The 576,716-nt window shown below is 44.7% G+C and overlaps 8 protein-coding genes and 1 non-coding gene across 24 annotated transcripts in view; 1 reads left to right on the forward strand and 8 right to left on the reverse strand.

Annotated features, from left to right (window-relative positions):
* Nucleotides 1–2,119: 2,119 nt before the first annotated feature.
* LOC137351409 (cathepsin L2-like) lies at nt 2,120–20,393 on the reverse strand. 2 transcript variants are annotated; one of them, XM_068015855.1, is made up of 8 exons: nt 20,224–20,393; nt 19,761–19,902; nt 14,289–14,411; nt 10,071–10,223; nt 9,058–9,279; nt 8,675–8,840; nt 5,501–5,606; nt 2,120–2,579 (listed from the first exon to the last, which is right to left on the reverse strand). In XM_068015855.1, the coding sequence occupies exons 2-8, from the start codon at nt 19,890–19,892 to the stop codon at nt 2,480–2,482; spliced, it is 1,002 nt and encodes a 333-aa protein (XP_067871956.1). In that variant the 5' UTR covers nt 19,893–19,902; nt 20,224–20,393; the 3' UTR covers nt 2,120–2,479. The 2 variants fall into 2 exon arrangements, with proteins under 2 accessions (XP_067871956.1, XP_067871958.1); XM_068015857.1 differs by lacking the exon at nt 5,501–5,606.
* A 70,842-nt stretch (nt 20,394–91,235) lies between these two features.
* LOC137351777 (cathepsin L2-like) lies at nt 91,236–107,081 on the reverse strand. The gene is made up of 7 exons (XM_068016594.1): nt 106,950–107,081; nt 100,362–100,484; nt 97,169–97,321; nt 96,016–96,237; nt 93,569–93,734; nt 93,006–93,111; nt 91,236–91,704 (listed from the first exon to the last, which is right to left on the reverse strand). Exons 1-7 carry the CDS (start codon nt 107,079–107,081, stop codon nt 91,605–91,607), a joined length of 1,002 nt encoding a protein of 333 aa, XP_067872695.1. The 3' UTR covers nt 91,236–91,604.
* A 30,696-nt stretch (nt 107,082–137,777) lies between these two features.
* On the reverse strand, nt 137,778–185,925 carry LOC137351776 (procathepsin L-like). Of its 4 annotated transcripts, none has more exons than XM_068016593.1 (9): nt 185,767–185,925; nt 171,205–171,363; nt 164,192–164,333; nt 160,534–160,656; nt 159,583–159,735; nt 156,727–156,951; nt 155,537–155,702; nt 143,597–143,702; nt 137,778–138,382 (listed from the first exon to the last, which is right to left on the reverse strand). In XM_068016593.1, the coding sequence occupies exons 3-9, from the start codon at nt 164,321–164,323 to the stop codon at nt 138,283–138,285; spliced, it is 1,005 nt and encodes a 334-aa protein (XP_067872694.1). In that variant the 5' UTR covers nt 164,324–164,333; nt 171,205–171,363; nt 185,767–185,925; the 3' UTR covers nt 137,778–138,282. The 4 variants fall into 4 exon arrangements, with proteins under 4 accessions (XP_067872694.1, XP_067872693.1, XP_067872691.1 ...); XM_068016592.1 differs by lacking the exon at nt 171,205–171,363 and adding an exon at nt 172,344–172,449; XM_068016590.1 differs by lacking the exon at nt 171,205–171,363 and having other exon boundaries at nt 185,767–185,924.
* A 10,452-nt stretch (nt 185,926–196,377) lies between these two features.
* LOC137351778 (procathepsin L-like) lies at nt 196,378–219,066 on the reverse strand. Its single transcript, XM_068016595.1, has 8 exons — nt 218,892–219,066; nt 210,075–210,213; nt 206,378–206,500; nt 204,554–204,712; nt 202,449–202,673; nt 200,619–200,784; nt 197,799–197,904; nt 196,378–196,761 (listed from the first exon to the last, which is right to left on the reverse strand). Exons 2-8 carry the CDS (start codon nt 210,201–210,203, stop codon nt 196,662–196,664), a joined length of 1,008 nt encoding a protein of 335 aa, XP_067872696.1. The 5' UTR covers nt 210,204–210,213; nt 218,892–219,066; the 3' UTR covers nt 196,378–196,661.
* A 15,187-nt stretch (nt 219,067–234,253) lies between these two features.
* Nucleotides 234,254–234,325, forward strand: trnag-ucc (transfer RNA glycine (anticodon UCC)). Its single transcript has one exon. It is a non-coding gene; the product is annotated as a tRNA-Gly (tRNA).
* A 13,017-nt stretch (nt 234,326–247,342) lies between these two features.
* On the reverse strand, nt 247,343–288,433 carry dapk3 (death-associated protein kinase 3). Of its 5 annotated transcripts, XM_068016596.1 has the most exons (10): nt 288,363–288,403; nt 280,354–280,453; nt 275,979–276,133; nt 270,806–271,166; nt 267,845–267,974; nt 263,915–263,963; nt 263,170–263,196; nt 253,390–253,542; nt 252,727–252,772; nt 247,343–251,551 (listed from the first exon to the last, which is right to left on the reverse strand). In XM_068016596.1, exons 3-10 carry the CDS (start codon nt 276,080–276,082, stop codon nt 251,009–251,011), a joined length of 1,413 nt encoding a protein of 470 aa, XP_067872697.1. In that variant the 5' UTR covers nt 276,083–276,133; nt 280,354–280,453; nt 288,363–288,403; the 3' UTR covers nt 247,343–251,008. The 5 variants fall into 5 exon arrangements, with proteins under 5 accessions (XP_067872697.1, XP_067872699.1, XP_067872702.1 ...); XM_068016598.1 differs by lacking the exon at nt 280,354–280,453 and having other exon boundaries at nt 288,363–288,433; XM_068016601.1 differs by lacking the exons at nt 280,354–280,453; nt 288,363–288,403 and adding an exon at nt 288,326–288,344.
* An 18,572-nt stretch (nt 288,434–307,005) lies between these two features.
* LOC137351781 (elongation factor 2) lies at nt 307,006–321,122 on the reverse strand. Its single transcript, XM_068016602.1, has 15 exons — nt 321,018–321,122; nt 319,567–319,781; nt 319,033–319,214; nt 318,393–318,604; nt 317,354–317,532; nt 316,405–316,510; nt 316,001–316,114; nt 315,496–315,634; nt 310,419–310,614; nt 309,628–309,886; nt 309,425–309,532; nt 308,979–309,332; nt 308,490–308,672; nt 307,891–308,023; nt 307,006–307,381 (listed from the first exon to the last, which is right to left on the reverse strand). Exons 1-15 carry the CDS (start codon nt 321,018–321,020, stop codon nt 307,188–307,190), a joined length of 2,577 nt encoding a protein of 858 aa, XP_067872703.1. The 5' UTR covers nt 321,021–321,122; the 3' UTR covers nt 307,006–307,187.
* A 9,829-nt stretch (nt 321,123–330,951) lies between these two features.
* On the reverse strand, nt 330,952–463,286 carry LOC137351782 (E3 SUMO-protein ligase PIAS4-like). 4 transcript variants are annotated; one of them, XR_010969570.1, is made up of 14 exons: nt 463,157–463,286; nt 452,171–452,239; nt 441,928–442,452; nt 415,035–415,407; nt 409,992–410,073; nt 407,248–407,289; nt 393,292–393,382; nt 378,496–378,627; nt 378,219–378,324; nt 377,146–377,219; nt 372,553–372,713; nt 361,586–361,725; nt 344,145–344,303; nt 340,913–341,000 (listed from the first exon to the last, which is right to left on the reverse strand). XR_010969570.1 is itself a non-coding variant. In XM_068016604.1 (13 exons), the coding sequence occupies exons 2-13, from the start codon at nt 452,231–452,233 to the stop codon at nt 340,921–340,923; spliced, it is 1,869 nt and encodes a 622-aa protein (XP_067872705.1). In that variant the 5' UTR covers nt 452,234–452,239; nt 463,157–463,285; the 3' UTR covers nt 330,952–340,920. The 4 variants fall into 4 exon arrangements, 3 of the variants coding, with proteins under 3 accessions (XP_067872705.1, XP_067872706.1, XP_067872707.1); XM_068016604.1 differs by lacking the exon at nt 344,145–344,303 and having other exon boundaries at nt 330,952–341,000; nt 463,157–463,285; XM_068016605.1 differs by lacking the exon at nt 344,145–344,303 and having other exon boundaries at nt 330,952–341,000; nt 452,188–452,239; nt 463,157–463,168.
* Nucleotides 463,287–509,147: 45,861 nt separating this feature from the next.
* Nucleotides 509,148–576,716, reverse strand: part of LOC137351783 (zinc finger and BTB domain-containing protein 7A-like) — a 166,704-nt gene continuing 99,135 nt past the window's right edge. For 4 of the 5 annotated variants that reach the window (XM_068016607.1, XM_068016609.1, XM_068016608.1 and 1 more), the window contains exons 2-3: nt 531,887–533,041; nt 509,148–513,242 (exon numbers count right to left, since the gene is read on the reverse strand). In XM_068016607.1, the coding sequence (XP_067872708.1) occupies nt 512,762–513,242; nt 531,887–533,031 (1,626 nt within the window). In that variant the 5' untranslated portion in view covers nt 533,032–533,041 and the 3' untranslated portion in view covers nt 509,148–512,761. The remainder of the gene's footprint in view (nt 513,243–531,886; nt 533,042–576,716) is intronic. The other variant, XM_068016611.1, reaches the window with a different exon arrangement.

Here is a 576,716-nt window from a genome sequence, read left to right on the forward strand (position 1 = left end):
GATCAGGAGGACCCCTCACCAGCCCGCAAGAAGGCCACCAGATTTTACCTGGCAGTGTTCTTGGGACCTTTGGGTAAAATACCATTGGCGGCAGGAGGAGGCCCTTAAGTGGCAGTTAAGGGCCATGACTGGCCCGGGGCAGGTGGGCCATTTCTTGCCACCACCACCCTGCATAAAACTGCAGTGGGGGCAGGAAGGCATCAGGAACGACCCCACCCCGCTCAATTTTACGTCACCCGCCCCACCCCCACCACCAACCCACTCATTGGGGGCAGTAAAATTCTGGCCATAGTAGTTATAGCAAAGAAGCAGGGCAACTGGTCTATGCGGGTGTTTATGCTCCACACAAGCCTCCTCCTGGCATCTCACCCTATCAATATATCCTTCTGTTCCTTTCTCCCACATTACTTAGTCAGCTTCCCCTTAAATTCATCTATGACATTTGGTTCAACTACTCTATATGGTAGCAAGTTCTACATTCGAACCACTGCCGGCTAAAGAAGTATTACACTAATCTTCATCTTTCTCCCGCCCCCACCCCCACTCCTCCTTAAGACACAGAAATACCCATGGATTCTTCCCTGGGTATCTAGCCCAAGTGGCCAACATCCATAAACCAAGGTGGCAAGTGCAGCAGGTTTTTTTGATCAATGGAGCAGGAGTTATTGCACCCAATTTAAATCCTGCCCTCATCCCTAAGTAAACATACTCTTTAATGCTTATGGCTAGTACCAAAATATACCTAGGACATTTCGCCCAGGGTTTTATCAGTGACTTAAGCTCTGTGTGTCTACAGAGATTGTACATTTCCATTAAAAGATAGCTGAATGTGCACTGGATCACTAAAGGTTTAGATGTGGTTTCTGCCAGCTGAATTGCTAATACTTAGTGAAGCTCCGATTTAGATTTTGTTTGCTGCTGATCCCATTACAGGCCTTGAAGCTCTACATAGGAAATCAAAGCACCCTCACCTACACTCACCTCAGGTCGCACCTTCAATTAAATAAGCACAACGTCCAGTTATATTGCACCTTTAACACTCCAGAGGAACATGATCAGAGAAAAAAATGACACCGAGCCAAAGAAGGAGATATTAGGGTGGCTAACAAAAAGCTTGGTCAAAGAAATAGGTTTCAAGGAGAAGAAAGAAGCAGAGAGGTTTACAGAGGGAATTCCATCCCTAAACGGCTGAGGGCATGGGCGCCATTGGCAGAGCAGTAAAAATCATGGATGCACATCAGTTCAGAGTTGGAGGAACACAGAGTTCTTCAACAGTTGTAGTGTTCTAGAAGGTTGCAGAGATAATCTGATCAAAGATAGTGAGAGAAGAGACCACTGAGGGATTTAAGCATAAAGATGAGAATTTTGAAATTAAGGCATTGGTGAATTAGCAGCCAAAGTAGGTCAGCAAGCACAGAAGTGATAGGTGAACAGGACTTGGTCTGGGTTAGGACATGGGAAGCAGAGTTTTGGATGAGCTCAAATTTATGGAGGGTACAAGATGGGACATCAACCAGGATGGAATTGGAATAGTCGATTCTGGAGGTAATAAAATCATGGATGAGTTTTTCAGCAACAAATGGGTTGAGGCAGGGGTGGAGAAGGTTGATATTATGGAGGTGCATGTCGGTGGTCTTTGTACTGGAGAGGGCTCAGAAGCTCCACTCGAGGTCCAGTAGGATGCCGAGATTACGAACAGTCTGGTTCAGCCTGAGTAAATGACCATGGAGGAAGATGGAACAGGCGGAGAGGTAACGGGATTTGTGGCAAAGGCTGAAGACAATGGCTTTACTCTTCCTAATATTTAATTGGAGGAAAGTGTGGCTCATCCAGAACTAAACATAGGACAAGCAGTCTGACAACGCAGTGGAGGGATTGAAAGAGTTGGTGGTGAGTTAGAGCTGGGTGTCAACATGGACCCTGAAGTCATGTTTTTGGAAGATACCAACAAGCATGTAGATAGATCCTTGGGGGACTTCTGAGGTAATGGTGTGTGGGCAAGAAGAGAAGCCATTGAAGGAGATTTTCTGCTACAACTGGATAGATATAAGTGGAACCACAGTCCCACTCAGATGGACAACAATAACAGACACAGACTCAATGCTGGCAAACTTTATTACTTAGTTGTGTCTTACTGATACATACAGATCATCGTAAATGTTAGACAAAGTAGTCACTCAACACTTCTCACAGTATTACTGTACACAACAAATTTGCAATAGTATTATCCTTTATGTAACTATTGCAGCACGTGTGGTTATTATTTCATTGATTCCAGGTAATAGGTTTTCAGCCCTCAAAATAATAGAGATCTTTTTCTTTAACATTTTGTAACTAACCCACCTTAAACAACAATGACAAAGGTGAATGAAGGCAAACAGCATTAACAATAATCCATAAAATCACCAGCTCCGGGGAGGTGTAATTTGATGCTTGTCGTTTGGAGTTGTATCCAGTTCCAGCCGATACACTTGGACCTTCACACCTCAGGATAAACTGCGGTTGTAGCAATTCCACAGTTATTATTCATGTCCTTAGCCATGTGGACATATCCTTCATTGCCCCAACTAGCTCCCCAACTGAAACAAGTAAAAGAGGTTTTCATTGCAGTGTTGGTGGGTTATATCATTAGAAATCAAACCATACAAATAAGAATTACAGGCAATATCTTACTTTACATTAAAGGCACAGAGAGTGGGAGTTAAATGAGACCTAGAAAGATAGAGATCTCTAAAATAAGAACAAAGGAATGGGAATAGGCCATTCGGCCCCTTGAGCCTGTTCCACCTATTAATTAGATCACGGCTGATCTGTACCACAACTTCATTTACCCGTTCCATATTCCTTGATACCCTTACCCAACAATAATCTGCCAATCACAAACCTGAATGCTTCAATTGTCCCAGCATCCACAACCTTTTGAGGGAAAGAGATCCACTATCCTTTGTGCAAAAAAGTGCTTCCTGATTTTGCTCCTGAATGGCCTAGTTTTAATTTTAAGATAGTGCCCACTATATCTGGATTCTCCCTATCAGTGGAAATACTTTCCCTGAATCCACCCTGTTGAATTGCTTTATCATTTTAAACACTGTGATTCGATCACTCCACAATCGCCTAAACTCAGGGGAATACAAATCAAGTTTATGCAACTTGTCCTTATAATTTCACTCTGTAAGATATCAATCTGTTGGCCTTCCTTGTTATGATAGTTGTACGGTTCCAATAGCCCATGAACCATCACGTTCCATATGGTAGTCAATCATTTTATCAGGACTTCTTTTTAAATCGCTCTCATCTGTCCCAAACCAGATTTCAAGACATCTCCAAATTTAAAGGGACAGCTACCAGCTTGCTGGTGCAGGAAGCCTTGCTCATCAATGCAAGTTCAGCTCATTTGGATATTTAATTCATGGTCTAGGTGGATTGTCCATGATCCATCAAGAGCACCAAGAGAGGGAGCTAGATTTCAGGTACCAGCAATCTGCCACGGAATGTTGGCTGCTTGCAAGGAACTGGCATAGAGTTTTCCAGAGTGGAGGACAGGAGCACAAGGTGAAGAAATAGAGGTGGCAGAGTGGGAGAGGACACCATGCAGGGCGGAGGGGCAGGGGTGGAGGGGAACGCCGTTAGGGGATGTTAGCATTTCAAATGGCCACTGCGTGGCTACAGCACTATTGGAGAGCTCCATAGGAACATAGAGACAAGAGTAGCCGATTCAAACCTTCAAGTCTAATCCACCATTCTGTTAGATCAAGGCTGATTTATATCTGAACTCTATTTATCTGATTTTTCTCCATATCTTTTAACATTCTCAACTAACAAAAATCTATTGACCTCAGTCTTTAAATTTCAGTTGACAGAACCATTTATGGGGAGACCCGACAAGTTAAATATTGTGGGGCTTTGATAAGCCTTGCACATGGTTTCTGCAGTAACCCCCAGCACCCTGTATGCCGTCTTGCTAGGTGCCGGAGGCACATGACAGACATTAGAACTGCAGCAGATTGGGTGTCCGATGTTGCATTATTGACCGGGATTCCGAGGAGGTAGTAGCAAAATTATACAGCAATTCCCCCAACTGTTTGGACATTTTCTTCCTGCAGCCAGTCAATGTAAAGTTTACAGGTTTTCACAGCAGATTCCAATCACACAGAGCACGAGGTCAGTATGTTCATATTATCGATCTCCATTCTTTACCTGGATTCCTTTCAAAGGCAGGAGCACAAGGTGTAGAATTGGGAGACAGAGTCATAGAGAGAGATACAGCACTGAAAGAGGCCCTTCAGCCCACCGAGTCTGTGCTGAACAACAACCACCCATTTATACTAATCCTCCATTAATCCCATATTCCCTACCACATCCCCACCTTCCCTCAATTCTCCTACCTACACTAGGGGCAATTTACCATGGCCAATTTGCCTATCAACTGCAAGTCTTTGGCTGTGGGAGGAAACTGGAGCACCCAGCGGAAACTCACACGGTCACAGGAAGAACTTGCAAACTCCGCACAGGCAGTACCCAAAACTGAACCTGGGTCGCTGGAACTGTGAGGCTGCGGTGCTAACCACTGCGCCACTGTGCTGCCCATTGAAATGTGAACACACCCCCCCACATTCCTGATAATAGCAGGATACAAGAAATTGCCTGTCTTCTGACCAATGGCCTTTCTCTCACTGATCTTCACGTACTCTGTCCTACATACTATCTTTGTCCTTTCATCCTTAATACACTAAAGTTGAGCATTTTAACAATCCATTGCACTCATTCTTTCCGATCCTCAATGGTGTAGAACTCCATACCTTCCTTCTCCTACCCTTCCTTCAACAGTCAAAGGTGTTTAAACCCAAGCTTACTGTGTTACTGCATTTTGATTTATCTCCTGTTCTTGGTGGTGTACTACAGTATAAGCCTAGGCCTAGGCTTTCCAATGAATGAAGGAAAGGATTTTCATTTATATAGCTCCTGCCACAACCTCAGCCCCAGAAACTATATTAAATAATGGCCAGATAATCTGTTTCAGTGATGTTGGTTGAGAGATAACTATCAGCCAGTACACTGGGGAGATCTCCCTTTCTCTTCCTTGAATAGAGCTACAGAATCCTTTTCATCGACCTGAGAGGGCCAATGGGGCCTCAGTTTAATGTCTCATCTGAAAGACAGCATTGCTAACAGTGTAGCTGTCCCTCAGTACTGTACTGGAATGTCAGCCTAGATGATGTGCTTAAATTCTTGACGTGGGTCTTGAACCCCCAACCTTCTGATTCAGAGGAGAGAGTGGTAACACTGAGCAACAGCTGACACATATTACAGAGAGTCTTGTGTGAAATGTTAGCATCTCGGTAACAAACTCCAGTCAGGGGGGAGAAAGAGTCAAACAGATTGCCAGTGGGACAGAAATATTTTTTGACATCTGTAGCTTTAATTACCAATAAAATTAAATCTCTGAGCCAGAATTAACATGCACTTAACAGAGTCCTCCCACCCCTACTCTGTGAGGTACCTGTTTTTAACAATCCAAAATGGCTTCTGGTTTTCAGTTCCATATCCAACCACCAAAATTCCATGATCAAGTTTGACAGTACTGCAGTGAGGCTCATAAAAAATTCCTACAGAAAAATATTTACATCTGTTACTGTAGAATTTCTAAATGTTATAGGATTCCACAATAAAATTGGAATTCTGTGTGGGAAGTATCTAAAATCCATGGTAAGGAAACAGTGGGTAAAAGTTCTCACCTGCGGGGGTGGTGCTGGGGATGGATCCCAGCATTTTCCCTGTGGAGACACAATTTGGGACAAATTCGCAACAGCCCGGGTTTCAGCCGTTCCCATCTTCCTTAAGAAATGGTGGTCTTTGGGAAGAAGGGGAATGGAAGCAGGTGCTTCTTAAGCCCATCCCCTATTATGGTAATATGTAGGCATGTCTGAGGGTATTTCTGGGAAAATCCAGAAGTGCCATACAGCTCAACCCCTGAAAGATGCAGGAGATCTAAAGGTACAACAGAGAGCAGGTGTGGGGTCCAGGGAAGGCCCAGATAACACAATTTCTATTGAAGAAATACTTCAATGTTGAAACATATTCTTCTTCCTTCATCTTCAGTCCAATTTGGGCCACAGGTGACCCCTCTCAGAGAAGCAGAGTATCACTCCAATATCTCCAATTCTTCTCAGCCTTCCTATATCTCTGTGGTGCCATACATACCCATGTTTCAAGAAGGGTAGCAGGGATAAACCAGGTAATTACAGGTTGGTGAGTCTAGCATCAGTGGTAGGGAAACTGTTGGAAAAAATTCTGAGGGACAGGATTAATCTCCACTTGGAGAGGTAGGGATTAATCAGGGATCATCAGCATGGCTTTGTCAGGGGGAGATCATGTCTAACCACTTTGACTGAAATTTTTGAGAAGGTGACTAGGTGTGTAAATGAGGGTAAAGCAGTTGATGTTGTCTATGTGGACTTCAGTAAGGCTTTTGATAAGGTCCCGCATGGGAGATTGGTCAAGAAGGTAAGAGCCCATGCGATCCAGGGTAATTTGGCAAATTGAATCCAAAATTGGCTTATTGGCAGGAGGCAGAGGGTGATGACCGAGGGTTGTTTTTGCGATTGGAAGCCTGTGACCAGTTGTATACCACAGTGAAACTTTGCTGAGACCCTTGCTGTTTGTAGTGTACATTAATGATTTAGACAAGAATGTAAGAGGTATGATCAGTAAGTTCGCAGATGACATGAAAATTGGTGGTGTTGTAAATAGTGAGGAGGAAAGCTTTAAATTACAGGACGATATAGCTGGGCTGGTAAGATGGGCAGAGCAGTGACAGATGGAATTTAATCCTGAGAAATGTGAGGTGATGCATTTTGGGAGGACTAACAAGTCAAGGGAATATACAATGGGTGGTAGGACCCTAGGAAGTACAGAGGGTCAGAGTGACCTTGGTGTACTAGTCAATAGATCACTGAAGGCAGCAGCACAGGTAGATAAGGTGGTTCAGAAGACATATGGGATACTTGCCTTTATTAGCCGAGGCATAGAATATAAGAGCAGGGAGGTTATGATGGAGCTGTATAAAACACTAGTTAGGCCACAGCTGGAGTACTGTGTACAGTTCCGGTCACCACACTATAGGAAGGATGTGATTGCACTAGAGAGAGTGCAGAGGAGATTCACCAGGATGTTGCCTGGGCTGGAGCATTTCAGCTATGAAGAGAGACTGGATAGTCTGGGGTTGTTTTCCTTAGAGCAGAGAAGGCTGAAGGGGGACCTGATTGTGGTATACAAAATTATGAGGGGCATTGATAGAGTAGATAGGAAGAAACTTTTTCCCTTAGCGGAGGTGTCAATGACCAGGGGGCATAGATTTAAGGTAAGGGGCAGGAGGTTTAGGGGGGATTTGAGGAAAAAGATTTTCACCCAGAGGGTGGTTGAAATCTGGAACACACTGCCTGAAGGAGTGGTAGAGGCAGGAACGCTCACAACATTTAAGAAGTATTTAGATGAGCACTTGAAACGCCATAGCATACAAGGCTACGGGTCAAGAGCTGGAAAATGGGATTAGAATAGATAGGCTTGAAGGCGGCATGGACACGGTGGGGTCGAAGGGCCTGTTTCTGAACCATATAACTCTATGACGCAATGACTGTATACCCAAAATATTTAAATGACCCTGTCCCATGGATTTTGTTTCAGTCGACGGCAGGATATTGCGACAAATGAATGTTTTGTTTCGGCCTACTATTCTTCTACCTCCTTGAATGGCTCCGTGAAATTTTTAGGCTTTGTTATCTATATATCAGATAGGATAAATTGTGGTGTTAAGATATCTGGAGCTCTCTTATGTCAGCTTTCTGCCATATAATTTTGTACAGAGTGCCTACCAATTTTCAATTAATTGTATTAAAATCAGCCCCCAATGGCATCATAGAAGCAGCCATGCAATTTGCCAACATTTATGTTAATATAGCTGTTCATCATCTACCAGCCCATCTAAATTGCGTCCCCAACATGTCTTGATAATGGATGTGCATTTAAAGGGACCTATACAGAAATTTGTAGCGGAATTTGGATAGTATTTCAGAGCCTATTTTTCTTGTTTTTCTGTTTCTTCCCTCTTTTCAGTTCGTTGCTCAGCAAGTTTTGTGCCAAGTGCACTGACTGCCTCTTTTTGGAATATCCAAAATATTAGGACAATGGGCTTCCCAATGGGAATGCCACTTTTAAACCTTTTTTTTGGAGGAGGAAGGGAGATGAACAACGGAGGAATGCGGCCACCACTGGGGAGCCGCATTTACTGGCATGAGTACCTGGTGAAGACCACGCAGAACTAGAAACTGGATACAGGGGTTCTGAGTCTGCAAACTTACAAATTCAGAGCTGCACCGTCAGCTGCTGGGAGCAACAGCTACAGCTGATATACACCACAGAGCTATTACTGACACTGGTTTATAATGGTCGGCTGTACTCTCAAATCTTCCTCTGTCATCTCCTTCTAGATATGCTGCTTTATGGAGAATGCTGGAGGTGGACAGGCACTGGCAGCTGCCCCAATTATTAAGATGAGACACAAGGAACAATATCTTGGGCCAGCCATTTTGGCAGGTGAAGTGTATGTGCCTCCTGGTTCACACTCGATGACTGGCATATGAACCAATTTATCTCCCCTGCAAATCCTGCCTCTTACCTGATTTATACAACATGAAAGATCTGTGCTCTGCGTCTATGCCAGCAGATATCGGTCCAACTGTGGCCACTGCTGCAGCTAAATCCGCTTCAGAACCTTTTGGAAGCTGTTTGACGCCTTTGCAAGTAGCAACAATATCGTTTTGGTTAAATGTACAATTCCCGTCCTGAAACAAAAGAAAATCAGAGGAAGCCCAGTACACAAATGTTGGCCCAGCAATTTCCTGGCAGCTGCTGCAGTAACTTCATTGGACGTGCAGCGTAGATCTGCTGAAGTTATGGCAGTGGTGCAGGATCTTCTTTCTATTCATAACAAGCTGAGTAAAAAAAAGCCAATCAACTATCTGACAAATACTAATCAATGAAGTTAAAGAGATGAGTTACCTTTGCAGTGTATGGATAGGACTGCTCAGAAGTGATACCCTTTTCTTTTATGAATAAGAAGCCACCCATGACGGATCCACCGTTACATCCTGCGTTTCCTACAGCTCTGCTACAATCCATCAGGTACTGCTCACTCAGGGAAATGAGCTTCCCAGTTTTCTTAAACACCTGTCCTTCAAGTACTCCAGTAGTACTGAAAGCCCAGCAGGAGCCACATTGCCCCTAAGAAATAAATAAAATTCACAGTGAGGGGAGAAAATTTTAGGGCATTTCCTATTTTTGGACGATTGAGGAACTCGTGAGGAAGCCCATAGTTCTGCACTGCACCAAGGGTGAAAAGGTGGGACAAGAGGAGAAAAATAAAGAGCTATGGTTTAAGTGACACTAAAATTGGGTTTTAAAAGCCTGCAGACTTTAGGAGGAATGCAAAGCAGTAATAGGTGGCATGGACTCGATGGGCTGAATGGCCTCCTTCTGTGCCGTAAGTGACCCTATGACGATGTATCACGGGAAGAATGAGACCGCACAGGAGGTGATTCATGCGACTTTCACTACATTGCGAATGCATGTTGGAGGAAGGGAGTGTAAGATGGAATTTGGAGCAAAGAAAATTTAAAGAAGCAATGATTGTAATAATAGTGATTGAAAAGGAGAAATAAGAGAAATGTAAGGGTTTTTTTGCTGAGCACTAGGAAGGCGCGTATCCATTGTCTCTCGAGATAAGGAGGCCCAAAAGAAAAGAAGAAGAAGGATTCTAAAGAAAAGGTTTCCAATTGTGTTATTATATAGCACATAAAAGAAATTGTCCCATAATTTCTGTCTTGATGTATTTTGTCATGTGCAACATAATCCTAAGACTTCAACACATCACAGCCAGCTGATCATTCATTGTTGTTTATATTGACTATTATACAAAGTCAAGATGAACTTCATTGCGTTTTTAATCTGTCAACAACAGTTCTTCAAAACCTCTCACTTTAATGATCACAAGTAGCATTTCTCCTCATCTTTACCTGGTCCTTCACTCGTGTGACGTAGCCTTTAGGACGCCAGTCAACGGCTGTGGGCAGTTCAACATTCTCCTGCACTGTAAACACTTTGCAAGTTGAATTCTCAGCCTCCTTTATGCTGGGTGCGTACAAAAGCTGCCTGAACTCCTCAGTGGTCTAGAAAGTCAAGAAATCTGACATCTTAACTTTTAATAAAACTGCAAGATTCTATAGTATTTTATAATTTCACAGTGAATTTGAATAAATTTGCACTATTGCTCATCTCAACTACAACTCATGCAACAACCTCTTGAGTGCTAGAAATTATAGTTTAGGATTTCTGAAAGTCAGTCAATAAGTATTATTAACAGAGTACATCAGAGAGTTGCATTTGCTGCATTTACAGGCATCCGTGGCCTAGATTCCTCATAGCGTAGGTGTGATCCAATTAATGGAATGTCTTAATGTCAGACAGAAAAATCACAGGAAAACCCCTTATGGTCCATATTTAAGCAAGTCTTCTGCAGAGCAATCGTAGATGAGTTGGTAAGCTCGACAAACAAATCTCCTTTACATCTCACAAAGGACAACAAAGAGGATATCAGCAGTTAATACACAGGGGGAGAAAGTGGGACAAGATGCCCACTGTTCAGAGAGAGATTGAGTTGGATATGTCACAAACATCGCTGTCACTACAAGGGAGAAAGAAGTCTGTCATGAAGCTTTTAAAGAGACTCTGAGTCTTGGGATGACAGTTGCTGGAAGTCATTATCAGGTATGAAAACACGTATACCTGAGGCTCAGCACCTATCATTATTGGGTTTCGGCCGCAAACTGCTACTGAAACTCTGGCCTGGGTTTTAGCCTGAAAGTGAGTTCTGTGCTGGAGTGAGGGCGGGTGTGGGGGATGGGGAGGTGATGGAGAGAGTGTCAATTGTGAGGAACAGAAACCCTGGATGTCCTATAGAATTTACCAGTACAGCTCTTTACATGGGGTTCCCACCCAAAGGCAGCCTGATTGATAGACCGGAAGCTTTTGAGCAGGAAGCCTGCTTTTCAGGCCCGAAATCTACAAAGAGGAGTGTATTGGGAGATGAGATCATGGGAGGTGCAGATCGCAAAGGGAGTCCAAATCAAGGGGGGTGGGACAGCTCCAAATCGCAGGGGGAGGCTGCAGATTGCATGGGGGTGGTGTCCAGTTCATGGTGAGTGTGGTCTGGATCGTGAGAGGACTGCAAATTCGGGAGTGGGTCAGGATCGCAGGGGGGAATTCTGATCATGGCAGAGGAGTTCCATGGTGGTCTGAAGGGTCCCAAACATGGGGAAGGGGACCAGTGGTGGTCCTTGGGCTCCTGATCACGGGGGAGGTTCCATGGTGGTCCTGGCCGGGGGGGGTCCCGATCAGAGGGATGGGTCCCGTGATGGACCAGGGGACCTTGATCTGGGGGGGCTCACAACCAAATGTCAAAACCATCTCCCGCAAGCGAGTGCCCAATACTCGTCCTGCCTCCGTTAAAACTGAAAGTGGGAGGCTTTGAGGCAATTTTGGTTCCTGGACCAGATTTTTTGCATCTTAACCTCTGACATGACCCCAACCCACCCACTTTTGGGAGTTAAGATTCAGCCTTTGTACCTACAATCTGTGGAGCTACCAGTCTACTTCCATGCTGTGGTCAGCAGGAATGAGGAAATGCACTCACACATTTCAGCATGAATTGCACTGTTCATCTTGCCAAGTGGAAGAAGTTCTTTGTACCACCTACCCGCCCAGCAAAAGTTCAAATCCACTAGTTGTCTGATGACTAAGTAATAACTATCCACCTTAAAGAGAGGTAGACAGGATGGTTGTTGGAGGCCAATCATATCTGCCCCAGGACATCGCTGCAGGAGTTCCTTAGGGTGGTGTCCTCGGCCCAACCATCTTCATTTGCTTCATCAATGGCCTTCCCTCCAATATAAGGTCAGAAGTGAGGATACTCACTGACGATTCCCCGGTGTTTAGTACCATTCGCGACTCCTCAGATACTGAAGCAATCCGTGCCCACATGCAGCAGGTTTGGACTAAGTAACATTCACGAAACATAAGTGCCAGGCAATGACCAGCCCAACAAAACAGAATCTAACTACCTCCTCTTGACATTCAACTGCATTACCATCATTGAATCCCCCACCATCAACATCCTGGAAGTTACCATTAACCAGAAACATAACTGGACCAGCCAGGAGGCTGAGAGGAGACCTAATTAAAATGTATAAAATTATGAGGGATCTAGATAGAGTTGATAAGAAGGCCTTATTCCCTTTGGTTGAGGGGTCCATAACCAGGGGGCATTGATTTAGGGTAAGAGGTAGGAGGTTTAGAGGGGATTCGAGGGGAATTTCTTTTCAGCCAGAGGGTGGTGAGAATCTGGAACTCACTGCCTGAAAGGGTGTTAGAGGCAGAAACCCTCATAACATTTAGAAAGTACTTGACTATGCATTTGAAATGCTGTAACCCACAACACTACTGACCAAAAGCTAGAAAGTGAGATTAGGCTGGGTGACCACTTGGTGGCCAGTGCATACATGATGGGCCAAATGGCCTCCTTCAGTACTGTAAATTCCTATGATTCTAGGATATAAATATGGTGGCTACAAGAGCAGGTCAGAGGCTGTGAATTCTATGGTGAATAACTTACCCCCTGACTCCCCAAAGCCTGTCCACCTTCTACAAGGCTCAAGCCAGGATTGTGATGGAATACTCTCCACTTACCTGGATGGGTGCAACTCCAACAACACTCAAGAAGCTCAACACCATCCAGGTCAAAGCAATCCGCTTGATCAGCACCCCATCCACCACCTTAAACATTGACTCTTTCCATCACCAGCGGACAGTAGTAGCAGCACATACCATATAGAAGCTGCACTGCAGCAACTCGCCAAGGCTGCTTCAACAGCACCTTCCAATCCCGTGACCTCTACCACCTAGAAGGGCAAGGGCAGCAGACACATGGGAACACCACGAACTACAAGTTCTCCTCCAAGCCATGCACTATCCTGACTTGGATCTATGTCGCCATTCCTTCACTTTCACTGGGTCAAAATCCTAGAACTCCCTTCCTGACAAGACTGCAGGCGTACCTGCAGCACATGGACTGCAGCAGTTCAAGAAAGCAGCTCACCACCACCTTCTCAAGAACAATTAGGGATGGGCAACAAATGCTGCACTTGTCAGCAATGCTCACATCCCAGGAATGAATAAAGAAAAGAAAAACATCTTTTGGGTTAAGGTACCTCCTTGTTAACATGCCTGCTGAAGGAAGATTGGCAGAGCCAATCCTCCATGGGAAACTCAGTAATCCAATGCCTGATTTCAAAGGGATACACCTGTGATTGGAGGTTAGGATTCGTCTCACTCAATCCCAGACAGCTATAAAGGGAAGACTTAACCAGACAAGCAGTGAGGAGCTCTGTGTTGATAAACTAACTCTCCATTCTAACTCTGGTCTCTTGTGCATCCATCCCTCCCTTTGGCTCACCACTGGGGTCTGTGTCCTCAGCTGCCTAGACCCCATTATTTGGCATTCCCTCCCAAGATCCTTCCATCTTTCCACCTCCTTCTCCTCCTTTAAGACTCTCCTTAAAACCCACATCTTTGACCAATCTATTGGTTACCCCTCTGAATATCTCCTTCTGTGTCTTGTTGTCTAACTTAGTCTGATTACTACTTTGTGAAGTACCTCAGGATGCTCTTCTACTTTGAAAACACTTTTGAAATGCAAGCTGTTGTTGCTTAAACTTCAGCTGGAAGCTCCTGTGCTGACGATCCATAAGACTTGCCATTAGCCAACCTGTCCTAAGCTCACTGAGGTGAGGTTAAGGTGGAGTGTATCCTTATCGGAAGTAAATGTAAACTCCATACAGGTAAATGAGAATGTTAGTTATGTGAACTAACTAGCTTGGTTTGGAGACTCTTAAGCAGGGTTTTGTGTTTCCAAGTGTGTCAGAAAGCTAGGTAACCAAAATAATTCTCGATGCTTCCTGACCTGCTAAGTATTTCTAGCATCTTCTGTTTTTATTTCAGATTTCCAACATCCGCAGTATTTTGGCTTCGAACCAAAATTAGCAATAGTTGCTGGTGTGCTTTTAGGTCTTTGTTTCTTTGCGTCATAGTCAATCTACAAAGTAATATCATTCTTGATTCATTGATAACTCATGAGCACATTCAGGAGTTGGTGTCTGTCACCTCCACTTTGTACATACCAGATCTCCAAACTGGTTCATTCCAACAGTAAATGTGTGCTTCCCCATTGAGTGCTCCAGGTTATGTTGTTCGATGTATCTCATATTCTCCTCCCAGACCATCCTCCTATAATTCCTCTCATCCTAAAAACAATATTACACCAAAGTTAAACTTTAGCTGCTTTTACCATTGCAAATTTGAGGGTTTTTTATGACTTCCGTTGCACAATCAAATATGAAAGAAACAGATTCGACATCTCATATTAACATTCCCATTCCTCCATTCCTGTCTTAGCTCTGAACTTCTGGGTTTCAGAGGACAACTGTTGTCAATAGCAATAGATCTGTTGGGAGGGAGGGTGATTCTCCTCAAGGCCAGCATCATTGCAGTAAGTGGGTCACAGTCTGGAACTTCACCCACCTTGACCCTGTCCAGCTTTTTAGTGGAATCTCCACTCTGCACTGGTAATCTACCATCAAAGTGGAGGGAAACGCTGTTGCTAAAGTACTGCCATCACTAAGCTGTGTAAAGAACTTCCCACCAGCATCTTTAATAGGAGTTGCACTCTTATAAATGTAGATACCTAGTGGAATCTCCAATTCCTTCTCTCTGTGGATCTTCTCTCCTGGTTGTTGGAATGGGCCAAGTTATCTGTGGGTATATTGCAGGTCATCTCGGGCATTATGTATAAAAGTGAGCTCCTTACATTGGCCTCTCCGATTACTACCATGTGGCTCCCACCACCATCCAGCCCTGAACATTTGCTCACCAGATTTATTAACAATTTAGATGATGTGATAACAAGCCACATATCCAGATTTACTAACGACAAAAGGATAGGCAGAATTGTGTAGATGAAAGCATAAAAGTAGAAAGAGATATTGGAGATTAAGTAAATGAGCAAAACTGTGGCAAATGGATTTCGATGGAGGGAAATGGGAGGTCATCCACTTTGGATGATCTGTCTAGGATAGTTTTTTCTAAATGATGAAAAGCTAGAAAGAATAGAGGTCCAAAGAGACTTGGGGGTCCAGGTACATAGATTGATAAAATGTCATGAACAGGAACAGAAAATAATCAAAAAGGCTAATGAAATGCTGGCCATTATATCTAAAAGTGTAGAACACAAGGGGTAGACATCATGCTTCAGTTATACAGAGTCCTGGTTAGACCACACCTGAGCACTGTGAGCAGTTCTGGGCACCACACCTTAGGAAGGATATATCAGCCTCAAGGGACCAAGTGGCCTACTCCTCTTACTATGCTTTATTCACGTGCTGTTACCATGAGGCAGAGCTGGAGCGGAGACTGAGGCAAAGTGGGAAGTGGACAAAGCCCCACTTTCCTGCTCATTATTTCCTTGGACAGGCTTGATTGAGATCTGCAATGCACCAAATAGAAAACTGCAGCAAGAGCATAGCAGACCCAGCAGGGATTATAGAACAGCAGTGGCAGAACAGGCCCGGGAGCAAGAGCACAGCAGACCCAGCAGGGAGGATAAAAGAGTGGTGGCCATGCAGGCCCAAGAGCAAGAACGGAGGTGTTCCACAAAGCGGTCACCCAATCTGAGATTTTTGAATTTGTACAAACAGTTTGGGCAGAAAGCAGAATGCTCCTGGACTGAGAAGATCTGTCCTGGCTGGCTCACCACAGCCTCTCTTGTCTGCCTGCTCCCATCTCTTTCTCACAAGCCTCTAAATCCACTGAAGACACATGAACCCCAAGACAGAAAAGTCTCCTACAGTGAACAAGGTTTAAGAAGAATACTGGGCCCCAGCGAAAAGGAAGAGCTACCTACAAGCAAGGACTCTACAGTGAACTCGAAGAACCATAACACAAACTCTTCAGATATTGCCTCAAACTTTTTCACTTTATTTCTTCTGCTCTTTCCTGTCTCTATTTGCATGCTTGTATCGCGTATGCATGCCAGCATGGGCAGGTCGTGTATCCATAGGCATCAACCGAATTAGAGTTTAAGTTTAATAAATTTCAACTTTTCTTTAAACCTAAGAATGTCCATTTGTGCTGGTTTCTTTGCCTTATAATTGGAAAGCAGTGAACAAGGATTCACCAAGGGGAAGCTGAAAACACGGTGTGTTTAAAATTAAACCCTGTTACAGTAAGGCCAGGTAAAGGCTGAGATGGAACCCTAGGCACCTTTCTCACCAGTCATAACAGAAATTAATCAACAAGCACTTGAAGAAGTTTGAATTAATTACCTTCTACAACAGTGCCTCTGATATGTCTTCCTTTTTCCTCAACTGAGGATTCCCCCCCATTGTGGTTGACAGGGCCCTCAACTGTGTCCGGCCCATTTCCTGCAACTCTTCCCCTCTCTCCCAGAACCACGACAGGGTTCCCTTTGTCCTCACTTTTCACCCCACCAGCCTCCACATTCAGAGGATTATCCTCTGCCATTTCCGCCACCTCCAGCGTGATGCCACCACCAAACACATCTTCCCTTCCCCTCCCGTCAGCATTCCGAAGGGATCGTTCCCTCCGCGACACCCTGGTCCACTCCTCCGTTACCCCCGACACCTTGTCCCTTTCCCACGGCACCTTCCCATGCAATCACAGGAGGTGTAATACCTGCCCATTTACCTCCTCTCTCCTCACTATCAAGGCCCCAAACACTCCTTTCAGGTGAAGCAGCGATTTACGTGTACTTCTTTCAATTTAGTATAGTGTATTCGCTGCTCACAATGTGGTCTCCTCTACATTGGGGAGACCAAACATAGATTGGGTGACTGCTTTGTGGAACACCTCCGCTCTGAAAGAAAGCATGACCCCGAGCCTCTGGTTGCTTGCTATTTCAACGCACGCCCTACTGTCATGCCAACATTTCTGTCTTTGACCTGCTCCAGTGTTCCAGTGAACATCAATGCAAGCTCGAGGAGCAGCACCTGATCCTTCGATTAGGCACTCTACAGCCTGCCGGACTGAACATTGAGTTCAATAACTTCAGAGCATGACTGGCCTTTTTTTTAATATTTTATTTTTTAACCATGTGCCTGCTTTTCATGTAGTCAGAGCTGCTCATTATTCTGCTATTAACACTCTCTATAGACTAATGCTCTGTCTTTTACCACTAGCATTAACACACGCTTTGCCTTTGTCCCAGGACAGCTTTGTTTTTTAAGCTCCCTCTGCTCTAACACCTTTGTTTTCTCCCCCACCCCCCTCCCCTTCACTTGCTTAAAACCTAATTCTTTTCTAGCCTTTGCCAGTTCTGGTGAAAGGTCACTGATCTGAAACAGTAGCTCTGCTTCTCTCTGCACAGATGCTGCCAGAACTGCTGAGTATTTCCAGCACTTTTTGTTTTATTTGAGTTAATTAAGGATAGCCAGCACAGATTTTTAAAAGGCAGATCGTGCTTGATGAATCTAATTGAAGGCTGATGAGCGGAATGCAGTGGATGTTGTCTATGTGGATTTTAAGGAAGCGTTTGATCAAATACCTCATAAAAGGCTGCTTAGCAAAATTGAGGCTCATGGCATAGAAGGGTCCATGTCCAATTTGATTTTAAAAAATTGGCTTAAGACCGAAAACAGTGAGTCATGGTAAATGGTTGTTTTTCAGACTGGCAGTTAGTAGACAGTGATGTTTCCCAAGGGTCAGTGCTCAGACCACTGCTTTTTTGATATATATAAATGACTTGGATCTTGGAACACAGGGTAAAATTGCTAAATTTGCCAGTGATACAAAACTTGGAGGAGTGGCAAACAGTGAGGATGATACAAATTGACTGCAACAGGACATAGATAAGCTAGCAGAATGGGCAGAAAAGTGGCAAATGGAAATTAATACTGAGAAATGGTGAGGTGATGCATTTTGGCAGAAGGGATTGGGAAAGGGCGTATAGACTTAATGGCAGAGTTCTATGGATTGTACAGGGACAGAGGGACCTGGGGGTGCATGTGCATAGATCTTTGCAGGACATATTGAGAGAGTGGTTAGCAAAGGTTATGGAATCTTGGGCTTCATAAATAGTGGTATTATTACAAAAGCAGGGATGTTATACTGAACCTTTGTGAAGTTCTGTTTAGTCCACAAACAGAGTATTGCGCTCAGTTCCGGTCACCTCAATTTAGGAAGGATGTGAGGATCTTTGAGAGGGTGCAGAGGAGTTTTACCAGAATGGTTCCAGGGATGAGGGATATTATGTATGAGGTTAGGTTGGAGAAGCTGGGGTTGTTCTCCTTGCAGCAAAGGAGATTGAGAGGAGATCTGATAAAGGTGTACAAGATTACGACAGGTGTAGATAAGGTAGACAGAGTAAAGCTGTTCCCATTAGCTGATGGTACAAGGACTAGGGGACACAGATTTAAGGTTTTGGGCAAGAGATGCAGGGGGAATGTGAGGGAAAACTTATTTATGCAAATTGGTCATGACCTGGAACTCGCTGCCTACAAGGGTGGTGGAAGTGGAAACAATCAATGATTTCAAAAGGAACTTGGATGGGTGCTTGAAGAAAATAAACTTGCAGAGCTACGGGGATCAACCAGGAGGATAGGACTGACTGGATTGCTCTACGGAGAGCCGACATAGACTCTATGGGCCAAATGGCCTCCTTCTGTGCTGCAGTGACTCTAAATGTGTACTTTGGCACATTCGCATTCTGGGACAATTATAGTAAAAGCTACATTAATTTCATACAGATTCGGAGCCTCGTTATTTCATAACTTGTTGGCAGTTGTTCATTTCTATAATTTATCATTATTTAAAGATTTTTAAATTGTTTTTCTGTATGATTCCTCAACAAAGCCAAAACTTACCTAAAGAAATAGAGCAAATAATCTATCAGACGCTGAAAGATTGTAAAAATTAAACATTCATTGAATCTTTAACTTAGAGAAGTAACAGAAAAAATCAGATTAAGAAATGACTAGCAGTTGAATTATTAACACTAGACTCAACTATTCCAAACTCTCCTGGTGAACCTTCAACCTCAGTAGCCTCAGTAAACTTGAACTCATGCAAAACTCTACTGTCTGTATCCTAACTCTCACCTAATTCTGTTCACCTATCACCCCTGTTCATGCTGACTTACATTACTCCCTGTTCGACAAGGCATCGATCCTAAAATTCTCATCCTTGCTTTGATATCCATCCATGGACTCACCGTTCCCTACATCTGGAACCTCTTCCAGCCCTACAACCCTCTGAGATCTCAGCGTTCCTCCAACTCTGACCTTTTACCCATCCCCAATTTACTCTGGAATTGCCTCCTTAAACCGCTGCATCTCTTTACCTCCTTTAAGACGCCCCTTACAACCTACCTATTTGGCCAAGCTTTTGGTTACCTGTCCTAATATCTCCTCATGTGGTTTTGCGTCAAATTTTGTTTGATAATGCTCCTGTGACGTTTTTTCTACATTCTAGGTGCCATATAAATGCAAGTTGTTTTTGAGTCAGGTTTGAATTATGAGAAATCACTGCAATCTTTACCAACACAATTCTTTGTAGAACGATCGACGTTTATTGCTTCTTACCTCTTTGTACTGCTTCTTATGATATGATTTCCAGCTGTTCCAGCCTTCAACCAATGTTGGGTCAAATGGGGAGCCAGAGGCTGATGTCAGAATGTGGACCAGCATATATCCCACAAACAGAGGGAACTTCATGACGGACAGTCTGATAGAACAAAACCAGTGGCATTAATCAGCTACGGTAAACAATGTTCTAGATTACTCTGGACATAAATGTTTTTAAAGTTAGTCTGAATAGAGATAGGGTATGGTAGTGTGATGGTGATATTATTGAAATTGCAATTGATCAGTAGTCCAGAGAATGTGAGCTGAAATGTTACCATTTGGGAATTATATTGCAGTTTTTCGTTTAAATCTGGAAATGAAAATCTGGTTTCAATAAAAGTGACCATGAAGCTGTTGGATTGTCATAAAAACCCAACTGATTCACTAATGTCCTTCAGAAATGGAAACTGAATGTCCTTACCTGGTTTGGCCTATATTTGAATCCACAACAACATGGTTGAACCTTAACTCCTCTGAAGTTGCCTAACAAGCCGTTCAGTTGTATCAAACTGCTACCAGTTGTTCAAAATGAAGGCACATCATCGTCTCAGGGCAACTAGAATTGGGCAATAAATGCAGCCTTGCCAGCAATGTCCAGATCCCGAGAATGAATAAAGGTCATATTTTCGTGCTTGTTAACTTTTACAAAAATGTAGATTTACATAAACAAGATTGGTAGAGAACAATAACTGACTTCCTTCCATTTTAACTGCTACTCTGATTTTTGCTCACATCATTAAATTAGCAGAGAAAAAAGTTACTCATTAAGGACTACCAAGGATGTAATGCAGGTCAATCAAAAGAAACACATTTAGAATTGTGAAGGGAGGGGTAAGAAGAAAATAGGAGCAAGTCCTGAACTCAAACTCAAAGTTATCTTTACCAACTCGATGAAGGACAAAGTACCTAGATAATATAAAAGAAATGAGTAAGTTTCTGCAACAACATAGGTGCAACAGCAATTGTCAGATACCTTATTGCAGCAGCAACAGGGCTGAATTTAGTTTGGATACACAGAAGCAATAGTGGCTGTATGACTTTCAGAACAAACTACCTCAGGCAGCAGACCAACTGGGCCAGAGTGAGCTACCTGGGTATGACGAGGAGCAACACAGGACGGGGCTCAGGAGGAAGGTTACATGGGAGGTGCTTGGTACTGCACTAACATTACAATGACAGTTACTGCAGGTCCTAACTTTAATGTCTCAGGGACCTCCCTAGTCCCCACAGGAGGCATCATAGCAGTCACCAGTGAGCAGCAAAAAGAGTTTATTAATCACGCCCATGCTCACTACATTGTCAGATACTTTGTCTATAACACCCTCCCTACCTTCAGCTCATGGAGACTGAGCACAAGAAGTCATACCTAGTGTGAGTCCAAATCATAACAATAAGGTTATTTACCCCAGTCTATCTATCTGCTCAATCTTTGGCAATAGATCTGATGTCTGTTGTACTTTGCTTACATTATTGAGCCTGCCGATATTAAACTGCATGGGCTCTAAGGAAAAAACATTCTTTTCTGAGATACTCTTCTTCTTTGGCCTCCTTATCTCGAGAGACAATGGGTAAGCGCCTGGAGGTGGTCAGTGGTGTGTGGAGCAGCGCCTGGAATGGCTATAAAGGCCAATTCTATTCTTTCTCTGAGATACTATAGCAGTTTGAAAAGTTATCAGTATACACATGGAAACATTAACATTTAGTATCCACAACATTAATTTAAACATAAAATACTTCCCCAAAAACACATGCAGGTGCTTACAAGATATAATAATTAAAAAGATAAATTACATTAGCAAGGCTACCTTCTCGTGTTCAGGCTGTCGATATGTAACACCACGATGGGTGTGAGAAGATGTGTTTTATAGCCTACATCCTTTCAGCGTCCTTCCCGTTCCATGGTGCTGCTACAGCAAACCTGATTGACAAGTGAAGCAGTCACTATCCTGGCAAGTAATATTAGATATCATGTGTTAGTTAAGAATATATTTTGCAGGTATTGTTCGATAAGCTATTTCTTGTCCTACCAAGCTTACAATAATCTTTACAAAACATCATTTACACCGCCCCCCCCCCACCGCCCTGTTTTAATATATCTGAGATTTCTAAACTCCGTAGTTAACTTTCATTGCTTTCCATGTCTCCAGACTCAGACAATACACATTTTAACAGTAGCTAAGACTTTGCCACCGCACTAAGATCACCATACTTTATCTGTGAACTTAGACAGTGATAGGGGCCTACCGAATTCACAGCCGTGAAAATGCATTACGGACCATGAAATCTGGGGTCCGCCATGAAATCAGCCATTTTGCGAGCTGCGTGCATTTTATTCATTGACCCGAGGCTCACCTCGCTGATTGCTAGGCATGTTGCGAACATCGCACGTTTTAGTGATTTGACACAAGACTCAATTGATTGATTGGTAGATGAGGAAGGGCCTCTGGTGCGGTTTTGAGAGAAGCAGTCTCAAGTATTAGCAGACAGGTGAGAATGCCAAAATGAGCAAATCGAAAGCGGCCACAACACATTACTGCTGCACATCGAGTGAAAGAATTTGGAAGCCAAATTCTGCACGCCGATGGTGGAATACTGATTTATACATGCTGCAATGTTTCATTGGATCACACATGGTGGGCAACGGTTCAGCACCATTTACAGTCCGAACGCTGTTACAGCAGAAAGAGAGCATCTGACACTGCACTGCTGGAAAACAAACGCGCAGAAAAGAAAGTAACTACATCATCTCTTTTTAAGAAGTCAACAAACAGCTCAGAAAATCATCAGTTGGTTACAATGGAACCTGTGGATGAATGCTTCATTCAACGTAATGTGCAAAATAGTGGTTGCTTGCCAAGTGCAAATAAACTAAGACAGGATTACCAACCGCAGGTTTTTGCTTAACATTGTGAGGAGATGAAGTCTCAGATTAACGCATGCGAGATTTTACAATTATTTGTGATGGGTCCACCAATGAGCAAGACAACTGTGTGCTGCATGTTTGATTTTGTGTCTGGTAAGGCCCAAGATGTACAGTCAGGAAAGCTCAATAGTGCTCACAGACTGTGTCCACTTAGAAGTTGTTAATTACACCACAGTTTCCCAAATGATAATCAAAACCATTTCAAAATACACTGCAGATTTCAACAAAGTGTCTGCTTTCATTAGTGACAATGTAACTTACATGACAACATTTTTCAGATCTGTGCCCAACGGTGTAATGCCTAATGCTGTCCATTTTACATGTAATGCACATACAATTTCTCTTGTCAGTGAGCTGTGGAAAAGCAAGTTTGGTAAAGTTCACAAACTAGTCAGCTACATTAAAAAGATTTTCAAACACTGCCCGAGCCACAAGCTTCGATATAGGCAATCCGTTACAAATGGAGCTGAAATTGGGGAACAAAACATCGCCCTTCCTCCAGAGCCAGTAATTACTGGTTGGAATTCTTTGTTTGGGGCAGTACAGTATCATGCAGTTCACCTGAAATACTACTCAGACTTCGTCTCAGAAGAGCTCACACAGGCACCAAAAACACATGTTTTAACAGACATTGTAATCCTTCTAAACGATGCTTAGTTTAATGAGGAGGTTCAGGTTGTTGCCAAGAATGGATTTAATCATTTGGTTTGAACCTCAACATGTCACAATCCACCAAGCTTACAATAAAGTAATGGATATACTATTCTGGGTTGTCAACAGTCAAATGAGCAACAGTCATGATGCTGAATTTAATGCCTATGCTCAACAGGTGTTTTCTTGCATGGTAAAGAAGCTCAAACAATATTACTGCTACGGAGAAGAGTCAAGCAGTGAAGAAAAAGTAGCATTTCTGAAAGCTGTGCATATCTTTGACCCTGCACAAATGCACCTGTTGATGGTGGGTTTAAACTCAGTTGATGTGATTCCTGGCTTTGACAGAACTGTAGGCTTGAGGTACCTGCTTATAAAAGCTTTGCAAAAGAAGCAGATTGTACTTTGCCTGTGCTGCAGTTTTAGAACTCTGTGGAATGCAGAATCCCCCACTTTGTAAGACTAGCGCAGCACTGTCTGACAATTCCAACAAACTCTGTATGCGGAGAGAGCTGTGACTAAACACAGAAAAGTGTTCATAGTGTAGAGACAGGGATTGAAGAGTGAGACAGTTGCAGGTTGCTCCATGCTCACATTCGACCATTGACTTCAGTGAGTAAAGAATGTGACCTGTATATAGTCAGCTTTTTACAAAAAATTTTGAGTATACAATAAATGCCATTTGAAACCAGAAACCTCCTTTGTCTTTTTTTGTTTTAAATAGATCATTTCCATGCTTTCTTGCAACGCTGTGAAATTTACAATTTAAATATGTGAAATTGTGAAATTCACGATTCTTGAAATGCTGTGACTGTGAAATTTGTAAAATTTGACAGTTAATTTGGTAAGGCCCTAGTGAAAGTCATTGCCTAGCACTTGCTCAGCATGGATGTTACTTGACATTTATCAGCCCATGCCTGGATGTTATCCAGGTCTTGCTACAGGCAGGTAAGTAACAAACAGTAAATATGCGTCCCTCCAAAATTACTTTAATTTTCAGAAAGCTGAGTACAAATAATGTCATTGAAAGATGTGCCCACTGATTCATATCCATCAAGAAACTTTGTAATATTGCAGTAAAATTATCCTATATGGTGTTGTTGGGGATAATATGAATTTCAAGTTGATTATGGAATGTTATCCAATATTAAAAGGAATGTGTTTATAACACACTTGTGCATTTATTATAGTTGATTTTTTTTTACCATAGTTTCCAGTGGCTATAACTCTGTTGAGGAGAACTGTACATTGACAGACACCTGAAATAACTCATTGATCTCTACTTTATTCTGGACAGGAATGATTTTTATACCCTCTTTCCAATCAAGTAGCCATGTCCTCAGCTTCTGTTTTTCGTTTCCATGCACTGAACCTCGAGACATTGAGGTCTATTTCCCAAATGTTCCCTAACTCTGGGTCACATCCTTTCTGTATGACATTACGTACAAACAGGCCCCATCATCCTTTTTGTCATTTAATCTCTCCTGTCTTCCACTCCCACCTTTTGTTCTATCCTCCCCTCCCCACTTACCCTGCCTTTCTTCTTGCTTTAAGCCTGTCTCATCTCTAACTTTTTCCTGTACTAATGCAAGGCCATTGACCTGAAACATTAATTCTGTTTCTCTCTCCACAGGGGTAAGTAACACCTGGGAACCTTACTGTGCGTAAACAGTGAAATAATGTTGCCGCTGATGGGCGAATGGGGAACAAGGGAATGAAACCAAGGATTCTCACTGTAAGAAACAAGGGGGAAAGGAGGAGGAAAATTCTTGAACTGAGGGCTATTAGCCCCTGGGATACTTCACCACATGTGGTGACTGAGGTGAGACTAAAACTGCGGTCCCAGAATGTACCGGGAGAGGTGCTGGGAGCAGGGGTGGGGGTGTGCGGGGGGTGGGGGGTTCAATATCACGTGGGAAACCAGGAAGTATGTTCAGTGCATCTGTCTGTGGCTTTTTTATGTAGTCACCTCATTATCATTCTACTTAGGTTTCCTGTCCAATCAGCAGCAATGGGCATGATGAGGACAAGACACGACCTCAACGTCAGTATTTTTTTTATTATTCACTTCATGGGATGTGAGCATCGCTGGCAAGTGCAGCATTTGTTGCCCATTCCTAATTTCCCTTGAGAAGGTGATGGTGATCTGCTTCTTGAACCGTTGCAGTCCATCTGGAGTGGGAGTTCCAGGAATTTAGGAAGGAATGGCAATATTTTTCGAAGTCAGGATGGTGTGTGGCTTGGAGGGGAATTTGCAGGTGGTGGTGTTCCCATCTGCCTGCGGCCCTTGTCTTGCTGGGTGGTAGAGGTCGCATGTTTGGAAGGTGCTGTTGAAGGAGGCTTGGTGAGTTGCTGCAGTGCATCTTGTAGATGGTACACACTGCTGCCACTATGGTGGTGGGAGTAAATACTTAAGGGGGTGGATGGGAAGCCAATCAAGCGGGCTGATTTGACCTAGACCATGTCGAGCTTCCTGAATGTTCTTGGAGCCGCACTCGTCCAGGCTCCAGGCAAGTGGAGAGTATTCTATCACACTTCTGACTTGTGTCTTGTAGATGGTGCACAGACTTTGGGGAGTCAGAAGGTGGGTGACTCAGCACAGAATTCCCAGCCTGTGACGTGCTCTTGTAGCCACAGAATTTATGTGGCTGCTCCAGTTCAGTTTCTGGTCAATGATAACCCCCAGGATGTTGATAGTGGGGGATTCAGTGATGGTAATGCCATTGAATGTTAGAACATGGTTAGATTCTCTCTTGGTGCAAATCGTCATTGCCTGGCACTTGTTTGGCACAAATGTTACTCGCCACTTATCAGCCCAAGCCTGAATGTTGTCCAGGTCTTGCTGTATATAAACACGGACTGCTCCAGTATCTGAGGAGTTGTGAGTCATACTGAACATCATACAATCATCAGTGAACATCCCCATTTCTGACCTTATGATGGAGGGAAGGTCATTGATGAAGCAACTGAAGATGGTTGGGCCGAGGACACTACCCTGAGGAATTCCTGCGGCAATGTCCTGGGGCTGAGATGATTGGCCTCTAACAGCAACAATCATCTTCCTTTGCACTAGGTATGACTCCAACCAGCGGAGAGATTTCCCCCGATTCCCGTTGACTCCAGTTTTGCTAGGGCTCCTTGGTGCCATACTTGGTCAAATGCTGCCTTGATATCAAAGGCAATCACTCCCACCTCACCTCTTGATTTCAGCTCTTTTGTCCATGTTTGGACCAAGACTGTAATAAGGTCAGGAGCTGAGTGGCCCTGGTGGAACCCAAACTGAACATCAGTGAATAGGTTATTGCTGTGTAAGTGCCGATAGCACTGTCAACAACACCTTCCATCACTTTGCTGATGATCGAGAGTAGACTGATGGGGTGTAATTGACCAGATTGGATTTGTCCTGCTTTTTGTGTACAGGACATACCTGGGTATGTCAGGTAGATGCCAGTGTTGTAGTCGTACTGGAACAGCTTGGCTAGGGGGCACGGCTAGTTCTGCAGCACAAGTCTTCAGTACTACAACAGAGATACTGTCAGGACCCATAGCCTTTGCAGTATCCAATGCCTTCAGTCATTTCTTGATATCACGTGGAGTGAATCGGATTGGCTGAATACTGGTATTTGAGAAGTTGGGGACCTCAGGAGGAGATAAAGATGGATCATCCACTCGGCACTTCTGGCTGAAGATGGTTGCAAATGCTTAAGCCTTGTCTTTTACACTGATGTGCTGGGCTCCCCCCATCATTGAGGATGGTGATAGTTGTGGAGCCTCCTTCTCCTGTTAGTTGTTTAATTGTCCACTACCATTCACGACTGGATATGGCAGGACTGCAGAGCTTTGATCTGATCCATTGGTTGTGGGATCACATAACTGTCTATCACATTTTGCTTCCCCTGCTTGGTATACATGTTGTCTTGTGTTATGTCTGCACCAGGTTGACACCTCACTTTCAGTTATGCCTAGTGCTGCTCCTGGCATGCTCTCCTGCACTCTCTGTTGAATCAGGGTTGATCCCTTGGCTTGATGGTGATGGTAGATTGGGGGATATGCCGGGTCATGAGGTTAGAGATTGTGGTTGAATACAATTCTGCTGCTGCTGATGGTCCACAGTCCCTCATGGATGTCCAGTTTTGAACTGCAAGATTTGTTCTGAATCTATCTCATTTAGCACAGTGGTGGTGCCACACAACACAATAGAGGGGATGGAGAGCGTGAAGACGGGACTTTATTTTCACAAGAATTGTGCGGTGGTCACTCATACCAATACTGTCATGGACAGATGCATCTGCAACAGATTTTTATTTTATTTAGAGATGCAGCACTGAAACAGGCCCTTCAGCCCACCAAGTCTGTGCCGACCATCAACCACCCATTTCTACTAATCCTACATTAATCCCATATTCCTACTACATCCCCTCAATTTCCCTACCACCTACCTACACTAGGGGCAATTTACAATGGCCAATTTCCCTATCAACCTGCAAGTCTTTGGCTGTGGGAGGAAACCAGAGCACCCGGCGGAAACTCATGCAGTCACAGGGAAAACTTGCAAACTCCGCACAGGCTGTACCCAGAATTGAACCCAGGTCACTGGAGCTGTGAGGCTGCGGTGCTAACCACTGTGCCACTGTGCCACCCCAAGCTTGAGTAGTTTTTTTCCCTCTTGTTGGTTCCCTCACCACCTGCAGCAGGCCCAATCTGTCAGAAATGTCCTTCAGGACTTGGTCAGCTCGGTTAGTAGGAGAGCTTCCGAGCCACTCTTCAGTATTTAAGGGAACAATCCAAAGATGCAATTTGCAGGAGCTTGATGTTGTAAGCAACAGAGGAAGATCTATCTGTAAATTGTATATCAATCGTGTTTAATTATATGGAGGTGAAGGGTTTAATTGGGGTTTCACTTGAGCACATATAAAGAGACACTGACACTGTGGGGTGGTTGAGTTAAGAGGTGTATGCTTGTACTGTTTCACTCTGTAAATAAATGCAAGACTAGTTAAGATTGGCTCCACTTTCATCCTTCATTCAACAGAATAGAACATTATCACAATCGAATCAGGACAATCAGGCTGCGACCCGTTTCAATGGTACATCTCTTGATGTGCTGCTGCGAGCTGAGCAGCTAAAGAGAGATACTCCTCCCCAGCAATGGGAGAAGAAAGCTGTTACTGTCATTAAGAAGGTGGGACTGGAGGAGGCACAGGCGGTCAGCAGCAGGAGGGAAATACCACACTCATGGATGTAGTGTATGAAATGGTTTAATGATCTAACCAGGTCAAGAAAGGTGAGTACAGTGGCAGGTTCATCTACTCCATGCCCTCACTCTGCCTCCTCAAGCCTACTCTATTACATCACTCCGCACTTACCTTGCACATCCACCTATCCTTATCTTTCTATGCAATTCCTCACATCCCCATCTTTCGATCCACAACTCCCACTCACCTTAATCCTTCTACAGCTTCATGCCTCTCCCTGAAAATCACCCTCACCAAATGCACTACATCCATCAGCTGAACACATGTCATCCTCATAGCTCTGTTCTTTCCCTCATTGCAGGAGAGGAGAGCACAGAACACCAAGGAAGAGGAAAAGAACTGGAGGTGGCCCTTCTAAGATTTTCTAACTTGCAAGCTCTGAGGAAGAGATGCTGGAAATCAGCAGAGTGTCAAAGTGCCTGGCCATCTAATATGGGGAGATGGGAAGCTCCCAGCTATCTGATGACACAATTAAATACCTATCATCCAAATGTCAAATGACACTCAGTTATGCTGACTTGATGTAAACAGTGAGTGAAATATGATCATCTTCATAATGATAACTTATAACATTCTTACTTTACCAGTACTCAGTCATTTTTTTTATTTCCAACAGGGCCTTCACAAGTGCAGCAGGGGTCAGTGGAGGTCACGGACCAGAATTCCTCTGCAGCTAAAAACTTGTGAGGGTGTACCATCACTTAACTCATGCATCCCATGCTCCAGCTCAGATACTCACACTTCAGTGGGACCGGTAAGAAAGACTGCTGCGTTTTCACCTGCTGACTGAGACTTCACAAGTGAGCAAGAGCAAACAGTGGTGGCAAGGAAAGTCATGGAGAGTCCGCGTCACCGGAAGCAGTGCTCTCAAAGCTCTGCTCAGCTAGACACAGATGCTGTACCTTGGAGCCATCAATGAAGAGGATAGTAATTGAGTAGCAGTAGTGACTGTGCATTATATTGACAGGCCTTCCAAGCTCACAGTCCACGATTGCAGAGAGAATAGAGTAGCCCGTCTCAAGCATGAGTGGGTGATATCACAAGGCACTGCAATGATTGCATTGCATTGATAGACTGGCCAACTGCATGGAACATCAAATGCGTCCATGTGGGCCTTCAGCAAGGACTTTCAGTATCTGGATGCCACCTTAAATATGATAACAGTTATGCTAACCTTGGCTTTGCAGTGCTCCACTCATCTGCAGCAAAGTGTCCTCCAGCACAGTGGCAACAGTGAAGTGTGGCTGGGCCATGAGAGAGATGATGGCAAAAGGGACATGGAAGTGGAGACTCCACTCAAACACTTCCATTTCTCACCTGTTTCCACCCCCCTCCAACCCCACCCCCCACCCAACCCCCCACCCCCATGCAGTACCCGAGGATACTCCTGTGCAGGTGGAGCTGTCTTTGGCAGGGTCCTCACAGGCTCCAAAACCCAGAGGACATTGGGAAGAGCATCTCAACAGTCACAGCTGGGATCTGAGCAGCCCACCTCTACCTCTGCCTAAGTCACAGGGGCTGCACCACATGAGAGCAGTAGGAAAAGGAAGATTAAAGATTTATCGTTGCACAAGAGTATGCACATGGGTATCCAGGACATTATTGTGTTGTTAAGTTTCTGATCTTTACTTGAAGCACATAGATATTATTCTCCTGGACCACTGTCTTGCCCATTCTTGGTTGCTAACTGACAAATGCCCTTTGAAATTGATGAATGGGAAGACATGAATTGATAATGACCAATTGGGATATGAAAGGGGTGTTTGGTTGTTTACAGGACTGCTTTGTGTTTACTGGTATTGTGGGGGTTGGGGGACACAAAAGTGACTGTTATATGTGATTGTGAGATAGGTTCACTGGTGGAATTGTGCACATGCAGCCCAACGTGTTAGACTCAAACCTGGAAATCAATGAGTTGGAGCAGACTTCGCAACACACTGTCAATTTCACTGGCATTAAGCCCCCGAACCCCCTACCTGCACCTAAACACACGCGCTCCTCTGTGTTAAAATTTCCCCTTCATTTAAAGGGAATGGGATACATTTGAAAGGAGTAATATAAAAAAAGATGTGGGTGAATGGGGTTATAGAAGAGAGCGCCAACACTGGGGGACGACGGGCCTCCTCCTGTGCAATAATTTTTATTAATCTATGAAAACTCCTTTATTGAACGCAAGCCCAAGGAATGGTTTGGAAATGTTAGTGTTGAGCTGATTTTAGGACAATGTGCTCTGTGAGAAGTGTCCAGATGTTGAATAACAATGTGTTATGGGATTACTATGGGCTGAATCTTACTAGTGCGTCGCAAATTGCAGCAGCACTTTGAAGTTAGCGTTCCGCCCACATAGTGGCTGCCGTTGAGCCCCCACGATATTTCACGCAGGGGCTCATTTAAATAGAGGGGGTGGGACAGCTGCCCCCGATGACGTCATTGGGGGCGGCCACTCCATCCCCAGCAATGGTGTCCAGCGCCACCGCGCAGGCGCCAGCGCCATTTTTGAAGGGTTTCAAGCCCTTTAGGTGCACTTGCATTTTTAAAGTCAAAGAAGGTGGAAAAGTGCAGTTACACATGGAATTACATTTTCTCTCCCCTCATCCACATCCCCAAAGAAGAATTGACTCATTAGTTGAACATCCTCATCCCAAAAAAATGTTATGCAGATTGCGACCTTTCCCCCGCCCTTTGAAAACTTTAAACCTTAATCCCTTCCCCCCCACCAATCAAAAGAGTTTTCCCCACACCCCCCGCCCCACCCTAAGAATTACACTCCTTGCCCCTCCCCACCAGTGTCTCGCCTCGGTTCCCCAAACGGGGATTTGAAGGCGTGGGACTTCTGGCCATTGGCCGGAATATCAGCATGGAACGGCCGCCAGGTAAGTTCATTAACATGCATTTGAATTAATTTTATTGCATAAGTGAAGACTCTGCCACCATGTAGGGGGGTGGGGGGGTGGGGGGGGGATTGCTGCAACAAGGCATAGCCGCCACTGATAATATGGGGTGGGACCTTCTCGGCGTCATGGACAGTGGCAGGCCTGTCCCGCAAGTATTTTATGGGCTCCCCCGCCACAACTCCCAATGTCAAGGGGGCTGGTAAAATTCAGCCCTATTAGTTACAAGTAGGATATTGCAGCATTACACCTATTCCTACCAGTTACATACAGACAGTTATTCTATTACTGTTGGTCATGAGGGGAATATCCTCCTCCCATCACCTCAATTACTGTTAGTTATCAATGCAATTTCAGTGAGTTACCATGAGTTACTGGTGGAATCAAAATTCCTTACACCTCTGATTTCTCCTCTGCAAATCTCTCCCCCAGCATTTTTTTAATTTGTTCATGGGATGTGGGTAATGTGGGCAAGGTTAGCATTTGTTGTCCATCCCTAATTTCCCTTGAGATGGTGGTGGTGAGCCGCCTTCTTGACATGCTGCAATCCATATGGTGTAAGTTCACCCGCAATGCTGTTAGAAAGGAAGTTGCAGATTTTTGACCCAGTGACAGTGAATGAATGGTGATATAGTTCCAAGTCAGGATGGTGTGTGTCTCAGAGGGGATCTTGCAGGTGGTGCTGTTCCCATACATCTGCTGCCCTTGTTCTTCTAGGTGGTAGAAGTCGTGGGTTTGGAAAGTGCTGTCGAAGGAGCCTTGGTGAGTTACAGGAGTGCATCTTGTAGAATGTGCACAATGCTGCCACTGTGCATCCGTGGTGGAAGGAGTGAATGATTAAGGTCGTTGACTGTTGTTCGAGCTGCATGCATCCAGGCAAGTGGACAGTATTCCATCACACTCCTGACTTGTGCCTTGTAGATGGTGGACAGGCTATGGGGAGTCAGGAGGTGAGTTACTCAGGGCAGAATTCCCAGCCTTTGTCCTGTTCCTGTAGTCACAGTATTGATAGGACTGGTCCAGTTAAGTTTCTCAAGTCCCAACCTCAGTTTCTCCTTTTACCCAACTTCAGTTTCCCCTTGTTCCTGTCCTCAGTTTCCCCTCTTCCCTGCTCTCAGTTTCCCCTTGTCCCTGTCCCCAGTTTTCCCTTGTTCCTGTCCTCAGTTTTCCCTTGTCCCTGTCCTCAGTTTCCCCTTTTCCCTGACCACAGTTTCCCCTTGTCCCTGCTCTCAGTTTCCCCTTGCTCCTGCCCTCAGTTTCCCCTTTTGGCTGTCCTCAGTTTCCCCTTGTCCCTGTCCTCAGTTTCCCCTTGTCCCTGCTCAGTTTCCCCTTTTCCCTGTCCTCAGTTTCCCCTTATCCCTGCTCTCAGTTTCCCTTTTCCCTGTCCTCAGTTTCCCCTTGTTCCTGTCCTCAGTTTCCCCTTTTCCCTGCTCTCAGTTTCCCCTTTTCCCTGTCCTCAGTTTCCCCTTTTCCCTGTCCTCAGTTTCCCCTTATCCCTGCTCTCAGTTTCCCCTTGTTCCTGTCCTCAGTTTCCCCTTTTCCCTGTCCTCAGTTTCCCCTTTTCCCTGTCCTCAGTTTCCCCTTGTTCCTGTCCTCAGTTTCCCCTTTTCCCTGCTCTCAGTTTCCCCTTTTCCCTGCTCTCAGTTTCCCCTTTTCCCTGCTCTCAGTTTCGCCTTGTCCCTGTCCTCAGTTTCCCCTTGTCCCTGTCCTCAGTTTCCCCTTGTCCCTGCTCTCAGTTTCCCCTTTTCCCTGCTCTCAGCTTCCCCTTGTCCCTGCTCTTAGTTTCCCCTTGTTCCTGTCCTCAGTTTCCCCTTTTCCCTGCTCTCAGTTTCCCCTTGTTCCTGTCCTCAGTTTCCCCTTGTCCCTGCTCTCAGTTTCCCCTTGTCCCTGTCCTCAGTTTCCCCTTGTCCCTGTCCTCAGTTTCCCCTTGTTCCTGTCCTCAGTTTCCCCTTGTTCCTGTCCTCAGTTTCCCCTTGTCCCTGCTCTCAGTTTCCCCTTGTCCCTGTCCTCATGTCCCCTTGTCCCTGTCCTCAGTTTCCCCTTGTTCTTGTCCTCAGTTTCCCCTTGTCCCAGCTCTCAGTTTCCCCTTGTCCCTGTCCTCATGTCCCCTTGTCCCTGTCCTCAGTTTCCCCTTGTCCCTGTCCTCAGTTTCCCCTTGTTCCTGTCTTCAGTTTCCCCTTGTCCCAGCTCTCAGTTTCCCCTTGTCCCTGTCCTCATGTCCCCTTGTCCCTGTCCTCAGTTTCCCCTTGTTCCTGTCCTCAGTTTCCCCTTTTCCCTGCTCTCAGTTTCCCCTTGTTCCTGTCCTCAGTTTCCCCTTGTCCCTGCTCCCAGTTTCCCCTTGTTCCTGTCCTCAGTTTCCCCTTGTCCCTGCTCTCAGTTTCCCCTTGTCCCTGTCCTCATGTCCCCTTGTCCCTGTCCTCAGTTTCCCCTTGTCCCTGTCCTCAGTTTCCCCTTGTCCCTGCTTTCAGTTTCCCCTTGTCCCTGCTCTCAGTTTCCCCTTTTCCCTGCTCTCAGTTTCCCCTTGTCCCTGTCCTCAGATTCCCCTTGTCCCTGCTCTCAGTTTCCCCTTGTCCCTGCTCTCAGTTTCCCCTTTTCCCTGCTCTCAGTTTCCCCTTGTTCCTGTCCTCAGTTTCCCCTTTTCCCTGCTCTCAGTTTCCCCTTGTTCCTGTCCTCAGTTTCCCTTGTTCATGTCCTCAGTTTCCCCTTGTCCCTGCTCTCAGTTTCCCCTTGTCCCTGCTCTCAGTTTCCCCTTGTTCCTGTCCTCAGTTTTCCCTTGTTCCTGTCCTCAGTTTCCCCGCTTCCCGGTCCTCAGTTTCCCCTCTTCCCTGTCCTCAGTTTCCCCTTGTCCCTGTCCTCAGTTTTCCCTTGCACCTGTCCTCAGTTTCCCCTTTTCCCTGACCACAGTTTCCCCTTGTCCCTGCTCTGTTTCCCCTTTTCCCTGTCCTCAGTTTCCCCTTATCCCTGCTCTCAGTTTCCCTTTTCCCTGTCCTCAGTTTCCCCTTGTTCCTGTCCTCAGTTTCCCCTTTTCCCTGTCCTCAGTTTCCCCTTTTCCCTGTCCTCAGTTTCCCCTTATCCCTGCTCTCAGTTTCCCCTTGTTCCTGCCCTCAGTTTCCCCTTTTCCCTGTCCTCAGTTTCCCCTTTTCCCTGTCCTCAGTTTCCCCTTGTTCCTGTCCTCAGTTTCCCCTTGCCCCTGCTCTCAGTTTCCCCTTTTCCCTGCTCTCAGTTTCCCCTTTTCCCTGCTCTCAGTTTCCCCTTGTCCCTGTCCTCAGTTTCCCCTTGTCCCTGCTCAGTTTCCCCTTTTCCCTGCTCTCAGCTTCCCCTTGTCCCTGCTCTCAGTTTCCCCTTGTTCCTGTCCTCAGTTTCCCCTTTTCCCTGCTCTCAGTTTCCCCTTGTTCCTGTCCTCAGTTTCCCCTTGTCCCTGTTCTCAGTTTCCCCTTGTTCCTGTCCTCAGTTTCCCCTTGTCCCTGTCCTCATGTCCCCCTGTCCCTGTCCTCATGTCCCCTTGTCCCTGTCCTCAGTTTCCCCTTGTCCCTGTCCTCATGTCCCCTTGTCCCTGCTCTCAGTTTCCCCTTGTCCCTGTCCTCATGTCCCCTTGTCCCTGTCCTCAGTTTCCCCTTGTCCCTGTCCTCAGTTTCCCCTTGTTCCTGTCCACAGTTTCCCCTTGTCCCAGCTCTCAGTTTCCCCTTTTCCCTGTCCTCATGTCCCCTTGTCCCTGTCCTCAGTTTCCCCTTGTCCCTGTCCTCAGTTTCCCCTTGTTCCTGTCCTCAGTTTCCCCTTGTCCCAGCTCTCAGTTTCCCCTTGTCCCTGTCCTCATGTCCCCTTGTCCCTGCTCTCAGTTTCCCCTTGTCCCTGTCCTCATGTCCCCTTGCCCCTGTCCTCATGTCCCCTTGTCCCTGTCCTCAGTTTCCCCTTGTTCCTGTCCTCAGTTTCCCCTTTTCCCTGCTCTCAGTTTCCCCTTGTTCCTGTCCTCAGTTTCCCCTTGTCCCTGCTCTCAGTTTCCCCTTGTTCCTGTCCTCAGTTTCCCCTTGTCCCTGCTCTCAGTTTCCCCTTGTTCCTGTCCTCAGTTTCCCCTTGTCCCTGCTCTCAGTTTCCCCTTGGCCCTGTCCTCAGTTTCCCCTTGTTCCTGTCCTCAGTTTCCCCTTGTCCCTGCTCTCAGTTTCCCCTTGGCCCTGTCCTCAGTTTCCCCTTGTCCCTGTCCTCAGTTTCCCCTTGTCCCTGTCCTCAGTTTCCCCTTGTCCCTGCTCTCAGTTTCCCCTAGTCCCTGCTCTCAGTTTCCCCTTTTCCCTGCTCTCAGTTTCCCCTTGTTCCTGTCCTCAGTTTCCCCTTTTCCCTGCTCTCAGTTTCCCCTTGTTCCTGTCCTCAGTTTCCCCTTTTCCCAGCTCTCAGTTTCCCTTGTTCATGTCCTCAGTTTCCCCTTGTCCCTGCTCTCAGTTTCCCCTTTTCCCTGTCCTCAGTTTTCCCTTGTTCCTGTCCTCAGTTTCCCCGCTTCCCGGTCCTCAGTTTCCCGTCTTCCCTGTCCTCAGTTTCCCCTTGTCCCTGTCCTCAGTTTCCCCTTTTCCCTGCTCTCAGTTTCCCCTTTTCCCTGCTCTCAGTTTCCCCTTGTCCCTGTCCTCAGTTTTCCCTTGTTCCTGTCCTCAGTTTTCCCTTGTCCCTGTCCTCAGTTTCCCCTTTTCCCTGACCACAGTTTCCCCTTGTCCCTGCTCTCAGTTTCCCCTTGTTCCTGCCCTCAGTTTCCCCTTTTGGCTGTCCTCAGTTTCCCCTTGTCCCTGTCCTCAGTTTCCCCTTGTCCCTGTCCTCAGTTTCCCCTTGTCCCTGCTCTCAGTTTCCCCTTTTCCCTGTCCTCAGTTTCCCCTTATCCCTGCTCTCAGTTTCCCTTTTCCCTGTCCTCAGTTTCCCCTTGTTCCTGTCCTCAGTTTCCCCTTTTCCCTGCTCTCAGTTTCCCCTTTTCCCTGTCCTCAGTTTCCCCTTTTCCCTGTCCTCAGTTTCCCCTTATCCCTGCTCTCAGTTTCCCCTTGTTCCTGTCCTCAGTTTCCCCTTTTCCCTGTCCTCAGTTTCCCCTTTTCCCTGTCCTCAGTTTCCCCTTGTTCCTGTCCTCAGTTTCCCCTTGTCCCTGCTCTCAGTTTCCCCTTTTCCCTGCTCTCAGTTTCCCCTTTTCCCTGCTCTCAGTTTCGCCTTGTCCCTGTCCTCAGTTTCCCCTTGTCCCTGTCCTCAGTTTCCCCTTGTCCCTGCTCTCAGTTTCCCCTTTTCCCTGCTCTCAGCTTCCCCTTGTCCCTGCTCTTAGTTTCCCCTTGTTCCTGTCCTCAGTTTCCCCTTTTCCCTGCTCTCAGTTTCCCCTTGTTCCTGTCCTCAGTTTCCCCTTGTCCCTGCTCTCAGTTTCCCCTTGTCCCTGTCCTCAGTTTCCCCTTGTCCCTGTCCTCAGTTTCCCCTTGTCCCTGTCCTCAGTTTCCCCTTGTCCCTGCTCTCAGTTTCCCCTTGTCCCTGTCCTCATGTCCCCTTGTCCCTGTCCTCAGTTTCCCCTTGTTCTTGTCCTCAGTTTCCCCTTGTCCCAGCTCTCAGTTTCCCCTTGTCCCTGTCCTCATGTCCCCTTGTCCCTGTCCTCAGTTTCCCCTTGTCCCTGTCCTCAGTTTCCCCTTGTTCCTGTCTTCAGTTTCCCCTTGTCCCAGCTCTCAGTTTCCCCTTGTCCCTGTCCTCATGTCCCCTTGTCCCTGCTCTCAGTTTCCCCTTGTCCCTGTCCTCATGTCCCCTTGTCCCTGTCCTCAGTTTCCCCTTGTTCCTGTCCTCAGTTTCCCCTTTTCCCTGCTCTCAGTTTCCCCTTGTTCCTGTCCTCAGTTTCCCCTTGTCCCTGCTCTCAGTTTCCCCTTGTTCCTGTCCTCAGTTTCCCCTTGTCCCTGCTCTCAGTTTCCCCTTGTCCCTGTCCTCATGTCCCCTTGTCCCTGTCCTCAGTTTCCCCTTGTCCCTGTCCTCAGTTTCCCCTTGTCCCTGCTTTCAGTTTCCCCTTGTCCCTGCTCTCAGTTTCCCCTTTTCCCTGCTCTCAGTTTCCCCTTGTCCCTGTCCTCAGATTGTCCTTGTCCCTGCTCTCAGTTTCCCCTTGTCCCTGCTCTCAGTTTCCCCTTTTCCCTGCTCTCAGTTTCCCCTTGTTCCTGTCCTCAGTTTCCCCTTGTCCCTGCTCTCAGTTTCACCTTGTCCCTGTCCTCAGTTTTCCCTTGTTCCTGTCCTCAGTTTTCCCTTGTTCCTGTCCTCAGTTTCCCCGCTTCCCGGTCCTCAGTTTCCCCTCTTCCCTGTCCTCAGTTTCCCCTTGTCCCTGTCCTCAGTTTTCCCTTGCACCTGTCCTCAGTTTCCCCTTTTCCCTGACCACAGTTTCCCCTTATCCCTGCTCTCAGTTTCCCTTTTCCCTGTCCTCAGTTTCCCCTTGTTCCTGTCCTCAGTTTCCCATTGTTCCTGTCCTCAGTTTCCCCTTTTCCCTGTCCTCAGTTTCCCCTTATCCCTGCTCTCAGTTTCCCCTTGTTCCTGCCCTCAGTTTCCCCTTTTCCCTGTCCTCAGTTTCCCCTTTTCCCTGTCCTCAGTTTCCCCTTGTTCCTGTCCTCAGTTTCCCCTTGCCCCTGCTCTCAGTTTCCCCTTGTCCCTGTCCTCAGTTTCCCCTTGTCCCTGCTCAGTTTCCCCTTTTCCCTGCTCTCAGCTTCCCCTTGTCCCTGCTCTCAGTTTCCCCTTGTTCCTGTCCTCAGTTTCCCAATTTCCCTGCTCTGAGTTTCCCCTTGTTCCTGTCCTCAGTTTCCCCTTGTCCCTGTTCTCAGTTTCCCCTTGTTCCTGTCCTCAGTTTCCCCTTGTCCCTGTCCTCATGTCCCCCTGTCCCTGTCCTCATGTCCCCTTGTCCCTGTCCTCAGTTTCCCCTTGTCCCTGTCCTCAGTTTCCCCTTGTCCCTGCTTTCAGTTTCCCCTTGTCCCTGCTCTCAGTTTCCCCTTTTCCCTGCTCTCAGTTTCCCCTTGTCCCTGTCCTCAGATTGTCCTTGTCCCTGCTCTCAGTTTCCCCTTGTCCCTGCTCTCAGTTTCCCCTATTCCCTGCTCTCAGTTTCCCCTTGTTCCTGTCCTCAGTTTCCCCTTGTCCCTGCTCTCAGTTTCACCTTGTCCCTGTCCTCAGTTTTCCCTTGTTCCTGTCCTCAGTTTTCCCTTGTTCCTGTCCTCAGTTTCCCCGCTTCCCGGTCCTCAGTTTCCCCTCTTCCCTGTCCTCAGTTTCCCCTTGTCCCTGTCCTCAGTTTTCCCTTGCACCTGTCCTCAGTTTCCCCTTTTCCCTGACCACAGTTTCCCCTTGTCCCTGCTCTGTTTCCCCTTTTCCCTGTCCTCAGTTTCCCCTTATCCCTGCTCTCAGTTTCCCTTTTCCCTGTCCTCAGTTTCCCCTTGTTCCTGTCCTCAGTTTCCCATTGTTCCTGTCCTCAGTTTCCCCTTTTCCCTGTCCTCAGTTTCCCCTTATCCCTGCTCTCAGTTTCCCCTTGTTCCTGCCCTCAGTTTCCCCTTTTCCCTGTCCTCAGTTTCCCCTTTTCCCTGTCCTCAGTTTCCCCTTGTTCCTGTCCTCAGTTTCCCCTTGCCCCTGCTCTCAGTTTCCCCTTGTCCCTGTCCTCAGTTTCCCCTTGTCCCTGCTCTCAGTTTCCCCTTGTTCCTGTCCTCAGTTTCCCATTTTCCCTGCTCTGAGTTTCCCCTTGTTCCTGTCCTCAGTTTCCCCTTGTCCCTGTTCTCAGTTTCCCCTTGTTCCTGTCCTCAGTTTCCCCTTGTCCCTGTCCTCATGTCCCCCTGTCCCTGTCCTCATGTCCCCTTGTCCCTGTCCTCAGTTTCCCCTTGTCCCTGTCCTCATGTCCCCTTGTCCCTGCTCTCAGTTTCCCCTTGTCCCTGTCCTCATGTCCCCTTGTCCCTGTATTCAGTTTCCCCTTGTCCCTGTCCTCAGTTTCCCCTTGTTCCTGTCCACAGTTTCCCCTTGTCCCAGCTCTCAGTTTCCCCTTGTCCCTGTCCTCATGTCCCCTTGTCCCTGTCCTCAGTTTCCCCTTGTCCCTGTCCTCAGTTTCCCCTTGTTCCTGTCCTCAGTTTCCGCTTGTCCCAGCTCTCAGTTTCCCCTTGTCCCTGTCCTCATGTCCCCTTTTCCCTGTCCTCAGTTTCCCCTTATCCCTGCTCTCAGTTTCCCTTTTCCCTGTCCTCAGTTTCCCCTTGTTCCTGTCCTCAGTTTCCCCTTTTCCCTGCTCTCAGTTTCCCCTTTTCCCTGTCCTCAGTTTCCCCTTTTCCCTGTCCTCAGTTTCCCCTTATCCCTGCTCTCAGTTTCCCCTTGTTCCTGTCCTCAGTTTCCCCTTTTCCCTGTCCTCAGTTTCCCCTTTTCCCTGTCCTCAGTTTCCCCTTGTTCCTGTCCTCAGTTTCCCCTTGTCCCTGCTCTCAGTTTCCCCTTTTCCCTGCTCTCAGTTTCCCCTTTTCCCTGCTCTCAGTTTCGCCTTGTCCCTGTCCTCAGTTTCCCCTTGTCCCTGTCCTCAGTTTCCCCTTGTCCCTGCTCTCAGTTTCCCCTTTTCCCTGCTCTCAGCTTCCCCTTGTCCCTGCTCTTAGTTTCCCCTTGTTCCTGTCCTCAGTTTCCCCTTTTCCCTGCTCTCAGTTTCCCCTTGTTCCTGTCCTCAGTTTCCCCTTGTCCCTGCTCTCAGTTTCCCCTTGTCCCTGTCCTCAGTTTCCCCTTGTCCCTGTCCTCAGTTTCCCCTTGTCCCTGTCCTCAGTTTCCCCTTGTTCCTGTCCTCAGTTTCCCCTTGTTCCTGTCCTCAGTTTCCCCTTGTCCCTGCTCTCAGTTTCCCCTTGTCCCTGTCCTCATGTCCCCTTGTCCCTGTCCTCAGTTTCCCCTTGTTCTTGTCCTCAGTTTCCCCTTGTCCCAGCTCTCAGTTTCCCCTTGTCCCTGTCCTCATGTCCCCTTGTCCCTGTCCTCAGTTTCCCCTTGTCCCTGTCCTCAGTTTCCCCTTGTTCCTGTCTTCAGTTTCCCCTTGTCCCAGCTCTCAGTTTCCCCTTGTCCCTGTCCTCATGTCCCCTTGTCCCTGCTCTCAGTTTCCCCTTGTCCCTGTCCTCATGTCCCCTTGTCCCTGTCCTCAGTTTCCCCTTGTTCCTGTCCTCAGTTTCCCCTCTTCCCTGCTCTCAGTTTCCCCTTGTTCCTGTCCTCAGTTTCCCCTTGTCCCTGCTCTCCGTTTCCCCTTGTTCCTGTCCTCAGTTTCCCCTTGTCCCTGCTCTCAGTTTCCCCTTGTCCCTGTCCTCATGTCCCCTTGTCCCTGTCCTCAGTTTCCCCTTGTCCCTGTCCTCAGTTTCCCCTTGTCCCTGCTTTCAGTTTCCCCTTGTCCCTGCTCTCAGTTTCCCCTTTTCCCTGCTCTCAGTTTCCCCTTGTCCCTGTCCTCAGATTCCCCTTGTCCCTGCTCTCAGTTTCCCCTTGTCCCTGCTCTCAGTTTCCCCTTTTCCCTGCTCTCAGTTTCCCCTTGTTCCTGTCCTCAGTTTCCCCTTTTCCCTGCTCTCAGTTTCCCCTTGTTCCTGTCCTCAGTTTCCCTTGTTCATGTCCTCAGTTTCCCCTTGTCCCTGCTCTCAGTTTCCCCTTGTCCCTGTCCTCAGTTTTCCCTTGTTCCTGTCCTCAGTTTTCCCTTGTTCCTGTCCTCAGTTTCCCCGCTTCCCGGTCCTCAGTTTCCCCTCTTCCCTGTCCTCAGTTTCCCCTTGTCCCTGTCCTCAGTTTTCCCTTGCACCTGTCCTCAGTTTCCCCTTTTCCCTGACCACAGTTTCCCCTTGTCCCTGCTCTGTTTCCCCTTTTCCCTGTCCTCAGTTTCCCCTTATCCCTGCTCTCAGTTTCCCTTTTCCCTGTCCTCAGTTTCCCCTTGTTCCTGTCCTCAGTTTCCCCTTTTCCCTGTCCTCAGTTTCCCCTTTTCCCTGTCCTCAGTTTCCCCTTATCCCTGCTCTCAGTTTCCCCTTGTTCCTGCCCTCAGTTTCCCCTTTTCCCTGTCCTCAGTTTCCCCTTTTCCCTGTCCTCAGTTTCCCCTTTTCCCTGTCCTCAGTTTCCCCTTGTTCCTGTCCTCAGTTTCCCCTTTTCCCTGCTCTCAGTTTCCCCTTGTCCCTGTCCCCAGTTTCCCCTTGTCCCTGCTCAGATTCCCCTTTTCCCTGCTCTCAGCTTCCCCTTGTCCCTGCTCTCAGTTTCCCCTTGTTCCTGTCCTCAGTTTCCCCTTTTCCCTGCTCTCAGTTTCCCCTTGTTCCTGTCCTCAGTTTCCCCTTGTCCCTGTTCTCAGTTTCCCCTTGTCCCTGTCCTCATGTCCCCTTGTCCCTGTCCTCATGTCCCCTTGTCCCTGTCCTCAGTTTCCCCTTGTTCCTGTCCTCAGTTTCCCCTTTTCCCTGCTCTCAGTTTCCCCTTGTTCCTGTCCTCAGTTTCCCCTTGTCCCTGCTCTCAGTTTCCCCTTGTTCCTGTCCTCAGTTTCCCCTTGTCCCTGCTCTCAGTTTCCCCTTGGCCCTGTCCTCAGTTTCCCCTTGTCCCTGTCTTCAGTTTCCCCTTGTCCCTGTCCTCAGTTTCCCCTTGTCCCTGCTCTCAGTTTCCCCTAGTCCCTGCTCTCAGTTTCCCCTTTTCCCTGCTCTCAGTTTCCCCTTTTCCCTGCTCTCAGTTTCCCCTTGTCCCTGTCCTCAGTTTCCCCTTGTCCCTGCTCTCAGTTTCCCCTTGTCCCTGCTCTCAGTTTCCCCTTTTCCCTGCTCTCAGTTTCCCCTTGTTCCTGTCCTCAGTTTCCCCTTTTCCCTGCTCTCAGTTTCCCCTTGTTCCTGTCCTCAGTTTCCCCTTTTCCCAGCTCTCAGTTTCCCTTGTTCATGTCCTCAGTTTCCCCTTGTCCCTGCTCTCAGTTTCCCCTTTTCCCTGTCCTCAGTTTTCCCTTGTTCCTGTCCTCAGCTTCCCCGCTTCCCGGTCCTCAGTTTCCCCTCTTCCCTGTCCTCAGTTTCCCCTTGTCCCTGTCCTCAGTTTTCCCTTGCACCTGTTCTCAGTTTCCCCATTTCCCTGACCACAGTTTCCCCTTGTCCCTGCTCTGTTTCCCCTTTTCCCTGTCCTCAGTTTCCCCTTTTCCCTGTCCTCAGTTTCCCATTGTCCCTGTCAGTTTCCCCTTGTCCCTGTCCTCAGTTTCCCCTTGTCCCTGTCCTCAGTTTCCCTTTTCCCTGTCCTCAGTTTCCCCTTGTTCCTGTCCTCAGTTTCCCCTTTTCCCTGTCCTCAGTTTCCCCTTTTCCCTGTCCTCAGTTTCCCCTTTTCCCTACTCTCAGTTTCCCCTTGTTCCTGTCCTCAGTTTCCCCTTTTCCCTGCCCTCAGTTTCCCCTTGTTCCTGTCCTCAGTTTCCCCTTGTCCCTGCTCTCAGTTTCCCCTTGTCCCTGTCCTCATGTCCCCTTGTCCCTGTCCTCAGTTTCCCCATGTCCCTGTCCTCAGTTTCCCCTTGTTCCTTTCCTCAGTTTCCGCTTGTCCCAGCTCTCAGTTTCCCCTTGTCCCTGTCCTCATGTCCCCTTGTCCCTGCTCTCAGTTTCCCCTTGTCCCTGTCCTCAGTTTCCCCTTGTCCCTGCCCTCAGTTTCCCCTTGTTCCTGTCCTCAGTTTCCCCTTGTCCCTGCTCTCAGTTTCCCCTTGTCCCTGTCCTCATGTCCCCTTGTCCCTGTCCTCAGTTTCCCCTTGTCCCTGTCCTCAGTTTCCCCTTGTTCCTGTCCTCAGTTTCCGCTTGTCCCAGCTCTCAGTTTCCCCTTGTCCCTGTCCTCAGTTTCCCCTTGTTCCTGTCCTCAGTTTCCCCTTTTCCCTGCTCTCAGTTTCCCCTTGTTCCTGTCCTCAGTTTCCCCTTGTCCCTGCTCTCAGTTTCCCCTTGTTCCTGTCCTCAGTTTCCCCTTGTCCCTGCTCTCAGTTTCCCCTTGGCCCTGTCCTCAGTTTCCCCTTGTCCCTGTCTTCAGTTTCCCCTTGTCCCTGTCCTCAGTTTCCCCTTGTCCCTGCTCTCAGTTTCCCCTAGTCCCTGCTCTCAGTTTCCCCTTTTCCCTGCTCTCAGTTTCCCCTTTTCCCTGCTCTCAGTTTCCCCTTGTCCCTGTCCTCAGTTTCCCCTTGTCCCTGCTCTCAGTTTCCCCTTGTCCCTGCTCTCAGTTTCCCCTTTTCCCTGCTCTCAGTTTCCCCTTGTTCCTGTCCTCAGTTTCCCCTTTTCCCTGCTCTCAGTTTCCCCTTGTTCCTGTCCTCAGTTTCCCCTTTTCCCAGCTCTCAGTTTCCCCTTGTTCCTGTCCTCAGTTTCCCCTTTTCCCTGCTCTCAGTTTCCCTTGTTCATGTCCTCAGTTTCCCCTTGTCCCTGCTCTCAGTTTCCCCTTTTCCCTGTCCTCAGTTTTCCCTTGTTCCTGTCCTCAGTTTCCCCGCTTCCCGGTCCTCAGTTTCCCCTCTTCCCTGTCCTCAGTTTCCCCTTGTCCCTGTCCTCAGTTTTCCCTTGCACCTGTCCTCAGTTTCCCCTTTTTCCTGACCACAGTTTCCCCTTGTTCCTGTCCTCAGTTTCCCCTTTTCCCTGTCCTCAGTTTCCCCTTTTCCCTGTCCTCAGTTTCCCATTGTCCCTGTCAGTTTCCCCTTGTCCCTGTCCTCAGTTTCCCCTTGTCCCTGTCCTCAGTTTCCCTTTTCCCTGTCCTCAGTTTCCCCTTGTTCCTGTCCTCAGTTTCCCCTTTTCCCTGTCCTCAGTTTCCCCTTTTCCCTGTCCTCAGTTTCCCCTTTTCCCTACTCTCAGTTTCCCCTTGTTCCTGTCCTCAGTTTCCCCTTTTCCCTGCCCTCAGTTTCCCCTTGTTCCTGTCCTCAGTTTCCCCTTGTCCCTGATCTCAGTTTCCCCTTGTCCCTGTCCTCATGTCCCCTTGTCCCTGCTCTCAGTTTCCCCTTGTTCCTGTCCTCAGTTTCCCCTTGTCCCTGCTCTCAGTTTCCCCTTGTCCCTGTCCTCATGTCCCCTTGTCCCTGCTCTCAGTTTCCCCTTGTCCCTGTCCTCATGTCCCCTTGTCCCTGCCCTCAGTTTCCCCTTGTTCCTGTCCTCAGTTTCCCTTTTCCCTGTCCTCAGTTTCCCCTTATCCCTGCTCTCAGTTTCCCTTTTCCCTGTCCTCAGTTTCCCCTTGTTCCTGTCCTCAGTTTCCCCTTTTCCCTGCTCTCAGTTTCCCCTTTTCCCTGTCCTCAGTTTCCCCTTTTCCCTGTCCTCAGTTTCCCCTTATCCCTGCTCTCAGTTTCCCCTTGTTCATGTCCTCAGTTTCCCCTTTTCCCTGTCCTCCGTTTCCCCTTTTCCCTGTCCTCAGTTTCCCCTTGTCCCTGCTCTCAGTTTCCCCTTTTCCCTGCTCTCAGTTTCCCCTTTTCCCTGCTCTCAGTTTCGCCTTGTCCCTGTCCTCAGTTTCCCCTTGTCCCTGTCCTCAGTTTCCCCTTGTCCCTGCTCTCAGTTTCCCCTTTTCCCTGCTCTCAGCTTCCCCTTGTCCCTGCTCTTAGTTTCCCCTTGTTCCTGTCCTCAGTTTCCCCTTTTCCCTGCTCTCAGTTTCCCCTTGTTCCTGTCCTCAGTTTCCCCTTGTCCCTGCTCTCAGTTTCCCCTTGTCCCTGTCCTCAGTTTCCCCTTGTCCCTGTCCTCAGTTTCCCCTTGTCCCTGTCCTCAGTTTCCCCTTGTTCCTGTCCTCAGTTTCCCCTTGTTCCTGTCCTCAGTTTCCCCTTGTCCCTGCTCTCAGTTTCCCCTTGTCCCTGTCCTCATGTCCCCTTGTCCCTGTCCTCAGTTTCCCCTTGTTCTTGTCCTCAGTTTCCCCTTGTCCCAGCTCTCAGTTTCCCCTTGTCCCTGTCCTCAGTTTCCCCTTGTTCCTGTCCTCAGTTTCCCCTTTTCCCTGCTCTCAGTTTCCCCTTGTTCCTGTCCTCAGTTTCCCCTTGTCCCTGCTCTCAGTTTCCCCTTGTTCCTGTCCTCAGTTTCCCCTTGTCCCTGCTCTCAGTTTCCCCTTGTCCCTGTCCTCATGTCCCCTTGTCCCTGTCCTCAGTTTCCCCTTGTCCCTGTCCTCAGTTTCCCCTTGTCCCTGCTTTCAGTTTCCCCTTGTCCCTGCTCTCAGTTTCCCCTTTTCCCTGCTCTCAGTTTCCCCTTGTCCCTGTCCTCAGATTCCCCTTGTCCCTGCTCTCAGTTTCCCCTTGTCCCTGCTCTCAGTTTCCCCTTTTCCCTGCTCTCAGTTTCCCCTTGTTCCTGTCCTCAGTTTCCCCTTTTCCCTGCTCTCAGTTTCCCCTTGTTCCTGTCCTCAGTTTCCCTTGTTCATGTCCTCAGTTTCCCCTTGTCCCTGCTCTCAGTTTCCCCTTGTCCCTGTCCTCAGTTTTCCCTTGTTCCTGTCCTCAGTTTTCCCTTGTTCCTGTCCTCAGTTTCCCCGCTTCCCGGTCCTCAGTTTCCCCTCTTCCCTGTCCTCAGTTTCCCCTTGTCCCTGTCCTCAGTTTTCCCTTGCACCTGTCCTCAGTTTCCCCTTTTCCCTGACCACAGTTTCCCCTTGTCCCTGCTCTGTTTCCCCTTTTCCCTGTCCTCAGTTTCCCCTTATCCCTGCTCTCAGTTTCCCTTTTCTCTGTCCTCAGTTTCCCCTTGTTCCTGTCCTCAGTTTCCCCTTTTCCCTGTCCTCAGTTTCCCCTTTTCCCTGTCCTCAGTTTCCCCTTATCCCTGCTCTCAGTTTCCCCTTGTTCCTGCCCTCAGTTTCCCCTTTTCCCTGTCCTCAGTTTCCCCTTTTCCCTGTCCTCAGTTTCCCCTTGTTCCTGTCCTCAGTTTCCCCTTGCCCCTGCTCTCAGTTTCCCCTTTTCCCTGCTCTCAGTTTCCCCTTTTCCCTGCTCTCAGTTTCCCCTTGTCCCTGTCCTCAGTTTCCCCTTGTCCCTGCTCAGTTTCCCCTTTTCCCTGCTCTCAGCTTCCCCTTGTCCCTGCTCTCAGTTTCCCCTTGTTCCTGTCCTCTATTTCCCCTTTTCCCTGCTCTCAGTTTCCCCTTGTTCCTGTCCTCAGTTTCCCCTTGTCCCTGTTCTCAGTTTCCCCTTGTTCCTGTCCTCAGTTTCCCCTTGTCCCTGTCCTCATGTCCCCCTGTCCCTGTCCTCATGTCCCCTTGTCCCTGTCCTCAGTTTCCCCTTGTCCCTGTCCTCATGTCCCCTTGTCCCTGATCTCAGTTTCCCCTTGTCCCTGTCCTCATGTCCCCTTGTCCCTGTCCTCAGTTTCCCCTTGTCCCTGTCCTCAGTTTCCCCTTGTTCCTGTCCACAGTTTCCCCTTGTCCCAGCTCTCAGTTTCCCCTTTTCCCTGTCCTCATGTCCCCTTGTCCCTGTCCTCAGTTTCCCCTTGTCCCTGTCCTCAGTTTCCCCTTGTTCCTGTCCTCAGTTTCCCCTTGTCCCAGCTCTCAGTTTCCCCTTGTCCCTGTCCTCATGTCCCCTTGTCCCTGCTCTCAGTTTCCCCTTGTCCCTGTCCTCATGTCCCCTTGTCCCTGTCCTCAGTTTCCCCTTGTTCCTGTCCTCAGTTTCCCCTTTTCCCTGCTCTCAGTTTCCCCTTGTTCCTGTCCTCAGTTTCCCCTTGTCCCGGCTCTCAGTTTCCCCTTGTTCCTGTCCTCAGTTTCCCCTTGTCCCTGCTCTCAGTTTCCCCTTGGCCCTGTCCTCAGTTTCCCCTTGTCCCTGTCCTCAGTTTCCCCTTGTCCCTGCTCTCAGTTTCCCCTAGTCCCTGCTCTCAGTTTCCCCTTTTCCCTGCTCTCAGTTTCCCCTTTTCCCTGCTCTCAGTTTCCCCTTGTCCCTGTCCTCAGTTTCCCCTTGTCCCTGCTCTCAGTTTCCCCTTGTCCCTGCTCTCAGTTTCCCCTTTTCCCTGCTCTCAGTTTCCCCTTGTTACTGTCCTCAGTTTCCCCTTTTCCCTGCTCTCAGTTTCCCCTTGTTCCTGTCCTCAGTTTCCCCTTTTCCCAGCTCTCAGTTTCCCTTGTTCATGTCCTCAGTTTCCCCTTGTCCCTGCTCTCAGTTTCCCCTTTTCCCTGTCCTCAGTTTTCCCTTGTTCCTGTCCTCAGTTTCCCCGCTTCCCGGTCCTCAGTTTCCCCTCTTCCCTGTCCTCAGTTTCCCCTTGTCCCTGTCCTCAGTTTCCCCTTTTCCCTGCTCTCAGTTTCCCCTTTTCCCTGCTCTCAGTTTCCCCTTGTCCCTGTCCTCAGTTTTCCCTTGTTCCTGTCCTCAGTTTCCCCTTGTCCCTGCTCTCAGTTTCCCCTTGTCCCTGTCCTCAGTTTCCCCTTGTCCCTGTCCTCAGTTTCCCCTTGTCCCTGTCCTCAGTTTCCCCTTGTTCCTGTCCTCAGTTTCCCCTTGTTCCTGTCCTCAGTTTCCCCTTGTCCCTGCTCTCAGTTTCCCCTTGTCCCTGTCCTCATGTCCCCTTGTCCCTGTCCTCAGTTTCCCCTTGTTCTTGTCCTCAGTTTCCCCTTGTCCCAGCTCTCAGTTTCCCCTTGTCCCTGTCCTCAGTTTCCCCTTGTTCCTGTCCTCAGTTTCCCCTTTTCCCTGCTCTCAGTTTCCCCTTGTTCCTGTCCTCAGTTTCCCCTTGTCCCTGCTCTCAGTTTCCCCTTGTTCCTGTCCTCAGTTTCCCCTTGTCCCTGCTCTCAGTTTCCCCTTGTCCCTGTCCTCATGTCCCCTTGTCCCTGTCCTCAGTTTCCCCTTGTCCCTGTCCTCAGTTTCCCCTTGTCCCTGCTTTCAGTTTCCCCTTGTCCCTGCTCTCAGTTTCCCCTTTTCCCTGCTCTCAGTTTCCCCTTGTCCCTGTCCTCAGATTCCCCTTGTCCCTGCTCTCAGTTTCCCCTTGTCCCTGCTCTCAGTTTCCCCTTTTCCCTGCTCTCAGTTTCCCCTTGTTCCTGTCCTCAGTTTCCCCTTTTCCCTGCTCTCAGTTTCCCCTTGTTCCTGTCCTCAGTTTCCCTTGTTCATGTCCTCAGTTTCCCCTTGTCCCTGCTCTCAGTTTCCCCTTGTCCCTGTCCTCAGTTTTCCCTTGTTCCTGTCCTCAGTTTTCCCTTGTTCCTGTCCTCAGTTTCCCCGCTTCCCGGTCCTCAGTTTCCCCTCTTCCCTGTCCTCAGTTTCCCCTTGTCCCTGTCCTCAGTTTTCCCTTGCACCTGTCCTCAGTTTCCCCTTTTCCCTGACCACAGTTTCCCCTTGTCCCTGCTCTGTTTCCCCTTTTCCCTGTCCTCAGTTTCCCCTTATCCCTGCTCTCAGTTTCCCTTTTCTCTGTCCTCAGTTTCCCCTTGTTCCTGTCCTCAGTTTCCCCTTTTCCCTGTCCTCAGTTTCCCCTTTTCCCTGTCCTCAGTTTCCCCTTATCCCTGCTCTCAGTTTCCCCTTGTTCCTGCCCTCAGTTTCCCCTTTTCCCTGTCCTCAGTTTCCCCTTTTCCCTGTCCTCAGTTTCCCCTTGTTCCTGTCCTCAGTTTCCCCTTGCCCCTGCTCTCAGTTTCCCCTTTTCCCTGCTCTCAGTTTCCCCTTTTCCCTGCTCTCAGTTTCCCCTTGTCCCTGTCCTCAGTTTCCCCTTGTCCCTGCTCAGTTTCCCCTTTTCCCTGCTCTCAGCTTCCCCTTGTCCCTGCTCTCAGTTTCCCCTTGTTCCTGTCCTCTATTTCCCCTTTTCCCTGCTCTCAGTTTCCCCTTGTTCCTGTCTTCAGTTTCCCCTTGTCCCTGTTCTCAGTTTCCCCTTGTTCCTGTCCTCAGTTTCCCCTTGTCCCTGTCCTCATGTCCCCCTGTCCCTGTCCTCATGTCCCCTTGTCCCTGTCCTCAGTTTCCCCTTGTCCCTGTCCTCATGTCCCCTTGTCCCTGATCTCAGTTTCCCCTTGTCCCTGTCCTCATGTCCCCTTGTCCCTGTCCTCAGTTTCCCCTTGTCCCTGTCCTCAGTTTCCCCTTGTTCCTGTCCACAGTTTCCCCTTGTCCCAGCTCTCAGTTTCCCCTTTTCCCTGTCCTCATGTCCCCTTGTCCCTGTCCTCAGTTTCCCCTTGTCCCTGTCCTCAGTTTCCCCTTGTTCCTGTCCTCAGTTTCCCCTTGTCCCAGCTCTCAGTTTCCCCTTGTCCCTGTCCTCATGTCCCCTTGTCCCTGCTCTCAGTTTCCCCTTGTCCCTGTCCTCATGTCCCCTTGTCCCTGTCCTCAGTTTCCCCTTGTTCCTGTCCTCAGTTTCCCCTTTTCCCTGCTCTCAGTTTCCCCTTGTTCCTGTCCTCAGTTTCCCCTTGTCCCGGCTCTCAGTTTCCCCTTGTTCCTGTCCTCAGTTTCCCCTTGTCCCTGCTCTCAGTTTCCCCTTGGCCCTGTCCTCAGTTTCCCCTTGTCCCTGTCCTCAGTTTCCCCTTGTCCCTGCTCTCAGTTTCCCCTAGTCCCTGCTCTCAGTTTCCCCTTTTCCCTGCTCTCAGTTTCCCCTTTTCCCTGCTCTCAGTTTCCCCTTGTCCCTGTCCTCAGTTTCCCCTTGTCCCTGCTCTCAGTTTCCCCTTGTCCCTGCTCTCAGTTTCCCCTTTTCCCTGCTCTCAGTTTCCCCTTGTTACTGTCCTCAGTTTCCCCTTTTCCCTGCTCTCAGTTTCCCCTTGTTCCTGTCCTCAGTTTCCCCTTTTCCCAGCTCTCAGTTTCCCTTGTTCATGTCCTCAGTTTCCCCTTGTCCCTGCTCTCAGTTTCCCCTTTTCCCTGTCCTCAGTTTTCCCTTGTTCCTGTCCTCAGTTTCCCCGCTTCCCGGTCCTCAGTTTCCCCTCTTCCCTGTCCTCAGTTTCCCCTTGTCCCTGTCCTCAGTTTCCCCTTTTCCCTGCTCTCAGTTTCCCCTTTTCCCTGCTCTCAGTTTCCCCTTGTCCCTGTCCTCAGTTTTCCCTTGTTCCTGTCCTCAGTTTTCCCTTGTCCCTGTCCTCAGTTTCCCCTTTTCCCTGACCACAGTTTCCCCTTGTCCCTGCTCTCAGTTTCCCCTTGTTCCTGCCCTCAGTTTCCCCATTTGGCTGTCCTCAGTTTCCCCTTGTCCCTGTCCTCAGTTTCCCCTTGTCCCTGTCCTCAGTTTCCCCTTGTCCCTGCTCTCAGTTTCCCCTTTTCCCTGTCCTCAGTTTCCCCTTATCCCTGCTCTCAGTTTCCCTTTTCCCTGTCCTCAGTTTCCCCTTGTTCCTGTCCTCAGTTTCCCCTTTTCCCTGCTCTCAGTTTCCCCTTTTCCCTGTCCTCTGTTTCCCCTTTTCCCTGTCCTCTGTTTCCCCTTATCCCTGCTCTCAGTTTCCCCTTGTTCCTGTCCTCAGTTTCCCCTTTTCCCTGTCCTCAGTTTCCCCTTTTCCCTGTCCTCAGTTTCCCCATGTTCCTGTCCTCAGTTTCCCCTTGTCCCTGCTCTCAGTTTCCCCTTTTCCCTGCTCTCAGTTTCCCCTTTTCCCTGCTCTCAGTTTCGCCTTGTCCCTGTCCTCAGTTTCCCCTTGTCCCTGTCCTCAGTTTCCCCTTGTCCCTGCTCTCAGTTTCGCCTTTTCCCTGCTCTCAGCTTCCCCTTGTGCCTGCTCTTAGTTTCCCCTTGTTCCTGTCCTCAGTTTCCCCTTTTCCCTGCTCTCAGTTTCCCCTTGTTCCTGTCCTCAGTTTCCCCTTGTCCCTGCTCTCAGTTTCCCCTTGTCCCTGTCCTCAGTTTCCCCTTGTCCCTGTCCTCAGTTTCCCCTTGTCCCTGTCCTCAGTTTCCCCTTGTTCCTGTCCTCAGTTTCCCCTTGTCCCTGCTCTCAGTTTCCCCTTTTCACTGCTCTCAGCTTCCCCTTGTCCCTGCTCTCAGCTTCCCCTTGTCCCTGCTCTTAGTTTCCCCTTGTTCCTGTCCTCAGTTTCCCCTTTTCCCTGCTCTCAGTTTCCCCTTGTTCCTGTCCTCAGTTTCCCCTTGTCCCTGCTCTCAGTTTCCCCTTGTCCCTGTCCTCAGTTTCCCCTTGTCCCTGTCCTCAGTTTCCCCTTGTCCCTGTCCTCAGTTTCCCCTTGTCCCTGTCCTCAGTTTCCCCTTGTTCCTGTCCTCAGTTTCCCCTTGTCCCTGCTCTCAGTTTCCCCTTGTCCCTGTCCTCATGTCCCCTTGTGCCTGTCCTCAGTTTCCCCTTGTTCTTGTCCTCAGTTTCCCCTTGCCCCAGCTCTCAGTTTCCCCTTGTCCCTGTCCTCATGTCCCCTTGTCCCTGTCCTCAGTTTCCCCTTGTCCCTGTCCTCAGTTTCCCCTTGTTCCTTTCTTCAGTTTCCCCTTGTCCCTGCTCTCAGTTTCCCCTTGTCCCTGTCCTCATGTCCCCTTGTCCCTGCTCTCAGTTTCCCCTTGTCCCTGTCCTCATGTCCCCTTGTCCCTGTCCTCAGTTTCCCCTTGTTCCTGTCCTCAGTTTCCCCTTTTCCCTGCTCTCAGTTTCCCCTTGTTCCTGTCCTCAGTTTCCCCTTGTCCCTGCTCTCAGTTTCCCCTTGTCCCTGTCCTCATGTCCCCTTGTCCCTGTCCTCAGTTTCCCCTTGTCCCTGTCCTCAGTTTCCCCTTGTCCCTGCTCTCAGTTTCCCCTTGTTCCTGTCCTCAGTTTCCCTTGTTCATGTCCTCAGTTTCCCCTTGTCCCTGCTCTCAGTTTCCCCTTGTCCCTGTCCTCAGTTTTCCCTTGTTCCTGTCCTCAGTTTTCCCTTGTTCCTGTCCTCAGTTTCCCCGCTTCCCGGTCCTCAGTTTCCCCTCTTCCCTGTCCTCAGTTTCCCCTTGTCCCTGTCCTCAGTTTTCCCTTGCACCTGTCCTCAGTTTCCCCTTTTCCCTGACCACAGTTTCCCCTTGTCCCTGCTCTGTTTCCCCTTTTCCCTGTCCTCAGTTTCCCCTTATCCCTGCTCTCAGTTTCCCTTTTCCCTGTCCTCATGTCCCCTTGTCCCTGTCCTCAGTTTCCCCTTGTCCCTGCTCTGTTTCCCCTTTTCCCTGTCCTCAGTTTCCCCTTATCCCTGCTCTCAGTTTCCCTTTTCCCTGTCCTCAGTTTCCCCTTGTTCCTGTCCTCAGTTTCCCCTTTTCCCTGTCCTCAGTTTCCCCTTTTCCCTGTCCTCAGTTTCCCCTTATCCCTGCTCTCAGTTTCCCCTTGTTCCTGCCCTCAGTTTCCCCTTTTCCCTGTCCTCAGTTTCCCCTTTTCCCTGTCCTCAGTTTCCCCTTGTTCCTGTCCTCAGTTTCCCCTTGCCCCTGCTCTCAGTTTCCCCTTTTCCCTGCTCTCAGTTTCCCCTTTTCCCTGCTCTCAGTTTCCCCTTGTCCCTGTCCTCAGTTTCCCCTTGTCCCTGCTCAGTTTCCCCTTTTCCCTGCTCTCAGCTTCACCTTGTCCCTGCTCTCAGTTTCCCCTTGTTCCTGTCCTCAGTTTCCCCTTTTCCCTGCTCTCAGTTTCCCCTTGTTCCTGTCCTCAGTTTCCCCTTGTCCCTGTTCTCAGTTTCCCCTTGTTCCTGTCCTCAGTTTCCCCTTGTCCCTGTCCTCATGTCCCCCTGTCCCTGTCCTCATGTCCCCTTGTCCCTGTCCTCAGTTTCCCCTTGTCCCTGTCCTCATGTCCCCTTGTCCCTGCTCTCAGTTTCCCCTTGTCCCTGTCCTCATGTCCCCTTGTCCCTGTCCTCAGTGTCCCCTTGTTCCTGTCCTCAGTTTCCCCTTGTTCCTGTCCACAGTTTCCCCTTGTCCCAGCTCTCAGTTTCCCCTTTTCCCTGTCCTCATGTCCCCTTGTCCCTGTCCTCAGTTTCCCCTTGTCCCTGTCCTCAGTTTCCCCTTGTTCCTGTCCTCAGTTTCCCCTTGTCCCAGCTCTCAGTTTCCCCTTGTCCCTGTCCTCATGTCCCCTTGTCCCTGCTCTCAGTTTCCCCTTGTCCCTGTCCTCATGTCCCCTTGTCCCTGTCCTCATGTCCCCTTGTCCCTGTCCTCAGTTTCCCCTTGTTCCTGTCCTCAGTTTCCCCTTTTCCCTGCTCTCAGTTTCCCCTTGTTCCTGTCCTCAGTTTCCCCTTGTCCCTGCTCTCAGTTTCCCCTTGTTCCTGTCCTCAGTTTCCCCTTGTCCCTGCTCTCAGTTTCCCCTTGGCCCTGTCCTCAGTTTCCCCTTGTCCCTGTCCTCAGTTTCCCCTTGTCCCTGTCCTCAGTTTCCCCTTGTCCCTGCTCTCAGTTTCCCCTAGTCCCTGCTCTCAGTTTCCCCTTTTCCCTGCTCTCAGTTTCCCCTTTTCCCTGCTCTCAGTTTCCCCTTGTCCCTGTCCTCAGTTTCCCCTTGTCCCTGCTCTCAGTTTCCCCTTGTCCCTGCTCTCAGTTTCCCCTTTTCCCTGCTCTCAGTTTCCCCTTGTTCCTGTCCTCAGTTTCCCCTTTTCCCTGCTCTCAGTTTCCCCTTGTTCCTGTCCTCAGTTTCTCCTTTTCCCAGCTCTCAGTTTCCCTTGTTCATGTCCTCAGTTTCCCCTTGTCCCTGCTCTCAGTTTCCCCTTGCCCCAGCTCTCAGTTTCCCCTTGTCCCTGTCCTCATGTCCCCTTGTCCCTGTCCTCAGTTTCCCCTTGTCCCTGTCCTCAGTTTCCCCTTGTTCCTTTCTTCAGTTTCCCCTTGTCCCAGCTCTCAGTTTCCCCTTGTCCCTGTCCTCATGTCCCCTTGTCCCTGCTCTCAGTTTCCCCTTGTCCCTGTCCTCATGTCCCCTTGTCCCTGTCCTCAGTTTCCCCTTGTTCCTGTCCTCAGTTTCCCCTTTTCCCTGCTCTCAGTTTCCCCTTGTTCCTGTCCTCAGTTTCCCCTTGTCCCTGCTCTCAGTTTCCCCTTGTCCCTGTCCTCATGTCCCCTTGTCCCTGTCCTCAGTTTCCCCTTGTCCCTGTCCTCAGTTTCCCCTTGTCCCTGCTTTCAGTTTCCCCTTGTCCCTGCTCTCAGTTTCCCCTTTTCCTTACTCTCAGTTTCCCCTTGTCCCTGTCCTCAGATTCCCCTTGTCCCTGCTCTCAGTTTCCCCTTGTCCCTGCTCTCAGTTTCCCCTTTTCCCTGCTCTCAGTTTCCCCTTGTTCCTGTCCTCAGTTTCCCCTTTTCCCTGCTCTCAGTTTCCCCTTGTTCCTGTCCTCAGTTTCCCCTTGTCCCTGCTCTCAGTTTCCCCTTGTTCCTGTCCTCAGTTTCCCCTTGTCCCTGCTCTCAGTTTCCCCTTGTCCCTGTCCTCATGTCCCCTTGTCCCTGTCCTCAGTTTCCCCTTGTCCCTGTCCTCAGTTTCCCCTTGTCCCTGCTTTCAGTTTCCCCTTGTCCCTGCTCTCAGTTTCCCCTTTTCCCTGCTCTCAGTTTCCCCTTGTCCCTGTCCTCAGATTCCCCTTGTCCCTGCTCTCAGTTTCCCCTTGTCCCTGCTCTCAGTTTCCCCTTTTCCCTGCTCTCAGTTTCCCCTTGTTCCTGTCCTCAGTTTCCCCTTTTCCCTGCTCTCAGTTTCCCCTTGTTCCTGCCCTCAGTTTCCCCTTTTCCCTGTCCTCAGTTTCCCCTTTTCCCTGTCCTCAGTTTCCCCTTGTTCCTGTCCTCAGTTTCCCCTTGCCCCTGCTCTCAGTTTCCCCTTTTCCCTGCTCTCAGTTTCCCCTTTTCCCTGCTCTCAGTTTCCCCTTGTCCCTGTCCTCAGTTTCCCCTTGTCCCTGCTCAGTTTCCCCTTTTCCCTGCTCTCAGCTTCCCCTTGTCCCTGCTCTCAGTTTCCCCTTGTTCCTGTCCTCAGTTTCCCCTTTTCCCTGCTCTCAGTTTCCCCTTGTTCCTGTCCTCAGTTTCCCCTTGTCCCTGTTCTCAGTTTCCCCTTGTTGCTGTCCTCAGTTTCCCCTTGTCCCTGTCCTCATGTCCCCCTGTCCCTGTCCTCATGTCCCCTTGTCCCTGTCCTCAGTTTCCCCTTGTCCCTGTCCTCATGTCCCCTTGTCCCTGTCCTCAGTTTCCCCTTGTCCCTGTCCTCAGTTTCCCCTTGTCCCTGCTTTCAGTTTCCCCTTGTCCCTGTCCTCAGTTTCCCCTTGTCCCTGCTCAGTTTCCCCTTGTCCCTGTCCTCAGATTCCCCTTGTCCCTGCTCTCAGTTTCCCCTTGTTCCTGTCCTCAGTTTCCCCTTGTCCCTGTTCTCAGTTTCCCCTTGTTCCTGTCCTCAGTTTCCCCTTGTCCCTGTCCTCATGTCCCCCTGTCCCTGTCCTCATGTCCCCTTGTCCCTGTCCTCAGTTTCCCCTTGTCCCTGTCCTCATGTCCCCTTGTCCCTGTCCTCAGTTTCCCCTTGTCCCTGTCCTCAGTTTCCCCTTGTTCCTGCTCTCAGTTTCCCCTTGTCCCTGTCCTCAGTTTCCCCTTGTCCCTGCTCAGTTTCCCCTTGTCCCTGTCCTCAGATTCCCCTTGTCCCTGCTCTCAGTTTCCCCTTGTCCCTGCTCTCAGTTTCCCCTTTTCCCTGCTCTCAGTTTCCCCTTGTTCCTGTCCTCAGTTTCCCCTTTTCCCTGCTCTCAGTTTCCCCTTGTTCCTGTCCTCAGTTTCCCCTTGTCCCTGCTCTCAGTTTCCCCTTGTTCCTGTCCTCAGTTTCCCCTTGTCCCTGCTCTCAGTTTCCCCTTGTCCCTGTCCTCATGTCCCCTTGTCCCTGTCCTCAGTTTCCCCTTGTCCCTGTCCTCAGTTTCCCCTTGTCCCTGCTTTCAGTTTCCCCTTGTCCCTGCTCTCAGTTTCCCCTTTTCCCTGCTCTCAGTTTCCCCTTGTCCCTGTCCTCAGATTCCCCTTGTCCCTGCTCTCAGTTTCCCCTTGTCCCTGCTCTCAGTTTCCCCTTTTCCCTGCTCTCAGTTTCCCCTTGTTCCTGTCCTCAGTTTCCCCTTTTCCCTGCTCTCAGTTTCCCCTTGTTCCTGTCCTCAGTTTCCCCTTGTCCCTGCTCTCAGTTTCCCCTTGTTCCTGTCCTCAGTTTCCCCTTGTCCCTGCTCTCAGTTTCCCCTTGTCCCTGTCCTCATGTCCCCTTGTCCCTGTCCTCAGTTTCCCCTTGTCCCTGTCCTCAGTTTCCCCTTGTCCCTGCTTTCAGTTTCCCCTTGTCCCTGCTCTCAGTTTCCCCTTTTCCCTGCTCTCAGTTTCCCCTTGTCCCTGTCCTCAGATTCCCCTTGTCCCTGCTCTCAGTTTCCCCTTGTCCCTGCTCTCAGTTTCCCCTTTTCCCTGCTCTCAGTTTCCCCTTGTTCCTGTCCTCAGTTTCCCCTTTTCCCTGCTCTCAGTTTCCCCTTGTTCCTGCCCTCAGTTTCCCCTTTTCCCTGTCCTCAGTTTCCCCTTTTCCCTGTCCTCAGTTTCCCCTTGTTCCTGTCCTCAGTTTCCCCTTGCCCCTGCTCTCAGTTTCCCCTTTTCCCTGCTCTCAGTTTCCCCTTTTCCCTGCTCTCAGTTTCCCCTTGTCCCTGTCCTCAGTTTCCCCTTGTCCCTGCTCAGTTTCCCCTTTTCCCTGCTCTCAGCTTCCCCTTGTCCCTGCTCTCAGTTTCCCCTTGTTCCTGTCCTCAGTTTCCCCTTTTCCCTGCTCTCAGTTTCCCCTTGTTCCTGTCCTCAGTTTCCCCTTGTCCCTGCTCTCAGTTTCCCCTTGTTCCTGTCCTCAGTTTCCCCTTTTCCCTGCTCTCAGTTTCCCCTTGTTCCTGTCCTCAGTTTCCCCTTTTCCCTGCTCTCAGTTTCCCCTTGTTCCTGTCCTCAGTTTCCCTTGTACATGTCCTCAGTTTCCCCTTGTCCCTGCTCTCAGTTTCCCCTTGTCCCTGTCCTCAGTTTTCCCTTGTTCCTGTCCTCAGTTTTCCCTTGTTCCTGTCCTCAGTTTCCCCGCTTCCCGGTCCTCAGTTTCCCCTCTTCCCTGTCCTCAGTTTCCCCGTGTCCCTGTCCTCAGTTTTCCCTTGCACCTGTCCTCAGTTTCCCCTTTTCCCTGACCACAGTTTCCCCTTGTCCCTGCTCTGTTTCCCCTTTTCCCTGTCCTCAGTTTCCCCTTATCCCTGCTCTCAGTTTCCCTTTTCCCTGTCCTCATGTCCCCTTGTCCCTGTCCTCAGTTTCCCCTTGTCCCTGCTCTGTTTCCCCTTTTCCCTGTCCTCAGTTTCCCCTTATCCCTGCTCTCAGTTTCCCTTTTCCCTGTCCTCAGTTTCCCCTTGTTCCTGTCCTCAGTTTCCCCTTTTCCCTGTCCTCAGTTTCCCCTTTTCCCTGTCCTCAGTTTCCCCTTATCCCTGCTCTCAGTTTCCCCTTGTTCCTGCCCTCAGTTTCCCCTTTTCCCTGTCCTCAGTTTCCCCTTTTCCCTGTCCTCAGTTTCCCCTTGTTCCTGTCCTCAGTTTCCCCTTGCCCCTGCTCTCAGTTTCCCCTTTTCCCTGCTCTCAGTTTCCCCTTTTCCCTGCTCTCAGTTTCCCCTTGTCCCTGTCCTCAGTTTCCCCTTGTCCCTGCTCAGTTTCCCCTTTTCCCTGCTCTCAGCTTCCCCTTGTCCCTGCTCTCAGTTTCCCCTTGTTCCTGTCCTCAGTTTCCCCTTTTCCCTGCTCTCAGTTTCCCCTTGTTCCTGTCCTCAGTTTCCCCTTGTCCCTGTTCTCAGTTTCCCCTTGTTCCTGTCCTCAGTTTCCCCTTGTCCCTGTCCTCATGTCCCCCTGTCCCTGTCCTCATGTCCCCTTGTCCCTGTCCTCAGTTTCCCCTTGTCCCTGTCCTCATGTCCCCTTGTCCCTGCTCTCAGTTTCCCCTTGTCCCTGTCCTCATGTCCCCTTGTCCCTGTCCTCAGTGTCCCCTTGTCCCTGTCCTCAGTTTCCCCTTGTTCCTGTCCACAGTTTCCCCTTGTCCCAGCTCTCAGTTTCCCCTTGTTCCTGTCCTCAGTTTCCCTTGTTCATGTCCACAGTTTCCCCTTGTCCCAGCTCTCAGTTTCCCCTTGTTCCTGTCCTCAGTTTCCCTTGTTCATGTCCTCAGTTTCCCCTTGTCCCTGCTCTCAGTTTCCCCTTGTCCCTGTCCTCAGTTTTCCCTTGTTCCTGTCCTCAGTTTTCCCTTGTTCCTGTCCTCAGTTTCCCCGCTTCCCGGTCCTCAGTTTCCCCTCTTCCCTGTCCTCAGTTTCCCCTTGTCCCTGTCCTCAGTTTTCCCTTGCACCTGTCCTCAGTTTCCCCTTTTCCCTGACCACAGTTTCCCCTTGTCCCTGCTCTGTTTCCCCTTTTCCCTGTCCTCAGTTTCCCCTTATCCCTGCTCTCAGTTTCCCTTTTCCCTGTCCTCAGTTTCCCCTTGTTCCTGTCCTCAGTTTCCCCTTTTCCCTGTCCTCAGTTTCCCCTTTTCCCTGTCCTCAGGTTCCCCTTATCCCTGCTCTCAGTTTCCCCTTGTTCCTGCCCTCAGTTTCCCCTTTTCCCTGTCCTCAGTTTCCCCTTTTCCCTGTCCTCAGTTTCCCCTTTTCCCTGTCCTCAGTTTCCCCTTGTTCCTGTCCTCAGTTTCCCCTTGCCCCTGCTCTCAGTTTCCCCTTTTCCCTGCTCTCAGTTTCCCCTTTTCCCTGCTCTCAGTTTCCCCTTGTCCCTGTCCTCAGTTTCCCCTTGTCCCTGTTCAGTTTCCCCTTTTCCCTGCTCTCAGCTTCCCCTTGTCCCTGCTCTCAGTTTCCCCTTTTCCCTGTCCTCAGTTTCCCCTTATCCCTGCTCTCAGTTTCCCTTTTCCCTGTCCTCAGTTTCCCCTTGTCCCTGTCCTCAGTTTCCCCTTTTCCCTGTCCTCAGTTTCCCCTTTTCCCTGTCCTCAGTTTCCCCTTATCCCTGCTCTCAGTTTCCCCTTGTTCCTGCCCTCAGTTTCCCCTTTTCCCTGTCCTCAGTTTCCCCTTTTCCCTGTCCTCAGTTTCCCCTTGTTCCTGTCCTCAGTTTCCCCTTGCCCCTGCTCTCAGTTTCCCCTTTTCCCTGCTCTCAGTTTCCCCTTTTCCCTGCTCTCAGTTTCCCCTTGTCCCTGTCCTCAGTTTCCCCTTGTCCCTGCTCAGTTTCCCCTTTTCCCTGCTCTCAGCTTCCCCTTGTCCCTGCTCTCAGTTTCCCCTTGTTCCTGTCCTCAGTTTCCCCTTTTCCCTGCTCTCAGTTTCCCCTTGTTCCTGTCCTCAGTTTCCCCTTGTCCCTGTTCTCAGTTTCCCCTTGTTCCTGTCCTCAGTTTCCCCTTGTCCCTGTCCTCATGTCCCCCTGTCCCTGTCCTCATGTCCCCTTGTCCCTGTCCTCAGTTTCCCCTTGTCCCTGTCCTCATGTCCCATTGTCCCTGCTCTCAGTTTCCCCTTGTCCCTGTCCTCATGTCCCCTTGTCCCTGTCCTCAGTGTCCCCTTGTCCCTGTCCTCAGTTTCCCCTTGTTCCTGTCCACAGTTTCCCCTTGTCCCAGCTCTCAGTTTCCCCTTGTTCCTGTCCTCAGTTTCCCTTGTTCATGTCCTCAGTTTCCCCTTGTCCCTGTCCTCAGTTTTCCCTTGTTCCTGTCCTCAGTTTTCCCTTGTTCCTGTCCTCAGTTTCCCCGCTTCCCGGTCCTCAGTTTCCCCTCTTCCCTGTCCTCAGTTTCCCCTTGTCCCTGTCCTCAGTTTTCCCTTGCACCTGTCCTCAGTTTCCCCTTTTCCCTGACCACAGTTTCCCCTTGTCCCTGCTCTGTTTCCCCTTTTCCCTGTCCTCAGTTTCCCCTTATCCCTGCTCTCAGTTTCCCTTTTCTCTGTCCTCAGTTTCCCCTTGTTCCTGTCCTCAGTTTCCCCTTTTCCCTGTCCTCAGTTTCCCCTTTTCCCTGTCCTCAGTTTCCCCTTATCCCTGCTCTCAGTTTCCCCTTGTTCCTGCCCTCAGTTTCCCCTTTTCCCTGTCCTCAGTTTCCCCTTTTCCCTGTCCTCAGTTTCCCCTTGTTCCTGTCCTCAGTTTCCCCTTGCCCCTGCTCTCAGTTTCCCCTTTTCCCTGCTCTCAGTTTCCCCTTTTCCCTGCTCTCAGTTTCCCCTTGGCCCTGTCCTCAGTTTCCCCTTGTCCCTGCTCAGTTTCCCCTTTTCCCTGCTCTCAGCTTCCCCTTGTCCCTGCTCTCAGTTTCCCCTTGTTCCTGTCCTCAGTTTCCCCTTTTCCCTGCTCTCAGTTTCCCCTTGTTCCTGTCCTCAGTTTCCCCTTGTCCCTGTTCTCAGTTTCCCCTTGTTCCTGTCCTCAGTTTCCCCTTGTCCCTGTCCTCATGTCCCCCTGTCCCTGTCCTCATGTCCCCTTGTCCCTGTCCTCAGTTTCCCCTTGTCCCTGTCCTCATGTCCCCTTGTCCCTGCTCTCAGTTTCCCCTTGTCCCTGTCCTCATGTCCCCTTGTCCCTGTCCTCAGTTTCCCCTTGTTCCTGTCCTCAGTTTCCCCTTGTTCCTGTCCACAGTTTCCCCTTGTCCCAGCTCTCAGTTTCCCCTTTTCCCTGTCCTCATGTCCCCTTGTCCCTGTCCTCAGTTTCCCCTTGTCCCTGTCCTCAGTTTCCCCTTGTTCCTGTCCTCAGTTTCCCCTTGTCCCAGCTCTCAGTTTCCCCTTGTCCCTGTCCTCATGTCCCCTTGTCCCTGCTCAGTTTCCCCTTTTCCCTGCTCTCAGCTTCCCCTTGTCCCTGCTCTCAGTTTCCCCTTGTTCCTGTCCTCAGTTTCCCCTTTTCCCTGCTCTCAGTTTCCCCTTGTTCCTGTCCTCAGTTTCCCCTTGTCCCTGTTCTCAGTTTCCCCTTGTTCCTGTCCTCAGTTTCCCCTTGTCCCTGTCCTCATGTCCCCCTGTCCCTGTCCTCATGTCCCCTTGTCCCTGTCCTCAGTTTCCCCTTGTCCCTGTCCTCATGTCCCATTGTCCCTGCTCTCAGTTTCCCCTTGTCCCTGTCCTCATGTCCCCTTGTCCCTGTCCTCAGTGTCCCCTTGTCCCTGTCCTCAGTTTCCCCTTGTTCCTGTCCACAGTTTCCCCTTGTCCCAGCTCTCAGTTTCCCCTTGTTCCTGTCCTCAGTTTCCCTTGTTCATGTCCTCAGTTTCCCCTTGTCCCTGTCCTCAGTTTTCCCTTGTTCCTGTCCTCAGTTTTCCCTTGTTCCTGTCCTCAGTTTCCCCTTGTCCCTGCTCTCAGTTTCCCCTCTTCCCTGTCCTCAGTTTCCCCTTGTCCCTGTCCTCAGTTTTCCCTTGCACCTGTCCTCAGTTTCCCCTTTTCCCTGACCACAGTTTCCCCTTGTCCCTGCTCTGTTTCCCCTTTTCCCTGTCCTCAGTTTCCCCTTATCCCTGCTCTCAGTTTCCCTTTTCCCTGTCCTCAGTTTCCCCTTGTTCCTGTCCTCAGTTTCCCCTTTTCCCTGTCCTCAGTTTCCCCTTTTCCCTGTCCTCAGTTTCCCCTTATCCCTGCTCTCAGTTTCCCCTTGTTCCTGCCCTCAGTTTCCCCTTTTCCCTGTCCTCAGTTTCCCCTTTTCCCTGTCCTCAGTTTCCCCTTGTTCCTGTCCTCAGTTTCCCCTTGCCCCTGCTCTCAGTTTCCCCTTTTCCCTGCTCTCAGTTTCCCCTTTTCCCTGCTCTCAGTTTCCCCTTGTCCCTGTCCTCAGTTTCCCCTTGTCCCTGCTCAGTTTCCCCTTTTCCCTGCTCTCAGCTTCCCCTTGTCCCTGCTCTCAGTTTCCCCTTGTTCCTGTCCTCAGTTTCCCCTTTTCCCTGCTCTCAGTTTCCCCTTGTTCCTGTCCTCAGTTTCCCCTTGTCCCTGTTCTCAGTTTCCCCTTGTTCCTGTCCTCAGTTTCCCCTTGTCCCTGTCCTCATGTCCCCCTGTCCCTGTCCTCATGTCCCCTTGTCCCTGTCCTCAGTTTCCCCTTGTCCCTGTCCTCATGTCCCCTTGTCCCTGCTCTCAGTTTCCCCTTGTCCCTGTCCTCATGTCCCCTTGTCCCTGTCCTCAGTTTCCCCTTGTTCCTGTCCTCAGTTTCCCCTTGTTCCTGTCCACAGTTTCCCCTTGTCCCAGCTCTCAGTTTCCCCTTTTCCCTGTCCTCATGTCCCCTTGTCCCTGTCCTCAGTTTCCCCTTGTCCCTGTCCTCAGTTTCCCCTTGTTCCTGTCCTCAGTTTCCCCTTGTCCCAGCTCTCAGTTTCCCCTTGTCCCTGTCCTCATGTCCCCTTGTCCCTGCTCTCAGTTTCCCCTTGTCCCTGTCCTCATGTCCCCTTGTCCCTGTCCTCATGTCCCCTTGTCCCTGTCCTCAGTTTCCCCTTGTTCCTGTCCTCAGTTTCCCCTTGTCCCTGCTCTCAGTTTCCCCTTGTTCCTGTCCTCAGTTTCCCCTTGTCCCTGCTCTCAGTTTCCCCTTGGCCCTGTCCTCAGTTTCCCCTTGGCCCTGTCCTCAGTTTCCCCTTGTCCCTGTCCTCAGTTTCCCCTTGTCCCTGTCCTCAGTTTCCCCTTGTCCCTGCTCTCAGTTTCCCCTAGTCCCTGCTCTCAGTTTCCCCTTTTCCCTGCTCTCAGTTTCCCCTTTTCCCTGCTCTCAGTTTCCCCTTGTCCCTGTCCTCAGTTTCCCCTTGTCCCTGCTCTCAGTTTCCCCTTGTCCCTGCTCTCAGTTTCCCCTTTTCCCTGCTCTCAGTTTCCCCTTGTTCCTGTCCTCAGTTTCCCCTTTTCCCTGCTCTCAGTTTCCCCTTGTTCCTGTCCTCAGTTTCTCCTTTTCCCAGCTCTCAGTTTCCCTTGTTCATGTCCTCAGTTTCCCCTTGTCCCTGCTCTCAGTTTCCCCTTTTCCCTGTCCTCAGTTTTCCCTTGTTCCTGTCCTCAGTTTCCCCGCTTCCCGGTCCTCAGTTTCCCCTCTTCCCTGTCCTCAGTTTCCCCTTGTCCCTGTCCTCAGTTTCCCCTTTTCCCTGCTCTCAGTTTCCCCTTTTCCCTGCTCTCAGTTTCCCCTTGTCCCTGTCCTCAGTTTTCCCTTGTTCCTGTCCTCAGTTTTCCCTTGTCCCTGTCCTCAGTTTCCCCTTTTCCCTGACCACAGTTTCCCCTTGTCCCTGCTCTCAGTTTCCCCTTGTTCCTGCCCTCAGTTTCCCCTTTTGGCTGTCCTCAGTTTCCCCTTGTCCCTGTCCTCAGTTTCCCCTTGTCCCTGTCCTCAGTTTCCCCTTGTCCCTGCTCTCAGTTTCCCCTTTTCCCTGTCCTCAGTTTCCCCTTATCCCTGCTCTCAGTTTCCCTTTTCCCTGTCCTCAGTTTCCCCTTGTTCCTGCCCTCAGTTTCCCCTTTTCCCTGCTCTCAGTTTCCCCTTTTCCCTGTCCTCAGTTTCCCCTTTTCCCTGTCCTCAGTTTCCCCTTATCCCTGCTCTCAGTTTCCCCTTGTTCCTGTCCTCAGTTTCCCCTTTTCCCTGTCCTCAGTTTCCCCTTTTCCCTGTCCTCAGTTTCCCCTTGTTCCTGTCCTCAGTTTCCCCTTGTCCCTGCTCTCAGTTTCCCCTTTTCCCTGCTCTCAGTTTCCCCTTTTCCCTGCTCTCAGTTTCCCCTTTTCCCTGCTCTCAGTTTCCCCTTTTCCCTGCTCTCAGTTTCGCCTTGTCCCTGTCCTCAGTTTCCCCTTGTCCCTGTCCTCAGTTTCCCCTTGTCCCTGCTCTCAGTTTCCCCTTTTCCCTGCTCTCAGCTTCCCCTTGTCCCTGCTCTCAGTTTCCCCTTGTTCCTGTCCTCAGTTTCCCCTTTTCCCTGCTCTCAGTTTCCCCTTGTTCCTGTCCTCAGTTTCCCCTTGTCCCTGCTCTCAGTTTCCCCTTGTCCCTGTCCTCAGTTTCCCCTTGTCCCTGTCCTCAGTTTCCCCTTGTTCCTGTCCTCAGTTTCCCCTTGTTCCTGTCCTCAGTTTCCCCTTGTCCCTGCTCTCAGTTTCCCCTTGTCCCTGTCCTCATGTCCCCTTGTCCCTGTCCTCAGTTTCCCCTTGTTCTTGTCCTCAGTTTCCCCTTGCCCCAGCTCTCAGTTTCCCCTTGTCCCTGTCCTCATGTCCCCTTGTCCCTGTCCTCAGTTTCCCCTTGTCCCTGTCCTCAGTTTCCCCTTGTTCCTGTCTTCAGTTTCCCCTTGTCCCAGCTCTCAGTTTCCCCTTGTCCCTGTCCTCATGTCCCCTTGTCCCTGCTCTCTGTTTCCCCTTGTCCCTGTCCTCACGTCCCCTTGTCCCTGTCCTCAGTTTCCCCTTGTTCCTGTCCTCAGTTTCCCCTTTTCCCTGCTCTCAGTTTCCCCTTGTTCCTGTCCTCAGTTTCCCCTTGTCCCTGCTCTCAGTTTCCCCTTGTCCCTGTCCTCATGTCCCCTTGTCCCTGTCCTCAGTTTCCCCTTGTCCCTGTCCTCAGTTTCCCCTTGTCCCTGCTTTCAGTTTCCCCTTGTCCCTGCTCTCAGTTTCCCCTTTTCCCTGCTCTCAGTTTCCCCTTGTCCCTGTCCTCAGATTCCCCTTGTCCCTGCTCTCAGTTTCCCCTTGTCCCTGCTCTCAGTTTCCCCTTTTCCCTGCTCTCAGTTTCCCCTTGTTCCTGTCCTCAGTTTCCCCTTTTCCCTGCTCTCAGTTTCCCCTTGTTCCTGTCCTCAGTTTCCCTTGTTCATGTCCTCAGTTTCCCCTTGTCCCTGCTCTCAGTTTCCCCTTGTCCCTGTCCTCAGTTTTCCCTTGTTCCTGTCCTCAGTTTTCCCTTGTTCCTGTCCTCAGTTTCCCCGCTTCCCGGTCCTCAGTTTCCCCTCTTCCCTGTCCTCAGTTTCCCCTTGTCCCTGTCCTCAGTTTTCCCTTGCACCTGTCCTCAGTTTCCCCTTTTCCCTGACCACAGTTTCCCCTTGTCCCTGCTCTGTTTCCCCTTTTCCCTGTCCTCAGTTTCCCCTTATCCCTGCTCTCAGTTTCCCTTTTCCCTGTCCTCAGTTTCCCCTAGTTCCTGTCCTCAGTTTCCCCTTTTCCCTGTCCTCAGTTTCCCCTTTTCCCTGTCCTCAGTTTCCCCTTATCCCTGCTCTCAGTTTCCCCTTGTTCCTGCCCTCAGTTTCCCCTTTTCCCTGTCCTCAGTTTCCCCTTTTCCCTGTCCTCAGTTTCCCCTTGTTCCTGTCCTCAGTTTCCCCTTGCCCCTGCTCTCAGTTTCCCCTTTTCCCTGCTCTCAGTTTCCCCTTTTCCCTGCTCTCAGTTTCCCCTTGTCCCTGTCCTCAGTTTCCCCTTGTCCCTGCTCAGTTTCCCCTTTTCCCTGCTCTCAGCTTCCCCTTGTCCCTGCTCTCAGTTTCCCCTTGTTCCTGTCCTCAGTTTCCCCTTTTCCCTGCTCTCAATTTCCCCTTGTTCCTGTCCTCAGTTTCCCCTTGTCCCTGTTCTCAGTTTCCCCTTGTTCCTGTCCTCAGTTTCCCCTTGTCCCTGTCCTCATGTCCCCCTGTCCCTGTCCTCATGTCCCCTTGTCCCTGTCCTCAGTTTCCCCTTGTCCCTGTCCTCATGTCCCCTTGTCCCTGCTCTCAGTTTCCCCTTGTCCCTGTCCTCATGTCCCCTTGTCCCTGTCCTCAGTTTCCCCTTGTCCCTGTCCTCAGTTTCCCCTTGTTCCTGTCCACAGTTTCCCCTTGTCCCAGCTCTCAGTTTCCCCTTGTCCCTGTCCTCATGTCCCCTTGTCCCTGTCCTCAGTTTCCCCTTGTCCCTGTCCTCAGTTTCCCCTTGATCCTGTCCTCAGTTTCCCCTTGTCCCAGCTCTCAGTTTCCCCTTGTCCCTGTCCTCATGTCCCCTTGTCCCTGCTCTCAGTTTCCCCTTGTCCCTGTCCTCATGTCCCCTTGTCCCTGTCCTCATGTCCCCTTGTCCCTGTCCTCAGTTTCCCCTTGTTCCTGTCCTCAGTTTCACCTTTTCCCTGCTCTCAGTTTCCCCTTGTTCCTGTCCTCAGTTTCCCCTTGTCCCTGCTCTCAGTTTCCCCTTGTTCCTGTCCTCAGTTTCCCCTTGTCCCTGCTCTCAGTTTCCCCTTGGCCCTGTCCTCAGTTTCCCCTTGTCCCTGTCTTCAGTTTCCCCTTGTCCCTGTCCTCAGTTTCCCCTTGTCCCTGCTCTCAGTTTCCCCTAGTCCCTGCTCTCAGTTTCCCCTTTTCCCTGCTCTCAGTTTCCCCTTTTCCCTGCTCTCAGTTTCCCCTTGTCCCTGTCCTCAGTTTCCCCTTGTCCCTGCTCTCAGTTTCCCCTTGTCCCTGCTCTCAGTTTCCCCTTTTCCCTGCTCTCAGTTTCCCCTTGTTCCTGTCCTCAGTTTCCCCTTTTCCCTGCTCTCAGTTTCCCCTTGTTCCTGTCCTCAGTTTCCCCTTTTCCCAGCTCTCAGTTTCCCTTGTTCATGTCCTCAGTTTCCCCTTGTCCCTGCTCTCAGTTTCCCCTTTTCCCTGTCCTCAGTTTTCCCTTGTTCCTGTCCTCAGTTTCCCCGCTTCCCGGTCCTCAGTTTCCCCTCTTCCCTGTCCTCAGTTTCCCCTTGTCCCTGTCCTCAGTTTTCCCTTGCACCTGTCCTCAGTTTCCCCTTTTCCCTGACCACAGTTTCCCCTTGTCCCTGCTCTGTTTCCCCTTTTCCCTGTCCTCAGTTTCCCCTTTTCCCTGTCCTCAGTTTCCCATTGTCCCTGTCAGTTTCCCCTTGTCCCTGTCCTCAGTTTCCCCTTGTCCCTGTCCTCAGTTTCCCTTTTCCCTGTCCTCAGTTTCCCCTTGTTCCTGTCCTCAGTTTCCCCTTTTCCCTGTCCTCAGTTTCCCCTTTTCCCTGTCCTCAGTTTCCCCTTTTCCCTACTCTCAGTTTCCCCTTGTTCCTGTCCTCAGTTTCCCCTTTTCCCTGCCCTCAGTTTCCCCTTGTTCCTGTCCTCAGTTTCCCCTTGTCCCTGCTCTCAGTTTCCCCTTGTCCCTGTCCTCATGTCCCCTTGTCCCTGCTCTCAGTTTCCCCTTGTTCCTGTCCTCTGTTTCCCCTTGTTCCTGCTCTCAGTTTCCCCTTGTCCCTGTCCTCATGTCCCCTTGTCCCTGCTCTCAGTTTCCCCTTGTCCCTGTCCTCATGTCCCCTTGTCCCTGCCCTCAGTTTCCCCTTGTTCCTGTCCTCATGTCCCCTTGTCGCTGCTCTCAGTTTCCCCTTGTCCCTGTCCTCAGTTTCCCCTTGTCCCTGTCCTCAGTTTCCCCTTTTCCCTACTCTCAGTTTCCCCTTGTTCCTGTCCTCAGTTTCCCCTTTTCCCTGCTCTCAGTTTCCCCTTTTCCCTGCTCAGTTTCCCCTTTTCCCTGCTCAGTTTCCCCTTGTTCCTGTCCTCAGTTTCCCCTTTTCCCTACTCTCAGTTTCCCCTTGTCCCTGTCCTCATGTCCCCTTGTCCCTGTCCTCGGTTTCCCCTTGTCCCTGTCCTCAGTTTCCCCTTGTTCCTGTCCTCAGTTTCCCCTTTTCCCTGCTCTCAGTTTCCCCTTGTCACTGTCCTCATGTCCCTGTCCTAAGTTTCCCCTTGTCCCTGCTCTCAGTTTCCCCTTGTCCCTGTCCTCAGTTTCCCCTTGTCCCTGTCCTCAGTTTCCCCTTGTCCCTGCTTTCAGTTTCCCCTTGTCCCTGCTCTCAGTTTCCCCTTTTCCCTGCTCTCAGTTTCCCCTTGTCCCTGTCCTCAGTTTCCCCTTGTCCCTGCTCTCAGTTTCCCCTTTTCCCTGCTCTCAGTTTCCCCTTGTTCCTGTCCTCAGTTTCCCCTTTTCCCTGCTCTCAGTTTCCCCTTGTTCCTGACCTCAGTTTCCCCTTTTCCCAGCTCTCAGTTTCCCTTGTTCATGTCCTCAGTTTCCCCTTGTCCCTGCTCTCAGTTTCCCCTTGTCCCTGTCCTCAGTTTTCCCTTGTTTCTGTCCTCAGTTTCCCCGCTTCCCGGTCCTCAGTTTCCCCTCTTCCCTGTCCTCAGTTTCCCCTTGTCCCTGTCCTCAGTTTTCCCTTGCACCTGTCCTCAGTTTCCCCTTTTCCCTGACCACAGTTTCCCCTTGTCCCTGCTCTGTTTCCCCTTTTCCCTTTCCTCAGTTTCCCCTTTTCCCTGTCCTCAGTTTCCCATTGTCCCTGTCCTCAGTTTCCCCTTGTCCCTGTCCTCAGTTTCCCCTTGTCCCTGTCCTCAGTTTACCTTTTCCCTGTCCTCAGTTTCCCCTTGTTCCTGTCCTCAGTTTCCCCTTTTCCCTACTCTCAGTTTCCCCTTTTCCCTACTCTCAGTTTCCCCTTTGTTCCTGTCCTCAGTTTCCCCTTTTCCCTTCCCTCAGTTTCCCCTTGTCCCTGTCCTCAGTTTCCCCTTGTCCCTGCTCTCAGTTTCCCCTTGTCCCTGCTCTCAGTTTCCCCTTGTCCCTGTCCTCATGTCCCCTTGTCCCTGTCCTCAGTTTCCCCTTGTCCCTGCTCTCAGTTTCCCCTTGTCCCTGCTCTCAGTTTCCCCTTTTCCCTGCTCTCAGTTTCCCCTTGTCCCTGCTCTCAGTTTCCCCTTGTTCCTGTCCTCAGTTTCCCCTTTTCCCTGCTCTCAATTTCCCCTTGTTCCTGTCCTCAGTTTCCCCTTGTCCCTGTTCTCAGTTTCCCCTTGTTCCTGTCCTCAGTTTCCCCTTGTCCCTGTCCTCATGTCCCCCTGTCCCTGTCCTCATGTCCCCTTGTCCCTGTCCTCAGTTTCCCCTTGTCCCTGTCCTCATGTCCCCTTGTCCCTGCTCTCAGTTTCCCCTTGTCCCTGTCCTCATGTCCCCTTGTCCCTGTCCTCAGTTTCCCCTTGTCCCTGTCCTCAGTTTCCCCTTGTTCCTGTCCACAGTTTCCCCTTGTCCCAGCTCTCAGTTTCCCCTTGTCCCTGTCCTCATGTCCCCTTGTCCCTGTCCTCAGTTTCCCCTTGTCCCTGTCCTCAGTTTCCCCTTGTTCCTGTCCTCAGTTTCCCCTTGTCCCAGCTCTCAGTTTCCCCTTGTCCCTGTCCTCATGTCCCCTTGTCCCTGCTCTCAGTTTCCCCTTGTCCCTGTCCTCATGTCCCCTTGTCCCTGTCCTCATGTCCCCTTGTCCCTGTCCTCAGTTTCCCCTTGTTCCTGTCCTCAGTTTCACCTTTTCCCTGCTCTCAGTTTCCCCTTGTTCCTGTCCTCAGTTTCCCCTTGTCCCTGCTCTCAGTTTCCCCTTGTTCCTGTCCTCAGTTTCCCCTTGTCCCTGCTCTCAGTTTCCCCTTGGCCCTGTCCTCAGTTTCCCCTTGTCCCTGTCTTCAGTTTCCCCTTGTCCCTGTCCTCAGTTTCCCCTTGTCCCTGCTCTCAGTTTCCCCTAGTCCCTGCTCTCAGTTTCCCCTTTTCCCTGCTCTCAGTTTCCCCTTTTCCCTGCTCTCAGTTTCCCCTTGTCCCTGTCCTCAGTTTCCCCTTGTCCCTGCTCTCAGTTTCCCCTTGTCCCTGCTCTCAGTTTCCCCTTTTCCCTGCTCTCAGTTTCCCCTTGTTCCTGTCCTCAGTTTCCCCTTTTCCCTGCTCTCAGTTTCCCCTTGTTCCTGTCCTCAGTTTCCCCTTTTCCCAGCTCTCAGTTTCCCTTGTTCATGTCCTCAGTTTCCCCTTGTCCCTGCTCTCAGTTTCCCCTTTTCCCTGTCCTCAGTTTTCCCTTGTTCCTGTCCTCAGTTTCCCCGCTTCCCGGTCCTCAGTTTCCCCTCTTCCCTGTCCTCAGTTTCCCCTTGTCCCTGTCCTCAGTTTTCCCTTGCACCTGTCCTCAGTTTCCCCTTTTCCCTGACCACAGTTTCCCCTTGTCCCTGCTCTGTTTCCCCTTTTCCCTGTCCTCAGTTTCCCCTTTTCCCTGTCCTCAGTTTCCCATTGTCCCTGTCAGTTTCCCCTTGTCCCTGTCCTCAGTTTCCCCTTGTCCCTGTCCTCAGTTTCCCTTTTCCCTGTCCTCAGTTTCCCCTTGTTCCTGTCCTCAGTTTCCCCTTTTCCCTGTCCTCAGTTTCCCCTTTTCCCTGTCCTCAGTTTCCCCTTTTCCCTACTCTCAGTTTCCCCTTGTTCCTGTCCTCAGTTTCCCCTTTTCCCTGCCCTCAGTTTCCCCTTGTTCCTGTCCTCAGTTTCCCCTTGTCCCTGCTCTCAGTTTCCCCTTGTCCCTGTCCTCATGTCCCCTTGTCCCTGCTCTCAGTTTCCCCTTGTTCCTGTCCTCTGTTTCCCCTTGTTCCTGCTCTCAGTTTCCCCTTGTCCCTGTCCTCATGTCCCCTTGTCCCTGCTCTCAGTTTCCCCTTGTCCCTGTCCTCATGTCCCCTTGTCCCTGCCCTCAGTTTCCCCTTGTTCCTGTCCTCATGTCCCCTTGTCGCTGCTCTCAGTTTCCCCTTGTCCCTGTCCTCAGTTTCCCCTTGTCCCTGTCCTCAGTTTCCCCTTTTCCCTACTCTCAGTTTCCCCTTGTTCCTGTCCTCAGTTTCCCCTTTTCCCTGCTCTCAGTTTCCCCTTTTCCCTGCTCAGTTTCCCCTTTTCCCTGCTCAGTTTCCCCTTGTTCCTGTCCTCAGTTTCCCCTTTTCCCTACTCTCAGTTTCCCCTTGTCCCTGTCCTCATGTCCCCTTGTCCCTGTCCTCGGTTTCCCCTTTTCCCTGTCCTCAGTTTCCCCTTGTTCCTGTCCTCAGTTTCCCCTTTTCCCTGCTCTCAGTTTCCCCTTGTCACTGTCCTCATGTCCCTGTCCTAAGTTTCCCCTTGTCCCTGCTCTCAGTTTCCCCTTGTCCCTGTCCTCAGTTTCCCCTTGTCCCTGTCCTCAGTTTCCCCTTGTCCCTGCTTTCAGTTTCCCCTTGTCCCTGCTCTCAGTTTCCCCTTTTCCCTGCTCTCAGTTTCCCCTTGTCCCTGTCCTCAGTTTCCCCTTGTCCCTGCTCTCAGTTTCCCCTTTTCCCTGCTCTCAGTTTCCCCTTGTTCCTGTCCTCAGTTTCCCCTTTTCCCTGCTCTCAGTTTCCCCTTGTTCCTGACCTCAGTTTCCCCTTTTCCCAGCTCTCAGTTTCCCTTGTTCATGTCCTCAGTTTCCCCTTGTCCCTGCTCTCAGTTTCCCCTTGTCCCTGTCCTCAGTTTTCCCTTGTTTCTGTCCTCAGTTTCCCCGCTTCCCGGTCCTCAGTTTCCCCTCTTCCCTGTCCTCAGTTTCCCCTTGTCCCTGTCCTCAGTTTTCCCTTGCACCTGTCCTCAGTTTCCCCTTTTCCCTGACCACAGTTTCCCCTTGTCCCTGCTCTGTTTCCCCTTTTCCCTTTCCTCAGTTTCCCCTTTTCCCTGTCCTCAGTTTCCCATTGTCCCTGTCCTCAGTTTCCCCTTGTCCCTGTCCTCAGTTTCCCCTTGTCCCTGTCCTCAGTTTACCTTTTCCCTGTCCTCAGTTTCCCCTTGTTCCTGTCCTCAGTTTCCCCTTTTCCCTACTCTCAGTTTCCCCTTTTCCCTACTCTCAGTTTCCCCTTTGTTCCTGTCCTCAGTTTCCCCTTTTCCCTTCCCTCAGTTTCCCCTTGTCCCTGTCCTCAGTTTCCCCTTGTCCCTGCTCTCAGTTTCCCCTTGTCCCTGCTCTCAGTTTCCCCTTGTCCCTGTCCTCATGTCCCCTTGTCCCTGTCCTCAGTTTCCCCTTGTCCCTGCTCTCAGTTTCCCCTTGTCCCTGCTCTCAGTTTCCCCTTTTCCCTGCTCTCAGTTTCCCCTTGTCCCTGCTCTCAGTTTCCCCTTGTTCCTGTCCTCAGTTTCCCCTTGTCCCTGCTCTCAGTTTCCCCTTGTCCCTGTCCTCATGTCCCCTTGTCCCTGCCCTCAGTTTCCCCTTGTTCCTGTCCTCATGTCCCCTTGTCCCTGCTCTCAGTTTCCCCTTGTCCCTGTCCTCAGTTTCCCCTTGTCCCTGTCCTCAGTTTCCCCTTTTCCCTACTCTCAATTTCCCCTTGTTCCTGTCCTCAGTTTCCCCTTTTCCCTGCTCTCAGTTTCCCCTTGTCCCTGCTCTCAGTTTCCCCTTGTCCCTGTCCTCATGTCCCCTTGTCCCTGTCCTCAGTTTCCCTTTGTCCCTGCTCTCAGTTTCCCCTTTTCCCTGTCCTCAGTTTCCCCTTTTCCCTGCTCTCAGTTTCCCCTTGTCCCTGTCCTCATGTCCCCTTGTCCCTGCTCTCAGTTTCCCCTTGTCCCTGTCCTCAGTTTCCCCTTGTCCCTGTCCTCATGTCCCCTTGTCCCTGCTCTCAGTTTCCCCTTGTCCCTCTCCTCAGTTTCCCCTTGTCCCTGTCCTCAGTTTCCCCTTGTCCCTGCTCTAAGTTTCCCCTTGCCCCTGCTCTCAGTTTCCCCTTTTCCCTGCTCTCAGTTTCCCCTTTTCCCTGCTCACAGTTTCCCCTTGTCCCTGTCCTCAGTTTCCCCTTGTCCCTGCTCAGTTTCCCCTTTTCCCTGCTCTCAGCTTCCCCTTGTCCCTGCTCTCAGTTTCCCCTTGTTCCTGTCCTCAGTTTCCCCTTTTCCCTGCTCTCAGTTTCCCCTTGTTCCTGTCCTCAGTTTCCCCTTGTCCCTGTTCTCAGTTTCCCCTTGTTCCTGTCCTCAGTTTCCCCTTGTCCCTGTCCTCATGTCCCCCTGTCCCTGTCCTCACTTCCCCTTGTCCCTGTCCTCATGTCCCCTTGTCCCTGCTCTCAGTTTCCCCTTGTCCCTGTCCTCATGTCCCCTTGTCCCTGTCCTCAGTTTCCCCTTGTCCCTGTCCTCAGTTTCCCCTTGTTCCTGTCCACAGTTTCCCCTTGTCCCAGCTCTCAGTTTCCCCTTGTCCCTGTCCTCATGTCCCCTTGTCCCTGTCCTCAGTTTCCCCTTGTCCCTGTCCTCAGTTTCCCCTTGTTCCTGTCCTCAGTTTCCCCTTGTCCCAGCTCTCAGTTTCCCCTTGTCCCTGTCCTCATGTCCCCTTGTCCCTGCTCTCAGTTTCCCCTTGTCCCTGTCCTCAGGTCCCCTTGTCCCTGTCCTCAGTTTCCCCTTGTTCCTGTCCTCAGTTTCCCCTTTCCCCTGCTCTCAGTTTCCCCTTGTTCCTGTCCTCAGTTTCCCCTTGTCCCTGCTCTCAGTTTCCCCTTGTTCCTGTCCTCAGTTTCCCCTTGTCCCTGCTCTCAGTTTCCCCTTGGCCCTGTCCTCAGTTTCCCCTTGTCCCTGTCCTCAGTTTCCCCTTGTCCCTGTCCTCAGTTTCCCCTTGTCCCTGCTCTCAGTTTCCCCTTGTCCCTGCTCTCAGTTTCCCCTTTTCCCTGCTCTCAGTTTCCCCTTTTCCCTGCTCTCAGTTTCCCCTTGTCCCTGTCCTCAGTTTCCCCTTGTCCCTGCTCTCAGTTTCCCCTTGTCCCTGCTCTCAGTTTCCCCTTTTCCCTGCTCTCAGTTTCCCCTTGTTCCTGTCCTCAGTTTCCCCTTTTCCCTGCTCTCAGTTTCCCCTTGTTCCTGTCCTCAGTTTCCCCTTTTCCCAGCTCTCAGTTTCCCTTGTTCATGTCCTCAGTTTCCCCTTGTCCCTGCTCTCAGTTTCCCCTTTTCCCTGTCCTCAGTTTTCCCTTGTTCCTGTCCTCAGTTTCCCCGCTTCCCGGTCCTCAGTTTCCCCTCTTCCCTGTCCTCAGTTTCCCCTTGTCCCTGTCCTCCGTTTTCCCTTGCACCTGTCCTCAGTTTCCCCTTTTCCCTGACCACAGTTTCCCCTTGTCCCTGCTCTGTTTCCCCTTTTCCCTGTCCTCAGTTTCCCCTTTTCCCTGTCCTCAGTTTCCCATTGTCCCTGTCAGTTTCCCCTTGTCCCTGTCCTCAGTTTCCCCTTGTCCCTGTCCTCAGTTTCCCTTTTCCCTGTCCTCAGTTTCCCCTTGTTCCTGTCCTCAGTTTCCCCTTTTCCCTGTCCTCAGTTTCCCCTTTTCCCTGTCCTCAGTTTCCCCTTTTCCCTACTCTCAGTTTCCCCTTGTTCCTGTCCTCAGTTTCCCCTTTTCCCTGCCCTCAGTTTCCCCTTGTTCCTGTCCTCAGTTTCCCCTTGTCCCTGCTCTCAGTTTCCCCTTGTCCCTGTCCTCATGTCCCCTTGTCCCTGCTCTCAGTTTCCCCTTGTCCCTGTCCTCATGTCCCCTTGTCCCTGCTCTCAGTTTCCCCTTGTCCCTGTCCTCATGTCCCCTTGTCCCTGCCCTCAGTTTCCCCTTGTTCCTGTCCTCATGTCCCCTTGTCCCTGCTCTCAGTTTCCCCTTGTCCCTGTCCTCATGTCCCCTTGTCCCTGCCCTCAGTTTCCCCTTGTTCCTGTCCTCATGTCCCCTTGTCCCTGCTCTCAGTTTCCCCTTGTCCCTGTCCTCAGTTTCCCCTTGTCCCTGTCCTCAGTTTCCCCTTTTCCCTACTCTCAGTTTCCCCTTGTTCCTGTCCTCAGTTTCCCCTTTTCCCTGCTCTCAGTTTCCCCTTGTCCCTGCTCTCAGTTTCCCCTTGTCCCTGTCCTCATGTCCCCTTGTCCCTTTCCTCAGTTTCCCTTTGTCCCTGCTCTCAGTTTCCCCTTTACCCTGCTCTCAGTTTCCCCTTTTCCCTGCTCAGTTTCCCCTTTTCCCTGCTCAGTTTCCCCTTGTTCCTGTCCTCAGTTTCCCCTTTTCCCTACTCTCAGTTTCCCCTTGTCCCTGTCCGCATGTCCCCTTATCCCTGTCCTCGGTTTCCCCTTGTCCCTGTCCTCAGTTTCCCCTTGTTCCTGTCCTCAGTTTCCCCTTTTCCCTGCTCTCAGTTTCCCCTTGTTCCTGTCCTCAGTTTCCCATGTCCCTGCTCTCAGTTTCCCCTTGTTCCTGTCCTCAGTTTCCCCTTGTCCCTGCTCATAGTTTCCCCTTGTCCCTGTCCTCATGTCCCCTTGTTCCTGTCCTCATGTCCCCTTGTCCCTGTCCTCAGTTTCCCCTTGTCCCTGCACTCAGTTTCCCCTTGTCCCTGCTCTCAGTTTCCCCTTTTCCCTGCTCTCAGTTTCCCCTTTTCCCTGCTCTCAGTTTCCCCTTTTCCCTGCTCTCAGTTTCCCCTTGTTCCTGTCCTCAGTTTCCCCTTGTCCCTGCTCTCAGTTTCCCCTTGTCCCTGTCCTCATGTCCCCTTGTCCCTGCCCTCAGTTTCCCCTTGTCCCTGTCCTCAGTTTCCCCTTGTTCCTGTCCTCATGTCCCCTTGTCCCTGCTCTCAGTTTTCCCTTGCACCTGTCCTCAGTTTCCCCTTTTCCCTGACCACAGTTTCCCCTTGTCCCTGCTCTGTTTCCCCTCTTCCCTGTCCTCAGTTTCCCCTTGTCCCTGTCCTCAGTTTTCCCTTGCACCTGTCCTCAGTTTCCCCTTTTCCCTGACCACAGTTTCCCCTTGTCCCTGCTCTGTTTCCCCTTTTCCCTGTCCTCAGTTTCCCCTTATCCCTGCTCTCAGTTTCCCTTTTCCCTGTCCTCAGTTTCCCCTAGTTCCTGTCCTCAGTTTCCCCTTTTCCCTGTCCTCAGTTTCCCCTTTTCCCTGTCCTCAGTTTCCCCTTATCCCTGCTCTCAGTTTCCCCTTGTTCCTGCCCTCAGTTTCCCCTTTTCCCTGTCCTCAGTTTCCCCTTTTCCCTGTCCTCAGTTTCCCCTTGTTCCTGTCCTCAGTTTCCCTTTGCCCCTGCTCTCAGTTTCCCCTTTTCCCTGCTCTCAGTTTCCCCTTTTCCCTGCTCTCAGTTTCCCCTTGTCCCTGTCCTCAGTTTCCCCTTGTCCCAGCTCAGTTTCCCCTTTTCCCTGCTCTCAGCTTCCCCTTGTCCCTGCTCTCAGTTTCCCCTTGTTCCTGTCCTCAGTTTCCCCTTTTCCCTGCTCTCAATTTCCCCTTGTTCCTGTCCTCAGTTTCCCCTTGTCCCTGTTCTCAGTTTCCCCTTGTTCCTGTCCTCAGTTTCCCCTTGTCCCTGTCCTCATGTCCCCCTGTCCCTGTCCTCATGTCCCCTTGTTCCTGTCCTCAGTTTCCCCTTGTCCCTGTCCTCATGTCCCCTTGTCCCTGCTCTCAGTTTCCCCTTGTCCCTGTCCTCATGTCCCCTTGTCCCTGTCCTCAGTTTCCCCTTGTCCCTGTCCTCAGTTTCCCCTTGTTCCTGTCCACAGTTTCCCCTTGTCCCAGCTCTCAGTTTCCCCTTGTCCCTGTCCTCATGTCCCCTTGTCCCTGTCCTCAGTTTCCCCTTGTCCCTGTCCTCAGTTTCCCCTTGTTCCTGTCCTCAGTTTCCCCTTGTCCCAGCTCTCAGTTTCCCCTTGTCCCTGTCCTCATGTCCCCTTGTCCCTGCTCTCAGTTTCCCCTTGTCCCTGTCCTCATGTCCCCTTGTCCCTGTCCTCAGTTTCCCCTTTTCCCTGCTCTCAGTTTCCCCTTGTCCCTGCTCTCAGTTTCCCCTTGTCCCTGTCCTCATGTCCCCTTGTCCCTTTCCTCAGTTTCCCTTTGTCCCTGCTCTCAGTTTCCCCTTTACCCTGCTCTCAGTTTCCCCTTTTCCCTGCTCAGTTTCCCCTTTTCCCTGCTCAGTTTCCCCTTGTTCCTGTCCTCAGTTTCCCCTTTTCCCTACTCTCAGTTTCCCCTTGTCCCTGTCCGCATGTCCCCTTATCCCTGTCCTCGGTTTCCCCTTGTCCCTGTCCTCAGTTTCCCCTTGTTCCTGTCCTCAGTTTCCCCTTTTCCCTGCTCTCAGTTTCCCCTTGTTCCTGTCCTCAGTTTCCCATGTCCCTGCTCTCAGTTTCCCCTTGTTCCTGTCCTCAGTTTCCCCTTGTCCCTGCTCATAGTTTCCCCTTGTCCCTGTCCTCATGTCCCCTTGTTCCTGTCCTCATGTCCCCTTGTCCCTGTCCTCAGTTTCCCCTTGTCCCTGCACTCAGTTTCCCCTTGTCCCTGCTCTCAGTTTCCCCTTTTCCCTGCTCTCAGTTTCCCCTTTTCCCTGCTCTCAGTTTCCCCTTTTCCCTGCTCTCAGTTTCCCCTTGTTCCTGTCCTCAGTTTCCCCTTGTCCCTGCTCTCAGTTTCCCCTTGTCCCTGTCCTCATGTCCCCTTGTCCCTGCCCTCAGTTTCCCCTTGTCCCTGTCCTCAGTTTCCCCTTGTTCCTGTCCTCATGTCCCCTTGTCCCTGCTCTCAGTTTTCCCTTGCACCTGTCCTCAGTTTCCCCTTTTCCCTGACCACAGTTTCCCCTTGTCCCTGCTCTGTTTCCCCTCTTCCCTGTCCTCAGTTTCCCCTTGTCCCTGTCCTCAGTTTTCCCTTGCACCTGTCCTCAGTTTCCCCTTTTCCCTGACCACAGTTTCCCCTTGTCCCTGCTCTGTTTCCCCTTTTCCCTGTCCTCAGTTTCCCCTTATCCCTGCTCTCAGTTTCCCTTTTCCCTGTCCTCAGTTTCCCCTAGTTCCTGTCCTCAGTTTCCCCTTTTCCCTGTCCTCAGTTTCCCCTTTTCCCTGTCCTCAGTTTCCCCTTATCCCTGCTCTCAGTTTCCCCTTGTTCCTGCCCTCAGTTTCCCCTTTTCCCTGTCCTCAGTTTCCCCTTTTCCCTGTCCTCAGTTTCCCCTTGTTCCTGTCCTCAGTTTCCCTTTGCCCCTGCTCTCAGTTTCCCCTTTTCCCTGCTCTCAGTTTCCCCTTTTCCCTGCTCTCAGTTTCCCCTTGTCCCTGTCCTCAGTTTCCCCTTGTCCCAGCTCAGTTTCCCCTTTTCCCTGCTCTCAGCTTCCCCTTGTCCCTGCTCTCAGTTTCCCCTTGTTCCTGTCCTCAGTTTCCCCTTTTCCCTGCTCTCAATTTCCCCTTGTTCCTGTCCTCAGTTTCCCCTTGTCCCTGTTCTCAGTTTCCCCTTGTTCCTGTCCTCAGTTTCCCCTTGTCCCTGTCCTCATGTCCCCCTGTCCCTGTCCTCATGTCCCCTTGTCCCTGTCCTCAGTTTCCCCTTGTCCCTGTCCTCATGTCCCCTTGTCCCTGCTCTCAGTTTCCCCTTGTCCCTGTCCTCATGTCCCCTTGTCCCTGTCCTCAGTTTCCCCTTGTCCCTGTCCTCAGTTTCCCCTTGTTCCTGTCCACAGTTTCCCCTTGTCCCAGCTCTCAGTTTCCCCTTGTCCCTGTCCTCATGTCCCCTTGTCCCTGTCCTCAGTTTCCCCTTGTCCCTGTCCTCAGTTTCCCCTTGTTCCTGTCCTCAGTTTCCCCTTGTCCCAGCTCTCAGTTTCCCCTTGTCCCTGTCCTCATGTCCCCTTGTCCCTGCTCTCAGTTTCCCCTTGTCCCTGTCCTCATGTCCCCTTGTCCCTGTCCTCATGTCTCCTTGTCCCTGTCCTCAGTTTCCCCTTGTTCCTGTCCTCAGTTTCACCTTTTCCCTGCTCTCAGTTTCCCCTTGTTCCTGTCCTCAGTTTCCCCTTGTCCCTGCTCTCAGTTTCCCCTTGTTCCTGTCCTCAGTTTCCCCTTGTCCCTGCTCTCAGTTTCCCCTTGGCCCTGTCCTCAGTTTCCACTTGTCCCTGTCTTCAGTTTCCCCTTGTCCCTGTCCTCAGTTTCCCCTTGTCCCTGCTCTCAGTTTCCCCTAGTCCCTGCTCTCAGTTTCCCCTTTTCCCTGCTCTCAGTTTCCCCTTTTCCCTGCTCTCAGTTTCCCCTTGTCCCTGTCCTCAGTTTCCCCTTGTCCCTGCTCTCAGTTTCCCCTTGTCCCTGCTCTCAGTTTCCCCTTTTCCCTGCTCTCAGTTTCCCCTTGTTCCTGTCCTCAGTTTCCCCTTTTCCCTGCTCTCAGTTTCCCCTTGTTCCTGTCCTCAGTTTCCCCTTTTCCCAGCTCTCAGTTTCCCTTGTTCATGTCCTCAGTTTCCCCTTGTCCCTGCTCTCAGTTTCCCCTTTTCCCTGTCCTCAGTTTTCCCTTGTTCCTGTCCTCAGTTTCCCCGCTTCCCGGTCCTCAGTTTCCCCTCTTCCCTGTCCTCAGTTTCCCCTTGTCCCTGTCCTCAGTTTTCCCTTGCACCTGTCCTCAGTTTCCCCTTTTCCCTGACCACAGTTTCCCCTTGTCCCTGCTCTGTTTCCCCTTTTCCCTGTCCTCAGTTTCCCCTTTTCCCTGTCCTCAGTTTCCCATTGTCCCTGTCAGTTTCCCCTTGTCCCTGTCCTCAGTTTCCCCTTGTCCCTGTCCTCAGTTTCCCTTTTCCCTGTCCTCAGTTTCCCCTTGTTCCTGTCCTCAGTTTCCCCTTTTCCCTGTCCTCAGTTTCCCCTTTTCCCTGTCCTCAGTTTCCCCTTTTCCCTACTCTCAGTTTCCCCTTGTTCCTGTCCTCAGTTTCCCCTTTTCCCTGCCCTCAGTTTCCCCTTGTTCCTGTCCTCAGTTTCCCCTTGTCCCTGCTCTCAGTTTCCCCTTGTCCCTGTCCTCATGTCCCCTTGTCCCTGCTCTCAGTTTCCCCTTGTTCCTGTCCTCAGTTTCCCCTTGTCCCTGCTCTCAGTTTCCCCTTGTCCCTGTCCTCATGTCCCCTTGTCCCTGCTCTCAGTTTCCCCTTGTCCCTGTCCTCATGTCCCCTTGTCCCTGCCCTCAGTTTCCCCTTGTTCCTGTCCTCATGTCCCCTTGTCGCTGCTCTCAGTTTCCCCTTGTCCCTGTCCTCAGTTTCCCCTTGTCCCTGTCCTCAGTTTCCCCTTTTCCCTACTCTCAGTTTCCCCTTGTTCCTGTCCTCAGTTTCCCCTTTTCCCTGCTCTCAGTTTCCCCTTTTCCCTGCTCAGTTTCCCCTTTTCCCTGCTCAGTTTCCCCTTGTTCCTGTCCTCAGTTTCCCCTTTTCCCTACTCTCAGTTTCCCCTTGTCCCTGTCCTCATGTCCCCTTGTCCCTGTCCTCATGTCCCCTTGTCCCTGTCCTCGGTTTCCCCTTGTCCCTGTCCTCAGTTTCCCCTTGTTCCTGTCCTCAGTTTCCCCTTTTCCCTGCTCTCAGTTTCCCCTTGTCACTGTCCTCATGTCCCTGTCCTCAGTTTCCCCTTGTCCCTGCTCTCAGTTTCCCCTTGTCCCTGTCCTCAGTTTCCCCTTGTCCCTGTCCTCAGTTTCCCCTTGTCCCTGCTTTCAGTTTCCCCTTGTCCCTGCTCTCAGTTTCCCCTTTTCCCTGCTCTCAGTTTCCCCTTGTCCCTGTACTCAGTTTCCCCTTGTCCCTGCTCTCAGTTTCCCCTTTTCCCTGCTCTCAGTTTCCCCTTGTTCCTGTCCTCAGTTTCCCCTTTTCCCTGCTCTCAGTTTCCCCTTGTTCCTGACCTCAGTTTCCCCTTTTCCCAGCTCTCAGTTTCCCTTGTTCATGTCCTCAGTTTCCCCTTGTCCCTGCTCTCAGTTTCCCCTTGTCCCTGTCCTCAGTTTTCCCTTGTTTCTGTCCTCAGTTTCCCCGCTTCCCGGTCCTCAGTTTCCCCTCTTCCCTGTCCTCAGTTTCCCCTTGTCCCTGTCCTCAGTTTTCCCTTGCACCTGTCCTCAGTTTCCCCTTTTCCCTGACCACAGTTTCCCCTTGTCCCTGCTCTGTTTCCCCTTTTCCCTTTCCTCAGTTTCCCCTTTTCCCTGTCCTCAGTTTCCCATTGTCCCTGTCCTCAGTTTCCCCTTGTCCCTGTCCTCAGTTTCCCCTTGTCCCTGTCCTCAGTTTACCTTTTCCCTGTCCTCAGTTTCCCCTTGTTCCTGTCCTCAGTTTCCCCTTTTCCCTACTCTCAGTTTCCCCTTTGTTCCTGTCCTCAGTTTCCCCTTTTCCCTTCCCTCAGTTTCCCCTTGTCCCTGTCCTCAGTTTCCCCTTGTCCCTGCTCTCAGTTTCCCCTTGTCCCTGCTCTCAGTTTCCCCTTGTCCCTGTCCTCATGTCCCCTTGTCCCTGTCCTCAGTTTCCCCTTGTCCCTGCTCTCAGTTTCCCCTTGTCCCTGCTCTCAGTTTCCCCTTTTCCCTGCTCTCAGTTTCCCCTTGTCCCTGCTCTCAGTTTCCCCTTGTTCCTGTCCTCAGTTTCCCCTTGTCCCTGCTCTCAGTTTCCCCTTGTCCCTGTCCTCATGTCCCCTTGTCCCTGCCCTCAGTTTCCCCTTGTTCCTGTCCTCATGTCCCCTTGTCCCTGCTCTCAGTTTCCCCTTGTCCCTGTCCTCAGTTTCCCCTTGTCCCTGTCCTCAGTTTCCCCTTTTCCCTACTCTCAATTTCCCCTTGTTCCTGTCCTCAGTTTCCCCTTTTCCCTGCTCTCAGTTTCCCCTTGTCCCTGCTCTCAGTTTCCCCTTGTCCCTGTCCTCATGTCCCCTTGTCCCTGTCCTCAGTTTCCCTTTGTCCCTGCTCTCAGTTTCCCCTTTTCCCTGTCCTCAGTTTCCCCTTTTCCCTGCTCTCAGTTTCCCCTTGTCCCTGTCCTCGTGTCCCCTTGTCCCTGCTCTCAGTTTCCCCTTGTCCCTGTCCTCAGTTTCCCCTTGTCCCTGTCCTCATGTCCCCTTGTCCCTGCTCTCAGTTTCCCCTTGTCCCTCTCCTCAGTTTCCCCTTGTCCCTGTCCTCAGTTTCCCCTTGTCCCTGCTCTAAGTTTCCCCTTGCCCCTGCTCTCAGTTTCCCCTTTTCCCTGCTCTCAGTTTCCCCTTTTCCCTGCTCTCAGTTTCCCCTTGTCCCTGTCCTCAGTTTCCCCTTGTCCCTGCTCTCAGTTTCCCCTTTTCCCTGCTCTCAGCTTCCTCTTGTCCCTGCTCTCAGTTTCCCCTTGTTCCTGTCCTCAGTTTCCCCTTTTCCCTGCTCTCAGTTTCCCCTTGTTCCTGTCCTCAGTTTCCCCTTGTCCCTGTTCTCAGTTTCCCCTTGTTCCTGTCCTCAGTTTCCCCTTGTCCCTGTCCTCATGTCCCCCTGTCCCTGTCCTCATGTCCCCTTGTCCCTGTCCTCATGTCCCCTTGTCCCTGCTCTCAGTTTCCCCTTGTCCCTGTCTTCATGTCCCCTTGTCCCTGTCCTCAGTTTCCCCTTGTCCCTGTCCTCAGTTTCCCCTTGTTCCTGTCCACAGTTTCCCCTTGTCCCAGCTCTCAGTTTCCCCTTGTCCCTGTCCTCATGTCCCCTTGTCCCTGTCCTCAGTTTCCCCTTGTCCCTGTCCTCAGTTTCCCCTTGTTCCTGTCCTCAGTTTCCCCTTGTCCCAGCTCTCAGTTTCCCCTTGTCCCTGTCCTCATGTCCCCTTGTCCCTGCTCTCAGTTTCCCCTTGTCCCTGTCCTCATGTCCCCTTGTCCCTGTCCTCATGTCCCCTTGTCCCTGTCCTCAGTTTCCCCTTGTTCCTGTCCTCAGTTTCCCCTTTTCCCTGCTCTCAGTTTCCCCTTGTTCCTGTCCTCAGTTTCCCCTTGTCCCTGCTCTCAGTTTCCCCTTGTTCCTGTCCTCAGTTTCCCCTTGTCCCTGCTCTCAGTTTCCCCTTGGCCCTGTCCTCAGTTTCCCCTTGTCCCTGTCCTCAGTTTCCCCTTGTCCCTGTCCTCAGTTTCCCCTTGTCCCTGCTCTCAGTTTCCCCTTGTCCCTGCTCTCAGTTTCCCCTTTTCCCTGCTCTCAGTTTCCCCTTTTCCCTGCTCTCAGTTTCCCCTTGTCCCTGTCCTCAGTTTCCCCTTGTCCCTGCTCTCAGTTTCCCCTTGTCCCTGCTCTCAGTTTCCCCTTTTCCCTGCTCTCAGTTTCCCCTTGTTCCTGTCCTCAGTTTCCCCTTTTCCCTGCTCTCAGTTTCCCCTTGTTCCTGTCCTCAGTTTCCCCTTTTCCCAGCTCTCAGTTTCCCTTGTTCATGTCCTCAGTTTCCCCTTGTCCCTGCTCTCAGTTTCCCCTTTTCCCTGTCCTCAGTTTTCCCTTGTTCCTGTCCTCAGTTTCCCCGCTTCCCGGTCCTCAGTTTCCCCTCTTCCCTGTCCTCAGTTTCCCCTTGTCCCTGTCCTCCGTTTTCCCTTGCACCTGTCCTCAGTTTCCCCTTTTCCCTGACCACAGTTTCCCCTTGTCCCTGCTCTGTTTCCCCTTTTCCCTGTCCTCAGTTTCCCCTTTTCCCTGTCCTCAGTTTCCCATTGTCCCTGTCAGTTTCCCCTTGTCCCTGTCCTCAGTTTCCCCTTGTCCATGTCCTCAGTTTCCCTTTTCCCTGTCCTCAGTTTCCCCTTGTTCCTGTCCTCAGTTTCCCCTTTTCCCTGTCCTCAGTTTCCCCTTTTCCCTGTCCTCAGTTTCCCCTTTTCCCTACTCTCAGTTTCCCCTTGTTCCTGTCCTCAGTTTCCCCTTTTCCCTGCCCTCAGTTTCCCCTTGTTCCTGTCCTCAGTTTCCCCTTGTCCCTGCTCTCAGTTTCCCCTTGTTCCTGTCCTCATGACCCCTTGTCCCTGCTCTCAGTTTCCCCTTGTCCCTGTCCTCATGTCCCCTTGTCCCTGCTCTCAGTTTCCCCTTGTCCCTGTCCTCATGTCCCCTTGTCCCTGCCCTCAGTTTCCCCTTGTTCCTGTCCTCATGTCCCCTTGTCCCTGCTCTCAGTTTCCCCTTGTCCCTGTCCTCAGTTTCCCCTTGTCCCTGTCCTCAGTTTCCCCTTTTCCCTACTCTCAGTTTCCCCTTGTTCCTGTCCTCAGTTTCCCCTTTTCCCTGCTCTCAGTTTCCCCTTGTCCCTGCTCTCAGTTTCCCCTTGTCCCTGTCCTCATGTCCCCTTGTCCCTTTCCTCAGTTTCCCTTTGTCCCTGCTCTCAGTTTCCCCTTTACCCTGCTCTCAGTTTCCCCTTTTCCCTGCTCAGTTTCCCCTTTTCCCTGCTCAGTTTCCCCTTGTTCCTGTCCTCAGTTTCCCCTTTTCCCTACTCTCAGTTTCCCCTTGTCCCTGTCCTCATGTCCCCTTGTCCCTGTCCTCGGTTTCCCCTTGTCCCTGTCCTCAGTTTCCCCTTGTTCCTGTCCTCAGTTTCCCCTTTTCCCTGCTCTCAGTTTCCCCTTGTTCCTGTCCTCAGTTTCCCATGTCCCTGCTCTCAGTTTCCCCTTGTTCCTGTCCTCAGTTTCCCCTTGTCCCTGCTCACAGTTTCCCCTTGTCCCTGTCCTCATGTCCCCTTGTTCCTGTCCTCATGTCCCCTTGTCCCTGTCCTCAGTTTCCCCTTGTCCCTGCACTCAGTTTCCCCTTGTCCCTGCTCTCAGTTTCCCCTTTTCCCTGCTCTCAGTTTCCCCTTTTCCCTGCTCTCAGTTTCCCCTTTTCCCTGCTCTCAGTTTCCCCTTGTTCCTGTCCTCAGTTTCCCCTTGTCCCTGCTCTCAGTTTCCCCTTGTCCCTGTCCTCATGTCCCCTTGTCCCTGCCCTCAGTTTCCCCTTGTCCCTGTCCTCAGTTTCCCCTTGTTCCTGTCCTCATGTCCCCTTGTCCCTGCTCTCAGTTTCCCCTTGTCCCTGTCCTCAGTTTCCCCTTGTCCCTGTCCTCAGTTTCCCCTTGTCCCTGCTCTCAGTTTCCCCTTGTCCCTGCTCTCAGTTTCCCCTTGTCCCTGTCCTCAGTTTCCCCTTGTCCCAGCTCTCAGTTTCCCCTTGTCCCTGTCCTCAGTTTCCCCTTTTCCCTGCTCTCAGTTTCCCCTTGTCCCTGCTCTCAGTTTCCCCTTGTCCCTGTCCTCATGTCCCCTTGTCCCTGTCCTCAGTTTCCCCTTGTCCCTGTCCTCAGTTTCCCCTTGTTCCTGCTCTCAGTTTCCCCTTGTCCCTGTCCTCATGTCCCTGTCCTCAGTTTCCCCTTGTCCCCGCTCTCAGTTTCCCCTTGTCCCTGTCCTCAGTTTCCCCTTGTCCCTGTCCTCAGTTTCCCCTTGTCCCTGCTTTCAGTTTCCCCTTTTCCCTGCTCTCAGTTTCCCCTTTTCCCTGCTCTCAGTTTCCCCTTGTCCCTGTCCTCAGTTTCCCCTTGTCCCTGCTCTCAGTTTCCCCTTGTCCCTGCTCTCAGTTTCCCCTTTTCCCTGCTCTCAGTTTCCCCTTGTTCCTGTCCTCAGTTTCCCCTTTTCCCTGCTCTCAGTTTCCCCTTGTTCCTGACCTCAGTTTCCCCTTTTCCCAGCTCTCAGTTTCCCTTGTTCATGTCCTCAGTTTCCCCTTGTCCCTGCTCTCAGTTTCCCCTTGTCCCTGCTCTCAGTTTCCCCTTGTCCCTGTCCTCAGTTTCCCCTTGTCCCTGTCCTCAGTTTCCCCTTGTCCCTGCTATCAGTTTCCCCTTGTCCCTGCTCTCAGTTTCCCCTTTTCCCTGCTCTCAGTTTCCCCTTTTCCCTGCTCTCAGTTTCCCCTTGTCCCTGTCCTCAGTTTCCCCTTGTCCCTGCTCTCAGTTTCCCCTTGTCCCTGCTCTCAGTTTCCCCTTTTCCCTGCTCTCAGTTTCCCCTTGTTCCTGTCCTCAGTTTCCCCTTTTCCCTGCTCTCAGTTTCCCCTTGTTCCTGACCTCAGTTTCCCCTTTTCCCAGCTCTCAGTTTCCCTTGTTCATGTCCTCAGTTTCCCCTTTTCCCAGCTCTCAGTTTCCCTTGTTCATGTCCTCAGTTTCCCCTTTTCCCTGCTCTCAGTTTCCCCTTGTTCCTGTCCTCAGTTTCCCCTTTTCCCAGCTCTCAGTTTCCCTTGTTCATGTCCTCAGTTTCCCCTTGTCCCTGCTCTCAGTTTCCCCTTGTCCCTGTCCTCAGTTTTCCCTTGTTCCTGTCCTCAGTTTTCCCTTGTTCCTGTCCTCAGTTTCCCCGCTTCCCGGTCCTCAGTTTCCCCTCTTCCCTGCTCTGTTTCCCCTTTTCCCTGTCCTCAGTTTCCCCTTTTCCCTGTCCTCAGTTTCCCATTGTCCCTGTCAGTTTCCCCTTGTCCCTGTCCTCAGTTTCCCCTTGTCCCTGCTCTCAGTTTCCCCTTGTCCCTGCTCTCAGTTTCCCCTTTTCCCTGCTCTAAGTTTCCCCTTTTCCCTGCTCTCAGTTTCCCCTTGTCCCTGTCCTCAGTTTCCCCTTGTCCCTGTCCTCAGTTTCCCCTTGTCCCTGCTCTCAGTTTCCCCTTGGCCCTGTCCTCAGTTTCCCCTTGTCCCTGTCCTTAGTTTCCCCTTGTCCCTGTCCTCAGTTTCCCCTTGTCCCTGCTCTCAGTTTCCCCTTGTCCCTGCTCTCAGTTTCCCCTTTTCCCTGCTCTCAGTTTCCCCTTTTCCCTCCTCTCAGTTTCCCCTTGTCCCTGTCCTCAGTTTCCCCTTGTCCCTGCTCTCAGTTTCCCCTTGTCCCTGCTCTCAGTTTCCCCTTTTCCCTGCTCTCAGTTTCCCCTTGTTCCTGTCCTCAGTTTCCCCTTTTCCCTGCTCTCATTTTCCCCTTGTTCCTGTCCTCAGTTTCCCCTTTTCCCAGCTCTCAGTTTCCCTTGTTCATGTCCTCAGTTTCCCCTTGTCCCTGCTCTCAGTTTCCCCTTTTCCCTGTCCTCAGTTTTCCCTTGTTCCTGTCCTCAGTTTCCCCGCTTCCCGGTCCTCAGTTTCCCCTCTTCCCTGTCCTCAGTTTTCCCTTGTCCCTGTCCTCAGTTTTCCCTTGCACCTGTCCTCAGTTTCCCCTTTTCCCTGACCACAGTTTCCCCTTGTCCCTGCTCTGTTTCCCCTTTTCCCTGTCCTCAGTTTCCCCTTTTCCCTGTCCTCAGTTTCCCATTGTCCCTGTCAGTTTCCCCTTGTCCCTGTCCTCAGTTTCCCCTTGTCCCTGTCCTCAGTTTCCCTTTTCCCTGTCCTCAGTTTCCCCTTGTTCCTGTCCTCAGTTTCCCCTTTTCCCTGTCCTCAGTTTCCCCTTTTCCCTGTCCTCAGTTTCCCCTTTTCCCTACTCTCAGTTTCCCCTTGTTCCTGTCCTCAGTTTCCCCTTTTCCCTGCCCTCAGTTTCCCCTTGTTCCTGTCCTCAGTTTCCCCTTGTCCCTGCTCTCAGTTTCCCCTTGTTCCTGTCCTCATGTCCCCTTGTCCCTGCTCTCAGTTTCCCCTTGTCCCTGTCCTCATGTCCCCTTGTCCCTGCTCTCAGTTTCCCCTTGTCCCTGTCCTCATGTCCCCTTGTCCCTGCCCTCAGTTTCCCCTTGTTCCTGTCCTCATGTCCCCTTGTCCCTGCTCTCAGTTTCCCCTTGTCCCTGTCCTCAGTTTCCCCTTGTCCCTGTCCTCAGTTTCCCCTTTTCCCTACTCTCAGTTTCCCCTTGTTCCTGTCCTCAGTTTCCCCTTTTCCCTGCTCTCAGTTTCCCCTTGTCCCTGCTCTCAGTTTCCCCTTGTCCCTGTCCTCATGTCCCCTTGTCCCTTTCCTCAGTTTCCCTTTGTCCCTGCTCTCAGGTTCCCCTTTACCCTGCTCTCAGTTTCCCCTTTTCCCTGCTCAGTTTCCCCTTTTCCCTGCTCAGTTTCCCCTTGTTCCTGTCCTCAGTTTCCCCTTTTCCCTACTCTCAGTTTCCCCTTGTCCCTGTCCTCATGTCCCCTTGTCCCTGTCCTCGGTTTCCCCTTGTCCCTGTCCTCAGTTTCCCCTTGTTCCTGTCCTCAGTTTCCCCTTTTCCCTGCCCTCAGTTTCCCATGTCCCTGCTCTCAGTTTCCCCTTGTTCCTGTCCTCAGTTTCCCCTTGTCCCTGCTCACAGTTTCCCCTCGTCCCTGTCCTCATGTCCCCTTGTTCCTGTCCTCATGTCCCCTTGTCCCTGTCCTCAGTTTCCCCTTGTCCCTGCACTCAGTTTCCCCTTGTCCCTGCTCTCAGTTTCCCCTTTTCCCTGCTCTCAGTTTCCCCTTTTCCCTGCTCTCAGTTTCCCCTTTTCCCTGCTCTCAGTTTCCCCTTGTTCCTGTCCTCAGTTTCCCCTTGTCCCTGCTCTCAGTTTCCCCTTGTCCCTGTCCTCATGTCCCCTTGTCCCTGCCCTCAGTTTCCCCTTGTCCCTGTCCTCAGTTTCCCCTTGTTCCTGTCCTCATGTCCCCTTGTCCCTGCTCTCAGTTTCCCCTTGTCCCTGTCCTCAGTTTCCCCTTGTCCCTGTCCTCAGTTTCCCCTTGTCCCTGCTCTCAGTTTCCCCTTGTCCCTGTCCTCAGTTTCCCCTTGTCCCAGCTCTCAGTTTCCCCTTGTCCCTGTCCTCAGTTTCCCCTTTTCCCTGCTCTCAGTTTCTCCTTGTCCCTGCTCTCAGTTTCCCCTTGTCCCTGTCCTCATGTCCCCTTGTCCCTGTCCTCAGTTTCCCCTTGTCCCTGTCCTCAGTTTCCCCTTGTTCCTGTCCTCATGTCCCTGTCCTCAGTTTCCCCTTGTCCCCGCTCTCAGTTTCCCCTTGTCCCTGTCCTCAGTTTCCCCTTGTCCCAGCTCTCAGTTTCCCCTTGTCCCTGTCCTCAGTTTCCCCTTTTCCCTGCTCTCAGTTTCTCCTTGTCCCTGCTCTCAGTTTCCCCTTGTCCCTGTCCTCATGTCCCCTTGTCCCTGTCCTCAGTTTCCCCTTGTCCCTGTCCTCAGTTTCCCCTTGTCCCTGTCCTCATGTCCCTGTCCTCAGTTTCCCCTTGTCCCCGCTCTCAGTTTCCCCTTGTCCCTGTCCTCAGTTTCCCCTTGTCCCTGTCCTCAGTTTCCCCTTGTCCCTGCTTTCAGTTTCCCCTTGTCCCTGCTCTCAGTTTCCCCTTTTCCCTGCTCTCAGTTTCCCCTTGTCCCTGTCCTCAGTTTCCCCTTGTCCCTGCTCTCAGTTTCCCCTTGTCCCTGCTCTCAGTTTCCCCTTTTCCCTGCTCTCAGTTTCCCCTTGTTCCTGTCCTCAGTTTCCCCTTTTCCCTGCTCTCAGTTTCCCCTTGTTCCTGACCTCAGTTTCCCCTTTTCCCAGCTCTCAGTTTCCCTTGTTCATGTCCTCAGTTTCCCCTTGTCCCTGCTCTCAGTTTCCCCTTGTCCCTGCTCTCAGTTTCCCCTTGTCCCTGTCCTCAGTTTCCCCTTGTCCCTGTCCTCAGTTTCCCCTTGTCCCTGATATCAGTTTCCCCTTGTCCCTGCTCTCAGTTTCCCCTTTTCCCTGCTCTCAGTTTCCCCTTGTCCCTGTCCTCAGTTTCCCCTTGTCCCTGCTCTCAGTTTCCCCTTGTCCCTGCTCTCAGTTTCCCCTTTTCCCTGCTCTCAGTTTCCCCTTGTTCCTGTCCTCAGTTTCCCCTTTTCCCTGCTCTCAGTTTCCCCTTGTTCCTGACCTCAGTTTCCCCTTTTCCCAGCTCTCAGTTTCCCTTGTTCATGTCCTCAGTTTCCCCTTTTCCCAGCTCTCAGTTTCCCTTGTTCATGTCCTCAGTTTCCCCTTTTCCCTGCTCTCAGTTTCCCCTTGTTCCTGACCTCAGTTTCCCCTTTTCCCAGCTCTCAGTTTCCCTTGTTCATGTCCTCAGTTTCCCCTTGTCCCTGCTCTCAGTTTCCCCTTGTCCCTGTCCTCAGTTTTCCCTTGTTCCTGTCCTCAGTTTCCCCGCTTCCCGGTCCTCAGTTTCCCCTCTTCCCTGTCCTCAGTTTCCCCTTGTCCCTGTCCTCAGTTTTCCCTTGCACCTGTCCTCAGTTTCCCCTTTTCCCTGACCACAGTTTCCCCTTGTCCCTGCTCTGTTTCCCCTTTTCCCTGTCCTCAGTTTCCCCTTTTCCCTGTCCTCAGTTTCCCCTTTTCCCTGTCCTCAGTTTCCCCTTGTCCCTGTCCTCAGTTTCCCCTTTTCCCTACTCTCAGTTTCCCCTTGTTCCTGTCCTCAGTTTCCCCTTTTCCCTTCCCTCAGTTTCCCCTTGTTCCTGTCCTCAGTTTCCCCTTGTCCCTGCTCTCAGTTTCCCCTTGTCCCTGCTCTCAGTTTCCCCTTGTCCCTGCTCTCAGTTTCCCCTTGTCCCTGCTCTCAGTTTCCCCTTGTCCCTGTCCTCCTGTCCCCTTGTCCCTGTCCTCAGTTTCCCCTTGTCCCTGCTCTCAGTTTCCCCTTTTCCCTACTCTCAGTTTCCCCTTGTTCCTGTCCTCAGTTTCCCCTTTTCCCTTCCCTCAGTTTCCCCTTGTTCCTGTCCTCAGTTTCCCCTTGTCCCTGCTCTCAGTTTCCCCTTGTCCCTGCTCTCAGTTTCCCCTTGTCCCTGTCCTCATGTCCCCTTGTCCCTGTCCTCAGTTTCCCCTTGTCCCTGCTCTCAGTTTCCCCTTGTCCCTGCTCTCAGTTTCCCCTTTTCCCTGCTCTCAGTTTCCCCTTGTCCCTGCTCTCAGTTTCCCCTTGTCCCTGCTCTCAGTTTCCCCTTGTCCCTGTCCTCATGTCCCCTTGTCCCTGTCCTCAGTTTCCCCTTGTTCCTGTCCTCAGTTTCCCCTTGTCCCTGCTCTCAGTTTCCCCTTGTCCCTGTCCTCATGTCCCCTTGTCCCTGCTCTCAGTTTCCCCTTGTCCCTGTCCTCATGTCCCCTTGTCCCTGCCCTCAGTTTCCCCTTGTTCCTGTCCTCATGTCCCCTTGTCCCTGCTCTCAGTTTCCCCTTGTCCCTGTCCTCAGTTTCCCCTTGTCCCTGTCCTCAGTTTCCCCTTTTCCCTACTCTCAGTTTGCCCTTGTTCCTGTCCTCAGTTTCCCCTTTTCCCTGCTCTCAGTTTCCCCTTGTCCCTGCTCTCAGTTTCCCCTTGTCCCTGTCCTCATTTCCCCTTGTCCCTGTCCTCAGTTTCCCTTTGTCCCTGCTCTCAGTTTCCCCTTTTCCCTGTCCTCAGTTTCCCCTTTTCCCTGCTCTCAGTTTCCCCTTGTCCCTGTCCTCATGTCCCCTTGTCCCTGCTCTCAGTTTCCCCTTGTCCCTGTCCTCAGTTTCCCCTTGTCCCTGTCCTCATGTCCCCTTGTCCCTGCTCTCAGTTTCCCCTTGTCCCTCTCCTCAGTTTCCCCTTGTCCCTGTCCTCAGTTTCCCCTTGTCCCTGCTCTCAGTTTCCCCTTGTCCCTGTCCTCAGTTTCCCCTTTTCCCTGCTCTCAGTTTCCCCTCGTCCCTGTCCTCAGTTTCCCCTTTTCCCTGCTCTCAATTTCCCCTTGTTCCTGTCCTCAGTTTCCCCTTGTCCCTGCTCTCAGTTTTCCCTTGTCCCTGTCCTCATGTTCCCTTGTCCCTGCTCTCAGTTTCCCCTTGTCCCTGCTCTCAGTTTCCCCTTGTCCCTGTCCTCAGTTTCCCCTCTTCACTTGCTCATAGTGGCCTCCTATATCTTGGAACTTGTTGTACAACAGCAGCTGGAGAAAAATGACAAGCAAAGATACTCAACTACAAAGGCCCCAACTTTTACAAGGTCATTTCAATAAGGTTTGCAAAGTCATCTGATTGGGTGGGTCATGTGATCAGGCATCACATGATCAGATATCATGTTGTCAGAATATCACATGAACAAAATTCCAAGAATGCATCCAATCAGCGTTGACAACCCTACCCTGCCTCGACCCCCGGCTGGGCCACACTTCCATTGGTTCTGGTGAGATGAGGCAAACCTGCTCTAACTCAGACAGAACCCAACTGAGGGCCGGGAACCAGGAACCAGGAACTCCCAATTTTGGGAATCCCCCCTTCCACCCCCATGTTCCCACCCCTTACACTGATGTCCTTATCTGGGGTGGGCCACTTCATCCACTCCATAGATTATCTTTAGTTAAATGAACAAGATTTACAAATTGACAAATAATGATGTTTATTGTATTATCAGACAACAACTTGCATTTATATTGTAGCCTTTAACATAGTAAAAGCCCTTTAATGTAGGACATTGTTACACTGTTATTATATGTGTAAAATGCTAAAATATAACTATTGAAGCACGTGCAGTTTATACGTTTCATTGATTCTAAGAAACAAATTTTCAGTCCTATCCATAATAGAGTAATTTACATATATTTTATTTTAATATTTTGTAGCTAACCCTCCATAAACCACACTGACAAAGGTAAATGAAGACGAACAGCATTTTAACTATGACCCATAAAATCAGCAGCTTCGGGCAGATGTAATTTTGATTCTTGTCGTGGGAGTTTTATCCAGTTCCAGCCAATACACTTGGACCTTCACACCTCAGGATAAACTGCATCTGTAGCAATTCCACAGTTGTTATCCATGTCCTTAGCCATGTGGACATATCCTTCATTGCCCCAACTAGCTCCCCAACTGAAATTTAAAAAAATGTTTCCATTACAGTCGTGGCAAAGCACATCTTTAAATATATTCTTTAAAATAAGAGGTTATTTTTGCTTTAGATTAAAGTCACAAAGAATGGAGTCAAAGGAGTCATGGAGCGATTGTCCGCTGCAGAAATGGAACTAACTTGTGAAGACAAAACTTAGCCAGACTGCTGGGGCCCAAACTTCCTGTCAGGTTCCACTGGGAATCCAGCAACCATTTCACAGCCAACCCTTCCTCCAATGGCATTTCCTATATTTTCCATCTGAAGCAACACTGAGTGCCTAATACTTCCATTTCAATCTGGCTGCAGAATTATCGTCAGAGGAAAATGTGAAAAGACTGCATACAACATATTTCCCATCAGTCGCACCCTAACAACGCTAACAGCAAGAGTTGCCTGTCCAACCTTTTTTCCACTATTAATCAAAGGCCTGAGGATAGGGACTTAAGGTCTAAATGTCCCATTTCACAGACCAATCGATTGCATGTGGAGTCAGGTCTGCGGGCCTATTTACACTGTGGCAAAACCCCACAGATTTACTTACTCCCCACCCAAGACTGGCAGCCTATTGATGCTGGAAACGTGCTGGTGCCCCAAAATATTTCAATGGCCCTGACTCCAGGGAACAGGGCTTGCTCAGGAATGTGGGAAAGGGGGTAAGCGGAACGTCTGATCCCGTGCAAGATCCACCGTAGGTCACCTGCAGCAGAATGACAGCCCCTGGCATTTCTGCATCTCTTCCATCACTCGGGAGAATTCAAAAAGAGTAAAGACTCCAAATAATTTAGGCCAAATACACAAGAAAGTTTGAAATGAGGGAAGGCCCATTGGTTCACTAGATGCATTCCTTTAGCTTTTGCTATATATAAGTGACACAATTACAGTTGTGTAGATCTTGAACTGAGTGGCTTGCTAGGCCATTTCATAGGACATTTAAGAGTCAACCACATTGCTGTAGGTCTAGAGTCACATGTAGGCCAGATCAAGTGAGGATGGCAGATTTCCTTCCCTGAAGGACATTAGTGAACCTGATGCATTTTTACAATAATTGACAATGGCTTCATGGTTGCCATTTGGCTAGGTTTTTAATTTGAGATTTATTAATTGAGTTCCAATTTCACCATCTGCTGTGGTGGGATTTGAAGCCATGTCCCCAGAGCATTAGCCGGGGTGTGGGGGGGGGGGTCTGGATTACTAGTCCAGTGACACTACCACCACGCCACAGCCTCCCCCGTTAAGTTAGCAGTTATTGAATCTGCTCACCCTCTTCCGCTGGGTGACGTACCTGTTTTTAACAATCCAATATGGCTTCTGATTTTCAGTCCCATACCCAACTGCTAACACTTCATGATCCAGTTTGACTGAACTGCAGAGGGGCTCATAAAAAATACCTAGAGCAAAAGGAACATTTGCACCTGTTATCGTGGAATGGCAATCTGAGATTTCACAGCAAAAGAAGGCGGCGTTCTGTGGGAGAAATATCTAAATTCCATGGCAATTAAAAATAAATTTTAACAACCACGAAGCCCGAGAAAATGGTTTGCATGACTTTGTTTAATAAGTCATGCATTCTCGAAACTCAGATGACAAATATTATTTTTAACCCTCCCATAGTAATCTATTATTTGCCATATAATAAATAGCCAAAGTGCAATGCTCAATGTTTTTCATGATGTAAATGGAATACAAGTCAATGGTTATTGAATATGAAAAATAATAAACATGTGACAAGTTCACCATAATTAATTGTCAACTTCAGCACCTCCAAATTTTATAAAGTTCATTCCAAAAATGTTTCAACCATTGATAGATTCATTGTGCGCATAAGCTAGAAATCCTGCCTCTTACCTGATTTGTACAACATGAAAGATCTGTGCTCTGCATCAATAGAAACAGATATTGGTCCAACCGTGGCCACTGCTGCAGCTAAATCCCCTTCAGAATTTCTCGGAATCATCCTGACACCCTTGCAAGTGGCGACAATATCATTTTTGTTGGACTTACAATCCCCATCCTAAAACCAAGAGATTGTAAAAACCTGAGACAAAGATTTACCCAATATCAGAATGATAGAATGATTAGAAACCAAGAGAGGTCAGAAAACCCAAGACCTTTGTCCCATATTAATGAACCGCACTCCTTCAATCCCATTACTCTCCTTGGCTGCTTATTTCACAAGCCTTTTATTCTTTGGGTGTAAATAATTCAATATAATTTCCTTCCTATACCTATTCTGATTTTTAGTTTGTATTCCTCACATTTAAAATTTCACCACAGTGAATAACTTGCTGGGTCATTTTCCTTCAAACATGAAAGCTTCAATGATGTAACATCAGCATCTCCTTTCCTCTAAGGAGAGGCCCTTCATTCTTAACTTTCTTCACAATGTAAATTCCTTTTCGTTGACACATTCAAATAAGCCCTGCTCACCTAAACAGTAGAGCTTATCTATGCTTTGTTCAACCTGTTGCTTTACTGGAATAAATTCACCACCCATCCCCCTACTGGGTCTCCCTACGAGCCTTAGTAAGATCCGCAAGGGAGTCAAGTGGTGTACTGAGATGGAAGAAGTGAACACAATGGCCTGAATGTTGCTGCAGTTGGTGGAGGGGGTGGAGGGGAGGGCAGGGGGAGGTATTGGCATGAACTGCCAGCGTTCACCATCATTACCCCTCTGAAACTGACCATAACTTCAGAATGTCAGACATGCGTAGATTACAGCAGAAATCCTGAAGTGGTGGTCTGTCACTCGGGGCTCCAACACAGGCTGTGCTGTGGACCCTCCCCAGAGTCAGCAATCATTGAACCTTTCCTTTTCCTGCTCTCACATCACTGTTAGAAATCCATACAAAGTTACACCTTGTTCAATCAGTTGTAACTGGGTTTTTAACGGCGATGTGATTAATACAATTTGATGAACAACAGAACTGGCACTGAAAAAATAAATTTATATTTGTGGAGTGCTGTTAAATGACTAATTAGTAAATTTTTTTAACCTATTTAAAAAACTTTTTTTTAAGTTTTTCAGAATATTTTAACTTCTATCGTCATCCCATGTGTATGTCCCAATCTTTAATTTGCTCTATGTAAAAATGTTTATAAGTGCTTTTATTTTTACTGCTTCTTGTTTCCTGCTTGCGTGTCTGTGAAAATTCTTTAATGCTTAGACAGCCTCATATCATCAGTCCAGCTCCACACCAGGAAATCACCAGTAAAGAACACTGCAATCAGTTGTATCACTGCACAGCGATAGAGGTGAAATTCTCACCAGAGGGATCACTAACGAGACTTTGTTTGTAATCATCAGCCTTGCTTCACCGCTGACCGCAAACTGCAGTCCAGTGTAAGCTAGGACTTCTGTTACAGAATACGATTTGGGAACCAGAGCTTGCTGAATCACTGGGCTGAGTTTTATGAGATGGGAAAGAAGGTGGGCGGGCCCCATAAAATTATGTGGGAAAGCAGAGGGTCGAGTGTCCATCGCCTTCCCGACACCTTCAAATTTAGTCCAAGGCAGGGAAAACCGAGGAAGGCCAGAGGCCAATTGATGGCCAATGAAGGGCCTCTTACCGCCGTCACTGGCATTTTACCAGCGGTGGGAGTGGGGGGGGGGGTGGTGGGGGGTGCCTCCACCATGTATGAAGGCCGTCCAGTAACTCAAGGTGGCCTCCGTTTGGGCTGGGGGAGGGGGGAGCCCTCCTCCACGTGGCCCATGGAGAGCTCCTGGCAACAAAGGCCGCCCCTGTGGCATAACCCACTCCCCCTGCCCTCACTTGGCAGTTCTTGGAGTCGGGACACCAGTCCTTAAAGGGACGAGACTCTGGCACCGGGCAGTTAATTGCCCGAGCACCATTAAATACAGCAGGGGATTCCTCCAAAGGGCCGAGGCAGGCTTCCCCTGACATTTTGGCCCGGCATCGGGAACCCCCATCAACTTTATAATATCCAGCCCTTAGCTACTGTATCACAGGGATAATAAATACTGTCCACTTAAGATCAGCACTGAAGACAATTGTGTAGATTGTTCAAGGCACTACACTGAATACTAACAGAAGTAGTAGGACTATATGATTATATATACTTTACTCTGCACTTACGTGATCTGGGAGTCCGAGATCGGGACCTAAAACTCTGCAGGGATTCTCCCAGTATCCTTTGTATCTGTACCAGGAGACTGGCTGAACCCTCAGAGAACAATGAAAACAACAAAAACTGGACCTGGAATGGACAGAATTGCATTCTTCATTTTAATGAGCAGAAAAATTCTAAGAAGATTAAAGAGAAAGAAAAGTTACCTTTGCAGTGTAAGGGTAAGATTGCTCTGAATTAATGCCATTTTCTTTGATAAATAGAAAGGCTCGCACTTTATATCCACCATTACAGCCTCTGTTTCCTACAGCTCTGGTGCAATCCATCAGGTACTGCTCACTCAGGGAGATAAGCTTTCCTGTTTTCTTAAATACCTGTCCTTCAAGTACTCCAGTAGTACTGAAAGCCCAGCACGAGCCACATTGCCCCTAATATATAAAGAATCACAATGAGAGTGAAACATTTGTGATATTTTCTTACACTGAGAAACCTTTGTGTAAAAGTCAACAGCCATAGTGCAGGACATCACCAAATTTAAAAACACTGGCAGTAATTTTGACTTTGGATGATAGTTTAAAACGGCTAATATTGGATCAGCCACCTATTATACATCTCTCCTTTCATTTCCATTGACTTTCTTTCCCATATACATTTTGACAATATGACCCTGAGGTTGCTAATCAATCAATCGTGAAAACGTCAATGTTGGATCCAAAAAGGTTCACTCATCACCTCTATACTCTCTGACCTACATTGGCTCCCAGCCTGGCAATGCCTCGATTTTAAAATTCTCATCCTTTTTCTTAAATTGCTCCTTGGCCCCTCTCCCTCCCTATCTCTCTCCCTATCTCTCTAATCTCTTCCAGCTTCATAACCCTCCAAGATATCAGTGCTCCTCCAATTCTGTCCTCCTGCGTATCCCCTGATTTTAACTGCTCCACCATTGATGGCTGTGCATTCAACTGCCAGACCCCTAAGTTCTGGAGTTTCCTCCCTACACCTCTCCACCTCTCCACTTTGCTTTCCTCCTTTAAGACGAAACTTAAAGCCTGCCTCTTTGACCATGTTTTTGGTCATCTGTCCTAATATTTTCTTATGTGTCTCAGTGCCAAATTTTGTTTGATAAACTCCTGTTGAAGCTCCTTGGGATCTTTCACTAATTTAAAGGCACGATATAAATGCATGTTGTTGTTGTTGTATACTGAAAATGAACATCCTATTGCCTGATATGTCTCTAAGAATTAAAGTAGCAAATGCTGAGAAATCAGTAATGGTTGTATTTTCAATATAGGCCTTCACCAACAGTTCTTCCAAATTTCGCACTTTAATAACCACTAGAAGCATTCCTCCCAAGTTTACCTGGTCCTTCACTGCAGTAACATAGCCTTTGGGACGCCAGTCAACAGCCGGAGGCAGTTCAACGTTCTCCTGTGTTGTAAACACTTTGGAAGTCAAGTTCCCAGATTCCTTTTTGCTGAATTTATTCAAAAACTGCCCGAACTCCTTAACGGTCTAGAAAATCAAGAAACGCTGAGATTTATTAACCATGATATTGATGGGGTTCAAAGATTTATGGTATTGTATTACATAGCAAATTTAGGTGCCATTCAACAAATCCTTATCATGAAAATTATGGTTTAGGATTTGCTGGAAGCCACGTGAGCGAGTGAGTTTTACCGATGGAGTGAATCAGGACACTGCTTTCACTGTAGGTGGAGATGACCATGGCCTGGATTCCCTCACAGTCTAAATGTGGTCGAGCTACTGGGCTACATGAGCAACGGAGGGAACCCTGTAGGAAGGTCTCTTTTGGTGCACATTCAATCTTGACTCTTGGCCATTCACCAACTGCAACTCACACTAAACCCAACAAGTAGCATCGAAAATGAAGTGGCGGCAACATGCAGAAGCTGGGTTTCTCCATTGGTTCTGGAGAGGAGCTAAAGTCTGTAGTGAGATTTTAATTTTCCCACTTTTGAGTTGATTAAAATCAGTTAGAGCTAGTTTGTTGCATTATGCTTCCACCAGTGTTGCTGGCTGCATGTTGCCACTTAGGTATTACAGTTTTTGCCTGCTGTTGCTTTCAGTTGAACTCTGATGGAAGGTCACTGACCTGAAACGTTAACTCTGCTTCTCTCTCCACAGATGCTGCCAGACCTGCTGAGTATTTCCAGCACTTTCTGTTTTTATTTCAGAATTACAGCATCCGCAGTATTTTGCTTTTATTAAAATAACGGGAGTTACTTTTACACAATGAACAGCAATATCAATTTCTGTTTCTGTTTCGTGCATGGGAGCAGAGACTGGAGGTGAAAAGGAGGTCAGACTCATAGGGCTGAATTTTGTTGGGGCAGCAGTGGCCCCAGCGGCGGGCATGAAAACCAGGGGCAACCCTGCCTCAAACGTTTCCAGGAGCCCCGACACGATTCTGTGGCCATCAGGCAATTAACTGCCTGGCGTCGGGGCTCCTGTCCCTTTAAGGAGCAGATCCCGCCTCCAACAGCTGCTGGCCAATCCTCTGGGGGTGGTGGCCACTGCTGGGACTGCACCCGGCCCAGAGCAGCATCATGGACGCTGCCCTGGAACCAGGTAAGTGGGGTCGGGGTTGGGGTCGCCAGTGTCAGTCAGGCAGGCCCTGGAGAGGGGTTTTGGGGGCGAGGGGGACGTTGGTGTGGGCAGTGGGGGTGGCACCGTGGGGGAGGCTCTTGGCGCTGGAGGGCCCTTCCAGGGTTTACCTAGCAGTCTCCCCACATGGCCAAGAGCCCCCTGCTGCTTGTACAATACATCGGGAAGGCGACAGGCACTCCACCCCACCGCCCACCCCCCCCCACCCCTTTCCTCAACATTTTATGGCCCTCCCCACATCTCAAGCCATCCCTCGAGGACTAGTAAAATTCAGCACATAGAATCCTGAAACCCCAACACCAGATGTGTACAGGGGCATGACTATCACCTCAGCTAAGGCTACTTGGATATGACTGCAGGGCAGTGCATGCAATAAGTACCCAGAGAAGCAATTTCTGACAGCTGTGGCATCACCTGGAACTGTGACTGGAGGGACAATTAGCAGTGAACATAGCCCTCCCTGGGGTAAATGAAGCAACTATATGCCTGAATTTTGATGATTCAAGGTCTCGTGTTGAATTTAACAGGAAAAAGCTTCAGCACATCCATGCATTTCATATTTTCCAGCTGAGCTTCACACTTCACAATTGAAATGTCTGTGGGAAACACTGACTGTGCTTTCTGCTGGTCCAACAACAGGAAATGCCTGATCTTCATGGAGCTGATGTATCCCAACAATCGAAGACAATTCCTCTTTGGATGGCACTGATCGAGTTATCTCCTGGCGCTTGCATGAAGCTAACCATCCTCGCTGTCTGTGAGAGTTAATATGCATCTATCACTCTTGCCAAGGAAACCAGCATGTATTATATTATACCTGGTGCTTACAGAGGAAATGTAGATTGGTTTAATAGGAGGAGACACAGCTGTCAGCATCAAGAATGGCAATACTGGAGGCTTGATGTAACAACAAGGTTTGTGGGCACCCTCTCAACCTCTTTTCTTCCAACTTAACTTTCAGTCATGTACTCGCTCACTTCCTGAACTTAGCAGCCTGGCATAGCACAGCGTGGCATGCTGTAGTGGTGCCAGCGATCTGGCAGGTGCTTGCCATCAATATGACACCCTGACCCTTGTCCCTCTCATCATTTTCTAGGCCCATCAGAGGTCTCGGACCATAATGAAGCCAAAAGCTGAATGCATTGGACTGTGTGCCTGTAATGAGCTTCCAAAGCATGTTGGATAGTGTGGTGGGATCCACTCCCCACTTGAGTGATGTTCTTGTGAATGGCTTTGGGAGCATGTTGCAGTGGCAATGTCACAAGCAGCAGCCGGCTGATCGGACCAAACATATTTTCCACATACCTGATGCAAGAGGATTATTTGAAGCAAACGTGTGAGTTTAAAATGGGCGGAAATGATTGACGTCCACAGAGAGGCACTGATTTAATCACAAGGTAACTGGTCTTGTTGGAGTGCTCCACCCTAGTTTCATACTTCAATACACCCAAAACATTGAGAGAACTTTCAAGAGTTCTCACTGTCACACCTTTTATACTAGAACTGAGAAGTTTACACCTCGAAATGAGAAGGCTAAGAAGTGACCTAAAAGAGTCCTTTAAAATTATGACATAGAGAAGACATTTCAATTTGTGTGGAATCCAAAATGAGGGATCAGAAATAAAAGACAGTCACTAATAAATGCAATAAAGAATCAGGAGAATCTTCTTTATCCAGAGACTGTTTAGAATGTGGAACTTGCTACCACATGGAGTATTGAGACAAATAGCATAGATACCTATAAGAGAAAGCTAGACAAACATAGGAGGGAGAAAGGAGTAGAAGGATATGCTGATAGGTTTAGATGAAGAGGCATGGGTGGAGGCTCATGTGGAGCATAAACACTGGCACAGACCAATTGGTCTGAATGCCCTGTTTCTACACTGTAAATACTATGCAATTCTATGAAATTTAATTCTATACATACCAGATCTCCAAACTGGTTCATTCCTACAGTAAATGAGTGCTTTCCCATTGAGTGCTCCAGGTTGTGCTTTTCAATGTATTTCATATTTTCCTCCCATACCATTCTTCTGTAATTTCCATCATTCTGCAAAATAATATAACAAATTCAAATTCATTTTATCATTGTAAACATTGGGAATACTTTCAAGATAGGTCCCAGAGGTAAATGCCCTGTGTGGTTCTCTTCATCCCCTCACTGAAGAAAAAAAATCCCTTTTACCAGCTCACCACATCACAATCCAAGACATACAAGTCAAAAAAATATTCTTGTCATGAACTGAGAGGTTACAACTATCAAAAAAGATGCGTTAGGGTCTGAGGATTTTTTTCAACAAAAAAGAGAAGGCTGAGAGGTGACATGATAGAGACCTTTAAAATTAACAGGGAGTTTGATGGGTTAGACATAGAGAAACTGTTCCCACTTGTGGAGAAGTCAAAAGCTAAGGGTCATACATATAGGGTGGTCACTAGCAAATCCAATAGGAAATTCAAGAGAAATTTCCTCACCCAGAGTGGTACGAATGTGGAACGCCCAATCACAATAAATGCTGAGACAAATAGAATAGATACAGGTAAGAGCAATCTAGATAAGCATGTGAGGGAGAAAGGAATAGAAGGGTGATCTGAGGGGTTAGATGAAGAGGAGTGGAAGGGAGATTCATCTGGAGCATAAACACCAGCACAGACCACCTCGGCCAAATGGCCTATTTCTGTTCTGCAGTCTCAATGTAATGTAAAATTCCTGAAATCCAAAATCATAGTTTGATTTCTAGAGTTGTATGAGTGTGGGAAAAAATAATCTTCCCCAAAATGTTGTCCAAGAACACACAAGTAGGAATCAAATGGAGATATCAGGAGAACACTAGTTCACTCCTGACCAATATATCACAGTTTAGACAATTGTGACATCTCCATAATAGCTGTATTAATGCAAGCTTTTGGTTTCTCTCAGCCAGTGATAGGACTATTCTCTCTGAGGCTGTGGGTTCAAGATGCACACCAAAGACTTTTTTTCCAAAAAAATACTTTATTCATAAAAATTTGCAAACGATACATAGCAAAACAGTTCAAATTTGACATTTCTAAAAGTGCAATAGAGAGCAGATTCATTCGATACAGAACATGAGGTGACTCACGACTCTTGCCATCCATTTTATATGCGATGTACATTTGCATGACACAGCAAAAATATTGTTGGTGTATACAGCCCGAGGGGTTTTACACAGGATCCAGCCCTTCAGTTCACTATGGCGGGTGGACCTTACACAATGGCCTCTCCCCATTGAGCCTTTGCGGCAGCTGCCCCAAGCTTTAGTGTGTCCCTCAGCATGTAGTCCTGGACCTTGGAATGTGCCAGTCTGCAACACTAGGTTGTGGACAACCCTTTGCACTGGAAGGCTGGCAGGTTTTGGGCAGACCAAAGAGCGTCTTTCACCGAGTTGATGGTCCTCCAGCTGCAGTGTGTGTCCCTGGGAACAGCCCGTAGAGCACAAAGCAAAGGGTGGCGCAGTGGTTAGCAGGAGTGGCGCAGTGGTTAGCACCGCAGCCTCACAGCTCCAGCGACCCGGGTTCAATTCAGGGTACTGCCTGTGTGGAGTTTGCAAGTTCTCCCTGTGTCTGCGTGGGTTTCCTCCGGGTGCTCCGGTTTCCTCCCACATGCCAAAGACTTGCAGGTTGATAGGTAAATTGGCCATTAGCAATTGCCCCTAGTATAGGTAGGTGGTAGGGAAATATAGGGACAGGTGGGGATGTGGTAGGAATATGGAATTAGTGTAGGATTAGTATAAATGGGTGGTTGATGGTCGGCACAGACTCGGTGGGCCAAAGGGCCTGTTTCAGTGCTGTATCTCTAAAACTAAAACTAGATATAATCCAGGCTGACACTTCCGCAAAAAAACCTGACCCGAGCCCGACAGAACCACATCCAACCCGTCCTGAGTCCTTCCATTTTTTCCCGCGCCCGACCCGACCATCAGTTAACTTACCTTCCATTTTTCACTTTGTTGCTGATCTGCACAAGCTTAAAATAACTGTAACAAAACCACCTTTCTAGTCCAAAAATTAAAATAACATTGGAGTCACTTACCTGTGAGAGAGCGTGTCCGACCCAGCCCGACCCAGCCCGAATGCCGGACCCGGAAGTGTAACCCGACCCGACCTGAACCTGACACATGTGTGGGGTCCCGTCAAGTTCAGGTCGGGTATCCGGCATTTACTTCAGTGTGGAAATGAGGGAGTGCTGCACGGTCAGAGGTGCCATCTTTTGAATAAAACATTAAACTGAATACATCTGCCCTCTCAATTGGACACAAAAAGATTCCATGGCACACTTCGAAGAAGAGCAGGGGAATTCTCCTAATGCCTTGGTCAACATTGATCCCTCAAACAACAGCTCTAAATAAACAAATTTTCTGTCATTTATCTCATTGCTGATTGTGGGACCAGGTTGTGCTGAAATTAACTCCCACAGCCAGAACCTTCTGCACTTTATAAAATTTTTGAACGTTGGGACATTTCTGGGTCCCAACGTGTTCGGGTCAGTGGTGTGCCAGCAGGGGAGATCGTCCACCTCTGCATTCACCATCCATTAAGGATGGCAGGTGGAACGGGGCGTGGGAGGACCAGTGGGAGGACCCACAGGAATGTCCAGCGGCAGCCCCACCGGGAGAGGTGAGTGCTGCTGGAGAAGGAGGAGACTTACGGGGCGCCTCAAAATGGAGGCAGTCAAGAAAGGTTCCAAAGTCAGTTTGAAAAAACAAGGCCCAGAACTATGAGGGAAACCCCGCCACAAAAATGCTTAGGTCTGCAATTAGCTCTCTTTAAGTCAATGGGGGCTCCCTGATACTGGTATTTCACTCAGTCTCCAAAGGCCCCTCCAACCTCTGTCGAGCAGGTTGCCAATTCCAGTGACGGCTCTTCCCTGAGAGACTTTCTGGAATTGGGACCACATTGATTTTCTGCCACTTTACCAGCACCCTTCCCTCCCCCACCAACCCCTGCCTCAAAACCCACCTTCACAGGGCCAGGAAAATTCCCCCTCATGTTTCTTACCTTACAACAGTGACCATACTTCAAAAGTACCTCATAGACTGTGAAGCACTTTAGGATGTCCTGGAAGATGCTGTACAAATGCAACTTAGTTCTTTCTGCTCCATAAGATTTCATAAAGCAATTTCAATAATGGTACCAGAATGATGACAAGGACAATTCAGATGTACATATGGTTAATAATGAGTACTCTATTAGCCTGGCTGGTATAAAAATGGGAACTTTTTTTTGTTTCAGCCTATTATTTAAAATGTATGGGAAATCATGGGCTGATGACCACCGAAGTGGAAAATCTCAACACAGCTGTCCCCACGAGAGCATGATGATTGAAACATTCCCCTCAGTGACAACCAGCCACCCATTAAGTACATGTTATTATTTTCAGAACCATGAAAATTGATATTATTACATAGCACAGTTTCACTGAACCCATTGACTACAGGCAAACATGTGGCAAGTTAGGTTAAGCAGCAAGGTCTACTTGGAGAGTATAGTTTAGTTTCTTGTGGATGTCAATGTCAAACATGACATTTAAGTGAGTTTCACAAAAGAAATTGTAAAGTAGTGTTAGGTAGGCAATTTCAGGATGTTACATCAAATCCATGCTCTCTGGAAAAGGTGAGAAAGGAGCACCATCCCATGATGTGGAGTTGCTTGAGTAACACCCAACCAACTCAGGAATGTTCCCTGTAGGGATAGAGTTACAGTTGGAGTTCGGGTTGAGGTTAGGGTTGAAGTTGAGGTTAGAGTTAAACTTGGAGGTGATTTTGGGTTAGGGATGGAGTTGGGGTTGGGGTTGGAGTTGGTGTTGAAGATGGGGTTGGGGTTGGGGTTAGAGTTCGGGTTGGGTTAGGATTGCAGTTGGGGTTGGAGTTGGGGTTGGGGTTAGAGTTGGGGTTGGGGTAGGAGTTGCAGTTGGGGTTGGAGTTAGCGTTGGGGTTGGGGTTAGAGTTGAGGTTGGGGTAGGAGTTGCAGTTGGGTTTGGAGTTGGAGTTAGGGTTGGCGTTGGAGTTGGGGTTAGGGTTGGTGTTGGAGTTGGAGTTGTGATTGGGGTTGGGGTTTGAGTTGGGGTTAGGGTTGGAGTTGGGGTTGTGGTTGGAGTTGGGGTTGGGGCTGGAGTTGGGGTTGTGGTTGGAGTTGGGGTTGTGGTTGGGGTTGTGGTTGGAGTTGGGGTGGAGGTTGGGATTGGAGTTGGGGTTGGGGTTGGAGTTGGGGTTGGGGTTGGGGTTAGAGTTAGGGTTGGGGTTGTGGTTGGGGTTGTGGTTGGGCTTGGGGTTGGAGTTGGGGTTGGGGTTGTGGTTGGAGTTGGGGTTGGAGTTGTGGTTGGGGTTGGGGTTGGAGTTGGGGTTGGAATTGGAGTTGGGGTTGGAGTTAGGGTTGGGCTTGGAGTTGGGGTTGGAGTTGGGATTGGATTTGGGGTTGGAGTTGGGTTTGGAGTTGGGGTTGGATTTGGGGTTGGAGTTGGGGTTGGAGTTGGGGTTGGAGTTAGGGTTGGGCTTGGAGTTGGGGTTGGAGTTGGGGTTGGAGTTGGGTTTGGAGTTGGGGTTGGATTTGGGGTTGGAGTTGGGTTTGGAGTTGGGGTTGGAGTTGGGGTTGGGGTTGGGGTTGGAGTTGGGGTTAAGGTTGGAGTTGTGGTTGGAGTTGGGGTTGGGCTTAGAGTTGGGGTTAGGGTTGGAGTTGTGGTTGGAGTTGGGGTTCTGGTTGGAGTTGGAGTCGGGGTTGGAGTCGGGGTTGGAGTTGGAGTCGGGGTTGGAGTTGGGGTTGGGGTTGGAGTTGGGGTTGGGGTTGGAGTTGGTGTTAGGGTTGGGGTTGGAGTTGGGGTTATGGTTGTGGTTGGAGTTGGGGTTGGGCTTGGAGTTGTGGTTGTGGTTGGAGTTGGGGTTGGAGTTGGGCTTGGGCTTGGACTTGGAGTTGTGGTTAGGTTTGGGGTTGGAGTTGGGGTTGGGGTTGTGGTTGAGGTTGGAGTTTTGGTTGGAGTTGGGGTTGGAGTAGTGGTTGGGGTTGGGGTTGCGGTTGGAATTGTGGTTGGAGTTGGGTTTGGCGTTGGGGTTGGAGTTGGGGTTGGGGTTGAAGTTGGGGTTGGGGTTGGGGTTGTGGTTGGAGTTGGGGTTGGGATTGGGGTTGGTGTTGGAGTTGGATTTGCAGTTGGGATTGGATTTGGGGTTGGAGTTGGGTCTGGAGTTGGGGTTGGGGTTGGGTTTGGGGTTGGCGTTGGAGTTGGGGTTGGAGTTGGAGTTGGAGTTAGGGTGATGGTTTGTTTCTTTCTTGCTATCAATAAGTCTAACCCTGTGACTTTCTCTATCACAGCTTCAGCACTTGAATGTCTCTCTTGTGTCTTGGTAACCAGAACTGAATGCAGTATTTATGGTTTGTTCAACTCAGAGCATGTACATTTTGATCTCTTCTTCCCCAAACATGTTTTACTGTTCTGTCAATATCACAGGATTGAGCTATAGGGTGATTATTATGCTTTTGGGTTTTTATGCTGCATGTGCAAAAGAGATTTATTAGAATGGTACCAGGGATAAAGGACTTCTGTTATGTGGAGAGACTGATGAAGCTGTGGTTATTGTCCTCAGAGCAGAGAAGTTTAAGAGGAGTTTTGAAAGAGGTGTTCAAATTGTGAGGGGTTTAGATAGAGTAAATAAGGAGAGACTATTTCCAGCAGCAAAAGTGCCGATAACCAGAGGGCAGAGATTAAAGGTAATTGGCAAAATAACGAGAGGCAATATGAGGAAACATTTTTTTACACAGCGAGTAGTTAAGATCTGGAATTCGCTGCCTGAAAGGGCAGTAGAAGCAGATTCAATTTTAACATTGAAAAGGGAATTGGGTAAATGCTTGAAGGGGATAAATTAAAGGGCTATGGGGCAGGAGCAGGGTGGTAGATTATTTGCCATTAACAATTACCATGGAGCCAACACAGGCACAATGGGCTAAATGGCCTCCCTCTGTGCTGTATCATTTTATGATTCCATGTTCTCCTTGATTGCAATGGAACGGAATATCAGATGGTGCGTGTAGCGGGCAGGCAATCAATACCACACCCCTGTCGCTCCATGACCTGTGGCAAATTTCTACCACATAACTTCTTTCAACGAAATATCAAGAATACTGAAAACATTATTATTGGCTGCCTCAGTCTTTGTCTTCAGATCGCTTCACAGCCTTGCTCTGTTCCTTGTATAGTCTGATGTTCTAAAGTACTTTTTTCCTGCACATTAGTATCCCTTCTCATATCTGACAATGGAAGTGAAAAATCAGTCGGTGTGTAAAATGAGCAGCCAATCCACTACTGCTCGATTTCTCTGCTGTGGAAAAAGTGAAAGTTCACCCCCTTCACTTCTGACCTCTGACCTTTCACCCCAGGTGTCTCAGTGCAAAACAATCAAATCAAATTGCCAACCAAGCAGCAAGTTAACAACAAACTAAAATTCAGGAAATCACGACATCTTTTTCCAACTGCTTAGTAAGTAAAGGTTAAGCATTTACTGTTTCTTACCTCTTTGTACTGCTTCCTATGAAATGATTTCCAGCTCAACCAGGTTTCATCCAATATTGGGTCAAACATGGAGCTTGAGGCTATTGCCAGAACGGAGGCCACCACACAGCCCGCAAACAAAGGGAACTTCATGATGGACAGTCTATTGGAACAAAGCCAATGGCGTGACATCTACAGGAAATTGTGTTCACAGATTATGCTGGAAAAAGTATTTTAAAACATGGAACGTAAATGTTATCTTAATTCACCAAAATATTTTACTCACCGGTGGGGGATAATTTCCTCTGGTTACTAATGTGTTTTACAGCTTTGCTGGAGTAGGCAGCAAAGGACATCTTCCTGCTATGTTTCCAGTGTTTTTGACATATAGAAATCATAGGAGTTCTCTTCTAACTGTTGTGCACATTCTCTAATCATTATTTACTGTCTATGTTTTTGTTCTATCATTCTTCGTTTCAGTTTTTTCACTTTAATTTCTTTTGCGTTGGATGTATCAGTACCAGGGCGGCACAGTGGTTAGCACTGCAGCCTCACAGCTCCAGTGACCTGGGTTCAGTTCTGGGTACTGCCTGTACGGAGTTTGCAAGTTCTCCCTGTGACCGCACGGGTTTCCACCGGGTGCTCCGGTTTCCTCCCACAGCCAAAGACTTGCAGGTTGATAGGTAAATTGGCCATTGTAAATTGCCCCTAGTGTTGGTAGGTGGTAGGAGAATGGTGGGGATCTAGTAGGAAATATGGGATTAATGTAGGATTAGTATAAATGGGTGGTCATTGGTCAGCACAGACTTGGTGGGCTGAAGGGCCTGTTTCACTGCTGTATCTCAAAATTAAAAAAAAAAATAACTGTTATCCTTTCAGTTATTTTTAACGAACACGGGAAGTTATAAACAACAGGAAAAGGCCATTTGCCCAAGAGCCCAACCATATTTTTAGTTGAGCTCAGCTTTCTACTTCTAACCTCATCTCTTAGTCACTTCTTCACCAAAAATGTTATTCAGTTGTCTTTTGAATCTGTTTATAGTGTTTGCTTGAACGGCTTTCTCCATGACTTATTCCATACAATTGTTACCCTTTGTGTGAAACTCTTCTTCCTGTATTCTCTGTATCTAATATTGTATGTTTTAAATGATATCCCTTTGTTTTAAAAACCAACAATTTGTCAGGGTCACCTTCATCTAGCTTTGCTAACTTAAATGAAGTCACTTTCACATTCACAAACCCAAATTCCTTAAATCTTCCCCAGAAACGAGATTACAAAGAATTGGAACCATCTCTTTTGGCCTTTACTGCACCTTGACAGATATGATAATATCCGTCCTATATTACGAAGACCTATACTCTACATGATATTCCATATGGGCTCTAAACATGTAGAGGTATGTAGAATATCATCACTTTCATTGATCGCCTATAGTTAACACAACAAAAGAATTGGCTGTTGGGCTTTTATTATTTTTATATACCGGTAACTATCTGGTTATATAGAATGCATTGCAAACTAAGAGACAACTGTGCTCAAGAATGATCACTTCTATTGACCCTCTTTATGTCCTTGTAAAATAAAGACCAGTGGGTCATAGGAAAGTGATTCTGCTTTAGGAAAGTGATTCTGCTCGTAGGAAAGTGATTCTGCTTCCAGAAACTGTCATCAACAAGAAGAAGAAGTATGAACTGTAAAACGGTTCTACAGTTCGGAGGTTCTTGAAAAGAATGAGTTGGAATAGGAGACAGTGCAACAAGAACTGAATAAGCCAGGAGGATGAAAGGTATGGAGGATAGCATACTACAGCTCAGGAGGAACAGGAGAATAAATTTTAGCAGATACATAATCACAGGAGAAGCAGTTTAAAAAAGGAAAAAAGGAAGACTTGCATTTTTCACAACCAAAGGACATCTCAGAGCGCTTTACAGCCAATGAAGCACTTTTGGAGTGTAGTCACTGTTGTAATATAGGAAATGCAACAGCTAATTTGCACACAACAACATCCCATAAACAGTAATGTGGTAATGACCAGATCATCTGTTTTTGTGATGTTGATTGAGGGATTAAAAGTGGCCAGAAAACTGGAGATAACTCGCCTGCTCTTCTTCGAGCAGTGCCAGAGGATTTCTTTATGTCCCCCTGAGAGGGCAGACAGGTTTAAAGTCAAAAGACGGCACCTCCAACAGTGCAGGGCTCCCTCGGCCTTGATTTTTGTGATCAAGTCCTGGAGCAGGAATAGAACTCACAACCTTCTGACTCAGAGTGTTACTAATTGAGCCACGACTGAAAGACAAAGAGGTAAAAAGAAATTGTGATGCAGTGATGATGGAGACTAAATATCAGAGAAAGGTTGTCTATCAGATGACAGTTTTTTTTTCCTGACCTGTCCAAGAGTGTGAAGAGGGTTGCTAGGAAAGTGTCGACAAGATGTGGGACCAGTGTTCAACACCATGGCAGATACAGACTTCATAGCTCAGACTTAGTGACAGGAAAAGAAGTGACTGGTGTGAAGTAGAAAGCCAAGCTTCTTGGAAGCAGCTTTCACATCATTAGCTACTCAGAGAAGCTTTCTTCCTCTTGGGCATAGACTCAGTCATTTCTCTAAAACCCTCACCCATCTCACACTCAGTGTATTTTTCTGATTAGGCACAGATCTGGCTCTTGCTGTACCTTGTATGTGCTGCTCAGTCTGCCCATGTTCAAGTGAACCTCCTACATCAAAAAAAATCTTTTCTCTGAAATCATGAAAAGTACATCTGGAAATTTTGCTATTTTGTGCTCTTTACAAACATTCCTGCAGGAAAAATACACACTACATCATCAAAAAGAAAATTTAGATCAGGGAGCTTACCTTCCAGTTCTCACGGGCTCAATCTAGGGTCTCCCCGTGCAATGAGTTTGCCTGTTACTATGCTGTGCTTATATATATACCTTTCCTTGCCCTTCCCATGACACAACTGCTTGGCATGTTCAGGAGTCACTAAACTGACAAATAATATCAGATGCCACATGTTGTGAAAGAGTATATTATGAAGGTGTTGCTGAATATGCTATTTCTTTTCTTTCCAGTACAATGGACAATCACATGCACTTCAAACAGTAATTCATGTGAAGCACTCTGAGACCTTTCTGAGAGATGTTTATGATGCCATATCAATGTAAATCTCTCTTTCTTTAGATCAATCTTCATTGATAAAGGGCCATTAAAACCTGTTTTTGACTAATTTAAAGTCCAAAGCTAGCAGTTCCTTTCCAATTTGCTACCCTCCTTTCCTGAAGGTGCTGATTCCCGCTGGAGTACTTTCCGTGACACGAGAAGTCTTTGGGAACCTTGCTCGTGACCACTCTTCGGGCTGAATTTTATCAGCCCTCTTCGAATGGGCAGGGAGGCATGGGGGCCCATAAAATAGTGAGGGACGGCAGGGGAGGGAACTTGTCGCCTTCCCAACATCATTCAATTATTTCAGGGGTGAGAAAGGCCAAGGAGGGCCTTGGCGCCCAGACGCCAATTGAGGACCTTAAGTGGCTAATTAATGTCATCTTAAGGGGCTCTTCCACCGCTGCTGGTATTTTACCAGTAAAATCGGGAGGTCTCCCTGTGGGCTGAGTTGGGGTTGGGGGGGTAGTCCTGCTTGGGAAATCTGGTGTACAGAGGGCCCCCAGCAGCAAAGACTACCCTTGTGCCAACAGCCCTCCCCCTGCCCTCAACAACCCACCCACCCCCACCACTCACCAGGGCCTCCCTGACTCGCCCCAGCAAGTCCGCCCCCACTTAGTTGCAGTCTGAGGCTTCATGGCACTCCTGGTCCTGCTCCACTTCCAGCAGTGGCCACCACACCTGGTGGCGCTGCTGGGTCTGCTGAGCTGCCGACCCTCTGATTAGCCAGCAATTCTTGATGATGGGATCCCTGTCCTTAAAGGGATGGAAACCCCAGCGCCAGGCAATTAACTGCCTGAGCACTGTTAATTGCAGCCAGGGGTCCCTCAGAATTGCTAAGACAGGGTTCCCCTCGTCTTTCTGGTCTGGTGTTGGGACCCCTCTGCCTGCATAAAATCCAGCCCTTATGTGTGATCCTGCCCATTGAGTGCTGGCAACTCAGTGGAGCCTGATTCTATTCCTATCCAACCTCCACACATCAGGGTGGATTTTGACTTGTGTATAATGGTGTTGGTGAATCAGCAGCCGGTTTTATATCACTTATTCACATTAATTTAAAACAAGCCACCATCAGCTCACTGATGATTCACTGTCATCCATTTTACACAATTCAACAAAGTCACAATCTTTCAGCAAGCATCACTGAATAATGACGAGGGGCTGGAACTTGGTTGATTTCTTCCTCTCCTCTTCAAGCCTACAGGACACCAAGACCAATTTTAGTGCACACCAGCTGAGATTACCTAAGTCAGCACAGATCAGCAATCGTAGCTGAGATCTTCCTGTCTACATGAATGTAAACATTTCTGGGAAGTTGCATCTACCCACGGATCCATTGGAAGAGATTCTCTAAACCTATATTAAGACTTTTCACGCTAGGATAAATGAACTAGAAGCCTGAAGGTTGGGGGCTGAAATCCCACTGTAGCAAGTTGAATTCAATAAGTTTGTAATTTATGAGTTGGTACCAAAAGAAATGGGCAAGAAAATTTCCAAATTGTTGTAAAAACGCAACTGGTTCACTAATGTCCTTCAGGAAAGGAAACCTGCCATCCTTACCCATCTGGCCGATGTGACTTCCATCCCATAATATGTGGTTAACTATTAATGCCATCTGAATTACATTAGAACATAGGTAATAGGAGCTGGAGTTGGTCATTTGATCTTCGAGCCGACTCTGCCATTCAGCAAGATCCATGGCTGATCTTCTACTTCAATTCCATTTTCCCACATGATCCCCTTAATTTCCTTAGTACCCAAAAATTTATCAACCTCTGTCTTGAATATGCTCAACAACTGAGCATCGACAACTCTCTGGAGTAGAGATTTCCAAAGATTCACAACCCTTTGAGTGCAGATATTTCTCCTCATCTCAATCCTAAATGGTGACCCCTTGTTCTGAGACTGTGACCCCCATGTTCTAGATTCCCCAGTCAGGGGAAGCATTTTCTCAGCATCTACTCTGTCAAGCCCCTCAAGAATTTTGTATGTTTTAATTAGATCACCTCCCAGTCTTATAAACTCCAGGGAATATAAGTAGTTTATGAAACTGCTCAGTTTTGGGATAGGCAATAAATGAAGGCTTGCTAGCATCACCTACATTGTGAGAACCTAATTAAAAACCCCAAGTATTCATTTATAATGATGTAATGATGTTCTGAACATTGTTTGTTGTACAAGAACAAAGCCAAGTCTCAGTTACATCTGTACTTCTGCTTTCATAAGGCCACGCTCTTGTTTAGCTGTAAAGAATGAGTTCACTTTTGCAGCATTGCGGAACAAGTGCGATGTTTGTCAGCTATCAGGTTCTGTTGGAGTTGTTCATTCACTGTGACCACCAAAGCCATGACTCTGAGTTGTGATGGGCAAACCAATTCTAGAAGCTGCAGAAAACATGATTGCAAGTTTGGCCATAGCTTGTTCTGATGCCTTGGTCACAACATTCAAGGATTGTCCCACAATATAGAATGACATGGATTGTTCTATCCTGCTATAGCATTGCTGAAAGACAAAGCACCAATATATCTTTAGATATGCTAGAGTGATTCACCAAAGTTTAATTAAAGTGAGTATAGTTAAAATAAGATGGGAAGTTGTCCCTCTGCAATAGACATGATTCTAATATTACAAAAAATGGTTTATTCTGGAATTGCAGTTGAAATTATTATAATTTCAAAAGAAATGAGCCTTGGATTAGAGGTAACATTCCCACTTCTGAGCATAAAGGTTCTGGGTTCAAACACTACTCCGGAAAGCAGAGGCAAGGCCTCTGATCTCTGAATACTGGGTTGACACCAGCACAATAGCAATAGAGAGATAACACCTCTCCCCACCATCACATCTCACTAGTTCCTTTTAATCAGGCTAACAGCCTATCCATGTTAATCAAAAAAAAAACAGTCTTTGCTATGAAACAACCCAGAGCACAATCTGCTGGATGTAAAAGAAGTGAGTTATCTCATGCGTCGCTCAACATGGAAGAGAAGCTAGTTTCAAAAATATTGTATTATTGTACTTCATCAAATTGAGCTATTTTTTATTCATTCATGAGATGTGGGCGGCGCTGGCCCATCCCTAATTGCCCTTGAGAAGGTGGTGGTGAGCTACCTTCTTGAACCACTGCAATCCATGTGTAGTACGTACACCCACAGTGCTGTTAGGAAGGGAGTTCCAGGATTGTGACCCAGCGATAGTGAAGGAATGGCGATATAGTTCCAAGTCAGGATGGTGTGTGACTTGGAGGGGAACTTGCAGGTGGTGGTGTTCCCATGCATTTGCTGCCCTTGTCCTTCTAGTTGGTAGAGGTCACGGGTTTGGAAGGTGTTGTCGAAGGATCCTTGGTGCGTTGCTGTAGTGCATCTTGTAGATGGTCCACACTGCTGCCACTGTGCGTCGGTGGTGGAGGGAGTGAATGTTTGTGGATGGGGTGCCAATCAAGCGGGCTGCTTTGTCCTGGATGGTGTCGAGCTTCTTGAGTGTTGTTGAAGCTGCACTCATCCAGACAAGTGGAGAGTATTCCATCACACTCTTGACTTGTGCCTTGTAGATGGTGGACAGGCTTTGGGGAGTCAGGAGGTGAGTTACTCGCCACAGGATTCCTAGCCTCTGACCTGCTGTTGTAGCCACAATATTTATGTGGCTAATCCAGTTCAGTTTCTGGTCAATGGTAGCCCCTAGGATGTTGATAGTGGGGGATTCAGTGATGGTAATGCCATTGAATGTCAATGAGAGACTCGAGAAGGTGCGAAACTTGAGACGGTGGGATTGTTTTCCTTAGAGCTGAAAAGGATAAGGGTCGATTTAATAGAGGTGTTCAAAATTATGAAGGGTTTTTGACAGAGTAGATAGGGAAAAACTGTTTCCACTGACAGGAGGGTTGATAACCAGAGGACAAAGCCTTAAGATAATTGTCAAAAGAAGCATAGGAGAGATGAGGGGGGAGAATCAATATTCCCCATGTGGGTATCAGAACTCCTCACATCAACCTCATGGCCATTCAATTAATATCCAGGTAGCGCCTGACCACATAAACATCACAATAAAGTCAATATCAGTGTTATCCAGGAAGCAAGTCCTGGCTATGTGTCAGTTCATGGCTTGTGTTATTTAAGGCTCATGCAGATTGGGCGTCGGTTGCTGGGGGAGACAAGGGATATCCTGTACAATTGTGGATAATGACCCTACAGAACAAGCACCCCAGAGCTCCTTCCCTACTCCTTCGACAGACAGAGTGAAAAATGGCAAGCTTCATCTGTTTGAATCTTGAAGCTACTTCAGATTGACTGTTCCCCTGCTGATGTATAAAGACTGGGAGCACCCTTCTCCTGGAGACCAATGGACCCAGAGCCCAAACTGTCATCCCTTTGGCCAGCCCACATTACCCCTCAGGTGAAGACATGTTCAAGTTGTTTATGTGCCTCACAAAAAGTATAACCTGCACCAATTCTGCAATGATGTGTCTAGAAAGGGAGAAATGGATGTCTCCTCGTTCTGCAGGGTACCGCCATGGGAGTGGTGAGGCCTGAATTTTGGCTGGTGTCAAGTACAGCACCAGAAAATTGCTTCCGACTAATGTCCAAACATACTGAACATCAGGCTTCATATGGGGCTGCTGCTATTCAGTTCCCAAGATGGTCAATCTGCTAATGCAGGACCTCCAATGTGCCCACACTAATTGCAGGGGTTTCCCCATATTCCTGCTACCAGACATTCTTCATCACTAAGTCAAAGTTTTGGCCACAAAATAAGAATTTAGAAGAGTTTGGGGACATTAAATAATTACCTTTTATATTAAAGGTTAGCATTGGCGCTTTAAGAGCTGTTGCCTTGCTGGAATTTCCACCTCTTCCCCGCCCACCCCCCAACAACCCAAATTGGACAGTTGCCTGAGGTCTTTGCTACATTTTCAAAGAAACTGATCACCAATTTTTTTTAATTTATTAATTTGCTGGATGCCAGCTTTACTGGGAAGGCCATCCCTAATTGCCCTTCAGAAGGTGGTGGTTAGCCGTCTTCTCAAACCTCTAAAGTGTGTTGTAGGTACACCCACAGTGCTGTTAGGGAGAGAGTTCCAGGATTTTGACCCAGCAACCGTGAAGGAGCCGCGATATAGTTCCAAGTCAGGATGTTGTGTGACTTTTGGAGGGGAACTTGCAGGTGGTGGTGTTCCCATGCATCTGGTGCCCTTGTCCTCCTAGGTGTTACAGTGTTACATTTAGAGAACACTACTGCCCTCTTTTGACATTTTGCTGAGACTTGCAGTGGGTGCATTTAAAATGCAAACAAATACTTCTTTTTGGTCAACCAATAGGTAAACATAAAAACATGTTAAAAATTCACAGCACATCACAATCTGGCAGCATTCACTAAGTATCTCCTTTTCACCTGCTCCTTAACACAATGCAGCTATTGCTCTGTAATTGATCCATCTACAGAAACGTCCATCGCAGGGCACCATTACTCGTAAATAATTTGTCTTTAGAAAACTTGCATTTACAGGGCACACAATGGAGTACATTATTTAGGAAAATGCAGCAGCCAATTTACAAACAGCTTGGTCTCACAAACTGCAATTGAATGAATCACCAGTTCAGCTGTTTTTGACGGTATTGGTTAAGGGAAGAATGTTGACCACGACACCAGGAGAACGCTGCTGCTCCTTTGCTTACAACCACCTAAGGGGAAGACCGAGCTCTTAGAGCCATAGAATGGTTACAGCACAGAAGGAGGCCATCCAGCCCATCATGTCTGTGCCAGCTCTCTGCAAGAGCAACTCACCTAGTTCCGCTCCCCTATCTTTTCCCCGTGGCCCTGCAAATTTTTTCTATTCAGATAATTATCCTATTCTCTTTGGAAAGCCACGATTGACTCTTCTTCCACCACACTCTCAGGCAGTGTATTCCAGATCCTAACCATTCACAGCATAAAAAATGTTTTTCCTCTTGTCACTATTGCTTCTTTTGCCATTCGTTTTAAATCAGTGTCCTCTGGTTCTCAACACTTCAGCCAATGGGAACTGTTTATCACTATCGACTCTGTCCAGACCCCTCATGATTTTGAACAACATCAAATCTCCTCTTAATCTTCTCTTGTCCTAGGAGAACAGCCCTAGCTTCTCCAATCTATCCATGTAACTGAAGTTCCTCATCCCTGGAACAATTCTTGTAAATCTTTTCTGCAATCCATCTAATGCCTAAAGTGTGGTGCCCAGAATTGCACACAATAGCTGGATTTTATGGGCTCCCCCCGAGGCCGGGCCAGATGTGGGGAGGCACGGAGAATCGTGACAGTGCCAGGGGCGGAGGGCCTGTCGCCAAGCGATCTTACCGGGCCACCAGAGGCCCTTAAGTGGCCAATTAACAGCCAATTAAGTGCCAATTAAGGGCCTCTTCCCACTACCGCCAAGATCTTAGCAGCAGAAAGTGCCTCCGCCATGCGGGGCGGCCGACCTGTAAAATGAGGCTTGCGGGGGGTGGGGGTGGGGGGGGGGGTCCATCCTCCGTGGGCAATCTGTGGCCCAGAACCATTTCACCCCCCAGGACATCCGCCACCCTGGAATGCACGATCACCCCCTAACTCCACGTTGCCGGGGCCTTCCAAGCTGACCCGGCGACCCTGCCCCACCTACCTCTGATCCAGGGTTTTCAATCTGTCCTGCCACCTCGAATGCCACCCAGGTCCCATTGCTCCTTATTTTATTCTCATTTCATGGGATATTGGCATCGCTGGCAATGCCAGCATTTGTTGGCCATCCTTCATTGCCCTGGAGAAGGTGGTGGTGAGCTGCCTTCTTGAACTGTTGCAGTCTATCTGGTGCAGGTACTCCCACAGCGCTGTTAGAGAGAGCGTTCCGGGATTTTGATCCAGCATCAGTGAAGGAATGACAATATATTTCCAAGTCAGGATGGTGTGATTTCCTCAGGACTGGAGTGAGGTTTAGCCAAGTTTAATATAAGATTGATGAGACAGAGATTGCAGACTGTTCAACATAATGGAGTCTTCTTTATTCTGTTTTACTTTAACTTTCCCTTTGCTAGCATACTTGTTCCATAGCTGCCCCAAGTGTACAGAATGCACAATATAATTGCAATTTCAAAACACTACATCCCTCCCCTTCTTAGTAAATGAGAGACATAGCATGTTTCATTGCTTTGTTTCCAAAACTGTAAACAATAAACGTAAACATAAATAGTTCACTTCGTAATGTAGTCAGTTAAGTATGGTGGGCATTTTCTCTCATGAGTAGGATATCGTCTGATATCAGATGTAGTCTCATTTCACTCATGTTCTTCGTCTGAGGTACTGATGTCAGAATCAGATTCATTGCTTGCAATTGGTGTTTTCAGTGCTTTGAAGAATGACGGGTTTCTTGTGATGATTTATAAACCGCGCTTAGCAGTGATCAATGATCCTTTTATGTTGGTCACAACAAATGGTTCAATGTCGCAAGGGATTGTTTGTTTTCCAAAATGACATTCATGTTTCACAAGTACTTTATCTCCTGGCTTTAGCAGTTTAACTCTAAATTGCATTTTTCACTCTGCTTTTACTTTCATTCAATACTTGTGCTCTCTCCTAAAAGGTGGACATCTATCCAGAATACTCTGCATCGCTACATCAAGTGTGCGGGCAGAGATTGATTACTTATTAAAGCAAAAACAATGCCAGGTATGTCACTAAATCAGTTTTCAATATAGTGACCAGAAAGTAAATCAATTTATCAGTCTTCTCATTTAAAGCTTCTTCACAAAAATGCCCATTTGTTGTTGTATTTATTAGTGAGATAACTTTTTAATGCCTTTATCTTTCAAAATTTGCTCACCAGCCCCCTGAGCCAAGCAAAAATTGCAATGCGGCCCTCCGCCCGAAAAGGTTGGACAACCCTGATCTAGAGTTTAGAAGAATGAGAGGTGATCTCATTGAAGCATACAAAATTCCTACAGGGCTTGACAGGGTAGATGCAGGAAGGATGTTTCCCCTGGCTGGGGGCTCTAAAGCCAAGGTACACAGTTTCAGAATAAGAGGTAGGCCATTTAGGACTGAGATAAGGAGGAATTTCTTCACTCAGAGAGTGATGAATCTGTGGAATTCTCTACTCCAGAGGGCTATGGAGGTTCAGTCATTGAGTATGTTCAAGACATAGATTGATAGATTTCTAGATATTAAAGATATCATGGGATATGGGGATAGTGCGGGAAAATGGCATTGAGGTAGAAGATCAGCCATGATCAAGGGGCCGAAAGGCCTACTCCTGCTCCTATTTCCTATGTTCCTTTGCTATGTGGATTATTGAACAAGCTCACTAGTGGTAAGTGATCAGTTATTACTTTAAATTCACTTCCATATAGAGATAAACATGTAAGATACCCCATGTGATTGCGAGTGTTTCTCTCTCTGTTTGCAAATGACATTTCTCTACAGACATTAATGATCTGTTTGCCATCGCAATGATTGTTGCATTACCTGTCTTGTCTTTCTGTACGAGAACTGCACCTAAGCCAACCGGGTTTGCATCCATGACGAGCTGGGTGGTTTTCTCAGGGTTGAAATAGGCAATTGTGCAACTTGCTGACAAACGCCATTTGATCTGGTGTACCACCTGTTTCTGTGATTTAGCCCATTCCCATATTTCGATTCTTCTGCAAGCTCGATTTGATGGTAGCCTGCACTGAGGTCAAGTTTAGCGAAGTGTTTAGCACCATTCACTTTCTCTATGATGTCATCGATTGTCTGTGTCAAGTGTCTTTCTCATTGAATGGCTTGGTTTGGTGATCGCATATCACCACAGATTCTCATCTGGTTCACCCTCTTGGGTTTCTTGACGATTTGTATGGTTGAGACCCAAGGGGTCGGCTCATCCCCAACTTTCTCAATAATGTCAAGGTCAAGTAGGCATTGAAGTTCCTTTTCTGTCTGTTTCCTGACATGAAATGGCATTCGTCGCCATAGATGCCCAACTGGGGGCACATGAGGGTCAACATGCAGCTTGCATGTAACACCTTTCAGCTTGCTGATACCAGTGAAGCGATCAGCATACAGTTCGAGAATATTTGTGTTATGCAAAGCAATCGAGTATGTGACTGCAATCATGTGCACATTTGTTGCTGTGTGGAAACTGCTAAGCATGTCACATTCTCCAGATATGATATAGAATAGAATCATAGTGTCGTACAGCATAGAAACAGGCCCTTCAGCCACCGCGTCCATGCCGACCATAATTCCTATCTATACTAATCCCACCTGCCTGCATTAATTCCATATCCCTCTATGCCTTGCTCATTCAAGTACCTGTCCAGATGCCTCTTAAATGTTGCTACTGTTCCTGTCTCCACCACCTCCTCAGGCAGCTCATTCCAGATACCCACTATTCTTTGTGTGAAAAATTTACCCCTTTGATCCCCTTTAAACCTCCTCCCTCTCACCTCAAATCTATGCCCTCTAGTTTTAGTCACCCCTACCATGGGAAACAGACTCTGGCTATCTACCCTATCTATGCCTCTCATAAATTTATATACCTCTATCATGTCCCCTCTCAGCCTCCTTCGCTCCAGGGAAAACAGACCCAACCTATCCATTCTCTATAACTCAAGCCCTCCAAACCAAGCAACATCCTTGTGAATCTTTTCTGCACCCTCTCTAGCTTAATCACATCTTTCCTGTGGTGTGGCGATCAGAACTGCACACAGTACTCCAAATGCAGCCTAACCAACGTTATGTACAACTGTAACATGACGTCCCAACTCTTGTACTCAATGCCTCGGCCGTTGAAGGCAAGCATGCCATACGCCTTCTTCACCATCCTGTCTACCTGTGTTGCCACTTTCAGGGAATTATGTATTTGCACCCCAAGGTCTCTCTGCTCAACAACACTCCCCAGGGCCCTGCCATTCACTGTATATGTCCTGCCCTGGTTTAACTTCCCAAAATGCATCACTTCACACTTGCCAATCCCTTGCCAACTTTTCCAGTTGATCTATCACCAAGCCAATTTTGTATCCAATTTGCTCGCTCACCCTGGATCCCATGTGTTCGAACCTTCTGGACCAGCCTACCATGCGGGACCTTATCAAAGGCCTTGCTAAAGTCCATGTAGACAACGTCCATTGCCCTGTTCTCGTCAATCCTCTTGGTCACCTCCTCGAAAAACTCAATCAAATAGAGCATTCATTCTAGTGTCTTTGAATGAGACTGACGTTTCAAAATTTCTGAGAATTTTCAGCAGTTTGTCACTGTTGTAAGGGAAAATTTTCATATCCCCTGGTTTACAGAGAATAGGTTAACCTGAAGTTAGTTGAATGTTTTGTCTCCCATGACATTGACAGACGCTCCTGTATCTATGAGAGCATCTACATCTGAGCAACCAATGGTCACTGTCACACATGGCTGTTTACTGTGTCTGAGAAAGAGGACAAAAGTATGTTCAGGGTCATCCGCCGCTACATTGACTACACTCTCATTGTTTTGCTGTGGTACACATACGTGGTATCCTTCTGGTGGTATTGATCTTACTAGTTGATTTTGCTGACAAGCAAAGTGATTGGGTTTTCCACTAGCTTTACACTGTTTACCAGTAGCAGGACACTCTGTCCAGCATGAGTAAGATTCGCCACAGTGGAAACATTCTTTGAATAAGTCACAACTCTGTTTGTAAGACAGCTGTTGTTGCTTTGCAGGTGGTTTCCAGGCACGTGAGTGATGAATGGTCTTTACAGGGGTGTGTAGTTACTGTTAGCAGCCTCAGCTTCAGTAGCTCTGGACTCTGAAAGTGATAGTGATCTTGTTAACTCCAGCAACTCTGACTGCTTTCTGTCTTTTTCGAGTGCTTTTCGCTGTAGATAACTGGACTGATAACCTTCGATTATTTGTGTTCTAATTTTCCGTTCAACATGTTCAACATCAGCATAGTCACATTTGCTTTCTAGTTGCCTCAATAACCTGCAATATTGGTCAATTGTCTCATTTGCTTCTTGTTTAGTGCACAGAAAACAATGATTTCGTAGATTATGTTTTTCTTGAGTGTGAAGTAAGTCATCAGTGCATTTTTTGCTGAGTTGTAGACATTTTGCTCAAGCGTAAGTGTCTCAAAGATATCTTCTAATTCTTCACCTCCATAGTTTAGAAGCAAGGTCTTTGTCCTTGTGTCATCTGTGATTGCAAAATCTGCCCCCGTGCCTTTGAAACGTTGCAGCCACTTTTGCCAACCTAGGAATACAGATGATGATGACTCTGAATGCACAGCAAAAGGAGGTAGGTTGGGCATAAACTTTTTTTTATTCATTCATGGGATGTGGGTGTCGCTGGCCAGGCCAGCATTTATTTCCCATCCCTATTTGCCTTTGAGAAGGTGGTGGTGAACTGCATTCTTGAACCACTGTAGTCCTTGGGGTGTAGGTACACCAACTGTGCTGTTAGGAAGCATCCTGTCTGTCACTTTAACACAGTCTCCAACTTAAAATGCAGTCTGTAAAAGTAGACAAAAACCTTCCAAAATTTCAAACCTGAAAGCAATGTTTCCCATTTCTCACTATCCTCTTCTTCTTTACCTCATTGTCATTGTGATGTCCTCAGGACAGGAGTGAGGTTTAGTCGAGTTTAATATACCATAGTGAGGCAGAGACTGCAGAATGTTGAACATAATGGAGTCTTCTTTATTCTGTGTTACTTTCACTTTTCCTTTGCGAGCATGTGTGTTCTACAGATGCCCCAAGTATACAGAATGAACAATGCAATTGCAATTTCAGAACACTGCAGATGGAGGGGAACTTGCAAGTGGTGGTGTTCCCACACATCTGCTGCCCTTGTCCTTCTACGTGGTACAGGTCGTGGTTTTGGAAGGTGCTGCTGAAGGAGTTTGGTGAGTTGCTGCAGTGCATCTTGTGTATAGTACACACTGCTGCCACTGCACGATGGTGGTAGAGGGAGTGAATGTTTAAGATGGTGGATGAGGTGCCAATCAAGCAGGCTACTTTGTCCTGGATTGTGTCATGCTTCCTGAGTATTGTTGGAGCTGCACCCATCCAGGCACGTGGAGAGTAATCCATCACACTCCTGACTTGTGCCTTGTAGATGGTGGACAGGCATTGGGGAGTCAGGAGGTGAGTTACTCGCCACAGAATTCCCAGCCTCTGACTTGCTCTTGTAGCCACAATATTTATGTGGCTGGTCCAGTTAAGTTTCTGGTCAATGATTACCCCTAGGCTGTTGATCGTGGGGAATTCAGCAATGGTAGTACCATTGAATGTCAAAGGGAGATGATTAGGTTCTCTTTTGTTGGAGATGGTCATTGCTTAGCACTTGTGTGTCTCAAATGTTACTTGCCACTTATCAGTCCAAGCCTGACAGTTGTCCAGGTCTTTGTGCATATGGACACAAACTGCTTCAGTATCTGAGGAGTTGCGAATGGTTCTGAACATTGTACAATCATCAGCGAACATTGTACAGCCCTTTAGAATTGTACCCTATATATTATATTGCCTCTCCTCATTCTTCCTACCAAAATGAATCACTTCACACTTCTCTGCACAAAATGTCATCGACCACTCGTCTGCCCATTCCACCAGTCTATGTCCTCTTGAAGTTTATCACTATCCTCACAATTCACAAGACTACCAAGCTTTTTACAGTCCATATGAAAAGGAGAGCAGGGTTTTGGGTTTATAACTCATCCAACGGACAATGCAGCACTACTTCAGTACAGCATTGGAGTGTCCAAGTCCTGGAGTGGGACTTGAGCCAAAAATCTTCTGATCCAGATTGGCAGTTGCTCTGGAAACATACCAGCTGAATGACAGAGCAGTCACCACTAGATGGCAACACTTCTCTCTAAATGACTTTATTTGCAGGATGCAGAGTTCACCAGGAGGGGCAGTGCTGCTCTATAAATGATAAAGTAATATAGACCAGCCTCCTCACAGCCCTCTTCATCAACCCCTATCCAACATTACCTTCTGTTCTTTTCTCCCTCACGTACTTATCTAACTTCCCTTTAAATGCATCCATGTTATTCACCTTAACTACTCCTTATGGTAGTTATATGGCTTTTCAAGATCATTCACCTTTGATCAGAACTAGAAGGTGTCAGAGAAAAACAGTTTTTAAGGAAGTACAGAGCCAGGGAAATAGAGGGCAGGAAGGGAATGATAGGGAAGGTGGGTGACATGCGGGAGGGCAGGAGTGAATTAATGACAAATGAAATGATGGTGCCAGGCAAAAGGGAATGAGACAAAAAACAAAATACTGCACATGCTGGAAGTCTGAAATAAAAACAGAAAGTGCTGGAAATACTCAGCAGGTCAGGGAGCATCTGTGGAGGGAGAAACAGAGTTAACGTTTCAGGTCTGTGACCTTTCATCAGAACTGGGATAAGTTAGAAATGGTTTTAAGCGGGCACTGAGGCAGGGAAAGGGAGAGGGTGGAAAGAGCAGAAGGGAAGGTCTGTGATAGGGTGGAAGGCACCTGAGATTAAATGACAAATGGGATGATGGTGCAAGGTAAAAAGAAATGATATTGCGACAAGTAAAGAAACAAAAGATGGAGCTAGACGAGGTGTAAATGGTTGCAGCAGAATAGCAGAGGAGGAGAGAAGCAAGGAAAACCTGGCAAAGAGCAGCCGGCTCCATTGGCCTGGGAATGTGGCAGAGGAAAGGCAGGTAGATCCCTGGGGTCAGACCACACCCCCAGCCATGTACTGAGGGGGAGCTTGCACCTGGCAGGAAGCTGGAGGTAAAGTTGATAACAGGACCTGCTTTGAATGCTACAGTACCTCATGGCTACAATGAAATAATGCATGTCAGGAATATTAATGGATTCCTCAGCTGCACAAGCCACATCTGTCATTATATCACCAACTGTATGTGCAGGCTTTGGCACAACTACCTACCAGTAGCTGAGGATAACTGCATGCCCAGGCTTCAGGTCTGGACAGAGCCAGTTGCACTTCTGACCTTCTGCTGCAAACACCCCTGTAGCCAACGAGACACAGCACTTCCAGTGGCAGTCAAGATTATTCCAGGCCTCAACATTCCCACCTCCAGACCATTCCAGACTAGCACTTGTTAACCTGTCAATGCGCTGGGTGCTTATGAATGAAACAGGTGACTGAAACACTGTTATGCTTGGCAAGCATTTTCATTTCATGCTGCCCAATTTCACCCCACTGTCGCATTTGAGAAAGGGCAGAGGTCATTTGTGGAGGCTTTGTGGCCATCCAAACAACAGGTTCCGTCTGCTCCTCTGGACCATCACCTGGTCCATCTCACCTTTACACGTTGATTTGCCCAGTGCCATCTCACCGAGGTGTGTAGCTGTGCTGATACGGACAGGCAGTGATCAGAGGGACACAGGTTTCTGCGAGGAGCTGTCTTGTTCTGGGTCGCAGACAAGCTACTCCTGCAAAGCACAGCAGTGAAGGAAAGAGCCATCAAACTGAGACAGCCTTGCAATTTACTATGTGTGATGTATGTCTGAGTGGCAGTGAGTGTGGGGGCCAGACCAGAGAGCAAGCTGGTGTTAGCTCTCAGCTTGCAGGTTCAAATTCCCCGATATCCTCCATGGTTTAATAGGCGAGATTGTCCGCAATGATCTCCTCCAAGGGGGTCAAGGGCTTGTGGTTTTTAAGCCCTTTTCCATTTCAGATTCCCTTATATTATTAACTGCCACCTTGTCATTGAAGCATTAAGCACAGACTCGGTTCTGTACCTTCACCTTGGCTTGCATCGTCTTACTTTTAACCTTTCACTACTTATCCCCGACACAGCATTCAAAAGGACTATTAAATAATGTAAAATTATTTTGAGCCTTTATTACTTAGAAACAGGAAACAGGCTGTAGCCCCACAACCACACCCCACACTCCGTGTTGGTGTCCATCCTCCACATGATGCAGTAATCCTATCGCCATGTGCCTGTCCTATTCCCAGATCCCTTCATTCCCTTTTCTTCCATCTATTCCTGCAAACTGCTGATGGTACATTCCACAGCCCTCTTTATCAGGCCCTGATGTCTGATAAGGAAGAATGTGCAGGGCAATGGGCCGAAGGCGGGGGAGTGGCACTAGTTAAATTTCTCCTTCGGAAAGCCAGCACAGACACGATGGGCCGAATGGCATCCTTCTGTGCTGCAATAATTCTCATGAGGACCTTCCTCTTTTACTCATTGCTAATTTAGTGGGTGGAATATGGCCCAATCTGAAACTGACCTTCCAAAGATAAATTTAAAGGGGCTGTGTCCTCACACTAAAGTATTTTGCAAAAAATTATTTCATTTAATTGCCAATCACAAGCTGTGATAACGTAATACACACACCGTTTACACCATGAAAACATCAGCTATGGGGTACAGTACAGTGGTTACAATGGAACTGGGCGAATAATCTACAGATTGTCAGTCAAAATCCACTACAGCAAACTGAATCAAACTGAATCCAATTAACTTGGCCATTTGACAATTGAGACCAGAAAAAAAACAATGAAAACTGTTGTCACATGAATCACAACAGTTCAATAGTCAGATTTTTACTGGAGGGAATGAACCCTGTGTGTAACTCCTGTCCTTCGCGTACTGTCCTGCATATAACTCCTGTCCCGCATGTAACTCCTGTCTGGTGCATAAATCCTGTCCCGCATGTAACTCCTGTCTGGTGCGTAACTCCTGTCCCGTATGTAACGCCTGTCTGGTGCGTAACTCCTGTCTCGCATGTAACTCCTGTCTGGTGCGTAACTCCTGTCCCGCATGTAACGCCTGTCTGGTGCATAACTCCTGTCTCGCATGTAACTCCTGTCTGGCGCGTAACTCCTGTCCCGCATGTAACGCCTGTCTGGTGCGTAACTCCTGTCTCGCATGTAACTCCTGTCTGGTGCGTAACTCCTGTCCTGCATGTAACGCCTGTCTGGTGCATAACTCCTGTCTCGCATGTAACTCCTGTCTGGCGCGTAACTCCTGTCCCGCATGTAACGCCTGTCTGGCGCGTAACTCCTGTCCCGCATGTAACGCCTGTCTGGTGCGTAACTCCTGTCCCGCATGTAACGCCTGTCTGGTGCGTAACTCCTGTCCCGCATGTAACGCCTGTCTGGTGCGTAACTCCTGTCTCGCATGTAACTCCTGTCTGCCGCGTAACTCCTGTCCCGCATGTAACGCCTGTCTGGTGCGTAACTCCTGACCCGCATGTAACGCCTGTCTGGTGCGTAACTCCTGTCTCGCATGTAACTCCTGTCTGGCGCGTGACTCCTGTCCCGCATGTAACTCCTGTCTGGCGTGTAACTCCTATCTCACATGTAACGCCTGTCTGGTGCATAACTCCTGTCTCGCATGTAACTCCTGTCTGGCGCGTAACTCCTGTCTCGCATGTAACGCCTGTCTGGCGCGTAACTCCTGTCTCGCATGTAACGCCTGTCTGGCGCGTAACTCCTGTCTCGCATGTAACGCCTGTCTGGCGCGTAACTCCTGTCTCGCATGTAACTCCTGTCTGGCGCGTGACTCCTGTCCCGCATGTAACGCCTGTCTGGTGCGTAACTCCTGTCTCGCATGTAACTCCTGTCTGGCGCGTAACTCCTGTCCCGCATGTAACGCCTGTCTGGCGCGTAACTCCTGTCCCGCATGTAACGCCTGTCTGGAGCGTAACTCCTGTCCCGCATGTAACGCCTGTCTGGTGCGTAACTCCTGTCCCGCATGTAACGCCTGTCTGGTGCGTAACTCCTGTCTCGCATGTAACTCCTGTCTGCCGCGTAACTCCTGTCCCGCATGTAACGCCTGTCTGGTGCGTAACTCCTGACCCGCATGTAATGCCTGTCTGGTGCGTAACTCCTGTCTCGCATGTAACTCCTGTCTGGCGCGTAACTCCTGTCTCGCATGTAACGCCTGTCTGGCGCGTAACTCCTGTCTCGCATGTAACGCCTGTCTGGCGCGTAACTCCTGTCTCGCATGTAACTCCTGTCTGGCGCGTAACTCCTGTCTCGCATGTAACGCCTGTCTGGCGCGTAACTCCTGTCTCGCATGTAACGCCTGTCTGGCGCGTAACTCCTGTCTCGCATGTAACGCCTGTCTGGCGCGTAACTCCTGTCTCGCATGTAACGCCTGTCTGGTGCGTAACTCCTGTATGGAAGGAACTCCTATCTGGCGCGTAACTCCTGTCCCGCATGTAACGCCTATCTGGCGCGTAACTCCTGTCCCGCATGTAACGCCTATCTGGCGCGTAACTCCTGTCCCGCATGTAACGCCTGTCTGGCGCGTAACTCCTGTCTCGCATGTAACTCCTGTCTGGTGCGTAACTCCTGCCCCGCACGTAACTCCAAGCTGGTGCGTAACTCCTGTCCTGCATGTAACTCCTATCTGGTGTGTGACTCCAGTCCGGTGTGTAACCTCATTCAACATGAAGGAAGGAGCACTATGAAACAGCTTGTGGTGCACCAGACACTGTGATGTTGTAGATGCCCAAGTCCAGTGCTGCATGCAGATGTAATTTTCACCAACTGTCTGCTATGTGGTACTGCTCTAATATGTTTAGGTAAGGGGCTTGGGTAAAGAGTTGTGAACCCGATGATGCTGACTGCCCCCTTCCCGCAAGCCAATCCTCAAGTTCACCTCACAGCTTGAACATGGCAGGATGTGATCAAACTAGAAAGGTACAGAGGAGATTTACCAGGATGTTACCAAGAATGGAGATTTTTTGCTATGAGCAAGATTGAATAGCCTGGGTTTATTTTCTTTGGAACCATAGAGGCTGAGGGGAGACTGAATTGAACTGTATAAAATTATGAGGGGTCGAGGTAGAGTGGATAGGTAGTAGGAAGGACCTATTTCAATAGCTGCAATTGGTGGAAGAATTAGAAGAGGAATTATTTCACTAGAGGGTGTTGGGGGTCTGGAACTCACTGTCTGAGAGGGTGATAGAGGCAGAAAATTAATCACATTTAAAAACACTTGGATATGCATTTGAGGTACTGTAACCTACAGGCTACAGACCAAGAGCAGGAAGGTGGGATTAGATGATAGCTTTTTTTGGCTGGCACAGACATGATGGGCTGAATGGCCTCCTTCTACACCTTAAATATTTCTATGTTTCTATGGATCTCATGCACGAGCCACAGGTAATATTTCCATTGCAGGTCTAGGAGCTGTGAATAGCGGAGGATAATTGTTTGAACACACGTCTTACACACAAGTTTACCGTTCATTGGGAATTTCCTGTCATTAAAGAAAGTCTAAAATGCCCTTCACTCCACATTAAGCTAAAGTTGACATGTGCTAAGACATCAAGATAAGATTGGAATGGACAGTCCCTGTACTTTTCAATCAATATCTTCTAACTCCACTTTTGAGACATGCAACACTGATTACCACATCCCATTGGTTAGCCTGTTGTTTCCTGGGTGAGACCAGAGGCAGAAGATCTGTAATTCAATCAGAATTGTTTTGATTTGAAATTTATTGATTGATTGGGGAAACCATCATTGTTTCTCGAACCCAAAACAGCTCAGCAAAAGTGGCCCCCCCCCCCCCCCCCCACTCCGAGACTGAGAGGAGACCGTCAGCGAGGGGTCCCCACTCCTGATCACTTTCCAGTGGCCTCACTCGACTGTCATAACTCCACCTTCAGCTGATTGACGCGACATTTACTGTTGAGCTCACACATGAAGAATGGTCACTGAGCTCCAGTAAAGTAAGTAAGTAGCCGGCTGTGGAACAGTATCCCAAAGCAAGTTAACATGACCAGGAGAGAAGAGAAAATGGAAGGAGAAAAATCACAAAGCATAAATAAATTCAGAAGTGAGGTTCCAAACATTTCTGTAATCATGGTAACACTATCATTTGGACACATGTGTTTGAAATAGTTAATTGAAACAGTTAATATCTCCCCTTGGCATTCAATGCAACTACCATCGTTGAATCCTCCACCATTGACTAGAAACTTAACTGGACCAGCCACATAAATACTGTGGCTACAAGAGCAGGTCAGAGGCTGGGAATTCCACAGCAAGTGACTCACCTCCCAAAGCCTATCCTTCATCTACAAGGCACAAGTCAGGAGTGTGATGGAATACTCTTCACTTGCCTGAATGGGTGCAGGTCCAACAACACTCAAGAAGCTCAACACCATCAAGGACAAAACAGCCCGCCTGATGAGCACCCATCCACCACCTTCAACATTCACTCCCTCCACCAGTGGCACACAGTGGCAGCAGTGTGTACCATATACAGGATGCACTGCACCAAGGCTCCTTCAACAACACCTTCCAATCCCGCGACCTCTACCAACCAGAAGGCCAAAGGCAGCAGATGCATGGGAACATCACCACCTTCTCAAAGGCAATTAGTGATTGGCAACAAATGCTGGCCTTGTTAGTGGCACTCACATCCCACGAATGAGTCATCGAGTCATTTACGGCACAGAAGGGGGCTATTCGACCCATCAGGTCCATGCCGGCTCTCCACGGAGCTATACTGTCAGTCCCACTCCCTGGCTCGATACCTGTAGCCCTGCAAGTCTATTTCTCTCAGGTGGCAATCGGGTTCTCTTGAAGTCATTCATCGTCTCCGCTTCCATCACCCTTGTGGGCAGCGGGTTCCAGGTCATTACCACCCACTGAGTAAAAAAGTGCTTCCTCATATTCCCCCTGCATCCCTTTGCCCAAAACTTTCAATCTGTGTCTCCTGGTCCTTGTCCCATTTGTCAATGGGAACAATTTTACCTTGTCTAACTTATGTAAACCTGTCATAGGGCTGAATTTTATGCCCCCCCTGAAGAGTGGGATGGTGGCGGTGGGGTGGGGGGGGGTGGGGCAGAAGATGGAACGGGAGGCTCCGGGGGCCCTTCCCGACCCACTCCCACCTCTGATGCCGCTTTACGCAGGTCGGTGACAGTGAGAAAAGGCCCACCTGCCCCAGGCCAATCAATGCCGTTAAATGGACAGTTAACGGCCACTTAAGGGCCATCGCCCACTTCCATGCGGATTTTATGTGCGGCAAGCAGGCGTCCTAGATCCGATAGAAGATGCCTGACAAAAGCAGGCGGCTTTCTGACAGCCCGGGGGGCGGTGGGGGCGGGGCCTCTCGATCAGGCACCCAGTGCCTGATGGAGGACCACCCCTGCTGCCCCAACCACCCCCAATGCTCAACACGACCCCCGTGCCCCCAGTAGACCACTCTTGCCTCGCTGGGGCCCGACTGATTACCCCCGGTGAGGCAACCAAAACTTACCTTTATTTCGGGCTCCCCGACATCTTTGTCGTGCTGGGCTGTAGTCCGAGCAGTGGCCACCGCTCCCAGCGGCACTGCTGGGACAGTTAGCCGGCAGCTCTATTCAGCAGGGCTTCCTACCTCCAGCAGGTGGAAGTCCCACCTCACACCAAATGATGCCCGGCAACCCGCAAAGTCAAATCCCCAGGTGAGGTGGAAGTGGGTTCGCCACTGACTTTTCAGTCCACCCAAGGTTAAATCCCAGCCATAATTTTGTACACTTCTATTAAATCTCACCTCAATCTCCTTTGTTCTGAAGAGAACGAATAAAAAATATACAAATACCACCCACTGGTTAAAACACATGCAATTCAGTAAAACTCACAATTCAGAAAAAAAACCCTCCCCAAATCCTGGGGAAGAGTACAACAGTTACAGAAATGAATTAAGTGCAATTGCTCTTAAACATTTTAATTGTGTATTATCATTTCTATAATATTATCTTAGTCTGCATGCATTTCCTGTCTGAAATAAGCCTTCTTGCTGTATCATACTTTTGTGGCAACTTTTTCCATTCTATATACCAATGTACATGTTTATAATGGAAATGGCCTATGTAAGCAAATAATGGGGACTTTCACAGAGCAAAGATAAACTGCCTTACCCAGCCAGGTACAGCATACAGCACATTCTGTGATGCAGTCAACCACAGCTACAACTATACCTTGTCCATCTCACCAATGTGACTTACTGGGACATTGGTATTTTTAGCCAGCATCCATCACATCAAGCCATGATTACATTTCACAGGAGGAATCACGTTTTCTCAAAGGCACCAACACCAGGTTCCATCTTCAACAAGAGAGAATCCAACCATCTCCTCTTGACATTCAATGGCATTACCATGGCTGAATCCCCCACTATCAACATCTTGGGAGTTACCATTGACCAGAAATTGAACTGGACCAGCCACATAAATGCTTTGGCTATAAGAGCAGGTCTGAGGCTGGAAATTCTGCGGCACGTAACTCACCTCCTGACTCCCCAAAGCTTGTCCACCATCTACAAGGTACAAGTCATCAGTGTGTTGGAATACTCTCCACTTGCCCAGATGAGTGCAGCTTCAACAGCACTCAAGAAACTCGACACTATCCAGGACAAAGCAGCCCACTTGATTGGCACCCCATCCACCACCTTCAACATTCACTCCCTCCACCACTGCCGTACAGTGGCAGCTGTGTGTACCATCTACAAGATGCATTGCAGCAACTCACCAAGGCTCCTTCAACAGCACCTTCTAAACCTACAACCTCTACCACCTAGGAAAAGGGCAGCAAACACCTTGGAACACCACCACCTGCGTTCCCCTCCAAGCCACACATCATCCTGACCTGGAACTGTTCCTTCACTGTTGCTGTGTCAAAATCCTGGAACTCCCTTCCTAACAGCACTGTTGTTTACCTAGACCCCAAGGACTACAGCAGTTCAAAAAGGAGGCTCACCACCACCTTCTCGAGGGCAATTAGGGATGGACAATAAATGTTGGCCTAGCCAGCAATGCCCATGTCCCACAAAAGAATAAATGAAAAAAAAGGCAGGACCAGTAGGGTACAAAAAGCAATCAAAAAGATTAATGAAATGTTGGACTTTATCTCAAAGGGGCTGGAATACAAAAAGTGGAAGTGATGCTTCAGTTATTTAAAGCTCTGGTTAGACCCCATTTGGAGTAATTTGGAGGGGGTGCAACGCAGATTCACCAGAATGATACCAGGGATAAAAGGGTTAAATTATGAGGACAGATTGCAGAAACTTGTACTCCCTCGAGTTTAGATGGTTTGGAGGGAAATGTGGTGGGGGGGGCTCTAATCGAGGTATTTAAAGCGATGAAGCATTTTTGAGAGGGTAGGTACAGAGAGATAATTTTCTCTGGCACAGGAATCTGGAACAAGAGGGCATAACCTTAAAGGAGTCATTCAGGAGTGAAATCAGGAAACACTTTTTCAAAGGGTAGTGGAAACCTGGAATTGTCTCTCCTAAAAAGCTGTGCATTCTGAAGCAATTGAAATTTTCTAGACTGAGATTGATAAATTTTGGTGGCAGGTCATTATTGACTTGGGAAAATGGGATCAGAATAGTTAGGTGCTTGATGGCTGGCACAGACACGATGGGCCGAAGGGCCTGTTTCTGTGCTGTATAACTCTTTGACACCACAATGTAGCACTAAGGCTCCTCAAGGCAATGACATGACTTCCACAACTTGGCAAAACCTTTCTACTAAACTGGGCCAAACACCCTGACGCTACCAGTTCACATCCTTTTTTTTTAAGAGATACAGCACTGAAACAGGCCCTTCGGCCCACTGAGTCTGTGCCGACCGACAACCACCCACTTATACTAACCCGACAGTAATCCCATATTCCCTACCACCCACCTACACTAGGGGCAATTTACGATGGCCAATTTACCAATCACCTGCAAGTCTTTGGCGGTGGGAGGAAACCGGAGCACCCGGCGAAAACCCACGCGGTCACAGGGAGAACTTGCAAACTCCGCACAAGCAGTACCCAGAATTGAACCTGGGTCCCTGGAGCTGTGAGGCTGCAGTGCTAACCACTGCACCACTGTGCTGCCCCTTTCCTGTTGGAAAGGAAACTGTTCCTTCCCGAGTGAGGAAATTTAACAAGGGCTAAACAACAGAAACGTAATAATCTCAGGCAGTTCTTTCTGGCCCAGTCCAGAGTCATTTAACAAGCAGTGTAAAGTTGTTGATATGTGTGAACCTGTGGGGGTGGCTTTCTCCTGTTACTGATCTCTCGGGCTTTGTCAGGATTGCAGACCTGGAATTCCCCACACCAGTTAACTTCCTGGCACTCCTTTCACAGAGAAACCTGTTTTCTGGGTTTTATTAGTGACAGGAAGTTATGGATCAAATTCTCCCTCAGAAATATGTCACATGTTGCAGTACATTATAACAACTTGTGTAAAACCCCTCGAGCTATATGCACCAAAATGTTTTTTTACTCTGTAATGCCAATGTACATTGCATTTAAAATGGAATGGCAAGAATTGAGGCAATTCATATTTATCTGTATCGAAGAAATCTGATCTCTATTGTACTTTCTGAAATGTGAAATCTGAACTGTTTTGTTATGTATTTGTGAAAATGTTTATGAATAAAGTATATGTTTGGAAAAGAAATTACAACTCTTTGTCCTTTTCCTTTCTCCTCTCCTAAAGATGGTGACTCTAAGGTTCCAGAGGCACCAGCCTCCCCCAATGTGTTTTAGCCCTCTGGCCGAACTCAGTGCATAAACTGAGGCAGCCAGGCTGATTTACCTGCCCTCCCTCTGCCCCAGTGCTAGACGGGAGCAGAGTGCCCAAAATGCTGCCTCGGCCCAGGCTCCTGCGTGGGCCATTAGCCTGGCTCAGGCCTACCCCTTGGCTGGGCCCAGCACTGAGCAGATAAAGGGCCGGTAGAGCTGCAGTCTGGCTGCTGCTGCCAAAGACCCCAAGGCCCAAGAAAAACTGTACATTATCAGGCCCACTTACTCCAGCTCTGTCTTCAGCTCACTGCCAGGTCCTGTGATCTGAGGAGTGTTCCCAATCTTGGCTTCCCTGGAGAACCCCATGGCCTCTCATTGAGATTGAGGTGAGAGGGCTGAGAATGCCCCCTCCCACCTCGTTTATGTGACAAACACAGATCCAAATTCACCTTCCTGCCCCTACAGGGCATGTTCACAGAATCACAGGATTGTTACAGCACAGAAGGAGGCCATTCAGCCTGCCGTGTCTGCGCTAGCTCTCTGAAAGAGCAATTTATTTAGTGCCACTCCCCCACCTTCTCCCCGCACATTCTTCCTTTTCAGATAACAATTCGATTCCCTCTATTGAACCTGCCTCCAACACACTCTCAGGTAGTGCATTCCAAATCCTAACCACTAGCTGCGTGAAAAAGTCTTTCCTCATGTCACCATTGATTCTTTTAGCAATTACCTTAAATCTGTGCCCTCTTGTTCTCGATCCTTCCACCAATAGGAACAGTTTCTCTCTACCTACCCTATCCAGACTCCTGATTTCTGAACACCTTCTGTCAAATCTCCTCTCAACTTTCTCTTCTCCAAGGAAAACAGTCCCAAATTCTCCAATCTATCCACTTAACTGAAGTTCCTTGTCCATGGAACCATTCTAATGAATCATTTCTGCACTGTCTCTAATGCTTTTACATCATTCCTAATGTGTGGTGCCCAGAACTGAACACAATACTCCAGTTGAGGCCAAACTCATACAAGTTTAAAATAACTTCCTTCCTTTTGTACTTTATTCCCCTCTTAATGAAGCCTAGAATGCTGCTTGATCTATTAACCACACTCTCAACCTGTTCTGCCACCTTCAATGATTTATGTACATATACATCCTGTTAATTGTATATTGTGTTTAATTGCATGCAGATGGTGGGCATTAACTGGGGATTCACTTGTGTTCCTATAAATAGGAGCAGACTGAAACTGTGGTTGTTAGGTCAGAGGTGCAGGTTTGCAAAGTATATCTCTGTAAATAAAAGCTTATAAAAGTGTGGAAAGATTGGCTCTAGTTCTATCCTTCACGACCTGGCTTTCTTGAATATAACAGGATAGCCCTGGAAATCCCATAATGTTATAAATTAAGCAGAGGCTCAGTGTAACCAGTCGCCACTTCCTTATTTTGACCTTTGACCCCAGGGAATGGATGGTCCCTGAGGGTAAAGGTCAGGAAGGTCAATCCTAGTGACAGCAGGTTATTTGACCACAAGAGTCGTCACAGCTCAGGCCGATGCAGATCTCAGCTGACGTCAAATACATCCACTTTCTATCAAGCGGTTACTAGATACAGATTAGGAACAGGACCCCTTCCCCAACTTTGACCCAGGTATGCTGAGGTCCCCACTGAAGAGGATTCCAATATAAATCAGGTAGCACGTCACGGATTGGTTGCTGGTCCAAGTGGCTCCTAGTCAGACCAAGCTCTGAATTTAATCCAAAAGCAAATTATTGCAGATGATGGAAATATGAAATAAAAACAGAAAATGCTGGTCAGGCAGCATCTAGAGAGAGAGAGAAACAGAGTTAATGTTTCAGATCTGTCAGCTTTTATCAGAACTGAGAAAAGCTAGAAATGTAACAGGTTTTGAACATGTGAAAGGTGGAAGGGTGGGAAACAGAACAAAAGGGAAGGTCTGTGATAGGATAGATGGCAGGAGAGATTCAATGACAAAAGGTTTCATGGTGCAAGGCCAAAGGGAGTGGTAATGGGACCAATAATGAAACAAATGATGTGTCTAGAGGAGGTGTGAATGGCAGGTTGACAGCCGTCCTAATGCAAAGTAAAGGAATTAAGAAAGACACAACGGAAAAATTAAACCAACAAAAAAAAAAATGAAACAAAATGGGGGCAGCTCTACATTTACCCAGTGAGCCTTTGAAGGAGCTCAATCCATTGCAACTCAGAGTGAGCACAAGGAAACCTTCAATAGCAATGAAATTACAGGGAGGTTAACAATATTATCAGGAGATAGTATCAAATATTCATGTGTCATTAAAGTGGGTATTTACTGCATGTGGAGGTAAAGTAAAAACTGCATTGATATAGAATCCTAACACATTTCAAAGCACTTCAAATACAGTAAGTTTTTTTTGAAGAGCACTGACGGTTGCTATGTAGGCAAATGCAGCAGTCATCTTGCACAGAGCAAGATCCCAAAATCTAGGGGCCACAGGTCAACCCACAGCATTAAACACCCTTTAAAAAAAACTTGAAAGATGTGTATTTATATAGCGCCTTTCACAATCTCCAGATGTCCCAAAGCACTTTATAGCTAATGAAATATTTTTTCAAGTGTGATCACTGTTGGAATATAGGTAACGCAGCAGCCAATTTGAGCACAGCAAGCTCCCACAAACAGCAATGTGATAACAACCAGATCATTTTGTTTTAGGGTGATGTTGACTAACACCTCTGGCACACCCCATTAATGCCCCGGGCCATCCCATGAACACCCCCAGATCACCCAATAAACACTCGCTGGCCAACCCATAAACACCCGCCAGCCACCCCATTAATGCCCCATCCCAACCCATAAACACCCGCCAGCCACATACATATGAACATATGAATTAGGAGCAGGAGTAGGCCGCTCAGCCCCTCGAGCCTGCTCCACCATTCAACAGGATCATGGCTGATCTGATTGCAACCTCAACTCCACATTCCTGCCTACCCCCGATAACATTTCACCCCCTTGTTTATCAAGAATCTATCTACCGCTGTCTTAAAAATATTCAAAGACTCTGCTTCCACTGCCTTTTGAGAGAGAGAGAGTTCCAAAGACTCACAACCTTCGATGAGAAAAATGTTTTCCTCGTCTCTGTCTTAAATGGGTGACCCCTTAATTTTAAACAGTTCTGGATTCTGCCACAAGGGGAAACATCTTTTCCACATCCACCCTGTTACGATCTCTCAGGCTCTTGTATGTTTCAGTCAAGTCACCTCTTACTCTTCTAAACTCAAGCATATACATGCCTAGCCTGTCCAACCTTTCCTCATGAGAAAACCTGCCCATTCCTGGTATTAGTCTAGTAAACCTTCTCTGAACTGCTTCCAACGCATTTACATCCTTCCATATACAAGGAGACCAGTACTGTACACAGTAGTCCAGATGTGATCTCACCAATGCCCTGTGTAACTGAAGCATAACCTCCCTACTTAACCCATTAATGTCCCCGTCACAACCCATAAAAACCCCTGGCCTATCCCATTAACACTGCATGGTGTATTTCACGACATGATCCTGATATAATAATTCTGGAACAAGACTTAATCAGGCCAAACATAGAGTTTTATAGGACTGTTTATTACCTGTGTTCAGTGTTTATTGCGAATTCCACTTTATATTTGCTCTGAAGCTTTAACTCTGTGTAACTGCTCACCACCTTTTGGGACCAGCAGTTCTACCAGGTTTAAAAGGTAAGTGTTTTGGTGGGTTGGGGAGGGAGGGGGAGGGAAGTGGGCAAATAGTTAAAGTAGTTATTATTGGGGGGTGGGAAACGGGTGTTAGAAATTTATTTGGTAAATTTTGGGGGTGTATCTTTAAAAATGTAAATATGGCAGCATATGCACAGGCAACTGACGCCATTGCCAGTGACGGACAGCCCGCCCCCTCCACGTGACTGGGGGGAGTGCGGGCTTCCCCGGCTATTTAAATGAGCCGCCGCGTGGGAGATTGCGGCAGCTCTTTGGCATGCGGCCCGCCATTTTTTGAGCTCGCCACCAGGATCGGCGGCGGGCTCTTAAAACCCAGCTCAGCATCTCCGACAGTGCAGCACACCCTCAGCACTGCACAAAAGGGTCAGCCTAGATCATGTGCTCAAGTCTCTGGAGTGGGACTTTGAACCCACAACCTTCTGACTCAGAGACAAAAGTGCTACACCTGAGCCACAGATGACTATAAAATCAATAAAAGAAATATCATTCAAAACACTCCTCACTTGTTTGTCAATTATACATTTATGATCATTTGTAAAAATAAAGTATAAGCCACTGTGCAGGTGCCCAGAGAGTTCGACAAAGCCATTCACCTTTATCGACACTATGTTAAGAAATTGGCATTTACTGGTTGACTTAAGTTGAAAACATCTGGTTAAGGTTCTGGGCACCTGAACCAAATGGTAACATTAGTGATTTAACCCAGCCTCATCCAGCCCTTGGGGGCAGTGTGCTGGGTTTTGAGCTGGTCAGACAGAGCATGTGATTAACAAGCCCTGTTCAGAAATCAATGCCAATCAGCTAATGTATGTTAAATCCCTCATTCAGATTATTTAGCGATATAAGTACAGCCCCAGGAGAAGACAATTTATGTTAATACCAGCATAGAAAATAATGGATAGAGATTCCATTTAAAGGCTATAAGAATGAAGCAACAGTAATTAAAATAACATAAAACACAACACACGCCACAGAAGCCTTCATATTCTCTGTTCAGAAAAAAAAACTTTAAATCTCTGGATAGACTGCATGCGTTGCGATTCCACAGTTGTTTTCCCTGTCTCTGGACATTAAAATGTAGCCCTCGTTTCCCCATTCAACACCGTAGCTAGAAAACATTTAAAAAGAAACAATTATTGTTAAATCACGTTATTTGTGTTTGGAAATATTGCTGCAAATACTGCTATGGTCAGTGCTGCACTGCACTTTACTCCTAAGCTCTATGGACACTGTCACTGCCCACTCTGTCCACAGACCTGTAAGTACTGACCTATACGTCCACTGTCCTATATATATTTCCTTCTTTCTGCATCTTTCCCTGTGTTGCAACAAGACCAGGGTCTTTGCTTTGCCATAACTGAAGAAGTTCAAATCCATTTTTTTTCCTATGGAATTCCTGAGGCCTCAAACCCATCCACTTCTCCATGAAAACCATAATCCAATGGCCTCCGTACTCATCATACAGTCTCCTATTTTAACTCATCCTTCCCCAGAAATGCTAACGTCTGATCTCCTTACCTTCCTCAATCCTTCCTGCCTCATTTAACCTTCAGGCATTTTAAAGATCAAATTTAGATTAGTACTGTCTGATTTCTCCCAACTCTTCTGCTGCTGGAGTCCTGCTATTAGGGTTAGCAACCTTGGCTGGAAGTATTACTGGAGGTTTCATCACATGACTGCTTGCCCCCAATCGGACGGCCCTTTTTCCACCTCCATAAGGTTTGTGAACAAAAGTTCAAAAAAAGTGAAAACACACATTTAATTTAATGCCTCTATTATGTTTTTCCTGGGTTCCTGCAGTATTGTCCTGAAAATTAATCTTTAATTTCTGTTGGCAATCCTAGCTAGCTGCAATACGAGCTTGTCCCTATAGCCAGAACTCAAGGCCCATTTTGTTGGACTCTGATAGGGTTGAAAAGAGTGAAAAAAACAATTTGGAATTACTGTAAGCAGTTTCTATAACAGTAGAATGCAAAGTAAGTACATTGCAAAAATGGAATTAAACAAAATTATCCAATAATAATTACATAATTCCTTTGCTTTTTTCGGAAGCAATCGGAATAAATTATTTATGAATTTCTTTTCAGAATTGCAATATGCTTCTGAGATTCAAAGGATAGCGTTTTAATGCATTTCCTGTTTCTGGAATAAGAAAACATTTTTGTTTACCCGTAGTTTTATCCATTAACAATCCAGGTCAGCTTACTGCCAGTATTTAATTTTTCACACCATCAAGGTTTGCCTTACATAAATTAAAAAAAAATGTTTTGTGACTTGCTCTCTTCGTCTCAAACCTAACAATAAATTCAATCATGTTATGATCACTATTTTCAAAATGTCATCTTACTGTTCGATGGTGAACTAAGGCAGATTTGTTACTAGTCAGTAAATTTAGTATGGCCTTGGCAATTCTAAAACTGTCCCAAGCACTCTCTAGAAATTCATTGCCTTTACCTCTGGAGTTTTGCTTCCCCCAGTCCTTATGAAAAGTAACATCTCCCATTATAATCATGTGAATTCTTCACCGCAAGCATCCTTATGGCTTGAGTCATTTGAGCCAAGTAAGGGCAGTTTTGTGCTTTGAATCCACAGCCACTTAGAAATGGACCAAGAGTAAGACCATAACCTGGTCACGGTCACCAATAACATCCTCTGGGTTTGCAGTCATGGTGCTCTATCTCTCCTTGTCCTCCTCAACTTCTGTTTTGAGATGGCTGGCCCCTCCACATCTCTCCTCTGAGGTCCATCTCCATGGTTACACACTTCCTTGGTTGCACTCCTACCTGTCCCAATGTTGCCAACGCAGCTCCTGCAATACTTTTTCTGCCACCAACACCCAACCCCCACACTGTCACTTCAGAAATGCCCCTTACACGGTTACTCCTTTTTCTCATCTACATGCTAGCCCATAGTGATCGGCTTAGCATCCATCCGATTGCTGATGACACTGAGCTCTATTTTGTCACCACCATTTTGCTGTCAGATTGATTATCTGACCTGAAGTATTGGACGAATGCTAACGAGACAGAATTAAAACGTTCAAATCTCAGCTGCCTGAATCCTATTACTATGACCTGTTCTGTATCACTCCTAAATTCATCAACCTCCATTGGTTTGTCACCCTTAAAGCACTGAATTCCACATTCCTGGCTTTGTCTATAATCCTTCTATGGTCTCCTATGTCCTCCTCATCTCTCCCTATTCCTGTCCTCTCCAGCACCCGCTACCCACGTGTCCTCTCCAGCTCCCCATACCCCTGTGTCCTCTCCAGCTCCCCCTATCCCCGTGTCCTCTCCAGCTCCCCCTACCCCCGTGTCCTCTCCAGCTCCCCCACCCCCGTGTCCTCTCCAGCTCCCCCTACCCCCGCGTCCTCTACAGCTCCCCCTACCCGTGTCCTTTCCAGCACCCCCTACACCCGTGTCCTCTCCAGCAGCCCCTACCCCCGTGTCCTCTCCAGCACCCCCTACCCGCGTCTTCGCCAGCACCCCCTTCTCCCGTGTCCTCTCCAGCACCCCCTACCCCCGTGTCCTCTCCAGCACCCGCTACCCCCGTGTCCTCTCCAGCACCCGCTACCCCCGTGTCCTCTCCAGCACCCTCTACCCCCGTGTCCTCTCCAGCTCCCCCGACCCCCGTGTCCTCTCCAGCTCCCCATACCCCCGTGTCCTCTCCAGCTCCCCCTGTCCCCGTGTCCTCTCCAGCTCCCCCTGTCCCCGTGTCCTCTCCAGCTCCCCCTGTCCCCGTGTCCTCTCCAGCTCCCCCTGTCCCCGTGTCCTCTCCAGCTCCCCCTACCCCCGTGTCCTCTCCAGCTCCCCCTACCCCCGTGTCCTCTCCAGCTCCCCCACCCCCGTGTCCTCTCCAGCTCCCCCTACCCCCGTGTCCTCTCCAGCTCCCCCTACCCCCGTGTCCTCTCCAGCTCCCCCTACCCCCGTGTCCTCTCCAGCTCCCCCACCCCCGTGTCCTCTCCAGCTCCCCCACCCCCGTGTCCTCTCCAGCACCCCCTACCCCCGTGTCCTCTCCAGCTCCCCCACCCCCGTGTCCTCTCCAGCTCCCCCTACCCGTGTCCTTTCCAGCACCCCCTACACCCGTGTCCTCTCCAGCACCCCCTACCCCCGTGTCCTCTCCAGCACCCCCTACCCGCGTCTTCGCCAGCACCCCCTACTCCCGTATCCTCTCCAGCACCTCCTACCCGTGTCCTCTCCAGCACCCCCTACTCCCGTGTCCTCTCCAGCACCCCCTACCCCCGTGTCCTCTCCAGCACCCCCTACCCCCGTGTCCTCTCCAGCACCCGCTACCCCCGTGTCCTCTCCAGCACCCTCTACCCCCGTGTCCTCTCCAGCTCCCCCGACCCCCGTGTCCTCTCCAGCTCCCCATACCCCCGTGTCCTCTCCAGCTCCCCCTGTCCCCGTGTCCTCTCCAGCTCCCCCTGTCCCCGTGTCCTCTCCAGCTCCCCCTGTCCCCGTGTCCTCTCCAGCTCCCCCTACCCCCGTGTCCTCTCCAGCTCCCCCACCCCCGTGTCCTCTCCAGCTCCCCCTACCCCCGTGTCCTCTCCAGCACCCGCTACCCCCGTGTCCTCTCCAGCACCCTCTACCCCCGTGTCCTCTCCAGCTCCCCCGACCCCCGTCTCCTCTCCAGCTCCCCCCTACCCCAGTATCCTCTCCAGCTCCCCCGACCCCCGTGTCCTCTCCAGCACCCCCGACTCTCGTTTCCTCTCCAGTACCCCCTACCCCTGTCCTCTCCAGCACCCCCTACCCCCGTGTCCTCTCCAGCACCCCCTACCCCCATGTCCTCTCCAGCACCCCCTACCCCCCCATGTCCTCTCCAGCACCCCCTACCCCCGTGTCCTCTCCAGCACCCTCTACCCCCGTGTCCTCTCCAGCACCCTCTACCCCCGTGTCCTCTCCAGCACCCCCTACCCCCGTGTCCTCTCCAGCACCCCTACCCCCGTGTCCTCTCCAGCACCCCCTACCCCCGTGTCCTCTCCAGCACCCCCTACCCGTGTCCTCTCCAGCACCCCCTACCCCCGTCCTCTCCAGCACCCCCTACCCGTGTCCTCTCCAGCACCCCCTACCCCCGTGTCCTCTCCAGCACCCCCTACGCGTGTCCTCTCCAGCACCCCCTACCCCCGTGTCCTCTCCAGCACCCCCTACCCCCATGTCCTCTCCAGCACCCCCTACCCCCGTGTCCTCTCCAGCACCCCCTACCCGTGTCCTCTCCAGCACCCCCTACCCCCATGTCCTCTCCAGCACCCCCTACCCGTGTCCTCTCCGGCACCCCCTACCCCCGTGTCCTCTCCAGCACCCCCTACGCGTGTCCTCTCCAGCACCCCCTACCCGCGTCTTCGCCAGCACCCCCTACTCCCGTATCCTCTCCAGCACCTCCTACCCGTGTCCTCTCCAGCACCCCCTACTCCCGTGTCCTCTCCAGCACCCCCTACCCCCGTGTCCTCTCCAGCACCCCCTACCCCTGTATCCTCTCCATCACCCTCTACGTTTTATGCTGCCACACACTCAGAGTGTTCTAACTTGCCCCCTTTACAACCCTCTCCTCTCTGCTCCACCTTCAGCTTAAACGTCTTAGCCTCACACTGTAACTGAAAACTGTATCAAAACCCTCTTCCATTATCCTAACGGTCTGTCCTTCAAAGCCCTCAAAAACTAACTGCTGTCATCATGTCTTCAATTCCCTCTTTTATCTTTCCTCCCATTTCACTTCTATGAAACACTAACTATATTAAAGATGTGACACAATTGCAAGTTATTGATGTCGATTTCCCCAACTCAGTTCTTGCAGCCTCTGACACCATCAGACAGAGAAGACATTCAGCACAATTCAGGGCTGGATTCAAAGTCCTAGAGGTGAAAGGGCGTTGTGCTAACCCAATGCACCAATCAGAATCAACAATTTTAATTATATTCTTTTTTACTGCTGCATTTGCAATGAAGTATTGAAAAATAGTGCATTATTTCATTTATATTTAGGTATGAATTTATATTCTCATCAAGTCTGCCTGCAGAATTGCACCTTTCCACCTTGAACCCAATATCAAGCAGCCCTAATTAAATATAGCACAGACCAGATGCAAAGTCAAGCTCCCCCCACGTACCCCAACTTGACACTTCAACTATATGCCTTAATGTCAGTCCTCGAACATCCCTAAAGGCACCTGGATGAATTTCTTGATTTCCCTTTTCAGCCACCTTCTCTTTGAGTGAGATGGTCAATCTTTCTTTAAATGCTTTTAAACAGAATAAAGATCCTACGTTTTGCTCTGACAAGAGGTTTTAAAACATTCCTATTTAAATATGTAGTGTGAATAATGTACCTGTTTTTAACGAGCCAGTAGCTCTTCCTAGATTCTCTTCCATATCCAACGACCAGTACCGCATGACTCATCACATCAGTTTGGCAATTGGGCTCATAGTAAATACCTGGGGAGCAAAGCAATGCAATCCACAGTCAGATAAATAAAAGCAAAATACTGCGTAAGCTGGAAATCTGAAATAAAAACAAGAAGTGCTGGAAATACTCAGCAGGTCTGGCAGCATCTGTGGAAAGAGAAGCAGAGTTAATGTTTCGGGTCAGTGACCCTTCTTCGGAACTGACAAATATTTAGAAATGTCAAAGGTTATAAGCAAGTGAGGCGGGGGTGGGGCAAGAGATAACAATGGAGAAGATGTAGATTGGACAAGGCCACATAGCTGACCAAAAGGTCATGGAGCAAAGGCAAACAATATGTTAATGGTGTGTTGAAAGACAAAGCATTAGTACAGATAGGGTGTTAACGGACTGAAGATTGAACAGCAGCAAGTACAAACATGAAAAAAAAAACAGTGGGTAAGCAAACTGAACAAACTAAGATGAAATGAAATAAACATACAAGAAAAAAATTGTAAAAAATGTAAAAAAGAAAAAAAATAACTAAAAATAAAAGTAAAATGGGGGGCCCGTCATGCTCTGAAATGATTGAACTCAATGTTCAGTCCGGCAAGCTGTAGTATGCCTAATCGGTAAATGAGATGCTGTTCCGCGAACTTGCGTTGATGTTCACTGGAACACTGCAGCAAGCCCAGGATAGAGATGTGAGCATGAGAGCAGGGGAGTGTTGAAATGACAAGCAACTTGAAGCTCAGGGTCATGCTTACAGACTGAATGTAGATGTTCCGCAAAGCGGTCACCCAAGTCTGCACTTGATCTCCCCAATGTAGAGGAGACCACATTGTGAGCAGCGAATACAGTATACTAAATTGAAAGAAGTACAAGTAAATCGCTGCTTCACCTGAAAGGAGTGTTCGGGGCCTGGGATAGTGAGGAGAGAGGAGGTAAATGGGCAGGTATTACACCTTCTGCGATTGCAGGGGAAGGTGCCATAGGAAGGGGACGAGGTGGTGGGGGTAATGGAGGAGTGGACCAGGGTGTTGCGGAGGGAACGATCCCTTCAGAATGCTGACAGGGGAAGGGAGGGGAAGATGTGTTTAATAGTGGCATCACCCTGGAGGTGGTGGAAATGGCGGAGGATGATCCTTTGGATATGGAGGCTGATGGGGTGGAAAGTGAGGACAAGGGGAACCCGGTCACGGTTCTGGGAGGGAGGGGAAGGGGTGAGGGTAGAGGTGTGGGAAATGGGCCAGACACGGTTGAGGGCCCTGTCAACAACAGTGGGAGGGGAATCCTCAGTTGAGGAAAAAGGAGGTCATATCAGAAGCACCGTCATGGAAGGTAGCATCATCAGAGCAGATGCGTCAGAGACGGAGAAACTGGGAGAATGGAATGGAGTCCTTACAGGAGGTAGGGTGTGAAGAAGTGTAGTTGAGGTAGCTGTGGGAGTCGGTGGGCTTATAATGGATATTAGTAGACAACCTATCCCCAGAGATGGAGACAGAGAAGTCGAGGAAGGGATGGGAAGTGTCAGAGATGGACCATGTAAAGGTGAGAGAAGAGTGGAAATTGGAAGCAACTCCAGCCAGGCGGGTGAGGGTGGTGGTGGATGGGGACTGGTTGGGCCTCTGTTCAAGGAAGATGCGGAGTGCGGCTGAACTTGTTCTCACATTGAGCAACTTCTCGTTCAACTCCACTCACTTCCTTCAAGTAAAAGGTGTTGCTATGGGTACCCGCATGGGTCCTAGTTATGCCTGTCTTTTTGTGGGATATGTCGAGCATTCTTTGTTCCAGTCCTACTCTCAGGACCCCTCCCCCAACTCTTTTTCCGGTACATTGATGACTGTTTCGGTGCCGTTTCCTGCTCCCACCCCGAACTGGAAAACTTGATCAACTTTGCTTCCAATTTCCACCCTGCTCTCACCTTTACATGGTCCATCTCTGACACGTCCCTTCCCTTCCTCGACTTCTCTGTCTCCATCGCTGGGGATAGGTTGTCTACTAATATCCATTATTATCCCACCGACTCCCACAGCTACCTCGACAACACTTCTTCACACCCTACCTCCTGTAAGGATTCCATTCCATTCCCCCAGTTTCTCTGTCTCCGACGCATCTGCTCTGATGATGCTACCTTCCATGACGGTGCTTCTGATATGACCTCCTTTTTCCTCAACTGAGGATTCCCCCCCACTGTTGTTGACAGGGCCTTCAACCGTGTCCGGTCCATTTCCCACACCTCTACCCTCATCCCTTCCCCTCCCTCCCAGAACCGCGACAAGGTTCCCCTTGTCCTCACTTTCCACCCCATCAGCCTCCATATCCAAAGGATCATCCTCCGCCATTTCCGCCACCTCCAGCGTGACGCCACCACCAAACGTATCTTCCCCTCCCTTCCCCTGTCAGCATTCCGAAGGGATCGTTCCCTCCGCGACACCCTGGTCCACTCCTCCATTACCCCCACCACCTCGTCCCCTTTCCATGGCACCTTCCTCTGCAATCGCAGGAGGTGTAATACCTGCCCATTTACCTCCTCTCTCCTCACTATCCCAGGCCTCAAACACTCCTTTCAGGTGAAGCAGCGATTTACTTGTACTTCTTTCAATCTAGTATACTGTATTCGCTGCTCACAATGTGGTCTCCTCTACATTGGGGAGACCAAACGCAGACTGGGAGACCGCTTTACGGAACACCTTGCTCAGTCCGCAAGCAGGACCCTGAGCTTCCGGTTGCTTGCCATTTCAACACTCCCCCCTGCTCTCATGCTCACATCTCTGTCTTGGGATTGCTGCAGTGTTCCAGTGAACATCAACGCAAGCTCGAGGAACAGCATCTCATTTACCGATTAGGCACACTACAGCCTGCCGGACTGAACATTGAGTTCAATAATTTCAGAGCTTGACAGGCCTCCCATTTTACTTTTATTTTTAGTTATTTTTTCTTTTTTACAATTTTGTTTTGTATGTTTATTTCATTTCATCTTAGTTTGTTCAGTTTGCTTGCCCATTTTTTTTTCATGTTTGTACTTGCTGCTGTTCAATCTTCAGTCTGTTAACACCCTATCTGTACTAATGCTTTGTCTTTCAACACACCATTAACATATTGAAATATACCAGAAAGTAAAAAATAGGTTTTCTACTGAAGACATTTTAAAAATCTCTCTTCATCACGTGTGTCAACCATGGCTCAGTTAGTAGCACTCTCGTCTCTGCATCAGAAGGTTGCTGGTTCAGGTCCTACACCAGAGACTTGACCACCTAATCTAGAATGGCTCAACAGTACTAAAGGAGTGCTACAGTGTCGGAGGTGCTGTCTTTCAAATGAGATGTAAAACCCAGGTCCTGTCTGCTCTATCAGGTGGAAGTAAAAGATCCCACGGCACTATTTTGAAGAAGATCAGAGGAGTTATCCCCAGTGTCCTGGCCAATATTAATTTCTCAATCAACATCACCAAAATAGATTATTTGGACATTATCACATTACTGTTTGTGGGAGCTTGCTGTGCGCAAATTGGCTGCTACATTTCCTACTTTACAACAGTGAATACACTTCAAAAGTACTTCATTGGCAGTAAAGTGCTTTGAGAGATTCTAGCTCATGAAAGGTGGCATTTAGTACAAGTTTTTCTTTCTTTTTTGAGAATGTGGGAATGAAGAAAAAGCCATTTGGTTCATGGGACTCACTTCATCATCGAGGATCTCTTGTCAATCCCTCAAACTCATATCTCTTCACTAAATCAGGAACTCCGCCAATTCTTCAGCTGAGCCATTGTTTCCTGGTTTAGATTTTTTTTATTTGTTCGTGGGATGTGGGCATCGCTGGCCAGGATACCATCCCTAATTGCAGCAATGAAGTGGCACAATGTATTAATTCAGAGATTAGAGAGGCTCGTAGCAAAAGCAAAGTTACTTTAATGGGGGACTTTAATTGTCATACAAATTGGGAAGAGTGGAGTTAGAACAGTAGTGAATTTCTGAGGACATTCACAACAGTGTTCTGGAGCAATATGTTCTAGATTTAACAAGAGGGCGGGTGATAGTAGAATTAGCAATGTATAATGAGCCAGATTTAATTAATCATCGACCAGTAAGAGTTCATTTATCTAACAGTGATCATAATATGATCAAATTCAATGGTAGATTTGGAAAGGATGAACTACTGATGAACAGTGAGAGGTGTTCAGCAAAAAAAATAGTTTAATGCAGGACCAATTAATGCCTCTAAGGGAAAGAGCACTACTTACCAAATAAAACAACCTTGGTCAATAAAAGAGGTGAGAGATAGCATAAAACTAAAGGAAAGAGCATATAAGACTGTAAAGAATAGTGTAGACCCAGGGGAGTGAGAGAGATATAAAAGGGCAGCAAAGGAAGACGTAAAAGATAATAAGGGCTGCAAAAAGGGAGCTTGCAAAGAAGCTTGCAAGGCATATCAGGATTAATGCAAAAAGCTTTTACAATTATATTAGATATGAAGGGAGACTTAAGGGTTATGTGGACCCTTTAAAAAAACAGATGCAGGTTATATTATAATTGAAAGTAAGGACATGGCAGACTATGTGAATAATTACAATGTATCATCTTCCACCTACTGGTGAAATCACTGGAATCTATAATTAAGGACAGAATGCCTGAGCGCATAGAGAAATTTGAGCAGGATAGAGAGAGCCAAAATGGATTTGTAACAGGTAGGTCATGTCAGTTGGGGAAGAGGATAAGCAAGGACATGGAAGATTATCGGGGGTAGGTGGAAATGTGAAGTAATCAGTTTAGCCATGAGCTTATTGAATGGCGGAGCAGGCTCGAAGGGTCGAGTGGCCTAATCCTGCTCCTAATTCGTATGTATATATGTTTACATAAGGATAATATGCCTGACATTCCAGGGAGACTAAAAAGAAATCAAGAACTGGAACTCAATAAAGTTAACATAAGCAAGAAAACAGTCTTAGAAAACACTAAAGCACTTGGAAAGCAGTAAAGACTGAAAAGTTCCCCAGGACCTGATATTTCCCACTCCAGGGCATTACAGGAAGTAGGTGAGGAATTTCCAGATGTTTTAGCCATATTATTCCAAATCTCACTCATATCAAGAATTGTCCCTTTAGATTGGAAAGTTGCAACTCCATTATTTAAGAAAGCTGAGAGAGAGAAACCAGGAAAATGTTAATCTAATATCTGTTGTGGGGAGGTTATGGAATTTTTAATTAAGAAGCAAATGGCTGAGCACTTAGAGAAATTTGAGCTGGTTAGAGAGTGCCAACGTAGATTTGTAATGCGTAGGTCATGTCCAATAAAACTAGTTGGAACTCTGAGGAAGTAATTATAGTAGCCAGGGGAATATCTATGATGTAATTTAAATGAACTTCCAGAAGGCATTCGAGAAGATTCCACATTTTTTTCTTTCATTTTATTTATTCATTCATGGGACGTGGGCATTGCAGGCAAGGCCAGCATTTCTTACTCTTTCCTAATTGACCTTGAGAAAGTGATGGTGAGCTGCCTTCTTCAGCTGCTGCAATCCGTGTGGTGAAGGCACTTCAACAGAGCTTTTAGGGAGGGAATTCCAGGATTTTGACACAGTGACCTAAGAAACTGCTAGCTAAAATTAAAGCTCATGGAATTGAAGGTAAATGATTGACCTGATTGGGGGATTGGTTAGGCAGCAGAAGACAGTGAGTAGCAATAATGGATGTGTACAGGAATTGGAAGGAAGTGACTAATGGTGTCCCACGAGGCTCTCTGCTGGGGCCTCAGCTATTCACTATATTTATTAATGATTCAGATAACGCAATAGAGAATCATATATTCAAGTTTGCCAATGACACTAAGATTGGCAGCATAGTAAGCAATGTACTCCACTCAATTCCTCCAAATAAAAGGTGTTGCTTTGGGAACCCACATGGGTGCTAGGTATGCCGACCTTTTCGTGGAATATGTGGAACATTCTTTGTTCCAGTCCTACTCAGGACTCCTCCCTCATATCTTTTTCCGGTACATTGACAACTGTAATCGGTGCCCTTTCCTGTTCTCACTCCAAACTTAAAAATTTCATATACTTTGCTTCCAATTTCCACTCTTCCCTCACCTTCACATGGACCATCTCGGACTCTTCCCTTCCCTTCCTCAACTTCTCTGTCTCCATTTCTGGGGATAGGCTATCAACCAATATCTAATATAAGCCCACATACTCCCATACATTGACTACATTGGGGATGCTCAAGAAGCCAGAACTGGAAGAGCACAGATATCTTAGAGCGTTATGGGGTTGGAGGAGATTACACAGATAGGGAAAGGTGAGGCCATGGAGGGTCTTGAAAACAAGGATGAGAATTTTAAAATCAAGGCGTTTCTTAACCGGGAGCCAATGTCGGTCAGTGAGCACAGGAGTGATTGGTGAAAGGGACTTGTTGCGAGCTAGGACAAAGGCAGCAGAGTTTTGGATGACCTTAAGTTTAAGGAGGGTGGAACGTGGGAAGCCGGTCAGGAGAGTGTTGGACTGGTCAAGGTAAGAAAGGCAAGGATGAGGGTTTCAGAAGCAAATGAAAGATGGGTAAGAGTCCAGAGACGTTTCGGAGGTGGAAATAGGTGATCTCAGTAATTGGACAGATATGTGGTCGGAAGCTCATCACAGGGTCAAACATGACACCAAAGTTGCAAACCGTCCGGTTCAACCTCGAACAGTTTCCAGGGAGAAGGATGGAGTTGGTGGCTGGGGAATGGAGTTTGCGGCAGGGACATTAGTCTTCCTAATATTTAGTTGATGAAATGTCTGCTCATCCGGTACAGGATCTCAACTGATAACTTAGAGACAGTGGTGGAGTCGACAGAGGTGGTGGTGAAGCAAAGCTGCATGTTGTCAATGTACATATGGAAACTGACACTGTGCTTTCAGAGGATGTCACCGAGAGGATGTATGTAGATGAGAAAAAGAAGGGACCAAGGATAGATCCTTGGGGAACACCAGAGGTAACTGTGTGGGAAAGTGGGAAGAGAAGCCATTGATGGTAATTCTCTGGTTATGATTAGATAGATTAGATGGAACCAAGCGAGTGCAGCTCCACCCAACTAGACAACGGTGAAGAAGGAAGATGGTGTGGTCAACATGTCAAAGACTGCAGACAGGTCGAGAAGGATGAGGAGGGAAAGTTTGCCTTCGTAACAGTCACATAGGATGTCATTTGTGACTTTAAGAGTCGTTTCAGTACTGTGTCAGGGGCAGAAACCTGTTTGGACGAAACATGGAATTTCAGAAAAGATGGACACAGATTAGGGAGGCGACAGCACATCAAGGGCTTTGGAGAGGAGAGAGGTTGGGAGATGGGGCAGTAGTTTGCCAGAACAGTGGGGTCAAGGGTGATTTTTTTTAAAGGAGAGGAGAGGAGCAGGACCCGATAATGCTTTATGTAGTCCAGCAAGACCTAATGGTGGATGGATAAACTAGTCATCCACCATATCCATTCAAAGTTTCTACAGCTACAGAAAGCCCTGGTTATACCGAATCTGGAGCACAATTCTGGACACTGCACCTTAGAAAGGATAGATTAGCCTTGGAAGGAGTGCAATGTTAGCAGGGCTCCAAGGGTTAGATAATGAGGAGAGATCACAGAAACTAGGCTTGTATTCTCTGGATTACAGAGGGTTAAGGGGTGATTTGCTGAGGTTTTCAGGATCCTGAAAGGAATTGATAATGTTGAGAGAAACTCTGGGGGACTCTAGGACAAGGGGACATAACCTTAACATCAGGACCAGACTATTCAGAAGAGAGGTTAGAAAACATTCCTTCATGCAAAGCTTGATAGAATTGTGGAACTCTCTCCCACAAAAGCAGTAGATGCTAGCTCAATTAATTTTAATTCTGAGATCGCTTGATATTTGCTAACCACACATATCAAGGGATATGAAGCGAAGGAGGTGGGTAGAGATAGGACACAGATTGGCCACAGGCTAAACAGCTGACTCCTGTTTATACGTTTCAGCCTGGAATTTTACGTTGGGCGGGAGGCCCCACCCACTCTGCCAGGCCTGGGGAGCCATGCGGGATTTTCCGCTCCCCAGGCCCTTAACTGGCCTCCGGTGGGACTTCCACCTCCTTGAGGCAGGAAATACCACCGAATGGAGCTGCCACCCAATAAGGGGCTGGCAGCTCTTAGTCCCAGCCGCGACACCAGGAGTGGTGGCCACTGCTGGGACTGCACCCAGCCAACAGCAGCAAGAGGGAAGACAGCCCCGGAAAGAAGGTAGGTTTTTGGGGCCTCGGCGAGGACGATTGGAAGGGCTGCGGTGAGGCAATTGGGGGGGGGGGGGGGGCGGGTAGGGTTGTCCAGTGGGGCTGGTTGGGCCGTGGGGGGACCTCCGTGGGGCACAGGCTGCCTGATCGTGAGGGCCCCCCACCAACCCACAAGAAGGCCAGCTTTTACCTGGCAGCCTTCTGAGGGCCTTTGCCGGCCAGTCGCTGCTGGTAAAATACCAGTGGCAGCGGCAGGAGGCCCTTAAGTGGCAGTTAATTGGCCACTTAAGGGCCTCAATTGGCCTGGGGTGGGCGGGCCGTTTCTCGCTGCCACCACTCCACGTAAAGTTGCAGCAGGGGCAGGAAGTCATCAGGAACGGCACCCCTGCCTCCCATTCAATTTTTTTGGCCACCCTCACCACCAGCCCGCTCGTGTGTGTGGGGCATAACATTCCGGCCTCTATTGCGGCAGAGGGGGGAAATTTGGGCAATGTGACTTGTGGGAGATATCGGAAACCTTGGCTGGGGTGGGAGATTGGAAACCATGATAGAGCGATTGGAAACTACGGTGGGGGTGGGAGATAGGAAATCGTGGTGGGCGGATTGTAAATTGTGGTGGGGGTGCTGAGAGAGGACACTGGGGCTGGAGGGGAGGAAGTCAGGAACTGGGAAGGGGGAGGCCAAAGGCACTCTTGCCCCTCCTGGCCCAACAACGTTTCGTAGAGCCAGAAGCTCCGAACTCCCATTCGCTGGTAAACCCACACATAAGCAGTGAACTTTAAATCAGGCTCCAAATTTCACAATATAAATATGTTAATGAAGTCATCAAGTTGTAGGGTCATTATGGCACAAAAGGAGGCCAGTCAGCCCATCAGTCATTCCGGCTCTCTGTACAGTAACCAGACACTCCCCCGATCTATCCCCACTGCCCTGCCAGTTTATTTCCCTCAAGTTGGGTTTCCCTCGGTTAGGTTTACCTTAGCGATGGGCAGGGACAGGTATATACCGCAGGGCAAGAATTATAGCTGGGGGAAAGGAAATTATGATGCGATTAGGCAAGATTTAGGATGCGTAGGATGGGGAAGGAAACTGCAGGGGATGGGCACAATCGAAATGTGGAGCTTATTCAAGGAGCAGCTACTGCATGTCCTTGATAAGTATGTACCTGTCAGGCAGGGAGGAAGTTGTCGAGCGAGGGAGCCGTGGTTTACTAAAGAAGTTGAAGCGCTTGTCAAGAGGAAGAAGAAGGCTTATGTTCGGATGAGACGTGAAGGCTCAGTTAGGGCGCTTGAGAGTTACAAGCTAGCCAGGAAGGATCTAAAGGGAGAGCTAACAAGAGCAAGGAGAGGACACGAGAAGTCATTGGCGGATAGGATCAAGGAAAACCCTAAGGCTTTCTATCGGTATATCAGGAATAAAAGAATGACTAGAGTTAGATTAGGGCCAATCAAGGATAGTAGTGGAAAGTTGTGTGTGGAATCAGAGGAGATAGGGGAAGCGTTAAATGAATATTTTTTGTCAGTATTTACAGTAGAGAAAGAAAATGTTGTCGAGGAGAATACTGAGATTCAGGCTACTAGGCTAGATGGGATTGAGGTTCACAAGGAGGAGGTGTTAGCAATTTTGGAAAGTGTGAAAATAGATAAGTCCCCTGGGCCAGATGGGATTTATCCTAGGATTCTCTGGGAAGCCAGGGAGGAGATTGCAGAGCCTTTGTCCTTGATCTTTATGTCATCATTGTCGACAGGAATAGTGCCGGAAGACTGGAGGATAGCAAATGTTGTCCCCTTGTTCAAGAAGGGGAGTAGAGACAGCCCTTGTAATTATAGACCTGTGAGCCTTACTTCGGTTGTGGGTAAAATGTTGGAAAAGGTTATAAGAGATAGGATTTATAATCATCTTGAAAAGAATAAGTTCATTAGCGATAGTCAGCACGGTTTTGTGAAGGGTAGGTCGTGCCTCACAAACCTTATTGAGTTTTTCGAGAAGGTGACCAAACAGGTGGATGAGGGTAAAGCAGTGGATGTGGTGTATATGGATTTCAGTAAGGCGTTTGATAAGGTTCCCCACGGTAGGTTATTGCAGAAAATACGGAAGTATGGGGTTGAAGGTGATTTAGAGCTTTGGATCAGAAATTGGCTAGCAGAAAGAAGACAGAGGGTGGTGGTTGATGGCAAATGTTCATCCTGGAGTTTAGTTACTAGTGGTGTACCGCAAGGATCTGTTTTGGGGCCACTGCTGTTTGTCATTTTTATAAATGACCTGGATGAGGGTGTAGAAGGGTGGGTTAGTAAATTTGCGGATGACACGAAGGTCGGTGGAGTTGTGGATAGTGCCGAAGGATGTTGTAGGGTACAGAGGGACATAGATAGGCTGCAGAGCTGGGCTGAGAGATGGCAAATGGAGTTTAATGCGGAAAAGTGTGAGGTGATTCACTTTGGAAGGAATAACAGGAATGCAGAGTACTGGGCTAATGGGAAGATTCTTGGTAGTGTAGATGAGCAGAGAGATCTTGGTGTCCAGGTACATAAATCCCTGAAAGTTGCTACCCAGGTTAATAGGGCTGTTAAGAAGGCATATGGTGTGTTAGCTTTTATTAGTAGGGGGATCGAGTTTCGGAGCCACGAGGTCATGCTGCAGCTGTACAAAACTCTGGTGAGGCCGCACTTGGAGTATTGCGTGCAGTTCTGGTCACCGCATTATAAGAAGAATGTGGAAGCTTTGGAAAGGGTGCAGAGGAGATTTACTAGGATGTTGCCTGGTATGGAGGGAAGGTCTTACGAGGAAAGGCTGAGGGACTTGAGGTTGTTTTCGTTGGAGAGAAGGAGGAGGAGAGGTGACTTAATAGAGACATATAAGATAATCAGAGGGTTAGATAGGGTGGATAGTGAGAGTCTTTTTCCTCGGATGGTGATGGCAAACACGAGGGGACATAACTTTAAGTTGAGGGGTGATAGATATAGGACAGATGTTAGAGGTAGTTTCTTTACTCAGAGAGTAGTAGGGGCGTGGAACGCCGTGCCTGCAACAGTAGTAGACTTGCCAACTTTAAGGGCATTTAAGTGGTCATTGGATAGACATATGGATGAAAATGGAATAGTGTAGGTCAGATGGTTTCACAGGTCGGCGCAACATCGAGGGCCGAAGGGCCTGTACTGCGCTGTAATGTTCTAAAAAAAAAAGTGCCTATCCAATTTTCTTTTGAAATCATTGTCTCTGCTTCCAGCACCCTCAAAGGCAGCAAGTTCCAGATCATTAGCACTCACTGCGTAAAAAATGTCTTCCTCACATCTCCCCTGTATCTCATCTCTCCTCAGTGAGACACTTGGACGCGCTGATATTATTGCAGCGGGCACCTCAGTAGCATAATAAGTTTCCCATATTTAAAACATTAATACTCCAGTCAACCCTCTTCTGCCTGCCGGGGGGCAGGGGGTGGGATGGGGACGTTAATATTGAGGTCCATGAATCTATGAATAATTCTGACCCACTGACCCCATATCCCACAGTCAGGTCTGAATCGACATCGTGCTTGGCAATGGTTACAGCTTGGCACATAATCACATCAGGCACAATAAGTTAAATCACCTCCTTCTTTACCGTACCATTCGTTAATTCTGTAACAACAACCTCCTTTAACCCACATTTTCACTTTGGTTACCTGACTGGTAGAACTGAAAGGACTGATGAGTGGCGTCGATAGCAATCGATATGGGTCCAATTTTGGCAACAGCTCTAGCTAAAGCTTTTTCATTGCCTTTGGCAACAAAAAAGTAATTGGTGCAATTGGTCGCTTTGTACTCTATTTTATAATTACAGGGGTCGTCCTGTTTTAGAAACAAAACATGCAGTCAATACAACGTCATCATCATCATCCCATCAAAGAAATGCCAATTAATTTATTCTGTGAACGTAGTAATTTGCGACAGAAATTAAGTGCAGCTAAATTCAAAAGGCTATCTGAATGGTTCCAGTTCAAATAACTCCCCGCACCAAACTCCTCTTCAGTGCAGTCTCACACCCGCCGGTACCAGAACACTGACAGCGCCACATTAAGAGTGAACTGGATCCAGACTGTTCTGTAATTTGAAACACCAATTGTAGCAAACAGGTAGGGGTCAATAACACTGGCTGCTAACAGGCATACAGATACTATAAAATCCAGGCCATACGTTGCATCTCTATTTTTGCAGCCTTTTCTGGGGAAACATCCCAGATGCCTCATCTAGTTTATAAGTCACATCTATTCAGGATATCAAAATACATAGGAAGGTACGTCTTACCTGTCCAATTTGATTGTAATTTCAGGACAAAAAGTCCATTTCAACCACAGTTCTGCTAGCTGTTTTAAAGTGTTTGAGAACGCAGAGCCAGATTGCCAATTTGTGCCTCTGGACTTTTCCCCCCAAAATTACCCAAGCACTTTGGAAGTGATGTTCCTATCCAGGTCCATTTGCCCCTGAGTTTCCTCTCACAGGCCCTTAGCATGGCAGGGCCTTACATCTCGCAGATTAGGGAGATTTTCACTCTATCAGGGCTGGATTCAAAAACAAGTGTCAGAGCTGAATGTACAGTGACTGATTAAACCAACTATACTCCCACATCCCCTGTCAGAGACTGGGCACCATCGATACATTAGCCTGGACTTGAACCTACGTTACAGAGGTTAAAGGGCAGCATCTGATCCATCACGCCACCCAGATCTGTTTCGCTCTTATGAATTTTGTTGTAACTGCTAAGAACTTATTCAAATGTTGAAGAAACAAGTCGGGTCAACAATGCATAATGGGAAAATCACTGAAAGAATGTCATGATTAATGTAGCAAAGTCATCTAGAAATAAGGTACTGACAGTGCCTGTGTAAGGATATCCAGCCTCGGAGTCAATTCCATGGTTCTCATGTACATACTTGAAGGCATTTTCCATCCATCCACCACCACACCCTTCATTCCCCTGTGGACCCGAACAATCGACCAGGTTCTGCTCACTCAGTGAGATGAGGTTTCCTGTCTTTTTAAAGGTCTGTCCCTCCAACGCTCCAGTTGAACTGAAGGCCCAACACGAGCCACAGCTACCCTGAAAACACACAATCACAGTCCCAAAAGAAGCTGAGCTTTTTGGAAATTCCAGTTTTATTACAAAACCTGCACGGTTTAAATGTCGTTTGATTGGTACTGCTGCGACCCCGTTACAAATTCTTCATATTAGGAGTTGTAGCTAATCAGGTTTCAAAGAAGAAATGAGCCTCTCTTGCTGGGGGCCATTTTATAGGTAAATAACATCTAGGTTTGAGCAGACGCTCCTTGTTCCTCATACTCCAAGCTCTCCCGTTAAACAAAAGACATCGGCACTGTGGATGGCACAGCTTAGTCAACCCTTGCAAAAAGTATAGGTGAGATATTGGCAGCAAAATGCAGCATATTTATGTCCTGAATCTATTCATTAAATGCTGCCAATCAAATCTCTGTTGGTTTACACACAGGACCTTCCTCTTAACTATTGTATTATTTTCCTAATTATATTGGATTTGATGCTGCAGTGGAACACCAGCATGTAAAGTTAAAGATGCATTTCATACTGTTCTCAGTAGGACGCTATCTTGATGAAAAGGTGTCTAAAAGAACATGTCCACATTAAGCACACTGTGCACGTGCACTGAGGTACAATCCATGTAATCTCTCACTAATTAAATGATCCACAATCTGTCACTCATAGAAAAAAGCTCTGGGCCGAAAATTCCTTGGAGAGGAGAGAGTAACTCAGGTGGGTGGATTGTGCTGGGGACGGGAATTCAGGCCGGAACCTGGATCCTTCAGATGTACGGCCCATTTGCTGTCCATTAGATGTTCTGTTGGGAGTGGGGGAGTCGTCTGCCAGTCCCACCACATCCCAGCAGCAGTTTGGGGGCTGTCTCAGGGGAGGGGGCATTTTCAGCCCGGAGAGTTTTTCTCCGAGCGACTGAGTTAAAGGGTGGAAGTTTCTGCCCTCCCCCACAGCGGGTTGGAGGTGGGATGGTGGAAGGGGGGACCCCACCACCATCCCGCCTCTGCCGAAATTTAGTCCGGGTTGGGAAGGCCTGTGAACAACCTTCCTGCCCCACTGCCAATTGAGGCCCTTAATTGGCGAATTAGCCCCTAATTAAGGGTCTCTTCCCACCACAGTCGCAATTACCCATGTGGTGGGTGGCCCTGTCACCACACGGGAAGCACACCACGAAAAACTGCGCAGGCTGCTTTCCGGCTGCGGGGGAGGGGCGGGGTCCCTCATTCAAAGGCACAGTGCCTGAACAAGGGACCCAGCATCAGGGGGGGGGGGATGGGCGTGCTGAAGGCCGCTCCCTTGCCCATTCTGCCAACCCCTTTCCCCCATGACTACCACCCTGACCTACCTCGAGCCCAGTTCCAGCACCACTCCTCAGTGTCTAGTGGCTGCAGCTACAGCAGCAACCATCGCCTTCATGGTGCCGCTATAGCTGACGGCCTCTGATTGGCCGGCAGCTCTGCAAGGCTGGTACTTCTGGCGGCGGGGTCCTAAATGGTATGGAAGGCCCACCACTGTCCAGTTAAGTGCCTGATTGGCACTAATTTTGGCGGGCCGTCCATAGCAGAGCTGACATGGGGATTTCAACATCGAGACCCCCGCTGCCAGCACAAAATTCCACCCAAAAGAGTCTGCTTTATTGGAGAGACAGCTCATGCATCATTTAATTAGTGTGATAGACTACATGGGTTGTTTCCTCAGGATACCATGGAGATCCTACCCAGCTCAGCACTGAGACCAAGCAGTTGCCATAACTGCTGATAGAAGGCATGGTTCTGCACCGGGCCTTTTAAAGTCCTCAAAAAAGTTGTGGAGCTGAGGTAATCAAGACTGAGGGATAAGAAGGGGAATCAAATACCTCCTAGCACAGGCCCTCATTTTCCTACAGGGTTAAAGTATTCCTGGTATTTTGAGTCCTTTTCAGCGTGCTAAAGACCTCATCAAAACAACAGGCTGCCCAGTCCCAAGTATTAACATACTTTTATCCTGAAAAATGGTCACATCTCACACACCCAGAAGGCAGAATTCACATTTCTCTATCCTTCCATGATTTTCGGTCCCTCTACCTCCTAATCATGCACTCAAGCAAGGTATGAGGCTCGGTCCCTGCTCTGTGCTGAGTTAGCTACTCGCTTACAGGGGCTATGGCTGACCAGGCTGGGTAAAGGAAATCTGCCACAGCTCCCACTGTTGATGGTGATGCCTGATGGAAGCACATATGCAGGTATGAGCAGGAATAAGAGCAATATCCCTGCATGGTCAGTTAGCCTACTGGTACTCACTGTCAAGGTGTACATGTAAACAATGACTCGAGCGAGGCATTAAATGGACACTGATACCATAACCCATTGATTAACTGGCACTTTGATGAGGAGTAGGGACAAAAACACAGTGGGAGTGAAAATAGTTTTGGATGGTATCACAAAGTGCACAATAGTAAACCTTCTTGCATTCCACCACAATGAAGTCACTAGAAATAAAGATCAGGCAGGTGTAAAAAGGATTGCTGATTCACTATGGCTCATTTTGTGTGATTGTCCAAGAGTAATTTCACCCTCAATGACTCTATCCAAATTAACTCTATCCAGCTGTTCTTGTGCTTAACACTGACACTGCTGTTGTAAGGAATCTGTTCTCCAACTTATCCTTCAGAAGAAATTCCTCTACCTGGTTCTTCACCGGGGTGACGTACCCCTTATCGCGCCAATCGACACTCTTGGGAATCTCAGCTGATTCTGGCATCCTTAAAAGCTGCTGGGATGAGTTCCTGGATTTGAACAGGCGGAATCCATTCATCCGCTCATCGAACTCCTCCAATGTCTGAAAGGTGACAAGCGTTCCAGTGAGGATGAGCATCAGATCAGCTGAAAGGACTAATCAAAGTAAGAGTTCTCAAAACGTTCTAAGAACGACCCATCCCCCTACTTGCTGGCAAAGACCACAACATTTCCCCAGCACTCGGCAAAGCTAAAGAAGAAAATGTGAAATTACTGTGAAATTGTAGGATCATAAAGTAATACAAAAAACTGTAGGAAACCATCCAGCCCATCATGTCTGTGCTAGCATTTTGAAAGAGTTATCCAATTAGTCCCATTCCCCTGCACTGCAAACTTTTCCCCTTCAAGTATTTAACCAATTCCCTTTCGAAAGTTACTATTGAATCTGTTTCCACTGCCCTTTCAGGAATTGCATTCCGGATCACAACTCACTGAGTAAAACAAATTCTCCTCATCTTGTTACCTTAAATGTGTGTCCTCTGGTTACTGAGGCTTCTGCCACAAAACCCTTCATCATTTGAACACCTCTACTAAATCGCCACTTAACCTTCTTTGTTCTAAGGTGGACAACCCCTGCTTCTCCTGTCTCCCCATATAACTCACATCCCCCAACTCACATATGACCATTTTGTCACTGGGCTTAGTTGATATCAATTTTCTCAGGAAATGTTTCATGTAAGCTAAGATGCTTTAATATTGAGCAATGAACTCCTTGCATGATATTCATTAGTTGCTCCTATTGCCTGCTGCAGACTTGTTACCGCTAGCACTTTACTCTAATATTGTACAGCTCAAAGTGTCTGTTCAAAGCCCCTCCCCATCTTAATACATTCTCACTTACCATGTCTCCAAACTGGTTCATTTTAAGATTATAGGTGTGTTTACCCATCGAGTACTCCAGGTTGTGATATTCAATAAACCTGACATTTTTCTCCCACACGATTCTCCGAGCACTTTCTTCATGCTGAAGAAAAGTTAGAAAATCAGAGACCTGAAACAGTTTGAAAATGAAGCCAGTTCTTCCCTCAAGACAGTTTTATAATCTTAGAGATAAAGGTGAGTCAGTCACTTGTGCAGATATTCTCAGTGAAAACGATTACACCTCATATTTGATGTCTTGGTTTGTTTTTTTTTTGAAAACATTCCTGTTCCTGGATCAAGGCAAAGTTTAATATTAAGCAATATTCTCCTTGTATGATGCTCAGTAATGGCTCAGTAATGTAACAACCACTCCCTTACCCTACAGTTACATGGCTTTATCAAAGAGGGGACTGAGATTTCCATGAACTTGTGCGACACTTCAATTATTGAAGGCACTGTGGAACTGGAGATACAAAGCTAGAAGCTGCCAAGTTCAATGCCTGATGGGTGCTGAGTTAGCTGATGTAGGCTGGGACTGCAGTAGGGTACAATTAACGTCAGCTCCTCAAGTCTTCCAGGTCACTGTCAATTTCCTACTGGAAAACCTGTATCCGCGGACACTGGATGAAAAAGGGTGGGACGTGGCTGTGGAACCTTCCAAACAGCCTGATAACAGGCTCGCAGATGGAGGATGGTCACTTGCCAAGCTACCAGAGGGCAACTGCTGTCGACAGAACATGCTCCCAAACCTTCAACAGGGAGAGGAAGGTTTCTCCATATATTTTGCCCATTATTGTGTTTCTTTATATTTGTTTTTGGGGTGTGAGCAACACTGACCAGACACTATTTATTGTCCATTCCTTGTTGTCCTGAGGCACTAAGAATCAGCCGCCTAATGTGAGATCGGAGTCACATGTCAGCCAGATTAGGCAGGGGTAGCTGGTCCCTGCTCTGAAGGGCATTAGTGAGTGAAACAGTGGATTTTTTTTTTTACAATAAAATGGTCAGTTTCTGGTGCCAACCCACAAATTCCCACATTCAGTGAATTCAATTTCCCAACTTGTTATGGTGGGATTTGATCTCATGACCCTTTGGTTTTTCATCTAGTACCATAACCTCCAGGCTTGGAGGAAAATTAATCTGAGGGTAAATGATGATGAGGGACTATTGGACTGTTCATTATTTACCATGATGTCAGTCATGGTACACAGAATGAAACATATTGCAGCATTTTACAGAACTGAATCAGATACAAGAACTCTTTCTTCCCTACAGATGTATCCTGGTCAGCAGTTTCCTGCCTGAACTAATCAAAGCAACTCTGTTATCTTTCTTTGTGCTGCTAACAGTCAGAGGGCAAGTGGAGTCTGCACAGCAGTTCTAGATGTGCAGGGTTTGTCCTGTCAACGTAACAACAGCCTGTGCTACAACACGGCAATGCAGTGGTTTCCAATAATCCATGGGGTATGTCCCTCAACCTCTCTTAAACCAACAAAACACAAACCTCTCTCAACATTTCAACACTGTCTGTTCTCTGTGCACTAACCAGGGGAGCCTCACAATCTAGGGGCCACAGTGAGGTGGGCAGGGAGGACAGTGTAATTGCAAAAACGGACATCTTGCTAAACTTTAAGTATCATTCTAATGGATGGACTGGGAAGGTTTCTCAGACACAAATCAATCAACTTCTTTAGGGCTGCTGCAGGTTTATGCCGTACATCAAAACCCTGCAATTCAGGAGGGCTGTGGGCTACTGCAGATTTAATGTATTTTCATGGTTTGTTCAGTGCCAGACTTAATATTACAAATAACTTTAAATCTAGCCAACCCATGTTTAGTATACTTTATCCTTCAATTATTACGCCACTGCATGGAAATTGGGTGTCAGTCTTGGCTCAGTGGATCACTATTACCTCTAAGTTAGAAGCTCATGGTACAAACCCCATTCCAAGATATGCTCACATAATCCAGCTGACATCCTGTGAAGTACTGATGAGGTGCTGCACTGTCAGCGATGTTGTCTTTCAGATGAGACATTAAACCAGGACCCTGCCTGTCCTCTCAGGAAGACATAAAAGACCCTTGGCACTATTCAAAGAAGAGCAGGGGAGTTAATCCCAGTGTCCTGGCCAATATTTATCCCTCAACCAACAGCTGAAACAGAAAATCTGGTCAGTGTTGTTTGTGGGGCTGAAGTGATTTATGACTTTAACCCCTCATAGGGACTAAACCAAATCAGGTGTACATCCCCATGAATCTACTTTAATTAAGTTCAAACCAGACAAAATATTTTGGACATTTATTTGGGTCCAAACAACTTAACTAGTTTTCCCTCAAAGAAAGAAAATCAACAGAGAATATTAGCATCTTTCAGATAACCTATTTTTTAATAATTATGATTAAGTCATAAATATCCCAGATATTATAAGGGACTGGGAAACTCTCTTCAATACATATCTCTCCACTTAAAGAGACACAGAGTGGGGGTTCTTGTAGTTGTATACAGAATACTACATGTGACGATTTATTAACTTTTAAGAATTGAATTGAATAAGAATTTAAGAATTGAACAAGCAATACACTTTAAGTGGATAAGTATATCACAACATCAAATATTACTAAAAGATGTAACACATAATCTTATTTCTAAAATAGAATCCAAAAGTTCAACCTTGATATTGTTACAGCAAAATATCTTGGAATATCCATCAAAATTTAAAGTAAACTTTTACCTTAAATTCCCAGAGTAAGCCATAGGTTAAGAAGCATTGATGAGGAATTCAATACTTCTAGTCTTTTGCTTCAAAAACCCTCATGTTTGTACTGTTTCTAAGGTATCATCTGACCTTTTAGCATAAAGGTGTTACCTTTCTGTGTGTGTTTTTCCTGCTTTTAAGATCCATATATGGTAATATCATTAACTACCATCCCCACAACTTATTTTTGGAAATCCCCTGCTCTTGAAGTTGTGAGTATTTATATGGTCAAAATGTTTATAATTGGCTTTACTTGGCATCTGTTTTTGTAAGTACTATTCCAATTTATTATTTTATTATCTATAATTGTCTTTTATGGTAGCGTGAAATCCCTTTTGAGTCAATCTGACTACTTTTTACCAACACTATCAACTAATTAAATTTAACTTTTTACTAGCATCACACAGGATGTTTCAATGTGTGTTTATCCTCCAATTCCCTGGCAACAGAAACACTGAAATGGATTTTCCAACTTAAAAGGTGTTTCTGGTTCACATTCTAATGTAACAGGGACCTTGAAAGACCTTGGAATTTTTAACTCTACCTTCTTAAAGGGGAATTTCAGTGAGTCTTGAAAACTGACCATTTATTCAATCTTTAATTCTAAAAAGGTATAATATATTAACTATACCTATATTATACCTATGTTTCATCACAGGGCCTTGCTTTATGCAAATTGACTGCCATGTTTCCATACATTACGGCAGTTACTACAGGACAAAGGTACTGCATTAGCCGTGAAGCGCTTTGGGACATCCTGAGATTGTGAAAAGTGCTATATAAATTCAAGCTCTTTTTATCACTCTTTTAAATTGATTGATACTCTATAGAGCTGATGCGTCCTGAACCATCCTCAGTCAGTTTGCTGTTTTGTTCTCTCACCTCTGGGTACTGTTTCTGGTGAGACGCCTTCCACTTCTCCCAGCCTTCAGTCAGTAGTGGATCAAACAGAGATGAGGCAGTGACAGTCAGAGCCACAATCTGGAAACTGCCCAGAAACAGGAAGGCCTTCATGATGGCTTATCTGGAAAACAAAAACACAACAGAGATGTCTTCTTTTGTTTGTTTCAAGGTTCCTCATGCCATGAACTGCACTCCAGCTGAGAAACAGCAGACCTTACACAGGCTATCACTGTTTTAGCACGCAATTAGGAAGGCAACTGGCATATTGGCCTTTATTGCAAGGTGACTCAAATACTACAATAAGGAAGTCTTGCTACAGTTGTACAGAGCTTTGGTGAGACCAGACCTGGAGTACTGCGTGCAGTTTTGGTCTCCATATCTATGGAAGGATATACTCGCATTGGAGGCAGTACAACAAAGGTTCACTAGTTAGTACCATCCCAGGAAGCAATGATGAGAGGCTGAGTAAATTGGGCCTATACTCTCTGTAATTTAGAAGAATGAGAGGTGGGGCTGGATTTTACTAGCCCCCCGACATCAGGGATTGTGGCAGAGGGACACGGAAAATACCCCCAGGAGTAGCCAGCCAGGGGCCTCGATGCCTGGAAGCCCCACCCCATGTTACCAGCGGCGGCAAGGCCACATGGCGGCATTCAGAGATCCGCGGTGGAACAATGGAGGGGGGAGGAGTGAAGTTTTCAGGGCGGGGGGACTGAGCAGGGAAAACTCTTGCTATTATAATAAAAGCAAAATACTGCGGATGCTGGAAATCTGAAATAAAAACAAGAAATGCTGGAACCACTCAGCAGGTCTGGCAGCATCTGTGGAAAGAGAAGCAGAGTTAACGTTTCGGGTCAGTGACCCTTCATCGGAACTGACAAATATTAGAAAAGTCACAGGTTATAAGCAAGTGAGGTGGGGGTGGGGCAAGAGATAACAAAGGAGGTCTAGATTGGACCAGGCCACATAGCTGACCAAAAGGTCACGGAGCAAAGGCAAACAATATATTAATGGTGTGTTCAAAGACAAAGCATTAGTACAGATTAGGTGTTAATACACTGAATAATAAACTCTTGCTATTGTTTGAGGGATGGTTGGCAGGAGTTTAAGGTCAAAGTTAATAAAGTTTGTGGGGGTGGTGGAGTTCGGGATGGGATGAAAAGTTTATTTGGTGGGGAGAGGGCAACAAATAAAATGTTTGGTCATGGTGGGGGTTGGGACAGGGGCTTTGATCTTTTATTACATTTTTAAATTAAACTGTCAACATGCATTTCACCTTAAAAACTAAAATTACTTGTAAGGGCTTGAAGCCCTTTAAAAATGGCGGTGGATGCCGATGATGGGGGTGGATGTAATAGCCATCGCACTACATATGACGGCAGCTCAGCAGCACACATCTCACGTACGTGCAGCACTGGTTTTGAAGCTCGCTTTAGAAATTCAGCCCATGATCTCCTTGAAACTTACAAGACTGTGACGGGGCTTGACAGGGTTGACACAGAGGTTGTTTCCCTTGGCTAGGGAATCTAGAACACGGGGGCACAGTCTCAGAATAAGGGGTCGATTATTTAGGACTGAGATGTGGAGAAATTTCTTCACTGAGAAAGTTGTGTATCTTTGGAATTGTCTACCGCAGAGAGTTGTGGATGCTCCATCATTGAGTATATTTAGGGCTGAGATAGATAATTTGTGATCTCTTGATTTCTCAGGGAATATAGGGAGCATGTGAGGAAGTGGAGCTGAAGCAGAAGATCAGTCATGATTGTACTGAAAGACCGAGCAGGCTCGACGGGCCGTGTGGTTTACTGTTGCTCCGATTTCTTATGCAGTCATTATGACATGCACTAGGGTTCATGGTTTACTACCGTTCTGCCTTTCCAAGTATCCACTGATTTTATCCCATATTACAGGCTATATTGGCCTAGAAATCTATTGACTTGCTGGTTTAATGTCTCATCTGAAGGATGGCACTTCCAACCATAAAGCATCAGGTTTTTTGCTCAAGGCTTAGTCTGGGGCTCCAACCCATAATCTTCTATTCTAGAGACAAAAGCCAGATACTAAGCCAAGCTGGCACAATAAGAAAAAGTACTCTGAAAAGCCATGTGCCCTTTTCGTCATAACCAAGTCGCCATACTTGCCCGCTCTACTTGGGGAGAAAATGCCAGCATTTGGCGCTCATCCGCTCTTGCACTTTGCTAATCGGTTGTGGAATATTGCTTTCCCATTTGGGCTCAGTCACTGCACACTAATCTAGTGGATATTCCACTGCATGTTGCACTGTGAATGGTTTCAGGCACATTTTTCCCTCCTGTCCTCCCATGGTTATCAGTTCTCTGTATCATAATCTCCTCCACATCTTGCTATTCAGATGCAGTAACAAAATTGGTGAATAGACTCTATGATAAACTGACATTCCAAATTCACTCTGATTTGTTCTACTCACAGCACAGCTCTGAGTCACTCAATAAGATCATTCTTTCCTAACTCTTTTGACCTTTTTCTTAACAATTTGCTGGTGGGAAGAGTGGACGTCAGACAGTCCTTAACTCCCACATCATCTCTGACCCTACAAACCGATAGCCACATTTCAAATGGCCACATCGTAGTCGGGCTCTTCTCAACCTCTTTCATAATGGACATGAGCAGAGTCCCTCAAATCTTCACCTATGGGCGCATTCATGACAAGGACAAATATCCTTGCAGACAAATACAAACCACATCCCACATCGTTGAATCATGCTCACTAACTAAACTATCTAATGGTCTACTCACTTTGCATTTCACAGATGACAGTGCCCTAAAATAGCTGGAATTACATGCTGAGACTACATGCACTAAATAAATCACAAGATCACATTCAAGTTATTTGTTAATAGGCCCAGTCGGCAAAAATAATGGCATATTAGCAAATCCCACTGTTATTAATGTGCAAATCAACCATCAAATTCAGGGGATTAAGAGAAAATCCTCAAGTTGCAAATCTTCAGAACATGCTGGTCGATTTATGCTGCTCCACTATTTGCTTCAAACAAACAGTATCTCACCCTTAGCCTCCCTGATATTTTTAAGAACTTGCTGGATTTGCATATTAATTGCTCATTAAAATGCTGCAGAAAATAGGACTGGAGCACAACATCGTATGTACCTTTTTAAAGATGTGATCATTGCTAATGACTGCCAATCAACGCCTCTAACCCAGAAAGGGAACAACTGAAACTGTTCAATCTCATTCCCGATTATAGCAAATTGTTGTTAGAGATTTTGAAAAAGTCAGATGTTAATTTTTAATTGTTTCTTTATTTACCTTATCATCCATTTTCTCTCTCTCTTAATCCAATCTTTCTTTCCTTCTCTTTATTTACCTTTCTGTACCTGATGTTACGACTGATCGCTCAAGAACAAAGCCCCCAATCAAAATATATGAATCTGATTGCAGTGGGAGAAATGCACTGTCAATTCAGTCCCGTCCCTCCACAGATCGCCTAACATATCACTTTAAACTTTCCAAGTTAAAGAAAGTCACAGCTGAATGAACCATTTATTAACCCCCGAATGTGGCGAACCAAACCAGGTGTCTACAGATCAACAAATTAACTGTTTATTAGAAAAACGAAACTCTTAAACACTAAGATAAAAACAACATTTAAAAATAGAAAAATTAGAATTCTTGCAGATTTACACACTTCCCAATAAACAGTCCTCTGATTAAAGTCCACTTGCAGTCTTCCAGGGTCCGAAGAGGGAAGAAAAAAGTCCAACATCCGAGCTTTAACTCCTCTTTCATCCAGTGACGACCACCGCGGATCAACAACTCGCAAACACTCTTCAGTGAATCAATTTGGCTTTAGAATTTTGCGGGATAATAAAAGTCACAGTCTAACTTCCCTTCCTTCAGTTTAAATTAACAGAGATCTCTGTTCAGTTCACGCTGGCCCTGCTGTCTGTGCTTGTGTGACTGTCTGTCAAAAGCCAGTTTTTCAGCTAGTTTCAAAAATTAATCGCAACATTGTATATTTAACCTTAGTCTGAGTGGCTGTATCCAAGGCAACCAGGATGCACTAGCTGAAATTGGTTGGTTCCCTCTCTGTAGGGTTGTATCCAACGGCAACCAGAATGCTTCTTCTCGATATCTCCTGAGGCTGGCTTGTTCTTAAAGCAATACTGATCCTTTGCTGACTTAAAGCACGCCACATATTAAAGGCCTGCTACCCGACCCGAACCCGACGGTACCCAACGACGTGTCGGGTTCAGGTCGAGTCGGGTTACACTTCCAGGTCCGACATTTGGGCTTGGGTCCGGCCGGGTCGGACACGCTCTATCACAGGTAAATGGCTCCAATGTTCATTTAATTGTTGGACTAGAAAGGTGGTTTTGTTACAGTTATTTTAAGCTTGTGCAGATCAGCAACAAAGTGAAAAATGGAAGGTAAGTTAACTGATGGTCAGGTCGGGTCGGGCGCAGGAAAAAATGGAAGGACTCGTGCTGGGTCAGGCTCGGGTCGGATGTGGTTCTGTCGGGCTCGAGTCAGGTTTTTTTTTGCTGACCCGAGCAGGCCTTTACCACATATTTACAAACAAAACTGTAGGATCATAACACTGACGTGTCCCTAAGAAAAGGAGGAATTATGGAAACACATTATAAGTCCCACTGATCACTAAGGTTCCAGATGCACTTTGCCCTCACCACATGTTTTTAAGTTCACACTTCCAGCAAATTAAGGCTCAGAAGCTTTGAGCTAAAGGATGAAGAAAAAGATCAAATGTTGTATATCATGAGATATCCCTGTCCAGCAAAATCTGGCCCAATATTAATGTTCAATACCACTCACGTTCAGCAAATGCAAAGGGCTTGACAAACAGTTAGTCCTTTTAAACTCACCTTACAGGTTCAAATTTAATTTCCCTTAGAGTATAGAACATTAAGGGGAAATTTGATCGAGTTTTTCAAAATCTTGAATAATTTTGAGACAGTAAATAAGGTAGTAACTGGCCAGAATTTTACGGTGGGCGGACAGGAGCCGCCCTCCGACATAAAGTTCGGCAGCGAACCCGCTTCCGCCTCGCTTGGGGATCCATTCCATATTTTATGGGTCCCCGGGCTATAATTGTTCTGAGTTGGGACTTCCACCCACTTGAGGGAGGAAGTCCTGCCTCATTGAGCTGCTGGCCAATCAGCGGGCTGGCAGCTCTTAGTCCCAGCAGCGCAACCGGGAGCGATGGGCACTCCTGGGACTGCAGCCCAGCCGAAGATGGAGGAAGCTGTGGAACCGGGAGGGAAGGTAAGTTTTGATCGCCTCGCTGGGGGTAATCGGTCGGGCCCCGGCAAGGCAGGGGTGGCCAGTTGGGGGGGAAGCAGGGACGTGTTGGGTGCTGGGGGTGGTTGGGGTAGCAGGGACGGCCCTCCATCGGGCACACTGTGCCCGATGAGCAGGGCCACCCCCCTCCCCCCCCCCCCCCCCCCATCCGTGACAATCGGCAGCTGCCTGGTTTTCCCATGGAGGACTTCCTCTCTCAAGTGGGTGGAAGTCCCGCCTCGGAACAATTAAAGCCTGAGGAATCTGTAAAATACGAAATGGATCCTCAGGTGAGGCGGAAGCGGGTTCGCATTTATGTCGGAGGCCAGCTCCCATCCACCCACCTCGATTGGCCTGGGGTGCGGAGGCGGGAATGGTTTGGGAAAGCCTCCCGGAGGCTTTACGCTACCATCCTGCATGTAAAATTCCGGCCACTGTTTCCAACGGTAGCCAGAGGGCACAGGATTAAGGTGATTGGCAAAAGAACCAGAAGTGACATGCAAAAACATTTTTTTAGGCAACAAGTTGTTATGATCTGGAATGCACTGCCTGGAAAGGTGGTGGAAGTAGATTCAATAGTAACTTTCAAAAGGGAATTGGATAAATACTTGAAAAGGAATTGTGATATCACTTTAACAGTTTGAGTACTCCACACATCATCACAGGAAGTTATAACCAACAAGCGATCGGGCAGTTGGAGTTGTGTTAGTCACACATGTATGATAGAGCTCTCTTGTAAACTTGTTACTTCACAATAAAGAACTACCATTCAACTCAAGATTGTTTATTACTGAAGAACGCAACAGTCCAACATATCTGTGATTGTGAGATATCCTCCTCCACTCCAGTGAAATGCCCTGCAAGCTATAGTGTATCTGACAATAACATTGTTGCTAAACTATCTCAAGATTCTGCAGCCTTCAGCCCAGTACCCCTCCATAGAGGAGTAAATTCTTCGCAAAAATTATTGCAATTAACAATTCTTCCTCAAAATTATAACCCTTTAAATAAACAACCATATTTAGCACAAATACCTGACTCAGCCAAGTTGAAGTAATTTTTATCGGAAACACACGTCCTTAAAGAGAATAAAAAGGAAGTAGTTCAAGTTTCTTCTTTATCAGCACCTCGAAATGGTTTTTCGCCTCTGGGTCTCGTGTTTCGTCAATGAAAAAAAAATCAGTTCTGCTTTATTCTAGTTTCTTGTTCCCAAATATTTTAGTTTCAGATTTGGAAACATTTGGTGCCAAAATTTAGTCTAATTTTCTAAATCTAGACTTTTCAGGAATCATTCTTGTCAAAATTTATGTTTGAAAATATGGCACCATTCCTGTTTACTTCTCAAACAACTCATCAGGTCACAGGAAATACTCAAAGAGCAAAATACTGCAGATGCTGGAACTCTGAAATAAAAACAGGAAGTGCTGGAAATACTCAGCAGGTCTGGCAGCATCTGCGGAGAGAGAAACAGAGTTAATGTTTCAGGTCTATGACCCTGCATCAGAACACATGATGAAGGGTCACAGGCCTGAAATGTTAATTTACACGGAAGCTGTCAGACCTGCTGAGTATTTCCTGCACATTCTGTTCTCATTTCACAAGAAATACAAAGCTTGGGCTAAATGCCATCCAAAGACACAGCCACTGGTAAATTTGATATCGTCTCTCAGTCACCAGCACGGAGTCTCAGACTCACCTCATCCAGGCCCGGCAGAAGCCCTTTTTCTCATGACTTTTAAGAGCTACCACTGGATTTGCCAGCTCTGTGCCTTGTGGGGAACAGGGCCGGGTGGAAGTGTAAATGGAACAGCAGTGGACAGAAAGCTGGTGCGAGACTACTCTCCCGAAGCTGACACTGAAATGTAAAACATGTTTAAGACATTAATTTCTGGCTTTTGGTCCAAACGTTTGAATCAGTTTATTTCAGGTCTGAAGATAATTTTATGCTTATTTTTTATGCTTATAAGAATGTGAGTCTTATTTTATTTAGTTTTCATAAGAAATATGGTTCTAATTTTAATTTATTTGAGGAAATAATTTAATCAACTGCTTTTGTAACTCACTTTTATTCACAAATAGTACAGCTACAATTCAGATCCCCTTTTCAAACAAGAAGTTTCCCGTTAATATTCCTTGCTTTATTTTTCAATACTTAAAAGGTTTAAAGTTAACTATTTTTGCAATAAATGCTCTTGGTGCCTTTTGGGATTTGACTTTTTGAGTCAAAAGTTTCCTTTTGCCTGCACTATACTTTTAACTCATTTTTTAAAATTCATTTTTGACATGACAGCATCAATGGCAAAGCTGACATTTATTGTTCAACCCTAAATGCTTTTAACTGAGGGGTTTGCTGGGTGAGGTTGCCAACTCGGGTTTTGTTTTGTTTTTGTTTTGTTTTGTTTTAGAGATACAGCACTGAAACAGGCCCTTCAGCCCACCGAGTCTGTGCCGACCATCAACCACCCATTTATACTAATCCTACACTAATTCCATATTCCTACCACATCCCCACCTGTCCCTATATTTCCCTACCACCTACCTATACTAGGGGCAATTTATAATGGCCAATTTACCTATCAACCTGCATGTCGGAGCACCCGGAGAAAACCCACGCAGACACAGGGAGAACTTGCAAACTCCACACAGGCAGTACCCAGAATTGAACCCGGGTCGCTGGAGCTGTGAGGCTGCGGTGCTAACCACTGCACCACTGGAGAGTTGATCATGTGACATTTGATCACATGGCATTTAATCATGTGATACCACTCATGTGCTGCTTAATTGCATATGATCACATCATAGTGGCCCAATGTTTACAAATATTATTCAATTTACCTTAATTTGGTATCTTAGTACAGTGGTTCTGAAACTGGGGTCCATGAAGACATTTCGGGAGTTCATGAACTAAACTGCCTCCATCACAAGTTCCATAGGAAACAAACTGAAATAAAAAAGTTTCTAACTGGAGACAGTTTCAATAACAATAAGTTAAATGTTACTAACACGAATAATAACCTTCCCCCCAGCCCTCGAAAAGCACTGCCTCTCTGCACACTGATTGATTGGAAAGTTCTTGACAGGAACAGAACTTCACTATTTATTGTTTTTTTTTCGTGTCAATCATACAACACGCTAACATTGGAGAGGAACAAGTGGAATCTTACTTTTCAAAACTAGACTCAAGTTTTAGCCAATGGAAACAATTCTGCAATATACAAACTCGCGCGCGCGCACACACAAACACGCATATACATATAAAATCATTAATATGTGTTTCTTAAAAGGACATAAAATGATGCAGGCCCTTTTTTCTGATTAGTGAGAGACCAATCGTTGGAGTGTGTTGACTGCATAAAGTAGCCAGCAATTATTCATGAGGATTCATTGTCAAATGTCACACCAAGGCGAGACGGGCTCTGCAGTGAGAAGCTGGCAGCCCTACTCGCTGATAGCTGTAAACAGCTGTTTTCTTAAAAGCATTATTAAATGACTCTTTACATACAGCAGTTAGATATTATGAATATATTATAGTGATTTAATTTAGATGGGGGGGTGTCTATAATTATTAATCCATTTGAACAGGGGTTCTCCAACCAAAAAAAGTTTGAGAACCACTGCCTTAATACCAACAATTGAATAAAATATTTTAATTTCTGTTTTACAGTGAGATGAACATAATTTATCAAAGAAAGAATACAAAAGAATGGAAATATTTAAGAACAATGTTAAATAAAAGTTATATCTGTGATCCTTCGACTGCATCAACAATAATGAGAAACACCAAGTGAATACTGTAGTTATTTATCAAACATTGATGCACGTAACTTCTAGCTAAAGTTTTATTTTAATATAATGACCTTTCACAATACACAGAGGAAGTTATTACTATAATGAATAAAGGCAAATCTAATTCAATTCACTGACTTTCTACCCGCCCCCACCCCACCCCACCCAACCCACTGAAGCCCAGCTTCAGGGAGGGGAAGCTTAATTCCCAGAAAGAAGCCTCAAACCCGCCCAACTCCCGGAATAAAACACATTATACAACAGCACACATGACAGGCCGAGCTAAACACAGACTCTGTTTCTGTTTATCTCTCTCTCCCCCAGTTTGCGTTTTTCTCTCTCTCCCTCCATCCCCAAGCTTATGTTTCTCTCTCACACAGTTTGTGTTTCTCTTGTTTCTCTCTCTCCCCCAATGTGTTTCTCTCTCTCGTTCTCTCTCTCCCAGTTTGTTTCTCTGTCTCTCTCTCTTCCCACCCCCCCCCCCCCCACCCCGTTTGTGTTTCTCTCCCTCTCTTCTCTCCCCTCCAGTTTGTGTATCTCTCTCCACGCATCCCCCCCCCAAAGTTTGTGTTTTTCTCTTTCTCTCTCCCGCAGATTGTTTCGTGCTCCCTTCCTCTCTCTTTCTCACTTTCCTCCCAGTTTGTGTTTCGCTATTTCTTTCTCTCTCTCGCAGTTTGTGTTTTTCTCTCTCCCTTTCTCTCTTCCCATTTTGTGTTTCTCTGTCTCTCTCCCTCCCCCCAGTTTGTGTTTCTCTCTCTCTTTCTCTCTCCCCATTTTGTGTTTCTCTCTCTACCCCCTCCCCCCAGTTTGTGTTTCCCCCTCTTTCTCTCTCCCACCCCCCGGTATGTGTTTCTCTCTCTCTCAGTTTGTGTTTCGCTATTTCTTTCTCTCTCTCACAGTTTGTGTTTCTCCCTCTCTCTTTCTCTCTCCCCATTTTGTCCATCTCTCTCTACCCCCTCCCCCCAGTTTGTTTCCCCCTCTTTCTCTCTCCCACCCCCCGGTATGTGTTTCTCTCACAGTTTGTGTTTCTCCCGCCCCCCCAGTATGTGTTTCTCCCTTTCCCTCTCTCCCTCCACCAGTTTGTTTCTGTCTCTCTCTCTCTCCCCCCCTCCCCCTGTTTGTGTTTTTTTTCTCTCTCTCTCTCTACCTTAGTGTGAGGTTTTCTCTCTCTCTCACGAGTTTGTTTCTCTCTCTCTCCCCCCCATTTGTGTTTCCCTCTCTCTCTCACAGTTTCTCACTTTTCTGCAATGAGAAGAATTTTTATGTTGTCTGATGCAACATAAATGAGATGCATGGAGTTCAGTTGGTTGATGGTCTCAAACAGATTTATTTAACAGCTATATACCGTACAAAGCTAACTATTTACAGAACTTGCCTCTTAGTGTTACAGTTACAGAGTCAGAGTGGCCTGCAGTCACATGACTACATCCTGGCAATTCTCTCATTAGCATACTAAGAACTTAAAGGTACGTCACTCTTAAAGGCAATCACACAACATCCATCTTCTTTCCAAAGATAAGTCTCGTATGCTAAAAGTAAAAATACATAATCTCAAATAACGTCAAAATTATTTACACATGTATAGAGATTATGAACTTTACAAATATAGAGGCTCAAAAGTCCATAGGTCGTCTCAGTTGTTTGACAACTCTTGCTCCAGGGGGGTTTGTGTCTCATCTGTTGCTGTTCTTTCTGAAATTTCTTCCTCTCTGTATTCAGTTTCTGTTGTTCTGCCTTCAGCCTGCTAAAATACTCTGTTGCTTTTCTCAAGATGACCAGTCTTGGGGCCTTGTCATTCTTGGAAAGTTCTGGTACCTCATCTCAAACAGCCAATAAACAACGCTTCAACTCATTCCTCCTCTGCCTCTTCAGGGCATTGTGTGTCCTTCGCCTCTCCTCATCCTCCGCATCTAAAGGTTTGGGGCTCAAGGTCGAGGACTTGGTGGGGGAAGAGTACTGTGGTGCTCGCTGTGGTGCTGGCAGTTCTCTGGATAGCAGCAGTGAGGGCACGGCATAGTTGTGCTGTTGCTGGGTTTCCAGACTGTACCAATTGATGCTGGTCAGAGTCTGCGAGCAGGTTCTGGTCCTTGGAGATTTCCCCTTGGCAATGCTCTCGTGGATGGTTATGATGTTGAGGTCCTTATACGCTGGTAGTCCTGCCACTGCTGGTCCACTCGTGTCCACTAGGTAGAACATTTGTGGTTTCCATGCCAACTTGCTGTATTTGCATTGCATTTTTAATGTGCCACTGCAAGGGATGGGTGACCCATTATATGCAGATAACTTGGCAGTTGTCGGTTGTATCATTGATTTCTAGCAACTCCAGTACACATCTTTGAGGATTCGGACTAGTACGATATTTGCACTAGTGCTGGTGTCAATCTTGACCTTGAGTGTGTGTTTGCCGGCTTTCTTTGGGCATGTGATGTTGATAGTGGTGTAAGCTTCCAGTTTTTGCACGTAGTCAACATGATGCGTCAGGTTCACAATGTGAAATGCTTGTTCATCGTCTGACTGGGCATTACTTCTCTCTGGGTCTTGTCCCAGATCTGCTTTCTTGTGGACTTCATGTATCAGCTTGCGTTTCCGCAGGTCTCTGGTGCTTGCCTTGCTGCTGTTTCCCTGTTTTCTGTTTGCTGGTGTTCTATCGTGACTTCTGGCTGCATCTTTCAAGCCAGAATTCCTGCATAGGTGGGCCCAGTGCCCTTGTACACCGCATGCCTTTCACAGGTCTCAAAGGCAGGGCAATTTCACCGTGAGTGGGACAGACTGAAGGCCTGCTACCTGACCCAAACCCGACGGGACCTGACGACGTGTCAGGTGCGGGTCGGGTCGGGTTGCACTTCCGGGTCTGGCATTCGAGCTCGGCTTGGGTCAGACATGCTCTATCACAGATAAGTGGCCCCACTATTAATTTAATTTTTGGACTAGAAAGGTGGTTTTGTTACAGTAATTTTAAAGTTGTGCAGATCAGCAAGAAAGTGAAAAACGGAAGGTAAGTTAACTGATGGTCGGGTGCAGGAAAAAAAATGAAGGACTCGGGCCGGGTCAGGCTCAGGTCGGATGTGGTTCTGTCGGGCTCGGGTCGGGTTTTTTTGGAAGACTACAGCAGACTGCACATACCACACAGCTTGCTTTTTGACCTGGTTACGGTGCCGATACTGTTGGCTGCACCTAGTGCTTGCAGGTGTTGTTGTCCAGCTACAATGGCTTTGTACATCCTGCCATCTTCCAGCAGTGGATCAATGCTGTGACCATTCTTTTTCCCCCAAGAGGTCTTTCTGGAATGCTTCAATGGATGTTGATACAATCACCAGCTCCATTATTCAGTCTGATTGCTCGGCCTCTGAGAAATCACATTTGTTGCCCTTACTTCGGCATCTACTGACAAACTGATCTATTGATTCTTGTGGCTGTTGCCTGTAGGACATCAATTCTAGATGGTGAATTCTAAAATTCACTCTTTATCTGAGTTGATCTTCCAGCACTTTCCATATCTTTGGGGGGTCTTTCTGGTTCTTGTCAGATAACCCAGAGGTATTGATTCTGTGCAATCCCTCAATTCCAATCGCTATCATTATTTTTAGAGCTTGCTTCTCTGGTTCCACCATCATTTTGTCTGTGAAGCATAACTGCATTCTCTGTCTGAACAGTTGGAACTCAGATAGGATATCTATGGCTTTCCAGTTCATGCTGGGAAAATTGGTATCCATTTTTCTGCTGTTCTTTTGCTTAGAGCTTGATTTAAGAACTTGCTGTATGACTCTGCACTGTTTTCTCTTTAAGAAACTCTCTTGGCTGATTTGATTTATAGCAGCAGCTTGTCTGTTTATCTAGCTTCCAGCCGCTAGTCTGTCGGTTTACACAGTTGTGCAATAGGCATCTCAAGTGCTTTTTTTGCTAGTTTGTTTATACAACCGTTCAGCAGGCAATTCTTCATGGCTGAGTGGTTTAGACAGCTTTTTTTAAAACTCTGGCTGAGTGAAAGAATGTTCTGCCGCATTCGAGTGACTTAATGGTTTCTATTTACAGCTCTAGCAGCCAGCTGCACGGATGGAGGATTCCCGCGCTTTTTGTTGTCGGGCGCCTCCTGTAATGACGCGGGCCTGAACAGCCTGGGGAAGCCTTTGAAAACAATCGATCAGTCTGAGATAGGGATTGGGTTTTCCCTGCTTTTTTTCTTACTGAGCCTTCAAAAAAAAAAATCAACTTTGCAAGCATCTCAAAGTTTTTTTTTTAAACTGGGGTTCCTGTACTGATGTCTCACTGACTCACCCACTCACAGTGATAGGCAGTAAATCAGTCATTCAGCTCTGTCCTCTCTACCTGGAGGTGAATTTTTCTTCTTTCTCTGTTTGAGCCAGTATTTTTTGAACTTTTTCTCTCCAATGGCTGTAGGAAAGTCGTTTTAAGAGCCGTTTCTCCTATGGTCTTCAAACCTAGATTCTGTCTTCTCACCACAGCTGGGACCATGCAATGAGAAGCTTTTTTATGTTGTCTGATGCAACATAAATGAGATGGGTGGAGTTCGGTTGGTTGAAGATCTAAAACAGGTTTATTTAACAGTTAACGCCTACATACAGTAGAGCTAACTATTTACAGAACTTGCCTCTTGGTGTTACAGTTACAGAGTGAGCCCGGCATGCAGTCACATGACTACATCTTGGCACTTAGCTCACTAAGATCTTAAAGGTACATTACTCGTAAAGAAATCACACATCTGCACCCCCCAAGTTTGTGTTTCTTTCTATCTCTCTCTTGCAGTTTGTGTTTCTCTCTCTCTCCCTCCCCAGTTTGTCTGCGCAGTGAGAAAAGGCCCGAAAACAGGCGCAGTGATCTCGATGCCCAATTAACCCGTGCCCATTCCTTCTGATGTAGGCAGCATATAAATTCTGTGCTTCCTGCTCATTGCCAGGATTGTTATGTCCAGCCACTGATAAACGTGCTGCCTAGTGGCTACAAACCTAAGCAGGGTGTGCAAAATCATGAAAGGCTATCACCACTGAAAGGTAGCCTCCACTACTTAAGGACAATCTGCTCCTCTTAAAGGGGAGGTGTATCCTGGCTCTAGCAGATGTTGGAACTGGCTGGGAAGAGTGTCTTACCTGCAAGCGAGTGACTACGGCACAACAGAGCAGACAGCGTGCTCCGACCTTCTCCGATACAGCACTGGAGGCCTTTGTGCAAGAAGTGTACAGTAGAAAGATCCTCTATCCACAGGGGCCCAGGACACCAAGGTTGCTAAAAGACTGGTTCAGCCTCAGATTGTTGCCAGGAAGAGCGATGGAGTCAGTGGCGAAGGAATAGAGTTTGGAGTGGACACTAAAGTCAATGGCTTCATTCTTCCTGCTATTTATTTGGAGGAAATCTTTGCTCCTTGAGCACTGGATGTCAGATAAGCAGTCTGATAATTTAGCGACAGCGGAGGGGTCAAGTTAGGTGGTGGTGATGTAGAGCTGGGTGTTGGCACTGTACATGTGGAAATTGAGACTGTGGCTGGGATTTTATCCAGGCAGCAGCGGTCTTGACCTCTGGCAAAAGCATCGCTGAGAACCCTGTGTTGCCCCTTCTGTGGGAGGCTAGCCCAATCAACTGCCAAATAGGCACTTAACTGGACAGTGGTGGGCCTTCCAGGGGATCGAGGACCCCAGCGACAGAAGTCCCGCCTTCTGAGCACTGCTGGCCAATCAGAAACCAGTAGCTCTTTAACTGAGCAGCACCAGCACAGAGGTTGTGGCTGCTGCCGGTGGAGCACCCACCCGAGGCCGAGGACCGGCGCTGGACCCAGGCCACAGGTAGCTCAGGGCAGGAGGCGTCTGGCGGGGTGGAATCACCGGGGAGGGGCGTGTAGGTGGGTCAGCAGCAAGAGCAGGGGGGTTGGATCTCAGCGGCACCCCCCGCTTCCCATTGCTGGTTCCCTCATTCAGGCATTAAAGGCCTTTTAACAAGGGTCTCCCCCATCCCCGGCCAGCAGCTCACATGGTTTTCTTGCCATACTTCCCGTACAGCGACATGCCCAGCCGCTGCTTGGCTAATTGCGGCGGCGTGAATGCAGGTAAGAAATAGGTGTAGGTCAAGGATCGATCTTCAGGGGATGCCAGAGGTAATGGTGCAGGAACAGGAAGAGAAGCTATTGCAAGTGATTCTCTATCTACAATTAGATAGATAAGAATGGAACCAGGTGAGAGCAGTCCCACCCAGCAGGACGACAGTGGAGAGGTGTTGGAGGAGGATGGTGTGGTCAACCGTGTCAAAGACTGCAGACAGGTCGAGAAGGATGAGGAGGGAAGGTTTACCTTTGTCACAGTCACATAGGATGTCCTTTGTGATTTTGATAGAGCTGTTTCAATACAGTGGCAGGGCAGAAACTTGATTGGAGGGATTCAAACATGGAAAGATGGGAAAGGATTTGGGAAGTGACAACACCATTCATGGAATTTGGAGAAGAAAAGAAGGTTGGCGATGGGTCGGTAGTTTGCAAGGATGGTGCGGTCAAGGGTTGTCTTTTTGAGGAAAGGGGTGATGACAGCAGATTTGAACGAAAGAGGGACAACACCTAAAGAGAGAGAATTGTTAACAATATCAGCGAACATGGGAACCAGGAGGGGAAGTTGAGTGGTCAACAGTTCAGTGGAAATAGGGTCAAGGGAGCAGGAAGTGGGTCTCATGGACAAGATGAGCTCAGAGAGGGCATGAGGGGAACAATGCAAGTTCAGGGCTTAGGCAGGGGCATCTTAACTGGAGTTTTGGTCCGTTTTGGGCTCATGAAGGGAAGGGAAATGACAGAGGCAGCTGATCGGGCACTGCTCATGACAGGCACATCACTCAAACACAGTGCACCACACTCACTGAGACACATCCCTCTCTCTTTCAGAACAAGATGGTGCCCACCCCCATTGGCCTGGCCATGACTGAGGCCGTGGCCAACAGCGAAGCTGAAACCATTGAAGATGCCAGTATCCTCATACCGAATCCTCCTTCTCACATCCGCATTTCCCCCTCATCTCACAATCTCTTCTGATTTACAAGTTGCAGATGGATTAAGGATCAACCTCCTGCCTTTTGCCCCCTGCCCTCACCACAGCTCTACCTTTGTGCCTGTCTTCTTTCAGATACTCAACCTGGCCAGACAGTGGTGGAAGAGCAGAACGATAGTGATGAAGAAACACAGTCACTTAATCTCACCCTCACAGCTACAAGCTCAGTTACCGGCACTGCGCATACTTTCGAGGAGATAGCTTAGAGGCGGGATCTGCACAGGGTGAGGCACCGAGCATGACTGGCCTGCAGTCAGGGCAGGGGGAAAGGGTTGTGCAGGTGCCAGCTTGCCAGAGGGCATGTCACACACAAGTTCCGCTGCAGGGCAGCAGATGAGGCCTTCGGTGGGGCAGCGTACAGTAAAAGGCTGATGGGAATGCAGACAGAAATACCTGGTGCATTGGCAGGCCTGCTGTCTCTGTCAAGGAGCACAGGGGAGTCTGACACCAACCTAGCACTGGGCTTTGTGCAGAGCTTATAACTATCCTTTCCGGCGTGGAAGCAGTGGTCAGCTCCATTACCCACTTGCAGACCCAACCATGATGCAACATTTCATGGCCGATGTCTCAGCTTTCATTGCAACACCAGAATCAGCCAGCCAAAGTCAGAGTGCTGCAGTTGAAGCTCAGACTGAGGTCATACAAGCTCAGACAGCTGCCATCATGGCTGCAGGTACCAGTGTGCAGAGGAGCTTGCAGGCTCTCTCAGCATTCCAGCAATCTGTGCTCTAACATATTGCTAGGATTGCTGAGGCGCCACCCTGGGTCAGTGGCAGTGGCTTCATACCGAACGAGCCTGCTTCCTCTCTCAGGATGACCACATTCATTCTCTCACCACTGCCACTCCACCAGCGGCTTTCTATTGCCCGTCAGCCAGCCATCCCAAACTGCTGCCACCCAGGCATAGGTGCTGTCGTCCAAAGCTGAGCCTTCTAACCCAGAGCTGCTCAAAGTTGCCCTGCAAGGCCATCTGCAGTCTCCCCCATTGGAAGTCAGCAGCCTTCCACCAGCCATGCTGCAGCACTGTGTATGAGCACTAGGAATTGCAAAGGCACACAGAAGACAGGGACTAAGGGAATGCACAAGGGTGATTAGGTGGCTTTTGTGTGGGCTATTGGATGATCTGATTTATAAAGTTGGTTTGGAATTCTGGTTTCATGGTGGTTTTTATTTCAGCACTGAGGCCAAGAGGCTACGATGGTCAGTGAGAGAGGGAAGGTTTGGGACTGTTGATAAATGAGGATTTGACGTTGTGTCCACTCGTGTCACAGCGGGGATGAGCCGATTATGGACAGCCCAGCTGGAAATGTGCTGTTGGCAGCTTCCTGCTCTTCCTCCTCTGCGGCTTGCTGTATACCTGGTGGTACAAGCTGTGCCCTCATGATGGCAAGGTCTACTGCATCCTGCACAACCACAATGAATCGTGCCACCCACTCTGGTGAGTACTGCAGGACTCCTCCACAGCAGTCCAGGCAGCACCAGCACGACATTCTGTATGACAACATGACTCGCATTATATGCATGCTAGCCACGTGTGCTTGGGTTGCGCACTGGAGTCATGACCCAGGTGGTCAGAAGATAGCCCTTTATTACCCAATAACTACCCTCTCATCTGTCATGGTGGTTCAAATGCTGATGGTACAGTGGACTGATGCAGGATAAAGGCATCATGGCTATTGCCAGGATACTAGGCATTGATCTGCATGATGTGCCGAGTATGGTCACACACCAGCTAAACACTGAGGGAGTGGAACCCCTTCCGGTTGTCGTACATCTCTGAACTTACATGTGGTGACTGCAAAGTGACATATGTGCAGTCAACAGCGCATTGGATCACGGGGAAGCCTCCTGTCCTGGAGAAGCCACAAGCTCACTCCACCTTCTTCTCTCGGAAGAGAAAATGAAATCTATTCATCTCCCTTTGTAAACAGAGCCTCAGTGACCTCACTTACAAAACAGTGGAGAGTGAACTGGGAGATGCTGGAAATATAGCCTGTTCCAGCCTAAAAGGAGCCCAACGTGAAAAAAATTCATGACCAGTCACCTTCACAGTCACTGACAGTGCTGGCCTTGCTCTGCTCTGAGGCTGCACATCTGCAAGAAATGAGTGGTAGCTTTCAGTGAGCACTTCCATAGTGAAATGAAGATATTGCGCACCATTCCTCACTGAGACTGAGGTAAAAGAAATGCTCCCTAAAAACCCTGCTGTGGATAAGTCCTCCTGCTGAGAGCCCTTCTCCCCCTCCTCTTCCTCCTCCCTCTTCCAGCAATTTGTCCTCCTCGGTGCTGCCTCTGCTCATTCTCCCTGTTGTGCTGCAGGCCAAAGGAAACTACAGCATCTATAACCGGGAGCAAGTGGTCTGAGCAGAATCCCTGAAGTCAGAACGAAGGCCTTCACCACGTGCCACACCACTCCCTATAGACTTCTGCAACTTCAAGTAACAGTACAAACCACCAAATATGTATACTCAGCAGGAGCCAGTAGAAATCAATCAGCAACCAACCCGAATTAGTTGATCATCCCTTTTAAATAGCGCATGTTCAGCTGTGTGAGGTTGAGAGAAGGCATCAGTTGGAGTGTTCATGACAACAATGGCACTGCTTCAGTGTTACACACTGACAGACATCACTGTCTGCTACTTTGCATACTTCTAGCACATACTCCCAACGTCTGTAGTAACAGCCTACACAAAAATGGCATCTGTATGATGTGTACGTGCATGATGCAGACGCCATTTTGGACCTGAAACAGCGCCTATAGCTCCAGAAATTCAGGCATTAGGCAACTGAACCTTACGGCCTGCATTTCTCTCTTTTCCTCCCAGTTTGTGATTTCCTCTCTTCCCCTCAGTTTGTGTTTCTATTTCCCTAAGATTGTTTCTCGCTCTCCCTCAGGTGGGGGGGGAAGAGAGGAGTGGGGTGGAAATCGGGGTCACTGGGGGGGTCTTGAAACCAAAGGAGGGGTAGAAACCAGGTTGAGGAGGCAGGGCAGGGGAAACCAGAGTAGGGGAGGAAACAGGGTTGGGGGGGGTGGGAAGAGACAGGGGGTAGGGAAACGGGAAATCAGGGGAGGGGAAGAGGGGGAACTGGGATGGGGAATTCAAAAGGTGGGGGGAACAATTTGCAGAGGAGAAACCAGAGTTGGAAAGAAATTTGGTTCCACCAGTAACTAGCGGTAACTCACTGAAACTGCACTGATAACCAATAGTAATTGAGGAGCAGGGGGAGGAGGATAGTCCCCTCGTGACCAACAGTAATACAATAACTCACTGATAGTCCGTATGTAACTAGTAGGAATAGGTGGAATGCCCCGATATCCTACCTGTAACAAGCAGTAAACCTATATTCCACTGATAGTCACCCTGAAACCATAGCCCGAATGCCCCTGCATTGGACAAGGTGTGATCAGGCACCCCTGTTGATGCCACTTTTAACAGAATCAATCTCTCTCCCTATCACCTTGGAATCTGCTTTGGGCTCAGCTTCTGTGTGACGGCGAGAACTCTGAACTGAGAGCCTCAGTCAGACCTTCTCCCAACTTGGATTCACACATTAAAACCAGCCAGTACAGACTGACATAGAAACTTAGAAACATAGAAATATCCTGAACCAAACTGAGAGATCACACAAAGGGCACCAGGCTCAGTATTTGGGACACTCGTCACAAACTCAGCTCAACTCCAACATTTCCAAACCATTCCCCGGGCTCTGGCTCAATAAAGGAGAGTTTTCGTAAATGTATAGAAAGTATGGTACAGACCCCCTGGTATTATTGCACTCTCCTGTTACCGCATTTCCTCCGGATCCTTTTATATCCCTTCCTTTCAACTATTTGTTGCCTCTCTTAGAAATGAAGTTTTAGTCTGTACCTCAATTTCCACATATGGTGAAGGAAGGATCCCACAGTCTAATAGCCCTCAGTTCAAGAAGATTCCTCCTCTCGTCCACCTGAATTCTTCCAGTCAGAATTCTCAGTCTCTGTACTCCTGCCCCCACTCACCCAGCACTGAAAACAGTATTTCACTATTTGGTCCTCTTTCACAGTCAGCTCCCTGAGTTTCGCTCACCCCTTTCCTGGCTGCTCCTTTCCCAGCGCTGCTCCCACTCACCAACTTACTGCTGCTGCTCCCAGCTCTGTGGAAAATGTTAGTGCCCAGGCCCACACCCCCACCCCATTGTTCTCCCTCCCCACCCCACTTAAAGCCCAATATCATGACTCCTATTCCCCTCCACTCGCCCAACTTTCCATCCCCCATCCATACAGCATCCACTTCCCACTCTACATTCATTCCTGAAGCCCCCATTCCCCAGTCACCCTCGTTTAGCAGACAGTTGAGAATGTCAGAATGAGCAAATAAAAAACGGCCACAACCATTACTACAGCAGATCATGTGAAAGAATATGGAAGCCAAATTCTGTATGTTGATGACGGAATACTGACTTCAGGGCCGGAATTTTACGTCCCCCAAAGAGCAGGAAGATGGTCGGATCCCTTCCCGACCCACTCCCGCCTCCGCCACCACTTTACGCAGGACGGCGGCAGCGAAAAACTGCCCGCCTGCCCCAGGCCAATTTAAGTGGTCAGTGGCCGGCAGCTCCATTAAGCAGGACCTCCTGCCTCGATGAGGTGGAAGTCCCACCTCAGACCAATTAAGGGCCTGGGGACTGTAAAATGCAGTCTGGATCCTCAGGCCAGGCGGATGCGGGATCGCCACTGACTTTTCGGTAAGTGAACGGCTTCCGTCCGACGAGGGTAAAATTCCAGTAAAGATGTGACCTGTTTATAGTCAGCCTTTTACAATAGTTTTTGAGTGTACAATAAATGCCATTTGAAACCAAAAACCTGCCTTGTCTTTTTGTTTTAAATAGATCATTTTCATGCTTTGTCGCCACACCGTGAAATTTATAATTTAAATATGTGAAATGGTGAGATTCATAAAATGTCATGACTGTGAAATTGGTAACATTTGACCATGAATTTGGTATAGGGCACTACCTTATAGGCATTAGCTAGATTTTTGCCACAATCCGACAGCTTCATGCTCACCTTCACTGGTACCAAGTTACTAGTTCCGGTTTTTTTTTATAAATACTGAATTCAAATTCTCAAACTTCCATGGTGAGATTTTTTTCATTGGCTTGATTCCCCAACAACGTAATCGTTTTCCCCTTTAGATTCCAAAACCGCAGAAGCTGATCCAGGGAAAGCTGAACAGGAAAAGTCCTTTTAATTTCTATCTATTCTTTGAAACGAAACGACATTGGGACCACCTTTGCACACAAAGAGCAAACTCCTGCTACGTTGTGCCTTTAACCCAGAAAGTTAGAATGTGCTCAGAGTCGCTGTCAATCACTCTGCCACTCAGTCAGTTGTCTCCCTGTCTCTGCTCAGGGTTTAGGGTTTCACATTAAAGCCACTCTGCGGCTTGTCTTACCTTGTAGCTACCTCCTGTGGTGCTCGGCTCTCCTTGACTTTGAGTATGAAGCTGGTCGAATTACACGTCTGGACAAAGACGGGACAGCAAAACAAAAATTGAAACAACTTCCTCCAGTCGATCTCACGTGACTGGAAAACTCCAAACACTGGCGCCAGTCTGCGATGGTATTCCTTCGGAAATATACCAGCTGGTAAATGTGTCGTGTGTATGTTGCATGGGCGCTGCACACAGCAGAAAGGAATGCAATGCCCGGTGCGGTTGACTGCACAACCTATCGGGAATAAACCTTAGGGCGTTTGATAGTGTGAGAAACGTAGCCCACTTGATAATTTACACCAAGTCAAACTCTGAAGAAGTAAGTTTATTTAACGTTCTTGCAAGATCGGGTGTCCTACAAGCAGGCACACCGATCAACATATTCAGTTCATGTTTATACAATACAAATCAATTTTTCCACGCCTTTAGTTTACATTATTGGTTATAACATATTATGACACTAACCTATCCTATAGTTGCTACAGTCTCCTCCTCTGTTTACTTCTCCCCCTACTCTAACTTTCTAGCCCCTAACTCTTGTTTTTGTTTTACCTTATTTGGCTCTCCATTGTGTGTTTTAACTTGCAGCTGTCAGCCTTTATCTTAGTGGGGCAGTTTCTTATTCACTACATCCTTTGTTCTAACTCTTGCTGTTTCTCTTTTCTCTGCCTAAGCACAATTTTTAACTGCTGTACTGTCTCAAGGTCTTTACTTACATACCCTTATCAGTTCTCTTTTTCAGTGATTTCATTATGTTGTGTAAAAATGACTTCTTGGTAATTTTCCACAAGCTGTAGAAACAACATTTCAGTATTTCTTATTCTCACAATAGTGTTCTCAGTTATTCCGGAGCTGGTGGGTTGTGGAGGATGGGCTCCTGCTGCTCACTAGCACGATGCACTGCCCAGTGCATTACAGAGGTTCAAAATCTGTGTTGAGTTGACTGCTTCATTAAGGGTTATTACGTAGGATACTTATTTATAGGATTTACAGCAAAGGAACAGGCCATTCGGCCCAACCAGTCCGTGCTGGTGTTCATGCTCAACTTTGAGCCTCCTCCCATTCAGCTCTCTATTCCCTTTGCCCTGATACGCTTATTTAGCTTCCCCGTATATGCATCTGTACTATTTGCTTCAACACTCCCTGTGGTAATGAGTTTCGCATTCTCATCACTGTTTAAAGTTTCTTCTGAATTCTCTATTTGATTTCTTGGTGCCTTTCTTATATTGATGGCCTCTAGTTTTGCTCTTGCCCACAAGTGGAAACACTCAGTGTCTACAATATCAAAACCTTTCATGATTTAAGGACCTCTATTAAACGACCTCTCAGCGTTCTCTTTTCAAGAGAAAAGAGACCCAGCCTGTTCATCCTTTCCTGATAGGTGTAACCTCACAGTTCTGGTACATTCCTTGTAAATATTTTTGCACCCTTCCCAGTGCCTCTATATCCTTTTTATAATGTGGCACCAGAACTGCTCCAGGTGTGGTCTAACCAAGGTTTGATACAAGTTTAGGGTAACTACTTTTCAATTCTGTCAATAAACCCTGGTGCTTGGTTTGCTTTTTTTATGGCCTTGTTAACCTGTGGCACTACTTTTTAGTGATTGGTGTATTTGTACTCCCAGATTCCCTTGATCTTCTACCTCTTAAAGTTTTATTTTCCAAGTAAAGTCTGAGGATTGGAAGTGTTTTAGAAACCAGCAGAAGGTCACCAAAAAGTTGATTTAAAAAAAGGAAAAAAATAGGATGAGCGTAAACTAGCCAGTAACATAAAAATGGATTGTAAGAGCTTTTATAGGATATCGAAAGGAAGAGAGTAGCTAAAGTAAACGTTGGTCCCTTGGAAGCAGAGACACAAGAAATTATCATGGGGAATGAGGAAATGGCAGAGGCATTGAACAAATATTTTATGCCTGTCTTCACAGTAGAAGACACAAGTTCCATATCAGAAATAGGCAGTAACCTAGGGACTACAAAGAATGAGGAAATTAAGGAAATTCATATCAGCAGAGAAAAAGTATTGGAGAAACTGAAGGGACTAAAATCCAACAAATCCCCACGACCAGATGGCCTACATCCTAGGGTTCTAAAAGAGATAGCTGCAGAGATAGTGGATGTGCTAGCTATGATTTTCCAAAATTCCTTAGATTCGGGAATGGTTCCATCAGATTGGAAGTTGGCAAATGTTACACTGTTTTTCACGAAAGGAGGGAGAGAGAAAACAGGGAATTACAGGCCAGTTAGCCTAACGTCAGTCATTGGGAAAATGCTGGAATCTATTATTAAGGTAGTCTTAACAACGCACTTAGAAAAGCACAGTACGATTAGAACAAGTCAACAAGGTTTTAGTAAAGGGAAATCCTGTTTGACAAATTTATTAGAGTTTTTTGATATTGTAACTAGTAGGGTAGATAAAGGGGAACCAGTAGGTGTAGTATACCTGGATTTCCAAAAGGCATTCAATAAGGTGCCACACAAAAGGTCAATTGGCAAGATAAGGGCTCATGGAGTTGGGTGTAATATATTAACATGGATAGTTGATTGGTTAACAGACAGGAAGCAACGAGTGGGCATAAACAGGGCATTTTCAAGTTGGCAGGCAGTAAATAGTGGAGTGCCACAAGGATCAGTGCTGGGGCCTTAGATATTTACAATCTGTATTAATGACTTAGATGAGGAGACAGAGAGTAATTTATCTAAGTATGATACTGATGATACAAAGGTAGGGGAAGGTAAGCTGTGGGGAAGACACAGAGAGGCTACAAAGAGATATAGACAGGTTAAGTCAGTGGGCAACAAGATGGCAGATGGAGTATAATGTGGGGAAGTGTGAACTTTAGTCATAGAATAGAAAAGCAGTATATTTTTTTAAAGGTATAAAACTTGTAAGTGTCGATGTTCAAAGAGATTTGGGTGTGCTTGCACAAGAAACGCAGAAAGTTAACACGCAGGTACAAGCAATTAGGAAGGCAAATGGCATACTGGTCTCTATTGCAAGGGGATTGGCGTACAGGAAAGAGGAAGTATTGCTACAATTGTACAGGGTTTTGGTGAGACCACATCTGGAATATTGTGTGCACATTTAAAAAAGGATATAAAAAGAAGAAATGCTGGAACCACTCAGCAGGTCTGGCAGCATCTGTGGAAAGAGAAGCAGAGTTAACGTTTCAGGTCAGTGACCCTTCGGAACTGGATATACTTACATTGGAGGCAGTGCAACGAAGGTTCACTAGATTAATCCCTGGGATGAGGGGGGTTGTCCTATGATGACAGACTAAGTAAATTGGGCCTGTATTCTCTGGAGTTTAGAAGAATGAGATGATCTCATTGAAACATATAATTTTCTAAAGGGGCTGAATAGGGTAGACACTGAGAGATTATTTCCACTGGTCGGGGAATCTAAATTATGGGGGCACAATTTCAGGATAAGGGGCCGATCATTTAAAGGACAAAGAACAGTACAGCACAGGAACAGGCCATTCGGCCCTCCAAGCCTGCGCCGATCTTGATGCCTGCCTAAACTAACACTTTCTGCACTTCCGGGGCCCATATCCCTCTATTCCCATCCTATTCATATATTTGTCAAGATGTCTCGTAAACGTCGCTATCGTATCTGCTTCCACCACTTCTCCTGGCAGCAAGTTCCAGGCACTCACCACCCTCTGTGTAAAAAACCTGCCTCGCACATCCCCTCTAAACTTTGCCCCTTGCACCTTAAACCTATGTCCCCTAGTAACTGATTCTTCCACCCTGGGAAAAAGCTTCTGACTATCCACTCTGTCCATGCCACTCATAACTTTGTAAACCTCTATCATGTCGCCCCTCCACCTCCGTCGTTCCAGTGAAAACAATCCGAGTTTTTCCAACCTCTCCTCATAGCTAATGCCCTCCAGACCAGGCAACATCCTGGTAAACCTCCTCTGTACCCTCTCCAAAGCCTCCACGTCCTTCTGGTAGTGTGGCGACCAGAATTGCACGCAATATTCTAAGTGTGGCCTAACTAAGGTTCTGTACAGCTGCAACATGACTTGCCAATTTTTATACTCTGTGCCCCGACCGTTGAAGGCAAGCATGCCGTATGCCTTCTTGACTACCTTATCCACCTGCGTTGCCACTTTCAGTGACCTGTGGACCTGTACGCCCAGATCTCTCTGCCTGTCAATACTCCTAAGGGTTCTGCCATTTACTGTATACCTCCCACCTGCATTAGACCTTCCAAAATGCATTACCTCACATTTGTCCGGATTAAACTCCATCTGCCATTTATCCTCCCAAGTCTCCAACCGATCTATATCCTGCTGTATCCTCTGACAATCCGCATCATTATCCGCAACTCCACCAACCTTTGTGTCGTCCGCAAACTTACTAATCAGAGCAGCTACATTTTCCTCCAAATCATTTATATATACTACAAACAGCAAAGGTCCCAGCACTGATCCCTGCGGAACACCACTAGTCACAGCCCTCCATTCAGAAAAACACCCATCCACGGTTACGCTCTGTCTTCTGTGACTGAGCCAGTTCTGTATCCATCTTGCCAGCTCACCTCTGATCCCGTGTGACTTCACCTTTTGCACCTGTCTGCCATGCGGGACCTTGTCAAAGGCTTTACTAAAGTCTATATAGACAACATCCACCGCCCTTCCCTCATCAATCATCTTCGTCACTTCCTCAAAAAACTCAATCAAATTAGTAAGACACGACCTCCCCTTCACAAAACCATGCTGTCTCTCGTTATTAAGTTCGTTTGTTTCCAAATGGGAGTAAATCCTGTCCCGAAGAGTCCTCTCTAATAATTTCCCTACTGCTGATGTAAGGCTCACCGGCCTATAATTTCCTGGATTATCCTTGCCACCCTTCTTAAACAAAGGAACAACATTGGCTATTCTCCAGTCCTCTGGGACCTCACCTGTAGCCAATGAGGATGCAAAGATTTCTGTCAAGGCCCCAGCAATTTCTTCCCTTGCCTCCCTCAGTATTCTAGGGTAGATCCCATCAGGCCCTGGGGACTTATCTACCTTAATGCTTTGCAAGACACCAACACCTCCTCCTTTTTGATAATGAGATGACTCAGACTATCTGCACTCCCTTCCCTAGGCTCATCATCCACCAAGTCCTTCTCCTTGGTGAATACTGATGCAAAGTACTCATTTAGCACCTCACCCATTTCTTCTGGCTCCACGCATAGATTCCCATCTCTGTCCTTGAGTGGGCCAACCCTTTCCCTGGTTACCCTCTTGCTCTTTATATATGTATAAAAAGCCTTGGGATTTTCCTTAATCCTGTTTGCCAATGACTTTTCATAACCCCTTTTAGCCCTCCTAACTCCTTGCTTAAGTTCCTTCCTACTGTCTTTATATTCCTCAAGTGCTTCATCTGTTCCTAGCCTTCCAGCCCTTACAAATGCTTCCTTTTTCTTTTTGACTAGGCTCACAATATCCCGTGTTATCCAAGCTTCCCGAAACTTGCCAAACTTGTCTTTCTTCCTCACAGGAACATGCTGGTCCTGGATTCTAATCAGCTGACGTTTGAAAGACTCCCACATGTCAGATGTTGATTTACCCTCAAACAGCCGCCCCCAATCTAAATTCTTCAGTTCCTGCCTAATATTGTTATAATTAGCCTTCCCCCAATTTAGCACCTTCACCCGAGGACTACTCTTATCCTTATCCACAAGTACCTTAAAACTTATGGAATTATGGTCACTGCTCCCGAAATGCTCCCCCACTGAAACTTCGACCACCTGGCCGGGCATCATTCCCCAATACCAGGTCCAGAATGGCCCCATCCCTAGTTGGACTATCTACATACTGTTTCAAGAAGCCCTCCTGGATGCTCCTCATAAATTCTGCCCCATCCAAGCCCCTAGCACTAAGTGAGTCCCAGTCAATATTAGGGAAGTTAAAATCACCCACCACTACAACCCTGTTACCTTTACATCTTTCCAAAATCTGTCTACATATCTGCTCCTCGACCTCCCGCTGGCTGTTGGGAGGCCTGTAGTAAACCCCCAATATCGTGACTGCACCCTTCCTATTCCTGAGCTCCACCCATATTGCCTCGCTGCATGACCTCTCTGAGGTGTCCTCCCGCAGTACAGCTGTGATATTCTCCTTAACCAGTAATGCAACTCCCCCACCCCTTTTACATCCCCCTCTATCCCGCCTGAAGCTTCTAAAGCCTGGAACATTTAGCTGCCAATCCTGCCCTTCCCTCAACCAAGTCTCTGTAATAGCAACAACATCATATTTCCAAGTACTAATCCAAGCTCTAAGTTCATCTGCCTTACCTGTTATACTTCTCGCATTGAAACAAATGCACTTCAGACCACCAGTCCCGCTGTGCTCATAGGACTGAGATGAAGAGAAATTCCTTCACTGAATGGGTTGTGAATCTTTGGAATTCTCTACCCCAGAGGGTTGTGGATGCTCCATCGTTGAATACTTTTAAGGCTGGGATTGACATTTTTTTGATCTCTCAGGGAATCAAGGGATATGGCGAGCTGGTGGGAAAGTGGAATTTAATCCTAAAATCAGCCCTGATCATTTTGAATGGCAGAGCAGGCTTGATGGGCCATATGGTCTACTCCTGCTCCTATTTTTTGTGTTCTTGTAATTTGTGACTTCCTTATATGTAATACCTCACACTTATCTGTTGAAATTAGTTTGCCAATTATATGCCCATTCTGCGATCCTCAGTGTTGACTTTTCCCCTCAATTTGTCATCCACAAATTTAAAAATTGTATTTTTGATTCCAAAGTCTAAATTGTTAATATAAATTGTGAACAATATAGGTCAGCACTGATCCTTGTGGGACCCCACTTCCCACCTTCTGCCACTCTGAATAGCTATGCTTTACCACTACTCTCTACTTTCTGTCTTTCATGCAGATAGATATCCATTCTGTTACTTGTCCCCTGAATCTGCATTCTCTGACTTTATTAGTCTATATTGTGGTACCTCACTGAAGGCCTTTCAAAAATCTGGATATATTACATCTACTACGTTACCCTCGTCTACTTTTTCTGTTACCTTTTTAAATAATTCAATGAACTTGATCAAGCAAGACTTTCCCCTTTGCAATCCATACTGAATATTCATTATTATATTTTTAAATTCTAGATGTTTTTCTATTTGCTTGCTTAGTAGGGATTGCATTATTTTCTGTACTACCAATGTTATGCTGACTGGTCTGTAATTCCCTGGGCACTCAAATGAGCTACCTGGAGGGAAGAGTCACAACCTTCAGGATAGAAGATAGAAGATATCAGAGAAAAAAATTAGAGGGAAAGCTTTCTCCACAAAAGATTCTATCTCCCCTCTTAAATATAGGTATAATGTTAGCTACCCACCAGTCCTCTGGAACTACACCTTTTTCTAATGAATTATTAAATATGTGTGATAATACCTCTCCCAATTTCTTCATTAGATTCTTTTAAATTGCATGGACTAGGAGTGGGGAAAACAGCCAGAGTTCCTGCTGTTAAGGAGTGGTGTTAACCTAGCAGAATTCCATACAAAGTTTCAGTTTGAGGTTCCTATATTTTATGAGACAAATGATACTAAATACTACCAACTTAATGTAGTGTTTAATCCACACATGTACGATCGTGAAAAGGTATGTTTGTAATAGGTAAAAGATAAAAACAGATAGCAGAATGATCAGGGATCAGCTATTCCCATTGCATAGGTGTCCTTTCACTGGGTCCTCTCGGGGCCCTATGCAATTGTACGGAGTCCACGGTCCTAACTCCACCCCTGCTCTTGGTCAGCATTCACTCACTGCTGCTGGAATAGCATGTGCAGGCGGCATTAGGTGAGAGCAGAATTGGGCTACCTGCCTTCACAACAAGTATTCTGCCAACACTCACTGTCTGGGCGTGAAGAATCGCCACTCGAATGAGGCATGGAGCTGCCTGCAGGGAAGTGTCTCTACCTTCAGGATGGAAGATGGAAGACATCAGAGAAAAAAATTGGAGAAGAAAGCTTACTCCACAAAAAATTAAAAAGAAATGACTGTTGCAAACTCAAATGGTTCCCACTGTCCACAAGGGAAGTTCAGCACAGAGTTTATACCATAATGCAAAACAGCACAGAGTCAAGACACATTTCACAGTGCCATTGTTGGAAGTGCATCCGACTAGATGTATCAGTCTAGCTCGCAATCTTAAGATTAATGTATTTGGACCTAATTTATTACTTCAATTAGCCAATAGAGCCAAATCATATCAAATGTGTATCTCTAAAGGTGTTGACCATCCTGTAGGCAGACAATTGGACATATTTTCCCATGGGCAGCTACTGACACAAACATGCGAACATATGAATTAGCAGCAGGAGTAGGCCACTCAGCCCCTCGAGCCTGCTCCATCATTCAATAAGATCATAGCTGAACTAATTGTAACCTCAACTGCACATTCCAGCCAGCCCCCGATAACCTTTCACCCCCTTGCTTATCAAGAATCGAATGCTACGTGCATTCAGATACAGAGCCTTTAGTTTTATCCTTTTATTATTTTTGTAACGTCTAGCCTTGGCTGCTGATTTACTCAGACTTGTACTCTCTGTCCCTTCCCTCTGTTTATTATTTTCCCATATTAATACCTTTCTCTCTTGCCTCGTCTCTACTCTTTGATTTACCACATCTTCCCAAATTTGATCCCTATACAATACACAATTTGCTGTATCTTACAGAATCGTACAGCATGGGAAGAGGCCATTTGGCCCATTGTGCCTGTCTTTGAAAGAGCAGTTCAGTGACACCTCTCAGAAACACTGGAGTGCAGAGCAAGGACAGAATAAAGAGCTTGACACCATTCACTGACACCTGCATTAAAATGGCCACATGGGTGAGGCACCAGAAAGCACTTGGTGCCTATTGAACTGTAATCCAGCAAAAGTGGCCCCGCCTTCAGGAAAAAGATAGTGGGGACATTTTTCCCCAAAGCACTTTAACTGAGAACATTTTAACCATTTAAAATGAGGACAACAATTTTTTTTTCTGAATATTTTTATTCCTTCAACATTCAGCCATAGAAAATATTAAGAAATGTACGCCATTTCTAAAGAGTAAAACATCGAAGAAGATCATCAAGATAGTTTGGAACTACTCTTGTGAAAATTATAAAACCTCTAGCTGCTTAAGGAACTCAACATTATTCCTGAATCCTAAATTATTACAATTCTTTCCTATGTTTTCCCCAATTGCTATGAATGTCACCATGCTATTTTATAGCATTATTAGAAATATACAGCCAAAATAGCAGGGAAAATTGTCATAGCCCCTAAATCAGGCACAGAGATCATAATGCACGATTAACCATGCCCATTGCTTCTGCTGCAGACAACACACAAACTGCTTGTGCAGTTAAATGATTTGTTCTTTCATGTCCCACTCTTATATTCTTGTAGAAATGTAGAAATGAGTAGAGGGCATTCAGCTTGCTTCGCTATCGCTTTCACTTCCAGATCTAATCATCTTGAATCTTTTTCCTACTCCACACTAATGTCCTTCAATTCTTTGCTGAACCCAAGAAGTGATTACTTTCTTTTTGATTGCTTTAATGGGCTCAGCAAACTGGCCTCTGACACATGCTCTGATATGAAAGCCAAGATCAAGCAGGTTCTAAACGAAACTGAACCTAGAGGTTAGTTACTGCTCACAAACCCCAACACACCCTCTGGGCTCCGTCCAGTCCCTCACCCAAATGTATGCTTAAATAGTGAGTGTGGGGCTTCAAAAATGATGCTGATGCTGTCCTGATTTTCACAATTTGAACATTTCTGTAGATTCCACTGACACAGTTTGGGGGCATGCGTTATGACAGATTTTTCCACTCCCTGCCCAGGAGGCGTTGAGGCTAATGGAAGCCCCTCCCCCTGCCCTCACACAAACTGGCTCACCGAGCCAGGGTACCTAACTCAGCACAGAGCAGAGATCAACTTTGTTACTTTCGCCTGGTCTCTGTGTTTCATTGTAATACTAGACTGTCAATTAAGCCATTAGAGGATAAAAACAAAATACTGCAGATGCTGGAAATCTGAAATAAAACCAAAAAGTGCTGGAAATACTCAGCAGGTCTGGCAGCATTTGTGGAGAGAGAAGATATAAGTCATTAGAGGAGCCACGTTGCAGTTTTTAAGCATTTTTTTGGAGACAGTTCTGTTAAATTATTACCAATGTCCTCCAACATTTTCTTTTGAACAATGTGGAGCCCAGTGATCTGACTGGAAATTAAAAAATAGGTTACATTAGTATGGGATTTCAGGGAATCCCACATACACTGCATATTATAGATTTAAATGCAGTATCTCCTACCCAGACTAGGTCTTCAGATATAATGCATTTGACAAAGAGTAAACCATCTGTTTTAATCTGGACGCACACACATCCCTGAATCTCTATCAAAGCCGCTAAATTGTGAGGAATGTTAGCTTCCAAATAGTAAAAACTCCACAAAGTTTGAGGGCTGAATACTGGCAAAAATAATGGTCAGGAATATTCAAACTAGCAGCAGGCGAGTTCGGTATCCTGCAGTACTTAGATTTAATATTGTCCATTCACAAGAGAGCATTCTTCAGAGAAATGTATGTTTAATGATAACTTCACTCTTGGAACTGTCTATATTACATGTCAAAACCAATGACACACTCAATATGAGTAAATTCATAATTGAAACGATTAACTCAGCCATAAGGACATTGCATAAACTGGAGATTTTTTCATGGAAGCCAGGATTTCCTCATAACTCAGGGCCTGTAATAAGAGAACAATTATAAACCTGCATGTAGATATATTCAACATTGCAAAAAGTGTAGGAAGTTTTGTTTTATGAAGGCAATATTCTCTTCGGACTCCTAAACAAGAGGGTAGATTGCGTAGTTAGCAATTCCACAGTTGTTGTTTCTGTCTTTGGCCATCTTGATGTAGCCTTTGTCACCCCACCATATTCCAAAGCTGAGGACAAAAATATTAAAATTTGATTAAAATCTGGTCAGGTTGCATTTGTTTTCCACAAAACATTAAATTAATGCAAGCCAAAATATCCTGAGTTGGGATATAATTGATGTGGAAAGAAATCTGTTCAGGTCACTTTGGATCAGCTCCCGCCCAGTCCGAGAGGCTGGTCTCCATTGCAATGTAAGGGACACATGCAGCGCTTTCCCCTAATGTTATTATGGACTGGCTGAGGAGGGAAGGACACAGAGAGCAGCTGGAACTCTACAAGGCTGCTGAGCTGAGTGTTGCTTGGGCAATTATACTGTCACAGACTTTGTCTCCACTTTATGTAGGTATCCAGCTTGTGGTAGGTTATACTCTGTGTTCATGTTCCAAGATGTTGTATCATAAAATTGACATTACACTTCATAATCCCATTTGGGATTGAGTTCCCAATCTTGACCATGAGACAAGGGGGAAAGTATTAGTGTTGGAGGAGATGGGATATACACCCATATGGAAGGGTGAATATCAGATCAGCAAAACCCATCGGTTCTCAAAGCATGCAGTACAAGAATGGCTTTAGCAGAAGCTTCAGTGCAACTCACCTGGAGTGGTCCACAAGACAGAAAATTCATAAGGGGTCATTTTCAACTTCAGCAGGAACAGAAAGCTGATGGTAGCACATCAGTCACCCGTTATAAACCCCATCAGAGGCTCCTTTTCACTGAAGTGATGTGGAAGTCGGCCAGTGTGTATAATAGGCAGCTGATCTGCTATTGCCAGCTTTTCCACCAGCCAAAGCTGAAGATTACCCCTATCATTTTCTAAAAAGGCCCTCATTTTATCACTGAGGTTCTACAATTTTATTTTGTACTCTGATGTATTAGGTAGGAGCTATAAATCTCATCTATTAAAATATTTCTTACTAGCATTAAACATTCGTATACTTGAGTAAATTTCATGTTCATTGCTGTCTATATGTTGCATGCTGTAATATTTTGGTTGATTATGTGGATTTCAGTCTTCGGGTTAGATGTTTGGTTCTGGTGTACCTGTTTTTAACGATCCAATAGTTCTCTCCGTTTTCACTTCCATATCCCACTACCAGTACTCCATGGTTGGGCACAATGTTATTGCAGTTTGGTTCATAGTAAACACCTACAATGATAAACGGTTTAAATTACAATATAACCATTAGGGGCAAATATTAGGACATACAGTCAGTACTTAATCTGTACCCTGTTTTAAGGGGAGAAAACATGTGGGTCAGGGACCAAATGCATCTCCTCAAGGAATGAAATATCTACAATAGTAGGCTGTGCTTAAATAAACATTCTTATATCCAACACTTTCATTCATAATCTCAGGAGGACATAGACAGACGAGTGAAATGGGCAGACACATGTTTACTCCATTTCCAAGGTTTGTGTCTGCTGCAAACTTTGAAATTATACCCTGTAAAGCTAAGTCTAGGTCATGAATATATATGAAAAGAGCAGTAGTTCCAACACTGACTCCTGGGGTATATCACTGCATATCTCCCTCCAGACTGTAAAACAACCACTCTCCATTTCGTGGTTAATTTTGTATCCCTGCCTCATTGATTCTAGTGGTTTCAATTTTGCTAATTTGGGGTATGTCCAGGATATGATTCCAGGACCTCTCAAATTTAAAATCTGCAAATCCCCCAAAACAAGAATCATACCCCTAGACCAATGGTCCATTGCAGATGCCTTTGACTAGGCCTCTGCTACAGGATTGATCTGAATGAAGCATGGAAGGAGAAGACCAGAAAAAAAAAGTGGGGAAGGATGGAGGATAGAAATAAATAAAACAATAAGCTACTTTTTTAGTTGTTAACCATGGCTCAGTTGGCAGTACTCTTGCCTCTGAATCCCATGGTTCTGGCTTTAAGTCCCACTCCAGGAGTTGAGCACAAAAATGAAAGCTAACACTCCAGTGGAGTGCTGCACTGTCAGAGGTGCTGTCTTTTGGATGAGATGTTAAACCGAGGCCCCATTTGGTGGAGGTAAAAGATCCCACAGCACAATTTCAAAGAAGAGCAGGGGAGTTCGCCACAGTGTCCTAGCCAATATTTATCATCCAATCAACATCGCAAAAACAGATTATCTGGTCATTATCACCATTTGTGGGAGTTTGCTGTGTGCAAATTGACTGCCGCATTTCCTACATTACAACAGTGACTACACTTCAAAAGTAATTCATTGAATGTAAAGCACTTTGAGATCTCCCGGTGCTCATGAAAACGCGATATAAATGCACGTTTTCTTTGTTAAAATGTTGAGGTGGGAAGTGTACAGATCTTAATGAAAGAATTTGAAGATCATAGGTCAGTACAAAAGGTTATTTTTGATTGGTTCCAGTAAGAATAAGTATTTTCCTTATTCACATAAGGTAAGGAAATAAGTTTGCTCCTGCACATTGTCAGCGGACCCCCACCTGCCAAGAATGAGGCATATTAATTTTGTCATTTGAACATTGATTTTAAACTGTTACTGGAGTGAAGAAAGGACTTGTTAAAAAAAAATCACCAAACACTTGGCTGGAAAAATATTTGCATACTAACAGACAGTGCTTGGAGGGACAAAGGGGCTATTCCCTGCTCCAATTTAATCCACAATGGACTTTGAGCACCAGGTATTGTGTGCAAGAAGAGACATTCCAGGGTCGGCTAAGACAAGAGAATCCACAAACAGACGTGGTCAGACCAGCTAATCACATGACTAACCTGGGTTTTTCTGAATTGTACATAGTTTGGACCACTGAGGACACATGAACCTCAAGAGAGAAATGTGTCCTACGTCGAACAAGCTTTAAGAAGAATACTGGGCCCCAACAAAAAGCAATACCTATCTACAATCAAGGACTCTACAGTGAGCTCGAAGAAAAGTAACCAAAAACATCTTCAGATATCGCCTCAAACCTTTCCACTTTATTTCATCTGCTCTTTTCTGTCTCTATCTGCATGCGTGTATCGCATTTGCCTGCTAACGTGGGCATGTCATGTATCCATAGGCATCAACAGCAGACTTCCTTCCCTAAAGGACATTAGTGAACCAGATGGGTTTTTATGACAATCGATGAATGTTTCATGGTACCATTACTAAGACTAGCTATCAATTCTAGATGTTTTATTGATTAATTGAATTTAAATTCCACCAGTTGCCATAGTGGGATTTGAACCTGGGACCCCAGGCATTTACCTGGGCATCTGCATTACTAGTCCAATGAAGTGGCTTGCATTCCCTTGAGTGTAGAAGGTTGAGGGGTGATCTCATCAAGGTGTATAAGTGACAAAGGGATTTGATAAGGTATGTACAGAGAAACTATTTCTTCTGCGGGGGGAAATCCATACCAAGGGGCCATAATCTTAAAATTAGAACTAAGTCATATAGGAGTGAAATCAGGAGGCACTTTTTCACACAAAGGGTGGTGGAAATCTGAAATGCCCTCCAGCAAAAAGCTGTGGATGCTGGGTCAACTGGAATTTTCACAACTGAGATTTTGTTTGGTAAGAGTATCAAGGGATGTGATACAATGGTAGGTAAATGGAGTTAAGGTACAGATCAGCCATGATCGAATACATTGGCAGTAGAGGCTTGAGGGACTGAGTGGCCTATTACACTTCCAATTAAACGAGTAAGGTGCTGCACAGATTAAACGATGGGTGGGATATCTTAATGGTCTAACACAGCATCAGAGTTCAAAAGATAGTAAAATCTACTCAAACTTCTGGCTGCAATCTATGCCTTTGAGCTAATTGACTTGTGTATGTTACCAGGCAGCTATCCATTGTTTTGATGTATGAATTAGACAAAAGTAAGGCATCAGACACTAGTCATCGTTTTTACCTGATCTGTAAAACTGGAAGGATGGTTGTTTTGCATCAATGGCGACGGATATTGGTCCAACAGTGGCCACTGCTTCAGCTAACGCAGTTTCATTACGCCTGGCTACAAACCTGGAACCATGGCAAGTGGTTGGACTGTAATTGCGATTATACCTACAGTTGCCTTCCTGTAAGAGAAGAAATCATAAGAAAAACATTTAACTGTGTACAAAAAACAAATCCTCAATGTAAAACAATTCCAGCTACCAGTCATAATTATTTAACATTTGAGGCTTAGTTTTGAAGCCCAGTTGAGAATTGAATTGATAAAGCCTTCAGCCACATTGAGTGCAGGGCACTACTCTCAACTCAGATCTAAGGCATGTGCAAAAATTATCTAGAATTTAGCTCTTAAAAAAAATCAATACAATCAGAAATGGCAGCCAATCAAGTTTCATGTTTAATTCTGAACGCAGAGGTTATTCAATCAGTCCCAATAGCAGCTGGTGTTTTTAAATTAATTAGCATGCTGAACGGCCAAAAGTGGGAGTGAAGGACACCACTAGTGTGGAAAGGAGCGATAGAGACTAAAGATGGCATTTGGGCCTAAAGGACCGCCTGGGCTCAGTGCACTGCAGAATGCAGTTGGTTATAATCGCACATTGTAGCAGATCTCCCGATCTTCCTTCCAATCAAATAAATGCACAGAAAATGCTGTGCATGGGATCCTCCCAACCTGATTGTCCTCCATGTGCTGTGCTGAGGAAAACCTTTGCTCCCAAATGCAATAGGGAAAATCAATTCTGATGACTCATGAAATGTTGCAGATCATGGAGAAAAAATTGTGGGGCAGCACATTTGAAGCTAAAGATGCAGCACTTCAAAAAAATACTTAATTGGCTTTGAAGCATTTTCGATGTCCTGATGTTGTGAAAGGTGCTATATAAATGCCAGTCCTATCTTCTTTCTTTATTATTTGCCCTTTAATACAATGAACTGGTTTTATTTGGTGTTGGGTCCATTTCTATGCTGTTTAGTAGTGATCCCCAGTGCCAGTCTACTCCATGTCACTGATGTGACCTCACCTCCACAGAAGGATTCATGATTTGAGGCCATCAACATTACAAGTTATCAAGAAATCATTTGCAGTTGATTTCAAGGAAATATTTCTGACAAGAATATTTTATTATGCTCTTATTTTTCCTGACAAAATTAATGCATTTGAGATGGAATCACACTAAGCCCCAAAATCATGCCATGGGGTCCTTGTGTATAAACTCTCAACGTGGAGTTAGTTTGGAATTCCTTTCTCTGCTATTTTAGCAGAGATGGGTTAATGTCATTTCAAACTCATTAAGTAGCTGTATTTCAGGACTTTAAACTTGTAAATTACATACATCAAATACAAAGAAAGTTCTGAAAGAAAGAAATGACACTTCTTGAAGATTGAGTTAGTAAATGCATCATATGGTGTGTTACTGATCCATATAGACTAGGAAGGACCTAGGCTATGCAGAGTTGACTAATCTCTGCTGGCAAAGTGATGGGCGATGCTACAGCTGCTCTTCGTGTCCAGGCTAAGGAAGGTAAATCAGCCGGATGTCATCCTCCAATTCCCTATCCTATTCATATTGAAAAGTTAACATATGGAGGTTGAGTAAGGACAGGATCAGAATTGACTCTGATGCTGCCATGGTTGAATGGACCCAATAGCAAGGCTTAGAGATGAAGAGCTATTTGTGTGGCTTACCAGTGATGAGCTTACAATTGTGGAACTGTACTCCAGAATGAAACAGTACATTCAGAAAAGGAGGAAAGCAATGGGAGAAAATTTGGAGGAAAAAATACTTACACTTTCAGTGTATGGATAATAACTCTCTGTGTCAATTCCACCATTAGATTGTACGTAATTGAAGGCATATTCCATCAGCCCACCATTGCATCCATGGTTGCCCTCTGAATTGGAGCAATCAACCAGGTTCTGTTCACTCAATGAGATGAGTTTTCCTGTCTTTTTGTACGCCTGTCCCTCAAGGGCACCAACTGCACTGAAAGCCCAGCATGAGCCACAGTGACCCTGGAAGCAATGATAACAATAACTGATATTAATACAGTAATAACTGTAACATTTCAAGTGAATCTTTTAGCTGTATTAATGCTTGAGAATGACACACAGCAACCATAATTTAAGCAATAGAAAGAGCACCAAGGTGGGGGAAGGTTAGCGAGCCATCAAGTGTCGGTAAAAATTGATGTGCTGGGTGTCCTGTCCAACATGTCAATCTGAGATTGGCGTGAGGCATGAGGCAAATCTCCCTGTACAAGACATTAAGACAGATAAAGTAATCAGCCAGCAGAAAGGTGGGAATCACTGCACAATTGTAGATTTCTGAGTACGAAAGCACTGATTTTAAATCTGCCTGTTCACTCCTCTGGACCCCGAAAGGAAATCTTGGGCCTCCTTGTGCTCCTCCCCTCACCTGTAACACCCTCCCAATCTCCCTTCATAACCACTTTTCTGACGGCCATGGACAATTCCTTCAGGTCCCTAGCAACTGCCGCCTGAAATCTTGTAACCCCCTGGCCAATCAGCTTGTGCTTCCCATCGGGTTTGGGCAGGAAACTGTTCAGCTGAAGCCCAGTGTTAAAATCCCCAAAGCCTGACACGGGGGAGAGCCCCACGTTTCCTGTCTGCCTTGGCCCCCATCCAGACTTAAAATCCAGGCTTTCGCCCCTAGGTCAATTCCAAGTGCCAAATTGGAGGACACTTTGTGGCGTGCTGGAGTGTAGTTGTAAGTTGACATAATGGTGCATTGGACAACCATGGATATATTGCTTTGAACGATGCAGTGAAAATGGGGCAGGTTCGACAAGAGACAGGCCATTTGCTCCACCAGATTACAACACAGGAGATGAAGACAAAAATCTACCCAATGGCGTCCAAGGTCCACAAAGTTAAAAAAAAAACAAAAAAACACAGGTAGGAAGGATTCACCTTGGGGAAGCAGCAGAGCAGCCAGGGTTCAGGGACTGGATGGCAAACGCATGCCATAACTTTACCTTCTCTGGGAGTTTCTGGAGGCCCCATGTGTGGTGGAACCTTTGTCTGTCCCATACATGTTCTCCTAGGTCAGAGGGGCTTCCCTTCTTCAGCCTGTGGAACCCAGCACGAGTGTGCAGACCCATGAGCCCAGTTAGATGAGGTGTACCAGCCTCCTGAAGAGTACAAGTAGGGCTGCTGGAGGGGTGAGAAGGGAGTCTAGTTCAGGGGAGCAGTCTGGACTATGAAGATAATATCTTCCTTTTTGTAAGGGAGCCGAAGAGATTGGGAATTTGTTTTTGCCAGAGGGGGAGGAACTGGGTAAACCTACCCCTCCTCTCTCCCCAGGACAGCAGCAGGATGCCAGAGTTGCCAGTTTGGGTGGGTTGGTGGGCACTCAGGATATGTCTATAGTGCTGGGGGTCACACAATGGGTCTCTGCAAATTACACATCCTCTCCCTGGCCCCACATTCTCTTAACAAGTTCAGCACTGGAGGGCATCAGCAGGCACCATTCCAGCACAGTGGCTGGGATCACTTCACTATGCAAATGCAGAGCCTGTAGTAGCTTTGAATTTAATGCCGTGTAGCATTGTAAGCAGAGAAATGCAAGGCTACAGGAGTCAATATATAAGTGTAGTGCAATAATGCGAATACAGATCAGGTGGATATTAAGGGACAAAAGGTTTCTTTTTCAAATGTCACTTCCAATTTTTCCCCTCCTCTCCCCTCTAGAGACACAGAGTCCGGGCTGAGGGATGGATTAACAATCCACGTATTTTCCAGCCTAACATCGCTCACATGGACATGGAAAAACAAATCACCAAAGATCTCAAAAATACTTTCCGATCCCTCCTTTTCTAGGCAGTTACAGGTTTTTTCAGATGGCTTAGCCACCATTCCATTCGCCATTTTACCTGGTTTTTCACTGGAGTAACGTAACCTTTGCTCCTCCAGTCAACGCTCTGAGGAAGTCTGAAAGGTTTGGGCCTAGTTGAAGCAGCCTCTTTACTGGTTGAGTTCTTCATTTCAAGTAGATGGAGTCCATTCATAATTTGTTGGAACTCCTCAGTCGTCTGTAATACAGACAGATTGTTACACTTAGGACCGGCATCAAAATATCCTTAAACCCACAAATCAAATAAGCAGATCAGTAGCGGCAGCTCTCACTGTGACTGTGATTGGGCCATCTACAATTGGCAACCATAGCTATTCCAGAATGGGACAGGTATTTCAAGCTGAATAAAGCCATTGCCAGTTAACCTGCATTTCCTTATTAACTATGTTGATTCTTGCCTGTATACCAAAGCTGATTGGAATGAGTAACAAGATTGGAATGCTTCCCAGCCCTGGGTTTTTCCCACTCTTCTCTTCCAAAGCTCATGACTCATATTGGAGTCTATTTGCATTGGCATTTTTAGTCCTTCAGTACCTCTTCTAAGAAACCATTCATTAAGTGTAAGCCTAGACAGTGACTATTTGCAGGTTTTACCATGTTGACACTATATGCTGCGGCCAATCCTGTTCTTGTCTGATGTCCATACAAGCACACTCAGAATTGCTCAATGGAGATCATAGGCAAGAACCCTGCCTGGAAATACCCCTGTCCAGCCTCAGTAAACTTGACATCACCTCACATCTCCACACTTTGATGGGCATGAAGTTGGAAAGCGATGATATGGTCATGGAGCTTCAAGAGGAAAACAAGGTTGAGTAGGGTTGGTGGTGGAAGGGTAGGTCTTTTGAAAAACAGTAAATAATTGGCAGACAATTCAAGTGCTATAGCCAAGCTCGATCCTTTCCTCACTTGACATCCACACAGTTGGCAGTGATTTTTGTTCCTCTACTCTCTGTTTTTAAGCATGAAGGGGCAGTATTGGAAGGGAAGACTGGAAAGAAGATCAGCAACCTTACTGCGGCAGGTCTAGCTGTTCTGATCTTTGGACAGAACTTGATCTAGGAGAGGCCATGCTCCCACTGGAAAGAAGCAAACAGGGATCAACTGGAGTTGTCAGTACTCCCAATGGCACAGCTACCTACTTAACCCATGCATGGGTGGTAGAGATCAGACAGCAGAAATTTCTCTGACGTATTTAAAAGGATTCTTAGCTGTAGTCAGGGAATGCTAGAAGCAGGTGTGATGCTTAGCCTTTCTTCAGTCCCTTGAGATTTTTGAGCCTTAAAGGCTTCCATAAGTTAATCTCCTTGCTGCTCTGGGTGTTAACATTTCCCTGCTGCTCTGTTTCTCTCCCGACGCTTCCACTTTCAAAGGGCTGCTGCAGCCTGCTGATGGATTCCTGCCCTGCTACATTTGCCGCCCTCCCAAACACCAAGTTCTGCATCAGCAATTTGTGCTGGTCACTGGCCTCTTATATTTAAATGAGGCACCATCGCTAAAGTTGATTAGATCGTTTGCCAAATACCATCAGGTAGTGGCCAGAGTAATCTCCCCATTAACTATCCACCTGATATTTGACAGAAACAAACCCAATGGACCTCCTCATTCGGATCACTGGGTAGTGATCGGGCTTCTTGGTTATTTTCTCCCTTCCTTAGCCCAGGAGCACTGAGGCTAATTGTACTGCCCCTATTACCTCCTCGAACGGAGACGGCCAACGCAGTATGGATCAGGGATTGAGCCTTGTGCCTTTTTGATCCACATGGCTCAATCCCACATACTCTGGTCAGTATCGTGGAAGCCAAATTACTTAATGCAACATAACCGCTGTAATCCTACTCACAAGGTCTCCAAAGTGGTTCATTCCCAGCTGGAATGTGTGCTTCCCCATCGAGTGCTCAAGATTATGAAGCTGGATTAAGTTTAAGTTTTTCTCCCACACCATCCTCCTGTAATTACCTTCATTCTTAAAGAAAAAGAGGAAAACAAATTGGTCATGTGGCAGGTTACATGGTAACTTTATACTTAAAAACACCTTCACAATTCCTAAAATGTAGTTGCTGTTGTACCCTCGCGCTCTTCTCTCAGAGATTAGAGTGAAATGATGCACAGGCTGATTAACAGTCTGACAGGCCCTGATATAAATGCTCTTTCTGTGGCTGTAACTGTCTTTATATCAGCCGATAGGGTGGTTATTCCTGGAAGGTGGGAGAGTTATTATAGTGTCCCACAACCCATATCAAACTAGACCAAGAAACCAACTGATGGTTAACCCAGGATTCCCATCTGTCTGTAGTAGGGTTTGAACTCTGCACCTTCTAATTCAGAGGCAGGAATGCTACCACAAACAAAAAGCTCCCTCTTACAATAGGAGCTGTTGAAAGTAATCAATACTGTTTGATTGCAATGGTTTTTGGTGTGTTAGGAAGTGACTGAGTAGTATAACTTTTAGCACTCTGTTTACTTCTGAAATTTGACAGCCTAAAACTCTAGAGGTGATTGAGGCCTCTGCTGAACAGCACAAACAGCTCTGGCTCAGACTGACTTTTTTTAATGTTTAATTTATATACTATTTCTTTTCTCCCCAATTGCCTTCCCATTTCCCCTGGGAATCCACACCTGCCAAAAATGAGACATATTAATTTCATCATATAGAACATTATTTTTGAACTGTTACTGGATTTGAAATAATTGTTTAAACAGACCACAACAGTGGCTGAAAACATGGCTGCACATTTGCTTTCTAAAAGACAGTTGCCTGAAAAAGACAATAGGAGTGCCTCCCTGATTCCAAAAATCCATCTGGATTTTGATCAAGCGACATTGAATGTGTAAAAGCCAGCATTCCACCCGCCACACCCACCCCTCCGCACCCCCCGCTCCCCGCTCTGCCACCGAGAGTGTCTGCTAAGCTTGGGGGAAATTCACAAACTGCAGGAGAGGTTGTTCCAAATAAGGAGCTAGTTACATGACTAACCTGCAGGCCATCTTGGAGTTAATTGAATTGTGCTCACAGAACAGTTTTGAGAAGAGTCAGCAATTTGAAGACAACAGAGAAGCAAGGTCTCTCCCTGTCTCTCTCTCTCTCTCTCACGCAAAGTTCCAGGACCCATGGAAATAACTTAAGCCTCAAGACAGAACACCAGCGAAACAAGTTTGAAAGTGTGCACTGGGCCCCAACGAGACCTGCAAGACTTAACTTCAATCAAAGACTTTACATCAAACCTAAAGCCAGTAACTGAACTCCAGCTATTACTTCAAACCTTTCCACTTCTTTCTCCTCCTGTCTCTATTTGCCTGTGTGCTAGCGTGGTTGTGTCGCGTATTTTTAGTAGTTTTAACTGGATTAGAGTTTAAGGTTAATAAACTTACACCTTTCTTGTTTAAATCAAAGAAAACCTGTCTGGTTGATTTCTTTGCCATTACAATTAGAGGGCAGTGAGCAAGGATTCACTGAGAGGGAAGCTAAAACATGGTGTTTTAAAAATTAAACCCTGTTAGAGCCAAACCAGGAAGAGGCTGAGGAGGGAGCCGTAGACCCCTTTCTCACCTTGTCGTAACATCCCCCCCTTGACAGATATCTGTCCCCTGCTCAGGCAGTGCTGCTGGCCCCCCTACACATCCCTCCCCTGCAACTCACAAGTCAGCTGGGAAATGCGGCTTACAACTGGGCAACTAGAATCCCAACTGGCTTCCAGTTATACTTGCCAGTTATCCCAACTGGCTCCAGTTGAAATCAGTTGCGGTCACAATCATCCTAGTTGACTCCAGTTCACATCAGTTGAGACCAGTTACAACCATTTGAAATTTTCAACTGGATCCAACTGGTTTACCTTCTGGGCAAGTAAGCTGGTCACAGGCATGGGCCAGTTCTGGGCTAGGGGCCTGTCCCTGGTCTCTTCTGTACAGCAACCTCTGTTGGAAAGATGTATGTGTGTGAGCCATGGTTGAAAACAGAGTTAGGCTTGACTGAGGTGCTCCCAGAGTGGATTAACTCATTGACACACATTTTGAAAAAATGCTTCAGGTATTTGAGTGCTGTCGGCACTCGTAGCTCAGCATGAGAAGTCAGGGCCTTCAACTGCAAAGGAGGTTAAAAAAAAATTCAAAAATATATTTTCTTTAAACTTCCCTGTATTTGGAACACAAAGACATGTTTACTTATTGGCAAGGAGCTGTGCCCTAATTAGGCACAGACTGAAAGTCCCACATACCAAGTTTGATGAGTACAAAAGCAATCTGAAACAGGGAAGTGAAACTGCCCTGAAGCCATTTTGTATCTCCTTTTCAAAAGTCTTCAGCCGCATTCAAATGGAAACAAGTGGTTTGTCACAGAAAAAAGTATCTGCATAATATTTTTAGTTCCGACATTTGGACTATGCAGGATGAGCAAAGGCAGCTAATGGTCAGTCATTGTTCATCAAAGTAGTGTCACTATTGCATGGAATTTTGGAGATTGGCTTGTATTTTGTTAGATGAAGGAAAAAGAAAACGCTTAAAGTATGGAGGAACATTTTGATAAAAGACAGATCAGCTTTGCTGTTGTCTGGTTACTGAGACTGATTGTTCTCCTTTGGCCTCCGGTGCAACCTACATGAGCTGTGCTACACCAGTGAGGGGCAAGGTGCCTACAAATCTTCCTGGTCTGGCTCACAGCGACTGGCATTGTGGCTTCTGGCTGCTTTTGTCCAGTGCAGCAAGAAGGTCGCGAGGTACCATTGAGCATTCTGGCGTGGAGAAGGGGGAGCAGATAAATACCTGGTGCGATCTGCCACCTTCAGATGGTCCTGACACAGGTCCCTGCACCAGATTTCTTTGGGTTCCCCACCACAAAGAGGAAATGGAGGTGGGAAGCTGGGAAAGCTCCTCCCACCTCACCTACACAGGCACAGGTCCAGTAACGCCACTGGGAGCCTTAATTGCACTAATTGGCTGTGCGCCTCGGTGACGCGGGCAGCTGACCCGGTTCCCAGTCCGCCCCTAGGAAAGTCCCCCAGAGGCGGGAGTGCGTCATCCCTATGTGGTTCCCTCTATTTTCCTGGTGCCCCTCTCCCCCACCACCCCACCCCCTTCCAACCCCATCCCCATGGGGCCAGGAAAAGCAAATCTGCAGGTCTATATTGGTTCCACACCAATGCAGTTGACTTTCAACCGCTGTCTGAAGTGGCCTAGTAAGCCACTCTGTTATATCAAACTCAGGGCAATCAGGGATAGGTGATAAATGTCAGTCTTGCCAGTGAACCCACCTCCTGCAAATTAATAGATAATAAAGAGCATACATTAATGCTGCAGATAACAGGACAGTCGTATGTCATATACACGAATATGACATGGAGCTCACTTGCTCCACCTCCCCCGTGGCTCTGACTAGACCTGTTGCTTCATGTGTTTCTAGGCCAACCACAAATGTGACCCTTCATTTTATCATCACAGTCTATACAAGATTAAACATGGGAGTTGGATACCGTTTACGGTTGGGCATTGCCATGGATATTCTGATATTGGGGTTTGATTGAAGTTTGTTTGTTTTAGTCTCTTACCTCTTCATACTGTTTATTGTGAAATGATTTCCAGTTCAGCCAAGTTTTGTCCAATTCAGGATCAAGACTGTGTGCAAAGGCAACAGCCAGAAAGGACACCACCAAGCAAATGGAGAAGGACACCTTCATCCTGGATTACCTAAAAGAATGAACACACTACAGTCAATGACAGCCAATTAACAACCATTCATGTACAATCCACTGGAATTACATATGTGTGATAGTTTGCAGCTTACGTCCAATGTCTACCTGTTTCAATCTGTGCCTTTCTAAACTCTAAGGTGAAGAAACTTGAGCCCTTTATGGTTCAACTGTGTTAAAAGCTGGTTCCAGTATAATATCAATGAGGTGGCACTGTAGGTGACCTCTTGTGCCACCTGAGACACAGCACTACTGCTGGCATCGGTGCTAGATGGTGCGTTCCACCATGGAGTTCTGACCATGGGTGGCTGAGCTCTGCTGTTTTCACAGTGCTGGCTGGGTGCACCTTAAACTGATCTTGGGTAAATTTGTGCTGACGAGTTTAGAGTTGTGATACTGCGAAGCAACTCATCAGATCAAACATGGCCCCTTTGTTTTAAGGTGGTGTTTGAGGCTTTTGAACAACAGTGTCAGTCAAATCTCATTCATTATCTGTTCTTCAGTGTTGCTGCCCAGTGACCTGCTTTCCACTTTGTAATTTAAATTCAAAGTATCAGCAGCCTTAATGCAAGGGTATACATGGTGGAACTGCTTCCACTTGTGGGCAAGTCCATAACAAGCGGAAATAAATATAGGATATCCAGTAACAGATCAAAGAAAGAATTTAGGAGGAATTTCTTTACACACAGAGTGGTGACAATGTCACATAGAGTGACTGGAGCAGATGGCATTGACACATTTAAAGAGAGACTTAAGGAGACATATTTAAGGGAGGAAATATCGGGATATGGAGGCAGGGTGAGAAGAGGTAATTAGTGTGGGTGCTGGCTCATATGGAGCATAAACACCAGCATCGATCGGATTGGGAGAATGACCTGTTTCCGTCCACACAGGGAAGAAGGGCTAGAGGAAATCACGGAGGGAGGAAAGTGCGAACACCTCCGCTGTCTCTAAATTGTCAGATTAGTTGTCTGACACCCAGTACTGGATGAGCAGAAATTTCCTTCAACTAAATATTGGGAAGAGCGAAGCCTTGTCTTCGGCCTCTGCCACAAACTGTGTTCCCTAGTCACCAACTCCATCCCTCTCCCTGACAACTGCCTGAGTCAAAACAGACTGTTCACAACATTGGTGTCATATCAGAGGTGATCTTCTGACCACATATCTGTGCCATCACTAACACCGCCTATTTACACTTCCGCAACATCACCCTCAGCTCATCTGCTACTGAAAGCCTCATTCATGCCTTTGTTAACTCTAGACTTGACTATTCCAACGTACTCCTGGCCGGCCTCCCATGTTCTACCCTCTGTAGGTGATGCAAAACTCTGCTTCCCATGTCCTAACTCACACCAAGTCCTGTTCATCCATCACTCCTGTGTTGTTGTTAGTGAAGAGGTTTGATATTAGATCAAGAATCATGAAGTTTATTCTTTGGGACATGGAAAGCCAACAGAGCTTGGTGAGGAAAGGAATGATGGGGATAGGATCTTCAGTGTGGGTGAGGACATTAGCATCGGCATTCTGGATGATTTGCTGCTTCTGGATGGTGAAAACAGGAAGGGTGGAAAGGACAATGTTGGGAAAGTCGATAATAGTATGGATTGGGAGTAGAAAGTGAGAGACAGGGATTGCGGCAATCAATGAGGTGAAAGAAAGCAATCTTGGCGGATTGTAAGTGTGGAAGATTTGGAGCAGCCCGCCAAGGTTCCACACCACTGGGCTTGGCCTGATATGGCAACCAGAAGGAGATGGAATCAAGGCTGGAGTCACATAGGTATTTGAGGAATCCAAACTGTTCTTTGATTTTAAATTAAGCTGGAGAAAAGTTTGACTTATCCAGGTCTAAGTTTCAGATAACCCCTTAATTCTTTTGAGGATCAAAGTGAGAGCACTATTTTGGCATGTGGAAGATGGCACAGATACTTGAAATGATTCTCTGAGGTCAGGCAATACTATTATGAAGAGCTGAAGAATGCTAATGAGGATGTAAATGCACATTGGGAGTGGATTTCCACAAGGATTCTCCCAATCACCTGCTGTAACTAGCAAAAGAGAAGCAGAAACTCGGGGGAAAATGGCACTTTATGTCATTTCTGTGGGGTTTCCACAGATGCTCATTGACTTTTCACTGGATGATGGCAAGAAGCCACACTTAAGTTCACTCTTGCAGTGTAGACTTGTAGCTGGCTTAATGCCTCGGTATCTGCAACTCACAATACAGAATCCAATTCACACACAGATAAACAGGTTAAACATTTGCTGTTTGTTCAACCTTGCTGTTTATACATTGGTTGCCAATTTTCCCACACAACAACACTGTCAATGCTTCAAAAAGTAATTAATTGGCTGTGAAGCTTATTTATGTGAAAGGCAGGAAGGATTTCATTTAAAGTTGCACTTTCCTTGGCTATGGGAAGAGGGAATGGTCATGGGACTAATTGGACAGCTCTTTCAAAGAGCCAGCATTGGCACAACGGACCAAAAGGCCTCCTTCTGTGCTGTATGATTCTATGAAGCTCTTTCCTAAACAGCTGTAAAATAAACAAAGCATGTCAGACAAGCCATTTTAGCTTTCAGACAATGAATGTAATCCATCTTAGATCTAGTTACCAAGCCAAATTCCAATATTTGCCATATTCCTGATTTGCTTTGAGCCACAGCAAGCCTCTTTTCAATAATATCCTAGATGCATATATATTTGTTGGCAATTACAGAGTACAGTATTTGAGACTATCAAAGACAATTTGGCACCTTCACAAATGGTGGTGAGTAGAACAAAGTAGTTGAACCATCTTTAAAATGGAGTCATTAGCTTCAATTTAACCACTGTGATCATTGAAAAGCGAATTTTTTTTAAATTAAGTCCTAGTTACCCACTGGTGATTTTTTTAAGATACAGTATGACCATCAGCAACAGTGTATGAGAGCGGATAAACTGATGGTGTTTTTACCACCAGATAGCGATCAAGGAAACGTCTCAAAAAAAAAGCATTAATTTTCTCAATGAAGGTTTGGACAGAACTAAACCATTGTCAGAAGCAGATCACACATCATTATCTGTGCCGAAAATCTTAGCTCTCACTGATTATAAGTTATACTATGTGGTGTAACAGTGCATCGAAGCTAGTCTGTATGTAGTTACATCAGGAAACCAGCTATGGCTGACCATGACAAAGTGTTACAGCTGAGAGATCAGATTCTGATGCATAAGCCCAGGTGTTGTTGAGTAAAACAAAAGCAAAATACTGCAGATGCTGGAAATCTGAAATAAAAACAGAAAGTTCATTGACCTGAAACGTTAACTCTGTTTCTTTCTCCACAGATGCTTCCTGACCTGCTGAGTATTTCCAGCACTTTCTGTTTTTATTTCAGGTGTTGTAGAGTGTCTGCTTGATCTAACAAGTAAAAATTGAGAAATTGTGTGTGCAAGTCAGATATTGTTTATTTCTCTGGACATTAAAATGTAGATTTAAATATTACTCTCCTGAGTTTAAAGTCTCTCTAACTTCCAAATAAAATGTATTTCTTGCAACAACAACAATGTATATATTTATAACAATATTTATATAGCCCCTTTAACATAGAAAATCAACCTAAGGCACTTCACAGGAGTGTAATTAGACAAAAATTGATGTCAGGACAAAGAAGGAGACATTAAGATTGTTGATCAAACACTTAGTCAAAGAGGTAGGTTCTAAGCAGTGTCTTAAAGGAGGCGAGAGATGGATGGACGAAGAGGCTTGGGGAGGGAATTCCAGAGTTTAGGACCTAGATGGCTGAAGGCACAGCTGCTAATGCTGGAATGAGTGAAATGGGGATGCATAAGTTGGGTTGGAAAAATGCAGAGTTTTTGGACCGTTTCAGGCCTGAAGGAAGTTACAGAGACAGGGATAGACGAGGCCATGGAGGGATATGAACACGAGGATGAGAATTTTTAAATTGTGGCATTGGTGGAGCAGGAGCCAATGTAGGTGAGAAAGCACAGGGGTAATGGGTGAATGGGACTTTGTGCTGGTTAGGAAATGGGCATCAGAGTTTTGGATGATCTCAGGTTTATGGAGCTCATGTCCTGCACTAGTTTGCAGTCACCTGATCCTCATGACTGGTAGCATTTCTACTGATGTTTAATTTTCAATACATGTTCACTAACAGCGGTTAAAATACAAACTGGGACAAAAGCAATGCCAACTTCCTGAATAACAAGGTAGGTCAGGTTGGTGCAACAATATAATCAAAAAGGCTAATAGAATGCTGGCCTTTATATCTACAGGACTAGAACACAAGGGGTTAGAAGTCATGCTACAACTATACAAAACCCGGTTAGACAGCACCTGAAGTACTGTCAGCAGTTCTGGGCATCACACTTAGGAAGGATATATCAGCCTTGCAGGAAGTGCAGCATAGATTTACTAGAATGATACCTGGACTCCAAGGGTTAAATTACGAGGGGAGTTTTTTAAAAATTCATTCATGGGATGTGGGCATCGCTGGCCAGGCCAGCATTTATTGCCCATCCCTAATTGACCTTGAGAAGGTGGTGGTGAGCTGCCTTCTTGAACCGCTGCAGTCCATTTGGGGTAGGTACACCCACAGTGCTGTTCGGAAGGGAGTTCCAGGATTTTGACGCAGCGACAGTGAAGGAACGGCGATATAGTTCCAAGTCAGGATGGTGTGTGACTTGGAGGGGAACTTGCAGGTGGTGGTGTTCTCATGCATTTGCTGCCCTTGTCCTTCTAGTTGGTAGAGGTCGCGGGTTTGGAAGGTGCTGTCTAAGGAGCCTTGGTGCATTGCTGCAGTGCATCTTGTAGGTGGTACACACTGCTGTCACTGTGCGTCGGTGGTGGAGGGAGTGAATGTTTGTAGATGGAGTGCCAATCAAGCGGGCAGCTTTGTCCTGGATGGTGTCGAGCTTCTTGAGTGTTGTTGGAGATGCACCCATCCAGGCAAGTGGAGAGTATTCCATCACACTCCTGACTTGTGTCTTGTAGATGGTGGACAGGCTTTGGGGAGTCAGGAGGTGAGTTACTTGCCGCAGAATTCCCAGCCTCTGACCTGCTCTTGTAGCCACAGCATTTATGGGGCTGGTCCAGTTAAGTTTTTGGTCAATGGTAACCCCCAGAATGTTAATAGTGGGGAATTCAGCGATGGTAAAGTCATTGAATGTCTGGACTTCCCTGGGGGTGTGGCTTCACTGCTCTTGCCTTAGGTAAATCTATGAGGCACCAGAAACAACAGTAGCATCTAGTATTTTCCAAGGGTCAGCTCCCCGGAAACAGGGTCTATTTCGAAGAGCGAGTCTTTTTTAAACATTAAGTCCCAGCTTTGTAGCTGGCTTCAACACGAGGAGTCACGAATGGTACTGAACATTGTGCAATCATCAGCGAGCATCCCCACTTCTGACCTTATGATTGAAGGAAGGTGATTGATGAAGCAGCTGAAGATGGTTGGACCTAGGACACTACCCTGAGGAACTCCTGCAGTGATGTCCTGGAGCTGAGATGATTGACCTCCAACAACCACAACCATCTTCCTTTGCACTAGGTATGACTCCCGCCAGCGGAGGGTTTTCTCCCTGATTCCCATTGACCTCAGTTTTGCTTGGGCTCCTTGATGCCATACTTGGTCAATTGCTGCCTTAATGTCAAGGGCAGTCAAACCAAGGTTGTATTCCCAGGAATTTAGAAGATTAAGGGGTACTTTTCAAGATAATTGGGTAGATGGAGGAAAATTATTTCTGCTGGTTGGTGAATCTAGGACCCGGGGATATAGTTAAAAATTAGAGACAGTCCTTTCAGGAGTGAAGTTAGGGATCAATTCCATGTGCAAAGGGTTGTAGAAGTTTGGAATTCTCTTCTGTAAATGGCTGTTGATGCTGGGTCAACTGTAAATTTCAAACCTGAAATTGATAAATTTCTGTTAACCGAAAGTATTAAGGGATATGTGGCAAAGGCGAATGTATGGAGTTAGGCCACAGATCAGCCATGATCTCATTAAATGGTGGGTGGAACATGTACAAGGGACAAAATGGCCTACTCCTGTTCCTATTTTCCTACAAAATTTGTATCCGTTACAAAAATGGTCGACCTGGCAAGCTGGTGCAGTCACTATCGAGCTTCTATCAGAGACTGTGGGAGCAACTCATAGAGCAAAGGACTATACAGTCTAAAGTTCTGAGAAAGAAATGTGTTCAGAGTATGAGCTGGTGTGATGAATCTCGACTTCTACAGGACAAGAAAGTGGCGTAAAACGGCTTATTTGAAACTTAGGTGGAACAAGAGAGGAAATTTGAGAAGAGAAATGTTGTTAACAACAGGGAAAGACTGATGAGAAAAGGAAGTTGGAATGAAGTAATGAGGCAAGGAATGTCTATCAAGTAACATAATTACATAGATAACAAGCTGTTTCCTATATGTTGCCTAGGAAACCTAGAATGATGCTAGAGGAATCTGCTCAGATGTGTCCCTTGAGGCAAATGGCCTCATCACGAAGAGCAGTCCCAATTCCTAAACTTAAGCAGTTGCATTACAATCAATGGTCTACATACAAATAATGATGCAATCAATGGCATCACTGGCCGATCATTTCTACTCACCTTACATTGTCAATTTTTTTTAAATGTTGATTACATTGCAATATATAACCAGAGGATCACTTGTAGTGGCTTCTCTACCTGTCCCAGCACAGTTACCCCGGCACCCCGAATATCTGTGCTGGGCCCCTTCCTATTTCTGCTACCCCTTGGTGACATCATCCAAAAGTACAGCATCAGGTTCCACATATACACTGACGACGACACCCAGCTCTACCTTACCCCCACCTCCCTCTACCCTCTACTGTCTCTAAATTGTCAGATTGCTTACCCGACATCCCGTATTGGATAAGCAGAAATTTCGTCCAAATAAATATTGGGAAGACCGAAGCCATTGTCTTCCGCCCCCACCACAAACACTGTTCCCTAGCCACTGATTCCATGCCATTCCCCGGCAAATGTATGAGGCTGAACCAAACTGTTCATAACCTAGGTGTCATATTTGAGCCCGGGATGAGCTTCCGATCACATACATGCACCATCACTAAGACCGCCTATTTCCACTTCAGTAGTGCTGCTGCAACCCTCATTCATGCCTTTGTTACCTCTAGACTTGACTATTCCAACACAATTCTGGCTGGTCTACCATATTTGACCCTCCATAAACTTAGGGTTATCCAAAACTCTACTGCCCATGTCCTTACTCGCACCAAGTTCCATTCACCTATCACCCTTGTGCTCACTGACCAATACTGGCTCCCAGTTAAGCAACAATTCGATTTTCAAATCCTCAACCTCATTTTCAAATCCCTCCATGGCCTTGCCCCCTCCCTATCTTTGTAATCTCCTCCAGCCCCACAACACTCCGAGATCTCTGCACTCCTCCAATTCCGACCTCTTGAACATCCTCAATTTTAATTCCTCCACCGTAGGTGGATGTGCCTTCAGCTGTTGACGGCCTAAGATCGGGAATTCCCTCCCTAAACCTCTCCATCTCTCTCTCTTCCTCTTTTTCTTCTTTAAGATGCTCCTTAAAACCTACCTCTTTGACCAAGCTTTTGGTCATTGACCTTAATCTCTTCTTACGTGGCTTGGGGTCAAATTTTATTTGATAACACAACCATGAAGCATCATGGGACATTTTACTACATTAAAGGTGCTATATAAATACATGGTTTTGTGATACATTGCGATACTGTTCCCTGATGGTTCAGTGATAAACTATACCATAACTGAACCTAAGGGAAGTTCTGGATTCAATCCCTGCTTGGAACATAGGAAAAGGGTTAAATCATTCAACCCCTCAAACTTGTTCTGCCATTCAATTATATCCTGACTTCCCCTAGTGTACCAGCCCTGGCTCCAGATGCCCCCAGTGTACCACCCCAAGTCCCAGATTCCCCAATGTGCCAGCCCTGGCTCCAGATGCCCCCAGTGTACCAGCTCTGGCTCCAGATGCCCCCAGTGTACCAACCCAGGTCCCAGATGCCCCCAGTGTACCACCCCAGGTCCCAGATTTCCCAATGTACCAGTCCCGGTAGCAGATGCCCCAAACGAAGTCTTACTGCGCCCTCCCTGGAAGTGATCGTGGGAGCGGGGAGAGAAAGTGGGCATCTCTGCGACTTTTCCGGTTCCCTGTTTATTCCCTGTTCACTTAAATAACTATTTTAAAACGCCGATTTAAAAAAAACATGAACTCCGGGGACACGATGAGGGTTCGGGGACGGGGTGGGGGGGGAGAGGAGGGGATGAGAAACAATTGAAAAGAATTAAGAAATTACACTCGAACCCACAGCAAATCGAAACTAAAAGCTTCTTAAACCCCACAAACCACGAGCGGAGGCTCCAACACTTAGTTCGATGATGTTCTGTTTGAAGAGGAACAGGGAAATGTATTTGTTTTAATTCTCCATTTCTACAGGTTCAGGAACTTAGCGAGAGGAGTGATGGTTGAGATAACAATGCCACCCAGCGCTTCTCGACTTTGCATGAAGTCTCAATTTACAGTAAAATCCAGCAGTTTCCTGAAGTCCTGCTGATCCCAGAAAACCCAGACCTTTCACTCAGGTCTCAATCTAACCCAAATCTTCCAATTTCCCACCCAACATATATTCCAACGACCATTCCCCCCTTCAAACTCTTACCTTTCAACAGCTCCCCTCCTCTCAACACCAACTTGCTGGAAAGACTGATAACAATGAACAACTCTCGGTCCTTATCAATGATCGGAGACTCCTCCCCGGGTGACACAACTGCATGTGACCTTTGTTCCCACAAGTGAAGGGTTTAGTTACCAATCTTCCTCTTTTCTATGGTGATGTTCCCCTATTGCGCTGTGGTGAAGTCTCATTGCCCAACCTACTTGGTGCCTTCAGGGCCAAGAGCTGTTTAATCTTTCAAAGCAGCCTTAGAGGAAATGTAAATATTTTTCCCTGAGATAACTTCAGCTTCCGTTGAGAATGTCAAAGGGATTGTTACTGTTATACTGTAAAAATCATGACCCCATTAAACCTGTAGAAATTAGAGCATTTGACTTTAACTTTAATGTTAAAATAGCCTCGCCATTAATTTACTCTTGCTCAGCTGGATGTCTGACATGCTTGGAAACTCATCCATGTCTTGAAGAATCTCTAAGTCAAGTGACTGAGCAATCCACACCGGTATAGCTCCTGTTTGACATCCAACAGATGGCAGGTGAAGGCATCGAATACAGAGTGACAGTGACCAACCTGACCTCTTCCCTCTTTTCGGTTCAGTGAGTCTCTCATGCATATGGATCATAGAGATCAAGCACACTTACCAAATCAAATGCAAGATTTGACCATCCACTGTCACGATTCCAGCTTCTTAATGAGACCATGAGGTGCCAGGTCACAAAGGTTGATGAAACCAAAGTGACTGGGTTTCCATTGAGTCTGTAAAGCTGCAACTTGGCCTACACATTCCCTAGAAAAGCAAAATTCATCCTATTCCTCACTGAGTAATTTGCAGAGCTCCAGAATGTCTGACAAACCAAAGAGCTATTTTAAGGGCCACTGACATCAGTTAAATTCTTTAATGGTTTTTGACTTCATGAGATGACAGCTGTGCTCCGGAATTCTGAAGGTCCATGTGCTTCAAAGCCCGATGCACCTTCAAAGCAAGTCAGTGGCTCCCGGCACTGTTCTCCAAGATGATCACCAATACACCTCTTCCCCACCTATAGAACAACTTTTAGGAAATCTGTTCAAAAGTTGTCTATGCCAGCTGCCCTACCATTAGTTATGTGATCCAGGACAGATTCCACTTCCATCAAACTAGTTCTTTAAGGCCTTCAAACTGTGCACCATATTCCAACCTTCATGCAGATTGACTTTATTATGACCTCTTGGCTTAGACAACCAGCTCGAGGTAAAGGTTTTTGGAGATGCCAGGGATGCCTTCATGAGTTTGTGACAAAGCAGTAAACCTGTTAATCATTGGTCATAGCCTAGATCAAATCTTCTGACCTGAGGCAATGGGAAAAACTATTTTGGATCACTTAGTGTAATTGTGCAGCTTTGCAAATGAACACAACCCACAGATTCCATTTAAAAAAATAGGTCCGATGTAATCCAGTAACTCCACTCAAACAGACCAACCTAACAATATGGCAATTCTTTGAAATTGCTTCTCTATCATTTGAGTCTTACACAACTTCTTCTACAGAAGTTTCCAACCAATAAGGGTATTCTGTCAGATCAGAAGAACTTCTTGCTTAAGAAGAGAGGAACTCCGGGATTAGTGCAAGCCATGAACTTCACACCCTCAATTCAATCACTGCCTTAGCTGGATATACCAATCAGCTCAGAACTCAGCATTTTGCTACACATAGGCTTGTGGTCGCATGAACTGCTGATTCAAAATATTACATCTTGTGCTCCTAAGCTGATTGTGCAACAGAAGTGAAATCACTAGGTTTTGATCATATGATCTGTCATCAGATACATTTATGCTTTTACTGCAAAATAATGCTATCAAACATTCAAATTCAAGGGTCTAATTCATTTTAAATAGGAAGTATAACTAGTAGGATAGTTAGCTTTCTCTCATTGTGGATCTGGCATCTGCACAAATGTAATGCTGAGAGTCTGCTCTCTTTCACATTCCTGACTTCCTTCTCTTCACCATTGATGGCTGTGCCTTCTGCTGCCTAGGCCGAAAGCTCTGGAAATCCCTCCCAAAACTTCTCTACCTCTCTGTCTTCCCTTAAAACCTACCTCTTTGACCAAGCTTTTGGTCACCTGTGGTCGTGTCTCCTTGTTTGGCTCGGTGTCAGTTTAGATCTGAGTACATTCCTATGGGGTGCCTTACTATGTTAAAGGTGTCATATAAATGCAAGTTGTTGTTATTGAGTTATAAAGACTAGAAAGGTCCAATATTCAATTATCTGAACTGAGTTGAGGTGGCAGTGCAGATGCTGCAATACATTCAGCAGTCCTGACTTAGGGAGGTGAAAAATCTCTTAAGGTTCTCACACTTAATCATTATCCAGTGATCTTTGTTGTGAAGTGAATGTATTTGGAACTGAAGTGAGGACAGCATTAGATTCTACCATAATACCCTCTACAATCCAATAGCCTGTTAAAACTCAATGGGCTGGATTTGGGCCAAAGAGGCAGGGTGAGCCCCACCTCTGCATTTTTTCAGTCCCCCAGAATAATCCTCCAGTCCTTTGGGGTGTAAGTTTAAGGAGGCGGGACCCTTATACCTTTAAAGACTTTAAAGGGACGGAGATCCTGCCCCCAAAAGCTGCTGGCCAATCACAGGGCCGGCAGGGCAGCCGTATCAGCAGCACCATCGGGAGCAGCCCAGCAGACCCAGGCCCAGCGATGGAACCCTGGAGAAGAGGTAGGTGAGGTGGGGTCGCCAGATAGTCTCAGCGAGGGGATTGGGCATTTGATCCAGGGGGAGGGTGGGCTCAGGGGGGTTAATTGTTCCTGGTGGGGGTCATCCATGGGCCACAAATTGCCCATCAGAAGGGCTTCCCCCCAAGCCCAGGTACAATGCCAGCGGCAGTGGGAAGAGCCCCTTAAGTGGTTGTTAATAGGCCACTTAAGTGTCTCAATTGGCCTCTGGGCGGGAAAGCCGCCGTCGGCCTATCCCAGTCCCGGGAGAATCGGGACCGGCAATCCCAGTGTAGGGTTTAGTGGTGGCCACTGCCGCTCCGATTCTCCAGCCATCCCCCACAGTGAAACCTGCCGTTGGAAGGAGAATAAGACCCGGCCCAATATCTGGACTCACATATGAAGAATGGCCACTTGCTTGAAGCATGGAAGGATGGCTGACAACACCACCCCCCCACCCCCGTCAAATCATATCCTAGAACCTCCGAAGATGACAGTTGTGCTAATGGATTGATTTTTTGACCAATCTCAACTGGGACAGTATTTGGATACTGCAACTGGTTACAGCACACTGGAGCTTTGAAAAGGTAAAATTAACAAGGGTTCCCACACCCATTCACTACTAGAAGTGAGCGCGTGCGATATCAGGTGAGGGCAGGATCAGGCTTAGCAATGATAAGGCCATACTTTGAAAAGCTTGCCAACACCCACTGTAATCTCACACATACAGAAATACTGGCTGCCAATCCATACCACAGCACAGTTCAGACCCTTCAGGAGCGATGGGGAGAATATGGAGTAAATTATACCTACATTTTTATTACTGCAGATTCAAAAGCATTATTGGCTTTATTTATTTAGCACATGCAGACTCACTGTACAAGTCCAGCCATCTTAGTGCATTGTCATCAGCAACATGCAAAGCAAGTAGAGCATTGGATGGTTTAGTTAGTAAACATGATTCAGTGGCATGGGACATGGTTTGTATTTGGCTGCAAGGCCATTTGTTGTTGCCACTAAGGGCCCAGAGGAGAATATTGGAGGGGCACCGTCCCTGCCGATGGTTGAGAAGCATCCAACTACATTGAGGCCAGTTGAATTCTGGTTGCTGATGTGTAAGGTCCTTTTGACACTGCTGGTGTTGAGCATTTTCACCTCCTGTGACATGTTAATGGGCTGAGTGTAACTGCAGTGCCTGCTTATGTTCTGTGACCTTGAGAGTTGTTTTCAGTTTTCTGATGTCATGGAAGTGTTTTTTCTCTCTCACTCTGTTTAAAAACTAAGGGGGGGGGGGGGGGGGGTCTTTGTGTCTTTAAGACTGAGAGAAGTGTTTACATTCTCTGAGAATAGTATGTGCGAGCTACAAGCCTGTTCCTAAACAACAGCAAGAGAGAGAGGTCACATGGCATATTGCATCAGTTTGACTGTGTGCTCTCCTTGAAGGAATGAATTGTCTCTCTTGCAGCAGAAAATCTACATTGGCCTACAGGCTGTGTTTCACCTAAAGAGGAAAAGACCCCTGGACAGGAATCTTTGCATTATTGGAGGTAGCAAATTCCTTTTTACTCCCGTCTCTAAGAAGTCTCTGCCTCAGGAGTGACTTACTGTTGCCTTTTGTGTTTCTGGGAGTTCTGGAAACTCAGTAAAGTTTCTACTGATAGACGGCTAATTCAAAATCAAAATGGACCTGTTGTTATACTTCTTGTTGAAAGATCTGTGTGATGCCTGCTGCAGCTGAAGTGCCTTGAATGCCTATCCATTACAGACTGTCCATCAACTCACCTGGAGACTTCAAATGGCATATGACTATCCGGGAAAGTAACCAATCAGGACTTACAACCCAGTTGTTTTATTATTCCTAAGAAACAGCTCTAATTTTAAAACGTTTTAAAACCAGCTAATCATTGTTTTTTTGAATCTATGTGTGTGTGCATGAGGGTTAGGAGAAATAAGAAGTTATAAAGTCTTTTCAGACATAGATGTATCTCAGTATTGTTTAAGATTTAGTGTATTAATAAATAGTTAATTTGTTGTTGCTTAAAGATACCTGGTTTGGTGCATTTTTATTCTGGGGGTTAATAAAGTGTTTAATTTGGCTAATTTCCAGTAGGTGGGAAACTTTAATAATATGCTGTGACCTGTGGAGTAATGGGACTGAATTGACAGTGTATTACTCCCGCCTCAGTCATAACGTATTAATTGAGGGCTCGATTGTCCAGGATCCAAATCCAACGCTAATTACGTTAATTGTGAGGGGAGTAATAATTTGAAAGGAAAAAAATAAAAGGAACCAGGTTTCTTGTATAATGGGGTAAAGGCATTATAAAGGCAGAATGGCATTAGCAGTTGCTCCAGAGTGTCTGTGTCCCTCAGTGACTTGACAACTTTAACTAAGAATAAACTAAAAGATTTGGCAGCACAATTGGGGTTAGAATTGAAATCAGGTGCTAAAAAAAACAGAGATATTTGATGTAATAGTCCAACATTTAAAATTGGAAGAAGAAGAGGAAGAAGATAGTAAGTCAGAGAGTGATGCAGTAGAATTGGCTAAGATTCAGCTAGAAATGAAAAAACTGGAGCTTCAACAGGAAAAAGAAAAAGCAATAGCAATAAGAAAACTTGAATTGGAAAAAGAGGAAAGGGAATAAAAGAGAGCATTTCAGAGAGAAAGTGAAAGAGAAGAAAGGGAATTTAAATTAAGAGAGATGGAACTTAGACAAAGGGGTAGTCTTGACTCCAGGGGAAATTCTGGTCAGGAAGAATCTGAATCCAGCCCAAGGCCCAGCAAAAAGCAGTTTAAGTTCATACAAGCTCTCCCTAAGTTTGAGGAAAGAGATGTAGAGGCATTTTTCATATATTTTGGAAAAAGCCAATCAAATGAAATGGCCAAAGAAAGCTGGACACTGCTTATGCAAAGCAGGTTGATGGTCAGAGCTCATGAAGTTTATGCCATACTTCCTGAAGAGGCTTCTGCAGATTATGAGATAGCAAAAAAAGGCTATTTTCACTGCATATGAGTTAGTCCCTGAAGCTTACCATCAGAAGTTTCGGAACTTATGACGATTAGCTGGGCAGACGTTTGTAGAATTTGAGATGGTAAAGCGAATTAATTTTGACCATTGGATATGGGCATTAAAGATAGAAACCACGTATGTGAACCTTAGAGAATTGATTCTCTTGGAAGAGTTTAAAAGTTCAATTCCTTCAGTAGTGAGACCTCATGTAGATAACCTGAAAGTTTTAAAAGCTAGGCAAGAAGTGGAAATTGCTGATGATTTTGAGTTTGTGAATAAGCCAAAACCTTTTGTCCATCACCCCCATAAACCCGAAAGGCATAGAAAGTGGGAGAGTGAAAGGAAGGCAAGTAGCCGGGGACAAGAAGGAACAGCTGGGAATGCCCCAGGATCCCCTCCTCAGGCCAGATAGGAAGGTGCTGAGGTTAAAAGTGAGGGCCACAAGCCGAAATGTTATCATTGCCACAAAACAGGTCATCTTTGTTCAAAATGCTGGAAGCTGCAAGGCAAAACCACAGGACTTGTTAGGGTACACAAAGCTAATGCATAGATAAGAGCTCTGACTGAGAGTACAGCAGACCAGGTTATAGCTTTAACGGCAGCTGTAAAACCAGACACAAAAACTAAAGTGAGTGTAGAGGTTAAGAATAAGATACCTGAAAGTTATAATGAATTCTTATTAAAGGGAAAAGTAACTTCATATCTTTTAAGTGAGGCAGAAAAACCTATCATTATACTCAGGGATACAGAAGCAACCTAAACACTTTTGCTGGGGAAAGGTACAACATTTCCACCAGAGAGTGCCCTGAGTGTTAAGGTTTTAGTTGATGGAATTGGCGGGGAGTGTATACCCATACTTTATATTTATATAAAGTGTGCCTAGAGAGTGAACTAATATCTGGGATGCTAACTGTAAGAGTTGTCCATAGTTTGCCAGTAGAGGGAATTGATCTACTCCTAGGAAATTATTTAGCTGGATCAAAAGTATCAGTTTCTCCTATAATTACAGAGAAACCAAGTGAAGTTAAAGAAACAGAACAATTACAGGAACAAGTTCCAGGAATATTCCCTGCGTGTGTAGTCACCCAAGCAATGGCTAAACAGGATCCATTGTCAGGGGTAAAATTGGCACCACAAAAAGGCAGCCAAGTGTCTGGAACCTTATTTGGGGATTTAGATAATCCAAATAAGATGTTTAACAGATTGTCTATAATTGCAGCACAGCAAGCTGATCCAGAATTATACGGAATAGCACAGTCGACTCTGACAGAAGCTGAGGCAAAAGGAATTCCGAAAGGCTATTATATTGAAGATGGGGTTTTGAGGAGGAAATGGAGACACCCTCATAGACCTGCGGACGAAGACTGGACAGTTGTTAAACAGATAGTGGTACCACTTAAATATCGCCAGGAATTATTAAGGTTAGCACATGACATTCCTTTTGCAGGACATAGGGGGATTCGGAAGACTAAATAAGTCGACATTATTACTGGCAGGCCTTACAAAGGACGTGAGACAATTTTGTAGGAGATGCCATACATGCCAAATGGTGGGAAAACTGCAACCTACCATAAAACCGGCACAACTAATTCCCATACCAGTGATTGAGGAACCATTTAGCAGGATATTGGTAGACTGTGTAGGAGCCTTACCAAAAACAAATCAATACATACTTGTTATCATGCATATGGATACTCGATTTCCAGACGCCATTTCCTTGAGGACAATTACTGCTAAAATAGTAGTAGAAAAGTTAACCCAATTCTTTATGAGTTATGGATTACCACTTGACGTTCAATTGGATCAAGGTTCTAATTTCATGTCTAAGATATTTCAAGAAGTCACGGGCAATTTGGTATCAGACAGTTGAAGTCTTCAGCATATCACTCACAGACACAGGGAGCTTTAGAGAGGTCCCATCAAACTCTCAAAACAATGATTCGAGCATACTGTCATGAATATCTGTATGACTGGGATAAAGGGGTAGACTTTCTTTTATTTGCCACCAGAGATTCACCGAATGAGTCTACAGGCTTCAGTCCTTTCCAATTGGTTTACGAACATGAAGTAAGAGGTCCGCTAAAACTCATCAAAGACAGATTCTTAGAACAAAGGAATAAACCTTCAATACTAGACTAGTATTTCCTGTTCCAGGAAAGGCTCCCAAAAGCTTGCGGTGTGGCTCAGGAACACCTTAAAACATCCCAAGATTGACTTGTTGAAGGGAGACTGGCAAGTTCCTTTGACTCCTCGAGCTAAAGAAATATCAGCTTTTGTCACACCAGATAGTCTTTATCAGTGCCACGTGATGCCATTCGGGCTAAACAATGCTCCAACCACTTTTCAAAGATTAATGAATCTGGTGGTTGCCAGTGTTCCCAACTGTGTGGTGTACCTCAATGATATACTAATAGACAGTAACACTTGGCAAGAACACTTAAACCAGCTAAAAACTCTGTTTTAAAAACTGCAAGCAGTGGACTTAGTGGTAAATTTGGCAAAAAGCAAATTCAGGAAAACAAGTGTAACTTACCTCAGACACATAGTAGGGCAAGGACAAGTATTGCCAAGAACGGCAAAAGTACAAGCCTTGGTGGAGTTCCCTATTCTTAAAACTAAACGTGAAATTATAAGGTTCTTAAGAATGTATGGTTTCTACAGGAAGTTTGTACAAAATTTTAGTGCTGTAGCTGCTCCATTAACCGATTTGCTACAAAAAAAGAAAACCAAAGCAGTATGGTCAGATGAATGCCATTTAGCTTTTGAAAAGCTAAAGACAATCTTAATTAATGAACCAGTGTTGGCTGCTCCTACTTTTGCAAAACCTTTCAAGATAGCAATTGATGCTAGCAACCTGGGGGTTGGTGAAGTCCTATTGCAGGATGACAAATTGGGCATAGAAAAACCAGTAGGGTACTTCTCAAGAAAACAAAATCGCCACCAAAAAAAGTATTCCACTGTAGAAAAAGAAACATTAGGACTAATGCTGGCCCTTAAACATTTCGAAGTATATGTCTGCCAAGACTATAAAGAAACACTAATATACACTGACTAAAATCCATTAACGTTTGTGGAAAAATTGAAAAGCCAAAATACTAGAATATTCAGATGGTGTTTGTTGTTGCAGCCTTATCATTTGAAGATTGTACATATTTTGGGGAAAAACAATGCTATCATCAACACTTTGTCACAAATTTAACCTTGTTAAGTTACATAAATAATGATGGTACAAAGAAAAATTCTAGTAATTGCCAGTAGAGTGAATGGGGACATGAATGTGAAAATATGTTCAGAGTGTTTTTTTCAGTTTCTGTTTTGCATTGTAATGAAACTCATTTTAAGAATGGTGTTTCATTTCACCAAGGGCAGAGGTGGCATGGAAGTGTTTTTTTCTCTGTTTAAAAGCTAAGGGGGAGTCTGTGTGCCTTTAAGACTGAGAGAAGTTTTTATATTCTGTGGGAATAGTGTGTGTGAGCTACAAGCCTGTTCCTAAGCAATCCCAAGAGAGAAAGGTCACATGCCATATTCTATCAGTTCGACTGTGTGTGAAGACTGCCTAGAGCCGGTTTTATCTGGAAGACCAGCGAAGCATGCTCTTCTTGAAGGAAGGATTTGTCTCTCTCTCAGCAGAAAATCGACATTGGCCTACAGGCTGTGTTTTGCTTAAAGAGGGAAAGACCCTGGGACAGGAATCTTTGCATTATTGGAGTTAGCAAATTCCTTTTTACTCCCGTCTCTAAGAAATCTCTGCCTCAGGAGTGACTTTCTGTTGCCTTTTGCATTTCTGGGAGTTCTGGAAACTCAGTAAAGTTTCTACTGATAGACATCTAATTCAAAATCTAAATAGACCTGTTGTTATACTCCTTGTTGAAAGATCTGTGTGATGCCTACTGCAGCCGAAGTGCCTTGAACGCCTATCCATTACAGACTGCCCATCAACTCACCTGGAGACTTTGAGTGGCATCTGACTATTCAACTCTGGTACACCTTAGTGATCTGGGGAAGTAACCAACCAGGACTTACATCCCAGTTGTTTTATTATTCCAAAGAAACAGCTGTCATTTAAAAACATAATTTTAGAACCAGTTAACCATTGGTTTTTGAATGTATGCGTGTGTGCGTGAGGGCAAGAAGGAATAAGAAGTTATAAAGTCTTTTCAGACATAGATTTATCTGCTTAAGATTTAGTTTATTAATAAATAGTTAATTTGTTGTTGTATAAAGATACCTGGTTTGCTGCATTTTTATTATGGGAGTTAATACAGTGTTTAATTTGGCTAGATTCCGGTAAGTGGGAAACTTTAATAATATGCTGTGACCTGCGGAGTAATGGGACTGAATTGACAGTGCATTACTTCCGCCCCGGTCGTAATGTGAGCAGTAGCCTTAATAATTAATAAATGTTTAATAAATTGCAAGCCCTACATTGTTGGATGTCAATCAGGTGGATCAGAAAGTGCACAATCCCCTATACCTATCACTTTTCATGCACTTTAAGTTAAAAGTGTTTAGTGATTTTTTTTGACAGATTCAGTCAAACAATGTGAATTAGATATTAACAAACGAACACCTTCCACATTTGTTTGATGGTCTCCATCCTCCATTTTAATGATGAAAATTTGTCATCCGATGTATTTTCTGTTATTTGACCCATAGCAATGCTGGGCACAAAGAATGGCTGTTCAATTACGGGGAGGTGGTGGCCTAATGGCATGTCTAGATTAGTAATCCAGAGACCAGGCTAATACTCTGGTTTGAATCCCACCACGGCAGATGGTGAAACTTGAATTCAATTAATAAATCTGGAATTTTAAAAAAAGCTAGTCTAATGATGGCCATGAAACCATTGTTGATTGTGTAAAAGCCTATTTGGTTCACTAATGTCCTTTAGGGAAGGAAATCTGCTGTCCTTACCTGGTCTGGCCGACATGTGACTCCAGACCCACAGCAATGTGGTTGCCTCTGAAAATGCCTTCTGAAATGGCCTGGCAAGCCACTCAGTTCAAGGGCAATTAGAGATGGACAATAAATGCTGGCCCCAGCCAGTGATGCCCACACCCCACTAAGACGATGTTGCTATGGCAGCAGAGGGAAGATTTCAATTTTAAAAGATTGACTGCACAGGCAGTTGGGTCAGGGGCTAGAATTTTGGGCCAAAGCCAGATAAACCCGAGTTCCACGCGTTCCCAAATGCAGGCTAAATTCTGCTGGAATTGGCTGCTGGGTGAAGATGGCCTACTCCTATTCCTAATTTGTACGTTCATATGGGCCTGATACCAATGTGGTGCTGGTTTTCAAATGAGAGAATAATGAGGGCCAATAAATTCTACTACTTAAACCAGAATGACTAAACCTGCAGAAAACAAGTGCTGCTTATTTGCGTGACTTGTCAAACCAGGATGTGGTTTGACAGACTTTCAACAACCACAACTTTATATGTAGTGTCAGCTCTGAGTCAAGTGATTAGAAAAATCTGTTCTCAGCCCTGTAACTAAGGAAGAATTCTGCAGGCTGTCTTTCCACAGTGTCAGGCAAAGCTTTTTCTTCCCACCTTTCTGTCACAAGGTCCTTACCATGGGGTCATGGTAATAGGCATTCCCATCTAGCTCTGTCCTCGTAATGGAAGCAGAACAGCAGCAGGAGGAAGGGGAAATGAGAGAGGCACACAGGAGAAGGCAGCACTAAAGGAGAAAAAGACCAACCAGGTCCCTTTCTACCAGAGCCTACTGACCAAGCTTTTCCCTCTGCTTAAGGGGGAAATGGTTCATTAAGGAGGCAGAGAAGAAACTGTGTGCCCCATTGTAAAGCGACCTCCAAACATCTTCCCAAACAACAACAACTTGCATTTATATAGGCACATTTAAGGTAGTAAAATATCTCAAGCCGCTAAAATACAAAATCCTAATAAAGAAAAGATATACCTTGAATACTGCACTTCATTAAACAAAGTGGTTTTACTGAGTTCTTTTGGGCCTCCTTATCTCGAGAGACAATGGATACGCGCCTGGAGGTGGTCAGTGGTTTGTGAAGCAGCGCCTGGAGTGGCTATAAAGGCCAATTCTAGAGTGACAGGCTCTTCCACAGGTGCTGCAGAGAAATTTGTTTGTCGGGGCTGTTGCACAGTTGGCTCTCCCCTTGCGCCTCTGTCTTTTTTCCTGCCAACTACTAAGTCTCTTCGACTCGCCACATTTTAGCCCTGTCTTTATGGCTGCCCGCCAGCTCTGGCGAACGCTGGCAACTGACTCCCATGACTTGTGATCAATGTCACAGGATTTCATGTCGCGTTTGCAGACGTCTTTGTAGCGGAGACATGGACGGCCGGTGGGTCTGATACCAGTGGCGTGCCCGCTGTACAATGTGTCTTTGGGGATCCTGCCATCTTCCATGTGGCTCACATGGCGAAGCCATCTCAAGCGCCGCTGACTCAGTAGTGTGTACAAGCTGGGGATGTTGGCCGCCTCGAGGACTTCTGTGTTGGAGATACGGTCCTGCCACCTGATGCCAAGTATTCTCTGGAGGCAGCGAAGATGGAATGAATTGAGACGTCGCTCTTGGCTGACATACATTGTCCAGGCCTCGCTGCCATAGAGCAAGGTACTGAGGACACAGGCCTGATACACTCAGACTTTTGTGTTCCATGTCAGTGCTCCATTTTCCCACACTCTCTTGGCCAGTCTGGACATAGCAGTGGAAGCCTTTCCCATGCGCTTGTTGATTTCTGCATCTAGAGACAGGTTACTGGTGATAGTTGAGCCTAGGTAGGTGAACTCTTGAACCACTTCCAGAGTGTGGTCGCCAATATTGATGGATGGAGCATTTCTGACGTCCTGCCCCATGATGTTCGTTTTCTTGAGGCTGATGGTTAGGCCAAATTCATTGCAGGCAGCCGCAAACCTGTCGATGAGACTCTGAAGGCACTCTTCAGTGTGAGATGTTAAAGCAGCATCGTCAGCAAAGAGGAGTTCCCTGATGAGGACTTTCCGTACTTTGGACTTCGCTCTTAGACGGGCAAGGTTGAACAACCTGCCCCCTGATCTTGTGTGGAGGAAAATTCCTTCTTCAGAGGACTTGAACGCATGTGAAAGCAGCAGGGAGAAGAAAATCCCAAAAAAAGTGTGGGTGCGAGAACACAGCCCTGAGTAGAAATCTATTTACAACAGATGTTTCTTTTTTCCACAGTACCTACCCGTGGTGCCTCCCTGTGCTGTCCTGAAAACTATTTTAATGCTACACCAAGCTGCCACCTGAGAGCTAGGTTCTTGACTGTTGTACCAAGAGGCTCTTGGCACCAAAGTGACTGTCGCCTCGGCGCTTCTGAGTCCTGGAAAGATTTTACATCATCAGTGCGAGGTGTGTGGGCAGCCTGACTCTGTATCCTGACACCAGCATGAGCAGGCATCGACAGATTAGTTAGAAAGGTCACATGAGCTGTCACGAGGAGAGAGGACAGCATCAGTGAGGCAGGCTCTGGCCACATCACTTGCACAGTGTTCTGGATCTGAGTGTCCACTGACCAGCGGGAGGGCAGACCTGATGGTATCAGTGAGAGGCTGCCGACGCTGAGAGATGGCATCCTGTATCTCCCAAAAAACGGTTGCCATTGTTCTCCCCACACAGGCTCTGAGCCCAGTATGTGATGGAGTCATAGAGTCGTACAGCATAGAAACAGGCCCTTCGGCCCACCATGTCCATGCCGACCATAATGCATATCTATACTAATCCCACCTGCCTGCATTAATTCCATATCTCTCTATGCCTTGCTCATTCAAATACCTGTCCAGATGCCTCTTAAATGTTGCTACTGTTCCTATCTCCACCACCTCCTCTGGCAGCTCATTCCAGATAACCACTATTCTTTGTGTGAAAAATTTACCCCTTTGAACCCCTTTAAACCTCCGCCCTCTCACCTTAAATCTATGCCCTCTAGTTTTAGTCCTCATGTGCTGACTGCATTCTATGAAGCTGACCTGTTGCATGCTATAACTTTGGATTCAAAGTGTGCTTTTTAGAGACAAACCCTGATTTGAAAATGAAACTGGAAGCCTCAGTGTTCTGGGAGGTCAGAATCAGATTACACAAACAGTTTTCTTTTTTTTAACCAGAGATACATGATTGGAGCTTAGGTTTCAATTTTACAAGAAGGCTGTGAAGGGTGTTGCAGCCAGCTACAAAGCTGGGACTTAATGTTTAAAAAAGACTCGCTCTTCGAAATAGACCCTGTTTCCGGGGAGCTGACCCTTGGAAAATACTAGATGCTACTGTTGTTTCCGGTGCCTCATAGATTTACCTAAGGCAAGAGCAGTGAAGCCACACCCCCAGGGAAGTCCAGACATTCAATGACTTTACCATCGCTGAATTCCCCACTATCAACATTCTGGGGGTTACCATTGACCAAAAACTTAACTGGACCAGCCCCATAAATGCTGTGGCTACAAGAGCAGGTCAGAGGCTGGGAATTCTGCGGCAAGTAACTCACCTCCTGACTCCCCAAAGCCTGTCCACCATCTACAAGACACAAGTCAGGAGTGTGATGGAATACTCTCCACTTGCCTGGATGGGTGCATCTCCAACAATACTCAAGAAGCTCGACACCATCAGGGACAAAGCAGCCCGCCTGATTGGCACCCCATCCACAGACATTCACTCCCTCCACCACCGCCGCACAGTGGCAGCAGTGTGTACCATCTACAAGATGCACTGCAGTAACACGCTGAGGCTCCTTAGACTGCACCTTCCAAACCCGTGAACTCTAACACCTCGAAGGTCAAGGGCAGCAAATGCATGGGAACAACACCATCTGCAAGTTCCCCTCTAAGTCACACACCATCCTGACTTGGAACTATATCACCGTTCCTTCACTGTCGCTGGGCCAAAATCCTGGAACTCCCTTCCTAACAGCACTGTGGGTGTACCTACCTCACATGGACTGCAGCGGTTCAACAAGGCGGCTCACCACCACCTTCTCAAGGGCAATTAAGGATGGGCAATAAATGCTGGCCTGGACAATTACAGTCACATTCCCAAGAATGAATGTTAAAAAATTTAAGAGAAAAATCAGATAGCTATTTGAAAAAAAGTCTTTTTTTCTCATTTTCTATTTTCATATTATACCGTTATAAAAATATTGGCATTGGTTAAAAATGTTTGTTGGATTGGGCAGGGAGAAGGCGCGGTAAGGAGGGTGAAGTGGGAGAGGATAGTTGTGAGAAATGGAGTGAGACAGGGAGATTGGGAGGGAGAGAAAGAGATTGAGTGAGAGAGGGAGATTGAGAGGCAGAGGGAAAGATGGAGGAAGTGTTCAGTGCAAGAGGGAGAGATTGGGACTGGAGGGGAGAGCTGGAATAGAAGATGGAGATGGCTGATGGAGAGATAGAAGCAATAGATGTAAAGGGAAAGATGAGGGAGTGAGGTAGAGAAATGGGGGAAGGGGAGGGATATAAGTGGGAAAGAATTGATGGAGTTTGGAGGCATTTCACATTTTGGATCCACTTGTCTGGTTTTTTTGTGTCTCCTTTAAATAATTGAAAGAATCAACAAATCCTCTTCGCAGCCTCTGATTGCTCACGAATAAGCGAAGGGGTTTCGACCGTTGATATGATGCCTGCACTTCACAGCTTTATCAGCGCTGCGATGGTGGTATAGTGGTGAGCATAGCTGCCTTCCAAGCAGTTGACCCGGGTTCGATTCCCGGCCATCGCAAGTATTTTACCGAGAACAGAAGGCAGGTTCGCTTGGTGAAGTTTTGCTTCGACACTCGGTGCTTGAACCCGGCAGCGGTTGTTTCAATTAAAGTGTAACATTGTAACAGTCCCACACGCTGTTACATTCCATGGGTTCCGTTGCCGCCCGGTGGCCGCTGTTCGTATTTAGCTGTCAGTGAATTCACTGCAAGGACCCCGGTATTGACTGGTCTCTGTCGTGCAGTCGGACTGCAAGAACCAGGGACTTCAGGATTGCAGCATGGCCAAGAACCCTCCACCAACATCTATTAATTTTCCTTCCTTCTCAAATATATTCTAACTGTGCCAACGTGTATTCATCTGTGAGCTTGCACAACACGTGGAGCTATTTGACTACGGTGGGCATCACAGGAACGATCTTCCTGATTTATTAACTACATTAATTACCCACTGCAAGGGTGGAGAAGGCATGATCAAATAGCCACTTAAGAGGAACTCATAGACATCGATTCTTCAATAGATACTTTTGTAGCTTATTATTTCCAGTTTTGTGAAAATGGCAAAAACGGGGTTGATCTGTGGTAGCTCAGGAGCTTGAGCCATAATTTGAATAGGCAACTGGCCATGAGGCGCTTAGCCTGTAGGACACTAGACTAAGAAGCATAAAGTCCAGAAAGGAATATGTATTCTGGAGATGTGAGTATTGGTGGAAAGGCTGGTATTTGTTGACCATCCTTAGTTAGCCTGAAAAGGTGCTGCTGGGCTTCCTCTTGAACCAATTGAGGTTTGACTGATTGGCCTCCTGGGCCACTTCAGAGGGAAGTTAGTAAAACTAACCACCTTGGTGTGGGACTGGAGCCACATGTCATAGAGTCATAGATTCATAACGCACAGAAGGAGGCCATTCGGCCCATCAAGTCCATGTCGGCTCTCTGTAGAGCAATCCAGTCAGTCCCGGCCGTGTGGAGGGAGATCTGTAACCAAGTCAATGCAGCCGACCTGGTCCCCGTTCCCTGGGTGCCAGTGAGGGAGAAGTCTGCTGGTATCAGGAGCAAGGTGACGGGTAATATGCCGCTCACATTTCCGCACATATCTTGTGGACCCACCAATTATGGCACACACCTCAGATGAGGATTCCTGGATCCGGTGGGAGGTGCCATCTAAAGAATTGCCCACGAACATTGTCCTTTTCCACACACTCTTTCTGCCAAAGACAGAAGGAACTCTTCACTTGCCAGAAATGTGGATGCTGTGAAGCAGCCCAGGACTCTGCTCTGCCATTAGGGGGGTTTTAAATGGGATCAGCAACCACAATGTGGAGGATTGCCCTGCTCTCCTATGAGTAACGCCCTCAGTGTTCTCCTTCCGAAAATGGGTTGGACGGAAAGAAGGCATCAAGGCTGCATCCTGGATACTGGCCATTTCCTGCATAATTGTGCTTCTATGTCCATCTGCTGCTTGTACATTAATGGAATGGAAACTCTTCCTTTATGTGTAGGCCATGGGATTAATATGAAAAGCTCTAATATTCTGATATGTTGGTATCAGTGGTAGCACTGTCACCCCTGAGTTAGGAACTGTGAGTTCATAGCCCCACTTTAGAGGATTTGAGGACATCAGTGCAGTACTGAGGGAGTGCTGCACTGTCGGTGGTGCTGTTAGACTAAGGTCCTGTCTGCCCACTCAGATGGATAAATCCCACGACACTATTCAAAGAGCAGGGGCATTGTCCTGGCCAATATTTAGCCATCGTCCAAACGTAACTTCAGTGTTATAAAAACAAGAAATGCTGGAACCACTCAGCAGGTCTGGCAGCATCTGTGAAAAGAGAAGCAGAGTTAACGTTTCGGGTCAGTGACCCTTCTTCGTAACTTCAGTGTTACTATGTGTAGCTGTGGTGTGTACCGCATTTTTCAGTTAAACCTGACTAGAAATGAACTTACCTTTTATAACCAGGGCACTCTGTTCGTGCTGAGCATTCAGTTCAAGTGGTGTGCTCTGGAGGGACAGAGCTTCAGGAAAAACTCATCTCAGTGAGCAAGCAGGAGATGATTGACGATGCCAGGCCAGAGGAGGAACAATGGATATAATGGTGGGTGGATGTCACATGCTTTTGAATTTTCCTTTTCTTAGGCAGTCCCTCAGGATCGAAGATAATTTGTTTCCACTCCAATTTGATGGGTTCTGCGATGGCTGATAAGTCCAATGTGTGATCTGCAGATTCTGCCACATGAGGGGCAGGTGGTTTGAAGGGTCAGCTGGATGAGTAGTTTGGAGGTTTGTGAGCTCCCACCGCCACCTCGACTTCACCTCTGCACATTCATGACAAAGACCCTCAAGGTGAATGATGGCTTCCCGAATGAGCTTTCTCCATCTGGGATGGTCACAAGACAGGGAATGCCATGAGTTGACAGGAATGTTTCATCTCTTTAGGGATGCTTTGAGAACTTCTCTAAAGCAGGGATGTCCAACATATTTGCGTGAGGGGGCCACAGTACAATTTGCCCTACATAGGGAGCCAGTGAGAAAATTTCGGAAAGATAAAGGTGTTAAAAATTTATCCTACTATCAAAACAGCAACAAATGTGCATTTTTGTGAAGAGGTTTTAAATGAGAAGTCTAAGTTATTGACTTACTTTCTCGTCATTATATTGAAAACTGATTTAGTGACATACCTGGCATTGTTTTTGCTTGCATAAGTAGTCAATCTCTGCCCGCACGCTTGATGTCGCAATGCAGAGTATTCTGGATATTTGTCCATATGACAGGAGAAACCTTTTTATTTATTTATTTAGAGATACAGCACTGAAACAGGCCCTTCGGCCCAACAAGTCTGTGCCGACCATCAATCACCCATTTATACTAATCCTACATTAATCCCATATTCCTACCCCATCCCCACCTTCCCTCAATTCCCCTACCACCTACCTATACTAGGGGCAATTTATAATGAACAATTTACCTGTCAACCTGCAAGTCTTTGGCTGTGGGCGGAAACCGGAGCACCCAGCGAAAACCCATACAGTCACAGGGAGAACTTACAAACTCCGCACAGGCAGTACCCAGAATTGAACCTGGATTGCTTGAGCTGTGAGGCTGCGGTGCTAACCACTGTGCCACTGTGCTGCCATCTCTTTCCCACCCCCACCCCCACCCCCCCCCCCCACCACTGCGCTCTCTTTGTGTGTATCTCGATCTCTCCTTGCCCCCCTCCCCCCTCTAGGAGAAGGAGACACAGATTGAAAGTTTTGTGCAAAAGATGCAGAAGCAATATGAGGAAGCACTTCTTTACACAGTGGGTGGTAATGACCTGGAACTCGCTGCCCACAATGGTGGTGGAAGCGGAGACAATCAATGACATCAAGAGGACGTTGGATGGTCACCTGAGAGAAATAGACTTGCAGGGCTACGGGGATCGAGCCGGGGAGTAGAACTGACTCCGTAGCTGCATGGAGACCCTGCATGGACTCGATGGGCCAAATGGCCTCCTTCTGTGCCATAAATAAATGACTCAATGACTCTCTCTCTCTCTCTACCCCCTCTCTCTCTTCTCCCGTGTTTCCCTGACCCTCTGTTAAAGCCTGGCTACCCGACCAAACCTGACTACATGTGTTGGGTTCAGGTTCGGGTCGGGTCTATATACTGTGTCCAGCATTTGGGCTCCGGTCGGGCCGGGTTCAGGTTGGCTCTGGTCAGGTTTGGTTTGTATTGTTTTCTTTTTAATCTACGTTTTGACGCAATTTTTTTTCTGTACGAATAACGTGTTTGATATTTTCGGATCGAGTCAGGTCGGGCATGAACAATAACTGAAGGACGCGGGCTCGGGTTGGGTTCAGGTTCAGGTTGGCTGTGGCCAGGTTGGACCCGGGTCAGGTTTTCATTTTATACCCGAGCCAGGTTTTACCCTCCGTGTCTCCCGTGTTCCCTGCTCTGTGTTCCCCGCTCCCCGCTCCATGTTCCCTACTCCGTCTTCCTCGCTCCCTAATCCCTGCTCCATGTTCCTCGCTCCCTACTCCGTGTTCCCTGCTTCCCGCTCCGCGTTCCCCACTCCATGTTCTCCGTATTCCCTGCAGCAGCCATTCCCACTGCTGGATACTTACCATGCCAGTTTTATTTAAGTTGGGGTGAGTGGAGGTGGGAACCTGTTGAGTGCACAGGATACAGGACATTTACTGAACCGCGCAAAAGCAGCAGGGATGGCCAATCTCAGAGCGCCTGCGTGGATTCCACCAATCAGCGCTAACGCCCCCCAGGCAGCCCCTGTCAGTCACAGGGAGTGACCAATCACAGAGAGGGGTCTCCCGCCCATCAGACACAGGTCCCGCCTACCCCTTCCGCCTGACGTACAGGGGGGCCACCAATCAGAACCAAGCCACAGGCAGATTGACGGGCCAGATGGAAAGCAAGGGTTCTAACTTCAAGAGATCTCATCCAGTGATCGAAAGCCATGTGTTTAACTTGCTCAAATTCAATGATGGTTTGGGCAGGCCTTTTCCGAGTATTTCTGAACTTTTGCCAGTATGCCTCAGGGACTAACTCATAGGTATTTAAAATAGCAGTTTTGTTTTTCTAATAATCGAAGAGCTTTCCTCTGACAACATAGAGTAAGCTTCACAGGCTCTTCCCATTAATTCGCCTTGTAAAAGAAGGGTTCATATCTCTTTTGGCAACTTTAGTTTGAGAACAATTTTCCCAAAAGGGATAAAATATGATTCAACCTCATCCTCGTTAAATGTTGGCACTAATCATGAGTGTCTCAGGAGGTCAAAGCTTTGCTCCGAAGCGAGCTCTGTATTTGAATTTCTGGTGGTACCGTCACTTAGTGATTTCAGTCTTTACCTCTTTAATTCAAACTTCCTTCCCTCCCTCTCCCTCTACATTTCTCTCTCCTCTTTTTCCTTATGCATTTCAAACTCTAATTCCATTCTCTGCATTTCCGTTTGCATTCTAGCTACAGCTACTTTGACAGTCTCAGGTTCCATGTGATTCTTCTGGTGCTGGGACAATATCAAAATTACTAGCTATAGAGTTTTTAAGATCTTGGGCTTTCTTGCTTTCGGCCTTAAGGTTACTCCCACCTGTTAGCTACAGCTTTTAGTTCCTCAACATTTGATTAATTTAATGCACCCCAAGATAACTCATCCTGTTCTACAACCGCTTTAGCATCAAACGTGGCCATGTCTTAAATGTTCTGGCACAGTGAAAATGATGTGAGAAAGCCTGCTGATTTTTTTTTTCAATTTACAATCAATTTACCTCATGTATCCAATTCACTCATTTAATCAAATGTTTCAAATCCTGCACGAGCCCCCAATCTGTTACAGACCGGTGGGTGTTGATAGGAATGGTTGCCCCTCTTTCAGATTTCAACTGACCAAAGACAGCATTTTGTTAAAAAAATGTTTTATTCCCTGAGTGTTTTAAAGGTCAACAAACAGACAAATGACAGGTTTTCTCGTAAAAGAAAGATAAATGTTTATCATACAACACCTGAAAATGTACGCAACTTCACCCACTCTCACACGCATATGGATACACATACACAAGAAAAGATAAAGATTAAAAGATAACATGTATTTAGGCCTGATGGTTTTAAAGTGTCCTCTGTTTAATTTGTGTTTCCCCCAGGGTGAAATCTTGAAATGATGCAGGTCTGTATTCTTTACCCTTGTTCACTGAAGAAGGACTTGGGAGGTTTAGGAATGCACTGCTGCAGACTGCTTTTGTTACATTCCAGCCAAAGGTGAAGTCCTGGTATGATTTTTCAGGTAGGGAGCTCAAGGCCAAACTCCAATCGCTGCCTACATGGGGTTCAAAGATGGTTTCTTAGGCAGGATCCTGTCTCTTCAATGGCATAGATGGATTTCTCTCTTCTCTTTCCTTCTGGCTTTGTCTCCCCAGCATATTCCTTTATTAGGCTCCTTATCAGAAACCTGGTTTCTGTCATGTGACCAGAGTTTCTCTCTCTCACGCTCTCATAAATGGTGTCTGATGGGGAGGTTATTGTTAGGCAATGGGGTCTGGGTGTCACTCAACTTCATTCCATCTTGATAAACTGGAGTTTTTCACACCCATTCTCATGAGCTTGAATTTGGAGTCACCAAATTTGCAATGCCATTGTTAATGAAATTCGTTGGAGAGAAGTAGCCATTAACACAGAATGGGTTATTTACATTTTAATGCCTTCTCCAAGGCTTGTCAAGACATGAAGATTGGCTCAGGCTTCTTTCAGTTTCCATGTGTATTAGTAGTGCAGGATAAGGTCACCTGACCTCTCAACTCCATTTTGTTTTGTAGGAAAAGTGCCTGTTGGTTTGTTTCATAAGGTCGTTATATAGTTCATACTTCTCCTTGCATGAGTGTGACAATACCTGGACAATTTTCCATATTGTTGGGTTAATGCCAGTGTTGTAGCTATACTGGAACAGCCTGGCTAAGGGCGCAGCTAGTTCTGGAGCACAGGTCTTCAGTACTAATTCCGGGATGTTGTTAGGGCCCATAGCCTTTGATGTATCCAGTGCCTTCAACCATTTCTTGATATCACGTGCTGTGAATGAAATTGGCTAAAGACTGGCATCAGCAATGCAGGGATGAGAAGTAGGCCGAGATGGATCATCTACTCAGCACTTCTTGCTGAAGATTGTCACAAATGTTTTGGCCTTGTGTTTTGCACTGACGTGCTGGGCTCCCCCATCATTGAGAATGGGGATGTTTATGGAGCCTCCGGTTAGTTGTTCAATTGTCCACCACCATTCACAGCTGGATATGGCAGGACTGCAAAGCTGTGATCTGATCCCTTGGTTGTGGAAACGCTCAGCTCTGTCCAGCGCATGCTGTTTTGCATTCATGTAGTCCTGTGTTGTAGCTTCACCAGGTTGCATCTCATTTTTAGGTATGCCTGGTGCTGCTCCTGGCATGCTCTCCTACATTCCTCATTGAACCAGGGTTAAGCCCTTGGCTTGATGGTAATGGTCGAGTGAGGGAGAGTTATGACAGGTTCAGAACAAACCGAGCAGTTCAAAACTATTTCATTTAGCATGGTGGCAGTGCCACACAACACAATGGACAATATCCTCAGTGTGAAGATGGGACTTAGTCTCCACAAGGACTGTGTGGTGGTCACCCCTACCAATATTGTCATGATCATGGCATCTGTGACAGGTAGGTTTGTGGGAGCAAGGTTTTTCCCTCTTGTTGGTTCCCTCGCCACCTGCCACAGATATATCCTTCAGGACTCAACCAGCTCAGTCGGTAGTGTTTCAGGTAGGCCAGTCTCCTCTTCCCATTCCTGGGGAAGAGGACCTCCCCGCCTTGCCCTTGCAGCCTGGAGGAGAACCTGCAGGGAAGCATCACTGAACCACAGGGCCACCCAGGGTCTTCTGCCATTCCTGCTGCAGGCTTCCATTCAGTTCCTTGGTGGAAGGCACTTCAGAGTAGTCAGCAGTGAATGCAGGTCTGTCAGCCCTTTAAATATAGTGCCAGCACCTGTCACAGTGTCATCGCTGCCTCACTTCCCACCTCTGCTTCACAGTTGGACAGCCCCCGAGCCTCCACTCAGTTAATTGGCTGGCCACTGTGAGATCACATGCAGCCTGCCGCTGAACGCACCAGTGGAAGCGGCACTTGCATCTGCTGCCGCCACTGGGACCTGTGGCCTTGCCGCAAAATCCAGCCCTATATTTCACACTCATTTTATTTACAGTAAGTGGTAATCTTTCCAAAAGAACCATCCAATTATAACTACATTGTTACAATATACCCTAAAACACAACTGAATATATAAGTTATTTGCCAAATAGTGCACTGCAATCTATAGGGCCAATAATATAATGATCAGTGCCCACTGAACTGTATGTCAGGTGTTGGATCCTTATGTATCAGGTTTGGAGACATTAGTTTATACAGACTTTTGAGGCAACATATTCCATTTAACATTAGAAAGGTATCTTCTCAAATTTGTTAATTGTACAATAATTATATTTAATTGTATGCAGGTGTTGGGCATTAACTGGGGATTTACTTGTGCCCCTAAAAGACATAGACTAAAACGTAGTGGTTGGGTTAGGAGGTGCGTGCTTGTAATAGTTAACTTTGTAAATAAATGCTTAGAAAGGTATGTAAAGATTGGCTCCAGTTCTATCCTTTACCAACTGGCTTTCTGAAATATCACAAAGATCAGCACTGAGAGGCAAAATCACTAATCATTTTTCAAATCCATGCAGTAGAATGGATCTGCAGTACACCTTTCACATTTTGTTTTTCCAGTAAATGGGGCTGTCACCACTGCTGCTGCATCCCTATGGCTCATTTTTTAAATGTGTAAAAATGGGGCCTTTGTCTTATTGAAGCCGACTGATAAAAGGAAGTGTCCACCAAAATAAACATGGTGTAGGGAGTAACAGATTGGCTAGCTAACAGGAAACAGAGAGTAGGCATAAATGGGTCATTTTCTGATTTGGCAAGATGTAACGAGTGGTGTGCCACAGGGATCAGTGCTGGGCCTCAACTTTTTACAATTTATATAAATGACTTGGATGAAGAGACCAAAGGTATGGTTGCTAAATTTGCTGATGACACAAAGATAAGTAGGAAAGTAAGTTGTGAAGAGGACATAAGAAGGCTACAAAGGGATATAGATAGGTCAAGTGAGTGGGTAAAGATCTGGCAAATGGAGTATAATGTGGGAAAATGTGAAATTGTACATTTTGGCAGGAAGAATAAAAAAGCTAAATGGTGAGAGATTGCAGAGCTCTGAGATGCAGAGGGATCTGAGTGCCCTAATGCATGAATCACAAAAGGTTAGTATGCAGGTACAGCACGTAATTAGGAAAGCTAATAGAATGTTATTGTTTATTGTGAGGGAAATTGGATACAAAAATGGGAAGGTTATGCTTCAGTTATACAGGGCATTGGTGAGAGCAAAATCTGGAGTACTGTGTACAGTACTGCGTACAGGTTCTTATTGAGTACTTTGTCTCTGTCTTCACAAAGGAGAGAGATGATGCAGACTTTGTAGTTAAAGAGGAGTGTGAGATATTAGATTCAATAAGCATAATGAGAGAAGAAGTATTAGAGGGTCTGACATCCTTGAAAGTGGATAAATAACCAGGACCAGATGGATTGTATCCCAGGCTGTTAAAGGAAGCCAGGGAGGAAATAACAGATGCTCTGAGGATCATCTTCAAATCCTCACTAGATGCAGACAAGGTACCAGAGGATTGGAGGTCTGCAAACATTATACCATTGTTTAAAAAGGGCGTGCGGGATAGACCAAATAATTATAGGCTGGTCAGTCTGACCTTGGTGGTGGGCAAATTATTAGAATCAATTTTGCGAGATAGGATAAACTGTCACCTAGAAAGGCACGGATTAATCAGGGATAGTCAGCATGGATTTGTTAAGGGAAGGTCGTGTCTTACTAACTTAATTGAATTTTTTGAGGAAGTAACAAGGAGGATTGATGAGGGTAGTAGAGTGGATATTGTCTACATGGATTTTAGTAAGGTATTTGACAAGGTCCCACATGGCAGACTGGTCAGAAAAGTAAAAGCCCATGGGATACAGGGGAATGTGGTGAATTAGATGCAAAATTGGCTCAGTGACAGGAAACAAAGGGTAATGATCGAAAGATGTGTTTGTAAATGGAGGGCAGCTTCCAGTGGTGTTCTACAGGGCTCAGTATTGGGTCCCTTGCTGTTTGTGGTATCAATTAATGATTTGGACTTAAATGTGGGAGGCACGATTGGGAAATTTGCAGATGACACAAAAATTGGCCGTGTAGTTGATGGTGAAGAAGATAGCTGTAGACTCCAGAATGGTTTGGTTGAGTGGGCGGAAAAGTGGCAAATGGAATTGAATCCAAAGTGTGAAGTAACATTTGGGGAGGGCAAACAAAGCGAGGGAATACACAATAAACAGGAGGATATTGAGAGGTAGAGGAAGTGCATGTTCACAGGTGCCTGAAGGTAGATAGAGTGGTGAAGAAGGCAAATGGAATATTTTCCTTTATTGGCTGAGGTATAGAGTACAAAAGCAGGGATGTAATTCTGGATCTGTATAAAATGCTGGTTAGGCCACAGCTGGAGTATTGCGAAAAGTTCTGGTCACATTACAGGAAGGATATAACTGCTCAGGAGAGAGTACAGAAGTGATTTATAAGAATGTTGCCAGGGCTTGAAAAGTGCAGATATAAGGAAAGACTGGAGAGGCTAGGGTTGTTTTCCTTAGAACAGAGGAGGCTGAGGGATGACTTAATTGAGGTGTACAAAATTATAAGGGACCTAGATACAGTAGACAGGAAGGACCTGTTTCCCTAAGTGGAGAGGTCAGTTACCAGGGGGCACAGATTTAAGGTGATTGGTAGAAGGATTAAAGGGGACATGAGGAAACACTTTTTCGTCCAGAGGGTGGTGGGTGTCTGGAATCCACTGCCCGGATTGGTGGTGGAGGTAGGAAGGTAGGAACTCTCAACTCATTTAAAAGGTACCTGGGCCTGCACCTGAAGTGCTGTAACCTGCGAGGCTACGGGCCAGGTGCTGGAAGGTGGCATTAGATTGGACAGCTAGTTTTTACAGTTGGCATAGACACGATGGGCTGAATGGCTACTTTCTATGCTGTAACTTTTCTATGGTTCTATAGTATTGGTCTCCTTATTTAAGGAAGGATGTGAATGCATTGGAAGCTGTTCAGATAAGGCTTACTGGACTAATACCTGGACTCGGCAGGTTGTCTTATGAGGAAAGGTTGGACAGACTAGGCTTGTATCCGCTGGAGTTTTGAAGAGTAAGAGGCAACTTGGTTGAAACATACAAGATCCTGAGGGGTCTTGACAGGGTGGATGTGGAAAGGATGTTTCCTCTTGTGGGAGAATCTAGAACTAGGGGTCACTGTTTAAAAATAAGGGGTCGCCCATTTAAGACAGAGATGAGGAGAAATTTTTTCTCTGAGGGTCGTGAGTCTTTGGAATTCTCTTCCTCAAGAGGCAGTGGAAGCAAATTCTCTGAATATTTTTAAGGTTGATAGATTCTTGATAAGCAAGGGGGTGAAAGGTCATCAGGGGTAGGCAGGAATGTGGGGTTGAGGTTACAATCAGATCAGCCATGATCTTGTTGAATGACAGAACAGGCTCGAGGAACCGAGTGGCCTACTCCTGCTCCTAATTCATATGTTCATAATTTTGAACACCTCTATCAAATCAACTCAGCTTTTTCTTCTCCAAGGAGAACACCCACAGCTTCTCCAATTGATCGATGTTACTGAAGTTCATCCCTAGGAACCATTCATAAATCTTTTCTGCAGTCCTGCCTTCGCATCATTCCTAAAGTGAAGTGCCTAGAATTGGACACACTACTTCAGTTGAGGCCGAACTAGTGTTTTATAAAGGTTCATTGTAACTTCCTTGCTTTTGTACTGTATGCCTCTACTTGTAAAGCTTAGGATCCCTTATGCCTTTTTAAATACTCTCAAAACTGCCTCCTGCCACCTTCAATAATTTGTGCACCTATACCATCAACTCTCTGTACTACTGCAACCCCTTTGTTTTATATTGCCTCTCCTCCGCCTTCCTACCAAAACTTATCACTTTGCAATTCTCTGCATTAAATTTCATGTGTCATATGTCCACCCATTCCACCAGTCTATGTCCTCTTGAAGTCCATCACTATTCTCCTCAGTTCACAATACTTCCAAGTTATGTCTCAACTGCAAATTTTGACATTGTCCCCTGTACACCCAGGTCTAAGTCAGTAACTTAATATCAAGAAAAGCAGTGGCCCTAGTACAAAGCCCTAGGGAACACAGTCGTATACTTTGTTCTAGTCCGAAAAACTATTCACCCCTACTGTTAGCTGTCAGTCAGCCAAATTCATATCCATGCTGCCACTGTCCCTTTTTATTCCATGGGCTTCAACTTTGCTGACAAGTCTGATATGTGGTACTTTATCAAATGCCTTTTGTAAGTCCATGTACACATCCATGTTGACTTTCCTTAATTAATCCACTCTTATCTAAGTGACTTAATGCAGGACAAAATTATCATTTCTAAAAAGCTTTCCTATCGCCGAGGTTAAACAGACTGGCCTGTAGATGCTGGGTTTATCCTTGCACCAGATTTTGAACAAGGGTGCAACATTTGCAATTTTCCAGTCCTCTGGAACCACCCCTGTATCTAAGGAGGCTTGGAAGGTTATGGCCAGTGCTTCCATAATTTCCACCCTTAATTCCCTCAGCATCCTCAAATGCATCCCATCTGGTCCTGGTGACTTATCAACTTTAAGTACAGCCAGCCTTTCTTGCACTTTCTCTTAGCAATTTTTAGCCCATCTAGTTTGCATCCTTAATGCACCTAAATTCACTACAGCAGGAAGAGGTTTTATGGAACAACATTTGTTAGTATGAGCTCTCATACCAGAAGAGAAACTTCTCGTTAAGGTCATAATTCTGATTTGCAGCTTAGTGAGCCAATCCTCAACAAGGAGCTGAGGTGGGAGGTCAGAGATCAACCTTTATCTCACTGGAAAAGTCAGTCTGAGGCAGAGAAATTTTATTCTCCAGTCAGCCATATGGAGCCCAAGACACACCAGGCTAAGATATGGTCATATACCCTCTAAGAGAAAAGGCCAGTGCTGTTTACCTCAGGAAATACTAATGAGTTTAGCCCAAAACAAAGGAAAGGGCGAATATTTTATGGTAAAGAAGCAATAGGAAATAGGTGTATCCCACTGTCAAAATTATATTCCGTTAATTCATATATTTCATGTAAAACAAATCAGTTCGTTGGTTCACAGTTGGCTTCTTCTCTCTAGAGTGTTCATCAGTCCACCTCCCAGAAAGGCAGGGGAACACATGCAAGATCATAGTGTCCAGTACATGCGGCAGGAAATCAATGTTATAAGATCCAGTCAATGGGCAGATTGTAGGGGATGCAAAGTCCGCTTATGGGAGGGATTGTTGATGCTAAAAGAAAGGATTTCTGTAGATCAGTGACAGTTAAAGCATTGGTAGACACACACACACAGAACCAATAAATAAAAATAGCACCATTTCATTTAAGTTTATTATAAATGTTAAAGTATCAAACAGACCTTATTGATCACTTTAAACATCAGTTATAAAATGTCAATACTTTCTCTAATACCATATTACATAAGTATATGAAGATAGATAATACAATAATTGTTTTGCTATGAAGTTTACAAAAAACAAGGAAAATGTATATTGGGAAAATGGTTTTAATACATGCACCTTATGTAGAAAGGTGTGGCAGTACAGTAAACATTCATCAAATGTATGGGCAAACAGGAGCTGAACCACAATGATGTTTAGGTCGAACCTAAATACTTGATAAATATAAGACAGACCCAAATCATCATCTCCCCAACACAGGCCCCCCAATCCCCCACACACTTATAATTGGTGTCTTTCAGTTATCTCACAGTATTTCCAACTTTCTGTTAAACGAGTGCTGGATGTGTTTAAAGCTTAAAGTACGTTTTTAATATAATAAAAATGATTTCTCCAATAGAACTGGAGTGTTCCTTTAAATAATATGCTGGTGAGTTTAGCTGCACCATCCCAAGTAATTCATAGAAAGCAATAACCAAGTGAAGAACCCAACTAGAACAAGCAGCCAAACACAGGTCTGGACTGCATTGCAGGTGCTTACTTCCCCTCCCATAGTGGGGACCACATACACATTTGTAGGGCTTTCAATTCTGGAATCAAAATGGGAAGAGCAGACCAAAGTTTTAACCTGGCCTGACTGCAGCTCCTACATACATGTATTATATAAATGGCAGACTTTTCATTTTTCCCTCAAATGATGCTTTTTCTATAGAAATAAAACCCAACATGAATCCCTTTCAGTTAGAAGCTCAGTTTCCAAGTTCAGCAAGTAGAACTCACTACCCTGTTGAGTGATTGAGGAAAATAGCATAAAGGAGAGTTAGATAAGTACATGAGGGAGAAAGGAATAGAGGATATGTTGATAGGTTTAGATGAGGGTGGGAGGAGGCCAGTGTGGAGCATAAACACCAGCAGAGACTTGCTGGGCTAATGGCATATTTCTATGTTGTATATACCATGTATTGAATTAAGTAAATCTTTGTTGCCATAACTAATAAAACTGTCTGAACAAAACACAAGTTCAAACAAACAAAAATGAACCAAAATGAGTTTGTGCCATTTTAAGCAGGCAATAAAATTCAAATATTAAGACTATGATTGTTGTATGAAACTAAGGATGTTAATGTGCACAAAATACCTTTTCCCCAAATGCTACAAGAGATTGGGGGGAGGGGGTGGTGGGGAGAGGGGAAAGAGAGGCAGGGAGCAGGCCTCGTTACCCTTGGTAGTTAGAGAAGATTTATGCAGTAGCCATCACTGCCTGCAGTGGACCCTCCAGTACATGACACGTACAGTCATCGTAAACATCAGCTTCTATTTACAGGGAGGTAATTCTAATTCAGTGCCTTATAACAGAACCTTGGCTAAGTTACCAGATGATATGTAAATCTATTACAAACTTGTTTAGCTGGATCGCTCATCGAATAAAGAGGAAAACTGCACTCCATGAGCTTCCGATATGCACCTTCAGCCATGAGCTGGTGCAAGAAAATCTTCTAACTGAAGCCCATCCCCATTACACAGCGGGACATAATCGTCTGGTACTCTGTGACATTATAGTTATTTCCTGACGAGCCAGGGCCATTTTACATATCTGTAACTACCTCTGTTGGGGGTGGGGCAGGTTTGCAAGGGACAGATGCAGCTACAGTTGAACCCAAGATGTCAATCAGGTTCAGGAGAGCTCCAGGAGGTGAAATCCCCACAATTACTGGGACCTGTGGCTCAAGGTTCGCCAATAGATCTGCCAATAAGCAATGGATGACTGATTTTGCTGAGTAAAATTTTAACAGGCTTAAATTAAGAAGGAATTACAGAAATTGTTTAGGGACGTTAACAGCCATTTTGCAGGAGGTACGGAAACTGGTTCAATAATTTGTGGAATGTTCATTAACAGGACAAATGGAAGGATTGTTTCAGCCTGAAATCAGATATCCACTTGCCACTCTGTTCTGGTGCCAGTTCAAAGCCTTAGTTTGTGGCATTAAAATAATGCCCAGTTTCAGAGAGCAAGGGATCACACTAATACCAATTCTGTAATACAATATACGTATAAAGGCAGCTGGACTTGCAATTCAATCCCCAATACTTTTATTCCTCCTCTACCTAAAATACAGGAACAATGTACATTAATATGCACATATCGAACATGTATGATTCCACGATGCCAACATACGGCCTTTAAAACAAATACGAGCATTTCCCAAGCTAGATTCAAATGAAGGTCCATTTAATCTCATTCTTCCTGAACACCAACTCCATGTCCTCATTACAGCAGCGTAACCAAATCAGAGATTCAGTGGGGCTTCTTGCAGGTAAGAAATGGGTCACACCATCTAAATATACCCAAATCCTAAACTCATATTATGGCATTGTGTTTCAAAGAAAATGAAGGAGAGCTGCCCTTTGAACTAGATTTGTCCTTGGACCCATCATTGAGAATTAGACCTGAATTTACAATTTAAAGTACAGAGAAACATTTCAGATTTACCACCCCACCCCCATCACCCAGATGTACAATTCATGCATTTGTGCTCTCTCCTCCAACATCCATGACACCAATCTGCAATCATGGAGGTAGCAATAAGTCAAATGAGAATTTCTACAGCTTTACTCTCCCGACTGGAATAGTGACCCATTTAGCCATGTGTAAGACAAGGACGATTGAGCAGACTGACATTACTAGATAACGGAATTCTCCAACAAGGAAGGTTAAAGGATAGCACATCTAGTCATATTCCAGTTCCATTAACTACACTGCTTCAGCTGTAATTGCAGGTAAGGTTTTAAAAAAAATGGTGAAATTTCACAATTTCTCTACTGAATGTCACAACTCATGTTAAATAGAATATTGTCTTATCTGTTTCACATTAAGTGAATTACACTCCAATTACTGGGAAACAGCTACACTTCACAAGCCTCGGATCTGACAGGGAAATCCAGTCACCCATTTAGATTAGCTGATCATAGATGCAGTTACATTTCCTTCATCAAAAGACCCAAATACTTGCAGCAAAAGTAAAAGTGGTGAAATCAGAACAACATTTGCCTTTAAGTGCTAAGAATGCGTTTAAAATAAAATAATCTTGTTCGGTTCAATAATCCCAACAGATAAATAAGGTGAGGATGGGGTGTGGGGGTAAGAGTTATCCAGAACAAATGAAAGGACCTCCTTCAGAGCAACTCAACCCCCCTCAACCCCCAAATACTGAGGTGCCCATACTAAGCATGACAATGCCCCCTGGAATCACAATGGTCTCTGGTTATTGGAAGTAAGCTAGGCTCACCAGAGAAACACAACAGAGACAATGTCAACAGCAGCATGCAGAGTTTGTGGGATAGATAATCCACTGGAAGGTCATCATCCTTTCATGGTGTTTTCAAACTGGAATTTCATTTACATTTGGCAGTCAGCCAAACTTAGATACACGACAAAGAAAAATGGAATTGGTTCTGAAAACGCTGGAGTTCGTAGGTAATGGCTGAAGAAACTCCAAAGCTATCTAATCCAATTTGGCTGCCTTCCAACTAATGAACTGGCTTGCACACAGTTTCTCAAAATTCTTCAGCAAAATAGGACCTAGCGCATTCCTCCAAGTCGGCTATCATCGCCAACCCCGCCTTGCATTCGCTCCTGCTCTACAGACCTCAGGAGCTCCTCGACCCATTTCAGTTCTGCAGCCAGTGCATCATAACGGTTTTCTAGCCTGTTGTACTTCCGTTTCAGGATGCTGGTGGACAGCATAGTTGATTTAACTTCATCTTGTGCCTGTTTTCTCAGGGTTTCTGTTTTGCGCATCTCATTCTTAATGTGCCCGAGGTCCTGGCTGATGCTATCGTTCTCTTCTTTGTACCAAGATTCCTTCTCATCATAAATGGAAACGAGCGCATCAATGTCCTCCTTGAAGGACTTCTTGTTTTTCACCAACTCCTGAATGCTTTCATCCACTGCATTGATTTCTTCGAGGACTTTGGAGAATCTCTCAAAGTTAACATAGGTATTGTTTGGAGGCATGCTCGAGTGCGACTTGATTGTGTATTCCTTGAGGCGTGTTGTCTTCAGTCTACGACGCTCTGGCTTCTTGCCATTATCCTCGCGTCTCACATTTCTTCTCTTAATCACCTTTACAGGGTGGAGATAAAAGGAATAGATGTTATTCTGTTTGCTTGAATATAGAACATAGCACAGCACAGTACAGGCCCTTCGGCCCACAATGTTGTGCCGAACCTTTAACCTACTCTAAGATCAAACTAACTACCTACCCTTCATTCTACTATCATCCATGTACCTATCCAAGAGTCGCTTAAATGCCCCTAATGTATCGACTTCTACTACCACCGCTGGCAGCGCATTCCACGCACCCACCACTCTCTGTGTAAAGAACCTACCTCTGACATCTCCCCGAAACCTTCCTCCAATCACCTTAAAATTATGCCCCCTGGTGATAGCCCTTTCCACCCTGGGAAAAAGTCTCTGGCTATCCACTCTATCTATGCCTCTCATCATCTTGTACCCCTCTATCAAGTCACCTCTCATCCTTCTTCGCTCCAATGAGAAAAGCCCTAGCTCCCTCAATCTTTCTTCGTAGGACATGCCCTCCAGTCCAGGCAGCATCCTGGTAAATCTCCTCTGTACCCTCTCTGAAGCTTCCACATCCTTCCTATAATGAGGCGACCAGAACTGAACACAATATTCCAAGTGTGGTCGAACCAGGGCGTTATAGAGCTGCAGCATAACCTCGCGGCTCTTAAACTCAATCCCCCTGTTAATGAAAGCCAAATTAAGTTAGAGAAGACCTGCAATGCTGCAGTTAATGTACTCAACAGCACTGAACCTACTGTGGATACCCCACATACCTTTAGACCGGACTACTCCAATACTGTCCAGGCTGTCCTCCAATCTTGCACCATATTTAAACTTGAGCTGCCTCTCTCTTAACTCACACCAAGTCCTGTTCAACCATCACCCCATGCGCAAGTCCTGCACGGTTACCTCCTAGGGCCTTGCCCCTCCCTATCTCTGTAACCTCCTCCAGCCCTACAAGCCTTCAAGATGTCTGCTCATCTCAAACACACACTATACAGTGTTACAGGATGAATCATTACTTGAGCAAAGATTGAGCACAAAGGGAAAGTGGGAAACATTAGCCCATTGTCACCCATAGGCACCTAATGATAGCTGGTTAGAAACAGCACAAGTAGGGGGCGTAGGTTACCTGCCCTATAGATGATGTTGGAACATCTATGTTAAAAGGAGATTTTTGGACTGATGTAGGATGACAGCATAAATAAGGTTACCTTAATCCATGGGTGCTCTAGACTGTCACCAATGGTCATTCTCTTCCTAAAAGGGAAAAAAAAGCAAAAGATATGAAATTACCACTGCTGGATGGTCAAGTCTCCTCCATTTATTTTTTTCTCCCCTATTTTCCTTCTCTCAGCCAGATTTCTATTCAGGGTTTCTCTGCCTGTCAGGTGCAGGGGGTTAGGCTGTACGATCAGTATTTTCATGGGTCCAGCCAACGTCAAACCCCCCCCTTCACTTGTCAGCACAACGCTTGATTCAGTCCAGGTGAACGGGGGGTGTGAAGCTTTGCCTGAACTTCAACTACTAGCACAGCTCACAACTAATAAAAGTTGTGTAACTGAGATGAATTTAAGCAACCAGTATCTCTGGATTCAAACTAAGCCAATGCTCAACTATGTGAATACCTGGTCTATTCTGAGTTGCAAGGAGGTAAGTTTGGAGAGTGGGGAGGTGGTGACAATATTCACTTCACTTTTGGACTGCACAGACAGATCTCACGGACTAGAAGTGGGAGACAGACAAGCTTGACAAACAATTTTGGAAGAAGTAAATCTTAAACCTAATGGTAAACAAGTGTCCCTTCGACCTCAGTACAGGTAGATTTAATTCTTACATCTTGCTACGACTGTTAATTTGACAAAGATAATTCTTACTTTGGGTCTTTCACTAGAAGCCTGCGGATGAAATCTTTCGCCAGCTCACTGGTGTTAATGAAATACTCCTCATCAAAGTCGTAGTTCACGGCAGAAATGTTTGTTAAGGTTTCTTGTTTGGTTTCACCAAGGAATGGGGAAGCACCGCTCAAACTGGTGATGGGAGAAAGACATTTGTCAGTAAGTATTTACCAGCATCATCTTTCAACTGGCTGCTTCTTCAGCCAAAAATATATATATTTTTAATCGAGGTGCAACTTTAGACCATATTTATCTCAATTAATCTGAAAAAAGGGGAGATTTTTCATTAGGTGCTATTTTTCTTAGAAAAATAGAAAAAGAATTACATTTCTACCAGAATCATATAAGCCATAGTTCAGCAATCAGCAGGAATGGAGTACACTTGCTAATTAATCATCACAGGCAGTACAACTACTCAACATTAGCACACCATTATCTACATTCACCTTAATATGACATAACTCAGTTCAGAACCACACCCTTAGTTGCGTTCAGCATACTACAGCCCATAAATAGTGCTCAGCTTTGAGGATTACAAGACATGTTTGGCAAAGACAGCATTTCCTGTTTGCATGGCAAAGTAACAAGTAAACATGCCTTTCTTTAAGCTCATCTTGAACTAGCACAAGCCTGCCAAGCTCAATGAGTTCAACAACTTCAGATCATAGCTGCTGTCCAAAAAATAGGAGTGGTTATCAGTAAGGATTCTGCTGTTGCCATTTATAGCTCAGAGACCCATCTTTTGTTTCTTTACATGTCTCATTACCATCTCTTTTGCCTTGCACCATGATCCCTTTTGTCATTTAATCTCTCCTGCCTTCCATTCTATTACAGACCTTTGCTTTTGCCCTTTCCTCTCCTCCCACCTTTTCCTACCTCACTACTTGTTTAAAACTTATTACATCTCTTAACTTTTTCCAATTCTGATGAAAGTTCATAGTCTTCAAACATTAACTTTGTTTTTCTTCACAGATGTTGAGTACTTCCAGCATTTTCTGTTTTTATTTCAGATTTCCAACATTTGCAGTCTTTTACATTTGTCACCTGTAATCTTCCGTGGTATGTCAGCACATTCTTAACCCTCCAATTTCTAACAGGCTTTATTATTAAACAACATCTCAATATTTCTAGATACGTTATTACTGAGTTAACAAAGTTAGCGTCCATGGAATTCAAGGATCAGTAGCAGCATTGGCTGAGTGACAGGAAACAGAGAGAAGTTGTAAACGGTTGTTTTTCAGACTGGAGGAAGATATAGCTATAGTGGGATTCCCCGGGGTCGGTGTTGGGGACCCCTGCACTTCTTGATATATATTAACCGCGCAGTCTTGTATGTACAGGGCACAATTTCAAAATTTGCAGATGACACAAATCTTGGAAGTATTGTGAACTATGAGGAGGTTAGTGATAACCTTCAAGAGGACATAGACAGGCTGGTGGAAATGGGCAGATGAAATTTGATGCAGAAAAGTTTGAAATGATTTATTTTGATGGGAGGAATGAGGAGAGGCATAATAAAATAAAGGGTACAAATCTAAAGGGGGGGGTACAGGAGCAGAGGAAACTGAGGGTATAGGTGCACAAATCATTGAGGGTTGCAGGGCGGGTTGAGAAAGCGGCTAACAAAGCATACGAGACCCTGGGCTTTATAAATCGGAGTGTCTCCTGACAACGCAGCCAAGCGCTGACATCACTGAGTTTTGAACTGCGCACATGCGCAGGACGCTTTCTTCTTGCCAGTATGATGCTACGCATGCGCAGCCAACGTCAGAACCCAGCTTGCCAGGACTAATTCACGCATGCGTGCAAATGTGTCATCATGTGCTGGTACATAATCATGTGAAAGGACGAGCATGTGTCAGCCTCCGGCGCAAGTTTCTGAAAGCAGTTCGCACATGCAAGTTTTGGAAAACAGATTTCCAGAGATTTTCCTTGCAGCCATAGTTCAGCTTTTCATGCATTTCCACAGGAGATTTTCCCTTCAAGATTGCGTGAAGGAGAGTTGATCCGATATAGTTTGCTCCAGTACACTGCGCTGAAATCCATTTCCATTGTCTGGGGCTGTGTGGAGCAGGCCAGTGTACTCCAGTACACTACATTGAAATCCATTGCCATCCGCCGCAGCCATTGCTGAAGTTGTTCTGCCTTCAATAGCTAGCATCACCTAGCCATGCCTAGTACATAAATGTTAGCTTTATTGAGAATTAACTTGTTGAGGCTACACTGCCCATACCCCGTGTGTCGATTTCCATCCACTGCATTCCCATCCCCCCTTCCACAAAATCCATGTTTGTTTCATGACTAGGAACCTAGCGCTATGGTCAATTTCATTTCTCTTAAGTTTCTAGAGAGTGCCTTCTGTATCTCTCATCCCGTTTCCCATATAAACCATTAATAGCCTTCCTGAACTGCAAACGTCAATGATGGCTACTTCAATAGATTCAACAGAGCAGTTCCTTGCCACTTTCACAACCCTGGGATTCGAGAGTTATGACAATTTCAGCAGTAAACTGGATCAGGCACCTCCCGTAATGTGCCTTATGTTCTACTGTGTTAACAATGCTGTTTAATTGCACTTTGATGTTGTGTTTACAGGCAACGTGGAGTCTATTTAAGAAAGTAAGCACCCATATGCTTGAGGGGGAGAACAAGAGAGACAGCCAATCGAAATTCCCAGCCACTTTAAGTATGCCTTGGTGAGGCTGTGTTGTGTCCGCTATGGGCAGCCACACATCTGTTCCACTGGGGTGAGACCAAATCAGAGGGAGGTGCTGCTATTGGTACATTTCCAGTTGTGTAGCGTCAGCCCTGTAATGCTGTGCCGTGATGCCAGAATGACAGGCATATACCAGCATGATTAGCAGGGCGTGCTCATTTACCAGATGCGCACTGAGGTAAGGTAAGCTTTGCAGCAGTGACATGCTGTGCCCACTAAGCCACATGTATGCCGCCCCCTCCTGTGATCAATTTCATTTCTCAAGTTTCTACGGAGTGCCTTCTTTGTCACCTCCTGGATGGAGCAATGGATGGTGAACCATGACCACTGGAGATGGGTGGCCATAGCACGACCACCTCTGCACAGCATAGTGTGCATGTAAACTGTTGGCATCCACACACCTAGGGATGGTTGAGGTTTTGCTGATGGCTTGAGGAACTTGGACATGTTCATTGAATTTCCATGCAACTTTTCAGCTATCGTGCCCTGGGTTGAGGCCTTCATCACTGGGAAATTCGATGCAATCAAGAACAGACTGTGTGTCAACTCCGACTATCATAGAGTCATAGAGAGATACAGCACTGAAACAGGCCCTTCGGTCCACCGAGTCTGTGCCGACCAACAACCACCCATTTATACTATTCCTACATTAATCCCATATTCCCTACCACATCCCCACCATTCTCCTACCACCTACCTATACTAGGGGCAATTTACAATGGCCAATTTACCTATCAACCTGAAAGTCTTTGGCTGTGGGAGGAAACCAGAGCACCCAGCGGAAACCCACGCAGGCACAGGGAGAACTTGCAAACTCCACACAGGCAGTACTCAGAACTGTATCCGGGTCACTGGAGCTGTGAGGCTGCGGTGCTAACCACTGCGCCGCCCCATATTGGTCATATTCTGGATCCAGAATGTTTCCACTTCTATGCAAGGAGACAGCAAATGAACCAGGATGAAAGGCAGAAGGTAGAAGAGTTGGTCAAGCTACAGGACGGAAACAAGCAGCTGAAGGATTACACCCAGTGTTCATTCATAGGACCATGACCCTGAGTGACATCAGAAATGTAAAGACTCTGCTCAAAACAGGAAATGGCAACATGGATACACTCTGCAATACACTGAAGATACAGCAGGACGGGGCCATGGTGCGGGTTGGCCTGCAAGGCAACCACATCCTCGACATTGCCTTCATTACACTGGCCATGAAGGCCCACCTGCAGGCCTTTCCTGAACTGCTGTTCATGGACGGAACGTACAAAGTTAACAAGTGCGGCTACCGTCTGTACCAGGTGATGGTGCAGGATAATGTTAGCAGCACCAGGCATACCTAAAGATGAGGTATCAGCCTGGTGAAGCTACAGCACAGAACTACTAGCATACCAAATAGCAGGAGCAGCATGCAAAAGACTAAGCTAAGCGATCCCATAACCAATGAATCAGATCTAAGCTCTGCAGTCCTGCCACATCCAGTCATGAATGGTGGTAGACAATTAAACAACTGACAAGAGGAGGAGGCTCCACAAGTATCCCCATCCTCAATGATGGGGGAGCCCAGCACATCAGTGCAAAAGACAAGGCTGAAGCATCTGCATCCATCTTCAGCCAGAAGTGCTGAGTGGATGATCCATCTCGGCCTCCTCCTGAGGTCCCCTGCATCACAGATGCCAGTCTTCAGCCAATCCGATTCATTCCATGTGTTATCAAGAAACGGCTGACGGCACTGGATACTGCAAAAGCTACAGGCCCTGACAACATTCCAGCAATAGTACTGAAGACCTGTGCTCCAGAACTAGCCCCATCCCTAGCCAAGCTGTTCCAGTACAGCTACAACACTGGGATATACCCAGCAACGTGGACAATTGCCCAGGTATGTCCTGTGCACAAAAAGCAGGACACATCCAACCCGGCCAATTGCCGTCCTATCAGTTTACTCCCGATCATTAGCAAAGTGATGGAAGGGGTGGTCCACAGTGCTATCAAACGGCATTTGCTCAGCAATAACCTGCTCAGTGACGCTCAGTTTGTGTTCCACCAGGGCCACGCTGCTCCTGACCTCATTACAGCCTTGGTTCAAACATGGACAAAACAGCTGAACTCCAGAGGTGAGGCGAGTATGATTGTCCTTCACATCAAGGCAGCATTTGACAGAGTAAGGCATCAAGGAGCCTAGCAAGACTGGAGTCGATGGGAATCAGGGGGAAAACTCTGCTGGTTGGCGTCATACCTAGCACAAAGGAAGATGGTTGAGGTTGTTGGCGGTCAATCATCTCAGTCCCAGGAGATCAATGCAGAAGTCCCTCAGGGTCGTGTCCTAGGCCCAACCATTTTCAACTGCTTCATCGATGACCTTCCCTCCAACATAAAGTCAGAAATGAGGATGTTCAGCACCATTCGTGACTCCTCAGATACTGAAGCAGACAGTGTCCAGATGCAGCAAGACCTGGACAACATCCAGGCTTGGGCTGATAAGTGGCAAGTAACATTTGCGCCACCCACGTGCCAGGCAATGACCATCACAAAGAAGAGAATCCAACCATCTCCTCTTGATGTTCAATTGCATTATCACTGAATCCCCCACTATCAACATCCTGGGGGTTACCATTGACCAGAAACTGAACTGGACCAGCCATATAAATATTGTGGCTATAAGAGCAGGTCAGAGGCTAGGAATCCTGCAGCGAGTAACTCACCTCCCGACTCCCCAATGCCTGTCCACCATCTACAAGGCACAAGTCAGGAGTATGATGGAATACTCTCCACTTGCCTGGATGGGTGCAGCTCCAACAACACTCAAGAAGCTCGACATCATCCAGGACAAAGCAGCCAGCTTGATTGGCACCCCATCCACTACCTTCAAACCGATGCACAGTGGTAGCAGTGTGTACTACATACAAGATGCACTGTAGCAACTCACCAAGGCTCCTTCGACAGCACCTTCCAAACCCACGACCTCTACCACCTAGAAGGACAAGGGCAGCAGATGCATGGGAACACCACCACCTGCAGGTTCCCCTCCAAGACACACACAGTCCTGACTTGGAACTATAATCGCTGTTCCTTCACTGCTGCTGGGTCAAAATCCTGGAACTCCCTAACAGCACTGTTGGTGTACTTACACCCCAAGGACTGCAGCGGTTCAAGAAGGCAGCTCACTACCACCTTCTCAAGGGCAATTAGGGATGGGCAATAAATGCTGGCTTAGCCAACGACGCCCACATTCCACGAATGAATAAAAAACTCGCACTCAGCAGCCCCACTTTGCAACCTCACAGTCTATGTTCCCCACCACACACACACTCCCTCGCTGATCCCTAGAGTTTGATACCTCTGCTGGCCTGGTGCTCAGCTTAGCTCCATATTAGCTCATGCACCGGCAGTGGACATTCTGCCCGGGTGTTTTTGGTCATTTGCAGCAGGGTTTCTGTGGCCAGCCAACCTGATCTTTGCTTTCACGGACAGCCTGGAGGAAGGCTCGCAGTAACCCCTTGTTAAGAGAAGGGGTTACCTGCTGGGCAGACTGTGTGAGACCTCTTCGGTGTTCCCTCCCATACCCACAGTCTCTTTCGATCTGTTCCCTCTATCTACCTCCCACTCACAGTCCTCCTCTGCTTATCGTGTTACTCTCTCTCTCTCTCCCCACCCACCCCCCCCCCCCCCCCCCCCCACTCCCCACCTTCCCCTGGCAGGGAAGGAGAAGCGGCAACTGTGGAGGGAGCAGGGAACTGTCTGGGGGGGTATGGAAGCGGCGATCCGATCACAGCCACTGAGGACGTTTAAGTTCTATTCGCTTCCTCTGACATTTTGAGCTGCGCCATCTTTATTACTGGCAGGTGCCAGAGAGTTGCATACAGTGACGTTTCACTGGATGGGGCTGTATTTGCTTATGTGTCAGTATTGTGCCACCTACTGGTGCACTGCCAGCAAATGCAGCCTTTATAAATAGGGGCACAGAATATAACAAGGAAGTTATGCGAAACAGAAAATGCTGGAAATACTCAGGTCAGGCAGCATTTGTGGAGAGAAAAGCAGAGTTAACATTTCACATTGATGACCTACCATCAAAACTGATAAACCTGTATAAAACAGTAGTTCAGCCTCAAATGGAGTAGTGTGTTCAGTTCTGGGCACCGCACTTTAGGAAGGATGTGAAGGCATTAGAGAGGGTGCAGAAAAGACTCATGAGAATGGTTCCAGCTCTTTACTGTGCCCAAAGGGACAGGAGTATAGTTTTTAAAAAAAGATTTAAAAGTTAAAAGGACAGGTCCAGGTCTTAGAAATGGACGCAGCCCAGTCATCTGCTGTCTTACAACAACACAGTATAACTCTGCAGGCGGGAAGTGCAATGCACGAGCTACAAGAGAACAAACAGTCTCTAAAACAATGTCAGAGGGAAAATGTAACCTTTAAACAGGACCTGGAGGATGCGAGGGAAGCAGTCCAGGAAACCACTAAACAATCCCATAGAGAAGCTGGCCAATCCATGTGTAAAGCTGAGATTGAAAATGAGAAAATTGGGAAGCCAGCAGGTAACCGTGTCAGCTGTAACCAATTGGTCTCAGGAACCAATTGAGGGTGTAAAGGACCCTGGAAATGCAAATGACTGGGGGGACTCATGAGACAGTTTCCCTCCTTCAGAAACATATATTCCACCTCCTTTAGAATCAGCTCCTGGCAGCAGTTCAGACATGATGGGATATAAATTCCCAGGGTGGGGTGACTGGTTATAGATGTACCTCTAGCATACTAACCCCTAATGAGTTGCAAGCTTGTGTTCACGAGTTAGGTCACATTAAATCAGACACATGCCCTATCATGTTTTTCACCCAGTGTCAATATTTTAAATTTGGACATCCAGAGTTAAAGGGGGAGCATCTGAAAAGGATCATCCTCGCAGCCTGTGATTCCAGTTTTAAAATGAGTCTCCGCCCTAATAACAAACAGCAGCAGGTAGATGATGTTGTGCATATCATCTTTAGAGAATTAGGTATTGACAAGATGGAAGTTAGATTAGATTAGAGATACAGCACTGAAACAGGCCCTTCGGCCCACCGAGTCTGTGCCGACCATCAACCACCCATTTATACTAATCCTACACTAATCCCATATTCCTACCAAACATCCCCACCTGTCCCTATATTTCCCTACCACCTATCTATACTAGTGACAATTTATAATGGCCAATTTACCTATCAACCTGCAAGTCTTTTGGCTTGTGGGAGGAAACCGGAGCACCCGGAGAAAACCCACGCAGACACAGGGACAACTTGCAAACTCCACACAGGCAGTACCCAGAATCAAACCCGGGTCCCTGGAGCGGTGAGGCTGCAGTGCTAACCACTGCGCCGCCCTATGGAACCATTCTCATGAGTCTTTTCTGCACCCTCTCTAATGCCTTCACATCCTTCCTAAAGTGCGGTGCCCAGAACTGAACACACTACTCCATTTGAGTTAGTGGTAAAATTAAAACTTGTAAACAGGGACCTGAGGAGCATCTTGAAGCCTTTACTCGATGGCTGTATTGTTTTTATATTTTGTCACAAGGACTGCCTCCACCGGCCCCAGCTGCAGGGTTTGACCAAACCCCCTTTAAGCATGTCTTTCTTAAGCAGATTCGCCCGGAGCTAAGACCAATTTGAGGAACGCCATTAGCGGTACAACTCCCTGGGCTCTAATGGAAGACCACGTCTTAAGAGCTTGAGACATGGTCAGGGTAGCATTCAGGCCAGGGATCAGCCAGAAAAAAGCTTGTCCGTCCAGTGAAGGGACCATGAGCATTGCCCTCAGCACCCTTTAGTAAACTGCAGGGGCCCTGTTACAACAGTGGACAACCTGGACATTTGCCTAGGGACTGCAGGAGTACTAAGCGTTCAGGAAGGGACTCGGCTAGGGTCAGGGCCCTTTCAGGGACTGGAAATGAGGCAGTAGTTTGCAAGGACCAAGGAGGCAAGGGTGTGTTTTCGGATGGTTGAAAGGAAGAGAGACAATACCCGAAGAGAAGGAACCATTTTACATTATTGTTTTGACATTACTACTGTATCAAACATTTCATTTAAATGTTCCTACCTGTTTGAAAGAGCTGCTTTCCGCCCATGCTCAGGAAATATGCTTGCAAGCGTATACGGGGCTACACTACACCCAAGTAGGTACTTATGGGCACTTCACACAGGAAAATTGGACCTAATACCTGATCTATGACTGGAAGATCCTGGTGGTCTAGTAGACCAAGGCATCCCATAGTTAGCACTTAAAACATACAGAATAAAAGGTCCCAATTTGATGTCAGCTTTGTGCTGAGTTAGCTGATGCAGACAAGGTTAATAATTGGCCACTGTCATTGGATTCAGCAGCCCTGGGCTAGGAAGGGAAGGAAAAACAAAACCAACCAGGTTAGTGCTCCTGGCCACCATTCAGTGACGCCTGCTGGCAAGTGCTTGCTTGTGAGGTTGGGTGTGGACAAGACGAAGCCTGGCTGTGATACTTCAGGATTAAAGAGATTACAGGGGTGGCGAAGAAACAGACAGAAAAAGAGAAGGGAGGCACGGGAGTAGGGAGAGAGGCGCGTGCGCCGGATGGTGATGCACGAGAGAGAGGGGGAAGGGGGAGCGGGGGCACCAGGGGAAGAGAAGGCGGGGTGGAGGTGAGAGGGGAAGGGAGAGTGTGCACGGCAGAGTTAGGGGAGGTAATTGCAGCAGAGCGTGGGGAGGAAACAAACCTCTGCTTATATGTAAGAATGGTGACTTGAGTAAAGTACAAGAGGGTGCTGGCGCTTATGGAACAAATGCCTTTCAGGGGAGGATGTGGGGGTGAAAAAAAAAAATCAGCACAAAACCAAAAATTTACCTTGGGTACATGTCATGATCAGGGGCTCCTAAAATACTGCATCAACAGAAATGAATCTGTAATTTTTTCAATTGCCTGCAAACAATGTGCTTTGACAAGACACAACTAGATCACTTATAATCAACAGGAAATATAGACTGAACCACACTAGACTCTTCAGGAGTTCAGACATGAAAAAGTAGCACAGGCATACTTACAGAATATAGGTGATCACACCAATGCTCCTGCAATTGAAAAAAAAAAGATATTGCTGAGCTCTAGGAAGCTTTGCAAATCGTAACTCAATAAAATTGTATAGTCAGTACTAAGCTAGTGTAAAGCACAGAAGTAAAATCAATAATAAAATCAACTTAAATACAAGCCAAGTCCCTGCAAATGGCACCAAAACAACAAAGTTACAATACACTCCTCTTTTCAAGGTGAGCAGAAAAATGAGAACACATTGGATAGATCAATTTACTGGGTTCTACTACGAAGAGAAGCAATGTCTAGATTATGAGAAAGACTTAAAGAAGCTATGCACTACAGATATGACTTGGGTACAGCTCAACCTATTTCTGAAATCCTTACACCCATTAAATTGAAAATATAGGATTACTGCAGTGCAATAAAGAATGCACTCAGGAGTTGCTCTGGTCCTCACCTAAGGTACTTTCTAACAATGAGTCTGCAAACAGGTTACAAGGTCAAGAATCAGACCAACTTAAGCTGTTATACTTGTCACAACTGGATAGCCTGCTGAGACACTCTGCCCAGGCACACATGAAGAATGATTAGTTGAGGTGTACGGGAAGGCAATCAGTATGCATGGAACTGTACTGTAGCCTAGGTTGATGTCTTTAGGAGAGGGGGGAAACTGAAGGGGTGGGGCAGAAAGTGAAAAGGATATATCTACTTTAAAAAACCTAGAGCACATTTTATCAGGAGAGTGGATGAACTTACCACATGTCTGCTTCCAAAGCCAAAGGCTCATAATTTACTATTTCAGGAGCTAAGGGAAGAAAAAGAAAAATGGTGTTCAGTGTGCAAGAACATTCCACAACAACTCCATCCTAGTGCTGTAAGGGCAGGGAGAGGAGAAAGAGGGAATAACAAATAATAATAGTTGATAACTACTGCGTGAATGTTCATAATATATGTTCTAAGAAAAGAAACAGTCTTTGAGTTCTATGTGTGGCACTGTTGTGTTTCTCACTCCTCCCTACAAGCAGCAAACAAGAATGTTTCACTCACTGAAATTGGGATATCTTAGCAGTTTAATGGGAGCTTCCATGCCAGAGGGCCCTAATAACTGACCTGTAAAGGCAGGAAGACTAAATTGATTGGGAGAATAGATAAAAGGAAAGAAACAAAGTGCTGTATAAATTCAACAAGTTAAGATATAAAATCAAACCTGCTCACAGACATTCTGTCTATTGAAAAGTCTGATGCAGGTTGATCAAAATAAAGGAGTGTAATGATCTTATTAAAGGAGTGGCTGTGAATCTCAGTAGGGGACAATATATAAAGGGAGAAATTAAAGGGAGGATAGGAAGGCAGTGAACTCAGGAAAGACAGCACGTCGAGTTGAAATGGAGCTCCTCGGCAACATCCGTCGAAAATACATCTTCAGGTTCCACTGACGACACCCAGCACCACCTCACAGCCTTTCGCAGCCCTCCACGGTCTCTAAATTATCACATTGCTTGTCTGACATCCACTACGAGATGAGCAGAAATTTCCTCCAACTAAATGTTGGGAAGAACGAAGCCATGGTCTGCGGTGCCCACAAAAGCTCAATTTCCTAGCCACCACAGTCTTGAGTTTGAACTAGACTGTTCACATATTTGACCCCGAGATGAGCTTCCAAATATAGATCTATGTCATCACGAAGACCACCTATTTCCAATAGCACATCAACTGACTTGGCTACTACCTTAGTGCATCTGCTGCTGAAACACCCATCCATGTCTTTGTTACCTCCACACTTGATTATTCCAACCTCTTCCTGGCTGGCAACTCATCTACCACCCTCAGACTTAGGCCATTTAAAACTCTGCTACCTATACCCTAGCTCACATCAAGTCTCATTCACCCATCACCCTGTGCTCGCTCATCTACACTGGCTCCCAATTAAGCAATGCCTCGATTTTAAAACTCTCCAGCATTTTCAAATCCCTCCATAGCCTCGACCAACCCCATCTCTGTAATCTCTTCCAGCCCTACCATCTGAGATACCTGTGCTCCTCCAATTCTGGCCTCTTGCACATCTCCAATTTGAATTGCTTCACAATTGATGACCGTGTCTTCAGCTGCTGAGGCCCTAAGCTCTGGAATTCCCTCCATAAACCCCTGCATCTCTCTTCCTCTTTCCATCTTTAAGATACTCCTTAAAAACAAAAGCTTTTGCTCATCTGATCTAGTGGCATAGTGGTAATGTTACTGGACAAGTAATCCAGAGGCCCTGACAAATGTTCTGGGGACAGGAGCTCAAATTCCACCATGGCAGCTGCTGGAATTAAAATTCAACAAATAAATCTGGAATTTAAAAATGTAATGGTGACTATGAAGTTACCACATTGTCATAAAACCTATCAAGTTCACGAATGAGCTTTAGGGAAGGAAATCTGTCATCCTTACCCAGTCTGGCCTACATGTGATTCCAGTCCCTCTTAACTGCCCTCTGAAATGGCCTAGCAAGCCACTCAATTGTATCAAACCGCTACAGAAAAGCCAAAGGAGAGTAAAAGTGGACGGACCACCTGGCATCGACTAAACACTGGAAACAATGGCACACCCTGCCCAGTCAACCCTGCAAAGTCCTCCTTACTAACATCTGAAGACTTATGCCAAAATTGGGAGAGCTGTCCCACAGACAGTCAGACTCACCAAAACCTACCTTACAGCCAAAGTCCAACACTCCTCCATCAGCATCCCTGCCATCACTACAGCTGGTGGCACAGTGGTATACAGTCGGGAGGGAGTTGCCTGGGAATCCTCAACATTGACTCCAGACCCCATGAAGTCTTATGGCATCAGGCCAAACATGGGGAAGGAAATCTCCTGCTGATTACCATCTACCACCCTCCCTCAGCTGATAAATCTGTACTACATGTTGAACGCTTGCAAGAAGCACTGAGGGTAGCAAGGGCACAGAATGCACTCTGGGTGGGGGACTTCAGTGCCCATCACCAAGAGTGGCTCGGTAGCACCACTACTGACCAAGCTGGCCAGGTCCTGAAGGATATATCTGCCAGACTGGGTCTGCGGCAGGTGGTGAGAGAACCGAGAGGAAAAAAACTTGCTTGACCTTGGCCTCACCAATCTACCTGTCGCTGATGCATCTATCCATGCCAGAATTGATAGAGTGATGATCGCACAGTCCTTGTAAAGACCAAGGCCCAACTTCACACTGAGGATACCATCTATCGTGTTGTGTGGCACAACCACCATGCTAAATGGGACAGATTCAGAGCAGATCTAGCAGATCAAATCTAAGCACCCATGAGGCACTGTGGACCATCAACAGCAACAGACTTGTATTCAACCACACTGTTAGCTCATGGCCTGACATATCCCTCACTCTACCATTACCATCAAACCAGTACAGCTATAACACCGGCATCTACCTGACAATGTGGAAAATTGCCCACGTACATCCTATCCACAAAAGGCAGGACAAATCCAATCCAGTCAATTACTGCCCCATCCAACCATCAGCTAAGTGAGAGAAGGTATCATTGACAGTGCTATCCAGCGGCAATTACACAGCAACAACCCGCTCACTGATGCTCAGTTTGGGTTCTGCCAGGGCCATTCGGCTCCAGGCCTCATTACAGCCTTGGCCCAAACATGGACAAAAGAGCTGAATTCAAAAATGTGAGACGAGAGTGACTGCCCTTGACATCAAGGCAACATTTGGCTGAGTATGGCATCAAAGAGCCCTAGCAAAATTGAAGTCAATTAGAATCAGGAGAAAACTTTTCACTGGATGGAGCTATACCTAGCACAAAGGAAGATGGTTGTGATGGTTGGAGGTCAATCATCTCAGTCCCAGGACATCACTGCAGGTGTTCCTCAGGGTAGTGTCCCAGGCCCAACCACCTTCAGCTCATTCATCAATGACCATCCCTCCATCATAAGGTCAGAAGAAAGTGTTCCAGATTTCCAATATTCTTTGTGAAGAAATGCTTCCAGACATAACCCTTGAACAGCATGGCTCTAATTTCAAAGGTCACAGAATTCCCAGCCTCTAACAAACTAACAAATCACGCTGTTCAACTGTTCTTTAAAATGATCCCTCCTAAAACAGAACCCTGGAAGAAGCTAAACTGTTCTTTCCCCTCAAAAAAACAGAGAAAGACAGGATAGACTTAGGATAGAACTCTCTCCAAGAATGTTTCAGTGTTATGCCTACCAAAGAGTACCCCAAAAGACCCAGTGAGAGCTGGAGATAGACTGAAACAATCACAAGGTAGAAATTAGATGCAAGAAGCTCTCCTGTAGGATCGCTCAAATTAATGTCAAGTCCCACTTAGCTACCAATCTGCTTGCATTTAATGATAGTCCAGAGGATACTCCCTGATATTTAAAGCCAAAATGAGACTCTAGATGCAAGTTGTTTGCGTGTGTATTTTCCATTCACAGCCTTTGAGTAGTAGTGTAACATTAGGATTTAAGAGTTGCATGCAACAAATTTGGTATTGATACTAAACACCGTCTCACTTTTGTTCCTGCTACTACTTCCTGTACTGTCATTAAAATCTCACTCTCAAGACAACTAACTCCGCACTTCAGAGCTAGAATTTCATGACATTAGAACAGCTTTTGTATTAGAACAGACGGTCTTGAATAGCTAAAAGCCACTCAGAATGCTGAGTAATATGTACTGACCGACAAACTCAGGGGTTCCAAAGATGTTTTTGAATTCATTCCCATCCTCAATCTTGTGTGCAATACCAAAATCTATCAGCTTGATGCGGGGATTGGGGACATTTTTATCCAAAAGCATAATATTTTCAGGCTAAAAAAGATAAACAAAAAGGAGCATTAAGGCATTGAGAAAATTTACTTTGGACATGGTGTGTAAAAACTTGAAAGCAGATTCCTGACCTTTCAACTCAGGCTCATCCTTGTTTAAAACCAGATATAATGACGACATGAATGACATTATTTTCCTTCATCCATCTGAAACTTTTCATGGAAATTGATTCTTTAGATGACTTCCACACCTTGATTATCATTACTCAGGGTCTGGACATATGGTATCACAGACACTGGGTAATGCACAGATAAATTTAAGGCATGCATTAAGGAGGCAGCTAACTTTTAACCACAGAAAATCTATACGGAAAACAAAGTTAACATGCAGGTGCAACAGAGTATTAGGAAGGCAAATGGCACGTTGGCCTTAATTGCAAGGGGATTGGAGTACAGGAATAAAGAAGCCTCACCAAAATTGTACAGGGCTTTGATGAGATCGCACCTGGAATACTGTGTACAGTTTGGTCTCCACATTTAAGAAAGGATATACTTGCACTGGAGGCAGTGCAGCAAAGATTTACTAAATTGGTCCTGTCCTATGATGACAGGCTGAGTAGATTGGGCCTATATTCTCTGGAGTTTAGAAGAATGAGAGGCGATCTAATTGAGACATACAAGATCCTGAAAGGGCTTGATAGGTTAGAAGCTGAGAGATTGTTCCCACTGGTCAGGGAATCTAGAACACAGGGACAGAGATTCAGGATAAGAGGCCAATCATTCAGGACTGAGATGAGGAGAAATAACTACACTCAAAGGGTTGTGAATCTTTGGAATTCTCTACCCCAGGGGTAAAGGCATGCTTAGGCCGGGAAAAAGAACCTGATCTGAACCCGACCGATCCACAGTGGACCCAAGCCCGACCCGGCCAGAGTCCCATCAATTTCGCTTTGAGCCCAACCTGGCCCGAGCCTGACCCCCACTTGACCTGGCCTGACCTGACCATCCCTTTACTTACCTTCCGACTGGGAAACTCCACAAAGCTGCAGCGCATGTGTGATGGCATCATAGTGACGTCACTCACTCACTGCGCAGACTCAGTTTCATCCCGGACTCCCAGCTCCGGTAAGTTTTTTATTGTTAATACTTACCAGCAGAACACTTACCGTGTGTGTCCGGCCCGAGCATGACCCGGACTCAGCCCGACCCGAGCCCGAAAGCCGGACCCGGAAGAGGGTCGTCGGGTCCAGTCAGGTTCGGGTCAGGTAGCAGGCCTTTACCCAGGGGGTTGTAGATGCTCTATCATTGAATCCATTTAAGGCTGGGATAGATAGATTTCTGGTCTTGTAGGGAATCAAGGGATATGGGGAGCAGGCAGGAAAGTGGAATTGAAGCCCATGATCAGCCCTGATCGTATTGAATGGCGGAGCAGGCTCGATGGGCCACATGGTCTACTTTTGCTATTTCCTGCGTTGTGTTTTTAAAATTATGACATTTTGATAGTGAGTAAGGAAATACTACTCCCTCTGGTTGGGAAGTCAGTGATGAGACATCACTAACTTAAAATGGTTGAGAGTGAATAGAGTGGTTGAGAGAAATGCATCTATGCAGGGAGAGCCATTCAAGTATGAATGCTTTTCCACAGAGTAGCTGAGGCAGACACCGCTGCATCTTTTAAGGGCTGAATATATATTTGAAGGAGAGGTCGATACAGGGCTGTGAGGTAATCAGTTTGGGGCTACTTTCCCAAAGAGCTAATAGGCACACAATGGGCCAAGTGGCATCCTTCTATGCTGTAAACTTCAGTGATTCAGTGCTACACATCCTGGAAGATTCTATCACCTACACTTGTTATTCCTCAGATCTGCTCAGAAACCAACATTTTTACTGCCTCGGGAAAGTTTGCACTATTTATGATACTTGGGCAGTAAATCACTTGCCTCAGCAATAGTGAATATTGCGCAATTAGATGGAACCACAGAGATCTTTATATGTTGTATAATGCAGAGCAAGGTACAAAGAAAGGGTGGAGGCATCTTGATGCTATACAAAATAAAACTCAATCCATCAATGGAAATGCATACCGCAACTTCAGAAATCACATTGTACTGAGTTTATGAAACCACCCTAAGTACAGTCACATGATCTGCAATATTCACCTCAAGTTACTGGCAATGATGTTGTTCACAGTCCAGAATTGAATCACAAGGGAATGACTGCAACCACTAAAAAAATACTACACTCATCCTTCCTTAAGATAGCAAAGCTATGTGACACCTTTAATGCTTTAAGTGCAAGTTACACCACTGGATGCCCAGCCTCCAAACTACTTGGCAAAGTTAACACATCCTGTGACAATGTGCCAAACAGGAAGTGTACTGTCAGATGGAGTGCTGGCATCCAGATTCCGCCTGGGGATCTGCTTCCCCATATGAGGAAAATCTGATAGGGTGCTCATGGCTCAGAGTTTATCCAGCAGGTAGCCAAGTTACACAGGCCATAAAGGTTGCAAGTTCAAAAGTGATCTGGGAAGTTAGCTGATCCCAACCAAGGTGGGGGTAGGAGCACAACTACCCTGCTTACAGTACAGAAAATCAGCCAGTTTTCTTGCTTTAGTCACATACAGTGATCCATGTAGACCAATGGCCAGATAATCTACTTTTGCTGGTATTGACTGAGGGATAAATATTGGCACGACACTGGGAGAACTCTCAGGCTCGTCTTTTACATTCACCTGAGTAGACATGGTAAATCGAGGGGCAGGGAATAGGTGACAGCAACCTTCGGTTTTAAAAGTCTATTGACTACATGGTTAAATTATTCATATAGTACACCTCAAGTTCTTTGAAAAGCACTGAGCCTCACAAACCTTACCTTGAGGTCAAAGTGAGCAATCCTTTTTGAATGTAGGTAGTGTACGCCATCCAAAATCTGTTTGAGAAATTCAGTTGCCTCCTCCTCAGTCAAAGACTCTTTCTCAGCTAAGAAATCAAAGAGCTCCCCACCCGACACCAGCTCGAGGATGAGAATAACATCTGTCTTGTTCTCAAAGATATCGTGCAGAGTGATGATGTTTGGGTGCTGGATCTCCCTCAGAATGTTCACCTCCCGTTCAATCTCCTCGAGGCTCACCCCTCGGCGGCTGGAGGACAGGCGCCGCTTCTTGATGAACTTGGCTGCGTACTCGACATTGGTGCTTTTCTCACGGCATTTCTTCACAATAGCAAACTGGCCACTGAGGGAATCAATAGAAGAGGGTGGTGATTAACTCTGATGGACAGAGAGGCAAGACATCATTAGATCATCAGTATTCTAGGAACCAGCAGAAAACACTAGGAACACAAGTTGTGTCCATCAGCACCTGATAACAGCTCAGTTTTCCAGATTGCTGTCAGCCAGCAGTTCATTGTGCAAAGGGTAGTGGAAACCTGGAACTCTTTCTCCCTGTCCCCCTGCCGCACAGCCCCCCACACACCCCAAAATGCTTTTAAAGGCTAGGCCAATTGAAAATTTCAAAACTGAGATTGACAGACTTTTGTCAGATAAACATTAAGGGATATAGAACAAAGACACATAAGTGGAGTTAAGATGCAGATCATGCATAATCTAACTGAATGGCAGAAAAGGCTCAAGGGACTGAACAGCAGACACAGGCTCCTAAATTTGACCCTCAGCCTGAAACATTAACCTATCTTTTCTCTTTTTCAGATGCCAGTGGACCTACTGTGTATTGCCAGCATTTTCTGTTTTTCATAACAGGGTAATCTAACTCCAACCAACAGAAATAGTTTCTCTCTACCTACCCCATCAATTTCCCTTGGTGCCTTGAAAACTGATCAAATGTCCCTTTAAATTTCAGGGAATAGAATGTTGGTTTGTGTAATCTCATAATTTAACCCTTGGAGTCCAGGTATCATGCTAGTAAATCTACACTGCATTCCCTCCAAGGCCAATATACCCTACTTAAGGTGTGGTACCCAGACTGGACACTAATCCAGAGCGTGGTCTAACCAGAGTTTTGTATCGGTGCAGCATTACTTTGAACCCCTTGTAGTCTAATCCTCTAGATATAGAGGCCAACATTCTTTAGCCTTTGATTATTCTTCATGACATTTTAATGATCCAAGAACCTAGACCCACAAGTCTCTTTGGACTTCTACTGCTTCTAGCTTTTCGCTATTTGGAAAGTACTCTGTTCTATCCTTTTTAGGTCCAAAATAGATGACCTCACACTTGTCTGCATTGAAATCCATTTGCCACAGGTTTTGCCCCCACTTAATCTATTAATACCCCTTTGTAATATTATGCTTACATCTACACATTTTCTACATATCTATTCAGAATCTAAGCACATTGAAATGATTCACTGCCCTTCACACAATTACTCAAAATGCAGTGACAGAAAATCTTAACTTTCCACAGCAGCAAGTCATGAGTTAATCTGTTTTGAATGGTAACAATGGTAACAAGGGCAGCACAGCACCGCAGCCTCACAGCTCCAGCGACCTGGGTTCGGTTCTGGGTACTGCTTGTGCGGAGTTTGCAAGTTTTCCCTGTGACCGCATGGGTTGCTGCCGGGTACTCCGGTTTCCTCCCACAGCCAAAGACTTGCAGGTTGATAGGTAAATTGGCCATTGTAAATTGCCCCTAGTGTAGTTTGGTGGTAGGAGAAAGGTGGGGATGTGGTAGGGAATATGGGATTAATGTAAGATTAGTATAAATGGGTGGTTGTTGGTCAGCACAGACTTGGTGGGCCGAAGGGCCTGTTTCAGTGCTGTATCTCTCTACGACTCTAATATTGGTCGCCCACCTGAACCATCAAAACTAGAAGATGTGGTCGCAGGTTAATGTCCAATCCACCTGACGGATGATGCCAGCCTGCACTGTCTAACCCTCCCAACTGACACCAAGGCAGGGTGCACTGTCCCAACCCTCCCGACTGACACCAAAGCAGGGTGCACTGTCCCAACCCTCCCGACTGACACCAAAGCAGGGTGCACTGTCCCAACCCTCCCGACTGACACCAAAGCAGGGTGCACTGTCCCAACCCTCCCGACTGACACCAAAGCAGGGTGCTCAGAAACTAGGAGAAATGGAGAAAAGATATTTCATGAGCTACTCATTCTTTGGAGGAGGAAATCAGAGATCCTTTATCTACAGCAGTTCACCTACGAGGGCACGGCAATCTGCAAGTGCCAAGAACACAAAAAAAATGTCAAGCAGATATCAAAATTGCAAAGTGTAATATTTACACTCTCAGTACCTTTCAAAACACAAATCGAACAAAGCAGAACAATGTGCCTAAAAAGTAAATCAGAGGGATACAAAACATAAAATCAAAATTTTTGTTCCTCAAATTTCAAAAAAGTGAAAAGGGACAAAGCAACTGTCACTCGGCACTGCCACCTTATGTTGGCATATTAATATGCCATTCCACATAGTGGTAGATTATATGGCCAAGCTCCAATTAAAGGAAGAGGGGAGCATGGAAAAAAGATGAGTTATTGGTTAGTGGTTTGAAAATGTTGTGGTCTTCCAGAAAACATCCATCTCATGCAAAGGTTCCTAGATATGGGTCTGTAGTGCAAATACTCAAGTAATGAGCTAATCATAAACAGTGCTACAGGAAATACTTATCCTTATAAAGGCACTGCTCTTCATTCAACAGGACAACAATGACTCACTGACTAAGAATGATTCAAACCCTTCAATAATCCCAGTCAGTTTGCACAAGATGAGTAAATCAGATATTGGTGATTGGGCTCTGCCTATGCTTGAAGACTCGACACCAGAATTAGAATGACGTCAATTCCTTTAAAAAAAACCTTCAAAGTTTTTGCTTAAACTTGAAGTGGCAGTCTTCTTAAAGAGCTTTGAACCTTTGGAATCTTCCATGTAGTTAAGATATTGCTCATTAATAGCTGGTTTATTAGAATGTAATCTGATTGCTATCTGCACTCAATATTGGATCTGTGGAATGCTGTCAAGGAGTGACAAGATGATACTCCTTCAGACAAGCTCCTGATCCCTGGTATGCAGTTAGAAAAAAAAAAATACAGCAGCACCAAGCAAATGAATCAGCAGCAACATTGCCAGAGGCCAAGGAAGCAGCTCACCCACCTCTTTCTCAGCTCAGTATTAGTGCCCTGCTGGACACCTGTAAAAGTGAGAAGTCGTCTTTTGGGAGTGACTAGGGCAGGTATTGAGGGGAGAACATTATTGAAAAACAAACTGAAATTTCAGAAGTGCACATCCCTAAAGGAAATTCACCCTGACCCAACAACTGCAGAGGAACAAACAAGTGTTTATTCATCTACCAATCGAAGATCAGCATTAACACATTTTCATACCGTCATCACACTGGAACATTTAAAATTCCAAGTGGACACAAGCATGCAATGACTACTGCAGCAGTGAAACCACACAACTCTGCTGATCCAAATGAAGCACGTTTCACGTGAAGATCACCACTTGGCTGCCAGTGCTACTTACTTTGCTTTCATTTTAGGCAATAATCTGAGCCAAGATGGGCAACCTGCTCCTTAACCAACAGTGCATGTGGCCAAACTTTATAAAGATACCGGACAGGAAGGAGCCTGTGTTGAATCTCATATTTTCCTTCACTTTCTGTGGGCAGCTGCTCTTCCAGCAACTCTACAATGGCATGGTCAAGTTAATACAAAATAATAACCACCAAATCTGCTCTGGTAATGTCGGTTGAGGGATAAATATTGGCCCAGACACTGGGGAAAACGCTCCTGCTCTTCGAATAGCGTCATGGGATCTCATGTCCACCTGATAGAAGCAGCCTAGGTTTAATGTCTCATCTGAAAGACAGCAATCTCTCAGTACTGCATTTATTTATTTATTTAGAGATACAGCACTGAAACAGGCCCTTCAGCCCACCGAGTCTGTGCCGACCAACAACCACCCATCTATACTAACCCTACAGTAATCTCATATTCCCTACCACCTACCTACACTAGGGACAATGCCTTTAATATATAAAAACTGGGTGGTTTTATTTTAATAAAAAAAAGTCAACAGATGAAACTCTGCGCCGAACAAGGCGGTGGAGGGGTGCCACCACCCGGTAAACGGGACCTGGAACAAGCAGAGATCATCAGCCGCCAGCCTCTCAATCCGGTGCCGGGGAGGAGGGAGGGAGGTGGGTGGGGGGGGGTAAGAGACTATACTAACCCTACAGTAATCTCATATTCCCTACCACCTACCTACACTAGGGACAATTTACAACAGCCAATTTACCTGTCAACCTGCAAGTCTTTGGCTGTGGGAGGAAACCAGAGCACCCGGCGAAAACCCACGCAGTCACAGGGAGAACTTGCAAACTCCGCACAGGCAGTACCCAGAATCGAACCCGGGTCCCTGGAGCTGAGAGGCTGCGGTGCTAACCACATTGGATTGGCATTCTAGATTATGCGCTCGTGTCTCTGGAGTGGGACTTGAACCTAAAACCTTCTGACTCAGAAGCAGAAGTGCTACCACTGAGTCACAGCTGACACCTCTTGACAGGCAAGAAATCAGCATGTAAATAACAAGCCATAATGCAACTGCAGTGTCCTATATTTTTGCAGTCGTATATTTAACACAAGAAATTAAGTTAAAGTACGAAACGAATCCCAAAAACAAGCAAACACAGGAGGAGAAAACCAGTCAAGCGCGCACCAATGATCATTCCACTGATACATACTTATCTTGCTTAAATATCCCACTTAGGAACAGTTTCAATGTTCCGATTTTTAGCTTCAGCTGGCTACATTTGAAATATTTTTGGGATCATGTACCCACATTCACTACCGACTGGCTGAAACATAATTCTGAAGGTAAGGAGAGTGGGAATATAGGTTGAAATAGATCATACCGGATGATTCCGATCTCATCATTTCCACACAATTTCTCTCAACTTTTTTCAGCACCTGGTTTGTCTGAAATTCAGTGTGAAAAAGGATGCAATCATTTCAGGAAGGTAAGTCATAGTAAAGATACTGACAAAGTCAACACAAATCAGCAGGCCATGTTATCTCACCTCCCCAGTTCTTCACCCATCTCATAGTACTTCTCCACATTATCTTGCTTAAAAACTGCCATTGTACAGGTCAGATCCAATGTCATTATCTGCTGGCGAAGCATCAACTGGAGGTGCTGTTACCCAGGAAAATCCTTCCCATTTCAACAGCGGGCCTAGAACATAAACATACACCGCACATGGTCACTTAAACTGAACTGAAAGAAACATTCAAAAGCATCCCAACTGATATTTACTGGACATTAAAAACTTGCATTCCACTTACATAATGCATCTAACTTTTAGGGATTCATCATTTTTAGAAAACATCGTGGATCCAATGATGGATTGAAGTATTTGTTTCTGTTGAAATTCAAATCTGTGAGCAGGATATGACAAACAGGAGCCTTTTAACTGCCCAACTCGTGTTTCTGAACAGAGAGAAACTGGGACAAGCACAAGCCATGTACTGCTACTTGTCCTCCAATCACTTCTACACCATATAGTCATGTCAGGAACAAGTGGCTCCACTTAAACAGGGTGCTTTCTTTAGCTTAACACACTTGCGCAATGATCTAAAATGAACTTACACAGCCTTTATCTCGAGCACCCTCTGAGCATCTTTCAGCAGTTGTATGAAGTCTGCTTTAATTTCATAGAACCATAGAAAACTTACAGCACAGAAGGAGGCCATTCAGCCATCGTGTCTGCGCGGCTGAAACATCTAGCCACCCAATCTAATACCACCTTCCAGCAACTGGTTCATAGCCTCGCAGGTTACAGCATTTCAGGTGCATGTCGAGGTACCTTTTAAATAAATTGAGAGTTTCTGCCTCCACCACTATTCACAAAGCTACTGTATTTTTCATAGTATTTAAAAGCAAGTAATATCAATTAATTAAAAAATAAGTGGAAGTTGAACTTCTATTAAATTCTTGTTGGAAATTCCTGCTTTTAGAAGGAACTGGTAGTGCGCAAATAGGCAAGAGGATCTCGTATAGTATCATGTGCTTAGCATGAAAACATACAAAAACAATGTATTCACATTCCCTGCACCTGGAATTAAAGTCACAGCCATTTGTTCCCCTTTGAATACAAGACACTATAGATATTGTTCTGACTGGAATAGCCTTATTAGAGTCAGAGTCGTACAGCATAGAAACAGGCCCTTCGGCCCACCGCGTCCATGCCGACCATAATGCCTATCTATACTAATCCCACCTGTCTGCATTAATTCCATATCCCTCTATGCCTTGCTCATTGAAGTACCTGTCCAGATGCCTCTTAAATGTTGCTACTGTTCCTGTCTCCACCACCTCCTCAGGCAGCTCATTCCAGATACCCACTATTCTTTGTGTGAAAAATTTACCCCTTTGATCCCCTTTAAACCTCCTCCCTCTCACCTTAAATCTATGCCCTCTAGTTTTAGTCACCCCTACCATGGGAGAGAGACTCTGGCTATCTACCCTATCTATGCCTCTCATAAATTTATATACCTCTATCATGTCCCCTCTCAGCCTCCTTTGCTCCAGGCAAAACAGACCCAGCCTATCCAATCTCTCTTTATAACTCAAGCCCTCCAAACCAGGCAACATCCTTGTGAATCTTTTCTGCACCCTCTCTAACTTAATCACATCTTTCCTGTAGTGCAGCGACCAGAACTGCACACTGTACTCCAAATGCGGCCTAACCAACATTATGTACAACTGTAACATGACGTCCCAACTCTTGTACTCAATGCCTCGGCCGATGAAGGCAGGCATGCCATACGCCTTCTGCACCACCCTGTTCACCTGTGTTGCCACTTTCAGGGAACGATGTACTTGCACCCCAAGGTGTCTCTGCTGAAGAACACTCCATACACTCTATTCTTCATGCTTAGTGTGCGGTCAGTGCATGTGTTACAAATACTAAACAAGCCAATGCACCACACAACACAGAGGCAGCAGGAACACACACACACTCACTCACTCAGAGGGACTTGCAGAATTTGAAGAGTTCGCCATTCAGTCCCTCAATCCTTGTTTTGCCATTCAATTAAATCATGGCTGATCTGTACCTTGACGCCATTCACCTGCCTTGGTTCCATATTCCTTCTTACCCTTATCCAACAAAAATCTGTGCATCTCAAATTTAAAATTAATTGAGCTAGCATCTACTGCTTTTTGTGGGAGAAAGTTCCACACCTCTACCATCTTCGACATCCCCACCAGTGGAAAAAGTTTCGAACTAACCTATCAATTCCTTTCAAAACCTCAAATCACCCCTTAAACCTTCTATATTCCAAAGAGTACAAGTCTAGTTTATGTAATCTTTCCTCATAATTTAACTGTTGGAGCCCTGGTAACATTCTAGTAAAACTGTGCTGCACTTCTTCCAAGGCAAATACATCCTAAGGTATGGTGCCCAGTAGTGAACATGGTACATAAGGTGGGGCCTAACCAGTGATTTATAAAGGTTTAGCACAAGTTCCTTTCTAAAGTGCGGTGCACAGAATAACATCCGTCAGGCCTCTAACAGTCCTGCTACTCACTTACAGCTAGAAATGACAGTTTCCTGTGCTCGCTGACCTACACTGGCTCCCAACTCAGCAATTCCTCAAAGTTAAAATTCTCATCTTTGTGTTTGATAGCTTCTCCCCATTTCTGGAACCTCCTCCAGCCTTACAACATCCCTGAAAATCCCTGATTTTCTTTGACCCATCTTTGGCAGCCATGCCTTCAGCCATCTAAGTCCTAAAATCTGGAATTTCCTCCCTAAACCTCGCCACACCTCTCCTTCAAGACACTCCTCTCTACATCTTTAACCAAGATTTTGGTCGCCTCTTCTAATATCGCCCGATATGGCTCAATGTCAAAATCTGCCTGATTATGCTTCTGTGAAGCCTCTTGGGACATTTTATTATGTTAAAAGTGCTAAAATAGAATCATAGAACTGTTACAGCACAGAAGGATGCCATGCAGCTCATCCCGTCCATGCCAGCTCTCTGTAAGGGCTACTTGGCTAGTCACGCTCCCCTGCCTTTTCCCTGTAGCCCTGGAAAATCTCTCTCTTCGGGTGCTTATCCAGTTCCCTTTTAAAAGCCACAATTGAATCTGCCTCCACCACACTCTCAGGCAGTGCATTCCAGATCCTAAGCACAAGCTGCATAAAAAAAGTTTTTCATCATGTCGTCTCTGGTTCTTTTGCCAATCACCTTAATTGGTGTCATCTGGTTTTGACCTTTCCACCAATGGTTTCTCCCTACCTGCTCTGTCCAGACCCCTCATGATTTTGAACACCCCTTTCAAACCTCCTCTCCAACTTCTCTTCTGAGAGAACAGTCATAGCTTCACCAGAAGTCTCTCATTCCCAGTACCATTCTCGTAACTCTTTTCTGCACCCTCTCCGATGCCTGCACATCTTTCCTGAAGTGTGGTGCCCTGAATTGGGCACAATACTCCAGTTGAGGCCGAACCAGCATTTTATAAAGGTTCGTCGTAACTTCCTTGCTTTTGTACTCTATGCCTCTGTTTATAAAGCCCAGGATCCCATATGCCTCATTAACTGCTTTCTCAACCTGCCCTGCCACCTTCAACGATTTTTGCACTTACACCCCCAGGTCCCTCTGCTCCTGCACTCCCTTTAGAATTGCATCCTTTATTTTATAAATAATACAAGGTGCTGTTCAGTGATTACTTTAAGCCTTGGAGATGGTCTCTCTTGATGAGCCTTAAAAGTTAGCTTTAGCTTCTCAACTCATTTTTAATTTTTTTAAAAAATAAAGATTGCAAATGGGAACAACTCTTCAGGTTGTATCTGTGCAACATTATATCTGGTACAGTGCAGAACCACGACAGGAATCCAGTAGAGTGAGTTATCAGAAATAAATACTCTTGGCATTTGTGCTGTTTTGGAAACAAGAACCTCACTGCATAGACACAAACAATTTAAAACTTCAGTTAGCTTCTGGATTCAATTACAGCAACACAGAAAACTAGGATTGGGAACACAAACTGAAATGAGTGAGAAATAAAACAACAGATATTGGGAAGAAACTCTTTACTCAAAGGGTAATAAATGCTTGGAGTATCTTGCCAGATGCAGTAATGGAAGCAAAAACATTAGGAATACTCCAAATGCAACTGGATGCTATAATGAGAGGAATCAACTTCTATAGGTTGAATTGCCATTTTCTCATTTTCTAAAGCAAAATTTATACTTCATAGCTGGCATCTCATTGCCACACACTGGATGATACAGGCATTGATTGTCCACACTACATTGGGCAGCTCACAACACAAGGTAATCAGATAGTATGTTTCGCTATGGCTCATAAATAGGAAGGAGCTGCAGTTTACTTCAAACTGAAACACAGCAAATTTAATTTGCAATAGCAAGACATTTCAGTCATTACCTGCATCAATTTCACTGGCACCCAATGTCCCCACACTCAGACAAGAGTTATGGACAATTACAAGCTTCACTGATGCCTCCTTTACACGACAGAGTTATATCTGATGGTAAAATCAATATGTTATTTAAATTACTTGAACCTTTAACTACAGCCTTGGAACAGGGTTTAAATTCAGTGTCAGTTGCACAAGAGGTATGAAAGAACCCAGTTAAATTATCAGACATTTCATTAACCGCACCAAGTGATTTACAATATTAACAGCGCCACTTGCTATTACCATCCCTAATTTAGGGTGAAACTTTAGTGTTTCTCATCCAGTCTATTGTTCTTCATTTATGTTCATCAGCAGCCTAACCTGCAATGCAACATGCACTGAACAACAGTAGGAGACATGTCTGTGCCATCTACACCATATATATTTATTACAAACTTCCCATACCTCACAGTACTGAAATCATATTATGGTATCACATTCCAACTTCAGCACTGGAATTATTTTTCCTTCGATAACTCATTTGCAGAGAATGTTCAAAGTAAACACATTCCAAAACAGGATCACACAATGCCATATCCCAGTCACATGCCAAAACCATAAAGGAACACAACGTACCCTTAAAAACCTTTCATCCTTTTTCATTTCAACCCAAAGATTTACTTAATTAACTGCATTTAATGACAGCTTCAGGCTCTGGCAGTCACAAAAATGTGAAGATCACTTTTGACTATGTTAAGTAAAACTAACAACTTTGGTGTCATATTTAACCCCGAGATGAGTTTCCTACCACATATCGGCACCATCACAAAGACAGCCCCCAGCTCCATAACATTGCCGGACTCTGCCCCTGCATCAGCTCATCTGCTGCTGGAATGCTCATTCGTGCCTTCGTTATCTCTAGACTTAACTATTCCAACACTCTCCTGGCTGGCCGCCCACATTCGATCCTCTGTAAACTTGAGGTCACCCATGCTGCCTGAGCCCTCACACCAAGTCCTGCTCACCAATCAGCCCTGTGTTCACTGATGTACACTGGCTCCCTGTTGAGCAACACCTTATGAATATACGAATTAGGAGGAGGCCACTCGGCCCTTCGAGCCTGCTCCACCATTCAATAAGTTCATGGCTGAACTGATTACTCCACATTTCCACCTACCCCTGATAACCTTCCACCCCCTTGCTTAAGAATCTATCTACCTCTGCCTTAAAAATATACAAAGACTCTGCTTCCACTGTCTTTTGAGGAAGAGAATTCCAAAGACACTCAACCCTCATGAGAAATTTCTCATCTCTGTCTTCAATGGGCGACCCCTTATTTTTAAATAGTGACCCCTAGTTCTAGATTCTCCCACAGGGGGAAACATCCTTTCCACATCCATCCTGTCAAAACTCCTCAAGATCTTATATGTTTCAATCAAGTCACCTCTTACTCTTCTAAATTACAGCGAATACAAGCCTAGCCTGTCCAATCTTTCCTCGTAAGACAGCCCAACCAGTCTAGGTATTAGTCTAGTAAACCTTCTCTGCACTGCCTCCAACACATTTACATCCTTCCTTAAATAAGGAGACCAGTACTGTACACAGTACTCCAGACCTTGATTTTAAAATTCTAATTCTTATTTTCAAATCCCTCCATGGCTTCACCCTTCCCTCTCTCTGAAATCTCCTCCAGCCCTACAACCTGCCAAAATATCTGCACTCCTGTAATTCTGGGTTGTGCATCCCTGATTTTAACCGCTCCACAATTGGTGAATGTACCTTCAGCTGTCTAGGGCCCAAGTTCTGGAATTCTCTCCCTAAAAGGTATGACAGTACATAGGCAATGGATAGTCTTTAAAGAAATATTACATAGTTTACAACAACTATACATTCTTTCAAGGCACAAAAACTCCAAAAGTAAAGACAGTCAACCGTGGATAATAAAGGAAGTTAAGGATTGTATAAGATTAAGAGAAAGGGCCTATAAAGTTGCCAGAAATAGTAGTAAACCTGAAGATTGGGAGGATTTTAGAATAAAGGAGGATCAAGAAACTCAATAAAGAGAATAGAATATGAATGCAAGCTAGCAAAAAATATAAAAACAGACTGTGAAAGCTTCTACAGGTACATAAAAAGAAAACGTTTGGCGAAGCCTAATGTGGGTCCATTACAGGCAGTCAGGAGAATTTATAATGCGGAATAGAGAAATGGCAGAGAAGCTAAATGCTTACTTTGTGTCTGTCTTCACTGAGGAAGATATAAGAAATCTCCCAGAATTAGAGATCCAAGTGATTATGGGGAATGAGGAACTGAAGGAAATTAGTATTAGTAGGAAGGTTGTATCGGAGAAATTAATGGGACTAAAGGTTGATAAGTCCCCAGGACCTGTTATTATACACCCCAGAGTGTTGAAAGAGGTAGCTATGGAGCTAGTGGATGCATTGATCATCTTCCAAAATTTTATAGATTCTGGAGTGGTTCCTGTAGATTGGAAAGTCGCAAATGTCACCCCACTGTTTAAGAAGGGAGGGAGACAGAAAACAGGGAATTACAGACCTGTTAGCCTTACATCAGTAGTAGGGAAAATGCTTGAATCGATTCTAAAGCATGTGATAAATGGACACTTGGTTAATAATGATCTGATTGGGCATAGTCAACATGGATTTATGAATGGGAAATCATGTTTGACGAATCTGTTGGGAGTTTTTTGAGGATGTTATTAACAAAATTGATGAAGGGGAGTTGGTGGACATAGTATACTTTGATTTTCAGAAGGCTTTTGATAAAGTCTCCCACAGGAGGTTGGTTAGCAAAATTAAAGCACATGGGATAGGAGGTAATATACTGGCATGGATTAAGGATTGGTTAACAGCAGAAAGTAGGAATAAACGGGTAATTTTCACGTTGGCAGGCTGTGACTAGTGGTGTACTGCAGGGATCAGTGCTTGGGCCCCAGCTGTTCACAATATATATCAATGATTTGGATATGGGGACCAAATGTAGTATCTCCAAGTTTGCAGATGACAAAACTAGGTGGGAATGTGTGTTGTGAGGAAGATGCGAAGCGGCTTCAAGGGGATTTGGGCAGACTTAGTAAGTGGGCGATAACGTGGCAGATGGAATATAATGTGGAAAAACATGAGGTTATCCACTTTGGTAGGAGGAACAGATGTGCAGAGTATTTCTTAAATGGTAACAGATTAGAAAGTGTAGATGTACAAAGTGACCTGGGTGTCTTGTCAATAAGTCACTGAAAGCTAACATGCAGGTGCAGCAAGCAATTAGGAAGGCTAACGGTATGTTAGCCTTTATCACAAGAAGATTTGAGTGCAGGAGTGGTGAAGTCTTGTTTCAATTGTACATAACCTTGGTTAGACCACACTTGGAGTACTGTGTGTAGTTTTGGTCCCTTACCTCAGGAAGGATATTATTACCATAGAGGGAGTGCAACGAAGGTTCACCAGACTTGTTTCCCGGGATGGCGGGACAGCCTTATGAAGAGAGATTGGGGAAACTGGGCCTGTATTCTCTAGAGTTTCGAAGAATGAGGGGTGATCTCTTGAAATCTACAAAATACTTAAAGGGATAGACAGGGTAGATGCAGCTAAGATGTTTCCCTTGGTTGCGGAGTCTAGAACCAGGGAACACAATTTCAAAATAAGGGGGAAGCCACTTAGGTCAGAGATGAGGAGAAATTTCTTTACTCAGAGGGTTGTGAATCTTTGGAATTCTCTACCCCAGAGGGCTGTGGAAGCTCAGTCATTGAGTATGTTTAAAGCAGAGATTGACAGATTTCTAAATACAAATGGACATAAAGGGATATGGGGATAGTGTGGGAAAAAGGCATTGAAGTGGATGATCAGCCATGATCATACTGAATGGCAGGGCAGGCTCGATGGGCTGAATAGCCTACTCCTGCTCCTACGTTCCTATGTAAACCTCTCTGCCTCTCCATCTCCCTTTTCTCCTTTAAGACACTCCTTAAAACCTACCTCTGACCAAGCTTTTGGCTATTTGCCTTCTGTGGTTCAGTATCAAAATTTTGCTTTATAACACTCTTGTGAAGTGCCTTCATGTTGCTTTTGCAACATATTGGTACACAGTCCAGATAATTCATTGTTTAATAAAGTTGGGGAACTGAATTCTAAAGCAGACAGCAACGTATCGTGCTGTATCCACATGCACGCACAGATCCCCACTTCCAGGGGTATTTTTTTTTTTAGAGATACAGCACTGAAACAGGCCCTTCGGCCCACCGAGTCTGTGCCGACCATCAACCACCCACTTATACTAATCCTACACTAATCCCAGGTTCCTACTACATCCCCACCTGTCCCTCTATTTCCCTACCATCTACCTATACTAGGGGCAATTTTATAATGGCCAATTAACCTATCAACCTGCAAGTCTTTGGCATGTGGGAGGAAACCCATGCACACACAGGGAGAACTTGCAAACTCCACACAGGCAGTACCCAGAATCGAACCCGGGTCCCTGGAGCTGTGAGGCTGCGGTGCTAACCACTGCGCCGCCCATTCATTGCAAATTCATGAATATGTATAAATTTCTGTGTAAAACAGCACATTCCAACCCATACAAAAGCAAAACACTGCAGATGCTGGTAATCTGAAATAAAAACAGAAACGCTGAAAATACTCAGCAGGTCTGGCAGCATCTGTGAAGAAAGAAAGAGAGCCAACGCCTCAGGTCAATTGCAATATGCATGTACAAATAAAAAAAGCACAGATGTTCGCTCACTAGCTAGCTGATATTGTGCTAAGCCACCAGGACCAGAAAGTTTCACTCCTCAATCAGTTCCAGGATAACTGATCTCAGCTGGGGCAGCACTAGCAGGAGCTGCACCCCTCGGTAAGGGGAAATAGCTAAATTAGCCAGAGGGGGGAAAACCCTGTAAATGTTCATAGATCCGCATTCTGGAAGCTGAACCCGGAGCCAGTGCTACCTGCGCCTTGAGAGGTTCAACAATGCCTCAAACTCTGATCATCTAACAGCTCCAAGTAATAGTCTAGTAACATATTTCTCCTAATAGGGAGATCTGGGCATAGGAAAGAAGAGTATTATGCATCAACTAGAGATGAATTTTAACTCAGATACTGTACAGCTCACTTGGTGAAACTCCACACTGGCTCACTGTTTTTACGCATCCAGGCTGAAGCTCGTCAATTTTATGCGAATGCTAAAGCCAATGAAAAGATTTTGTGCCACCTCCAAAATAAACTGGAAGGAAAGGCTTGCCTCATCGCACCTTTTAAAAGCAATGACTACTGTTACATGGGCAAGCACCACAGTCATTTTGCATACAGCAAGGTCCGACAAACAGCAATGAGATGAATGACTATTTGATGGAAGAATATTGACCAGGAAACTGGGGGAAATGCCCCTGCCCTCCTTCAAACTGTAGTATGGGATCTGAACATCAACCTGAAGCAGAACGAACCATGATTTAATGAGGTCACTGAGAGAGTCTAACCAGCAAACAGTCTAAAGATTAAAAGTTCTTCCTCTGGCTCATGAACTATCTTGTAACTCTTTTGTCTAAGTTTTTCCTCAACATGCATAGACTCAGCTTGCAACAGTGTAGCACAGCAAAGTCACAGCTTTATTAGCACTGTTTTGTTATTTTTAATGTACCGTTCCTGGAAGAATTGAAAGGGGAGTTTTACCTACTTGACTGCTCAACATTACCTCAGTTTTAGAAGGGAAGGTAACTGCACACTTACCTGTAGTATGTTGAACTGAGTTACAGCCATTTTATTTTGGTCTCCTTTGCTGAAAATGGAGACTTGCAGTAGACTACCACACTACCAATTCTCTCAACCTCTCCACTGCCTCTGAATTGTCACATTGCTTGCCTGGCATCTAGTACTGGATCAGCAGAAACTTCCTGCATTATTCTAGACATAAACTCTGTTTGACTGCCATCAACTCCATCCCTCTCCCCAGCAACTGTGAGGCTGAATGAGGCCATTTGCAACTTAAGCATCCTATTTGACCTGGAGATGAGATTCCAGCCACATATCCACTCCATCGCCAAGACGGCCCACTTCCACCTGGGTAACCTCACCTGTCTGTCACTGCATCAGCTCATCTGCTGCTGAAACCCTCACTTACACCTTTGCTGCCTCGAGACTTGACTATTCCAATGCACTCCTGACCAGCCTCACATCTTCCCATAAATTTGAACTCATGCAAAACTCTGCTGCCCATCTCCTAACCTAATTGGTTTCCAGTTGCGCAACATTCCAATTTTAAAATTCTTCATTTGTGTTTTCAAATCCCTCCATGGCCTTTCCCCTCCCTAACCATGTAACCTCCGCTAGATCGGCAACCCAGAGATCTCCAAGTTTCTCCAACTCTGGCGCATCCCTAATTTTCATCATTCTATCATTGGCAGCCATTTCTTCAGCTGCCTGGGCCCGAAGCTCTGGAATTCCCTCCATAAACCTCTGTACACTTCTCTCTTCCTTTACGATGCTCCTTAAAAGCTACCTCTTTAACCAAGCTTTTGTTCATCTACCAAACATTGCCTTACGCAGCTTGGTATCAAATTTTGTTTGACAGTAAAATATTCTAAGGGATTTCACAGGAATACTATGTTAAAGGTGCTATATAAATACAAGTTGTTCTGCAGGCGATATCAGCCCTCAGTGCCTCACCCAATCTTCACTAAGTTTGGGGATTTTGTTCATGTGGATACCACAGCTGAGTCCAACCCAATCACCACCCCATATCCACTTCATGGAGAGCATTTATTAACTCTTGTGATTGGCACACCCCACTGTTCTTCCCCTCATTGTAGAAGCACTAAGGCCAACAATATTTCTCCACTGCTCTCCCAGATGAGATTAGCTAATTGCTGCTGCAGACTTTGAGGTATTGTTCAAGTTCCAGGGATATCAGCAACTCTGATACCATGGCCATTCTTTATACGAGCAAAGTGTTACTGGCTAGTCAACAATGGCAGTTATCACAGCCAATTCCCATTCGATCCTTGCACAATGTCCACACTTTCGAGGAAGTGTCACTAAATGGCAAACAGCATGAACCCAGACTAATTTTCCCCTCCTTAGCCTAGAGACAGTGGATCAATAGTACCAAGCCCACCACAATAAGAGCTTTAATGCTTTAAGTGCAGAGCTAAATAGCTCTGGTACACTAAACATAATGAATTTCTGTAGCTACAACAGCATGTTACACAGGATAATACAAAACACAAAGAATTAATGGAGAACATCCTGGTATCCATTGCCTTCACACCAGACATAATATTACACACCTTGAACTTAAAATGAATCGCTAAATAAAACCTAACCAGTTTCAACAAAATCTCTGATTTGATAAATATAGCTACATATTTTTAAATAAATTAAAATTAATCTGAACAAAGCCCAAGTTATTTTGATGCATTTAAGACATGATAACTATAATCTTTGAGGACAATGAAACATCCATTAGTATTTCTACCAGTTCATGAATAATACCCAGCCCATGTGTGCATCACATCTTAGGCTCTGGAGGCATTTTAGATCCCCACATTCCACACAGATTCCTGTGGCTATTTTAAATTTACTTGACAAAAACACAACCCTGTTCTCTCCCGAGTAACCCAAGCCCAGGTCAGAATTCTCCTCATTCTAATTCTCCAAAGACTGGTATTATTCAATATAAATGAACGATAAATATATATTTAACAAACAGCCCACTCTCCCCGCTAGTTCTGATACACCTCCAGCTTCTGACAGTACACAGCCAGGTACTGAAAGCTGCCCGGGGTACTGAGAAACTGGGAGTCCTGGGCTCCTCCTCACCTCCCCATCCTCTCTGGCTCCACACTCATTGTTCAGCTGAAGGAGGAGAGAATCACTGCTTTACCAGGAGTGACCTGGGTCACTCAGAGCTTCCCGGGGTGTCTGTGCTCTCCTGTCCCTGGTCCATGCGCGGCACAGTAAGGCTAGAAAAGGTTATCAACGTCCTTACCCCCGACACAGCCCGAAACACCCCAACTCCTACTCACCATGGTCAGAATCCCAACCCTGCCACCGCAACCGGGAGGAACTGACGTCACACGCTCAACCCGCCTCCTCACCATCCGATTGGCTGCGCCGCACGTCAATCACCTGATCAGCATTCCGGAGGGTGACGTCAGACGTTAACTCGGCTCCACCTCCTCCGCTTCTGATTGGACGAATTTCAAGTCAATCATCGATCACAATTACGTCAGACGTTAATTGCGAGCCCATCTCTTCTATAAATAAAAGCAAAATACTGCGGATGCTGGAGACCTGCTGAGTGATTCCAGCATTTCTTGTTTTTATTTCTTCTCTCTTCTAATTGGGCGCAACTGGGAAAATAGAACTACGTGATTGGTCGGTTATGATGTCACAATGTGGCTTTAGAGCAGGAATTATGTCAAAGTAGTACAGGGCTGTGTTCTCGCACCTACACTGTCTGGGATCTTCTTCTCCCTGTTGCTCTCACATGCATTCAAGTCCTCAGAAGAAGGAATTTTCCTCCACTCAAGATCAGGTGGCAGGTTGTTCAACCTTGCCCGTCTAAAAGCGAAGAGCAAAGTATGGAAAGTCCTCATCAGGGAGCTCCTCTTTGCTGACGATGCTGCATTAACATCTCACACTGAAGAGTGTCTGCAGAGACTCATCGACATGTTTGCGGCTGCCTGCAATGAATTTGGCCTAAGCATCAGCCTCAGGAAAAGGAACATCATGGGGCAGGATTTCAGAAATACCTCATCTATCAATATCGGCGACCACGCTCTGGAAGTGGTTCAAGAGTTCACCTACCTAGGCTCAACTATCACCAGTAACCTGTCTCTCGATGCAGAATTAAACAAGCGCATGGGAAAGGCTTCCACTGCTATGTCCAGACTGGCCAAGAGAGTGTGGGAAAATGGCGCACTGACACAGAACACAAAAGTCCAAGTGTATCAAGCCTGTGTCCTCAGTACCTTGCTCTACGGCAGCGAGGCCTGGACAACGTACGTCAGCCAAGAGCGACATCTCAATTCATTCCATCTTCGCTGCCTCCGGAGAATCCTTGGCATCAGGTGGCAGGACCGTATCTCCAACACAGAAGTCCTCGAGGAGGCCAACATCCCCAGCATCTACACCCTACTAAGCCAGCGGCGCCTGAGATGGCTTGGCCATGTGAGCCGCATGGAAGATGGCAGGATCTCCAAGGACACATTGTACAGCGAGCTTGTCACTGGTACCAGACCCACCGGCCGTCCATGGCTCCGCTTTAAAGACGTCTGCAAAAGCGACATAAAGTCCTGTGACATTGATCACAAGTCGTGGACGTCAGTTGCCAGCGATCGCCAGAGCTGGTGGGCAACCATAAAGGCGGGGCTAAAGCGTGGCGAGTTGAAGAGACTTAGCAGTTGGCAGGAAAAAAGACAGAAGCGCAAGGAAAGAGCCAACTGTGTAACAGCCCTGACAACCAATTTTATCTACAGCGCCTGTGGAAGAGTCTGTCACTCTAGAATTGGCCTTTATAGCCACTCCAGGCGCTGCTTCACAAACCACTGACCACCTCCAGGCGCTTACCCATTGTCTCTCGAGACAAGGAGGCCAAAGAAGAAGTAGTTTAGGGCCTTGGCCCTGAACCTCACTGCTGCTTTAGAACTGCAGCTGGATGTGAGCTTGAGGAGAGACAGAGTGGGCAAGGGCATAAACCAGGGCAACTGTTGTGGTAGAAAATCTAGAAAAGCTGCAGCCACGTAGGCTGGTCAAGGCCTGTGGAGAAGAGAGAGGTTAAAGTCTGGGGTGTGAACTGAACTGGAAACATATACAAGCTTTTTCATAGGGTCAGAATACAGGGGAGGGGAGGAGAAAGTATCTCCAACATTATTTTTGTTCTAGAATCCCAGCATTTTCAGTTTTTTAAAATTTAGATCTGGTGTAGCATTGGAGGTAAAATTACATACCTCACTGACACTGAAAAATAGAGCTATCTTTACGACCATTTATTCATTATTTTACAAAACTTGCACACTATGCCCATAACTACTGATTCCGTCCCAAAACTTCATATCCCAGTTCTAAAACTTGACCCGCTACAATGGATTTGTAGTATTTACCTACGATTTAAGTACTTTATTTATTTATTTATTCTTTTCTCTTCCTACAATTTACATAATGATAAACCATATCTCTTGTTCTGGTTACCTACTTTGGAGGATCCTAGGGAGCTTTTTTCTACTGTTGAGTCTCCAATGACCAACGCCATGCTGCTTTGGTTCCAAACAGGTGACCATTTGCCATGCTTGACTGAATACAATATCTAGGCACTGCATAAATACCTGATCCTTGCCCTGACCCAAACATTTGTCCCCTTCAGTGACCAAAGAAAATCCAAATGCAGCTTGCTCACAATTTTCACTTAATAGCTTAAATTATGTGACAACAGTTTGCATTTACACAGCACCTTTAATGTAGAAAAAAGTTACAGGTAACTTCACAGAGGAAAGAAGTAGAAAACAGCTCCCTAGGATGCTCCAAGCTAAGTAAGTGGAACAAAAGATATCTTTTATAATTAAGTAAATTCTAGAAAAATGTAGGTTTTAGGAGGTGAGAAGAATAAATAAATAACAACTTAAGTAAATAAGGAGTAAGAATGAATGCTGCGCCAAAGAAGAAAGGGTGACCAAAAGGTTGATCAATAATGTGGGTTTTAAGGAGGGCCTTGAGAGGGAGGGGGTTGGGGATAGAGTTTAGGCAGGAATTGTGGAGCATGTGATTTTGGCATCTGAAGAGCTCAGATGGCAATAGCAGGGCAAAGGAAGCAGGGAAATGCATGTAGTCAGCCAGAGGAACAGAGAGCTGAGGGGAGGATTGTAAAAAGATTTGCATTTATATAGCGCCTTTCACAACCTCAGGATGCCCCAAAACACTTTACAGCCAATGAAATACTTTTGAAGTGCAGTCACTGTTGTAATAAATGGCTCGAGTAGGTTACAGAGTTACAGTTTCTTTTGCCCTACAACCATGTGATACTGGAAGTGTGACACCTTAACATGTGACTGTTATAACTTGGGCTTCTTTCCAGCTCTCTTTATATATGTTCATTTATTAGCAATTCCCTTTTATCAACATATGTTGTATCAAAGGTTACAAAGACTGCCTATCATCTCAAAGGCAGAATGCTGTAAAAAGCTGCAGTACCACCAAGTCCCTACTGGTGGAAAGAATGTGATGGTACCGCAGCTCTGTAAAATACACAATAGGAAAAAAGAACTTTACATCCCAGTAAAGGTTGTAGAATTACATAAAATATACACCACAGAAACAGGCCACTTGGCCCATCCGGTTCCTGACAGTGTTTATGCTTCACCCGAGCCTCCTTCCACCCATCCTCACCCAACCGTATCAGCATAATCTTCTATTCCTTTCTCCCTCATGTGCTTATCTAACTTCCCTTAAAGGCATCTATGCTATTCGCCTCAACAACTCCTTGTGGTAGCAAGTTCTACAGTCTAACCAGTCTCTGGGTAAAGCTCTTTCTCCAGAAGTTTTATTAGATTCATTACTGACCTTGTGACCCCAAGTTTTGATCTCCCCAACATTTGGAAACAGGTTAACTACATCAACCCTATCTAAACTCTTCATAATCATCCCTCAGCCTATTTTTCAGAAAAACAGAAAAGCCTCAGCCTGTACAATTTTCCCTGATAGACATAATCCCCCAGTTCTGCTAACACCCTTGTAAATCTTTTTTGCACTTTCTCCAGTGCCTCTATATCCATTTTATATAATGGAGGCCAGTACTGTGCACAGTACTCTAAGTGTGGTCTAACCAAGCTTTGGAAACCAATGAGTTAGTTTTGAAGTGCTGATATTCCACAGGCAAGCACATCAGTCAGTTTGTTGCACAGTAAGGTTCCACAATCAGCAAATGAGTGAATGACCTGACCAGATCAACTGATTTTGGTGATGTTGGTTGGGGGAAGAATGTTTACCAAGAGACCAGGATAACTTATCGTTGCTCTCTGAATAGTGCCACGGCAGATTTTCCCATCCACTGCAGAAGGCAAACAGGGTTTCAGATTAACATCTCACTCAAAAGACAACATTCTCTGAGATACCACAACCTGCTCACTCAGAAGTGACAACACCACCAGCTGAACCAGCCAGCAAGCTGCAGTGATTTATTTCAAAAAAAGTAACATCTCATAATATGCTGCATATTTAATCCGATTAAATGGGAACAGGCCAAGCATGATTTGACTTTTGCTGTCAATTTATCTTCACTATTGTCAACCTTGGCTCAGTACACTCTTCCTGTGAGTTACAAGGTTGTGGGTTTAAGCTTCTCTTCAGGGACTTGAGTACATAATCTTTGCTGACACTCCAGGGCCATATTAAGAGAGTACTGCACTGTTGGGGATGCCATTTTTTGGATGAGACATTAAACTAAGTCAATATGAAAGATCCCATGCAACTATTTGAAGAGCAGAGGCGTTCCCTCAGGTGTTCTGGCCAATATTTATCACTAAACAAACACTTAAAACCAATTAATAAAAGCAAAATACAGCAGATGCTGGAAATCTGAAATAAAACCAAAAAAGTGCTGGAAATTCTTAGCAGGTCTGTCAGCATCTGTGCTTCTCTCTCGCCACAGATCCTGTGAGTATTTCCAGCACTTTTTTGGTTTTATACCTGAAACAAATTATCTGGTTCTTTATTCCATTCTGTTTGTAGGATCTTGCTGTGCACAAATTGCCTGCTTAGCTTCCCTACATTACAACAGTGACTACACTTCAAAAGTGCTTAATTGGCTGTGAAACACTTTGAGATGTCCGCAGGTCATGAAAAGTGCTGGAGAAATGCAAGTTCTTTATTGTATGGGTTGCAAAAACCTTATTTGTCTTATTCCAGCCGTATTTTACCACCATGAGATATTTTGAGTGTACGGCTTTTCTCTCAGCTTAGCTTTGGCATTGAAAAGACTGCATTGGGTTTGATTGCTTTATTGAGTGTGTAGCTGAGCCATACAGACTATGAGAGTTCTGGTCTCTGGCCTGAGTTGAGGTAGCTGACCTTACTTGCGTCTCTTGAATTAGCTTAAGTGTCTTGGAGGGGAACAGTCAGCTCGGGCAGGAGTATAAAGTATAGGCTATGGGCCAAATGAGGCACATGAGCCCTAACAAACCAGCACACACACAAGCGTAAGCAGCTCAGCTCTCTTTCTGCTTTAATTTCTTATTTGGTGCTTTGTCCTGTTTGGTAAAGTCTGTTCTTAATGCTTATTGGCGAATAAAACCAAAATCAGAGCAACAAGATCTAACAATTTCTGCAGCTTCACTGCAATGCAACTTAATTGGAACATTAAACCAAATGGAGTTAATATGATGGTGGGCCCCCAATGCATGAAGCCCACCCCCAGGGTGCAAAGGCCTAGGACTTACAACATACCAGCAGTGAGTGGAAATGGGACTCAGAAATAAAAGCTCAAGTTATGTACCAAGCTCATAGTTTGAGTACTATTTAAATGAGGTACCTGCCCCATACTATATTTGGAGTGCTTGAACAGCACTCCAAATGAGCACTGGGGAGACTGCCATACTTAAAAACTACCTGGGGCCCCTGCCCTTTGCTTCCTGGTACAAATGACCTCTCATTAGGTGTAGCTCCAACACCCCCAACTGGGAAAGTGCCTGCACAATGGGCAGACAGCAGCCCTTCACCAACAAATGCAGTCCTGTTGTTTCCAGCACATCACGAGACAGGCCTACATCATCATAGAATCTTATAGCATAAAAGGAGGCCATCTGGCTTGTTGTACCTTTGCCAGTTCTTTTAGAGCTGTCCAATTTAGTCTCAGTTTTTTTACTCAAAACCCTACAAATTGGTTATCTTCAAGTACATGTCCAATTGCCTTTTGAAAGTTACTATGAAATCTGATTTTACCACTCTTTCAGGTAGTGCATTCCAGATCTTAAGAACCCTCTGTGAGCAGAAATTTCTCCATCTTGTTTGCAAGTTCTCCCTGTGTCTGCGTGGGTTTCCTCCGGGTGCTCCGGTTTCCTCCCACATGCCAAAGACTTGCAGGTTGATAGGTTAATTGGCCATTATAAATTGCCCCTAGTATAGGTAGGTGGTAGGGAAATATAGGGACAGGTGGGGATGTGGTAGTAATGTGGGATTAGTGTAGGATTAGTATAAATGGGTGGTTGATGGTCGGCACAGACTCGGTGGGCCGAAGGGCCTGTTTCAGTGCTGTATCTCTAAACTAAACTAAACTTTCCCCTCTAGTGCTTTTGCCAATTATTTAAATTTACAACCTCTGGGTTACCCTAGGTAGCAGAGATCATAATATTTTACATTCAGTTTGAGGGAGTATTTTAAACTTAAATAAGGGCAATTATGAGGGCATGAAAGCTGAGCTAGCTAAAGTGAACTGGCAAATCAGGTTAAGAGATAGGTCAATAGAGATGCAGTGGCAGACATTTCAGGGGACATTTCAGAATACACAGAATAGATACATTTCAACAAGAAAGAAAAATTCCAAGGGTGGGACCCACCATCCGTGGTTAACTAAAACAGTTTTAAAGATAGTATCAAACTTAACGAAAAAGCCTAAATTGCGCAAAGATGGGAGGCAGTTCAGAAGATTGGACAGTGTTAGGACCAGGTGAGAAAGGTGTCTAAAGATCTGTTAATGTCTTCACCTGGTCTTATTGTAACAGGGTTTATTTTTAAACACACTGTGTTTTGAGTTCCCCCTTTGTGAATCCTTGTTCACAGCTTTCCAATTATAAGGTAAAGAAATGAACATAAACAGGCTTTCTCAGGTTTAAAGAAGGAAAGTGAAATTTATTAAACCTTAAGCTTTAGCTCTAATATGAGGTTAACGCACACGGATATACGATGCACCCATGCTAGCATGCTCATGCTATACACACATGCAAATAGGGACAGAAAAGAGGAGAGGAAAATATAGTAGAGAGGGGTTTGAGGCAATATCAGAAGAGTTTCTTGTTTACTGTGCATCAAGCTCACTTGATTGTAGGTAGTCTTGCTGTTCATCGGGGTCCAGTGTTCTTCTTAAACATTGTTCACGTAGGAGACTTTTCTCTCTTGGTGTTCATATGTCTTCAATGGTTTCCGATGCTGGTGTGAGCAAGATGAGAGCTGACAGGAGAGAGATGTTCTCAAACCAGGAGCCAGGAGCTTTCTGAGTTCAAATCCTCTGTTGGAAGTTCAAATTCAAAAACACCAACAGTCAGTCAGTCATGTCACCAAAACTGGTCTGACCACTTCTTCTGTTATTCGGCTATCTTAGTAGTTAACCTAGAATGCTTTAATGTCTGGTAATCAAAAGTCCATTGTTGGTTGAATGTGTCAGGGCATGGTCCTTTGTCCCTTGTTCCAACACTGCCCGTTACCATGCAAATGTCTTTCCAGTCAGGGACTTGCAATTTTAAGTTTTAATGTTCATGTGGCGAAATAACGTGTGCCTCAGTCTTGGCAGGTGGGGGGCTTGCCTGACAACAGAATATAAAAACAGCAAAGAATGACTAAAAGATTGATAAGGAAGGTAAAATTAGAGTACGAGAGAAAACTAGCTAGAAATATAAAGACAAATAGTAAGAGTTTCTATAGATATTTTAAAAAGAAAAGAGTTAACAAAGTGAGCATTGGTCCTATAGAAAGTGAGTCTGGGGAATTAATAATGGATAATAAGGAGATGGCAGATGAATTGAACAGATATTTTGCATCGGTCTTCACTATTGAGGATACAAGTACCATCCCAGTATTAGCTGTAAATCAAGAAATGGAAGGGAGGGAGGAACCCAAGAAAATTACAATCACCAGGGAAGTGGTACTGAACAAATTGTTGGAGCTGTGGGCTGACAAGTCCCCAGGTCCTGATGGACTTCATCCTAGGGTGTTAAAAGAAGTGGCTAGCGAGATAGTTGATGTGTTAGTTTTAATTTTCCAAAATTCCCTAGATTTGGGGAAGGTTCTGTTAGATTGGAAAATAGTGAATGTAACTTTATTCAATAAGGGAGGGAGACAGAAAGCAGGAAACTACAGGTCAGTTAGCTTAACATCTGTCTTAGGAAAAATGTTAGAGGCTATTATTAAAGACGGTAGAGCAGGGCATTTAGAAAAATTCAAGTTAATCAGGCAGAGTCAACATGGTTTTGTGAAAAGGAAATCGTGTTTAACCAATTTATTGGAGTTCTTTGAGGGAGTTACTTGCACTGTGGATAAAGGCAAATCGGTGGATGTATTGTACTTAGATTTCCAGAAGGCATTTGATAAGGGTGCCACATCAAAGGTTATTACAGAAAATAAAATCTCATGGTGTAGGGGTAACATATTGGCGTGGATAGAAGATTGGCTAGCTAACAGGAAACAGAGAGTAGGCATAAATGGGTCATTTTCTGATTGGCAAGATGTAACAAGTGGTGTGCCATAGGCATCTGTGCTGGGGCCTCAACTTTTTACAATTTATATAAATGACTTAGATGAAGGGACCGGTTGCTAAATTTGCTGATGACATAAGAGGACATAAGGGGGCTACAAAGGATTATAGATAGGTTAAGTGAGTGGGCAAAGACCTGGCAAATGGAGTATAATGTGGAAAAGTATGAAATTGTCCACATTGGCAGGAAGAATAAAAAAGAAGCATATTATCTAAATGGTGAGAGATTGCAGAGCTCTGAGATGCAGAGGGATCTGGGTGTCCTAGTGCATGAATTGCAAAAGGTTAGTATGCTAGTACAGCACGTAATTAGGAAAGCTAATAGAATAGAATCGTGAGGGGAATTGAATACAAAAGTAGGGAGGTTATGCTTCAGCTATACAGGGCATTAGTGAGACCACTTCTGTAGTACTGTGTACAGTACTGGTCTCCTTATTTAAGGAAGGATGTAAATGCATTGGAGGTAGTACAGAGAAGGTTTACTAGACTAATACTTGGAATGGGCAGGTTGTCTTACGAGGAAAGATTGGACAGGCTAGGCTTGTATCCGCTGGAATTGAGAAGAGTAAGAGGCAACTTGATTGAAACATATAAGATCCTGAGGGGTCTTGACAGGGTGGATGTGGAAAGGATGTTTCCCCTTGTGGGAGAATCTAGAACTAGGGGTCACTGTTTAAAAATAAGGGGTCACCCATTTGAGACAGAGATGAGGAGAAATTCTTTCTCTCAGAGAGTTGTGAGTCTTTGGAATTCTCTTCCTCAAAAGGTGGGGGGAGCAGAGTCTTTGAATATTTTTAAGGCAGAGGTAGATAGATTCTTGATAAGTAAGGGGGTGGAAGGTTATCAGGGGTAGGTGGAAATGTGAGTAATCAGTTCAGCCATGAATTTATTGAATGGCAGAGCAGGCTCGAAGGGCCGAATGGCCTACTCATTCGTATGTTTGTATGTTGGTACCAACCTGTCTGAGGAAATCTCTATTTGCTCTAGCAAACCCCTTAAAATTCTGAATACCTTTATTAGGTCTCACCTTAGCATTATCAGCTGTAAGGAGAACAATGCCAGTTTCTCCAATCTCTCCACATTACTGAAGTCCCTCATCCTGGTAAACTTCCTCTACCCTCTCCAAGGACTTAACATCCTTCCTAAAGTGTGGTGCCCAGAATTGTATGCAATAATCCAGTCTAGGTCAAACATAGAAAATTTACAGCACAGAGATTTGTATAGCTTCAGCATGACTTCATTGTTTCTGTATTCAATGCCCCTATTTACAAAGCCAAGTATCTCGTATGCTTTCTTAACCAGCTTGTAAACTTGCCCTGTCGCCTTCAAAGATTTGTGAATATGCCAGGGTCCCTCTGTTCTTGCACCCCACTCAAAATAGGACCATTTAGATTCTACTGCATCTCTATTGTTTCTCACCAAGTCCATCACTTCAGACTTAACTGCATTAAATGTCATCTGCTGTGTGTCTGCCCATTTCACCAGTCTATGTCCTTCTGAAGTCTGTTACTGCCATGTTCACGATTTACTATTTTACCAAGCTTTGTTATGTCCGCAAACTTCAAAGTTGTACTCACAATAGCCAAGTCTGGGTCATTTATATATAACAAAGAAATGGTTCTAATAATGGCACCCAGGGGACTCCACCATACTTTTCTTCAGTCTGAGAAACATCCAGTATATGCTATTCTCTGCCTCGTCTCTCCTTGCCAATTTCACCGTGTTATCACCGTACATTTAATACCACATGCTTCTATTTTCCAAGTAAGTCAGTTATGCGATACATTATCAAATGCCTTTTCAAAGTCCATATATACTGCATCACCTTCATCAACCCTCTCTATTCATCAAAAAACTCAATCAAGTTTGCTAGACACTTTCTGCCTTTGACAAATCTGTGCTGGCTGTCCCTTATCAGCCCATGCTTCTCCAAGTGAGAATTCATTTTGTCCCTGACAATGGTCTCTAATAGTTTTGCCAGCAATGACATTACACTTATTGGCCTTTAGTTACCAGGTTTATCCCTCCTCTTTTTTTGAACAGTGGTGTAACATTTGCAATCCTCCAGTCCTCTGGCACCACTTGCATATCCAAGGAAAGATTGTTTTTAATTGTTGGATGCATTCACCTTCAAATGATGAGTTAACTTTATATTACGGGTGGCAGAATTTCAGGAATTGAAAGCAAACATCAAGCATCGACATTATTGGTGGTCTTGCATCTGGAGTTTAGCGCACATCCATCATTACATAGAAATTACAAGATAGCCCAGTCAGTCTATGTTGTTTATACCCCCTACTAACACTGTTGCCTATCCTGTTCCCATATGTGACCTATTCTTAAATGTTGACATGACCTCTGCTCCAATTACCGATGCTGGTAATACACTCGTGACTCTCTGTGGAAAAATAGTTTCTCCAGCTCTGTGCTAAATCTCTTGCTTTTAACACCAAAATCCCTTTGCCACATCATTCCGTTTACCAAAGTATAATTATTCCTTTTGACAATTTCCAGTTTCCTGGTCCTAACTGCCTCCTCTTCACTATGACGTCCCATCTCTCTACACTTCCATCCCCCACCAGAACAGTTTGAGGGCTCTCCGCTTCTTCCGTGAACAGAGGCCCAACTAGTCCCCATCCACCACCACGCTCCTCCGCCTGGTCGAACTTGTTCCCACATTGAACTGTTCTCCTTCAACTCCAGTCACTTCCTTCAAGTAAAAGGTACCCACATGGGTCCTAGTTATGCCTGTCGTTTTGTGGGATATGTTGAACATTCCTTGTTCCAGTCCTACTCAGGCCCCCTCCCCCAACTCTTTTTCTGGTACATTGATGACTGTATCGGTGCCGTTTCCTGCTCCAGCCCAGAACTAGAAAACTTTATCAACTTTGCTTCCCATTTCCACACAACTCTCACCTTTACATGATCCATCTCTGACATTTTCCTTCCCTTCCTCGACTTCTCTGTCTCCATCTCTGGGATAGGCTATCTACTAATATTCATTATAAGCCCACCGACTCCCACAGCTACCTCTTCACACCCTGCCTCCTTTAGGGACTCCATTCCATTCTCCCAGTTTCTCTGTCTCCGACGCATCTGCTCTGATGATGCAACCTTCCACGACAGCGCTTCTCATATGTCTTCCTTTTTCCTCAACCGAGGATTCCCCCCCACTGTGGTTGACAGGGCGCTGAACCGTGTCCGGTCCATTTCCCGCACCTCTACCCTCACCCCTTCCTCCCAGAACCGCTACAGAGCTGCCCTTGTTCTCACTTTCCATCCCATCAGCCTCCATATCCAAAGGATCCGCCATTTCTGCCACATTCAGCATGATGCCACTACCAAACGTATCTTCCCCTCCCGTCAGCATTCCGAAGGGATTGTTCCCTTCGTGACACCCTCATCCACTCCTCCATTACCCCCACCACCTAGTCCCCTTCCCAGGACACCTTCCCCTGTAACCGCAGGAGGTGTAATACCTGCCCATTTACCTCCTCTCTCCTCACTATCCAAGGCCCCAAACACTCCTTTCAGGTGAAGCAGCAATTTACTTTTACTTCTTTCAATTTAGTATATTGTATTCGCTGCTCACAATGTGGTCTCCTCCACACTGGGGAGACCAAACGCAGATTGGGTGACCGCTTTGCGGAAGACCTCTGCTCAGTCTGTAAGCATGACCCCGAGCTTCTGATTGCTGGCCATTTCAACAACCCCCCAACCCCTGCTCTCATGCTCACATCTCTGTCCTGGGATTGCTGCAGTGTTCCAACGAACATCCACGCAAGCTCGAGGAACAGCACCTCATTTACCGACTAGGCACGCTACAGTCTGACGGACTGAACATTGAGTTCAATAATTTCAGAGCATGACGGGCCCCCCCTTTTTATTTTTAGTTATTTTTTTCTTTTTTAATTGTTTATTTTATTCTGGTTTGTTTCTACTGTGCCTACCCACTGTTTTTTTTCATGTTTGTGCTTGGGGCCAGGGCGGTTCATTTTACTGTCAATTAACACTCTGCCTGTACTAACGCTTTGTCTTTCACCATGTTCCATGACCTTCTGGTCATTTATCCTCTGTGACCTTGTCCTATCAACACCTCTTTTGTTATCTCATGCCCCACTTGCTTAAAACTTATTACATTTCTAATATTTGTCAGTTCTGATGAAGGGTCACTGACCTGAAACGTTAACTCTGCTTCTCTCTCCATAGATGCTGCCCAAACCTGCTGAGTATTTCCAGCATTTCTGGTTTTTATTTCAGAGAGCAGGTTATATTAGACTTGGGTTTGTGTAACGTGACAGGATTAATTAATGACCTCTGAGTAAAGGCACCTCTAGGTAGCAGCAACCCCAATATGATTGAATTTTACATCCAGTTTGAAAGAGAGAGGAGTGGGTCTAAGACTAGTATTTTAAACGTAAATAAGGGCAACGATGTGGGCATGAAAGCTGAGCTAGCTAAAGTGTACTGTGTTACTAGGCTAGGAGATAGATCAATAGAGAAGCAGTGGCAAACATTTAAGGGGATATTTCAGCATACTCAGATTAAGTATATTCCTACTATAACGAAAAATTCTAAGGGGCGGACCCACCATTCTTGATTAACTAAAGAAGTTAAGGCAAACATCAAACTTAAGGAAAAAACATATAATTGTGCAAAGGTGAGTGGCAGGTCAGATGATTGGTCAGAATGTCAAGAATGGCAGAGAATGATTAAAAGGCTAATCAGGAGAAAGAAATTACAGTATGAGAGGAAGCTGGCTAGAAATGTAAAAACAGATAACAAGAGTTTCTACAGGTATTTAAAAAGGAAAAGAGTAAATAAAGTGAGTGTTGGTCCTCTAGAGAGTGAGAATGGGGAGCTAATAGTAAATAATAAGGAAATGGCAGATGAAATAAACAAATATTTTGCTTCTGTCTTCACTACAGAGGATACAAAAAAATTCAAGTATTAGCTGTAAATCAGGAGGTGGAAGGAAGAGAGGAACTTGATGAAATTGCAATCACCAGGGAAGCAGTACTGAGCAAACTGATGGAGCTGCGGGCTGATAAGTCCCCGGGTCCTGATGGGCTTCATCCTAGGGTCTTAAAATAGGTAGCTAATGCGGTAGTAGATGCGTTGGTGCTAACTTTTCAAAACTCACTAGATTCTGGAAAGATTCCATCAGACTGGAAAGTAGCAAATATAACCCCTCTATGCAAGAAGTGGGGGAAGCAGAAAACAGGTAACTATAGGCCAGTTAGCTTGATGTCTGTCGTGGGGAAGATGTTAGAATCAATCATTAAGGAGGCTATAGCTGGGCACTTAGAAAAACTCAAGGCAATCGGGCATAGTCAGCATGGGTTTGTGAAAGGGAAATCATGTTTAACCAACTTATTGGAGTTCTTTGAAGGAGTAATATGTGCTGTGGATAAAGGGGAGCCCGTTGACACACAGTACTTGGATTTCCAAAAGGCATTTGACAAGGTGCCACATAAAAGGTTATTGTGCAAAGAGCTCATAGTGTAGGGGGTAACATACTGGCATGGATAGAAGATTGGCTGGCTGGCAGAAAAGAGAGCGCATGCATAAATGGGTCCTTTTCTAATTGGCAGGATGTGACGAGTGGAGTTCCACAGGGGTCTGTGCTGGGGCCTCAAATTTTTACAATTTATATCAATGACTTTGATGAGGGGAGAGATGGCATGGTAGCTAAATTTGCAGATGACACAAATATAGGTAGGAAAGTATGTTGTGAAGAGGACATTAAGGAGCTTGCAGACCGAAATAGCTAGGTTGATTGAGTAACAAAAATCTGGCAGATGGGAGTATAATGTGGGAAAATGTAAAGTCGTTCACTTTTGCAGGAAGAATAAAAAAGCAGAGTATTTCTTAAATGGTGAACGACTGCAGAATTCAGAGGTGTAGAGAAATCTAGGTGTTCCAGTGCATGAGTCACAAAAGGTGAGTATGCAGGTACAGCAAGTAATAAAGAAGGCTGAAATAAAAACAAGAAATTCTGGTGGAGAGAGAAGCAGAGTTAACGTTTCAGGTCAGTGACCCTTCATCAGAACTGGCAGAGGCTAGAAATGTAATGGGTTTTAAACAAGTAAAGCGGGGGTGGGGCAAGAGATAACAAAAGAGGTGTTGATAGGACAAGGTCACAGAGAATAACTGACCAGAAGGTTGTGGAGTAGAGGCAAATGGTATGTTAATGGTGTGGTGAAAGACAAAGCATTAGTACAGAGAGGGTGTTAATTGACAGAAAACTGAACAGCCTGGCCCCCAAGCACAAACATGAAAAAAACAGTGGGTAGGCACAGTAGAAATAAACTAAACAAAATAAAATAAAATAAACACATAGATAGGAAAAAAGAACTTCCTGCTCCTGCCCGGAACTGGAAAACATTACTAACTTTGCTTCTAATTTCCACCCTTCTCTCACCTTTACATGGTCCATCTCCGACACTTCCCTTCCCTTCCTCGACTTCTCTGTCTTCATCTTTGTGGATAGGCTGTCTACTAATATTCATTATAAGCCCACCGGCTCCCACAGCTACCTCGATTACACTTCTTCACACCCTGCCTCCTGTAAGGACTCCATTCCATTCTCCCAGTTCCTCCGTCTCCGACACATCTAATCTGCTCTGATGATGCTACCTTCCACGACAGTTCTTCTGATATGTCTTCCTTTTTCCTCAACCGAAGATTCCCCCCCACTGTGGTTGACAGGGCCCTCCACCATGTCCGGCCCATTTCCCGCACCCCTACCCGCACCTCTTCCCTTTCCTCCAAGAACCGCGACAGGGTTCCCCTTGTCCTCGCTTTCCATCCCACCAGCCTCCACATCCAAAGGATCATCGTCCGCCATTTCCGCCACCTCCAGTGTGATGCCACTACCAAACGCATCTTCCCCTCCCTTCCCTTGTCATCATTTCAAAGGTATCGTTCCCTCTGCGACACCCTCGTCCACTCCTCCATTACCTCCACCACCTCGTCCCCTTCCCATGGCACCTTCCCCTGTAATCGCAGGAGGTGGAATACCTGCCCATTTACCTCCTCTCTCCTCGCTATCCAAGGCCCCAAACACTCCTTTTAGATGAAGCAGCAATTTATTTTTACTTCTTTCAATTTAGTATACTGTATTCGCTGCTCACAATGTGGTCTCCTCTACAGTGGGGCGACCAAACGCGGACTGGATGACCTTTGTAGCACATAGCCACTCAGTCCGAAAGCATGACCCCAAGCTTCTGGTTGCTGGCCATTTCAACACTCCCCCCTGCTCTCATGCCCACATCTCTGTCCTGGGATTGCTGCAGTGTTCCAGTGAACATCAACGCAAGCTTGAGGAACAGCATCTCATTTAGCGATTAGGCACGTTACAGCCTGCTGGACTGAACATTGAGTTCAATATTTTCAGAGCATGACGGGCACCCCCACCCCTTTTTATTTTGGTATTTTTTCTTTTTTGTGTTTTATTTTATTTCAGTTTGTTTATGCTGTGTCTACCTGCTGTTTTTTCAGGTTTGTGCTTGGGGCACAACTGTTCTGTCAATTCACACCCTCTGTCCCAAAAGGGCGACCCCTTATTTTCAAAGTGCCCCCTCTCTGTCCTAACGCTTTGTCTTTCACCACACCATTAACATACCATTCGCCTTTGCTCCATGACTTTCTGGTCAGTTATTCTCTGTGGCCTTGTCCTGTCAACACCTTTTTTGTTATCTATTGCCCCACCCCCACTTTACTTGCTTAAAACCTATTGCGTTTCTAGCCCCTGCCAGTTCTGATGAAGGGTCACTGACCTGAAATGTTAACTCTGCTTCTCTCTCCACAGCTGCTGCCAGACCCCAGTATTTCCAACATTTGTTTTTATTTCAATTTTCAGCATCTGCAGTATTTTGCTTTTAATGAAGTCAGCTAATGGAATGCAATCCTCTATTACAAGAGGAATTGAAAATAGAAGGGTGTTATGCTTCAGTTATGCAGGGCATTGGTGAGACCACATCTCAAATTGTGCACGCAGTTTTGGTCTTATTTAAGGAATATAAATGCATTGGAGGCGGTTGAGGAGGTTTACTAGATTGATACCTGGAATGAGTGGGTTGTCTTATGAGAAAAGGTTGGACAGACTGGGCTTGTTTTCACTGGAGTTTCAAGGGGTGAGGGGAGACTTGATCGAAATATACAAGATCCTGAACTGTTTTGACAAGGTCGATTTGGAAAGGGTGTTTCCAGAAATAGGGGGCACTGTTTGAAAATTAGGGGTCACCCTTTTAGGACAGAGACGAAAAGAAATTTTTCCTCTGGATTCTCTGCCTCAGAAGGTGGTGGAGGTAGGGTCATTGAATATTTTTAAGGCAGAGATAGATTCTTGTTAGGCAAGGGAATCAATCTAAGATGATCAGGGATAGATGGGAGTGTGGAATTTGAGATGGCAGCACAGTGGTTAGCACCACAGCTCCAGCGGCCCAGGTTTGGTTCTGGGTACTGCCTGTATGGAGTTTGCAAGTTCTCTCTGTGATCGCATGGGTTTCCTCTTACATGCCAAAGACTTGAGTTGCTGGGTAAATTGGCCATTGTAAAAAAAAAAAAAATTGCCCCTAGTGTAGGTAGGTGGTAGGAGAATTGAGGGAAGGTGGGGGAAATTGGGATTAATGTAAGATTAGTATAAATGGGTGGCTGATGGTCAGTGTGGACTCATTGGGCCAAAGGGCCTGTTTTGGTGCTGTATCTCTCCCTGACTCTATGAAACAGATCATCTGTGATTTTATTGAATAGCGAGCAGGCGTGACAGGGCAAATAGCCTATTTCTGCTTCTAATTCGTATGGTCATACGGGGTGAAACTTAAACATTCACTAGGGCATTCCTAATCAGTTACTCCTTCACCATAGCAATTCCTGAGTTTTCCCTCCCTCTACATACCTGCCATTTGTAATTAGCCACCTCTTTGTATTCAGGCAGGGATCCTGTAAAGAGCCTGCCCTGCACCAACAAAACACCCACCTCGGAAAGGGTAACCAGAGAAAAATTCAACTTAAGCTGTTCCACACTAGTGAAGTTTACTAGTCTCAAAAAGACTTCACCTGATTATAAATTTACAAGAAATAACTACAATTTTGTTTAGTAGCTGAACAGTCTGACTCGCTCTGGAAGTTATCTTGCCCCATCCCCTTTAATATTAGAAGGGGACTTGAACCCAATGCTTTATATATTCCAATTGCCTTTAAAAAAAATTGAAAGTTCCTCCTGCGACTTAGAACTTTTCCTAACTGGACAGAATCCAAAGCTTAGAACAGCAGGGAATGCATTTGCAGGACGTTGAACTGAGAATTTTGTTGACTTACTGCAGTTGCAGATGGTAAAACTAGACAGGGCAGTTAACCCAAAATACTCAAAAAGGGAAAAAAAAGCAAGGCAAGCAGAAAATCAACACAGCCGATGGAAGCATCAACTTCAAAAGACCCAACTTTTCCTAAATTAATCCCCGTCTCAAATCTGGAGTCAGGGGAGGGGTGGGAAGGAAGAGGGCGTGAGGGGGCTGGACTCACAAATAATCTCCAACCACTGGAGTACTGCATAAGCACTGCACAGCTCAGAAAATGTCATCCAAATAATCCATAAAATGCAAGAGGTTGTATGGCGATGGTAGCTATCCATCCATTTCAGAGATTAACTAAAATTTGTTTGTTAGAACAGTTTATGAAATGATTTGAGGGCAATTTCAAAAAACTATCCCATCATCATAAACATCTGATCAGACAGCCAAAGCAGACAGGAAAGTGTAGGCAAAACTGACTAGAAGTACACAACTGCAATTATATCAAAGTTTATTGTTTACATACCACCAATACAATCTATTGCATTTTCATCTTTCACAATGTTAATGACAGTCAAACTCACTTCCAAGGTGCTACAAACTCCCATTAGCCTCCAATCTTGCAGACTGGAGATCATCCTCACCAACTTTCTGCAAAGTCCACTGCTGTACAAACTTGCTGTGCATATCATACTGGCATTGTGTTGCATTTCCAGAATGAAAACCCTGAATTGGAATACCCCCAACTTCAAGAGCACAGTATGCCTAATTTATTTTTTTAAAGTACTGGCAATGGCAATAAATATCAGACCAGGCGACAAGTTACCTAATGAAAAGTAAATGAATGCAAGTGTATATAGCTAGCATGGCACAAGATGGTTCTTGACGCAGCAATGCAATAAAGAACCACCCAAATAAGAGGTAAACATTCTTTTAATTTATGCCACTAGGATGTCCATTCTTTTTGCAGTGAATCTCATTGCAAGGGTACAATACAATACACCACCATGTCTAATCTGGCAATGTTAAATTCACTAATTAGTTCAAAAAGCTGGCCAATGGTGTCGGTCAGATTTCCAATGATGTGCAGTCAAACATTACAACTTGTCCAGGAAGTTGTCCAGAGCTGGGATGCCCTCTTTCAGGCCTTTGCGCTTACGGGTATCGCCCACAACCTGGAATGGCCGGGTAGTTGAATCAAAGGGATCACCAGGTAGGATCTGCCAGTGGTCAAAGACACATTGTGGGAAAGCCTGGCCACCTGTATTGGATCTCAGGTCAGCTGTGAAGCCTGTTCAGAAAACAAAAAGTACAACACTTGATGGTTCTTTCATTGATATAGTGAATTAAACCAATCAAAATTACAACTTATTACAGCACAGTAGGAACAGATCTCCAGAAGGCCAGAGCTTAGGATTAATACACCGAAGGACTGAAGACTGACAGTAAACAGATTTATTAACTTCTCTCACTTAAAAGCTCAGATCTAGCTCAATACATTATTCAAGAAGCCACTCACTGATCTTACTATAAGTAGGCTGTTAGGACTGGGCAGTTCATCACAGCAAAGCTAAATTGCCTTCAGCTAGTATTGCAGTAAGGGGGCCATATAGGACTCAAAAACCTAGGGCGATGTAAAACTCACCGAGGGAGGGAAAAAGAATGAGTACTACTACACAGAAGTCCTGCTGTAGGGTCCGCCCCGCTACCATGCTTGAGATTCATGAGTAGAACACTATTCTTTACACTACAAAAAAAAAAAAAATCAGTCTACAGGAAGCTAGATAAAATATTACTTACCAAATGATTCATTTACAGGTAGGTAGGCCTTGACAACAAACATGGGTGTGCCAGCAACATGAGATTCCTCAAAAACATGACCACGTTTCCTATTCAGTACACCATAGATACCACCAACTACCTGTTCAGGGCACTGTAATTCAAAAGAATCATTACACTCATTAGTCCAATTCGAAGTTAATATTGGATTAACACTGGAGTCAAATGCTGTTGTCTTGAGAATCACCTGTGATCTAGGCTATTTTTCACAAATAAGGAAAACTGTTGATGTTTTGCCAAGGAACGTAATAGGTTATCCGATGAAGGGAATCACCAGAAAATGCACCTCACTAGGTTTATCAGTTAATAGTTATATCAAACCTTCATCCACTATTTCAAAGCCCAAGCTTGTGCAGTAAAATACCAGCGTCTGAAAATTGGGCCTGGTCACACCAAGTTCAGACACTTTCCAAATTGAACAAAATGAGACCTTACTAATGGTGAATATGTAATCAATAGCCATTAAATTCACACAAATTTTATAATTTTTTATAATAATGGTTCCATCACATTTTGGGAGATTTGATTCTTCCAAAATCAGGTAGTATCAGTCACAATACCTGGATCTCAACCAGATAGACAGGTTCCATGAGTCTAGGCCGGGCAGTCAGCACACAGGCATACAGACATCTTCTGGCAGTGGGGATGATCTGACCACCACCGCGGTGGATGGCATCAGCGTGTAGGGTTACATCGTGAATATCAAATCGCACTCCGCGCATGTTCTCATCACATAAAGCACCCTGGAGGAAAAAGTGGAAGGATTACACTCGAGCTTGCTTGCACCAACCAGAAATCAAAAGTCTACAACAGGATAGCTCTCTGAGCATGGAACATGACCTTTTCGGACATTAAAACTCACAGTCAAAAAAGATGTGCATTTAATAAGCCCGCTTCACAGCAATTAAATCAGCTCATTTCTAACTTGCTATTAACCATCACAGACACCCCCGTAACGGTTAGCCAGCCCCAAGGCTCTGCTGGAGATAAACAAGACATCCAGGTGCAAAATGTTAAATTTTGAACAAAACTGGAGAAAATAAAATCACCTCTTTGGCTGCCCACTGAAATCCAGCAACAACACTGTCCTTGATTTCATTGAGATACTGGACTCCCTTGGTCACATCAATCAGCATATTTGGGCCTGTACCATCGGGTCCAAAGCACCAGATCTTACGAGCTTCTGAGACATCCCACTCATACTTTTCAACAAGATATCTGGCACGTTGTTTGAGCTCTTGACGGGCAGCAACATCACCCTTATCTATGTCTTCTGGCAGGCCCTCGGGCATTGGTCGAGCCTTCATGTACAACCTGTTGTGCTTGTTGGGAGACTTGGACAAACACATTACGTTGGATTCTTCAGAAACAGTCTCACGGTAGGAGACAACCGGGTCAGATTTCTGGACAAAAAAAAAAAAAAGGGTGCCAATTATACACAGTTTTATATCAGATGAAGCCTACCACTGATAGAAGGTAAGGCAAGTAGGTTTACCTTAATGGGAATACAAGCGTGGTCCTCTTCAAGATCTTTCAGACAGATTTCCAAATGCAGTTCACCAGCACCAGCAATGATGTGTTCACCAGATTCCTCAATAATACACTAAAATAAGACAAAGAAAGGCTTAGCCATAAAAAGATTTTCATTTTTATCCCACAAGTCAATTTAAAAACAAAGCAACTATGTGAATGACCTACTTGCACCATGGGGTCAGACTTAGCAAGACGCTTCAGACCTTCAACCAATTTCGGCAGATCAGCTGGGTTTTTGGCTTCAACAGCAACACGCACAACAGGGCTGACACTAAATTTCATCACTCTCAAGTTGTGAGCTTGGTCATAAGTGGTAATGGTACCAGTCTTCACCAGGTATTGATCGACACCAACAAGCCCCACGATGTTTCCGCAAGGCACATCTTCAATCGGCTCCACGTAACGACCCATCATCAGAATTGTTCTGCAGGTCAAAATAAATGTGTTAGTGTTACATAGAAAGGGCTCAAACAAGTAGTATCAATTTAATGAAACAATCCCAAAATCATTGCTGTTTTCATAAAATGATCTCCGTAATACTTCACTATTTTTGAAGTAGGTTCAGTGTGTTGTTTTTCTTCGAGAGAATGAAACTCAACCCCCATCAATACATGCTACTGCAGATATTTAATACCACTGACTGAGTAGCAAAATGATCCAATTCAATAAAGTATTCTAGGCAGACAAATTCTAAAACTGCCACAATTACTAGATCTCCAAGAATGAAATACAAAGTTTTACAAAAATGATTAAGGCAAACATCTTTGATCCAAAACAAAAATGAGCCAAATTGTTTTTTCATCGTTACAGTAGCATAGGACATTGTACAGCCTGCACAAAGGCTGGCTACCTGACCCGACATGTCCGACCCGAACCCGGCACACTATCACAATCTCGAGCGGTGTTTCATTTGCAGACCCGAGCCGGCCTTTAACCTGCACACCAAGAATACCAACCTTTGGATAGGCTTCAGGTAAAGGTCTTCCTTCTTGCCTGGAGTGTAGTTTGGTCCCATGATTCGGACCTTAAGACCAGTAGAAACAATACCGGAGAAGACACGGCCAAAGGCATAGAATCTACCCTTGTCAGTTGTGGGCACCATCTTGGAGATGTACATCATCAGTGGGCCTTTTGCATCACAGTTCTTGATGCCTTATAATTTAAGAAAAGCAAAATGGTTTAACTTCACTCTTCACGCCAACAGTCTAGCAGCAGCCTTAGGAAACAGGTATGTACTAACAGTGAAAGTTCCTCTCAACTGGACAGTTTCCATTTGCTACAGGCCAAACATTTATGTTGTTGCTGCTGCCTTAAAAGTTGTTCACAACTTGTATTTATATAACACCTTTAACATAGTAAATCACGTCACAAGCATTTACAAAATTTGACACCAAGCCACATAAAATACTAGGGCAGATGACCAAAAGCTTGGTCAGAGGTAGGTTTAAGGAGCATCTTATGACGGGCGAGAGGCAGGGAATTCAAGCTAACGGCCTCAGCAGTTCAAGGCACAGCCATTTATATAGCACCTTCCACAACCTTAAGATATCTCAAAACTCTTTACAGCCAATGAGGTAGTATTGGAAGTGTAGTCACTGTTGGAGGAAATGTGGCCACTAATTTGCACACAGCACGCTCCCATAAACAACAATGTGATGGCAAGATAACTGAGGAATAGATGTTGGTCAGAACACCAGGGATAACTCCCCTGCTCTTCGAAATAGTGCAGGGGGATCTTTTATGTCCACCTGAGGGCAAATGGGGCTTTATCCAGAAGACATTTCGATTGGTGTAGCACTTTTATTACTGCACTGGAGTATCGGCCTAGATTTTTGTGCTGAAGCTCTGGAATGGGACTTGAACCTACAATCTTCTGACTGAGGCAAGAGTGCTACCAACTCAGCCCTAGCTAATAGTAACAATGCATCAAACAAAAGTGAGGCTGTGCACGAGGTCAACCCAGTGGAGGTTAGAGAACAAGGGAGGGAGCATGGCCACGAAGGGATTTGAAAACAAGGATGAGCATTTTTAAAAAAAGTAATGCACAACCAGGAATCAAATGTAGATCAGCAAGTATAGGGGTGATGGATTAACAGACTGGTGAAAGTTTGTACCAGTGGCAGCTCAACATCCCTGGATATAGAGTTTTCAGGCAGAATAGAGAGGGGGATGAAAAAAATAAAAGAGGGGGTTTAGCATTATTGGTTAAGGAATCAATAACAGCTGTGAGGAGGGATGATATGCTAAATGAATCAAATGAGGCCATATGGGTAGAGCTCAGAAGTAAAAAAAAAAAAGGGGCATCCACACTACTACGAGTGTACAATAGACCCCCAAATAGTGAGGGGGAGATAGAGGAACAAATATGTAGGCAAATTTCTGAGTGTAGAAATTACAGGGCAATAATAGTTGGAGATTTCAACTACCCTATCAACTGGGATACAAACCGTGTGCAGTGCACACAATTCTTGAACTGCATTCAAGAGAACTTTAGCTAGCATGCAACAACGGGGGTTCAATTCTCAATTTTGTTTTCAGTAATGAAGCTGGGCAAGTGGATGATCGCTGGAGATAGCGATCATAATACCATTTAGTTTTAGCATAACCATGGAAAAGGACAAAGACAGGCCAGGAGTTATTCTAAATTGAGAGGGTGGGAGGCAAATTGGGGGAGGAGATCTGGCAAAATTAGACTGGATACAGTTACTGGAAGGAAAAATAAGTGGCAAACTAGTGAGAGGCATTCAAAAGCAAGATTCTACAGGTAGTGTAGACATGTCCCCACAAAGATTAAAGGGTGGTACTGCCAAATCTAGAGCCCCCTGGTAATCTTAGAGGCTAACAAAGGTATGTTGAAGCAGAAGAAAGCTTACGACTATCACAAAAAAAAACACGTAATACTTTAGAAAGCTTAGAGTATAGAAAGTACAGGGGTGAAGCAAAAAAAGAAATTAGGAAAGCAAAGACAGGGCATGAAAAAATATTGGCAGGTAAAAATCAAGGAAAACCCAAAAGATGTTTATCACTACATTAAGAGCAAGAGGATAACTAAGGAAAGGATAGGGCCTATCAGATGTACGAAGGGAACTTACACATGGATGCAGATGGTGTGGGCAGGGTTCTTAAATGAGTTTTTTGCCTCTGTATTCAGAGGGATAATGCAGACCTTGTAGTAAAAGAGTGTGAAATATTAGATACAATAAGCATAATGAGAGAGGACGTACTAGATGGTCTGACATCCTTGAAAGCGTATAAATCACCAGGGCCAGATGGATTGCATCCCAGGTTACTAAAAGGAAGCCAGAGAAGAAATAGCAGATGCGCTGAGGACCATCTTCAAACCCTCACTGGATATGGGCGAGGTGCCAGAGGATTGGAGGTCTGCGAACATTATACTATTGTTTAAAAAGGGTGTGATGGATAGGCCAAATAATTATAGGCCGGTCAGTCTGACCTCAGTGGTGGGCAAGTTATTAGTTTATCCTGTCCCTCAGAATTGATTCTGTCACTTAGAAAGGCAGAGATTAATCAGGGATAGTCAGCATGGATTTGTTAAGGGATGGTCATGTCTTACTTCCTCAAAAGAATTCAATTAAGACAGCAACAAAGAGGACTGTCCCCTCTAATCCTTCTACCAATCCCCTTTAAATCTGTGCCCCCTGGTAACTAATCTCTTTGCTACGGGAAACAGGTCCTTCCTGTCTACTCTTATCTAGGCCCCTCATAATTTCATACACCTCAATTAAGTCACCTCTGTTCTAAGGAAAACAACCCGAGCCTATCCATTCTTTCCTCATAGCTGCAACTTTCAAGCCTTGGCAACATTTTTGTAAATCTCCTCTGCGCTCTGTCCATGGATTTTAGTAAAGCATTTGACAAGGCAGACTGGTCAGTAAAATTAAAGCCCATTGGATACAGGCAAATGTGGCAGGCTGGATCCAAAATTGTCTCAGTGACAGGAAGCAAAGGGTAGTAGACGGATGTTTTTGGGAATGGAAAGCTGTTTCCAGTGGCGTTCTGCAGGGTTCAGTGCTGGGTCCCTTGCTGTTTGTTATATAGATTAGTGATTTGGACTTAAATGTGGGGAGGCATGATTGGGAAATTTGCTGTTGACACAAAAATTGGTCATGTAGTTGATAGTGTAGAAGATAGCTGTGTAGACTCCAGAATGATATCAATGGCTTGGTTGAGTGGGTGGAAAAGTGGCAAATGGAATTCATTCTGCAGAAGTGCGTGAGGTAATGCCCTTGGGGAAGGCAAATAAAGCAAGGGAATACACAATAAACGGGAGGATATTCAGAGGGGTAGAAGAAGTGAGAGACCTTGGAGTGCACGTCCACAGGTCCCTAAAGATGGCAGGACAGGTAAAGTGGTGAAGGCAGCATATGGAATGCTTTCCTTAATTGGCCGAGGTACAGAACACAAAAGCAAAGATGTAATGTTGGAATTGTATAAAAACTCTGGTTAGGGTAGAATATTGCATACAATTCTGGTCGCCACATTACAGGCAGGACATAGTAGAGGAGATTTACAAGAATGTTGCCAAGGCTTGAAAGTTGCAGCTATGAGGAAAGAATGGATAGACTAGGGTTGTTTTCCTTAGAACAGAGGAGGCTGAGGGGTGACTTAATTGGAGGTGTACAAAATTATGACAGTCCTGTTAAGAGCAGACAGGAAGAACCTGTTCCCCCTAGCAGAGGTCAATTACCAGGCAGCACAGATGTAAGGTGATTGGTAGAAGGTTTAGAGGGGACAGGAGGAAAAACTTTTTCACCCAGAGAGTGGTGGGTGTCTGGAATTCACTGCCAGGAATGGTGGTGAAGGCAGAAACCCTCAATTCTTTTAAAAAGGCTCCTGGACATGCATCTTAAGTGCTGTAACCTGCAAGGCTATGGACCAGGTGCTGGAAGGTGGAATTAGATTGGGCGGCTAGTTTTCTCAGCCGGCACGGACACAACGGGCTGAATGGCTCTTTCTGTGCTGTAAGATTTCTATGCACACCGGCCAATGTGGTCAAAAGCCCATCACGGGTCCAATACAAGACCAAGGTTGCAATTAATCTGGTTCAGCCTCAGACAGTTGCCACAGTAAGGAATGGAATCAGTGGCTAGGAACCAGAGTTTGTGGCAGGAGACAAAAACAATTCAGAGATAGTGGAGGAGTCAAGAGAAGTAGTGGTGAGGTAGAGCTGAATGTCAGCATACACATGGAAACTTGCACTGGTCTTAAATGTTGCTGCCGGCACTATGTAGATGAGAAATAGGAAAGGACAATCATGGGTAATGGTGAAGAAGCAGGAAGCCATTACAGGTGGTGCCCTGGCTCCAATTACACAGAAAAAAGAACCAGACAAGTGCCGTCCCACCCAGACGATGGCGGAGGCACTAAAGGAGGATGGTGTGGTCAACTATGGCAGACGCGTTGACAAAGAATGGTTTAACCACTCTCAGTGGATGCAACTTATGACTGGAAGAGTGGTACTGTGGCGGCACGGAAACCTGATCATTGGAAGCATTCAAATGTGTAATTTTGGGAACAATGGGCACAAGTTTGGGACAGGAAAGGAGGTTGGAGATGGAGAAGTAGTTTGCAAGGACATCTAGGGTTTTTTTTTCAGGATTGCCAGATGTTCCGAAATTTGTCCTGCTCATACTGGAATGGATTTGCGACAAAATGGAAAACAATATAATTTGCCACATGGTTTTCATATTAAAAAGGAAGTTATAGTGAAAATACCAAATATGGCTGGTGGAAGCACAGTTGCCTCAGAGCAGACATCCACATTAGCAACACCACCAGGAAACCAAAGCCTGGTAGAGCAAGGGACGCGAGAGAAACAGAACCCCCAATTTGGAGGGAAGGGTGGTGGAATGAAGTAAATGAGCTTACTGAGCCACATTAGGTACTACACTACGAAGTAGTGCAATGATGTCTGAAGGTGCACATGACATTTATTTTGCAGAAACAAGCTTACTGAAACTCTTGGTTCACAACTCCAGGATAGTTTCTCACAGCAAATGCATTTTAACCTACCCATGGCCGCCTCATCATCAAGGGGTCCCTCGTACAGAAGGTCACAACGATATTTCTGAGCAGTAACAGGAGATGGGAGGTGTATAGTGATCATCTGTAGCAGAGCATCTCCTGCAGGCAACCAGCGACGCATCACTGCCTGCACACAAATACCATTTTCAAAAATAAAGAAAACACCCAAGAAACAGGTGCAGTAAAGTTACAGCCAGTGGTGTTTGTAACAAGGTAAATAGGTGTTAATTTCAAGAAATAAAGACATTTGGATTACTATGCCTAAAACAAGCCTAGTTTAAAAACAATACTCTCAATATGTTTGCAAGCAGCACAATGTACACTGGTCCTACTACCTCAAGACAGATAACAAGTTACAATGAATCTGGAGAGACGCTTGTGTGAACAGAGAGTATCTTAATGGATAACAGTGCAAAAAAAAAACTTCAGGTAATCTTGCGTTAGTCAAGGTCTCTCTCTCTTCCTCGGTCACTGGAAAAATTGAACTATTCACCTTCAGCAGAGGTTTGCCTTCTTTGGTCTTATCTTCGTTGTCTAGCTTAATGTCAAGCTTCTGAATCAATTTTTCAGTCTCTTCCTTCTTGAAATTCATAATTGCATCAAAGACCTGTGAAGAAAACACCCATTAACATTACTCCACAGAAAGATTCAAGATTGGTGTGCTTTCAGATCAGTCCACAAATTAGCTTACATGGTAACATTTACTTTGGAGTCAATAGTTTCCTCTGCACCAAAATGAGATTAATCAAACTCCAGTTTAAAGATAAATTCTTGAGCTTCAGACATTTGTTCTTCATCACTGAACAGTCAGGTCAAAGTGAAGAAATTACAGACAAGTCATCACATTGAGCTCAATATAAATCTCAATTGTTCCCATGTGCTAGTTTGCAATCTTACCTTGAAGATTGGATCCAAGATAAGTTGACAGAAAGTTCTAGGCAACTTCTTGCCATCAGCATTATTAGCAGACTTGCTGAATTTACCAGCAGCAGTATCAAAATACCTGAAATGGAAAAAAGGATAATGAAGACTCCACTGCTAGTTTTCTAAACTCCACCTAGGATAGTTGCCAGAAACCACTAGCCCTATCTGACTTCATTTCTGCCAGTGTATCCATTCTAATGCGTTGACTACCATAATCAGCCAAACTCAGCAGTTTTGAGGATCATTATAGACTGGCAAGACAACAAAAGCTGCTGCCTAAAGATATAAAACATTTAGCCACACTATGATGGAGGTGGGGGGGTGGAAGACAAAAGAAACCATGTAATCCCAAAAGGCTTTACAGCCACTGAATTACTTTTGAAGCATTCTGACTATAATGTGGGCAAACATGACAGCCTGCTTGCACGTAGAAAAATTTCACATGGCTAGATGGTAACCAACACGAAATAAAAACTGGTCGAGGACAAATGCTGGCCATGACTTTCCACTTATGTTCAAAACGCTCACCTAAAATACAACCACCTCCAAAATTGCAGCACTTCAACCTAGATGTTGCACTCTAGATCCAGTGGACCTTGAACCCACAACCTTCAAGAGTGATATCTAACTAAAGTAGAGTATAAAACAAACAAACATATCCATGTTGGAAAAGCCAGCAATAAAAGAAAAACAGAACATACTGGGGTGGGTGAGTCAGTCAGTGTACATAAAGAAACAGGTCCAGGTCTGATGCAAGGCCATTTGCCTGAAATAACTTTCTCTACAGATGTAATGTGAACTGTTGAGAAAGTTTTTATTTACTTGAAGATCAACAGCCTTGCATCAGACCTGGAACTGCTTCTTTCTCTATAGACGCTGTCTGTTTCCAGAACAAAAATTAATCTAGGTTTCAGCAGCTCACCTGTCACCCCACAGTTTTTTCATGATATCCTCTACTTTCCTGGCACGCTCTTCTGCAGTAAGGGCAGCCTCACCCTTGGCAAAAAATTTGGCAACATACATTTCTGCAAACTGCTTTAGGGTGAAGGCCCAACCATGGAGCCCAGAACCAAAACCAACTGTTCCAAATATTGGGTCCACCTAAAAAAAAAGCAGCCATCATTAGAAATGGCAGAGAGAGTCTGGTGACAAGATAGCATAATGAATCACAGGTCACAGCAAGGTCCAACACAGACCAGGATATCATCACTAGATATACATCGTGCTGAGCTAGCCATTCCCAGCTGGGTTATACAGCACTCCTTACAATTCTTTAGGAAGGAGGGAACTAGACAGAGAACCCTGTAGAGATTGCCCAATTCAGCGATAGATCTAGTAATGAAATACTTTCTGCAGTTCCGATTTCACTAGGGTGTTCAAAACTGTCAAACATTGGTGATCATGGGTAGGGGGAATAAAGTTACCAACGGCAAAGGAATGTAAGATCTAGCACAGCTCTGAGCAAGATGCACCAGAACAGTCCCACCACTACACAGCCAGATTAATGGTGCAATTTGTCTTGCCCTTAGGCTAGCTGGATAAGGGTATACTTGGACATCGGAGGGAGACAGATTAAGCTAATGCCCTTTAGGCAACAGCCTTCCAAAACAGAAAACGCTGGAAATACTCAGCAGATCTGGGATCAGCAGACTAATGTTCTGAAAGGTCACAGACCTGAAACGTCAATTCTGCTTTGCTCTTCAGATGCCGCCAGACCCACTGTGTATTGCCAGCTTTTGTTTATATTTCAGTTGGTCAACATTCACAGGATTGGTTGCTTTGATTAGCCCTCCAAAACAGAAGGGAAAAACAGACTACTAGAGCTGGCTGTAGTGCTAGATGACATTTTTAAAAAAGGATTAGTTCAATGCACATTGATGTTGGGCATACTCAAGTCATTACAGACGACAGCAAAAAGTATTAAAATCTCAAGATGAAATCTTTTTAATTCCACTCTTTACCATGATGCTGCCCATGGGACCATTCTCATCTTCACCATAGGTGGAGATGATGACATTGACATTTTCGACAATGCGCTGGAAGGTCTGGTAGAGCTCCTCAGGGTCAAGTTGCAGCTCAAGCAAGGCACGGTCCATTTTGTTCATCATCAGTACAGGCTTGATACGTTCAGCAATGGCCTGACGCAGCACAGTTTCAGTTTGCACACATACCCCTGGGATAAAAAGAACAAATTTCACTTTAGTCAGAGATTGACTTTAGAACCAAAACAATTTAGGCCTAGAAATGCCACATATATGGCCATTAATAATCAGTTAACCCAGATGCTAAGTGATGTTATTAAGTGTTGAAGTACCAACAGAAAAACTGGGCAACCACTCCATGGGATTACAGTTGCAATCCTCAAACTCAGTTGTCGATTGCAGCCACTCAAGAGTTTCTAAGCGGGAGCCAGCATCTCACTTCATAAGAGCCTTCAACAGAAGCCAGAGAGATCTAAATTCTTGACTACAGGTAAACATGCTCTTCAATACAAGAGAAAACTGGCCATAAGTTAAACTACTGAACAAAAATGTCAAATAATTGAATCTGTAACCAAGCCACTGTGTAAAATGGTGCCACTGTCTTGCTAGTGATACTTACCAGAAACACAGTCCACCACGACCAGAGCACCATCGGTTACACGCAGAGCGGCTGTTACTTCTGAGGAAAAGTCAACATGCCCGGGTGAGTCGATCAGGTTGATGAGAAAGCCACTGCCATCCTTGCACTGCTTGATGAAAGCCAAATCTTGCTCCTTGAGTTCGTAAAACAAGGAGATGGCACTACACATGAACAAGTCAAATATTACTATGTTATCTCTTAATGCAGAAGCCCTGCACTAGGTTTTAACAGGAGCGCAGCAACTATGCACTATTATGGAGTCATACTAGAATTGGCAGCAAAATAACTAACAGGGAAAAAAAGAATAATGTACACAGGGAGGGACTGAGGTGATGACCAGGAGAGAATGATGCTCCCAGTGTCGACTCTCTGGTAAGCCGCTGCAGAACCGCACTCAGGAAAGAGGATATGACTGGAAAGATTTAACTGTTGACCTGAACCTGGAAATCTGTTAATGTAAGTGCAGCCTACTAAATCAAACAAATGGAAGAAAACAAAGTCTAAATCACTCACGTAGACTTAATGGTGATGCATCTTTCTTGTTCATCCTTGCGAGTGTCAGTGAACCTGGTTTCACCAGCACGGGAAGAGGCAATGATTCCAGCCTTCGACACTAGAGAATCCGTGAGCGTGGACTTGCCATGGTCTACGTGCGCAATCACAGACATGTTACGGATGTTGGACTTTTTGTCCATGATGGCACGGATCTGGTCTACTGTAAAGTTCACCTGACAAATGAGAAAGTGAGACCATTTTCAGTAGAAGTACCAATTACATGACCAGGAACCACAACTAGTCAGACAGACCAGCAAAGTTGCACACAAATTTGGAGTGATTATTGCATCATGCTCACCTTCAAGTCAATAATGACATTTGCAGTGTGGCTCTCCCCTTCCTGTCCCATTTAGTCAACAAAAAGGGGACTCAGTTGCTAATTCAGTATCCTCAATGTTTTATTTTCATTACTCTGCACTCATTACACCCCCCCCCCCCAAAAAAACCTGAACATTTGCGACATGGCAGAATGCGTTATAACATATACAGCGCAGTATTCGGGAGTATTTAGAATTGCTAAACAATGCCACATCGGGAAAAAAAAACAAAATGATCAGCACACTCTGGAGCAATCTCGCTTCAATTAAGGAAAAATTACAAATTCAAGTCAAAACATACCATCATTGACCTTAAATAAGGGACTGCGGATCAATATACTGCATTGGAGGTCGGAGACTTTAAAAAAAAACAAGCAGCTCTTGGAATCCTGATCACGTTAACTGCACCGTGTGCCGCAATCAATCCTGCTTATTCAAGAGGGCGAGGTGACTCAGGCTGTACCGCTGCCAAACAATGCGGAGGAACGTATCCTGGAACAAGCCCCGCAGCCGGGGCCACGTCCCCGCGATAACCAGCCTGGCCCGGAGTGGGGGTGGGGTGACACCCGCCGGGCGTCATAAGGGGAACAAAACGCTGCGAGACTTGACCCCGACTGCGGCAACCGGACGCTGCTCCACGTGGCAAGCGGCCGGTCATCGCCGCCCGTCAGCCCAGCGCCCGGAGGGAAGCCAAGCCCACCCCGGGCTGGATCCAGTCGCTCGGCCGTTAGGAGCTTTCCTTCGCCCAGCCCCTGAGTGACGCACAGCCGCACCCACCAGCCCCGCCGGGGAAAATACAGCCTGCCGGAAGCTTAGAGACCAGCCCCGGCTTCGGTTCGGCCATCATACCGGCGAGCCCCGCCAGTATCAGTGACGTAAATATCCCCTCTGGCCACTCCCGGCCCGCTTCAAGCCGACTACGCATTGTCGCGGGCCACCGACATCCCTCCATTGTTACCGCGCCGGCGGCCTTCCTCCGTGAGCGGACAATATCCGCTCCGAACCAACACATCCACGGTCAATATCGCGCTGAAAAGTTTCGACAAGGTGCCCGTAGCCCACTCCGAATCCGTGGACCGACCGCCAACTCACCATTTTGCCGGATTGCGGTGGATTCTTTCGCGCTCACACTCCGGCTTCTATCCGCCTTATACGACGGACGGATGAGAAAAGGACCGGTTCCAGCAACTTCCGGCCTTTTACCAGCCGCATTTGCGTCACGTGATCCGCCGTAGGCCGAGTCCTCCCGGCCATACCGCCGATTAGAGGCAGGGAGGGGAAACTGCAGCCTCCAAGACCAATTTGCAGAAGTTATATATGAAAAGTCCTGAGTGCAGGAAATTCTAAATAAAATATTCAGCCACAGCTTGTAACAGACCGGGTGCGGATTCACTTTGTGTGACAAAGTCTCTCAATTAAAAAAATAAAATCACAGCTCCTTTTATCCCAATCCATTTTGTTAACAGACCTGAAACGTTAACTCTCTCCACAGCTGCTGCCAGACCTGCTGACTATTTCCAGCACTTGCTGTTTTTATTTCAGATTTCCAGCATCTGCAGTATTTTACTTTTGTTTTAAAATTGGCAGGCTGGATCCTCATTACAATGCTGTCAATGTGCCATGTTATACGAGCCATTGCCTGCCTTTTCTGATACTTTGATGGCTGGAAAAATTATTGCCCTGTTCATACAGCAGAAAGTAACCATCAGTTGCTATTGCCAATTCAATAATATACCATATTTCATGTAAAACAATCCAAGGTGCTTTACAGAGCGAGCGTTTACCTAATGGTGGTACTGAGCAGAAAGGGGAGAGCTGGGGGAATAACCAAATATAGTGACATGGATTAAGGAGGCTTTAAAGTTTGCAATGCAAAAAGCTTGGGGACAGAACTCCAGAGTGCAGGGATGGGATGGCAGAAGGCTATGTCACCATAAGTGGAGCAGAGGAAAGGGGGCTGCAGAGTGCACCACAGTCTGAAGAGAGCAGGGTACACACTGGATTGCAGAGGTACAGCGCAGTGAGGATATGGAGGGAATTGACAGGAAGAATTTTTAAACTGATGTCCTGAAGGACTGGAAGTCAGTGGAGGTCAGTAAGGCCAGGGCTGTTGAGTGGGTAGGATAGGATACAGGGCCTAACGTTATAGCTGAGTTTGAATTTGTGTAAAGTGAGCTGGATAGCATTGGACAAATCACATATTAAGGTGATGAAGATGACAGTTTCATGAACTGTGAGCGTGAGTTAGGGTCAAAAGCGGGAAATGATAATAGAACTGAAAGTACAGTATCCTGCCAATGGAGCAGATGCGAGAGTGAAACCTAGCTCAATCAAACAGGACATCAAGCTTGCGCACCTGTAGGTTCAGTCTGAGCAAACAGTTGGGGAAAGAAATAGATTAAATGCCTGGCGCAGCAAAGTTTCTCGCGGATGCTGATCTATAATTTCTAGTTAATCCAGAACTTGATATTAGACAGTCCATGTCTGCATGCAGCAAAGGGAGAGGTGGGGGGAGGGAGTCGGATAGGGAATAATGAAATATTTACAGAATGAAAGGAATAGTAGCAACATGGATATGAAATTGGCTGAGTGAAAGGAAAGTGTTGTGAACAGTTGTTTTTCAGACTGGAGGAAGGCATATAGTGGGATCCCCAGTGCTTGGTGTTAGGGCTCCTGCTTTTTTGGGATATATTAATGATATTGTGTACAGGGCACAATTTCAAAATTTGCGGATGACACAAAACGAGGAAGTGTTGTAAACTTCAAGAAGACATAGGCTGATGGAATGGGCAGACAAGTAGCAGATGCAATTTAATGCTGAAAAATGTGAAGTGATCCATTTTGGTAGGAAGAACGAGGAGAGGTAATATCAATTAAAGGGTACAATTCTAAAGGGGGTGCAGGAGCAGAGGAATCTTGGGGTATATGTGCACAAATCATTGAGAAAGCCGTTAATAATGTATATGGGATCCTGGGCTTTATAAATAGGGACATAGAATACAAGAACAAGGAGAAACGGTGATCTGGCCTACATGTGACTCCAGACCCACAGCAATATGGTTGACTCTTTAATGACCTCTGAAATGGTCTAGCGAGCCAATCAGTTGTCAAGGGCAATTAGGGATGGGCAACAAATGCTGGCCTTGCCACATCCCATGAAAGAATTTTAAAAAGTAAAAGGGCGGCACAGTGGCGCAGTGGTTAGCACCGCAGCCTCACAGCTCCAGCGACCCAGGTTCAATTCTGGGTTCTGCCTGTGTGGAGTTTACAAGTTCTCCCTGTGTCTGCGTGGGTTTCCTCCGGGTGCTCCGGTTTCCTCCCACAAGCCAAAAGACTTGCAGGTTGTTAGGTAAATTGGCCATTATAAATTGCCCCTAGTATAGGTAGGTGGTAGGGAAATATAGGGACAGGTGGGGATGTGGTAGGAATACGGGATTAGTGTAGGATTAGTATAAATGGGTGGTTGATGGTCGGCACAGACTCGGTGGGCCGAAGGGCCTGTTTCAGTGCTGTATCTCTAAACTAAACTAAACTAAACTATAAACCTGTATAAAACACTGGTTGGACTCAACTGGAGTACTGTATCCAGTTCTGGGCACCACACTCTGAGAAGGATGTGAAGGCATTAGAGAGGGGTGCATAAAAAAATCATGAGAATGGTTCCAGGGATGAGGAACATCAGTTACATGGATAATAATAAAAGCAAAATACTGCGGATGCGGGAAATCTGAAATAAAAACTAGAAATGCTGGAAATACTCAGCAGGCCTGGCAGCATCTGTGGAGAGAGAAGCAGAGTTAACGTTTCAGGTCAGTGACCCTTCATCAGAACTGACAAATATTAGAAATGTAATAGGTTTTAAGCAAGTGGGGCATGAGATAACAAAAGAGACGGTGTTGATAGGACAAGGTCACAGAGAATAACGGACCAGAAGGTCATGGAACAATGGTATGTTAATGGTGTGGTGAAAGACAAAGCGTTAGTACAGGCAGGGTGTTAATTGACAGTAAAATGAACCGCCCTGGCCCCAAGCACAAACATGAAAAAAAACAGTAGGTAGGCACAGTAGAAACAAACTGAACAAACTAAAATAAAACAAACAATTAAAAAAGAAAAAAATAACTAAAAATAAAAAGGGGGGGCCCGTCGTGCTCTGAAATTATTGAACTCAATGTTCAGTCCGGCAGGCTGTAGCGTGCCTAGTCGGTAAGTGAGATGCTGTTCCTCGAGCTTGCGTGGATGTTCGTTGGAACACTGCAGCAATCCCAGGACAGAGATGTGAGCATGAGAGCAGGGGTTGGAGGGTTGTTGAAATGGCCAGCAACCAGAAGCTCGGGGTCATGCTTACGGACTGAGCGGAGGTCTTCCGCAAAGCGGTCACCCAATCTGCGTTTGGTCTCCCCAATGTGGAGGAGTTATAAGCAAGGTTATAAGCAAGTAAAGCAGGGATGGGGCAAGAGATAACAAAGGAGAAGGTGTAAATAGGACAAGGTCACAGAATAGCTGACCAGAAGGTCGTGGAGCAAAGGCAAACAATATGCTAATGGTGTGTTGAAAGACAAAGCATTAGTACAAATAGGGTGTTCATGGACTGAAAATTGAACAGCCGCAAGTACAAACATGAAAAAAAAAAGTGGGTAAGCAAACTGAACAAACTAAGATGAAATAAAATAAAATAAACACATGGATAGATTGGAGAAGCTGGGGCTGTTCTCCTTGGAGAAGAGAAGGTTTACAGGAGATTTGATGGAGGTATTCAAAATGATGAGGGGTCTGGACAGAGTATATAGGGAGAAACTGTTCCCATTGGCAGAATGGTCAAGACCCAGAAGTCAGCGATTTAAGGGAATTAGCAAAGAAGCAAAGGCGACATGAGTGTTGTGGAGAAAATATAACCACACTCGAGTCCATGGGATTAAAGCAAGTTAGAACTTTATTTTGTCAAGCATATGCAAGGGAGAGGTCCTAGATTCACCCAAAAAGCTTCTCAGTGAAACTGAGTCTGTATCACACATTTATAGAATACAATAACCATTACTCATTTGTTCACACTACCCTGACACATTCCAGGTCTGCAGCTTGATCAATAACCTGGATTGTATTGCCCCACAAACATTCTCCTGCTATTTCCTCCCAAACGTTGAAGCTGCCAGTTCCCATAGTTTATGGCATCCTATCTCATCTTCAGTCTTTCCCTTTATCTCTTTGATTAGTGAAGCAAGGACAGCATGTTTACACAGATGTGGATGCAACGAGGTAGAGTTGTACAGTTCCAGCAAAGTGGCAAGTATCCCATCATTCAATGGGCCCCTCACAACTAGTGATTCTTCTAAACGTATTAATACATTCTAATGCTACCCTTCTGGTCCCACTTCAAGCAGAAAAACATTTTTATGCAGTGGGTGGTTAGGATCTGGAATGCACTGCTTGAGTGTGGTGGAGGCAAATCCAATCGTAGCTTTCAAATGGGAACTGGATAATAATCTGAACAGAAAAAAATTGCTGGGCTATAGGAAAAGGCAGGGTAGTGGGACTAGGTGATTTGCTCTTGCAGAGAGCCAGCACAGACACAACCGGCTGAATGGCCTCCTTCTGTGCTGTAACCGTTCTAAGACCTGGACAATATTCAGGCTTGGGCTGATAAATGGTAAGTAACATTCACACCACACAAGTGGCAGGCAATGACCATCTCCAACTTGAGTGAATCTAACTATCTCCCCTGGACATACCATTACCATTGCTGAATTCACCAGCAATATCCTGAGGATTACCATTGATCAGAAACTTAACTGGACCAAGACTCGAAGTTCAACATCATCCAGGACAAAGCAACCCACTTGATCAGCGCCTCATCCACCATCGGCACACAGTGGCAGCAGTGTGTACTTTCATGCAGGCCCCCACCTGCCAAAAATTATGCATATTAATTTCGCCACAGACATTAAATTTCAAAGTGTTGCTGGGAAGAAGAGAAGGCCTGTTACAAGGACTGCCAGACCTTGGCTGGAATTTTTTTTTTACATACTAACAGACATTGAAGGCAGGGAAGTGCATTCCATTCCCTGCTAAAATGATCCAACACACAGAGCCAAGACGTGGTCAGACCAGTTAGTCACATGACTAACCTGCTTGGCAACCTGGGGGTTTCTGAATTGTACAGTTTGAACTGAGAGCCTGCAGAAAGCAGAATGCTCCTGGACTGAAGAAGATCTCCTGTCTGTCTGCTCCCATCTCTTTCTCATGGAACTCCAAATCCACTGAAGACACATGAACCCCAAGAGAGAAAAGTCTCCTACAGCGAATAAGGTTTAAGAAGAATACTAGGCCCCAATGAAAAGCAAGATCTACCTACAATCAAGGACTCTACAGTGAGCTCGAAGAACTGTAACACAGAAAACATCCTCAGATATTGCCTCAAACTTTTCCACTTTATTTCTTCTGTTTTCATTCTGTCTCTATCTGCATGTGTGTATTGCGTATGCATGCTAGCATGGGTGTGTCGTGTATCCGTAGGCGTCAACCGAATTAGAGTTGAAGTTTAATAAATTTCAATCTTTCTTCTTTAAACCCAAGATGACCTGTTTGCGCTGGTTTCTTTGCCTTATAATTGGAAAGTGAACAAGGATTCACCAAGAGGGAGATAAAAGCACAGCGTGTTTAAAATTTAAACCTTGTTACAAGAAGACCAGGTGAAAGCTGAAAGGGAACCCTAGACCTCTTTCTCACCTGGTCGTAACAGTACCATCTAGAAGATGCACTGCAGTAACTCGACAAGGGTCCTTCAACAGCAACTTCCAAACCCACGACCTCTACTACGTAGAAGAACAAGGACAGCAGACGGATAGGAACACCACCACTTGCAAGTTCTCCTTCAAGTCACACACCATCCTGACTTGGAACTATATCATCGCTCCTGCACTGTACTGGGTCAAAATCCTGGAACTCTCACCCTAATAGCACTGTGGGTGTAGCTACACCAATTGGACTGTAGTGGTTCAAGAAGGCAGCTCACCACCACCTTCTCAAGGGGAATTAGGGACAGGCAATAAATGCTGGCCTTGCCAGCAATACTCACATCTCATGAATGAATAAAAAGAATAGCAGTTGGGCAGCACTGTGACAGATTTGGAGCAATGACGGTGGCTGAGAGATAATCATGTACACAATATCAATGTTTTTAACTGGTGCACTTAGCTTATCCTTCTAAACCTCCCATCACATATATCACTCTGATTCTTGACCTATAAGGCCAGAATCTTATTTTATGATCCATTGCCCCTGTGATCATCTATTCCAGCTTTCTGCCATTCTCTTAATGACAAAATGTTATTACATTCCTTATTTTCTTTTGACACCTTAATTTTAAAACATATCTTAATCTAAAATTTTATGCCCAACAGGATTTCCCTGTATCTAATTTCTCTATATTCTTGTAATTAAAAAATCTTTATTAAATTGCTTCTTACCCTCTTTTCAAGACTTGAATCTCAAAGGAGATATAACCTATCTCCCCAAGTCAAGATCTCCATCTGCCTCTGACCCAGTCTAGCTGGATTCCTTTAGATTATCACACACTGGTTAGCACTATTGGCTAGCTCATTCAATTCGGTCTCATCCTCAAATCTTCTTTGGCCTCCTTGTCTCGGGAGACAATGGGTAAGCGCCTGCAGGTGGTCAGAGGTTTGTGGAGAAGCGCCTGGAGTGGCTATAAAGGCCAATACTAGAGTGACACACTCTTCCACAGGTGCTGCAGATAAAATTGGTTGTCAGGGCTGTTTCGCAGTTGGCTCTCTCCTTGCACTTGTCTTTTTTCCTGCCAACTGCTAAGTCTCTTCGACTCGCCACACTTTAGACCCGCCTTTATGGCTGCCCGCCAGCTCTGGCGATCGCTGGCAACTGACTCCCACGACTTGTGATCAATGTCACAGGACTTCATGTCACGTTTGCAGACGTCTTTAAAGCGGAGACATGGACGGCCGGTGGGTCTGATACCAGTGGCGAGCTCGCTGTACAATGTGTCCTTGGGGATCCTGCCATCTTCCATGCGGCTCACATGGCCAAGCCATCTCAAGCGCCGTTGACTCAGTAGGGTGTATAAGCTGGGGATGTTGGCCGCCTCGAGGACTTCTGTGTTGGAGATACGGTCCTGCCACCTGATGCCAAGTATTCTCCGGAGGCAGTGAAGATGGAACGAATTGAGACGTCGCTCTTGGCGGACATACGTTGTCCAGGCCTCGCTGCCATAGAGCAAGGTACTGAGGACACAGGTTTGATACACGCGGACCTTTGTGTTCCGTGTCAGTGTGCCATTTTTCCACACTCTCTTGGCCAGTCTGGACATAGCAGTGGAAGCCTTTCCCATGCGCTTGTTGATTTCTGCATCGAGAGACAGGTTACTGGTGATAGTTGAGCCTAGGTAGGTGAACTCTTGAACCACTTCCAGAGCGTGGTCACTGATATTGATGGATGGAGCATTTCTGACGTCCTGTCCCATGATGTTCGTTTTCTTGAGGCCGATGGTTAGGCCAAATTCGTTGCAGGCAGCTGCAAATCTGTCGATGAGATTCTGCAGACACTCTTCAGTGTGAGATGTTACTGCAGCATCGTCAGCAAAGAGAAGTTCCCTGATGAGGACTTTCCGTACTTTGGTCTTCGCTCTTAGACGGGCAAGGTTGAACAACCTGCCACCTGATCTTGCGTGGAGGAAAATTCCTTCTTCTGAAGACTTGAACGCATGCGAGAGCAGCAGGGAGAAGAAAATCCCAAACAGTGTAGGTGCGAGAACACAGCCCTGTTTCACGCCACTCAGGATAGGAAAGGCATCCTCAAATACCTAGTACAATATACCATTCTCCAAGTTATTGGTAGAAATTACAGACCAGGACTCAAACACCAACCCGACTAACAATCGGTTCCACTCTGATGCCTCCTTACAGACTACACTCAATGCTGTCTACCTTCCAGCCACATGCCAATTTAGCCTTTACCATCTTTCCCACAGGAACCCACCTTATGAATTAGTTTATTGAACATAAAGGCAGAGTTGGGTAGTAAAGTATGAAACTTCTCCAGAGGCGGGACAGCAACGGGGAGCCGTTCTGATGCGAAGCACGTGAGCGAGCAACACGTCTCCTATATTAGAGCTTTATGTGAAGACCATTCTCAAACAGGGCTAACTATTCGAAGCAAATGCAAAATAAATTGGGTTAGTTAATGTTACTTTTCTAACATTTTGTTACTATCTCATAATTCCATACATATAACCGGAATAACACCAAGTGTGTCCGTGTTAGAGTGGATCTCACTGATTCCCAAAAGGCCAGCAGACATCAGAAATCAGGGTGATTTAGTTCAGGTCTTTCATCCTCTATAAAAAAAATCTTTAATACATTCAAATATTTGCTGATATTTTTTCTGTCATTTCCTATTGGTTATGATTAGTGAACTTTAAGTTAATGTGCTGATCTGAGTTATCAATTGCAGGCAAACTGGCTGATTGCAGTGTTGTGCATTCGCCTTTCCAGAACATTGCAGTCAGGACTCAGCAGAGATAATTCAGGGTCATTCCAGTGAAACTTTAGGGGATACTGAAACTATGGATGATCACAGTGCAGACCAGAAGCAGTTGCAGCATGTACTAGTTCCAGAGTTCCACGTCTACCATTCGTCCCCAACCAACATGCCGAAGTGGGTATAAATTCAGACCCCATAGAGTGCATTGCCATCACATGTCTTAATCCATTGTTTCCCTTAGGTTGTTCACTTTTATTAGTAGTTTTGTTATTTATTATGATGAACAAGAACAAGAGTTGGAAATTTCAGGTCTTCACTAGAAGGTCTCTTGGGTTCAGTGTCACCAATTTCTCCTGTAGATGTCAGTTGTGGCTGTGTGGGACCCAAGGTTTGAGGGACCTTGCCATGTGCAAATTGGCCATCAAAGCTCTTACATTACTGCAGTGATTACACTTCAAAAATACTTAATTGGCTGTAAAGTGCTTTGAACTTGCTCAGATTGTGAAAATGCAAGACTTTCTATCTGTAAAAATCCCCTACAATCAGCAGTTTACCTTTACTATCCAATATATGGTCATAGGACAATATTGTTATGGCCTCTGAATTACATTAAGATCACCTCTTGTGTTGTGCTAGAAACTTTGACTGCACGTATTCACCCTTGTGCATTTTTCCTATCTTCTGGCAGGCAAATAAACATTCTAGTGGGACAAGGCTATGTTTAAACCAAGTGGTTTATTTTACACAACATACATGACTGAATAAAATAGAGTTTTCACTAATAGCCTATTTCATATTGCTCGTGACAGAAAATAACAGTTTATCCTGGTAACAGCATAATTTACATTAGACTAGTGAAGCTGGCCGACACTAACATTAAGTTGGAGTTTTCTGCCTCAGTTTCAAAAATTAAACTCAGACTACCTTATTTTCCAGCCAGAAAGTAAACTAAAAACTTAATCTGACTTTTCCCCCAATTCTGTGTTGCAGATTGGCTCATTGTGCTGTCAATCAAAACTACCTCAATTATCATTGCCTCCCACTCCTTCTCTGAGGTCCTGGCGAGTTAGGATTCCTGCTGAGCTCAGTTAAGAGAAACCATTCTTGCATTCAATACAATTTCTCTCTGGAATGGGCTCATAAGCCCCATTGTCTCAAATTGATATGGTATGCAAAACCCACAATGTTGTTAGTTACTTAGCCTAAACCCAGTAATTGGATTGGTTTTACACGTCTGAGATAGGTTTTTTGGAGATGGAAAGCATGGGAAATATTGGAAAAGACGACCTGGAAAGGGTAGATGATCTTAAACACACAAGATGTCAGGGATCTTGGCCACAAGATGAGAGCAGGTGAAAATTGGAGAAACAGTGTGGAAATTTTTTAGAGGTACACAACAGCTTAGTGGGTGAGAAAGAGGAGTCACATTTTCTCATGCCTATTTTCAAAACTGAAAAATTTACTGTGGGAGCCTGAAACCCTTTGGCTTCTCTATTCCCCATTCGTATTTTATAGCCTAGATTTTCCATTGCTGTCCATCTGCCGAGTGCATTTCTGCCATGAAACCAATGTTGGATGCAAGTTCTGCATCTGTGGGAAAATGAACATAATTGTACCAATGCCATCAGTGAAGCCCTTCTTCAGGTTTTTCTGCAACCATTTTTTGCTAGCTGTTACAACCTCAGTAGGACCGTTAACATTAAAAATACAAGATATGAACCCCCAGACCAATTGAAACAATTACATGACAAGATTTCACGTTTTCAACTTTTATTATAACTAAAAGAAATCCCCATTAACTAAATAGTACTTTTGTAAGTAGCTGATACCCCAAATTACAAAGAAAGGTATTTTCTTTACTTATTAAAATACTTGAAAACCTCACACCAAACTTATATATGACACAGTCCTCTGACAGTGAAATCTCTGCAGTTAAAAGTCCCATACTCTTCCCAGTTGCAATGGGTGGATCTCCCAGACCTTTTCAAAATTAATGTCCTTTTTGCTCACTTCTCTGAGCATTTCCGACCGGGACACCCGTGAATAAGGCAATTCCTGGTGATCTTGTTGGTCTTTTTCTTCCCTGCAAACTTCAACTTTCAAACAGGTCTTAGAAGCCTGATACAGTGAAAGGCTGCAGAGAGCAGGTGTTCCTTTTCTCTCCCTTTCGAGGCTGCCACCACTGGTTGTCTTCCTTTCTTGTAGCCTGCTCTCAGCCTGTTACAGCTGGTCTTCTGTACTTACAGCCTGTCTGCCTTCAGAAAAACCTGTTAAATATATCTGGTCTCAAAGTCAACCGCTTAGAGGCCTTTTCGAATATGCAAAGTCCAGAAGGCTGGTTTCAGTTGAGCCACCTGGGCCTTCCATTGTTCCCAGGTGTTAACAGCTGCCTGATACATTGGCATCTTCAGTATCACTAAGTCCTTGTTTATGATCCAAAAGTCTGGAAGGGTGAAGCCCATTGTTCTTCAGGTGCTCCCCCTGCAGTCTGTTTTTCAAAAATGGTCTTTACACTGTGTCCTCTGTTGTCCTGGCAACCAAGATTTGTGTCTTGGCCTTAAGCAGAGTGGATGTGAGGTCACCTGGCTTCTCGGACTCCATCTTAAACTTTTAAAAATCAGTTTTTAAAACATAATCATGCTACAAAGTACAGCGTTCATAACACTGGCAGAAGCAATAGTTTCCAATCGAACAACAGAGAGCCTCCAGAGTAAGCCTCGACTTCTGGTATTGACAAACATCTGGAAAATAGATGAACTTTAACCTTCTCGCTGAACTTCGCATTAAGGAATCATCTGGGGTTTTAGCACCCAGTTTTAAGTCTAGGAGTGAACAATGGCTAAGTGGTTTACCAGACTGTCTTACAATCTGGATTGAACTTGATTTCCTTACCAACCCTTGATTAGGATACCCCACAAACTATTAAGTGAATAAATTAAACTTTTTTTGCCAAATCATTCAAGCAGTCAACAAGTCACAATTTATTGATTACAAAACCACAACTTAAACATCAAGTGCATGAATAATTAATAGACATGAGTACCTAGCAGTTTGAACAATTAATGGACAGTTATTTAAATCAAATAGCAAAGGCTATGAAGGCAAATCAGTAGTGTCACCATAATTCAGCACGAATGAAATTGCTATTATAGTTGATATGTGTCCGATACTATTGCAAATTGGTGAGATCACTCGAAAAGTAATCCTTAGATAGCTGACAAGTTAACAGTCTTTCATAGAATCATAGAACGTTAACGGCACAGAAAGAGGCCACTTGGCCCATCGCATGTGTGCCGGCCAAAAAACGATTCGCTCAGTCTAATTCCACCTTCCAGCATTTGGTCCATAGCCCTGCAGATTACTGCACTTGAGGGAATACCCAGACTCCTTTTAAATGAGTTGAGGGTTTCTGCCTCTACTACCCTTTCTGGCAGTGAGTTTCAGACCCCCCACCACCCTCTGTGAAAAATTGTTTCCTCAGTTCCTCTCTGATCCTTCTACCGATCACTTTAAATCTATGCCCCTTGGTCACTGACCTCTCTGCTAAGGTGAATAGGACCTTCACCTCCACTCTATCCAGGCCCCTCAAAATTTTGTACATTTCAGTCAGATCGCCCCTCAGCCTTCTCTGTTCCAAGGAAGAGAACATCCCCAGCCTATCCAATCTTTCCTCATAGTTTAATTTTTCCAGTCCCAGCAACATCCTCGTAAATCTCTGTACCCTCTCTAGTTAGGCCACAACTTGAGTACTGTGTGCAGTTCTGGTCACCTCATTACAGAAAGGATGCAATTGCATTAATGAGTTATACAGTTCCTGCATAATCTCCCTGCTCATATATTCTACACCTCAGATAACAAAGGAAAGGATTCCATATGCTGTCTTAACCATCTTATCGACCTGTCCTGCTACCTTTAGGGATCTGTGGACATTCACCAAGGTACCTCACTTCCTCTACACTTCAGTATTTTCCCACTAATCGTGTATTCCTTTGCCTTGTTTGACCTCCCCAAATGCATTACCTCACACTTCTTCGGGTTGAATTTCAATTGCCACTTTTCTGCCTATCTGACTAGATCAATATCTTCCTGCAGCCTACAGCTATCCTCCTCACTATCTACCACACGGCCAATGTTTGTGTCATCCGCAAAGTTCTTGATCATTCCCCCTACATTTCCGTCCAATTCGTTAATATATACCAGAAAAAGCAAGGGACCCAGTACTGAGCCCTGCAGAACGCCACTGGAAACAGCCCTCCAGTCATAAAAACCCCCGTCAACAATTACCCTTTATTTCCTGCCACTGAGACAATTTTGTATCCACCTTGCTGCATTTCCTTGGATCCCATGGGATTTTACTTTGAGGGTCAATCTACTGAATAGATTCAATTCTAGATGCTGATGGTCAGTGCTCCAAAGCTTATGCGACTATGTCTTATAAGAAGCATGGTTAAGTCAATCTCCTTCCTTCTCTGGGATGCCAGCACTAGTGATATCAACGAGCCCCTTCAACAAGTTACCTGTTCTACTTGGAACTTCCGTTCCACCTGAACTCAGCTTACAGTACCGAAGCTGGTTTAAATGCCACCTTTCTTGGCCTCTGACAATTCTGCACTTATCTTTGTCTAACCAGCTAATATTGCCATACACTAATTTTTATCATTTTATTCTCTGCCCTGAATATACTTTGTACTTGTAAATGTATCCTTTTCACACCTTCTAGGTAAAGGTTATTGCAGAAGACAACATAAATAATCTTGAAAATATGAAGTGAAGGTAAGAGAATTTAAAGTCAAAGAAATAAATAAAAAACAGAAAATGCTGGAAATGCTCTGCAGGCCATGCAGCATCTGTGGAGAGAGAAACAGAGTTCATGTTTCAGGTCAATGACCTTTCATCAGATCAGGGAAAAGTTAGAAATGTCACAGGATTTAAGCAAGTGAAAAGGTGCGTGTGGGGGGTAGAAAAAGAACAAAAAGGAAGGTCTGTGATAGGGTGGGAGATGGGAGAGATTCAATGACAAAAAAGAGTTGGTGTGGACCATCCCGTAGGCAGACAATTGGACATATTTTCCCGTGGGTGGCTACTGACACGAACATGCAAACATATGAATTCGGAGGAGTAGGCCACTCGAACCTGCTCAGTCATTCAATAAGATCATGGCTGATCTGATTGTAACCTCAACACCACATTCCTGCCTACCCCCGATAACCTTTCACCCCCTTGCTTATCAAGTATCTATCTACCTCTGCCTTAAAAATATTCAGACTTTGCTTCCACTGCCTTTGAGGAAGAGTTCCGAAGGTTCACAACCCTCTGGAAAAAAAAATTCTTATCTGTCTGAAATGGGCAACCCCTTATTTTTAAACAGTGATCCCTAGTTCTAGATTCTCCCACAAGGGGAAATATCCTTTCCACATCTACCCTGTAAAGACCCCTCAGAATTTTCTACGCTTCAAACAAGTTGCCTCTTACTCTTCTAAACTCCAGCAGATACAAAACTAGCCTGTCCAACCTTTCCTCATAAGACAACCTGCCCATTCTAGGTATTAGTCCAGTAAACCCTCTGAGCTACTTCCAGCACATTTATATCCTTCCTTAAATGACCAATACTGTACACAGTACTCCAGATGTGGTCTCACCAATGCCCTGTATAACTGAAGCATACTTTTGTATTCAATTCCCCTCGCAATAAATGATAACATTCTATTAGCTTTCCTAATTACTTGCAGTACCTACATACTAACCTTTTGTGATTCATGCACTAGGACACCCAGATCCCTCTGCATTGCAGTGCTCTGCAATCTCTCACATTTAGATATGTTTTTTAATTCTTCCTGCCAAAATGGACAATTTCACATTTTCCCACATTGTACTCCATTTGCCAGATCTTTGTCCACTCGCTTAACCATCTATATCCCTTTGTAGCCTCCTTCTGTCCTCTTCACAACTTACTTTCCTACCTTTGTGTCATCAACAAATTTAGCAACATATCTTCGGTCCTGTTATCCAAGTCATTTATATAAATTGTAAAAAGTTGAGGCCCCAGCACTGATCCCTGTGGCACACCACTCGTTACATCTTGCCAACCAGAAAACCCATTTATGCCTACTCTCAGTTTCCTGTTAGCTAGCCAATCCTCTACCCACGCCAAACTGTTACCCCCTACACCATCGGCTATTTTCTGTAATAACCTTTGATGTGGCACTTTGTCAAATGCCTTCTGGAAATCTAAGTACAGTACATCCACTGGTTCCTCTTTATCCACAGCACATCACTTCCACGGGACCAAAGGGAGTGGTAATGGGACTTTACAGTCTGAAATTGTTGAACTCAATGCCCCCATTTTGTTTCCATTTTCTTTGCAGACTTAAATTTTAGTTTAGTTTTTCTCATTTTTGCTTTCGGAGGCAGCTGTTCACCACTGTCTTTTATATCTCCTCTAAACACATCTTTTGTTTCTTTACTGTCCCATTACCACTTCCTTTGCACGACCAACTCTTTTGTCATCATCACTGAAGGGCTCGGATAAAGGTCATACTGGTGGATACACGCCATCAAGACTGTCATGAGCATAGCTGAGGAGGTTCTGGAGAAATCCACCTTTTGACAAAGACCATATCTGTGGACTTTGAATTGAAGGGGAACTGCTGTCAGATGTGAATCAGTGGATACATCTTTGAAGAAAGAAGCTAGAGATCTACCTGAGGAAGTTAACAGCTTTGAAGAACTTTGTGGCTGTAATTGGTGCCATATATGCTGAGTGGACTGTCTAGTAAATCTGTGAGATCTCTCTTCGTTGTATTGTTAATGTGTAATTTGTCATATCTATATATCGACAGTTATTTGCCTGTTACTGTGTTTAATTTGTGTGTTTTTGTTTGATTGTTAAAGTAAAAATTATAAAAATGAAATCTTGTCTTTTTTATTGGGGTCATTCAATAAGTTCAGTTCTTTTGGTTTGTAGATCTCCACGGGGATCATAACAAATGCATTTGAGTTCTGTGCTACTTTAAATTGACCTCACCTGCAGGATATTCAAAAGCATTCATGCTCAAAGGACACGTGATGACTCACCTGTGTTGCCTGCGGCCACCTATGGCTTTCGGAGGATCTTTCAGAAATGGAAATTTATTTTCCTTCACATTATTCTCCTCCACAGAGGCAGAGACACAAAAGTTATTTGTTTTGGGTTACTTAGTTAGGGCACCCCTCTTGCACCAAGTGGCACAGAAGCTGCCTTTGTGCTGACTACCCTCAGTATCAGGATACAACCACACTGCCCCTCCCACCTCTAATTTCCTCCCAACTAACACTTGAGAGCCAACACAAATGATGGCTTAACTAGACCATCCTAGGTGGGAGAAATCTTCAAATACATGCTCAAATTTTTGCCTGATAGTATAAGGAGTGCTCCAATACCCAGGATCTGGAGCTCTTTCTGTGCCAAGAGCTGAGTTTAGATATTCTGGAGGCCAAGATTTCTGTGCAGCGACTGAAGCAATTGCACTGGGGCCTTGAGCTCAGTGTGGCATGTGGTTTGTAAGAAGTGAAGTTGTACAATTAGAGAAGGCAAATGTCAGTGGCCATACCCAAGTAGCTGCAGAACCTAGTGTTGAAACCACAGGCTCGTTTGGATCAGTGGCCGCAAAAGCCAGAATCAGACTGACAAACAAACAATTTGCAAATCACAAGAAATGTCAAAATGTTAATTTATAATAAAAACCTCACCTCAGGGGACTGCAGAATTATAAGCCATCTAGCCCAAAAAGCACGAAAGAGACGACAGTGGTCAAACTTTTGCTGTTCGAAAACTAAAGCTATGTCATAGGAAAATATGGGATGATTGGGAGGAAGCTAGAAAGCTAGAAAAAGGTGGTGGTGGTGGTAGGGGGGGGGGGGGGGTGGTGGTTCCTCCAACTAACGTTGTCTTTCAGGATACTATTCTTAATGCTGCCCCTGACTATCTCATGCTTAATGGCATAACAGCAATCCTATTAACATGTAGATGTTGAAATGATGAATAATACGGTAGCAATTAAGGTTAAGATTTAAAATTTGGGTTAAAGGAACTAGAAGTTGGTCAAAAAAATACCAGGTCAATGTTTTGTAAAGCCTTCCACAACATTGCACATTAAAAGATAAAATCCATCCTCCAAAAGAGGGGAAAAGTTGAAGCATGTCTCTACCCATCCCACAAAAACAGGATCCTCTTGATGGGTTAGTGAGTAAATGCATGTGTTTCAAAGATCAGGAAGGTCCTAGATTTGATTCCTGGTTCAGGCCAAGTTACCTCTTAACAAGAGTACTAGGGGTATTACAATTGGCAGGGTCCTCCAGCTGGGTAGTAGGGGAAAAACAGCATTCTCATCCCTGATTTATCTGTTCAGTGAATCTTGAAGATTCACGTGTTTAGACATTAGGCAAGGACAAGTTCAGGCTCAGCTGTAATATCGTGTAATATCAGCTGTAATGTCACATCGCCCCTAAAACACACTGTCTAAAATCACACAAAGTAATGAAAAACTAGTGGTACCCATAGAACTGTACCTGCATATGTACATCTTCAGAAAGGTGGAAAAACTGTGGGCAGGAGGAGAGTTGAAACAAAGAGAGAGAGAGTGAAGAAAAGTCAGGTGCTTGATTATGTCATCAGGTTCAGGTTTGAAGGAAAGAGAATGACAGTAACAGTTTCACTTTTGTTTCAAGGAGCAGAGATGAAAACTTAAATGTTTATTAAATATTAATATAACCTGATATTTTTCTACATTAAAACAAGAGCATCTTTCAAAACTGCTTAATCAATACCAAACAGGAATAGGAAACATGCTTAACAAGGTGCCTTTTTTCAGACGAATAGTACTCTATTTATGCTAACAATGGCCTTGTGCTCAACTTTAAACTCAACTGAGTATAGTATGAATAAAGGGGCAATTGTAAGGAAGAAGCTACGATGTACACTACTTGATTTTGTCTGAAGTATTTAAACAGACATCTGTATAAGCATAAGTGTTTACGCAAGAAAGTTCAATTTGGAGATCAAAACTGTATCTGTGTGGAAGCTGCAATCCATAAATATATTAAAAAGTGCATAATATTCTATTAAATCAATCTAGAAGATTTCTAGACAACTGCTTGAGCAGAGTGTTAAAATGTTCTTGGAAAATTTGCAAACACTAATCTAAAAATCTGGGTAAAAGATCTTCAGGATTTGCAGTATTATTGTGTAATTTTATTACATTTAAAAGTACAGGTAATACATATATGGAAAACTTCCTGGAACCTACTTATTCTGTTGCACAACAAACTCCAAAGCTTCACCATTCTATGGAATTTCCTACACACATGGCTATGAAGCTTGGTTTTAAAGTTTCAATGCTGTATTTCGTATTTACTTTGCAATGCTTTGATTAGTTGTTTTGTGTCTGAACTTGAAAACCTTCACATGACTTTATTTAATTCAGATTACCTTTCACCCAGAGAGAGTGCTTTTTTAAAAAGTATAAACTACAGCCATCAATATTACTGATCCAAATCCTTACTTTAATGTCAGAGTCCAGAGTGTAAACACTGATATTGACGTGGAAATCATGGTGTAAAAACATTGCAATTGCAGAACTAAATTTGCTTGACAATATTTTCATTTCAATAATCAGATGACCAGGAAAATGATATTTTTTGTGAAAGCAATAAACATGTCTGAAATCATTTGTGCTTTCAACACAAAAATGGTAGAATCAGGGCTATCAGAATGCATCAATATGAAGGTACTGGAGCAGACAGAAATTGATATTAACTCATGTTATTCTCCTTCAGAATCTTTACACAGCAAATCTGAATTTAATGCCAGAAACAGTATATGGCATCAGTTGGGGAAATTTGGAATTGTTAAAAATGTACAGTCCTTTCACATCACAATAATTACAAACTGTTAGAAATCGGTGGTGGGACTGAAATATAAAAAATGATTCCACACATCTGCTCAGTGCTTTAACCTTTTTGGTTTACATAATTTGAGATCCTGAATTGCAACATCATGACCAACATAAGTGTTAAAAAAACTAAACTAAATAAACTATGTGCAGTTATGTACAACTTTGTACAGCAATGTTAAAAGAAAGCAAGGAAATAATAATTATTAACCACTTGGTATCTCAGTAGCTACAGCACCAGAGCACTGGGCTCAAATAGGTTGAATCCCAATCTTGACTAGAATTTGCATTTGGCTTCCCAATCATCAATTTTTCCAGTCTCTGGGAGGAAATGAAAACTGGACACCTTCCCTGCATAGCTCTAGAGTGCCTCTCGGTTGAAGGGTAAAAGAACAGCAATGGCAGAATCCAACTACTGACCTGTTCAATCCCAAAGGTTAAAGTGGACACTGCTAGGTGTGGAAAAAGAGCAAGAGAAAAAAAGATACAGGAAGTAAATAAACCAAAACAAAAATAAATACAGCCACAGCACAGTTACCGAAGAGTTCTATACTGAAAACCAACCAACTGAAAAGTTAAATGGATTGAATGGCTATTCTTTGTATATGGACATTCTTTGTGGCTTTTGCTTTTCATTAGTATCCTCCTAGCACTGACTGATAGAGGGAGCAGACACAAATTCCAAAGTGTCTCTGTTGAGCTCGCCACTTAGAGGTTTACAAATGCAAAATATTTATCCCTCAAGATTCTCCTCCTTTTGAGGATGTGCCTTACCTCTGCTTCATACTTCTCTGGAGCCCCACCATATTTGGCAGAGAGTGGGGGAAGTGGTGGGACGGGGGGGAGGAAAGAAGAAACTAAGTAGATGAACCATCCTGTACCTGTAAACCAATATACTGCTCAAAAGCACATAAAAAGAATTGTGATCAACACTGCTCCCTTTCATTTATTTCAACTGTTTCAATAAGTACTAACAATATATTTGATACGAGTTAAAAATCAAACAGCGAGATGGAGCTGGGCTAGTATATGCAATTAGTCTATAAAGATCGTTACAGCTCCTAAAATCAGCTTACAAACTCTCAGGCTTCTTTGACATGGACACTTGAGCTTGAAACCAAAAGTAATGAGAAAAACAGAGGCCAGTTAAACTGTCCATGGTTCTTTTTCCATATGTCATTTTGAAAACATAGGACTTGACTGTCAAGGAATCAATACCTACTCAGCAGTCAACAGCAGAATTTGTAAGCAGTCCTCTACTACCTTCTGCTGTCTTGTTTGTCCAGATAGTTCATGAACTATGCATTGGTCCTTCACATCCATAAGAACTCCTCAGGAGTGTCACATCTCCAAACAGGTTATTAGTTATCCTCTATTGTACCAGTTCTTTCAGGAGGTAGATGTGGCTGGAGGGGCTCAGAGGAACTAAAGCCTGCAATGCTAGAGGTAGACTTCTTTCAACAGGTCTTTCCACATTATGTCGCGCACGCTTGGTAGTGAACTCTCTCCAGCATTCACAGTAATATCAGTTTTTGAATAGTCGACCCTCGAGATCAACAGTCTATAGTCAGGTCAATAACATCCATGTCACTCTTGCTGTTTGCAGGATTACTGAACTGATTGTTGCCAGTGTCTGTAAAATTCAAAACTGAAATGAGTCAGCTAGATACAAAGTATGTGTTAAAAACCATTTATATAGTGCCTTTCGTTACCACAAGACATCCCAACTGCTTTACAGATAATTAATTACTTTGTGAAGTGCAACAATGTAGGAAACAACAGCCAATTTGCACACAGCAAGGTTCCACAAACAGCAGTGATAATGCAGATAATCTGTTTCTTTTGGTGATTTTGAGGAATAAATGTTGGCCAGGACACTGGGGTGAGGTCTCCTACTTGCCTTTGAGATAGTGTAAGTGGATCTTTTAAGTCCACCTGAGGGGGCAAATGGGGCCTCAGTTTAACTTAACATCTGAAATATGGCAACTCAGACTCCCTCAGCACTGCCCTGAAGTGTCAACCTAGATTCTAAAGTTTCTGGAGTGGGACTTGAATCCACAACCTTCTGACACAGAAGTGAGCACCATCATTGAACCACAGCTGACACCTGTACAAGGTGAAAGAAGAAGTGTAATACTCAATGATGTCAAAATCTAGAACAAAGCCAAAATACTGCAGATACTGGCAATCTGAAAAATAATTAGAAAATGCTGTAAATACTCAGGTCAGGAAGTATCTATGGAGATGCTTTCATCAGAGCTGGTCAAATTCTAATGTCAGGGCAGCAACTTAAAAGTTTTTTTTTTATATTAAGCAGTCAACATGGCTGTGCGGAAAAATATAAAAGCCGAGATACTTCTTTCTCTACAATTATGGCAGGCCAGCCAATTTCTACTTATTAGCAAGAAGAACTAAGAAATTGGGGGAGTAGGCTACATGGCCCTTTGATCATAGCTGATCTTCGCTTTCGTTGCACTTCCCCGCCTGATCCCGAAGTCCTTCTGTTCCCTTAGTATCCAAAGATTTGTCATTCTCTGACTTGAATATACTCAATGAATGAACATCCACAGCTCTCTGGGATAGAGAATTCCAAAGGTTTACAATTCTTCGAGTGAACAGGTTTCTCCTCAACTCAGTCCTAAATAGCTAACCCCTTATTCTGGAGACTGTGACCCCTAATTCTAGACTTCTCAGGCAGGGGAAGCAGCATCTCAGCATCTAATCTGTCAAGCCTTTAAGATTATATGTTTCAACGAGATCACTTCTCATTCTACTAAATTCTAGGGAATATAGGCCTAGTCAACTAACTCACTCCTCATAGGACAATCCCCACATCCCAAAAATCAGTCTAGTGAATCTCTGTTGCATTCCCTCCAAGACAAACATATCCTTCCTTCGGTAAGTAGACCAAAACTGTACACAGTGCTCCAGGTGTGGTCTCACTAAGGCCCTATATAAATTGCAGTAAGACTTCTTTTCTCCTACATTCTAATCCCTTTCTAAATGAAGGCTAAGATCACATTTGCTTTTCTAATTGCTGCTGTACCTGCATGTTAACTTTGTGTGACTCGTGTGTAGGTTAAGAGTACACTTAAATAATTACATTTTTTTAAAATACGGAGATTCAAATTAAATTAAATAGAATAGAGATGGCCGGGCAGGCGATGTGTTGCAACTGTAGTATGTGGGAGCTGGTGGACGCCGGTGCAATCCACAGTGACCATATCTGCAGCAAGCATTGGCTGCTCGAGGACTTTCGGTTCAGAGTTGATGAGCTGGAGTCTGAGCTGCAGACACTGTGACACATCAGGGAGGGAGAGTGTTACCTGGACAGTGTGTTTCAGGAGACAGTCACACCCCTTTGATTAATTACATCAAGTTTGGACTGTGGTCAGGGACAGGAGGGTGTGACTGCGAGTGAGGCAGGTTTGGGGATCTAGAATTTAGCTTTGCAGGAGCATCAGCCAGTGCCCTTATTCAATAGGTACGAGGTTCTTACTCCCAGTGCGGATGAGGGCACAGACTGCAGGGAGGATGAGCGAACTGACCACAGCACTGTGGTTCGGAGCGCCATTCAAGTGGGGGGAGAAAAGAGAAATGCAGTGGTAATAGGGGATAGCATAGTTAGGAGAATAGATACTATTCTCTGCAGCAAGAGAGTCCCGAAGGCTGTGTTGCCTACCTGGTGCCAAGGTTAAAGACATCTCTTCTGGGCTAGAGAGGAATTTGGAGGGGAAGGATCCAGCTGTCATGGTCCATGTAGGTACCAACAACATAGGTAAGACTAGGAAAGGGGTTCTGCTGAGGGACTACGAGCAGCTCGGGGATAAATTAAAAAGCTAATAATCTCCAGATTACTACCTAAGTCACATGCAAATTGGCCTAGGGTAGATAAGATTAGAGAGGTAAACGCGTGGCTCAAAGATTGGTGTGGGAGAAATGGGTTCGGATTAATAGGACACTGGCACCGGTACTGGGGAAAAAGAGAGCTGTTCCGTTGGGATGGGCTTCACTTGAACCACGCTGGGACCAGTGTCCTGGCAAATCGTATAACTAGGGTTATAGATAAGGCTTTAAGCTAAATAGTGGGCGGGGGTTCAATTAAAGGGAAGTTTAAAAAGTAGCGAGAGAGCAGGGTAGTGAAGGGGCATACATTAATCAGAGTGTGACAGGAAGGGGCAGAGAATACAAGCATACAAGTATAGCAGAAATTCAAACCAGAGTAGGTAAAAATGGTAAAAAGTCAAAGCTGAAGGCTCTTTATCTGAATGCACATAGCATTTGTAACAAGATAGTTGAGCTGATGGCCCAAATAGAAATAAATGAATAAGATTTGATAGCTATCACATATATGGCTGCAGGATGACCAGGAATGGAAACTCAATGTTCAAGGATATTCGATGTTCCGGAAGAATAGGCAGAAAGGAAAAGGAGGTGGGGTAGCTTTGTTATTAAAGGAAGGGATCAGTGCAGTTGTGAGTAATGATATAGGTGTAATAGATAGTGATGTAGAATCAGTTGGGGTGGAAATAAGGAATAGCAAGACCAAGAAATCATGGGTGGGAGTGGTCTATAGGCTCCCGAGGAGTTGCCTCTCTGTAGGACAAAGTATTAATCAGGAAATAATGGAGGCGTGTAAGAAGGGAACTACAATTATCATGAGTGATTTTAATCTGCATATAGACTGGACAAATCAAACTGGCAAGGGTAACATGGAAGACGAATTTGCAGAATGCATCAGGGATTGTTTCTTAGAACAATATGTTGCAGAACTTACCCAGGAACAGGCGATTTTAGATTTGGTAATGTGTAATGAGGTAGGAATAATAAGAGATCTCGTAGTTAAGGATCCTCCAGGGGAAGCGATCATACCATGGTAGAATTTCAAGTTCACTTTGAGCGCGCGCAACTCGGGTCTCAAACCAGTATCTTCAACCTAAACAAGGGCAATTACAGAGGTATGAAGTTACCGTGGTCTAAAACGGGCTGGGAAAATAGATTAAAGGGAAAGTCAGTGGATGAGCAGTGGAAGACTTTTAAGCAGATATTTCATAACACTCAACAAACATTTATTCCGGTCAGAAGGAAGGACTCGATGAGAATGATGAACCACCAGTGGATAACAAAAGAAGTTAAGGAGAGTATCAAATCAAAAATAAAGGTGTACAAAGCGGTGAAAGTTAGTGGTAGGCCAGTGGATTGGGATTTTTTTTTTTTAAGGAACCAGCAGCAGATGACTAAAAAAACTAATAGAGGGAGAAAATTGATGAGTAAATTGGCCAGAAATATAAAAACAAACAGTAAGAGCTTCTACGGGTATATAAAAAAGGAAGAGAGTAGCTAAAGTAAGTGTGGGATCCTTAGAGGATGAGACTGGGGAATTAACAGGGAACAGGAAAATGGCAGATAATGTAAACCAATAATTTGCATTGGTCTTCACAGTGGAGGACACTATAAACATCCCAAAAATAGATGAGCAAGGTGTAAATGGGAGGGAGGAACTTGTAACAATCTCTATCACGAGGGGAAGAGGTACTTGACAACTGATGGGACTAAAGGCAGTCAAGTCGCCAGGACCCGATGGCCTGCATCCAAGGGTTTTAAAAGAAGTGGCTGCAGAGATAGTGGAGGCATTGGTCATAATATACAAAACCTCACTGGATTCTGGTAGGGTACCAACGGATTGGAAAACCGCTAATGTGACGCCCCTATTCAAGAAAGGAGGGAGACAGAAAACAGCAAACTATAGACCAGTTAGCTTAACAGCTGTCATTGGGAAAATGCTAGAGTCCATTACTAAGGAAGAAATAGCAGGACATTTAGAAAAACATAATGCAATCAGACATGGTTTTATGAAAGGGAAATCACGTTTGACAAACTTGTTAGAGTTCTTTGAGGATATAACAAGCAGAGTGGATAAAGGGGAACCTTTTCAGAAGGTTTTCGATAAGGTGCCACATAAATAGTTATTGCACAAAATAAGAGCTCAGGATATTGGGGGGTAATGTGTTGGCATGGATTGAAGATTGGCTAACACACAGAAGGCAGAGTGCCGGGATTAATGGGTCTTTTTCAGGTTGGAAAGCCGTAACTAGTGGGGTGCCACAAGGATCGGTCCTAGGGTCTCAACTATTTACTATCTATATTAATGACTTGGAGGAAGGGACAGATGTAGTGTATCCAAATTTGTGTACGATACAAAAAAAATAGGTGGGAAGGCATGTTGTGATGAGGACACAAAGAATCTACAAAGTGATACAGATAGATTAAGTGAGTGGGCAAAAACTTGGCAGATGGAGTTCAATGTGGGAAAATGTGAGGTCATCCACTTTGGTAGGAAGAATAAAAAGACTGATTATTTAGATGGAGAAAGACTACAAAATATTGCATTTGGGTGTTCTTGTACACGAAACATAAAAAGTTAGCATGTAGGTGCAGCAAGTAATTAGGAAGGCAAATGGAATTTTTGGCCTTTATTGCTAGGGGGTTAGAATTTAAAAAGAGGGAAGTCTTGTTACAACTGTACAGGGTGTTGGTGAGGCCACACCTGGAGTACTGCGTACAGTTTTGGTCCCCGTATTTAAGGAAAGATATACCAGTATTGGAGGCAGCTCAGAAAAGGTTCACTAGGCTGATTCCTGGGATGAAGGGGTTGTCTCATCAAGAAAGGCTAAACAGGTTAGGCCTTTACTCATTGGAGTTTAGAAGAATGAGGGGTGATCTTATTGAAACATATAAGATTATAAGAGCTTGACAGGGCAGATGTTGAGAATGTTTCCAATGGTGGGGGAATCTCAAACTAGGGGACATAATTACAGAATAAGGGGTCACACATTTAAAACTGAGATGTGAAGGAATTTCTTCTCTGAGGGTGGTGAAACTCTGGAATTCTCTGCCTCAGAGAGTTGTGCAGACTGCGTCACTAAATGTATTTAAGGAGGAGGTAGATAGATTTTTTGAGGGTTATGTAGAGCAGGCCCGAAAGAAGAGTTGAGGCCTGGGACAGATCAGCCATGATCTTATTGAATGGCAGGGCAGGCTTGAGGGGCTGAATGGCCTTCCTATGCTCCTATTTCTTAGGTTATGTGACTAGGACACCTAGATCCCTCTGAATACCCACATTCCCAGTCTCTCATCATTTAACAAAATTCTGCTTTTTCATTTTTCCAACCAAATCGGATAACTTCTTAATTCTCCACATTATATTCCTTCTGCCACATTTTTGCCCACTCGTTTAACCTACCTAAATCCTTTCCTAGCACAGATAGAAATAAATATGTATGACCCGATAGCCATTTCAGAGACATGGTTGCAACGTGAGGGGAACCTGTAGACTTTGTTTAGCTGAAATGGGCGCAATGTGTTTACATTTTCTTCTGTCTGCAAAAAACAGGGCCCTGTGTATTAATACATGTAGCTTTCAGTATGCGCAAATGCACCACACTGCGAGCCCGATTGGCCTCCTTAAATTGGTTGTCAGCCTATCACACAAATGAGTAATGTGATGTATGAATTTCAATGCCAGCGTGATGCTAGTTATATAGGCCGTATGTCCCAAAGACTGGCGGATGGTTTCAAACAACGTGTCCCTTCCGCTGTTCGCAATGGGCAAGCTACAGGCTGTACCCAGCCAGTCCGTGCTTGCAAAACCCAAAACAAAGTGTCCAATGTTAGATGTGATTCCATGATTGAACAACCTTTGCTAAATAATCCTCAGTGTGCTAAGAATTACACTGACTACCAATTTAAGGTCTTAAACCAGGCAGCTTGACTGATTGGTCAAGGCATTGAGGAATGAAACTGTAGATTTCCAGAAGGCATTTGATAATGTGCCACATCAAAGATTACCACACAAGACAAAAGCACATGGTGTAGGGGGGTAACATATTAGAATGGATAAATGACTAGTTAGCAAACAGGAAGCAGATTGTAGAGATAAATGGGTCTTTATCAGGTTAGCAAACTGCAACTAGTGGAGTGCCACAGGGATCAGTGCTTGGACCTCAAATATTTACAAATTATATCAATGACTTGGATGAAGGCATCGAATGTATGATAGCTATATTTGCCAATGACACCAAGATAGTGAGGAAAGTAAGTTGTCAAGAGGAGGTAAAGAGTCTACAAAAGTTAAATTAACCACCATAAGTAACAACGGCAGGACAGGTGTAATGTTGCAGCTGTGGTATGTGGGAGCTCCTGAATGCCAAGGTGATCCAGGATAAACATGTCTGCAGAAAGTGTAAGCAGCTAGAGGAATTCCAGATCAGGATTATTGATTTAGAAGTCAAACTGCAAACACTGCGCAACATAAGGGAGGGGGAGGAATACCTGGACACTTTGTTCCAGAAGACGATCACACCGCTTAGAACAAGGTCATCTATTTTGGTCTGTAGCGAGGGACAGGAGGATGTGACCGTGAGGGAGGGAGATAAAGGGACGGAGCAGACAGTAGTGGAGGAGCCTCAGACTTTGCAACTGTCAAACAGGTTTGAGGTGCTCTCAACCTGTGTGGACAAAAGTGAGGTCTGCAAGGTGGATGAGCAGACTGGCCATGGCACTGTGGTACAGGGAACCATTCAGGTGGGGGGGGGAGCAATAAAGGAATGTAATGTAGTGGTAGTAGGGTATAGCATAGTGAGGGGAATTGACACTGTCCTGTGCAGCCGAGAGCGCGAGTCCAGAAGGCTGTGTTGCCTACCCGGTGCCAGGGCTGGACAGGAACTTGGGGTGGGAGGGGGGAGGATCCAGTTGTCGTGGTCCATATAGGTACTAACAACATAGGTAGGACTAGGAAAGAGGTTCTGCTTAGACAGTATAAGGAGCTAGGCAACAGATTGAAGAGCAGAACCTCAAGGGTAAAAATCTCTGGATTATTACCTGAGCCACCTGCCAATTGGCACAAGGCACATAAGAATAGCGAAATGAATACGTGGCTCAAAGACTGGTGTGGGAGAAGTGGGTTTCAGTTTGTGGGGCACTGGCACTGGGGAAAGTAGGGGTTGTACCGTTGGGACGCTCTGCACCTGAACTGTGCTGGGGCCAGTGTTCTAAAAAACTGTATAATGAGGGAAGTAGAGAGGGCTTTAAACTAAACAAAGGGGGAGAGGGATTAAGCTTAGTTAGATGTAGCAAATAAAGGTGTCGAGTCAAGGCAGGAGAGCAGAATAATATGGAAAATGAAGGTGAGAGAATGGCAAGAAGGGACAGAGACAAAAAACCTAAGAACACACCAACAGTCAAGACTAAATGTTGCAAAGATAACAAAAAGAGAAAACTAAAGGCTCTGTTATGAATGCTACGTGCATTCAGATACAAAGTAGATGAACAGATAGCACACATTGAAGTAAATTAATACGATCGGATCGCCATTATGGAGATGTGGCTGCAGGATGACAAGGATTGGGTCCTGAATATTGAGGGGTATATGACATTCAAGAAGAATAGGAAGCGAGACAAAGGTGAAGGGGTAGCACTGTTAATCAAGGATGGCATTGGTGCAACAGTTAGAGATGATCTTGGTTCAGGAGATCAGGATGTAGAAATGGTTTGGGTGGAGATGAGGAATAGTAGGGGAAAGAAGTCACTAGTGGGAGTGGTCTACAGGCCCCCGAACAGTAATCACAATGTAGGACAAGTATACAAGAAGAAATACTGGGTGCTTGTGATAAAGGGACGGCAATAATCATGGGTGATTTTAATCTACATATAAACTGGAAAAATCAGATTGGCAATAGTGGCCTGGAAGAGGAGTTTCAGAATGCTTTTGAGATAGTTTCTCAGAGCAGCACATTCTGGAACCAACCAGAGAGCAGGTTATATTAGACTTGGTATTGTGTAATGTCACAGGATTAATTAATGACCTCAGAGTAAAGGCACCTCCAGGTAGCAGCAATCACAATATGTTTTTTTTTCTTTCAAACTGGATGTAAAATTCAGAGAGTGGGTCTAAGACTAGTATTTTAAACTTGAATAAGGGCAACTATGTGGGCATGAAAGCTCAGCTAGCTGAAGTGAACTGGGTTACTAGGCTTGGAGATAGATCAATAGAGAAGCAATGGCAGACATTTCAGAATACTCAGAATAAATATATTCCTACTATAAAGAAAAATTCTAAGGGGAGGACCCACCATCCGTGCTTAACTAAAGAAGTTAAGAAAAACATCAAACATAAGGAAAAGGCATACAATTGTGCAAAGATGAGTGGCAGTTCAGACGACTGGTCAGAACTTAAACAGCAGCAGAGAATGACTAAAAGGTTAATCAGGAGAAAGAAATCAGATTATGAGAGAAAGCTAGCTAGAAATGTAAAAACGGATAGCAAGAGTTTCTACAGGTATTTGAAAAAGAAAAAAGTAGTGAGTGTTGGTCCTATAGAGAGTGAGAATGGGGGGGCCAATAGTAGATAATAAGGAAATTGCGGATGAAATAAACAAATATTATGCTTCTGTCTTCACTATCAAGGATACAAAAACATTCCAACAATAGCTGTAAATCAGGAGGTGGAAGGAAGAGAAGAACTTGGTGAAATTACAATCACCAGGGAAGCGCTACTGAGCAAACCGATGGAGCTGCGGGCTGACAAGTCCCCGGGTCCTGATGGACGTTATCCTGGGGTCTTTAAAGATGTGGCTAATGAGGTAGATGTGTTGGTGCTAATTTTTCAAAATTTGCTCGATTCTGGAAAGGTTCCACCAGACTGGAAAGGACGCCTGTCGTGGAGGTGTTAGAATCGATCATTAAGAGGTTGTAGCTGGACACTTAGAAAAACTCAGGGTAACCGGGAATAGTCAGCATGGTTTTGTGAAAAGGAAATCATGTTTAACCAATTTGTTGGAGTTCTTTGAAGGAGTGACATGTGCTGTGGATAAAGGGGAGCCCGCTGATGTACTGTACTTGGATTTCCAGAAGGCATCTGACAAGGTGCAACATAAAAGGTCATTGCGCAAAGCAGAAGCTCATGGCATAGGGGGTGGCATATTAGCACGGAGAGAAGATTGGTTGGAGTCCCACAGGGGTCTGCGCTGAGGCCTCAACATTTTACAATTTACATCAATGACTTAGATAGGGGGAGCGATCGCATGATAGCTAAATTTGCAGATGACACAAAGATAGGTAGGAAAGTAGGAAATAAAAACAAGAAATGCTGGAAGTACTCAGCAGGTCTGGCAGCATCTGTGGAGAGAGAAGCAGAGTTAAGGTTTCCAGTCAGTGACCCTTCATCAGTTCTGAGGGGACCTGAAATGGTGGATATTAGGAGGCAGTTTCCTCTGGTGGGTGAGACTAGAACTAGAAGACACAGTTACACACACTAGAAACAGCTAATGTTTCAGGTCGATGACCTTTCATCATAACTAAGGGATAGAAAAGAGGGTTGCAGCGAATGGCTCATTTTCAGACTGGAAGGAAGCATACAGTGGAGTTCCCGGAGGTTCAGTATTTGGACCACTGCAGTTTGGATATACATTAAAGACCAGAATTTGAGAGCACAATTTTGAAATTTGCAGATGACACAAAACTTGGAAGTAGTAAACAGCAAAGATATAAGTTCTGATGAAAAGTCATCAACTGGAAACGTTAACTGTTTCTCTCTCCACAGATGCTGCCTGACATGCTGAGTATTTCCAGCATTAACTGTTTTTAATATAACCATGGGCCTGTCCTAAACTTGTTTTTCATGTTTTTGCTTTTGGACAGAGCTGTTCATTATTCTGTCATTAACACTCTCTCTGGACCAACGTATTTGTCTTTTAATACAACTATTAGCACTCCCTTTGCCTTTGTTCCCTGACATCTTTGTCATTTAATCTCCCCTACCCTCTGCCCCATCACACAACTTCCCTATTGTTCTTCTTTCCCCCCACCTTGCTCAAAGCCTATTACATTTCTAACCTTTGCTAGTTCTGATGAAAGGTCACAGACCTGAAACGTTAACTCTGTTTCTCTCTTCACTGATGCTGCCAGACCTGAATATTTCCAGCATTTTCTGTTTTTTATTTCAGATTTCCAGCATTTGCAGTATTTTGCTTCTATTAATTGTTTTTATTTTGGTATTTGACTAACTTGAGTTTTTGATAAGCTAACCGAGGGGGTGGGATGAGGGTAGTGTAGTTGTTGTGTATACGCACTTTCAAATGCGTTTGATAAAGTACCATATATTAGGCTTGTTTGCAAAATTGAAACACATGGATAAAAGGGGCAGTAGCCGCATAGATACAGAATTGGCAAAAGGGACAGAAAAGAGGGTTGTGACAAATGGTAGCTTTTCAGACTGAAGGGAGCTCCCCGAAATTAGGTATTTAGACCACTACTGTACTTGGTATAGAGAGGGAGAGAGAATGGGAAGAGGGGTGGAGAGAGAAAGAGTGAAATAGTAACTCAAAGTGATCGAGGTTACCCTTGTGGACAGAAGGGCTGAGAAATCTCAGACACTGAATCAGAGAAAAACTTCTGGAGTAAAATCCCAAAAATGTTACCATTATTTTAGCCTTTTTGGTAGCACCAAAATCCAGGCCTATTTGTGCTTTTCACAAGCAGCAACACAGCAAGTACTCCACCAATATGGGATTTATAGGATTAAATGGTGATTTAAAAAAGGAATCTGTTTACTGATCATAGGCAAACAACACCTTTAACTCCTTACTTGAGTGGGAGCTATGCGGCAAACAGTAGCGGGAGAGAGAACTGGGAACAGATTCCAAAATGTTTCTTTGTAAAGAATTTGTTGTACAAGCTCCTTCTTACTAATGTAGGTACTTTAGATGTTTGATTACTATTACAATTCATAAACATCAATTATAATCACAAAGTGGCAGAATAGTCTGAGCACATTGACTAGTGTAGTTTTAATCCTTCTTATTCTTTGATAGCGGTTTAGCACCCTCATATTAAAAGGACATTAAAATAGCCCTGTGGTAATCCATCAATTAACAGAATTCTACATGTAACATCCACAGACATGGAATCAGATTTCACAAATATGCTGACAACACCCATCTCCACCGCAACCTCCTCAATGTTTTCAGCCTGCTTGTTCACATCCAGTCTTCGATGAGCCACAATTTCCTCCAACTAAAAAATGGGAGAACCAAAGCAATATTCTTTGGCTCCTATCACAAACTCCATACAACTTACACATACATCCCTCTCCCCAGCTACTGTATCGGGCTGAACCAGACTGCTCACAACTTTGATATCTTATTTGGTCCCAAGCTGAGCCCTCAGGTTTTTGTGATGAACTGGACATAGGGCACTTACTTCCACCTGGATAACAATTGGCCAACTCTGCCCCTACATCAGCTTCTATGCTGCTTTTACTGACTCTAGACCCAGCTATTTTAATTCTTGTCCACTCTCTGTAAATTTCAGTTCATCAAAAACTCTGTAGACTATTCAACACAAAGTCCCCCACAGCCATCAGCCAGGTTCTTGTTAACCTATATTGATTCCTGGTCCCCTCACCCCCACCAAAACTTCAAATTTAAAATTCTCACTTGTGTTTGAACTCCTTCATGGCTTTGCTTTTCCCCACCTCTATAACCTCTTCCAGAACACTCTGTTCCTGGCTCTAGTTTCTTGTGCACCCCTTCCCTTTGTCGATCATCGGTGATGTTATCTCCAGCTGCCTGGTCCCCAATTTCTGGAATCACCTTCCTAAACCCATCCAGCCTCTCTCGCCTTTAAGATTCTCCTTAAAACCCACCTCATTGATCAAGATATCGTTACCCCATCTTAATATCTTATACTTTGGCTTGGCAAGCATTTTCTTCCTATGCTGTGAAATGCTTTGGACTTCATGTTAAAGATGCTATGCAAGTGAAGGTGGTTATTGCATTTTGTCCCCAAAAGTGTTAGTTTATGGCACCAAAAGATAACCATTAAAACTTTTCAACGTTGGTGCTTTCTTAGAAATGATGAGAGCTGACTTTGCTAACTGCTGAAAAACAAAAACCAAGCAGTGAACTGGAAACTCTCCAGTTCACTTTGCATATCCGGCCTTTTATCTGAATCAGTAGATCCTACAAGATGGGTGAACACCAAACTCTTTACTCCACCAGACCATGAAGAATCTCGTTAGTAAGGGAAAGAGCATACGAGAACTTCCTACTTCATATCAGTAGGCCAAAAATTGTTGCTATGGCCCCTGCAACAGAACTACAGCAACTTTCCATTTTGGAAAGCCACCAAATGGTTTCTCTTTACCTAGCCCCATTTCTCCAAAACCAGCTTAGCAAAAAAGTAGTATTCATGATAAAAGGATAACTGCCTTGTCGAGCTCATCTACAATTATGAATCCTGGCAAGGTGCTACACAAAAGGTCATAGGTTCTGATGCTAAATTTTATGGCATTGAGCCAAACATACAAGTGCTTCTTACTTGTCCATCTCCCAAAAATGTCTCCTATGTTCTTGAAAGGTGATGATTCATATGGAGGTATGGCTCCATGAATACCAACAACCCTCAGGTACCTCACTCAAGAAGTCATAATACATGTGACTGTCCAAAGGCTATTTATCTATATGGGCATCATAGCCTGCCATATACATTCCAGCTTGGATTACTGGATAGCGAATAGAAATAGAAACTAAAGGAGAATGTAGGCCCAAAGTCAGACGCAGGTGATATTATAGTGGATAATAAAGAAATGGAATAAGTTACCAACATTAGAAGAGAACCTAAAAATAAGTCAAGGGGAGGAACTTATTAGATTTGGTACAAGTACAAAAATATAAATACAAGAGCAAGGTAATGCATCTTGGCAGAAGGCATAGGGAGAGGCAATATATACTCAATGGCACAGCTCTAAAGGGTGTGCAGGAATAGAGGGACCAGGGGGTGCATGTGCATTGATTTTGAAGGTGTTAGGACATATTGAGAGAGTGTGGTTAGTAAAGCATTTGGGATTTTGGGCTTCATAAATAGAGGCATTGAGTAGAAAAGCAGGGAAGTTATGCTGAACCTTTATAAAACTCTGGTTAGGCACCAGAGTATTGCATCCAGTTCTGGTCACCACACTTCAGGAAGGATGTGAGGGTCCTTGAGAGGGTGCAGAGATGATTTACCAGAATGATTCCAGGGATGAGGGATTTTAGTTACAAGGTTAGGTTAGGTTCTCCTTAGAACAAAGAAGATTGAGGGGAGATTTAATTGAAGTGTACAAGATTATGACAGGTTTAGGATAAGTTAGACAAGGTAAAACTGCTCCCATTAACTAATGGCACAAGGACTATGGGACACAGATTGAAGTTTTTGGGCAAGAGATGCAGGGGGAATAGGAGGAAGAACTTTTCTTTAAAAAAAAACGCAGGTGGTAATAACCTGGAACACACTGCCAAGGGTGGTGAAACCAGAGACAATCAATGACTTCAAAAGGAAATTGGATGACCACTTGAAGGAAATAGACTTGCAGGGCTGTGGGGATCGAGAGGGGGAGTGTGACCGACTGGATAGCTCTGTAGATGAGCCGAATGGCTTCCTTCTGTGCTGTAAATTACAATGACTCTAAGTAAGAAAATGGTGATACAGAAATTAATAGCTTAAGACACAAGTCTCCAAGACCCGATAGTTTCCACCCGAGGGTGTTAAAAGAAACAGGTGGGGAAATTGCAGATGCATTAGTCATAATTTTCCAAAGCGCTCTAGATTTGACAATTGTGCCTTTGGATCGGAAATCTGCAAATATTATTTAAAAGGGAGGAGGAAACCAGAAAACTACAGAACTGTCAGTTCAATGTAAATTATTAGTTAATGAAATCCAACACTTGAACAAATATGAATTGAACAGCGTCAGCAAGATTTGTGAACAGAAAGTAATGACTGACTAATCTAGTTGCATTTAGTTGTAAACGTCTCTAACTGGGTGGACAAGGGAGTGTCCATGTTCTGTACAAGAACTTCCAGAAAGCATTTTATAAGGTTCTAGAGATTATTAGCAAAAATGAGATTGCATGGAATCGGGTGTAACTTTGTGACATTGGTTGGTAAATATTTGGGAAGTAGGAGAGAGAGTATGGATAAAGGGAATGTACTTTGATTGGCACGAGATTCCCAGGGAGCTGGCCTGTGGATTTGAGCGGCTGGAGTCACTGTGGTGCATCCACGAGGCAGAGAACTATGTGGATTTTAAAAAAAAATTCTTTCATGGGATGTGGGCATCGCTAACAGGTCAGCATTTGTTGCCCTTGAAGTGAGTGGCTTGCTAGGCCATTTCAGAGGACAGTTAAGTGTCAACCACATTGCTGTGGGTCTGGAGTCACATGTAGGCCAGACCAGGTAAGGATGGCAGATTTCCTTCCCTAAAGGACATTAGTGAACCAGAGGGGTGTTTACAACAATGATAGTTTCATGGCACAGTTACTGAGATTAGCTTTCAGTTCCAGATATTTAACTGATTCATTGAATTCAAATTCCACCAGCTACAAGGGTGGGATTTGAACCCGTGTTCCCAGGGCATTTGACAGAGATTCTGGATTACTAGTCCAGTGACATTACCACTATGCCACCATCTCCCCATGGATAGCACATTTCAGGAGGTAGTCACCACAGAGCTTAAGAGAGCACGGGCAGAGGGGAACTGGGTGGCTGCCAGACAGACAAGAAGGTTGAGGCAGGTACTGAAGGGGTGTCCAGAGAGCATCCTAATTTCTAATCGGGATTCAGCTCGGAGTACTAATGTGAGAGAGGGTTCCTCAAAAGAGTGCAGCGAGAGTCATGACCAGAGCACCATGGGTGGCTCAGCTGTGCAGGGAGGGAGGAGAAAAGGCAAAAGAGCAATAGTGGTTGAGGATTCTATCATTAGGGGAACAGATAGGCGTTTCTGCAATCACAGACGTGATTCCAGGACGGTATGTTGCCTCACTGGTGCAAAGGTCATGGATATCACGGAGTAGCTACAGGGCATTCTGGAGGGTGAGGGTGCACAGCCAGAGGTCATGGTCCACATTGGTATCAATGATATAGGAAGAAAGAGGGATGAGGTCCTGCAGGCCGAGTTTAGGGAGTTAGGAAAGAGATTAGCAAGCAGGACCTCAAAAGGTAGTAAACTCCCGATTACTCCCAAGGCCACATGATAGCGAGTAGAGAAATAGGAGAATACGCCATATGAATGCGGGGCTAGAGAGATGGTGTAGGAGGGAGGGTTTCAGATTTCTGGGGGATTGGGCCCGGTTCTGGGGAAGGTGGGACCTGTACAAGCCGGACGGTCTACACCTGAACAGACAAATATGTTAGCAGGATGGTTTGCTAATGCTGTTGGGGGTGGTTTAAATTAGATTGGCAGGGGGATGGGAACCTGAGGGCAGTTTCAGATAGGACACCTTCAGGGCAGGGAACGGGAGGCAAAAAATTAGCAAGTGACTCTGAAGGACAGAAGAATCAAAGGTTAAAAAGCGTGCAATACAGGAATTTGGCAGTGTTAAAAGGGATTTATTTAAATGCAAGGAGTATAGTAAATAAAGTCGATGGGCTGAGGGCACAGATAGACATGTGGCAACACGATATCATTGCTATAATGGAAATTTGGCTTAAAGAGGGGCAAGAATGGCAACTCAACATCCCTGGATATAGAGTTTTCAGATGGGATAGAGAGAGGGATAAAAAATGAGGAGGGTGTAGCATTATTGGTTAGGAAATCAATAACAGCTGTGAGGAGGGATGATGTGCTAAATGAAATCAAATGAGGCCATATGGGTGGAGACATGAAATAAAAAAAAGGGGGCAGCCACACTACTAGGAGTGTATTAGAGGACCCCAAAAAGTGAGAGATAGAACAAATATTTAGGAAAATATCGGACTGCAAAAACTATAGGGCAATAATAGTTAGGGATTTCAACTACCCCAATATCAACTGGGATACAAACACTGCGAAGGGCACAAAATTCTTGAACTGCATTCAAGCCAACCTTTTTAGCCAGCACGTAAAAAGCCCAATGAGAGGGGGTGCAATTCTAGATTTAGTCTTTTGTAATGAAGCTGGGCAAGTGGATGAAGCTGCAATGGGTGACCATTTTGGAGATAGTAACCATAATAGTCAGTTTTAACATAATCATGGAAATGAACAAAGATAAAACAGGAGTAAAAGCTCTAAATTGGGGGAAGGCAAATTTTACAAAACTGGAGAGGTGATCTTGCGAAAGTAGACTGGATACAGCTACTTGAAGGAAAAAAAATCAGTGGCAAACCAGTGGGAGACATTCAAAGCGAGATTCTACAAGCACAGTGTAGGCATGTCCCCACAAAGATAAAGGGTGGTACGGTCAAATCTAGAGCCCGCTGGTTATCTAGAAGCTTACAGAATAAGTTAAAGCAGAAAAAGAAAGCTTATGACAATCACAAAAAAAACTTAATACTTTAGCAAGCCTAGAAGAGTACAGAAAGTTCAGGGATGAAGTTAAAAGGAAAATTAAAAAAAGCAGAGAGGACATGAAAAATTATTGGCAGGTAAAACCAAGGAAAACCCAAAGGTATTTTATCAGTACGTTAAGAGCAAGAGGTTAACTAAGCAAAGGGTAGGGCCTATCAGAGATGTACAAGGGAACTTACATGTGGATGCAGAAGATGTGGGCAGGGTTCTTAATGAGTTTTTGTCTCTGTCTTCACAAAGGAGAGGGATGATGTAGTTAAAGAGGAGTGAAATATTAGATACGATAAGCATGTGAGAAAACGTACTAGAGGGTCTGACATCCTTGAAAATGGATAAACAGCCAGGGCCAGATGGATTGCATCCCAGGTTGTTAAAGCACAGAACAAACAGGCTAGTGAGAATGAGGAACTTAGAAGTTAGTATTAGCACATAAATAGTACTGGAGAAATTAATGGGACTAAAAGCTGACAAATTCCTGGGACCTGATAGTCTGCATATCAGGGTTATTGTCTACAGAGATAGTGGATGCATTGGTTTTGATCTTCCAGAATTCTAAAGCAGTCCCGGTGGATTGGATTTGGTCTCCGCTATTCAAACAAGGAAGGAGAGAGAAAGCACAGAACTATAGGCCAGTCAGCCTGACATCAGTAGTAGGGAAAACACTAGAATCCATTAATTAGGGATGTGATTATAATATGATTCGTCAGAGTCAATAATGATGTATGAAAAGGAAATTATGTTTGACAAATTTGTTAAGTTTTTTGAAGTTGTAACCAATAGGGGGTAGATAAGAAAGGAATCAGTCGATGTAGGTTACACAAAAGGTTATTACATAAAATGAAGGCTAATGGGATTGGGGGCAATATATTAGCATGGATTGAAGATTGGTTAATGGACAGAAAATAGAGTAAGAATAAACATAATTTTCAGGTTGGCAAGCTGTAACCAATGGGGTATCACAAGGATCAGTGTTTAGGCCTCAGCTATTACAATCCATCTTACACGAGGGGACCAAGTGTAATGTATCTAAGTTTGCTGAGAGACAGTTAGGTGGGAAAGTAAACTGCAAGGAGGATGCAAAGAAGCTGCAAAGGGATATAGATATGTTAAGAGAGCGGGCAAGAAAATGGCAAGTATAATGAGATGATGTTTGAATCCACTTGGTAAGAAAAATAAAAAAGCAGAATTTTTTTATATGGTGAGAGACTATTAAGTGTTGGTATTCAAAGGGACCTGGATGTCCTTGTACATGAATCACAAAGGTAACATGCAGGTACAGCAAGCAATTAGGAAAGCAAATGGTATGTTAGCTTTTTTAGAAAGGGATGTGTTCAAGAGTAAAGTCGTCTTACTGTAATTACATAGGGTCCTGGTGAGACCAGACCTGGAGGATGTATGTACAGTTTTGGTCCCCTGAAAAGGATATACTTGCCTCAGACGGAGTACAACAAAGGTTCACTGGACTGATTCCTGGGATGAGGGGTTTGTCTTCTGAGGAGGTAGAGTAAACTAGTCCTATACTCCCTAAATTTTAGAAGAATGAGAGATGATCTCATTGAAACATAAAATTCTTAAGGGGCCTGACAGGGTAGATGCTGGGAGGACGTTCCCCTGGCTGGGTGGGGTCTAGATCTAGAGGTCACAATCTCAGTATAAGGGGTCACCCATTTATGACTGAAATGAGGAGAAATTTCTTTGCTCGAAGGGTTGTGAATGTTTGGAATTCTCTACCTAGATATTCAGTAAATCAGTCAGTCATTCAGTATACTCAATAGAGGTCGATAAGATATTTAGAAACTAAGGAAATCAGGGATATGGAGATAGTGCAGCAAAGTGGAGTTGATGTAGTTCAGCATGATCATATTGAATGGCGGAGCAGGCTCAATGAACCGAATGGCCTACTCTTGCTCCTATTTCTTATGCCGTTAAGTTTGCAGACTATACTAAATCAGGAGGCATCATTTATGTATACGGGAGCAGGAAATTGCAAAGGGATATTGGCAGATTAACTGAGTTGGCAATATTGTGGCAGATGCATTAATTGTATATTAATTGTGCTCAATTGTATGCAGATGGTGGGCATTAACTGGGGATTCACTTGAGCCCCTACAAAAATAGACACTAAAACTGCAGATGTTGGGTTAGGAAGTGTATGTTTGTAATGTGTAATTCTGTAAACAAATATTAAAAAATGCGTAAACATCAACTCCAGTTCTATCCTCTACCAACTGGCTCTCTGAAATAGAATGTGGGTAAATGAGGTGATCCACTTTGGATCCAAGGCAAACATATTGGACTACTTTCTTAATGGTACAAGACTATAAACTGTGGAGGAGCAAAGGGATTTGGGTGTCCAGATGCAAAAATTACTAAAAGTTAGGTCACATGTACAAAAAGTAACTGAGAAGGCTAAAGGAATGTTTGCTTTTATCTCAAGGGGGTTACAATACAAGTTATAGTTCAGTTGTGCAGAGCCTTGGTCAGATCCTATCTGGAGAAATGCATTAATTTTTGGGCATCACACCTCAGGAAGAATATATTGGCCTTGGATGAGGTACAGCAGATTCACCAGAATGATACCAGTGCTTAAATTACAAGGATAGGTTGCATAAACTTGTATTCCCTCAGGTTCAGAGGTTGCGAGGTAATCTAATTGAGGTGTTAATATGATAAAAGGATTTGATACAGTAGATACAGAGAAGCTATTTCCTCTAGTGGGGGAATTCAAAACAAGGGGGCACAATTTTAAAATTACAGCTAGGCCATTCAGGAGTGAAATCAGGAAGCACTTTTTCACTCAAAGTAGTGCAAACCTGAAATTCTCCTCCTCAAAAGGCTATGGATGTAGGGGCCATTGAAAATTTTCAGACTGAAATCAACAGATGTTTAATTAGGTAAGGACATCAAGGGAAGTGGATCAGAGGTGGGTAAAGGGAACTGAGGTACAGATCAGCTATGATCTAACTGAATTTGGAACAGGCTCAAGGGGCTGATAGGAACAGATACAGGTCAATGCAGCCAATTGTGGCAGTTCAAATTAGGTCAGACCAGGCACTGAACCTGTGACCTACAAGATCGATGTAGCTTAGTAGCACATCAGACAGTGCAGTTAAACATTTATTTGTGCCGGTCTTTATGTATTGGTCATATTTTCTGATCAGACACTGGAATTGAAGTGGATCTGTTCCTCAAAATGCAGCAAAGCAATCCAGATTTCTTGAAGCTCCAGCTCGTTCAAGAGCCTTGAAGTGTACAGTTGAAACTACTGAAGTCTACACTGTCTCTAAGCTTTCTAGAGGCTTTGTTACATAGAAAAGTAGGTGTGTGTAAAATTAGGAAGATTGTAAATAAGCAACAAAATGGGTTTCATTTTTCATGTCTTTCATTTTTGGCACCAGGATTGAACTTAATGATGGAATAAATGTTTACCACCTGCCAGCTGAAATGCCAAGTCAAATGGAGTTCAAGTGCACTCAACACATTTTCCCTTGGGTATGGGACTACAGCACAAAAGTTTCCCCAACTTCACTTGTACACCACAAGCATGGCTTTGGAAAACACCATGTAGATAAGGGTGCTTTGAGGTTGAGGCCAGATACAGATTGGAGCATAGAGGGGGGCTATTCAGCATCAAGCAGTCTCAGTATAGTAGGGATTAGATGCACACACTGGTCAGCAAAAGTGCTCCCCTTCCTAACATTACCTTTACAGGCAAAGATTTATTTTCTCATCCCCTACAAAAACAAGTTGAAAGAGATTCCCCAAACTGGCTTATAGTTTGTGCTCATCTGTAAATGGCTGATTACATTTCAATCACCCATAATCATGTCTATGGCACTGAAGTCAAAGAAACCAACCTTCTAATTCCACTACTGAGTATTTGGGACCGGAGTTCTTCTGAGGCTGCTTATCTGGTTTTATTGGAGTCCAGCTGCCATCATCCTTAAACTGAACCTCAGTAGCATCTTCACACTCCTTCAGTATATCTAAAAATAGACTAAGTAAAATAAAAACAAACATGTTTATTCCTCATCTGTCCATCCTTTCTTCGTTATCCCCATCATGTCAGCTCTACTTTGAAGAAATAGCAAAGTTTCATAGTTTTCTCACAATAGGATAAGAGTACAGGCAAGGCACATGTGCGATATAAATAAAAGCAAAATACTGCAGATGCTGGAAATCTGAAATAAAAACAGAAAATGCTGGAAATATCAGTAGGTCTGGCAACATTGGTGGAGAAAGAAACAGAGTTAACTTTCAGGTCTGTGACCTTTCATCAGCAAAGGTTAGAAATGTAATAGGCTTTGAGCAAGTGAAAGATGGTTGGGGGTGGGGGAGTTGCGATTTGAAGAACATAGGAACAGGAATAGGCCATTCAGCCCTTTGAGCCTGCTCCGCCATTCTAGATCATAGCTGATAGTCTACCTCAACACCATATTCCTGCACTCTCTCTATATCCCTTGATGTCATTAGCAACTAGAAATCTATCGATATCTGTCTTGACCTTACTCAATGACTTAGCTTCTACCACCCTGGAGCAGAGAATTTCAAAGATTCACCACCTTCTGAGTGAAGAAGTTCCTCGTCATCTCAGCCCTAAATGGCTTGCCTTTTATTCTGAGATTGTGTGCCCTGGTCCTAGACCCCACAGCCAGGGGAAACATCCATTCTACATCTACCCTGTCTATCCCTTTAAGAATTTTGTAAGCTTCAATGAGATTGCCTCTCATTCTTCTAAACTCCAGACAATACAGGCCCATTATCCTCAATCGCTCCTCACAGGATAATCCCATTATCCCAGGAATCAGTCTGGTGAACCACCGCTGCACTCCTCTCTACGGCAAGAATATCCTTCCACAGACAAGGGGACCAGAATTGCACACAATATTCCAGGTGTGGCCTCACCAATGCTCTATACAATTGAAGCAAGACTTCTTTGCTCCTGTACTCAAATCCCCTTGCGATAAAGGCTAACATACCGTTTGCCTTCCTAATTGCTTGCTGCACCTGCATGCTAGCTTTCAGTGACTTATGAACAAGGACACCCAGGTCCCTTTGGACATCAACACCTTCTAATCTCTCACCATTTAAGAAATACTCTGCATTTCTGTTTTTCCTACCAAAGTGGATAACTTCACATTTTTCCACATTATATTCCATCTGCCATATTCTTGCCCACTCACTCAGCCTGTCCAAATCCCCCTGAAGTCTCTTTGCGTACTACTTACAATTCCCATGCCCAAGTTTTGTGTCATCCACAAACTTGGAAATATTACAATTGGTCCCCATATCCAAATCATTGATATAGATTGTGGACAGCTGGAGCCCAAGCACTGATCCTTGCGGTACCCCACTGGTCACAGCCTGCCAATCCGAGAATTTATTCCTACTCTGTTTTCTGCCTGTTACCCAATCCTCAATTCATGCTAGTATACTACACCCAATCCCTTTAATTTTGCTCATTAATCTCCTATATGGAACGTCATCAAAAGCCTTCTGAAAGTCCAAATACACCACATCCACTGGTTCCCCCTTAACCACTCTGCTAGTAACACAGAAACCTGGAAAATAGGAGGAGTAGGCCATTCAGCCCTTCGGGCCTGCTCTGCCATTCAAAAAAGATCATGGCTGATGGTCTAATTCAGCACCTTGTTCCCGCTTTCTCCCCATATCCCTTGATCCCTTTGGCATCAAGAAATATATCTATCTCCTTCTAGAAAATATTTAATGACTTGGCCTCCACTGCCTTCTGCGGTAGAGAATTCCACAGGTTCACCACTGTCTGAGTGAAGAAAGGTCTCCTCATCTCCAATTCTAAATGGCATACCCCGTATCCTGAGACTGTGACCCCTGGTTCTGGACTCCCCAGCCATCGGCAACATCCTCCCTGCATCTAGCCTGTCTAGTCCTGTTAGAATTTTATAGGTTTCTATGAGATCCCCTCTCATTCTTCTAAACTCTAGTGAATATAGGCCTAGTCAAACCAATCTCTCCTCATACATCAATCCTGCCATCCCAGGAATCAGCCTAGTAAATCTTCTTTGCACTCCCTCTATGGCAAGAACATCCTTCCTCAGATAAGACGACCAAAACTGCACACAATACTGCAGAGGTGGTCTCACTAAGGCCCTGTATAACTGCAGTAAGACATCCTTGCTCCTGTACTCAAACATCCTCAAAAAAACTCTAGCAAGTTTGCCAAACATGATTTCCCCTTCATAAATCCACGTTGAGTCTGCCCAGTCAGACCATTATTTTATAAGTCTCCAGTAATCACATCCTTTTAATCGATTATAGTATTTTCCCTACTACTGACCTCAGGCTAACAGGTCTGTAGTTCCCCATTTTCTCTCTCCCTCCTTTCTTGAGCAGTGGGGTTATATTTGCAACCTTCCAATCTGCAGACACCACTGCAGAATTTATAGAATTTTGAAAGATGATCACCAATGCATCCATCATCTCTGTAGCCATCTCTTTCAACACTCTAGGGTGAAGATTATCGGGTCTGGGGATTTGTCAACTTTCAGTCCCATTAATTTCTCCAATCCTACTTTTTTTTTTTACTAATCCTAATTTTTCAGTTCCTCATTCGCACTAGACCCTTGGATCTCAATTATTTCAGGGAGACTTCTTGTATCTTCCTCCGTGAAGACAGAGACAAAGTAATTATTTAGCTTCTCTGCCATTTCTCTATTCCCCACTATAAATTCTCCTGACTGCCTGTAATGGACCCACATTTGTCTTAGACAAACATTTCCTTCTTGCGTACTTATAGAAGCTTTTACAATCCGTATTTATATTTCTTGCCAGTTTATATTCATTTTCTATTCTCTCTATCAATTTCTTTGCTGGATTCTAAAATTCTCCCAATCCTCTGGCTTACGACTTTTTTGGCAACTTGATTAGCCTCCCCCTTTGAACTACTATTATCTGTAATTTGCTTTGTTAGCTACGGCTGACTCACTTTCCCTATTGGGTACTTTGCCTTATAGGAATGTATGCTTTTGAAAACCATGCATTACTTCTTGAAATACTAGCCATTGCCTATCTACCAACTTTTCCAATCCACCATGGCCAACTTGCTCCTTACACCTTCATAATTGCCCTTGTTTAGGATAAGGACCCTAGTTTCAGATTGAACTACATCTTTTTCAAACTTGATGGAAAATTCTATCATACTACGGTCATTTTTCCCAGAAAATTCTTTTACCACCAGATTATTAATTATCCCTTTCTCATTGCATAAATTAGATTCTAAATAGCCTGCTCCCTAGTTGATTCCTCAAAATATTGCTCCAGAAAATCATCTTGGACATATTGCAGGAATTAGTCTTCCACAGCATTGGTGCTCATTAGATTTACCCAGTCTACATATAGATTGATATCACCCACAATTACTGCATTGCCCTTATTGCATGTACTTCTAACTTTCTGATTTATACCATGCTCTACATTACCACTACCGTTTGGTGGCCTGTAAACCACTCCTACAATAATTGCTGTCCCTTGCCGTTTCTTAGCTCCACCCAAACAGATTTTACATCCTGTTCTTCCGATCAAAGATCCTCTCTCACTAATGCACTGATCCCATCCCTTATCAGCACTAAAGGTTTAAAAGATGACGAAGGAACCAGATTTTGTTTGAGTGATAGTTTGTTTCAACTAAAAGCTCACCACCACCTTCTCAAGGGCAATTAGGGATGGGCAATAAATACTGGCATAGCCAGTGACACCCACATCCCATGAATGAATAAAAAATAAATAAATAGGTTTGGGTGGAACAGGGGTCACAATCTCAAGTTATGCAAGTCCAGAACTAGGTGAGATATCTGGAGCTGGAGAGAATAGTGGACCCCCTAGAACAGGATGCCTTCTTGTGCAGTGGACGCTGATTTGATGAATTCCTACAAGCAAGAGTTGGACCAGTGTGATTTCCTGGATTTTATTTCCTGGACCAGGACCAGAGTGATTTTCTGGGCTTGTTTTGACTGCCTAGGACAGGGTTGGAGAGGAACTTTCCTTCCATCTAAATTGGCCTCGGATTTTATTTGCTTTTGTGCGTCTCCAGGAAATCACAGAGTTTTCAGGTGCAGTATGGAGCCAAATATAGTGATGCAGAAAGCATTGCAGTTGTAAAGAACAGGTTGGATAGACCAGAGGGTCTTTTCCTGTCTGCCATTGTTCATACACCAGGAATATCAAAAGCTCCACTTGAGATATTCCAATTTCTGCACTGGAAGTAAATTATTCTGCATAATTCCAGTCTATTTATTTTAAATGTTTTTTGGTTTCAAAATGGGAAAGCTCAGGTTTAGAAGATTATAGCTGTGTCATGCCCAGTAACGGCGTGTCCTATTCATAACTTTTAACATGGACTGTATCCAGCATAGAAACTTTTAAAATAGTATTCTCTTATATTAAAACAAATGAACCACAATAGACATTAAAAGGGCTGCATAAGATGGCTGCCGAGGGCCAGTTGACTTTTGCAATTGAATGACCATGGATGGAGTGCCTCTCTAACAATGAGCATACAAAGACAAAACCAGTTATGGAATTCACACCTCCTATTGTTTGTGGTCCTAACCAAAACTCACTACCTATGGACTCCTAGTCTCATTGTCTGAGCTCAAAACTTAAGAAAGCTGTAAGAAACCAATTAAATCATAAGTGGGTGTGACAGGTTATCATCCATCCCCCACTGTATAGCAATGGCTTTGAATTTCAAATCATTCTGGATGGGCAATATAAGTATTGATCAAGTGGTCACATGAACTTTAGCAGCAGCTGGTGACACTGCGGTGCATTCGTGCGGATGAGAGCTACATGGATAGCACGTTTATGGTCACCCCACAGCTTAAGAGTATGCAGGGAGAGAGGGAATAGGTGACCACCAAGTAGTCAAAAAGAATCAGGCAGGTAGTGCAGGAGATCCCCGAGTGCAGCTCACTCGCCAACAGGTATTCAGTTTCGAATACTGAGGAACGTGATGCTTCACCTGGGGAGTGCAGCCAGAGCCAAGTCCATGGCATTACGGGTGGCTCAGCTGCACGGGAGTACAGGGAAGACTGGAAGAGCTATGGTGACAGGTGATTCAATAGTCAGGGGAAGAGACAGGCGTTTCTGTGGCTGCAGATGTGAATCCAGGATGGTATGTTGCCTCCCTGGTGCCAGGGTCAAGAAAGCCACTGAGCAGCTACAGAGCATTCTGAAGGGGGAGGGTGAAAAGCCAGCAGTCGTGGTCCACATTGGAACCAATGACATAGGTAGAAAGAGGGATGTGGTCCTGTAGTCAGAATTTAGGGAGCTAGGCAAGAAATTAGCAAGCAGGACCTCAAAAGTAGTCATCCCCAGATTACTCCCAGTGCTACACGCGAGTAGAGAAAAAGGATAAGACAGATGAATGCGCGGCTGGAAAGATGGTGCAGGAGGAAGGGCTTTAGATTCCTGGGACATTGGGACCGGCTCTGGGGGAGATGGGACCTGCACAGGCTGGACGGGTTGCATCTGAACAGAGCTGAGACGGAGTTCCTTGCAGGACGTTTTACTAGTGCTGTTGGGGAGGATTTAAACTGGATTGGCAAGGGGATGGAGACCTTAGGGGTGACTCAGTTCTGATTTTGTCGCAAATGAAAATGGAAGGCAGAAAATTAATTGGTGAGTCTGGAAGACAGAGGAAACAAAGGTTAGAAAATACAAAATAAGTTTGGCCGTGCTCAAGGGTATCTATTTCAATACAAGCAGTATAGCAAATAAAGCAGATGAGTTGAGGGCATAGACAGACATGTGGCAGTATATCATAGCTATTACAGAAACATGGCTTAAGGAGGGATGGGAATGACAGCTCAATGTAAAGGCCTGCTACCCGACCCAAACCTGACGGGACCCGACGACGTGTCGAGTTCGGGTTGGGTCGGGCCCGGGTCGGGGACACACGGTAAGTGCTCTACTGGTAAATATTGAAATTAAAAAAAAAACTCATCAGAGCTGGGAGTCCGGGATGAAACTGAGTCTGCGGTGAGTGAGTGACATCACTATGACGTCATCACACATGCGCTGCAGCTTCCTGCAGGTTCGGTGTCAGGAAGGTAAATAAAGGGATGGTTAAGTTGGGCACCGGTCCGCTGTGGTTCGGTCGGGTTCAGTTTCCCGACCTGAACAGGCCTTCAGCTCAACGTTCTTAGTCACAGGGTTTTCAGACGCGATAGGGAGGGGGATAAGAAAGGAGGGGAAGTGGCAATTTTGGTCAAAGAAACAATTACAGCTGTGAGGAGGGATGATATGTTGGAAGGTTCATCAAATGAGGCCATATGGATTGAGCAAAGGAACAAAAAAAAAAAAGGGGCAATCACTGCTGGGAGTGTACTATAAATCCCAAAAAAGTCAGAGGGAGATAGAAGAGCAGATATGTTGGCAAATCTGAGAAGTGCAAGAACATAGGGCAGTAATAGAAGGGGATTTTAACTATCCCAATATTAACTGGGTTAGTTTTAGTGTGAAAGGAATAGAGGGAGCATTCAGGAGAACCTTTTTGCCCAGTATGTAGCAAGTCCAACAAGAGGGTGCAGTTTTAGGAAATGAAGCTGGGCAGGTGGAAAGAGTTGCAGCGAGAGCGCATTTTGGTGGTAGTGATCATAATTCAGTCAGTCTTAACATATTTATGGAAAAGGACAGCGATAGAACAGGAGAGTTCTCAATTGGGGCAAGGCCAATTTTACTAAACTGTTGAGTGATTGGCAAAAGTGGACTGAAACAGCTACTTGAAGGTAAATCAGTGTCAGAGCAGTGGGAGGCATTCAAAGGGGAGATTCAAGGGGTTCAGAGTAAACACGTTCCCACAAAGAAAAAGGGTGAGGTGGCCAAATCCCGAGCCCCATGGATGTCAAGGAGCTCACAGGGTAAGATAAGGCAGAAAAGAAAAGCTTATGTCGACACAAAGAACTCAATACTACAGAAAGCCGAAAGGAGTAGAGAAAGTGAAGAGGTGAAATCAAAAAAGGAAATTAGGAAAACAAAGAGAGGGCATGAAAGAATATTGGCAAGCAAAATCATGGTGAACCCAAAGATGTTTTATCAATACATTAGAGTAAGAGGATAACAAAAGAAAATGTAGGGCCCATAAAAGACCAAAAAGGTAACCGATGTGTAGGGGCAGATGTTGGTATTGTTCTTAATGAATACTTTGTGTCTGTCTTCACAAAAGAGGGGGACGATGCAGATATTGTCATTAAGGAAGAGGGGTGTGAAGTATTGGATGTGATAAACATAGGGAAAGAGGAAGTATTAATGGGATTAGCATCCTTGAAAGTTGATAAATCACCAGGACCAAATTAAATGTACCAAAAGGCTGTTAAAAGCAGCGAGAGAGGAAATAGCGGAAGGTCTGACCGTCATTTTCTAGCCCTCACTGGATACAGGTGTGGTGCCAGAGGATTGGAGAACTGCTAATGTTGTACCTGTTTAAAAAGGGAGCGAGGGATAGACTGAATAATTACAGGCCAGTCAGTCTAACCTCAGTAATGGGCAAACTATTGAAATCTATTCTGAGAGACAGGATGAACTATTACTTAGAAAGGCGCAGGTTAATCTAGGATAGTCAGCATGGATTTGTTAAGGGAAGATCTTGTTTGACCAACTTGATCGAATTTTTTGAAGTAACAAGGATGATAGATGAGGGTAGTGCAGTTGATGTGGTCTACATGGATTTTAGCAAGGCTTTTGAGAAGGCCCAACATGGCAGACTGGTTAAAAAGATAAAATCCCATGGGATCCAGGGAAATGCAGCAAGGTGGATACAAAATTGGCTCAGTGGCAGGAAACAAAGGGTAATTGTTGACGGGTGTTATTGCAACTGAAGGGCTGTTTCCAGTGGTGTTCCACAGGGCTCAGTACTGGGTCCCCTGCTTTTTGTGGTATATATTAACGATTTGGATGTAAATGTAGGGGGCATGATCAAGAAGTTTGCAGATGACACAAAGATTAGCCATGTGGTAGATAGCGAGGAGGATAGCTGTAGCCTGCTGGAAGATATTCTTTGTCTTGTCAGATGGGCAGAAAAGTGGCATAAGGAATTTAACCCACAGAAGTATGAGGTGACGCATTTAGGAAGGTCAAACAAAGCAAAGGAGTATGCAATTAATGGGAAAATACTGAGAAGTGTAGATGAAGTGAGGGACCTTGGAGTGGATGTCCACAGATCCCTGAAGGTAGCAGGACAGGTCGATAAGGTGCTTAAGGCAGCATATGGAATCCTTTCCTTTATTATCTGAGATATACTGGGGAGGCGGTGGCGTACTGGTATTGTCACTGGACTAGTAACCCAGAGACCCAGGTATTGCTCTGGGGACATGGGTTCGAATCCCACCACAGCAGAAGGTGGAATTTGAATTCAATTAATAAATCTGGAATTTAAAGCTAGTCTAATGATAGCCATGAAACCATTGTCGATTGTTGTAAAAACCCATCTGGTTCACTAATGTCCTTTAGGGAGGAACTTCGGGTTCCGAAGAAGGGTCACTGACCCGAAACGTTAACTCTGCTTCTCTTTCCACAGATACTGCCAGACCTGCTGAATATTTCCAGCATTTCTTGTTTTTAATACTTAAAAGGGACAGACAGGGTAGATGTTTAGAACCAGGGGACACAATTTCAAAATAAGGGAGAAGCCACTTAGGACAGAGATAAGGAGAAAGTTTGTTACTCAGAGGGTTGCGAATCTTTGGAAATCTCTACCCCAGAGGGCTGTGGAAGCTCAGTCATTGAGTATGTTTAAAGCAGAGACTGACAGATTTCTAAATATCAATGACATAAAGGCATATGGGAATAGTGTGGGAAAAAGGCATTGAAGTGGATGATCAGCCAGGATTGTACTGACTGGCCTACTCCTGCTCCTATATTTCTTCCGGTTTACGTGATTCAGTCCCACATTATTTTCAAGAAGTTTTAAAAAGTAAATAGGCCAAGTCAGCACTAACTCCAGATAAAGTATGTCAGTCATCATTTTTTGGACGTGCCTTAAACATTCTTTGATGAAGGTATATGCATACTGCCATTCATCATTTCCTTATCCAACTAAGATGTCAGGAAGAAAGAGGACAAAAAATACAGGGATGTTGTTCGAGTACAGTTTGTTCCAACTAAATTAGGTTAGGGAAAGCCAAGGATATGATCTCAAGTTATGCAAAGCTAGACTGGATTCTATGTCTGGAGGTGGTTCTTTACCCAGAAAATGGTGGACCTTTGAACAGGCTGCCTGTGGTCTCCTTCCAAGTCACACATCACCCTGACTTGGACATATCTCACTGTTTTCATCACCACTGGGTCAAAATCCTGGAAATCCCTACTTACAATAGCACTGTGGGAGTACCTTCACCACATGGACTATAGTAGTTCACCACCACCCTTCTCAAGAGCAACTAGGGATGGGCAATAAATGCTGACCTTGCCTGCCACGCTCACATCCCATGAATGAGTAAATAAAAATGCTGGCCCATCGAAGATACCATCTTCAGTTCTTTTCAACCAAAGATAAACAGCTGGTCTGTAGCTAACTTGCAAGAATTCTATTACTCTGGAGAGGAGCACATAGGGGAAGATTTACAAAACCATGTAATTAACACATGACTACTTATAAAACCAGCAACACACACAACAAATAGACTAACCCTAATAGACAAATAAATCACAACTGAAGAAAGGAGGTTCGGCTTTTGGCTTCATTCAAATGATTAATGATACTTTTGAATTAATTGACCTTTCTTCATTCACCATACTCCCCACAAAAATGTTGTGAATATTTATCCTGGGCCATGGGGAACTGGATGCCTGAGCACAGCGAATATTGGAAAAATTGGCATGTCAGTGTCTGCCCATAAAAGAACCTGTCCGAATTCCCATAACTAATGAATCTCTCCTTTTCTCTTCTCCATGGGTGTAGCGATGAGGTTGTAGTAAAATAGCTCATGATAAATGGACAGTTGTGTCTACAAAAAGTCTCACTTCAAATCTAACCCAGCTGAGCCTCTTGCTTCCTAGGCTTCCCCAATTCTGCACTCTCCGATGGACAGCCCCCACTAGATAAAAGCAAAATACTGCGGATGCTGGAAATCTGAAATAAAAACAAGAAATGCTGGAATCACTCAGCAGGTCTGGCAGCATCTGTGGAAAGAGAAACAGAGTTAACGTTTCGGGTCAGTGACCCTTCTTCGGAACTGACAAATATTAGAAAAGTCACAGATAATAAGCAAGTGAGGTGGGGGTGGGGCAAGAGATAAAGCAATGAAGGTGAACAAGGTAAAAGAGACAAACGAAAATCCTGGAGAGAAGAGCAGAACTTCTTCAAGGTAGGCATTCCTGGAAGAGAAGTGGCAGTGAATTAAACACTAAAATAAAAGCAAAATACTGCGGATGCTGGAAATCTGAAATAAAAACAAGAAATGCTGGAATCACTCAGCAGGTCTGGCAGCATCTGTGGAAAGAGAAGCAGAGTTAATGTTTCGGGTCAGTGACCCTTCTTCGGAACTGACAAACCCACTAGATCAATGCTTGTGGAAAATAAAGCCACAGAAGTCCCACCTGATGCTGCCGGATTAGAGATGCTTTGTCCAACTGCCTCCCGACCTGAAGCTGGTCACACAAGAGGTACAGTCTGTTTGGACAATGAGAAGATGCACATACAAGTGTTAACACTTTTTTTGGTAGCAGGCAGGAAGGACCTGGGATTGTCTATTTCATCTGACTGTCCAGACAAATATTCATTGTAAATCCATAACCTCATTGAGAACTGCCATTATAAAAAAGGACTGTAAATCTGCAGGATACTCACTGATCCACAAATAACAGTTCATAAGGCGCTGGCTTGTCGCACACAGGACACATCCATGTAGGCTTTTTCTCATTCATCTGAATATAAAGGGCTGCATCGAAACACTGTAAATGTGTGCAGGTAATACCGCGACAGGGCACTGAAAGCCGCATCTTGCCAAGCTGTTGAGCAATGACATTGGAAAGTTAGATTAGAAATAGGCTTCATTTCATCTAGACTGATAATTTCAAAAATAGTTTTATTGAAACTGTGAACAAAAAATTGCAGTGACACTCAGATTTCTGTTGTGCAGCCGGGTCACCTGCCAAATGAAACTTTAATTGATGTCTATTTGACACAAATATAGATGGTACAACTCATCCACCTTAAGCCACTTTATAATGGTGTCAGGAGAGTGTGGCTCAGTGTGAGACCATTAACCTCAAGAGCATTGCACTCCTCAATTTACCTTAGGTTATGCTAATTCTTTTACGGTATGCCTGTTGAAAGTTATTTGGGAAATGCAAACTTGTATTTTGATAGTCATTATTTTCAATTCCAAAATGAAGGGGATTGACAGTAGACAGGGAGAAACTGTTCCTACAGGTAGGTGGGTTAGTAACTAGAGACTAATTATTTAAAATAATTGGCAAAAAAGGTAAGGTGGAGATGAGCAGAATTTTTTTTTTTAAAACTCAGCGAGTTATGATGATCTGGAATACATTGCCTGATAGAGTGGTAGAAGCACATCCAGTAGTTCTAAAGGGAATTGGATCACTACTTAAAATGAAAAAAAGATGCAGGTCAGACGGGAGAGAACAGGTCTGTGGGACTAATTGGTTGCTCTTTCACAGCTGGCAGAGGGACAATAGGCTAAATGGCCTCGTACCATGCTGCTTGAAGTACACATATAGTAATTAAGTGTGTTAACAACACAATATAGTTAATCATTTATGCATACTGCTATGCACAATACAGTGTGAAAATATATTTATGCAATAAAATAAACAAAATGTCTGTAGTATGCACTTTTAGTTTACTGCAGCTTCTGTGAAATTAAAAGCAAAGCAGATAACAACTCTCAACAGCCCGCAATTAATCAAATCTTGGAAATGCTCATTTTATGTCCAATTGCTTGAGGATGTGAGAGATTACATTAACCCCTTAAGAATTTTGACCTCCTCTGCTTTTGTCAATACTTAAATTGTTAAACACCGTGCTGCTGACGAAACTAATAATGGGCATTATAATCTAAGAAACATAACCAAGACAAAAATGAAGGACACAAGACAATTTTAAAGGCGAGTGTATTGTGTGCTTTCTTTCAATGGTATGAAACAACTTTCTCCAACACTAGACACTAATTGCAAGGAACAAGCCAACAGCAATTTTCCTTCTTCCTTGGGAGGCCTCGAGCTTTTTAAAAAAAAAAATTCTTTCTTGGGATGTGGGCATCACTGGCAATGCCAGCATTTGTTGCCCATCCCCAATTGCCCTTGACAACTGAGTGGCTCATAATGCCATTTCAGCGCGCAGTTAAGAGTCAATCACATTGCTGTGGTTCTGGAGTCATATGTAGACCAGACCAGATAAGGACAGCAGATTTCCTTCCCTAAAGGACATTAGTGAATCAAATGGGGTTTTATGACAATCAATGATGGTTTCATGGCACCATTACTGAGACTAGCTTTCAATTCCAGATTTTTGTTTTTAATTAACTGAATTTAAATTCCACCAGCGACATTACCACTACTCCACTGTCTCCCCCAGTATCACCAATTCTCTCAATAATATTCACAGCCACCCCCTCTCCTTTGCCATCTCACGTGGTCTCACTACTCCCATCTTATCAAACACAGGTAAGTTCATCTCTGATCACTTCCTTGCATCACTCTCCATCTACATCTCAACTTTACCTCCTTCTATATCTGTCCCTGGAAAACCTATCCTCCAATTCATTTACAAATGCACTTTCAAAATCGTAACTGTCTAGTCTTTATCCCCCCTTTCGCCACATTTCTGCGGTTACTAATTTGCTCAACTGCACCCTCACCTCCACCTTTGATGTCCGAATTCCCAACAAAACCATTATACACTCTCACCCTGGTCATTCGCCTGCTATGGCCATCATCACTGTTCCCTTAAGCTGAAGGAACACAGACTTGAATGGATTGGACAGACAACCTATTTAGCCATTCAAGGCCAGATCTGGCTTGATGTCATACAGCACCATCGGGTCTTGCTCTAGTCTGCTAAAATTGCTCTCTCTTCCAGGAGCATACTGGAATGCAAAGATAAAACCCGGCTTCTTTTATCTAATGCAAACTGTCTTCTAAAACCCCTCTCCCCCAACCTTACCTCCAACAATAAGCACGAAGAATTCACGGAGTTCTCTGTTGCAAAGATTAAGACCATCCAATCAGCGGCCTCTGCCGCTTCGATCCCTTCCACTCGCCCACTGGGTCAAACTTCGCCTAAAAGTTCCCAGCTGCCTCATCCATGAACTTGTACCTTTTTCTAGTTTCTCTCCTACCTCCCCTCATGCCCATTCCAAGCTAATTTTGTCCACGAGACCCACCTCCTGCTCCATCAACCCCATCCTCACTAAACTGCTGATCACCCAAATTTCCTCCCTGGTCCCCATATTAGCTGCAATTGTTAACAGGTGCTGTCCTCCTCTCCCTTAAATCTGCCATCACCCTGCTTCAAAAAAAACCCTGACCCCCACCGTCCCATCTTCAACCTCCCTTTCCTCTCCAACTGCCCTTGAATGTGTTGTTGGCTCCCAAATTCATACCCATCTTTCCCAGAACTCCAGCTTGAATCCCTCCAACCAAGTTTCAGCCTCTGCCACAGTAAAGAAATGGCTCTCATCAAAGTCATGAATGACATCCTCTGTGAGCTGCTTCAGTTCAAGCTCAGGATTTCTGACCTTGAGGGGCAGCTAGAATCACTGTAGAGCATCAGGGAGCAGGAACGTTTCCTGGATCCTATGTCCCAGGAGGACTAGGGGACACAGATTGAAGATTTTGGGCAAGAGATGCAGGGGAAATATGAGGAAGAACTTTTTTTTTTAAACTAAGTGGGTGGTAATGACCTGAAACTCACTGCCCATAAGGGTAGTGGAAGCAGAGACAATGACTTCAAAAGGAAATAAACTTGCAGGGCTACGGGGATCGAGCAGGGGAGTGGGACTGACTGGATAGCTCTGTGGAGTGTCGGCATGAACTTGATAGACCAAATGGCCTCCTTCTGTGCCGTAAATGACTATTACTCTATATTTGCGTTCATTAATTCTGACCTTTCAAACATTGATTTTAATTACTCCACCATTGGTAGCTGTGTCTTTAATTGCCTCGGCCCTAAGCTCTTGAATTTTCTCCCTAAAACTCCCTACTGCTGTTTCTTCCTTTAAGACATTCCTTAAAATCTACGTCTTGATCACGCTTTTGGCCATATGTCCTAATATTGCCATATGTGGCTCGGCGTCACATTTTGTTTTATAATGCTCCTGTGAAGCGCTTTGGGATGTTTTATTATGGTAAAGGTGCTATCGTTGTTTGGAATAAACACACTAGGAAACAATGCATAACTTCTAACTTTTGACAATAAAACCAATAAGTTTACATTTCTAAGCAAGAAAATGAAATTTTATGGTGCCAGTTTGGCTTAGTCTCTCTTCAGTCCTGGATTCAAGCCCCACCCTAAGAACTGAGCACATAACGTAGGCCAGTGCAACAGTGAAGTAACACTGCATTGTTAGGGATGTGGGCATTGTTGGCAAGGCCAGCATTTTTTGTTGCCCACCCCTAATTGCCCTTGACAACTGAGTGGCTTGCTAGGCCTTTTCAAAGAGTAGTTAAGAGTCAACCACACTGCTATGGGTGTAGAGTCACAGGATAGACCAGGTAAGGATGGCAGATTTCCTTCCCTAAAAGGAATTAGTGAACTAGATGGGTTTTTACGACAATGATAGTTGCATGACACCATTACTGAGACTAGCTTTCAATTCCAGATTTTTAAAAATTAATTGAATGTATTAATTAATTGAATTTAAATTGCACCAGCAGCCATGGTGGGATTTGAACAAGTGTCCCCAGGGCATTAGCCTGGGCCTCTTGATTACTAGTCCAGTGACAATACCACTATGTCACCATCTCCCCTTATTTGAATGAGACGTTAAACAATCCTCGTGGTTAGGTGGATGCTAAAGATCACAAGGTTTTTTTTTGGAGCGGGGAGTTCGACTAGTATCCCAGCTACGCTCCAGCCTCCAGTATCAGAATTTAGATTAACTAGCCAATTATCCAAATGCTGTCCGTGGGATCTTGCTGCATGCAAATTGGCTGCCGTAGTTACCTACATAATTGTGAAGCATTTTGAAATATTTAAAACAAAAAGATACCTTCTTTCTTTACAAAAGGAGTGATTTTTTTAATCAAATAAAGTTGTACTAAAATGAAATTGTCTTTTCTTTTTCAAAAAGCAGAAATAACATTCAGAACTTTTTTTAAACCAAGTAAGTTTGTTATTTTCTCCCCCTGGGAAAATTTGATATTCACTGTTCTATTACTGGTTTTGCAAAAGATTCTGTGACAGTACAGGAATACTTACACTACACATAAGAGAAACACGAAGGCCAGTGGTGGTAACATCATTGTCAGGTTCCAGTCGAAGCTTTTTTCGAACTTTAATGTAAAACGGATAGCTTCTATTACAAAATTATACAAACAAACAGATAAAACAATAACTTTTATCCTGTTAAGATAAGCTTGGAGGAGGAAGCAAGAATATGCAACTTTTTGAAGCTGTAAATCTAGCACAGAAGCAGGCCTTTCAGTCCACTGCACCCGTGCCAGCCCTTAAAAAGAGCTATCTTTTAGTCCCACTCTCCTGCCCTTTCTGCAAATTTTTCCTTCAAGTACACAAAGTTACTATGGAATCTGCTTCCACCATCTTTTCATTCAGTGCACTCCAAGCACACACAGGTCTCAGGAGAAAAATGATCCACTCAAATCATATGTTGATGTTTATTATGTTAAGAAACTGGCATCTTATCTAGTATCGACACAAACCCCAGCCCATTCAATTAAAAGTCGATAAGGTTACTGCAGCTTTGGATTTGAGTGCAACATCTCAACTTGGGAGACAGAACATTCTCCATCGGAAGAGTGGGGAATATACATGCACACTAGGATTTACTTTGAGCTACGATTGTGCATTTGTACTTGGGAAGCTCCAATATGTTAAATGGCGCATTAAGATTAAGTTTCAACTTCAAATTTTTTTTTTTGAAAGTCATTGATTTTAAGCAAATAAATGTTTTATAACATGGGTCATTGCTTTCACATCTCAAAATTAAGACTGCTGAGCCCATAACTGCATAATTATTAAATTATAGAAGCCATTAATCAGTAAGTAAAACTTTAATATATACCCCACTTGTGACAAAACATTTAGTGGAGGTGGTTTTTAAAAGAACGAACAAGCTTCCCATGTTACAGAAGCAAAGGACAGTAAACAAAAACATATTCAGTGTTTGTCCCCTGACAACGAACAGTTAATTTACTACAGTGGTGTTCCTGATTTAGTAACTCCCATCAGAAAGATCACATGCTTACTATATCATAATTCAGCTATTATATATGAAAAGCCACAATATTGGCACTTTCAGAATAACTACTTACTTAATTCCCTAGAAATTTCAGAAGCTCTGGTTTCATTCACTTGAAGTTTGTGCAGTAATTCTGCTACTCTGTGCTGCCTTACCAGGTACAATACCACAGAATATCGCTAAAAGAAATAATCAAAGAGGAACAGTTATGTTCAACTAACAAACCTCTTTCAAACCAAATGCTGGCGTGCACACCTACATAAAAAACTCAATACCAAATTGAGAGTTGTATTATAAGCAATAAAACATTGGTTCTAACTGGTTACAAATGGAGGTTAATCAGGTTTTACCTTGGAAAAATGTCCCCAAAATATATTTAAATAGTTAGCTCCACGAGATGTCAAGTTGAGCAGTGAAGTGATATCAATGGGCCGACATGGCCTTTTTGGTTCTACTCCAGGTTTATTTGATGAAAAGTAACTCTTAAATTAAAAAAAAATACAGGTGGTTAAAAACTTCTGGTAATAAAATTCAGTGTCAATCAAAATTGCAAGTTAAAGCCATTGATGTACAAGGTAATTCTAGTCTTCAAAAAGTGCTGAACCTAAAGTCAAAGAATCTTTTGCACAACATACTCTCAATATCACCTCAAGCTGTTGAGAAAACATCTCAAGTCTTCAGAGTTTCCTCAGGGGAAGAGATTCTTCACTCATATGGAAGGTGGTGAGGGAATGAAAGACTATTAAATGCAAGAATGGGCTCTCTCTCCTGATTCAAGAGTATAAAAATCACCCCAGGAACAGAAATTTCACCTACGGCCCAGAAACAAGGCAATTTGGCTCAAATTGGTCTATGCTGGTGTTTATGCCTTTGCTCACCTGTCTTCAGCTAACCCCATCAGCACACCCTTCTAACCAGAGGTCCATGAATGACCCAAGAGAGACCTTGAAAGCAATTAAACAGCAGGAGAAATAACATAAGAAACAACCTGGTCAAACATTTTGTTCTTCAAAAACAAAAAAGCTAGTTGTACTTTCAGCCCCAGTGTGGGCCAACTTCAATCCAAAAGTGAATGGTCAGTGTCCACTCTACACTCCACCACCCCACCAATGCTGGATACTTGCAAAACAAATGAATACCAGAACCTCAAATAGGTGGGGGTTACAGTTTCATAGATCATGCATCCCCTCAATACCTCACCCACATGGCCACTCTTCATGTGTGACCCTTGATAGTTTGAAACCTGACTGATTCTTGCCCTCTTGCCAACAAGTGAACAGATCAAAACTGCCTCAAATGATGAAACAGCATGCAAAATAACCATGCAGTTTCCAATTTTGAAATTGGCATTTATCCTCAAAGACTCATATCAACGTGTTTGGCCTGACTAAAATCTGGCTTCATGCGGGTAGCTCGACTCGCATAGGCCATTCCTCCTTCTAATTACACTATCCAGCACATTACCCACCCAAACCAACATGGGAATGGCGTGCGTGTCATCTCAACCTCTCTCTTTGCCAGTCCAGTATATTTTCTTCCTTTGAGAACATCTGTACCAACCCTTCTCCTTGACCTTCAATGCTCTCATCATCTACCAGTCTCCTAAACAAAAACAAAATACTGCAGATACTAGTAATTTGAAATAAGTCAGAAAATGCTGGAATTACTCACATTAGGAGGCTTCTGTAGAGCAAGAAACAGAATTATTTCAGATCAATGACCTTTCATCAGAAGTTGAGTTTATTGACCTGAAACATTAACTGTTTCTCTCTCCTCAGATGTTGCCTAATCTATTACCAACATTTTCTATTTTTATCCCAAAGCTGAACTCTCTTCCCCAATCTCAATTAACTCTTGCACCGAGCAGTGAATTATCATCTGTGATATCAAGTGACCTCTAAAGTTCTTCCTCTAACTTCGGTCCTCATTCAACCTCAACCCTGTATATTAAACTAGCACATTTCATTAATTATTACCACTGTATGCTGGCATCATCTTAATACCTATAATCTCCAATCACTTCATCTTTGTCATTCCTTAGATCCCCATGCCCAAATTAAACATCTCCACTCTTACTCTCAGCTTTTGGAAGAAAACCATCAGCTCTGTTACCAGCACACTCTCAAAAACAACTCTTTCAACATTTCATCTATTACAATGTTACATGGTCAGCTGATCTGCTTAACAACTGCCTTGTCTCTGCTTTTGACATTCTCGTTGCTGTCAGTGCCGTGCATCCCGAGCAAAACAACCATGCTCAAAACAGAGACCCATAGGCTCCTGTGCATTTGATATACAACCGGCCTGTTCATCCATTGTTAGATGTGGGTTGACCATTTCAAGCATCACTACTTCTGTCTGTCACCAAATCCTCTACAGGGTCTACCTTAATAGCTTTTTCCTCCCTATTGCCTCCACTATTTGAACCTCTTCTTTCCAGTAACACTGCAATACTCCAACTTCAAATTCCTTTCCCCACTCTGACCGCAAAACTAATCTCTTCCACGAAACCAACCACCTGCTTTCTGACCAACTCTCTCTACTAGGTCCAATACCAGTGAACCCATGAACTGCTCTCCCCATCTTCAAAACTGCTATACTGTCTGTCATTAAAAATCTCATCCTTGATTCTGCTATCTGTCCCATCATTTCTAGCTGTCTTTTCTCTCAAAGTCCTCACTTATTTCTTCCACCATTCTCTGTTCAAATATAGTCAGATTTTTAGCCACTCACAGCATCAATGTCACCAATGAGGATACACACTGTGCAACAATCCCTCAACCATTCCACTCCTTTCAATATAGGATAGCTCAACTGCTTCTCCTCAGTGTTCTCCCTATGGCATTACTGCTTTATTATGCCATGCCTGCTTGGTCTAATGTGGTTAGCACACCTTCTGAAAAATGAGTTTCATCACAGTCAGCTCTAGCATGGCAAAACATTCCATTTTTAACCCCCTCCTATTTCATCTGGTTTCAGCAACTTACCCATAAGAATGGGGATCCATCCAGATATCCATATATACTTAACTATACCTATACATCACTGTTGTCGTACTGCTTATCTAAAAGTGATGCGAATCAGCCAGAACTTCTTCCAGCTAAACATTAGCAAGACCAAGGAATCTTCTGGATGAGATGTCAAACTTGTCTGCCTTCAAGTGGAAATAAAAGATCACATGGCACTATTTTGAAGAGTAGCAGAGAATTTCTGCGGGTCTTGGCCAATATTTAACCCTTAACCAACGCAAATAAATTACAAAGTCAGTATTGCATTGATGTTTGAGAGTTTGCTGTGCACAAACTGGCTGCCTTGTTTTCTACATTACAAGCGATAACACTTCAAAAGTATTTCATCGGTATCTGAATAAAAAGTACAATTTTTTAAAAAAATTAACTTTTTGGTTCAATTATGTTTTAGTTAATGGTTGCAAAACCTTTTTGAGGTCTAGTGTGCCTCTAGATTTTCATTTATCTGGTAAGCAAAACACTTGCAGATTATAATGGTGTATAAGTTGCTGTCTGTTATTTGAAGACCTAAAATGCACATGAAGGTATGCTGATAGGCTGAGATGAAGAGGGGCGAGAGGAGCATAAAATATAGACCAGCTGGGCTAAATGGCCTGTTTCTTTGTTGTAAATTCTATGTAATTTAAAAGAGGGCTGAAGTAAGGCACACACCATTTAGCTGCATTGGTTCTAGATTTGGTGTGATTATGCCTTCGGTTAATTAATGAACATTGTGCAGATTCTGCTTGTTCCCATTTCATTTATTTTCATCTGATCAGGAACAGAGCCACTAACATTTTTAGTGGCTAGTTTTTAATACTTTTTCATGCATTGCGATCCTGCAAAAAAACTCATTACTGTGATGCTGAGCTCAGGAATAAATATCTTATGTAAAAACCAGCCCAAAAATAAAGCACCATCAAAAAAAGTGTTACTCCCCGGAAATTAGGAAGGCACGTATGGTTCTTGTACCATCAGCTAATGGGAACAGTTTATCTTTGCCTGCCGTATCTAACATATTATCTCATACACTTCGATCAAATCTCCCCTCAATCGCCTTTGATCCAAGGAGAACGACCCCAGCTTCTCCAACCTAACCTTGCAGCTAAAATCCCTCATCCCTGGAACCATTCTGGTAAATCTCCTCTGAACCCTTCTTAAAGTGTAGTGACCAGAACTGGACACAGTACTCTAGTTGTGTCCTAACCAGAGCTTTGTAACGATCCAGCATAACTTCCCTATTTTTGCAGTCAATACCTCTATTTATGAAGTCCAGGATTCCATATGCTTTGCTAACTATTCTCTCAATATGTCCTGCCACCTTCAAAGATCAATGCACATGGTTTAGTACTGTGCCATTTACTCTATATTGCCTCCCCCTATTCCTTCTGCCAAAATGCTTTACCTCACACCTCTCTGCATTAAATTCCATTTGCCAATTGTCATTCTTTGTTTTTTGTAGGATGTGGGCGTCGCTGGCTAGGCCAGCATTTATTGCCCATCCCTAATTGCCCTTGAGCTGAGTGGCTTGCTAGGACATTTAGGCCAGAGGGCATTTTAAGAGTCAACCATATTGCTGTGGAATCACATGTAGGCCAGGAAAGGACAGCAGATTTCCTTCCCTAAAGGGCATTAGTGAACCAGATGGGTTTTTACAACAATCTACAATGGTTTAATGGTCATTAGATGATCAAATTTCACCATCTGCCATGGTGGGATTTGAACCCATAACTCCAGAGCATTAGTCTGGGCTCTCAATTACTAGTCCAGTGACATTACCACTACGCCACCAAACCCCCCTATACAAGATAGATGCAAGCCGTACAAGAATCCATTGATGAAAGACATTAGCAGTCAACTCCAGATGCCCTTCGCTGAGACAATCATTTTAATTCAAAAGAACACACAAGGAAGAAAAAATGTTGCTCATGTGGTTTTGTATGTAATTGTGCAAACTGGAGTTGGTTTACAATTAAACCGTGGTCTCACTGGTAACTTAATGGGAAGAGGTTCCATTGTCATGATATTCCCCAAATCCTGCCAAATGTACAAAGAATCTGCATCAATTATTTCAGGTTGATTCAAAATGCCTATGCAACTTGATGAATAGCAGGAGGGCTGAGCAATTCCTGTCCCCATCTCAACTGCAGACAGTAAGGAATCAACTGTAGTATCACCATCATAGTTGGCCTAAAAATTAGAAATTGGAGAGATTCTAAAATCTGCAATCTGCTGAATAAATACCCAAGATAATGGGAAGAGTATCGATGCAACTTGAAATTCAGATTGGTAGTGCCGATTGTTTGGGCATTATAGAAACCATTTGGTGCCCAAAATGGTGTCCGTGACGCGATCACAAACTTTTGAGGTGAGTCGTGCCGAATTCCATATTGGTGAGGGTGTTAGCATGCGTGTAATTAATGGCCGCTGGAAGTATGCAAAGCAAGCAGATCATGATATCAGAGTGCACTGCTGATGTGAAGCCAGCATTGCCATTTTGGAGTTTAATGCTCCAGCTAACACCCTCCCAAACTCGCACAGCTGAACACAAGTTCAGAAGGACCCCCACCCACCAGTGCTATGTAAAAAGGATCAACTACTGTTTACAGGTTAGTTGCTAGTTGAACACTTCTGACTGTTGCCTCGATTCCACAAGTATTTGGCAACTTTAAGCAACTATAGAAAGCACCAAAGAATACAGGACGTGGTGCAGCAGGTGCTCAAAGAATTTTTGCTAACTTCGAAGTTTCTGTACAAACCAGTTGCTCCCAGACATGGGTGCATTAGTGGGTATTCCCCTTGGAATACAGCATGACTTACAGAATGAACATAGGGTACACAGAGCGAGACAAGCTACTGGAAGAAGTGGGGAAAGGGGAAAACAGAGGAGAATGAGCAAAAGGGAAGCACCTAGGACAGCCCCTTTCGTTTAAATAAGATTGCAGTAACTGCTAATTCCCCATACCTTACATTTCCTCTAACTGATCATCACAGCGTCCACTTGATCACAATGCAAAAATAAAAGCCACCACTAAACGAACCTTCTAAACCCAATTTTCCATATTGCACACAAAAGTCAACTAATCATCCTTGTATATTCCCTTACTATGCATCTTCAAGTGTGCCTTTGCCTGTCCTCGTGCACCCAAGCCGTGCTATCCCAGTGGCTGCAGCTTGGCTGGTGGAAAGCTGTTGTTTTTCAGTGGCGGAGACTGCAGATGGCCTTGGAGGATGACTTTGAGAAGATTTAGGCCCAGAAGGCCTGGTTGCAGACTGCACCATTTTGGCCCAGGCGGCAGCGGTCTGGGCTGGCTGACTGGAAACATCTAGAGGACTGGTCAACTGGCAGGGATGGAACTACAAACGCTACCTTTATGTGCTTCGTGTAACCACTGCCAGACTCCCGCAGCATTGCCTCTGCAATCATAAGAACCAGGAGCAGGAGTGGGCAATTCAGCCCCTTGAGCCTGTTCCGTCATTCAATACGATCATAGCTGATCTCATCTCGGCCTCAACTCCACTTTCCTGTCCGTTCTCCATAACCCTTTAACCCTTTACTAATTAAAAATATGTCCATCTCCTCCTTAAATTTACTCAATGTCCAGCATCCACTGCGCTCTGGGGTAGTGAATTCCACAGACTCACGACCCTTTGAGAGAAGTAATTTCTCATTCGTGTCTTAAATCTGCTACCCCTTATCCTAAAACTATGACCTCTCGTTCTGGATTGCCCCACAAGAGGAAACATCCTCTCTATGTCTACTTTGTCAATCCCCTTAATCATCTTATACACCTCAATTAGATCGCCTCTCATTCTTCTAAACTCTAGAGAGAGTAAAAGGCCTGAACTGCTCAACCTCTCTTCATAAGACAAACCCCTCATCCCTGGAATCAATCTGGTGAACCTCCTCTGAACTGCCTCCAATGCAACTGCATCCCTCCTCAAGTAAGGGGACCAAAACTGTACGCAATACTCCAGGTGCGGTCTCACTAATGCCTTGTACAGTTACAGCAAAACTTCCCTACTTTTATACTCTATTCCTTTAGCAATAAATGCCAAAATTCCATTTGCCTTCCTTATTAGCTGCTGCACCTGCATACTAGTTTTCTGCGAACCATGCACGAGGACACCCAGATCCCTCTGCACCGAAGCACTCTGAGGTTTCGCTCCATTTAGATAATAATTTGCCTTTCTATTCTTCTGACCAAAATGGATAACTTCACACTTATCCACGTTAAGCTCCATCTGCCAAATTTTGGCCCATTCACCTAACCTATCCATATCCATTTGTAAATTTCTTATTTCTTTATTACAACTTACTATCCCACCTATTTTAGTGTCATCTGCAAATTTGGCTATAGTACCTTCTATCCCTGCATCCAAGTCATTGATATAGATTGTAAATAGTTGGGGCCCAAGGACCGAACCCTGTGGCACTCCACTAGTTACTTCTTGCCAACCTGAAAAGGACCCATTTATTCCGACTCTCTGTTTTCTGTTAGTTAGCCAATCCTCTATCCAAGCTAATAAATTGCCCCAACCCCATATGATCTTATCTTGTGCATTAACCTTTTGTGTGGCACCTTATCAAATGCCTTCTGGAAGTCCAGATATACTACATCTACAGGATCCCCATTATCCACTTTGCTTGTTACATCTTCAAAAAAACTCTAGCAAATTAGTCAAACACGAGTTACCCTTCATAAAACCAAGCTGACTCTGATGGATTGCGTTTTGACTTTCTAAATATCCTGTTATTACTTCCTTCATAATGGATTCTAACAATTTCCCAATGACAGATGTTAAACTAATTTGTATATAGTTACCTACTTTCTGCCTCCCTCCTGTTTTGAATAAGGGCGTTATACTAGCATTTTTCCAATCCACTGGAACCTTTCCCGCATCCAGGGAATTTTGGAATATTATAAATCAATGGATCCACTATTGCCGCTGCCACTTCCTTTAAGACCCTAGAATGTAGGCCATCAGGCCCTGAGGACTTGTCTGCCTTCAAACCCAAGTTTGCTCAGTACTTTTTCCCTAGTGATGATGATTGTTCTGAGTTCCTTCCTTTCCTATAACCTCTGCATTACTTGTTAAATTTGGGATGGCACTAGTGTCCTCCACTGTGAAAACTGAGACAAAATACTGATTTAGTGTCTCCGCCATTTCTGTGTTCCCCACCATTAACTCCCCAGTCTCATCCTCCAAGGGACCAACATTCACTTTAGTGAATGAAGTCTCATGGCATCAGGTCAAACATGGGCAAGGTAGCCTCCTACTAATTACCACCTACCGCCCTCCCTCAGCTGATGAATCAGTATTCCTCCATGTTGAACACCACTTGGAGGAAGCAGAGGGTGGCAAGGGCACAAAATGTACTCTGGGTGGGGGACTTCAATGTCCATCACCAAGAGTGGCTCAGTAGCACCACTACTGACCAAGCTGGCCGAGTACTAAGGGACATAGCTGCTAGATTGGGTCTGCAGCAGGTGGTGGGGGAACCAACACGAGGGAAAAACATACTTGACCTTCTCCTCGCCAATCTGCCTGCCGCAGATGCTTCTGTCCATGACTGTATTGGTAGGAGTGACCACCGCACAGTCCTTGTGGAGACAAAGTCCCGCCTTCACATTGAGGATACCATCCATTGTGTTGTATGGCACTTTCGAACAGATCTAGCAATGCAAAACTGGGCATCCATGAGGCACTGTGGGCCATCAGCAGCAGCAGAATTGTACTCAACCACAATCTGTAACCTCATGGCCCATCATATCCCCCACTCTACCATTACCATCAAGCCAGGAGACCAACCCTGGTTCAAAGAAGAGTGCAGGAGGGCATGCCAGGAGCAACACCAGGCATAGCTCAAAATGAGGTGTCAACCTGATGAAGCTACTACCCAGGACTATCTGCATGCCAAACTGCATAAGCAGCATGCAATAGACAGAGCTAAGCGATTCCATAACCAACGCATCAGATCTAAGCTCTGCAGTCCTGCCACATCCAGCCGTGAATGGTGGTGGACAATTAAGCAACTAACTGGAGGAGCTGGCTCCACAAACATCCCCATTCTCAATGATGGGGGAGCCCAGCACATCAGTGCGAAAGATAAGGCAGAAGCATTTGCAACAATCTTCAGCCAGAAGTGCAGAGTTGATGATACATCTCGGGCTCCCTCCTGAAGTCCCCAGCATTACAGATGCTAGATTTCAGCCAATTCGATTCACTCCACGTGATATCACTAAACGACTGAAGGCACTGGATACTGCAAAGGCTATGGGTCCTGACAATATTCCGGCAATAGTACTGAAGACCTGTGCTCCAGAACTTGCCGCACCCCTCGCCAAGCTGTTCCAGTACAGCTACAACACTGGCATCTACCCGGCAATGTGGAAATTGCCCAGGTATGTCCTGCACACAAAAAGCAGGACAAGTCCAACCCAGCCAATTAGCGCCCCATCAGTCTACTCTCAATCATGAGTAAAGTGATGGAAGGTGTCATCAACAGTGCCATCAAGCAGCACTTGCTTAGCAATAACCTGCTCAGTGATGCTCAGTTTGGGTTCCGCCAGGGCCACTCAGCTCCTGACCTCAATACAGCCTTGGTTCAAACATGGACAAAAGAGCTGAACTCAAGTGGTGAGAGTGACTGCCCTTGACATCAAGGCAGCATTTGACAGAGTATGGCATCAAGGAGCCCTAGCAAAACTGGAGTCAATGGGAATCAGGGAGAAAACTCTCCACTGGTTGGAGTCATATCTAGCGCAAAGGAAGATGGCTGTGGTTGTTGGAGGTCAAACATCTGAGCTCCAGGACATCACTGCAGGAGTTTCTCAGGGTAGTGTCCTAGGCCCAGCCATCTTCGGCTGCTTCATCAATGACCTTCCTTCTATCATAAGGTCAGAAGTGGGGATGTTCACTGATGATTGCACAACGATCAGCACCATTCGCGACTCTTCAAATACTGAAGCAGTCAGTGTAGAAATGCAGCAAGACCTGGACAACATCCAGGCTTGGGCTGACAAATCGCAAGTAACATTTGCGCCACACAAGTGCCAGGCTATGAACATCTCCAGCAAGAGAGAATCTAACCATCTTCCCTTGACATTCAATGGCATTACCATCGCTGAATCCCCCACCATCAACATCCTAGGGGCTACCATTGACCAGAAACTGAACTGGAGTAGCCATATAAATACCATGGCTACAAGAGCAGGTCAGAGACTAGGAATCCTGCGGCGAGTAACTCACCTCCTGACTCCCCAAAGCTGTCCACCATCTACAAGGCACAAGTCAGGAGTGTGATGGAATACTTTCCACTGCCTGGATGGGTGCAGCTCCAACAACACTCAAGAAGCTCGACACCATCCAGAACAAAGCAGCCCACTTGATTGGCACACCATGCACAAACATTCACTCCCTCCACCACTGATGCACAGTGGCAGCAATGTGTACCATCTACAAGATGCACTGCAGCAAGGCTTCTCAGACAGCACCTTCCAAACCCACGACCTCTACCACCTCGAAGGACAAGAGCAGCAGATGCATGGGAATATCACCACCTGCAAGTTCCCATCCCAAGTCACACACCATCCTGACTTGGAACTATATCTCCGTTCCTTCACTGTCGCTGGGTCAAAATCCTGGAACTCCCTTCCTAACAGCACTGTGGGTGTACCTACCTCACATGGACTGCAGTGGTTCAAGAAGGCAGTTCATCACCACATTCTCAAGGGCAATTAGGGATGGGCAATAAATGCTGGCATAGCCAGTGACGCCCACATCCCATGAATAAAAAAAAAAGTTACTCTCTTCCCTTTTCTATAATTATAGAAGTTTTTGCTATCCGTTTTTATATTTTGCACTAGTTTTCGTTCATAATTTACCTTTGCTCTTTTTATAACTTTTTTAGTAACCCTTTGATGAGCATTAAAAGTTTCCCAAACTTCTAGCCTGCCACTGGCCTTTGCAATATGGTATGCCTTAGTTTTTGTCTTTATGTTCCCCTCAACTTCCTTGCTTAGCCATGGATGTATTTTCCCCCTCTTACAATCTTCCTTCCTCTCTGGAATATATTTTAGTTGGGAAGAATTGAATATCTCCTTAAACATCTGCCACTGCTCATCAACTGTCCTACCATTTAGAGTTCCTGCCCAGGCCACTAGGGCCAAATCTGTCCTCATGCCCATGTAATTACCTTTGTTTTAACTCCAGAACGCTAGTGTGGGACTCCAGTTTCTCGCCCTCAAACTGAATTTGAAATTCTAGCATGCTATGATCACTTTTCCCTAAAGGATATTAACTATGAGATTAATTAATCCCATCTCATTACACAATACCAAATCTAGAATAGCCTGCTCCCTGATTATGTTCTGGAACCATCGCTCCAAAAAACAATCTCTAATACATTTAATGAACTCTCCCTCAAGGCTCCCCTTGCCAATATGATTAATTCAGTCTATATGCATATTAAAATCACCCATGATTATTGCCGTACCTCTTACAAGCCCCCAGTATTTCCTGGTTTATATTGTGCCCCACTGCGGAACTACTGTTTGGGGACCTACAGATTACTCCCACCAGGGTCTTCTTTCCCTTGCTAATTCTTATTTCTATCCAGACTGATTCTATGTCTTGATCTCCAGTGCCTATATCATTTCTCACTACAGCACTGATCTCTTCCTTTACTAACAAAGCTACCACACCCACTTTTCCTTCCTGCCTATCCTTCCAAAATACTGAGTACCCTTGGATATTCAATTCCCAAACCTGGTTTCCCTGCAACCACGTCTCAGAAATCGCCACTAAATCATACCCATTCGTCTCTATTTGCGCTGTTAACTCATTAATTTTATTCCGAATGCTTCGTGCATTCAGATACAAAGCCTTCGACTTTGTTCTATTATCAAATTTCCCTAATCTTGCAATCCTAGTAATCTGTTGGGTATGATGACAGCAGGCTGACCTTGTATGACAGGAAGCTGAGCTTCCACTGCAGAACTTGTACTTCTGGTGCAAGCTGCTTGTGCTGCAATGGAAGCAGAGACATCGGCCATCAGACAAGGCATCATGGTTAGGTCCACAAGAGCGCTGATGGATTGGCCACTACTTCCACACTTTGTGCCATGTGGCAAATTGATGCCAGACTCCATGCTCCTTGACATAGACTGCAGCCTTTTTGGCACACTTCCCAATGCACCAAACATTTTGTTGTGCATAACAATCAACATTCTTCAATATTCAGCCCACTGTTGAGTACTTCTAGTCATGTAGTATCTCACTACATGCAGACCTCGCTTCTATGCTAGATTCTCTAAATTATTGCCAGTATCTGAGCTACTGATTGAGTGTCTTTTTGCTACGCCTGCACTGCATGCCCATGTTGCACTTCTTGGGTATTTGAAAGCAGAAAAACACAAGGATAAGTTGCGGTGCAGGGAGGTGGGAAACGCTGCATGCTTACACCATCAGAAGCTTGTAAATTAGAAGACAGCGTGGGATAAGGAGAAGTTGGGATGCGAGGAGGATGATTGGTATGAGAATACTGTAATCTTTGCCATTTCAGCACCTCCACTGGCCACAGCTTCAGTAATAGGAGTCCCCATAATGGCCAGTAGAGTCTACTCCTGCTGCCTCTGGTTGTGCACAACCTTATCCTGATGAAAAGTGCGTCAGTGCATGTCATGCAATCTATTTGGCTGATGTGACCGTCATGGTCGAAAAGCTGGCAGTATGTGCAAGCTGTGGGTAAGAGGCTTGCAGCAGTACTAAGCATGTGAGGGTGTGGTGCAGCATATGAATGTCAGGTATGAGTCGCGATTCATAGAGATTGTTGGTAGGTAAGTGATGAGATTATGGTGAATTAAACAGCGTCTGAGGCTAGTAGTGTATTTGGTAGGATATGGAATTTGAGGATACATTCATTGACCTGGACCACTGATGCGAGGTCACTGAACTTCTTGCGCATTACATCCAGGTCTTTGGAGCTTGACTCCTGACACTGACATCCTCAGTTATCTGCTCCAACTGCCTTCTGACAATAAAAGCAAAATACTGCGGATGCTGGAAATCTGAAATAAAAACAAGAAATGCTGGAATCACTCAGCAGGTCCGGCAGCATCTGTGGAATCTGGCATCACTGACCCGAAACGTTAACTCTGCTTCTCTTTCCACAGATGCTGCCAGACCTGCTGAGTGATTCCAGCATTTCTTGTGTTTATATGCCTTCTGACAATGTCTGGAGGGCCTCCTGTGGAGACAGAACATCTTCTCTATCAAGGCCTTCAGCGCAGCATCCGAGAAACTTGCAACCTGCTCTCGCCCATGCTGTGCCATGCTTCTATCTTTCCCAGGTTAGATTCAGTTCACAAAGGAATCTCAGCATCTGTTCCTGCCACGATGCACTTTCCCTTTAAAAGGTGTAGGCTAACTTTAACTGATGTTCACCACCACCTTCTCAAGGGCAATTAGGGATGGGCAATAAATGCTGGCCTTACCAGCAATGTCCATATCCCAAGAACAAATAAAAGAAACTCCACAATATTGGTCTCCTGCTCAGGCATCCAGCCAATCAACAGTGTGGTTAGCACTGGCTGGATGCTGGAATCATATGAAACAGCAAACAGTACTAGGTTTGTGTGCTACCTGCACTGCAGGGAACGTACATGATCCCTGTGCCTGGTTTCAGAGGCTAACAAATTTAGCCCAGATATCTCCCTTTCTAGTAATTAGATGAAAAAATTATGCATAGACTTAAAAAGCCACAACCAAGTTCAAAGTCTTTCCAATCTGTGATTCATGTCATTTACTCAATGGTATCAAGTCAATTTTAAGTTCATTGATCATAACTATTCTTTACTTGTTCATTCAGTCCTGTGCCTTGTTTAAATATATACACAAACTGAAAAAAAGGCACTGTAGTTTGCCATAGATTGGAGTGAATCCTACAGTCATTCTTATTGTGGAATGACCAGTGATATTCAGGATCAATGTAGTTTGTTGATCATTGTGTGGTAACTTTCACAGAATTTTTGTTTGGTGATCCAAAATGCGAAGCCTCGAATAACCAGATACTTTCTTAAATGGATGAAGCATCTGTGCATTGTATTGTGTACAAGTCATTAACCAATAGAAAAAAAAAAGACAATTGTCTTCAAACTCTGAAGATTGACAATTTGTCTTTGTTTTAGTATTGGTGCAACATGCATAGCTTAGAGTACCTCACTGAATTTATCATAGCAAACAAGGATTGTTAAATTCATTAGATCTGATAGAGAAATTGACAGTAGCCTGAACAGTCAGATTCACCACTTGACAGAGTGCCAGGATCAAGCAATCTCAGATGAGGTATAATACACCCAAAGCCCCAGGAATGAATTTCTCCAAGTCAGATACAAGCCATACTTGGAGATTCTCTGAACAAGCTCCTAATTTATATGAGTAGAACTTAAACAGAGGCTAACCATGATCATTTCAAATAGGATCCTTACAGCTGGATGATCATCTCATCTGGCTGGACTGAAATCAAACCCTGGTTCCAGCGGTAAAAGAAGTCTCAAACCCATCAGTTTCCTTTCAATCTGATCCACTAACCAGTGATTCTGATCCTACAAAAGGTAGAGTAAGTCACTAATTACAAAATTCCTAGCACTAAACAGCACTCAATAGTAGCCCCACAACTACTGAGTTACAACACTTGCTGTGGCTTACAGGGAGGAGAGCGAGCGAGGGAGGCGGACAGAGAGTGAGTGAGGGAGGCGGGCAGAGAGCGAGGGAGAGAGAGAGAGAGAGAGAGAGAGAGAGAGCGAGCACGAGGCAATCAGAAAGAGACGTTGAAGATACCGGAGAGTTAGAGAATAAAAAATAGTGAAAGAAATGGTAGATGGCATGCTAACAGCTTAAGAAACCTGCTACAAAGAGGCCATGGCTTTACATCAGGGAGTGTTTTTTTTAAAACACTATTACTAGCAGAGTGTTTCCATCCTAGTGCTGCTACTGAATACCTTAATATTAGTGTCTAAAAAGTAATTTCATTTTGCTTGTCACAAGTTTCCTGTTTTTTTTTTTGAGTTTCAGTACCAATTTGCAAAATTTTCTTATCTGGTCCTCACACACAACAAGATGGCAACAGCTTACCGTAAAAGGACACACTCTTGAGTTTACTTTTACTGACAGGTAGGGAGGATACTGGTCTTCTTGAATAAATTCTGTATCTGTGTGGCAAATCCTTAAAAATAAAAAAATATATTAATCCCATGTTGAAAAATGAATTCCCTATCTCTGTTTCCACCACCATGTTCTTTTATAAAAGAACAAACGCTAGACTGCAGTAATTCTTAATGCTGTTCTGCTCTGATCAGATGCCAAGAAGTGCTGTTCCAATACTAGTTTTTTTACTTTTGTTAGAGTTCGAGTATGCCACTACTTTAGCATGCTGACTCCAGCTAGAGGAACTTGCCCATTACCAGATAGTTGATTGCACCCACCAGAATTCCACAATTTTGCTTGAGGGGCCAAAGTTCTACCACTAGTTACCAAGAAAAAGCAGAAAAATTGCCTATGCTTATATTATAATAAACTATTTGCACACAGTATGCACATTTACTTGAGATATAGGGGAGGGAGGGAGAAAGGAGAGAAAAACACCAAGGCGAGTCTAGAAAATGGAAGTTTGACCATTACCAGATTTGGTGTTTTGTAATCCTAAAATAACAAAATTTTGCCAAGTGCTGGAAAATTGGATTAGAATAGTTAGGAGCTTGATGGCCGGCGCAGACATGATGGGCCGAAGGGCCTGTTTCTGTGCTGTATAACTCTACGACTCTATGAACCATTCAACATTTGAATAATTATCCTGGTATCCATCAGGATATTGACTAGGGTCCAATTCAACATTGGTTCCACTTACTGTGACTAGACCATCTTCAGTCTTGCCTAGTCTTAGTCACTCCCGTCCCAAGACTATGTTGGGTCAGTTTGCTTGATTAAGAGTGCCAACGTAGCCACCCCCACTCTGCATGCAATACAAGGCTCCGAAATAACAGGAGTGTTTAGGAACACAGAAAAATTTATTAAAATCTGTTCGGCACAGGGACTGCTCCCCATCAAGAGTCTGGGACATTCTTGAAACAGTTGCTCATGGTCCAGAAGAACTGTGGTTTCCAACTACATTAATAAAACTGAACTAGTCATTAAATAGGTGGCATATATCTAACTACATTAAAAGTCTTACATATCATGCACACTTCCTGTGCCACACATCCTGTAATACTTATCCTGTTACACATTCTTGATAAAACCCCAGTTTTAAAACAATGTATCTGTAGACTCAGACTGGGAGCTCTGCTAGTATATTTAATAAAAAAAGCACATCACCTGCAATGTTTCCACAGTTTTGCAATAACAACTTGCATTTACACAGCACCTTTAACTTGGGAAAATGTTCCAAGATGCTTCACAGGAGCGCAACAGACAAAATTTAACACCAAGCCAAAGACGGAATTATTAGGATAGACGACTAAAAGAAAGTGGTAGGACTTTGATACTTTAAAAAAAAAAAATCATTTATGGGATGTGGACGTTGCTGGCAAGGCCTGAACTTATTGCCCATCCCTAATTGCTCTCGTCAAAGTAGTGGTGAGTTGTCTTCTTGAATTGCTGCAGTCCATGTGGTGAAGGTACACCCACAGTGCTGTTAGGGAGGGAGTTCCAGGATTTTGGCCCAGCAACAGTGAAACCGCTCCAAGTCAGGATGGTTTGTCACTTGGAGGTGGTGGTGCTCCCATCTGCTTGCTGCTCTTGTTTTCTAAGCAGTAGAGGTTGCAGGCTTGTTGAAGCAGCCTTGGCGAGTTGCTGCAGTGCATCTTGTAGATAGTACACACTGCAGCCACGGCGTGTCTGCAATGGAGGTAGTGAATGTTTAAAGTGAAAAATGGGTGCCAATCAAGCGCTGCTTTGTCCTGGATGCTGTCTAGCCTTTTGAGTGTTGTTGGAGCTGCACTCATCCAGGCAACTAGAGAGAGAGTCTTCATCACACTCTTTACTGGTGTCTTGTAGATGGTGAAAGGCTTTGGGGAGTCAAAAGGTGACACATACCACAGAATACCCAGCCTCTGACCTGCTGTTGTAACCACAGTATTCACGTAGCCAATCCAGTTAAGTTTCTGGCAATATCTGCAAATATTTTTCTTGCAAGTATAGGCCTAATTTCCTTTTGAAAGTTGCAACTGAATCTGGTAGTTTCAGAATAGGGAGCAAGCAAGTTCCAGCCAGTCAATTCATTGTCATGAAACACCAATGATACTTGGGACCACTTTGTTTAGTAAATAGTGGTTCAGTGGTTAGCATCACAGCCTCACAGCTCCAAGGACCCGGGTTCGATTCTGGGTACTGCTTGTGCGGAGTTTGCAAGTTCTCCCTGTGACCGCATGGCTTTCCGCCGGGTGCTCCGGTTTTCTCCCACTGCCAAAGACTTGCAGGTTGATAGGTAAATTGGCCATTGTAAATTGCCCCTAGTGTAGGTAGGTGGTAGGGAATATGGGATTACTGTAGGGTTAGTATAAATGGGTGGCTGTTGGTCAGCACAGATTCAGTGGGTCGAAGGGCCTGTTTCAGTGCTGTATCTCTAAACAAAATAAAATAAAAATAGCTTTCAAACTTCTACATAAGAACAGGAGGAGGCAAATGAACCCCTGAAGCATGTTCTGTCATTCAATTAGATCATCTGCTTTGGTTCCAATATCCATGAATATCTTTACCCAACAAAAATCCATCAATCCCAGTTTTGAAATTTTCAATTGCCCTAATCTAATTGCTTTATGGGAGAAAGAGTTCCAGATTTCCACTACCCTATGTGTGAAGAAGTGCTTCGTAACATCAGCCCTGAATGGCCTGTGGCCAAGAGTTTGCAAAGCCTGCATTTAAAAAAAAATACAGAACGACCAGGTTCTGCAATTTTATACACAGCAATGTATCACTGGTCACTGATAACGGACTCAGAACCAAAATATAAAACTCGAGTTCAATCGTAACACAAGGAGCAAGCATCATCAGCTGACTATTTCAAGGTCAGGGAGCCTCGCTTGCAGGTTTACAAAAAATGGACAGTGTAACTAGACTATTTTTACTCAGAACTGGTCAGTGCAACTGTTCTCAACTTTAGCACCAGGCAGGAAAAATGAAGTATTAGCTACACAGCTTTGTTGTAACTACTTCTCTCCAGACATTGCAATGAAAACACATAGGAAACCAGATCTGCCAGCAGTAAAAATCACATAAATCCCACACAAAACCACTCAAAAACTGAAAGGCGGCATTCTTCCCTTCCTCAAATTTAAACTGTATATATAGAAATATACAGATTGGAACGTGGGTTCAGGTTGCAGGGCATCTTAATGTTCATACATGACAACATAAGCCTTGAAATGTTCTAACAGCTGCAACGATTAGTCTATATGTAAAAAAAAAGTTGCAATATGGGGTGGAGCTGGAATTGATTTACTGACTGGATTGAAACCATCCTCACCTTTGGTTTAAGTGAACATGAAGAATTTTCCCTTTAACAAGCCTTCAATGAGAAATTTAACAATACACTTAGAACTCTGGTTACTACTTTTTAATGAGGGGTGGGTGGGGAAGGAAGAGGAATATAGATGCAGCGGTTTAGCATACTGCCCTTTCAACTTATAGGTTACAAGGTGAGAACTTGTCAGCTTTTATCAACAGCTGGGGTAAACAAAGAGCCTACAGCATATAGTTCCACAGAATTTCGCTCTAGCCCTTACTCCCCAGTTTACACAGCATCATTATATTGCAGGAATGACCATATTTGCTGGACCTATGGTCCAAAGATTACCCTGTCTCACAGATCATTTGCACATGTTTCAGAGTTACGCACAGTGATTACAGTACCAGTAGTTTGAGGTTTTTTTTGTAAAACCTGCTGCAAACCCAATGGGTAAAAAAAAAAAGGTTTTCTTATACCATAGGACTCAAGTGTCAAGAAAACCCCATATGCCAAATGAGAAATATTAATTTTATTGGTTGGAAACTTACATTAGACTTTTAATGGAAAAAAATCCGATAGTAACTTTTAAAAAAACTAGCAGGCAAGATAGACACTGCAATTTGCATCTGAAATACCAGGAGATTGAACTGCAGACAGAAATCGGAGAAACCCTGGACCCAGAACAATGGCTTGCTCGAAGTAATTGAATTGCCAAGGATTGCTTCATTAGCATGACAGTCAAGGCCATCCTGACACATTGACTTTGAAAGAGCAAACCCCTCCAAAATGTAAATATTGGCATCCTGGAACCTGTGTACCAACTCTGAATCTTGCATCTCATTAAAGACAAAGAGGATCGAGAGAATCATGTAACTGTCTATCCACCTCTGGAAAAAAATAGAACTTTTGTTACACAGACAGAAGACGAGGAGTAACAGCAGCAAAAAGCTGTGTGCTTCCCTTTCTCTCCCCAGAAAACATCAAGTTTGAAAACCGTCTGCGAATGTGGACCCTCCAAGCCTACAAACTGCTACAGCCAGTGACCAAGGGAAGACAGCCAACTAGAATTCTACCATCAAGAAAACTCTGAGCAAAGCAGGCCAACCAAAGTGCACTTTGACTAGTTAAGACTTCAAGAATAGCAGCTAAGGACTACCGGATCATCCACTTTACAGACTGTGTACTTAAAGCACATTTATTCTGGACTTTAATCCAACCACCAAATCTGTGAAGCATAACATCCTTACTTTTATTTTCAATTCCTCTTGTAATAAAGGATAGCATTCCATTAGCCGCATTTATTACTTGCTGTACCTGCATACGAACCTTCTGTGACTCATGAACTAGAGCACCAAGATCCCCCTGCACCTCAGAATTCTGCAGTTGTTCTCCGTTTAAGAAATACTCTGCTTTTTTATTCTTCCTGCCAAAGTGAACAACTTCACATTTTCCCCACATAAAACTCCATTAGTTAGTAAGTTTGCGGATGACACAAAGGTTGGTGGAGTTGCGGATAATGATGAGGATTGTCAGAGGATACAGCATGATATAGATCGGTTGGAGACTTGAGCGGAGAAATGGCAGATGGAGTTTAATCCGGACAAATATGTGAGGTAATGCATTTTGGAAGGTCTAATACAGGTGGAAATTATACAGTAAATGGCAGAACCTTTAGAAGTATTGACAGAGAGATCTGGGCATACAGATCCACAGATCACTACAAGTGGCAACGCAGGTGGATAAGGAAGTCAAGAAGGCATACGGCATGCTTGCCTTCATCAGTCGGGGCATAGAGTATAAAAATTGCCAAGTCATGCTGCAGCTGGACAGAACCTTAATTAGGCCACACTTGGGAACATTGCGTACAATTCTGGTCGCCACACTACCAGAAGGATGTGGAGGCTTTGGAGAGGGTACAGAAGAGGTTTACCAGGATGTTGCCTGGTCTGGAGGGTATTAGCTACGAGAAGAGGTTGGATAAACTCGGATTGTTTTCACTGGAACGCCGGAGGTGGAGGGGCAACATGATAGAGGTTTACAAAGTTATGATTGGCATGGACAGAGTGGATAGTCAGAAGCTTTTTCCCAGGGTGCAAGAGTCAGTTACTCGGGGACATAGGTTTAAGGTGCTAGGGGCAAAGTTTAGAGGGGATGTGCGAGGCAAGTTCTTTACACAGAGGGTGGTGAGTGCCTGGAACTTGCTGCTGGGGGAGGTGGTGGAAGCAGGTACGATAGCGACGTTTAAGAGGCATCTTGACAAATATTGATTAGGATGGGAATAGAGAGATACGGACCCCGGAAGTGCAGAAGGTTTTAGTTTAGACAAGCATCATGATCGGCACAGGCTTGGAGGGCCGAATGGCCTGTTCCTGTGCTGTTCTTCGTTCTGTAATCTATTTGTGTGCATGAGATTCTCGTGTGAATGAACGTGTAGCGTATTTGTTTTAGAATTTTTAAATCTGGTTTAGCTTGTTGAGTATAATAAACTTACCTCGTTTAAACTCAAGAAAACCTGTCCGATTACCTTTACTGTGATCGCGAAAGAAGCAAACAGGTAAAACACTCAGTGGAGATGGCAAGCACAGCCACTATTTAAAAAGGAATAAACCCTATTGCGGTCAAACAAGAGGGAACCCAAAAACCCCCTCCGCTCCTGGCCGTAACACTGGAAATAGTAAGGTATGCCAAAATAACATGGAAATAGAGCAGCTGGAAGACATTTTGGTCCTCCTCCAACTGATAAAATGATATGGTAATGGAAGAAGCAAGAGGAAGAACCAAAGAAAATAGAAAAGAACAAGCACACTTTTTGTGGGCATGCTGCAAAATGGCCCCAACTGGAAGTGGTGAAAAGTTGGAAAATAGATCACATGAAAAATGGAAATTCTGTACCTACTAAAATGATTGTATGTGAAGAACTATAGCAGTAGCAACTAGCATTACTGCTTTTTGTCAGGACATCTTGGCGTCACAGATTTATGAAAAGGCATGGGCTAAGCATGCATACTGGAACCAGGATAGCACAGAAGATGCCAGCTGGACTTGAAGCAAAGATCTTTGAATTTTACAGTTGCATGATTAACGCAAGCAATAAAATGTGTTTTGAACTGGACAGATAAGCAATATACAAGAAGTTCCCCTAACGTTTGATGTTCCAGTGAACAAGACTGTCTACAGTAAAGGTGCTAAAACAATTCCAATAAAAACTTCTGGCCACAAGAGGACCCACTCTACTGTCTTTTTCATGTGTTGACCTGGCATCAAAAAATTGCCGCTGTTACTGATCTTTAAGAAAAACTGTACCAAAGGTTGAAATTCCACATGGAATTTTTGTTCATTTCATCCTAAGGGATGGATAAATGAAGGAGGGATGAAATAGTGGCTGGAGAAAGTGTGGCTGAAGCGTCCAGGTGGCCTTCTGAAAAAAACAGCCCTATTAGTGAGACCAATTCTGGGCACATATAACGGAGGCCATGAAAAGGAGGGTTACGGAACTGAAAATGTAGCTAGCAGTGATTCCAGGTGGTCCTACTAGCAATTACCGCCCTTGGATGTTTTGATAATCAAGCCATTTAAAGTATTCACGTGAGGAGTGGACGGAATGGATGGAGGCTCCAAATCACGACTTGACACCAACAGTGCAAATGAAGCAATCCACCATTTCACAGGTGTGCAAGTGGGTAAGAAATTTGCAGCAATTAGTGAAAAACAATACAATTGTGAAGTCATTCAAAAAATGTGGTATCAGCAATGCCCTAGATGGCAGTGAAGCTGATGTACTACTTGAAGTGACAGTTTACATATCAGTGATGAATGACAGCAGTGATGAGGGCTTATTGGGCCTCTACAATTAGTAAAACTGCATGCTGCATTGCTGTTTTTGTTCTATAATGGTAAATGTAAATATTAAACACCTAAAAGGAAATTGGATGGCCACTTGAAGGAAATAGACTTGCAGGGCTGCGGGGATCGAGGGGGGAGTGGGACTGACTGAATAGCTCCGTGAAGAGCCGGAATGGACTCGATGGGCCAAATGGCTTCCTTCTGTGCCGTAAATGACCCTATATGCATTGAAATTTTTTTCCTGAATATTTCCTTTTAAAATCCTGGTGCATCTTATGGTCCGGCAAATACAGTAGTCTCAAACTAGATGTAACCAAAAGGACTCTATCCTTCAGCAATTTTTTTTAATGCTTAGAGGCTGTCACTCAGAGCACAAGCTCCCAAAAACCAAACACTTCTAAATTTAAGTTTTGATTTGAGGTGGTTTAATCGGACCATCTTTTAAAAAAGGTTTAGCATTTCATGAAGTACAATTGTATTGCAAATGATGTGAAACACCCGAGAGCCAGTCTCACCATTGCTTTTAGTTCAGTTGGGAGAAAGAACGCTGAACTAACTCCCAATATTATACTGTAAATCTGATATTGCTTCACACCAGCCCAAAAGTGGCAGCATGAATATAGACCAATAGGAATTGCTAGATAAAAGACGACCACACAGCATCTAGTTGGCCTTCTACCATCCTAGTTGTCGCACACTGTAATGATAATAGTGTTGATTAATCATAGAAATTAATCTCTTAATTCATCTGCAACAAACCCATACAGGAGGTGGGGAAATCCCAATGGTGGAGACCTTTGGAAACCACGGATGGAATCTCGAGTGCTGCAACGTTCCAAACAGCAGGACCAGAAGTTGTCATCACTTCTGCTCCCGCCGCAAATCCTGTTTCCCACGCGATTTTGTATTTAAATTAGCCATGCGGTGATGGGCACATGGAATCACGTGGTAGGGACAGTCTTTCATTTGTGGAACCCGTTGTCACTGCCCCAAGCAGCATGATCAGCCCAAATGTAAAACATTCAGTGCTTGCAGCCTCAAGGAGCAGCAGCCTTCCTTTCATGCAAGTATCTTCAGAATAACTTAGTTGAAGCTTTCACTTAAATCAAAATGTTTTTGCCTCCTTTATTTTGTGAAACTCACCAACTTCACATCATTTATTTTCCCTACAGCCAAAGTGAATCAAATAGCAGCCAGCAGGCATCGCCCACCCCACGGTTCAGCAATGCCTCCCTGCAGGTTCTCCTCCAGGCCATCAGGGAAAGGTGGGAGGTTCTCTTCCCTGCAGATGGGAGTCTGAAGACCCTCCCTCCTCACCAAGACTGCCTGGATGGAGGCAGTGGAGGTGGTGTTGAATCGTGGGGCAACTCTTAAAACATGGGTGCAGTGCAGCAAGCGAATCAACAACTTGCTCAGATCAGCCAGGGTAAGTGGTCCTGGTGAGGCTACTCCATTGATTTCTTCCATGGCTAGGTATCTTTAAGGCAGAGGTTACGCAAGGAATGCAGTCAAATGCTTGAGCAGTCTTGGTGCCATTTACTAAATGATGACGATTGGCATTGTTTACGTGATTGGATGCATTGTGCGAAAGCCAATGCAGAATGAGTGACGTTGATGCATCTTTTGCCATGTCATTAAATCTGCACTGTCTGTTGCAGGAGAAACCAAGCCACAACTAGCACGAACGTGCCAAGATGAGAGGTGGGGTCCCTGACATCAGGCTACTGACCACGGCTGAGGAGGAGGACGCCTCAGATTGAGAGAGAGGAGGGAGGCAGGGCAAGCGGAGATGGTGAGGCAGGAGCCAAAAGGCTCTTGCAGCCATATCTGGAAACTAAAGGAAATTGTGTGAACTCATGTGAGGCACATGCTTAAAGTGCTTCTGTTTGTGACTCCACTACACTTGAGTAGCAGAATGCCACCTGGCCCAAGAACCTCCTCTGGGGAGCAAGAAGTTGCCGATGCCCCAGAGGGTGCATTATCACCTGCCTCTTATTCCACCTCCGCCAGCGCAGTTACACACACAGCCTGCGAGGGGTTTAATATTTGAATCTAGGTCACAAGCTGGTATGCAAGACACAGACACATCCCAGCAGCTGAGGGAGCATGTGCCAGCTGGGTCCCCCAACAATCAGAGGACTGCTGGAGACCAGGCCCTTGCTCAGCCGTAAGCCCGTGATGATCCAATGTTTGTTGCTGTGAGAAGTCTGCTGGATGTGCAGCCATGTGGAAAATATGTCTGAGATGACTGAGGTCATGTGTGGCTTAGCACCTGCCATGGAGGAGCCCATGCAAGCCATGACAACTGCCATGTCCCAGGCATTTGAGCGTATGGCTTCCTCAGTAGAGAGCCTGGCGAGCTCTGTGGCAAGTCTGGTTGAACACTATGTGATCCAACCTGCACTCCATCGCTGTTGCCATGGTCTCCACGCAGCAGAGTCTAAGCAAGAGGGGGATGAGGAACCTGGACCTCCGTCCAGGTGCTGCTTCTCTTCAGGGCAACAGGCAGGTGTCATCGTGCACACAGATAGAGGAGGAGCTCATGCCAGCTGCCCCAAGGCCTTCCTCTCAGGATACCCCCAGGGAAAGCAGCATCTATCTTCCCCACCATCCCTCCCTTCCCACCCCCGACATCGACCTCCTTACCTCTGGCAGGTGAGCACGGGGGTGGGGGAGGGTGGGGTGGGGGGGGATACTCAAGCACCATAGCTGCACACCCCCAGCAGGATGGAGCCATCAAGGCCCGGTCTTCCAGATGATGCCCGCCACGGTCATCCACAGCAATGGGGCAGAGCACTGAGCAGACTGCCTCCACCTCAGCTGCTAATGTCGGGGTAGCACCTAGATGTAGTAGCAGGAAAAGGAAATTGAAAGAGTTTTGAGTACGAAGGTGGCAGAAATGTTAATGAATGGAAAGATTTATCAAAACTTTTTTTTTTATTTCTTGCAAAATTTGATCCACATTCAGTAATATTTTTCTTGGTTATCGATGGATACAAAGAAGTTTTTGGAGACCTATGGCAGGAATGCAATGATGCTTGCAAAATATCTCAGGAAATGTCCAGTGTCCATATCTCATTGAAATTTTAGTCTTCAATCTTCAATGATAGCCGCTTTCCTATTGATTAGTAACTTTTTCCAATACTGTCATGCTTTACTTGGTTTTCTACTGTCATAACTTACTGTTGATGTGTAGTTACATTCATTGTAGCCCATGGATGATTTCAACTGCCAATCACATGAAAATGAAGTGTTGCTGCACTAAGATTGCAGAGATGAATAAGACCTCATGCAAAAGTGAATTTAAATGGGGAATTGTTATGTTTCTCCTCCCAATGTTCCTTGATTATGTGGCTTATTGGCTGAAACATGCATATATTAGGTTCTCCTGGATGTCCCTTGCATGTCACTCCATTGTTCTCATACCGGCATCGTTGGCACTGCTGTCCTTCTCCTCACCCTCTTCATAGTCATCCTCATCTGAGGAGGACTGGTGTTCCTCCTGTTTCTCCGCCTGCAGAATGCTGCCATGTCTAATTGAAAGTACGTGCAAGGCACAGCAGACAACGCTTATTCATAACACCCTCTGTGGTGCGTACTGAACAGCCCCTCCGGACTGGTCAAGGCAACGGAATCGCATTTTCAGCATGCTAATGGCTTGTTCAATGATGGCTCTGGTAGACACGTGAGTGACATTGTATCTCTCTTCAGCAGCGCTTTGGGAATGACATACTGGTGTCAACCACGTACAAAAAGGGTAACCCTCGTCACCCAGAATCCATCCTTCGGCTGGTTCCCCGAAAACTGCTAGCAGCTGGGAATTCCTCAAAATGTAAGAATCATGACAGCTCTTTGGTAAACAAGCAGGATTCTTCTCCTGTGGTCACAAACCAGTTGCACATTTAAAGAGTGGAAGCCTTTGCAATTAACAAACACAGAAGGCTGGTTCCGGGGGCTCTGAAGGTGACATGAGTACAGGTTGATCACTAGGGAAGCCTGCGATGGCGCCGAAGACCTTGTCGCCTGGCTGTCCTTGTCTACAAAGAAGTAGATGAAATCACTGGCACGTCTATAAAAGGGCATTGCACTCTTTGATGCACCTGTGGGTTACAGATTGCGAGATGCCATATATGTTGCCCATTGATTCCTGGTAGCAAAGAAATTGAGTGCAATAGTAACCTTGAGGGTAAGTGGCATGGGGCTCCCAACAAAAACAAGCAGCTGCAGGTAATGCTGAAGGATTGTACACATTTCTGTCACCATTGAAAGTCACATCCTCAGGTTTCTCTGGAATTTCCTCACTGACAGAGGGCAATGTGTCCTTGTCCTGAGGATATGACATGCCAACGCTCGTCTCCGATAATGCCTTTCCTAGATGGCTTCATTCTCAGCAGCCTAACCCTCTTGTGCTGCCTGCTGCTCCTGGTGAGGCATCATCCTTTGATCGCCTCAGTCTCTCCCTCTACAATTGATCACATGTTAGAGCACAAATTGTGTACAAAACTCATGTCTTTGCAGCTTTTCAATTGTTGAGTGTTGTCAAACCGTCCTTTGTCTGCCATTCAGAAGAACCATGAAAGTCATGTGCAGATCACTGCTATGTGCCTCACATTTACATGCAGCAGGGGACCCCACCCACCATCATTTGTCTCCTCTTAATCAACTTGCATTCCTTGATTGGACATGTGGTTTGCATTCTTGTTCCAGAAAATGTTGCATCTGTGATACCAGGCAAGTTTGCCCACCTTCCAGCCTGCACCAAGACCCTTGACTCACCCAGCTTAACCTTCACCCATTCCCCTGTTACCATAGAACCTCCCCCATTACTGTGGGCCAGCTCATCATCGACATATACATGCCACCCCTCCGCCCTGTCCTTACTCCAGTCACCTTCCAACTGCCAACTCTCTTCCTTGAGCCTCCAAGAATCCACCTTGATAGAGTTACAGATTCCCACCCTCTGATGACCTTGAATACCCAATACTAAGTCTAGACCTTCCCCCCCCCCACCATATACAATTGCCCCGTGACTGTGACCGTACCTTCCAACAGCCAGTATCCTGATGTGCACGCATAGCACTCCGATGATGACAGTGATCCTCTCTCCTTTTAAGCCTCTCATGACCATCAATTTTCTGACAGGAAGATATCAACTCACCACCCCCTGCAACCGCATACAGCCAGCCTCATCATCAAAATCAGCCACTACACAACTTGAACACTGTCCTCCTCCCTTCCCTGCTTCTCCATGCACCCGCAATTTCACTCTGCACCCCCCTCCCCCCAACTACCCATCCCTGCTCCTCCATGCAACCGAGACCCCATCTTTGCCCTCACCCACCACCTCCTCTCTTCCCCCCCCCCACCAACTACTCTCCACTGCTCCTCCATGTAGCCCCCGCCCATGCCATCCCGAGATGATTCACCCTTGCTGGTGCCGAGCCTGGAGGCAAACATCTATTCCAATGCTGCCGTTAGTTTAGTGGCTGAGTGAAAGAGAGAAGAGCACAGTCCTGAAACTCAACTGCACAAATCTGGCTATTGCAAGCCATGTTGAAACATTCATGAACCGGGTGGCACGGGCATATTGTTTGCCGTTCAATTAATCTAGTAGGTAGAACTAAATCCTAACTATGCGCAGGGTAATGAGTATTGATAGCATGTAAATGAATGCAAAGTTGCAATTCCCCCACTGTGCTAGGGGAACCCCAGAACGCTACAAATCTGATGACATAATTCCTCTAAAATATTCCAACATCAGGAATCCAAGAAAACTACTGCCTAACTATAATCACTCCACACGCCACCAAATCCGCCACGGCGGACTGCATAAAACTACCCCCCCGCACCCCCCCCATAGGTCTAAAGCCACCCATTATCCGTCGTTACTCATATATGGCATTCCAAAATGTTATTTTCTGAATGAAATCTCATTTGTACATGAATCAATCACTACTAACTGCTTTCACCCTCTCCCTTGGGATCCTGCTCCATAGATTAACCACTCACTCACTGAAATTATGCAGATTAATTTTGAATTTGCCCCATTTCAAATTGTTCTGGTTCTATGTTCTGACAAGGTGAAATAGCTTGTTACAGTCTCCATTACCTAGTTCCTTTAGAATCCTAAAAACAGCAATCACATCACCTCTCAAGCTTCTCTTTTCCTGTGAGAACATGCCCATTTTACATAATTGCTCCTCATAATTCAATCCCCCCATCCCCTTAAGCATAGATTGTATGATTAGTTCATACTTATTCCTAAATTGGCCAGAATTGGCCTTTATAGCCACTCCAGGCGCTGCTTCACAAACCACTGACCACCTCCAGGCGCGTATCCATTGTCTCTCGAGATAAGGAGGCCCAAAAGAATTTCTAAAATATTTCAGTATCTTCCAAATCACTCAGACCTGATCAATTATGCTTCTTTAAAATTTAGCTGTTTTTTCATTAAGAAATTATATTCTTCAAGTTATTCAACATGCACCAAAAATTCAATGTTACTACAAAATTTACTGGTCTCTTAGATACTTTATATTTAAATATCACATTCAGTAAATTAAAATACATGTCTGAAAATCTATTATTTCCAGTGTTGAGATACCTTTAGAGCAAAAAGATGCTGCCAGTATCTGCACAAGAGGAATTCCACTGATTGCTGTGCCTAGGATTATATTTAAAATATTTCACATTACATTGTAACTCAAAGCTGATGTGTTTCTCTAAATTCTCATATTGCTTACCTTAACTGTATTTGGATTGACTGCACACCATTCTTTGAACATCTTGAAGAGAAGAAATAAAACTAGATTTCAATGTTTTATAGGAAAAGCAAAAACATAATTGGGCATCTGTTTCTATGTTAAAAAAAATTATGCAGGTCTATAAATGCACGGACCATTCCAAAGAAGTAAAACGCACAGGCTTTGGTCTTGTGCGAGGTCAGTGAGCTTTATTGTAAAATATTCATATTTCTAGTTGGCAGTAGCTCCCAGTTTATATATTTTCCCTGTACACAATAGAAACTACAGTTTAAGGAATGATGCCAAGAAACAAAAGTGATGCATGCTTGCACACCTCCAAATTTGCCATTAAAGAGCAACATTTGAAAGGAAGACATGTACAGTCTAAGCCAAAGAATTGGAGCTGGTGATGTACCCACTCATCAGGTCAGAGAATACTCAGACTAGTTGAAAGATATAAAATCGTAGAAAATGCAGCATAGGAGGAGGCCTGTGCCAAAAAGGCAAATAGATTTAAATAGGACTTGGAAAAAAGGGCTAACTACAGCTCTACTTGCAAAAAAGTTGCATCATACTGTACCCATAATTCAGAACTTGTGTCTCCAAAAACATAAAAGTTAGAGCTTGTCAAAAGAAATTAAGAATGCTAACTTTTTGGGTTTGATTTTAAGATTTGATTGAATGCTAGATTATAAAAGTGTCACTGAAAGGAAGGCTGGCGCTGAGAAGTCACATCCAGTAGCTCAACATCATCTCAAGGAAACCCTTAAGTGATTCTGCAGATTAAGAAAAAGGACATAAGAGATCGCTGACCTTTTCTCCTCACACTTTTTCTGGCAATTTCCAACACCCCTCAAATATGTTAACTCCCTGTAGATATAATTCCAGACACTGGCTACAGTTGAAACCTTGTCCAAGTCGGCATGCTCCCCATGAGTTTGGAAATAAATAATCAACTGCAGGAAGTGTTACAGCTGGCTATCATATGGACATTTTCCCCCACCAAAGTCAGGGATACTGCAGCCAAATACAACAAAGCTACCGCAACCCTGACAGAAATAAGCTAACTCAGCATACAATGGAACACTGGCAGGACCACATGTTGAATATGCAGCTATGCCCAAATACTTCCCCCGCGCCCCCCCCCCCCCCCACCCCCATCAGACACATAGGGAAGTGGAGCAGCTTCTGGACAGTTTGCTCCAGACCTCAGTCACACTTCGTGGAGAAGCACAGGATCAGAACAGTATTGGCGTGACCAATCGTGCACAGAGTAAGGGGAATCCAGGCGAGATAGAGAACGGGAATCTGCAGAAACTGATCCTACCAAACAGGTACGATTTACTTACTTGCTGTGAGGACAAGGACTGTCATAAACACAGCCAGAATACGGACTATGGAACATTGGTTCAGGAGACCCATTCAAGCCCTCTTTATACAAATGCACAGAATGTAATAAACAAATTAAATTCAACTTGGATGGTATGACATGGTAGCCATTACTGAGACAGGACTGCAAAAACGGTCAGGACTGGGAACTGAATACCTGGTTATAAAGTCTACAGGAAGAATAGAGAACATGGTTGGGGGGGGGGGGAAAGAAAGAAGAGTAGCAATGGTGATTAAGGATGAAACTACTATGCCAAGAGATGATATAACAAGAGGTCAAAAGGCAGTGAAGACTTTATGGGTAGAATTAAGAAATAGAAAAGGATTTAAACTATCGTGGGAGTTGTGTACAGGCCTCCCAAGCAGAAGTGGCCGAATGTATTAATGCAGAGATTACACAAATGTAGTAAAGGCAGAACGGTTTTAATGGGGGATATTAACTTCCATATAGATTGGAATAAGCAGATGCGATCATGTCAGAAAGATATAATGAATTTCTCGAGTATATTCAGGACAGTTTTCTGCAAGACTATGTTCTATGCAGGTTATCCAACATCCAGCATGCAGGCCAGGATCTGGCCCACCAAAGGTTTCCATCCAAGGGTTAAATTACAAGGAAAGATTACATAAAATAGGGTGTACTCTCTGGAATTTAGAAGATTAAAGGGTGATTTTATTGAAGTTTTCAAAATATTATGGGGAACTGACAGGGTGGATAGAAACTATTTATGCTGGTTAGGGAACACAGCATAAAAATTAGAGCCAGGCCTTTCAGGAGTGACGTTAGGAAATACTTTTACTTGCAAAGGGTAGTAGAAGTCTAGAACTCTTCCACTAATGCAGTTGATGCTGGGTCAAATGTTAGATTTAAAATCTGAGATTGATAAATACTTTTGGTTAACAGAAATCTCTATGAATATGGGGCAAAGGCAGGTATATGAAGTTAGGTCACAGGCCAGCCATGATCTCACTAAATGACGGAACAGGTTTGAGGGGTTTAAGTGACCTAGTCCTTTTCCTACGCATGCTGGCTATCTGCAGGTTCCCTCCTTTATCCAATTAATGAAGTCACCCTTACGCCACAGATCGTCATTTCGCCAGAGGAGATGCTGCTGCTTTCAAGTGGTCAGATTTATACTCAGTTGTGAGTCTGAGGACAGCAGAGGAAAAAAATGGAAAGAATATTTGTAGAACCTCCCCCCACCACCCTTCTATGAAATCAAAAGGCTAACTTTTCAAATAAGAACAATTTCTACCAGAATATTTACTTTAAAAAAAAAATCCGCTAGCACACTAATGAAAACATTGAATAAGTATACTATCGTGCTAAAAATCCCCCACAATTTTCTACTTACCCAGAGATAATCTGCTCTCTCTGTTTATCAGTTAACACAAAACTGAACTGATTCTCTTGAATCCTCTCACTGTTGGTTGGGACTAAAGAAAAAAATTGCCAATAATTAAAATTATTTCATACTACAACCAAACCTAACAAATGCAGTATGCCTGGAGAGAATAATGAATCTCTCTTTACTATGAGCATTTAGACACTTGACTAGGGTTGAGACAAGAGTGAATTGTATTAGTTCACCAATTTATCACTGAAATGCTGAATTTCCCCACATTTATCCAGGGAACACAAGAGTCTGCAAAGCTTGTAGTGTAGGAGGAATTTCATACTTAGAAAGATTACAATGTTTTAGGCATAAGTTATTAAAATGTTCCCAACCCTTAAAGTGGATGAGTAATTAGGACTTAAATTATATAACTTCCCTGAAAAAAAGCTGAGAAATAGAATGAATGCTATAATTAATTGACAAGTGCATCATGTTTGTACATAACTTCTTGCAATCAGATATCGATACCATTAAAGCTTTACTAAACCAGATCGATTCATAAGAGATGCCAAACTGGTGCAGCTACAACACAGGACGTTTATGCTAAACAGCAGAAGCAGCATGCAATAGATAAAGCTATGGCATCAGATCTAAGCTCTGCAGTCCTGCCACATCCAGTCATGAATGGTGAAAGACAATTAAACAATTAACCGGAGGAGGGGACCCCACAAATATTCCCATTCTCAATAATGGGGGAGCCCAGCACATCAGTTCAAAAGGCAAGGCTAAAACATTTGAACCATATTCAGCCAGAAGTGCCGAGTCGATGACCAATCTCTGCCTCCTCCTAGAGGTCCCCGAATTCACAGACGCCAGTCTTCAGCCAATTTGATTCACTCCGCGTGATAAAGAAATGGCTGAAGACACCGGATAAAGCAAAGGTCACGGGGCGTTGACAACATCCCAGCAGTAGTACTGAAGACTTGTGCTCCAGACTAGCTGCACCCTAGCCACGTTGTTCCAGTACAGCGACAACACTGGCAATCGGACAATGTGGAATATTGCCCAGGTGCATCCAGTCCACAAGAAGCAGGACAAATCCAATCCAGCCAATTACCACCCCATCAGTCTATTCTCAATCATCAGCAAAGTGATGGAAGGTATCACTGACAGTGCTAACATGCGGTACTTATTCAGCAATAACCTGCTTACCAATTCTCAGTTTGGGTTCTGCCAGGGGCACTCAACTCCAGACCTCATTTCGCTATTGGTTAAAACATCCTCAGGAGTTTATCAGAGTAATGCCCTAGCCTAACCATCTTCAGCCTGCATGCAGCAAGACCTGGACAACATTCAGGCTTGGGCTGATATGTGGCAAGTAACATTTGTGGTCCTTGCCTGATACTAGTGGCCATCTCCAACAATGGCAATGACTAAGAGATAATATAACCACTCCCCTTGAGATTCAATGGCATTACCATCACTGAATCCCCATCAACAACATCCTGGAGGCTACCTTTGATCAGAAATTTAACTGGACCAGCTACGCAAGTACAGTGGCTGCAAGAATGGGACCACCACCTTTTCAAAGGCAATTAGGGATGGACAATAAATGCTGGCCTAGCCAGCGACGCTCACATCCCATGAACAAATAAGAGGTCTGAGGCTGGGAATTCTGTGGTGCCTTTTGACTCGCTAAAGCCTGCCCACCATCTAGAAAGCACAAGTCAGGAGTCGGATAGGAAAACTCTCCACGTGCATGGACGAATGCAGCTCCAACAATGCTCAAGAAACTCGACACCCCATCCACCAGCTTAAACATTCACTCCTTCCACCATCGGCACAGTGGCAGCAAGATGCACTGCAGCAATTCGCCAAGGCTCCTTCAACAGTATCATCCAAACCCGCAACCGCTTATCACCTAGAAGGGCAGCAGACGCATGGGAACACCATCACCATTAAGTTCCCCTCCAAGCCACATGGCATCCTGACTTGGAACTATATCAACGTTCCTTCATTGTTGCTGGGTGAAAAATCTGGAACCCCCTTCCTAACACTCACAATATGGGTGTACCTATTCCACATGGACTGCAGCAGTTCAAAAGGATGCCTCACTACCACTTTCCCAAGGGCAATTAGGAATGGGAAACAAATACTGGCCTTGCCAGCAATGCTCACATCATATGAACGAAAAAAAAAATCTCCAAACACATCTTCATCTCCCTTCTGCTTTCAGAATTCTGAAGAATCGATCCCTCTGTGACAGCATCGTCCGCTCTTCAATCACCCCCAACATCCCCTTCCCATGCAAGCGCCAGAGATGCAGCACCTTCCATTTTACCTCCTCCCTTCTCACTGTCTAAAGCCCCAAACACTCCTTCAAAGTGAAAATGATTTAAGTATTTTTCCTCCTATTTAGTATACTATATGTCACTGTTCGTGATATGGAAGACCCAACACAGATTGAGTGATCACTTTGCGGAATACCTCTGTTCAGTTCACACGCATGACCCCAAGCTTCCAATTACTTGCCATTTTAATTCTCCACCCCATTCCCACTCTGACCTTTGTCCTCAGCCTCCTACAGTGTTCCAATGAAGCTCAAGGCAACCTCAACTAACACCTATACACCATAGCATACAAGGCTAAGGACCATGTGCTGGAAAATGGGATTAGAATAGATAGGTGCTTGATGGCCTGCACAGACACAATGGGCCAAAGGGCCTGTTTCTGTGCTCTATAACTCTAAGGCTCTACCTCATCTTGCAATAATAAGTTTTACAGCTTTCCAGACTCAACATTGAGTTCAACAATTTCCAATCACAACCTCTGCCCCAATGTTTTTCCCTTTTTAGACACCAACTGTTGATGATTCTGCTTTTCCCATTTATACATCCTCTAGATCATCTTGTCTCTTTATTTTCCCTTTTACCATCTCCTTTTGCCTTGTACTATCATCTCATTATTTAATCTCTCCTACTTCCACTCTATCACAGACTTCCCTTTTGTTTTCTCCAACTAGTGACCCTCCCTCCCCCTTTCCCTCCTTCTGTACTTGCTTTAAAGTTTTTTCCAGTTCTGTTGAAAGGTCAACGATCTGAAACTTTTAAGATAAACTATCACTTAGAAAGGCATGGATTATTCAAGGATAGTCAGCATGCATGTTAAGGAAAGGTTGCGTCTAACTTGATTGAATCTTTTGAGGAAGGAACAAGGATTGATGAGGGTAGTGTAGTTGATGTGGTTTACATGGATTTTAGCAAGGCTTTTGACAAGGTCCCACATTAGCAGCCTGGTTAAAAAAAAAAATCACAAGGGATTCAGAGGAATGTAGCAAGCTAGATACAAAATTAGCTCAGTGGCAGGAAACAAAAGGTAATTGTTGACAGGTTTTGTGACTGGAAGGCTGTTTCCAGTGGTGTTCCACAGGGCTCAGTACTACATCTCCTGCCTTTTCTGGTATATATTAATGATTTGGAAGTAAATGTAGGGGGAATAATCAAGAAGTTTTCAGGCAACACAAAAATTGGCAGTGTGGTTGATAGTGAGGAGGATAGCTGTAAACCGCAGGAAGATAACAATGTACTGGTCAGGTGGGCAGAAAAGTCGCAAATGGAATTTAGCTCAGAAGTGTGAGGTGATGCATTTAGGGACATCAAACAAGGCAAAGGAATACACAATTAATAGGAGGATACTGAGAGATGTAAAGGAAGTGACGGACCTTCAGGTTTATGTCCACAGATCCATGAAGGTAGCAGGACAGGTTGAGAAGGTGGTTAAGGCAGCATATGGAATCCTTTCCTTTACTAGCTGAGGCATAGAATATAAAAGCGTAGGGAGGTTATGCTGGAACTGTAGAAAACACTAGTTAGGCCACAACTTCAGTACTGTGCGTATTTCTGGTCACCTCATTACAGAAAGGATATAATCGTACTAGAGAGGGTATAGAGGAGATTTACGAGGGTGTTGCCAGGACTCGAAAATTGCAGCTATGAGGAAAGATTGGATAGGCTGGGGTTGTTCTTCTTGGAACAGAGGAGGTTGAGGGGAGATTTGATTAAGATGTACAAAATTGTGCAGAGCCTGGATAAAGTGGATGGGAAGGGGCTATTTACCTTAGCGGTGGGGTCAGTGACGAGGGGGCATACATTTAAAGTGATTAGCAGAAGGATTAGAGGGGAGGTGAGGAATTTTCTTTTCACCCAGAGGGTAGTGGGGGTCTGGAACTCATTGCCTGAAAGGGTGGTAGAGGCAGAAAACCTCATCTCATTTAAAAGGTGCCCGGATGTGCACCTGAAGTGCTGCAACCTGCAGGGCTACGGACCAAATGCAGGAAGGTGGGAATAGGCTTTTTTTTCTGGCCAGGGCAGACACTATAGGCCAAGTGGCCTCTTTCTGTGCCATAAACGTTCTACAATTCTATAAATCAGGGTAAATCTGAATATGCTCACCATTCGTAAATTAATTGAAGGCATGACCATACCAAACCTAGACAACCTTACTCCTGATATCATATTGCTTTCTACCCAGAACCAATGTAGGCTAATGATGAGTGTCATATTACAGTACATTATAAAGCACTGTATAAACAGCTTATATCGTGCGCATTTTAGGTTTTCAAATAACAGATACAACAAATTCTACACCACTATTTACTGTTTACTTTATTCAGACACCTAGGAGGGAGTAACCTGCAGGAGACTGTTTGAAATGGGGCTAAGGGAGGAGAGCAGGGTGCCAACTGAAGACCCTGGTTGCAGTGTCCTCTATCACACCAACTTAGCTATAATGCGCTCAGTGGTCAAATAATTTGCAACTACCTGTACTCGCATAAATAGCAAATATTGGCTGCATAATTCTGGTAGGAGCCACCGCCTTCAGAAAGGAGGAAAAAAGAGAAAATACACAATTTCACACTATTTTAATTGAAGGAAAACCTTCACTAAAATCATTGATTTTGAAAATAATAGTCATATTTCATCTATTTATCCCAAGCACTCAAAGGATAGTGGATGCTTTTGCACAGCCCTGTTCATAAACTAATAAAGGTATCAATCCTACCTAGATCTGTAGGTTTCATCAGATCATCTAGTATTTCGTAGAAAGGCAATTTTGTGAATCTCACTTTGGATTTTGCAACATCTTTTCCTGTGTGACAAATTGGAACCGAAGTTCTGGCATTCAGGGCTGCTTCTGACGAATGCAACGGAAATGTTGGAGCAGGCAGAAGTTGCTGACACTGTGCATTTGTGGACCTCGTACTGTAGCGAAGGGCATGTAAGTCTTGGATCTTCTTTAAAATCTCCGAGGAGCAGTTGGTCCTTACCAGCTGTAATGCGCGCGAAACCAATTCATGTTTCAGCCCATTTTTGTTGCGTCCTGCAAACCCCAAGAGTACCTGAAGTTCAGATACCCTAAATCCCAGGATCATATTCTTTTTGGAGGGGTGGGGGAGAGAAATAAACAAAGACCATTAACACAATTAAGGCATTTCAGTCATTAGCACATTGACATTACGCAGAAATGTACAAAGCTGTCTTATATGCAGATCTTACTTGAAAGTGCATACAGTAGTTCTTCACGTCAAATTGAGAGTAACACTACTTCACTGATGTGTTGTATAACAATCCTCTTTCCAGATAAATATGGAAAGACAAAAATCTATAATTGTATGCTTCGTGTGCAGTTTGAGTAGGGAGAAATTTCACATACCCATTACCTTTTAATGAAATTCTAGTAACAATACTAAATTAGCCAGACAATTGTCATTTATGTAATACAAGTTAGAGTAGCTATTGTCAAGGGCGATGTCACTTTTATCTGAAACGTTTAGCAGTTTCAGTAGGCAACTGTAGTTGCACCAGCATCCAATAGCTGCACTATACAAGATAGAAATGGGTCTCCGGCCAACAGAAGCAACAGGTTTTGTTCAAACAGCAATGAGAGATAAAGGAAGCATACTCCATGAATAACCAAGGTTCCTTATTGCACAGGTGATCCAACTACTTGCAGGTCAAATAAGTGAAAGTGTTTCTAAAAATGTTTGGAGATGATTAGCAGACACAGAGAAAGGCTTTAATCATCCTCATTAGGTCATGCTGCTCCTTTCAGACTGCAGAGCAATCACCTCAATAACAAATATTAATGACTAACACAATTGCAATACATCATATTTATTTATTTAGAGATACAGCACTGAGTCCCACCGAGTCTGTGCCGACCATCAACCACCCATTTATATTAATCCTACACTAATCCCATATTCCTACCATATCCCCATCTGTCCCTATATTTCTCTACAACCTACCTATACTCGGGGCAATTTATAATGGCCAATTTACCTACCAACCTGCAAGTCTTTGGCTGTGGGAGGAAACCGGAGCATCCGGCGAAAACCCATGCAGTCACAGGGAGAACTTGCAAACTCCGCACAGGCAGTACCCAGAATTGAACCCAGGTCGCTGGAGCTGTGAGGCTGTAGTGCTAACCACTGCGCTGCCCAATTTCATGAGTGAGTCACAAAACTAGTACCTGCTAAACTTGAGATTTGCACCAAACATCAAATGTGACACCATAGATGGGAAGCTACTCCAGTCACTATAATTCTGCACTGTTGGCCAATTTCTGTACAACTGTCACTTGAAGCTGTTCTTTCAGTATAGCAATAGAAACATTACAGTTTACCCAAATTAAGTCATGGATAAAGAAATATACTAAAGTATTAGTTAAGCTCAGTGACAACACTCTTGTCTCTTAAGTCAGATGATCATACACAGGTTCGAATGCCACTACAGGACTTCACATTGTGTTGCACAGAAGTGTCAACCTGGACAGAGGGAGTGCTGCACTGTTGGGGCTGCTGTAGAAATTATAGGAATTTGCAGCAGGTAAAGAGGCCATTCGGCCCATTGTGTGTGCAATGGCTAACAAGGTGCCACCCAGCAAAATTCCACTTCCCGGCTCTTGGTCTGCAGCCTTGTAGGTTATGGCACTTTTAAGTGCATATCCAAGTACTTTTCAATTGTTACGAGGGCTTCTGCCTCGACCATCCTTTCAAGCAGAGTTCCAGATCCCCACCACCCTCTGGGTGAAAAGAATTCCCCTCAAAACCTCTAACTTTTACCCAAAATCAATGCCCCTGGTTATGGGCCCCTCAACAAATGTGAACAGAGCCTTTCAATCCCCTCTATCTAGACCCCTTATAATTTTGTACACTTCAATTAGGTCTCCCCTCAGCTGCCTTTGCTCCAAAGAAAACAACCCTAGCTAATCCAATCTTTCCTTATACCTAAAATTCGCAAGTCCAGGTAAGATCCTCATAAATCTCCTCTGCACTAGAGAGGGTACAATCACATCTTTCCTATCGTGCAGTGACCAGAACTGCACTCAGTTTTCCAGCTGTGGCTTAACCAGTATTTTATACAGTTCTAGCATAACTTCCCAGCTCTTGTATTCTATGCCTTAACTAATAAAGGCACTATCCTGTATGCCTTCTTGATCATCTTATCTGCCTATCCAGCCACCATAAGGCGTCTGTGGATTCTGTGTGGAATCCAACTGGAAACAGCTTTCCAGTCACAAAAACACCCATCGACCATCTCCCTTTGCTTCCTTCTTAAGCAAATTTTGGCTCCAACTTGCCGCTTTGCCTTGGCTCCCAAGGCCTTTTACTTTCATGACTAGTCTGCCATGTGGGACCTTATCAAAAGCCTTATTAAAATCCATATAGACAACATCAAATGCACTACCCTCATCGACCATCTTTTTTACCTCCTCAAAAAACCCAATCATTTTAGTCAGATAGGACCTTCCCTAAACAAATCTGAGCTGAATGTCTTTGATTAATCAATGTCTTTCTAAATGAAGATTTATCCTAGCCCTCAAATTTTTTTCCAATAATTTCCCCACCATCGAGGTGAGGACGACTGGCCTATAATTACTAGGCCTACCCCTTCCTCCTATTTAATGGCACAATGTCAGCTGTCCTCCAATCCTCTGGCAGCAGACTGGATTGGAAAATGATGGTCAGAGTCTCCGCTATTTCTTCCCTTAACAGCCTAGGATACAGTTCATCGAGGCCTGGGAATTTATTCACTTTCAAAGATGTTAAAACTCTGAGTACCTTCCTCTCTCACTATGTTAATTTAATCAAATATTTCACACTCGTACTCCCCAATTGCAACATCTGTATCATCCCGCTATTTGTGCAAACAGACATAAAATAGTCATAAAGAATCATATCCACATTCTCCACTTCCACACACAGGTTACCCATATGCTACCCGATAGGCCCTACTCATCTTTAGTTATCCTCTTGCTTTTTATATATTTATAATTATTTTTGGATGTTCTACTTGCTAATTTGTTTACATGCCCTCTCTTTGCTTTCTTAATTTTCTTTTTAATTTCACCACTGCACTTTTTATACTCTAGGTTTTCTGAAGTATTGAGCTCACAGTTTCAGTCTTAAGTTTCCCTTTTATCTTTATCCTCTCCTTTAAGCCTCTTGTCTTTTTGGATGATTAAAACAAGGATGTTCAGATGGATGTAAAATATCCCAACTGGCACAATCAGATGAGCAGAGAAGTTCCTGCTGAACATTTATCCCTCAGCCACAATCTTGTGTGGCAAGTCTCTTCCACAATGAATACGGCGATATTTTCTACGAACCCTCAAAAAGATTTACATTTGTTAAAGAATCATTTGCAGCCTCTGAACATTGCAGTACGACACTCCTCATTTATTGTCACAAAGGTCATTCTGACACTTAGGACGTAATCAGTCGCTTTCCTCTCTCAAGCCGGGAAACCTTTGGCGGGAAATTTAAGAACAGAAATACCCAAGACTGAGCATGCTCGGTAAGGGGATGAAACAGCCCCTCACCCCTAAGGACCCTCAGGTAAAATAATTTAAAAACAAGACCGGAATTTATTCAGAAACCCTACCACCCTCTAGATCCATCCGCTAGCTTTCCCGCAAGATCCGAAACCTCAGTCACCATATTAATCCGTCGCACAGTTACCTTCGCGGCGCTTTGTTCCGCCATTTTTTTGTCCCTGTCTCTTCTCTGAGCCCCGCTCTCCCAGTAACTCCCGCGATCACCCCGCCCAGGGTCAAGCGGCCAATCACAGCGCGGCTATTTATCAGGTGGGGGATGGGTAGAGAGTTTCCCAACGGTTGCGGCCGTTTGAAGCCAGAACGCCGCCAGGGCGTCCACCGGTAAAGGCTATACGATGACGATAGCTGCGCTAATTTTAGGTTGGTTACCACACAGGCCTCATAAATTAATTTATGCGCCTAGGACTTAAATTAAGAAAAGAAACCTTTCTAGTGTTATAACCTACAGGTTCATTCGATCTGAGAACAGAAAGTGCCGGAAATACTCAGCAGGTCTGGCAGCATCTCAGTAGAGAGAAAGACAGTTAACGTTTCAGGTCTGTGACCCTTCATCAGAACTGGTAAAAGTTAGAAATGTAACAATCCTTGAGCAAGTGGGAGGTGGGAGTGGGGGGGAAGAACAAGAGCGAAGGTCTGTGATAGGACGGAGGGGGAGAAATTAAATGACAGATGTTATGGAACAGAAGTCAAATGCAGTGCTAAATAGTTATAGTGAAAGACAAAGCCTGAGTCCAGAGAGAGTGTCAATGGCAGAATAATGAACAGTTCTGTACGAAAGCAAAAACATGAGACTCGAACATGGTTAAAAAATATCTATATAAATAAATAAAAATGGGGCTTGTGGCCTGAATTGTTGAACTCAATATTGAGCCCAGAAGGCTGTAGAGTGCCTAATCGGAAGATGAGGTGCTGTTCCTTGAGCTTGCATTAATGTTCACTGGAACACTGCAGCAGGCCGAGGACAGAAAATGTGGGCATAAGAACAAGGTGGTGAATTAAAATGGCAAGCAACAGGAAGCTTGGGATCATGCTTACAGGCTGAGCGGAGGGGTTCTGCAAAATGGTCACCCAGTCTGCGTTTGGTCTCCCCAATGTAAAGGAGACCGCATTGTGAGCAGCAAATACAGTATACTAAACTAAAAGAAGTACAAGTAAATCGTCACCTGGAAGGAGTGTTTGGGGCCTTGAATGGTGAGGAGAGAGTATGTAAAAGGGCAGGTATGACACTTCCTTTGCATGGGAAGGGGACGAGATGTAGGGGGTGATGGAGGAGTGGACCAGGGTGTCGCAGAGGGAATGATCCATTCGGTATGCTGATGGGGAGTGGAGGGGAAGATGTGTTTGGTGGTGGCATCATGCTGCAGGTGGCAGAAATGGCAGAGGATAATCCTTTGGATGTGGAGGCTGGTGGGGTGGAAAGTGAGGACGAGGAACCCTGTTCTGGGAGGGAGGGGAAGGGGTGAGGGCAGAAGTACGGGGAATGCATCAGACAAAGTTGAAGGCCCTGTCAACCACAGTGCAGGGGAATCCTCGGTTGAGGAAAAATGAAGACGTACCAGAGGCGCTGTTGCGGAAGGTTGCATCATCAGAGCAGATTCGTCGGAGACGGAGAAAAGGGGAGAATGGAATGGAATCCTTATAGGAGGCAGGGTGTGAGGAAGTGTAGTCATGGTAGCTGTGGGAGTCAGTGGGCTTATAATAAATATTAGTAGACAGCCTGTCCCCAGAGAAGTTGAGGGAGGGAAGTGTCGGAGATGGACCATGTGAAGGTGAGAGAAAGGTGGAAATTGGAAGCAAAGTTGCGAGAGCAGGAAATGGCACTGATACAATCATTTGATCTTTTCGCTTTCCTTTTTCAATTATTTGGTGACTGGTGGGTTGGGTTGCCTGCTCTCTCGTCACGCAGGAGGTAATTCATATATTGTGCCAGCTGTCAAGGTTTCTAGGAAGTAAAATGGACTGCACTGAATTTTTCAACATATTTCCACGTACTCTCATTTCTCACGATATAGTTACACTGACTGGTTAAATTATATGGGACTTTGATAAATTTTCATCCAAAAATTCTCATAACTTAAGCCACCATGATCCTAACCTCCACTTCTGGGCTGTTAGAAGGTGCTATCACAGCCTGAGTGTAGTTTGGCAAACTGAGTAAGAACCTGTTTGAAGAGCTTTAAGCGTGCTGTGATTTAACCAGGAAGTTTACTAGCATAGCTTTGATTTGTTACTTATTCTGCTTTTGATTAAAGTGTCTGGAAAATTCAACAATGTGAAAAAGTTTTTTTAATCGAAGCCCATTTTTCCACATTATGATGTCCACTAAGTTTTTTTAAAAATTTAACTTGATTGTATTTTTTGAGGAAGTAACAAGGATGGTTGGTGACGGTAGTGCGTTTTATGTCATATACGTGGATTTTAGAAAGGCTTTTTGACAAGGTACCGTGTGGCAAACTGGTCAGAAAATTAAGAGCCCATTGGATCCAAAGGAAAATGACAAGTTGGATCCAACTTGTCAAGTGGCAGGAAGCAAAGGGTAATGGTCCACCAATGCTTTTGTGGCTGGAAGGTTGTTTCCAGTGGGGTTCTGCTGGGATCTGATCCCTGCTTTTTGTGGTTTATATCAGTGATTTAGACTTAAATGTAAGGGGCATGATTAAGACATTTTCAGATAATACAAAATTGACTGTGTATTTGATCATGAAGAAGAAAGCTGTAGACTACAAGAACAGCAAAATTAACCAACTTCTCTGGACCAGCCATATATTGTTTTTACAAGAGCAGGTCAGAGATTAGGAATCCTGCAGCGAGTAGTTCACCTCCTGACTCCCCAAAGCCTGTCCACCATTTACAACGTACAAGTCAGGAGTGTGACTGGATGACTGCAGCTCCAACAGCACTCAAGATGCTCAACATCATCCAGGACAAAGCAGCCTGCTTGATAAACACCACCTTAAGCATTCAATCCCTCCACCATCGGCACACAGTGGCAACAATGTGTACCGTCTACAAGATACACTGCAGCAACTCACCACGCCTCCTTCGACAGAACCTTCCAAACCGTGACCTCTACCACCCAGAAGGACAAGAGCAGCAGACATATGGGAACACCACCACCTGCAAGTTCCTCTCCAAGCAACACCATCCTGACTGGGAACTTTTCTTTGCTGTCGCTGGATCAAAAATCTGGAACTCCATTCCTAACAGCACTCTGGGTGTACCTACACCACATGGACTACAGTGGTTCAAGAAGGCAGCTCACCACCACCTTCTCAAGGGCAGTTTGGGATTGGCAACAAATGCTGGCCTTGCCAGTGATGCACACATCCCATTAATAAATTTTAAAAAATCAATAGATTGATCAGGTGGGCAGAAAAGTGGCAAATGGATTTCAGTCTGGAGAAGTGTGAGGTAATGCACTTGGGGATGGCGAACAAGGCAAGGAAACACACAATCAGTGATGGGATATGGAGAAGTGCAGAAGAGCGGAGGGAACTTGGAGTGCATGCCCGCAGATCCCTGAAGGTAGCAGGACAGGTAGATAAGGTGGTTAAGAAGGCATACAGGATACTTTATTAGCTGAAGCATAGAATATAAGAACAAGTAGGTTAAGCTGGAGCTGTATGAAATATTAGTTAGGCCATAGCTAGAGTGCTACAGTTCTGGTCACCACATTACAAGAAGGATGTGATTGCACTGGGGAGGGTACAGAGGAGATTTCTGAGATTGTTGCCAGGACTAGAACATTTTAGCTATGAGGAAAGATAGGCTGGGGTTGTTTTCTTTAGAACAGAGGAGGTTGAGGGGAAATTTAACAGATGTATAAAATTGAGGGGCACAGACAGAGTGGTTAGGAAGGACCTAATTCCTTTTGCAGAGAGATCAATAACTGGGGGGTGGGGCATAGATTTAAAGTAATTGACAGAAAGATGAAAGGGGAGTTGAGAAATATTTTTCCACCAGAGGGTGGTGAGGATTTGGAATCACTGCCTGAAAGGGGGTAGACACAGAAATTCTCACATTTAAAAAGTACTTGAATATCACTTGAAGCACCATAACCTGGCTCTGGACCAGGCACTGAAAAGTGGGATTAGGCTGGATAGCTCTTTTTTTGGCCGGCACAGACACTATGGGCTGAATGGCCTCCTTCTGTGCTGTAAATTCCTATGAAAGTCATCGGCTGATCCAATGAAAGTTCCTGCCCAACTTTATGGCTTGAACATTCCACACTTGTAAGTAAATACTTAGCAAAAATTATGGATTTGAATAATGGCCAGCTAATTTTAAAAGTCAGTAATGCACATAACCATGCAAATCTCAATATGCTTTTGTCTGTATGTCACTTGGCTACTTCCTCTAGCTTCAGAAACATCTGAACAAATCTTCACAATACATTGATTTAGACTGGGGACATGATTTTGAATGTAGCTAATTTTTAAACTTGTTTCTTGTTAGTTAATTAATTGAACTGCTGCCAATTAAACTACACTGCTCCATTTTTGTTACATCCTCCTTTTATTATTTCATTTTTATTGGTGCTACAGTATAGAAGAAATAACACTGCTCACAAAAATAAGTAATGAAATCCTGGACATCTGTCATAGGGAAAATGTTAGAAGCTATTATTAAAGACGTTCTAGCAGGGCACTTAGAAACATTCAAGGTAATCAGGCAGAGTCAACATGGTTTTATGAAAGGGAAATCATGTCTAACCAATTTATTGGAGTTCTTTGAAGAAGTAACATGTGCTGCAGATAAAGGGGAACCGGTGGATGTCACGCCAACTTTGTTGAATGATAATTTTCTTTAATCCACTGACTGGAGATCTGAATTTCTATATATAACGATTTAAAAAAAGATGACTTTGGCAGCTTAGATGGCCACCTAATTTGCAACACTGTATCACTGTAAGGAATGTGAGGAGGGAGACAAAATGTCTGCTCATTTCCCGGCAAGAACCAAGACCCAGGAAGTTTAAGGGAATTACCTGTTCTTTTAGCAACTAGAAATACTGTAAACTGCTATGTTTGATTTACTGAGTGACTGTCATGTGACAAACTCCTCCCCATCTGTGGTTTTAAGCTTGTGTTTCTCTATAGCAGTAGAGGAAAACCTTCTGAACTCTGACACATGCAGGCCTGAGTGGGGCTGTGGTGGGCTGGGTCCCTCTCCCCCACTCTCTCCATTTCAGCTTACAAGCTTCAAACTCTGCCTGTTGACTGACCACCTTTGCATATGCCAGCTACAATCAGAAACCCTGTTGGAGGAAATCATCTGCATCGCTGTCTCCAAGAGACCCACCGAATCAATCATCTACCTCTTCAAACTAAAAGCCTCAGGACCACCAAATTCAGCTGGAAGCCAGCCGACTCACCAAACCCCACAGACTGTATACCCCTTTTTTCTATGGACTCTAACTCCATCAGTCTATCTTTCCCCACTCTGTAACCTATTTGTGTGTATGCGTGAGTGAAGGTTCACATATACTTTATCTTTATTAGTTCGGTTTAGGTACAATAGAGTTAACCTCTTTCTTTGTTAACTCAAGACAACCTGCCTGATTGATTTTGTAATGATCATAGCAAGTAAGTAATCAAACACCTACTGAATTGGCCAGTACTTCCACTTTAAGAAAGAATTAAACCTGTTGTGGTCAGACAAGGAGAGGGAAAAGAGGGAAGCCTTTCGACCCCTCCTCACTTGACGGTAACAATGTATGGTACTTAAATTTCCAGAAGGCATTTGATAAGGTGCCACATCAAAGGCCACTGTAGAAAATAAAAGCTCATGGTGTGGGGGTAACATATTGGCATGGATAGAAGATTGGCTAGCTAACAGGAAACAGAGAGTAGGCATAAATGGGTCATTTTCTGGTTGGCAAGATGTAACGAGTGGTGTGCCATAGAGATCTGTGCTGGGGCCTCAACCTTTTACAATTTACATAAATAACTTGGATGAAGGGACTGAAGGTATGATTGCTAAATTTGCTGATGCCGCAAAGATAGGTGGGAAAGTAAATTGTGAAGAGGACATGAGGCTACAAAGGGATGTAGATAGGTTGAGTGGGCGGGCAAAGATCTGTCATATGGAGTGTAATGTGGGAAAATGTGAAATTGTCCATTTTGGCAGGAAGAATAAAAAAGAAGCATAATAGCTAAATGGTGAGAGATTGCAGAGCTCTGAGATGCAGAGGGATCTGGGTATCCAAGTGCATGAATCGCAAAAGGTTAGTATGCAGGAACAGCAAGTAATTAGGAAAGCTAATAGAATGTTATTGTTTATTGCGAGGGGAATTGAATACAAAAGTAGGGAGGTTATGCTTCAGTTATATACAGCATTGGTGAGACCACATCTGGAGTACTGTGTGCAGTATTGGTCTCCTTATTTAAGGAAGGATGTAAATGCGTTGGAGACAGTTCAGGGAAAGTTTACTAGACTAATACCTGGAATGGGCAGGTTGTCTTATGAGGAAAAGTTGGACAGGCTAGGCTTGTATCCACTGGAGTTTAGAAGACTAAGAGGCGACTTGTTAGAAACATATAAGACCCTGAGGGGTTTTGACAGGGTGAGTGTGGAAAGGATGTTTCCTCTTGGGGGAGAATCTAGAACTAGGGATCACTGTTTAAAAATCAGGGGTCGCCCATCTAAGACCGATGAGGAGAAATGTTTTCTCTCAGAGGGTCATGAGTCTTTGGAACTCTCTTCCTCAAAAGGTGATGGAAGCAGAGTCTTTGAATATTTTTAAGGCAGTGGTAGTTTAATCACACCTGATTTGTTTCCTTCCATTACTTTAAATGGTCTTCTGGTTCTATATAAATAATTTTCTTCTACATTACTACACCGCAGTGAAATAAATACACGTGTGTGAGTATATATATATGCAAAATAAATAATTAAATACCAAGAACCAAATAATTAATCCTCTGGTAAAGAAAATAATTACAATCTGCAGCTGACATGTGGTTCTTAGGCTAACATCTCACTCATGTTTCTTTTACTTTGGAATGATTGCTCTGTTGCATTTATTCTATTTCACTGCAATTTTTTTTATTGTGCTCTTTGACTTAGCTCCTGAGGAAAAAAATACTATTTTAATCTTATGATGCTGAAAATAATTAAAACTAGCCAAGACCTGCAAACCATTTGTGGTCCAATTTGTATCTTACTTGCAACAGGATTTCTAGTTATTCTTTCACCAAAGACTTTAACAGAATCAAAACTTCTCACTCTGGAAAAAGCTACATAAAGCTCTGCATATGTAAAAACATGCTTAGGAATATAAATACAAATTTTGGCAAGAGTCTGGCCTTGTGACTTGTTTATAGTCACAAATGTGAAAGTCTAATTGGGAACTGTTTCTCCTGAGTTGAAAAAGCAGGTTTACATCTTATGGACTCAATATTACTTGAGGAATAAACATTCCATTTCCCTGAAATCTGCTTGTTAGAATTTCAACATCTATCATTGAAGAAAACAGCTTCCTAACTACCCATCTTGTTCCATGCAAAGTCTTTGTTTAGGGTTCAAGTTTTGTAGCAACATTATAACTGCTCCTTTCTTGAGTCTAAGTTTGTAAGGTGGCATGCTCATCTGAGTTAGACTGTGTAGAAACTCTGTAGGTTATAGACTGTTAACATCACCGTCATCATCTATAGAATCAACACTGATTTACCTGACAGCTTTTCTAAAGCTTTTTCATTCAAATCTCGTGAACCTTCATTTTTAGCACAAAGAACAGCTTTCAGATAATAAGTTGTATCAATAACTGTCCCCATCATTTTGCCACACTTAACCAATTCCATCATCTCATTCAGCCCTGTCATGCCATCCCCTTCCTCCCATGCCATCCCTCTCATGTCATCATCGTTCCATTTCTCCCATGCTATCCCCATCAGTCCCATCCCCCTCACAGAAACAATCTCTCCAGTCAGGGTAACTTTGTTGTTGGGCTCCCCTTACCTTTGTCTGGTTTTGTTATCCACCAGCCCATTCCCCCGCACCCCCCACCACCAACCTGGTCCAGCCATGCCTTGATTTTAAAATTCTCAACATGGCCTCTCCCCTCTCTCTCACTGTAACCTCACCTAGCCCTACAACTCTCCGAGATTTCTACGCTCCTCTGATTTTGGCCTCTTAAGCATCCCAGATTTTCGTTGCTCCACCATTGGTAGCTATCCCTACAGCTGATTAGGCCCTAAGCTCTTGAATTCCTTCCTGAAACTTCTCCACTTCACTTCCTCTCCTTTTAAGTCGATCCTTAAAACCTATCTCTGTGACCAAGCTTTCAGTCATCTGCCCTATGCTTCTCAAATTTTGGCCTCTTAAGCATCCCAGATTTTCATTGTTCCACCATTGGTGGCCACGCCTTCAGCTCCCCAGGCCCTAAGGTCTGGAATTCCTTCCCTAAATTTCACTGCCTCTCTATCCTTTTTAAGTTGATCCTTAAAACCTATCTCTTTGGCCAAGCTTTTAGTCATCTACCCGAGTAGCTCCTGTGTCTCTGACCAATTTTGTCTGATAACACACTTGTCAATCATCTTAGGTCATTTTACTATGTTAACGGTGCTATTTAAATGCAGGTTTTTGCTCTTGTTTCCTAGAGCAAACTGCACACATTTTTCACCTCTGTCAGTTTAATGCATAACTCCAAAGTAGTTCTACAGTTTTTGCACTCAACTGGCCAGTTAGTTCCTTCCTTATAAGATTCTTAGCTGCATGAGGGAATATGCAATAAGAAAAGGACATTAATCCCCTGTAGTTTGCTGACTCTCCCTAAAGACAAAAAGATTTATATCTATTTAGCCAGGCACCACCCACCAACAGACACACCCCTTAAACTGACCAATCAAAACAGTCCGGACAGACAAAGCCAGAGTATTTTTATAACAGATGCTGGCCCAACCACTTATGACTTTAGGCAACTATTTGTTATTATAAAAGATCTGTTTTTCATATGATCTGCTGAGTGAAAAACAATGTAATATTAAAATACCCACTCAGACTATCACTTTATGCTACCATTGGACACCAACAAATTACATTCTTATTTTAGTAAAATAATGCAGTTGTTCAGGAATACGTCTGGAGGTTACATTTGCGGTAATCTAGTGAACAGCAGCCAATATGGATTCATAAGGGAAATAACCCACTGAACTAAGCTCCCCAACTTTGTTCAGGAAGTATCATCCTAAGTGGATTGTGGAAAGCCCTGCAATATTTGCTTCTGGGCTTCCAAAATTGCATCTAGTGTAGTTTCATGTGAAAGTACTTTTACTTAGCCCAAGAGATTGAGTAAAACTCAGGAATGGATTACAAAGCAGGCATAATTATTAGGATTTATAACAGAATAGGGAAGATGCTGAGTAGTGTGCCCCAGGGATTAGTGTTAGGATCCTAATTGTTTTTAATTTACACTAACAACTGGATTCAGAAATTTAAGTACAAATTAATTGACTTTGTAGATGGTATCAAAGTCAGAAGAGACGTTAATTCTGAGCAGACAACTCGAACTATTGAAATGTGTTGGACAAAATATTTTTAAGTGGGCAGAACAAAAGCAGAAAATACATACTTCATAAATGCTGTCAAAGCAGTTGAGGTAAACTTTTAAGAAGTCATAGGCAAAGTGTTCAAGCTTCTGGTCTTTGTAGGTCACATGAGCACAAATGGAGCTTGAAACTCCAAATATCTGAAGTTGCTGATACCAGTAGATCTTGGTGTTCTTGGTTAAGATTTATCCATTAATGAAACAACAGTTTTCAATAAAATCCTTTCCAAATATCTAGACTAATGAAGTTTAAAAAAATTTTAGTAGTCAATAAATAAAAGTATTGGTAAGACTGTAGCTTGGGCTTTAAAGGCAACATTGGTGGAGCTCAGGCAGAAGCTTGGACAGATTCAATTTGCAGCAGCGTCATTGGTGGGAAGGTGTAATTACAGTTGTGACAAGTTTACATGGGTGGTTTCCATTGTAAATGTGGAGATGGGAATTTATAATGGCAATATAAGAATAAGGACAGAATGTATAACTTTAAAATGGGGACTGAATTACTTCTGCTGCCCTGAACAATGCCATGGGAGATCAACTAAAGAATGACTGCAGGAGAAGCATCCTATCCTCCCCATTCATGATGGCTGACGAGCAGAGGAAGGCCTAGGACTGGAAGCCTGAGCATTTATCTTTGCAGTTTTCCATCTATTACTTTCTGCAAAAGGGCAATAGCTGTATACAATGCTTAAAATGATAGCTCCCAGAGGAGCAGTAGTTCTCAACTTAAACTTGTACCATAGCTAATTACCAACTGTCATGCAGGCCCCCACCTGCCAAGAATGAGGCATATTAATTTAGCAACATGGTCATTAAATTTCAAATTGTTGCTGGGAAGAAGAGAAGGCCTGATACAAGAGGTTGCCAAGTCACCCTGGCTGGAAAGACATTTTTGCATATTAACAGACAGTATTTATAGACAAAAGACCATTCCCTGACCCACCCAATACACAGAATTGATGTGGTCAGACCAGTTTTGTCACATAACTAACTCGCTGTTGCAGAGTTTGAACTGAGAGTTTAAAATTGGAGAAACAGTGTTTTGAAGACAGAAAGCTCTGTGCTCCTGGATTGACAAGACCACCTCCCCTCCTGTCTGCTCCCATCTCTTTCTCATGGAACTGAAACTCACTGAGGACACATGAACCCCATGAGAAAAATCTCCTACAGTGAATAAGGTTTAAGAAAAATACTGGGCCCCAACAAAAAGAAAGATCAACCCACGAAAGGACTCTACAGTGAGCTCAAAGAACTATAACAAATTCTTCAGATAGTGCCTCAAACCTTTCCACTTTATTTATCTTCTCTTTCCTGTCTCTATTTGCATGTGTGTATCGCATAAGCTAGCATGGGGTACGGCGTGTATCTGTAGCCGTTAACCGAATTAGAGTTTTAGTTTAAGTTTAATAAATTTTACTTTTCTTCTTTAAACCTAAGGAAGCCTGTTTGTGCTCATTTCTTTGCCCTATAATTGGAAAGCAGTGAACAAAGATTCACCAAGGGGAAGCTCAAATATGGTGTGTTTAAAATAAAACCCTGTTACAGTAAGACCAGGTGAAGGCTGAGAGGGACACCTTTCTCACCTGGTCGTAACAGAAAGTTGCATGCTAGCGTCTGGAATTGACCCATAGACAAACAAGAGAAATTGGAAGTGGGAAGTCAAATTGTTCCCAATCAAAAAAAAAAGCACATTTTCAATACAGGTTTTCTTGTGGTTGTGTGTGCTTGAATACTCACATGTCTGCAACTGAAGCTAGTAGCTCTTCAAGCTAGGGTGAAGTAACTTGGGATAAGTTAAAAGCACTGTCTATGGAGGAGTTGAGGAAAATGGCTGAGTGGTGTGGGATCACTGTACATGGCAAGGCTAGGAAGTCTGAACGCCTAAGGCTAGTGGCCAACCATTTTTCCCTTGAATCTGAAGACGTAGAAACCGGGTTAGAAGCAGAATCCGACAAGGTAATGTTAGCAAAGATACAATTGGAACAGAGGAAACTTGAATTTGAGGAAAGAGAGAACCTTCCAGAAGGAACATGAAGAAAAGGAAAGGTAGGAGAAAGACAGGAGAAGGAACGAGAGAGAAAGAATATTTCAGAAAGAATCCGAAGAAGGAGAGCTGAAGCGGCTTGAGTTAACTAGGGGGCGACAGTGTAACCCCAGTGAAAGCATAGCCAATATGGAGGAGTGTAATTTAGGGCTGGGTACAGAATTGTTAAAACTAGCTTATCTAATCCCAAAATTCAATGTGGAGGTATTTTTTGTGTCTTTTGAGAAACTGGCAAGGCAGCTAAAATGGCCAGCTGAGACATGGTCTCTTTTAATACAAAGTAAGCTAACTGGAAAAGCCCATGAGGTTTATTCCTTGTTGCCAGATGAGAGTTCATCAAATTATGAACTGACCAAAATGCTATCCTCGGAGTACATGAATTAGTACCTGAAGCCTATCGCCAAAAGTTTAGAACCCTCAAGACGCAAGCTAATCAAACTTGTTTGGAGTTTGAAAGAAGTAAGCAGCTGGTTTTGACCAGTGGCTGAGGGCTCTTAAAGTACAGCTCAGCTATGAGAATCCCAGGGAAGTAGCTCTGTTAGAGGAATTTAAAAACTGACTCCCACTCTCAATAAAGACCCATGTAGAGGAGCAGTGTGTCCAGAGAGCCCGGCAAGCCGCCATTCTGGCTGATGAGTTGCTTTAATTTACAATTTAGTTTCCCAGGGGAGAACCTTTCCTAATCACCTCCACAAATCCGAAAAGGACAAACGGTGGGAAGATGATATCCACCCAGGCAGTTCTGGGAGAGAAAGGAAAGCAGGAGACACGGGGCCCTCCTCCAGCCAAAAAGGAAGGTGCTGTGAGCAAGAGTGAGACTCAGAGACCTGTGTGCTTCCATTGTAATAAAGCAGGGCATTTAAAAGCTGACTGCTGGAAACTAAAGGGAAAACTGGTAGGGTTAATCAGGGCACACCCGCTCAGTGAAGACAGGAACCTGATGGAAAGCACAGCAGAACAAGCTGTGGCTTTAACTGCAGTAAGAGTGCAACCCAGGAAGCTTACTACGGCTAGTGCAGGAAAAGCTAATAGGATTCCTGAAGGCTATCAGGGTTTTGTGGCTGAAGGGAAAGTAACCCCATACCCCTCGAGTGGGACCAGCAAGCCCATAGTGATTCTCAGGGACACAGGAGCCACTAGATCACTTTTACTGGGAAAAGGCCTGACCTTTCCCCCAGAGAGTGCAGTGAACACCAAAATGATGGTGAATGGTATTGGAGGGCAGTGTATGCCTGTACCGCGGGTGTACCTGGAATGCGACCTAGTTTCGGGACTGGTGATCGTAGGGATTGTCCCTGTTTGCCTGGGGACCGGGTTGACCTGCTCCTAGGTAATGGTCTGGCGGGATGAAGGTGGTAGCGCCCCCCCCCCCCCCCCCCCACCCCCCGCAACGAAAGAAAGACAGCAGGAGGTCAGAGCGACAGGGCAGTGGCAGGAGACGGTCCCCTGCAGTTTCCTTGAATCTGTAGTGAATCAGGCCATGATCAAACTAGCTGGTCTCCCCACATTCTATCCCCTGTAAACTTGAGATCATCCAAAGCTCTGCTGCTCGTGTCCTAACCCACACCAAGCCCGTTCACCTATTATCCCTATGCTCGCTGACCTACATTGGCTCCAGTCAAGCAATATCTTAATTTGAAAATTCTCATCCTTGTTTTCAAATCCCTCCAAACCCCTCGCTATCTCTGTAATCTCCTCCAACCCATAACCCTCCCAAGATATCTACGATCATCCAATTCTGGCCTCCTGAACATCCCCAGTTTTAATCACTCCACCATTTTTGGCCATGCGTTCAGTTGCCTAGGCCCTATCCTCTAGAATTCCCTTCCTATACCCCTCTACCTTATTTTCCTCCTTTAAACACTGCTTAAAACATGTGGCATGGTGTCATATTTTGTTTTTTAATGGTCCTGTGAAGGACTTTGTCCTGACTTTAAGCATTCTGCACAAACCACTTGCTCCCATAATTGGACTACAGCATAAAAGGAGAACGAGCAGAGACAACACAGAGCAGGACAAGCTGCTGGAAGAGAGAGGAGGGGGAGAAGGACTCTCAACTGTAGGCCATATCTGCCCAGAGAGTTCAAGGACCGATTCTCCTACCTAAACCTCAGCAAGGAACAGGGTGTCAGGCACCTCCACTTCACTAAGGACATTCACACTGAAATCTGCCACCTCTTGCAATCTCAGAGCAGGGTGAGGATGGCAATGCTGATGCTGTGAAGGTGAATACATGCTATTCTCTCTTACCAGAGAGAAGCAGGCGTTGTGGTTTTGTGAGGATTACAGGCTTCCTTATGATGCAGGGTGCCAATGACTGCACACACATCGCATGTCAACTCTGAGATGTTGTGCAACCAATAGGGATTCCACTTCCTCAACGTTCAGCTGGTACATGACCAGTTAGTGTTTGATATGCGTATCATGCAGGTCAATCCCATGTACACATGGGCAGCGTGCATACAAGAAAAACCATGTTGCCACACAAAATGTGTTCAAAGAGACCATTGGGGTGTTTAAACAATGCTTCTGTTGCCTGGACCACTCTGGAGGAACCCTACAGTACGTGCCAGAGTGTGTGGCAAGTCTCGTGCTGATTTGCTGCATGCTGCATAACCTCACTGTCAGCTATAAGGCAACCAGCAGAGGAGGAGGAGGAGGGAATGGAGGAGGCAACAAACACAGCACCTTTATGGCTAGGCTGGCTAGTAAAAGCTACCCCAATTCCACATTTGCCAACAGTCCCACATCTTATCTTCTCTTTGTTACTGAGCATCACAGTGTTCCCTTGCCACCCAAAATACACATTCCAAATCAAAACATGCCTTCTTACATAAAAATGTCAACTAATCACCCTGGTGCACTCTCTTAGTGCCTGTCTTCCATGTTCCTTTGCCTGTCCTAGTGCTCCTATGCCATGCTACCCTAATCGCTGCAGCATGGCTAGTGGAAGGCCACTGACTTTCAATAGAGGAGTCTGCAGATGACCTTGCAGGATGAGCTCAAGCAGCTTTGGACCGCACCATCTCAGCACAAGCGGCAGCAGTCTGGGCTAGTTGGCTGACAGGCAATAGCAAGGGCATTGGTAAAGCAGCAATGCTGGGAGGATAAATATTGTCATCCTGAGAGAGGATAGCAGGTTTGTGGTTCACGGAGCCACTACCACTCTCCTGAGGTGGCACCTCAGCAATTCTAATGATCTGTTAGAGGACAGATGGCTGAACTGCTGTGAAACCCTGCAAGCCCCTTTGAACATTGGTATCCACAACCATGATGGCAGCAAGCTGGGCTTGAAGAGAGCAGTCTGAGCTTTCATGGGAGCAAGCTGACCTTGCATGACTTCAGTCTGAGCTTCCACTGCAGCACTCAGGTGGCTTCTGCTTGTGCTACAATGGAAGTTGAGTCTTTGGCCATCAGATGCTGCATCATGGTTAGGTCCAGAATTGTGCTAATGGAGTTGGGCACCATTTCCATGTTGGAAAAGATGGATTCTTAACTCTGTGCAAAGCCTTGTGCCAAGTTTGTTGCTATTCTCCTCCATGTTCCTCGACATTGACCGCAGGTTTTCTGGCTGGTCTGCCACTGCATAAAGCATTTCATTGTGAATACCCCTCAGCCTACTTCTGTTGGCCACCTTACTGAAGACCTTATCCGAGACCTCTGCAGCAGAACTTGTGTGTGATCTCATCCTTCAGCAAGCTAGCACGTGTGCTACTCTTGTGTCCTGCCGCTGAGTCTCACTACATGCAGATCCCGCCTCAAATCTACCCTCTAACATACGTACAGTGTCGGTATCTGAGCTGGTGGGTGCGAGAGCAAATGGCGATGTTTCTTCATCATCACTGTCTTCCTGCTCTTCCACCCCTTACACTTTCACCACTGCATGGCCAGGTTGTTGTTCTTGGGTATCTGCAAGGAGAAAGGCATAAGCGTAGGGCTGTTGTAAAGGGAGTGTGGGAAAACAAGAGGTGCATGCTTACACGATCTGTAGCTTGTAAATCAGAAGCAATTGTGGGATGATGGGAAGTGAGAGGTGAGAAGGAGGATTAGGTATGAAGGTACCATCACCTTCGATGGTTTCAGCTCCGCCACTGGCCAGGGCTCAGCAATGGCCTCTCCAGTGATGGCAACTTCTGTTTCCTACATCAGGATAAGGACAGGCAGGTGCGTACATCCCCCACCAATTTGGTCCTGCTGCCTCTAGTTATGTGCCAGCGTGTCCTGCAAGAGAGAAGGAAGTGTGTCAGTGAGTGTGGTGCAATGTGTTTGGGTGATGTCATGGTTAAATAACTGGAAGTGTGTGCAAGCTGCAAGATATGGGTGTGAGTTTTGAGGGAAAGAAAGAGTTGCACAGGGCCAGAAAAAGGTGCACGGAGATCGTGATGCGGGACTACCCCATGCCTGTGCTTCTTTCTGAAGGTAGCATGCAAACTCTCATGTTGCCTGTTAATTTAAATGATTGTAACATGCAGCCAGTGTTAAGCTCAAACTCACCCATTGACCTCAGTCTCTCTCTCATTTTCCAAAGGTCATATAACAGAAAACAAAGGCTATAACAGAATGTGATCAGAACTGTCATCTTTTCTTTCTCACAAGTTAATCACAATGCAAATGTTACCTTCCTAAAAGTTTTGAAATTTGCCCTCTTGCTGTTCTTCAAAAAAAAAAATTGAAAAATCTTTGAGCACAAACTACTACAAACTGAAGTAAAAATACTCTGCAGTACAGCTGACTGAATAATACTTACATGTTCTGGGAATAATGCACATTTTCAGATGGCACAATCAAAATTCAGCTCACAGCATCATAGCTCTGAGAAAGGTAATGAGTGTGAAATTCATTCGCATAGTGCCACTCTGCTACGCAGGCCTACCTGCAGAGTTGTAGCACGGTCATGATGTAACTCTTAACAACAGGCTAATGCAATGCAGGAATACCAAAATTGGTCAACAAATGTACAGGCAACACCTTATTCATTCCTGAAGTTTAGAAGCAAGATGGGCCCTGTTCTGGGGTGATGTAAAGGGCCATTCAACATGTTGCAACTGAGGTGCTTTTGACTTACTTGTGCTCAGGCAAAGTTTGTGGAAGCACTGTGGTAAATTGCTGGAGGAATTTGGAGGTTTCTGCTGATCATTGGAAGGCAGCAAATAACATTGCCTTACATAGTGCCACTTACTCTGCAACATGAGTAGGGCATGGAGAGGAGGAGGCAGAGAGGGGAATCTCTGTGAGGAGGGGGAATGAGGGCTCTCCTTAGAAGGCCCTTCTCAGTGAGGGTCTTCTGTGAGCTCCAGTCCTATGCTGCGATGAGCCGAGCGGTGGCTTAGGAGGCTTCGCTTCAGTAAGGAGGTAGCGATGGAGTTGTGTTAGCTCCTTCACAAAGACCTGGAGTGCCAAACCAGGGCAAGGACTGTGAAGATCACCATCACCCTTTCGATCCATGCAACTGGTTCTTTCCAGGTGGGAGATGATGACAGAAGCAATGTGTCACAATTCACCCTCCACAGAAGCATCTGAGAGGTGACAGAAATGCTCTACAGAAGGAGATGAGACTTCATCCTCTTCTCCCTAAGGAAGGAAGACCAGGCTGAAAGAATACATAGCTCAGTCAATATGTAGTTAGTGTGTGATCATACCAGGAAATTCATCTCGGTGAATGCCTCCTATCCTGGCAGCACCCACGGTGCTAATATCCTGTGACAAATTGGTGGCCATCTTTCCCAAACTCCATGTTTGAATCCCTCCAATCAGGTTTCTGATCGCGCCACAGCTCCAAAATGGCTTTTTATCAAAGTCACGAATGATGGCCAAGGCAAGCTATCCCTCCCCATCCTTCTTGACCTGGCTGCAGCCTTTGACACAGTTTATCACACCATCTGCCTCCAAATCCTCTCCACCATCATCCAACTGGGTGGGACTGCACCCACCTGGTTCCATTCTTATTTATCTAATCGTAGTTAGAGAATCGCCATCAACTGCTTCTCTTCCCATTCCTGCACCGTTACCTCTGGTGACCCCCAAGGATCTATCCTTGGGCTCCTTCTTATTTCTCATCAAAATTGGATGAGAAGAAATTTCCTTCAATTAAATACTGGGAAGACTGAAGCCACTGCCTTCAGTCCCCGCCACAAACTCTGCTCCTTCACCACCAATTCCATCCGTCTCCCTGGCAACTGTCTGAGGCTGAAACAAACTGTTCCCAAATTTGGTGTCATAGTTGAACCTGAGATAAGCTTTCAACCACATATCCGTGCCATCACTAAGACCATCTGTTTCTACCTCCATAACATTGCCCGTCTCTCCTCCTGCCTTAGTGCTCTGCTGCTGAAACCCTCATCCATACCTTTGTTACCTCCAGACCTGACTATTCTTATACACTCCTGGCCAGCCTCCCACATTCTACCTCTGTAAACATGAGGTCATCCAAAAATCTGCTGCCCATGTCCTAACTCTCACCAAATGCCGTTCATCCGTCACCCCTGTGCTCACTGACCTACACTGTCTCCCTGTTAAATAACACCTCAATTTAAAATTCTCATCCTTGTTTTAAAATCCCTCCATGGCGCCCCCCCCCCACCCCCCCGCATCTCTGTAATCTCCTCCAGCCCTACAACTCGCTGAGATATCTGTGCTTCTCTAAATCTGACCTCTTGAGCATTCCCAATTTTAACTGCTCCATCATTGGTAGCCGTGCCTTCAGCTGACTAGGCCCTAACCTATGGAATTCCCTCCCTAAACCTCTCCGCCTCGCTACCTCACTTTCTTCCTTTAAGACACTCCTTAAAACCTATCACTTTGACCAAGCTTTTGGTCATCTGCCCTAACATTGCCTTGTGCGGCTCATTTGTCATATTTTTTATAATGCCTCTGTGAAGCACCTTGGGATGTTTTGTTACGTTAAAAGCACTATATAAATACAAGTTGTTGTCATTGTTGACAGTCAGCAATTTCCACTGTCTTTGAACCTCAAAGACAGACAACAGGATGGCTGCTGGGAGACAGGCTACCCCCTCCGCATGTGGCTCATGACTTCCTTCGCCATCACACCATGTGAGGTCACAGGAACTTCAATGAAAACCATGGAGCCAACCAAAACACTGTTGGGCAAGCCAGCGGGATCCAATAGCAGGGTTTTGCTGCTGAGATTGCGGTGGGGGGAGGGGGGGGAGGGGGAGATCTCTGCAGCACACAACCAAGATAAACTCCATGTTTGTGGTTGTATGCTGCGTTCTCCACAATCTTGCAATTATGAGGACCCAGCCACTACTTCCTGGGTTCCAGAGGCCACCTCAGAAAGAGGTGATGGAGGAGGAAGTGGAGGAGACCACATGCACAGCATCCGGCACGCAACTGGTCAGAGCATAATGTAGCTTCGCTTCAGTTAAAAGGAACTTCCCCACTCCCAACATGGACCCACCATTCCCTAACAGTACATCCATTTCTGATTTCCCATCACAAAGTCCCTTTGGCCTACAACACAGCCAAAACCTTCACAAATAACTTTATCCATCTAAACATGAGAAGTACTAAAAGCAGAACTGATCACTGTTGTGTATCCCCTTAGTGCATGTCTTGAGGGTGCCTTTTCCTGGCTGAGTGCTCCTACGCACTGCTACCTCAGTGGCTGCAGCATAGCTGGTGGAAGTCTGCTGACTTTCACTGTGGAGACTACAAATAGCCTTGAGGTCTGGCTTCAGACACTTTCCTATGGGTGGCAGCAGTTTGGGCAGGCTGGCTGACAAGCAGCATCAAAGGCATTGGCAGAGTGGCAGTGGTGGAAGCAATAATACTGTCATCCTGAGAGAGGACAGCAGGTTCATGCTCGACAGGAGCACTGTCACTCCCATGGGACTGCACCTCAGCAATCCATATAATCTGCTGGAGCACAGACTGCTGGACTGCTGTGACAGCCTGCATGTCCCATCGAGCACTGAGATCCGCATCTACGAAGGCAGCCATCTCAGCCTGCATGCCAGTGCCAGGGATCTAAAGGCCAGTGCCATGGATCTAAAGGCCTCTGAAAGACTGATACATGGGGAGGCCTCTGCCTGTGCTGCATTGGAAGTTGATACAGCAGCCAGCACGTGCTCCATCATGGGTCAGTCTGCCAGTGCTGCCATGGAGGTACCCACCACTTCCACAGTGGAAAGAATGGAATCCAAGCTCTACATGATGCCCTCTGCCACAGTGCAGCCAGACTTCTCCATGCTCCTAGCCAGTGACTGTAGGCTATCTGGCAGGCCTGCCAATGCACCAAGCATCTCGGTCTGCATGCACATCAGCATTTTCCTGTAGTCCGTGCCAATGAGGTCCACATCCAAGTCTCCTGCAGCAGAACTGGCGTGTGATCTCGCCGTTCAGGGAATTTGCACACCAGCTGACCTATTCTCCTGGCCTGGCTGCAGCACACTTGTGCCCAGTGACTCACCATGTGCAGATCCTGACTCTAAATTAGCCTCTAAGATTTGCTCAATGCCAGTATCTGAGTGACTGTGCTTCTTCCTCAGAGCTCAATGTCTCCTCTCACACTTGCACCTGAGGCTGCAGGGGCTGAGCGGTCAGCAGTTATTGACTATCTGAAAATACAAAAGCAGAAGGGGAGGGTAAGGGTAAGGGAAGCAGGGTTGGGGAGGGACGCAGGAGGTCCGTGGTTGCTCCATTTGCAGTTTTCATTTCATGGCACCTTTCAGGAAGTGGGTGAGGAGGGAGAGGGTGCATAATGCAGTAACTTCCAGGATGGCAGTAACTTGCCGTTATCCAGGATGGCCTTAGCAACACCAGGTGCTACTGGCTGTGAGCACTGGCGCCCATGATCCTGAGGACCATCTGTTCGAGGGAATTGAAGGAACAGATTTTGGTGATCCTCTGCCAATCATCTGCATCTCCTGCCTGTTGTGGGTGACCTTCTCCTGCAAGACAGAGAGCAGAATGTCAGTGACTACATGTGTGTGTGTTTAGGTGATGTGCCTGCCATTGCTAGAGGTATCTGAAAGCAGTGAGAGGTGGGTGTGAGGCTGGCTGCATTTGTAGGTGTGTGAAGGTGAGGTGTGGTGTAAGGATGTTAGGGGTGAGTCCCGAGTGTCAGAGTGTGCTGCTGGGTGAGTGATGGGGGTATGGTACATTGAGCAGTGTGAGAGGTATGTAGTGTGGTGGGTGAGAGATGTGTTGTGCAGATGCATTCACTCACTTGATCACTGGGTGAGGTCATTAAACATTTTGCAGCACTGCTGCCAGATTCATGGAGCCACACTCTCGACATTGACCGCCCTCGCCATTTGCTCCCATTCCCTTTGGAGGGTTAGTCTCTTGGGCTTCCTGCCACTGCTGGAAACATGGCCTCCTTCCTGGCTTTGAGCTTTTGACACAGTTGGGAGACTTTTCCCAAGCTCTTGGGGGCAGAGGGGGCTGGGAAAATTGTGAAAAAAGACATTGTGTTGGTTCCCTGACATAGTCTCACCTCATAGAGTCATAGAGAGATACAGCACTGAAACAGGCCCTTCGGCCCACCGAGTCTGTGCCGACCAACAACCACCCATTTATACTAATCCTACATTAATCCCATACTCCCTACCACATCCCCACCATTCTCCTACCACCTACCTACCTACACTAGGGGCAATTTACAATGGACAATTTACCTGCAAATCTTTGGCTGTGGGAGCACCCGGCGGAAACCCACGCAGTCACAGGGAGAACTTGCAAACTCCGCACAGGCAGTACCCAGAACTGAACCCGGGTCGCTGGAGCTGTGAGGCTGCGGTGCTAACCACTGCGCCATTGTGCTGCCACGCCTCTTGCTTTTCCCGGAGGCAGGCTGACAGCAGCTCACCCAGCAACAGTGGGAAGACAATCAATTATCTGCAATTTTCCAAGGAAAGTGTTATTTTACCGGCATCACACGAGACCCATGCCGTGTCTGCAACTCATCAACTCACAGGAGGCGAATACATAGCGGGAGGTTAGAGCAACATGAAAGTTCAATGCATTTTGAACGTTAACGGTACAAATTGGCAAGCCTATATCCATAGGCAGAGGATAATAACTGCATGATTATCTCCTGGAAACTGATGTCACAGGTAGTGCTAAGGGGAAGAAGTGGCTGCCAGCTCCTTCAGTCTTATTGCAACTCCATTTCGTCGTGCCCTGTTCTGCTCCATTCATCTCAGCAGCACTCTCACTGCCCTTGCAATCGTGCACACTGAATCACCCTCCCACCTCCTCAACTTGCCCACCGTTCCTAATTGAACAGCGATTTTGGAGGTGTCTTAATTGGATACCTTCCAGAAGATTGGACCGGCAGTTCCACTACTGCTGTAATCGGATTCATGACCTGAAAATCGTCCCCGATGGACAAAAAAAACTGATGGGAAAATTCAGCTCATTGCATCCATTGCTAAATCGGAGACCCTCTCCTTCCCCCAGTGTGTAGTAGCTTGTATGTGAATGGTAAAAAAAATGATCCAGCAGCCTGTAGTGCATTGCTGCAACTTCCCTTTTATAGGGACTGTGCCTTTAAAAAGGGAAGGCTGCTTGGAGCATGTGGTTTCTTCCCAATGCTGTTTGGCCCCCTGGAGCGTGCAGAGGACCCCTGCACAGAAATGTAGTCTGGGGCTGCACAGGAGCCGCTCATGGCCATGCTACAATCATGGAAACGAGATGGGTAGAGGAAGTTTGTGCCTTACCCACCTCATTTCCAATCGGCGCGGGCACGCTGAGAATCATGGCCCCTGCACCCAAAAATCAGGGTGAATGAATTTCATGGCCGTTAAGTCCAATTCCAAACTTTTGGGAGAGGCTGGGGTCTTCAAGTCAAAACTTTAATGACGCTATTAGAAGATATATCAAAAAGATAAAGCAATGGCTACATTTAAGCATGTTATTGTGAAATATGCAACTGATTTTTTTTTTAACTTTTTGTTAGAATGCTTATTTGAGATGGTATAAATTAGGAAAAATAGTTCAGAAAGCATTTTGAGAGAACTGGGAATCTGGTAGCTGGATTTCACAACCTGATGGCCAGACTGTGCCGTTTGAGCGATGAAATTACATAGACAAAGCCCATAATCAATCTGGACAGAAGAATTTACAATGAGAAAAGGTCGACAAAAAATGCAAGAAAACTTGACCACAGTAATTCAAGGGGGCTAAGTTTGATTTTGGGGTGATAGTATAAAGCAGATGATATCGATTCAGCTGCTCATTATATATCTCTCCTGATTTTGAAATTCATGATAGATGTATAATGGGTGGCTGAATCAATATTGTCTGGTTTACACTATTGCCCAAAGTCAAAATTATCCCCAGGTTTTGCACACTGAGGTAAGATTTTTAATTTATTACATATTATACACACACACCTCCCCCACACATACACTCAATCTCCCACAACATGCACATGGATAATGAAGACCATTTCAAGTTTTAAGAATCTCACATTGCTGTTCACACAATCTTACACTCACTCGACATCTTGCAAGTGGATCAGGAGATTCCTCAAGACTACGACTCATGTTCCGAAGACGTTCTCTCCTCCTTTGTTGGCTCAATCGTATAGTCTCTCTACGTCTTAAAATTCGCTCAAACTCGCTTAATTTGGCAGCCTCGCTATTTCTTTCCAGTTGATCAGGAGAATCCTCAACAGTGGAAGACTCAGCCGTGTGACCATTAGGAAGACTTTCCTGTTGCTCTTCTTGGCTCAACTGTGAAATCTCTGCATGAGTTTCAGGCTGCTCAGTTTCATTCCCAACAGCCTGTAATGGACGTGCAGCTTGTAGTGGTTCCACCCCCTCAGCGCCAGCTCTAGCAGCACGAAGACGTTGCCGTCGCCTTCGTTGCCGCAGTCGATTACCCAGTCTAATTCGTATAATTGCATCTTCAGGTTCCTCCCTTTCTATCTGGAAAACAGATACTTCAACTTCTACCTGTTCTTCTGGACCAGAGTGGACTTCGTGATCAGAAGACATTGGTGCATCCATTCTGGAAAAGAACTGTTTGGTAGAAGAGAGATTAGGAGCACAGAAGGGAGCCAAGTATCTATCATATAGGACACCCTCTACAGATACAACTCTCAAATTCTGAAGAAAAATAATGGGAACAAAAGCATACTGAAACACACAGAAAAAATACATGTAGTAGCACAAGCAAATGTTCACATTTAGGGAAAGGCATGCATTAATATACAAAAGCAAGGGGACTGACCAAGCTGGCAGCATGATAACGGGGATGCAGAGCCAGTGCAAGAAAAGACCTGAGACCAAATGGCAGCAGGGTTGTAGGTAGATTGGAAGAGCAGTAAACTGGAATGAAAGCTAGGTGTGCAAGAACTATGGCAAGCCCTCAAGGGGAGAGGGTGGCACTTTGGCCCGCAGACAATGGAAGCAAGAATGCAAAGTCTGACCCAAGATAAAATTTCGCCGCCCAAATTTAAAGACATGGGGACAGAAGCAGAGGCAGGAGAGAAGATGGGCTGGATGCAGAATCATGGGAAGATGGGTGTTGGGCCAGTAGGCATTTTATATTTACTGGGGCAGAGTGGGAAGGTGAGGTCTGAAGGTCAGTCGGGGAAATATATATTTTTACAATTTAATGGCAGGCAGGAGCTATGGAAAACAATTTTTTTGCAATTTTAAAATTTGAAACAGGACAAGAGAAGACAACAGCATAGACACCCCCTGTACCCCGAGCTAGGGTAACAGTGGGGCCAACAACGGCAGAGGTAACAATGAGGCTGAAGACCACAGAATGGTGGAAAAGCAGAGCCAGTGGTCCAAGCTAATGCATTTTTTATTTTGAACGCCAGAGTAGTGGCCTAATTTTTATTTTTGTGAGGCTTGAGAGGAATTGAATTTTTTTGGGAGCTGGGGCCCATGAGCAGAAGCAGTCTCCAAATTTTTAAATAGCTTTTTGTAAGATAATGAAGAAATGTTGATTTTTTTTTTAGAAGCTGGGGACAAGGGCCTGAGGGCCACACAAAGACTCAATTTTATTATAATAAAAGCAAAATACTGCGGATGCTGGAAATCTGAAACAAAAACAAGAAATGCTGGATTCACTCAGCAGGTCTGGCAGCATCTGTGACTCAATTTTATTGTTAGGAATTATTATTTTTTCAAGAGAGGAGGAGTGCAGTTTTTAAAATGTATGTTGTGATTTCCAGGTCAGGAAAGTTTTGTGTCCAGTAAAGGTGCTTTCCCGGATTCTCCAAAACTGGAATTCTCAACAGCACTACCTCGTGACAGGAAGCATGCAATTACAGGCAAGTGTTTCTCTGGCATTATATAATGTTGATGTATAGTTGTATAATAATAAAGATTGACATTAAAAGTGGGACCCAAAGATCATGGCACAGTAAGTAAGGTTAATATGGGCAAGGTATGGTCTTACAAGCAAGGATTGGCTGTCGCACTCGTTACTGTAGACAGTGTAGTTTGTGAGAATATTACTTGGCTTGAAAAGATTTCATAGAGGTCTATTAATTGAGCTTTGGATGTTGAGTATTGGTGAGGAAAGTATTGAAAAGACAACAAGGAACAGGTTTTTGAGAAGCCAGCAGGGATGAATAACTAGCAAGTTTTATCGAACAAATTAAGAGTTCTGTAAGGACGTAGCTGAATGTATTGAGAAAGGAAATAGAGTGGATATGTATTTGTAAATGTTTGAAAGGTGCTTTGCAAGGCAACATCAGGTGCCATGATACAAACAAAAGATATGGGATTAAAGATAATGTGGAAATATGGATAGGAAGTTAATTAGAGGATAGAAAAAACAAAGCAGTGGTTAATTAATTTTTTTGGACTGGAGGGTATCAACAGGTGTCACCTAAGATTTGGACCTACTGCTTTTCTCGAGTATAGGGCATCAGGGAAAATATTAAATTTTGCTGAAGACAAAAATAGCAAAGGTAGTCAAGTATGAAGAGAACTGAGTGATTTCAGGATACAGACAGGCTAGTAGATTATTTGAAATTTAATGCAGAGAATTGAGACAATACATTTTTGGAGAAAGAATAGGTAGAGGAAATCTACATTAAATGGCAATATTTAAAAAGGATAGATGCAAAGGCCTTGGGGTTCAGATAAATAAATCTTTAAAAGTAGGAAGACAAATTGAAAAAGCTGTAAATAATTCTAGGATCCTAGGTTCTATAAACAAATGAATCAAGCACAAAAGCAAAGACTTAATGCTAAACATAGACAAATTATTGGTTGAGCTACGATTGAAATATTGGCTGGAATTTTAGGGTGGCCGGCCAGGAGCCGTCCACTGACCGAAAAGTCGGTGGCGATCCCGCCTCCGCCGGGACTGGGGATCCAGACCAGATTTTACGGTCCCTAGACCATTAACTGGTCTTAAGCAGGACTTCCACCTCATTGAGGCAGGAAGTCCCATCTAATGGAGCTGCTGGCTAATAAGTGGGCCGACAGCTCATAGTCCCAGCAGTGCCACCGGCAGCGGTGGCTGCTGCTGGGACTGCAACCCGACTGAAGATGTCGGCGAACATCGGAGAACAGGTAGGTTTTTGGGGCCTTGCTGGGGGCCATCAGTCGTGCCCCAGCAAGATAAGGAAGGTCGATTGAGGGAGCGGGGGGGCGTGATGGGCATTGGGAATGGCTGCAGCATCGGGGGCAGCCCTCCTTGGGCACAGAGAACCTGATCAGGGCCCTCTTCCCCCCCCCCCCCCCCACCAACCAGGCCGTCAGAAGGCCGCCTACTTTTATAAGGCAGCTTTTCTGAGGCCTTGGTTGCCCGCCTGCCAACTGTAAATTCCTCATGGCGGTGGCGGAGGCCCTTAAGTGGCCACTTAAGGGCCTTGATTGGCAGTTTCTCGCTGTGCCGCTCTGTGTAAAATGGAGGCGGGAGCAGGTTGGGAAGGGCCCCCCCGAGCCTCCCACTCCATTACTCCATTTTATACCCCCCACCCACCAGCCCGTTCTTTGGTGGCGGGGGGGGGGATGGGGGGTGCGTAAAATTCCGGCCATTGTGTCCAATTTGGATGCCATAGAGAGGTTGCAAAAGAGATTCACTGCAACGTTATCAGGGATTACAGACTTTAGTTATCAGGAGACACTCAAGAAACTGGAGCTCTTCAGTACACTAGTGGGTGTTAAAATAATGGAAGATTATGATAAGGGAACCAAATATTTCTACTGATTAGTGAACTGATTACTAGAGGGTATCAATTTCAGATCACTGTCAAAAGAACAAAAGGAATGACCGAGAATATTTTTTACTCAGAGAATTGAAAGTCTTACCAGAAACAATGGAGAATGCAGAATCTATTAAGGCTTTTAAAAGGCAAGTAGATAACTATTTAAAAGGATGTACATAAAGAGCAGAAGAATGAAACTAAGTGGATAGCTTTTTTAGACAGTCAGTAAAGCCATGATGGGATAAATGGCCTTTTATGCTGTGAAGTTCTACAGTTCTATGATTAAAAAGAGATAATAAAAGAGATAGTGGTGAACAGTAAAATAGTGGAGGAGCTGTGTGGGATCAAAAAGTTGGTGGAAATAGATATATGGGAAAAAATACATTAATGATTTGAATTCCCTGTTGCTAGCAACAGTGGCAGAGATTAGTAACCTAGGTTCACATAAAAAAAATGCCAGTCAGCTTGATACACTTTTTTGTTCAAGCAAGCAAAGGTCAATCCATTTGCATTTCATAGAATCATAGAGTTATACCGCACAGCAACAGGCCCTTCGGCCCATTGTGTCCATGCCGGCCATCAAGCACCTATCTATTCTAATCCCATTTTCCAGCACTTGGCCCGTAGCCTTGTATGCTATGGCATTTCGAGTGCTCATCTAGATACTTCTTAAATGTTGTGAGGGTTCCTGCCTCTACCACCCCTTCAGGCAGTGTGTTCCAGATTCCAGCCACCCTCTGGGTGAAAAAATATTTCCTCAAATCCCCTCTAAACCTCCTGCCTCTGACCTTAAATCTATGCCCTCTGGTTATTGACACCTCCGCTAAGGAAAAAGGTTTCTTCCTATCTACCCTATCTATGCCCCTCACAATTTTGTATACCTCAATTAGGTCTCCCCTCAGCCTTCTCTGTTCTAAGGAAAACAACCCTAGCCTATCCAGTCTCCCTTCATTGCTGATTATGGTTTCTATAAAAGAAAAATGATTTGAATATGCCAATGTAGATTGATAAGATATTGAGTTGTTCCTATTTTACAGACTCTTTCAATGCTGATTGAGTGGAATATTACAATTCATTTACTGAAAATGGAGGACAAACATATGCTACTGTCAAAGAATGGCTGACCATCTAATTTAGTTATGGCAAAATGTATTTGTTTTTTACAACTTCAGAAGAAATGGAGTGATATTTCCATGGGTAAACTGTTCCCAGAACTTAGTCAACAGTCAGTCAGTCTGGATACGTGGCTATGGCTCACCAGTGTAAGAAGTGAATCTCTGTTTTCAAGGTTCCATGTATATTATAGTCTTCCAGCACAGGAGGCCATTCTGCCCATCGTGCCTGTGCCTACTCTTTGAAATAGCTGTCCAATTGGTGTCACTCCCCTGTTCTTTCCCTACTGGCCTGCGATATTTTTCTTTACAAGTATATATCGAATTCCATTTTAAAAGTTACTATTGGTAGTACATTCCAAACAATAACAATTCACTGTGTAAAAATATTTCTCCTCATCTCCCCTCATGTTCTTTTGACAATTATCTTAACTCCTACCAATGGGAATAGTTTCTTGCTATTTACTCTGTCAAAACCCTTTATGAACTAAGTTTTAACATCTTTTTTTGATATATTGAGAAAGGTAGAGACTAACAATGAATCTTGAATGAGTTACAACTTTCTTTAGGTGTACTTCGACAACACTGAATCTGTGGTTGTCAACAATTATGATGAACTCCACACCTTTGATAATGACTATATTTTGGACTTTTACTTGGACTCAAGAAAACTACATCATCTCGGCATCCTGTTTGACCCTGAACTGTGCTTCAAACCCTATATTCTGTCCATCATTAAGACCGGTTATTTCCTCCTCTGTTCCTACTGTTGCCCTTCCATTGCTGAAATAATAATTCATGTTTTTGTCACCTTCAGATTCAATTATTACAATTCTCTCCTTGGTTTGTCACCACTCCATAAACTCTAACTTATTCAATAAGTTGCCCTACATGTAAGTCCCACTCATCACTGCGGCACAGTGGCGCAGTGGTTAGCACTGCAGCCTCACAGCTCCAGCGACCCGGGTTCAATTCTGGGTACTGCCTGTGTGGAGTTTGCAAGTTCTCCCTGTGTCTGCGTGGGTTTCCTCCGGGTGCTCCGGTTTCCTCCCACAAGCCAAAGACTTGCAGGTTGATAGGTAAATTGGCCATTATAAATTGCCCCTAGTATAGGTAGGTGGTGGGGGAATATAGGAACAGGTGAGGATGTGGTAGGAATATGGGATTAGTGTAGGATTAGTATAAATGGGTGGTTAATGGTCGGCACAGACTCGGTGGGCCGAAGGGCCTGTTTCAGTGCTGTATCTCTAAATCTAAAATCTAAATCATTCCCAACCTCTTAGATCTACACTGATCCAATTTTAAATCCTGTCCATTTCTTCAAATCCTACCAAGGCTTTGGTCTATCCTACCTCTGCAACCTCTTCCAGACTTGCCATCCAAACTACACCATTCGATCTTCCAACTCTGACCGTCTATGCATCTTACCTGTTCATCCCATCACTAGTGGCAAAGTTTTCAGCCACCTAGGCCCTACCTTCTGGAACTCACTCCTAAAATTCCTCCTATTCTGTACTTCTCTCTCTTCCTTTACAAACCTTCTCAAATCTCATTTATTCTTCTAAGCTTTCAGTTACCCTAAACTCTCCCATCTAGCTTGGCCTTTCTCTTGCTATTGTAAAATGCATTGGAACATTCTGTATATTAAAGGCACTATATCATGGGAAGGTATTGTTATAAAGTGCATAACTACTGCAAGATATATGGAACTTTGCACTGAATTGCTGATCATTAGCCAGCTTTATTTAAATAAATTGTCTGTTGGTTTGCGGCTTGAGTCTCTGTTTGATACAATGCATATTCAATTCACCTACAGAAGAAGGCGGAATTGTGGTAGCATTTTAAAAAATCCATTCTTAGGATGTGGGCAACGCTGCCAAGGACAGAATTTATTGGCCATCCCTAGTTGCTGATCAGGAGGCAGTGGGTCTTCTTAAACTGCTGCAATTTGTGTGGTGAAGTTATTCCCAAAATATTGTTAGGTAGAGAGTTCTAAGATTTTGATCCAGTGATAAAGGAATGGTGATGGCCAAGTGACAAGTATGTCCAAGTTATGATGAGGGGAACTTGAAGGTGATGCTAGTCCCTTGCACCTACTGCCCTTGGAATTCTAGGTGAAGGTCATGGGTTTGGGAAGTCCTGCCGAAGAAGCCTTGGCGCGTTGCTGCAGTGCATCCTTTTAGATAGTATGCACTGTAGCCACAGTATGCAGGTGGTTGAAGTGCATGAAGTGCCAGTCAAGCAAACTGCCTTGACCTGGATGGTGCAGAGCTATTTGTGTGTTGTTCCAGCTGCAACAATCCAAGCAAGTGGAGAATATTTCATCACAATCCTGACTTGTGCCTTGTAGATGGTGGACAAGATTTGGGGAGTCAGGGGCTAAGCCACTCACTAAAAAATATCCAGTCTCTGAAATGCTCTAGTAGCCTTGACTTTTATTTGCTGGTCCAGTTGAGTTTCTGATCACTGGTGACCCTCAGGATGTTGATGGTGAAAGACTTGGTATTGCCATCAAATACCATGAAGAGATGGTCAGGCTCCTACATTTTGGAGATGGACAGTGCATTGTGTTCATTACACTCAGCTTTTTTTTGCTGTCACAAAGAGTCAAATTAGCTGAAGACTTGTATCTGTGGACCTCAGGCAGAGGCAAAGAAGGATTATCCACTCGATACTTCTGGCTGAAGTTGGTTGCAAACGCTTCAGCCTTGTGTTTTGCACTCTTGTACTGGCTCCTCCATCATTGAGGATGGGGATGTTCTCCTGTTAGTTGATTACCTCTCCACTGCCATTCACTTCTTGATTTGCCAGGGTTGCAGAGCTATGACCTGATTCATTGGTTCTGGGATTACTCAGCTGTCTGCAGCATGCATGCAATCCTGTGTTTTAGCTTAACCAGGTTAGCACTTCATTTTCAAGTACATCTACTGCTACTCACAGAATGATTTTCCACAGTCCTCATTGGGTTGGTCATATAACTATGGTGATGGAGGCTTTGGAGATATGCCAAGCCATGAGGTTACAAATTGTGCTGCTATACAATTCCACTGCTGATGGCCCAATGTCCCGCATGGATGCCTGAATTTGAGTTGCTAGATCTGTTATCAATCTATCCAACTTAGCACAGTGGTTGTGCCACACAACTGATGGAGGGTGTCCTTAATGTGAAGATGGAACTTGGTCTTCACAAGGACCGTGTGGGCGATTGCTCCTAACAATGTTGTCATTGGCAGACACATCTGCTACAGGTATATTAGTAAGGATGAGGTCAAATAAATTATTTCCTCATGTTGGTTCCCTTACCATCTGGCACAAGCTCAGTCTTGCACCTGCGTCCCTCAGGACCCTGCCACCTTGGTCAGTAGTGATACTACTGAGCCACTCTTGGTGATAGAGAATGGTTCTCTGTTCAATCCCTGGGTTTCACAATCATTTAATTAGATATTGGGTAGGTGATGCAGGCTCCTGATCATGGGAATACAAGGCCCACATATAGGAGTGGTCAGAAAGCATGTCTATCATTAATATTTCACTCTGCAAATTGGTGAATTGGAGGCCCATTGAGTTGTCAGTATTGTCATCAGCAAAATGGAGTCTTCTGTACGCCTGTTCATCTCCTCCTAGCTCTAGTAGCTAATGCACCAGACAAGTCCTGGTTCCCTTCTTCACACACTCCCAGCACCAAGGCCCCTATTGCCACCTATAAACTGGAGGCTCTTGCTAGAATGAGAATCCCACCGTTGGTATATAGTGATGGCAACTGGGACAAATAGCAATTGGGAGTGTGTGCTGAGGAAGATTATGACCTGTCTGGTGAATTAGCCAAAGATGTTGGTAGAAGTAGGGGGTGAGAATGCAAAAAAAAGGACATGGTCATAGGGATAATGCAGGGGAGGGAAAGGAGAACGAACAAGTGTGCAAATGGAGACAACAGAGGGGAAATGGGGAGAGGATGCCAGGGTGGAAAGAATGCCAGCTAAGAGCAAGGGGAGTGAATGCAGAAGAAAAGATAGTGATAAGTGAAGGGGGAAATGAAATAGGCAGGGGAAAGAATAAGGAGGAAGACGGAAGTGAGAATGGAAAGATAAGAGAAAATGGGAGGGGAAGGAAGAAGGAATTCAAGGGCAGGAGTCGAGGGAGAGAAAGTAAGGGAGGCAATATCATGCATGGCACTAGAAGAGAACCGAATGCATGAAATAAGGAGGTGGCAGAATCTATAGGGAGGTAAGGTAATAGAAGACATTATAAGGAAAAAAATACACGGGGAGAGGGAGGAATTGTAGGTGAGCATAGAGCGCATAGCAGTGAAAGAGGGGGCAGTGTGATTGCAGTGAAGGAAAGTGAGAGCAGAAAATAAAGGAGCGAGGGAAGGAGGAAAATAAAAGAACTGATGTCAATGAAGGAGGAAAATAGATGCTAATGAAAGGAAGAGAGAATGGTACAGAAGGTTGGGGAAGAGGGAAGAATCCAGGAATAGCACTGAGTCGTTAGAGCAGTGCTTTGGGCTAAGGTAAAAACAATGCCAGAAAGACTGGGAGGAGGAAAAAATATCAGCTTGAACGGCAGCATATGGGAGACAAATATTGGTTTGGAGCACTAGTCACCCACCAGTCAATTTCCTACATTTCTCCTCCCCTTCGTGTTGGAAATCTTCCTCCCCACTCCCTCTCAGTTAATGCTGGCACTCTCGTGCCACACTCACAGCTTTTGTCCCTCCTCCCTTCATTATTTCTATTTTATTCCATTTACCCCAGCTCATCACCAGAGCTTCCTTTATTCTTCTCCTTCCCTTCATTGCCATTTTCTTCCCCCTTTCCTCATTATCATCCACTCCTTTTATTACCATCCATAGTTCCTCTTGGAACGTCTTCTGCTACCTTCCCTTTCCTCATCGTATATTCTGTGCCCCATTTATTTCTCATGCATTTTTCCCCTCATTGTTAACTCTCCCTGCTCGATATGGCATCTATGTGTGCCCCCACCCCCATTCCATTGCCTGGTTAGTTTTCTACTTTACAACGATGACTACACTTCAGAAGTACTTCAATGGCTATAAAGTGCTTTGAGACGCCTTGAGGTCTAGAAAAGCGATATAGAAATGCAAGTCTTTTCATTTCGTGCACAAACAACTCCCAGGATTAATGAGGTGTTTTGCCACTTCTGCATACTGTAGGTGGGAACTCATGTTCTGGCACAAGTTTCCATCTACAGTATGCAGAGGCAATATAAAGAGCCATTAGTGCCAGAGAGTAAATGCAGGAGATTTAGGACAGAGAGCAAAAGTACATTTTGTACAGGGTTGTGAGTGTGTGAAATGCACTAATGATTTAATGAATTAATGATTAAAACAGAGATCATGTTAACATTTAAAAATAAATTAGGTGGGAGATTGAAGGAAAGGGCGATAAAGGAACAAGACAGGCAAGTGGGATTAGGTCTATGCACCTGTGGAGGATATACACCTTGTGCAGTCTGAGTCTTTTTTTCCCAAAAATATACTTTATTCATAAAAATCTGTAAAAAAAAAAAAAATGCATTACAAAACAGCACCAAGTTGACATTCCAGAAAATGCAAAGGAAATCAGTTTTCTTCAATACAGGAGTGAATTGCCTCACAACCCTTCCATTCCATTTTACATGCCATGTACATTTTACAGCAAAACCATATTCGGCGTATACAGCCCGAGGGGTTTTCCATGGGTCCAGCCCCTCAGTTCACTATGGCGGGAGGACTTTACACAGTGGTCTTTCCCCATTGAGCCTTTGTGGCATCTGCCCCAAGCTTTAGTGCGTCCCTCAGCATGTAGTCCTGGACCTTGGAAATGTGCCAGTTTGCAACACTCGGTCATGGACAACTCTTTGCACTGGAAGACCAGCAGGTTTCAGGCAGACCAAAGAGCGTCTTTCGCTGAATTGATGGTCCTCCAGCAGCAGTTGATATTTATCTCTGTGTGCATCCCTGGGAACAGCCCGTAGAGCACAGACTCCTGTGTTACAGAGCTGTTCGGAATGAACCTCGACAAACCACTGCATCTCTCTCCACACCTGCTTTGCAAAGGCACAATCTAGAAGAAGGTGGGCAACAGTCTCTTCCCCACCAGAGCCACCTCAAGGGCAGCGTGCAGAGGCGGTGAGATTCCGGGCGTGCAGGAAGGATCTGACAGGGAGGGCCCTTCTCACCACCAGCCAAGCTACGTCTTGGTACTTGTTGGAAAGTTCTGGTGATGAGGCATTCTGTCAAATGACTTTGGCAGTCTACTCGGGGAACCATCCGACAGGATCCACCATCCACTTTTCCCATAGGGCCTTGAGGATATTTCATTCAGACCACAGCCTAATGGATTGATGGTCAAAGATGTTTTTCTGCACAAACTTTTCCACAAAGGATAGCTGGTACGGCACGGTCCAACTGGATGGAGCATTCTGCAGCAATGTGACCAGACCCATCCTTCGCATCACTGGGGACAGATAGAACCTCAGCACGTAGTGACATTTGGTGTTTGCGTACTGGGGTTCTACACACAGCTTGATGCAGCCACACATGAAGGTGGTCAGCAGGTGGTACTTTTTTTCCACTCTTATCCTGAATTTTGAACATCATGTCCCGCTGGACCCGGTCCATTTTGCATCTCCAGATAAAGCGGAACATGGCTCAGGTGACCGCCACGGCACAGGGCCAGACCTGCGCCACATACAGCAACAACATGAGCGCTTCGCACCTGATGACCAGGTTCTTACCCACAATGGAGAGAGAACGTTACTCCCACATAATCAGTTTATGGTGTACCATGGCTACTCGCTCCTTCCACGTTTTGACACCCCAGCCCTTCCGAACCACATCCCAGCACCTTCAGGTAGGCTGACCTGACGGTGAAGGGGACAAAGGATCGGTCGGCCCAGTTCCCAAAGAATACGGCCTCGCTGTTGTCTTGATTTACTTTGGCTCCCGAGGCCAGTTCGAACTGGTTGCAGTCTGAGTCAAATGGCCTGTCTCCAACTTTTATGCAAAGCTATCATATTGCAAAGCATATATTACTCATTTAGCCTAACCTCTTTACAGTGAAGGTGATTCACCACTTACCCCATTAATTGTGAACATGAAATTTCTCCTGTTAGGAAGTGCTTCTCAGATTCTCAATCATTCTTTGTTTCTGGTTTGGGATTGGGCTGGAAATGATGCCTTATTTGCATCTTTGACCAATCAAGCAAAGCCAACAGCTCAGTTTATGTGGAGGCTACTCACTGGCTGAACAAATGACAATCACAAATGTACATTGCTAATTAGGAGAGGAATTTACCCATATAACATGTTGAGGTTCATTTTTTTTTATAACAGTGCCATTCAGGCCCTAAATTACACTGGTGAAGTAATATGCAGAAATACTTACAGCAGAGCTTGTTCTGTTGGTTTTGTGTACCATCCTCACAGTTATAAATCATTGAGTGAGAAAGTGTTGGCAGCAGCAACCTCCAGACTGGCAGTTCTGAACTTTATCCTTCTTCGGTTATTTGTTTTTTTATTTTTATTTATTGTTCCTGAGATGTGGGCTTAGGTTTAGGGTTAGGCAAGGCCAGCATTTATTGCCCATCCTTAATTGTCCTTGAGAAGATGGTGGTGGTGAGCAGCCTTCTTGAACCGCTGCAGTTCATTTTGTGAAGGTACTCCCACAGTGCCGTTAGGTAGGGACGATGAAGGAACAGCAATATATTTACAAGTCAGAATGGTGTGTGACTTGGACAGGAACTTGCAGGTGATGGTGTTCCCAGTCGTCTGCTGTCCTTGTGGATTTGGGAGGTGCTGCTGAACGCGTCTTGGCAAGTTGTTGCAATGCACCTTGTAGATGGTATATACAGCAGCCATGGTGCACTGGTGGTGAAGGGAGTGAATGTTGAAGGTGGTGGTTGGAGTATCAATCAAGCATGCTGCTTTGGCCTCTATGGTGTCGAGCTTCGAGTGTTATTGAAACGGCATTCATCCAGGCAAATGGGAAGTATTCCACCATACTTGTGACTCGTGCCTGGTAGATGGTGGAAAGGTTTTGCGGAGTCAGGAGGTGAGACACTTGCCGAGGAATACATAGCCTCTGACTAGCTGTTGTAGCCACAGTATTTATGTGGTTGGTCCATTTAAGTTTCTGGTCAACAATGACCTCCAGGAGATTGATGGTGGGGGATCTGGTGATGGTAATGCCATTGAATGTCAAGGGGAGATGGTTAGACTCTCTCTTGTTGGAGATGATTATTATTTGGCATGAATGTTACTTGCCATTGATCTGTCCTAGCCTGACTGTTTTCTAGGTATTGCTCATTCATTATCTGAGGAATTGCAAATGGAACTGAACGATGTGCAATCAGCAAACATCCCCACTTCTGACATTATGATGGAGGGAAAGTCAATGGCGAAGCAGCTGAAAATGGTTGAGCCTCATCATGCTCTCTCCTCTGAGTTCACTACCCTCTTATCCTCCCTAAATCTCCTCCATGTAAACTCCCCAACCTATATTCACGGCCCTTGCCATCTCACGTGGTCTTGCTAGTCCCAATCACAGATAAGGCATAAGGGTCACAGACCTGATACATTAACTCTGTTTCTCTCTACACAGATGCTGCCAGACCTGCTGAGTATTTCCAGCACTTTCTGTTCTCGTTACAGATAAGGCCATCTCTGATTACTTCCTTGTATCACTGTCCATCCACATCCCCCTTCCATGTCCCAACCATACTTCCTTCTGTATCCTCCCCTGGAAAGAACTACCACCCAATTGACTTACAGCTGCACTTTCAAAATCCCAACTATCTAGTCTTTGGCCCTTTGTTCACCACAACATTTCTGCAGCTGCTGAGTTGCTCAACCACACCCTCACCTCCACCTTTGATGCCCTAGTCCCCAGTAAAACCATTACTTTGTCTCACCCTAGCCGATCCCCCTGGTGTGGCTCTCATCTCTGCTCTCTTAAATCCAACGGACACAGACTTGAAAGAATGCAGCGTGTCCAGTGCCAAATCTGGCTGGACCACATAAATCACTATTGGATCCTGCTATCATCTGCTAGAATTGCTCACTATTCCAGGATTATCTTGGAATGGAAAGATAACCCCCGGCTTCTTTTCTCTACTGCAAACCGTCATCTTGAACTCCTCTCTGCTGTCCCCTCCACTCACCTCCAACAATAAGTGCGAGGAACTCAGGGATCTCTTTGTCACTAAGATCAAGATAATCCTATCAGCTGCCTCTGCCAGGTTCCTCCCTTCCAGTAGCCCACTGGGCAAAACTTCTGCTAAAGCTTCCCCCCCTGCCCTAGCCCTAGCCCTGTACTCGTATCTTTCTCTAGTTCCTCTCCTATCTCCCCTGATGCTCTCTCTGATCTCACCTTGCCCATGAGACTCATTTCCTGCTCCCATGACCATATTCCTGCTAAATGGCTGACCACCAACTTCCCCTCCTGGTTCCCATGTTAGCCAATATTGTTAATGGTTCTCTCTCTTCAGGTGTTGTCCCTCTCTCCTTTAAATCTGCCATCATCACCCCTCTCCTCAAAAAAACAGCCCTTGACCCCATGGTCCTTGAAAACTACCACCCCATCTCCAACCTCCTTTTCTTCTCCAAAGTCCTTGAATGTGTTGTCACCTCCCAAGCTCATGCTCATCTTTCCCGGAACTCAATGTTTGAATCGTTCCAATTAGCTTCCGCCCCTGCCACAGTACCAAAACAGTTCTTATCAAAGTCACAAATTACATCATATGTGACTATGACAAATGTAAACTTTCCCTCTCGACCTGTTTGCAGCCTTTGACATGTTGACCACACCACCCTCCTCCAATGCCTCTCCACTGTTGTCCAGTTGGGTGGGACTGCTTTTACCTGGTTCCATTCTTAAATCGTGCCCAGAATATCATTTGCAGTGGCTTCTTTGCTTGCTCCTGCACCATTACCTCTGGTGTACCCCAAGGGTCTATCCTTGGAGCCCTTCTATTTCTCATCTTCATGCTGCCCCTCAGCAACATCATCCAAAAGCACAGCATTAGTTTTCACATGTATGTTGACAACACCCAGCTCTACCTCATCACCACTTCTCTTGACTCTTCCACTATTGCTAAATTATTAGACTGCTAGTAATGCTCATCATTACTGGATGAGCAGAAATTTCCTCCAGTTAAATATTTAGAAAACTGAAGCCTATGTTTTCGGTCCCTGCTCCAAACTCCATTCCCTAGCTACCGACTCCATTCCTCTCCCTGGCAACAGTCAGAGACTAAAACAGTCTGTTCGCAACCTAGGTGTCATATTTGATCCCAAGATGGACATCTGTCCACATATTCACGCCATCACTAAGACCGCCTATTTCCACCTCCATAACATCTCCCAACTGCGCCTCTGACAGCTCATATGCTGCTGAAACCCTCATTCATGCCGTTGTTATCTCTAGACTTCACTATTCCACACACCCCTTGGCTGGTCTCCCACATTCTATCTTCCGTAAACTTGAGGTCATCTAAAATTCTTCTGCATTTGTCTTAACTCACACCAAGCTCCGTTCACCTATCACCCCTGTGCTCACTGACCTATGCTGGCTCCTGATCAAGCAACATCTTGATTTTAAAATTCTCATCTTTGTTTTCAAATCACTCCATGGCCTTGCCCCTCCATATCTCTGTAATCGCCTCCAGCTCCACAACCCTTTTATTTTCGTTCATCTAATTCTGGCCTCTTGAGCATCGTTGATTTTAATTGCTCCACCAGTGGCTGCACCTTCAGCTGATTAGGGCCTAATCTCTGGAATTCCCTCCCTACAGCTCTCCGCCTCTCTGCTTTCCTCCTTTAAGATACTCCTTAAAACCTACCTCTTTGACAAGCTTTTGGTCATCTGACCTAATATCTCCTTTTGTGGCTTTATGTCATATTTTGTTTCATAATGCTCCTGTGAAGCACCTTGGGGCATTTTATTATGTTGAACTGCTATATAAATACGTTGTTGTTGTTGGGCCTAGGCCACTGCCCTGATGTCCTGCAGCTGAAACGATTGGCCTCCAACAACCACAACCATCTTTCCTTGAGGCCATGTGTGACTCCAGCCAGTGGAGTATTTTCCTTCTGATTCCCATGGACTTCAATTTTACAAGGGTCCCTTGATGCCATACTTGGTAAAATGCTGCCTTGATGCCAAGCAGAGTCTCACTTCACCTCTGGAATTCAGTTTTTTTTTCCATGTTTGGACCAAGACTGTAATGAGGTCTGAAGCCGAGCAGTCCTGGCGGAACCCAAACTGAGCATTGGTGAGCAACTGATTGGTGAGTAATTGCCACTTAATAGCACTATGAATGACATCTTTCATCACTTTGCTGATGATTGAAAGTAGTTGATGGGCAATAATTGGCTGAATTGGATTGGATTGGCCTGCTTTTTGTGCACGTGACTTACCTGGGCAATTTTTCACATTTCGGGCAGATGCCAATTTTGTAGCTCTACTGGAACAGCTTGGCTAGAAGCACAGCTAGTTCTGGAACACCAATCTTCAGGACTATAGCTAGATGTTGACGGGGCCCATAGCCTTTGCTGTATCCAGTGCACTCAGCCATTTCTTGATATCACGTGGAGTGAATCAAATTGGTTGAAAACTGGCTTTTGTGAAGAGAGGGATCTCAGAGGAGGCAGAGATGGATCATCTACTTGGCTTTTCTGGCTGAAGATGGTTGTGAACACCTCAGTCTTGTCTCAGCACTCACTTGCTGGGCCCCGCCATCGTTGAGGATGGCAATATTCATGGAGTCTCCTTCTCCTCTTAGTTGTTTAATTGTCCACCACCATTCACAACTGGACTGCAGACCTCTGATCTGATCCATTGGTTGTGGGATTGCTTAGCTCTGTCTATAGCATGCTGCTGCCGCTGTTTAGCATGCATGCAATCCTGTGTTGTAGCTTCACCAGGTTAACACCTCATTTTCAGGTATACCTAGGGCTGATCCTGGAATGCTCTCCTACACTCCTCATTGAGCCAGGGTTGATCCCATGGCTTGATGGCAATGGTAGAGTGAGGGATACACCAGGCCGTGAGGTCACAGATAGTGGTATAGAGTACAATTCGGTTGCTGATGTTGGTGCACTGCAGATCTTGGACGCCCAGTATGGAGCTGCGAGATCTGTTCTGAATCTGTCCCATTTAGCACTGTGGTAGTGCACTGGAATGTATCTCACTCAAGCCTGTTTCATCCAACTCCCTAGCACTGTCAGTTAATTGGTCTTAGCTTAAAAAAAACTTCTGTTTATACAGCACTTAATTACATTGAAATTTCTCAATGCTTCACACAATCAAATTATTTGGATGATGTTACATTGGTAAATTAACACTTCAGTGCAGTACTTTTGAAGAGCTCCATTGTCAGAGGTGCTATCTTTCAATTGAGACATCAAACTAAGACACTGATTGCCTGTTCTGATGGATGTGAAGATCGACTGAAAGAAGTGCAGAGTTCTTTCGGTGCTTTGGCCAACAAACTTTCCTCCTTCAACTATCATCGCCAAAAGCAGATTAACTGGTCATTCAACTTATTTGCTCTTTGCAGGACCTTGCTGTGCACCCTGTCTACCTCTATATTAGGTGCACAAAGATATATCCTGAATGCAGAAAGGGAAAGGGATTCACCGGGATGAAAATATGAACCTGCATGTCAAAGGGTGTTTAGAGGGCAGGAAAATGCACCAACCAGATGTCAAAAATCAAAATTTCCTGGGAATAGTATAGCTGCAGAATACCCCTATACAAATTTTGCACAATTATTTTACAGTAGTTAATTTTTAAGAGTTATTTGTTTTGTAGGCAAGCATAGCAGTCAATTTAAACCCAAAGGTCCTAGAAAATAGCAATGAAATGAATGACCAGCTAATGTGTTTTTGGTGAGGCTGGTTGAGGCATAAATATTGTCCAAGACATAGGAAACACTCCCCTGCTTTTCTTCAAATAGATCTTTCATGTCCAGCTATTTAATGTCCCATCTGAAAGTACTTTCTGACAATGCAGCACCCCCTCAGTATTGTAACTAAAGGGTAGCCTAGATTATGTGTTCAAATCCTACAGTAGATCATAAACCCATGCCCTTCTGAATCAGAGGTCGGTGTTATCCTTGTGTCAAAGCTGACACTTTAACAGTGAAGTACTACTACATTGTTAGAGGTGCACGGATGAGACATTAAATCAAGGCCCTGCTGCTGCCTTAATTGGGTCTAAAATATTTTGCGGTGTATGAATTGACTGCCACCAATGTTACTACCTTTCAAAAGTAATTAATTGGGACATCCTGAGGATGTGAATTGCATATTTCAGCACTGAATTCTTCCTTCAAATATTTCTAAATCCATCCTGCAAAAATGGCAGTTTTGTGCACTTCAGTATTTTTTCCTTTCTTTTATTGTTCATTCATGGGATGTGAACGTTGCTGGCAAGGCCAGAATTTGTTGCCTATCCCTAATTGCCCCTGAGAAGGTGGTCATGAGCTGCCTTCTTGAACTGCTGCAGTCCATGTAGTGTAGGTACACCCACAGTACTGTGAGGGAGAGAGTTCCATGTTTTTGACCAAGTAATGGCTTGGAGAGGAACTTGCAGGTGGTGGTGTTCCCATGCATCTGCTGCCCTTGTCCTTCTAGGTGGTACAGGTCATGGGTTTGGAAGATGTTGTCGAAGGAGCCTTGGCGAGTTGCTGCACTGCAACTTGTAGATGGTACACACTGCAGCCACAGTGCGCTGGTGGTGGAGGAAGTGAATGTTTAAAGTGGTGGATGAGGTGCCAGTTGGGCTGCTTTGTCCTAGATGGTGTTGAGCTTCCTGAGTGTTGTTGAAGCTGCACTCATCCAGGCATGTGGAGAGTATTCCATCACACTGCTGACTTATGCCTTGTAGATGGTGGACTGAGTTTGGGGAGTTAGGAGTGAGTTACTCTGTGCGGAATTCCCAGCCTCTGACCTGCTCTTTGTAGCCACAGCATTTAGGTGGCTGGTCCAGTTAAGCTTCTGGTTAATGGTAATCCCAGGATGTTGGTGGTGGGGGGTTCAATGATGGTGATGCCATTGAACGTCACAGGGAGATGGTAAGATTCTCTCTTGTTGGAGATCGTCATTGCCTGGCACCTATGTGGCGTGAATGTTACTTACCACTTAACAGCCCAAGCCTGAATGTTATCCAGGTCTTGCTGCACGCGGGCATTGACTGCTTCAGTATCTGAAGAGCTGCAAATGGTACTGAACGCTGTACAATCATCAGAGAACATCCCTACTTCTGACCTTATGATGGAGGGAAAGTCACTGATGAAGCAGCTGAAGATGGTTGGGCCTAGGACACTACCCTGAGGAACTCCTGCAGCAATGTCTTGGGGCTGAGTTGATTGACCTCCAACAACCACAACCATCTTCCTTTGTGCCAGGTATGTCTCCAACCAGCAGAGAGTTTTCCCCCCGATTCCCATTGCCTTCAATTTTTCTGGGGCTCCTTGATGCCATACCCCGTCAAATGCTGCCTTGATGTCAAGGGCAGTCACTTTCACCTCATCTCTGGAATTCAGCTGTTAATCAATGTATGGACCAATACTGAAATGAGGTCTGAAGTCTAGTGCCCCTGGTAGAACCCAAACTGAGCATCGGTGAGCTGGTTATTGCTGAATAAGTACTGCTTGGTAGCACTGTCAATGATACCTTCCTTCACTATGCTGATTGAGAATAGATTAATGGGAAGGTAATTGGCCAGATTGGATTTATCCAGCTTTTCTGGAGAACACGCACCTGGGCAATTTTCCATATTGTCAGGTAGATGTCAGTGTTGTAGCTGCACTGGAACAGCTGAGCCAGGGGCGCGGCTAGTTCTGGCGCACAAGTTTTCAGTCCTCCAGCCGGGATGTTATCAGTGCCTTTGCTGTATCCAGTACCTTCAGCCATTTCTTGATATCGCTTGAAGTGAATCAAATTGACTGAAGACTGGCTTCTGTGATGCTGGGGACCTCAGGAGAAGGCCAAGATGGGTCATTCACTTGGCACTTCTGGCTGAGGATAGTTACAAATGCTTCAGCCTTGTCTTTTATTTATTTAGAGATACAGCACTGAAACAGGCCCTTTGGCACACCGAGTCTGTGCTGACCATCAACCATCCATCCATTTATACCAATCCTACATTAATTCCATATTCCTACCACATCCTCTCAATTCCCCTACCACCTAGGGGCAATTTACAATGGCCAATTTACCTATCAACCTGCAAGTCTTTGGCTGTGGGAGGAAACCGGAGCACCCGGCGGAAACCCACGCAGTCACAGGGAGAACTTGCAAACTCTGCACAGGCAGTACCCAGAATCGAATCCGGGTCGCTGCAGCTGTGAGGCTGTGCTGCTAACCACTGCACCACTCCTTTTGCATTGACATGTTGGGCTTCCCCATTATTGAGGAAGAGGATGTTTGTAGAGCCTCCTCCTCAGCTTTGTTGTCCGCCACCATTCACGACTGGATGTAGAAGGACTGCAGATGATATGTATATAATACAAATGCTGGAATATTGGGCATTGCTGCAGCTGTAATCATGAATTCATGTCCTACTGCATTCCCATTTCTTTTCATATATTATTCAGGAAGTAAAGAAATATAATTTTTCACAAAAACCAAACTGAATTGCATAATTGGTCCTTAAATATAAAAAGTCTGAAATGCACTGTAAAAAAAAAATGCCAGTTCTGATGAAACATCAACACTTTCTCTTTCCACAGATGTTGCCTGACCTTTCTAGTATTTTCTATGTTTATTAATATTAATGTATGCAGTTGCCTTGAACAAAATCATTTATTCAGGATTGCTTTTCAGTTGTATAATATTTTTGAGCTGTCAGCTTTTAGTTCATCCGCTTGGCACCTGAGCGCAACCTATCCATGAAACACCCAACAGACTCATTGGAGAGTTGGATTGTACTGACCAGACCCCAAAACAACTGTCATCATGGAACAATAACATGTATGCATCTGAATATTTTTCTTAAAACCCTCAAAGTACGAGAGGAAACATGAAAAAAATGATAAAACTGTCAGGGATGAAAATATCAAGGGTTGAGGAACAGTTTTTTTCACAGGCGGAAGCGGGTCGGGCAGGTGACCTTTTGTTTAGCTATTTTCCGGAGACCGAAGAGCCGGTTCCCGGAAGCGGAGCCGCTGGAGTAGGCCCCAGCGCAGGGAGGCGGATGATAGCCCCTCTGATTGCTTATTCACTGCACCGGAGTCGGGCAGCGGCAAAAACGAGCGGGGTTTGAGTGTCCGAGGCCCGAGATCCACGCTCACTCTCAGCGGCGGCGTCAGAGGATTCACGGGACCGGGACTTTACTCTTTTCGGGTGGGGTGGCTTTGATCTTTAGGAAATTTGCGGATGAGCGAGAGCAGGAAGCGGATGTAAAATGTAAATCGGTTTCTTACGGTTTTTTTCCTTGCAGGTTTCTAGGCTGAAGTTATGCCCAGGGAGGAAGGTTGAAGTCTTTCCGCTGCCGGAGAGCCCGACAACGCCGCCCAGTAACCGGGGCCTGGCGCGGTAGCGCCACCGCTGCCCGGAGGCCCGCAACTACAGCGTGCCAGGCTGCTGTTGACATAGAGGCTGAGGATTTCCACCCGTGCCCTCGCCACACCGCGATTTTCCGCCCATTACAGTGAATGGAGTAATCACCGACTGGCGAGCACAGAAAGGGAAGATCCCAGCTAAGGATTCATATGGAATGGCACGCAAAGAATTGGAGGAGATTGGACTGAGAGCAGGAGCCCTGATGCAATAGGTGCTAATTACAACCATCAGCAAGCAGGAGGGGACAAGCACCCCTCACTTAGATGAAGAGAGTAGATGGCCAAGGAATAACTGGGAATGCTGCTTGGCTTAATGGATAAAGCCACTTGAGCTTTTGTTTTTAAGCGTGATGTAATTACAAGATTTCGGGTTTGAGGACTGGTGCACGATGGTTGCAGTCGTTTTGAGCGTGGTCGAAAAAAGGCTGCATCGTAAGCAGAGTGTAAAAATTGGGAATACGGTGGCTGTGGGAACTCGGTACAGAGGGAGAAGGAGATGCTACTTTTTGCTTTCAATACTGTACTGATTTGGGCAAGCTTGAGGCAGCAAGCATTCAAGATTTTTGTCCAGTATTTTAATGCTTAGTCTAAATTAGTGTGTGGAAAAGGAAAAAAAACTTACTAAAAAGTAAATATAAATAATCTAGACATAGATATAGCAGAGCAAGTTGTGTTTTTGGACTGCATTATGTGGGGGTTAGGGGACAGTGAGGTTCTCTAGAGTAAACACAACTGCAGTAGATGTCTCTGTCAAATCTGTCGAGCACAGAATCATTGAGCTGGAGTTTGAGTTGGAGAAACCCTGATACATAGGGGAGAGGGAGCAATATTTGGACAGTTTGTTTCAGACTTTGGTTGCACCTCGTCAAGAGGGTAGGTGTGACTGGAGTCTGAAACAAACTGTCCAAATACTGCTTCCTCTCCCCTATGTATCAGGGTTTCTCCAACTTAATGTACAGTGTAAATTGGAATTCATCAGTCACACCTACCACATTCTGCACCTCTTAACAAGGTGTGACCGATAATATACAGTGTAAGGGGAATTCACGTCAGATAGAGAACGAGGATCCTATTCAACAGCTACAATGCACTTCCTACCTATGAGAATAAAGACTGTCAGAAGGACAACCAGAATGCAGACCATGGCACCTTGGAGCAGGAGACTGTCTAAAGGGGAGGGTAGAGGAGGGGAAGAGTAATGTAGTTGTAGGGAATTCAATAATTAGGGGGACAGAGAGCATCCTTCGTAAGCAGGATTGAGAGTCCCTCATGGTATGTTGCCTTCCTGGTGCCGGGGTGAGGGACAGCTCAAACCAACTTGAAAGGATGTTGGAGAGGGATGGGGAGGATCCAGTCATTGTGGTCCATGTTGGGACCAATAACATAGGGAAGAGTAGGTAAGAGGTCCTATTTGGAGAGCACCAGAAACTAGGAGTTAAATTAAATAGCAGAACCTCAACCGTTATAATCTCTGGATTATTGTCTAAGCCACCTGCAAATTGGCATGGTGAAAAGTGGATTAGGGAGGTGAACAAATGGCTGAAAGAGTAGTGTGGGAAAGAAGGGTTCCATTTTGTGGGACACTGGCACCAGTATTGGGACAGGAAGGAACTGCACCATTGCAATGAGCTCCACCTGAACTGGGCTGAAACCAGCATCCTAGTAGAAAAGATAGATAGGACAGTCATAACGACTTTAGTAAATGTTTAGGGTGGTGGTGGTGGAGGTGTTGGAGAGTAAGGCTGAGGTGGAAAATATAATATAAATAATCATTCAAAAACAAAGGAAAAGAGTAGAGCAACGTCAGAAGTTGTGCTTTAGGCAACACAGGTAAAGAGAAAACTAAAAGATGTAAAGTGATTAAACCAGGAGAGAGAAATAAGAAACATGTGAGAAAAACATTAGAGTGAACGACAGGTTAGGGTGTGTATCCCAAATAAGTGTTCTTTATACAAATACTTGGAGTATAAGGAATGAATTGCAAATGCAGATTGAATTTGGAGATTATGACAGGGTAACCATTACTGAGAAGTGGCTTTAAGTTGGTCAGGAACTAAATATATATATATACCAGGTTATAAGATCTACAGGAATGATAGGGAAAATTCTTGAAGGGGAGGAATAGCATTAGCGATTAAGGATGAAGTCACTTTAGTGGTAAGAGAGGATATATCAAGAGGTAAGCAGGCAGTGGAGATTTTATGGGTAGAATTAAGAAGTAGAAAAGCATTTAAGACTGTAGTGAGAGTTGTGTATAGGCCTTCTGGTAACAGCTGTGAAGTAGTAGATTGCATAAATGCAGAGATTAGACAAGCATATAGCAAAGGCAGAATGACTTTAATGGGACATTTTAATTTTCATATAGATTAGGACAAGCAGACTTGAGTGTGTCCAGTATAGTTTTTTGCAACAATATGTGCTAGAACCAACAAGAGGTCAGATTTCGTAATGAGCAATGAGTCATATTTAGTTAACAGTTTAACCATGCGTGAACATTTATCTAATAGTGACCATACTATGATCAAATTCAGTGTAGTGTTTGAAAGGGAGAAATGTGAAACAGCTGCTAAGATTCTTGATTTAGCATAAGGCTGACGTCAATGTGATGAGACACAGACTGTCCAGAGTAAGCTGGGCAAGTCTGTTAATGGGCAAAATGACAGAAGATCAGTGGGAGATGTTCAAAAAATAATTTAATATGATGCAGAGCTAATTTATAACTGTAAGGTGCAAGAGCTCCACTTGCCAAAAAGTGCAGCAGCTATAGACGACTAAAGGGATAAGAGATACCATAAAACTAAAAGAAAAAGCATACAAAAATGCAAAAAAAGCACAGATCCTGGAAAATGGGAGAGATACAAAGAACAGCAAAGGATGAGAAAACAGATAGTAAGATCTACAAAAAGGAAGTATGAAAAGAAACTTGCAAAGAATGTCAAAATCAACACACAGAATTTTACAATTATATTAGGAAAAGAGGGTGGTCAGGAGCAATGTGGACCCCTTTACAACTGACAACAGTGATATTGTCAATGAAAATTGGAGGACATGCTGAGTAATTACTTTGAATCAGTATTTATAGCAGAAGAAGGAGTCAGCTTGCCGGAAATCCCAAGCAAGCTAATATTGTATCAGGGACAGGGACTCACCAAAATTAGCATAAGCAAAATAAGAGTAATGGCAATAAAGAGTGGCAAATCCCCAGGACCAGATGCTTTCCATCCCAGGTAAGAACATTCAGATGCCTTGACTATAATCTTCCAAAGTTCTCTTGATCCGGGAACCATTCCTTTAGATTGAAAAATTGCATGTGTTACCCTGCGTTTTAAAAATGGTTAAAGAAGAAAAGCAGGAATTATTGATCAGTTAGCCGAATATTTGTTGTCGGGAAATTACTAGAGTCTATAATTAAGGATAGGGTAATTGGACACCTTGAAAACTTTCAGCTGATTAGAGAGAGCCAACATGGATTTGTAAAGGGTAGGTCATGCCAGACAAATCTGATTGTTTTTGAAGAGGTGGCTAAAGTAACAGACAGGGGAATGTCTATGGATGTTATTTATATGAACTTCCAGAAAGCAAATGATAAAGTCCCCCATAAGAGACTGGTAACTAAAGTTGAAGCCCATGGAATTGAAGGCAAATTATTGACCTGATCAGGAAATTGGCTGAGCGACATGAGACAGAAAATAGAAATAATTGTAGAATGTGGCTAGTGGAGTCCTCTAAGGATCTGTGTTGGGGCCTCATCTATTCACTGCATTTATTAATGACTTAGAATGATGGGATAGAACGCTATATATCCAAATTTGCCAATGACACAAAGTTAGGTGGCATTGTAAGTAGTGTAAATGGAAGCATACAATTGAGAAGATATATTAATAGATTAAGTGAACGGGCAAAACTATGGCAAATGTGAGGTCATCCACTTTGGACCTAAAAAGGATAGAACAGGGTACCTTCTAAATGGGGGGAAAAGCTAGAAACAGTAGAGGTCTCAAGAGACTTGGGGATCCAGGTACATAGATCATTAAAATGTTATGAATAGGTACAGAAAATAATTAAAAATGCTAATGGAATGCTGGTCTTTATATCTAGAAGACTAAAATACAAGTGTTTGAAAGTTATGCTTCAGCAATACAAAGCCCTGATTAGACCACACCTGGATTACTGTGAGGAATTCTGGATACCACACCTTGGGAAGGATAGATTGGCCTTAGAGGGACTGCAGTATAGGTTTACCAGAATGATACCTAGATTCCAAGGTTTAAATTACAAGAAGAGATTACATAAACTAGGGTTGCATTCCCTGTAACTTAGAAGGTTAAGGGGTGATTTGATTAAAATTTTCAAGATATTAAGGGTAACATTGGGTAGATAGAAACTTTTTCTGTTGATTGGGAAGTCTAGGATTAGGGGGCATAGTCTAAAAATTAGAGCCAGACCTTTTCAGGAGTGAAATTCGGAAATGCTTCTACACACAAAGGGTGTTAGAAGTTTGGAACTCTCTCCCGCAAATGGCAATTGATGCTAGATCAATTGTAAATCTCAACTGAGATTGATATATCTTTTTTATCCATAGGTATTAAGGGATATGGGGAAAAGGTTAGGTTGCAGTGCAGTCATAATCTCATTGAATGCCGTTACAGGCTCAAGGGGCAAAATGGTCTTCTCCTGTTCCTATGAACACTCGAACAGGCCTGGAAGCCAGAGGTCTACAATATCTGGAGGATTGAATGGCCAGAATTATGAACACTTTCAGAAGTAGAGTGCTTGATTCCTAGTGTTGCCAAATTGGCAAAGATAGTAAGCACATGGGGGAAGCGTTGTATGGGGTACCAGGAATTGTAGGACAAGCAGGGACAGGTAATTGGAGCCAGAGGGAGAGACGCACTTCTGGATTTAAAATATTAAAAAAGATAGATTTTGGGGAATGAAAAAAAAAATACACTTGATTTGGTGTCAGGCTCAGTGGTAGCACACTTGCATCTGAATCAGATGGTTGTGGGGTCAAGTCCCACTCTGGAGACTTGAACACAAAACCTAGGCTGACACGCCAGTGCAGTACATGGCAGATGCAATTTAATGGAGAAAAAGTGTGAAGTGCTGGACTTTTTGTGATTACTGTACTGGAGCTATGAATATCAAAAAGTCATCAGGCTATTGCAACATCAATTTCATTTTCATTGGACAATTTATTCAGTTTTAATGAAAGGATAAACTTGCATTTATGTGCCTTTCATATCCTTATGATGCCTCCTGAAGTGCAGTGCAGCCAATGAATTGCTTTTGTAGACAAACGTGGTATATAATTTTAAACTGCAATGTCACACAAACAGCAATGATATAAAGGAGACCAGATAATCTTTTTTGTAGCACTTCCTCAGTACCGCACTGAATTAACATTAAATAGAATATTTACAGAATCTGGCAAATAGAAATTGTACAGGTGAACGTTGAGCAGAACTTGGTAAATTAATGAAATGTAAACCACCAGTAATTTATTTTTAGTATCCTTATCCTTATACTGTATTTAACATTAACTGTTAAATTATAGAGCTGGTTATTATAGAATATAATAAAAGTAAATTTTGCATATAGAATTCACATTGTATTCCTTTACATGGTACAGAAGTGATTGGACAACCATGAAGTGCCAATTGTTCTTTTAAAGTTCTGTTCCTCTGAAGTTCAGGGTGACAGTTTACTGACAGCTCATGGGTGATACTGTACCTATGTACAGTAAACTATGTAAAACTGTGAACGCAGCACCCAAGAGGGACTTCTAAAAAGATGTGGCTATGTATCACAGGATTACTTGATAACAGATGAGAAAGGTCATTCAGCCCATCTTCAAGTTACTCATTGAGAGAGATCCTACAGTCATCTTAACATAGCACCTAGCCATTTCTTAAATGCCTCCAGTATGCTACCTGGCAATTCATTCCATTTTTTGATTGCTATTTATATGAAGAAGAACCTCCCAATATCCGTCTTAAATTTGCCAAACACCAGTTTAAACCTGTGCCTCGTTTTCCTACAATAAAAACAGAAAATGCTGGGAATACTCAGATGGTCAGGCAGCACCAGTGGAGAGAGAAACCGAGTTAGTGTTTCAGGTCGATTACCTTTTGTCAGAACTGGAAACAGTTGGAGATATAACAGGTTTTAAGCAAATACAGAGGCCACAGGAATGGGGAAAGAACAAAAGGAAGGTCTGTGATGGGGTGGAAGGCAGGAAGGATTAAATGACAAAACCAATGATGCATTAAAGTAAAAAGAGACAGTAATAGGACAAATAAAGATAGAAGAGATGGGTCTAAATAGGTGTACATTGGGAAAAACAGAATCATCACCAACAGCTGCTGTTTCAAAGACAGAGGTCATGATCTGAAATTGTTGAACTTGATGTTGAGTCTGGAAGGCTTTAAAATGCTTAATCAAAAGATGAAGGGCTGTTCCTTGAGCTTTCATTGAGCTTCATTGGAACAGTGTAGGAGGCCGAGGACAGAGGGGTCAGAGTGGGAGTGGGGCAGAGAATTAAAGTGAGAAGTGGCTGAAACTTCGGGGTCTTTCAAAGCGGTCACCCAATCTGCGTTTAGTCTCCCCAGCTTACAGAAGTCTGCTTCGTGAGCAATGAATATAGTATACTAAATTGAAACAAGTATAAGTGAATCACTGTTTCATCTGGAAGGAGTGTTTGAGTCCTGGGACAGTGGGAAAGACTAAGGCAAAAGGGCAGATGTTGCATCTCCTGCACTTGCATGGTATGTTGCCATGGGAACAGTAGGGGATTAAGGAATGGAACAAGATATCATGGAGGGAACAGTCCCTTTGGAATGCTGGGAGGGAGAGGAATACATGTTTGGTGGTGTCATCACCCTGAAAGTGGCAGAAATAGTGGAGGATGATCTGTTGAATGTAGAGGCAGTGGGATGGAAGGTATGGACGTTCTGGTAGGGAGGAGAAGGGGTAAGAGCAGAATTGTGGAAAATGGATTGGACATAATTGAGGCCCTGCCAGTCATGGTGCGGAAGAATCCTTGGTTGAGGAAAACGGAAGGTGCATCGGACGCACAGGTATGGTTCTCTGTGTTTAGCTTTTAAATAGCTTTTCTGGGTTTCCCCTCTCTATCTATATGTGCCAGGCGATGCTTGTCGCCCCTGGTTAGTGTATCACTGGTAGCTGACTAAGATAATCAGGGTGCATCTGGCCTGTCCCTCAGCCTTGCTCCTACATGAGTCCTGCCATGAATACACTAGACCAGTCCCCACTCCTCTTAACACTGCTGGAGCATGAATAGAAGAGTTTCCAGTAGAAATTCTTGCAGCAGTATGCAATTTCACGCTAAACAATACAACATAAAAATAGTAATTGGAGTGAGCACTCATTAGAGTGTGCCTTTAGCTACGAACGGGCAAACGGATTTATTAAATAGTAAATGGATAAGTGAACAGAACCAAATGACACATTGCAGAATTACATGGTAATTATCTCTCTTTTAAGACAGAAAATTATAACAGTCATGCCTACACTAAACTGCAATGTACACTGGACCAGGTACAGGGTCCCTGAGTATTAACCTTTACCTAGGAGTTTGTTACTGACAGTTCACAGATCCCCCCCCCACCATCTTGTTCTCATGGCTTGAGACAAGAATACTCAGATTGGACAAGAGAAATGCTTTCAAAAAAACTGACCAAAACACAATGTTTTAATATTTGTCTCAAACTCATGGAGCTGTCAATTTAAAAATATACAAATATAAGAACACATAAGATGCTTGTATTTGAATTGGCCTTGTAAGACAATGGGATGCAACTACCCTAAAACTGACCTTGTGGAAGTTCATCGGCAACCAGTTTTTACTCCTACTTTCCCACACTATCTATAATACAGCCGCTCAACAATCCAACCAAATAGTTTGCCATTTATCTCATGACGAATTAGTCTATGTGGGACAGTGTCACATGCCTTTTTATAATTTAAGTAGCTTCCACAACCTCACCATATCCACCAGATATGCAACCTCCTCAAAGAAATACAGTAAATTGGTCACTTTGTCTTTTCTGAAGCCATGCCAGCTCTCCTTCCAGATGATTGCTGAAGTAAGACTTGCAGGTCACAAAGGTTCACCCCTTGCTCACTTTTTAATCTTTTCCGCCAATTCCAGCAGTGTGCTTGGATGAAAGCTGTCATAGGTTAAGGAATTTAAACAGGCCTTCAAGCTATCTATTATGTCTTCCCTTATTCCCAAGATAAATTATGGATGAGGAAGGCCATTGGCCCATTTATTTTAACCATCCAGCGAGATTTTAATATTTTCCCCCCGCGCCCCAATTGTAGCATCTAAAAAATTTTTAAATGATTCCAGGGTTTTTGCTTCCACAAAAGTTAATTCCATATGTTGATCACTCCTTACACAAAGAAGAATTTCCTGATACCTGTTCTAAAATTACCAGTTACAAATCTGAACTTTTGACTTCTAGTTCTATCCACACACTTTGGCTGTGATATTTGATGGGGCGATGTTTCGGAACAGGGGTACGAGTTCCGAATGCTGTGGACTTTTTAAAATGAGAAACAGGAACCCAATCTGTCCCTCATCCTGCCTCTGTTAAAACCAGAATTAGGCCGGTTGGGTTCCTGCTACAGATTTTATTAACATTTTAACCTTCCACCTAAACCAAATCCATGTTTTTTAGGCGTTAAAATTACCCTCTTCAATTTATAGTAATTTGAGTAAACTTTTTCTTACTATCACTCTCTAGACTCCTTTAGAAAATATACCAGGCAGCTTTTGGTTTGTGCCCGACCAGAGTCAATGTCTGCATGAGGGAAGAAATGTGAGAGAGTTTAGGAGATAGAAATGAGGGTGGGTGCTCATCCTGACTTTACCTTAGCCTAGATTGTCTAATTGACATTATGCTGACACTAGCTTTCACCTCAGAAGGACTGACTGACGATGGGTGGGAGAATTAACCCTGTACAGTGGCATCTTTATCGTCTGCATATAAGAACACCTGTGGTATCTGGGGCAGTGACAGACATACCACTTATCTCTAGGGCATCCGCTTCTACATCTGTGAACTGTACTATTTGTAGCGACCCACATCCAGTACTGTCCCTCTCCCTTGCTCTTTATGCTCTCTTCCTGTACAAGGAACAAGAAAACAGACTTGTGAGTGAGTGAAGATGATTCAGCTAATGGATTCAGTGCAGTCCGTGAGGGTGACTGTGAGAAAGATGCATCACATTGCATAAGAATTGGGGCGGATGGATAAATGGGAAGGTGATAAAGTGCATAGAAAATGAAGGCTGGACACTGTTGAAAGTTGAGATGGTGTGAGGAGTGATGAGACCTTTTAGCAAGACAGGGTGAGGGGAAGGTGTTAAAACAGAGGATGACTCAGTTGATTCAGCAAATGTACTCACTTTTCCTGACCTGGTTAGGTTATTAAACCACTTTCTACATTGCATCCATGACCTGAGCACAATGTTCCTGCTGCTCACCTCCTCAGCTACCTCCAACCACACCTTCTTGGTGACTGCAGCAGGTTACCTCCTCCATTTCTGGATAAAAGTATGTCCTGCCTCCTCCTGACTGCATCCAGCAGTAATTCCAGACTGGCATCATTCAATCTGGGTGCTATCCTCGTTCCATGTCAACCAAACTTACTGAATACCTCCAATTTCCATTTGTGCTCTGTTCCTTTAAATACAGCTGAAATCACAGCATACGGGTGCACATGTTGGAGACACAAAACCTGGAAGCCAAAATTATTTATTTATTTAGAGATACAGCACTGAAACAGGCCCTTCGGCCCACCAAGTCTGTGCTGACCAAGAACCACCCATTTATACTAACCCTACAGTAATCCCATATTCCCTATCACCTCCCTACACTGGGGGCAATTTATAGGTCTGATCCAAAATCTTTCTTGACCAACCTGTTGTGTTTAACTGACGTGCTGCAGTACCACCTAGTGACTTTAGCTTGGAACTGCAAGTTCCAGATGGTGTGCGCTGGCGACACATTTTTTCCGCCGGGGCACTGCCTTCAAGAGGACATGCAGCTCCTGGCGGAGAACATTAGCTGCGCCTTTCTGAGGGAAGTTGCCTGTCCTTTACTGGGATCTATTCAGAGCCTGGAACATGCAGGTGACGAGGGGGCTCGGGAGTGCAGAGCGCTCCCAGCCGAACTGACCCCTGCTCAGCCAGAACTGCTCTTTGGGCCCAGGCCCCAAAACCCTCCTCGGAGTTGGTCCCGCACAACCCGAGCTGTCCCTTGGAAATGCCATCTGTGCCATTCCAGACAGCATGGAGGGGTTTCCTGTAAGAGCTGCTCCTGCACACTCTCCACTTCCTCGCCCTTGTCAGCCGGCCGGACACGCCCTGGTGGTCCATGCTGCCATCTGGCGGTGAAGGGAAACATCAGTGGAGGTCTCTCTACACAGGAGTCCTCCCCTTTTATATCGGGGACCTGGGGTGGAGGGTGCTGCACAGGGCAGTCCCATGCAATAGACTTTTAAGCAGGTTCATGGACTCCGAGGCCGCCTGTAATTTCTGCGGCCTGGACATGTCCGTGTTCCACGTATATGTAGAGTATGTGAGGTTGCAGCCTCTGTTTGCATATTTAAAGGTGCTGCTCCTCAAGTTTTGGCTGCAATTCAGCCCCAGGCTCCTCATCTTTGGGCACCCGGTGCGGCGGGGTGTGGGCCAGGAGGAGGATCTCCTTGTCGGTCTGCTCCTGGGTCTGGCCAAGGTGGCAATTCACAGGTCCAGGCTGTGGGCCGTCGGGGGGTAGGTGGGGGGGGGCTGGGGGTGTCCGTCTGCCCTGATTGCCTGCCCTTCTTCCGTAGTTACATTCGCGCCCGGGTGTCCCTAGAGAAGGAGCATGCGGTGTCCGCCGGTATGCTTGAGGCCTTCTGCGACCGGTGGGCACCGCAGGGGCTAGAGTGCATCATCGATGCCAAAAATCGAATTTTAATTTAAGTTTTGTTTTATTTATTCAACTTTAATAAAGTTATTTTCAAAATGTATATAAAGGGGGCCTGAGAAATAAAGGCCCCCTCAACATATCATACATAAAAGTGGGGTATAAAGGAACCTTCAAATAAAAAGAAACTCCCCACTCTACATGTGCACATTCTATACACTGGATGTCATGAAATAATGCAATATTTATTCACTAAACAAGAGATTGTCCATCATTCATTCTGGGTTGTCAGAGTATTGTAAAATAAGTGTGATTGAGGAAGGGAGGCAGAAAATGCAAGCCAAGGCAGACATCAAATGCCACTGAATGTTCTTGCGTGATGCCTTCGACACATTTTTTATAAATCTAGTGTTTTTAGAAGGAGCTTTGGGTTAAAGAAAAATTTTCAACTTAATGGCTGACTATTTCCCATAAATAAATTTTTAAAAATATAGGGCTGAATTTTGCCATCACAGCAGAAATCCTGCTGCTGGGGCCGAAAGCGGGAGCTGACCCCGTGCCGGAGGACGGTGGGATTTTGCAGGTCGCAGCCAATTAACAGGCCGCAGTTGGGACTGTCTCCCAGAGCTGCCAGTCCAATCAGAGGGCCTGCACCTTGGCAGAGCCACCGTTACAGGTGGCCACTTCTGAGGCTGCAGCATGAAGAAAAGGACGCCTCAAAGCCGAGGTGCCCTCGAGACAGGTAAGTTTGTTTTAAAGAGCTACATTCAATAATGCTCTAATGTTAAAGAATTGTTTTATGGACATACAACCGTGTCCCAGCACAGATGCTCGCACTCAGTGGGTCCAGTTAGAGAGTTAGTTGGGTTTTTTACTTGCTGATTCACAGCTCACAAATGAGCATGATAAGACACTGGTGGCAGAGACAGCTGTGTAGAGTCTGTGTTGGGGGAGCAGAATTCTCCCTAAGCTCATTCAACTGTTCACAGATGCTGAATCCTGGAGGCTTTCATTGAGAAGGAGAATTCTTGAGGTGCCTCAGCAAATTAGCAGCTACTAACAGACCTGCCACTCTCAGTTTCCACAATAGTGGAGTCCAACTCAATCACTAGTGCATTGGTACGGGGAATTGTGGGGCTGTCTGTCTGTCATGGAGAGAGGTCCTGCCTCCATGGTGCTCCAAGCAAGGCTCTCAAATCAGTCCATGCGGGCGTTGGATGACAACTCATCTGCCAACTTTTTCAAAATGACAGATACATTTATCTACAGCTTTATGATGTGTCACTGATCTGCACCAAGCTGCTCTCCAGCAAAGTGGTATGAATGATGTGACACTGGCCCAGGAAAGGGATGGTGGCAAAAGGGAACATGGAAGTGGGTACTCCACTCAAAGCATTCCCACTTCTCACCTATTGCCTGTCCACACCATTCAGCCAGTACTCAACATGCTATCTCATTTCCCAACGGTCATGTCTGCCCCTGCAAAGGTGGAACAGTCTTTGGTAGGGCTCTCAGAGACTCCTAAACCCAGAAGAAGTAGGTCAAAAGCATTTCAGTAGTCAAAGCATGGATCTGAGCTTTTGCCTCTACCTCTGCTGAAGCAACACAGGATGCACAACATAGAAATGGTAGGAAGTGTAAGTTGAAGAAATTGTTAATCACCAAGGGTGTTTGACAAAATGTTTTTTTATTAATGCTACATAAAATTTAATGACTTTCATCACTTCCACCTCTTGCCCATTATTGTGTCTTGAGGGCCAACTCAGCCTTTCTCTTGTTACATGATGAATGTTAATACAGGCCGGGACCCATTGGGGAATGTGTAATGGGTGGCTGAACGGTTGAAGAACTGTTTAGTGGAAAGTGGTGGTGGGCGGGGGGGTTGGGTTGGGGTGGTTTGGTGTTGGTGGTGAACCTAGGTGAACCTTTTCAATATTAAGGCATCACGGGTAGGAAAGTAAGCAGCCGTTCTAGTGATGGGTTTCTTCATCTTCATTCTCCTCCTCCTTGTTCTCCATCTGAAGATAAATGCTGCACCCCTTATCCTTCTCCACCTACAATCCTCTCTGCTGCACAATGTTGTGCAGGATGCAACACACCACCATAATTCTAGACAATCTTAACCTGCAGAAGCACTGCTCTTCCAAGAGGTCAAGGAAGCTGAACCCCTGTCTGTAAACCCTGTGACATGGGCGGTGCCTCCTGTGACATCAATCTCCCTCCTGTACATGTGCTGAACCCACCATAGAATGTCGTCACTGCCAGGGATGGTGATGGTCTTCCTTTTCTGATGTGCTTTCAAACACAACCAAGGCACCTCCCACCTGATCTTGTCAGTTTGAAATTCTGAAATGTTGAAAAAAAGCTGTATCCACACAAACCCTGTCTGCCAAACATTTGGCAGAGGAAAATGAGACAGCAACTGCAATAATTGTGGTTTTATTCAGATTGAACAGGGACAAGTTTAAATACCCACCTGAACTACTGCTCAACCCCACCTCCGTTATTCTGGTCACTTTCCCGAGACCTGGAAAAAATATGCTGTTGAAGTAAAGTTTGGAGCGCGGCTTAAAATATCTTATTAACATCACCTAAGGATGTTAATTGCACCAATAGATAACTGCCTGACTTCAGCGAGTAGGTTTATCTCCGGTATGCCAACACACCTCTGTTAAACGAGGAAGTGGGCACATTGGAACCAGGATGTGCTCCTGCTCTAAAAATCAGAAATCTTTAGCTCCCATCTGTTCCTTGGGGTTAAAATTCCCTCTCAGAGTCTACAGTACAGAAACAAGCCATTCATCCCAACTTGTCTATACCAGCATCTATGGTTCATACAAGCCTCCTCCCACCCCTCTTCATCTAATCCTATTAGCATAACCTTCTATTCCTTTCTCCCTCATGTTCTTCTCTAGCCTACTCTTAAATGCATTTATGCTATTTGCCTCAACTACTTGTGGTAGTGCATTCCACATTCTAACAACTTGGGTAAAGAAGTTTCTCCTGAATTCCCTATCTTATATTAATTACTTTGAACATCCACCCACAAATGGTAACATTTTCTCTATGTCTACCCTATGAAACACTTTCATAATTTTAAAGGTCCATATTAGGTTACCCTTTAGCCTTTCCTGGTCTAGAGAAAGGAGCCATAGCCTGTTCAGTTTTTCCTGGTTATTATATCCTCTCAGTTCTAATATCATCTTAGTGGATCTTTTTTGCACCTTTACCAATGCCTCTGTCATTTTTACATTATGGAGACCAGAACTATACACTGTAATCCAAGTGCAGTCTAACCAAGATTTTATATATGTTTAACATATACTTCTCTGCTTTTCAATTCTATCCCTCTAGAAATGAGTGCCAGTGCTTTCTTTGCTTTTTTATGGCCTTATTAATCTCTCTTAATCTTTGATGAAGTAACAGAGTGTTGATGAAGGTAGCATAGAAGATGTATATGTGATTTTTATAAATGACTTGGATGAGGAAGTGGAAGGCTGGGTTAGCAAGTTTGCTGATGACATGAAGGTTGCTGGAGTTGTGGATAGTGTGGAAGGCTGTTGTAGGTTGCAACGGGACATTGACAGGATGCAGAGCTGGGCTGAGAAGTGGCAGATGGAGTTCAACCTGGAAAGTGTGAAGTGATTCATTTTGGAAGGTCGAATTTGAATGCGGAATACAGGCTTAAAGACAGGATTCTTGGTAGTGTGGAGGAACAGAGGGATCTTGGGGTCCATGTCCATAGATCGTTCAAAGTTGCCACCCAAGTTGATAGGCTTGTTAAGAAAGCGTATGGTGTGTTGGCTTTCATTAACAGGGGGATTGAGTTTCAGAGCCGCGAGGTTATGCTGGTTATAAAGCCCTGGTTAGACCACACTTGGAATATTGTGTTCAGTTCTGGTCGCCTCATTATAGGAAGGATGTGGAAGCTTTAGAGAGGGTGCAGAGGAGATTTACCAGGATGCTGCCTGGACTGGAGGGCATGTCTTAAGAAGAAAGGTTGAGGGAGCTAGGGCTTTTCTCATTGGAGCAAAGAAGGATGAGAGGTGACTTGATAGAGGGGTACAAGATGATGAGAGGCATAGATAGAGTGGATAGCCAGAGACTTTTTCCCAGGGTGGAAAGGGCTATCACCAGGGGGCATAATTTTAAGGTGATTGGAGGAAGGTTTCGGGGAGATGTCAGAGGTAAGTTCTTTACACAGAGAGTGGTGGGTGCGTGGAATGCACTGCCAGCGGTGGTAGTAGAAGCAGATACATTAGGGACATTTAAGCGACTCTTGGATAGGTACATGGATGATAGTAGTATGGAGGGTATGTAGGTAGTTTGATCCTAGAGTAGGTTAAAGGTTCGGCACAACATTGTGGGCCGAAGGGCCTGTACTGTGCTGTTCTATGTTCTATGTATATATGAGCTTTCAAAAGGCACTTGACAAAGCACCACATAACAGACATTTTTGGTGAAAAGAAGTTCATGGTATTAAAGGGATGGTGGTAACTTGGGTAAGTAATTGGCTAAGGAGGCAGAGAGTAGTGGTGAATGGATGTTTTTCTGACAGGAGGGAAGTATACAGTGGGGCCCCCAGGGTCGGTATTCAGATAATTGCTTTTATTGTGATATGTAAATGACCTGGTCATGGGTATAGGTAGTACAATTTTGAAATTTTTGGATGATAAAAAAAACTTGGCAATGTACTAAACAGTGAACAGGATACTTTCAAAGGCAATTGGATGTGTACTCAAAGAGAACTAATTTGTAGGATTATGGGGGGAATGCTCAGGTGTGGGACAAAATTGGAGAGTTCTTTCATAAAGCTAACATAGGTATGAAGGGCCGAATAGCCTCCTTCTGTACTGTAAGATTCTATGGCTGCAAAATTCGGCTCCATTGTGTCGATACACAAGAACACAAGAAATAGGAGCAGGAGTAGACCATATGGCCTATAGAGCCTGCTTCGCCATTCAAAACAATCATGGTAGTTTTAAATGTTGAGGGCGTTCGTATGGGTGTAATATGTGTGCATCAGAAGTATGCAGAGTAGGCAGATCATGACATCAGTCATTGATAAAACACTAATTTGACGCCAGACCTGCTAGGGCACATTTGCTCCTACTCCTAGGGGCTATAGTTGCAGGTTCCTTGTGTTGCAGCATCAGAGGGAGATGGAACAGAGGCAGTAAAGATGACCAGCTGCTCACAGAGGGAGGAGAAGGTGGAGAAAGGTTCATAACAGAGATGATGATGAAATCCTCTTTCCTGGCATCTAAACAGAGAGAGGCGGGAGGGATGGGTTTCTCATTGGTGCAGGGTGCTATAGACTGCACACACATGGCTTTGCAGGTACTACATCTCAATGGTGAGATGTACTAAAATTGCAGAGGGTACCATTCACTTAATGTGCAGTTGGGTGTGACCATGCCCAGCACATCATGCTGGTAATTGCCTGCTATCCTGGCAGCAGTATGATCCCTTCATGCTATGCCAGTGCACTCTTTCAGCCACCATGTTGAACCACCGGCTAGCTACTTGGCAACTCTAAACCTGGCTGATGACTCCCCTCCACAACCCAACCACACATGGCCAGCACATGTAATGAGAGTCTTGCTACCACGAGGAAAGTCATCGAGCAGATCATCGGGATGCTGAAGCAACAGTTCCGCTGCCTTGACCGCTCTGGAGGAGTCCTCCAGTACTCGCCAGAGCGGATGTCCCAGATTTGAGGTGGTCTGTTGCACCCTCCCCAACCTTGCCATGAGGGTACAGCCCTTGCCTTGAGGGGTTTGGCAAGCACTTCAGATGGAAGAGGAGGAGGAGGCTGCTAGAACATCCATGTTCCAGGCACGCTGAATGTGAGAACATCATTAGACTCCGGTTCCTCTGAATGAAACCCCAGATCTCCAGTACTCAATAGTCCCACATTTTACCATTCCTCTGTGACGGATCATCACAGTGGCCTCTTGGCCACAATCCTGAAATAAAAGCTACCACAAAGCAACCATTCCATATCAACTTTATCCAACAACATATCCAATACTCTGTAGAATACTCAATTACTCATGCCTGTGAACTCTCTTAGTGCCAGTCTTGCAGTTGCCTTAGCCTGGCCAAGTGCTCCTATGCAGTAGTTGCAGCACGGCTGCTGACTGGAAGACTGCTGACTTTCACTGGGGGAGACTGAAGATAGTTTTGCAGGATACTCTCTAGCAGCTCTGGGGCTTGAAGGCCTAGCTAAGGATTGCACCACCTTGGCATGGGCAGCAACAGTCTGGACTGGCTAGCTGACAGGCAACAGCAAGGGCATTGGCAGAGTTGCAGTGGTGGGAGCATGAATGCTGATACCTTGAGGGACGATTCCAAAGGAGCCAATGTCACACCCCCGGGATGGCGTCTCAGTAATCCTAATAATCAGCTGGAGCACAGATTGTCTGAGACTGAATGGTAACAAGCTGAGATTTCATGTCCTCAGTTTGAGCTTCCATTGCAGCACTCAGACGTTGTGTGGCTTCTGATTGTGCTGCAATGGAAGTTGAGGCATCGACCATCAGATGCTGAATGATGGTCGGGTCCGCGAGGGTTCTCATGGAGTTGCCCACTACTTCCATGCTGGAAAGGATGGACTTTAAGTTCTGTGCAAAGTCCTGTGCCAGTTGGAGCTGAACTTCTCCATGCCCCTTAACAGTGACAACATGCTCTAGGAACATAGGAGCAAGAGTGGGCCATTCAGCCCATCAAGCCTGCTCTGCCAATCGATTAGATCATGGCTGATCATCTACCTAACTACCTCAAGCATTTCTATGTGCATGCCCATCATCCTTTCTCTATACGCTGCCCTATCAGTCCTCATCTGAGTCCTCTGCAGCAGAACTTGTGTGCAACCTCGTCCACTGTAGAGCTGGCACAGGTGTATCTTTTCTCCCTGGCCTGGCTGCAGCTCACTCATGCCTGGTGACTTATTGGATGGAATCTTACTGGCCCCATCAAGGAAGATTTGATGGAGGGACTGGGTGGAAAGTAGGACAGGAGGGCATTGGGTCGGCGGGTGAATGAGTGCCCGCCTCTGGCCAATCTTGCCAGAGGTGGGGTGCAAGCAGCAAGGGCTACACCCCCCGCCAGGGACAGGTAGCCAATCTGAATATGTAATGTCCATTTGTTGGCAAACTGGGGATCCCGGCAGCAAACAGGCCCCCGCTGAGGCCAGTGCCCAGCAGGTGCCTGGAGGTGCTTGCCGGCAGCCGGCTGCAGGGGGTCTGCGAGGCTTCCTATTCTCAGCCCCACACTGGAGCTGCCAGAATCAGTGGGGCACAGCTGCAGCTGTAGCCAGTTTATTTTAAAATATGAAAACGTCTTCAGAGGTGCCTCCAGATGGAGGCACACTCACGGACCCCCTCCCACAGCAGCAGCACCCACCTCATCTGGTGGGGTTGCCGTGCTTCCAAGGCTGCTAGCTCTCTGATTGGGCCGTCAGCCTCAGGAGCCCGCCAACCATACTTAACCTGACAGTGGACACGGAAGTGGCCAATTAGGAGGTCGCTGCCTGTAAGATTGAGCCAGGAAATGGTCCCAACCAGCGATTATTATTAAAGTGGGTAGGATTCCCCCACAATTTGCAGATCCCACCTATATGCTACTCTCTAAAGTACACATAGTGCCATTATCTCAGCTGATAACTGCGCGTGTCGGATTGAGTGATGGTATTTCTTCTACCTCCTCAGTCTCTTTTCCTTCTAGGCCTTCAGCCTTCTGCAACACTGGCAGACCAGGCAGCAGTTCTTGGGTATATGAAAGCATAAATGCACAAGGGCAGGGTTGGGGTGAGGTAGGGGGTGGGAAAGCAAGAGGTTCATGGTTACATCATCTGCAGCTTGTACATCATAGCAGGTTGTGGGATGAGGATAAAGTGGGATTTGAGAAGGTGCATTAGGCAGAAACATAGTTTCGTGGTCAATGGTTTCAGCGACTTAGCTGGGAATGGCCTCAATTATGCCCAGCACCATCTTGTCCATGGGGGTCAACACATTCAGCCATGCCCGTCCCCCACCAGTTTGCTGCAACTGCCAATTATTATGGGGCACCTTGTCTTTCAAAAGACAGGGAGGTGTGTCAGTGCGTGTGATGCAATGTGTTTGAGTAGTGTGCCTGCCACAGTTGAATAGCTGTGGAAGCTGTGAGATCTGAGTGTGCAGCTTCCAGCACTGATTTTTTAAAATTCATTCATTGTTTGTGAGCATCACTGGCAAGGCCAGCATTTATTGTTCATCCCTAATTGCCCTTGAGAGGGTGGTGGTGAGCTGCAGTCTATATGGTGAAGGTACTCCCATAGTGCTGTTAGATAGGGACTTCCAGGATTTTGACCCAGTAATAGTGAAGGACTGGTGATATAGTTCCAAGTCAAGATGGTGTGTGATTTGGAGGGAAACTTGCAGATGGTTGTTTTCCCATACGTCTGCTGCCCTTGTTCTAGGTGGTAGAGGTCGTGGGTTTGGAAGGTGCTGTTGAAGGAACCTTGGTGAGTTTCTGCAGTGCATCATCTTGATGGTACACTCAGTAGCCTTGTGCGCCGGTGGTGGAGTAAGTGAACGTTTAAGGTGGTGGATGGGGAGCTGATCAAATGGTCTGTTTTGTCCTGGATGGTGTCGAGCTTTTTGAGTGTTGTTGCACTCATCCAGGCAAGTGGAGAGTATTCCATCACACTCCTGACTTGTGCCTTGTAGATAGTGGATAGACTTTGGGGAATCAGGAGATGAGTTATCCGTCATAGAATTCCCAGCCTCTAACCTGCTCTTGTGGCCATAGTATTTATATGGCTGGTCCAGTTAAAGTTCTGGTCAATAGTAATCCCCAGGATATTGATCATGGAAGATTCAGCAATGGTAATGGCATTGAACGTCAAGAGGAGATGGTTAGATTCTCTCTTGTTGGAGATGGTCATTGCCTGCCACTTGTGAATGTTACTTACCACTTATCAGCCCAAGCCTGAATATTGTCCAGTTCTTGCTACATGCAGGCACAGGCTTCTTCAGTTTCTGAGGCCTTGCAAGTGGTACTGAACACTGTGCAATCATCAGCGAACATCCCCATTTCTATCCTTATGATGGAGGGAAGGTCATTGATGAAGCAGCTGAAGATGGTTGGATCTAGGACACTACCCTGAGGAATTCCTGCAGTGATGTCCTGGGGCTGAGATGATTGGCCTCCAACAAGCACAATCATCTTCCTTTGTGCTAAGTATGACTCCAACCAATGCAGAGTTTTCCCCGATTCAAAATGACTTCAAGATGGCTAGGGTTCCTTAATGCCACACTCAGTCAAATGATATTTTGATGTCAAGGGACTCTCACCTCGCCTCTGGAATTCAGCTCTTTCATCCATGTTTGGGCCAAGGCTGTAATGAGATCTGGAGCAAGTGTCCCTGGCGGAACCTAAATTGAGCATTGGAGATCTGGTGAGTAAGTGCTGCTTGATAGCACTGTCAATGACACCTTCCATCAGTTTGCTGATGATTGAGAGTAGACTGATGGGGCAGTAATTGGCCGGACAGGATTTGTCCTTTTTGTGCACAGGACATACTTGGGTACATTGTTGGGCAGATGCCAGCGTTCTTGATGTACTGGAACAGCTTGGCCAGGGGCACAGCTAGTTCTGGAGTACAAGTCTTCATTACTATGTACTGAGATGTTGTCAGGGCCCATAGCCTTTGCTGTATCCAATGCATTCATCTATTTCTTGATATGTGTAGTGACTCAAATTGGCTGAAGACTGTAATCTGTGATGCTGACGACATCAGGAGGAGGCCGGGGTGGATCATCCACTCAGCACTTCTGGCTGAAGATGGTTGCAGATGCTTCAGCCTTTTCTTTGGCACTGATCTGCTGGGTTCAGCCATCATTGAGGATGGGGATGTTCATGGAATCTCCTCCTGCGGTTAATTAATTGTCCACCACTGTTCACGACTGGATGTGACAGGACTGCAGAGCTTTGATCTGATCCGTTGGTTGTGAAATTGCTTAGTTCTGTCTATAGCCTGCTGCTTCCACTGTCTAGCATGCATGTAGACCTGCATTGTAGCTTCACCAAGTTGGCATTTCACTTTTAGATATGCTTGGTGCTGCTCCTGGCATGCTTTCGTACACTCCTCATTGAAACAGGGTTGGTGCCTTGAGATTGAGGTGAAGCATATGAATGAGGTTTGAATCTTAGTTGATATAGATTGTTGGTGGGCAATTGAAGGAGGTGTGGTGAATGGAGCAGTGTGTGAGTCTACTGGTGTAGTTGGTGGGATATGGCACGTAAGGATGCAATCACTGACCTGGACCACTCATGTGAGACCATTAAACTTCTTTTGGCACTGTATCCAGGTCCTTGGCGCTATGCTGCTGGCATTGACCACTATGGCTACCTGCTCCTGTTGCCTTCTTAGTACTTGCTGGAGGGCCTCCTGGCCCCTGAGGGAAGAGAACCTCTCTCCTCCTGTCCACCTCCTGCACCAAGGCCTCCAGTGTGGCGTCGCTTTCTCGAGATCTTCCACCCTTCTTCAAGCAGTTTCAGCCCCTCACCTTTAGAGGTGCAGTCTGGGTTTAAGTGGTGTAGGCAAGCTTTAAGTGCGCACAAACTTGGGCCCACTACTCCAATTAATACTAGGCTGCATGTCACAATCAATATAATTAGCAGGCAACATGAAATTTGTGTGCTGCCTACATCACTTTGAAAGGGCATGGTGGTAATCACCCATTGTAATTCCGGCTCCTGAATTTAGAGGCTATCCAATTTAGTCAATTAAGATCCTATTAACCTGTGTCACCACTTTTAGTGAATTGTGTGTCTGTACCTCTAGATCCCTTTGTTGCTGTACCCAATTTAGACTATTATCCAAGCAGCACGTGGCCTCCTTATTCTTCCCACCAAAATGCACCACTTCGCTTTATCTATATTAAAATTCACTTGCCAATTACAACTCATTTTGCAAGTTTATTAACGTCTTCCTTATTTTGTTGCATTCTTCCTTTGTATTAACTACACATCCCAATTTGGTGAAATTGTACTTTGAATCCCTAGTCCAAATCATTAATGTAGATTATGTAAAACAGTGGTCCCAGTACATGTCCCGGTAAACATCACTTCCAATGTTTATCCAGTCTGATAAGTTAACCTGAGCCCTGACTCTGTTTTGTAGCCAGCTTGCTATCCATTCTGCTACCTATCCCATGACACCACATCCTCTGATCTTAGTCATGAGTCTACGATAGTTGATATTCACCTTACTGAAGGTCTTTATATTACATCTATTACTATGAGGCTGGTCAAGCATGACCTTCCCATGCTGACTACTAGTCGTTACATTTTGTGGTTTCTAGATGTTTCTCTATGACATCTTTGAGTAAAGATTCCATATTGCTTCCGACCACCAATGTTAAACTATCTGGTCTATAGTTCCCTGGACTTGTTCTATCTTCCTTTTAATAAGTATATATGTAATAGTGCATCTTCCATCTCTTCCCCAACTTAATTTAATATGCACAGATGTAATCCACCCAGACCAGGGGTAGTATCCTCTTAAGTTCAGATTAGTTTATCAATTATCTTCCCCTTTCTATCTTAAATGTCTTTATATCTTTTTTGATCTTGTTTTTTAATGTAATGGCCAACTTGTTAGTTTCTCTCTGATAAATACCAAGGCAAAGTAACCATTTGATATTTCTGCAATTTGGTATCATTATCTGTGAGTTTATCCTGTGCATTGTTTAGTGGCCCTATCCCTATCATGAATTTTCTCGTGTTTTTATGTATCTATAGAATACTGTTTCCTTTCATATTCTTTGATAATTTAATTTCGTAGTTCCTCTTTCCTTTACTGATTGTTCCTTTGACTTCTTTCCTAATCTCTTCATATTACCTTTTGTCATCCTTTCCTTTATTGTCTATGTGTATGTGTTTTGCTTTAGTTTCATATTGGCTAGTTCTTGGCTTTCCATTGGAAATATATTTCGCCATTCATGACTTTAGGATGTTCCAACATGTTTTACTGCTAATTAAGTACTTCTTGAAGTGCAGTTACTATTGTAATGTAGGAAACATGGTAGCCAATTTGCACACAGCAAGATCCTAAACAGCAAAGAGAAAATGACCAGATAATCTGTTATAGTGATGTTGGTTGAAGGATAAATACTGACCAAGACACTGGGGAAAACTCCGCTGCTCCACTTTAAAATAATGCAGACCAGCATTTATTGCTCATCCCTAATTTCGCTTGTAAAAGTGGTGGTGAGCCAGCTTCTTGACCTCCTGCAGTCCATGTGGTGATGGCACTTCCTACTATGCTGTTGGGGAGGGAATTCCAGGATTTTGACCCAGTGACAATAAAGGAACAGCGATATAGTTCCAAGTCAGGAGGATGTGTGAGTTGGAGGAGAACTTGCAGGTGGTGGTGATCCCATGTGACTGCTGCCCTTGTCCTTCTAGGTGGTAGAAGTTGCAGGTTTGGGACATGCTGTCGCAGAACCTTTAGGGAGTTGCTGCAATGCATCTTGTAGATGGTTCACACTGCAGCCAGTGGTGGAGGGAGTGAATGTTTAATGTGATGATGTGATGCCAGGCTGCTTTGTTGGATGGGCTTCTTGAGTGTTGTTCTCACTTCTGATTTGTGCCTTGTAGATGGTGGCAAGATTTTGGGGAGTCAGGATGTGAGAATTCCCAGCCTCTGACCTGCTTTTGTAGCCACAGCATTTATGGGGCTGGTCTAGTTAAGGTTCTGGTTACTGGTGATCCCTCAGGAGGTTGATAGTGGGGGCAATGCACCAGTGCATTCTCCATGGCAATGCCTCTACCAATCAGAGTCCACTTGCCAACCAATCAGCACTCTCTTCTCATACAGTATAAATTTGTTGCTTCTCTTACATTGGTATTCTTGTGAGTTGTCCTGATGAATGCAAGATGAAAAGCTTTGACAAAATGTCTCTATTTTCAGCAATACTCTTTTGTCTTTGTCTAGACCAAGGCTGTAATGAGGTCAGGAGCCGCGTGGTCCCAGCGGAGCCCAAACTGAGCATTGATGGCACTGTCAATAACATTTTTCATCACTTTGCTGATGTTTCAGAGTGTGCTAACGGAGCAATTTTCTACTTTGTTGGTTAGATACCAGTGTTGTAGCTTCACTGGAACAGCTTGGCTAGGTGTGCAGCTTGTTCTGGAGCTGGGATGTTGTTGGTCCCATAGCCTTTGCAGTATTCAATGCACTCGGCTGTTTCTTGATAAAATGTGGACTGAATCTAATTGGCTGAAGACAGGTTTCTGTGATGGTGGGGACCTCCAGAGGGGGCCAAGATGCATCATTCACTTGGCACTTCTGGCTGAAGATGGTTTAATGTCTCATCTGCAAGACAGCACTTCTGACTATGCAGTCAGCACTGCACTGACCTGGAGTGTCAGCAAAGATTATGTGCTCAGTCTCTGAAGAGGGACTTGACCCTTCAAATTTCGACTCAGAGAGGAGAGTGCTACCTATCACTGAGCCACAACGCTCACTATTTTACCATACACTCCCACTCAAAGTGGTCAACACTTTTTGTAGGCTGCAATTAACATCTTTGAGAACATATAAAATAGGAGCAGTAGACCATACAGCCTGTCGAGCGTGCTCTGCCATTCAATATGATCATGGCTCAACTTCACTTTCCCACCTGCTCCCCATATCCCCTGATTCATTGAGACCAAAAACCTATCTCAGCCTTAAATATACTCAACATGGAGCATCCACAACCGTCTGGGTAGAGAATTCCAAAGATTCACAACCCTTTGAGTGAAGAAGTTTCTCCTCATGTCAGTCCTAAATGATCGGCCCCTTATCATGTAACTGTGCCCCCCATCCCCCAGCTAGGGGAAACAACCTCTCAGTGTTTATCCTGTCAAGCCCCTTCAGAATCTTGTATGTTTCAATGAGATCACTTCTCATTCTTCTAAACTTTAGAGGGTATAGACCCAAATTACTCAGCCTCTCATCATAAAACAACCCTCTGATCCCAGGGACCAATCTAGTGAAACGTCACTGCACCTCCTCCAATGTGAGTATATCCTTCCTTAAATACGGAGAGCAAAACTGCATACAGTACTCCAGGTTTGGTCTCACCAAAGTCCTGAACAATTGTGGCAAGACTTCCTATTCTTGTACTCAATCCCCTTGCAATAAAAGCCAACACTCCATTTTGCCTTCCTAATTGCTTGTTGTACCTGCATGCTCATTTTCTGTATTACTTGTATAAGGAATGTGGTGTGAATTATTCTGTGTACTTGGGGGAATGCTAGATCCTCACAGCTTTGTCAGACCAGTGCCCTTAGATGCAATTTGTATTCCAAGTTGAGAAGAGTGAGAAAAAAGCTGAGGTAAATGAAGAGCAGTGGAGAGGTACACGTTTAGGCACATGGCAATCAGCAGCAGCTCCTCCCACAATTATCACTCCCCTTACCAAGCCCATCCAAATCACTCCAGGAAAACACATGGAGGCTGTAATTCCAGTGGTCCTGTGATGCCAGAATTTGGTGCAGAAATTTGATTTGTTGGGCTAGTAAGTTACAGTCCAAATATTGGTCCAAGTCGGAGGTGGAGTTGGGTGCATTGAGAGTGGTGGTGGGGGGAGGGGGTGCAAGGGTAAGTCTTCCACCTCACCCCCATCTTCTGTCTCATGACTCTTTTGGGAAAATGCCCAGGAAGTTTCCAGGCTACCCAAAGAATTCTGCACAATTATGGTTTCCCTGCTCCATAGAGTCAATTCTGGCACAGAAAGAGGTCATTCGACCTATCAAGTCCATGCCCGCTCTCCACAGAGCTATTCAGTCAGTCCCACCCACCCCACCCCCCCCCACCCCACTTGATCCCAGTAGCCCTGCAAATCTATTTCCTTCAATTGGCCATCCAATTTCCTTTTGAAGTCATTGATTGACTCCACTTCCACCATCCTTGTGGGCAGCGAGTACCAGGTCATTAACTGTGTAAAGAGGTCCTTCCTCATATTCCCCCTGCAACCCTTGTTGTTGATTCGATCCTTTATAAAGGTCCCAAAAAGATTACCTTAAATGATTGGCCTTTTCTGCTTATAGGGAATTCAGGAATAATTTAGGCAATTTGTCTTCAGTTCTTTAATGGCTTTTGGCTCTACTGTTGGAGCACTATGATGACACTCTGATTTTCCTTAGGTCAGTCAGGATGAACATGTCTGATGCGCCCTATAGGTGCAGTGTGCCCATCTTAATTATGGAAATGACCCTGTCCCCATGAATTGGGAGTGAGTCTGTTGGCTCAGGCTGCAGATAGCTGGGAGTCCTATTCCACAGAATTTCTGTTGTCTGGGTGGAGCTCTAGAATTTCAGGGCAATGGTCAATATCTCCATCTGCCCTCTATAGAGCAAATCTCTCAGAAACTGTAACAGCAAGTCCTGGGACACTGTCCCTCCAACTGCAGGACTAAGTATTGTGAAGAGGAGGTGTATTGCTTCTTTTGGGAACTTTGCTGTGAGTCAGTTTAAGGAATGGCATCCCATGGCTCAGTGGTAGCTTTCTTACCTCTGAGTCAGAAGGTCATGGGTCCAAGCTGCACCCAGACCACATCATCTAAGCTGAGACTTCAGTGGACTGAGGAAGTGCTGCATAGCGGCGGTCAGATGAGATGGTTAAACCTATTTGTTCTTTCAGGTTAGTGATCTTCTTGGATTGTGAAAGGTGCTATATAAATCCAAGCTCATTCTTTTACGTAGAATTAGAAAATAGAGAGTGCTTTTCATAGAATCATAGAATAGTTACAGTACAGAAGGAGACCATTTGGCTGTTTATGTCCCTGTCAGCTCTGCAAAAGCAATTCAACTGGTCGCACCTGCTCCACCCCCTGCCTTTTCCCAGTAGCCCTGCAAATTATTTCCAGTCTGATACTTATCCAATTCTTTCAGGAAGTGCATTCCAGATCCTAATCATTCGCTGATGAGGAAAGGTTTTTCCTCACGTTGCCTTTGGTTCTTTTGCCATTTAACTTAAATCGGTATTTTCCAGTTCTTGACCCGTCAGCCAATGGGAACAGTTTCTCCCTATCTACTCTGTCCAGACCCTAATGATTTTGAACAACTCTATCAAATCTCCTCTCAACCTTCTCTTTTCTAAAGAGAACAGATTCTCCAATCTGTCCACATAACTGAGGTTCCTCATCCCTGGAACCATTCTCATAAATCTTTTCTGCATCCTCTCCAATATGTTCACATCCTTCCTAAAGCGTGGTGCTCAGAATTGAAATATACTCCCACATTACTCCAATTATGTTTTATAAAGGTTCACCAAAACTTCCTCCCTTTTGTACACTAGTGTCTTAACTACCTCCTCTTTTATTATGGCTTTGGCAGCGTTATCTTCCTTGGTAAAGACAGATGCAAAAGCACTCATTTAGTTCCTCAATCATGCCCTCTGCCTCCAAGCATAAATCCCCTTTTGGTGCCCCCACTCTTTTAACCATCTTTTTACTGTTTATATGCCTACAGAAGACTTTTGGATTCCCTTTTATGTTAACTGCCAATCTCTTCTCATACTCTCTTTACTTCTCATTTGTTTTTTCACTTCCTCTCTGAACTTTCTATACTCAACTTTGTTCCCACTTGTATTATCAACCTGACATTTTTCATACACACCTTCTTCTGCTTCACCTTACTCTCCAATTCTTTCATCATCCAGGGAGCTCTGGCATCGTTTATCTGACCTTTCCCCTCGTGGGAATGTAGCTCAACTGTACCCAAACAATCTCCTCTTTAAAGGCAACCCATTGTCCCATTACAGTTTTGCTTGCCAATCTTTGATTCCAATTTACCTGAGTCAGATCTGTTCTCACCCCACTGAAATTGGTTCACCCCCAATTAATTATTTTCACTCTGGATTGCTCCTTGTCCTTTTCCACAGCTAACCTAAACCTTATGATACTATGATCACTGTCCCCTAAATGTTTCCCTACTGACATTTGACCCACCTAGTTCCACAGAACCAGGTCCAGCAATGCCTTCTTCCTCAATAGGCCAGAAACATACTGATCTAGAAAATGCTCTTGAGCACACTCTAGAAACTCTTGCCCCTCTCTGCCCTTTACACTATTACTATCCCAGTCTACATTAGGATAATTAAAAGTCCCCCATTATAACTACTGTATAGTTTTTGCATGTCTCTGTATTTTCCTTGCAAACTTATTCCTTTATATCTCTCCCACTAGATGTTGGCCTATAGAATACACCTAATAGTGTAATGGTACCTCTATTGTTTCTGAGCTTTAATCAAATAGAATCTATCCTTGACCCCTAGAGGACATGCTCTCTCTCCAGCACTGTAATATTCTCCTTAAGCCTGTCACCCTCCTCCATTCTTTCCTTTCCTATCTCTCCTGAACACCTTGTATCCAGGAATATTTAGTACCCAGTCCTGCCCTTTTTTGAGCCAGGTCTATGTTATCACCACAACATCATATTCTCAAGTGACTATCTGAGCCTGCAGCTCACCAACATTATTTACCACACTCCATGCGTTCACATACATGTACAGTAAACCTAATTTAGATCTTATTGCATTCCTTCTTACTATGACCTCACCCAATAACTTACTATTTCTTACTCTTGTGCTATCTGTTTGTCCCAATTCTTTATGCACCTTGTTTTTCCTCTCAAATGTTACCTCCTGGTTCCCATCCCCCTGCCAAATTAATCTGAACCCTCCCCAATAGCATTAGCAAATCACTCCACAAGAACATTGGTCCCAGCTCTATTCAGGTGCAACCCTGTGCAGGTCCCATCTACCCCAGAACCAATGTCCCAGGAATCAAAAGCCATCCCTCCTGCACAGTTTCTCCAGCCACATATTCATCTGCTCTATCTCCTATTTCTATACTCACTAACGTGTGGTGCAGGAGTAATGTGGAGATTACTACCTTTAAGGTCCTGCTTGCTAGTTTCTTTCCTAGATCCCTAAACACTACCTGCAGGACCTCATCCCTCTTTCTACCTATGCCGTTGGTACTGATATGGACCACAAGCACTGGCTGTTCACACTCCCTCCTGAGAATGCTGTGCAACTGCTCAGTGACATTCTTGACCCTGGCACCAGGGAGACAACATAACATCCTGGATTCATGTCTGTAGCCGCAGAAACGCCTGTCTGTTCCCCTAACTATAGAATCCCCAATCGCTATTGTTTTTCCAATCTTCCTTCTGCACCCCCTGAACAGTTGAGTTAATTGCAGTGCCATAGATTTGGCTCTGGCTGCTCTCCCCAGAGGAACCATCACTCTCACCAGTATTCAGAACTCAATACCAGTTAGAGAGTGAGATGCACTCCAGGAACTACTTCACTACCTGCCAGGTCCTTCTTGACAGCCTGGTGGTCACCAATTCCCTCTCAGTCTGCACATCCTTAAGCTGCATCATGACCACACCCAGAAACGTGCGATCCATGAAACACAGCGTCGCGGATTTACCGCAGTGACACCAGCTGCTACTCAAGCTCCAAGATCAGGAGCTCAAGCTGCTCCAGCTGACGACACGTCCTGCACTTGTCGTTGTCCAGAACATGAGCAGTGTCCTGGAGTTCCCATGTGAAACAGGATATGCATTCCACAGGACTGAGATGTTCTGCCATGCCTCTATTTATTAGACCATTAACCAAGTTAACAGAAATAAACCCAAGACTTAAATAAACTCAATCAGCTGCTTCCCTTGTGCTGATGTCACTTTTTTATAGGGAGTTGACTTAAATGTTTTTACTTAACTATTATCAATATACCTCAGATTTTAATTTGCTGAAAAATTCAGAACCCTTTAGTGTTGGCTGTCCCTTGATGTTTAATTTTAACTTTATCCCCTAGATTTGATTAATTAATTGAACACCCCGATTGTAATTATATGGTCAATGATCAAATTGGCTTTAGTTTTTATACTAATTGATTTAATTAAACATTTACCAGTATACTTACCCAATGTGACTCCTTTTCCTGTGCTGTCACTTTGTGATTTTTTTCCCTTATTTTCGGTTCAGACTCACAATCAGATGACTATGCTGCTCTGCTCCAGGCCTCTCCATTTTATTTCAGGATTCAGACTGAGGACATTTTTCTTAGTTGTTTCAAATGATGCTACTGACATCTTTTGGTGGCTTTTTAAAAAAATTAGGTCACAAGTGTAGGCCCAATACTAGTAGGGCTGTGGGGGAATGAGGTCTGTTAGTATCCAATAGAATATGGGGATTATTTGAGTTAAAGTGGGAACTCAGCCAGCTCTGAGTCCAAGTTTTAGTTACTGAGTGAATCAACCTGGAATGAGATTACTTTTGAACAACTAACTTAACTGAACTTCAAATATTGTACTTGAGCATTTGGGAAATACATCTATCCGAATGGGTAGTCTATGTTGTTTTCCAGATGGTATATTAAAGCAAGGTCCTGTCACTGTTCAGATAGCTGTACAATCCCATTGCACTACTGAAAGAGCAGGGACCTCTCTCGATTGAGGGATGAATGTTGGGCAGGACACCAACACTACCTAAAACAGGCAAACTGGTCAGTTATTCCATTTACTGTTTTTGGGAATCTTGCTGTGTTTGTATACATGGCTACAATTGATAAGTAAATCACTGGCAGGAATATCTGCAAGGTGCTATATAAATGCAATTTCTTTATTTCCACACCATCCTTAGCCAAGAAGCAAAGTTCTATCTCTTAAGCCTTTGCCAATGCTGCTGTGAAACCAAGTAGGAGACACATTAGACACAATCTCTCTACACCTCCATCCCCCACCAGGATGGTTTAAGGGCTCTCCGCTTCTTCCTTGAACAGAGGCCCAACCAGTCCCCATCCACCACCACCCTCCTCCGCCTGGCTGAACTTGTTCTCACATTGAACAACTTCTCCTTCAACTCCACTCACTTCCTTCAAGTAAAAGATGTTTCAATGGGTACCCGCATGGGTCCTAGTTATGCCTGTCTTTTTGTGGGATATGTCAAACATTCCTTGTTCCAGTCCTACTCAGGCCCCCTCCCACAACTCTTTTTCCGGTACATTGATGACTGTATCGGTGCCGTTTCCTGCTCCCGCCCTGAACTGGAAAACTTTATCAACTTTGCTTCTAATTTCCACCCTTCTCTCACTTTTACATGGTCCATCTCCGACACTTCCCTTCCCTTCCTCGACTTCTCTATCTCCATCTCTGGTGACAAGCCTCCTCTCTCCTCACTATCCCAGGCCCCAAACACTCCTTTCAGGTGAAGCAGCGATTTACTTGTACTTCTTTCAATGTAGTATACTGTATTCGCTGCTCACAATTTGGTCTCCTCTACACTGGGGAGACTAAACGCAAACTGGGTGACCGCTTTGCGGAACACCTCCGCTCAGTCTGCAACGGTTGCTTGCCATATCAACACGCCCTCCTGCTCACATCTCTGTCCTGGGATTGCTGCAGTGTTCCAGTGAACATCAACACAAGCTCGAGGAACAGCATCTCATTTACCGATTAGGCACACTACAGCCTGCCGGACTGAACATTGAGTTCAATAATTTCAGAGCATGATGGGCCCCATTTTACTTTTATTTTCAGTTATTTTTTCTTTTTTTAAATATTCTTTCGTGTTTATTTTATTTTATTTCATCTTAGTTTGTTCAGTTTGCTTACCCACTGTTTATTTTCATGTTTGTACTTGCGGCTGTTCAATTTTCAGTCTGTTAACACCCTATCTGTACTAATGCTTTGTCTTTCAACACACCATGAACATATTGTTTGCCTTTGCTCCACGACCTTCTGGTCAGCTATTCTGTGACCTTGTCCTATTTACACCTTCTCCTTTGTTATCTCTTGCCCCACCCCCGCTTTATTTGCTTATAACCTTTTACATTTCTAATATTTGCTAGTTCTGAAGAAGGGTCACTGACCTGAAACGTTAACTCTGCTTCTCTCTCCACAGATGCTGCCAGACCTGCTGAGTATTTCCAGCATTTCTTGTTTTTATTTTATGACACATTAGATAAGTTAAGTTTCAACTTTCCCCAACATGCATGTAGAGTTGCAAAGCGAATTTATGATTTCCAGTCGGAACTTAATCTAATTGTCATCAGTAGAATGAGGATCTGTGGAAATACCTATATGGACATTGAAACCAGTGCCACTCACCTATGGAGCACTGGCAACAGACAGGAATTTCTAGAAGGAAAAGGACCACAATCCATCTAGTTTACCTTCTACCACACTGGTATTCACATGATACAGCAATAAAGGCATTGTTGACTTGTCATAGTAATCAATCTCAATCAATTAGTCTACAATAGACCCAGACATGAGGGAAGGAAATCCCAATGGTGGAGAGCTTAGGGACCCATAGGTTCAAAGTCATTTGCTCCTCCCAGGTATGCTTCATTTACATGTCATGCCTCAAATTATTTATATACAGTATCCTAAAATATTAATTTCTGAAAGAAACCTAACTATGAATCAACACTATCTGTTTCCACCATCTCCCTAAGGAGCTTTGGTATACTGCGGATTGGCAGGCACCAAGCTCCCTGGACAAATCCTTTCTGTCACTTATTTTAATGGTAGGGAAGTAAATGGATGCAAATCCACTGGCTTCCTAGCTATTTTAAAAATGTGGGTTATCACTGAACTGGAATTATGCTGCAGCAGGTGTGAACTTCCTCACACTGCTGGTTTTAGGTTCATTTAGGTGTCATATCAGGATCTGTCACTTCTTGTGTTGCTGTGCACCTAAAACTGCTTCACATGGATGCAATATTGCAATATTTATACATAGAAGCATAGAAAATCTATGACACAGAAGGAGGCCATTCAGCCCATCGTGTTCGTGTCTGCAGAAAATGAGCAATCCAGCCTAATCCCACTTTCCAGCTCTTGGTCCATACTCCTGTAGGTTACAGTACTTAATTGGAAGTTTTTTAAAAAAAATGTGATGACAGTTTCTGCCTCTGCCACTCTCTCAGGCAGTGCCAGACCCCCACTATCCTCTGGGTGAAAACGTTTCTCCAACTCCCCTTTGATCCTTCTGCCAATTACTTTAAATCTATGCTTCCTGGTTATTGATCTCTCTGCTAAGGGAAATAGGTCCTTCCTATCCACTCTATCTAGGCTCCTCATCATTTTGTAAACAATTAAATCTCCCTTAGGCCTCCTCTGTTCCAAAGAAAACCTCAGTCTGTCCAATCTTTCCTCATAGCTAAAATTCTCCATTCCTGGCAACATCCTTGTAAATCTCCTCTGTACCCTCTCCAATGAGATCACATACTTCCTATAATATAGTGACCAGAACTGTACAAAGTACTCTAGCTGTGGTCAAACTAGTGTTTTATACAGTTCTAGCATAACCTCCCTGCTCTTATATCCTGTGCCTCAGCTAAAAAATGAAAGTATCCCATATGCCTTCTTAACCATCTTATCCACCTGTACCGCGACCTTCAGAGATCTATGGACATTCATTCCAAGGTCCCTCTGTTCCTCTACAAATCTCAATATCCTACCATTTGTGTATTGCCTTGCCTTGATTCCCTCCTAACTAGTACAAGGACTAGAGGACACAGATTAAAGGTTTTGGACAAGAGATGCAGGGGGAATGTGAGGAAGAACATTTTTACACAGCGAGTGGTAATGATCTGGAGCTCACTGCCCATGAGGATGGTGGAAGCGGAGACAATCAATGATTTCAAAAGGAAATTGGATGGACACTTGAAAGAAATAAACTTGCAGGGCCACGGGGATCAAGTGGGGGGTGGGACTGACTGCATTGTTCTGCAGACTCGAATGGCCTCCTTCTGTGCTGTAAATGACTATGTACTGGCTGCATTTTAAGAATTCTGCACCCTCTATCTATACCTTTTACACTGAAGTATGATTTCATAGCTATTACTGAAATATGGCTTAAAGAAGAGTGGCAATGACAACTCAACGTTCCTCGTTACAGGGTTTTCAGATTGGATGGAAAGAGAGATAAAAAAGGAGGGGTACACAGTATTGCTTAAAGAAGCAATCACAGCTGTGAGGAGGGATGATATGCGAGAAGGATTATCAAATGAGGCCATAGGGGTTGAACTGAGGAACAAAAAAAGGGCAACCACACTGCTGGGAGTATAGTATAGACCCCCAAACAGTCAAAGGGAGATAGAAGAGCAAAGATGTAGGCCAATTGACGAGAAGTGCAGAAACAATAGGGCAGTAATAGTAGGGAGTTTCAACTGCCCTACTCTTAACTGGGATAAAATCAGTGTAAAAGGTAGAGAGGGTGCAGAATTCTGAAGTGCAGTCAGGGGAAACCTTCTTCACCAGTACATGGAGGGATTTACAGCATAGAAGGAACTCATTCATCCGATCGAGACCATGCAGGCTCAGCTGCCTTTTTCACTGGACTCCTTGCATTGAAGTATATACCACTAATCACTGAACAACTCTTTTGTTGTCTATTTTCTAGCCTTTGTTTCCTTGCTCTTCATACTTCCTACTAATTTCCTGCCTTCCATTTCCAGTTTTGGAATCAATGTTCACGTTTCCACCCCCCTGCCAAGTTAGTTTAAACCTCCCAAACAGCACTCGCAAACCTTTCTGCCACAATATTGGTCCTTACACTCCACATACTAGAGGTGAGTAACAACAAAGAGTCACTGCACTCTGCTAAATAGGCAGTGCAAGTTTCTTTGTTGTGATCACAGCAAACATTTTGCCAACAGTGCAGCTGGATTGTTAAAATGAACAATCAGCCAACTCGCTGCAGCAAAGCAGCGACTTTAATGACTGATGCGACTTGGAGTTTTTTTTGACTGATTTCTGAAGTTTGCTGAAGTCTGACTTAGTATCCATAGAAGGTTTCTGACCCCACTCCTTTCTGATCCCCCAGAAGCATGCAGAAATGAGGAGTCTTGGAGAAACCGGCCAGTTTTCAATGGGGCAAAAGCAGGTCGATTATTCTGCAAAGGAAAAGAAAGGGATAGATTTTAAAGAGTGGGAAAAGGGCTAGTGGATTTCCTTATAAAGTTTACTGATGACAGATTTCAAGAATATACCACTCTGCTGGTCAGACTTCCCACCTTTTGCAAGTCCTGGACTGAGCAGGCCTCTGACAAGTTGGATTGTCCTCCCACCCCCCACTTCATCTCCTCACTTGCATCACTAGCGTGCACATTCCTGGCATTTCCCACATTAAGGCATGTGCTAGTTCTTCCTGCCAAAGGTAAGAGGCAACAGTTTAACCCTGCAGGCAAAGTAGGCAATTAGGACTCTTTACCCTAATCTGCATAGTTGATATCAGTCTCTACTCATCTATAACTTAGTGCCGTAGTATACCAAATCATGAACAAGAAGTTTGCTGATTCCTTTGATTTCATGGCAAATTCTGGGTGACAAAAATCTATTATGATTGGATCATAAATTTAACTACCAAGATAGTGTGAGGACAATTAGAAGGACAAATTAATCTACCCTGGGAATATTATATCAGCATAAATTCAGCACAATCTGGAACATTTAAGTTCGTTAAGATTGGAGTTGGGAGCCACATGAGGACAAAGACTTTTTTTTTAAATAAGTCACACAAACACATCTTGGGGAAACTCAAAAGTCATCTATTAGTGCAAAAAAAACATTTCATTTAACAAGTTACAGTACAGTCTTCAAAAAGTAACATACAGCTTCGATTGCTTCGCAAAACTAACCCTGAAGAGGAGTGAAAACATATTTTTATTTTTACATTTAAAAATGGGTTTGAAATCTGCTCGGTGACCGCGACGAGTCTTCGATTTCGTCTGCAGAAATTCAATTACTACCATTACACTAACCCAGCACCCAGCTGGCTCCGCCCAAGACAGTCAGGAATCATTAGAACGGGGAAGTACTGAATGCTTTCAATCTCAGTAAAAGTGACTTCATTTAGTAGGAATTAAAAGCTTTAGGAAGGAATTAAGAAATTAAAAAAAAACATTTGTTAGCAGTAACAGAGAAAAAGTTAAAAAGCTGGTAAACTACATTCGTATTGCCTTCACCAAAACCTCAATTGGATTACAAAAATATTGTCCATGGTTTATGACTAAGCTGAGATAGGGAAGTCCCAGGTTTTATCTCTCCCTTGCCACCGATCTGCCCAATCAATGCTCGATTAGCTGACCTCAGCATGGCAGGGAAGTGGGATGGGCGGGGTGGTGGGGTGGGTTTGTGGTTGGGGGGTGGGCGGGAGGAAGGGAGGGAGTCAGTTGTCATCAGTACTCTTGGGGTTGGGGGAAGAAAACTGGACGGGCTCTCACTCTCAACACTCACTGCTGGAAAATGTACATTTGTAGACGCTGAAGAAAAATTGCTAAAGGGTGGGGAAGAGTTTAAATGGCCAAGAAATGTTATAAAACCCACAAAAAATCTGAACCATTTGTTTTTACTGTCCAATCCAGTTGATTCATAACCACCTAAACTATTTTGGAATTTAAACAGAAAGACCCTGAAGGTCCCAGTTCAATTCCAAGTCTGTGCTGTTAACCTAACCAGGACAGTTTGGCCTCAGCACCCATTGTCTAGGAAAAGAAAGAAGCACAGTCAGGGAGCCATGCTGAAATGAGTATATGTATATATTAAAAATATGTAATATATGTATGTAATAGGAATGTCAGGTGAGGACATGAGCAGATTTGATTGTGATGCCTTCCATGGTAAAATAGACTGCCAACACTCACTGTCTAGGCTTGTGTTTGAAAAACAGCAACAAGTGGGTTCTAATGAGTGGTCAGTGTTTGTGTAATCTAGCCTTCAGGAGACAAGGGAAGGAAACACAAGAAAATTGGGAGGAGAAACAGAAAAAGCAAGAGATGAATTAACCTGATAGAATAAAGGAACAATCCAAGATTTTGTAATTAACTCAAAAAGCTGTATGTTTACATTTCTACAAAAACAGACTGATATTAGCGCTCTGCTTTATCTTTTCCTCAATGTTCTGCAGGGGGTTTAAACCCATTAATGAAGGCACATCTGCTACTTTCCCTTGTGCCCTGCTAAAACATTGTACCGGCAGACCCAAAGGTCTATTTGCAACAGAAAATCCCACTCAGTTTAGACCTGGATGTCCCCAGTTAAGCACACAGTCTCGCAGTTTTTCCACCATCAGTTGTCTGCTTCAGTTGGAGTTACCAGCCTGTCAACGTGCACTCTATTTTTCTCGTTTTATGTCAGGCAGGATGAAACTAGAGATTTGCATTCGGCTACCTGAACCAGACAAACAGGAATCCCACATACCTCACTGCTAATCTGATCCCCATATTCAACAAAGAAACACATGATAATAGGCCAACATGGGATGCTGTGCATTAGTAGGATACAAGCTTGTGTCTGTGATTCCCTGTGTGACACAATCCCAAACACAGCGTGCCATCAAGAGGCACAGCAGTGATCAGATAGTTCCCACTGAGGCAGAAGGGGGAGTCAAACACGGTGAGAACTGCTACTCTGGACAGAGCTGTGCTGAACCCAGTTTAGAATAGGGAGTTTCAATATTATGGTTTGGATTAAACTAGGACTTAATAATTATCCGCAGTTTACATAAAAATTCTAATGCCAGGTGGTTGGTATGAACCCAGTCAACATTGACTGGCACCACTGGGCAAGCAGGGTGCAAGAGGAACCAGCATGTCTCCAGTTATGTTTCCAGTGTTCAGGTTCTGATAGTCCTGGGGAAGATGGGAAGCATCTGGCTATGTTGTGCTAAGCTCTTTTAAAGCCCATCAGATAAAAGAAAAAAAAGTTATCATTGCTCTGCTTACCTTTGAACTCAATCTCGCCCCAGCAACCTTTGCTGAGCAATTCTCATGACAGGGATTGGCAAAGCGTGAAATGAGTTACTGGTGAGATAGTGACAGTAGCCTGCAGTAACATCTCAAGCCCAGTTGCTCATAGATAAAGTAAATACACAGTTCATATTCATATTATCACAATACACAGAATACAGCTTTTATTTTTCATACTAAATTTGGAGAAACTTAATAAAAAAATCAAGGTATTTAAATAAAAATGTTACATTTTTGGGCAATACCGAATTAATATTTCGGGAAGAATTTTTTTCTTTTAAAATCACATTAAAAAATTTGAGATGCAGATTTGGTAATTGGAATAACCAAATTAATAAAAATAAATATAGTCACAGGTAGATCCCGTCATACAGAATTTTTTTTTGGGGAGGTGGGGAAGGAGGAGAGGGTGATAATTTTCTCGAGCAAATTTCAAACCTTGGATCCCACCCTATAATAGAACCTGAGAAAATACCCATCATCCATTACAGTACAGCATGTTATTACACAATGATAACAGTAAGGCATTACATCATTCAGCCACAGCAAGCAAATACAAGGCTTTGGTATCTACCAGACCTGGCTTCCTTTCCAGTTCTTGAGGTCGAATGGACATTGGAGAAACCCAACAGAAAGGTCAGGTAACGTCTCTAGAAATCCACTAGCATGTTGAAGAGATTTAAAAAATAAAAAATTACATCGTTATTTAATTTCAAATTTAAAACTTCATTGTGATGTACTTGACAGGCATGATGATTGGATAAGAAGGAGATTTAAAATCTAATTTAGGTAACTAGAGTTGCAGGTAGCAAGGTCAGAGAGAGAAAGTGTGACTATGACCAAGAAATGAGACTGTTGGGGACAAACATTTAATACACTCACATGACACCCATTTGCACTGTATCTTACAGAAATGTTAACTCCTTTAAAGTAAATGAGAATGGAAAGGATCAAACATGCTCAGTGCTTGTCCACTAATATTGCCATCACAGAGCTTATAAAATGCAAATAAAAGGTGCTTTCTAACAGAGCTTAGGGTATCTGTTAAGATATGGACAGGAATGGGTGATTTTACACCGGCATTCTTGAACAAAGAGGACTGGCAGGCTTTTACACATCAGGAGACTGCATCTGGCCCTTCCCCTGTGCAAGTCCATTAACCTGTAGCAAGGCTGTCAGCAGAATTCTGTGCAAGGGTCACACAGGTCTGTTTGCAATCTTTGAACAGACACCTTCCACTCCCCTAAGTAGTATAATGTCTTGTGTGTGAGGAGTTTCAAAATTTAAAAAAAAATCTTGAGTACTGCCAATACAAGAGCACTAACCATGCGACTGTGCAAATTTCTTGCCTGGTTTTGAAAGATAACTGCCTTCAAGGTTTTGTTTGGCAGGTATAATTTTTCCCAAACCTAGATAGCACTGAAGCTCGTTTTGCTGTCTCATGCATGAGTCTCTCTGTGTAGGCAATTTGGTAGTCAGTAGATTCAAGCTGCAGGCCACCATGGCACAGCGTATACAGAGCACTAGGTTTCTGCAACAACCTGTATGTCCAGTTATGCTGTGCCTGTTAATGGGTGGTGGGGTAAGGGGGAGCGAGGGTTTGGAAAATGACAAGTCCCACAGAGGAAGGGCAGGAGAATGTACAAGACAAAACCAACGTTCTGCAACAGGCCCTTTTAAAAGGATCAAACGCCATGTTAGTAAGTAACAAATTACTTTAGTCGCATTGAACGATTGCAATTTAAAAATACTTCAAATCAAAAATATAGTACATTTAATTAAGAATCTCACTCCTCAGAATGATTCAAGGAAAATTAAGAACTTCAAGAACTGGCAAAAAAGGTTCCCACAGATTCCCAAAGCCCTGCCTGTATTCCAAAGCGCATTATTATAAATATAATTCCCAAAACATTCCCAAGCTGCCAGTTGTGTAGAGTAAAATCCTTTAATCTTCACATGCCCCCTATTTTGCTTGTGTGTGTATCTGTGTTTTATCATATATTTTAAATCTTGTCTGTTGGAATTTTTTTTGTTGTAAAATTCTAGAGGTTGTGCAACAATGCACTCAAATGAAAGATATGAAACTTAAACAAAAACTGGAAAAAAATTTAAATGGGCAGAAAAATTCAAAGTGTACAATATATGCATAACAGTACTCAATCTCTTTGGATTTTTTTTCAGTATAAAAACTAAGTATTTTGGACTATGCTGATTGATTTAGTGGTTTTATTTACAACAATAAAATTTACCAATAGCCCAAAGTGCAATTTTTATATTCTCTCTCTTTTTCCCTCCCCAGCTTAAGAATCTATGCACACACAAAGTATGGAATGTTCCCTCTGTGCTTTAACAATGAATTAATAATGAGATGCCACTCCACTTCTAGGCTCCTGTGCTAATGTGCCATTTCATTTTGGAATAAAGAATGGAAACTCATGAAACACAACAGGAACTTTTCTAAATCCAATTTTAGCCTGCGGTATTGTATCATAACAGCAATAACCCTCATTTTCCCAGAAGATAAACTACAATGAAGTGAGTCTGGGGGAAACATTAAAACACAATAAATGTAAGGGAAGCATAAAGGCCATTTAGCCCATCGAAGGCCATCTCTTGAATACATTGACTCAACATGTGATCCAACTACACCTCAAAAATTCTCAGTGTTTTCGGCTCTGCAATGCTGCCTGCTAGGTCATTCCAAACCTTTTGTCATTCAGTGTTAAGAGCTTCTTTCCGATCGGTCTTAAATTTACTTTTCACCAATTTCTAATGCTTTCTGGCACAATTTTCCAGAAATAGTTATTTACTATCTGTACCATTCAACATTTTATACATTTCAGCGAGATGCCCTCTTAGCCATTTTTGGATTGTAAAGACTAAGCTTCGCTAATTATTCCACGTAGCTTACCCCTTTACATTTGGGATCATCCTCCTTGCTCTTCTCCACACCATCTACAATGCTCCATGATTATTTGGTTTTTGAAAATTGCACAAGCTGATTTTTCAATAAAACTACATGAAAAGAGTCAAGGTGGCTTAGACTCATTCTAATGTTTGGTATAAAAAAGCTGATAGTAACCCTTGTAATCAAAACTCTAATGTCACAGGGTATCAGAGCAATCACTCCTGGCTAGAGAGGAGAAAAGATTTTGAATGAACCAGTATGCAGTCCAGGTATGGTAGGAGGTGGTAATTCTGGGATATAATAGGATTTCTGATATGATTATGTATGATTACTAGCCACATGATATAAAAGAGCCAAGTTGGATTTCAAACTATCATTGATTAATTAGGTAAAAACACATAGATTTAAAGAAGATTGTATGTGTTCAGAATTCAGAAAGAAATAAATTTGGTGACTTGCTATTTTGTGATTAAAATTTTCTCAATTTAAAAAGATGAAATTCCTCTGGTTGATGACTTTCTGCGATTACAAAACTGCACTAGTTCCACCAAACCAATGATGGGAGGAATTTCACCCTTGTAATTTTCCATAAAGTGTTTTGGAGAAATTAATTTAAATCATTTAGAAACAGCTTGCACAATTGTAGTTTCTGCCTTTCATTCGAAAAATTTACAAAAATACTAAACTGTGCAATTTTAGTCATTATAGATACTTATTCATCTTCCCACATTACTGTAAATTGGCATCCAGGAATGGGCAAAGGCAGCTCTAACAGTGTGCAAGAAAACCACCCAGAATCCACCCATAATGGTTAAGTCAGAGCTGTGAACTCATTACAAATAATTAAAATTCCTCAACTGAAATGCTTTTCTGAATCACTGTACACAGGACTCCATTAAGTACAATCTCCACATTATTACAACTGCTAATGGAGTTCGTGAATCATCTGCCCACAATCTACAGCTGAAATGATGCCAAAAACAGAGCTTTTAGTAGTTACGGGGCGTGTTTACACAACAACTTAATTCTAAAGTTGCAACGTAACTGTGGAGTCAGTGCCTAACCGGACGAGGGCAGTCTCTCCATATACCATTGACACGGTATGGCAGTCAGGACAGTGCGGCATCAAGCTAGCTTTAAAAATTCTCCTAGTGGGTCCCCTTCAACCTCCCGAACAGTATCGAATGTACTCTACATAGTTTTTAAATACTTAAAAGGGCGTGAACGCTGCTTCCTGCACTGTCTGAACATTTAAATATTAGCTGCTAAGGCTTTAACATCTCACACTGAAGAATGCCTGCAGAGTCTCATCGACAGGTTTGCGTCTGCCTGCAATGAATTTGGCCTAACCATCAGCCTCAAGAAAACGAACATCATGGGGCAGGATGTCAGAAATGCTCCATCCATCAATATTGGCGACCACGCTCTGGAAGTGGTTCAAGAGTTCACCTACCTAGGCTCAACTATCACCAGTAACCTGTCTCTAGATGCAGAAATCAACAAGCGCATGGGTAAGGCTTCCACTGCTATGTTCAGACTGGCCAAGAGAGTGTGGGAAAATGGCGCACTGACACGGAACACAAAAGTCCGAGTGTATCAGGCCTGTGTCCTCAGTACCTTGCTCTACGGCAGCGAGGCCTGGACAACGTATGCCAGCCAAGAGCGACGTCTCAATTCATTCCATCTTCGCTGCCTTCGGAGAATACTTGGCATCAGGTGGCAGGACTATATCTCCAACACAGAAGTCCTTGAAGCGGCCAACATCCCCAGCTTATACACAGTACTGAGTCAGCGGCGCTTGAGATGGCTTGGCCATGTGAGCTGCATGGAAGATGGCAGGATCCCCAAAGACACATTGTACAGCGAGCTCGCCACTGGTATCAGACCCACCGGCCGTCCATGTCTCCGTTATAAAGACGTCTGCAAACGCAACATGAAATCGTGTGACATTGATCACAAGTCGTGGGAGTCAGTTGCCAGCATTCGCCAGAGCTGGCGGGCAGCCATAAAGACAGGGCTAAATTGTGGCGAGTCGAAGAGACTTAGTAGTTGGCAGGAAAAAAGACAGAGGCGCAAGGGGAGAGCCAACTGTGCAACAGCCCCAACAAACAAATTTCTCTGCAGCACCTGTGGAAGAGCCTGTCACTCCAGAATTGGCCTTTATAGCCACTCCAGGCGCTGCTTCACAAACCACTGACCACCTCCAGGCGCGTATCCATTGTCTCTCGAGATAAGGAGGCCCAAAAGAAAAGACAAAGAAGGCATGATGCTCAGCGTATTTAAGAAACAGAATGCAGAGTTCTCTCTTGGGCAGGGCATGAGATGCAGCCAGGGCTTTGGCCCGCTGAAAGCTGCCAGCTGCAGTGCAAGTGCAGCAAAGGATCTGGCCAGTGTCTCAGAAATCCATATACATCTACTCACCATCCCATGGGAAGCTGTGAACACTGCCCCATCCCTCAAATTTCAAAATGTGTTGAGAACAGAAATAAATAAATAAAAAGTACAGTTGTGTTATATTCAGCGTTGGTGATCGTGCTAAACTCAAAAAAAATCTTCAATCATACGTTTTCAGAAACACGGGCTGTTTATTCGGGCCTCATAACATTTGTTTTTGGGGATTTTTGTGAGGTTTTGGAAGTCAGTACTGTTAGCACTCAATGGAATGGAAATCTCCCCTCATTCTGCCCCAGCAGCGTGCCTCAACACAACACTTCTGTAGCATCAGTGTACCAGTGCTACTTTCCACAGGCTCATCAGTCTGACACTTTATACCTATTAGATTAGGGAGGTGTTGTGCTGTATTCTTGCTAACTACGAACTAAGTTAAAACGGTCCAGCTCATTTTGTCCAAGGCTGCAGAAGAGGACCGTTCATCCCAAGCCATGTTCTGGACTGGATTTGAACCCAAATTCTAGGAAAACGTTCCCGATGACGAACGGCTAAGGACCTAGGAGGAACGAACACTACACACCCTGTTGGGTCAAAGGCCTGTGGCCGGGACACAACTTGGCTGTGTGTAGATGAAAAGGCGACAGGGAGGCTAAAAAATAAAAGTTGAAAAGTACCGATTTACAAAAAGCATTTTCCCACTTAACAATTTTACAACTAATCCAAACTGTAAAACATGATATTTATTATCAAAGATAATGGTGCAATTCTTTTTATGGTTGGTAAAAAAATTTTTACAGTAGGGATTGTGGGTTAGGTTTAGAACTAAAGTCAAAATCATGTGAAGTTAATACTGACTACATTTGACTGAATGGGACAAACTTAGGATGTTAAAACAGGTGAAGACACCATATACAATAATAAAAACAAAAAGTGCTGGAAATACTCAGCAGGTCTGGCAGCATCTGTGGAGAGAGAAGCAGAGTTAACGTTTCAGTCAGTGACCTTTTGTCAGTGACAGTGAACTGACCTGAAAGGTTAACTCTGCTTCTCTCTCCACAGATGCTGCCAGACCTGCTCAGTATTTCCAGCACTTTTTGTTTTTACTTCAGATTTTCAGCATCTTCGGTATTTTGCTTTTATTTTAGTGTTGAATACACCATATATTTTGAAAGACTGATTATCACCCACCACTTCCCCAGTCACAGGCTTGTGGATTAGAGTCCCAGGGATCCCAGTTTTGTTGGGCACTGCCCTGACCTGTCTCCACTGACACTGAATTAGGGTTGTCAACTCTGTAGGATAATCCTGGATTCTCCAAGAATTAAAGATTTATCTACTGGCCGCAACTGTGAGCAACCTAGGTGGATAAAGGGCGTTAATAAGAAATGTGTATTTCATTTCTTTAAACACTTTTGTTTATTAGAAAAATATTGGGGAGATATCTCTACCTCTCTCTCTCTCCTCCTTTAAATCACTCCTTAAAATGTACTGCTTTGACCAAGCCTTTGGTCACCTCTCCGAATATCTCCTTATGTGGCTCGGTGTCAAATTTTGTCTGGTAATACTCCTGTAAAGGGGGTTGGGAGGTTTTACTAGGTTAAAGGCGCTAGATAAATGCAAGTTGTGGTTAAAATGGGATAAAAAGCTGTTTGATCAGGTGGGGCAGTTGAAGACGGGAGGTCATAATGATGAAATCCTCCAGGAATACACCTGACCAAAGTTAGTAAACCTGCACTGAATGGAGCCCACTGATACAGCTAGAGTGAGTCCCATCAATTCTCAGCCAGGGTCCATAACTGACAGCAGCTTTAGAACAGGGAATTGGTCTGTTCTTAGATCATCCTGCTACCTGGGTGTATATGTGCATAAATCATTGAAGGTGGCAGGAAAGGTTGAGATTGCAGTTAATAGAGCATCCTAAGCTTTATTAATAGGGGCATAGAGTACTAAAACAAGGAAGTTATGTTAAACTTGTATAGAACACAGGTTTGGCCTCAACTTAAGTATTGTGTCCAGGTCTGGGTGCCACACTTTAGGAAAGATGTGAAGACATTAGAGAGACTGCAGAAAGATTCACGAGAATGGTTCCAAGGATGAGGAACCTCAGTTATGTGGATAGATTGGTGAAGTTGTAACTTTTTTCCTTGGAGAAGAGAAGGTTGAGAGGAGATTTGATAGATGTATTCAAAATCATGAGGGGTCTAGACAGGGTAGATGGGGAAAAACTGTTCACATTGGTGGAAGGATCGAGAACAAGAGGGCACAGATTTAAGGTAACTGGCAAAAGAATCAATGGCAACATGAGGAAAAACTTTATCACGCAGTGAGTGTTTTGGATCTGGAATGCACTGCCCGAGTGTGTGGTGCAGGCAGATTCAATTGAGGCATTCAAGAGGGAATTGGATTGTTATCTGAAAAGGAAGAATGTGCAGGGCTATGGGGAGAAGGCACGGGAGTGGCACTAGGTAAATTGCTCTTTTGGAGAGACACTGCAAACACAATGGGCTGAATGGCCTCCTTGTGTGCTGTAACAATTCTGAGAATACCTCAAGCAGGCTGGTCATGGAAAATCTGGACAGACATTCCCATGTCTGCCCGGCAAGCAAATGGAAAGACGGAGGGCAAAAGTGATTGAATAGAAGAGATAGATACAAGTTTGGGAATTACATAGATGACATCACACTTAGCAATTTACTCTTGGGCAACTGTACCCCATGCATTACACAGACTGGCCAATGACAAATTAAATCATATTATATTTGGGGAGCGGAAGAGAGCAGGAAGAGATATATACTCTGCAACTAAATGTTTTGGTCATTAAACATTTGCTTTATTCCCAGAAATTTTTATGCAGACTTTACATTCACAAAATTGTTAACAGTGAGACTCATTTGTGGTATTTTCCTCCTCCTAAACTGATTTAGGAACACTAAATTAAACTGTGCAAGTAGGTCAAGGGGAATCCAGGTTCCAACTAGTGAAAAGTAATTTTAAGACTGATTTCAGGAGGCTCTTCTTCAAACATATGGAATCCATCATCACATGGAATGGACTCTGAGCAGCAGTGGAGGCAGACTCCCAAGATTCATTTCAGAAAAAAAACTAGATCCAGCAATTGGGAGACAGGGAAGTGTAGAACTGGATAGATGAATTCAGATGGGACAAATGGCCTTCATCATGGCAAGGATCTTGTGATTATAGAGAAACAGTCATCAGCTACTCACTAATTTGGGTCCAACAGCAACTGAAACCCGATGTTCACTTTCCTTCATCTACCAAGAAACCCCTCCCACAACAATTTAAATTTTACTGCATGGTTTCAGGAAATTGAGTGTGTCAAGGGAACAATGATGATAGGAGAGCTTGATTAAAACAAGACCAAATGCAATCTGATGCCAGAGCAGGGAGGGAGGCAAAGAGAGCAGTTTACAATAATCCAGTGACTAGACAAAACTTTGCAGGAACTAGAGATTAGAGGTGGGGTAGGGGGTAACAGGAAAAGAAGATCTTTGAATATCTATCATATATACATACACAATTGATTGCCTTCAGCCAAAGGTAAGGCACCCCTGCCATTTACTCTGCTCATCCAAAATGAATTGCCTAGTATTGCTATGGGGTACAGGTATTTGCCAAGGATATGGCTCTGGACTTGATCTAGAAGGGTTAGCTGCTCAGCAAGTCCAATTAAATGGTCCAGTAGTTTTTCATACCATCCCACAACTTCAAAGTCAGACTAACCAATGCTGTGTTTCATGAGAATTCCAAGTACAATGTTAGTCTAGAATTCATACAACACTTTATCACATTCATCATTAGGATACAAGAAGTTAACAAATCTGCACAAATATATGACGAGCCTCTTCATTCGAACACACACAAAAAAAAATTACATCCCTGCATATAACATGCATTTTTTTTTAAAAAAAGCTCCCTCTACAATAGAGAAATCATATTTAAAAAGAAAAATTTAAATAGAGACCTGCCCATAACACCCGCCCTGTTCAAACACACTTTCATACAACTCCCAAAGATAGCATTTTAAAGAGGGTGTGTGTAAGAATGACAAAATGCTCTGAACACAAATATATATATCATTGAGATTTGACTGTTGATATCCTGACCTTGCTGACTATTCACCAACCAGAAACGTATGTTGAAGGTGTATTCCGCATCTAATAGTGCCCGTTCCTGCATGTTGAAGATTTTTTAGTGCAAAAATAAGGAATGTGGTAAAATGTTGCCTGTAGTGGTGTCTAACATCCTTTCCCCTCTAAGCTCCCACACCTGCTCCTCTTCACACAGTGCTGAAATACACATCTTGCCCCATAAATTCACTATCAAAAAGTAAAGGTCAATCCATTAAATAAAATCCTATTACGTGAAATATATATTATTTACACACCCACACTAGGACTTGTTAGCCAGAACAATACACCCAATGTTGCTTCAGTTCTCCATACAAGACTGGATATAGTTTGGGGGAACAAGACCAACTGGAGAGGATGTTGTGGCTAGCCTATCATGGTCAACCAATCAAAATCAATGAGCAGTTATAGAGTAGCTGGCTATTCAGTTAAATGGTCAAGAGAGATTGGGAGCTTCCTTCACCAATTATAAGCTCTCAACTTATTGTTGCATGATAAGAGTTTTAGTATACATTCTAAAAATGTTATTAGAATTCTCCTCTCCTAGATATCCAACCTCAAACTCTACTGCAAATAATTGACTCTCCCATTTCAACTGTGTTAGATTAGTGTGAATGCCTTTGAAGGTTGTGTTTGGCTGCTTTAGGCATCCTACTTGGTAGTTAAGTGTCTGATTGTAACTGAAGGAGTTATTACAGAAATTCTTTCATCGCAGAGGCTTGAGATCTACGTTTCCTGTGAGCTCTTGTAGGTTTAGGTTCTAACTGTTGCAGCTCACAAGGGCAATTAGGGATGGGCAACAACTGCTGGCCTTGCCAGCGAGGTTCACAACCAATGAAAGAATAAAAAAAATCCCCGTAATGCATGTCTCGTAGCCAAGTTACCTCCAACATAGGCTGCATTAGGCAATAACCTTCATCATCTTTTTGTTTAATTTTTGCCTGGATGCACTGACAAAGCCAAAATTGTGCTTGGGATTTACACCAGATAGTGTATTGTATCGCCAAATTTTATTTATCTGAATGCAAAAGACTACAGTTGCCTGATAAGCACTCATTATTAATTGGGATGAAGGCTTTTCAACACATCAGACCTCTAGGATTTCTCAACATCTCAAGATTTTCAAGAGGGAATTGCTAGAAAATTAATTTACAATTCATGCCATAAAATTAAATAAAACCTTTTTTCTAAAAAAAAAATCACTGCAATCTCATTTTCTTTTCCCCTGCCTCATATGGACCAAACTGATCAACACTGGGTGAGGGCCTTGTATGACCTAGCCCAAATTCAGCTCACGGCTATAAGTGCAATGAGCTTAGAGGGTCTATATAATTATTATGTTACAAAATAGAATTAGTAGTTTTCTCACCCTTTCCCTTTCTCCATATTTGATTGATTAGGGATATCACTTGTAAACATTTTTACATAGGGTCCTGATCCGCATACTGATGGAACCCTCTGTATAAAAGTGCTAGGCCTTCCAACTTTATTGCTAACTTGAAAAGGTTTAAGCCCTTCCCATACCATGTCACTCCCGAATCCTTTCAAATTCACTATTGTCACACATGCTGTACATTCAGTAAACGTTCTTTTAAAAACAACTAAATCCTTAGATTTTAAACCTGTTTGCAAAACAGAAAAAAGTTTCTTTTTTAAAATAAAAATTACTTGGAACCTGACTTTGGAAACAAAAAACTAAATTTTCTTTTAAAAACTCTAAGAAATTTGTTTTACTATAATCCATCTCATTACAGCTGTTCCTGTCCTGTGTTTGTACTGTATAGTCATAAATTTGAATGTTAAAAATAAAAGCTACTTACACCAAACTATGAATTCAAAAAAAAAAATCATAATTTAACATTACTTTCTATTTGATTAAAATTAGAAGTTGACCAATGCTAATACTGGGTACCTGTGGCGATATTAGGGTAAGTACCTATATTAGCCTTGGCCCCCTCATACATTTATCAATTAGCATCATTTGCACTGAGGGTCAGCAAGCATCTTACTTTGTACCAAGGATCAATACTCAGCAGTTACCAAGGCCTGAAGAGTGTAGCATAGGTCAACTCCTACTTAAGATTCTAGCAGTGATTTCCTTTATCTAAACTGTAAAACAAGAGGTCTAGCACTGTACTACCAAGCTATTTCTGAATTAAAGTAAAAAATCCTTCTTGCCCATTTTTGTTTAAAAAGGATGAGGAACTACTAATAGAAGGTTTGTGCCCCTATTCCCTGCCCATCCCACCCATTTCCCTGTTACCATGATTTGGTTTAGCTTTCACACAATTGGCTTTTGTTATCCTCAATCAAATCCTCGTCTACATTCAGCCTCTCGGGCTCTTCATTCTCCAAAATCTTGGAACAATCTTCTTCAGGTCGATCTTCAAAGTGCTGTTGGTTGCTGTTTTCTTCCAAATCCATGCTCAGGTTGACAGCCTCCTCACTGATGCCCTCTCCACAACCAGGATCACTCAACCCCTCAGGCACAAGGCCGCTGGTGTCCCTCACCCGAGGCTTGCGTCCCCTCGTGGAGGGGGTGCCGTTGCAGCCCTCCTTTTTAAGGTGCCTGTGCAGGTGGTCCGAGCGGACGAAGGTCTTGAAGCAGGCATCACACTGGTAGGGGCGGAGGCCTGTGTGGGCACGCATGTGATTCTTCAGGTCGTAGTTGTGCGCAAATGCAGCTCCGCACTCCATACACAAGTAGGGCTTCTCTCCTGTGTGCTTCCTCATATGAACTTTTAACTTGTCCTGTCTAAATAAAAGAAGAAAAATACACAGAGGTTAAAAAAAAGGAAGATTTCTCCTGATCCAACCTTCAAAGAAATTGAGCAAATCCCTAGAACATTTATTCGACCATCCTCAACCTTCTCTTCATCCTAGAATCTCAAACTTTTTAAACCAAAGATTTGCTTGGACGAGTCACTACTCTACTCATTCTTCTTCTTCCCTGCTCTATTAAACCATAGTGATGTTTGGACTGTGGGCAGCAGCCTTTGCTCTAGGTTTCTATATTAAAAAGAAACTCTCCCATGGTCAACCCATTTCCACAGTCCCGACACCATAAACTTCTGTGTTCAATTGAGCACTTCAAGTAAATGTCTGCATAGGTAATTTGATCTTAAGAGTAGGTTAAAGGTTCGGCACAACATCGTGGGCCGAAGGGCCTGTACTGTGCTGTACTGTTCTATGTTCTATTTACAATCATAATACTTAGTTCTGTGCCGAACCGGATAACTATCCGACATTTCATCCTTTTTTGTTCCAAACAGGCTTAATCAGGCCCATTAAAAGGATGATGTGGCATTAATACAGGGTTGATCATTGGCATCACACTTCAGGAAGGAAGTCAAGGCTTTAAAGAGGGGGCAGAAAAGATTCCAAGTATGATTGCAGGGATGAGGGACTTCAGTTCCGTGATAGATTGGAGAAGCTGGAGCTGTTCTCCGTAGGGAAGAGAATGATGAGAGGAGATTTGTTGGATGTGTTCGAAACCATGAGGGATCAAGACAGAGTAGATAGAGAGAGAGAGAGAAACTGTTCCTATTGACACAAGGGTCCAGAGCAGAGGACAGTGACTTGAGGTGATTGGCCAAAAAGCCAAAGATGACATGAGGAAAAACTTTTTTCCTTAACACAGTGAGTGATTAGGATCTGGAATGCGCTGCCTGACAGGGCGGTGAAGGCAGATTCAATCGTGGCTTTCAAAAGGGAATTGGATAAGCAACTGAAGGGAAAAATTGCCAGGGCCATGGAATAACAACTAGTGAATGGGACCAGCTAAACTGTTCTTGCATACAGCTGGCACGGACTAGACAAGCCAAATGTGCTATAATCATTCTATGATTGTATGATAATATATCAGAAATTCCAGGAACCAATGCCCCTTTAAAGAATGGAATTCAGTATTTAGAAAAATTATTTTTACAGGCAATAATTTCACATTCAAAGCAGCAAGGGTGTAGTCAGAGATGGGAAAAGTGCAGGTGTGAACATGTGGGCATTTGTGCAGCGAGAATGGGATCTGATTGCAGGTGCACACAGAACATTTCTGACATCTTCCACCTCAGACTCTTTATATATGGGCTGAAAGCTCCCAGCTGCAATAGCATAGTAAGCACAGTAGCTTGAATGCCTTTCCCCTCTCCGCTAAGCTCTGATCCTAGGACTCATGCTGCTAAGTTTCAGAGGGCCCTTTAAATAGAAGTTGAGATGACCCTCTTTCACATTTTTTTGTGGTAAACACCAGCTGTTTTGAGCAATGTATCAGCACGAAATTCCATGCAAGGGGCAACAATGTGATATCAAAATTAAAGGCTTCCCAAAACAATTTCAGAGGGAATGGTGATGCCCTTTTAAGACAGAGTGGTTTATGATTACCAACTGAAGCCGAGATGGGACTAGGGCGCTTGGTTCCTCCTGTGGCGTTTTCTGCCCCTATATATTTTATCAAGGAGTCGTGCTGGGTCTCACTGCTGCTGATAATGCTTTTCAGCATATTTCAGTATGGTTTGAAAAGGAGTTAATTTTTACAAGATAAAATCCCTATTTTATGTGCTAATCTAGAGATAAACGGGGGCATTTAGTATTTCTACATGGCTGTAAAGGGGGCAATTTTCAAGGCAGCATTTCACCAGAGTAAATTCAACAATAAACTTATATGCTTCAAAGTTTTTGCCTGGTGATTAGGATGCCATTTCTTAATAAACGTGTCGGTCAAGTCACAATTTTGATTTTCAGGAGACAAAAAGGGGTAGAAGAGAAATACAGGAAAATCAAATCCTGATGCAGAGAATATTTTCAGTTTTCTGACATCAGATTAACATTACAGTGCAGATGATGTAGGAGTAAGGATCTTAATGTGACTGATTCAGCAACATAACAGTGTTTACCACATGATTGTGGATACACCCTGTAATGTACCCATTAGAAGATGGAGGCAAGGAACAAGCCATAGTATTGTTCAATTGCAGTCACAGAATCACGTACAAATGTTTTCAGATTAATTTCCCGATCCCGTAGGGTCTTCCTACAGAAACTCTTTTGAAAATGCAGTGCTCATGAGTTCTGGTTTCTCAGGCTTCCATTTGAACTTTACTGATTCTTCACCCCAGTTCAGTGAGTGCATTTTGTCCTAATCTACCCTGGCAAGCAGTGTCCATTGATGAATAGACACTGCCTCTCACTGACGGCCACAACCATATATAGTGATCTGGGATGTGTTTGCTGCTATACCAGAATGTTACCAGGAACTAAAGATGATGATGAGGAGGAAGATGGCAGCCTGAGGTTGACCCAAGTGCAAGGGACATCCAGAGGATGTGGCTGCCCAGATGGAAGAGTTGACATCACTTCCAAACTCTTCAAATACCTCCATTGAAGCTCTATTCCTCAGTAATGATTGTTGTGTGCGTTTTTTATGATGGGAGGACACCAAAGCTCTCCACTACTTTTCCTTGGTTTTTCTGCAACGAACAGCTGGAGTGGAGAGTGCAGGCACACAGCCTGCTCACAGGCCTCCAACCAGTACCACCAGAGCCTTTGTTTTTTATTCATTCATGGGATGTGTGATGTGTGTGTTGCTGGCAAGGCCACCATTTGTTGTCCATCATTAATTGCCCTTGAAAAGGTGGTGGTGAGCTGCCTTCTTGAACTGTTACAGTCCAGGAGTTATAGGTACACCCCAGTGCTGTCAGGGAGGGAGTTCCAGGATGTTGATCCAGTGACAGTGAAGGAACAGCGACATAGTTCCAAGTCAGGATGGTGTGTGGCTTGGAGGGGAACTTGCTGGTAGTGGTGTTCCCATGTGTCTGCTGCCCTTGTCCTTCTGCACTCATCCAGCAAGTGGAGAGTATTCCATTACACTCCTGACTTGTGCCTTGTAGATGTGGACAGGATTTGGGAAGTCAGGGGGTGAGTTACTCGCTGCAGAATTCCCAGCCCCTGAGCTGCTGTTACAGCCATAGTATTTCTATGGCTGATCCAGTTAAGTTTCTGGTGAATGGCAACCCCCAGGATGTTGATGGTGGGGGATTGAGCGATGGTAATGCCATTGAATGTCAAGGGGAGATGATTAGATTCTCTCTTGTTGGAGATGGTCATTGCCTAGCACTTGTGTGGCACGAATGTTACTTGCCACTTTATCAGCCCAAGTTTGAATGTTATCCAGGTCTTGCCACATGCAGGCACAGGCTGCTTCTGTACCTGAGTCATCACAAATGATACTGAACACCATGGAATCATCAGTAAACATCCCCACTTCCGATCTTATGTTGGAGGAAAGGTCATTGATGAGGCTGCTGAAGATGGTTGAGCCCAGGACGCTGCCCGGAGGGACTCCTGCAGTAATATCCTGGGGCTGAGATGATTGGCCTTCAAACAACCACAACTATCTTCCTTTGTGCTACGAATGACTCCAACCAATGCAGAGTTCCCCACCCCATTCCTATTGACTTCAAATTTAGCTAGTGCTCTTTGATGCCACACTTGGTCAAATGCTGCGTTGATGTCAAGGGCAGTAATCCTCACCTCACCTCTAGAATTCAGCTCTTTTGTCCATATTTAGAGTCAGAGTCATGACAGCACAGAAGGAGGCCATTCAGCTCATTGAGTCCATGCTGGCTCTCTGTAGAGCAATCCAATCAGTCCCATTCTCCCGCTCTATCCCCACAGCCCTGCAAGTTTGTTTCCCTGAAGTACCCATCCAATTTCCTTTTGAAATCATTCATTGTCTTTGCTTCCACTACCCTCTGAAGCAGCTAGTTCCAGGTCATTACCACTTGCTACATAAAAAAAGTCTTCCTCACATTTCCCCTTACATCTCTTGCCCAAAATCTTAAATCTGTGTCCCCTAGTCCTTGTACCATCAGCTAATGGGAACAGTTTCCTTTGTCCAACTTATCTAAACCTGAACCAAGGCTGTAATGAGGTCTGGAGCCAAGTGCCCCTGGCAGAACCCAAACTGAGCATCAGTGAGCAGGTTATAGGTGAGTAAATGCTGCTCGTTAGCACAGTCAATGACACCTTCCATCACTTTGCTGATGATTGAGAGTAGACTGATGGGGCAGTAATTGGCCAGATTGGATTTGTCCTGTTTTTTGTGGAATTTTGTAGAATTGCTGTCCAACCTTTTCGCTTGGGGAACCATATTACAATTTTTGTCGTACATAGGGGGCCAGTGAGACAATTCTGGAAAGATAAAGGCATTAAAAATGTATCTACTATTGATCAAAATAACAAATGTGCATTTTTGGGAAGAAGCTTTATGTTGAACACTGAGGTAGGGAGATACCTGGCATTTGTTTGCTTGCACAAGTAGTCAATGTTTTCCCACACACTTCTTGTAGCAATGAGGAGTATTCCAGATAGATGTTGATCTGTCAGGAGTGATCTTGATCACTCCCTCTCTCTCTGACTCGCTCTCTCCCCCTATGTTCCCCACACCCCACTGATGTTCCCTGCCTCTGGGTCCCATCCTGTCTCTCTCTCTGTTCCCCCCCCTCTCTGTCCATGTCCCCACCTCTCTCTCTGTCCCCCACTTCTATCCCTCTCTGTCACCCCCGCCTGTCCCCCCTCTCTCACTCTGTCCATCTCCCCTCCCCTCTCTCTCTCTGTCCCCCCCTCTCTTTCGCTGTCTGTCATCCCCCCCCCACCCCTGTCTCTCTTTCTCTGTCTATCCCCCCACTTCTCTCTTTCTCTGTCTGTCCCCCCCCCCCCTCTTCTCTGATAATTGCAGGGAGCAGCACAGCAGCTTTGTGGTTGGTCAATTTAAAACAAAAATAAAAATTTTTAAAAAATCGCTGTTTCACAGCTGACCGTTGCTGGGAGCGGGAACAGCGGTTTCTGAACTTCGGACAGATTAGGGGTTTTCCAGCAGGCTTTTAAAGAAGTCAGAACCCACCAGAAAACCCTGAATCTGTCTGAAGTTGGGAAACTGCTGTTCCCAATGTCAGCACCTCACAGCTTTGAAACTGAGAGCCATTTTATTAAAAAGCCGGTCTGAAAGAGAATGACAATGGAAAATTTCTCATCTCTGAAATACATCCATGGGCCAGATGGAAACTTTTGGCAGGCTGGATTTTGCCCCATGGGCCCTACGTTGGATAACCCTGTTGCAGAATGTGAAAATTTTCCACATCGTCAGGTAGGTGCCACTGTTGTAGCTCTATTGAAACTGCTTGGCTTGGGGTGCAGCTAGTTCTGGAGCACAACTCTTCAGTATTACTGCCAGGATGTTGTCGGGACACATATTCTATGCTGTATCCAGTGCCTTCAGCTGTTTTTTGATATCACGTGGAATGAATCGATTTGGATGAAGACTGGCAACTGTGATGTTCGAGATCTCAGGAGGAGGTCAAGATGGACCATCCCCTCGGCTGTTCTGGCTGAAGATGATTGCAAATGTTTCAGCCTAGTCTTTCGCACTGAGCTGTTGGGCTGCCCCATCATTGAGGATGTGGATGTTTGTGGAGCCTCCTCCTCCGGTTAGTTGTTTAATTGAGACCACCATTCACAACTGAATGTGTAGCACTGCAGAGCTTTGAACTGATCTGTCACATGTTACTTCTGCTGTTTAGCATGAATGTAGGCCTGTGTTGTAGCTTCAACAAGTTGGTACCTTATTTATAGTGTCATGAAGGTGCTTCCATTATTAATATTCTTTGAGGGCTTGTGTTTAAAAGACTGTGGAAAATACCTGAGGAGATGCTGGACTTGGTTTATTTTTTTAAAAAAGGGTCACTGGAAGGACACTTGGGACTTTGGTTAAAAACAAACACTTACTGGAAGTCACATGTCTTAAACTAAGTAAACAGCTGGAACCTTATGGACTTTGGAACTATTTGGAGTTTATAGAGAAGTCATATGTTTAGATTTATGGTGTCAGGAGTTTCGGTTCTGTTCTTGGATTGTTTGGAGTGCAGTTGGTTTGTATCCTGCTAAGAGAGAAGCCACCCAACTCATCCTTTTCCACCAGTGTTGAAAAATCTTATGAGAATCCAGTGCGATAGCTGAACCCAGTAATTCTCCCGAAAAGCCTGCAAGACTTCTTCTGGACATCTCCTGAACAAACTGATTCTGAAAAGATCCCAGTGACAACTGCATGTGGGTCTAGTGACACCAGTCTACGTGGACCTGGATACCGGACTGAAAATCATCTGGAACATTACATATCTTATCCTTTTATTCTTCAAGAATTAATAAGTATTTGGCCAAAGCACTTTTGTTTCTGGAAAGTTGATCTCTGCAGAGAAAGCTTCTTTATTTTTTCTTTAATCGGTGTGCACGTGTGTTAGTATAAATATTTTCTCTTCTAAATAACCTTTCATATTTCAACCTGTATGTTAATAACCTTTGTATCTTTATTGAATAAGATTTGTTTTATAATAAACAGAAAAATTATTAATTTATTAAAGAAACCTGGTTGGCGGATTTTTATCCTGAAACAAATATAAAGTATATAATTGACCATATCGGTAACTGGGTAAAACATTTAAATATATGTTGTGACCAGTGGAGTAGTGGAACTAGAGAAAGACAGTGCATTCCTCCAACCTGGTTCTTAACAATAGGTATGCCTGGTGCTGCTCCTGGCATGCTCTCCCACACGCCACATTGAGCCAGGGTTGATCCCAGGCTTGATGGTAATGGTAGAGTGAGGGATATTCTGGGCCATGAAATTACAAATTATGCTTGAATACAATTCTACTGCTGCTGATGGCCCACAGAGCTGCTAGATCTATTCCAAATCTATCCCATTTAGCATGGTGGTAGTACCACACAACACGATAAAGGGTACCCTCAGTGTGAAGACAGGACTTTGTCTCCACAAGGACTGTGCAGTGGTCAATCCTACCAATACTATCATGGACATGGCATCTGCAACAGGTAGAGTGGTGAGGTCTAGTAGGGTTTTCCCTCTTGTTGGTTTTCTCACCGGCCGCCATAGGCCCAGTTTGGCAGCTATGTCTTCAGGACTTGACCAACTCAGTGAGTAGTGATCCTAGCGAGCCACTCGGTGATGGACAGCAAAATTCCCCCACCCAGAGTACATTCTGCGCTCTTGCTACCCTCAGTGCTTCTTTCAAATGGTGTTCAACATGGAGGAGTACTGATTCATTGAGTGAGGGAGGGCGGTAGGTAGTAATCAGCAGGAGGTTTCCTTGCCCACGTTTGACCTGGTGTCATGAGACTTCATGAGGTCCAGAGTCAATGTTAAGGACTCCCAGAGCAACTCTCTCCCAAATGTATACCACTGTGCCACCACCTCTTGGATGGTGATGGAGGAGTCTGAGACATTGGCTGTGAGGTATGATTCAGTGAGTATGACTGTCAGTGTTGCTTGACTAGTCTGTGGACAGTTCTCCCAATTTTGCCACAAGTCCCCAGATGTTAGTGAGGAGGACTTTGCAGGGCTGACTGAGCAGGGTGTGCCTTTTTAATTTCCAGTGCCCGAAGTTCATGCTGGGTGGTCATTCGGTTTTATTCTTTTCCAACTTTTCTGTAGTGGTTTGGCACAAGTGAGTGGCTTGCTAGGCCATTTCAGAGGGAAGTTACGAGTCAACCACATTTGCTGGGGGTCTGGAGTCACATGTCGGTCAGACCAGGTAAGGACAGCAAATTTCCTTCCCTAAAGGACATTAGTGAACCAGATGGTTTTGTTTTTTTTTAACAACAACCAGTAGTTTCATTGTCACCGTTACGGAGAGTAGCTTTTTATTTCAGATTGAATCTAAATTCTACCAGCTGCCGTGGTGGGATTTGAACTCATGTCTCCGAAGCATTAGCAGAGTAAAATTACCACTACACTATCGTTCCCTGGTGTACAATAACAGGACTATGAAAACGTATCTTCCACACCTGAAGGAGCATTGGTCTAGCATTAGCTGGTATACACTGTGGCAATGATATTCTAGCTGGAGGCTGCTAAGGTGGCACAGCACACAAGAACTAATAGAACGGTGGATACTGGCTCATTGCCAATGCCGATCCCACCATATTGGTGATCTCAGCTGTGCCAGCATGCGGCAGCACCAAGCCAAGGAGTGAGGAAAGGGTTGAGAAAGTGCAGGGAACAACAAGGATAATTGTCACTGTGCTGCTGTTGTTTATCTCTAGCAGAAGACCAAAGTTTTGGCTGCTCACTGTTTGAGCTTGGTGTGTTGATAGCATTCAGCTGCATCCTGGGTGACTGAGCAGTCCTGTTTAGGTCTGCAACTCTGATTCAAATTGGGAGAGGCTGGAAAGAGGTGCCCTAAAGATTGCTTGAGTTACCTATTCCTGATAAGCTGTCTCCAGGTGACAGGTCTTCTCTGAATGTGGTCAAAACATAGCAAACAAAATATCTAACAGTCTCAGCTCAAGAATGATTGCCTGCGTATGAATGCAAGAACAAAGCATGAGTGAATTCTAGCACATCAACAGCCCTCAACTAGCATAGCAGAATGATTTTGAATGTGGTGCAGGTATAATTTTGCAGCCCATGAATCTGGACTGATTGCCTATCTGAGGCAGCACAGTAAACTGACTAAAACATCAGTCAAATCCATTAATCAGCCAATGACCATGCTATGCTGTCTTCATCAGCATACATAAATCTACCACGACAAGCACCAATTTAACTGGGGATTAATCCACTGGACATCATCACTGCCTCAAAATCACACATAACAAGCTACACATCCTGGGCGATTTCAATACCAGAGCTGAAATGGACCATTACCTTGAGCAAAGTTTGAAGCAATGGAGAGAGCAACACTGATGGCAATGGACTCCTCTGTCTTACCAAGTCTGTCTTACCATTTAGAAGATAAACTCATCAACATTCCAGTCTAAATCATCATGGATACACACCCATACTATGCAATTATAGATTATGTCATTACATGCCAGTGTGAATTCCGAGATACTCAGATATGATGACATCTGTATCTCAGTTATTTTAGTCAAATGAGTGGAGGTGAAATTGGACAGAACTAGTACTAATGAAATTCTCAGTCAGCTTTGCTTCTAATCATCATAGGTAAACTGGCAACTCCCCAGAAAGACTGGAGTGTGAAACAACTTCAGAATCCTACGATACAATATATATATAATTGTCGTTATAAACAACTAACAATTCATATCCAAAGGATCATCCTCCACCATTTCCGCCACCTCCAGCGTGATGCCACTACCAAACGCATCTTCCCCTCCCTTCCCGTCAGCATTCCGAAGGGATCGTTCCCTCCGCAACACCCTTGTCCACTCCTCCATTACCCCCACCACCTCATCCCCTTCCCATGGCACCTTCCCCTGCAATCGCAGGAGGTGTAATACCTGCCCATTTACCTCCTCTCTCCTCACTATCCCAGGCCCCAAACACTCCTTTCAGGTGAAGCAGCGATTTACTTGTACTTCTTTCAATCTAGTATACTGTATTCGCTGCTCACAATGTGGTTTCCTCTACAAAGGGGAGACCAAACGCAGACTGGGTGACCGCTTTGCGGAACACCTCCGCTCAGTCCGCAAGCAGGACACCGAGCTTCTGGTTGCTGGCCATTTCAACACTTCCCCCTGCTCTCATGCTCACATCTCTGTCCTGGGATTGCTGCAGTGTTCCAGTGAACATCAACGCAAGCTCGAGGAACCGATTAGGCACACTACAGCCTGCTGGACTGAACATTGAGTTCAATAATTTCAGAGCATGACGGGCCCCCCATTTTACTTTTATTTTTAGTTCTTTTTTTCTTTTTCCTTTTTTTATATTTTTGTTGTGTTTATTTTATTTCATCTTAGTTTGTTCAGTTTGCTTACCCATTGTTTTTTTCATGTTTGTACTTGCGGCTGTTCAATTTTCAGTCTGTTAACACCCTATCTGTACTAATGCTTTGTCTTTCAATACACCATTAACATATCTTTGCTCCATGACCTTCTGGTCAGCTATTCTGTGACCTTGTCCTATCTACACCTTCTCCTTTGTTATCTCTTGCCCCACCCCCACTTTACTTGCTTTTCACCTTTTACATTTCTAATATTTGCCAGTTCTGAAGAAGGGTCACTGACCTGAAATGTTACCTCTGCTTCTCTCTCCACAGATGCAACCAGACCTGCTGAGTATTTCCAGCATTTCTTGTTTTTATAACAATTCAGGGGGTTCAGACAAATGAAAAAAAGGTGCTCAAAGAGAAGGTCCAAACCACAGCACCAGACACAACTGCCATACCACGAAGGCTGATATGAATCCAACAAGATACAGAATCTCCAATCTGAGATCAGTTGATTTTGGCTGATTCAATGGTGGAGCCTCTGACTTGAGGCAGCACATAAATCCAAAAGATAGGAAATGAGCAATGGGACAAGCCAGCAGCTATGAGAGTCTGAGAACTTTACAAAGCTCCATGCACGAACAGAGTAAATCTAGAGCTGAACTGAAAACCATGGTGTGCTTTATACCCGCAGAGAAGTCAGAAATTCTCAAAGCATGTGAAGAAACGTTTCAGTACTGCATGAGTGGGCCATTTAGTATTGGATCAGAGTTATTGAAGATGATAGTCCAATCAGGACAGCCTCCTAAACCATTCACTACCCAGGGAATAATTGCTTCTGTGTTAAGGGAACAATTACAAGGCCTCAGGATAGGATGGAATAGGTTTACATGCAAGATAGAACAATGTTAGTGAACACATTTGCTACAGATCTTGAAACCAGCATGGGATAAAAACAAATTAAAAGACAGGAAGGCCAGCTCCATTGTAACTTTGAAGAAACAGACTGCAGGCATGATAATGGATAGGATATTACTTAACAGGCTGATTGCTTTGGTCTTGGACTACCCTACTACAGACTCAACATGACTTCCAATCAAACTATATTTGGCTATATATGGCAAGACAAATACAAGAAATATGCCGTAAATAGAATATGGACTTGACATAACAAAAGCTGTGATGGATGTATCTTTGGAAACTGCTTTCTGAAATTGACTATCCTGAATAATTTATTAATGAATAAACATGAGTGCAAAAGTCAAGGCTGAAGCATTCGCAACCATCTTCAGCCCGAAGTGCCCAATAGATGATCCATCTCAGCCTGCTCCTGAGGTTCCTATCATCACAGATGCCAGTCTTCAGTAATTCGATTCACTCCACATGATATCAAGATACAGGAAAAGGCAATGGATACAGCAAAGGCAACAGGCCGCAACACTATCCCAGCTAGACCTGTGCTCTAGAAAAAGCTGCACCTAGATGGCTGAGTATAAAAATAGGCAGGTCATGCTGCAGCTGTACAGAACTTTAGTTAGGCCACACTTAGAATACTGCATGCAATTCTGGTCGCCACACTACCAGAAGGACGTGGAGGCTTTGGAGAGGGTACAGAGGAGGTTTACCAGGATGTTGCCTGGTCTAGAGGACATTAGCTATGAGGAGAGGTTGGATAAACTCGGATTGTTTTCACTGGAACGACAGAGGTGGAGGGGCGACATGATAGAGGTTTACAAAGTTATAAGTGGCATGGACAGAGTGGATAGTCAGAAGCTTTTTCCCAGGGTGGAAGAGTCAGTTACTAGGGGACATAGGTTTAAGGTGAGAGGGGCAAAGTTTAGAGGGGATGTGCGAGGCACGTTCTTTACACAGAGGGTGGTGAGCGCCTGGAACTTGTTGCCGGGGGAGGTGGTGGAAGCAGATACCATAATGACGTTTAAGCGGCATCTTGACAAATACATGAATAGGATGGGAATAGAGGGATACGGATCCCGGAAGTGCAGAAGGTTTTAGTTTAGGCAGGCATCAAGATCGGCGCAGGCTTGGAGGGCCGAATGGCCTGTTCTTGTGCTGTTCTTTGTTCTAGCCAAACTGTTCCAGTACAGCTACAACACTGGGATCTACCTGACAAAGTGGAAAATTACCCAAGTATGTTCTGGTCACATAAAGGAGGACAAATCAAATCTGGCAAATTACGACCACATCAGCTGACTCCAAATCAGTGATTGAAGGTGTAGTCGACAGTGTTTTTGAGCAGCACTTACTCACAAACAACAACAAAAATTTGCATTTATAATTTACTTGCTTTTAACTTACTAAAATGTCCCAAGGCAATTCACAGGAGTGGTATAAAACAAAATTAGGCACCAATCACATAAGGAGATATTAGGGCAGATAAACTCAGCAATGCTCGGTTTTGGTTCCACCAAGACAACTTGGCTCTGGACTTCATTTCAGCCTTAATCCAAACATGAACAAAAGAGTTGAATTCCAGAGGTAAGAGGACAGTGACTGCCCCTGATATTAAGGTAGCATTTGATAGAGTGTGGCACCAAGGAGCCCTAGATGGTTGCGGTTGTTGGTTGCCAAATCATCTCAGCTCAGGACATTGCTGCAGGAGTTCTTCAGGGTAGTGCCCTAGGTCCAACTTCAGCCGCTTCATCAATGATCTTCCCTCCAACATAAGGTCAGAAGTTGGGACGCTCATTGATGGTTGCACACTTTTCAGTTGCATTTGCAATTCCTTAATGAAGCAGTCCATGCATGCATGAAACAAGACCTGGACAGCATTCAGGCTTGAATTGATAAGTGGCAAGTCACATTCATGTCACACAAGTGCCAGGCAATGATCATCTTCAACAAGAGAGAGTCTAACCATCTCCCCTTGACATTTAATGGGATTATCATCATCAAATCCCCACTATCAACATCCTAGGGGTCACTACTAATCAGAGCTTTAACTGGACCAGCCCTTAAATACTGTGGCTACAACAGCAGGTCAGGGGCTCGGTATTGTGACGAGTGACTCACCTCCCGACTCCCAAAGCCTTTCCTTACATGGCACAAGTCAGGAGTGATGGAATACTCTCCATTTGTCTGGATGAGTGCAGTTCCAACCACACTTGAGAAGTTGAATGCCATCCAGGCCAAAGCAGTTTGTTTCATTGGCACCCTGTCACCACCTTAAACATTCACACCCTCCACCACCAGCACACAGTGCTATCTACAAGATACACTGCAGCAACTCGCCAAGGTTCCTTCGACAGCACCTTCCAAACCCATGACCTCTAACAAGGGCAGCAAGTGCATTGGAATACCACCAAGTTCCCCTCCAAATCACACATCATCCTAAGTTGGAAGTATATCACTGTTCCTTCATCACCATTGGGTCTAATTCATGGAATTCCCGACCAAGCAGCACCGTGGGTATACCTTTGTCACACGACTGCAGTAGTTCAAGGCGACAGTGCACCATCACCTTCCCAAGGGCAATTAGGGATGGGCAATGAATACTAGCCTTGCCAGTGATGCCAAATTCCTGTGAATGACTAAAAAAAACTACATAACAGTATTGCTGGGAGTAGTGGTGACATGCGGGGAAATCTCCAAACTGTTCCCGATCTTTACCAGTGAAAAGAAAGACTGCATCCTTTGACCCTCATCTTTTTTGACTTTTTCTTTGCGATCGTACTCGATGAAACCACTAAAGTGTGGACAAAAGGATGTATATCCATTTCTGTACTGAAGGAAAACTATTTAATCTATGGAGGCTCCAGACCAAGACTAAGGAGTAGGAAGAAATTCTTTGAAATCTAATCTTCACTGAGTTTTTTTCTTTCTTTAATTCTCTTCCATTTCAATTGTACCTCTTGCGACCTTAAGACATTGCAAAATGCTTTACAGACAATCAAGAACTTTTGAAGTGAAGTAAATGTTGTAATGTAGGAAACATGGCAGCCAATTTGCACACAGCATGCAATGAAGTAATAATCAGACAATCTGTTACAGTGAGGAGGGTTGAGGGATAAACCAGAACACGAGGGAGAACTCCCCTGATGATCTTTGAATAGTGCAATTAATTTTTTTTCACCTGAGAGGACAGATGAGTCCTCAGTTTAATGTTGTATCCGAGAGAGGGCACCTTCAGCAGTGCAGCATTCCCTCAGTACTGCACTAAAATTGCAGCCTAGATTTTGTACTCAAGTCTCTGGTATGGGACCTGAGTCCATGACCTTCCAATTCAGAGGCAGGAGAGCTACCCACTGAGCCACAGCTGACACTAAAATATTTCAACATGGAAACAGACCCTTCAGTCCAAGTTAGAGTTTGAGTTTATCCCCTATATCACCAGTAGCCTTTACCCCAGTTGCCCACCCTGTTCCTATATCCCACAGAATTATTGTTTATGCCTCCCATTTTAGTATTGTCTACAAATTTGGACATCACTTCCTCCAAGCCTATGCCCAAATCATTAATGTACACAGTGAACAGAAGTGGCCCCAGAACAGAACCCTGTGGGACACCAGTACCCACTTCCCAACACTTGCAACTTATCCAGATGGAGGCCATGTTTGTGGTGGTGTAAAGGAATGGGCTGATTGAGAATGGCAAACAATAGGTTCCACAGATTATCTGTACTCTGAGCTAAAAAAGAGAAATGCTCCGCTAGGAGCAAAATAAATCCCTTCAAAAAAATCTCAAGCACTAAGAAATACAGAAGAACTTCTGGAAACCTATAGCTAAGATAAAGTGGAATGGATGATTGTAATGTAATAAAAACCAGCATGTATCAAAACCAAGAACCAGTGAGATCCTCAGGAAAATGAGGCTGTGCTGGAAGCTACTACTGACTGTTATGTGGGTGGGCCCAATTGGTTTCAATCCCAACAGAGGTGTTAGAGATTGAAGTTTTAACCTGTCTTACCACTGTTGTCAGGCATGATGGAACTATAACAGTATTAATATGACAGAATGGGCTTTTCTCAGGCCAGAGACCTCAAGGAAAATGCTAAATGTCAAAAGTGGCTTTTTGAAATTTAAAACACAGCACATTTCTTTGTAACTTCCCTTTTCTCCAATGTCTCTTTCCTTCTATCATCGTTCCCCATCTTTCTCTCATCAGCACCCTTCCCAAATGCATTAACCAAAAGGGCGAAGAACCAGCCTGATGTCATGGTCACCCTCAAGTGATTGGTTTATGGGGTGAATCCATTTTGCTTTCTTTCCCAGATGATTTGACCTCGACTGAATGATATGGAGAGAAGTGAGAGGGAAATTGCAGAGGCACTGGCCATAATTTTTAAGTCTTCACTAGACTCAGGGGAATGGAGAATTTCAAATGTTCAAAAAAAAAAGGTGTAAAGATAAGTCCAGCAACTACAGGCCAGTAAGTTTAACTTCGGTGGTGGAGAAACTTCTAGAAACAATAATTCAGGACAAAATTTAATAGTCACTTGGACAAATGCAGGTTAATTAAGGAAAGCCAGCACAGACTTGCTAAGGGAAAATAGTGTTTAACTAATTTGCTGGAGTTTTTTTGAAGAGGTAACAGAGAGGGTTGATGAGGGTACATGGACTTCCAAAAGGCATTTGATATAGTGCCGCACAACAGACTTGTGAACAAAGTTATAGCTCATGGAATAAAAGGGACAGGAGCAACACAGATATGAAATTGGCTGTTTGATAAGAAACAGAGATTAGTAGTTAATGGATGTTTTTTGGACTGGAGTTCCCCAGGGGTCAGCGTTGGGATCCTTGCTCCTCCTGATATATATTAATGACCTAGACCTTGGTGTAGAGGGCATAATTTCAAAATTTGCAGATGATACGAAACTTGGAAGCATTGTGAACTGTGAGGAGGATAGTGTAGAACTTAAAAAGGACACAGGCAAGTTGGTGGAATGGGCGGACAGATGGCAGATGACGTTCAATGCAGATAAATGTGAAATGATTCATTTTGGTAAGAAGAACACGGAGAGACAATATAGAATAAAGGATACAATTCTAAAGGGGGTGCAGAAGCAGAGGGACCTGGGTGTATGTGCATAAGTCATTGAAGATGGCAGGATAGTTTGAGAGAGCGGTTAATAAAGCATACAGTACCCTAGGCTTTATTATTAAAGGCATAGACTGCAAGAGCAAGGAGGCAATGTTAAACATGTATAAACACAAGTTCAGTTCTGGCCACTGCACTTTAGGAAAGATGTGAAGGCATTGGAGAGATTGCAGAAAAGATTCACAAGAATGATTCCAGGGATAAGGAACTTCATTTACAAAGACAGATTGGAAAAGTTGGGGCTGTTTTCCTTGGAGAAGAGAAGGCTGAGAGGAGATTTGATAGGAGATATTCAAAATCATGAGGGGTCTGGACAGAGTGGATACAGAAAAACTATTCCCACTTGTGAAAGGATAAAGAACGAGAGGGCATTGATTTAAGGTAATTGTCAAAAGAAGCAATGGCAACATGAGGAAATCTTTTTCACACAATGAGTGGTTAGGATCTGGAATGCACTGCCAGAGAATGTGGTGGAGGCAGGTTCAATCGAGGCATTCAAAAGGGAATTAGTTATCTGATAAGGAAGAACGTGCAAGGTTACGGGGAGAAGGCAGGAGAGCGGCACTAGGAGAATTGATCAGAGAGCCAGTGCAGACACGATGGGCTGAATGGCCTCTTTCTGTGCTGTAACAATTCTGTGATTCTGTGAAATCAGATGCTGCTGTGGAAGAGTGGAGGGTGGGGGGGGGTCTTTCTGGATGGGTGAGTTATGATGGGCCAAATGGCCTTCCTGATCCTTATCTTTCTGATCTAGTGATACAGAAGTAGCTGGATATCAAAATAATGTTACATGGAGAGCAGACAATAAGTGGTAATTCTCTCTGTCTTTTCACTTTCCTGCCCTGCTTCCCCAGTGCTAGTGACAATATTGTACTACTGTGTATAATGGCTCAAAGTACTACAGCAGGCAATTGGGGCTATATAACAAAAAAACAAAAGCAAAAAGCAAGACATCATTAAAAGCTTGCCAGCGTTAATGCGCCCCCCCACCCCCCCCTTCCTTCTTGAGAATGTTTGTTTGATTTTCCTCCTGGCCTCCTTCATACTTATACTAAAGGCAGACAGAGATACTTACACACTAAGCACTACCACTGAAAGAGAAAAGGGAATACACTGCAATGTTTCAGCAGTTTTATCTCACAATCCAGACAACTGAGTGCCAACAATCTGAAAATGTTCCATTCCCAGTCTGAGAGATCAGTAGAAAAATCAACTGGACCTGTTTATATTAAAGCAGCTGCTGTAAAATCCAGTGTACAACTTGTACCTCAATGCAACTCATAAACCTTGAGGGAATAGCATCTGCACCAGAGCGAGTTATTGTTCCAACATACTAGTCTCAAGTGTGACGTACGCACTTTATTTTTAAAGTACACCAAGAAACATAAGAACATGACAATCACCCAAACCGGCCTACTGTAGATACCTACTCCAGCAACACAAGTCGTGCAATATTTCCACTGTTCATTCAGCCCAGAGTAGATTTGTTTTAAACCATGTATAAATCTGTGCTGTAATAATTAAACTTTATCAGTGTTGTTTTGGAGTCCTGTCAATGGCCACGATGTTTTGTTACAAAAATCTAAGCTCACATCAGGTAACCTGTGAATGGCCGTTACAAAGTTTCCTCCTCTGTTCTGTGCTTTGTATATTTCCATATTAGTGGCCATTTCTACTTGTTTGCAAGATGAATTCATTGTGAACTCACAACAATGATAACCAATATTGTGAATGAGACAGGCCATGGAAGTTTAAAATATTAATTTTGGCTGCATTTGAGAATACTGTGATGGTATTTAAATTGATGGTCACAATGTGTAATGCAGAATGTTAGTGTAACTCTGCCAATAGACAGGCCACTTCAGACAGAAACTGGTGTTAACTGGTGGCAGCCATTGAAATACAATAAATCCATGTAGCTGGGCCCAAACCTTTCAACACTCCCAGGTCCTGGGCTAGTGTGTCGCTAAAACCAGAACCTTGGCCCGTTCCCTGACAGCTTAGTGAGTTGATCCAGTGAGTAGCTGAGCTACATGGTCCAGACTCGATCCCCAGTCTGTGCTGAGACATACAATCTCAGCCAGCTGAAGTTCTGCAATTGGTATTTGGTTTAGGTAGAAGGAAAATCTGAAAAGGTTGCTGCTCTGAATTATCATAAGCCACAAGGAAACGAGGGACAAATGGGCGGCACAGTTGCGCAGTGGTTAGCACCGCAGCCTCACAGCTCCAGCTGTTCGATTCTGGGTACTGCCTGTGCGGAGTTTGCAAGTTCTCCCTGTGACTGCGTGGGTTTCCGCCGGGTGCTCCGGTTTCCTCCCACAGCCAAAGAATTGCAGGTTGATAGGTAAATTGGCCATTATAAATTGCCCCCAGTATAGGTGGTAGGGGAATTGAGGAAAGGTGGGGATGTGGTAGGAATATGGGATTAATGTAAGATTAGTATAAATGGGTGGTTGATGATCGGCACAGACTCGGTGGGCCGAAAGGCCTGTTTCAGTGCTGTATCTCTAAAAAATTAAAAAATTAAAATAAAAAACAAATGGAGAAAGAAGGCAACACAGAGTTAATATACTCAATATTTAAAATAATATAACGATCTACCTTGTGAAGCGGACACTGCAGATGTTACACTCGTATGGTTTTTCTCCCGTGTGAGTCCTGATGTGACGTGGCAGTTTTCCTGCTCCCTGAATCACCTTCTCACAGATTGGACACTTCTGGAATGCCTTTGCTCTCACTTTCTTCTCACTCTTTTTGGACCAGGAAGAGTAGCCTTCAGCCTCGAGGGAAGGGTTGAAAAAATTCAAGTATGAATCAAGATCATTCTCTTCTTTCACTAAGTTCTTGTTGTACGTCTCGTCGACTGAGTTTATAATCTGCTCGAGGAACGCTCTGGAGGAAATGGGTTCTTCGTCTTCCTTGTTTAGCTCTTGTTTCACCTCTTCAGTTGGGGTAAAGTTTGGATGCATAGCCAGCTCTTGGTGTTCCAGAAGCCCTTCTTCCTCGTGAAGATGGAAGTCAGGATAGTCTCCATTCTGTGAGGGAGAAAATGAAGGGCCAGTGACATCCTCCCTCTTGATCCACAGAATGGATTTGTCTAAGGTTTGGGTTGTCTGGTCATTTGGCGCCATTTCTGGATAGACCCCTCGTGCTTTCTGTGCCAGCTCTTCACTGACTCCATTTTTAAAGTGCGCTCTTGGAAGGTCTTTCAGTTCAAGACCTGGCCATTGGCTGTCGATGTGGCCATTGGCCGGACTGCTTTGGAAGTACTCTAGGTATTCTTTTGCTCTAAGGAGGTTTCTCTGATCAATTTGATCTACATAATCTGCCATCTCCTTGCTGGCCAGGGCATTTGATACAAGGAGATCATGGCAGACATTGCTCACGCATTGGATCTCCAGCAGTCTTGCCGCATTTAAAATCTCATTTACATTCGAAGTGCTTATAGTCAGGGTTGCCGTGTACGCAAACTCCAACAGTGCCGAGAGAGCTTCTGCAGTGACAAAGTCTATTTCGTAAACATTCTGTTGGTCCACGATGGCCCCCAATGTGAAGAGCTTTTTGAAGTATTGACTGCAGGCTGCAAGGACAGATCGATGGGTCCGAAATTCCTGACCATCCACTATGATGATAACATCACAGAGATAACCATAGTTCCTCTGCTCATTAAGACTACTGAGAATTTCACTGCTGTGATCTGGGAATGGGATACCTATAGGGCCATCTACTCCATTGGCCATTTTCATGGACAAGAGTCTGGAAGGGAAACAAAATAGAAAAAGATTTAGCGGCATAATTGGGGTCACATTCAATGTCAAAAACACCAACTGACAAAATGGCTAATAAAATTAAAGAAGTTGCATATATATATATAACGGCTTTCGCAACTTCAGGAAGTCCCAAAGTGCTCAACGCCAATGAAGTACTTCTGAAGTGATAGTCACTGTTGTAAAGTAGGAAAAACAGTAGCCAATTTGGGCACGGCAAGCTCCCGCAATAATGACCAGATAATCTGTCTTCTTTAATGATGTTGATTAAGGGATAAATATTTGCCCCACTGAAATCCCCTGATCTTCTTCGAATAGTGCCACGGATCTTGCATGTCTATCTGAGGGGGCAGGCCTTGGTTTAACCCTTCATGCAAAAAACAGCATCTCTGACAGTGCTACATTCTATCAGAACTGCACTGGTGTATTAGCCTTGATAACAAACCCACAACCTTCTGACTCAAGAGACTGGATTGCTACCAACTGAGCCAAGGCTGAACCCTGTAATGTGCAGTCCCGTAATAGGTTGCAGCACTGCACACTAGGGGTCCAGAGGAGCCCAAGCTCATAGAAATGATAGCAGATAGAGCAGCAGATTGAGACCCTTTTCAATAACTTGGTGTTTGAATAGTTTACGCTGTGTGATATTTACGTGAAAGTGTCTGAAGAAATTTCTCACCATTGAACAGAAACTATCTTCAGAAGATTGAGAGAGTTAGGAGGAGCTCAGTTTAGAAAGTTTGGACTAAAAATGCATTTCACATGGACGATACTCCTTTAAGTCCTTTCAAACCAGTATGCTTGAAATGACCTTCACAGGTCTCAACTGCCCCCTTACTCGATACTGGGAAGTGACTAGTTTCAGAATAATTCCCTTTAACGGAGAAGCTATCAGCACCAAGGTAACACATCCCCCAAAACAAATGAACACACCTTAAGGAAGCAGGTCATTTGACAAATTCAAAACTTAAAACTATCTTTGACCTAACTCATTTGTTCTGGTGCCTTCCTGCAGGGAATGGAAACAACTCATTTGTTCCCTTCTCAACACACCTCAAAAGTGCCTTTCAATTAATAATAAACTGCAGCTACATAGAGTTAGACTGTGATCGTTGTAAGTTCTGTGTTGACAAAAAGTATCTTTCTGCTACAGAAGAACCTGTGTTGCAGTCAGTCAATTCTTCTACAGGCTGTTGATTAACTTGAATTCTGCTCTACACCTTTTACTGTATGACCTTAAACTGGAACAACAGTTGAAGTATTGCTACTTAACATATAACATGTGGCACTTTAACTATCTCAATAAGTTGCCTCTGGTCCCAAAAGGGACAATATTCTTGTACCAAGTAATTATTATGAAATTTTTGGAAATTCCGTTTCTTGAACAGGTTGCACCAAGCTAGTAAATTACTTGCGGCACTACCTATGGTGATTTGATGAAAATGAGTTTCTTTTTAATGCAAGATACTTCCAGAGCTGGGAGAGAGACTGCAAAAACTTGCTCCACAGAACCACCTAATGGTTAGAGTCATGCAACATCGAATGGAAAATGTTTACATAACCATTTACAATGATAACTGTTGACAGGCAAAATTACAGAATCATAGAATGATAAAACGCAGAAGGAGGCCATTTGGCTCATTGGGGCTTTGCCAGCTCTTTAGTAGAGATAGCCAACTAGTCTCACTAGCCCCACTGTCCTGCAAAGGCTTTTCCTTCGAGTACTTATCCAATTCCCTTTTGAATGTTACTATTGAATTTGCTTCCACCACCCTTCCAGACCATATAACTCCCTGTATAAAATAATGTTTCCTCATGTCGCCTCTGCTTCTTTTGCCAATCACCTAAAATCTGTGTCCTCTGATTACTAACCATTCTGCCACTGGAACCAATTTTTCCTTATTTACTCTATCAAAATACCTCTATCAAATCTTCTCAATTTCTCCGCTCTTAAGAAGAATAATCCCAGCTTTTCCATTCTCTCCACATAACTGACGTTCCTCATCCTGGTACCATTTGAATAAATCTCTTCTGCACCCTCCCCAAGGCCTCAACATCCTTCCTGAAGTGCAGTGCCCAGAATTGAATACAATACTCCAGCTGAAGTCTAACCAGTATTTTCTAAAGGTTTAGCAGAACTTCCTTACTTTTGTACACTATGCTTCTATTAATAAAGCTAAGATTCCCTTTCTTAAAAAAGGCCTTTTCAATTTGTCCTGCCATCTTCAAAATGTTTGTGTACATACACTCCCAGGTCTCTGTTCTTACAATTTTAATGGGGGTGTATCATTTAGCTTATACTGTCTTTCTTAGGTTTTGTAGAAAGAATGATCACTTCACACTTGAATGACCATTTCACCAGTTTGTTTGTGTCCTCCAAACACGACCAAAAATTAGTTCCAACAGGAAGCAAGGTTTATGGACATGAGGTGCAGACTTTCAACAATATTTTTATTATTTAGATAATGCCAGACATTACTTCTCATCATCATTGTGCTGATGATCAAATCACTAACCTTCACGTATGAGCAATCTTTTCCATTCCTGGACAGCCCTATGCTCCTAACGATGTTGGAAAATACTGGAGGTGAAATGTTAAGAATGTCTAAGAGAACGCTCATGGGCAAATTTCCTGAAGTTTGCTGAATTGTTTCCAGGAGGTGGCAGATATTTCCCAAGTTTTGTTCTCCTGAAATTGGTTAAAGATCCACCCCTCCACCCACTTTTTTTAAATCACCCAAAGTTAGGATTATGAGAGATTGGGGAGGCTGGCGCTTTTTTTTTTAAAAAACAAAAACAGCTCTCAATTTGTCCTTCGTACTCTAATGGATAAGCTGCACAATGATGGACCGGCTGGTTTTTTTCCCCTTGTCAGCAGCCCTTTCAAAGCTATACACCCCCAATAGACAACCTGCCATTTTCCTACTGGTGTCAAACATTTTCTAACAGCAGCTCTTCCATTCAAACGCTATACAACAACTTACATTTATATAGCATCTTTTACGACATAAAATGATTTATGGTACTTCACTGGAGCATTATCAAACAAAATCTGACACTGAGCCACATAAGGTGATATTAGGTGATCAGAAGAGTTTGGTCAATGAGATAGGTTTTAAAGAGTGCCTTTAGAGGAGAAAAAAAAAAGAGGTAAAGAGAGAGTTTTTGGGAGGGTGTTCCAGAGATTAGAGCCGAGATAATGGGAGAGCGATGATAATCAGGGTAGTGCAGGAATCTTAGAGGGTTGTAAGGGTGGATGAGATTACAGAGGTTGGGGGTTGGGTGGTGAGGCCACGAAGGGATTTGAAAACAGGGATGAAAATTTCTAGAAACGAGGTGTTGCTGGGTGAATTGGACTTGATGCGAGTTAGGATACGAGCAGCAAAGTTTTGGATGGGATCAAGTTTACAGAGGGGGGGGAGGGTGGCCAGGGAGAGTTACAGAAGCAGATGATATGCAGGCTTACTACATATGAGATATGGTCATTGGCATTAAGGAAATGTAGCTGATGTTCTCGTGTGAGAAGATGGTAAAAAAATGTCCGGCTTGGACCCGGAAACAACAGCTTCAATGACAGAACATGCTGGATTGGTTGAATGGCTCTTTCTGTTCCTACAATGTTCCATCTGGCTAAAGTAAGCTACCTAAATAGAGTAAAAAAGGCTTCTTTATTCAAGCAACTTTCTTCAAAACAAAACAGATCCTCTTAACATAAAAGCAAAATACTGCGGATGCTGGAAATCTGAAATAAAAACAAGAAATGCTGGAAGCACTCAGCAGGTCTGGCAACATCTGTGGAAAGAGAAGCAGAGTTAACGTTTCGGGTCAGTGACCGAAGAAGGGTCACTGACCCGAAACGTTAACTCTGCTTCTCTTTCCACAGATGCTGCCAGACCTGCTGAGATCCTTTTAACAAGCAACTTAATCAAGTGTAACCATCTTCTTCCCTGGATGATACAGTCATTATACATAATGGCTCTGACTCTTTCTTGCAGTTGCCAACTCATACCACACTTTAGGAAGGATGTGAAAACATTAGAGAGGGTGCAGAAAAAGATTTCCGAGAATGGTTCCAGGGATGAGGGACTTCAGGTGTGTGGACAGATTGAAGAAGCTGGAGCTGTTCTCCTTAAGGAAGAGGAGGTTAAGAGATTTGATACAAGTGCTCAAAATCATGCAGGGTCTGGATACAGCAGAAAGACAGAAACTGTTCTTATTGGCAGAAGCCTCGAGAACCAGAGGACACCGATTTAAGGTGAATGGCAAAAGAACTGAAGGTGACATTGAGAAAAGCTTTTTTTTTTAAATGCAGCGTTGTGGTTAGGATCTGGAGTGCACTGCCTGATAGTGTGGTGGAAGCTGTCAATCATGGTTTTCAAAATGGAATGGGATAATTATCTAAAAGAGGAAAAAAAACTGCAAGGCTACAGGGAAAGGGTGATGGGACTAGCCGAGTTACTCTTGTAGAGAGCCAGCACAGCCACAACAGGCCAAATTATTTTATGATTCTTCAACAGAGCATTGCAGCATTCTCAATGCAACCAAGAGGGCATTTTGTTCCAGTGAATTCCTGACTTTAGTCATTCATATCCATGTTTCTTGCCATTAATAGCTATTTCACAATCTGAAATGTTGGAACTATTTGACAGCAGACTCTGCCACTGCTAAGGCTCTTCTAACTTTATCCCCTCAAGGTCTCAAGTGTGAATCTTAGTCAATGACTGGGATTCAAATTGCAGACTCTTTCAAGAGTCCAGAACTCTGCTGATGCAGCTGCCAGGCACTTGCACTACACCTCACAGTATTTTTTTTAAAAAGCATTAGTTACAATAACTAAATGAAACAGATGAGGCCATATCTGAGATAGTTAGATTACAAATCAATAACAAACTGCATTTGTATGGCAGCTTTAACATACAAAACAACTCAAGGTTTTTCCACAGGAGCGTAATCAGAGACAAACTGGCACCGAGTTGCATCAGGACGGGTGATCAAAAGCTTGGTCAAAGTGGTAGTTTTAAGCAGCATCTTAAAGAGAGAGAGGTGAGAGGCAGAGAGGTTTAGAAAGGACATTCCAGAGCTTAGTGGCTGAAGGCAGGGCTGCTAATGGTGGGGTAACTGAAGTCAGGGATGCACAAGAGGCCAGAATTGGGGGAAACATGGAGATCTCGGAGGGTTCTGGAGCTGATGGAAGGACAGAAATAGGGATGGGCAAGGCAGTGCAGGGATTTTAACATGAGAATGAAGCCTGCCTTGTAGGGTCTTCTTTGAATGAAACATGTGGCAAATATATGACAGCAGAAAACCCAATTTTGGTAGTCTTACTCCTGCATTTTGTGATGGATGCTGGAATAAATAAATCTTAAATCTAGTGATGGGCTGTTATATTTCTCACTCATCTTTGGGGCAGTATTAAGACTATTTGCCAGCCAGACATCACTAATTGCACTCTCTGCCCCTCTGATGATGATCTTATTGCTGGTTTCCCAATCCAGTTGGAGGTTGATCTTTCAGACTCCACAATCCTGTCCTCCGGAATTTTCTCTCAAAATTATGTTGCTTTCATACACTTTATAACTTCCAAAAGAAATCACCTAAAAAAGTCTTTGACTGTGCCTTCAGTCTTTCCCTATTATTTTCCTTTTCAATTTGGTGTTAAGCTTTATTAAGGGCTCGGCAATGTTTTCTTTTACATTTACATAAATTCTAGATATTAGCATTATTGCAATTTACATGTTTCTTTAATTGTTCCATGAAGGGAAAGTTTGAAGAGGTGCATGGATTCAATGTTGCACCTAATGATTACAACTAATGTATTTATATAGCATCCTTAACATTTGAAAAATACTTTATATATCAGATGTGGCTCAGTGGTAGCAAACTTGCCTCTAAGTCACAAGGTTACAGGTTCAAGTCCCTCTCCAGGGATTTGATCATATAATTTAAACTGACTTCCACTGTGGGAATGTGGCACTGTTGGAGGTGCCATCTTTTGGATGAAATATTAAACTGAGACACCGTCTGCCCTCTCAAGCAGATATAAAAGATGCCATGGCACTATTCAAAGAGCAGGGAAGTTCTCCCATGCCCTGCTGAATATTTAACCCTCAATCAACATCACTAAAACAGATTATCTACTCAATATCACATTGCTGCTAGTGGGAGCTTGTTGTGTGCAAATTAACTGCCGAGTTTCCTACATCCCAACAGTAACTACACTTCAAAGAACTTCAATGAAAGAAACTCTTTCATTCTTTTACAAGTGTTCACCCAGCCGTGGGAGTAGAGGTTTCCAGTGATTTGGCTGAAAAGGGTTTTTGAGACGGTTTTTCTAAAAGATGAGAGAGAAGCAGAGAGATCAAGGGATTTAGGGAGGAAGTTCTGCAGAGAAGTGTTCCCGAGGTAGCTTGAGGCTCCACCACCAACAGTTGGGTGACAGGAGGGGGAAGGCCAAAAGGCCAGAGTAGATGGTTAAAGGATGTGGGGTCTATAAAGCTGGAGGAGGCTGTCGTGATACGATGGGGCAAGGCTGTGGACAAACCCGAGGATAAGGATAAGGAGTTTAAACTTGATATTCCATGGCACAGGGAGTTATTGTAAACCAGCAAAAATGGGAACGATGAGCAAGTGGGACTCGGTGCAGGGCAGGATAAATCGGCAAAAGCAAAATGCTGCAGATGCTAAAAATCTGAAATGAAAACAGAAAATGCTGGAAATGCTCATCAGGTCAGGCAGCATCTGTGGGGAGAGAAATAAAAAGTTAATGTTTCAGGTCAATGACCCATTCTTTGTATATTAGCCCAAACTGTGAGTTTTGGCAACCTATTTAATTGTGGGCTAGGGGAGGGAGTGAGGAACCATAGTCTAAGGAAGAGCTTTCCTTATCCACAGTCCACACATCTTTCCACAAGAGTCACTAAGCAGCAACTGGGAATGGGAAACCAGGATAATCTTTACATCTTATTTACCCAGGAATGAAAGACAATTTTAGCATTATGCTCTTTGAACTGAAGTACAAAACAGAGGGAAGGAAAAATATAACTTCTCTAATTAAAGGGCAAACATAACGCATCATAGTTATTTGAGACTCTTTCCTGTGCTCAAGCTAAAGGCCTGAGCAGTATAACTCTATTGCCATGATTTTAAGCCAGGGTGAGAGGTCAGACTGGGGCAGGCTTACCCCAACTCACACGCTTCAGCCATTTTAACTCCCAGGCCTCATAGCCCTGGCCTGACTCCCTCTCGAACCCAGCAGAAATGATGTGGAGGCCGGTGGGCAGGAGCAGAGCAAGCGTGACAGTAGGCTACCTTTGGGTACCAATGGTAACAGGTCCTGGCAGTCACGGAGGGAGGGCAGAGGCGCAGCAAGTGATCGCTCCTACTCATGACCAGAACGTAACCTTTAAAAACAAAATCAAAATCACTGATCGTAGCAGAGCTCTGCTGATCCTCAGCGCCTGGTGTTCATGGCTAGGCCAGCACTAGACACCAAACACTCGGTACAAATTTTAAAAATAGGGTCAGGAACTGAATGCAGTCATCACACTGCGATTTAAGCATCTCAACAAGGCCCTGGCCTGCTTGGGCCGAGAGCCTAACACGCTGAGGAAAAGGCACCTGTTAAAATAGTGTGAGGTCAGTGAAAAAACAGTGAGTGGCACATGGTTGCCATTTTAAACCCCCACTCCACACTCGTTAGCGGGTTAAAACAGGGTCTTATATAAGTTGATAATACCAAACAGTATTTCTAATTCTAGCCAAGTCATCCATCACTCCTCAAGTTAAACTAATCTTAATAATTTGAGAATATGACTGTCAGATGCTGCTTGCTGAGCTGCTGAGATTATAATTGTCCACAGTTGGAACTGCAGGCTATTTATTAGCTGCAGCACTGAATCTAAGCAAGCCTTAAAGGTGCAGTGTCACCTTGCAAAATAACCAATCAGAACGGAAGCTCCCTCGCAATCATTTCAAGGACAAGAGGAGTGAAGAGCCACACAGCCGGTTTTGTTCTAATAGCAGGTGGTGAGATGCAGTCTATGACGCATGAGGTAATCTAAATAATTTGTACTTTTGCCAAAGTTCAATTGCATAACAGCTGTAAACTACGACGTAGACTTCACACTGCACAGCCCCTCCCACAATATCATGGCATTAAACCCTGCATTTCAGAAGTAAGGATTCAGAGTTAGACAAAGTTAGGGCGACACAGTGGCGCAGTGGTTAGCACCGCAGACTCACAACTCCAGGGACCCGGGTTCGATTCTGGGTACTGCCTGTGTGGAGTTTGCAAGTTCTCCCTGTGACGGCGTGGGTTTTCGCCGGGTGCTCCGGTTTCCTCCCACATCCAAAGACTTGCAGGTGATCGGTAAATTGGCCATTGTAAATTGCCCCTAGTGTAGGTAGGTGGTAGGATTAGTATAAATGGGTGGTTGTTGGTCGGCACAGACTCGGTGGGCCAAAGGGCCTGTTTCAGTGCTGTATCTCTAAATAAATAAAAAATAAATAAATAAACCAACAAGATCACACATCACTTCAACTGAGGAATTCTTGGAATCCCAATAGTTGCAAACAGGTTTATTTCTACTTTCAGTACAGAGCTTCTTTTTTTTTGACACACATCTTTCAGATGAAATATTAAACCTAGGCTCCAGACATCTGTTCAGAAAGATGTTGAGCACTTCAAAAAATTCATTAGCTGTGAAGCACTTTAGGATGTTTTGAGGACTAGGAAGTTTCAATATAAATGTAAGCTAACTCATTCATTCTCTGTTGGTCAAGCATCAAGTTCTTCACATCTAGTGCAGTGCAGAATTAAGTTGTGATGTACTTTTCCCCTCCATTGGCGGCCATGCCTTCAGCCATCTAGGCCTTAAATTCTGAAATTCCCTCCCCAAACCTATTCACCTCTGCACCTCTCTTCTTTAAGATGTTGCTTGAAACTTATTTCTTTGATCACATTTGGTCACCTATTTAATATCAACTTCTTTGCCTTGGTGTCAATTCTTTTGTTTGATAACGCTCGGAAAATTTTACTACATTAAAGGCACTATTGTTACAACCTCAGTGGAGACCACTCATTTTAGAACAGGGCGGCACAGTGGCGCAGTGGTTAGCACCGCAGCCTCACAGCTCCAGGGACCCGGGTTCGATTCCGGGTACTGCCTGTGTGGAGTTTGCAAGTTCTCCCTGTGTCTGCGTGGGTTTTCTCCGGGTGCTCCGGTTTCCTCCCACAAGCCAAAAGACTTGCAGGTTGATAGGTAAATTGGCCATTATAAATTGTCACTAGTATAGGTAGGTGGTAGGGAAATATAGGGACAGGTGGGGATGTTTGGTAGGAATATGGGATTAGTGTAGGATTAGTATAAATGGGTGGTTGATGTTCGGCACAGACTCGGTGGGCCGAAGGGCCTGTTTCAGTGCTGTATCTCTAATCTAATCTAATATGAACTTCCCTGTGACCAATTAAAGAATTACACGGCAAGCTTTCACATTTTAGGACATTTACTGTTACAACTAAACTAAAAAAAAAATCAACATTAACTAAACTGTACTTAGTTGGTAGCCAATACACTAAATTACAGAGAAATGTATTTCCCATTAACTTAACACACTTGAAAACCCCATACCACATTATACGTTAGTGTTCTCAGCAAAAAGTCTTTACAGTTAAGTCCCAAACTTCTCCCAGCTGCAATGGATTGGATCTCCCAGTGTCCTTCTCAAAGCCAACATCCTCTTTGCTCACTTCTTCAGAGCACATTCGACTGGACTTCCATTAATTAAGGAAATCTCTGGTGGCCCTATTACTCCTTTCTCCTCTGCAAACCTCGAGCCTTCAAACCAGGTTCAAATCTTAGCAGCCTTTCACTGTATTGGTGATCTAAGAGTAGCTGTTTTCTCTCTCTCCCTCTCTCTTTAGGCTGCACAGCTGACTACTGGTCTTCATTTTTTCCTTTCAGCCCCCAGAACTAGGAAAGCCTCTCGGATTTATCCAGATCAACAGTCAATCTTTTGCCTTTGACAATTCTCAGAGTCCATAAGTCTGACCATAGCAAAACCACCTGGGCCTTCCTCTGGTTCCAGGTATTAAAAATTGCAACTCAAATCTGTATTTTAGAGCCCCTAGCTCCCAGTTTACAATCAGAGTCTGGGAGAGTGAAACCCATTGTCCTTTAGGTGTTAGAACCTTGCACCCTGCTTTCAAAAGGGTCTTTGATCTGGGTTCCTTGTTCTCATCGTAACCAAGGCTGGTCTCTGGGCAGAATTTGTATGAGGTCACATGTTTCCTCTGAATGTCCATTTTACATTGCATTAAAGATCAGAGTTTTTAAAACATCACCATACTACAAAGTCCAGCGTTCATAACACTATTTAAATGAAAGTTGTTATTTTTCCTTCAACATTGCTTAACCTTAATCTCAGAAGAGCAGCTCCTTTCTCTACTCATGTGAATTTTTCTCTATCCCCATCAGCCATCCTGTGATCACTGGATGGCTGATAAGGGTGCAGCAAATGAAAAATTGCCACTTTTGTTCAATACTGATTTGAGGTACTGTGGGACTGTGCTAACTAGGAGTAAGAAGTCGAGCAAGTCATTTCACTAAAGCTTTGAATGCTGCCAGAGAATGGGAGCTTTCATCCTAAGTTTCTGGGCTAAATTAAACCCAAGTTCCAGGGGTAAGAGAGATTGCGTTATGGATAGTGCTAATCTACCGTGGTACGGAGTGATCATTAAATTATGTATGCTACATGGATTTTTAAAAAGTTATTAATTCACAAGATATGGGTATCACTACCATTTATTGTCCACTCCTAACTGCCCTCGAGAAGGCAGTGATGCCTTCTTGAAAACAGCTGAGTGGTTTGCTAAGCCATTTCATAGGCAACTAAGAGTCAAGCACATTGCTGTGGGTCTGGAGTATATACAGCCAACCCTAAAGAACATTAACAAACTAGATGGGTTTTAAGACAAAACAGTAGGTTCATGGTCACCATTACTAATACTAGCTTTTTATTCCATTATTTTTATTTAATTAATTGAATTTAAATTTCCTCAGATGCCATGGTGGGATTTGAACTCACCTCTCTGAATCATTACCAGTTCAGAGATATAACCACTATGCCAGCATATCCCTTGCATACATCTGCCTAAAACTAAAATCAGAATGTAAAGCAGCTACAGATGATCTCATTACCCCCTCCTCGCCATGCAAAAAGAAATCACAGGTTCTTACCCTGGGGACAGCAGGTGAGGGACATCGTACTGAACACACAATGGGATATGTAGCTAGAGTTTGTGTTGGATCAGTGGAACCAGTGACAAAAAAAAGAGAAAAAATGAATTTTTTTAAAAAACACTGTAGAATCGGTCAGGGCCACGTGTGAAAGAAATTCTCAACAACTTAGAATATCCCAAGGCGATTCACAGAAGTAAATCAGGCACAAGTGGTTGCTGAGCCAAAGGAAGAGGAGAAGCAAATTTTGAGGATCTTAAAGGAGGGGAGGGAGGGATGTGGACAGGTTTGGAGAGCAAATTCAGAACATTGAGTCTCGATGGCTAAAGGCATGACTATCACTTCAGAAATTTTCACCCCCCACCCACCCATTTTTTCAAACAAAAAGAAGTTAATGAAATGAAAGATTACTTTTGTGTGAATTGTGTTGCACAACATCTGCTAGGCCAAGTATCTTCAGGTAACTAATCTCTGGGCAGCACTTGCTTGCTTTCTCAAATTAGTTTGGTCCTGAGTGTTTGACCCTTTAGCTACATATCTCAAGATAAATCTAGAGTTACAAACTGCTTTTACTAGACAAGAGTAATTCTCTGTAACCAGATTAAAGAAAAAGTTGTATTTGTACAATGCTCTTCATACACAATTAATTACTTTGAATCACAGTGACTGTTACGGAGGTAGACCTGGTAGCCATTTTGCACACTATAAGATCTCACAAAAATAAAAAAATTATCCTGTTTTTGCATGGTGTTGGTCAAGCAGATTCTCTGATCCTCTTCGTTTTGTGCCGTGGGATCTTTAAAGTACGTGTGAATCATTAGAGCAGGCAGTCTTGGCCTCTATTTAATGTCACATCTGAACAATCCAGAATGCCTGCAGCTATAGTTTACAGCAAGTCCTGAATTGGGGCTTCAGTCATTTCTACTCCCCAACCTCATATACTTGTAGAGGTGAAACTGCTACCCACTGAGCCAAGCAGACTCACACAAGATTAATCCAAAAAAAAAGCTAACAGCCTTTCTGTCTCCTCTCATTTACCTCAGGACTTCTCACCAACACTGTTTATAATTTAAAGATCACAGAGCGTGTATGCTGCAAAAGATACTTTAATGAGTCAAGTTTTGAGACTGCCTATAGGTTGTGTTGCACAGATATGCCCAGGTGTGGAACTTAGAAAAACTCAACCAACTGAAGTGTCAACTGCTGTATCTATCTATATGCTCAATAAACCAAGCAAAGAAGTGATTGTCAGTTGAGGGAGTTGCATAACTGAGCATATAGGAGAGATTGCTTACTTCACATTTAGGTATAGAACATACTCAGAGACAGGGGTTCTGCACTGGGTCAGGCCTGTCAACATCAGAAGCACGATATCCCACAGGCCTAGGTACACACAGAGGGCAGGGGAGCAGGCAAGGACTCGAGCACTTGCTCAGCAGTGATATACTGGCCTTTACAGCCACTCCAGGCGCTGCTCCACAAACCGTTGACCACCTCCAGGCGCTTACCCATTGTCTCTCGAGACAAGGAGGCCAAAGAAGAAGAAGAAGAAGAGGTGCTTCAACTCAAGAGCATGGCATCACGCCCTCATTGTTCCAGTTTTATTGGACCCCAAAAGGAAAAAAAAATCAATTTCTTTCAGGACTGCAGTTATACATGCGCCAGTGAGATTTTCCTAAACATCAAACTAGAAAATATTAGAAATATGCAGTCGGTCCGAAAAGATAAAAAGACCAATTAATGTTTAGGACGTGTATAAAAGTGATGGCAGAGGGTCTACACCTGAAATAGTAACCTTTCTTTTTTGTTTTCATACACTGACAGAAACACTGTATACTTTCAATATTTTCTGGTTTTATTTCAGATTTCCAGCATCTGAAGGTTTTTTTCTCATTTCATTTTTAATTGTTCTGATTGATGTTTGTGCTCATGGGTAAATGTCTATCTTGGCCCAACTGGGATGAATATCCATAATACAACTAACACACCTTGTTAATCCCTAAATGCTAAATGACTGCAAATGCAAAATTTAGCCTTTTGTCCTGTGGCACATCGCATAATGGAACATCTTAGAACAGTTTCTGAAATGGATGGGCGTCATTTCAATATCATGGGAGTTGACAGATTTGCTAAACTAGTTTTGAATCTAGAAGGCTGCAAAGTACCCACCCACCCTATCACAGACTTCTTCTTTTGTTCCCCTCCCCACCCCTTCCCCTCACATATTTGCTTAACACCCGTTACACCTCTAACTTTTCTTAGTTCTATGAAAGGTCATTGACCTGAAATGTTAAACTTACAGATGCTGCCTGATCTGCTGAGTATTTCCAGCATTTTCAGTTTTTATTTTAGATTTCCAGCATCTGCAGTATTTTGCTTTTGCTAAACTGCTGGATGATGCATCAGTGACAGGCAATGGTCAATATTTGCAGAACCCCAACGTCCAGTGTTGACAGCAAATACCTTCAGGTCAAATATGGCAGGCAAAGTAACTTTTTATTGTTAAATGCTTCGTAAAAGATTCTTCTAATCTGTCCCAGCAATGCATCTTGAACTTTAATCTCAGGCAATCAATTTGGACAGTTTAGCACAGCCATTGACTCATATCCACCAGCCTTATGGCTTCTCTACAAAACTGGCAACTTGCTAAGGAAGAAAAGAAAGAACTTGCACTCCTGTAGCACCCTTCATGTCCTCAGAGCATCTCAAAGTGCTTTATAGTCAAACAATTACTTCTGAAGTGTAGTCACTGTTGTAATGTAGGGCAACAGCTTACACATAGCAAGCTCCCCACAACAGCAATGAGATAAATAACCAGATTATCTGTGCTTGGTGGTGTTTTGAGAACTCTGGGAGAACCTCCCTGCTCTTCTTCAAATTAGTGCCATGGGATGTTTTACCTGTAAGGGTAGATGTGGCCTTGGTTTAACATCTCATCCAAAAGGTGCTGTCTTTTGTCAGCCTAGATATGTTTAGTTTAGTTTAGAGATACAGCACTGAAACAGGCCCTTCGGCCCACCGAGTCTGTGCCGACCATCAACCACCCATTTTATACTAATCCTACACTAATTCCACATTACTACCACATCCCCTGTCCCTACATTTCCCTACCACCTACCTACACTAGGGGCAATTTATAAAGGCCAATTAAGCTATCAACCATCAACTATCAATCATGTTATCAAGTCTCTAGACTCACAACCTTCCAACTTGGAGGTGTTACAAGAGCTTTACTTTTGTGTTGAAAAGTTAGAATTTGGTGTTTTTTAAAAACTGAGTAAAGGATTTTTCTCTGTGGACACTAATTGCTGAAATTTGATGGGTTTGAACCATGTGAAATACACAGACTGCAAGGCACATGTTTCCAAACAACTCAGCAGGGAATGACGGTCAAGATTTACGATTGTCATGTGACTTGATTGTTGCAGTTTAGTTTCACTTTTGGATTGTGAAAAGACCAGTGAGTTGGACAAGGAGCTGGCAGTTTGAAATCTGGCTGTGACCTGCCTGAAGACTGGAGAAAAAGACCTCTCTCTGCAAAGGAAGACTTGCATCTCTTGAAAAGAACTCTTCCATTTGAAGTGTGGCAGTGATCTGCCTAGAGAGAGAAAAATGACCCAGGTATAAAAAGTTACTTCTTTCTGTAGAGGATGACTGCTTTTCAGAGAAGAAACCCCTGTATGTCAGAGGTAGCAAATTCCTATTGCCTCCAGTCTTTGAAGAATCCCTGCCTTAAGAGTGGTTCCTGCTGCCTCCTGTGTTTTGGGAAACCCTGGAACCTGCAGAAAGCTTCTATTGCTGTGTTGTTGCTGTGAGTCCAAAGCAGACTGGTTGCTGCACCCCTGCTGAAAGACCTGTGTAATGTCTGCTGCAGACAAATTGCCTTGAATGCCTACCCATCACAAACTGTTAATCAACTTCACCTGGAGAGACTTCGAGTGGCATCCAACTGTTCGACTCTGGGACACCTCACCGCACTGAAAATATCCTACAAGAACGTGATAAACTCAATCATTTTATTGTTTTCTTTTATTCCTAAGAAACAGCTGTAAACCAAAAAATCATCTTCCCCGCTTAACCGGTTTTTGAATGTATGTATGTATGTATACATGAGGGAGAATAAAGAGCTTTTAAAAATCTTGTTCACATATAGATTTATCTCATTATTGTTTGAGACTTATTTCTTTTTTCTCATAAATAGTTAATGTTGTTGTTTAAAGAAACCTGGTTTGGTGTGCTTTATTCTGGGGGACAAAATAGCGTGTCTAATTTGGCTTTTCTTTGGTCGGTAGAACATTTTGATATGTTGTGACCTGTGAAGTAGTGGGACTGAATTAACAGTGCATTACTCCCGCCTTGGTCATAACAGAGATGAAAGTGCCATCACTGACCCCAATAGTCCTAATTATGGGTAGTTTTGTGCTTTGACACAAGTTAGAAGTATCTAGAATACTATTCTTAAAATATGCTATATTTGTATCCTATGCAGTGCTTGTAAAGTTTTGTCGCAAGGTTAATACCCCGTCACCTCATAGTATCTTGGTAAACTTCTTTAGGTTTCAGGCTATGCTGGTCATCCTCTAACTCTGGCCTATGCAGCAGCCCCCTGCCTTTGATTGTGGCAGAACCTTCAGCCATCTTGGCTTTATTCTCTGGCACTTGCACCTCAAGTCACCTTAAAACCTATCTTTTTGAGCAATATTGGTCATCACTCCCAATTCCTCTATCACTGCCCATCATGTGCATTCTCCCATGAAGCACTTTGAGCTTATTTATTATGATAAAGATGCAAGCTGTTGTTGCGTGCAAAACAGTGATCTTTACAATGTAAAGGGGAGAAGCTTCTGGATTAAATACAATTGCTTCCATTACAAGAATGGCATTGAGTTTTACTGGACATCTGCTTGCAAAGCACTGGGCCAGCAAGGTTGGGAGATGGTTTTGAAGCAATACTTCAAGGAAAGTTTCTTTTATAAAATGCAATTCTCTCTCAAATACAATTATGCTTTTACACCTATCCTAAGGCATCAAGCTATTTATCACCTCCAATCCAGATTCCATTTTCCATACTTTGCAACCTTACTTTATCTAGTGTAGTATTGCAATTGTTGACCTTTGCCCTGCATTACCTTGACAACCAGAGCATGGGGGTAGGGGGCAGGGGCTTAAGGCAATAAAACTGGTGTGTATTACACATCAGAGTCCAATGTATTTCAATCTGCTTTGCTAATGTGTGCATTTTATCAAACAGAGCCCATAGATTCTTAAAGTGACCAAGGGATCTATCTGTGCAGGAAACAGGTAGGTGACCCTCATAACTGCCAAGTGGGTGAAATGAAAAAGGTAGTGCCTGGGTGAAACTGAGCCCAGCCCACCTTGTTCAAACTCTAGTCTGTGGTTGGATTTGCTGATCCCTGCTGAGTTAAGAAGCTATAATTGACTTTACTGTCATTGGGCATGAGGTGAAACAAAAATTGGGCTGGGGCTCTCATTCCTGATTACCCAGTAACCCTTGATGGACTAGGGTTGCCTCTGTTCTTCCTTAGTTTTGTTTTTGTGTACACCAATTCCAGCACCCAATGTCAACATCAAGCACTTCCCCAGTTAAGGTACTGCACAGCCAGAAGCAGAGTGAAGCTCTCTATTCTCCAAAAAGAAACTTTGGTCCCAACCTTACAGGGCATTTCCTACTGCCTCCGTGACCAATTTGTCATTTCTCACACCAGCCATCCTGTGAAAGTCTCCCAATCAGTGCCAAATGAGAGAAAGTTTTGTACTGTAGAATCGTGTCCACGAAGAGTTGGTTTGATAGTTTGGACCAATAATTCCCAAAGCTCTAGGTTTTTCTCCTGTCATGTCTAGGACTGTTATAGACTTCCAAAAAAAAATTGGGATATGAGAGTTGCCAACAAGAGCAGCATTTGCCATCCCTAGTTGCCCTAGAGAAGGTAGTGGTGAACAGTCTTCTTGAAGTGCTGCATTGTGGGGTGAAGGTACTCCCCACACTGCTGTTAGGTAGGGAGGATTTTGAACCAGCAATAATGAAGGAACAGTGATATATTTTCAAGATAGTGTGCGACTTGGAGGTGATGGTGTTCCCATGCACCTGTTGTATTTGCCTTCCTAATTGATAGTAATTCACCTCCTAAACCCATGATGTGTATGATTCGCAAAAAACTGCATCATTGTGGCATCATGCAACAGCCATGATGGTAGAAGGTGAATTAGATGGTCTTTTCTCATCTAGCAATTCCTAGGTTCCTATGAAACTGCTAAAGCTAATTTCATTTTGGACCTTCCCTGTCAGCAAACAAAGACTTTCATACCATTGAACCCAGGTCCTGGATGTGAAATGTTGGTATCTAACCCACTGCATCAGTCCATAGAGACACACACACACACACACAGTTCAGTCTCAGCTGTGAGTGCCTCAAATACCCCATCAACTACTCACTATCTGAGCTCACACACAAAGACTAGCTATGAGGAAACAGAGGGTTGTTGACATGCTGGGAACTATACTCCAGCATGAGATGGCTCTTGAGCGAAAATAGAATGGTTAAAGGTTAGCAGCTTTCCAGCTTCTTGGAACACAACTGTTGAAACTACCAAATGGGTGTCACTTGCAGTCTGGGTCCCTTTAAATGACAGAATTGCCCATTTTCCAGAAACTCAAAGTATTCTAACCACTCCTAGTAATGAACATTTCAAACTTTTACGTCACCTGATTGCACTGACATTTCATAACTCCACACCTCTCCTTCCCTCCCATCATATTCGACCACAATCTGACTCGAACTGGGGCAGATGAAGTTAAACTTAATCCTTCTCACCTCAGTGGCAATATGGTGACAATACAATGTGCAATTAAAGGTGACTCCTGTCATGGATATTCCTGGCCATTTACTCCTCATTCTGCAAGGGTTCAATTGTGGGCTTGCTGACCAGAGTCCAGTTCTACTTCACCTTCATACGGTTACAGGCTATACTCAGAAAACAAAAAATCAGCGCAAGTCACACTGTGATTACAGTCATTCCCATACCAAGTCAGTATAAACCTTGCAATGGTACAAGTTGCCACATTAAGACACAGGACCTCACCGTACAAAAGGCAGCCATTTGGCCCATCATGCCTGTGCTAGTTCCATGAACGGGTTATCCAATTAGTCCCACTTTACACGGTCTTTCCCCATAGCCCTGCAAATTTTTTTCAAGTATATATTAAATTCATTTTTGAAAGTTATTACTGAATCTGCTTCTACCACCCTTCCTGACATTGCATTCTAGATCATAACAACTCCCTACTTTAAAAAAAAAGTCTCCAGCTCACCTCTGGCTCTTTTGGAAGTTACCTTAAATCTGTGCCCTCTAGTTACTGACCTTCCTGCTAGTGCAAACAGTTTTCCCTATCTACTGTGTCAAAGTCCTTCATAATCTAATTAAATCTCCCTTGAATCTTTTTCTGCTCTAAGAACATTCCCAGTTTTTCTAATCTCTCCATATAACTGGTCCCTCATCCTTGGTACCATTCTAGTAAACCTTCCTTGCAATCTTTCCAAGACCTCGACACCCTTCTTAAAGTGTGGTTCCCAGAATTGGCTACAATATTCCAGTTGAAACCTAAATCAGTCAGTCATTTATATAGCATGTACATCACAGAAACAGGCCATTTGGCCCAACTGGTCTATGCCGGTGTTTATGCTCCACTCGAGCCTCCTCCCTCTTTGCTTCATCTGACCTTATCAGCATATCCTTCTATTCCCTTCTCATTTAGAATGTAACTTGTCCTGGAAGTTCCAGCGTTATAAAAAAAGGTTTGGCAAAACATAAACTAGGCTCAAAGGAGTGACTTATATACCAAATTTGACAGTACTTGCATATGATATAATCAGTAAAAATGTAATGTTATTACATTACCAGTCACAAGATGCTGCTATCATTCAGGTAAAACATCACAAATCAGCTGCAATACCAAGCCTACATCATAATCAAGCAGGCCTCATTAACCATAATGACGAGGCCCAGACAGAAATAATAACTTTCTTTTGAAAAATGTATGCATCTAAAATCAAAATATCAAGTACCTAGGACTGATTTTAACAGCTGTAACCATCGCATGCTGGCTGGTTTAAGTATTGAACTGAACCACCACAGTTAGTTTCCAAGTTTTTTCTTGGCTCCCAGACCCCGATGGTTTCACCAGCAGTAAACCGTCAGCAAAATCACTTGCTTAGTTCCACGCATAATCTAATACCCACCAATACCTCCGCTTCCCTAAACATGAGCATTAGCCTCCACCAGAGCCCAGGCAACTTCTGCATTTTATCAGATCCCCAGTAATTTCTTCCCATCGCCCCCTAAAAGAATTGTACATATAAAAAATAAGCCAATATCATAAGGGGTTCGGGGGGCCTAGAACTGCTCACTCTTTGCTTTCACAGTACATTCAGAGGCCTTGACTGCATTAAAGCTTCCTGCCCCTCCGTTCCAATATATTACTGCACCTGATGAGATGGTGCTTCAGGGACCAACTTGTTTTTGCATTGCTGGCAATTAAGGAACACAAGCTGCTGTGCTTAAAAACCACTGGAACGCTTCCTTGGCACCTGGGAATGCTTAGTTTATGTCAGCCCTTTTTGGTTTCCATCAGGAGGCCAGGAGACTAAATCACAAGCAGCCACTCACTGCGTGTACACTTACCGGGATAGACAGCCGCCTTTTACACAGACAGCACTCCTTTAAAAAAAAACACATCAACTTTCCTGTGGCCTTCTGACATCCAGTTACGTGACTCTGTAACAGAGGCCCTGGCTCCAGTCCAGTGACAACTGCTTAGAGAAAAGCGAAAGTGGATGTCAGTGTCGGCAGACTGCAAGCAACTCTGACCAGCAGCTTTTCATGGATGACATTTCAGCTTCTGTCAACTTCCGGTTTACTAAATTTGTATGAAAAAACTGTGCCATGCAACATGATCCAATTCAAATGTTTTTATTCTTAAAAATAAAACTTTGCAGTAGTTTTTTTTCCTGGACTCGAGGGGGAATAAATATAATTGAGCTGTAGATTTTTAAATGATTGAAATGAGATGATATGTAAAATAACCTGTTCATGCCCTCCATACAGGATTCAATATGGATTCCATTCCCAAGTGCAACTTTCATGTCAGAACCCCCTCACCTATTCTGGATCTCACCAAGCTTCATTTCACCAATATCACTCAGAGACAACCCACACCAGGAGTTAGGGAAAGAGAAACTATTGCATTTTATTTTAAAGAAAACAATCCCAGAACAAAGTAACTGAAGAATATATATTTTGTGTCAGCTGTAGCTCAGTTGGTAGCACCCTCGCCTCAGAGTCAGAAGTTTGTGGTTTCAAGCCCCACTCCAGAGCCTTGAACAATAAATCTAGGCTGACACTCCAGCACAGTACTGTTGGAGTGCTGTAATATCAGAGTTGCTATCTTCTGAATGAGATGTTAAACCGTGGCCCCATCTGCCCTCTCAGGTGGATGTAAAAGATTTCATGGAACTGTTGTGGAGCAGAGGAGTTTTCCACAGTGCCCTGGCCAACATTTATCCTTCAACTAACATCACTAGAACAGATTACCTAGTCATTTATCTCATTGCTGTTTGTGGGAGCTTGCAGTGCCTAAATTGACTGCCATATTTCCGACATTACAACACTGACTATACTTCAATAAGCACTTTAGGTTGTTCAAGCACTCTAGGTTGTTCTGATTATGCGCTCACGTTTCTGGAACTTGACCCCACAACCTCCTGATTCACCACCACCTTTTCAAGGGCAATTAGGGATGGGAAATAAATGCTGGCCTAGCTAGCGACGCCCACATCCCATGAACGAATAAAAAAAAAAGTGGTGAGACTGATCCATGGCTAACATCTCAATGTACATGGTGTCATTACAAAGGCACAGCTCACACCAAATTTGTGGGTTCAAGGCATTTCTGAGCTGTTGTCCACACAGCTACGGTTCTAATGTTTCTGTGTGAGAACCAATGGTTAATTAAGACCATCTAAGTCAACATCAATTAAAAATAACTTGGTGGGAGTGGGGTCGGTGAGGAAATATACCAAGACAAGAAACATTTAGACAGATTCTGGGATTGTTAGAATTTGTAGAACCATCACACATTTATTGCAATAAAATTTGATCTCGTGTTCAGCCATAACATTATCCATTTGCAACAAAAAAAGCAGCTGGGGGTTCAATAATGCACAGAGTGGTGAAGTTTCTCAAAAGATGTCACTTGAAATGCACAACGTCCAGGCAGCCTCGACAGCTCCTGCCTGCAGCCATCTAATGGACAAAAGACATTAAATTAACACTTTCTGAATCAGGGCTATGATCAGAAAATGCTGGAAATATTCAGCAGGTCACGCAGCATTTGTGCAGAAAGAAACAAGGGGGCAACATTTCAGGTCTGTGACCTTTCATCAGAATTGGTGGACGGTTAACTCTGTTTCTCTCTTCATAGATGCTGCCTGACCTGATGAGTATTTCCAGCATGTTCTGTTTTTATTTCAGATTTTCAGCACTGGAGTATTTTGCTTTGCCATAATCGGGGTACTCGTTTTACAATTACTGAGACAAAGTCTATTTTTATTGCATAAGGTTCTGGGATTTTAACTGGCCTTTCAAGAATCAAGTTCTGGTATTTCATCCATTTTTCCCTAAAAGGTGCAAAACTATGGCCTCGGTTGTAGGAAGCTTATTCAAGGCAAGCTTCATTCATTTCTCCAAGCTATTCTCTGCTCCCAGCAGCCACCAGATCCAAAATGCTGACTGAAGACACTGGCTGACTGTGAATGAATGAGTCAAATATCATTTTTATTACACAAGGTAAAAATGTATCATTGATTTTCACCAATGTTTTTCAGTGAAAATTGAAACCTCTATATTGTATAAAGTGACCAATATTCCCCAAAATCACAGCCAGTAATCAGAATGAGTTCAATCCAGTGTTTATTCCATAGAATTCTGGAATCTTTACTGGGTTTTTTTTTTTTACTGGTGCTGTACAGGCCACATTTTGTCCATTTGTTTAAGACCTTAGACTCAAGACATCTCTGTTCCAGCAGAGCCCGGACCTACTCTGTTACATCATCCAGTAGAGACAATTTTTTAAAAAGACACTTTTACAGAACTGGACTTAATATTCAGCTCTGCTTTATAAAAACAGGACTTGTTTGTTTAAAGCTTAGTTCCTTGAACAATATGCCCCTAAAAAAATCCCTTTATTGGTGCAGCTATGTTGACTGGGCTGTATTAAGTTAGGTGTTAGGTGTCAGCATTGGCTCAGCAGTAGCACTTCCACCTCTGAGTCAGAAGGTTCAGGTCCCACTCTAGAAACTCGAGCACATAATTTAAGCAGTGCAGTACTGAGGGAGTGCTGCACTCTGAGGTCCTGTCTTTCGGATGAGATATTAAACCGAGGCCCTGAATGACAATATTCCATAACAATATTCCAAGAAGTAGAGGGGAATTCTTCCTGTGGTCCTGATCAATATTTATCCCACTACCAAAACCTATAACAGATGATCTGGTCATTTATTTCATTGCTGTTTGTGGGAGCTTGCTGTGCGCATATGGATTGCCCCATTTCTGATATTACAACAGTGACTGCACTTCAAAATTACTTCACTGGACATCCTGAAAGGTTGTGAAAGGTGCTACATAAATGCAGGTTCTTTCTTTAATGAATGCTTATTTGCAGAATCAGAATATTCAGAGCCAGGTTACATCATGGAAAACATCATTCATGTATATAAAATGCAACTGGTTTACCGGGACTCTTTGAAAGTGGCACATGGAGAATTCACCAGCCTGTAGCTGCTCACAAGCTGCCCACTTTCCAACTATACTTTTTGTAGACCCAAGAGCAGATGCAGTTTAATGCAGATCTACTGATGTGACATCCTGTTACAAACATGCCAGAGCTTCGTTAAACTGTGACATTATTCTGCTTTAAAATATTTCAGATAGGCCGAGATATAAATGCATTAAAAATTGCAAAAGATATTCTGTACTCAGAGGGGTTGATGTTATGAAGAGGATAAAACCTGGAGTTAAAGTTTTTACCACACTCAAATCTCAGAAGTCAAGTTCAAGGGATTTAAGAGGTGCCGTCCTTTGGAAGAGATGTTAAATCCTCTCAAGTGGGATGTACAAGAGCCCCCGGCACTATTTTAAAGAGCAGCAGGGGAGTTTTCCCTGGTGTCCAGGGCCAGTGGGTTCATCCATCAACCACCATCACTAAAAAAAGTTTATCTGATTCTAATCACATTGCTGATTGTGGGAGTTTGTAGTGAGCAAATTGGCTACTGTGTTTTCCTACATTACAACAGTGACTACACTTCAAAAATACTTCATTGGCTGTAAAATGCTTTGGGACCTTGTGAGGTCACGAAAGATGCCATCAAAATGCACATCTTTCTTTCTTGAAGTACTTCCGAAATGTAGTCATTGTTGTAATGTCGGGAGCGTTGCAATTAATTTATGCACAGCAAGGTCCCACAAACAGCAACGTAATAATAATTAGCTAACCTTTTGTTAAAAAATATGATGTTGATTGAGGAATAAGCATTGTTCAGGACACCAGGGAAAACTCACCTAAACTTCCTTGAAATAGTGCTGTGGGATCTTTTACATTCACCTAAAAGGGTCGATGGGGCCTTGGTATCAGTTAGCATGAAACTTGTGTGGAGCATAAACATTGGCATAGCTGTCGTTTCTGTGCTGTAAAATTCTATGTAACATTGAGCTCTGTAAAAAATCAACTGAGGTCGGTGTCCAATGCAAATATTATAAAGTGAGGGCGGGGAGGGAGAGGGTTGGTACGACATGGTGCTCTCCTGAGATGAGAACTATTTTTATTTAAAGAAAAATGTATTTGATTATGCAAATCGTCTATTAGAATGCACTGTGAAAGAAAGCCGCTGGGAATGTGTTGGGGTGACCCTGTTGAAAGATCGAGGAGTGGCCCGTTTGCAATAATTGCACATGTTACAGCTAAAAGCCTGGCCATATGTGATGTATGGCTCGAGATCAGGGAGGAGATGGATGTGTATTGTGCTTATGGTCCTGTACATAGTCTCAGGAGCTGTGCCACCATGCTCTTCCATACCTGCAAGGGGCATTCGAGCAGGTTGCTCATTCCCCTGCAAGCCAGGTATGGTATATTGCAGGGAGATCCAGAGAGAATACCCTTGGTTAAAAGCAAAACAAAACCTCTCTTTACAGTAGTTGATTAGAGAAATACTGAGTACATTCACTAACGGCCATTAAAGGATACATAACATTAAAGATTTAGTAGGCCCTAATGGACATAATGAGGAGCTTTTTATATTTTCTGTTTCCATTACAGTAGCTCATACAACTGAATATGCTTTAGAGTAGACTGAATGCCTCTTGAATATTTTGAAAGTCAGCAACTTTGTGCCTAAATTAAAATGTTGATTTTGCTTCAGCTAAAAGAATGCACTTGGCATTTTAGTTTGTCTTACAAGATGTTTTTCCCTTCAACCTTTTAAATCCAGGCTTACTAAGGTCAATGGCACCACCCCTAGACCCCCTAGCTCGGTCCTAGTTAGAATCAGCCAACAAGGCACAGACCATCAATTGGACTCATGACCTTCTTGGTTTGCAGGACTCAGTTCTATACTGGACAACTGTGCCATCAGGGGAGCCCCTCAATAGATTTACACAGGATGAATTCTGTGGCTGCAATGGTAGTCGGTGGCTATGATAATAAAATAAAACAGTAGGTCAACCCAGCCCAGCTCAGCCAAGAACCTCTGCATCAAGTACATTTCAGTCACACCCCAGGAGAAAAAGCTGCATGAATCTTCTAAGTCGATTGGCTACTGAATGATTGGGCACTGTTGCTACGATTTGCTTCTGTTGTCTGTAGTGTTTCTTGTAATGAGAAAAGTACGTTAGTCCTGGCACACAACTGGAAATATTGTATAAATGCAACTAGAGAGAGGTGACTAAAGACTGAAAAATGATGGGCATCGTGTGATGAACTTCTATGTTTTGATGACTAACGAAAGACTTTTATTTCTATAGCACCTTTCATAACCTCAGAACATCCCAAAGAGCTTTACAGCCAATGAAGCACTTTTGAAGTGTTGTCACTGTTGTAATGCAGGAAACGCAGCAGCCAATTTGCACACAGCAAGCTCCCACAAACAGCAATGTCATAATAACCAATTTAATACCTGATAATACAAAACAGCCTTTTATTTTATTCTGTCCCAGTTTGGAACTTAAAGCAAAGAGATTGGAACATAGGAGCAGGAGTAGACCATTCGGCCCATTGAGCCTGCTCAGTCAAACAGATCATGGCTGACCATCTACATAGACGCCATTTTTCCTCACTATCCCCATATTCCTTGATGTCATCAGTATTCAGAAATCTATCAATTTCTGTTTTCAACATGCTCAATGATTGAGCTTCCACAGCCCTCTGGGGTCAAGAATTCCAAAGATTTACCACACTCTGAGTAAAGAAATTCCTCCTCATCTCAGTCTTAAATGGCCTAGTCCTTATTCTGAGACTGTGTCCCCTGGTTCTAGAGATATAGCTGTTTCCCTGTATCAAAGATTTCTCGGTTTAAAGTAAAGGTGTAACACTGTACACAACAGCCGAAGTGGTTAATTTTTTAAAAACTGGAGCTTGAATCAATGAAGTTCTGTAATCTAATGAAATTTGCAGGATTTGCTCTGCTTGCATTGAAGTTTACTTCTGCACTAAAAGAGACTGTAGATTTGAAGCCTGAGATACTTGGTTCATCAGAATGCAATTTGCCTATCAAAAGAGATCAGAAGCTGACAGCAACCAGCGAATCATTTGCATTAGGGATGAAAGTTTGAAGGTTAGGGTATGTTTGTGATTAAACATTTTGAAAGGGGGTGAATTATTTGCCCTCCATGCCCTAAAATGTTGAACTAAAGATGTATAACTATGCAGAGTTACTAAATAACAGACAATCAGTGAACAAATACAGAAACAGTTTCACGTCAAGATTCAGACAACTTCAAATGAAAACAGCAAAATATATGGTTTACAACAATCATCTGAATCCTCAGAAGAGATTACAGCGTGGAAGTCATTACAATATATTTAATCTATTAGAAAAATTGTAATGTTTGTGGGGAGCTGTTTTATTCCCTTTTCGTTCAGTTATTCCCCCACCACACAGAGGTGTCATGGTGGATGCACATAGCTGAACTTTGAGGCATCACTTACACCCACACTGGAGGATTGACAACTTTGACAATCATCCAGTTGACGACTTGGGGGAAAAAAGGTATATATAAAAAAAAAACTTACCAAATAGATTATGCACTTACAAATAGTTGAGAGGCAGCAAATGTACATTCCAAATGAGAGCCAGCCAGGGAGAAAAACAGTTACAGTAAAAACCAGTGTATATACCGCTGCTTCACAAATTCTACATCAAGAGTTAAAAACAACACTGGTACACCAGCCTTATCGCTGGTTCACATCATTAATGTTCATTAGCTTAATACACTGTAGAAAAAGCCCCCAGATCAAAAAGCTTCATCGATTTCCATCTATACCACTCCGTCTCTGGTAGAGCACACAATTCAGAGTAAAATAATTAAAACTGGGAGAAAGCGTCTGCACGGATGTGGCAATCACAACTCAAAACAGAGGCCAACAGAATGTGTGCAATCATGAAGTAGCATGCAGAGACTCACCTAGTTAAATCCTCAGAAGGTCAAGGCTAGTGGCTGGCCAGCAGCACCTATGCTGGAATCTAAAATATTGATGCCTAATCACATTATTAGGTGGGTTGGAAGCATTCTGGCTTGGTTGTGTAGCAGATGCATCAAATTAACTTTATTTTGTTATTGGTAATGTTATAAAAATATCTAAACCAAAAAATTTCCCTTGTGGGCGTTTTGGTGAGGTCACCAAAATCAGATACTTGCGTTTTTAAAACCTACACGCTGCAATGTCATTTTCAAACTGTTCCAAGTTATGAACTTCAAAAGGTCACTCTCCCCACCCCACAATCAATTTCAGAACTTCACCAACCTCTATAGCCCATTGAGAGAGAGAAAGAAAAGATACTAGTTGTGGTTTACCTTCATCGTCCCATCAGCACTTTCCATTACAGAAATTTTCAACCTGTCCTGACTTTCCTATCTCGACTTCTGAAATACAATGTCAGCTACTCAAATAAAAACAGTCCTGCTCTTGCAGAAAATGTGTTTTTATTAATATATAGCAACAGCAACAATGTGCTAGCTGAAAAAAAAACTTACATTTATATAGCACCTCATTGCAACCTCAAGACATCCAATTGCACTTTACAATCATTTTTGAAGTGTAAACACTGGAAACCCAGCAGCCAACATGCATACAGAAAGGTCCCATAAATAAATCAATGATCAGATAAGCTGCTTTTAGTGATGTTGACTGAAGGAGGAATCAGGAAAACCACTTGCTTTGCCATGAGGGGAGATCTTTTATCTCCAAATGAGGAGACGGATGGGACTTTGATTTAAAGGTCTCAGTTGAAAGACAGCATTTCTGACAATGCAGCACTCCCCAGGCATGGCATTGAAGTGTCAGCCTAAAGTCTGGAGTGGGGCTTGAACCCACAAACATCTGTCTCAAGAGTGCTACAACTGAGCTGAGGTGGGCACAAGCACAAGAAAGCACAAGCCTTGGTTCAAACATGGACAAAAGAGCTAAACTCAAGAGGTGAGGTGAGAGTGACTGCCCTTGACATCAAGGCAGCATTTGACAGAGTATGGCATTAAGGAGCCCTAGCAAAACTGGAGTCAATGGGAATCAGGGGGAAAACTCTGGTTGGAGTCATACCTAGCGCAAAGAAAGATGGTTGTGGTTGTTGGAGGTCAATCACCTGAGCCCCAGGACATCACTGCAGGAGTTCCTCAGGGTAGTGTCCTAGGCCCAACCATCTTCAGCTGCTTCATCAATGACCTTTCCTCCATCATAAGGTCAAAGTGGGGATGTTCGCCAACGATTGCACAATGTTTAGCACCATTCGCGATTCCTCAGATACTGAAGCAGTTCGTGTAGAAATGCAGCAAGTCCTGGACAATATCCAGGCTTGGGCTGATAAGTGGCAACTAACATTCGCGCCACACAAGTGCCAGGCAATGACCATCTCCATCAAGAGAAAATCTAACCATCTCCCCTTAACATTCAATGGCATTACCATCGCTGAATCCCCCACTATCAACATCTTGGTGTTACCATTGGCCAGAAACTGAACTGGACCAGCCATATAAATACCGTGGCTACAAGAGCAGGTCAGAGGCTAGGAATCCTGCGGCGAGTAACTCAGCTCCTGACTGCACATAGCCTGTCCACCATCTTAAAGACACGAGTAAGGAGTGTGATGGAATGCTCTCCACTTGCCTGGATGGATGCAGCTCCAACAACATGCCAGAAGTTTGACACTATCCAGGACAAAGCAGCCCGCTTGATTGGCACCCCATCCACAAACATTCACTCCCTCCACCACCAAAGCACAGTGGCAGCAGTTTGTACCATCTACAAGATGCACTGCAGCAACCTTCCAAGGCTCCTTAAACAGCACCTTTCAAACCCACGACCTCTACCATCTAGAAGGACAAGGGCAGCAGATGCATGGGAACACCACCACCTGCAAGTTCCCCTCCAAGCCACACACCACCATCGCCGTTCCTTCACTGCCACTGGGTCAAAATCCTGGAACTCCCTTCCTAACAGTACTGTAGGTGTACCTACCTCACATGGACTGCAGCGGTTCAAGGCGGCAGCTCACCACCACCTTCTCAAGGGCAATTAGGGATGGGTAATAAATGCTGGCCTTGCCAGCTATGCCCATATCCCATAAACTACTATAAAAAAATAGAAACTTGATGAACCTACGAGCCTACTATTTTTCCATCATGTCGCATCTACGGTCTATAGACCCCAGTTTGAGAACACACACATTGATACAATACAATTGTTATATTTGGACAGTTCTTGATGCAGTGAGGGTCTAATAGCTCTATCCAAACACACAGTGACTTCAGTATATACCGTTTGTGGGTTGATGTTGGTGGAGAAGAGTTTCTTTTCATTGCTTGGGTGACAGCATCAACCATTGCCACAGCAACACAGATGAATCTCTCCTCTTTCTCCCTAAAGTGAATGACTAACAGAAATCGGCACAGTATCTTCCCACCAATAGAGAGGTTGCACTTTCAAAAAAATATATTCGCCAATAACACCCAGCTAGCAAATATTTAAAAGGGGTGATGGAAGAGAAGAGCAGCTACAAAGAATGGGAGGGTGCAGGAAGGCAGAGAGATGACTGGCCAAATCAGAAACAGAAAGCACTTGTATTATTTCCCCAAGGGGCTTTAATCTTTAGTGAATGAATTATAAAATATAATTGGTAAACTGATCAGTAACAGCCCTGAAGTTTGATAAGTTGCAGCTACTTGCTGAAAGGGAGACTGAAGATCAAGTTGATTTTTTTTCTAATTAAGTGCTGCGGCAGTCTAAATGTTTTTTTTGCTGTTCTTTATATTGGAGCACACCATGAATCCGTCATTCTCCAGCAAAGGGCTGACACAGCACATTCTCAGGCTTCTGCTGCTGCTGCTGCTGCTCACCCTGCTGCTGTTTCAGTGTGGATTCCAGGAGAGCAGCATCTATGAACTGCCACCAGCCATTGATACTACCAAATCCAGCTTTTCTTGTGGGTCTACAAACCTATCACCAGGAACTGCCATATTGTCATAAAAACCCAACTGGCTCACTAAGATCTCCGAGGGAAGGAAACCTGCCTTTACCTGGTCTGGCCTATATGCAACTCTGGTGCCACAACAATGTGGCTGACACTTAACTGAACTGGCCAAGCAAGTCTATTGTAACCTAGGGATGGGCGATAAATGCTGGCCTTGCCAACGACACCCACATCCTGAGAATTAATAAAAGTTTAAAAGTTGGGAATTGGCTCCTAAACAGATTTTCTGGAATGGGAAATAAGAGTGCAAGTATGAAAGCAGCCTTAAGCCATTTCTCTGCGCAGTGGAGAGCGCCACACTGCCCGAAGAAATGGTTTACAACTGCTTTTATAGCAGCACTATATTAATGACACTTGTTTAACTTCCCTCCTTGAAGGGAACACTTCCTTCAGAAATTCTAGGTAGAATAAGGAGGTTATAAATCAGGGGGTTGGGTGGCAGAAGAGAATGAGAACAGAAGAACAAACGAAAAGCTGCATCTAACCATGCTCTCGTGCAACATGTTGCTGGACCCAAACAATTCAATAGCAACACCAATGCTCAGAGAAAGAATCTTCTTTGCTACTGTGCAGTTCTTCACATTACTGGGCACACATTGCTATCTCACATTTGGCTGCTGGTTGTCAAGATGAACTTTGACCCTGCCAAACCAGAACCCACAAAAATCAAAATTCCCATAAAATGCAAGGTGATGATTTTTTTTTTCCTTTTTCTTTACACCTAAAAGTTCTTTTGCACAGACTCTATACTGCAATGTACAGGTGTGTGCATGGGAAGACATGGTGATTATTTCACTGATTAAAAGCAAGGCCTGTGTCCCCCATGCCACCCAAGGAGGATATGGCTGTTAGGTGGACACCTCCGGCATTTTGTTTTCATTAAGTAAAACAAACCGTGCAAGCGAACTGTGCTCGGTTAGATGGGCAGACAGGCCGAGTTACGAGCTTCTGCCCCTTTACTTCATGACCGGGATTTTGAGGATGGAAATGATCCAGTGTTATTTGATCACAGTGGGTGTGCAATGCTGCTGTTTGTCACCTGTAGTGAAAGTGTAATCACAATTCTTCTGATAACGTAGGAACAGGAGTAGGCCATTCGGCCCCTCGAACCTGCTCTACCATTCAACTAAATGATGATTGATCTTCCACCTCAACGCCATTTTCCCACACTATCCCCGATATCTTTAGTATCTGGAAATCTATCGATCTCTGCCTTGAACATACTCAATGACAGAGTCTCGCAATCCTCTGGGGAAGAGAATTCCAAAGATTCACCACCCTCTGAGTGAAGAAATTCCTCCTCATCTCAGTCTTAAATGGCCTATCCCTGATTCTGAGACTGTGTCCCCTGGTTCTGGACCCCCCCAGCCAGGGGAAACATCCTTCCTGCATCAACCCTGTCGAGCCCTGTAAGGAATTTTGTATGCTTCAATCTTCCCCAACGTTGCACAAGAGCGAGAGAATTTGGTGCTTTTTGACACCGTTTACTTCATGATGAGTCTCATTGAGGCAGTGCCCTCTTAAAAAAAATAATTTTTTAGAAGGACAACCACACCCATTTATGTAATAGATAAAAACCATTTTGACAGATTAATCATCACGACATTCTCAGTAAACTTTCCCACTTCCCTGATCGCAGACTTGTAGGCTAAAAGAAAATCCGTTCCTGTATGGTTCTGAGTGACCACTTGTTGGAAAGTGAGTTTGTATGGATGCAGTTGTTACCCAGTCTACTCTGTGACTCCAACAATAACTTGTACTTATATAGCACCTTTAATGTAGTAAATATGCCAAGATGCTTCCCAAGTCCTACCAGTGTGATTGATTTTTAACTGTCTTCTGAAGTGGCCTAGCAAGTCATTGGTTGTATCAAGTGCAGTTGAATCAAATTGCTTGGGCAACTTGGCAATAACAAGGTTGCCAGCGACACCCACATCCCAAAGTATGAATCTTATATAAAAAGAGGCTCTGATGCCCCATATAAAATTGTTGATGCCCACTACCCAGGGTCACAGCCAGTGAGGAGTCAGAGGGAACTGAACTCAAACGCATCACAATCCTTCAGAAGAGCAAGCACAAAAATATAAAAACATTCTCCAACAATATACCTTGTTTATATTAAAGCATATGGCAAAGGACTCAATACCCACAACTGAAAACATAATCCAGGGATTCCTCTTGACCCTTTTACCTTATAGCATAATGCCAGTTGAGTGCTGGGACAATAATAACCTCACTATCACTTTCACCTTTTGTATGTTTCGGATTACCACCTGTCTTCTGTGTGCCCACTGAAGGCCTTTCAACTGCACAGGGATGGGCTCTTCTCGACATTGAATGAGCAGGGGAAAGCGGATAATCCAACAGCAAATCACAAGACTCATGAAAACTAGACCTGTAATAATGTCTGCTGTGTGGGGTTCCGGTGTTTATATTAGTGATGCTATGTCAGCTTTGAATCAGTTGGCAACACTCTTGCCTTTGATTGTTGATTCAAGTCCCATACCAGAGACTATCTAGGCTGACACTCCAGTGCAGTACTGAGGGAGTGCTTGGATGAGATGTGTTCCTGCTCAATTGCACATAGAAGAACAGGGGTAATTCTCCTGGTGTCCAGGCCAATATTTATTCCCCAAACAACTTTACTAAAACAGATAATCTGCTCATTGCAGATTGTGGGACCTTGCTGTGCTCAAATTGATTGCCAGTTTTACCTACATAATAAAGTTTTTCGGGCCGGAGGAAGGTTTGTAGTGGAGTTTCCCAGGAATCAGAGTTGCGACCCTTGCTTTTCCTGATATATATTAATGACCTAGACCTTGGTGTACAGGGCACAATTTCAAAGTCTGCGGATGATACGAAACTTTGAAGCATTGTGAACTGTGAGGATAGTGTAGAACTTCAAAAGGACAGAGACAAGTTGGTTGAATGGGCAGACAGGTGGCAGATGAAGTTCAATGCAGAGAAATGTGAAATGATTCATTTTGGCAGAAAGAACATGGAGACACAATATAGAATAAAGGGTACAATTCTAAAGGGGGTGCAGGAGCAGAGGGACCTAGGTGTATATGTGCATAAGTCATTGAAGATGGCAATACAGGTTGAGAGAGCAGTTGTAAAGCATACAGTATCCTGGGCTTTATTAATAGGGGCACAGAGTACAAGAGCAATGAAGTTATGTTGAACTTGTATAAGACACTAGTTCAGCCTCAGCTGGAGTATTGCGTCCAGTTCTGGGCACCGTGCTTTAGGAAAGACGTGAGAGCATTGGAGAGAGTACAGAAAAGATTCACGAGAATGGTTCCAGGGATGAGGAATTTCAGTTATGAAGATAGATTGGAGAAGTTAAGACTGTTTGCCTTGGAGAAAAGACTGAGAGGTGATTTGATAGAGGTATTCAAAATCATGAGGGGTCTGGACAGAGTAGATAGGGAGAAACTGTTCTCACTTGTGAAAGGATCGAGAACGGAAGGGCACAGATTTAAAGTATTTGGTAAGAGAAGCAAAAGTGACATGAGGAAAAACTTTTTCACGCAGTGAGTGGTTAAGGTCTGGAATGCACTGCCTGAGAATGTGTTGGAGGTAGGTTCAATTGAAGCATTTGTCATGCTAGGTCCCCACCTGCCAAGAATGAGGCACATAAATTTTGTCATGAACATTGATTTTAAACTGTTACTGGAGCGGAGAAAGGACTTTTTAAACAGATCAGCTGTGGCTGGAAAAGATATTTGCATACTAACAGAAGGTGGGGGAGCTCGCACTCCAGGTTGACAGCTAAGATGGCTGAATACACAAACGGACATGGTCAAACCAGCTAATCACATGACCAACATGTTGGGCAACCTGAGTTTTTTTGAATTTGTGCAAAGAGTTTGGGCAGAAAGTCTGTTTGCTCCTGGACTGAGAAGATCTCTCTCCCGTCTGCTCCCATCTCTTTCTCACAAGCCTCTGAATCCACTGGTGTCACATGAACCCCAAGAGAACCAGTGAACAAGGTTTAAGAATAATACTGGGCCCCAACGAAAAGCAAGATCTACCTACAATCAAGGACTCCACAGTCAGCTCAAAGAACTGCAACAACTCTTCAGCTATTGCTTCAAACTGTTCCACTTTATTTTTCTTCTGCTCTTCTGTCTCTATTTGTGTATCGTGTATGCATGCTAGCGTAGGATGTACCGTGTATCCATAGGTGTTAACCGAATTAGAGTTTAATAAATTTCAAACTTTTCTTCTTTAAATCTAAGAAAGCCTGTTTGTGCTAGTTTTTTTGCCTTATAATTGGAAAGCGGTGAACAAAGATTCACCAAGGGAAAGCTAAAAACAGGGTGTGTTTAAAATTAAACCTTGTTACAGTAAGGCCAGGTGAAGGGAACCCTAGACCTCTTTCTCACCTGGTCGTAACAGAAATTTGGGGGCTGGCGTCTGGAATTTTACCCACAGACAAACAAGAGAAATTGGAAGTGGGAAGCCAAATTGTTTCCAATCAAAAAAGAGCAAGATTTCAATACAGGTTTTCTTGTGGTTGTGTGAGATTGAATGCTGACATTTCTGCAACTGAAGCTAGTAGCTCTCCAAGCCAGGGTGAAGTAATTTGGGATAAGTTAAAAGCACTGTCTATGGAGGAACTGAGGAAAATGGCTGAGCAGTGTGGGATCACTGTATGTGGCAAGGCTAAGAAGTCTGAACTCGTAAGGCTAATGGCCAACCACTTTTCCCTCGAATCTGAAGAAGCAGAAACAGGGTTAGAAGCGGACTCTGACAGCATATTGCTAGCAAAGATACAACTGGAACGGAGGAAACTTGAATTTGAGGAGAGGGAGAGAGAAAAAATATTCTGGAAGGAATGCAAAGAGAGAGTTGCAGTGGCTTGAGTTAACTAGGGGGCGACAGAGTAACCCCAGTGAAAGCATGGCCAATATGGAGAAGCGTAATTCAGAGCTGGGTACAAAATTGCTGAAACCAGCTCAACTAATTCCAAAATTCAATGAGGAAGATGTAGAAGGATTTTTTTATGTTCTTTGAGAAACTGGCAGGCAGCTAAAATGGCCAGCTGAGACCAGGCCTCTTTTACTACAAAGTAAGCTAACTGGAAAATCCCATAAGGTTTATTCCCTGTTGCCAGATGAGAGTTCATCAAATTATGAACTGACCAAAATGCTATCCTTGGGGCATATGAATTAGTACCCGAAACCTATCGCCAAAAGTTTAGAACCCTCAAGATGCAAGCTAATCAAACTTATTTGGAGTTTGAAAGAAGTAAGCAGCTGGCTTTTGACCAGTGGCTGAGGGCTCTTAAAGTACAGCTCAGCTATGAGAATCTCGGAGAAGTAATTCTGTTAGAAGAATTTAAACACTCTCTCCCACTCTCCATAAAGACCCATGTAGGGCAGCAGCGGGTCCAGAGAGCCCGGCAAGCAGCTGTCTTGGCTGATGAATTTGCTTTAATTTATAAGCCGGTTTCCCAGGGGAGAACTTTTCCTCGTCACCCCCACAAATCTGAAAGGGACAAAGGGTGGGAAGATGATAGGAGCCCAAGCAGTCCTGGGAGAGAACAGGGGGCCCTCCTCTAGCCAAAAAGGAAGCTGGTGTGAGCAACAGTGAGACCCAGAAACCTTGTGTGCTTCCTCTGTAATAAAGCAGGGCATTTAAAAGCTGACTGCTGGAAACTAAAGGGAAAACCTGAAAGGTTAATCAGGGCACACCCACTCAGTGAAGACAGGAACCTGATGGAAAGCACAGCAAAACAAGCTATGGCTTTAACTGCAGTAAGAATGAGACTCAAGAAGTCTACCGCTGCAAGTGCAGGAAAATTTAATAGGGTTCCTGAGGGTTATCAGAGTTTTGTGTCTGAAGGGAAAGTAACCCTATACCCCTCAAGTGGGGCAAGCAAGCCCATAGTAATTCTCAGGGACACAGGGGCCACTAGATCACTTTTACTGGGAAAAGGCCTGACCTTTCCCCCAGAGAGTGAAGTGAACACCAGAATGATGGTGAATGGTATTGGAGGGTAGTGTATGCCTGTGCTGGTGCACCTGGAGTGCGACCTAGTTTCGGGACCAGTGACTGTAGGGGTTGTCCCTAGTTTGCCTGTGGATGGGGTTGACCTGCTCCTAGCTAATAATCTGGCGGGGGTGAAGGTGGTAGCCCCCCCAGTAGTGAAAGAAAGACCGCAGGAGATCAGAGAGACAGGGCAGTGGCAGGAGACGGTCCCCTGCAGTTTCCTTGAATCTGTAGTGAATCAGGCCCTGATCAAACCAGCTCCCCCAGAGGAGACTACATTGGCACTGCAGATAGATGACGAGGTCTGTCTGTCTGAGACTTTCTTTGGAAAGTTGGAAGACCCAGGGAATGAGTTATATAAATCTTCCCTAGCTGAGGCTCAGCGAGCCGACCCAGTATTGCGAGAGTTAGCACAGGCTGCTCAGTCTGAAAGTGAAGCAGAGGGAGTCCCTGATTGCTACTATTTAAAGAATGAGGTACTGATGAGGAAATGGAGTTCTCCTCACAGACCTGAGAGCAAGGAGTGGACAGTAATTCACCAGTTAGTGGTGCCGCAGAGGTACCGGGGAGAAATATTAAGAAGGGCCCACGAAACTACAATGGCTGTACATGCCAGTATACGAAAGACCAAAGCACGCATATGACGGCAGTTTGACTGGCCAAAACTCCACAAAGACGTAGCGGAATACTGCAGGAGTTGCCAGATGTGCCAGTTTGAGGTGAAACCCCAACCTACAGTGAAACCTGCACCCCTAACTTCTGTACCAGTGTTAGGAGGATCCTCCAGCAGAGGGCTGGTGAACTGTAAGGGACCCCTGCCGAGAACTAAAAGGGACAGACTGGCAAAAGCTTAGACAGAGAAGGGGAAAAAAGTGACCAAGAGGGTAGGTTAAAGGAAGGAATCCCAGCTGAAAACCCTCTACTGTCCAATTAGCCAACCGGCAAAATGTGAAGTGTTAGATCCCACATCCTCCTACGTAAATGCAGACAGTAGATGTACCCCACCAGAGTTGCTAACAGCATTCACAGGAACCTGCAGATACAAAGAAAGACCTCTAAGGGGCAGAGAAACTGTGAGGGCGATGCTTCACCTAATCAAAGAGCCACAGAGGAGTGCAATAGAATCTGCACAAATACTTGCAGGCAGGAGTGTCCTCTGGTACAAAGGGAAGATTAGCAAATAATACTCCCCCACAGTCAGAAAAAAAATGCAAACCACCCATCCCCTGAAGTCAAAAGCCTTTTCATGACTCAGCAAAGCACTGAAAGTGTGTTCAGAATAGACCCGCCCACTACTGACTTTTTTAAATAAAAAAAATTCCCTCAGCAGGAACAAGGACCCTAGGCAGCCATAGAAATGGGCAAATGGAAGAGAAACTTACCCAAAAAAAAAAAAACTTGTTTGTTGGGATGCCAAAAAGGGAACAATTAAAGCAGCACTGGCACCAAGAGAAGACAGGCTGTAATAAGTTGTAGGATTTATGAATGAATGGAGAGAAATTCATGGTTTTTCTGTATCTTACATTTTTCTCTCGACCCTTTTAATGAAATTCACTTTTCTCAAATCGCATTTCATTCCACTGGGTGTAGAGATGTCATGCTAGGCCCCCACCTTCCAAGAATGAGGCATATTAACTTTGTCATGAACATTGATTTTAAATTGTTCCTGCAGCAAAGAACGAACTTGTTAAACAGATCAACCGTGGCTGGAAAAGACATTTGCATACTAACAGACAGTGTTTGGAAGGACAAAGCAGCCATTCCCTGACACATTCAACCCACAATGGACGTTTGATCACCAGACCTTGAAGGTGGGGGAGCTCGCATTCCAGGTTGACTGCTAAGATGGCCAAATACACAAAAAGACGTGGTCAAACCAGTTAGTCACATGACTAACATGCTGGGCAACCCGAGTTTTTTGAATTTGTACAAAGAGCTTGGGCAGAAAGCTGTTTGCTCCTGGACTGAGAAGATCTCTTTCCAGTCTGCTCCCATCTCTTTCTCACAAGCCTCTGAATCCACTGAAGACACATGAACCCCAAAAGAGGGAACAAGATTTAAGAATAATACTGGGCCCCAACGAAAAGCAAGATCTACCTGCAATCAAGGACTCTACAGTGAGCTCGAAGAACCGTAACAACAACTCTTCAGATATTGCCTTAAACTTTTCCACTTTATTTTTCTTCTGCTCTTTTCTGTCTCTATTTGCATGCGTGCATCACTTACGCATGCTAACATGGGGTGCGTCGCATATCCGTAGGCGTTAACTGAATTAGAGTTTAAGTTTAATAAATGTAAACTTTTCTTTAGACCCAAGAAAGCCTGTTTGTGCTGGTTTCTTCGCCTTATAATTGGAAAGCGGGTGAACAAGGATTCACCAAGGGGGAGCTAAAAATCACTATTTAAAATTAAACCCCGTTACAGTAAGAACAGGTGAAGGCTGAAAGGGAACCCTCGACCTCTTTTTCACCTGGTCGTAACACATTCAAAAGGGAATTAGACAGTTATATGAAAAGGAAGAATGTGCAGGGTTATGGGGAGAAGGCAGGGGAAATGGAACTGAGGGAATTGCTCTTTCAGAGAGCCAGTGCGGACACGATGGGCCGAATGGCCTCCTTCTGCAGTGTAACAATTTTCAGATTCCGTGATTCTGTGCTAATAGTGATGGCACTTCAAAAAGTACTTCATTGGCTGTGAAGCACTTTGAACATCCTGAGGACGTAAAAGCACTATTTAGTCATTTCCCCTCATGCAAGGTAAAAGTGATTTGGAAAGGTGTGGTTTGCAGGCTGAGATTAGATAGTGCAGCCATTGTAGCAGCCAATGTACACCTGTCACTTATGTGGAGATAGGGACGGGCAGTCACACAAGGCGGCCAGACAGCCCAGCAGTTTTTTTTCTCTCCTCCCTTTATTTCCCAAGAGTTACGGGGGGCTAAGAGGAGAGTAACTCTGCTTTCATTTTAGAAAAAAAAAGTGACTTGGAAAAGTCTCTACAACTTGACAGACTGTTAGTAGCAAAATTATTTTACCACTTAGAAACACCACTGCTCTTTGAACACTGGTATCTGTTTGCTTCAGAATAGTCCGGGGACATTTGAGCAGTAGAAGCTCCCGAGATCTTCTATCTGATCTGATCAAAGTCCAATGAGCAGGGCATACTGAACAGGGGTGGATTTATTGTTTATTGGAGTTTGGGACGACCACCCACTCGAGTATAATAAAACCCACACCAGCTGCCCAAAGGCTCAGTTTATGAGTTCAGTGTGCCTAGTAACCGAGGCTCCCAGTTCAAATGTTGACCTCGTGAATTTACACCTGGCCTCAGTATCTCTGGCTTAGGTAAAAGGAAACCCTGTCAGATTTTCCATAGTTCAGTGTATGTTCCAAAACGCTGGCTCAAAAAACAACGGCCAATCTATTCTGTGTTTGAATGTCTGCAGAAAGAACATTAAAACTGCACCTCAAGTTGATAAGGTCACTCACGAACAAAGAAAGACTTGCATTTATATAGCGCCTTTCATAACCTCAAGATGGCCCAAAGTGCTTTACAGTCAATTAAGTACCTTTGAAGTGGCATAATGTAGGCAACACCACCAGTTTGTACACAGCAAGCTCCCAAAAACAGTCATGCAATAAATGACCAGATAATGTTTTACTGAAATAAAAGCAAAATACTGCAGATGTTGGAAATCTGAAATAAGAACAAGAAATGCTGGAAGTATTCAGCAGGTCTGGCAGCATCTGTGGAGAGAGAAGCAGAGTTAACGTTTAAGGTCAGTGACTTCATCAGAACCAACCAGTTCTGATGAAAAGTCACTGACCTGAAACGTTAACTCCGCTTCTCTCTCCACAGATGCTGCCAGACCTGCTGAGTACTTCCAGCACTTCTTGTTTTTATTTAACGATAAACGCATATCTTTCTTTCCTTTGAATGCGTGTTTTGATTTCTCCCCCAATTCATAAACTAATCATGGGTATTGAGCCAGGCTTCAGAAGGCCATTGCATCAGCCATAATGGCTTTACAATGTTTGCGTACAGAAGGGTGGGTAATGTGCAAGACATCACCATGACAACACAACCCCTTTTGATAGAATATATATTTCCATTTGAATACTGTGCCTCAGGGGAATTAAAGGGGTGGTGTCCAAATACAGGAGAGCATTTAGGCAAGCTCCAATCCTACAACTGCCAACTGTGAGAATTGTGCAGCTGCGCTGTGTGCTGGGCCATGCCCCATTATAACTGCTGCACCCCTGTTGCAATGTCAGCTTTGCAAACCTACATTTTAAATTAGTGTTTAAATGACAAGGAAAATTCAAACATCAGACACAGCATTGCAGGTTTTCTCCATTACAGATCATACAGCAGAGGAGGCGGCCATTGAGCACCTACTCCCCTTCTCCTGTGCATATTTTCTTTCCCTTTTTGAATGGAAATCCAATTCTTGTATTCAAATCGGCTTCCATCACACTTTCAGGCAATGCATTCCAGATCATAGCTCGCTGCATTAAAAAAAAAACCCTCATCTCACCCTATTTTTTGCCAATTACCTTAAATCTATGCCCTCTGGTTACCAGCTGCCCGCCAGTGGAAACAGTTTTTCATGATTTACTCTAGCAAAACTGTTCACGATTTTTGAACACCTCTTAAATCTCCTAGTTCCATGCTTTATGGAGAACAACCAGTCTCCAGTCTTTTCCAGTCTCGCCATATAATTAGCCAGAATAAAGACCAATACAGAAAGACTCAGCAAAGTCCTGCTGCGGCTGTAGGTAAATCAAAGATTTCCCGTTTCCCTGTGCATGCTCCATACTCTTGGCCCACCAAATGATGGAAATCATTTGCGTTTGAATATCTGCAGAAAGATGGAAAGTTATCGACCTGAAATGCTAACTCTGTTTCTGTCCCCACAGCTGCTTCCTGACCCGGAGTGTTCCGAGCATTTTATTCAAGGCTCAGCTTGATCAGGTCATTAAAAAAAAAACGAATCCAATTCGAGATTTTATCACAAGGGGTACAGAATATAAAAGCCAAAAGTCAATGATGGATCTTGTAGAAAAGTGAATAAGTCCTCAGTTAAAACTATGTGCGGTATTGGGCCCCACAATGTATTAACATTGAGGTTTTAGAAAAGGTACAACACAGATTCGTAAGAATAAGGAAATATAAGAGACAGCCAGACTTGAAAAACTGGATCCTCTTTCATTTGAACAACGTAGATTAGGGGGTGATATGATTGAAGTGTTTAAAATTAAGATGAGACACATTAAGTAGATGCAGATCATTCCTAACAGTTAAATGATCTAGAACCAGGGGGCCATAGGACAGAGGTTAAATGCAAGATATTTAGCACAGAGGCAACAGAAAAGAGTTGTGAGGCTGTGTAATTCACTTCCAGGGTGAATGGCTGAGACAGAAACTATACTCTGGAGAGTAAATGCTGGTTGGGCTGAATGGCCTGTTGCCATGTTGTAGTCTCTTCATATGACAAATTGCAAGGGAGGAATCCAAGCAAAAGACAGCAGGCCACCAACAGCTTACATTTATATAGAGCATCGTGAATGCAAAAAACCCATAGCTTCATAGAGCAGTAAGAAAACAAAACAAATGCCAAGTCAACAAGGAGATATTAGGAGGGTTGACCAAAATCTCAGTTAAAGAGGTGGATTTTAAGGAACAGAGGAGATGGAGTGATGCTTGTAGACACCTCTTAATCTCCCTTTAGCATGGAATTAAGTCTGTTTGATCAGAGATTGATCAATTTATGGATAAAGGCGGCTCTGACACTACCTATATTTTAATTTCCCTGCTTTCTTTTTAAACCAAGTTCCTCCAGTGAAATAGATAATTTTAGCATGGATTTTTCATGAATTCTGTGATTCTGCCACTGGGGTGAGGCAGTCAGATTTAGTATATGCCAGGACACATTCACAGGTGCTGATCTACTGGAATAGTCAATATTAAAGTAGTGTAGTCTTCCTTGCTTCAGTGTCATGGAGTGACACTAACACGATGCAAGTGGGTGAGAGAGGGTCTCCGGAGAATGCAGGGGCCTTGTAAGGTCAAAGAGTTGGAGGCCATCTTACTCTCTCTTCCCACCCTGTCCCCTCCAAATCCAACTACTAATATTAGTCCAGACAGAGCACAGAGCTGCTTCCAGGCCTTTTCCACAGTCTCTGAACTGTCATCCGGAAAACATTCAATCTTGGCACTGCAGTGAAAACTCCCAGGAGCATTTTATGTCCCTATCCACATGAGTATGCAGCACACATATCGACTTCCCACAGCAATGCCATAGACATTGTGAATTCATTTTGGGAGTAAGAGTGAAGAGAGGTAATGCAAATGGCAAAGGAAAAATTATTTATATAGCACCTTTCATGACCTCAGGACGTCCCAAAGCTCTTTACAGCCAATGAAGTACTTTTGAGGTATGATATCTGTTGCATTGCAGGGAACGTGACAGGCAATTAGCACACAGCAAGTTTTTAAAAGCAGCAAGGAGATAATAACCAGATAATGTTTCAGTGATGTTGGTTGAGGGATAAATATTGGCCAAGGCACATACGATCATACGCAGGGGAGAACTCCTCTGTTCTTCTTTGAAATAGTACCATGAGATCTTTCACATCTACCCGAGGGCCCAGGTGGGGCTTCAGTTTAACATCTCAGTCAAAAGATAGGACCTCTGACAGTGCAGCACTCCCTCAGCACTATACTAGAGTGTGTCAGCCTGCATTACGTGCTCAAATCTGGACTGAAGCTGGAGTCCACAACCTTGTGACTCAGGAGGTGAGAGTGGCATTATCAAGCTACAGCTAACAAGGGAATGGAGAGTGTTCTGGACTGTATGTACACAAATCTGTCAAAGTGGCAGGACAAGTTGAGAAGTCAGTTTTTAAAAAAAGCATAGGGGATCTTTGGCATTCATAGAGGAATGGAGTACAAAAGCAAAGAAGACATGCTAAACCTTCCTAAATCACTGGTTAGGCCTCAGCAGGAGTATTATGTTCAATTCTAGACACCACACTTCAAAAAGGATGTCAAAGCCTTAGAGAGGATGCAGAAGAGATTTACCAGAACGATACTAAAGATGAGGAATTCAGTTATGCGGAGAGACTAAAGTAGTTAGATTGTTTTCCTTAGAGCAGAGAGATTTAGGGGATATTTAATAGAGGTGCTCAAAATTATGAGGGCTTTTGATGGAGTAAAGAGGGACAGAAACTGTGGCCAGTGGCAGGAGTTCCAGTTATCAGAGGAGAATTTTCTTTACGCAGTATTATGATCTAGAATACACTGCCTGAAAGAGTGGTGGAAGCAGATTCAATAGTAATTTTCAAAAGGGAGTTACATATACACACACTGGAAAAGGAAACATTTGCAGGGCATATGAAAAGAGCAGGGAGAGTCAGACTAACTGGATAGTCCTTTCAAAGAGCTGGGACAGGCATAATGGGCTGAATGGCCTCCTTCTGTGCTGTAAGATTCTGCGACACTAGGACAGAAGAGAAAACCAAACTTGCATTCCAACACACTGACACCACAGTGTTGCAATGGGCACCGTGCTCTTAAAGATATGGTACGCTTTTTTTGCGTTCATTCCTTTGTTAGGATG

This window comes from Heterodontus francisci, chromosome 36 (assembly GCF_036365525.1).
Source record: "Heterodontus francisci isolate sHetFra1 chromosome 36, sHetFra1.hap1, whole genome shotgun sequence".
Classification (NCBI taxonomy): Eukaryota; Metazoa; Chordata; class Chondrichthyes; order Heterodontiformes; family Heterodontidae; genus Heterodontus; species Heterodontus francisci.

What these genes read in the sequence shown, in the direction of transcription:
- dapk3 (XM_068016598.1), bottom strand. Translation starts at nt 276,082, where the DNA reads ATGCTTCGCCAGCAGATAATGACATTGGATCTGACCTGTACAATGGCA. An exon ending in ATGGGTGAAGAACTGGGGAG is followed by an intron (nt 271,167 to 275,978) that starts GTGAGATAACAT and finishes TGATTCCCTCAG; the next exon opens with TGGCCAGTTTGCTATTGTGA. An exon ending in TTGCTCACTTTGACCTCAAG is followed by an intron (nt 267,975 to 270,805) that starts GTAAGGTTTGTG and finishes TATCTTTTTTAG; the next exon opens with CCTGAAAATATTATGCTTTT.
- LOC137351782 (XM_068016604.1), bottom strand. Translation starts at nt 452,233, where the DNA reads ATGAATAAAGTATATTTTTGGGAAAAAAAGACTCAGACTGCACAAGGT. An exon ending in AGAGAGCAGATTATCTCTGG is followed by an intron (nt 407,290 to 409,991) that starts GTAAGTAGAAAA and finishes CTTCTCTTCAAG; the next exon opens with ATGTTCAAAGAATGGTGTGC. An exon ending in CAAGAGTGTGTCCTTTTACG is followed by an intron (nt 378,628 to 393,291) that starts GTAAGCTGTTGC and finishes TTTTAATTTAAG; the next exon opens with AGTTACTTTTCATCAAATAA.
- LOC137351781 (XM_068016602.1), bottom strand. An exon ending in TCTTGGATCCAATCTTCAAG is followed by an intron (nt 316,115 to 316,404) that starts GTAAGATTGCAA and finishes TTTTCTTCACAG; the next exon opens with GTCTTTGATGCAATTATGAA. An exon ending in AAGGCAAACCTCTGCTGAAG is followed by an intron (nt 315,635 to 316,000) that starts GTGAATAGTTCA and finishes ATTTGTGTGCAG; the next exon opens with GCAGTGATGCGTCGCTGGTT.
- LOC137351778 (XM_068016595.1), bottom strand. Translation starts at nt 210,203, where the DNA reads ATGAAGGTGTCCTTCTCCATTTGCTTGGTGGTGTCCTTTCTGGCTGTT. An exon ending in TGAACCACTTTGGAGACCTT is followed by an intron (nt 204,713 to 206,377) that starts GTGAGTAGGATT and finishes TCTGTATTACAG; the next exon opens with ACGACTGAGGAGTTCCAACA. An exon ending in CTTCCAGTTTTACAGATCAG is followed by an intron (nt 197,905 to 200,618) that starts GTAAAAACGATG and finishes TTATCATTGTAG; the next exon opens with GTGTTTACTATGAACCAAAC.
- LOC137351777 (XM_068016594.1), bottom strand. Translation starts at nt 107,081, where the DNA reads ATGAAGTTCCCTTTGTTTGCGGGCTGTGTGGTGGCCTCCGTTCTGGCA. An exon ending in ATAGGAAGCAGTACAAAGAG is followed by an intron (nt 100,485 to 106,949) that starts GTAAGAAACAGT and finishes ATTATTTTGCAG; the next exon opens with AATGATGGAAATTACAGAAG. An exon ending in TATTGGATTGTTAAAAACAG is followed by an intron (nt 91,705 to 93,005) that starts GTACGTCACCCA and finishes TTTAAATTTCAG; the next exon opens with TTGGGGAGCTAGTTGGGGCA.
- LOC137351409 (XM_068015855.1), bottom strand. Translation starts at nt 19,892, where the DNA reads ATGAAGTTCCCTCTGTTTGTGGGATATATGCTGGTCCACATTCTGACA. An exon ending in TGAACCAGTTTGGAGATCTG is followed by an intron (nt 10,224 to 14,288) that starts GTATGTACAAAG and finishes TTGACTTTCTAG; the next exon opens with ACCACTGAGGAGTTCAGGCA. An exon ending in TTTCATGTTGTATAAATCAG is followed by an intron (nt 5,607 to 8,674) that starts GTAAGAGGCAGG and finishes ATTTTTCTGTAG; the next exon opens with GAATTTTTTATGAGCCTCAC.
- LOC137351776 (XM_068016593.1), bottom strand. Translation starts at nt 164,323, where the DNA reads ATGAAGGCCTTCCTGTTTCTGGGCAGTTTCCAGATTGTGGCTCTGACT. An exon ending in ACCAGAAACAGTACCCAGAG is followed by an intron (nt 160,657 to 164,191) that starts GTGAGAGAACAA and finishes ACTTTTCTTCAG; the next exon opens with CATGAAGAAAGTGCTCGGAG. An exon ending in GATATCCTTACACAGGCACT is followed by an intron (nt 155,703 to 156,726) that starts GTCAGTACCTTA and finishes TTTCTAAAACAG; the next exon opens with GACGACCCCTGTAATTATAA.